Consider the following 576,716-nt stretch of genomic DNA (forward strand, 5'->3'; position numbering starts at 1 on the left):
TCTTGAAATTAAATAAAAAAAACAAATTTTGCTTTTCCTTTGATGTGTCCTCCGTCGGACGGATTCCTTTTGTTTGTCTTAAGTTTATTTTGTACAAAAGTTTAGGTCTTTTATTTATCGATTGAGGCACTGCGAAGTCTGCCGGGTCAGCTAGTTATAAATATATGTAACGTGTACCCGGCGCGAAATGAAAACATTTAACACTCAATTTAAATGGACGACATCAAACCGTCTGTCGGAAATGCTTATTTTTTATTCATTTCATCGCATTCAAAGGCTCAAACCGTTTGCTTCCATTCATAAAATTATTAATGTGATCGTAAAATTGGGCAAATTTTATTGTCTCGAAGGCATAATGGGAAACTAATGTAGCGTGTTATTATTCAGTTTGGTTGTAGCCGTAAAATACGGGTGTTGTCTGGGAGACGAGGTCCGACCGCGCGGACTCCGCGCTCCCGCCGGAAGCACCCTCCACAATTTGAATATCAAACATACTCCGGTCATATATCTTTCGAACAATTATGATATTCTTCCTTTAACTTAATTGTACGTGTATTCAATTCTAACAGAAATATGATAATTTTTAGGGTCAATGTATTCAAAAACGAACGAATACGAATGGATTCAACTTTACATGTATTTCGAATACATGTTCTGTATAATTTGTTGGTAGTGAAACGATTCAGAACATTAACCATAGATTATTAATACTTTTAAGTAATAAGTATTCATTTTTATAGTATGCTAGTAATTTATGAACATGTTAGAGGACGCGAGATAATAATTAAAGGAGACTGCTTTTGCAAACTTTCTGGAAACTGCAAATGAAAATGTAATTATAAAATATTGTGAGAATGAGATCGGTCTGTTTTGTCGGCACGATGGTAATCATTTGCTTCAAAGAATTGTACAGAGGATATCTGTTTGAGCTGCACGGTCACTGAGCGCGGTGCGATGTCGATATGAAATTATCATTGGAAACACATGTCACAGCTGGCCTTGTAAACGATCACAATTCATCCACCCGATCTATCACACTGACCTTGAGAAGTCTTAAATCGAATGCATTGAAGATTGCAATGTATTTGCTTGACAACGATTCGTAATCAGAAGTATCGTCGGATATTCCCACAAAATAAAGTTATCAACGTTAAAATACAACGTACTAACTCTCTTACGTAGAATATTTATTGTTAAGAAAACGCCATGAGAACCGATGAAAGCCCTGCATTCATTTGGTACTAAATGAACGAGGTAGCATCGAAGTGGCTGAAGTATTTTGAACACAGACGATAAATATTAATAAAACAGCGCGATTGTCATTCTTTTTCGTAAGAAAATACGCACGGGAAGAGGAGACAATATGCTTTTGTTTTTCTTTATTGTTATTACCGTAAAACATTTAGCGAGCAGCATTCGGCGATAAAACACGTTATTTTGTGTGACAAAACGTCCAGCTTCATGAGAAAATATTGACCCGCAGATAGTGGAATAAGCGAATTATTGCAGACACTCATCGCAGGAGTGAAGCAGTCTTGTTTTTTTTTCAACATCTTTTTGTTTTTATGATTTTAAGGTCACCTAATTGCATAAAGCATGTAGCTGTCTGACGTATTTAAGTAAATTTAACTTATATAAGCTCGAAACCGTGAACTTTATTAATTTATGAAGTCGTTAAGCTCGTCGAGCTTACTAAAATAACAAGAAAATATATGTATTGAAATATATTACACATTTGTCTTTATACGATATTTTTGATACGATCAGTTTTCATAAATATAGGCGTAGGTATCCAATAGTATATATAACTGTCATTTGTTTTCTCTACTTAATCACTGGTAGGTAGTAAGGGGTTATTCCAGCTACATACGGTTTTTATCATCGCACTGCCCGCCACCGGAGTAGAGTTCACCCATACTACCTGGAGGTATTACGTTCATCCACAGTTCTTTTCCAGAGAGCTTTTTTTCCAAGTACTATCCGATTTTGGAATGAGCTCCCCCCACTGTTTTTCCCGAGCGCTATGACATGTCGTTCTTCAAACGAGGATTATGTAGAGTACTTAACCGCAGGCAGCTGTTTGGCTCTGCCCCTGGCATTGCTGAAGATGGATTTTATACCGTACTGCTGCTGCCCATTGAAGAGTTGTGCGACTCAAACCTGAGGGCAGCAACCATGTCATGGTAAAATAAAAAAAACGAGGCATCATAAAAAAACGCGTATACATACAAACTTCGGATCGTGTCTGTTTGTTCTGTGCTGTTGAATATTGAAAAGACCTTTTATTGGGAGCTAATAATTCTGTTAATATAAGCCTCTAAACGGTAAGTGGTGGCTCAACTATGCTCCTGATGTTGCTCGTATCTATTAGCAATCGCTTAGCATCAGGTAAGTGGTGGCTGAAAATGATTCTAGACCAGAGCAAAAAATAAATTAAAAAAAACTTTAAATCCACGATGGTTCTATCCCACAGTTACCGTCCATATGTTAATGTGACGAACGATAAATTGGTCACTAATACGATAATTGGCCGTGTCCTATACACCCGTAAATCAACATCTTTACTGTTTTATGTATGAAAACATGAATGCAGTATTTTATATAGGTACATATATGTATAAAACAGATAGCTACTTGAAAAACAATGCTTTAAATATTTACCATTATCTTCATTCAGCGTAATGAAAAAAAAAACCTAAAATAAATTGGCATACAGATTAGCGATAGCACATGACTAAGCAGAAGGTGACGCTTAGACAATTCGTTTTAAATGTCAAACAAAAGCACTGGGCTGGAAAGATAACAGACGGTTATTGATTTTATTGTGTTGTACAAATTATAAATTAAAACAAGGCTCGTTCACTGAATCAGAATGGAAAGTAGCTTTTACGTTTGTATTTTTTGTTTCTTCGAAGGCAGATGTACTCACGGCTTTCTTCAGCAATGCCAGGCGCAACGCCGAGCTGTGGCTAATAGCTGATGATGATGAGAATGTTAAATTGTTGAAGATCGAATGTTGGCATATTTCACACTGGGAATGCGTGCCCAATGTATAAGATACCTTTTAAATTTCTATTAGTTTATTCGAATATTAAAAATAGTATATATTTCTGCACTAAAACAGTTAAAACAGATTTGACTCAGCAATTACCATTTGTGTATGATTGTGTAATATATTATAGAACAATCATTAATCTTGATCACTTTTTAGTACTTAGTTGGTTGAACTAGCCCATCCGGTGCTAAGAGACTTAGACATCAACTATGCCAATGCCACCCACGTTGAAACCGGAATTCTAAGTCTCAATTCCAAAATACAACGGCTACCCTACCCTTCAAACCGGAACGCGTTACTGCGCCGTGGTTGAAATAGGCAGGGTGGTGATACCTACCCGTGCGGGCTCATGATACGATTGAAAAGATTTGGATGGACTGTGTGTAATAGGATATGTGAGAGATGGGTGTGAGTGCATAGATGACGTATGATAGGTTTGAATGGAGAAAAAGGATATGCTGCGATGCCCTTATAGTGAAATAAGGGCATGATGAAGAAGAATTTCCTTTTTTTTTATTTTTATTGCCGTATAGGCAGACGAGCATACGGCCCACCTGATGGTGAGTGGTTACCGTTGCTCATGGACGTCAGCAATGCCAGGGGCAGAGCCAAGCCGCTGCCTACAAAATGTAGTAGTCCAATATATATTTTTTGGTTGATTCCGCGCAGCAATTTTTGTTATTTCCAAATCACGTTATAAAAATTGACATGAAATGGATTTAAGCAAATTAAGATTTAACAATTTTTTTTTTATCAAAAAAAAATATATATAGCATAATAGCATTCCGACCAATTTACAATTTTAAAAGTCGACATCATGGAAATCCGAGTTCATATTCCGATTTAATTACGAAAAAAAATCAAGTAGTAATAAAGTCCAGTATTGAAAAAAATACCGAATCTAAATTATCAGTTGTTCACATAAAGCGTCCTGTTCGTGGCATGATTCACTTGATTGTTGTAAGTTTTGACCGCATTCGAAGCAAACAATCAATTGAATTCGAATTACGTTCCGTCCAATAATAGTGGAAATTTATTGTCATTGGAGTATTTTATAACCGTTTTATTAATTTAATTGATATTGATGAGGCCTGCTTCGGATCGCGTGGGATCTTTAATGTCTCAAAGAGCCTTTGTTTTCAAATTACCTGCATGAAGACCAACCGAGTGTAGATAATACATCTAAACTTAAGCTATTGTGCCGTACAAACAGACATGATTACTTTCAGATATGTTCTGTACAATTGAATTATGTAATTTCCAGGGCAATTTGAATGTAAGTCTAAGTCGTATAGGAGGACATCTCTTTAGACGCTCATTTTAGCGACTGGAAGTATTCATGTTGTGACGCAAACATTTATAATCAGATGGGTCGTAACTTCGCCTGCGGATGTAAGGTGGTTTTGAAATGACGTTTCTTTAAATATTTCAGTTGATTGTACTTATTCAACAGGCTTTTATTGAATTGTCACATTTGTAGTATAAAGGGAATCATAGAATGTCATTATCGCCAATTATAAGACGTCCGATTAACTTAAAAATTTGCAAACTCATCAAGGACCGCAGACAATACAATATTTGTATCAAGCGGATAAAAAAATTAAATTAATTGTCAAAATCGGTTTGCGTTTTTTTTTTCTTTTTGCTTTTAATCTACACATGTACTTATATTATAAGGAAATCTGGCTATGTTCCAAAAAAAAATCAACGTTATAGTTAGCAGTTGATAGAAAATGTTAGTACGATGTATGTATGACTATTAGAGCCACCTCGATATTATCTGCATAATTAGTAAACGCTTGACTGAGTTACACATACAGTTGATTGGGAAACGATCTGTTCGCGTAGTAAAATATAAATAATTTGTTTGAACAGAATGAGGGCCATTTAGAAACATGAGGGTAATAAAACTAGTGCGTGTCGTGTTAACTCGGTCGCAGACCTACGAATTCTTTAACCAGTTTGCTCTGAGCCTTAGGCCTTTCTGCGCGTGAACGATTTGGTGTATATAATGTACGGTGCGAGAGAAGCAGGGCAGGTCTAATTAGATTGTTAAGGCTCGAATTTGTTAGTGGATATGGGCCGACGAAATGAAGTACATTAGCATTCAAGCCGTGGATGGACGGACGTGAACTGCGGGCAACACTTAGGCAAAGATATCGTTGTTTTTTGTCATAAAAATGAAAGACTACACACAATTTACGCGTAGACAAGCTCACGGTCTATCTAATGTAAGTGGTTGCGGGAGCCCTTAGGTATCACGAAGTGAATGTAGTGAGGTAGATGCGTATTCTGCTTTGGAGATGTCTATAGTCTCTAGTATTCCTTTTTTTATGATTGTAGGATTAATGGTAGCCCGGAGGCCTTCTCAGTTTCACCAGGACAAGTGGGCGAGCAAAGGCTCAGCCATGAGGGGTGGGATTTGCTAACAACTACCCGAGCGCCTGCTAAGGAGACCTAACAACTCAAGAGCAACTACTTCGCGAATGAATCTACTACCGGATCGGAATCGTTCTAATATTCCCTTAACTCGTGGTGGCCTACTTGTGTATTCGCCCAATTAGAGACAAAAAAGTTACTAAACCACTTCAGGAATAAATCGTTTTTGTGTCTTTTTTCTTTTTATAGAGGAGCAATTTAAATGTTAAATTGCCGACATGTTTATAAATATTTTTTAATCATTATCGCGTTTCCGATCCGTTGGTAGATTTTGCGAAGCACTGCTCTTGCTAGGGTCAGTGTTAGCATCACTCCGGTTTGAGCCCCGTGAGCTCACCTACTTGTTAAGGTTACGCTGAAATAGCCTCTAAAGTTTATTATAATATAGGTAGGAAAAAAAAGGAGGCGTACAGTGATAAACACACACACAGAAGAAATATATATATATTAAGATTATAAGTATATTTAAAAGTATAAATGTGTACGAGCTACGCCCAAATATGTCGTTGAATAATTTTATTCTTCCTGTTCTAGTGTAAAAAAAATTACTTCATCTTACATTCCCGAGGCATGGCTCGCGTTGTAAAATTTGCACTTCAACAAATTAGTTATGTTATTTTAAGCGAGATAAAAATATTTTCTCATTTTATAATACTATTAATTTATAAATTCAGCAGAACAACATTAATTAAAAAAAAAAGCCGTATGCATTTATTTGAATCGCATAAAATCAAAGATTTTACATTTTATTAAAATGTTAATTAGAAATGTAAGCTAAGAAATGTAAGTAGATACACTAGAGGTCGAATAAATCTAACGCTTTCAATAAACTTCAAGAAAATAAACGTTTTAAAAATAAAATTTACGTAATGAACATTAAGTATTAAGCTCTCTCAATACTATGTATTATATGATATCATATCGATGGGTAAAGGCTGGGTTCAGCGACTTACGTTGTAATTATAAGTCCATCTTATTTGGTAATTATTTTTTTTTTAATCTCGCCACGTTAACTTGTCCCGTGATAAGTTCGTAAAGAACTTGTGTTACAGGCACCAGATAACGGATATAAATGTAAGATTTTTATTATACGCATACATATATTTAATAGTTAATATACATCCATAGGCCTGGAAAAGACATTTTTATATTTATCATACAAATATCTTCTCTTGGCGGGATTCGAACCCGCGACCCCCTTGTGTAGTGACCATGTCACTTACCACGACACCATACGGCCGTTATTAGTTAGTATCAACAATTCTATGTTTTTAAATGAGCTTCAATTATGTTTACAATACAACAAAATACCGCTTAAACGATATAGCCTTCACCCATCGATATTATAATTCATTTCGATGAACCATCGGATCCTTTCACACTGTTACTCCAATTTCTTGACTTAAATACTACAATAAAATAATCTAGTCCTATCGCATGACTGGCAATCTACCCGTGACGGTTGACAGTACGCGCTACCAATAAAAGATGGTGTCGTTTTGTTAAGGGCAATAGATAAAATGAAGGTTTTTTTAATTATTGCATAGATGGTTACCTGGTGTTAAGTGGTTACTGGAGCCCATAGACATCTACAAAATAAATGCGCCACCCGCCCTAATATATAAGTTCTAAGGTCTGAAGTATAGTTACAACGACTGCCCCATTCTTCAGACCGAAACGCATTACTGCTTCACGGAAGAAATAGGCAGGGTGGTGGTACCTACCCGCGCGGACTCACAAGAGGTCTTACCACCAGTAAAAAGAACACCAGTCAAAAGTTGAAAGAGAAACATCTTAATTGTAATTTACGCTAATTGTAACATGACTGACATATCCAGTCACCTCTATTGTCTATGTATGTAATATCTAATGATTTTCCAAATAATACAGCAAACGAGTTAATTTGACGACTTCTACAATACATTCCATTGCTTTAATAAACGCTTTGAAATTTAAGTATCTTCGTATATTTTAGAAAATTACTAATTTATGTAAGTATATTACTATCACCATACTATTATAGTCCGCATTGTATACATACGGTGACAGAAAGATATAGATTTGTATCTATGCACGAACCTGGATTTTTATTAGTGGAAATGTATAAACTGGGAATTTCTATGAACGCTGTTAATATAGAGCAACACGTTTGTATAATTAAATATTCAGATTTATTTTTATTTACCCTTTTTTTATTATGACTTTTATATTTGACTTTTATTACCCACAAAACATTACAAAACTTACCGTAGACGTGAAGATGTAAAACGTACTAAAATCTCATTTTGGGAAACATGCTTACACTACCTAAACATTTATATATGGATGTTATTTGTGGGCATCGAAATCCGGGTACGTCTGGACCTTTCGATTGGCCATGTATTATTCATTATTCAGTCAAACAAAAAAAAAATGCTTACCTATTAATATAATCATAAGCGTCGGCTGTATAAATATTAAAAACATAACCCCACAAAAACAAAACATTGAATATGTAGCTGTAATGAATTTAAAATAAGATTCATACGTTTCTGTTGGATTGGACACGTTGAATGACACGTGAAAACTTGAAAATAATATTAGATACGTGTATGCCATTATTTTACAAATGCATGAACATCGATCGAAGTGATCGAAATTACCATAAAGATTTTTGTTTTATTTTAACTTCGAACAAGGTCTTTTTCTGAACTCAATTCGATGAACTATTTGAATTTCGATTTATTTAAATTAAATATATTTTAATATCATAACTTTAATTTTATATCAAAAATTTTTTTTTGCTCTTGCAGCTATATACAAATAACAACAAATATAATATTATAATGTCAGAACGTTTTTAAGATAGCAACGGATTCAATGAAAAAATCTCCAGTTGCCTGTGAGTCTAATTCCTTATTCAACCAGTAGTAATACGCCTCGTGAGCCTGCACGGGTAGGTACCAGCACCCTGCTTATTTTTACCGTGAAGCAGCAGTGCGTTTCGGTTTGAAGGGTGGGGCAGCCGTTGCATTGTAAAAACTGAGATTTAGAACTCACGTATCAAGGTGGGTGGCGGCATTTACTTTGTTGATGTCTAAGGGTCGTGAACTCGTCCGTCCGTCCATCTGAGCAATAAAAAGTTTGAAAAAATATATTAAATAAGTTTGAAAATTTGAAAAATTAAATATATTTTTAAAATTTATTACTTGAATCTGTCATACGCTATTTATATTCCGAACCGGTATTTTATACAATTTGCAAGTCAATCCAAATTGTATCCAAAGATTTGAAACTGTAACATTTAATATGTTAATTAGCATAAGCATTAAACTTGCAGACATAAATTTTCGAGCGGTCATAGATCATTGTCCCTGCGTTCTGGTGCTAATTAATTTTACACTTTCATTTTCACGACAAACGAAGGGGAGACTGAATGAAATTCCAAAAAAAAAAACCTAAATAAACGTGTATCGCATAAGTTATCGTAGATCTCATTAAACACATTCCTGACGAGGCATCATAAGTGCCCTCATAGTGAATATGGCGTGTCTACTCTAAATATAATCAAAATATATGCTTAGAGGCAAAGTGATATTATTATGTCGAATTCTTGTTAAGTCTTAGGTTTAAAAAAAAAACCAATTCACCTCTCAAACGGTAAAGGAAATGTTCACTATCACCATAGATTTAGCCCAATGGCATTAATAAAATTTCGCTCTAAGCAGTTAAATAGATAATAGAGATGAAAATTTCTTGAGGCCAGAATCAAATAATTTCAGCCGAGGAATTTCGTAGATGGTGGAAGCAATTTAAAACGAATTCCTATGTTTGAAAATGGTGAAATACAGAAACGTTATTAATCACAGTAGACGTAATTAAGAAAATACTTGCATAGAACACGCATAGACACTTTGGGACTTCAATTACCGATTCGGAATATCTTAGCCACGAGTTAGGCACTTTTGAGATGAAGATATGTTTATAAAATCGCGTGTTAATGAAATTTAATTTATCATCAATTTTACTGGTGGTAGGACCTCCCTCTTGTGAGTCCGCGCGGGTAGGTACCACCACCCTGCCTATTTCTGCCGTGAAGCAGTAATGCGTTCCGGTTTGAAGGGTAGGGCAGCCGTTGTAACTATACTTGAGACCTTAGAACTTATATCTCAAGGTGGGTGGCGCATTTACGTTGTAGATGTCTATGGGCTCCAGTAACCACTTAACACCAGGTGGGCTGTGAGCTCGTCCACCCATCTAAGCAATAAAAAAAAATCATCGTCAAATTATTTAGCTTAACTGCTTACAAAATGTATATTGCCGTAAAAACCCTTCATGAATTCTGTAAAAAATGAGCATGCTGTACTTACTAAAGTCACAATATGATGAGTGTTTAGTCCTTTGTTTTTAGTCCATCAGGCGTACGTACATGCGTCATCTCTTGATATACTCCACACATTGTGTGGTAATTTCCCTTTGCCATTTAATTGCCGTTTCACTGTGGTCTGACAGCGGAGAGATTAATTTATGGGGACACCTTGGATGGCTGCGTTTTGAACAATCATTTATCATCATTAGACGCAAATAAGTCATGAGAGAATTTGACGGATAGTCTATGGATTCCGATGTTTTGAATTTCACGTCAAATAACCACAAAGTTTTTCCCGAAATTTCTTAGATGGTAATAGACTGTTCAGTTATTAATCAGAAGAGTAAAAATGTACGATCCTGGCCACATACAGCTGATACAACTATTTTGTAGCTGATTAGTGATACTCATCTATACAACAGTTAGCAATATTTTGTATTATTGTCTCACCTAACCTCTGAATTTATGTCTATAGTGCAGACAATGTGCCCGCATGTGCTCTTATCGTCTTTCTGCCGCGTCTTCTAATCATGTGCTCCAGTTTGAAGGTAACACTCGTTCAACTGAGACTTTAAAATTTTATCGTGGCTCAAAACGGGCCGCAATAATTCCGTCGTTTTCTAAAAGCTCTGGATAAGCTTCATTCTTTTAAACTGTGTTAATAAAAAAATATTTTCTCGTTTTTCACTTAGTAACCTTAGTTTCCCCATTAGTATGGATTCAATCACGGTACTTGACCAGTCTATACTTAGTGAACTTGCTATTTTTAAAGCTTCATACATACAGTCCTTCTAGTCCATGTTTCTTTTTATTTTGAGTTTTAGTTGAGGGCGTGAATTAATAATTAAATATACTTAAAACTTATCTCTCAGGAGTGAATACGAACTGAGTCATACATATATAACTGTTTATCATCATACAATTTTTGACAGTATAAGGAAGCAAGATTTAAGAGCAGAGGAAAAATTACACGAGCTATTAGAAAAGTCATATTATTTAATTATATGTAGGTACACGTTTGTATGATGGATCGGACCAGATGAACAAAGCAAGTATCCTAATGGATACAAAGAGAAGAGAAAAGAAAAAGGACAAAAGAAAAAAATATGTTTGATAATCTTGTTCTCATGGATTGTTGGGAGCCTCTGGGTCTACAAAAAGAACACACAAACAGTCATTCGTGCTATCTCGAACTACTGTGTTCATCCGTTCGTTTCCAAATATGCCCTAGACATGTCTTTGTGGATCCTTCCGATCCACTAACACTATTATTAGACGCGTGTAGCTCTAGCACTAGGAGCAGGCCTAGGAACTTTGGTAACCGTACTCTTCAAACCCTTTGCCGAGTTTGCAATCTAACCCATACATCAGCCCGCTGAGTTTCTGCCCAGATTTTCTCAGCGGGTTGTTATTCTAATCTAGTAGTAAATGCATTCGCGAAGCAACTGCCCTTGAGCCGTCAGGTCTCCTTCGCTCGGGCAGCTGTTAACAAATCCTACCCCTCCTGGCTAAGCCCCTGCTTGCCCACTTGTCTTGGTGAAACTGGAAAGGCCACCGGGCCGCCATTAATATCCGTCCGTCATCCGTCTTAATGGCGGCCCGGTGGCCTTTCCAGTTTCACCAAGACATCTCGTCTCTCTCCGAGAGAGAGAGAGTATTCTTTATTGTACACCAAAAAACAAATAAACAGTGCGATACATTAAACATAATGTATTATTATGTAATAAAATCAATTATTCGAATAGCGTTAAATCAACACAGGAATGAGGAATTTCAACGAGGAGTACTAAGATAATTAATATAAGATATTGACCATCACAATTTCAATAACTAATTATTTTTTAGTTTTTTAACATATCATAACAGAATTATAATGTTTTTTTTTTTTTTTTTTTTTTTTTTTTATGATTGAAAGTTTACTGGTGGCCCGAAGGCCTTTCCAGTTTCACCAGGACAGGTGGGCGAGCAAAGGCTCAGCCAAGAGGGGTGGGATTTGCTAACAACTGCCCGAGCGCCTCCGAAGGAGACCTAACAACTCAAGAGCAATTGTTTCGCGAATGAATCTACTACCGGATCGGAATCGCGACCCGCTGAGAAGATCCGGCGAGAAACTCAGCGGGCTGATGCATGGGTTAGGTTGCACGTCGACCTCTTTGTCGAGTTCGACGAGTACGGTTACCGGGGTCCCTAAGCCTGCCCCTAGTATTAGAGCTGAAGGCATCTAATGCAAAGGTTATTGGATCTGATGGATCCGTAAGGACGTGTCTAGGGCGTCGACGGTGACTGGCTCCTGCATGATCAGGATTCGGGGAGTAGTCAGCGGCGGCAACGATAAGGCGATTATCATGACGCATAGCCTTATCGAAGTATCGTTCCGACGCTGACTTCATGTATTTCCGAATTGATTCGAGGCCCAGGTCGTCGTGTAGGTCAACGTTCCTCACGAACCACGGAGCCCCGACAGCTAACCTGCAAAAGCGGGATTGTAGGGATTGGAGGATGTCTATGTGTGTGCGGGCCGCGTGAGCGAACACCACACTCGCGTAAGTCATGACGGGCCTTATGCAAGTTTTGTAAAGTGTCACCTTGTTCCGAAGGGACATTTTACTCCGCTTACAGATCATGGGGTAGAGTCTACCGAGAATAAACGCGGCACGGTCACGGACTGATTTTATATGCGGGCGGAATGTCATCGATGCATCCAGGGTAACGCCCAGGTACTTGACCTTCCTGGCCCAGGGTATGGGTTGTCTAAAGAGAGTAATCGGGGGTGTGAGATTCCTCCTCCTAATCCGGGAGGAAATCCGTGTGGAGCTTCCCCTCTGAAATAGCACCGCAGTACTTTTCGCTGGGTTGATGTCTATGCGCCATTTTCGGAACCACTGTCCTAGGGCTAGGGCTGCGCTCTGAAGCTTCTTCGCGATTAGGGACTTATTTCTACTAGAATAGTAAACAGTCGTGTCGTCGGCGAATAAAGCTAAATGGGTCGGCGGCGACCGGGGAATATCGTTGACGAATAAGCTAAATAGGAGGGGTGAGAGGACAGAGCCTTGCGGGACTCCAGCTGTGAGAGGTCGTGGGGAGGAGCGGGTTCCCTCGACTCGATATCGAAAAGAGCGGTTCGACAAGAAGTCCCGTATGATGAGCACGAGACTATCCGGCACGCCCATGTTGAATAGTTTGAAAATCAAACCATTGTGCCAGACTTTGTCGAACGCTTTTGCGACGTCGAAGAAGAGAGCTCCCGTGTATAACGGTTTTGGTCGATTAAGCCCCACAAGAATGTGCTCCGTGAGGCGGTGCACCTGTTGAACGCATGAGTGATTTGTACGGAATCCGAATTGTTCATCGATAAGAATGCCCTTGGATGAGACGAAGTCTCTGAGGCGTTTGTAGAGCAGACGCTCATACAGTTTGCCTAGAGACATGAGGAGGCTAATCGGGCGGTAGCTCGTCGGATGATTTTTTGGTTTACCGGGTTTATGTATGCCGATAACGTCCGCTTCTTTCCACACCGCGGGAAAGTTACAGTTCGCCATAGCGGCATTGAAAATAGATGCCAACATCACGATGAGTTGGACGGGTAGAAGTTTAATAACGCGGTTAGATATACAGTCGGAACCGGGAGCCTTGCGAGGACGTAGGTCTTTGATCAAGTCTTTAACTTCTATCGGGGTGACGGGTGGTAACGCATCCGATGGTGGCAAGGAGGCTCTGCGTTCTACCTCACTGTCTACTAATTCTACATGAACAGGGTCCACGGATTGAGTGCTGGGCGTGCACTGGGTTTGCAATGTATCGGCCAGCAGCTCTGCTTTTTCGTCATCATCGAACGCCGCGAGTCGGCCTGAGGGGCCTACGAGGGGGGGCATAGTTACTACCGTATCCGATTTGAGAGTACGAGCTAAGCGGTAGTAAGACCTTTGGGAGGGCGCGAGTCCTTCTAAGAAATCAGACCATCTGGCATCTCGGACTTCGGCGATGCGAGACTTTACGTCGCGTTGTAGGGCACGCATTCGAATACGATTTTCCGCGGTAGGATACCTGTCGTAGGCGCGTATCGAGGCGTTCTTAGCTCTAAGGAGTTCCCTAATATCGTCGGACAATTTGAAGCGGTGAAGGAAGTCCTCCGCTACAACTTGTTTCGATGACCTATCTAATGTCGAGGTGATGTGTGACGTTAAGATGTCTATGGCTTCAGCGGTATCCTGAGGAGACGGGATAGAGTCCGGGTTAAACGGGAGCGATGGTGGATCAGATTCAGCCAGGCTGATGCCCAGCGTGTGCCAATCCACCACAGTCCTCGTGACGGGAACGGAATCGGGAGCGCGACCGAGCTTCATAACGACGGGACGGTGGTCTGAATCTAACTCTGAAACTACTTCGATCGAGTGTAAGCGCAGAGTTACGTTTTTTAATAACGCTATGTCGAGTATATCCGGGCGATGCGCGATATTTAGCGGGTAGTGAGTCGGGGTTAGCGGAGCGACGATATCGAAGGCGAGATCATCGACTAACGCGTCAAGCCGCCTGCCATTCGGGGTTGTGGTGTGTGAGTTCCACCTGATGTGTTTACAATTTAGGTCGCCCGCCAGAATGACAGAGCTCCCCATACCGAGCAGCGCCTCGATATCACTGCTTAGAACGATCTTATCCGGTGGAAGATAAACGGACGCGATAACGATCGGCGCGTGTCCCGTCAGTGAGATTCGGCACACTGATGCTTCGATATTAGCGAGCGCGGGAGGATCGAGCGGGACGCAATGCAGGGCTCTTCTATAGTAAATGACGGTACCACCACCACGGGCAGAGAGCCTGTCGTTCCTGACCATGTTATAGTTCGCGATTTTAGGGTCACGGCGCGCGGGCTTAAGTAGGGTCTCCTGCACTAAAAAGATATCAATTTGGTGGTCACGCAAAAAGTCAGAAACCTGATCACGTTGATTTGCGAGACCGTAAGCGTTAAAAAATCCTATCGTTACGGATAGGGGCTTTATTCTACTTATATACGCCATTGATTACCGGCGGAGTGAGGGGAGGACGTACGTATTTAATGACGCGTATACGTCGGCGTATTCCTGCACAACGGCGATAAAGTGTTGTGCAGTGGAGGCAGCGCGAATGGCGTCGCCCAAAGCGTTAACGCGCTCAAAGTTGATCGACTGAAAGAAGTCGATCGCTAAAGCGAGATTGTCGGACGCGGTCGGAGGGCAAGTCGCGGGAGAGGGACGAGTCGCGGGGGCGGGACGAATCGCGGAGGAGGGAGTTGTAGCCGTGTTCGTGTACGGCAGCGGTTTTGCCCAGGCCGAGACACTGGGCACCGCCGCCGGAACGAACGCTGGCTTAGCCTGCGACGCAGAGGGTGCCGAGGCTTTGATGTCTGGGCCGGAAGCTCGGAGGCGGTTTTGGCGGGCGACGCGGCGATTTATTTTAGGGGCTCGGGGGCAACCACGGTAATTCGCGGGGTGACCCTGTGTTCGACACAGGACGCAGCTAGGCGGTTCCGTCGCGGTTTTTTGGTCGCGAGCGCAGAGGGCCGTGGCGTGATCGCCCAAACACTTAACACATCGGGGGCGCGCGTGACAGTTACGGGAAGAGTGCCCGTACAATTGACAGTTATGGCACTGGCTAGGAGTGCCTTTTTTATGGGGGGCTTCGACAGCGATACCAGAGAGCCTACAGACGGTCTGTGTGTTAAAGATTTTCTTACCCTCGGGGGTAGGCTGGAGAGCGACTAGAACCATATTATATGGCTCCCTACCGCGACCGGTGTGCATACGGTGCACAGAATTCACTGGTAGGCCTTGTTCTAACAGGTCGGCTTTTACGAGCTCTACATCTAACTCTTTAGGGATTCCGCGTATTACAACGCGGAGTTCGCGCTCCTCCTGGAGCGTATACGTATGGAAACTTATACGCTCCTTACGGAGGTAAGAAGAGAGGGCCCTATGGTCGTCGGGTGTTTGAACCTTAATTTGAATGCCGTTCGCGAGGTTACGGGCATTCGTGAAATTTATATTTTTGGCCTTAAGGGCCAGGCAAACTCGATCCCAAGCTGCCTTCTCCTGAAGGATAACCGGGGGAGGGGTCTGGGTTTTATTTTGTGCCACCGGACGCGGCGACGGAGTGGCACGGGCTGGGGGCGCAACGGGAGTCTGAGGGCGGGGGCGCGACGCGTTCACGGCTTTGCTAATTTTAGCGGCCGCGGGAGCTCGAGACTCCGCGGCACGCTTCTTACCCTTCTGTACCAGGGTGAATCCATCCGTCGATGAGGCGGGGGCGAGGTCGACCTCCATGTCCGAGTCAGAGTCGGAGCACGAGGAGGCGGGTGCAGGCGACCTACGAGCAAGTGTAGGTGTTCTAGAGGGCGCGACGGAGGCCGCGGATGATCGCTCAGCTGAAACGATGGTCACGGCGGACGACGCAGCAGCTTTTCTCGCCAGTATAGGCGACACGGGAGCGGCAGGCACGACAGAGGCTGCGGTGCTCAATGCAGAAGCTCTGCACGCAGGTACAGGCGACGCAGGAGCAGCGAGCGCGGCGGAGTCCTCGAGAGGGCTCACAGTGTGATTGGCTTTGAAGGCCAAAAACTCCGAGGCGAGCTGTGGGTGGCGAAGTCGGAGGAATTCCGCGAATACAGCGTCCATGATCGCTGAGTACCCAGGTGGGGCGGCCCCGGGTCTTGGAAACACTCGCCTTGCGGCGAGGCCCCAACTTCTCGGACCTGAGCGGTTCTATTGAACACAGGTGGCAATGCGGCGCGATTACTACAGGACAAAGAAAAAGCACAACAAAACAGAAATTACGAAAAGAAACAAAACAAATAAATACTTGCAGGAAACCACTTTGTCGGCAGATGTACCACGAACACAGAAACAACAAAAGGAAACAAAACAAATAAAAACTTCCAGAAAGAGCACTTAGTCGGCAGATGTACCACGAACACAGGCCGCGCGAACAATGGCCGGGCTAACAAAAGCCGGGCGAACAAAGACCGGGCGATCGAGTGGACGATGAGCACGTCCGCACGTGACGGGTGCCTCTATCGGAATGAGAATTATAATGTTTAATAAATAACTAAATACACATAGGCTACGTAATATCTAATTTAAAAACTTTATTCAAATCATAAATATGGAACTGTTATTGCGAAAAGTGTGACAGAAATACCGATATGTTTCATAAGAGTTATGTACTTACTGCCCTATAAATATGAAAACAGGTCGACATATTTTGCGTTTAACGTTTTGAGATCAAATATTAAAATAACAAGTTACATGAAACGAAATGTTTCTTTGACAGTGATTTAATATACAATAAATAATTCCTTATAAAAGCAATTTTTGGATTGTTAGTTATTGGATATGTGTTTTAAACTCTACGGATTTACTTGTATATTATTATTTTTTAATAGATTTTACAAGCTGTTAAATGATTACAGCAGCACATAGACACCACATAGAAATGAGGTAGCAATTGTGTAAGTACTCTTCAAGCCGAAATGCATTGCTACGCGGCAAAGAGTATGGTGATACTTACTAATGTGAGCCTGTAATAGTCACTACCACTTGTAATGCAGTAAATATATTGTAGTTTCCAGTTTGATTCCAATTTTGTTAATTTTTGAGAATTAACGACAAAGGGTAAGCAGGGTGAGATTGTTCGGCACGCACCCGGTCCGAATATTGTTGTTCGAAGCTTCTGAATGTGCAAACTTATCGTAAAAATGTCGTTAGCGAGATTCAGGCATCTGTCAAATATCTTGGACTTCTGTGATGGCTATCGTCATACCTTCATCATGAGAGCTTTTCGTGAAATTGCTTTGGGTAGGTATGTTAAATATTTGAAAAAACTACAATGTAGTGGTTTTGTTTATTGCTTAAATAGGTAGACGAGCTCACAGCCCACCTGGTGTTAAGTGGTCTCTGGAACCCATAGACATCTACAACGTAAATGCGCCACCCAGCTTGAGATATAAGTTCTAAGGTCTCAGTATAGTTACAACGGCTACTCCACCCTTCAAACCGAAACGCATTACTGCTTCACGGCAGAAATAGGCGGGGTGGTGGTACCTACCCGTGCGGACTCACAAGAGGTCCTACCACCAGTGTTACAGTGATTGGCTTATCAATCCAAACGCTTAAATTCAAATCTGCTTAATCAATAACCTATAAGCAATTAAAGTTCTAATATTTACAGAATACTCGTAGTATTTATTTCCCGAAAACATATGTCAGGATACAACTCGGGGGTAAGACAGCGAAAATTAATTTGATAGGTCGTAAACAAATAACATTTCAACGCGCCCGTTAAACTGAAACATAAAGTATGTGATAAAATTAAGTAGCAGCTCACAACAAAAGTCAGCTAAAATATGAAATGAATTAAATCGCAGTTAAAAGCATTATGCCTGCTTTTAGATTTTTGTAGACACGACGTCTTTGAGGCATTTCCTGCTACCGCATGTTACAAAACGACACGCGCGATAACAAACCGTAAAGCTTGTATATATAGACGCTAAAATGCTTTATAGTTAGTTATAAGAATGACATTCCAGCTAAAGTAGAGATTAATTGTAAAATGAAGAGTTTTATATTTTTGTTTGTTATTCGCTGTTACATCATTCAAAAATTAAAGATTTCCATAAACTTTTTATTCTACAGATATTTCTATATTAGGAGCCTTTATCTGGGAATGGAGTATAGAAAAATACAGAATGCACGGCGAGGTTTTTTTTGTTGTCCACAGCATAAGATCAGACTTTATTGATTTTAATTCAAATCTAAATGTTTTGATATACTGAAGGAAGTATCCAATTAGGCAAAGGCCTAGTACTGCAATGCGATAATTCCGCGAGCTCAATTGATTTCACGTCTCCAGATAAAGCGACTGGACGTTGTCTAGAGGGCATGTTATCAGATCGACGTGCCGCTGTCGCCGCATGCCGCCCACCACGTGGGAAACCTCAGATACCACAGAAACTGATTACTACATGACTTATAAACGCATCTCTTAGGAACATCTAATGTAAAAATTAATGTTAGTTAATTTGCTGTGCTATATATTAATTTTTTTTTATTGCTTAGCTGGGGGGACGAGCTGTCGGATGTTATGTGGTTAGCGGAGCCCATAGACATCTACAGCGTAAATGCCGGTACCCACCTTGAGATGTGAGTTCTAAGTTCTCAGTACATCATTTAACGTGCGTTCTTTATCTAATTGAATTCTTTGGACTTCAAGAAAGTGTACTCGCAAATATTGGTTTTTTAAAAATACGCGCGTTTGATACGATTAGCAAGTCCCTGCGGGGCGTGTTCGCTCATAACTAAATAGTATCTGATACAACTTGCTATCTACAACTAAATCGACTTTGTATTGGCCATTTTACGGCCTCTATTTGCATTTGTGTGGGATTAACTTGTCGCTTACCATGAAATAAACAAAGACATTTCGTTACTAAGCATCCAAATAATTTGAGTTTACAAACGAGATACATTCGATTATGCTAATTCTTAGAGCTATTTACAAACAATATGGAGTTAAAGAGCAATAGAAACGTTGTGATCTGACTTCATATTTTACAGTCATAAAAATCGTATATGGAGCAATATGTGCATAAATGTCAATATTTATTCGTGGAGTGACCGCCGCGGGAGTGCGTCCGATTTCAGAGACGCGCTTAAATGAAGCAGAAGTCGAGGCCGGATTGCACAGCGGTATACCTCGCGTTAGTACTTCCAGCTCCGTAATTGTCAATTAATTATCTCGATTTCAATAAAACATACGCCCCGCAGATGAAATTGAATAATTTTAGGCAATAAACCGCCTCTAATACGGCATAACTGCCACCCCGCCCGCCGAGCAACTTTATCCTTATGAATAAAAAAAAAAATGTTTGTAAATTTGTTTCTTTGTTCGCGTTCTATGCGTTCGCACTTCGTTCGTGTGATTGTGTTAGAACTTTAGACAGCTCTTGATGGCCATTTAGGAACGATTTTTAACTAAGTGTCATTAAAGTATGGCAGGTGTCACGGGAATAATTTTAAACCAGTGTTATAGAATATATATTTCTTTTTATTGCTTAGATGGGTGGACGTGCTCACAGCCCACCTGGTGTTAAGTGGTTACTGGCGCCCATAGGCATCTACAACGTTAATGCGCTACCCACCTTGAGATATCATTTCTAGGGTCTCAGTATAGTTACAACGGCTACCCCGCCCTTTAAACTGAAACGCATTACTGCTTTACGGCAGAAATAGGCAGGGTGGTGTTACCTACCCGCGCGGACTCACAAGAGGTCCTACCACCAGTAATTACGCAAATTATAATTTTGCGGACTTGATTTTTATTACACGATTTCATTCCTTCACCGTGGAAGTCAATCGTGACCATTTGTCGAGTACGTATTTCATTAGAAAAATTGGTACCCGCCTGCGGAATTCGAACACCAATGCATCGCTCAACACGAAAGGGCCGGACGTCTTATCTTTTAGGCCACGACGAAAAGGCATACCCTACAATACAATAAGCATCCGATGATTTCATTAAAAAATATTGTGTTTTTTGTTTTTTAGATATCAAAATGAAACCTCCTCTTGAAAAAGCATAAATAAAACGAATGTCATAGAATTGCGCACTGGTCCTGTTTCATTACTTCCAATAGAAAAGATATAGTATGGTAGAAGGAGGATAATATTTATATTTATAAAACTTTTTAATTTTACGAATGCCAGTTCAATTACAATTTCAGAGCTTAAATCAAGCAGACGGTCTACATTTATTTTTAATTAGAAAATAATGCCGAAAAATGTCTAAATTTGCAGAAACTGTGCTTGTAATGCGTCTTATGACCTCGCTCCTAGTAGTAAGTAGTAAACTTAAAACTTTAGTTTTATGTGTTAAGGTAGTTCTAGTAGTAAGTAAATAGTAAAGTTAAAACTTTAGTTTTATGTGTTAAGGTAGTCCTAGTAGTAAGTAGTAAACTTAAAACTTTAGTTGTATGGCAACGGCTTTCAGTTTGAGCTCTGGATTCCCCATTATACTAGGAAGTCAGTTCCTCTGACCATCAAAAAAAAAGACAAAAAAAAAAAAGAATATCCTACGTCAACAGAACACAGATAACTGTACTTTTAGACCAAGTTGTTGTAAAGTTGTGATACGGGGTGCTTGCTGTGTTGCTGTGCTTGCTTGCTGTGTGTGCGCATTACTGCTTCACGGTAGAAATAGGCAGGGTGGTGGTACTCACCCGCGCGGACTCACAGGAGATCCCACCACCAGTAATTACGCAAATTATAATTTTGCGGGTTTTATTTATTATTACACGATGTTATTCCTTCACCGTGGAAGTCAAGTGAGTACGTGAAAGTAGTGTAGCATTAGTATTTATCGGTTCATTAATGCATGTTTGTGTTAATAACGACGCATCACGTCCTCGGTTCACAAGCCACCAGGATGAAGCCACGCATTTATATTCCGTCAGACAAGTTGGGCGTTTAGATTTGGATTATATTTGGTCATTGTCATTCAGTCGACGGCCTATAACATTCGTTTGATTTGGGCAACAATAACATAACAATTTAACTGCAACTTATAAGCATCGATCAGGTTTTTTTTTTTTTTATATTTCGTTTTGCTATTCGCTGTTCCGTCGAATTGTATAACGGTAGAACAAAACAAAAAAAAAAAAGAATTTAATTATGAAAGAAATAAACACATTTATAATTGGCTCTTTTCAACAAAAGATGGTTTCGGGACGTTTTCAATTTTTTTGTTCCCAACGACATTAAATGTCTCCGCTTGCAATAAACAAAGCTTAATTGACACATTTGCCACCACAATAGTTCATTAAATAACGGAGAGCTAGTAATGATTATAGCGACACCTCAAATATTACCACAAAAGGTTGAGGCCAGCTACAATGTTAATAAGATAAATATCTATAATAAAATGACAAAGGGACATTAAAAAGGGAAAGAGAACAAATGACAAATTATTATAATAGTGAGCACACCTGCTATGCTTTTGATCCGACATTTCTCTCATTTATGACGGTAATCGAGCCGAATGCTATCATGCTAACATAGTTTTGTCCCCAACAAAGCACCTTGTTCAGACAATACCATTGCTTTACTCATATTTTTTGTATTAAGCACAAAATTTCCTTTCATCTCGCCTAATTTTAGATCAAACCATAGTTCTTACATTTATATCATGTCATTATTGTCTCAGTTAACCCTGTCACCTCATTTCACAAGATCGTTTCTAGCACTTCTCGTAAAACGTAGTTTGATCTTTAATGCTGTAAGCTGTGAGTTCATAATTGCAGTGCGATCTAGTAGAAGTTAAGTTGTATTGTCATTAGCGCGGTGTTCGGTTAAATAATAAGTGACATTGGTTACAATCGAGTGTATGGATGTCGCGTGAACGTTTACGTTGCGAGTTGCGGGTCGAATTAGTGAATTGTTGGTTGCGTGTGCGCAGGCGGCCGGTTTTGTCTAGCCGAGCTTGGCCTCTCTCGCACATTAATCTCTGAGCACGAGATGAAGCGATACACATTTGTCATCGTGCTCGCGATCAAACCGGAGAAACTCTTCCCTATTGTGTTCGATCATTTCAATTATTAACCAAATAGCATCATGTAGCAATGGGAAATGAGAATGTAAACTTAATGGTTCATAATAGGCGTTTTGTCCGATGACTATATACGGCTTGAAGTCTTTGTATTAAACAAAATCACTGTTAGAATATCAGATGGCATAAATCGAAAATATTATTATGTATTTGCATGAACTTGAATAGTTCCGTATGACGGACAGAAGAAAGGCTTGCCCTTAAACTTACCTTGTATTATTTTGTCATTATTAAATTCCCCTGTCACGGGCATATTCTCATTTCTCCCTAAGTAAATATTGTATGCAAAATTATATGACATTTGAATGAGCACAAAAAAGGCTGTATCGTGATTTGTTTACAAAGATCACGTCTTCAGATGCTTTATGAAAAATTGTATCGGCCCAATATTTTTTTTATTATTTGTTGCTTAGATGGGTGGACGAGCTCACAGCCCACCTGGTGTTAAGCGGTTACTGGAGCCCATAGACATATACAACGTAAATGCGCCACCCACCTTGAGATATAAGTTCTGAGGTCTCAAATATAGTTACAACGGCTGCCCCACCCTTCAAATCGAAACACATTACTGCTTCACGGCAGAAATAGGCAGGGTGGTACCTACCTGCGCAGATATTTACATTTATTTTATAATCGTTTTAGGATGATAGAAAAAAAAGTGAAGAATAATGTTCTAAAATAACATTTGTCTCTAAGGACACTGCAGAAATCAAATTATTGTTCGTCGATCAACTTGAGCACCGAGGTAACTGAACGGAATGAAGTGTGGCATAAGAGCGTCAACAAAAGTGCTGAAGGAGGCAATCATGTTCACCAGTGGAATCGAGGATCTATCGTCGAGTCCTCAACAGGCCGCAAAATGAAATTTCTGGATGCCGTCAATCATTTTCCCCTACGAGAATTCACCCTAACAGTCAGCTGATTTTTGTTGTGGTACAATTCACAAGCAAAAAGAGTTAATTTATTCTTCAATCTAAACATTAGTAATTAAATTTAAATATGTAAATGCTGAATTAAACTAGTAAATCGCGGATAATTTTTCCCCACTTTTTAACAGAAGTCTACGTTACAGGTATTTTGTTTTGTAAAAATTTACTATTTTTTCTGTAATGATTTCATGAAGTTGCCTAAATTTAAAATAATGACTAGGTACGTGATTGTGTTTATTTGCTTTCTGTGTTTCAACCATACTTAGCCTCTACTTATTGATTTCCATCATTCTTTTCGTCTGCGTCTATTTTATGTATACTCTAGTTAGACCGAATTATGTGCTTACGATAAGATAACTATTAAATGTCACCAACATAAGGTATAGTCATTTTAATATAATCGTTTTGCTCATTCTCAAAACCGCTAGTCACTCATGCCTTAAATTACTAGCAGCCATAATCGAGACATTATTCCGTAAGACCCGTCCATCCATCGTAAAGATGGAACGAGAAAAACTACTCATATCATGGCTTTTTCTGTTCTAAGCAATGAAAAATGAATGATAATAGACACGGTGAGAGTGAAAGCGTTTGTCATAATTAGTCGAATATTAGGATATTTAATGTTGATGAGCAGTCGTTGTGAGTATTTGAGAATGTATTCACTTTTTTCTTCGTATATAAGCAGAGGACCACACGGTGGAGATACTAAGAGTCCAGAGACATGAAACCATAAGCGTTGTCGCCCATCTTACGACATAAAGTCTGAAGTACTTTAGAATATAATGGAGGATACTTCAAACCAGATTGCGAGAGTACTACATAGCAGAAAGAGTGAGGATAACATATATGATCTAAGTGTTTAATTCATAATATAACGTTTTTTTTAATACAATCCTTGAACACTTTTCAAGAGTACAGCATGGGTCAGAAGTGTCTCATTGCAAACAAAAAATATAAAAATTAGAACTAAAATTGATGTCGCACGCATGTGTAGACGGCTTGTCTGAACTGTATGCAAAACATTCAGATCCCAAATATAGAACTAATTTATGTTCATACTCCGAAGATTATGTGCGGTTAAAAATAAAGTTTTACACTCGACTTAGCTCACGAGATTGTAGCCTTAATAAATATTGTTCTATTAATAAATGTCTGTAATAGTTCTTAAGACTTCTTATTGTTTCTGTGTAAGCTTATAAATATTCTGAAACTTTATAAGACTTTTCAGAAAGCTTTGTTTTTTTCATTTAATCCTGACGTATAGCTGATTAACTTAACTACAAACTTTATAGTTTAGTTTTGAATTTTTTTGGGAGGAATCACATATTACTTATTGACCTAAGAAAGTTAGAGATAAATAATTAAAATAAATCGCATTTAAGGGTAAGCTCCCACGCGATAAGAGATGTTATTTATACACCCTCATCTCACAAAGGAACCGCTGCCGAATATCACCCATAAATATTGGACCGAGGTGTAATTTTTCACATACCACCGGTCTCCGTCGAGACCGTCGCACCTTTAAAATAAATGCAAACAAAATTTAATAGGGAGCGAGATGCGCGGGATCGCCGTCTTCAAGTAAAAATAAAGGATGGTAGAACTCCACCAATCGTTGGGAAATGTTTTGTAGAAGCAAATAGCCCATTGTGACGGAAAATTTTCGCTACCTCTCTTCTGATTTAAGGCTGGGTATGTAACTATAATAGTTTCTCGCCTTTACACTACGATCGTGTCATCAGAATCAAGTACAACCACAAGAAATTACGTTCCGATTAAAATAGACAAACCGAAATGCCGTGAAGTAACTCATTACAAAAAAATAATTGCGCACAGCCTGCGTTGGCTATTCATAAAAGGTTTTTTTTTAATTTAATTTTTTTTCTATAAACTTTCGCTGTCTAACCTTTGATAATGTTAACGAATGAATCACCTAGTTATCATTTTAATTAATAGCTTTGGGCCAATTAATTTCAGCATTACCTGTATCCATCAGCAACATTAATTTGCTCGTCAGCTGTCAAAGTCAATAAATAACAGACAAAAAAAAACGTCTATTTCTTTAGAAGATTATCTAGTCGTCCTTTTGGAACATAGCATTATAACATCTATAAATGGTTCAATCAATACTTATTTGATCAGTTACAGGATTCTCTTATCTAACTCTTCAATATGTTTTTGTATCGAATCGATGAGAAATCGAGTCGGAAAAAAATCGATGCGACGTTGGTTAGTTCGCAGATTAGTTTATCTAAGCCTATATTTATAAAGTCGTATGTGATTACGAAACACTTATTGAAAGTCAGTATTAACATTCTAAACACAGTCTCAATATTCTTTAAAGTTACCTGTTTTTTTCTTTGCAATATCAGCTGTATGAGAAATCTAAACCAACAAGGAAAAAATTCATATATCTGATTAATAAAATATGTACTTGGTAGTGATAGTGATTGCATATAAGTGTTCGTGAATTCATAAAAGGTAAAAAGCCACCACCTCGTTTAATAACCAATTTGAGTGCTACTTTATAAAAAAAACTTTAATCCAAAATGAATTTTCTTGTCTTGAAAATAATAAACACAATCAAACATAAGAAACATCCGTTAGCAGCTATCGCAAGTTTCCCTATTGTAATTTCCAGTGGCATTCAAAGTTTCGAACATGAAACAATAAGGCGCGGAACGTGACCCTACATTTATTTACGATTATTGGTTATGGACAGAGTTGATCGGCGGGATGCAGTCCCAGGAGTCTCGTAACGGCTCGGACTTGGACTGCAAGACCGAGGGTGCCGCCGCAGACGGATATATACATCTCTAGAGAATACAAAGGCGTTTGCCAAATTATGAATGCCAAAAAAAAACTTTATAACAAAACAAAGAAATCCATGACACAATTCGCACATTAATTCGCCTTTATCAATGTGCGCTCAATAAAACCACAACAATATGATCACAAAACAAAATTCCTTTATAGCTTTGCCAATAACCTTATCTAAATCTGCGACGTATTACGTACGACATCCAATAAATACTCGTATCCCGTATTTGTCACAAAATAAGAATTCCATCAAATATTTCGGGGGCAATAAAAAACGGATAGAGACATCGCACGCATTCGTAATAAAAGTCTCACAATAAATAACGATCATGAAATATAATACACCTGCAATCTTGGGAAAATGGGAAAATCATTTTCCGAGGGCGGGCGCGGTCCGCAGTAATATTGTTATAAATGTACTTTTCTAGAGGGCATAAATAATAATGGTGACCGCGGGGCTCGCTGGACACTCGCCGGGAAAATATTACACCTCCGGGTCAAAAGTTGTAAATGAAAACGGAAAACTTTTTAAGAGCTTCCTATTTGTGACTAAAAATCCAAGGAGCACTTTAATTTTATTAAACACAATATAGTCCACATAATATGTTAGAGGAAGTCTGAAAGTGGCACCTGTGACAGAGAAGCTGAGGAGTACGCGTTTGGGATGGTATGGACATGTGATGAGACGAAATGAAAATGAGGTTGGTAAGAAAGTGCTAACTATGAATGGGGAAGGATATAGAGGAAGAGGTAGACCTAAGAAGAAATGGATAGATTGTGTGAAAGACGATATGGGTAAGAGGGGAGTGAGCGAAGAAATGGTATATGATAGAAGAGTATGGAAGGAGAAAACATGTTGTGCCGACCCCAGGTGACTGGGAGAAGGGCAGGCAGGATAATGATGATGATAGTCCACATAATCATGACTGTGTTTAGTTAAATTCGAGCGAAGCACTTAGAACGTTGCAAACAAATCTTTTTTATTTTTTATTCCTTACATAGATGGACGAGCTCACAGCCCACATGGTGTTAAGTGGTTACTGGAGCCCATAAACATCTACAACGTAAATGCGCCATCCACCTTGAGATATAAGTTCGAAGGTCTCGAGTATAGTTACAACGGCTGCCCCACCCTTCAAACCGAAACGCGTTACTGTTTCACGGCAGAAATAGGCAGGGTGGTGGTACCTACCCGTGCGAACACACAAGAGGTCCTACCACCAGTATATATTTACGAAACTGTACGTCAAATCAACTAGCCAGATAAAGATAATAAATGTTTTACAAGTGATGCTAAATCTGAAAATGGCAAAAGAAACGTTCGTTAAACAAATAATCAATCTATTTCGTTTAAAACAAATATGAAACAGACAAGAATAATTGTTAAATTGTGTGACGACTTTATTCAAAGGCAGCGACGTCTACCGTGGTGAGGAGTCGCGGCCGCGCCACTGGGAGTCATTTCGTTCCGACAACCTGTAAATTCTCCATTACCCAATATGAAATATGCTTCACCGACCCGTACAACATTTACGATCGCCTGCTATGATTTCTGATCCATTGCATGATAGCTAATACATTGCCGCAGTGATTGAATTATTCCGATATGTTTGACTTCCTTTTTCGTTCATATTGGTGTTTTATTTTGAAACAAAACTTAAGGATAGAGGTCTTAATAAAAACGCAGCAAAAGGATTAACTAAAGTAAAACAGGGTTTATTTTCACTTTTCAGGGTATGATGATGCTGTAAATGAAAGATTAATCACAGGTGAGTCTTTGTTTTCGCAATAAACCAACATCCTTCTTTCATTCGAATGAGCCAGCTCAATAATTATTCTCGTACCTCACTCTATACGAATCTCGCAGAACAATATTTTGCGGTTTCAACGCAATACTCAGCTTTTGTTCTCGACTCAGTGTAATGACTTTATGCGCCCACTAAAGCGATATTATTTCAATTAAGATCTTGATTTAGCATCGCCGGAAAAATTCAAAACAATGAGGTGTCGACGATCATATTGTCGAGAAAGTTACGGGCAATCAACCGTCTGATTTACGGGAACACCTATAAACACATCACACTATAACACTTAAAATTAAAAGTTATTTTCCAAATAACTGTATTGTTTCTGGCGAAATGCATTCGACGAATTAAAACCTTGATGCCGTTTGCTAATAGCATTTTAATGTTGGCTTCGGAATAGGGCACGTTACAATGGAATATCTCGGCAATTAAAAACGTCGTCGCCTGTCTTGTAAGACATCAAAATAAAATCGGTACTATTTATGGTTCTGCGAGCGTATTAACGGAACGTACAGTTGCTTTTATAAAGTGATAAATCGTCTGGAAAATATAACAGTCATCGGCGTGTCATAAGTACGTATGCGTATCGGCGGCGGCTCCGTATCGCCCCGGGAACGTCCCGCATCTTGCGCGTTCGCCCGACGCATCCATATGCCATAAATTCTAAGGACGTAAATAAAATCTCGTGCTCCATATTTTAAAACTTTATTTTAATAGCCCCTCTATTCAACGAGAAATTAAGACGTGTTTATTAGCTGAACGCTCGTAATACAAACAAGTCCTTCCTTCATGAGTTTCTCTTGTCCATACCGTCATAAATCTGTATTCAAGTTATAGCACGGGCCTATTAACGAATTTGGTTTATTTAAACATTCAACTCAATAGTGAAAACAGTGGTCATTCAGTCCAAAAGGAAATTCCCCGGTTCAAAAAAAAAGCATTAAATAAAATAATAGAGCACACAGTATTATAAATAATGGTCAATTTCAATGATTGCTATTCAATATAAAATAATAAATATAAATACCTATATAATATCAATGTTTACTACTACTGCTACTATCAGTCCACAGACGTCCACGATTGGACATAGGTGTCCCTCAAGGCTCATCACAACGACTGGTGCTGTGCTGCCCGGGAAATTTTAATAAATATTGCATTTCATTTATATATTTATTTATTGCCGCCTTAATACTTCAACTGACATACAATTGATTTTTTTTAAATGTTTTATTATTTTAGTTAAACTTTTAAAACATTCGGGTATTTTGTTTCACATCATTATAACTTTTAATATTTTAGTATTTTTTCGTAAATATTTTTTTTTATTGACCAACTAAAAAGAATGGAATAACATCTCATATGTTTCAATAAATCAAAAGGTGAGTATGAGTACAAGTATGAGCTGTAGAGTGTGCCTAAAAACATATAAACATTTAAAACTTTAGCCTCTTTTGACATTCAGGTGAAATATGCGAAAAATAAGGCGTTATGTACGACTATAATACCATTAAATGGCATCTTATATGAAGATACCGTAACAACATCACTACATAGTATAAAACAAAGTCGCTTTTTATGTCCCTATATCCCTATGTATGCTTAAATCTTTAAAACTACGCAACGGATTGTGAGATGGTTTTTTTTAATAGATAGAGTGATTGAAGAGGAAGGTTTATATGTATAATAACATCCATTAAATAGTGGAGAAATCAATAATAAATTACAGTTTCCGAAGCGAAGCGAGGGCGAGTCGCTAGTTAATAATAAAACTGACTTAGCATGACACTTGCTACAACATTCAAACAGTAAGATATAAATTCATAACAACGCCTTCGAAGGAAGCAATCGAATGTTTTAATCAAATTTTATGAATTTACAGTCAACATGCTTAATGTCTCGGAAGAATTTTATTGAAAAACTTTTGTATTGAACAGAGGCAATCGCGAACGATAAAACTCCTGAAGTAGTTGATTACAATAGATATTCGATTGATTTGTTTTTTTATTTACGAAAAGATGTGTCATAAACGTGAATAGATAGGTTATTATTCTAGAACAATGTTAAGTGGTCGTGGAACACCCGCAACAGCTGTCCCACTAATCAATTAAGCGTTCTCTCAATATGACTGTTGTCTTGACGACTATAAAATAGCCACACATAAAAAAAAAACTTGTGCCAAAAATCAACATCATCTCGTCAAGAATGTTAACAACATTATATTTTTCAGCGCGATCTTTTAATCTCAACAAATTGTTTAAAAAATGAAAACGTTTAATCGCGTGAAATCAAAACGGAAAATGTGCCAATTAATGTTCCCTCACAATTTGGTAGGCAGCGGCTTAGCTCTGCCCCTGGCATTGCTGACGTCCATGAGCGACGGTGACCACTTACCATCAGGTGGGCCGTATGCTCGTCTGCCTACAAAGGCAATAAAAAAAAAAAAAAAAAAAAAAAAATTAAGCGTGCGCGTTTTTGACGAAAAATTTTTTTTTATTTAAAACAATAGTCGAAATTTTAAGACCTTGCTATTAATTTAATTCTGTGCGCTTTGACTCGCTGCCAGAATGACTAATTCCCGCTAACGTATCATGATTCTTATTTTATTACTATATTTTTTCTCAATTGTTATCGAAATAGATTTTTCTAATTTTATTAGATTGCGTATCGAAGTAATTAACAAAAAAACCGCTACAAAGCTAATTGGGTCTAGCAAAAATGAAACGTTTTCATTTCAATTTGCATTGGCTTTATGATTCTACCTATAATAATATATTATCAATCAATAACATAATAAGTGTAAGTGCATCCTACAACCCAAGTTGATATCTGTATGTTTCTCTACTACCGTCAACTCTTCCACTACGGTAGGCAGCGGCTTGGTTCTGCCCCTGACATTGTTGACATGACGCCCGGTGACGCTGTACGGTCTCTCAAGACCATCAATTTACGTAGGAAAAAAATCCATGAACAACGGTAACTACTTACCATCAGGTGGACAGTTTGCTCGTCTGCATACGAGGGTCAATAAAAAACTAACAAACACGTGGTTCTTCATCAAAGGCAGCTTAAAAAGAGAATACACAAAAATGCTACTAAAACTAAACAAGATCTCTTGTCACATTCAAAAGACAATAACAAAAGTCGGGGCAGAAGAGAAAAATCGGTTAATAACCCATTATTAAAACACTTCGCATATTCACGGAGAAAATGCGACAAGAATATAATTTGGTCGACGTGAGCGACACTCGTTAAATTCCAACGGCGGGCAATAAAATTTTATAAAACCGCGGTTATCGTAAACAGAACAAATAACGAAGTTTACGAGCTATACGTCTCGGTTTTCCATTTGCATGACTTGTTGACTTCACGTGGAAAACTGGCCGTAGTAGACCCGGACATTATCCGACCGCAAGCACAAAAACTACAAGATCTCAATCCTTTGATTTAATTTTTAGCCCCCCGAAAGTATCTATTTGAAAAAGGTGAAGTAAAGGCTATTTTAAAAAAGAAGATTACACCAAAGAAGATTTAATAAAACTAGAGGTCCCGCAGTAGTCGAAATTCGACAATAATTAATTGAAATTGTAGCTTTGTATACTATTATGACTGTATTTTCAGACTATTATACTTCTATAATCACAAATTTCGCCAAGAATACACTACAGAAAAATATTATAAAGACAAACAATATTTAATCTATTCTCAATTTGAGTACAGACTTCAAGAACAAAAGTTTGACAATAAATAAATAGTATGCGCATGCATCTGTTTGCGTCAAATACATGGTAGTGTGTGTAATGTTTTTTTTATTGATTTAATGTATTTTTTAGGCATAATTTAAAAAAATATTAACATTCTGCATTCCTTCTCTATATTCTCTATAAGTGTGGGAAATTTCATACTCCTCCGTCCGCGCAATTTTCGTAAAAAGGGATACAAAGTTTTTCCTTCACGTATTAATATATAGATAAGTCGACAGTGCGTTTTCATAGGTCTTTACTACCACATTCTGGTCCGCTTTCGAATGAACTTCCATTCACGCATTCTCTGAGTACTATCAAATGTCCTTCAAACGAAGCTTGACGTTATTCCTGAGCGGTGAGTACCCCTGGCATTGCTGACGTCTAGATCACAAAGTGCCTACTCATCATCTAGCAGATCGAATGCTCGTCCGACTGCGAAGACACCAAACTAATATTAAAAACCAAGCAGTTGTTACGAAACATCTCGAACATTCGGCGCTATAACTCAAAACAATGTGTTAACTATCGTAAAGTGAATAAGAAAGGACAGTAAAATTGAGCATACGGTGTATTCAAAAAACTGTCGGACAGATTTAGAGCTGTTAGCGCTTCTTAATAATAAAAATGGTCTTAACAAAGGCCCATTAAAAACTGAAGTAATAACAGGAAACGTGATACAGTGGCCGGCGGCTTCTTAAGGTGTTCCTCTTTCATCATAAACACGCGGTAAACGGCAGCTGGGGCTTCCACTTTATGTGGTTTCACGAAGACTCAGAGGATAATCGTGTTTATTTGTGAAAGTAGAACACTATATAACACTTATATTGTTTTAGATCGTCATAAAAATCTTTTCTATTCTATAATAATAATTTTACGGTCATTTAATTAGAAACTATTGAAGTCGTCGTGGCCTAAAGGATGAAATACGTACTCAACAAATGTTCACGATTGACTTCCACGGTGAAGGAATAACATCGTATAATAAAAATCAAAACCCGCCAAATTACAATTTGCATAATTACTGGTGGTAGGACCTCTTGTGAGTCCACGCGGGTAGGTACCACCACCCCGCCTTTTTTGCCGTGAAGCAGTAATGCGTTTCGGTTTGAAAGGTGGGACAGCCATTGTAACTATGAGACCTTAGAACTAATATCTCAAGGTGGTTGGCGCATTTAGTTTGTAGATGTCTATGAGCTCCAGTAACCACTTAACACCAGGTGAGCTGTGAGCTCGTCCACCCACCTACATAATTGACATCGTTTCGACTTTACTACCGTTCGAGTCAATTAATTGCATTGCTTTCCAAACCCAATACATACCCTTAACATGACTTCGAAACTGCTATTCAATATTAGCTCCGAGGCGAGAGAAACAGTAAGCAATAAGCCTTCGCCGACTAATAACAACAGTGGCATCTCCGGCAATATCTCAATACCGTAGGTGCGAGTAGTTAATTAACACATGACGCTTGTCGTGGAAATAGAATTCCTGTAAGCGAGTCGAGTTGCGCGCGCGCCCCGGGCCACGCCGCCCGCTCCGTACCCAATGTTTGTTTACAAGCAACGAGACTTCATTACGCCTTTGGCTAATGTATTCAGCTTCAGCCTCCACGTTAACAGCGACACTTCTCGGAATCAATATGCTCCTTGTATGTTTTGATTGGCTGTCGCCTCGAGCTACGTCGTAATCTCACCCCAAGCTCAAGATAATCAAAGCACAATTCAGCTCGACGCTTTCCCGCTGCTTTAATGACACCGAATACAACGAACTGATTTCAGTGTTAATACTTGCCGGCCTAAATTTCCTATAGTGGTAACGACCTCTGCATTGAACTTGTCCAATTTTAGGGTGGCTCGCATTAATTTGTTTTATTAACGGCTCTTAACGTTTCCTGTTCCTCGTCTGTTTGGTTTTCTCGTCTGTTTGGTTTTCTCGTCTGCTGTCCGAAATTAGGTGTGAAATACAAAACATGTTTGAATTAGCAGTTTTAAGTAGATTATCTTGCAGATTCAGAATAATATGATGCAAAACGAACAGAAAGCTAGAAGCCGACCCCAAGGTCGACTGACAGCATTATGTGACAGTACCGGATCCATCGTTACAACTTCTGATCTCTGCGCCCCCAAAAATAATAATGTTTCATCTTATAAAAATATTTCCCTTACGACTGTCGCTCGGTATATCACAGTATTTGTCACAGAGGATCACCCTTTATGTTCGTTTCCAGTCAAACCCCTTAGATAAGCGAGCCTTTTATATGCCAAATATAATATATTATGGTTTACAATTCTCAGGAAAGATTACTATGGATATTCCATTAAAGAAAATTTTCATTTCTCTCCAATGTACTATGAGAAAATTCTAAACATAATTTTTATGGTGAGCTTTATGTAGCATTAATATGTTCGGTTTTTAGTCCTGAAATTTATATCCTTGTTTATTTAAAGCACACAACTTTGAGGTAAATTTAAAAAGCACTTATGCTTGTTTTAGCTGGTGTAGTGTATTAACGTCTAAAATTAAATTACGTTTGAAAAATTAAAACGCTACGCTCGCACGGCATATCCACGTTTCTTCTTCGAGCACGAGCCATTACTTCCAACATATGAGCAACGCAAAAATATCAGCGTATTATGGGTTATCAGAGGCGAAGTCCCGTCTACGAGACTCCGGCCGCCATTCATGTCCCGTTTCGATTTAATGGATTGCTCTCTTTCATATTCCGAAACGTACACAATGTTTGCGCTTCTATGATCACGTATAGTGATTTAAGATTTTATAGTTTTCCCTCATCACAGAAATCTCATAACAAACGGGCGATCAACTTTATGCAAGAACGCTAGTTTTGTTGATCAATTTATTAGACAGAAGGTCAAAAAAATAATCAATATACATTAAAGTAAAAATCGATTCAGAGAGAAAGTGAAAATCGATTCAGAAAATCGATACAAGTAACATTTCAGAGTAATAGCATTTTCTGTTACAAAAACTTGAAGTGCGTTCTCGTCACCCATCTGTTTGCCCGTCCATAGCTCCCCTTTCATATGAGAAGCGAGAACAAACACGGAATGTGCCAAATAGCAAACAATATTATACGGAATGCACAATAATATCAGTTCCATCGGCGTGCGAGGTGTTTGCTTCCGCGAATAAATATGAAATCCGAAGAGTCTCGCCTCGACTTCACACGAGCAAATATTATGAGTTTGCTTTGGTAAAATGATAACCGCCAAGATTGAAAACTTGGGCTTAGCCGCGAGGGTTGAACGATTGTTGAATAAATAGGGTAAAACTTGTTAGGATCAAAGGTAATTTGATTCAAATATGTTTTTACGAAAAGAGTAGAGATAAGTTTAAGAAGAACATTCACATTTTCTGGTGCAGTTAATACACAAACTTTATATAATATACATTTGCGGATTTTTTTTAATACGATGTCACGAGGAAGTCGTTCATAAAATGTTTTGGTATAAAAATAATTAGGGAGTAAAGATCGTCATTGGAAAACTAGGTGACGAATAAACAGGAATTTTAAATTTTAAAAGACTTTCGAAATCATGTGTCGACTACAATATTGAAACATATTTTCTATCTCGGACTGACTAGTAAAAATATGTTTACAATATTTAACACGATAATAACGCCTTACACCTACGTCCTCATATGTTTGACGTACTCTCGACATTAAGCCAATAGGCATAAGGTCGGATATCCATGATTATAACTTTTAAATTTGAAGATTTCTTTAGATAACATATTTTAATTTAATATTATTGTGTCAGTGACGTCATTAAATCACGATGACAGCTTCACGTGTTTTAGCGGGAAATTTGAAAATCGTTTACACAATCCATCAAATTAAATCTACATATAAATTCTCAATAGTTTCTGAGGTTTGTCATCATCCCTATACAACAAAGGTATTCCATTTCATCCATTCATTTCTAATGTCAGAGCTCAAGTGAACCGGCAAACATGCGCGATCCCAGCTTATCATCCCGTGAGAATAACTTGAAGATTTATGTTATACGTAAAACTTTATGTCGTGCTTTATCCATGCGAGTCCCAAGTATAGATACTGCGAAATCTTTTGTAATATTAGCTATAGATAAGGTGTATCGTGGACGAGGCTTAGAGATGCTCGTAAAGTTTTTGTTTTCGTTTCATTTTGCGAAAATGCATCATTAATGCAATCTTTTGCAGTTTCATATTTATTTTCTCGGTGTTTCTAAAAGATTTTTTTTTAAAGTTTTATTTGATTTGTTTTGTTCTTTAGATGTTTGGGAGGCAGTGACAAAGAGAAGATCTTCTACCGAGCGAATAATATGGCTCAGTAGACCGACGGAACCAATGTTGTTGTTCTGAACTGGTATGTAAGCAAGCTTACCTTGAAAATATCGTTAGTGACATTTGGGGGTCTGTCAAATATACGCCACAGATGAATGCACGTGCTCAAAATCCACCATTTGTTAAATAGTTATTTATTTAGCCCATCAGATAGTGTGTAGTTGTAATTGTTTTGCCGTATCAGCCTTCAAACTAGAGCGTATGACAGCTACACGGCAGAAATAAACAAGATGATGACGTAGGAACTCATAATTCGCCCTAAGACCAGTGAAGATATCTTTGACATCCTGATCATGAAAATTGTAGTTTTCAAAACGTCAGTAATTGTAAATTTAAAAATAATAAACACTATATTAAACCGAAAAAATAATTTAGATTATAAACCTAAATTAAGTTAAATCGTAAATGGCTGTTTAAAAAATATTATCATTGCGTTCTTGATGTAATAAAAATGAAGAATAAGTCCTTTCAATGACACGATACTGAATCGAAAAATGAGAATTCGGAATAGTTTACAAAAGATATATCAGACTTAGACAAGGATTGTTATTATGCATTGAAACAATCTGAGCGTCGACCCTCAGACGACCCAAGGTAGGGGTCTGCGATTCGACTGGACGATAATAGAGAATCGTCTTTACGATTTCGACACCCGCTTGACACATCAACACAACATCGACATCAAGCTTCGTGCACTTACTAGAGTAGTTCCGATTATGAGTTAGAAAATTGTGACTGTGACATTATATTTCTCATGTCCATTAACAATCTGACTATCGATTTAACTAAAATGAGTCTAATTGTAATGTTTTGTTTGGTTGTCTTAGTGTGTTTTGTCGTTTTAATAAAGGATATATATATAATAGATTTAAGAATTTTTTTTCCTTAAGGTAAGTTTTGATTAAAAACAAAATTGAATATCATCTTCGTTTTACAACCTACTAACATGGTAAGCAAGGTGAAGTTTAAATTACATTATGTACATACTAACACGAAATTTGTATCAACTCTATATATTAAGATTGCAAAAAGAACGCCGTTTTCTGCAATGTCATCGCTGCATATAAAAAGTTATGACCGCTGGTAATATTTCCGAGGCGGTTGGAGTCGCGCCGTAGGAAACGATATGCAGTAAACGGGCGGGCGTGAGGTCTCGCGAGGCCTGCGCGCCCCCGCTGACCCGGCCGATTTTATGCCAATTTTCATAAAAATAAATCTGACTCGCGTTGATTGAACCAGTCGCCGGCGAACGTTTCTGATCGACTTTCTATTTTATTGTTATTAGCCGAGCGCAAGGGTACGAGTTATTGTTGCCGCCATTTGTTCCCGAAAAATGGAAAAGTTTGTCGATTTTTTGTAGGTATTACTTTTGTGATCAGTAATTGAATATATCTTATCGACGCAAAAATAAAAATGATATGTAAAATAATATATTGTTTTCACGATTTATTTTTTACTAAATAATCAAATTCGTGAAAATTGATTTGGTGATTGACATAAACGCGTAGCCACATTCCGATAAAACATAAGCAACGAAACATAATAAACGAATCATTCGGTTGTTTAATAATCGCCCCGGCGAAGCTTAAAGCGATCGAGCCGGGCACTATCGCTGTTAACATCTGACGGAATTGATGGAACAAGTGTTATGGCATCGTACGCTGCCTTATACGATTGAAGACATTCCCGCTGAGGTATTCCGATGGTTATCGCGCCCGGCCACACCGGAGTCGTCGAGCGACGGCTATAACTAGCTGACGACCAACGCCAATTTGCGACACTTTTACGCTCATAACAACATCTGATACCGTTTTTGTTAACCGGTGCCATTACGAATCGTGTTTACCTCGATCCACTGTTTATATTAATGTGACGAACGGCTACCTTTGTAGAAATTTTAGTGCTTTTTTCCCCTACCTATACTGATAGCCTTGAGAGGCTATATCAACTTAGCCTTAACGTGTAGGTGAGCTCACGAGTCTCAAGCCGGAGTGGTGCTAACACTGGCCCTAGCAAGAGCAGTGCTTCGCAGAATCTTCCACCAGGTCGGAAACGCGACCCACTGAGAAGATCCGGCGAGAAACTCAGTGGACTGTGGGTTTTTAGTGCCGAGTTGAAGTACCCTTAATTTAATTTTTTTTCTAATATCGAGAAATTGTCGTTCACAGCCTGCCTTTTTTCACGATTACGGCCTAACAGTAAGTCCTATTGCCACTGAATTAGATTTATATAAAAATGCATTTAAACAAAACAAAATACACCGACCAAAACGCGGAGTGTAACCGAAGAAGTATGGCGGGCAGTCGTGATTTATCGTCGGCCGCTTTTGAATATTAAATAATCTTTAATGGGAGCGCATGATCGGCCCATTAGCCGACATCGCTCCTTTCACGTTTAATAAAGAGTCATTTATAAGCCAGCGACGGTTTTCCCTTATCTGAACGAAGTATGTCACTTGACTGAGAGGTGCCGCCCTATCAGGGCTATTTCATATTTCTCGTCATTTTATCAACGCACAGGGTCATGTAAAGTCTTACCTGTTTATTTATTGATAAACTTTAAGCGTTTTACATTCAATAGATTCATGCTACGAATCTGATCTGTAGTGTATAGCGGAAGCGAACACATACGATACAATGATAAGCTCAACGAGACGAATCACAAAAATATATTTCACAAGACTTATATTTCTATTCGTTTGCAGTTTTATTATTTTTATCGAAACTTTTAAGTCCAACCACCATAATAAATATATTTTTGAACAAATATTAAAAGAGATCTTATCTTAAAAATTGTCGTACGGATATCTAAAATACATTAGAACCAATTACATTTTAAAATGGTCGATTTGAAAAGTTGCTATCTTGGATATTCGACCGCGTACCTCTGATGTCGAGATTAACGAAGATATTGACTTCGACCAGGACCGAATCCTGGTTCTATTGTGCAATATTCAAAATCACTATCAAAGTGACGATACATTATGATTAAAACCATGTGATCTAAACGTTAAAGTTTATTTTATTATAAACTAAAAATGCTTCATGGTTTCATTTTCATGTTTCATTTTCCAGAGGCTTCTTGCTACTCTGGTCCATAAACGCGCTGTTACTTAAAATGATGAGTTAGCATACTACTCTATTTCATTTAGCAGATATTGACCGGGACACGTAATTTAATATAATGAAAGTATCCTATGTATCCAGGTCCGGGTCGTGGCGCGTCCAAGCCCCAGTGTGGTCAGAGCGCGGAGGGCCCAATCTCGGCGGTCCGTGCTGGAGTCATGGTCTAAGGGGCTGGCCGATCTTCCGCCGGTTGTAGGACCGTCGAAGTGATTCGCCCGGTCCTTGTGGATTGGGTGAATCCTGACTGAGGACGCCTCACTTTCCGACTCACGCAGGTGCTCACTGGGCATCGTTGTTTCGGTGAGTTCCTGCACCGGATCAGAGCCGAGCCGACGGCAGAGTGCCACCATTGTGGTTGCGACTTGGACACTACCCCGCATTGGAGGGGTGGCGCCGTGACCTCGTCCCAAAAATAGGAAACGATTTGTCGTTGCCAAGTGTTGTGGCATCGATGCTCTCGACGGCTGTACTGGAAGGATTATGGTGTTTAGTGGCCTCAACCAGAATCTTCGTAAACTATACTTTGCAGAATTTTATTTAACTAATTTAGACCTTCATTGCTGATGTCATAAGAAAAATTTTACCTAATCGAAATTGTCGTTTCACTTAATACCAGTGCATCGGACATCTTACCCATTAGCCGGCCTCGATATACAAAAAGTAAAAAGTCAACAATCAGACACATAAAATAAAAATTAATGCGACCACATCAAAACATAAATAAAAGAGATAAAAGTTAAACACACGGAATTTCTTAAATGAAGATGCTCCAAGTGTCATATATATGTGAAGTCCTTCCCATATATTGGCTAATGCTCTCCATACATAGTAGCTCAATGTATGTAATTACGAGGATTGATCTCTGGGTAAACGAAGGTTAACATATCTGGAGGGCGCACATCGTCAGTTACGACTTCCTAATGACACTTCGATCGCGGCCGCCGCTCATTATCGAGATACATTCGATCGACTCATTCGAGTTATTCCTCTTAATATCTCGGTGCGGCGGTGGCTAAGCGGCCGGGATATTGTCACGTATGCGCTGCCCACAACCGTAATTATATCGGCGCAATTAAACTCACTACTAATATATTATAATCGTTCAGTTAGCATCGCTGTTTTTTACAAGAGCACCGGCAGCCGACACAGTGCGTTTCTTTCGTGTTTGAAGAACGTCCGACGTAACACCCGGCTGCGGTAAATGTGTTACGCAATCGCAGATCAAAAAGTCGCATTTATCAGGTATGTCTGTAACACTCGCTATTAAACTCTAGAGAAGAGTAGCTTACGGCCGATCTGGTGTAAAGTCGCTACCCATAAATTTCACAATATGAATGCTGAATTTGACCTCGAATCAAAATGTTCATATTAAAGTCTCCGGAACACATGACAGTTTCTCTGTTGAAATTTGGCAGAATGGTGGTATTAACTCGTGCAGGGTCTTAATATCAACGGCAATTTCGTAATTAAAAAAAAATTGCTGATCTAACTCTTTAACTATAGAGCCTTTTGTTTATTAACTGTAGAAGGCACTCGTAAACACGTGCTAACTACAAATGTACTTCGAAATTAAGAATCCATTTATATTGGGCCACTTATTATACATTATTTTATTTTATTGAAACTTTAAAAGCTTTTAATAATTCCAACGTTCCAATAATTCCAAATACAAGAAAACTCGAAAGCTTGCATAACACATAAATTATACGGTGTATAGCATAATCTACTGAATATTGACGTAGGAGCATTAGGCAGTCACGTCAATGTGAACGCGACTGCCTAATAAACGGGTAGGGCAGTTTGATTTCTTCGCGAATCATGAGAAAATTATTCTTCGGAGTCGAGCGAGGGCGCGCTTTGAGAATATCCGACGGATAAGAATAATTACTCACATTGATTGAACCCTTATAATCTGACTTCATTTAATAGTCAACAGATGTTAATCGCTGCGCTGACTATAATTATGTTTCGATTCCTGACAAGAAAAACGCTAAAGCGCCTTTGTCCATATGCGCATAACATGCTGCGATTTACTGCAAAATTAAACCTTCTTTTTTTCAGTGAGAAATGTAATGATTGAAAATAAATTTCAGCTTACAATAATAACGCTTGTAAGAAACAATAAGCAATTAAATATTGTACGATTGTTCGAGTTCAGTATTTAAAATTTCTAACATGATTTAAATAATTTCATGTGCCAAATTGTTATTTAATTAATGACCGTTTTTTGGACCTTCTCGGTCTAGTCAACAGAATTTCAATTGTTCGCTTGTCAAAATTATTCATTATTTAGAGACCCCTCAAAGTGGTAGCCCCATGTGTATTGTCATAGAGTTAGCCTTGTACGATGCGTAATGTAATCCACAGTACGTACAAAGATCATTTCGGTAGCGGCTCTAGAATGAGCTCCCCTTCGGTACTTCTTAAGCGCAGTGACATATCCTTCTGCTTCATAATCCATAGGCAGCGACCTAGCTACGCCTCTAACTTTGCTGATATTGCATGCGTTATGAGGACGCACGATCAGGCCAACGGTATGCCTTTAAGACAATAAAAAATATTACACCAACAACAACAACGGTAGCCATAAAACCAAAACATCAAAAAAAACAATGTGTAATATCGAATTTTACAAACAGTGCTTCTCAAAGTTGTAAATTACAAGTAAAATTACCGAGTGTCCGTATAATTAGGAAACAAAGCATAAACTATATGTTTTAATTAGCGCTCATAGTGATGTGTCGGAATTTTGTTCTTTTACAATTTTTTTTTTCCATTGTATGTAAATCAGTACGTGAGTTCATCCATCACCTTCATATTCGCTGGTAGCTGCTGGCGTTTGGATTGCTTTGTGCCGCCCTGCTGCCTGTAATACGCTTTAATTGGACCTTACATTCTAATTCGTTTTTTCTCTATCTCATTTACATACGAATGGTTTTTGTTTATATACCAATATATTATTTCGATAACAAGCATGTATTGTGACCATTGACAGACACAAGTAACAAGCAATGTTCGACTCCTGAATCGAGAATGATGACTTTAGGAGAATGCTCCTGATGGGCCCAAATTTGAAGTTTGGTAAAATAGATATAGGACAAAAACTGTAATCGCATTAACGCATTAATCATATTTTCAAGTTATACTGCCATTATACGGCTCATGCGGTGGTGAGTGATTACCATCGGCCAAAGTCGTTCGTATTGCCGGGGGTAAAGCCAAGCAGCTACCTACCGTTCCATCTATAATGGTTTCGAAAAAGTTTATATAAGACAAAATTCAAAAGTCGAACTACGCCCATATACTACCATTATACGGCTCACCCGATGGTGAGTGATGACCATCGGCCAAAGTCGTTAGTATTGCCGGGGGTAAAGCTAAGCAGCTACCTACCGTTCCATCTATAATGGTTTCGAAAAAGTTTATATAAGACAAAATTCAAAAGTCGAACTACGCCCATATACTACCATTATACGGCTCACCCGATGGTGAGTGATGACCATCGGCCAAAGTCGTTAGTATTGCCGGGGGTAAAGCTAAGCAGCTACCTACCGTTCCATCTATAATGGTTTCGAAAAAGTTTATATAAGACAACATTCAAAAGTCGAACTACGACCATATACTTCCATTATACGACTTACCCGATGGTGAGTGATTACCATCGGCCAAAGTCGTCAGTATTGCCGGAGGTAAAGCTAAGCAGCTACCTACCGTTCCATCTATAATGGTTTCGAAAAAGTTTATATAAGACAACTTTCAAAAGTCGAACTACGACATTAGAGCAGATAATGGTACATTACGTAGATACTACACCTGGGTTACCAGTTTTACGTGCACCATAGACTGCCAACCCCCCAAAAATAAGTTGAAATGTCGTTAGAGCAATTCAAGTTTTTAACGTATTTCTTCTATTCCATTACAGTTATCGCTACATCGCTCCGCCACAAAACAGCAACTTCAATCTGTCTTCTGCTTGTCTGACGATAAAACAACAATTAAAAGTTTTTTATTATTATTAAATGGTTAATTTCATTGCGTTTCATTTTCCTAGTGTATCCGTTTTATACAAGTCAACCCAAAAAAGTATTTAAAAAAGTAAGAATGAGCGTTCAAAACGTATTTTAGTCTTCACAGAAATGGACCTATGATAGTTTCTTGTTTAGTAACTAGGTACTTCGACTGTTCATAAACACATGACTAACTATGACATTATGATAATAAATGTATGCGTTAGCTGATAGAACACATGATGCATTTTGATGATGAGAAATTAAATTGCAATTTGTAGAACTTGTAAATAGCACGATGTCTTCCACGGCATAGCTCGCCTCAAATTTATATTAGATCTATGCATTTATGTCTTTGGACTCACTTCATGTAATATTATTCGTTGTTTTTTTTTTTTTGTGTCTACAGTGTCTACAGTGTCTACAGTATTAAAAAAGAATGAGAGAAATGAATGCGGTTTGATTGACACATTAATACAACGCATATTCTCTAAAAAAAAATTTTTATTGCTTAGTTGGGTGGACAAGCTCACAGCCCACCTGGTGTGAAGTGGTTACTGGGCCCATAGACATCCACAACGTAAATGCGCCAACCACCTTGAGATATAAGTTCTAAGGTCTCAAGTATAGTTACAACGGCTGCCCCACCCTTCAAACCGAAACGCATTACTGCTTCACGGCAGAAATAGGCAGGGTGGTGGTACCTACCCGTGCGGACTCACAAGAGGTCCTACCACCAGTAATTAAATTAAACTAAGATACTTTTTAATGTAATATTGGGTGAATTGCTAGTGTGAAAGCGACACAAATTGCCAATCGAGAGCACACACAGCATCATATAGTAACTGAACGCGCTCTACACTGAAGTGGTCACTAAGGACCTGATATATCTAATCTGACTAATCGTTTTTTTCATGCTTCTGTCTCGGGAATCATCTCGGTGGTGTGCTGACATAGCCAACAGGAATTTCAAGATTAAGTGGCAAAGAGCAGGCCACATAGCGCGAATATCGGACGGCTGATGGGGCAGAAAGATTCTCGAGTGGAGACCACATACTAGCAAGGGGACAGCCACCTACCGGGTGACCGACGACGTTGTAAAAGTCACTGGGTCAGGTTGAATGCAGGTGACAACGGACCGGCCGCATTGGAAATCGATTGGAGAAGCCTATATTCAGCAGTGGACAAGCTGAGATGACGATGATGATGATGTCTGGTGTCGTTTATATGAACGTTTTCCTCGGTCTAAAATTAGGTAGGTCAAGCATAACATTGTCATTATATGCCTTCGTAGGGTGCTGGAATTCTTCGGACATATTGCTCGTAAAGAGGGCTCTAGAACAGCTGATGGTTACAAATGACAAAACAATGGCAAATGTCCCAGAGGCGCAGTCCCACGGGATGGTCGGACCAAATACGATCTTCTCTGAACATCAACTTCCACAATACCCTTCATGAAGCTAAGGATCGCAGCAGGTGGAGGGAAATCGTACGGGGGAAACTGATTCAGCGGGAGAGTCACGACCCTCAGTACTGAAGAAAGCGACGCGAGGAAGCATAACATTGAAAAAAAGCTTTCCTTTTCTACATTCAACGAAACATTTACAATATAACGTATTGATGAATTATCTCTCATAAAACCACCAAATCAGCATAAACATAATATTATTGAAAGATTAAAGTTGTAAGCTGCACACGCGTGCTTGTTAAGGCGCTCATGTTAATTCTAATCCTTGTTGCATTTAGAACGGGGCGGCCTAGTAATTATGTGCTTTCATTTGTCTGTTGCTTGAAACAAACGAGCACCGCGTCGTGTAGCCCGCGCTCTATGTAAAGCAGTTAGCAGTACTCTAATCTCACACGCTGCCATTAATTTAAAGAATACGTCTGCGTAACCAACTTCAGCAACAACGTCGAAACACAATTCTCCTTCACATTTTCTTATTTGCATATTAAAATAATTTCGAGTGAACGCAATACGTAAAGTCGCCTTCCATCCGTTTATCGTTCGCTTCGGAAACGCCGCACCGAGATTTTCTCGTACGTACAAAAATAAACTTTATGTTAATGTCTTTTAATTTTAATATCTAAGTAAGTTTTGCGCTAGGCTTGTTCCCCTTCGCCTTCCGTGGTGTAAAGAACGATGACAGATAAAGGCGGGCTGTGCGCCCAAATAGATAAACTAGTGTGGAAATTAATGTCTACATTTACTGGTGCATGAAGTTGTAGTTAATTATAGGTTTATAGCTATTCGGTTTTTAAATGCGTATTAGTAACCACAAAGAGTAACCATTATCATTTAAAAAGGAAGTGTATAAATTATCCTTAGTTAGTCGCTATCTTTCGACTCACAAACATTCTATTTAATGCTCTAAGTTTTCTTCTTCCCGACCATGAAATTGCGTTCATGCTATATAGAAATATTTTTGAAAGTTCTTACAGTTTTGGAACGAAGTTCCTTATGGGACGATGCGGCAGGGTACCCTAACCGGGAAAAAACATCCGTAACGTAAGATTTTTATTAGTAATGCACACAGTGTACGACTTAACTTTGTAATAACGTACAAATTAGTAATGCACACAGTGTACGACTTAACTTTGTAATAACGTATAAAAATAACATTTTTTTTTTCATTCATTGATCACGATCTCAAAGCGTTCGTTTGCGCAATACTCTTACTCTTATGCAAACAACCGTGAATGAAGTGTACCACAATAAGTTCGCACGTTACCGAATGACCGTGGGTTGTTGTGAAACGTCCAGTTTTATTTTCTTTATACCTCGAATAGAACTTAAAATTAATATTTTTATAATAAGGAACTTCGTTCCTATCCAGTGTCCCGCGGCACCACACATCTTTTTTTTATATATGTATTTAATACAATCCATCGTCAATATTATTTATCTGAACCGTCCTGAATTTTAGTACCTCAATCCACGTCACTTTACCACTTCGTTTTACAACATTTTAACGATAAAACATATTTAACAAAGTAAAATAAACATAAAAATTACCCGCCGTAGATAAAGCACGACGGCCATTTAACTCGTCCAGCTAAATACACAATATTTTTATGAGTTTTAGAAGCGAAGGTGGCGCGCAGCTTGGGCTCACATACCGTGAACATGCGTTTTACAAACAAATTTAATAATTACAAGCGCAACTTAACACGCTCGCCACCGATACGACATCTAAAAACAACATTGTTATGAATTATTAATTAAGCCACGTAATTATATTTCATTTAGTAATTAAACGCGATGTTTTTATTACGTGTTTACAAGAATTTTTCACACTCAAGTGACGCCTGCTTTAGTGTTATGGCTATACAACATGACTTATTAATTTAGGTTAATTAATTGGTTTCTCTTTCCGTTGTCTTACTAGGTGGAGTCGAAGTTTTGTATCTGGGCTGTAATTTGGTTTAGTTTTTTTTTTTTTTTATAATTTATTCACCGTTGTATCTGACTTGAACCATACTTTTAAATGGCAGGCCCGGGAATGGTAAACCAGGATAAGTGGGTGGTTATGTTTGAAACTTGGTCAGGGAAAACTACTATAGACGCTTGATGGCGCAGTGTTAAACTCAAGAAAGTTGTTTTAAAGTTTGAGTTAATAAAAATGTCATTTTAATGAATAAATGAATGATTTATTTTATTTCAGACAACAACAACAAGTCCATATGTGTATATAGTATCATTAAAACATACCTAAAATTACCAAAATAAATTACATAAAAAGACATTATCTATATATATAAAAATGAATTGCTGTTCGTTAGTCTCGCTAAAACTCGAGAACCGCTGGACCCATTTGGCTAACTTTGGTCTTGAATTGTTGTGAAAGTCCAGAGAAGGTTTAAAAGGTATAAAAATATGAAAATGCTCGGAATTAAATAAAAATAACAATTTTGTTTTTCCTTTCATGTGTCCCCCGTCGGACGTATTCCTTTTGTTTGTTTTAAGTTTATTTTATACAAAAGTTTAGGTCTTTTAGCTATCGATTGAGGCACTACGAAGTCTGCCGGGTCAGCTAGTTAAAAATTATTATCAGTTGAATATATTTAAAATATTCTATTCATCTGATATAGCCGTTTAATAGTAAGCGATATTTATTACATGAACAGTAGATACATACATAGAGAACGAGAGATTACAATAATTATAAACTACACAATGTATTAGTGTTGCCTCTTAGATAGACTAACGGAATGTGTTTTAAATATACAGTAAAAAAAGAAAACTGCAACACTAACTACATGGAAGCAAGTTACATATTAAGCGAACCGTGCATATTCATGTCGTTCTACCACTAGACATTATTTTTTTTATTCTATAGAGATATAAGTTCTAAGGTCTCAGTATAGTTACAATGGTTGCCTCAACCTTCAAACCGAAACGCAATACTGCTTCACGGCAGAAAATAGACAGGGTGGTGGTACGTAGGTAGCCGTGTGGATTCACAAGAGGTCCTACCATCAGTACCCGGTACATTTGTGCAAGGGATATCCCATATTACCAATACTTTGTTTTCTTGTCTATTATTTCACCACGCGAACAAATCATTGAATAAAGATGAATAAGAATAAATCATCATTGAAGAATAAAAATGTTTCTCAAAGTCCCGTGTATCAGTTACGATCTATAGTATTATTTTTCTTACATTCCTGAGAAGCAGCGTGTCGAGGGGTGGAAGGAGACTTCAGACTGCGAAGCGCTCGCGCGTGAAATTATTATCATATAATACAAAACACTTTGCTCCTACGATTATTCAAATACAAGCCGCCATGTTTACCCGCACCCGCCTCCTGCGACTCCCCGGTAGGTATTTCACGCTAAAACTTGTCAAATATATTCATGTATAATGCACGAGACATATCATGTTAGCGATAAGCAAATGTCAGAAAATGTTATTTAAATTCGAAACGGCTATAATCCTTTGCAAACTCCTTTATAATGCGAGGGATAAAGGCAGGAGCGTGAGCTATACATTTATTTAAGCTTCTCTTTGTCTTAACAAAGAATCATAAAACTCTTTACAACAATGCGTATTTTTTATATATTGATTCTCTCAGAAACATATGAGAAACAAATAGATAATTTTTGCTATTAATTTCGCGATACTATTATATTATAATATCAAAGAGTTTTATCTGATATAAATAAGAAAATTATGTTTTCATTTTCCCATTCCATGTGGATAGTTTTTACGAAAGGCCGGAATGAAATCAGATAGTCTGTTTTATAAGCATTTTTTTTCTACGACCCGCGCAATTCTATCAATCAGACAAGTTGTACGGCAGTCAAGAGCGCTTTTCCACTGTTTTCGACTTTCTTGTAACCAGTCGATACATTCGTATTAATAAATAGAAATTTATTTACAATAACGGACCAAAATAAAGCTAATTATACGGCTATATTGTCATTATATTATTTCTGACGTATCCAATACATTACAGTTTTTGTAATCACTGATGATCTATGTGGTACTGTGCTCTGAAAAATATAAAGTACTCGAAACGTCGGCAACAATAAGCGCGGAAAGAATGATAATAGAAAACGTGAGATTAAATCGTAAAGGCAGTTTTTAATTGGGCTTTTGAATACTTCAAATATGCGTGTGTTGTTCTTCGCTAAGTTCAGTCCATTATTCAAGAGTACTCACAGTCTATTATCCGTTAGCGTAGCAGCCAAAGATAAGTTTTTTTTCTACCTAAACCCAAACTGTGTTGAGGTTTTTCTAAGCTCTCATAATAATTACCGCACGAAACAATTGGAACAGCCGTTACACAATAAAGTTGGGACTTGGACCTCATGTCTCAAAGTGAGAGGTGGCATTCATTTTATGCTATTTCAGCTCCGCTAACCTCTTTACAGCAAGTGAACCGTAAGTACCTACGTTCTTCAAATAAATACAAATGATAACTTGTATAATTTTAATCTTGTTGTATACACAAAGTTTCTTGTTAAGTAAAATGATTGAATAAGTAAAATTTAACCAAAATAAAATACTGTTCATTTGTTAGCGCAACCCTTGAGAACGACTGGACTATATAGTATATCATTTATATTTAAATTTCGTATGAGTCCCAAAAAAGTTTTAATGGATTTAATTATTATTTTTATCTGATAAGTTACCAAGTTAAGTTGGAAAATCGTATATGCACAAAGCTGTTAAATTGGTAAATTGAAACTTAGGCAGGGACTTTTTTTCTTTTTTCCTACCTAAGATGATAGCCTTGAGAGGCTATTTCAGCGTAACCGTGTCTAGTAGGTGAGCTCACGGGGCTCAAACCTGATGACGTTGCTAACACGAACCCTAGCAAGAGCCGTACTTCGCAGAATCTACCACCGGATCGGAAACGCGACCCACTGAGGGCAGGGACAACGATTATCTTGTCAACATGATTATTCTTAAATCAAAATTAAATCTAATCTGTTTAATTACTCTCGCTATGCAATTCGAATTACATCTAACTAAAATTTTCCTTTATAGTCTCTTAAAATATTTAGTAATAAGATTTACCCAGCAGTAGACTTTAATAGGAGAAGTTATCGCAACTTACTGACTTGATTATAAAGTGGAAATTTAATTATAAAATAGTATTAAACAAATAAAGTTTTAAGTTCGCCCCTAAGAGCGGACGGCTCGAAGTGAACTCGGCAAGTGGAAAAGGGCCCGAGACGTAAAGTAAACGTTATCTATGAGTATATTTTGCTTTGGACTGTTTATGAGTTCGAAACGAGATCCGTCACGCGACGTTAACTCGGAATAGATGTGATAAAGTGGCCGCTAATCTGTCCTATTCGGGGCGCACTTAGTACACTTTATTAATCACAAAGCTTACAAATTACAGGATACTTCCTGCGGCGTGACACCTCATGTTAATTTTATTGTTGACTCCATAGAACGTTTCGGACACCGTGACTGTTCTTGGGGGGCTGAAGGTGCCTCATTATACTATTATGAATTGTTCTTTCGTGTTGTTTTAGTATAAAAATTTATAACAAACTTAAATTAAATTATTTTTATTACATATTAACTTAAATATTTTGCTAATCGTATTGATGCGTAATTAAGTAATTTTAGATACGCCACGTATATTCTTTGCCGTATTAATTTAGCGAAGCACTAATTATTTCAAAATGCTAATCGAGCATGTCTTTTCAAAATCATTTTTCTACGACGTTTTTAAACACATGAATATGTATGTAATAGCAAAATTTATACATTAAATTCGACATAATACGTATTCGATTTGACGGCTAATGTGAAGCAGGTGCTAGGTGCTTGATAAGTAAATATTTTTACAGAGCTAAAATGACGAGTCTTTAAGGCAATCATTATAAAAATATATATGAACATAATGTTATTTTATTTAGACAAATTATCATTACAAGTGAGCTTCATTTAAAAGTTCCCGACGCTTTGGACCGTTCAGAGTTATTGTAAGTTTTATCAGGTGGCGATCGAGTTACACTGTAATAAAACAGTAACCGTGGCGAAGGAACTCACGAAATTGTGGTATAAAAACGGAATAAAACGTGTACGTAGGTAGTACGAGCACTTATTAGTATTTGGAGATAAAATGAAGTTGGCCCGCTTTGGGCAATTTATTGGGGTAAGTTATGGGCGGCGCGCGGGCTGGAGAGGCTAATTTATTCGACGTGCACATAAATTACTCGATTATGAATTCAAGCTACAACGAATTGTTTGTTGTTATTGCTGACGTTACTTTTGTGTAAATACCTTAGTGCGAGTTTTTTAACGTTCTCGATAGCGTAAAAGTTAGCTGGTATTTGTATGGAATAGGATCGTTTACCTACGGTTTCCACTATGTTTCAACTGCATATACAAAGTTGAGTTAACTTTTACGCTATCGAGAACGTTAAAAAACTCGCATTAAGCTTCGACGTGCACATAAATTACTCGATTATGAATTCAAGCTACAACGAATTGTTTGTTGTTATTGCTGACGTTACTTTTGTCTAAATAACAGTGTGCTTAGTGCGAGTTTTTTTAACGTTCTCGATAGCGTAAAAGTTAGCTGGTATTTGTATGGAACAGGATCGTTTACCTACGGTTTCCACTATGTTTCAACTGCATATACAAAGTTGGGTTAACTTTTACGCTATCGAGAACGTTAAAAAACTCGCACTAAGCTTCGACGTGCACATAAGTTACTCGATTATGAATTCAAGCTACAACGAATTGTTTGTTGTTATTGCTGACGTTACTTTTATGTAAATACAGTGTGAATTTTTTTAACGTTCTCGATAGCGTAAAAGTTAGCTGGTATTTGTATGGAATAGTATCGTTTACCTACGGTTGCCACTATGTTTCAACTGTATATAAAAAGTTGGGTTAACTTTTACGCTATCGAGAACGTTAAAAAACTCGCACTAAGCTTCGACGTGCACATAAGTTACTCGATTATGAATTCAAGCTACAACGAATTGTTTGTTGTTATTGCTGACGTTACTTTTATGTAAATACAGTGTGAATTTTTTTAACGTTCTCGATAGCGTAAAAGTTAGCTGGTATTTGTATGGAATAGTATCGTTTACCTACGGTTGCCACTATGTTTCAACTGTATATAAAAAGTTGGGTTAACTTTTACGCTATCGAGAACGTTAAAAAACTCGCACTAAGCTTCGACGTGCACATAAGTTACTCGATTATGAATTCAAGCTACAACGAATTGTTTGTTGTTATTGCTGACGTTACTTTTGTGTAAATACCTTAGTGCGAGTTTTTTAACGTTCTCGATAGCGTAAAAGTTAGTTGGTATTTGTATGGAATAGTATCGTTTACCTAGGGTTGCCACTATGTTTCAACTGTATATAAAAAGTTGGGTTAACTTTTACGCTATCGAGAACGTTAAAAAACTCGCACTAAGCTTCGACGTGCACATAAGTTACTCGATTATGAATTCAAGCTACAACGAATTGTTTGTTGTTATTGCTGACGTTACTTTTGTGTAAATACCAGTGTGCTTAGTTCGAGTTTTTTAACGTTGTCGATAGCGTAAAAGTTAGCTGGTATTTGTATGGAATGGGATCGTTTGCCTACATTTGCCACTAGGGGCGCTGTTTCAACTGCATACAAAGTTGGGTTAACTTTTACGCTATCGAGAACGTTAAAAAACTCGCACAAAGCACACAGATACCGAATTCAACGGAATAATTTTATACACGATAAATGTCACGGAACTTATTCATTTGAACCAAATATTAAATACCTACGGACAAAGAATTCACCTACGTTTAGAAGAAAATCTGTTCAGTGGCTATCCTGTATTAAAAATTTTGTTTGCGCTAGCTCATTGTAAACGAGTTAGCAATCTCTCGAATTCATTCGGTCTTCAATATTACATAAAAATATATATTGAAAAACGATTTAAATTCTACAAATAGTCAGCATTAGCTCAATGTGTCATTGCTTTTTCAATATTTCAATGAGAAACGAGTCGTCTCAGCACATTAAACATGAGACGAATAATGTTATCGTGATTTTATTGCAATTACATAAACTATCTATACTAATATTATAAAGAGGAAAGATTTGTTTGTTTGTTTGTTTCGAATAGGCTCCGAAACTACTGGACCGGTTTGAAAAATTCTTTTTCCATTAGAAGCCGACATTGTCCCTGATGAACATAGGCTACTTTTTTTAATTTTAATTTTATTTTATTTTTTTGGTTTCATGTGTGTTTTAATGTTTCCGAAGCGAAGCGAGGGCGGGTCGCTAGTCATTTATATAGTTCTAAGGTAATGTTTATTTTTCAATGGAAACCCTCAGTGTGCTTAGTACGAGTTTTTTAACGTTCTCGATCACGTAAAAGTTAACTTAAATTTGTATGGAATCGGAACAGCTTCCCTTCGTTTGCCGCTAGAGGCGCTGTTCCAACTCCCTACAATTTGCATTAACTTTTACGCGATCGAGAAGTTAAAAAACTCACACTGGTGGTATGACCTCTTGTGAGTGCGCACGGGTAGGTACCACCACCCCGCTTATTTCTACCGTGAAGCAGTAACGCGTTTTGGCTTGAAGGGCAGCCGTTGTAACTATACTGAGACCTTAGAACTCATATCTCAAGGTGGGTGGCGGCATTTACGTTGCAGAGTCTATGAGCTCCAGTTATCACGTAAAACCAGTGGGCTGTGAGCTCCTACACACATCTAAGCAAAAAAAAAAACACTGTGTATAGTAGAACGGCAATAAGACTGCGTTGTACAAGGACGATAATGTTATTTTCCTTGCGGTCGTAGTGCCTCTAGTCGCTGCAGCGCAACGCGGAATAATCGCGGATACCCATAAAAGATGTAATTTCAGATAAGCTGAAACAGCCCCGCCCCTCCCGACCACCCACCGCCTCCCTCCCTCGCTGCCTACTTTCTAATGACTAATTATTATGCTGTGCGTTCCAAGCTTTAACGTCAGCCTGCCTGCTGTACACGCCTCGACTTACTAACTCCACTGATAACGTCACAGATTCTTTTCTTCGATAGATATAAATATATTTTACAAGTTTTGTTTTTTCTTTCTAAAAACTTAAATCTTGAATCATGTGTTTCGCGAATACCAGTGTGAATGCAATTACTATATATTATTGTACTGATTGTTCAATATACTAAATTTAATTGTGAGTTCTACTACCTAATTTACTGGTGGTAGGACCTCTTGTGAGTCCGCACGGGTAGGTACCACCACCCAGCCTATTTCTGCCGTCAAACAGTAACGCGTTTCGGTTTGAAGGGTGGAGCAGCCGTTGTACCTATACTGAGAACTAAGAATTTATATCTCAAGGAGGGTGGCGCATTTACGTTGTAGATGTCTATGGGCTCCAGTAACCACTTAACACCGGGTGGGCTGCGAGCTCGTCCATCTAAGCAATAAAAATAAATAAATAAAAATACCTCAAGAAACCTGTTTGTTGTATAATCCTCATAAAACAAAAAATTCAGAAATATCCAATAAACGAATTTTGCTTCGATCTAGTCTTTAATGGATAGGGAACAGAAGAGCCAAGATAAACGTCTGCGGTCTAATAGATAAAATATTTGATGTAGTCGTCTGCAGTACATATTAATAAAAGGTGTTCGATTCAATTTTATTTTTGTGAACGTTAATTTACATAACATTTCAGAATAACTCGTATTTTGAAGGAACAAACAATATTATGCAATCGTGTAAAAATATGTGATGATCAATTTGTCAGCCTATTTCGTTCGACGAAGAAGCTATGCGTTTGATTTATATGATGACAATATTATATAATGCAATAGATAATTCTGCCTCATATGACCATAAGCTCTGGTATCCATTATCAGGCGGGCCGTAAAGCATTTGCCAGTGTTTTAACCGACTTCAAAAAGGAGGAAGTTCTCAATTGGACTGTATGTTTTTTATGTTTGTTACCTCATAACTTTTGACTGGGTGAATCGATTTTAATGATTCTTTTTTTATTAGAAAGCTGACGCTTCCTGTGTGGTCCCATTTCAATTTACTCCAGTTCTGGTAATGGTATCCATGAGAAAACTATATAAGTCTTAAATTTGCATTAAGTACGTGCGCGACAAATAGATGAATAACTCAATATCACGCCAAGCGATTTCGATGATTATTGTTTTTAGTGTATATTAATTTGTTTTGTAATATCTTTTTTCTCTACTTCAAGTCGGTTTTTGTAAAAGCATGTCTATTTACAATTACTAGTGGTCCCGCAGTTGTCGAAATTTGACTATAATTAATTGAAATTATAAGTTTGAATATTATTATGGTTCTATTGTCAAAGACTATTATACTTCTTTAACCACAGATTTCGCCAAGACTACACTATAGACAAATAATATTAAACATAAACAATATTAACCTATTCTAAATTTTACTACAGATTTTAAGCAATAACAAAAGTTTTACAATAAACAAAGAGTATACGTGGTAAATACATGGTAGTGTGTGTAATGTTTTCTTTATTGCTTTAATGTATTTTTAAGCAAAATTTAAAAAACATATTAGCATTCTGCACTTCTTCTCTATATTATCTATAAGTGTGGCAAATGTCATACTCCTCCGTCCGCGCAATTTTCGTAAAAAGGGATACAAAGTTTTTGCTTCACGTATTAATATATAGATTGTCATAAAAATCTTCTAACAATTTCTGATTGTAGTCCTCTCAGTAGAACTGAACTATATTTTAAAAGTCTTAAAAAGGTATGCAGCATGTTAGGTATTTGACACCATTAATTATGAATAAGTGTAAGAAGTCTGTCGGGCGGTGCGGCGGCGCCTCGTCCGCGCGATGATGCCGATAGGGGTCGCCGCCGACGACGCGACGTGCCGATCACCGATACCGCATTAGCATTAGCTCGCACCGTGTAACTACGCTAAACTATCGGTCACCTCTATACTAACTATTTTACATAAAGGTCATTACCGTTTACTTTTTTTTTTTGAACGAAGTTCCTTATGGGACGATGCGGTGGGGTACCCTAACCGGGAAAAAACGTCCGTAACGTAAGATTTTTGTTAGTAATGCACACAGTGTACGACTTAACTTTGTTATAACGTACAAAAACTAACATATTTTTTTATCATTCATTGACCACGATCTCAGAGCGTTCGTTTGCGCAATATACTAACTCTTATGAAAACAACCATGAATGAAGTGTACCACAATAAGTTCGCACGTTACCGAACGACCGTGGATTGATGCGAAACCTCCAGTTTTATTTTCTTTATACCTCGAATAGAACTTAAAATTAATATTTTTATAATAAGGAAATTCGTTCCTATCCGGTGTCCCACGACACCACACATGTTTTTTTAATCTAAAATTGCATTTATCGTTGTAAAGTCCTTGAAAATTGTGTTTAGGGTACTTACTGTACAGCCAGATCTATTTGCATGTTGATTTGATGTTTGTCAATAAAAATCCATTTACGAGTTCATAGTAGTACACATATTAGATCTTGAGTTAGTATGGATACTAACTATACTGACTATACTAAGACCTTAGAACTCATATATCAAGGTGGCAAGGCATTTACGTTGTAGATGTCTACGGGCTCCGGTAACCACTTAACACCAGGTGGGCTGTAACCACCCATCTAAGAAAAAAAATACAAGAAACAAACATATTTTCAATGTATTCATATTATGTTGACAACACTGACAATCTTTTAGCAATTCAAACTGCCATCGAACATCTGTCAGACAATATACGTCTGAAATCAGTTCATGTATAATGCACATGTCAATACATTTAAACGGGTGACATTTAACATTATTTGCATTTCCAATTAAATACATAAAATGCAGGTAGGTACTGCTCGTAATACCTCGTATAGTTTCTGTACATCATAGTTATATACATAATATACTACTATTATAGCATACGTTGTTTTGCCATATATATGGACCACCCTTAAATTTTTGGGGTATTTTTTTTTAGTGCTTATATGGGTAGACGAGCTCACAGCCCACCTGGTGTTAAGTGGTTACTGGAGCCCATAGACATCTGCAACGTCACCACCACATGCGCCACCCACCTTGAGACATAAGTTCTAAGGTCTCAATGTAATTACAACCTGCTGCCCCACCCTTCAAACCGAAACGCATTACTGCTTCACGGCAGAAATAGGCAGGGCGATGGTACCTACCCGTGCGGGCTCACAAGAGGTCCTACCACCAGTAGCTCACATGAGATCCTACCACCAGTAACTCACAAGAGGTCCTACCACCAGTAACTCACATGAGGTACTACCACCCATAAAAATAGATGTTGAGTAATTCTCAGATCTGCCCTACTCAGATCTAGTCGATGAGGTAATTTCACCAGGGTCCAATGCTGTTGAAACTTCGACCACAGACATAGGATCAGTAACTTTAAATTGCAGTGCTGACTTCGGCGACACCCCGTCATAAGTTAAAGTGGAATTTCGAACGATCATCCTTTTTATGCCTTTATAACGAAGTTAATACAGCCTTCAGGGAGGAGTGATAGAAGCTTTAGTTGCAATAGTTTGAAGGGTAGGGCAGCCGTTGCACTACCGAACTGAGACTTAGAACTCGTGTCTCAAGATGAGTGACGGCATTTACGTTATTAATATCTACGGGCTCCGGCAACCGCAATAAAAAAATAATAGAAACTGCCCACAGAACCATTATTATTACTGCCTTATTACTCTGCACCAAAAATAAGAAGGTCGTCAGTAACGACATAATTGTGGGTTCCCAGTGCGTCATCCTAGTAGGAATTAAAAAAAAACACGTGTGGCACTCGGGGACTGGGGCGGTAAAGCTGTTGCAAAGCATTTTTTATCAACTTATGCAATTACAATTAGACAATAATAAATTAATATTAAAACAATAATAAAAATAAGATCACGCTATATTTAAAAACATTAATAAAAGCAAAACATTAACTGTCCCCTTCACACTCATAAGCTAGACCGCGTGAGAGAGAGATGGGCAGACTTTTCATGATGCTCATGCAGTGCGACGTCACGCCGCGCGCTTATTCACAAACACTACACCAGCGCAACGTGTTAATGTGTTGAACGCGAGCTGCATAGTAGGCGTAGTGGTGTGTCAGGTTATTTTCGTTACGAAATTTCTTGATTCAGTCGCCGCGCTCAAAGCCAGCGATAAAAGCTATGCAATAGTTTAAAAAAAAATTATATAAAAAAAGAAAATTCACTCGTGTTAAGTTTCAAATTAACTGGCATAGATGACGCAGATCATCAGTTCTAGCATCTTGCTGGCGCGTACTGTACTCAAATCGCGGCAAACATTAAATGTAAACAAAAAAACAAAACACATTACCTTACCATATTCTGAACTCATTAAGTTTCGTCTGTGCCGGACGGTCAATTTAACATAGGTAGATCTACGCCGGGCGTAGATAGACTGAGCGCATTCTAATATGCAAATGTATTTAAATGCTAAGCCCTCTTCATTACGACGGTATCGATCTCAGATACACAATTTGTAACCCGATAGGTTGGTACATCTAACAAATCGCTTACTAATACCTCTATCAATATTTGTACTAAGTGTTTCGGGTTTTTAATTTTGATAATGTACATTCGCTTTGGATTCATTAAGATGAATTTTTAGAGTCGAATATCAATGTTATCAAAATCTGTATGTAAAACATGTGATTTCTTCAGATCTATATTTTTAACAGTAACCTAACTGTGAATGTTGTTGCAGTCAAATTGTTTTGAATATAACATATTGAACAGGCTAAACTGATGATTATCACAAATAATTATTTGAGGCTTTTGCCGTGAAATATTAAAATCATGAAAAAACATCTGACAGTTATCGTATTTTTTTGTTTAGATTAATTCCAAGCTATTACTAACAAATCTTACGCTTTATCTTACACAAATGTTAATTGGACTGCCTAACAATTTACTTCTTCTCGGCAAAGATTTAGTAATTAAAACGGGGTTTCTCTCTTATTGCATATGGAATTGAAGTACGTTTTATTACCATCGGAGACACTGGCTCTTTTAGAGATCGTTAGTATTCAAACGAGACTTAGTCCCCAATCAGATTAATCTTAAATATTTATTGCACATAGTGTATTGAAGCCGGAGGTTTAAATTAGTATGACGATGGGAGCACTGATGGTGGAGAAAATGGTAAGTATTCGCTTCGTGAGCTGACGTGGGTGGGCTGTAGAAGCTTCATTAAAATATGATGAATATTAATCCGTCAACTTCTAACGTTGTTTGAAAGTGGATTTATTAGTTTGACTCATCTATTGCTTTCGTAATGATGTTCCGTATTCATATCACGGTTAAGGGAAAACCATTCTGCTCACTTGAATTTCCAGAGCAGATAATAATATCATCTAAATCAATGGCTAGTTTGGTTAGGATACAAAGTGAAAATTTGTTTTGTTGTTTAGTGAAACCACACTGACTGTATTTGAAGCGTTCTGGAAATCGAAGTTAAGCTGTTAATGCATCATGATGGATTTCAAACTGAAAAGAAATGATGTTCATTTTTCACTCCACGCAATGTTACACGATTCAAAATCAGCTGACGCGCTGTGTCAGTGACCTCGTGGATGGGAGAGTTGATGACGTTCGTTAGCTACCTTCGTTGTAGATTGCGGGTGAACTTCCAAAAACGACAAGCATTCTTTAACGTAATTTTTTTATTTTAATTATTACCCGTATAGGCAGATGAGCATACGTCCCACCTGACGGTAAGTGGTTACCGTCGCTCATAGAGCCAAGCCTATCAAGCTTAAAAAACAAAATATAACTCGAACCTACACCACTTCAATAAAATTACTGACGATAGGACATGTTGTGAGCTGAATCATTCATTCACAAGGAAGGACAGCAATTATTACAATACAAGATTTGGACTTCAAGTCTCAAGTTTGCCTACGGAGTTCGGTGATACTTAACATAAGCGGATCATTAGCTGGACAACTCATCTGCAAAAAAATAGTAATCTTGTTTTTGGTAAATAATACAAGGGAAGACAATATAACATTATTCCAATTTTAGCATCAGAAATGACCTTATCTGTTTAAAGACAGGCTTGTAGAAATGAACAAATCGTAATATAAACAGAAAAATGCATTTGTGATTTCTGAAAATGAAATAATAAAATTTAATCAAGACTGCACAATCTGACAAAGAAAGTTGCACTAGATAAAAAGCAACGATTATGTAACTAATAAAACCACTTCCTTTTCCGTATCGAGAATCGATTAGTTACCAGCTAATCCTTAACCTACAGCGACGTTAAAACGAAAAAATAAAATAAAACAAAAACATAGCTCCACCTGTCGAATCTGATAAAAGTGTTTCATTTAAATTTCTTTGGTTGGCGATTCAAAAACGAGCACTAAGTTGCATTTGTGTCTTATTAAATGAAATTTATAGTTGGGATGTAGTAGCTGATTGACCTCGGTCACTGGAACGATAACAAGTTCGCATGAATGCTAAAAATGAGGCTGAATGTGATGTCATCGCAGTTTGCTACGAGCACGCGTGGTCGTTGAGACTTTATTACGTCTAACTATGTCCCTAAAAACCGAAAAGGGGGACTGTCCTGGAACTTTGCGTCTACGTTAGGATATTCTTGAATACTAAATGCAGGTAAAAACATTTAGAAAAACTAAAGTCATTGTTTTAGTTGTCAAGAACTGCAGTAAGCAGTGAACAACCCGGCCGAACGTCTTTGTAAGTGTAAGTGCGAAGAAATAATTTGGCAATTTGGTAATTCCTGTATTGCTATCAATGTTTTTTTTTGTTTTGCTTAGATGGGTGGACGAGCTCACAGCCCGCATGGTGTTAAGTGGTTACTAGAGCCCATAGACATTCACAACGTAAATGCGCCACCCACCTTGAGATATAAGTTCTGAGGCCTCAAGTATAGTTACAACGGCTGCCACACCCTTCAAACCGAAACGCATTACTGCTTCACGGCAGAAATAGGCAGGGTGGTGGTACCTACTCGTGCGGACTCACAAGAGGTCCTACCACCAGTAATTACGCAAATAATAATTTTGCGGGTTTGATTTTTATTACATGATTGTTTTAGTCGTCAAGAACTGCAGTAAACAGTGAACAAAATTATGTCTACCCCGCACTATCGTCTTTGTGAGTGTAAGAATGCGGATAACTAATTTGGCAATTTTAATAATTCCTATATTGCATAGTGTATTGTATAGTTGTTCGAATATACAAACAATAACACTTGAGCTGGAACGAAATATAAAACCAAAATCATTAATCGTAAGGATAACAGACATAAGGTTGTGCAAGGTGCGCGCACGCACGTGGCCGTCGCCCATGGCTCCACAATAATATCTTTTCCGAATTCAAATTCGTGTCATACATCTTATGCTTAGGCAACAATATTGTGTAAACTGGACTTTAGACCCTCACTAAAGGATGATTTGAATAATAATGATAAAGGAAATGAATATTCGAAATAATATCACCTCGGGGTTAACGATTACCGGTGCGCGCATGCGCCACAGATGGCTGGATAAACCGACGTTTGTTTCCGTAGTGATATCTGAATTAATGGCGATACGAAATGCTCGAAAGGTGCTCATTACCATGATTTATGCAAGATAATATATATCTTCTGTTGTCCGAACGAGGGTGATTAACGCACAAAGTCTCGGAATGAGGGTAGTTGGAGAACGGGAAAAGTGAAGGTAATATTTCGGGGAAATCAGGCGTTAGAGAGGAGAGACGGCGAACAGAATCGTGCTAGAAGGAGCGGTGTCCGCGCGCAAGGGGCGCCGCGCCTCGTCCATCTCGCGGCTCGTTCGCTCACTGAGTACATTCCCGTGTAAGTTTTTACACCTATTATTTTATGTGTCGGCGAGTAAAGTTCGGTACGTGAGTTATAAACTCGCTCGCGCCTCTCTCGCCCCTACTTTATAGGTATTAACGACTTGTCCGAGAGTTTTCTTATAAATAAATTTGAAGGGTAACAAGGCTCGCTTTTGTCGGATTAGTGGAGTGGATCTTGTTTCACTTTGTTGCGGGGCCTCTCCATCTTTTAGATGGGAAATTCATGAGTACTGGACCAATACTTTTTGCACGTTCTAATTGGGTTTCTTTGATAGGGTGGATAACACTATTTCCTTGTTACTAAACCTAGCAATTGAAACAGACCTTTCTAATTATAAAAGTTTAAGAATTTATTTATTGAACCTCTATAATAATGAATTCATGTATCGTTTCTCTCTCGACTCTTAAAACTGAAAATGATCTGTATATCATTACTTACTTCACAAACCTTTTGTCCACTATTCGAAGCGCTTTGTTATATATTTAAAGGATGTTGGAAAGAGAAACATGTTGTCCTTTAAAGTGACCTTAACAGAAGATGAAAGGTTACCAATGCTCATGGAAATCAGAAATGCATGGTTAAGCCGTTGCCTATCGTTGAGAAGTACTTTCATACTCGTTTAAAGGCACGTTCAGCAAGTACCGTGGGGGTCTCAAAAGGGATTTCAGAGCCATAATAAAAATGACGTGTGTAATGTATTTAGATGAACGCAGTGATTTAATAGTAGCAAGACTATCTGTTAAAGTAAAGTAAAAGAAGTAAAGTAAGTAAAAGAAGCTAATCTGAAACAGTTCCACGGGGCACATGGAAGATACGACACAAAACAAAGATCACAATAAGGTCTTTATGGAAACTCGAAAGTAACAAGCAGACTTTTCTATCTTATCTATATCTCAGCTAAACCATACAAACCTTTGCTGCAGCATATTGAAGAATTATATGAAAACAGAAGTTGACATTCTCACCTTGTTAAATCTTTTCTCTTCGGTCTTCCTTACTGGGAACCACAATCGAGGATCCTAAATCACAGCATCACGTGACATTAGACTATAACGCGTAGAACGGACTATAAAACCGGGATATATGGAACTAAAGAGCACTACCTGTGAAATATCAGAGTAATAAAGTCAATGCAGTAGTAACCAGTGTGGACGTGCCTTTTCCTGTGAATGACTTAAGGACGTTATTTTGACTATAAAAACATGAGGTAATGTTGTAAAGTTTTGACATTTTGTTGAACAGAATATCTACCAGAATATAGGGTCGAAAATTATATTACCAACGACTTATGTACAAATGTGGGATGTGATTTTATTGGAGTTAATCGAAATGTCCTCCCTAATTTGGAATACAAGCTTCAACTTTTTAGGCCAGTCGTCGTTCGCAGGCACATGTCAAGTTATTATCAGTCACTGGTTTACTCAAAGATGATCTGAGGAAACTAAAAACTTTAATACCGGATTACACCTCCAAACGTTACCATATTTTTTAGTCCACCGCCTTTAGGTCTAGACATGAGGAAAACCATGCGTTTCATAAAGTTGATTTCATGAGTCAGTTGTCGGTTTTCGAACAATATTTGAGAATATGAGAAAATGAGAAAATGCTCCAGGCATTTGTAAGAACTTTAGTTTCCGAATTCGAAATCGAAATCGAGTCTAATTCTCACACTTTTTTCAGTAAAGCCTATTCCGTATGCTTAAATATTTCAAGCCAAATTATGAATGATCCTGAATAAACATCACGCTAGATCCTTAGAATATATTTTGTTTGTCGTAAATTTTATCAAATATAAAAGGGAATTCGACTGAATAAATGCCTGAATGATTCCACTGCGTTCTCCCGTGTGTTGCTGCCTACCTTATTAACTTTTCACACATTAGAAAAAATGTCTTGTTTTAGAGCCTCACGCCTCCATATTTACAATTAGATTTTGACCTTTGTTCTGATCATATCCAACTGCTAATCTTTGTTTAATGCGAAAGGGTGGTCTTTTCGCGCCCTTTCTGCTTTGAGACCACTGGGACAATAATCAAATTTCAGATATTAAATATTGTCAATATTTCACAAAGGCTTAAAAATCATGATTGGCTATTAATCACAGTAGAGTATTCTAATTACATAGTGCAATATTTTCACGTCACATAAGTAGATCCTGCTAATGACGTAAACCTGAATGAGCTCACGGTTCCCCGGGTTTTAAGGAATTACCGGAGACTATAGATTCGAAAATGAATGCCGGCGTCCATTTTGAGTTATGATTTCGGACTCTCATTTGTATTGCTTCTATTCTATTCCGTAACAATTCTTTGACAACTGCCGCTACACAAGCATTTGGCAGACACCTACCCGTCTAGATGCAATAGATGTTTCCTCGGGATACGACAAGTATACGTAATATAAATTCTTGTTAATACTCTAGTACATGAGCTGTTAGACTGTAAAAGAAAATAGGAAGTATCACCATATCCGTAACTTTTTCTTGATGGCCCAAAATACTAATATTAGATCTTTTGTAATTACATATTAAACGTGATTTTTTTATAAAATTTTCTTGAAAGATTTTACTTTACCTTTCGCACATTTTTATAGCTAATATGGATGGACGACCCACCCTGTGTTAAGTGGTCACCGGAGCCCATAGGCATTAACCACGTGAAAGCCACTGATCATCTTGAGATATGCGTTTTGAGTCTCAGTTTATACCGTATAACGTCTGCCTAACCCTTCAAACTGAAACACATTACTGCTTCACGGCACCCGTGCGGATTCACAAGACGCGCTACCACGAGTAAATTACGCAAATAAAAATTTTTCGTTATTGATATTTACACAATGTTATTAAGTCATTTGTGAGGTACGTATTTTATTATAAAAAAAAATTACCCGCCTGCGGATTCGAACACCGGCACAATCGCTTCGCTCGATCCTAATACCGCCGACTTATCCTTTAAGCCACGATGACTTCTAAACATCAGAAGAGTTACAGGTATGAACGAATTCTTAAAATATCGAATAGCTGCAATCGACCTGTTTTATAAGAAAATCTTGTTCACTTTATATTGCTGCACGAATATGGGAAAATGTGTGCTTTTGATTTTAAACTTAACAAATTACAATCCGACAAGAAAATCACATTTGTTTATCACCGCGAACGAAGTCCGTTAAAGAAATCTCTGTCTTATTATTTACTTAACAATAGATGTTTGTGTCACTTGTTATTACCTACAAAACTCAATTTATGAGTGCACTCTCAAGTTTCAAATATCCTTAATGGAGCAGGAGTGAGCCGTTTTACATCTTCCCCCACAAACTGCATTATAATGTCTGCCGAAAATAACCGCACATAAATATAAAACAATGTGAAACCACTTAAAGCGAATAAAATACACGTCGGCTTCAACTCAGTAAAATGAATTTATTAATAACTAAGACAATGAACGTCTGAAACGACGTTACACTTTTTGTATTTTTAATTGTGGTCCGGACGACGACGAAGACGCATTAGGACAACGAAAATAAACTTCGGATCATATTCGACACAGCGCCGGGTTGCTTCACGCGGCATACGCGGCGGCGTTTCACCGTATTCCATCACATTCCTTCGCTGTTTCACCTTATATGTCTATTTCACCTAAACAAATACAAAATATTTTTAATTATTAATAATTTAAATTCTAAAATTGTTAAGCAACGTTTTAATTATACTATACGTATCCATATAGTATACGTATACCTAAATGAAATGGATTAAAAAATATGGTAACGTTTGTAAGTGAAATCCGAGTGATGTCTAATGTGGCAAACAGAAATCGACGCGACGACAAGCTATGTTTTCCAAAATCCAAAACTACATTAAAGAATAATAGTATACTAGGTATGAGCGTTAGGATATTTAATAAACTACCAAAGAAATTAAGAGACTTAGACGATTTTCATTTTAAGAAAAAAATAAAAGATAATCTTTTTAGTGGAAATTATTATCACATAAATGATTTTCTTAGGGACGACATTGAAAATAAATGGAATTTTTAATTATTTGTTGAATTATGGATGAATTAATGGTAAATTACATAATATTATAATATCTTGCACTGCACTAAAATTCGCATGTCAAATAATGACAAAGCATACACGCTGCTTTTAACTTATGTAATAACTCATCTTTACTATGCTTGGCGAATAAATGATTTCTTTCTTTCTTTATTTCTTTCTTTCTTTCTTTCCGGTATTAAGTTTTTAGTTTTCTCAGATCATCTTTAAGTAAAGCAGTGACTGATAAAAACTATAAAAAATTAATCTAACATTATTAAACCATACAAACACCGAATAAGTAATCATTGAATTGTAATTTCCGAAAGTCTCGCATAATAATGCGCCGTGCAGTTTTTAGATATTATCTGCAGCGTAATTAAAAATCTTGTCGTGACATTCAGAGCCCCGTCCCGCCTCCGCACTCTTCAGACTACTTCAATATTACTTGCGATTGAATCGCAATTAAATGTAACGACTCAAACTACACTTTATTAAGTGGACAGATAGTTCAAAATGGTTAACGTATCTCTCGACAGAATCGAACGTGCTCCCGTTGAAATGCCAACCATTTTATTTATTCACCTTAATTATGTATCTTGTCTTAATTTACGATTGGATCATACGATAATCTGAAGCGTAATTTATAAGAGATGCCTAGGTATTCCGGCCCCGTCCATAAAGAGATTTAGGACTGCGATGACGTCCCGATCGCGGCCACTCCGAGTGCCGATTAAAATATATTATCGACATTCATTGGCATTTTGCAATTAAGCGAACGCGCGGATAGCGGCGGAGAACTAGCAGCGAACGCTCGATGCGCGGGCTTCGATACCGTCATCGCTTTAATTTCGTTATGTGTCGATGGCATGACGGCTGCCCGACATCTCGATAGGACCAATGTCCGCTGATAGCCCTTAATGAAAGTAATGGGAGGTTTATTAACGATGCCCCGACAACTCTTCTGGTTCGCTCGACCGTCTGTACACTTTTAACTATAGCAATAGATGCAAAGCGATCACAGAACGTGCGAGCGAGAACAAAGAAAGCCACATTTGCTAATTGCGGTTTTGCTCGTGTCGTGCGCACGGAGCAGGCCCCCGGATCGTGAGCTCCAGAGATATGATGATAACACATTCATAAATAATTAGAGTAAAATTTTCTCATTTGTAAGACGACAGCCATGATATTTGGTAGCAGAGCTCTCTGTTCCAAGAATACACATATCTAGATAAGCGTTTGCACCGACACGCCTGTTCTTCGCTTATTTTGAAACGACTTCGCTACTGGCACAAATAGAGAAACTTGAAATTGTTTCTGATTAAGCCGGCTACTGTACCACATTATTAAATCAGTATTGACGCGAGATTTCTTCAATTAATATCTTTTTTTAAATTGAATAAATACGATAAGGTATTAATTATCATTTCCTACACTAAGCTTTAATGAATGGAAACACGAACAATAGATACAAAAGACAACATTTGTGGGTTCAGTCACGGTTGTTCTGTTCATTGTGGCAGAGTTCGGATTTCTACATCCGTTGTCTGTATAGACAATCGATATTGTTGTCACTCAATAGTAGACAAATAATATTAATTACATAAATATTATTTATATTTTAGGTTCATTGATATTCCGCACATTCACATGCACTTATTATAGGCGAAAGGTTCAACTTCGAAATCTAGCTACAAATCTACAATATTTTTCAAACTCTTTATTGCAGAGTACGTATACGTTTTATAAGTAAATATTGGTGGTAGGGCTTACTAGAAGCCCCTATTGTAGGTACCATCATCCTATCTTAATCATGGAGCTATTAAGAAGTACCTATGCAAAAAAAATTATCGTGCCTCAAGGTGAATGGCATTCATGTCTAAAAATTTTGATAACCGTTCATAGCACTTGGAAATTAGTCAAGTTTGAAACCATATCTTAAGATAAACGGACAAATTATGCAAATAAAATTATAAATCATGTAACACATATAAAGGGCCTTAACTAAATAAAAGTATACCTACGTATGAAAATCGATGTTTTTTTTCGTGTCATTCTGCATTTAGATACCAAAGCATTGTCGATTTTTACAGTAACTATAATTCTATTGAGTCTAATAATATTGGTTACGTAAGTTATCGATATTTATACAATCTCGGGTCATAATCATAACGTGCCCATTCGTCCATGGTAGCGCCTCGATTATATAGTAAAAAGTAAAATTTTCGCAACTTCCGCGATCGATTGTAATCGTGTTTTTTGTTTGCAAAAAAATAATGATGTCATAAAAACAAACAATCTCTAGCGCATAAATTAAAATTTCCGCTTGGCGCTTGTCGCTACTGGGAAATGAAGCATAAACATTACTAGGGGATCATTGCGATCAATACAGGCAAAGCCATTGGGGCAATTCAAACTATAACTCAAACAGTTTCTTACTGTAAGTCATAGAGCATGTTATTTCATCATTTTCTATTGCACTAGATGACGACGTTCACGACGCTCCTGACATTAAGTGGTTACTGGAGCTGCATCACAACCTAAATGCTGTACTCACCTTGAGCCTTAAGGTCGGAAACTCAGTTAGATTGAATTGCTGCTATCCCATCCATCAAGGCGAAAGGCATGACTGCTTCGCAGTAGAAATAGGATCAACCCGTGCGAAATTCCGGTCAGGTGGTAGATTCTGCGAAGCACTGCTCTTGTTAAAGCCAGTGTTAGCAACAGTCCGGTTTGAACCCCGAGAACTCAGTCGATCAATAACACCGTGGCACATTACTAATAAAGGAATTATCTTGGCAAAGATTAATTTTATACTTAAATACATTAATGTTCAAATATTATGCAATATTGTGACCTGAGTTGCTTCTTGAATTGTCTCATTTGCTATATAACATTTATGAAAAAAAAACGACAAGGCAAATCAAATACCCCCATAAGTAGCTGGCTGCAAAGTGCTAGGATAGTATAGTGAAAACTATATGAACCTACAACAACCCAAATGTATGCTATTAATAGGGTATTTCTAATTCTTGTCGTATTATTTTACTGGAGACTGGCTTGTGCAATCGTACTGTTACATTAGTTAATATGTATTTTTATAACAACTAGCGGTCCCGCAGTAGTCAAAATTCGACAAACTTAATGCAATAACAAAAGTTTGACAATAAACAAAGAGTATATACTTGTGTGTGTGTGTCAAATACATGATAGTGTGTTTAATGTTTTTTTATATATTTAATGTATTATTAATACATAGTTTTAAAAAAATATTAGCATCCTGCACTCCTCTATATTCTGTATAATTGTGGGAAATTTCATACTCCTCCGTCCGCGCAATTTTCGTAAAAAGGAGTACAAAGTTTTTGCTTCACGTATTAATATACAGATTATTGTAATTAATCATGTTTCCCCTTAATGGATTTACATTGTTTGAGTAAAGTTTGTTTAATTTAATTCACAATCAACGTCATGTAGTTAATTTTTATTAACTTAATTAAGTTTTTCACAGGATTTTAGAACTTGAGATCCATGCAGTTCTCTAGCAGACTATACCTATGTGTTTTAATAACGTCAACGCCGGGATATTTTAAAATTGTAAAGGCAATCCGTAGACATTATAATATGAATGCCACCCACTGAATTATAAGGTCGAAAATTTTAATTTGTATAACGGCTGTTGCGACCTTTTACCCGGAAAGCAAGTCTACTTTGTTTCAAAATTAAGTAGTATAGTAGTACTTAGCTGTAGGGGCTCTAACACACCCTACGACAAGTAATTACAAAAATTTATTAGTACTGTGTGTCTAATTACGACTAGGTGGTGCCGACCTAGGATTTTACACCCCATCTCTTCCCCTGGGTATTGTAAAAAGCGACTAAGAAATTCACTAGAGAATAAGCAGTAGCATTCAGCAGAGAATACTTATATTATGTCAAGGTTTTGGGATGGCTATGGTATTTACGGGTGACAGGGCGTATTGTGAGCCCACGGAAGTAGGCACCATCATAGACCATATTTCTGCCCTAAAACAGCCATGCATTCAAGTTTAAAGAATGCTACAGCTTAATGACTGTGGAATTACAATAGAAATGAAACTCCGACTTTATGTCTCAAGGAAAGAGTGGCGGCATTGAAACCGTGATATCTATAGGCTTTGTTAACCACTTAAAATTAGATGGGCCGTGAGTTCGTTAGCCCATCTACGCAATTTCAACGAAAAACAAAAGTGTGGTATTGATTATTAATACATTATTCCTTCATCATGGAAGTAAGTCACTTTTGGCGCGTGCTGGGAACATATTACTGGTGGTAGGACCTCTTGTGAGTCCGCGCGGGTGGGTACCACCACCCTGCTTATTTCTGCCGTGAAGCAGTAATGCGTTTCGGTTTGAAGGATGGGGCGGGCAGCCGTTGTAACTATACTTGAGACCTTAGAACTTGTATCTCAAGGTGGGTGGCGCATTTACGTTGTAGATGTCTATGGGCTCTAGTAACCACTTAACACCAGGTGGGCTGTGAGCTCGTCCACCCTTCTAAGCAATAAAAATAAATAAATAAAATGTACTTATTTTGGAAAATCAGTAATGATATAAGGATAATGTGTAAGACAGTTATTTGTTATATTTTTTTAATATTTGTTTGAAAACCCTAGCTAGGTTAATTACAGATAATCGGTTATTTACGAAAAATAATTTTTAATTTCCAATATTTTAAATGAAGAATGTTTATCTTTTTTTTTCTTCTTCAAACCGTGTCCACCCATTGCTGAGTATAGGTATCTTCATATGTACTCCATTCTCTTCGGTCTCTTCCCTTACACATCCAGTTCCTACCAGCTATATTGTCCTTTGTTTTTTTCTCAAATGTCGTCATGGTTGGCTTCGTTGAGACAGCTACTTTAGCCTGTATTTTTATTTACCTTGTGTATGACAGAAATGTCAAATTCAAAACAGTTTTCTCATTTAAAGTGAAAAGTGAAGTATTAAGATATATTTATTTTGGTAAATAATTTTTTAAAATACACAACTTTTTTTTAATTTATGCCCATTCTATGTATTCGGTTTAAATAAATTAAAGACCGCTATGTTTTGTGCCGTTAATTATTCAACCTCCACTACTACGTTTAATATCTTTCTGTAAATGCTCTAATTGAATTAAAATATATTGCCACGATTAATTTTCTAACATCAACGATCAATTACCTTTAGTACGCGTCATATTCATTTGAGAATGCATTCACCTTGATTAGTAGAGTGCTCTTTAAAGGCCGAAGTACCATTAAAATAAATAAACAGCTATCCAAAACAATTCCAAGTGTTAAGTGACTTACTGGCGACTATCAAAAATTACCAGATAAGCCTGGACAATGCTCGGCTAGTGACTTATGAAGAGATTAAGACTTTGGCAGGTACAGTCGGCGACTTTCGTTTCAGAAAAATTTCCCTGCATTCTATGGCCTCTTTTAGTAAACGGAATTTCTTAATTTAATGGGAATCCACAGAATGGTTGTTCATGAGCATCGTTTTGTTTTTGTTTTAAAGGCGAGACTTTTTTAGGTGTCATGGACCGACAATCAAAAGTTCCACCTAATGTTAACCAGTAGTAACCATACCATGAATACCGTTGGCAGATTTTAGCTTTTGATTTTGCGTATCTCTTTTGGCCATCAACGTTTTTGCATATATGACTGATACATTCGCGACCGAAACAGCTAAGATGATGGAAGCGAGTGCTAGCTTAGAATATACAATGTAAAATTTAATTTTTTGAAAAGTACATAATATAATATATATTCTCAGTGTTTCAATCGCGACAAATGCAACTTGTATGGGAATATATCGATTGATAGTATTATTAAGAAACTGGATGATATGCAAAATCTGAAATAGTTTCTCTAAAATTAACAGAAGTTATTAAGGATCAGATTTTAATTAAAGTATTTTGAAAATTGAAAATGATAGAATTGAATGGTTTTTTTTGTACAAAACAAGTAAGGACTGGTGGCATAGAGTATTGTTAACTGTACAGGGTATTTGTACAAGATAGGCACCATCACCCTCATGTGCCTGTCACGGAGTAGTTCTGGGTTAACGATTGAAGAGTGGGTTAGTCGTCCAAAAATAATATGTCACTTCGAACGCCTTACGGTGGGTAGCAGTAAATGTTAAAGATCCTAAGAAGACTTGGATGGACTGTGTAAAAGAGGATATGCGACAGAAGGGTATCAGGGCAAAAAGGACGTATAATAAGCCTGAATAGAACCACATAGTGAGTTAAGGGAAGGAAAATGTGGGTAATGGTATTTTAACCACTTAACATTAAATTAGCTCATTTGTCACTTTAAAAAAATGAAAATACAAACACAAATATAAAATAATAAAACATCAGTCCTCGAACTCGTATTATCTAAACATAACAACATCAATTAACTCATTAATCGAAATAAAGTAGACATATTATACCAACGAACCATATGTTTTTTATTCATAAAGTTGTTTAGTTAAAAACATCAACAAATTTATTTCCAAAAATAAATCATCCATTCGACGTTCTTCCATTTTAAACTTAATAAAACACGACCCACGCTTTAATGTTTCTCAATAATTATAAATTTAATCCAAAAACATTTACAACTACAACTAGATTACACCCTAACAACATAAAATAGGTTTAAGCCTAAAACGCATGCCGTCCAATGCACAATGCGTACTGAACATACCCAAGAGATATCTGGCTAACTTTACGCGCGTCCTATTACGCCGCGCCGATACCCACAATCGGGTAATAGCCACCATGACATCTTTATGATGCCTCAAAAACCATTACTAACGACACCTTTTTAGTTACCAGCGATAGAGCCCACCAATGGATCGAACAAAACGCTGTGGTGTCATCGGCATCTGTTGTTGACTGGATACCTGGAGTTAACGTTGAATCGCGTCCAAGATTCTATTATTGACGATAAGTGTTCGTGTTTTATTAACTATCCTTAATGTATAACTTAGATTAGTGTGTTTTATTAAAAGATATATTTACGTATATTTTATTTCGGTGTTTTAAGGTAAAACTGATTTCGGTAAATGTATCATTCTTTCTAAATGACAACTAAGCGTATGAGATCTAAAATTACCAACACTTTTAAGAAAGCACATTTTCAAACGTCGAAATTGAGCAATGATCAACCTCTTAGCCTACATTTTACAACTTCACTTAACTGTCATAAATTAACGTGTAAATGAATATATAAATATGTATATCCATAAAAAACAGATAAGACCCACATTAATTCATCAATTAATTAAAATAATTCAACATTATAAGAGAACAATCATAACTTTATAATATCTCAAAATAACATCACTGTTTATTATCTTGAATTCTCGTATAATTCGAAGAAAAAACGTATTTTATGGTAAAAATATTATTTATTAATGAGATGACAGAAACTGATAATGTTTACACGTGCCTTACCGGGGTCGTGGGCGTTCAGGTTATACCACTTCACCATCGTCCGTAGCAACGTGCCGCATTTGACCGCCTCATTAAATGACAAGACTGGCATACTTACTTTGAAAGGCATGTACTACAAATTGTACACCGAACCATTGAAGCAACTCTAATACAATGTAGACTATGAATTTAATGGCTCGTCTGTGTCTAGATAATGTCCTAAAGTAACGTCGAAGTGAAATGTATATCAAACGGTAATGACTCATAAGATAAATTGAAATGAGTGTTCGCGTATAGAAAAACAAGAAAAAATGGCTTTGGTAGTTCCTTTCCACGCGCATCACAAATATGCGGAATTTTCTTCGAGTCCTAAAGATAATAATATGAAAGATGGTTAAATCAGTTTCATAAATATTTATAAATGTACCTATTACGTATTTAAATTTTTTTGCTTTCAACAAAAGCCAGAAGATTGATAAGCAATAACAAAAAGTATTACAAAGTCTCATTCCAAATAGAGTGGAAATAGTAGAAGAGCTTATAAGAATAACAAAATATGCAAACAAAAAGGACTAAGAGAATCGTTTTAACACAGTTTGAGAAATCTGTGAATCTTTCATTGCATCATACAGCAGTTTTATATTACATCCATGTTTTGAAAGGCATTACGGATTGGGTATCGAAGCGAAACAGGGCAACTGTTAAAAAATTAATGTTAGAAATGAAATCAATATATTTTGACTTTAGCTTCGCTAGATACCTCGCGTTATGGGAACATAAATCTTTCTTGTATCCCCTGGCCCAGTACCCTCCTTTTATAGTGCATGTTTGTGGCCTTCATATCGATTCTGTCTTTGTATTTAGAAACATAAACGTGTATTCATAATGAACTTAATACGCCCATGACTGCTGTCTCATATCTTTTAATATTTGTTTGTGTACTAATACATTGATAGCGTCTGTAGTTAATTAATGTCATGATATTTTTTTACTGTAAATTGATTTACGACTTCCGTGAACTGAAGGCTGACTACATCAGCTGATGTCCCAGGTTTTATTTCGGGTACCAGTTTTGGTTAGTTGATTAAAATTTCCTAATTTTCACGAATTTTTTATTGGTTAGACCCCATTTCATTAGTATTGTTAACATGCAACCAACCGTGAGAACTCGTGTGTGCTAACGTTGCATTTAGTTAACATATACACATACATAAGTCATATCTACATAAAAAACCTTGGTTACAGCTTCACTTGATCTTTGATTGAACTTAATCACGGCGTTAGGTTTTTTTTCGAGTTTTTTATTCCACGTGATGGGCAGACATTCTCCTGCTGCGCTTATAATAAATAAAAACCACTTTCAGACATCTTAATAGTATTGCAATGTGCTTTTTGTTTAAAACAGAAGGCAATTCCCCGCGATTTTTTTGCACAATAAAACAAAATAAAATACTAAATAAAGCCTGCCACCCACATTAAATTCATGATTTAAAAAAAAAATTAAGGCACGAGTGCCCTACTCCGGCAAAATAATTCATATTTAATTAGTACATATGTGCACTTCATAAATCGAATTTTAGTGCATTAATTATCCCACAAATAACTAATCGTACTACTCTCCTGCCTATTTTTTAACTAAGCATATGATGTGGTTTTAAGACCTTTTAATAAATACAATGAAATTTACATTGTTTTAAATTGGATGGCATTCACGTTGGGACACCGGTAGCTACTTAAAAACAAGTGACACAGTAGCTCATTTGCCCGTTAGTTAAAAAAAGTAAAATCCAACGGAGCAAATCAAGTGCCAAGCAAAATTAACTGACCAATAACGTTGAAATGATGAGCGTCAGTTAAAACGTGAGCATACTAGGAAATTTGGAGCAATCACTTCGTAGATATGAGCACCGAGAAGGTTATATTTTATCGTAAGTAACGGCTTCTAACATACAGCCAATTTCATAATGCCCCGACCGCCCGCAGTGAATGTGCCTCACTTATCAATTTGATATCTCGATGTGGGAAAATAATGCGTCATGAATGAATCGATGCGGTAAACTCTTATCGTCTCGTTCTAAAAATCTTATTTTAATCGTATAAAAATAAGCTTCATGGCTTCCTCGCATAGCCAGGTGATAAGAAAACTGTTTGCGTTCTGTTTTCTCTTTAAGTAAGCGTGTTTCCGTTTTAGTGTTTTAATAAGTGAAATTACCCGGTCCCAATTAACACATAATAGCTTCATTTCTAATTATATTTAACTTACTGAATTAATAAGCTATTAAATCTACCGTTTATTATTCTAACGCTAAAGCGCCGACAAATCCTTCGTAGATTATAATAATGCACAACTGTTAAACATACTACTCACTCTGTCAAATAAGTCATCAGTGCGTCAGTTAACTCAATTACTGAGAGATCAACACACAGCTACCGTGCATGATTAACGAACGGGCATTACATACATTCGAAATTAAACCCAATATCCTTACTGGTACCTTTCAAAATTCTTTCGCTTACATCTCTTCTGTAATCCTCTTCCATAAATCATTTAATAACACAAATGTAGAGCCACACACTGAGCTATTCCTTCCGTTGTGAAAACGGCAGACCGACATTCAAACTAAATCAAGTCTTAATCTCATAGACACAGTGCTGCTTTTTATTGAAACCAATAAACGTCTTATATCCCTTTGGATGTAACGTTTCAAAATGTATGTAACCAAAAAAGTATTATCCGACGAGTACATCGTTATGGAAAAATGATGGATATTTCAATATGGATAAAATCTGTTTTAGCGATGCAGAAATACGGTACCCTAGATCGCGATGGTTTATCCGCAGGTCGAAACGGATGCCACGAACTCGCTGTCAACCCTTGACATCCTGGATAACTTTGACAGATCATGCATGAAAATGATTTAGAGCACATGTTAAATAGTTCACAACTAAACATAAATAATTTCCGCATTAACTTAACTAAAATCAACCGGTTTGTATCCATTAAATTATTACAACATGAGGTTTTAAATAAGGATTAAAATTAGCATATTATTGGGCGACGTAATATCGTATTTCACAAATATACGATAAAAATATGAATAGTCATAAATATGAGAATATAATCACCGTGATATCACCGTGGAAACATAATACGGAGTGGACGTATAATCCTAAACTAATATACTGTATTAATAGGACTAATAGCATATTTAAAGCGGTGCGTTGACAAAATTGTTGACCTTTCAATCAGCGCTAAGCAAATATTAACATTTAAAATATCGGTCGTGCTCAAGAACCGGAAAGTGGTCATTAAACTTGGACGGTGCCAGCCATAAAAATAAAATATTAATAATCAACAACAGGTTGACAATCAATTAGCAGAACGTTCATTTACACTCAGTTCGAAACGACTCACTGGCAAATGTGCTTCTTACATCAACGACATTTTTATGATAAATTTACATTTGTTTGATCAGAATCAATAGGTAGCTGGTTAGATGGACCGCTGACTTATTTATTACTACAACAAATGCGTAATGTTCTAAGATATTCTTAATATTATCTGCCAACAGAAAAATGATATTGCAATTAAATGAAGACATTGTACACTCCATTATTCCATGAACGAGTTTCACTGTCCACAACAAACACAATAAAGTGGCGAACAGAAAAAATGACGCAACGCTCTATTGCATATTCTCAAAAAAATCAAACAAAAAAATTATCGTAATCAAGCAGTTGATCCACTTCCCGAGTCGTAATATTAAATGGTATAAAAACAATCGTTAATAATTAAACCGGCGATGCTTTGGTCGAGATGGTGGACAGGTGGCTCGACAGCGACAGCACGCTCCAACAAAAATACAACATCGCTCATCGATAAGGAAAAACTTTACCGTCACGTCGATCGTAAAAACAAATTATAAAAGAAGAAATAAAATATCTACCTAGGAAGCTGCACAGTTGACCGTAACTGCAGATTATCCACAGCTCTATGAATCGGTTTTTGTATTCATTATTAAAATGTTGCCAGTACGACGAAATCGAGTGGTCCTTGATTGTTTGATCAGTTTTCCAATAATTATTCCCTACAAAAACACCGGAAATGAAACGGCTTAATCGATTCCGGCCCGCTCCTCGCTGACGTGCTGTTTGATTACAGAAATTATATGGCGAGACAAACGCGTCAACTTCGTTTTGTGTATTGTTGGATGACCTTCGAGTGAGGCGAAAAATAAAAACTAATACAACTATTGTTTTAGTCATGTCATTATTATCGCTGACTATAAGGAAGTCGAGTCGCGGTTTCAAGGTAAACGCTGCGTACCTCTTGTTTAATGGTTCCAAATTATTTTCATTGAAACTATTTGTCTAATTGAAGTTTAAAAAAAAATTCGCCTTTAATTGAATTTATTTCAGTTTCTCTCTGACTCGCGTATTAAGCTTAGTTCATTCAATGTTAGTCAGTCAAAGCTACATTAAAGAATGTAAATTTTTTTAACCTGTACCACAAAAAGTGTTCCTCGGGCGGACTCCTTAACTTAACAGAATTCAAAGTAAAAGCGTCATACTTTGTACAGAAATAGCGTTAGACACGCCACATATGAAGTGTATCCCGTGCTCGCATTAAAGATTGATGTCAGACGAAAAGATGGGGCCACTCTGCAAAATTTATCTCGCATCTCCACTCCACCAATGACAAGAAAACTGTTACGGTTTGCAACGGTCTGAGTGTAACATTAAAAATTCAAGTCTTCTTACCCACTTGTGTGAGGGATTGCCGCATATTCGCCTTTGGACAGCATTTATATTTTCTTTGATACCGGTTACGCTCAGTGTTCTAAAGAGATTTTTCAATCCGCTCTCGATGTAATAACGTAGGGTCACGTTCGCGTAATTTTTGTTTTGATGGATTCATTTCGTTCTACTAATGATCAATATGTACTTCGAATACCCTAAATTTACCGTCGATTGTATTAATAAACTGGCTAATTCAATTTCGCTTCCGTTTTCAAATCTGCATGTTATTATCATTGCTTTGAGTAAAAAGATTATAAGGTTACACAAATAACAGTCAATACAATATGGCACCTGAGCGAAAGATTCAATACATTTAGCCTCTTAGTAAGTGGTGTCGAGTGTGAACGCTGAAAAGACCAGAGGCACGACCAAATTGCTACGCATCCAAGAGTCAGTTCAGGCTCCGTTAACAAAAAAAATGTCATACTTGTTAGAAAATACCGTGGAGAGAAACTAATTTCAAAGCCTGACGGCACGTGACAGAATTGAATGAAATAAAAATGATTTGGCACAACCATCTTAAACAAACGTTAATTTTACAATAAACTCATGTGTTTCACGATAAGTCAACCTGCAGACATAATAAATTATATATGGTAACTAGAGAATACTCACATAATAACATATGTGTAGGTGTCTATTAGTAAAACGTCATGATAATCGCCTTATCGTTGCCGCCGTTGACTACTCACCGAATCCTGATCATGCAGGAGCCAGTCACCGTCGACGCCCTAGACACGTCCTTACGGATCCATCAGATCCAATAACCTTTGCATTAGATGCCTTCAGCTCTATGAGCAGGCTTAGGGACCCCAGTAACCGTACTCGTCGAACTCGACAAAGAGGTCGACGTGCAACCTAACCCATGCATCGGCCCGCTGAGTTTCTCGCCGGATCTTCTCAGCGGGACGCGATTCCGATGCGGTAGTAGATTCATTCGCGAAGCAATTGCTCTTGAGTTGTTAGGTCTCCTTCGGAGGCGCTCGGGCAGCTGTTAGCAAATCCCACCCCTCCTGGCTGAGTCTTTGCTCGCCCACCTGTCCTGGTGAAACTGGAAAGGCCTTCGGGCCACCAGTAATCTCTCAATCATAAAAAAAAAAAGTAAATATATTACACTCAATTATAAAGTTATTTCTTCGAATAATTGCAAAATTGTGTCAATTTCAAATACTTATTTCGAATTTAGAAACGGAATTGGGCCGTAGCTAATGAAGCGTCGTAAAATAAACGATGCGACCTTTTTATGAATATAATGGAGCTGACGAACCCGATATTTCCGTTTGATATTGTACCTGTTTATTATTCCTCGCGTACAGTCGATTACAACCGCGTAACAAAATGCAATGATAGGATGTAAAATGTACTTCTATTGTCGGCGGTACCGATGACCTAATGTCACGAGCTAGAAACGACAGGCACGAATATCAATATATAAACAAGTAAAAACCGCGATTTGTTAAGTACAAATAAATACATTTTAGAAAATCCAATTTTTTCTATTCAAAGTGTGAAGAACTTATTTTTATTTATTGCTTAGATGAGCGGACGAGCTCACAGCCCACCTGATGTTAAGTGATTCCTGGAGCCGATAGACATCTACAACGTGAATGCGCCACCTATCTTGAGATATAAGTTCTAAGGTCTCAGTATAGTTACAACGGCTGCCCCACCCTTCAAACCGAAACGCATTACTGCTTCACGGTAGAAATAGGCAGGGTGGTGGTGCCTACCCGTGCGGACTCACAAGAGGTCCTACCACGAGTAAAAAAGCAAAAGAACATAGCAAAAGAATGAATTTAATTCGTAAAAGGATTCTAAATGTTACACTGTGTGTGATTATAGTCGAATTACGATTATTAGGCTATAACTAATTCATATACACCAAATGATAGTTTAATTATACATTTATAATTATAAAATGGTGACAGAGTGGTCGACAAACGACGTAGTCTAAGTCGATGGATCTAAAGATATAGAGGTAATTAATATCTATGGATGCCCTAGCTAAAAATGAAATAACTTTATTAATGGAAACGTGTTATAAATTTACCATAATGTCTCTTCGTAAATGTATTCTTCGTAAATGATAAGTTTTCCGTTATTTTTTAAATCGAAAATTTAAGGTGAGTATAGCCGGTGGTGTGATCAAGTAACCGCTCTAACTGGGTTGCCAGTCGCAACCGCCATTCGAGCAGCTGAGGACCGGACGAGATGGAAACAGCTCACGAGACAGACAACGGTCAAGTTTCAGGGACACGACCTTCAGCAATGATGAAAGCGACGAAGAAGAAGATAGCCGGTGGGTAACTTTTTTTAAAATACAATACAATCATAAACCAACTTTAATTGTACTATATGAGTTCTTACATTTGCTTAGAGTTATATTTGATAGCAATTATGAGAACCATTCTTCTTCAAGCCGTATCCACCCAATACTGAGTGTAGGTCACTTCGAATGCACCCCATTCTCTTCAGTCTCTTGCCTTTCTTATCTAGTCTCTACCAACCACTTTGACCAGGTCATTGGTCTACCTCGTTAGCTGTCTACCCACGTCACGACGTCCAGTACGAGGTCTCCACTCCAGCACTTTTGTATTTATGAGAACCATTATATTGTTTTTATTGGCTTACTTGAGTAGAGGAGCCTAATCTTCCCTGATAGGAAGCCAAATACATCAGAATGTGAATTGTACCACCACGCACGGCTACGCGAAACTGAAGTATTTCTGAATTGCACTTATAACTGCTATTCTACATATCAAACATCAAATCCTGTCACAAGATCAAGTTCAAGAGAGGCATTACGTATTTGTAAAAAAAAACTGTTCCTATTCAATTTTTGTTTTCAACAGTACAATGACTGTAAACATGATGTCTCCGGGCTACCACAGCGTCCGGTCAAAGCTTCACGATTCAGTGCACACCTTGTCACTAGTTCCAAGCTATTCAAATACGTTGCGTAATTACTGGTGGTAGGACCTCTTGTGAGTCCGCACGGGTAGGTACCACCACTTTGCCTATTTCTACCGTGAAGCAGTAATGCGTTTCGGTTTGAAGAGTGGGGCAGCCGTTGTAACTATACTGAGACCTTAGAACTTATATCTCAAGATGGGTAGCGCATTTACGTTGTAAATGTCTATGGGCTCCAGTAACCACTTAACACCAGGTGGGCTGTGAGCTCGTCCACCCATCTAAGCAATAAAAAAAAAGAGACATCGGCTTTGCGTTTTTACTGTGACATTCTCGGGCACCGGCAACAGCTTAATACAAGGTGAACCACGAACATGTCTGTCGAATTACGAAAGAAAAAAAACTAATTTAGAAAATGTCTGGAGGATCTTACGTAGTTCTTTCAATGCATGTGAGACTTCGTTTTCATGTATCAAGGCTAGCAGCGACATTCACGAATCCTCTGGCTCCAGTAATAGAATTCGATACTGATTAAGAAATGTATCAAAAAGGTTATTGAAAAAAAAATTTTGATTCTACTTACTTATTTACCTGTAATTTAATCAAAGTCGAAAAACGGTATCACAATTGTAATATATTTTAGATTACGCTACATAAATAAATAGTCATGTTAAATGAATTGCTATCCTATTATATTGTTACATAATTTAAATATTAAGCAATAAAAATAATACAGTCTGTTTTGTTTAAAATCTCTCAACACATACTATAATTACACACCAGTTAGACAGAAGATCTAATTCCAGTATTCGTCAGCATTCCGGAATTATTTGGAGGAACGCAATTGGATTCTAAAAACTTATAAATAGTATCTATTTGTTACATTGCGTTTGAGTATTTTGAATTCGTCGACGTGTCTTCAATGTATCTCCGAAAAACTTATAACATTGCTTAATGACCGGCGGTTTATACCGCTTTATTTATAAATAAAGAAATTATTAGTTGCAAGCTCTCGAAACGAAGAGTGGCTTGTGTCAATAACCAGGCATAAAATACCAATCAATTCGTTGGTATCTGAAATATCTGAAATTACGTAAAACTTAAAACCAGTAAACTTACTGTCGTGTTTATTATAACAGATAATATATTCACAGTTGCTGGGACATATAATAAAAGGTTTTTTTTATTGCTTAGACGTGTGGACGAGCTCACAGCCCACCGGATGTTAAGTGGTTACTGGAGCCGATAGACATCTACAACGTAAATGCCGCCACCCACCTTGAGATATAATTTCTAAGGTCTCAGTATAGTTACAACGGCTGCCCCGCCCGACCGAAACCGAAACGCATTACTGATTCACGGCAGAAATAGGCGGGGTGGTGGTACCTACCCGCGCGTACTCACAAGATGTCCTACCAGTAATCTGTGTTAATCCAGGTTATGAATTATCGTTGTCCGAAATTTCATCCAAATGCATTCGGCCATTTTGTGTGATCGCGTACAATAACAATGTAAATACGAAATTCATAAACTACATAGCATATTTCTTAATAGCAATGTGCGTTTATATGTCCATTGCGTGAAACGTGTTTTAGTTGAGTACGGGGTGCGCACGCGTCGCGTCTTCGCACTGACAGATCGGAGGACGGGTGTAGAGCACAGATGCTCACGGCTTCCGTTTCATAAAATTTAACGGCGCGGTTGACCCAGCTTTGTTTGTATAAGACGAGTTCACAACTGGATTGTTCATAGCGATTCTAGTGAACTATTAATTGCCGCGCCGCTTTTAACGTTAACGACGACACCCGAACACAGAACGATTATTACTTATCTTGTTTATTTCTAAACCAATAACTAGTATTTACTGAACAAGAAACAGAGCTGTTGTCTCGGCGTAGTAAAAAATAAACGAGGTCTATTTTTATAAATGTAAAGGACATTACGTTTCCTTAATTAACCGAAAATCCTAACGCACTCACAAAACATCAGGGCGACTTAATCAGAGGATCACATCTCTTAATATACGGGCCGCCGACGAGTGAGATCTGACACGAAATTCCCTAAAAATAATATTTAAAATGGTAATGGGTCTCCGGGTTCATAAATTGCCGCGCCATATGTCCCGTGCGTTGCACCTACTGTGTACATAAATATGTCAAGTATTGAGAAGTGCCGCTGTATTATTTCACGGACTATGTTTCTTGATCTTTGACAAGATGGATTACAGACGTCCGCGACTCGAGCAGATTCAAATAGAGAAACTTGTGTTACCGTCACACCTTATCTGTTCCGTTTTCGATTGCTTTACATTTTAAAATTCTCTAATACGAACTTTGAGTCTAAGTCAACAAACTGGCGAATGAAAAAGAAATCATTTGAATATAATCGTTTTATAATTTCGTGAAATGAAGTAAAAGTATCGTACCTTCATTGTTTTTACAACGAATGCGGCCTAGATGACCTTTAATACGAATAACTAACAATAAGCATTTGATGTGGATTTGCATATTTCATCAAACTTTAAGCGTGGAGTTCAGTGACCCGAAGGTCGTTGACGATCGATTGTCGCACGCGCACGACTCAATGGGAACCTTTAAATAATTAAGCAGAGATATTAAGCGATTAAAAGCATTATTTATTGCTAGTTTACACCCTAATTCTAATACCGCAATATCTCCTGAGAAAACGTTTCAAAGAGCAGACACGTGCGCGAACTTTTAAAAATAGATAATATTTGTACAACGGTTGTACTAAAATAAAACTGACGTGAAATATTGTTGATGGAGGAAATAGCTAAACTCTTAGCCCACATACTGAATCGATGAGCTCTGCCACATTTGTTTCTTATATAGTTAATAAACACGTGCTAAAACATAAATACACTTGTTGTAGCGCTATAGTTATAGCCCGCAATGTATTACGAAGCATAAACAGAAAAGTAATATAACATAGCGATAAAGTGAGCTCGGCTAAGACACTCGTGGGGCTGCTTAGCTTGTTTTTGGTCGACAATAAGTAATCTTAAAATCTGTCGAAGGACTCTTACACGAGCCCCGAACTATAACCGAAGTAAACAATAAATCGTAATGACGGTGCGCCCCTCGGGCACCCTCGGAAGCTCGCTATTTTGGACTATAAATAAATGTGTAGATGGATTGATAAATATAAATATTAGGGGCGAAACGAAGAAAAACCAATGTTTATGAAACTGGTGTCGTTCGCATCATAACTGTGAGTTACGACTTCCTCCGTTTGGCTGCACATGGGGCCTATGCAGAATTTTTTGTCGCCCGCCTTATCTATAAAATTTAATAAATCAATTCGTGAAATACGAATTTTGACGTCACAACGATGAATCAAGATTACCGTCTTGACTACGAAGAATAATTAACGTACCGCCTAAACCAAATAATTCTAAGCAAGAACGTACAAACAAAAAAGCGAGAACGACGACTTCAGATGAAATTAAAACAACTACCTGTCTTAAGATCAATCGAACATAAATTTCCTCGCCATAATAAGAATAACACATGAAGGTATGTAACCGTAGTTGCTGACGAGCCGTTAGTCACTTGGTTCTATATCGGGACGGTTGCATTGTCTTCTGAAATATCTATTAACGATTATTGACAGGCAACGGAATGCGAATTTGTGCTCGCGATAGGTGCGACGAACTGCTATTAATATGTTGTGCAAGTGACACGCGTCGAGATTCGTCTCTGGGGAAGCCTGAAAACGTCTTTTAATATCGAAGGTGGTTTTAATTAAATAAATATTGTTAGTATTTTAATTAATTAATGAAGTTTTGGTGAGTACTCAACAAATGCTTACGATTGGCTTCCACGGTGAAGGATTAACATCGTGTAATAGAAATCAAACCCGCAAAATTATAATTTGTGTAATTACTGGTGGTAGGACCTCTTGTGAGTCCGCGCGGGTAGGTACCACCGCCCCGCCTATTTCTGCCGTGAAGCAGTAATGCGTTTCGCTCTGAAGGGTAGGGCAGCCGTTGTAACTATACTGAGATCTTAGAACTTATATCTCAAGGTGGTGACGCATTTACGTTGTAGATGTCTATGGGCTCCAGTAACCACTTAACACCAGGTAGGCTGTGAGCTCGTTCGCCCATCTAATCAATAAAAAAATTTTTGACTAAATTACGTTGTTTTCGGTATTCCATTTTTTTCCTACCTGTGCTGATAGTCTTGAGAGGCTATATCAGCGTTAACCTAGCGTGTAGGTGAGCTCTCGGGGCTCAAACCAGGAGGTGTTGCTAACACTGGCCCTAGCAAGAGCAGTACTTCGCAAAATCTACCACCGGATCGGAAACGCGACCCAATGAGAAGATCCGGCGAGAAACTCAGTGGACTGGGACTATGGGTTAGTTTTCTCGCCGAACCCTTCGTCGCAAGCAACGGGTTCGACGAGAAAGTATTCCACAATGTCGTCGACATTTTAGTGTATTTTATTGTTAATATTACTGAGAATAAAAGCACATGGCCTTACGGATTACCGTCGCTAGTGGACGTCGATAATTATTCTAAAGTACTCTTTTCAATCGTCGATAGTACTAAGATATATCATAACGCCAAGGGTGCGCCTTAGAGAGGACTTCATTTGAAGACAATGTGGATAGAGGCTATTGCAAATAAAGCTACAAGTGGTCCCGCAGTAGTCGAAATTCGACTATAATTAATTGAAATTATAAGTTTGTACAATATTATGATTCTATTGTCAAAGACTACTATACTGCTATAATCACAGATTTCACCAAGACTACACTATAAACAAATATTAATAAAGACAAACAATATTACCTAATTTATTCTCAATTAGACTTCAGCAATAAACGAATAGTAAGTGTGTGTGTCAAATACACGGTAGTGTGTGTAATGTTTTTATTTATTGATTTAATGTATTTTTTATGCATTATTTAAAAAAATATTAACATTCTGCACTCCTTCTCTATAAACTTTATAAGTGTTGGAAATTTCATGCTCCTCCGTCCGCGCTATTTTCGTGAAAAGGGGTACAAAGTTTTTGCATCACGTATTAATATATAGATTACGGTTTATCTTCAACTTTTTCATGTGTCATTCATTTTATTATTATTATTTCCGACGCTTCAAATAGTTACAGTTTTCGTGGTCACAGACAAGTGAAGTCTATGATTCGCGCATACCGAAGAAAATAGTATATGCAATTGTTTTAGATACTTATTAACACTGCTCCGGTGGTGTGTAGTACTAGATATGTGATGATCGGATCACCTCAAACATTTCATCAGAGCTTTGTTTTTGTTTTTGTTTACCGAAGCCCAATCTCTATTTACTAGTTAATTTACAAAAAATATGACGACAAAAATTTTGTACGGAAACTTAAAAAAAAATTGTTTTTCGACGCAGCCATTTATCGCCGAATTCGATTTAATTTCAGATTAAAATACAATCTATAGTGATCGATATATCACAAACATGTGTTCGTATGTTTTCTACGTAGCTATTCTACGCAGAATATACCCAGAAGATGAATCACTACGAAACCAGCTGTTTGTAAGAGATACACGTTCAACAAAATACGTTTTATGATATCAATGGAATGTGTTGAGTTTTACCTTAAGGTTATTTGGTTAATACAATGAATATGTTTCTATTACCTTAGACGGATGGCTTACGATCCACTTGATGTGCATTATTTACCAGAGTACACAAACAATGTGAATTCTTAGCTCCGTAATTGAATCCGCCGGAATGAATCATTGTTTTGTGTCAAAAATATACAGAATATTGGTACTTTGGGGGTCAAATAACACCGTACCCCCAGCTATTGAAAATATACACCTATCACTATGAAGATACGGCTTTACGACCTTGACCTTCTTTTTTCGTTGCTTAGATGGGTGAATGAACTCACGGCCTACCTGATCTAAAGTGATTGCCTGAGTTTATATAAATCACTACGCGAATAACACAAGACTTGAGGTATAAATCTCAATTTTATTAAAACGGTTGGTCCATCATACAAACCGGAACGTATTGCTGCTTAGCGGAAATATAGGCAGGATAGTAGGACCTACCAATGTGGATTTACAATGTGTCCTACCCCTGTATTCCAGATGGGGAGGGTGATGGGAGAGATGTGCTCCGCACTAAACGCTTCACTTCCCCCCTTTGCCTTTTCATCAGTTCTGTTTCATGTGAGGTTCGGACGCGGGTTGTTGAGCAACAGGAGGTTTTAGTCAGTTCGACTCCGACATGCCCCGCCCTCCATCCCCAGGAGGGCGGAAGTCCGGCGATTTCCTCCTGACCAAAAAAAAAACCCCCTGTACTTTTGTAAATGCCGCTTGACGATCCCAGTGCTTCGGTATAATACCCAGCCTCATAGACACAACCCACTGAATTTCCCATCCGATGGTCTCTAGCTAGGTCTGATGTTAGCAAATTCTTTCAGATCGAACCCGTCCGCGCGTAGCTGAAATAGCCCCTTAGACTACTAGCGAATACGTAAAAAAAGAAAAAAACTCAGAGAACGCTCAAACCCATACTTTTGTGAATCCTTCAGTCGCTTTTTAAGACATGGGTAGACGATGTGATGGACCTATTCTTGGCCAACGACATGACATTACACATTCTAATTTTACTTTACTATAATATGAAATATTATAGAATTATTCGATGCTATTAAACTATTTAAGTAGTTATTGTTGTAACGACATTATTTTATTTATATAAATCAAAATGCAAGGTAGTTTAATAACCTGAAAGTACATATTACTGGTGGTAGGACCTCTTGTGAGTCCGCACGGGTAGGTACCACCGCCCCGCCTATTTCTGCCGTGAAGCAGTAATGCGTTTCAGTTTGAAGGACGGGGCAGCCGTTGTAACTATACTGAGACCTTAGAACTTATATCTCAAGGTGTGTGGCGCATTTACGTTGTAGATATCTATGGGCTCCAGTAACCACTTAACACCAGGTGGGCTGTGAGCTCGTCCTCACATAAAGGCAACAAAAAAAAAAAAAAAAAATTATTATCCGCAACACGCTTCGTCAGATTATAGAAACAGAGTTATCAGCAACAAGCTTTGTCAAAAAGTACAATACTTACTTTCAGCTACACGTACGATGTGTAACGAAATTGTATCTCATTAATACTTAATCACAATATTAATTGAAAGATAAAGTTAAAGTTTTTATTTAACTAAAACGCGTTATAATTACTTTTTTGATTATTTTATTTTTTAAGTAAACTTATACCAGTTCTTTATATCATTACTTTTTTAATTTTTTGAACTGATATAAATAAATGTATATCAGTTCTTAAGTTCAATAGGCTATTAACAAATTGGATGTTAAAATGAGACAATGTATGTACAATATGTACTGTCATTATTAATGAATTATTTCTATGTACTATGTCATTATTAATGAATTATATATGAATTATTATTTAATATGTCATTATTAATGAATTTAACTCGCGAGAATTAAGACACATATATTCAAATCAATTCTCGACACTATTGGCACAAATCGCTTTTATCGAGAATTATAATTAATCATAAATACCTTACTTTAAAAATAATTAAATTGTATCTTTGTTTTGCAAAAGACCTATAGCTAAGCTTTTGTTTTAAACATAACATTATAATTACGGAATCCACTGCGCATCCGCGTTGTTTCAAACAACATTACATCATAGCCGGATAATAATGTATTCATGTCAAAACTGTAAATTACGAATTAAAATAGGCACAATTTGTCAATTGATTATGGACGACGATATACGGCGCAGTATCGCGCTCTCCGTCCACAAACACAGACGAGCAGTCCGCCAACATCGATTCATACGCAGATACCGAGAGAGCTTTTCATTTTGTATGTTAAATTAAATTTCCATGAAACAAGATTGAATTTTTCGCAATCAGCGCGGGCGAGTCGCTCCGAACAAAATGTAGTTTGAGTGCCAATTTCATTACTAACAATTAGGGCCTATGATATTAATGAATTATTTCTTTGAAAATGTATAGCTTTATATTGTCAATTAAATTCACATCACATCTGATTTTAAATGGCTAACAGAAACCATAGATATCAAAATAAACATGCTTCCTATTACAAAAGTCTATATATCACTTGTTTTGTGCAACGTCTACCCCGTCCTCGAAATTGCAAGACTACTTCGCGGCAGAAATAGATCAGACGGAGCATATTCACACAATTTAGTTTGATTTTAATAAAACGAAGTTAGTCCTTCATCGTGCAAGTCGTATATTGTGCGAGTGTAAGGTTTAGTATTTGCTTAAAAATCGACTTCCATGCTGAATTAGGAACATTCTACAATATACATAGTCCTTATAGAATATTCTTATAATTAATTCACATTTTGAAACAGGCCCGTACGCTTTCTGCCTATTTCTGCCGCTAAGCACTCATGGTTCAAGATTTGGAGGGTGGAACAGACGTCATAAAATACATTGAGAAACAACAACTCAACGCGGGTGGCAACATTAACTTTGTCATGTCCAAAACCTCTGTTAATAACAGAACACCAACTGCGCCTATCACTGACAATAAAACTGTAAAGATGTATAGTCATAGGCAGACACACCGTCAAACAAACAGCATTACGGAGCGGGCGACCAAATCATAGTGACCGGGCATGAAACTCGCATCGGCTTAGCTAATTTACAATTTAATTATCAGCCGGGATGATGCATCGTTAGCGCGCGCCAAACCGAGTTTATGCGACTAATCAATTGTTTGACGCGGCCACTGCAATCACACGTCGCGCCGCCCGCCTTACCTCAGCAATTTACCTCGTATTTACATTTGAACAGTTAATCTGTTATTGTTGAATTCGGTTATCGTACTCTATGTAATTACATTAAAGCCTGACTGTTGCTGAATAAAGATTTCTGTACGAAATATACGTCGGCGGGTAGCTGAGTGTCGATAGACGGTTCTGAAATCCAATCGAGAGAACAATGCGGCGGCGTGTCGCGCCCGCGTTCATTAAATATAGCTCAGAATCCATCAACCGAGAGCGGGTTCGAGCCGTTGCTATGGATTTATGCGCTAAATATTCGACAGGTGCCAAGTGTGTCGATCGTAGAGTTCGATCGCCGATGACTAACTACGACGTCCCAAATTTTATTTTAAATGTCAAATAATTCGAGCACCTGCCCTGTACACTGCCAGGTCGATATAGCTATATCTGCAATAATAACAGCGTTTATTGCACTTTTAGACATCACTTACGTCATTAGATAGCCGTTCCCGAAAACGTAGACACAGTTGGTTTTTGAGTTGCACGCAATGGAACACAATTTAAAGTCAATAGATGATGACCGAGCTTTGCTGGTTTTTTTTTTGATAACGCCATCTTGCTGTGTCTTTAAAGCGGTTAGTTGCCCTCAATTAAGAAAAATAGTATTATTATTCGCCAATAGATCTTGGGAAGAGTTGATTATTGAAAACACGAAATAACAACATTTTCTGAAAATAAATCGTAGCTAGATCGATTTATCGCCCCCGAAATCCCCTGAATACTAAATTTTATGAAAATCGTTGGAGCCCTTTCCGTGATTCAGATTATATATATGTTAATAATATACAAGAATTGCTGGTTTAAAGGTATGAGATTGAGGCGCGTTATCAATGACATTGCGTCGCACTGAGGATATATGTTCGACTTCGATTGCAAATTCACAAAACAACAATTAATGTGGTCTTATTTTTGTAGAACATTAATACCATTTCGGAAACGTTCTCTTACATTCATATAAATACCGGTAAACAACAAATTAAGGAGCGGACGGTTAGCGTGGTATGGACATGTGATGCGTAGAGAGAAGATGCATGTGACTAGGAGATGTATGGAAATGGTAGTGCAAGGTAGAGGGGGAAGAGGTCGACCGAAGAAGACATGGATGGAGTATGTGAATGACGATATGAGAGAGAGAGGAGTGAGTGTTGAGATGACGGCTGATAGAAGAGAATGGTAGAGAAAAATTAGCTGTGCCGACCCCACCTAATGGGATAAGGTGGAGAAAAAGAAGAAGACGTTCTTATAAATACTATTTTGTTGTGTGAAAAAAGAAAATTGTCCCGCGTGTGAACATAATCGATAATCAATATTTATTTTTAATTAAACATAACGGGATACAATTGCTGCTACATCGTTAGAAAGTCACGCGGTGATTTCATTAATTTATTAAAGACGGTTAAAATTAACCGCTCACGAACGTGAATCGTGCGACACACTCGTAATGTGAACGTTCACAATTCGCTAATCCCGCATCGCTACCGTTACATAAGACAGCTGACTTGAATATAAATGTAAAACACAATAAATTTCATGCCCCGTAGGAAATGAATATTCATCACGGAATCGCCATGCATATTCTCTTTTGTTACAAAATTTCGTCTTCCTTAGCGACGTTATCGTACCGACTACAAAATAAACCTTACAATGTGCGACTATCAGTTACAATTTGCACGTACCTCGACAAACGCTAGAGACGGGGTCGGCGCCTCCTCTACCGAGTTCTCGTAAATTTCAACATATAGTAAAGTGATTTACGAATAATTGTTGTGTTGGCGTATAACTAGAGAAATCTTTCCGCTGTATGCAGACGGCTAATTTATATATGAGGCTTAGGTAATTCGCGGGCCGCGAGTAATTGGTCTACAGAACAATGGCTTTTGTCATACGGTTATCTCGTACGCCACGTTAGTCTCTCTTCAAAACCTATTAAAGCGAAACACAATTCGCATGTCTATTATCGAAACTAGCTTCTTACCTTTCCTATTCGATAAACAACAATATTTCTCCGGAAATACAATGTTCATTGTTACTCGGAAATTAACCATAAATAAGAGTAAATTAGTAATTTAACCTCATTCGCCATCCCATTTAGGTACCATTATTTTCATTCGGACAGCTAATGGTTAATATACAATACCATCAAAGAGCCACAAATTCGATCGGTGTGCGACTGCATGACTCGAGTGGGTAATAAGCGCGGGGTCGACATTAGCGTAACACTTAATCGAAACATGTGTTTATCGTAACACTCGAATCAGCCTAAGGCGAATTAGTTCTCGCACAATGCAATTTGAATGCACATTACACAACGCACGAGGTACGAGTGCTTTTTATTGCGGCATCGTGAGATCTTATCTCGGAACTGCCACGAGAACGAGAATCTGAAATTTGCCTGCTGGAAAGCAGGCAAATTTCAGATTCTCGCCGGTTCGCCACATCGATTTTCGACTTTAATCCGTTATTCTAAAGTCAAGTGTTGCTCAAAGTGACGCGATCGGAACTAGTGTGGGTTTGAACACATACGCTTCGTACGCACTCACCCTACCGTACATGTTTAAAGAATTCAACATAAAGTCAGCAATAAAATTGAAAACATTTTGTTACCTTTTAAATAAGTTTCGTTGTCCACCTAACAATGGTGTGCGATTATAGTCTTTGTTCACTCAAACAAAGTGCGCAATTTCGCGCGGAGCGTGTATTTCTGAAATCATTTCTCGATCGATAAGGAACGTTAATTTTACGAGCCAGTGATAATTTGCTAACTTCCGACGGCACATCACCCTATTCGTACCGTTCCAAGCACTTGCCTTTCTTAAATTACCTACCTCATAGAATTAAATCAACCTTCAATTTAATTTTATAGATAAGTCAATTTAGAAACAGAAACTTGGCTAGTTAAGGATCATCCATCGATGAAATTGGCTAAGGCTAAGAAAAAAAAACCCTAAGAATAAATCAACAAAATACCATATTTATATAGCCAAACGGTAAAATTGTTTTTGAATTGAAATTTATATTACTCACTGATTGATTTTCATAAACATCCCTGTTCTTTTCTACCATGAAAACAGTTCTCCTAATAATATATTCAAATACATAGTTACAATCGCAGTTAATAATATAAAGGACCGACGTTTCAGGCGAGTCAATGTATAATTTTCCATAACACGATTGCTTTTCTCAGTAACAATGAACAATTAACATGAACATACACTTTATTAATTATACCAAGCGATCCAATGAGCTCTTTGTATTTTAATTTGTACAAATTCACAATGTTCCCAGAAGAAAAGAGGCAACGCCCGCGAGTTAATCTTGATTATTGCGCAACATTGAAATTACATTTTATATCTATTTAAACGCGCGCTCACGGCGACTTTACATTCGTCCTCTATATTCTTATTAGATTTATACAATTTTAAATATTCTAACTAGAACAATTGCATGGACACCTATTGGACTGAAGATTCTCAATAGAAATTACTATTGAGTTTAAGTTTTGATTGGAAATATACATTCTTGGAACGAAGATCCTTATGGGGCGATGCGGAGGGGTACCTTAACCGGGAAAAAACGTCCGTAACGTAAGATTTTTATTAGTAATGCACACAGTGCACGACTTAACTTTGTAGTAACGTACAAAAAATAACATTTTTTTTATCATTTATTGACCACGATCTCAGAGCGTTCGTTTGCGCAATACACTAACTCTTATGCGAACAACCGTGAATGAAGTATACCACAATAAGTTTGCACTTTACCTACGGAATGACCGTGGGTTGTTGCGAAACCTCCAGTTTTAATTTCTTTATACCCCGAATAGAACTTAAAATTAATATTTTTATAATAAGGAACTTCGTTCCTATCCGGTGTCCCACGACACCACATATCTTTATTTTTTATTTTTTAGACATGTGAATGAGAAATGTATGAGTAACCAAAAGTCAATGGGCGCGTGATAATGATAAAAGACCACAGCACGGTAAGCGGAGCGCGGTAGAGTGAGCGCGGAAGCATCAGCGGGTGGCACTGGCGTGGTGCCAACAAGGTGAATGCCACGACAACCACGCATCGGTCGAGCAACCCACTTTACCCGACACGCTGAAAACACGGAAATATATCCTGCCCTCGATACCGCTTATCTGCTCACACCTAGCATTCATTTAAGCGGCATTTCTTTTTTTTATTGCTCTATATAATTTTATTTTATTGCTCAGGTGGCTGGACGAGCTCACAGCCCACTTGGTGTTAAGTGGTTACTGAAGCCCATAGACATCTACAACGTAAATTCGCCACCCACCTTGAAATATAAGTTCTAAGGTCTCAGTATAGTTACAACGGCTGCCTCACCCTTCAAACTGAAACGCATTACTGCTTCACGGCAGAAATAGGCGGGGTGGTGATACCTACCCGTGTGGACTCATAAGAGGTCCTACCACCAGAGAGATCCAGAGAGATCTCATTGGCATCCTAGTCTTAAGTATTAACGGAGTCTACCTTAAGACATGATGTATATACTATGCAATTGAGTGTATATGTCAATTGGCATAACAATTATATCATTCAACTTCAAATCCCATTCATTTATGCAATAAAAAATACAGCTACTCTTCTAGCCGATATAAACTAACGCTTCGTGGCAAAAATTCGATTAGATGGTGGTACCTACTCGTATAGGTTCAACAATTCACTGTAAACTAGGATTATTCGACCCAATTTCTTTAAGCGGACCATGGCAATGCGACAGGCACTTAGAATCAGTTGACCGGTCAGCTGACCTGCCCATCTAGGTAGGGCAATAAAAATAAAAGTTATAAGTAACACTTCGAATAAGCATATTCGTGAACTTGCCCAGTTTATTTTTATTGTGCCATGAAATTTAATGATAATCGAAATGTGTCGTAAAATTTTGTATAATCCTAAGGTCAAAATGAGTTTTAACTGCCTAAATAGAAGGCAGTGTTCATTGAAAGCCAAATTCTCTGCTCTTTGTTATTTAAATAATAATACCATCAAGGAACTCTTAAAAAACTTTAAAAAAAAAACTATAGGAATCACTAATGGCGGGAAGCTACCACCTTCGACCACTTTGAAGAATATAACAGTCATTATAAAATCAATTTAGTTTGTTGTTGTCTAACCACTTAACACCACAGGTGGGCCGTGGGTTTGTCCACACATCTGTACTGTTAAAACTGAGACCTTGCAACTCATGTCTCGAGGTGGTTGACAGCAATTATGTTGTAGATGTCTATGCGCTCCGGATACCACTTAACACCATGTGGGACGTGAGCTCGTCCACCTATCTAAGCTATAGATATAGATTTAGATTTACAAATCATAAGACATGTTTCCCGCGAAGCCATCGTTTGTACCAGCCACAAGTCTAAGACAGCCGGTGTACGAATCTTCATCTTCACGTTCTAATAGCAAAAATAAAAACCTGTAGACTACGATTTTTTGTTGACTATTAGTATTAGTTTATTAAAGACTCAATCGCGATCTTTGTTGAACTGTTCCGTATTCGAGTCTTGAATACACTGATGTAGGTACTAATCAGACGCCGCAGCTGATCAGCGTAACTCATGGACATCAGAGATTACATAATCACAGCCGACTAAGCATCTAGATTTACTATTCAATTTCCTTTTAACGGAATGTAAGTGACGTGGCGAAAATATTTTTCCAATAAGAATTGGTTTTTTTTTAAACTCACCCGTACGTACATTCGCGTGTCTTGGTTTATTGGTTTGTATGTAACCGGAATCTAGGCTTTTTCAATATGTCCGAATTACTTGAAAATTTGCACACTGATCACGGATCGATGATAATACAATAAATAACATTATAACTTAATTCTAATATCCTGATAAGCATCAACAGCTAGTTAAAACTACATATAATACTTTATTTAAGATTGCATGATAAGATATAAATTTCGATTAAAATTTCAAAGTTTACTATATAACTTTATTAATTTTACAATGTCAACACTTCTAAGTGCTTAGTAATCCACCGTATTCTTGCGTTAGATGGAACGGACTCTTCTTATGATTTTAGAAGCGCCAATTTATTTAAATAAAATATCAACATGTAAAAACACAATTTCATGGCTATGATAATCCCATACACATATGGTACTCGTTTTTTTTCATGCTTTAATTAGGTATGTCTTCAATGTAAAGTCACTCCTTTTTCGCAATGCGACTCACCATCTTACAGCGGATATAAGTACATTTCATATATACAATGCTAGTAAAATCCAAGAATAATGATTGTAGACAGCCGTGACGAAATTATAAGGGTTCAGTTTCATGTCATTCTTCTGGCTTCAGAAACCTAACCAGTTAGTTACTTCAATTTAGGATGTTAACGCATTACTTAAATTATTATAATAACGTGAAACTTCTTTGTTTTTCTCGACAAGGTGGAAATGCAAATTGAAACGACTGACTGGATCTCATAGCGGGTGCCGCATGCCGCATGAGTAGCATAAGTTCGTTTACATACGACAGTCACTCGTATTTGCATCCCAAATGTTCGTGGCTTCGACCGCCCGTCCGCCTGAGCTATCCTTCGCGAGGCGAAATATTACAGTTTCTGCATTGCCCCTTGAAATGTGCATAACTGAATGCTAATAAAGAACTAAAAAGTAAAACGTAGGCGTTCCCGTGCATCCGAGGCGGATGTGCTTTAAGCCAATGAGCGAGCCGAGCCCAGCATATTCATAACGCTATTACCGCCGACGGAGTTGCGGCGTCATCATAATTCATATATAATAACCCTTACACCGACGCGACGCGGCGCGCCGCCCTGCGTCTCGTTCGCGCTCCACGAATTTCTTTAAGAGGAAAAGAGACGAGCGAGCTTCAGTTTCGAACGTCATAATTCATAATTTTATTTTTTACGAGCTCCGAAGCACATAGCTGTCAGCGTTCACGAAGTTTTCCGTTCTGTTCTCTTTCGTTTCAGGAATAACGGCGAATGAACGTCGAGTATCGTATAAACAAGATTTAATGTTCGTATAGTAAAATTGTTGTAAATTACTACGGTTACTTTAGTGAGAATCTAAGAAATAGAACACATTAGTAATGTAAAAACGATGACAGCTATTTGTAATTGGAATATGACGAGAAGCGTGCGCGTGCGCTAGCCGTGTCTCATTCGTCAGATTATAAATAGATCGCGGCGTCTGCGCCGTGACGACTCGCGCCATTAATTTATATGAAATAACTGTCGGCAGACGGAAAAATAATTCCGATCGAGAATGGCCTTCTCAACGATAATATTTATGTTTTACGAAGTGGCAGGCGTGTTAGACTGGTGTTGATGTAAAGATGTCAGAAACAGAATCTATAGGAAGATGTAAATAATCCACCTTCATACTTACTCCCACTTACAGTTAATAAATAAATAAAGATTTGTGTTATTCGTGTCGATAAAAGTACCGTGTTCCCCTTTAAAACTATTTAAAATTGAATCAGGATTGAAGATTAGTTGTAAAAAAATCTGTAAAAGTTTTCCTTCAAAGTATAAAAACAAGTGTGACATGGCATAACATCATCAATTTAAAACACGGAATCACAGTACCTACGTCATTAAACGGCCTTTTAGTGTATAGCTTACCAGTGAAATCCCGTCGCGCTCCACTGTTTCTATCGCTAATTGTAAAAAACATCGATTGATGCGACACCTATCTCTCGTTAATGGTACTATGACATCCTTACCCAGAATGCCAACAACAACAATGCAAAATTTCACCACAATCGAATAAATGGTTAAGGAACGCAAACTTCAAACCATTGGTTTTATTTAAATGAATAGACAAAATACTCGCGATTAGCTAAAACGAGCAGTAGTAATGTTTTAAATAATATCTGTTAAATTGTGTTTATGAGAAACTCAAGCAAATCCAGCAATCCAAAGAGTTTTCACAACACTACAGCCGTCAACAAGCGTTTACTCGCAGCTCTTTCCGAATTCAATAAAGTCCAGAAATACAGTTTCCGACGATAATATTATAATCTTCGTAAAGCACCCAAAGACGGGCGGGTACATAAATTCGTTAGCGCGTTTGTAATCGTCAAGAATATACCGGACGATAATTTACATGTGTAAATTTTAAAGTTGACATCAGAAGGAAGATCTTATAAAGACATTATTCAGCCACTTTTAATGAGTCACGATGACCCGGCGTGGAATGGCGCATATTTCGTCTTTTATAAATGCGATTTAAGATTTAACACAGAACGTAAATGACTTGAGAATAGAATCAAACGGTTGCTCTTTAAATATTTGTTGATTTTAAGGCCGGCCGCACAGTTAAGTTTGTCTGATCACAAAAATTCAGTGTTCGGACACGCGAATGGACGCATTTCAACTTTAACCATACATTCGTAAATTTCAGAACGGGAACGTTGATAGAAAAATCAAAAAATTAAACTGATGGAAGCGACCGGGTTAAGTACCTATGTCTGTTGTTATTTACAATATCTAATTATATCTACTTGCATATATTACATTTACAAATACTTAATGCTTTTTTTTTATATCTACAAGAACAAAATATCGAGAAATTGAAAATTAATTTAAATGCCACTCCTTTTTAAATCAAACTACATATAATATCAAAATGCATCATACACAAAACCAATGTAGAAATACTGAATAATAAAAACGTATTTAGTTATTAAGATATCACTGATACATTAAAAACTACCTTTCAAATAATCGAATAAATCCGTAGCATTATGTAGATTCTGTGATGTAAAATACAATGACAGTGTCTGTTTTGTATTGAGAAATGTCAGTCGCCTTTAAGATATGATTTATTCGACATTAATTTGTGATAGTAATATACTTATACTCGTGGGTATTCGGGGAGAACATTGAACACGTTTGACCTTAGCGTCTAATAAGAACTTTACCCATAAAACAAACAACGAAACCATACAAGTAAATTATACATACAAGTCCCCAATTCGTAAGTGAAGTTCATTTAAACTCCAAATCTATTTTAGCCTCGTTGAGCTCTTGCCATAAATAAAATAAAAACAAATATTCTCACGTAAGCAAATGTACTGGGAAAACGTAATTTAACATTTTGTTATAAATGGGGCATCCTCCTTCAAATACTAGCGTAAACATGTACAAATAGATTAGTTTTGAAATAGCTCCGGCTTTTATTTTTATTAGTTACAGTACGCAGATGAGCCGTGCTGATGGTGTTTTCAATATTGGCATTGGATATGGACAATGTTTGCTTCTATCGGTTAATAGTAATTAATTGTAAGCCAAAACGTATTTAGTTTATTTAAAACTGTTTCTATGAAAAAAATTAGGACGCATTTAAATAAGTACATTCATGTTTTCACATAACTCAAATTTACACGTAAACGCTAACTTGAACAATGCATTTTAATTATTTTATTTAACGAAATTGAAATATGCCTATTTTTTTGGAGGGAGAACGAGTTCTCGGTCCACCGGATCTTAAGTTGTTACCAGAGCTCATAGGCATCAAACGTAATGGAATATCTACCAACCACTCAAGCCTGAGATAATTGCTAACATTGGCCCTAGCACGAGCAGAGCTTCGCTGAATCTACCACCAGATCGGAACCGCGACCTACTGAGAAAATCCTTCGAGAAACTCAGTGGGTTGTGTCTATAGGCTAGTACGCATATTAAGCTCCGAAGCTTGAAAAGCCTGATAGGAGCGCGGATCAGCTGGATCGGGCAAGAGATGTTTTGGGCGACGGCAGCTTTGCGTTGCCCCGTCATTTGGATCGGATATGTAATGAGCGGCAGCCACGATAAAGTTTTATTAAATAACAAACTACCGCTAAATTTCCATTCAATTCCACGAAGCCCTTCATGCCGCCAATGATCGGAGGCGCTGGAGGGACATTACAAGGAGTAAAATCCTGTCGAAATATGATGGTCACGACCGTCAGCAGTGACAAAACGACGCGAGGAACAGACCGTTCAATTATATTAATGTGAAATTCACCGTTTTACTAAAACTATTGTCACCTACTTTGATCTTACAGCACTAACATTCATCAAAACCTCCACAAACAACAATACAGTTTCAAAATTACGAAAATAATAAAGAAACATTAAATTATTTACAAGATATTCAGACTTTAAAAACATGGCTGCAACAGTTCACGTAAATAATATTAAAACGTACATAAACATCATTATGAACCAAATATCATCTCGAATCACATACACACACACACACACACATACATATTCCTCACAGCCTCACATAACGAAAGGGTTGACGCACCTGCACTCGTTCGTTCTTATTCAAGTGTAGATTTATGATCCAGTATTGAACCAAGAAATAAAGTCTGCCCGAAAATTCCCTTAAAATATAATAAAAAAATGACAAAGAACTCGACAAGCCACGTCAAGAACCCTCTTGCTATTGGCTGTTCGAACAAAGAAATATTAGCGCAAATATGGGTGCTTTTATTATTTTGATTGTTGAATGAGACAAAGATATATCTGTCCTTTGATGAAGGGCAGGATAGAAGGATGCTGAATAGAGGACGCTCGAACCTATAGCAAGAACAACATTATGCTATTGTTTATGGTTTTTTTTTTATTGCTTTGATAGGTAAACCAGCTCGCGGTCCACTTTGTGTTAAGAGGTCACATCAACAACGTACAAGCCGCCACCCACCTTGAGACATGAATTCTTTAGTCTCAGATTTTACAGCACAGCGGCTGTGCCAGTTTTCAAGCCGAAACGAATTATTGCTTATGGCATAAATAGGCAAGCCCGTGCGGGCCCGTGCATAATGAAATCAAAACATCAAATTTCCAATACCAATATTTCAAACTAATTAGGAATAAACTAACGTGCCTTGTTAATCACTCTGATGCTTCGTTTTGAAAATGATTAAAACAAGAGAACGACAAAGATAACAAAATAAACATTTCAATCTCAAACGGCCATCGTTGAGATTTATTTACGCGCTGCTGCATTAAAAATGAAAGATCCTCACACAAATATCAAAGTACTAATTATGGGTTAGTTTATTTAGATTATAGTTATCTAGTTTATAACATATTTTAGTGTGCCGTAAACAAACATAGCAAGATTTTACAGCTCCTGTCGTCCCAAGCACTCTCGGCTCACATTCGGACCATTGTGCCTCTTATAATTTTTATTGGGGGCAATCCGTCCGACTTGATTTACTCCTTCCCGAACTGATGGATCATTCATTTAATTTACGATTCCACCCCAGTGTTCTAAAGTAATAAAATCGAAAAAAGAATCAAAAATCACATGGTCGCACACAATTTCATCTTTTTGTTTTTTTTTTTATTAATTCTCTAATGTTATTTTTCGTATCTAAGCGCGTATGGTATGAACAATTCAAATGATAAGTCAAATTTATTTCTGTGACGTGATATAAACGCCGACGCACCCAGGTGAATGACTTTTAATATAAGACAACTTATTTTGAGACTTCTACGATGATAATTTAGAACGCTCCCGATATTTTTGTTTATGATTTAAATGACCATGCAATTTTGTATGATTTAAATGAAAAATAATCGTAAAGCAAAAATTAATGTTTATATTTTTAGTGTAAGTATTCGCACAATCGTCCCACTCTTTACCAGTGTCCGACTATCTGACAAACATTTGGCAGAGATTCAAAGATTGATATTATTATAATGTCTAACTATACTCATAATAATGCCTGTATAATGTTGCCAGTGACAATAACTAAGACATTTAAGAACAATTAATAACATTTATTACTTAACCTCTCATAGTATGAATTCATCAGAAAATTATGGAGTGTCCATAATTTTAAGATAATTTTAATATTAATTATAAGACCAAAATCACAATTAAAATAAATAATTGTCATTCGGACACGAAATATGTTAACAGGTCCCTCCTCCTCGGGCACTTATTTAAAAATTCAAAGAAAACAAACAAAAAAAGAACAAAGTTAGCAATTTTAATTATTCTCGGTTACCTACATCATGAGCGAGCCAACGGCAGCGTGTAGCGCGTGTGTCTCATTTGCAAGTAACAGGACGCATATTATAGACCCACGAAGGCAATAAGATAAAAAGTCGCTCAATAAGGCGCGATCAGAAGCAAAAATGAAATAAATTGCCGGCGAATAAGAGAGCTGTGTGCAATTGAGGAGAACACGGCTGCTCATTAGACGGCCGTATTCGTCGTTGCTGACGCTACCTGCCGCCCGCCCTCGACATCCGCCGCACTAAACACGCCTCACTAATAATCAAAAAACAGTTCATTTGCATCACAACGAGGCAGCGAAAACAAAAGTTAAATGAAAAAAAAATATTCTCAGAAATATTCACACGTCCGACAAGCCGAACTAGCGACAATAAGATCACTTCCAGTCTCGCCCCGGAACGCTGTAAAATTAACAGACATTAGCATAACAAAGATGATGATTTAAAACGACACGCCGACCGATCCGTCTGCTATGAATATATCACTTTCACTTCTTATTATAACTCAAACAAAAACCACACATATTTTTTTTGGTCATCAGAAAGTATTTACTTAGAAAATATACGTCGATATGCAAATTGTTCGAAACCGCAGGACGCAGGAAAATAATACAAAGGCAGCAGGAGCCAACGGCCCGCGTCGGTCGTGACGATACAAAAACTTATTTCTCTTGGATATGGATACGAAATGCAGCGAGCAACGAAAGGCATGTCTCCGTTTGCATAACGCGGTAAATTAAAGAAATTTTCAATTTTGTTAACTACCTACCTCTAGCTATCCAGTCGAAAGTCGTAGAGTAGCTAACTAAACCAGATTACAATTTTTGCGTTTTAAAAATCTATAGAGATGCTTAATTTTGAACGGGATATTATTAGCGACAACGATTACTTACTACCTATTAATACTTACTATTACTGTTACTTATTATGTATGTAAAAAAATTAAATTGCTTTGACAGGTGAACGAGCTCACGGCCTAATTGGTGCTAAAAGTGGTTATTGGTACTCACAGACACCAAAACGTATATGGCACTAACTTTCTTGAGATCTATGTCTCATTGTATAGTATTACCTACCTATATAGCTTACAAATTTTTTTGCTGGTTTAATGTTTATTGCACAATGTTCTTTCTTCATAGAAAGCATTCATGTACATGAGCTATGCACTTATTTCATTAGAAAAAATGCACTGGCTTGCGGGATTGAGGTGTTCAAGCGTTTATTTATTAAGCCTCACGGGTGCTCAGAAATTTTCACTCTTGCAGCATGCTAGTATTGTGTTTACAAAAATAACGTCATTTGTTAGGATATCGCTTAAGTTCCTTGCTTATTTATCCACAAGTGATACTCTAATGAAATAAAAAAATATAATTGTAATGTCGTCTCTATGGGTGTGTGTAATGCGTGTAACGAGGGTGGCTGAAAAGGCGCACCAGTCTACGTCACACATTTCTACGCACCATTTGAATGCACCCGAGCGCATCCCAACGCATCCCGCGCACAGCCACAATACAAAAATAGTATATATCATATCAAATATCGGTAGAATGCCAGCGCTCGTGGATCAACTCTAATATACTTCTCCTTCTAGTCCGTCCGTTATTTTGAGTGGTGCTTCAGTTTGATTGGGTAATGGCAAGACTTGTATTAGTGAGAATAGATAGAGATGGGAAAGTAAAAGTACTGATACACGACAAACAGAATATGGACTGATATTGAAGACGTAACGATATCAAAATTAAAACATGATTATCGATGACAGGTGATTAAAAAAAACATAAAAAAATATATTTGAAACTAACCTTTTTTATATTACAATAGCCAATATAAGTCAATCAGTATTTAAGTCTTGATAATAATAAATAAGTACCTCTCAAGCTGAAGACAACAGAATATATTTTTCATTTTTTTGTTTGTTTATAATATTGCTATGTACTTACTCACACAACGCAGATAGTGTTAACGGGCGCTCACGCTCACTCAGACTTCGTCTATTCATGTGCGAGAACAAGAACAAAGAAGCACTCATGATCTAAACATAAAAACTAATAATAATATTTAATCTGATAAATATGAATTGAGCAATTTTCGTAATCATAAAATCATTTTGGTACCTGCTCGCGCACAAAGCACGGCAGATGCTGAAAAAATGTTGCATCATAAACACAATAATAATCCGTAATAGAGACGACCTTTTAGAGTGTTAAAATTTTTATTAACATTTTAAACAATAGCAAAAAATACCTATGACCAACGGTCGTCCAGCCATAAATTTTGTGGACGTGTCATTTTTTTTTTTTTGTTCCGAATAAATTTTAGTTTTTTCCAGTCATGACTAATTGGGCTGGTGTTACAGCGCCAAGCGGCGGGGTGCACGAACGAATTGTTTCGTGGAGTTTCGCAAATATAATAGTAAAATTTTATTACCCCGTTTTCAAAGGGTTCGCTTAGAGTTATACTGAAAGGGTAGCAGTAAAACCTCGACAGTCGTAAGTCAAAACGCATCGATTGTTCGGTTGCATATCGTCATAAATCAGTTTTAGAAAATGCGCTCGTGAATGGCAGCCGTCCTTACTCAATACAAGATCATTATACAAATATAGATTTTTGGCGTTTGTGCACGTACCATTGTGGGAGGTTCGGGTTTTGTTCGCAAAAATTTCTGTATAATAATTTCCGCGAAAGAAAGCAACGAATTGTTACACCGACATCTGTCCGTTACCAGTCAATTACCTACATCGATCCACAATGAGAGGCTATTAATCATTGGTTAAGTCTAAATTATTTACAGTTTGAGTAAACAAAAACAAATGTTTTTTTTTCGAAACCGTCCAAATAATGTGTAGATATTTGACACGATTGTAAATGATGGAGCAGGTCAGCGCCGGGGTCAGCGTCGTCATGCGTCATCGCTAACGACGACAAATGACGTGACATGACGTGACGTGAGCTGACTAAGAAGATCAAGAGACGCGTCACGTCAAAGTATTTTAGATAACTAATATAATATATGGTAGAAACGTTGTATTTGCAAACTCGTTTGTGAGATTTTCTTCAAGGTCGAAATTCTCGACAAAATTTAAAATAAGAATGCGTGCTAATTGAATTATTAAAATTTTATTTTTAAATGACATTGATTTGGTTCCACAACATTGTTTTCTCCTTATAAATCTTTATTTAAAAACAACTCGTTTATGAGCTTTTCTTCAAGGTCGAAATTATCAACAAATTTTAAAATAAGAATGCGTGCTAATTGAATTATTAAAATTTTATTTTTAAATGACATTGATTTGGTTCGACAACATAGTTTTCTCCTTATAAATCTTTATTTAAAAACAAAACATAAATATGTGTCTATTTTAATTGATTTCAGCGATTGATGTCTGAGAATTGAATTTTGAAGAAATGTAACTCACTTTTTACTTAACAGAAGGAAGATGTCACTCGTCGACACTATCCATCACGCTATTCGTTTCCTGCCGCTCGTAACAAATAAATTTCGTTTTAAAACAGTGTTGATTTGTACATACATTATCAAACTAAAAAAATGTTAGTTTACTTTAACGAAACGTATTAACCGGAGCAACTATCTCAATAGAAATAACGTTTATTACGATTCCCTTACATCGGTTGTTCAATAGCGATGAACGAGCGAGGTATTTTTTTTTAAGATATAATAATAAAATAGAACGTACAATTTAGATCGGTAATAGGACATGTTTCCCACAGAGATTTAGCATTGAAACCACGCGCCGCGCCGGCTGCGCGACTCCCAGAAATAGCACGGAGTGGACGAAAAATAAAATTTTTCCCCAAATAGACAGAAATATACAAAAATGTGAGGCAAAGAGCGAGGGGCGAACGTGATGGCGTGCCGTAATGTGCGCCCCTAATTAAAACGTTAAAAACCGACCGCTTCTGAAAAACGTCAATTCTGAAGAGAAATGTGCCGTCCAAAAGATCCCCTTTCATAGCGTTGTTTTTTATATGATCATTTACGCGAACAATTCAAACTAATTACGTAAAAATCTTTCGTATTGTCGATGCTCAACAACACATCATTGTTATAATAGACTTATATATTGAAATCAAATCATATTTTAATCAATCGACCGTTTTATAGAATACCAAGAAAATTCTGTATTAGACACCTTTAATATACTCTCAAGTTGATTCTTGACGTGAACCAATAACTCTTAAGCTTTCAAGATTCAGCTAGCATTTGATGCACGGATAGACAACGTTTGGATAAATCTAGCCGTTAAGCCGATATGCAGATCTGCATCGACATTCATTACCTAATTAAAATCGTAAGCCCCTTCCGCTCGCTACATTTCTCCAACGTGCTGCCAATAAATTTCATCCGCCAGTCGGCCCATAACGATAACCAGTTCCTCGGGAACTATCGTTCAATCTGCCGTCGATGCTGTATGTTGATCCGGTCGTGTACCCGCCGCTCTTTGCAGACGGTGCTGTCGATACCTATGTATTATTTAGTGCCGGCACTAGAGCCACAAGCTAGTGTGCGTATCAAACTACGAGGCACGCACACTGCTATAAGCGCGAATGTCTCGAGCCGCGTCAGCCCAGAGATAACGAGCTCACATATTCATAAAGAATAAAGAATTATCCTACCTCCTATACCTCCGCCCGAACCCCCCTATTTGATAGCAATGCTCTCATTCACACTCTCCGGCGTATCTCGATCTATCTGTTCCTCTCTAAGAACTCAATAAGAACGATCCTTGCGGAGCCCCGACGGAATTGGATTATGAACTTTAATTTATTCCTAAGAAGAAATATTTCATTTGTAGACGCCACACGCTCATGAAACCCTTTAACTCTCCGCGATCCTCTCGCGAGCGTTTTCCAAACGATCGTTCTAGTCTGAGATGCTGCAACCGGTTTTAATTCTTACAGAGACGTGATGAGGAATCATTTCGTCGTGAAATCGTTCCGAGACAAAAGTTCGTTATACAATTAACAGGTTTCGGAGTCCAACCCTCGAGTGAGCATCTTTATGGGCGACATATTTGATTCGAAAACTTGTTATGCTTCGTCCTAAATAAATTATAACGAGAAATTGTAATCATTAAATGGATATATTTAATGTGTTTAGATGTCGGCGGGGATCGGGCGCGCGATGGCGGTGCGGCCGGTGCGCCCTATCTGCCTACACGAATGCTCGCTTCGCGGAGATAGCTCGCACAAATCTTTGCGACCTTTATTGTGTCTGCATTTCCAAAAGTGTCATCCACGTTTTCAACACAATAACTGTAAGTTAAAAAAGAAACGATAAAGTATTTAAGGGGCAAACGAGACATAAACTTTTTAAACATTCAGCCACTTAATGAAAAGACTATAACAATAACAGTTGAACAAAAAAAACACTTAATACTATCGCGAGCGCATATAATCACTGATTATCGTTGTGGGCAACAATTTCATTAATTAAAATGGAAATTGTTTATTAGCGTGGGCGGACAATCCAGTTTGAACGTATAAAACATAGACAGACGGTTGTAAAATAATTGTCTACCTGTTTTTAGAAGTAAACCGAAAAGAATACTCGTTTAGGTGCATATGAGAACATAATATGTACACTGATATTATTTTCACTGATGTAATAAAATCACGCGCACTATATTATATAAACGTGTCTTAATAGAAGTTTTCATACAAAAAAGATTGAACTGGCGTAGGATAGTCCAAGAGAAAGTTATTCAGGTTGGCCACGACCCTTTGCTTTTTTTTATTGCTTAGATGGGTATCTACTAGCTCACAGCCTACCTGGTGTTAAGTGGTTACTGGAGCCCATAGACATCTACAACGTAAATGCGCCACCCACCTTGAGACATAAGTTCTAAGGTCTCAGTATCGTTACAACGGCTGCCCCGCCCTTCAAACCGAAACGCATTTCTGCTTCACGGCAGAAATAGGCGAGTTCATCCATACTACCTGGAGCCACTGCGGTCATCCACAGTGCGTTTCCAGAGATCTTTTTTGCCACGTACCATCCGGCTATGGAATGAGCTCCCCTCCACGGTGTTTCCCGAGCGCTATGACATGTCCTTCTTCAAACGAGGCTTGTGGAGATTATTAAGCGGTAGGCAGCGGCTTGGCTCTGCCCCTGGCATTGCTGAAGTCCATGGGCGACGGTAACCACTCACCATCAGGTGGGCCGTATGCCCGTCTGCCTACAAAGGCAATAAAAAAAAACAATGAAAAAAAAAAAACGCTCATCTAGCTCCAAACTAGGATTTTCTGTATCACGGAAAGCAGATACTTAACGTTTAAATAAATACATATTACATTTAAAAAAAAATCTTTAACTATACCTATGCCTCAGTTTGATTTTAACAACCACAATTCAACAAGCAACAACTCAACTCCACCTACGCTGCCAATGAAAACTGTGTTATCAAATTAAAATGAATATTCGCAGCGTGCAAGCTATATAACACGAGAACCATAACGATTTATTTCTTCATTCCCGAATGATTAAGAAAAACCAAAACCAACATCGAAGTGTTGAACACAGAAAGCAAAGCGAGAACCGTTGAAATAAAATTTTATATAGTGGTCGTTAATACCGACCCGACCAATATTTAAATGGGCACCGGTGAAGGAGTAAAAATTAAAGACAAACATAAATATCAAGTAAAACCTTTGAATCAAGGGTCTTTGACGATTCTTTGTAATTCGATATTATCCGATGACCGTTAGTACCCTATTGTTACGTTACAGTACGACGCGAGGTATCCCTTATCTTTTATAGGCTATTTTATGAATGGATTACACAAACAGTAAATAACACGGAACATGTGCTCACGGCTAGCCGATATAGATAAACTGAAAGTAATTATACGATAGATACATTATCGGCTTCAATTTTCTACGCTCGACAGTGCAAAAATGAAAAAAGTAACTAACATACCTACCTACTTTTTATTTTTATTTTGAATTGGAAATATAATAAATTAACTTTTAATAGTAAGTCTCTAATCCTTATCATATCGCATTGATATATTTCGTAGTCATTACATATGATAAGTAGTAAATAAACTTACTAATCTCAAAAAAGCTAAAGTTAATAATAGATTATTTGACAATTCACTTATGTTAAACAGTACTAAGATTAACTGACAACGCATGGCCTAATCCGGTGCTACCAGAAATATGAAAGGTTAAGGAAACATTTATCTCGGGATAAACGTGAAGAAGCCAAGACAAACTGGTAAAAAAATACTTCTTAGGGACAGTTTCATAATAAAGTAAAACATAATCAACAAAAGAAATGCACTTATTTATTGCTGGATTCTAAATCTGAATGGTGCCACGATAGCTTATTCTACTTAAGAGATAAACATTTTCCGTAAACACATTGATATCATAGTTAAATTTGAAAGTTAAAAACCTTCAACTTTTTATTCCTATTGGCGTTATGAAAAGTAAATAATAACATACCCACGATAAAGATAATTTAAAATAAATAAAAATTAAATAATTACAGTTCAAAGCATGGCACAGAAAAGGCTTCACCAAAACTGGAATCGAGTGGCGACGAATAAATTAGTAGTTAAGTTATGAGCGGCCCGATCTAACAACATGAATGAAACCGCACGCCCCTCGGCCCGCGCCACTCGCGCCACAGAACGCGTGTGGCCTTGTACCAATGCTGAGCCAGAACTGTACTCGGGTCCTACGGAGAAGATAAATAAAGCAACCGAGAGAATCGAGAGATTGATACAGTTGAAAACACATTTCAATAAACACATTTTAAATTTGTCGTTTAAACGTGTGATGTAACTAACATTTTCTTTACCTAAACTTAATGTACGGCATCGACGGAAATGTGCATAGTAAAATTTTAAAAGCGTGATACATAAACTGTCACAGGCCATATCAAATCTCTCGAAATCTTGCCAATTAGACAGGAGATCTGATAGCTGCATAATAAGTTGAGTAGTAAAGAAATTCGCTCGTCAGACGCATCTTGCAATCGCTCAATAATTAATTACCTTTGGTATTTGTTTCAATAAACGTATGCTCCAAAAAGACACCACGTTTTATTTACCTAATAATTAGAACTAATTTAAGTGAAATTTTAAATTGGATAATTTCAATTTTAAGTCTAATCCCTCTACTAATAGAGTTTCTTGGCAAATTTATTTAAGTAATTCCTAATGTTATTCAACAAAAGTATACGTTGATTATTACAAAAATTATTACCGATTTTAAGTTTTATTTTTATTTTATCGAATCCTTGAATCCGTTCCTGGTATAAGGTGAGATGACACGTTATCGGCCGGTAATCTGAAACCAAAATATTACGACTGAGAACTTGGTCAAAACCTGGACCCAGAGCGTTGAAAGTGCCCACGGTTCAAATGAGTAACAGTGGGTGTAATTAAGGGAAAAGTGAACATTCGACACTCGATCCCTTGAATATTTATTTTAGTTTTAATGAAGCCAATTAAATGAAATTGAAACCATTTATCATAGCACGTACCAATGTACGGGATTGTGGGCCGCTGCCCGCTATTAACCGCTTCATTTAAAAGGCAACGTGTGTGTGTTTTAATCAACATATTTTAAATCTATACAAAGAAATCAAGCCATAAAGAAAAAAAACCTTTTAGAAAAATAATTGAAGACCAACGTGGACTTAACAAAATCGGGACCAGTAAGATTATATTAATTATTCCTTAAACCTTATAAGTAATTTCAACAAACACTGAATATATTGATTTGTCAATACATAACCAAATCAAATATTTTAGATATATATCATTCATACATCGCTTTTATTACATCGTAGTCGGGATTTTTTTTAAATGAAACTAAACTAATCTCAAATTTAACTCTAATAGTAATTTCAACTCTTGAATTGATTGAGATAAGTTTATTTAAAAAAAACTTATCATTAAATAAAATCAAAATTCACGAAGAAAAAAAAACGATATAATTTTAAACCGAGTATCTCAACGTATCGACATAAAGTAGTAAGTGGGTGTCGTAAAACTAATTAATCTTGATTAAAAACAAGAATATACTTTCATGTCGTATCGGGCGATCATAAAATTTAAAAATTTCATTTTATTCTATTTACGTTTTACTCGCATGCGACAAGGACAAACGAGTTCTCAGATTCCTTGTGGATATTGCCTTATTCTGAGACAAAACGCAGGCCAATATATTAAGCGACTGTGTAAAAATTCCGCTCCTCTTTATGTGTCGCAATTTAATTGAGATCTTATATTAATTACGGTGGCGATGTGAGGCGCGGACACGAATGTGTCCACCTCACGCAGACTCTGCACGCAACTTCGAGCTCAACTCTCCTACGTAATGTTCCTGATTTTAGTCGCTTTGATTTTAGCACTTTAAATTAGGGCAATTTTGATATCAGACATTACTAGAGAGCCTAAGCAAACCCTTCAATAGCTGTAATTCACTTGAGAAATTGCGTGCTGTTTGAAAATTATTAGTAGCATTGAACATGATCAATATCATGGCTATTTCTGCCGCGACACCTTCCTTCTTTCCGATTAGAATGGTGGGGTAGATGTTATTGCAATACAATAGAGACTTCGAACTAATATCTGAAAGCGGCATGCAGGTTGTGGTGTGCAGTGAAAAGTAAGTATTATAAATACCTAGATAGATATAAATCTTACATTAATTAAAATATGATTAAAATACCACAATTACAGTCGAACACAAGTAGTTGATCCGCTACTCAAATTCGCAATTAAAAAATCTACTTACAGATAAATTACTATCCTGTGACGACGTTGATTTGAATTTTTTATTTTATTTTTACATATAATACATTATAATGCGTAAATATTATTCTGTATCTAACATCGTTTTAAGAGATGTACTAAGATAATGAGTCCTGGTTACTGTAATAAAAAAAAAACAATAAATATACATTTCACTTTTATTTTTTAAATTGTGTTTCGCGTGATTTACGAACAACCAAACGAAGACACGCGGTATGTGCATTTATAATTGCACAGGGATGAAATCCTTTGCGTGGCGATGACATGATATCTGTCACGCGTGTTCACGCTGCCATAAAAAAAAACTTGTACGTAATCATTGGAGCAAGATATAATAATAAAAACACTCAAGCCACAATAATAAAGATACAATACAATATTACTAGTTAATGACGTCATCAATTTTACCACTATAAGCATTTCAATTTTCTAGTCCAATATAATTGCGTTGTTTTTTTTTCTTCTACAGTTTCAGTTGATATACACAAATTATATCTGCAGTTTATAAGTTCGGAAGTTAAATCTGTTCTGCTGTGACCGATAATCTTGATGTTATTTTAATTAAAATACACATTCAGCGGAATTGTCTGTTTTTCATTAGCTAAATTGCGAAGCTAGACCTATCAGAACTGGACATATCTAATGTTCAGCTGCTTCCAGAGTCCATATGTATCACAACGTGAATGCTCTTATTCAACTTGAGGCCGATTAGTCTCGGTCATATTAGCATTTTAACTTTCTTGCCCTTCAAACCAAAAGACACGATTGCTTTGTGGCAGATATAAACCTGTTGATGAACCTGAAGGGACCTGTACTTAAAACATGCCCTACGATCAGTGATTCAAATAGTAGTAGATACGAAAATAGGCACTAAAGGTAAAAAATTTGGAAGAATAACCCGGCCTTTTTCGAAGGAACATCCCTCTACGATGTTTCCTGAGCGAAATGACAAGTCTTTCTTCAAGCGAAATTTGAGGTAACTGAGAATTTACTTCAAAATAGTAAGCAGCAGCGAAACACATTCATACCCGATCCTGTAGACCGAATGGTAAACAGTCGACGTCGTCCAAAACACGTCATTACGGATCCTCCCGATCCATTAACGATGCTTTTAGGTACCACAAGCACTGGTCACCGTTCTTGTCGAACCCGTCGCTTGCGACGAAGGGCTCGACGAGCGAATTAACCCATAGACACAGACCACTGAGTTTCTCGCCGGATCTTCTCAGTGGGTCGCGTTTTCGATCCGGTGGTAGATTCTGCGAAGCATTGCTCTTGCTATGGCCAGTGTTAGCACCACTCCGGTTTGAGCCCCGTGAGCTCATCTATACGCTAGGGTGAAGCTGATATAGCTTCTCAAGGCTATCAGCATAGGTAGGATTATAAAAAAAAAGCGAAACACAGTGCCACATGGCGTCGCATCGCGAAAGTATCGGTATCGCAGGAACCGACTGATGCATGACCACGACCACTCTGTCAAGAGTGTACGAAAAGGAAGAAGTAAGCAGCAGTTTGGCTGTGCTTTTGGCATTTCTGATGTCTCTAAACGACAATAATCACTCACCGTCAGACATACCATAGGCTGTGTCTTATCTAAAATCCCAATTAAAAGTGTTCGGTAGGAAAATATTATACCTAGTATTAAAAGATACCTATAGGGGTGTGATGAAGATGCAATCGCTTTTCTTCAGCTTACTAGTCGGACATAAAAGAATCGTTTTAAAACTCTGACCGCAAACCTAGCTCTGTTACATTAATTATTGTATATATACCCACAAAAAATCTGTACCTTAATGCGCAATCGATAACATCCTGCACATATAATATTTCGTGTTCGTGAAATCACTAAAAATACCTTTCAAATATTCCTAACGTATTGTACAAGTTTTTGTTTAAACGCTTTATGTATGGGACCACAAAAAATATGTCACCATTGTCGTGTGAGGGACTGGTTCATAATTATTGTCCTGATATTTCCTTTTCATTGAGCAGGCCCTTCTCAACAATAATTTCTCTTGTAATATTAAGTTTAAGTGGTCCGTGAATGTTTTCAACGCCACTCAAATTAATGGAAGTACGGATTGACTCGGAACGATTTTAAATTCTGTTTTGCTTGATAATTGAAATCAGTTTTCGTTTTGTGGTGCAACTGGTACCTCAAGATTTCGATTCGATGTACGATATTTACTTCTTTTATTGGTCTATTCTATTGGTCTATTATTAAAATTTTGTACTTGTGGGAGTAAAAAAAAAAAAATGTACCTATCCAATTTATTTTCAATTTCTTGGCAACACTAAAATCTCGTCAATAGATTCTACACAAATTGAAAGAAAATGTGTTAATAGAGGAGAAGCAGGCACTGATTGAGCTGTTTTGTTTTAGCTTATTTATAAATATGTAAATGTAAATGTGAAGACATAACAACTCAGTTCCAGTAGCAAGTGTGAAATTCAGTAAGATTGAGACTAGTGTAAGAAAATGCTCCATTTATTATTACTCCAAATTTTCAAAGATAAGTCACTCAATAAAAGAATTTAGTTTGATTATTACACTCAAATTATAGAAAACTGGTGGTAGGACCTCTTGTGAGTCCGCACGGATAGGTACCACCACCCCGCCTATTTCTGCCGTGAAGCAGTAATGCGTTTCGGTTTGAAGGGTGAGGCAGCCGCTGTAACTATACCTTAGAACTCATATCTCAAGGTGGGTGGCGGCATTTACGTTGTAGATGTCTATGGGCTGCAGTAACCACTTAACACCAGGTGGGCTGAGAGCTCGTCCACCCATCTAAGCAATAAAAAAAAGAATATAAGAAAGACACTAGTTAAAATATCAGGACTAAATTGATTATTTCTCTCGTGTTTCTTGGCACCGCACCATTTGGAACTGCAGTATCGATATAACCTTTTTAAACATGCAAACCCTTTTGTTTGGTGTTAGTTTAAGCATTAAAAAATATAAGATATACAATAATTTTGCTCGGATAGTATAGTCGAGACTATTATAAAAAAATAAGCTAGCAGGAATACTTTCTTAGATTAGGCTTGAATTAAAATCATTTATCGCAAGGTAAACAAGAATAATATGTCATGTAGTCAGTATGAGATAATTGCTGAAAAATGTTGTTAAATAAAAATCAGATCTGTAATCGCATCGGTAAGATTCAATTCACAATTTAAAATTAAAAAAAAAATACTTTCGACGATCGGGAAAAGATTGAAAGTACCCACAACCAAAAACTTCAAACATAATCTAAATTGGCATTTAAATATGTACAATACTGAATGGCATCGTCGGAGCAAGTCTTTATGAAATCTGATATTTTTGTCATATCCCGTATTTTCTATTGAGGAACATAACCACGAAACGGCCTTGTTCAAATATCGAAAAGTATATGGCAGATTCTTGGTGTTAAAAAAAAATTACTACATACATCGCGTGACAAATTGTAATTAACAATTATCATAAAAAATAAAGATATTTATTCGTTTTTGAACGTGAAAACATCGTTAGTATCATTATGATTTGAAATTCCATGGAACGGGAATGCTACTTCGAAAAATCTCAGTAAAAAGTGACAAAAATCTATCGGGCTGAAGCTGCCAGATAATAAGACAAAATACTTCTAAAGGTTTCATTCTAGCGGGAATTTCAAAATAGCTATGGTATCTAAAAACAAAAATATAAAAAAAAAATATAACTATATCCAGAAATGAGTTAGTAGGAAAAGTCTAAGGTTGGCTTGTTGTGAAATAACAGAAATAGGAAGCAAATTGCGATTTATGTCGTCTTTGCCATCAAAGTTCATGCGTGCGAAAAATCAACGTATTAAAACAAAAAAATATACGAAATTTCGGTTGGTTCTTACTACGCGATAACTCCTCACACTACCTAACTTACCTTTTTATTTTTTATTTTTTATTGCTTAGATGAGTGGACGAGCTCACAGCCCACCTGGTGTTAAGTGGTTACTGGAGCCCATAGACATCTACAACGTAAATGCGCCACCCACCTTGAGATATAAGTTCTAAGATCTCATGTTTTAGTTACAACGGCTACCCCACCCTTCAATCCGAAACGCATTACTGCTTCACGGCATAAATAGGCAGGGCGGTGGTACCCACCCGCGCGGACTCACAAGAGGTCCTACCACCATTAAAAAAGTTTCTATAATATGAACTGCTATGTCTTCTCTTAATCAACCTCAATGCTGATATAACAGAAATATGAAATATTAACAAAATTTGCTATTAAATGTTCATTGTGTTGTAAAATTAGTGTCTTCTTTTCCTTTCATTTTATTTGTAAGTAACTGAATTAGAGCATAGATTTTAAATTATAGCACCCAAAAGTATTTAGATTATTTAAGTTTATGAAGTAACATTTTCAATGCCGTTTCCAGCTTGCTCGTTCTCAAAAGGCGCATTTATTAATCCAATACATGTTATAGAAAATCACACGGCGTAATGAATTAAAATTTTGCACAAATCTAGTCGTATTTAATGTATTATGTTACATGATGTATTAAATAGCCGGTTGACAATGTCGTGCGGATATTAACCCACAAAAAATGTCCTCGAATGTCCCGAGGATTTTCCGCTTCACGCAGTGGTGCACTCTCCGCGGACCGGAGTCGGCAGTTGACAAAATATTGCATTGTTCCTATTATCTGCCGAGTATTTATTTAAAAACGTTATTTAAATGGATGACTCTAAGCTCGTACCGCTGATGGAGCTATTGTATCGTTTTTAATAGAGTTATACTTTGGCGCTAATACGACGACATTTGAATTTTTCCATTTTGTTGATTTATTTCAATAACAAAGCCACGTGTGTCTTTGTAACGAGAATCTAAAGTAATGATGATGTTGAATGATGGAACGAGAACAGCTTATTTACTTTATTACTTTGTTCACTTTGTTAGTCATCAAGCTGTCGCTGATATCGGTGGCCATAAATTGAAATTCACTCTGTGACTTCCAATAAAGGTAATGAAGGCAATCATCGCCGACCAAACCAATAAAATAATAGAAATAAATTTGATATGACCGACATATGGTGGCTTTAATGCGCGGCGAACCCTGTTATTGCTGTCAAACATGCGACAAATAGCTCAGACCGAATTCCATTTCATTTTATCCGACCGTTGATTACACAGTATTGGTCTGTTGGACGACAATGAAAATAGTCAATAGCGACCGATTCGTTCACACCCCTTTCAGTTTTTGATTTGATGACCAAAAAGTAAATTCCTGTTTATTATTATTCCATTACCCGTCGCCCCATTTAAAAAAAATATGTCAGCAGATGACGAGTAGGGAAGATGGGGAATACGAATAATCTGCGAGCACGGAGCGTCGGCCGGGGAGGTCGCGACCCGGGAATATTCAATGTGTTTATATAAAATAATTTTCATGTTCGACAAGTCACAGCACAATGCCGTATATTTTTTGCGCATCCGATAAATTGGTAGGATTATCATTTAATGGAGGGGCTCATGTTTGTTGGGCATGTCCCGATTGCCTATGACTGACGTGATTTTATTAACGCAATATTGATGTATCCTGCGGGTACGCAAATTCGTACCTGACAGCGCGAAACCGTTAATATTTCAAGAGGTTTCATTTCAAAAGGTAAAATTTGCCAAATTAAGTTTAAGTTAGACGAGTTTTGTTATTAGTTGAATGTGCGAGTAAGAGTTAGATAGACAGGCATTATAAAATATTCACGTACGTATGGAGCCTTTCTGTCGCATGACTAAATTTCATTGTCGATGAAATATTTAACGTATTTTAATGTTGTTTACCGTGCCGTTGTTCGTGTTTAGATGATTCTCTGCGTTATCGACCCAATTAGTTGGCATTAACGCATTTTGCCGAAAATGTCAGTGCTTTTTTTTTTTTAAATCGGAAAGTATGTTTTTATTTGACCATAATACATTCGTTTTGACAGTTACTAATCCCTTTTGTGTCGGAATATCTGTAAAAATCCCTTATTACATTTTTTTTATTTGATGAATGACATAAAATTCGCTTTTATAAGCGAATAAGCACCTCGGTCGACAACATGTCGGAACTATGAGATGTTATCTGGTCCCGACGGAGTCTCCCCGCGTGTTTACACTAAATATTGTACGATACAATAAAATTACATGACATCTGTACTGCAAATAACGGGAATATCTTTATTCATACCGAGGCGCGCAAACATTCTCCCCTCGCGTTTGCTTTGTCACCGCTCAAAACGTCTGCTCACTGTCACTATCTATGTCTAATAGATGAATTTTTGAACATAATAATCAACTATCCATAGATCTCGACAACACAGACGGATATCTTTGAATTTAACGTTATCACATGATGATAGGTGGTAGGCCGTCTTGTGAGTCCGCACGGGTAGGTACCACCACACTGTCTAGTTCTGCCGTGAAGTAGTAATACGTTTCGGTTTGAAGGGTGGGACAGCCGTTGTACTATAACTGAGACCATAGGACTCATATCTCAAGGTGGTTGGCTCCATTTGCGTTGTAGATGACTATGGGATCCAGTAACCACTTAACACTAGGTGGGCTGTGAGCTCATCCACCCATCTATGCAATTAAAAAAAACAAAAAAGTAATCAAATGATAAATCACATATTTTACAAGTTATGTTCCCGTACAAAATTACAAATTTGTACATCCCTTTTAAAAAAAAATGCATATCACATCCATTCCATTAGTACAATGAGATATAAGTCACGTAATGTTATAAAACACGAGAACGTTTATTACACTAATAAAACATTGATAGAAAAATGTTATTATTTCAAAAAACGCACAGAAGGAAAACGATTTACAATAAATAACTTTAATATTACAGAAACTCCCCCATATTGATAACCAACATTGAGGAAAACCCTACTCGCCTCTGGCGGCTTCAGGTGTAATGCATCTTTGTTCGTATTTCAGTAAAAAATATTGGTGGTTTTTTAATAACATGTCGCACATACGGTGGAGTGACGTCATTTATGCAAATTATGTAATTTTTCAGGAGAAATGTTGAAAAATTCAACATCTTATATAATTCTTATAAAGTTCTAGGCCTATAGAAATAAAATGATAATATTTAAAGTACAACTTAATTCTTCATCAGTAAAACATATCTCGTCTCACTAATAACTATTAAAAAATGCATTTTCTCATACTCAGTTCAGTGTTAACAATGATTGCATAAGTGACTTTATACTATCGTATGTGCGATGTAACGTTCGATTTTACGTATAAAATTAATTCCGTTATCTTTAATAATAAATGGTCTGACAGAAAAAAAACACACACACCAGAAGTTTTTCCGTGTTCAATTATTAATTTGTTTTCTTATTTTACAATCCACATCTCGATACATTTATTAATAAGATTAGCTTTTGATAATTTAACACTTTTTTTTTTAAATAATTCAATACATGGATCAAATGTTATACGCACCTGTCTTGAATGCAAAGAATCAAACAGCTGTAAAGAACAACTAAAAGAGCCACTATTAGTTTTCTCTACAACTTATATTGACAATGGTACCGGGTACTGTTTAATATGTCATCTCAAGCATTATTGCATACCCAGAAGTTATTTCCGTTGCAAGTTTTATTACTTTCACAAAGAGCGTTCGCGAGTCTACGACATTGTTTTGTTGTATAATTTTGGTTCACGCACAGAATTTTTATTTGCAAATACATTAATCGCCCCTATAACGCGGTACCCTTATAACGCGTTTTCATTTTACGCGATTTCAATCCCCGTATAACACGGACATTCTCCCATATAGCGCGGGGATTTCCCACAAACATATTTCTGTACTGTGAAATTTATAATGATTTGCACAGTTCATAATTATTATTTTCACTGGTGGTAGGACCTCTTGGGAGTCCGCACGTGTAGGTACCACCACCCCGCCTATTTCCGCCGTGAAGCAGTAATGCGTTTCGGTTCGAAGGGTGGGGTAGCCGTTGTAACTATACTGAGACCTTAGAACTTATATCTCGAGGTGGGTGGCGCATTTACGATGTAGATGTCTATGGGCTCCAGTAACCACTTAACACCAGGTGGGCTGTGAGCTCATCCACACATCTAAGCAATAAAAAAAAAAGTAGTTTCACGTACCTTTGCACGTGTGTCAATTATGTTATTACAAAATTAAATTATTTTATTAAATTTGTGTATTAAAAGGTGTAGGTTAAATTTTATTTAAAATAAAATAAAAATTAAACCATCATAAGTTAAACATGGTGAATCGTTTACACGTAACGCCTTAAACGAGGTAGTCAAAACGCGTTATACGGAAATACCCCTATAAAGCGTTTTCCTATAACGCGGAACCAATCTACCGCAATATAGGGGTATTACTGTATATGTTTAATATTTAACAGCTGTCTGTTTCTGCAGTCGCGATTACGGTTTGAAGCATAAACTGAGGCTTTGACCTCATATCTCAAGGTGGGTTCACATTGTGTTGTTGACTTAGCAAATCAACGCAACAACCAAAAACAAAAAAAAAACATGTGGGTATAATTGCTATTCGGCCCATCTAAGGTCATAAAATATAAGATAAGAGTTTCTTATATCGTAATTGCCATACTGAAATAATAAATTTCATTATGAAACAAAATGCATAAATCCACAAATTTTAAAGAATTGATTCTTCTTTATGTTGAAATTTATAACGTCAATACGTTAACACTAATCATACCAAGACTTACTGGTACTTATTTCTACCATAGCGGTTAGATAACGGTACACGACAAGTATTACTCAAAATAAACAAAACAACAACAAAAAAAATAGTTTAATAACTGCAGATTAATTGGTTAGAAAAAGCCATGAAGTCGTATTTGCAAAAGTAATAAGATGATACGTGCATTTTCAATGTAAAAGTACAAAATGGGTCATTTGTCCCGTTATGGTATGTTTAGTGTTAATATTATCGAAAATTATATGTATAAATAAAACAAATCTGAGCCTTGTAAATAGGTAATTAATAGTATGTCACTTACATACTATTTATATTACATTAGATTAAAAAAATTGACAGTCAAAATTAACCAAAGGCAAAAATCCTATCCTGATACATGACAGGATTGCGAACAGTGAAAATGTTGTCTGTAACAATTCCCAGGTGACGTTATCTACGAAATTGGATCAAAGAGACAACGCACCTATAGAATAATACAAAAACCGCCTTCCATTTCGAATGACCGAATCCAGCACAATTAAGATATAAATCATCGGAAGAGCAGTCATTGTGCGTTGGAGGACGTTATGACGGTCCACGTTCGATTCCGGGTTGAATCACTCGCTGCCCTACTGACCATTAGAAACGGTCACCAATTTATCATTAGAGCAATTTTTGCAATAATTGTACGCTTTTGTTAAGTCGGCAACGCCGGAAATAGTGCTCTACATGGTTCGAATACTATTGAGGTTTATCTGTTTTATTATTGTATTTGATGACTCATTAAAATTACTCTAATTACTGTTTCGGGGTCGACACTTAGACGTAGACTTGAAAGAATATCTTGTTTCAATTTTTTAAAACAAAAAAAAAATCGAATTTAATTCTGTTCAGAAATTGCAAATTGACAGACAGGTCTCGGTAGGCAGCGGCTTGGCTCTGCCCCTGGTATTGCTGAAGTCCATGGGCGACGGTAACCACTCACCATCAGGTGGGCCGTATGCTCGTCTGCCTACAAAGGCAATAAAAAAAAGTGTATTTTTATAATCGTGTGAAAATATATGTGCTTTCTTGTAACTTAAATATGATTTTTGTCTATTAAGAATTATTCTCAAAAATAATTATTGTTAAGTAGAGCTATTTACTCAGCGTAACTACTACGACCGGTCAGCGGTCCACCCACGCACACAAAAGACGCGTGGGTGCAAAGATTACTCTCATTCAATTGAACCGCATTGTGCGCCGGCGCATGCCACTTCCAGTGGCCACCTCTTAATTACCGCACAGCTGCTGACCCGCGTCCATCTGGATCATCGCCACCTACAACATTGTCGAAAATACAGGATGTTTTCAAATCAATCAATAAGTTCGCAACTTTACAAAGATAAGATGATTATTTTCCAAATAACGTTTTTCATTTATATTGTACTTCGTTGAATAATTTTGAATGGTCAATGAAGGAAAAATATTAAGCGAACAACCTACAAAATTCCGACCGCATGACATGGTATATTATCGATAATTTACTCTATAGGCTCGCTACCTATTATTTTTTTCCCACCTATGCTGATAGCCTGGAGTGGCCATATCAGCATTACCCTAGCGTGTAGATGAGCTTTCGGGGTTCAAACCGGAAGTTTTACTGACACTGGCCCTAGCAAGAGCAGTGCTTCGCAGAATCTACAACCGGATCGGAAACGCGACCCACTGAGAAGATCCGGCGATAAACTCAGTGGGCTATGTCTATGGGTTAATTTACGGCGAGGACGGTGACCGGTGCTTGAGGCAGCTACCTATATCTTCTACTTTAAGTACCATAAAATCGCTTGCCGTGTTTTGACTAGATTTTGTAGGAACTTACAACAGCTTGTAGCTAACAATGAGCTCGCCATATTTAGTCGATGCCCTGTAATATAAGGTGATAGTGTCCAGTGACAATAGCACACGATTTTGAGTGGCCAGACGTCCGGTAAATCTGATTTGTGGAATTATCATTAACCGTATTTCATTCACCCTTGTCTACGTGAAGCCTATTAGGGGGTATAAATTGTGTATCCGTTGAAATTGTCAATAGCTGACTGGATATCTGTTCTGAATTAGTTATTTAATTTTATTTTTATAGAATCTATTTTCTATGGGCTCTGAATATATCCACTATTTTTATACATATTTGCGATAAATCAATAACAAAAGTGGATTGAACGAAAATATATTAGCTTTCATCAATGCATTCGCGTGAACGATGAGGCGTGCCCTAATCACTAGCTTTATCTACACTAGCTTTTGTCTTAATTCGATTACTTAATTTATGACCGCGTACGGTGCGCGATCGCCATAAATTACGCTATTTTAGATGGCGTCGTGATTCTTCTGTCAAAATTCACATAAATAATGAGGACCCGGGGATGTGGACCCGTCGATCTTATCTTAGCACAAGGCAAGTCTACGACGCGGTTATAAACAAAAGACGCGTTCTAATGACTGAATGAGGTATCGTAAGTCCCAAATGTTTACGCACGATTTTTTTTCAGTTAACGCTTGAAGGGTTTTATAACTGCGGCGAGAGATCTCCCGGTCCCTGGGCGCCTACGCCAATGCCGAGATATCTTATTTATTCATACCACCCGACATTCAAAAAACACGTGATCGGTTTTTACATTTTCCGATTTAAAGGGTGAAATCATAACAGATTAATGCTGCGATTTTCGCTGAAGGCTGTTATAGGCATACATGTCTTATGTTTAGTTTAAAGTCATAAAATATATTTAAAAACACGCTTGTATATCAAACCGAAATAACAATAAATATCATCTTTTTTGATCCTGTTGATACTGGCCAGGATATTAGAAGGACGTTATAAAATTATGGCCCACTGAGTTTCTGGTCGGATCTTCTCAGTAGGTCGCGATTCCGAATCGGTAGTAGATTCTGCGAAGCACTGCTCTTGCTAGGGCTAGTGTTAGCAAATTCTCTCAGGTTGATCCCGTGAGCTCACCTACCTGTCGGTCGTAGCTGGAATAGCCTCTTAGAGTACCAACGTATAGGTAGGGATTTTTTCTTTGCAACTTTTAGGTATTCAAATTCTCAAGTTATTTGGACGTGTTAGTGAAATAAACGCTCAAAATTTCATTACAAACAAACATATATTTCGAGCTAACAAAAGCGACTCCGACCTTCAAGGTAGCAAGCATCCTTGTCTAGGAGTCAATGAGCTCCAAAAGCTTTACAAAATTTTAAAATGAAAATCTATGTGTACATTTGGTCTGTAGTAGCCTGCTAGTTAATTTACTTTAAGCAAATTATTATTATACATATTTCAAATTACAATTTAAATTAAATTTTATGTAACTTAATAAAATAAAACCTTAATTTAAATTCTACAATTCGAGTTCTTCTTTTAATGAATTATTAAACTCGATGTATTTCGCTCTCACTTCTAATAACTTATGCCTTTAATTATTTATTTTATAAGGCGTTACTGGTAGTATTTCTAAATAGTGTACAGTCATCTATCTGAAGCAACGAAATAATTACTTTATCTATTTAAGTATTTCAACTCAATAGAATTATATTCTAATATCTCTCACTGCATTAAGTGGTTTCAATTAATTAAATAACTATAAAAATGCAACTTAAACTGGTCTGTAATGGTTTTCATTAACGATAAAACAGTAAATGTGTTAATTTTTTTGATAAATATGTGAAATTTTTTACATTTCATGAAATTTTATGTATGCTATAAATCCATTTTGTATTTGTTAATAGTAGTCATAAAAAGCAACTGCTATCTAGGAAATTACGAATTGAATATTCAAGTAATTTGATCTAACAAGTACCAGTTTTTATTACCACTTTTATTTCATTATAAAACTGTGCATCAAAAAATGTCCTACTTTTGTTTATTTCGACTTTTTAAAATACATTCTTCATAAAATATGACAGTTATATTTTGTTAGATTTGCGACACGTTTGTCTACCTGTTTACATAGGACGGTAACGGAATACATCTAAACGAATTATTAAACAAGCTAAAATAATATTAAACTCATGGCACATTCTGTAACACAAAACTAATATACAGCAGCCACATATTTACACAGATATCGGATTTCAATTAAAACTGGAATAGCTCTCGTTGACTGGACGGAGTAGGTGGAAAACAACAGATGTGCAACCCTAGCGTCGGCACTTACCCCATCTCACCCCAGTGTAAGCAATTAGCCATCCTACACATCAATTTTGTCACATCCATATATCACATATCAATAAAAAACAAACTATATTGAGGTTTTATAATTTAATCTAATTTCATAGAGTTCACCCTTTGTTCGTGGGAGGGATATCGTTAAAGAATTTTTATGTTTGTTTTTTCCCTGACTCACTATTCCTGTATAAAAATAGTAAAATACAAATATGCCTTTTATTAATGAGGATTTGCGGGTAATAAGCACTATCCTGGCTATCTCTGCAGACGCAGACGTTATACTTCTTTCTCTTATCCTCTGGTAGTTGACAGAATGCACCTTACGATCTTTATGAGCTTCGACAAGCTTCGACAACAACATAACAACAGGCGGGCGGTAAATTCGTCCGTCCAACTGTAGTAAAATATGCAATTACGTCATACACTACAGAATACATACAGTAAATTTTCCGTACGACTTAAACAAATCTGATATGTATCTATAACAGTTTTACGATTGCTTCACCGAATTATACCGTGAGAGTACTACAGTCGTAAAATTACAACAAATCCGAGCGCACTGAAGAGCCGTGTGTCAGTTTATTTCCAGGTAATTTAAAGCATTGTTTACAACGTACCTAGTTACGGGCAATAGTTAAAAGTCTTAAAGCGAAACAGATCAAGACACGTCTATTTGGGAGGTCTATATTAGTATTTAAGGCGACTGACTCAAGTTCGTATAGGTAACTGATAACGATTCTATATTTATTGTCACCCGACGGCCGTCATTAAGATAGTGTCAAACTGACTAGCACGCACGCAGGAATCACTTACTGGCTCGGACGGAGCACTCATAATTATTACTAATGCCTTAAATATGTCAAAACAAGAATTCAGGTAAAAAGACGTTATTTACGCGCGTCCGATAGAGATTTGGCATTTGGCGCCGTGGTGTGCTCGAGCGGGCGTTCGCCCTCGCGAAGAGGCGCCGAGTTTTTGTCAACCATTGTCTTTTAATATAAATTTTAAATAGGAAATGTCCCTTTTTATGGAGATCTAGTTTACGACGCTGACAATGAAGGCATAAATCTAACGACAGTGTCACTGTACCCTGCAGATGAGCGATCGATAAACATTATTTATATACTTCCGTTTGGCCGAAGCGACTGCGTATTGTTGTGTTTCAATTATTAGGTTCAATATTTGTTAACATCCGAATAATGTTCGCAAAAAGCTACAATTATTTCAACGATTCCTTAAGAAGTTGAAACAGAAATAATCCATGCCGGGAATAAACTATTTTTGTATAAAAAAAAAGTTGAATCTGAACCCTTCGAAACCAGTTATAGCTACAGCAGCAATGTGAAAAGTAGCTTAATTCATTGAAATAAATAAAACACCTGCTTGAAAAGCACGAGTCAAACATGCCAATCGCATTCTGCAATTCAAGTACTCCTATATGAAAACGTAGAAATGATTACAATGTAAATGTAAAGGGCAGTATATGATTTGTATAATTAAGCAAAAGGTTGATAACGAGAACAATGGCGGGGCGGTCCAATCAACGTGCCGCCGGGAGAAGAGCTGATTAACGACAATAACTCGGCGACAACACCGACTTGCCCACGCTTATTTTTATTTTAGTCCCTTTCCAGTCGATCTCTAATGAATACGGTTTATCTTCAAGTTTATATAAAAAATAAATCGCTTTTAACTGAAGAATCACGCCTTAAAAAAGAAACGCTTATTAAAATTTATTTCTCTCTCTCTCCGTAGCGCTGTCGTGTATTCCGTCTGGAATAAAATTAAAAAGTCAAGAATTCTTATTTATTTTAATACAATAAACCGCAATCGCTGAATACAGATAAATAAAAATCAATAAAAAATAAAATCGCATTAGCAATAAACAAAATACTTCAGCGGATGTGGGCAGAGCGAAGACGCACACACAAGAAATGGTGTGGAGCTACACCTAATATCGCAGATTTAAAATAATTTAATATAAATCTTAAATAAAAAATTAAAAAACTTAAAAAACTAAACAAAATTTAAACGTTGATCTCATCCAATTACAATCTTCAATTTCCTATCCAAAGACGATAAACCTAGTTGAACCAAAAAAATAATAATTACAGATCAGTAATAATGTGAGCTGTGGGTAGTAAATAAATTCGTTGTTGGTATAGTAACCGGCAAACATCGTGAGCAAATGACCTTGACTGCGCAGAACCGAATTTTAGATCACTTTGGTGGTGAGGGTGAGGCGCGACGGCAGGGGAAATCGTATCGAGCGCGTTATTGGTAGATCAGTCGAACCTTGCGTCCCGCACCGCGCCTTCGTTCCGCTTGCTCCCAAAAGTACGCTTGCGTACAGTGAAAAGTCTATCGTTATTAATCGTTAAGTTATATTTTGTTATAATTGCTTGTTGACTTTGTTGCCATTGCTATTTGTTGAGTGTTTGTTGATTTTTTATAAAAAATACACTATGCCGCGACAAACTGGTGTAGTATTCAAAAGAAAGGGTAGAAAAATTGTGTACGACGTATATTGCTTCATTATAAAACAGGGGAAGAATGATATTATGGAAAAAGTAAAACAGACTTCGGAAGCAACAAAAACATCAGTGAGTACTGTTAGGTGCATTATTAACGAAGCTAAAGGCTCTGGCTTGCTCATCGTGCTTGGGACTCCAGGTAAGAAAAGATCAGGGAAGAAGAAAGTTACCGGAATGGATAGTTTCGTTCAATCTGTAATAAAAAGATGTAATCATAATAACTACATAACAAGCAGCGAAACTCCGTACCGTAGAAAGGCTTCGAAAATTTTAAAGAAGATATACATTTTAATGGCTCGGAATGAAGTTTACGACGAATTATGAAAGAGCTAGGCTTCAGATGGAAAAAAAACCAGAAAATAATCGGAAGCTGGTAATTGAAAAAAGTAACATTCGATTACTACGAATCGAATATCTTCAAAAAATAATTAATTATAGACAAAAAAGAAGATCGAACCGACCGAGTCGTAAACTACACCGATGAGCCCTATGTCGACTTATCACGATGATGGCGACTCGGGTGATGAAAACAGTGATGATGATAATGGTCAAGATTATGATAACGAAAAAAAATTACAAATACCAGCTTCGCTTCAACTGAACGAAGACCTGGCAACAGCTCTAGTTTTGACTTAATAGAAGGAATATCTATTTTACCCCAAGATTAAATTATTATAATTATTAACCTATATTTTTTGTTGATGTTCTAATAAATATATAAATAAATACATATGTTGATTTTAATAATTTAATTGCATTATGACGCAGAGTAAATAATGTTTTTGCACGTGAGTGTACCATGCGCAAACTTACCCCCACTACGTCAACAAATGCTCAAGAAGTTTGCCGGCTATTATACTTTTCAAGCAACACAGTTTCAGTACATCCACGAAAGATATGATGAACTGATATGATGTTACTTTTACTACTTAAACTGAAGCAGCTCCATTCCTGTCGTTAGTCCGTTTGTCACGAGTGCTACCCTCGTCGGCGTTTTCTTAATTGTGCCGAAATATTTATTTGATTGCGAACTTTGCAGCACAAACCGTGCAACCGAAATGGTCATCGGCATTCACACCGCCGCCACAATGGCCAGAACCTTCCCGCGTGCTTTCTTCATGGAACAAATTATCCTATAAAACCTATTTTTATGGATCGTTTCTAATATTGTCTTAATAAAAGTTAATGACCTGTTTAATTCAAGAATATAACTAGACCGTGCCGAGCAGAAACAGACTTGCTGATTCAACTTATTATATAGGTTTAGTGTTGAGTGAAGATTGAGTACTGATGATATAACGTGTCGAGAATTAATCTTGAGCTGCGGTTTGTAGCATTTCGTTGTCTAGTATTCCAGTAACTATTTACCACCAGGCGGAGAAGAGTTCGTCTACCCATTCATGCCAACTTATTTTCAGAATATGAAACCTATTTTCAAAATTTTAATTAAAAAATATATATATCTATTTTCTTCAAAAATGATGTAAGTCACTTTCAAGCTGAATAGATATGGCACAGTTTGCATTCCTTTAAGACCTACGTGGCCCCGACGGATCCGTCGGTCAATATCGTCGATCTAAACAGGCCACAACATCGATACTCTCAGTTGGTCTCAGTGTAGACATCCACGCATCGTACAACGACTATTCCTTGTGAAGGATAGATGAAATAAAGTAAGAAACTGGTCGCAGCTATAACTGCGCGGTCCCGAGCCAACAATCGAGATCTGAAGTGGCGATAACGATGTCAACTGGCCCGGCCTGTCTTCGCCGTTCCCATGATTTGCGATGCCGTTTTAATCGTTATAATTACAACCTATCTATCAAACGGACGTATTATAAACACAAGACTGGTGTTTGACCAAGAAATGGTAATCGCTATTAATCTTCGGTGCCAACGAGCGATCCAGGAATACATTTTACAGTTTGAGAAATAGCAGACATCATTTTTTGCGCGAGTGACGTGTTTATGAATGCTCCGTTATAAATTCTCTTTGATCTCATCTTACATGTCGCATCCGATATTATTATGTTCGCGATGTTGGCAACGCAGGCACCTTGTTACATATTTGAGACGTTTGATTTCAGTCAGAAACGAGATGATCGGCCGCAAAATTCGTCAAAAGTCCAAACAAATCTGACTAATTATCGTGGCGCGGCGTGTCGTAAAACAGTGCATATTGACGGAATATAGAGAGGCCGGCACACAGTGCTTAATGACATTAATCACATTGATTTATTGTGGTTCCGAGTTATTACAGGCCGGGCTTTCTAGGCTGTGTGCGTTTACAGTATGAACAGCCATTACTTTGAGTGTGTGTGCATCTTGTGTAAATGTAATACGCGATACGCATACAGGGTGATATAATATGACACACATTGACTCACGTATCATCCGTTTTTGTGCTAATATTATTCGAAAAATTAAATAAATTTTAAATCCGACTCAAAATAAATTACAGATATACGTAAAAAATTTCAAACGACAACGCTAAGGCATCTATAATAACTCTGTTTTTTATTATTATTTGATTTCTTCTACGGCACAAGCAATCTAATCTGCGTTATTTCATTATTTATTCTGCATTTCTTAGTACTATAAGACGTCAACCGAACACATGGTTCACAGGCTTTTAAGGCTATCATGGTGTACCCTACCACCGGCTCTTTAAATCCAATTAGAGGAAAGAAGATAAGACGAGAAGTACAGGATTCTATTAGTACAGACGGAAGGTTTTATAGTAGTAGTATTGTCAGTAAAGAAGACCGGAATGACATACTCGTATTAATTGATAAAAATTCCTACATATGCCTTTGTCGTGCGATGTTTTGCACTAAGAAAATCTACATAATATCTATCTAGTATCCACACAATAATATGTTACGTCGAAACTATTGCAAGTATTCAGATGTTCTCCATGTTAAGGAACACAAAATTTATTCACAGTGTAAATTTATCGGTGAATGAGAACAATATCCTCATTTGCGATAAGGTGAGAGCACCCTGGCTAAGGCTAACGTTAGCGCGGAGCACACGGACGGATCGCGGTGTTTGTGTGCGTGTGGCATTAGGCAACAATTTACGCTGTTTGCGGCGTGTTAATATTGATTGGCTCGCTTTATTTCGACTCGCGCGAATCTATCCACGGAACTAGGTAGTTTGGGAATGACTCGCACCGCGGCTTTGTAGGTAAGTGGAGCATTCGTTACTGCATGATTCGCTCACACTAATACGTATAGTATACAAACAATCTTAATTCGCTCGTCATTTTAAATTTCAGCAACTCTAGATCGCGGTAAGTCATAGTGGATTCTTCAGTCATTGTTTACTGTGCAGCGACCGAATTAGAAATGGATCCTTCTCCTGGATGTTTTAACTTTTTTTTTTATTCCCACCTATGCTAAGGCTATGCCAGCGTCACCGTCCGACGAAGGGCTCGACGAGTGAATTAGCCCATAGACACAGAACATTGAGTTTCTCGCCGGATCTTCGCGTTTCCGAATCGATGGTAGATTCTGCGAAGCACGGCTCTTGCTAGGGTTCGTGTTAGCAACGTCGTCAGGTTTGAGCCCCGTGAGCTCACCTACTAGTTAAGGTTACGCTGAAATAGCCTCTCAAGGCTTTTTATTCCTACCTATGCTAAGACTATGCCAACGTCACCGAAAGAGTGTTATCGTAGAAATATGACCACTGTACTGTAAAAACTGTGAGACCTTAGAACTCATGTCCCAAAGTGGGTGCCAGCATTTACGTTGTAGATGTCTATAGGTTCCGGTAACGACTAAATACCAGGTGGGCCTGAGCTCGTCCTAATCTATTCCCACTTTAATGTCAACAAAAAAGCACAATGAAGCCAGAGATTGCAAACTATGAACTAATTTAAACCTGGTCTGATTTTTTTATTAAGGTTTAATTTTTCGCGGAAATCATGGAAATATCAGAATTTGGCAATCTTAATGCGTCACCATTTTGAATTAAATAAAAATCATATGTATTTTACAAAAAAAAAATATGTAAATCAACTGGCAGCTATATTAACACGACCCTGTAAATATCCACATTATAACACAAAGGCTTCCTTCTTGACAACACGAATCCGCGTCACACATGAAAAAAAGTATGTCGGAAAGTAAGCACACAACACTTTCTACGAACGATATGAACACATTATTTTTTTCTCACACTACTTTTAAAGAGACCAACGTATATGTTTGCATTCATTTAAAATGCCTCGCTGACAGTGGACACCGCGCAACTATCTAGTACAGGTGAGTACGTGAGACCCGGTACACGCACGTCCCACGGCCAGCAGAGGGCGCCACAACGCATGTCAATCAAGACATTATAATTTCATAATGCGCGCCTGTCATCGTAAATAATACGCAAAATTTATGTTACGAGGTTTCTCACCGTTCGACGATGCTACTTAGAATGATCAAGCGTGTACCTCAGTTATTATTATTATGTAATAACGTTCTTAGCGTTTGTACGTTTCGAAAGAATATGCATTTTGTGTCGCTATAAACAAACGGACTAACTTCACGACCTATTTAGTCTTCAAAGGACGCCTAAAACCCATGTGAACGCCGCCTATCATAATACACGAGATGAAAGCTTCAATTTTGATATAGGAACGGCTTCTTTACAAGCGGATGACGATTCCAATAGCCCAAACCGCTCAAAGATGATGACGTATTTTCATTTTTCAATTTTTATTCGCCTCAAGATTTGAATCCCGGTACAGTCAAACAACTCTATGCTATCCTATCCATTACGCCAAATGATGTGTCAGAAGACTCATTGCCACTTGACATATATTAGATACTTCACAAATAAGTTTTTTTATTTTTTTTTGTAAATCATATAACATATATGTACGTAATATGTAGTGTGTTCACATGTATTATTGATCACAAGACGCTAGCATTAAGATCCAAACTGTGCATAATATTACTTAATACTATTGTGAGGAGCTACCATTTTATTACCCAGATCCTAAACCTATATCCACATGTAAGAGTTATAATAAATATGACCACGATTTCGTTTCTAGCCAACGCAATGAGTAAATCATAATAAATATTCACATAAAATATGCACATTACAATACAACCGACACGGAATCAAAGAAAAGACGAACAAAACCGACGCTAATTACTAGTTCGATTTAAAACGCGGCGAGTGTTCAACTCATATTCATTTGCGGACGTGGCAATAAATTCAATTAAGCCGTTTGCATTTATACGTACGGAGGAGTACGTTGTAATGTTGTTATGAACTCGAATATAAATTCATTACGTTATTTGCATAAACGTCTATTTAAACTGTTTTATTGTTTATTCGTTTGTCACACGGAACCCGGTCGCACGGTACCGCAGATAACTACAAGGAATCATAATGAGGACCTATTGGCGCTGAAACGTTTTGTTATTAAGATGAAGTTTCGATCGAAATGTAACAGATTCGGGTACACATAACTTACTACATAGTATGTCCTACGGTAGTATGTAGTACTAGTATGTAGTACGGTTTTCGCGAATCGTAAATATAATATAAGTTACTTTTACGGTTTATTCACGCACTTTTTCCGTAGTATTTTCGTGGTAAAGTATTCGAAAAATCGTAAATAATATGTTGACAATATAAAAACGTGAAATTAATCTGTACAATTTATTAAAGCATTATTAGTAAAAGTTTTATCAAAGTTAAAACTCTAAGGAGATTGACTTGGTAAATGTAAGAAAAGTATTTTTGTCGCTTACATAAAAAGCTGATGCTCAGTACGTAATACCTACTGAATTTAAAAAATTAAGAACATTATTTGATTATGTCTTCCTAAATAAGGTAATTCATTGCTCGAAAGGCAAACAAACAATCAGTTGAAAAGTACAACATATTTCAATCCCCTTAAAGCTGACAGCCTTCGCTGCAAATATTTCTTGCAGTACTGAAATTAATGTTGATAAATATACAAAAGGAAGTAAGGAGGTCGCGACCGGAAGCACTGGCATCCATCATCCGCCCGGGCCGGATAAAAACGCTCGTTAGCGACGACTACCTGCCGCTCTATTAATGTTCCACTCAACCGGCTCTATTACCGCACTCATTTGTTATATCCATTCTGGCGAATTGGCTGATCTCGCCACTGACTGTAATTAGAACTAGAAATATTACTACTGAAAAACTATCATTAGTGACGTAACTGATATCATGCAATGTCGTATTCTGGAATCGTATAGAATTTTAAAAAAAAAACACAAAAAAACCTGTTCGCCATAAACAACACTGCAACATCCTGTAGGTACTTATCTAAATAACTGTGTAAACAGCCCTAAAAAACGCGGCCATAAAACATCAAAACAAAACTGAAAAAATCCCTCGGGTGTTTTCAGTAACCGAGGTGGAGATTGAGTACGTACACGCGAGGGTGGCACTTGTGACGCCACGGTGAATCCAACGAAAACCGCTTATAAAAGTATGCCACGGAAATCCGTTTGTAGCACGCCTCCTCGCGTATTAAAATTATTATGAAACCGTCGCGTCGCCCCGCTCACGATAAGGCCGGATGATGCCGGCTTAGCGCCCGCCACCCGGTTGCAGACCCCCCCACACTATCGCACGATACTCGAATGCCTTTTCAGCAAACATTTAGATACTTCTTTTAAGCATACGCGATTTCATGCTACACTATTCATTATATCATAACATGTAAATTAGCTTAATGTATCTAATTTTACTTAGCATTTGTAATGTCGGATGTATTTTCGTTCGAAAGCAGCGCGGAATACGTAACTTCAAGCATTAATCAGATGCAGTTATTCTAACAATGTAACGATGCAGGCGACTTTGGGGAAGCTGCAATGGCAGCGGAACAATTATAAGTTTGGCCGCCGCGAAATACCGACTCGTAGCGATAAACAAAGTATGTGTCCGTGAAATGGAAAGAGCGAGACGAACAAACGAAATTTCGTGCTCGAGACAAAGATAAGCTTAACCAGAACGAAATTATGAGCGTTTAACTGTTTCTAGCTGTAGGATCTGGCGTGGAGGCTTCGCCAGCTCGCCAGCGCGCGTTATTTACGAGGGGTAGCTGCGCCGCCACCCGCTGCACCCGAGATAGTACCTTCCCCGGAAGAGCGACCACTACGGCGTACCGCTGCCAAGCTGAAAGCAAACTACACGCCCCCGTCACAAGGTCCAATGCGTACTGATTTGCCATTTTCTACCCGCAACGACACCGCCTCGCTTACAAACCAATACAGCTTGTGCACTTTGCTGTTAACTTACAACAATTCGCAGGGTGACGGGAATAACAATATGACTGTTATCAACAACGATGCCACGAACCTAAATTACATGTTACTTTTATTCCGATAATGTTTATTTGTGAACATAAAAAAAATTGCCATTTTATTACGCGCGATTTCATAATAGATCGCCTCGATACTCTAAACTTTAGGAGTGAGCAACCCTTTTAATCAATGGGCCATTTTTTTTTTGCTTTTCCGCATGTAGATTATTTAGGTATCTCTTCTTAATAATTTATGAAACTTTATTTCTTCTTTACTAAAATCAAACAAGAAAAGAAAAGAAAAAGGAATTGATGGGAGAAAGTCGATAAAATAAATTCAATATTAGAAATGCATGGCGAGCCGCGTGTTGCTCATCCTTGAAATAGTTAGTGACTGTGTACGATGTACAACGGGATCCAAGTACTATCCCTAATAGGAGTCCATGTTCAATTAAGCACATCACACTAAAGTACCTAGTTATTTATTTGGCAAATTAATACTAAAACACACTCACATAGTACGATTATATTATATGTAAAGCAATTAATGACTTAACCTTTCCCAAAAAGGTAATAAATTAAAAATACAACCACTAATCGCACATAAATCATTATTTTTTTATTAATGTCCCGAAAGGACTACGAACTGCACTGAGTGATGAAACCATTGACGACCATATCCAAGGTTCGTATAACTCTACTAATGATGAATGGAACTAAAACGAAAAACAACTAAACAATATTATTACACTTTGTAACGCAGAAACATAAAAACAAAGTGAAAACCTCTTGAGTCGTTATCGCGTAGCACATCAATATAAAGTAACAAAGATGAGAGGGGTCACGTACCTATGTCATTTAAGTGAAAATATACGACGCAGAGAAAAAAGAAAAATGCGCAAAAACAGTCTGGAGCATTATGCGGCGGCGAACCATTACTTTTAATATAAATAAAATAACAAAATATGAGCGTCCGGCCGCTGAGTGCCCCTGGACACTTTTATATTTCAAGAGCGAGTCCAGCCGGTGGACGTAACGCAAGATTTATTTTTTTCAGCTTACGTTCGTCGTATGAAGGACTGAAAGAAATTTATGTCCAAGGAGTCCAATTTCACATTTCTACTAACGTTACTCTGAGTAAATTTGCTAATTTGATACTTTATTAATAAACCTTAGATTTTTATTGCTTAGATAGCCGGACGATCTCACGGTTCGCTTAGTGTTAAGTGGTCACTGGAACCCATAGAAATCCACAACGTAAATGCCGCGCTACTTAGCTTGAGATGTACTATGCGTATGTACTAAATCTCAGTTTTATACAAGGGCTGCGCCATCCTTCAAACCGAAACGCATTACTGCTTCACGTTGATAATAGGCAGGGTACCCACCTTCCCGTGCGCGCTTATAAGATGCTCTACCACCAATAAACTTTTTTATTTTTATTTTAAAACCAAAACTGACTGTTCATTGAACCGGCTACGTCACCAATTATCAAAGTTTTAACTGAGTAATTAATGTTATTTAATAAGAATCCAAAATTTTAGATGAGTCAAGACTCACTTAAAGTTTGAACACCGTTTTAGATATGATTCAATTCGCACGAATACAGATACAGAAAAGAGGCAGGTAGAGCAATAATAAACTTAACGTTAATGATTTCACCACTACAAACGCACGATTTAAATTGCTTTAGTGGAACCGAACACTCATCTTAGTAATTACGGAAACGCCGATTGAAATGTTGAAAAACATCGAAGCCCATAATCACTGGTTTCACCAAACGCGTCAATACGCCCCAACAGCCACTGTCATTTCTTGTTGGTTTAACTGGAAACAAGTCCTTCAACCAAATATTCATATTGCCTTCCATCTTTATCGTTGAGTTAATTTACAAGCGCACGCGAGTTTTCAAAACGCCGCGTTCGTCTAAAATGCCGCGACAGCGCGTGTAGATTCTTGTATACTTAACTGTCAAATATAAAACAATAAATTTCTAGTAAATAAGGCGTAGAACACACTGCAGTACAATTTTGGCAATTATGACGAAGCGTCTGTTTACACGCTTCACGTGCGTATGTTTTGGTATTAATTTAACGGAATTTATTTAAGATGATTTTAGAGTTTGATCTCGAATATATTTATTATTCATTTTAAAATACTGCATTGTTTTTGTCGTTAAGTACAATAGACAACTACAACTACTAGAATTACCGATTAGACCTGACACCATCGCTAAAGTCTGTAAGCGGGTCAAAGCAAAATACATACTATAAAGCTATCATTAAATTAAATTTTCGTATCACTTTTAATTGTCTGAAGGCATCGTGGCCTAAAGGATAAGACGCTTGGTGTATTCATATCAACCGATGCGACTATGCCAAGGTTCAAATTCCGCAAGCAGGTGACAATTTTTCTAATGAAATACGTACTCATACATAATAAGTCATATTCAAGGATGACTTCCACAATGAAGAAATTATATCATGTAATAAAAATCGAAACTACTAAAATTATAATTAGCATAAATACTATACAATTGAGACATACATATACCTACTTCAGTCAAGTCTCGTTTGTAACCTTAACACCAGTCAGGCCCTGAGTTCACTCACAGTAACACTACTAATCCATTTTCTCGAAGAGTTATTATATTTATTTATATATGATATTATATTATATATTTATTATTATATTCTTCAAGCGTTTTTTTTTTGCTTCACACATTGGAGCGGCTTTGAAGCGCATTGCAAAATACGTCAGTGCAATGAATACGTTCTACTAAGCGTCTGTTGTATACGACCGTTGTCGACAATATTTTGTTCTGTATAATTTACGATATTAACATTTCATCTTCCCGTCTACATAATAAACACACGACACGCAAAATATACAGGAACGGTGACTTGTTCTTGTTAAGTTTTGAAGTCTCATGCGAATACACTGCCTTAGTTGGAGCATCATTTGCATACAACAGTAATACGATTCACCAAGCGTATTTAATTGTACATACGTGTGTTACTAATATTTTATATCTATTAGATAATAAAATAAATCGCCTTAAAACGTTATCTTAATCACTTTAATGTTTTTGTAATTAACGCGTTTACGTGAGCAGCAAAAATACTCAAAAGTTAGAGGTCGAAGCAAAAAGTCAACTCAAAGGGAAACTCTTAAACGCCCTCACAAAGTACACCCAAAAAGGGTTCGGTATAACCGATCTCATTCCCTCCTCAATTCTAAACTCACATTTTTCTCGATCTGAAATCGCCCTTCTATTATGAAAGTTAAGAACTGTGTTGTTAATATCAATTCGAGTTTATAGTTGATGGTAGTGGCAATATCTTACCTAGGTCGGTCAGTGAACCAACTGAGGTAGTAGTGCTTTCGTGCTCGCGCTGCGTGAGTTTCCGCGATGCGTGCCCTTTGCACAAGCACCCATCAATCAACGTCCATTGTTAACGACTTAATTTTGACCCACTCAATACTTAACACACACCATTTGTTTTACGTAAATCCAATTTACGCTTCGAAACTTTGCTGATTTCACGACAATTCCCTTTCAAATCGATAACGACAGGTACATCTAGAGATACTGCACTAGAAACCTTACGTACAGCAAATATTGTCGACAACGTTCGATCGTAAAGCGGTCCTAACAAAACAAAGACCACGACCGCCTATATACTTCGCAATAAAAATCGCGTGAAAATGGCAATAGCTATTCAGAGGGAGATATTAAAATGCATGGAAATAAATTCGGCGTCGCATTCGGGCGTACGGCTCCGGGGGTGCAGTAAAAATAAACAGCGACGCCATTAGAACTCACTTCCATATTCAAATTTATGAACGCGTCCGCGCCAGGGCCGCGCCGCCGTCACCGCCGACCCGCCGGTCATTTTACGCGAACGCCATAATTTTGACGATCAATTTGAAAACACCCCCTTACCGCTTAACTCAACTCCCGACATTCAGAACGTAAAAAGTGGTCGTATTATCGTCAATTTAATTTTAGAACTTAATATTTTTTCGTACTAAATTTGAACCATATTTGGATTTGAATTCGAATTACATATAAGGATCGTAACACAAGAGTCACGAAAATATTTAAATGTCATTTTAACTATTATAAACATATAGCCTACCTATTGCCTTAACTTGTCCTGTGTCTATGCCTTCCAATCTGCGTACGAAAAATTAAAAAAAAAAGCAATTCAACACTCACACATTATGAAATGTAATCGAAGACCAAACAAATATTTTGTTAGAAAATCGGAAAGCCCGGTCGGCGACCGACGACCTGAGTGACGCGTGCTTTAGCTTAAATAAACAGACGTTTTCAAAATTTCGTGTATTTAAATCGAATGTGACTTATATTACGGCTGCTATTTCTGTTTAACGGCCGCGCTGATGGATCTGAAATAACACCTCACGATACAGACTGAACGAGGGACGCGCATTCAATTCATAAGGGATTAGGTGTCATCATAAACAGGAATTATTTAGTCAACTGAGGTTAAGAACAACAACATAACGATTGGCTAATTGTTTTAACTAAAAACGACGTTAATGCTGCTTCTCTACTTTTTAAACATTTAAAATTAATTTTGAGAGAAAAATATTTGATATCACGGTGTGTTAGACCGGGCTGAATGCAACTGGTTCCCGTAGCCTATTGACCAGAGAGACAGCCAGTCTATCGGTTGGAACTATTTTGAAACCTAGTTTGAGAATAAATATTTTTATACTGACGAGGTACACCAGAGTTTGAAGGATAAAAAATTACGAATTTGCAAATAGCAATTTGTAAAATTGATATTGAATTTTCAAAACTACTAACTGTCAAATTTTGTGTGAAATAAAAATTACTTATTAAAGTTAGCTAGGTTTAATATCTTCGGATTCCATTTTAATATAAGTAAACGTAAAATAATAATTACAATAAATACACTGCAAAACATTGACGTGTCCACTCGCGTATAAATAACTATAATCTATTCCTTAATAAAGCATTAACAAGACAATAAACAAAAAACACATTTACAAAAATTCAAACTAATTAACAATCAATATCCGCGTTATTAGATTCTCGATCGTTTTTTTTTTCTTTTTTTTTCTCTAATAAAAAAGTTCCAATAAACAAGGAATGACACTATAGAAACGTATCCGCCGATTGTGCTTAGTCGATGGCCCCACTGCATGACTTGCAGACTTCCAAATTGCTTCCCATCACACTAATATAGGACTCAGCGGGCACGGGAGCTAACATACGTTATATTTAATTTAGAACACAATGCGTAACAGTGTGATGCGCTTCATAAAAAGTTTAACTATCAGATTTTTTTTTAATATAGGCATGAACGTCGAATGAAACATCGTGTCGTATAGCCAAATCGTATCGTCATTGACTAAACAGAATTCCTATTTAAAAAAGTTCATCATTATTTATTATGAAATAATAGGACTGGTGTAAAATATAAAACTGTCTAGAACGATTACTTTATTTTTTTGAGTCGCAAATTATTTTGAAAATAAATGTTTATTTTAATGCAAATAAATAACATATTACCTGAATGATTTAACAAAATTGGGCGAAACATTTCGTGTTATTAGTATATATAGGTGCTATTAAAATTTTTGGCAGCAATTCTACTAACAATTTATGCTTATTTAGTGTGTTTTAATAAATTAAATAACAAACCAAGAGCAGCTTTATAACATTTTCTCTATTTTTAATGTTCACATTAATACAGAACATGGGTATGGGCAGTTTTATCTTTAGTTCATATATAAAAAAAAAGGATTTCTAGGATTATGTTACAGGAAATCGTATTAATCGATACACAATTTGACTTGATTTATTGGACCAGATTCGGTTCGCTCTGATTTAGAGAGGTCTAGTTTTATTTATGTATTTCTCAATCTAGACTAGGAGTTCAACTGTTATTGCACCTCTAGTGAGTCCGCACGGGTAGGTACCACCGCCCTGTCTATTTCTGCCGTGAAGCAGTAATGCGTTTCGGTTTGATGGGTGGGGCAGCCGCTGTAACTACTGAGACCTTAGAACTTATATCTCAAAGTAGATGGCGTATTTACGTTGTAGATGTCTATGGGCTCCAGTACTAGAGCTCACGCTCGTCCACCCATTTAAGCAATAAAAAAAATAAAAATAAAAATATTGATGATCACTACGTGAATATCGCTAGCTGCCAGTGTTGTATTCTATAAAGGTCGATATGCATGTGTCAAATCTTAAGCATTCGTGGAGTCGTATCGTAATGTTTCGCCTATTCTAACTCGTAGGGCCCGAGAAATGAAAACAGTTCGATTTGTATTGATCTACCTATGTAGTTACGGATGTTAGTGGCTAAAGATTCGTTACACGGCTACTACGTTTTATCTGTCCGAATGATTTATGTTAAATGTCAAAACAGGTCTGTTGTGTATTTCAAATTAGTATGTTTTTTGTTATATACGTACGTACAGTCATAAACAGAAATGTTTTGTTGCGACCTAGTTTTTTTTTTTCTAAGCACACCCTTTTAATATTTTTGTCTACGATTACAACATTATAATTCTAACAATAACTTGGTAGTTCAACGCGAGTGGCGGCATAGTGATTATAAACACCATTTGGAATAGGTCTATCCATTTAGTGAATAAATAAAGCGCTGTATTAGGACTGTCATTATATTTGCCTCGTCTCAATTCTTAAGATCGAGATATTGACACGAAAAACAATTAATTATTTAAAATCAAAATGAAAAGTTTATGGAAAGCAGATTCAATATCTTTGGGGAATCGATTAATACAATTTCGTGCAACACAATTCTGAACATCGAGGGGTGAAAGGCCTCTATATATTTGGTTTAAGGGAATTTTTGCAACTTTACAGGAGATACATTTAAAGTTTGAAATTTGGAAGAGACATCATAACAAAATAACTTCTTCAGCTATTTATTTGAGTAAAGTAAATTTAATTGATTCTATTGGTGGTAGGACCTCTTATGAGCCCGCACGGGTAGGTACCACCACCCTGCCTATTTCTGCCGTGAAGCAGTAATGCTTTTCGGTTTGAAAGGTGTGGCAGCCGTTGTAACTATACTGAGACTTATAACTTAAGTTGTAACTTATATCTCAAGGTGGGTGGCGCATTTACGTTGTAGATGTCTATGGGCTCCAATATTCACTAAACACCAGGTGAGCTCGTCCACCCATCTAAGCAATAAAAAAAAAGTTGAAAGTAGAAGTTAAATTAAAAACATCGAACTGTTGATGTTAATACCAAATAAAACTCATCTTTAATTACAAAGACTAATGTTGCGTATTAAGCGAACTGTCGCTTAAATAAAATAGCTTTTTACCCCTTGATATGATCTTACACTCAATAATATCGAAGTATGTATTAGTTCATTGACCTACCTGTGTTTAATAAAATGAAAATCTTAACTTTCCTTACGTAGATAAGTCACGGACTTACTGACGATGCTCCTACAATATTATTTTTATGCTTTGCCCATTTCTCGTAGTATATTTGTTCAATCACACTATTATCTTTAAGTACTCTTGTGTATAATATGTGTTAAAAAGCCTCATTATTCTAATCAACATTAACACACAAGTTCTGTTAAGATTAATTTTGTTAAAAAACTTTAAGAAACTAAAACTACAACAAATAAGAAAATGCATTAAACATTCAAAAAATATCAAAACGAGACTTACCTAAAGATAGTGTTCACACATCGAGTTCTACCATTGTCATTGACGATGCCCATAGGCAACGGTGATTAGGTTGGCCGCAATCTGATTATTATCTAGGTTACTTAAAATTATGAAATTATTAGGAAAATTATCAAATCAAATGATGTCACGTTTATAAATATTTCTTAATGGTTCGACCTGTTGCTTCAAATCAAAATTAGATAGTGTTTATTGATTTAATTAATTAATTAACAAAAATAAATCGTTTTTCTTAATTAGTAGATACATACCTATCTACTTTAATCAAGAAGTATCCTAGTTTTATTAACTATGTTATTAATTTTAAAAAAAATCATTAAAACTTAATTATTGTAAAAGAGATTTCAGTAGATACTAGGTACGTACAGACAAATCAGGTGAAAATTTATCAAAACAACTCACTCGTCAAAAATTATGTTTACGTGAATTTTATGAACATTACGTAATCAACCTTGAACCTTTAATACCATTTCGAATTAAATCGTTGGAATGGCGTACATACTAATAAATATTTAATTCTTAAAGTAAGTTTCTACATTACTAAAACTATTTGATATAAATTTATTTAAAAACGAATTAAATAGAAATTGTGCCTGATTGTACTTCACCAATAATTATTTCGTTTACCTCCCTGCATGTAGGTAGGTACATTAGGCCTGTCTGTATGCCTTGTCAGACATTAACTGGTTACTTACATATATAGATTTATTTTCAGTCTTATTTCTAATTTTTTTTTTCAATTCATTAATATTCTATCTATCTAATACTGATTGTCTAATATTTAACATAACATAAAATGAAGCACTTAATGTTGGTAAATATTACTTATAATTCTTTAGAATACGTAATCGCATAAATTTTCTTTAGTTTTGTCGTTATGTGAATTTACTAAAACTTAATTGAATATTAAATTAATTAATTGATATTAAGAATGAACTAGATCGAAAATAGATCGAACATAATAATAAACTAAATTAACATAAATCGTAGCATCTTATACATTTATGATGAACAGACAACATTATGTTATGAGATGGAAGTAGAAGTGGTGCATGTGGGAGGCTTCGCGGGGCGAGCGTCGTCCGCCATCTAGCGGGCGTCAACGCCGCCCACCGGCCGGCTCTCGGCGGACTCGCAAGTCGGTCACATGTCGCTTATGAATATGAGGCGTTATGATTATTAAAATATGCTCCGCCCCGAATATGGATTATGGAGGAGGGGGTCCGTATAGCGCGTGCGAATGGTAGAAGTTTGATTTATGAGCCGGGCGCAGCTCCGCCTCCCTGTCATAACCGTGTACCTGGTGCGCGCGCGCGCTCACCGCCCGCCGCCCGCCGCCGCCTCAAGCTCAGTCCCGCTTCAGATGGCGAATGGTGTGCCCGGCCGCACGCCGACACCGCCGCACGCATCGTACTTCGACCGAGCCGAGTAGAGGGCTCCGCGCGCGAGTGTTCCCTGCTCCTGCCATGCACCCGCGCTGAGGCCACAACATGCCGCGCGTTAAGCCAGCCTGCGTCCGCCGCGTCTCCATCGGTACTTACAACCTCCTCACTACCGAACATCCACCACGACACATCTACTCATCACACACACACTCGTTGGAGTGAGGACCAGTGAATAAGAATATTATGCGGAATATTTATTACGGTGTAATTCGGCTTTTTATTTGGTATTTAAAAATGTTTCAATTAGCCACTTTGAATTTCGTTGTTCATCGGAAAGTGAGCAATAAAATTTCTCACCGGCGCGGTGAGTACAGTGCAGTGAATTTAAAATTCTTTAACACAACAAATTTTAAAGTTTTACCAGTTTATCCAGGTACCGTAAAAAATAATGTATTTACGTAATTTTTTTGATTACAAACTAAATTGAAAATCGGGACATACAGTATATCGACCATTTATTAAAATAAGGAGAACTGATATGCCTACAATTTTCATTTTGCTATAGAACAAAACTAAGATGATTCAGTAAAATGATTGAATTTACTTTTATTCTTAACAATCTTCAGTGTATTTTCTTGCCTACTTTAAAGTGTACAATTTTCGAAATAGTACTTACATTTTGCGCAAACATTTTAAAAGTTTCAGTAAATTAATACTTATAACAGGCAATTCGAACAAAGAAACAAGCTGTAAATATACGAATAAGCTTTGAATGTTTGATATATTTTCATGATGACCAAGAATTATCTGGAGAAATACACAAATATTTCATATTGTTCTCTTCAAAATTTCAAAACATATAACTTTGATTTAGTTGAAATTTTTTTACACCTTAAGAATTAAAAAGGAAAACGTCTTCCCCTCGCCCTTCTGTGGAACAAAACTTACCTACCTCAATTTTCACTAAGCAGTTGACACGGAGCGACGGCCCAATCCTTTTGACTTGTATCTTTTATTTCCTTTTATTTATTTATTTAAAAGCTCCTTAATTATTTCTATGTAAATATTTTATTTAAATCAGTTTTGCAAATTAGTGACTAAGATATTTTTAGTCTAATTTAAATTGACACATACTCATATCAGTATCTGGGAACGTTTCAAATATTTTTATTTAGTTCCACATACATATTAATATTATACTGATTATGTACTTGATCTATTTTTAAACTGAGAGAATAATGTTTGTTTCAACTTCCTGTTCCGGTTCCGATTATTAATCACGAATTTTAGATATTTTTATTTTGTTTCAATTAACCGATCTATAACGGGTATAGTCAATTGAAAAGTATTTTGTTAGCGTTGAAAGTTATCATCGCTCATTAACGTTTTCAATTTATGACTTTAAAACTGGATTAATAGAATTTAAATATGTTATTTATTCGTCGATATTATTTCCTAATATGAAATTGGAATGCCTTCATTAAAGTCGAATAAAGAGCTGTCAAATTTTATTATAATGGCTGCCGCACGGACCCAGATATCGTTCTGTTGCCAGTTTTACGAGTTCTCTATAAAACATTTATTATGGTCATTTTATTCTACTAACGATTGAAATAACCTACCTATTCATATTCTTATGAAATACACATTGACTGTTTGTTTGTTCGACTAATAAATTTCAAAAAGTTGTTTAAAAAAAAGCAGAACAGGTTACATTTCTAAGTAAAATGAAAGATCGATATTCATATCGGCGTTCATTAACCTTGAATGAATTATACTAATACTGTTAACATATAAATTATAGACTTCAGAAAAAAAGATTAATAAACGACCATTTCGAACCTCTAATTGAAATATTTTAAAAGCATTCTTGTATGTAGATCGAAACCGCATATTAAATAACTTTATTATTACCCAATATTTATTTACAGCTAATTAATACATCGCTGCAGGTGCTTCGAGTACCTATTAAATTCTGAAGTAGAATAAAAGAAAATGATCGAGCGACCGCAATTAAACTTTCATCCGAAGGAGACATGCATTACTCAAAACTATATTTCTGAACATAAAATACATTTTCACTGGTTTGAAAAATTACAATAGCAACGACATCTAAAATGTATTTTGTATAAACTTTGAACATTATTTGGCGTTGAATACACAGCGGCGGGCTATTTGAGGATATAATGACACTTTAGAAATTAGTTTTTTTTTTTCGTAAATTCTGCGTAAGGCAGCGGCAGACGTGCGGCCCTGGCACACCGCAGTCCCGCCTTTGAACCGACCGCTGCTCACCACAACAGAAATCTCCAGTCAAATACCAACAAACAGACACTACTAATCCTTCTTTAACAAATAAGTATTTAACTCGCCGGCATCCCGCTACAAATGCGACATTTAATCCCCTGCCGCAATATTATCGGAGATTACGGAAACTCGGCGTGTTCGATGTTCGCCCGATTTTAGTAACGTCATAACCGGTAACAAAAAAATGCTTATTTAAACAAGAATATTCATGAACGATACTTTCGAATGGTGCATTAAAATGACTAGTAGGTAAAAATAATATGTGGATAGTTAAAATATTATACTGGTGAAAGTTTTATGGAGCTGATAAGCAAAGATATGCAGGTTGCATTTTTTTTTAAAGCTGTGAACTCGCTTAGGAATTCGGGCCGAATCGATTTTTCGAAGGGCCCACTGAAGTGAATTTTTTTATTTATTTAATTTAACAGACACAGCACTTCCGTTGATCTAACGAATAAAAACGTTCTAACATTGCCACAAATATAAATTATTACTTTCTATCTTTTTCTTATTTATTGCTTAGGTGGGTGGACCAGCTCACAGCCCACCTGGTGATAAGTGGTTACTGGAGTCCATAGCCATCTATGACGTAAATGCGCCACCCACCTTGAGATATAAGTTCTAAGGTCTCGAGAACCTATAGTTACAACGGCTGCCCCACCCTTCAAACCGAAACGCATAATTGCTCCACGGCAGAAATAGGCAGGGTGGTGGTACCTACCCGCGCGGACTCACAAGAGGTCCTACCACCAGTAAAATCACAATACCACCATGATACAATTTCGTTGTAATTTTTTTCTTGTCATTGCGATTTAAATCTTCAGAACATCGGCATACCTAATTAAATACAACTAGTCAATCTCAAATTGTATTTATATATTATATATTATTATTATATAATATAATTTCCGACGTTTCGATTATGTACGTGTATACTCGTAGCTACATCTACTTTATATTCATCAAAATCTTAATTGAATCTAATCATAATTTGACATAATTGTTGTTTATACATCGCGTTTTGACATTCCAATATTATCGAAGCTAAAGCAGTGTTTGCGTCGAGTACTTAAAAAAAAACCGCAGAATACGTAACACAATTTTTTGCAAAGTTTATAATAAACGAAAAGTAAATAAGTTCCTGGAACATGTTTATATACACTGCACTAGAAAATATGTGCTTTAAAATATTATCTACAGAAATACTTTTCTTTATTTGATTTCACGAATTACTTATCATTACGTAGAAGTGATCATGAAGATATTTACTGCATTATCAAAATAATAATTTGATAATGATAATAACATAATAAAGTTTAGAATCTTACCAAGTATCAAACTGAGCAGCGGAGTGTATTCCAGCTACGCCCGACGGGTAGGTGAGCTCACGGGCTCAACCTTAGAGAATTTGCTAACACTAGCCCTAGCAAGAGCTGTGCTTCGCAGAATCTACAACCGGATCGAAATCGCGACCCACTAAGAAGATCCGGCGAGAAACTCAGCGGGCTGACGTTTTGTGTTTGAGTAAGTTAGTATGAATTTCCAAAAAAAAATATTTTCAGTTATTTAGAATTCGGAAGCTTCCTTAAGAAGTACTTGTGAATTTCGCATACGCTCGCTTTAACTATCATTGATTACATTAAATACCTCCCATAGACACAGCCCACTGAGTTTCTCGCCGGATCTTCTCAGTGGGTCTCGTTTCCGATACGGTGGTAGATTCCGCGAAGCACTCCTCTTGCTAGGGCCAGTGATAACAAAACTCCCGGTTTGAGCCCCGTGAGCTCATCTACACGTTAAAGAAAAGCTGAAATAGCCTCTCAAGGCTATTTCTAAGCATAGGTAGGAAAAAATGAAATACTTCAATTTATGAAAATACGCACCGCTTTTGGCGCTTTCTTCGAAGGTTTCCTTACAGGTGTACTACAACAACAGTTTCTCCGCCGAAAAGAATGGAGAATCCGTAAATAAGAAATTCTGGACTTATTTTTTTCCAAAATTGAAATTAGAACACTGATAATTTACAAAGCATTTTAAATCAGTACCTGTACAGTAACATGAATATAATTAAATGAGTTTTATATCTCATGGTATGTGATGCCATATATCTTAACCGACATTAAAAAAAAGCGTGCGTGTTGTTTAAAACAAAATCAATATAATTAACATTTAAAAAAAGTCGAAAAGTGATATGAATATTGATGTTTGTAATAAGAAAAAAACAATAAAATTTAGCAATTCTAAAAAAAGAAAACAAAACTGTATTTAATCGCATCAAAATTGCAACTTAAAAGATTTTAGCCGGATTCTACTCTATCTATAAAATGATATAAATAATTTAATAGTTTCCAAATGAAATAAATCTAAAAACACTTAATTTTTTTCTAACGAACTCAACAAAATTATGTTATGGAAATAGATATACATAATAATATGAATTTCGAATAATAATTATTATAATACGAAACTAGAAAAATAGTTGGCAATTTATAGTTATAAACCTTATTAAATTTTTCTTATGTAGACTAATAAGCTTAAAGGCCCCGATCGCTCTGCCAAGGGTATAGCGACGCAGAAGAAAACCACAATAGAACAACATTTGATTATTATTTCTTGCGAGGCTTATCATCTATGTTATATGATCGACTCTTGGACCTTTAAGGGTCCTATGTCGTTCCCACCACTCCATATTCAGAGTAACATTAAGTAGCTTACGATTTTACCTATATCTAATACACTCCGGACGTATAATAAATAATAAGTCACATGAACATGTGAGTCTGTAGGCATTTCAAGTAATAAAACAATCAATAAAACTTAATCTTGATAATGGGAAAGTCTCAAAAAATACAGGTCTTGGGTTTTTTTTTTGATTGCCTAAATTGGCAAACGAATCCAATGTTCAGTGATCATCGGACCTCATAGACAATGCAACGCCATTGCCAATCTCTATCTTAATACTTTAGGTAGAAGTCTCATTTACAATACAATAACCTGTCTGTCTTTCGAGGAAGAAATAATCACTGCTTTGTAACATCATACATTGCTGTACCGTCAGTACTCTATTTCTTTATGATACTCATCATAATTATAGTCTGCATTCTAATCGAGTGTTTTAAATTAAACAAAAACAATAAACGTTTCTTTAAAATTAAATAATAAATAATAAATATTTACTAACAATCACGCCACGTTAACTGGTCCCGTGGTAAGTTCGTAAAGAACTTGTGTTACAGGTACCAGATAACGGAAATAAATGTAAGATTTTTATTATACACATACATATATTTAAGATACATCCATAACCCTGGAAAAGACATTTATATTTATCATACAAATATCCTCCCTTGGCGGAATTCGAACCCGCGACCCCCTTGTGTAGTGACCATGTCACTTACCACTACATCAGACGGCCGTTAATCTATATATTAATACGTGAAGCAAAAATTTTGTATCCCTTTTTACGAAAATTGCGCGGACGGAGGAGTATGAAATTTTCCACACTTATAGAGAATATAGAGAAGAAGTGCATAATGCTAATATTTTTTTAAAATAATGCATAAAAGATACATTAAATCGATAAAGGAAACATTACACACACTACACACCATGTATTTGACGCACACAGGCATGCATACTATTTATTGTCAAACTTTTGTTTTTGACGTCGTTGTCAAATTGACAATAGATTCAATATTGTTTGTCTTTATTAATATTTTTTATAGTGTAGTCTTGGCGAAATTTGTGATTATAGAAGTATAAAATATAATCATAATAGGGTACATACAAACTTACAATTCCAATTAATTATAGTCGAATTTCGCCACAACTTCATATATGTTAACGCAAAGACGCAACAACGTAAATAAATATCACTGTTTAACTCGATCACTATTAGGACGTTGTTTCACATGCTACGAACTGATCATGGGGAAATACTAGCCCAAGAATTCCGGGGTAGCAAACCCGTATCTTTTGAGTAAATAACAGTAATATTTTGCCATAGTCTTATTTCTCTCGGTTGTTGAAGAGCTTATCGTTCACCGATTATTTATAAATATATGAATATTGGAATCTAGCTGACCCGGCAGACTTCGTAGTGCCTCAATCGATAAATAAAAGACTAAAGGTATCCGTCCGATGGGGGACACATCAAAGGAAAAACAAAATTGTTATTTTTATTTAATTCCGAGCATTTTCATATTTATATACCTTTTAAACCTTCTCTGGACTTCCACAAATAATTTAAGACCAAAATTAGCCAAATTGGTTCAGCCGTTCTCGAGTTTTAGCGAGACTAACGAACAACAATTCATTTTTATATATATAGATTTATTATATCATTGAAGTAAATATTATGGTCAGTTTCTGAAATCGTTCTCTATATTTCGCATGGATTTTGAACTGCTGTTGTTCTTATAAAGCTATAGTTAAGAACTTTAAAGTTAAAACAAAATATGTAAGTGAAAAAAGACAGAAGCAGCCTGATACTGAAATAGCCGTGTTTTTTCATTTGATTTCTGAAATCGCCAGTTTAATTGAGGGAGCCCAATGTATTGCAGTAGAAATTATTATAGATAGAGCCGAAGATTGGAATGTTTATCTCGAATCGGGGATAACAATATAAGCAGGCAACAGATGAGATGGACGTATAATTTGGTTAGAGTCATGGGGAAGAATGAACATCCGAACAGCAATATATAACGAACAAAAATTACCAATTTAGGACCTTCTAACACAGCGGTTATGTTTTAAATTGACTGTGTACTAAGTTTTAGATGACGCCCAATTTTGTTTTTTTTTAAATTATGGTTACTCTTTAAGGTACATATAGTGTCACGCGTTTGACGAAACCTGCGATGCTAAAGTCCATCAATGCATCAAGCCGTCTGCGAAGCGCACGTGGAATTAATGGGAACATCAACCGCGATCCAAATCCTATATTTCTATTCAATCCGATATTTCTAAGGAAATACGTACTTAACATACATACGTCTATGAACGACGAACGGCCGCCTAAAAGGAATCAAATTATGTTTTAACAATGACATCCGTGTAGGGAGTATCGTGATAATTGTATTGTGTGAATACAACACAACATGTCTGTCATGTTGCTGTCATACGTTCTATATAAAAAATAAAAAAGCCATCTATAATAAAATGGAGACTGAAGACAAGTAAGGTTCATGTCCTTACGGATGCATCAGATCCAATAACCTTTGCACTAGACGCCTTCAGCTCTAACACTAGGAGCAAGATTAGGGACCCCGGTAACAGTACTCATGGAACTCGACAAAGAGCTTGACGTGCAACCTAATCCATGCATTAGCTCGCTGTGCTTCTGGCCGGATCTTCTCAGCGGGTCGCGATTCCGATCCGGTAGTAGATTCATTCGCGAAGCAGTTGCTCTTGAGTTGTTAGGTCTCCTTCCGAGACGCTAGAGCAGCTATCCCCTCCCCTCCAGCCACCCCTCCTGGCTGAGCCTTTGCTCGCCCCCCTGTCCTGGTGAAACTGGAAAGGCCTCCGGGCCACCAGTAATCTTTCAATCATAAAAAAACCAAGTAAGGTGGCATTTTGATAATGTTATTTACGGACCTCGGTAACTTCTCAGTAGCAGATGGGCCTGTCGGCTTAGAGGGCTAATGTAGGCACGTGCATACGAAAATGCATAAACATGAAAATAATAACCTTACATTCGGATCAATCGGAAATAAACGAATATCAGTAAATATGTATTTTCTACTACGTTGTCAGCGTCTGTGAACAAAAAAATTTTATGTTAAGTATTCGATAGGTCGGAAATAATGTAATGACAATACAAAACGCGAAACTACCGCGAAAACTGAATATAATTCTTAGAAGGTATTGTTTTTAATTCACGTTTGACCGCTTAATTTATTTATTAAATATGTTCAAATTAAATAATTATCATCTGTTCTATTTAAAACCAAAACTGAAAAGCAAATGATGTAATCAGGCTAAACGTTAATGGCTAAAATAAATATTAATAATAGCTTGTTAATATTTCATGTGTCGTAACTGCGTAAGCGTGTAATTTCACAATATTAAATTAAGTATCATGTTCAAAGCGCTCAAAGCAATTTCCGTTGAAAGTAGCCAATTAGTTATATCTTGTTTTTTTTTCAGTACATATATTATAATTGCTGATTGAACAGATACACGATTATAGACAGCGTATCTACACCTCACCTTCCATTGATTTAAATCTAAGACTCAATTGTAACCTCCATGTTATAATTTATAATAGACACTTTTCGAAACGACGCGTACAATTTTTATTTTTTTTTATTTTTTTATTTCCATCTTATGTACTTAGTATCATTCCACATGTTTGTTTTAGCAGCTTCGATACACCATTGTACGTTAATCTATCTGTAGAATATGGAAAAACTTTAAAATTTCATCGAAACCAGCCAGTAGTCTATAAATGTCTAACAAATTCATAACAAATTCGGTTTTTGTCATTTGGCCATGGAACGTATTGCTTTTCTAACAAACATGTAGCGACATCTATTGGCAAGTAGGCGGAACACGCAAAAATGTACTGTATTCGTTAGTTATAAGGTTTGCGGCAATTATGTAATGACTTTTTGTTTGATTATGCACATAATTTTATTATATTATGAACACGTGCAAGAAAATGAACAAACATTTTATTTTTCCTACCAAAGTATTTCCCACCATCAAGCGGGTTTTCTTAATCAAATATTTTACTTGTGTCTTTTACGTAATTAATATACCTAATCAAGAAATTAATGTAAAAATTAAAATTAGCACGAACATATTTAAAATTAGTCGGCCATTAAACTATAAATTTATCTACTGTCTACGAGATTTTTTGTTGTTAAAAATTATTGTTAAAATTTTCAAGTTTTAGGTATATGTATCTGTATACATGATACAAAGTGTATGCGAATCTTGTTATGCAACTCAAGTTTTGCTGTCATTATACCTATTAAAATATAAAATCGTAAATTAAATTATTTTATATCTTTTAGTAATTTTATAGGTAGAGAAGAATGAAATTTTAAAATTCGAAATGTGTATAGCTTTATTAAATATTTATAAATAATATGTGCGTTTTTAGGAAATGTTAATTAAACTAAACATACACAATGACGGACAGAATTTACTATAGGTACTTATAATATTACATTGCCTTACAAACTCTTACGTTTTATTGATGGTAGGGTGTCTTGTGAGCTTATTCAGGTTGCCTTGCCTATATTCACTGTAAAACAGCAATGATCTCTAGTTAAAAAATTAGGAGAATTGTTATACGATACAACTGACATATAAAGCCCTTATCTCAAGGTGGATATCGGCCTTTATATAGTAATGTCTATGGACTCCATATATGACCACTTAATAGCATAATCTTTACAATAAATGTATAAAAGTAAAAGTCCTCAAACCGAGACACACAAATACACACAAACACATCACAAATCTGTTTTTCTTATGTCATAAAATTTGTAATAAAAAAAAATCATTTGTTACAGGTGAAAGTTCCGGGTCGTGTTCAGAAGATGACATCCATCATGGTACGGACGAGGCGAGAGATAGACCGGAGGCCCACATGTGCCCAAGGTGTCAGGAACAGTTCGAGAGCTTGCACGAGTTCCTCTACCACAAACGCGTTTGCGATGAAAAAGCAATGCAGATGGGTGAGGAAAGAATGCACTCCGACCCCGAAGAAATGGTTGTATCCGGCGACGAGGAGATGGACGGTCCCAATAAACAATTAGATCAGGTGCGACGACATCGACAAGATGCCGAGAATAACAACAGCCTCGAGGACGGCGAAGCGGAGGTACCGGAAGCGGACGTTCCGCCGGTCGGGCTACCTTTCCCAGTCGCCGGCCACGTCACACTCGAAGCCCTGCAAAACACTAAAGTCGCTGTAGCACAGTTTGCCGCGACGGCCTTGGCCAATAACACTGACAATGAAGCTGCATTACATGAACTGGCCGTTTTACAAAGCACACTTTTTACATTACAACACCAACAAGTGTTTCAGTTACAACTTATACGTCAACTTCAAAATCAGCTTTCGCTTACACGACGAAAAGAAGACCACCAATCAAGCCCACCGCCGAGCGAACCGGAGCCGGTTGCGCCTGTGCCTATCGCTCGATCACCGTCGCCGCCTCGTCCCCCAAGGGAGCCAACTCCTGCAGCACCCACTCCCCCCGCTAGTCAGAACCTACCCTCCACTCATTCGCACCTAACACCAAAATCGGAACCAATCTCTGTTCCAAAAATTCCAACCTCGTCTCCGTCAATGATGACACACCCGCCTTATAGCTCCATATCTTCATCGTTAGCTTCTACTATCATTACAAATAACGATCCGCCGCCGTCTCTCAATGAACCTAACACACTGGAAATGTTACAAAAAAGAGCGCAAGAAGTTTTAGACAATGCATCGCAAGGTTTGTTGGCAAATAATCTTGCTGACGAATTAGCCTTCCGGAAATCGGGCAAGATGTCGCCATACGACGGAAAATCGGGAGGACGTAACGAACCATTCTTCAAGCATCGCTGTCGATATTGCGGAAAAGTTTTTGGAAGCGATTCTGCCCTACAAATTCACATCAGATCTCATACAGGTGAACGACCTTTCAAATGCAACGTATGTGGATCACGATTTACTACCAAAGGAAATTTAAAAGTGCATTTTCAAAGACATACCGCTAAGTTTCCACACGTGAAGATGAATCCCAATCCTGTACCGGAGCATTTGGACAAGTATCATCCACCTCTATTAGCACAATTGTCACCGGGACCCATTCCCGGCATGCCGCCCCACCCACTACAGTTTCCTCCGGGTGCACCGGCCCCTTTCCCGCCAAGCTTGCCACTATATAGACCATCACATCATGATTTACTTCCGCCTCGCCCACTTAGTGACAAACCTCTGCCTCCGCACCCACTCTTTGCAATGCGGGAAGAACAAGATGCTCCTGCAGATCTTAGCAAACCATCTGCACCGAGTCCCGCTCGATCAGCGCAAGATTTATTTAAATGTGAACCTCAAGATGAGGAGAGTCAACGAGATTCTAGTTTTGAAGAAGCTGACCGTGTGTCTCCGAAACGTGAACCCGAGGAAACTGATTTGGCACAAGAAACGGAACAAGATCGGTATCCATCGACCTCACCTTACGATGACTGCAGCATGGACTCAAAGTATAGCAACGAAGATCAAATCGGCAGAGAGAGTCCGCATGTGAAGCCGGACCCCGACCAACCGGAAAATCTCTCAAGTAAGAATTCACCGATATCTGGGCCAATTTCAATAGCAACGGGTCTTCGTACTTTTCCTACGTATCCCTTATTTCCTCAATCTCCACCTAGCAGCTTATCTTCGGGTAGCTTAACTCCATTCACACAGTGTCCTGTTCTCAACAACGTCCAAAATGTCGTTGACGTAGATCTATCACGTGACCCACTATTTTATAATGCGCTCTTACCACGCCCCGGCAGCAACGATAATTCCTGGGAAAGTCTAATAGAAATAACCAAAACATCTGAAACGTCAAAACTGCAGCAAATGGTTGATAATATAGACAATAAGCTATCGGATCCCAATGAGTGTGTCGTCTGTCATAGAGTTCTTTCTTGCAAAAGTGCTTTACAAATGCATTATCGGACGCATACAGGTGAAAGGCCGTTTCGATGTAAATTGTGTGGTCGTGCTTTTACGACCAAAGGAAATTTAAAAACGCATATGGGCGTACATAGAATTAAACCTCAAATTCAAATTCTCCATCAATGTCCTGTGTGTCACAAGAAATTTTCTGATCCTAATTCATTACATCAGCACGTACGGCTACATACAAGCAGTCGCCTGAACGCACCATATGAACATTTCCGCGACATTGATTCTAATAGCTCACAATTATTTAATATTAGATCTGACGTCAGCGATTACTCTCCTTATAGTTCCATCCCTCCCGTTTCGTTTCCTACTCCAAGCACTCCCGGCGACCGACGGGCGGACTCCTGCGGGACCGACGATGAGAGCGGCCGGGACGAGCGCGAGCCCGCCATTCGGGAGTTCGACGACGACTCAGACTTGAAGGATCGTCGAACTTCGCCGCTCTCCGTCTGCGCCTCGGCGTCCGAAAGCGAATTAAAAACTATCACCACAACGGCTTCCCTCCCATCGGCGACAGGTTCGGAGAGTGGGCGGAGTGCGAGGACTTCTCCGCCGTCTCCAACGATGTCTACGCCATCAACGCCGCCGAGACTGCCGCATCACTCGCCGCTGCCGTCACCGCCAACACCTCTCGCTGCGCTCGGTGCTCTCGGAGGATCTCCCTTCAGCCCACTCGGACTCGCGTTTCCTCCCGCAGGTATGCGATAGCGGGATATTATATTTTTGTCCGCCCCGGTCGCCCAGAAACCTTACTCCTTATAAATTTCCTTAATGTTCGACTAACTACACACTTCCCCGGGCGCTTGAACCTAACTGTTGAGAAGATAACAACGCCTTATTAACGCTGACACCCGAGTAAACCAGAATTAAAAACATAAAACGATATTAACTTGAGTATTGATTTATCTGTGTGCAGTGCGTGGCAATACTACGTGTAGCATCTGCTACAAGACATTCGCCTGCAACTCTGCGCTCGAAATACATTACCGCAGCCACACTAAAGAACGTCCCTTCAAGTGCACCGTATGTGAACGCGGATTTTCCACTAAGGTATGTATTTTTTGCCGCTTCATATAAAATAAGCATACAAATAACCAATAAATCTTTTATATATGTTGACAAGATGCAAGTCGATAATACACGTTGTTTATCTATGCATCACCATCATTTTCACTAACACAACCAAAGCGGTTTAAACGTTTTTGGCCTCCTGCCAAGTTACCCTGTGTTTGTTACGCTAATAGCAACTGTATATGTTTACGACATTTTTCCCTATTACCAGTATATCTACAGAAACCATTGATAATTAGAGTTGATAAGTTTTAAATCGTCTAGTCTGAGTAGTATTAATAAAATTTGTCGATATCAAGTAGATATCTGTAGTTCTACACCAAATAAATGCATGCAAAGGAACAAGATGCAAATAGATCGTGTTTGAGAAACAACACGAACGAAATAAGCGAGTTCTCGAATTCCAAGATAAACCGGAGACATGGACAAGCGTCTCTTCTACGGACGCCCGACTCCGTGCGCCGGCTTTCATTTCGTCCAAGTTTCAGTACATTAATATTGCAAGCAGCAATTACAAGTCAGTATTCGGCTCGTCTTGTCGGCTGTTAGTTTTAGCCGTTGTAGCTTACGTCGCAGACAATGTCGAGTAAGTCGGTAATTGACGATCTCCACAAACTTGTAGGCCCGTTTATTTCTATTTAATCAAAACGTTAAATGCTGTTTATAACTATTCTAAGTCAGTGCCTACGTTTTATTAACAACATCGAATTAAACCTACGTAGACTAAATTTGAACAAACAAATGAACAATTTGAACAAACCTACGTAGACTAAATTTGAAAAACAAACAATTTGACACAACACAACACAACAAACAGTTTACAGATCAACGAAGTCCTCATTTCGTTTCATTTTGATATTTCCATAACAATCATATAGTCTTTAAATAAAATTTCATCTAGTGTTAGTGGAACAATGACAACGCTCTACTTAATATATTATATATGTGGTGTTTCCTTTATTTACATAAAACATGAATTGGGTTTCTGATCCTATTAAAAATTCTCTTCAAATTATTTAAAAAGTTCACACATATTATAATAACATAGACAAAAAACTTTAAAATTTAATATACAAGCATATAATTCTTAATCTGAATCCTTTATTGGTCGACAAAATATCGCATTATGTGATGACTAAATGAATTAATTTAATATTTGAAACCGTAAATAATGGTTGTTAAGGATCTATATATTGATTCAGGTTTTGTTCTGAGTTCGGTCAATATTTCAAAACCGTTCGCTTGTGAGGCTCCATTTAGACACCACAAAATGATAACTCATAAAAACAACGTCACCGAAAACGATCGGAATATTAATTCACGTCGTAAAATATTTATAACTTATAAATCCTTGAGCCTTTGCCTACGCTTCTCGTCATAAAAAGATTATTTATGTTTGACAATGTAACATTTTTCGTATATCACAGAAAGTGTCCAGGGGTCTTATCAATAAAATATAGGTTATTTACGACGGCGCCGGCTTAGTTTAGAGCCTATGAGTATGCCGCTCAGTTCGGTTTAATTAACTTTTTGATTCATGCACGTTATGACGTAAATGCGTGTCATAATGTGGACCGCATTGAATTATTCAAAACATCCTGTTCCATAAATATTTTGACTCGATTATAGCTACTTAATAACAACACACGCGTGACACTTAGAAATCAAATTTAATGCCCAAAAAACCTATTAAGCTAGAATTAAATTAGACATTGGCTACTGAAACTCCGCTAATTATAAAAAGTTGATTTTCCAAAAAACTAAATTCAAAAAACTCCACGGTGTTTTCCGAGCGCTATGACATGTCCTTCTTCAAACGAGGCTTGCGGAGAGAGAGTACTTAATGGTAGGCAGCGGCTTGGCTTTGCCCCTGGCATTGCCCTGATGTCCATGAGCTACGGTGACCACTTACCATCAGGTGGGCCGAATGCTCGTCTGCTAAAAAGGCAATTAAAAAAAAAATCGCTGATGCAAATGTGGTTATTGTTAATTAGTACTAAATAGTTTCCGACATTTCGCGATTAATAAAGCGTAAATAATAATCTAGTCATATTTAAAATACGGTTAACGAAAACTGACAATTAAATAAAGCTTCTGAAAAATGAGTTGAGTAGCAAACACGAGATTAAACCGAAAAATATAATTATTCGATACTTGAGTTTATAAGAATATAATATACCTATCCTATATATAACTTACTTACTTATTTATAATAACGGAGGCCTAATCGACTTCTCGGACCTTGATGCTGTCCGGATTAATTAATTAATTAATTAATTCATATAGCTAGTCGATGAAAATGCCAAAAAATAAACTTAGTGGCGCCAATTGAACCATATGTCGAACAGTTAACAAGTGGGAAAATGATTATGATCGTGACCCAAACTGTCAACATTCTTATACAATACGCTACAGAAACGACATTAATACACATTCCCATTTCGATCAATGTCTACTCAAAAATCAAACCAAACATCAAATCACGCAGTTTAAGTACCAAAGGTTGACACTTTCGTATTGTTGAAAATATTTACACTTCCTGGCTATTCATAATAATACTAGGCTTGTTTCTTCGAAAATACATACACAGAAGAAGCTTTATCTTTACACAAACGCATTTACAATTAAAATAAGTGTCGTCGACACCCGTTCTCGAGGAAAGCTGCACATTGTATCGACTGCTTTATCTTGTTCGAACTAGCTTTATAACTAGGTTTCTTTATTTTTCGAAACCGTGCTTTCACAATACCAATCATAAAATTAAATCGATTTATTTAAATAAATGTATAAAAAATCGATTTAAATATTATATTTAAAAAAAATATGTCATTTTACGAAAGGTACGCTGAATGTAAAATATTCAAAGCCTTCTAAACGGTAAAATGTTGATGGACTCGACATTAATGAGTCGTTCGAACGTTGCGAAACATACACGTAAATAAATCGATAAGACTACTAATAGTTTTGTAATCGAATCTTAATGTTTAAAATGTATAAAACTTAATATTATTATGTAAGTAGTTCATAATTTTACATACTTAAACATTGAACGAATAATTTAAATGTGACAATTCTGATATTTACATTGTGAGATTGCAAAACGTGAACGCCTAAAAATAATACGTACAGTTTTTTTAAGTAGATACATACGTACGTATTTTTAAGAATTGAATTGAGCAGTGAAAATTTGCAGTATTTGTTTCACATTTACCATAAACATCAATAGTTCATGTATACAAATAGAAAGAAGTTTTTTTGAGCTGCATCAACGAAAATGGAATGTGCTATCAGCTATAATGGTAGTTTGGTATAATTTTTTTTTCCTGCCTATGCTGATAGCCTTGAGAATCCGCTTGAGATATATCAGTGTTGCCCTAGCATGTGGGTGAGCTCTCGGGGTTCAAACCGGAGGTGTTGCTAACTTAGCCCAAGCAAGAGCAGCGCTTCCCAGAATCTACCACCGGATTGGAAACGCGACCCACTGAGAAGATCCGGCGAGAAACTCAGTGGGCTGTGGTTATGGGTTAATTTTCTCGCCGAGCCCTTCGTCGCAAGCGCCGGGTTCGGGGAATACGGTGACCGGTGCTTGAGGTACCTAAAAGCACCGTTAGTAGATCGGTAGGATCCGTAACAACGTGATAGTTGAGCGTATTATGAACCCGCACGGAGAGGTAACATCACCCTGCCTATTTGAGAAGCAGTCATGCGTTCCGACTTGAAGGGTGGTCCGTATACTATACAATTGTGACTTAGACCTCATGTTTCAATGTGGGCGGCAATATTTATACATACATGAGCCATAAGATAGTTCATCCGTCTATCCAATAAAAAAGTACAATCGCTCAATTGATGTTAGCCATATTTGACGATATTTAGAATAGAACCGGTTTCAAAATCAGTTTCTAATTTTCCGGTCATTTGTTTTCCGAAATCCTAAAGCCAGGTCCGATGTAGCGTCGCCACACAAGGGGCACAAATTTTAAAATGTATGAACCCGACAACGGAAACGAGTTCAAGGTGCTTTTTTGGTCTGAACATATCCGTTCTAGCATTTTTTGTATCACGAGGGAGTTACGGGCAAGAATTGATTAAAGAGCATATATTAAATATAAACTAGAGGTCCCGCAGTAGTCGAAATTCGACTATAATTAATTGGAATTGTAAGTTTGTACACTATTATGACTGTATTTTATACTTCTATAATCACAAATTTCGCCAAGCCTACACCATAAAAATATTAACAAAGACAAACAATATTTAATGTATTCTCAATTTGACAACAAACGTCGAGAACGAAAGTTTGACAATAAATAGTATGGATGCGTGTGTGCGTTAAATACATGGTATGTAGTGTGTGTAATGTTTTCTTTATTGATTTAATGTATCTTTAATGCATTATTTTAAAAAAAATATTAGAATTGTGCACTTTTTCTCTATATTCTCTATAACTGTGAACAATTTCACTCCTCCATCCGCGCAATTTTCGTAAAAAGGGATACAAAGTTTTTGCCTCACGTATTAATATATAGATGTACCTACATATTATATTAATAAATATAATAGGTGCCTTATCCAATTATTATAGGTACCATTATCATTGTGTAATGTCAGTTTCGTAAACTATAATAAAACGTTCGTTTAAACGCTTATAAACGTAAACATAACAAGTCTGAATTTATCCGTTTTAACTGATTCTTTTATTGTATTCTTCTATTCTAATAAACTTCTATTGTATTCTCAAATCGTAGAGGTACGTACGGTTTGAAGTCGTCGTGGCTAAAGGATAAAACGTCCGGTGCATTCGTATCTAGCGACGCAACGGTGTTCGAATCCCGCAAGCGGGTACCAATTTTTCTAATAAAATACGTACTTAAAAAATGTTCACGATTGACTTCCACGATGAAGGAATAACATCGTGTAATAAAAATCAAACCCGCAAAATTATAATTTGCGTAATTACTGGTGGTAGGGCCTCTTGTGAGTCCGCACGGGTAGGTACCATCGCCCTGCCTATTTCTGCCGTGAAGCACCTTGCTTTGTTTAAATACAAATAATAAATAGGCAAACGTAAAACACGTTCATTAACTCGTTATTCTGTCTTTGTTAGCCATTTTTTAGCCGTATTAACAAACAATCGTGTTATTTAAAAAAATGGAACAGTTGTTTTGACCGACAAGAAAATTTTCAATAACAAACCAAAATAGAATTTAATACATAGAATTATTCAAAATTTTGAATTATTCATGATTGCGTTTAAATTTCGACTACAGACGAACACTAACATGAAATGATTAAGTATTCGACGTAACAAACACTTTAATGAACGAATTTAATAAAGTCCAAAACGATATTGATTTATGAAATCTTAACTATGGATTCGAGAACTGAATCAGAACATTATTTTTTCATCTTCTATATATTAATACGTGAAGCAAAAACTTTGTATCCCTTTTTACAAAAATTGCGCGGACGAGGAGTATGAAATTTTCCACACTTATAGAGAATATAGAGAAGAAATGCACAATGCTAATATTTTTTTTTAAATAATACATAAAAGATACATTAATTCAATTAAGAAAACATTACACACACTACATACCATGTATTTGACGCACACACGCATGCATACTACTTATTGTCAAACTTTTGTTCTTGACGTCTGTTGTCAAATTGAGAATACATTAAATATTGTTTGTCTTTGTTAATATTTTTTATAGTGTAGTCTTGGCGACATTTGTGATTATAGAAGTATAAAATACAATCTTTAATAGTGTACAAACTTACAATTCCAATTAATTATAGTCGAATTTCGACTACTGCGGGACCTCTAGTTCTATTAGAAACAACCATTGACAGTTTCTACATTCAAGAGACGAGGAAGCGGTAGCCTTCTCAATTATCAACCAATTTATGCGATTTTTTTCTCATGACCAATTGATGATAGTCGTACGAAACTAGTAGCTCATATCTCGTACTCCACAGGTGTAGTCTGCCCTTAATTAAAACTGCGACCTTATCAAAATATTCAGTTTAAGCCTCTTTTTACTGAAGATACCTCGTTAACCTTGAACTAACAGTAAAACGACGGTATCGCTTATTTAAAACAGTCATTAATCCACCTAATTCCAGCTCTGACCCCCGGTCGGGGTCACTTGATTCTTGACAGATATTTGGCATCCGCAGTCAAGTTGTACCCAGAGCACATTAGAAAATATTAGTGAAGCCGTTGAATATAAAACTAATGCTGTGATACGTTTAATTTCATTTCAAACTTTTTCATATATCGTTGTTTTTTTTTTTTTATTGCTTAGATGGGTGTACGAGCACACAGCCCACCTGGTGTTAAGTGGTTACTGGAGCCCATAGACATCCACAACGTAAATGCGCCACCCACCTTGAGATATAAGTTCTAAGGTCTCAAGTATAGTTACAACGGCTGCCCCACCCTTCAAACCGAAACGCATTACTGCTTCACGGCAGAATTTTCCTCTGTAATGGATATTTTTGGAATAGGTTTGGTAAACGATCAATTTATACACGGCCTGAGTGATAGGACGCATCGATCAATTAAGAATCGCGCTTAAAAGAGTTTTCGTTAGTCAATGAATTATAAATAACACGAATTTATAATCACAGCATTAAATTTAGAATGCTTTTTCGACCACGAAATTTAACGGCATACAAATTAGCTATTTTAAAATTGTATCTAATAAAAGATGCATCTAATGTTATATGTATTTTTAATATAAATCACAATATATTACTGACTGATCGAAACCCTATTGATGTTATTAGCATCACAGAAACGACTCGATGTCGTATATTAAAATGACACGATTAACCTTTGAATCATTGTTTATTGAATCATAATCAAATTATTATCGACAAAATATACGGTCATATATTCTTGATTTAAAACTTTATTCTTTCATTATCATGTATTATACATTTTAACAATAACAAAAAACGTACAGTTTGTTCATGTATTATTGCATTTATCTATTATATATAAGTATAAATAAAAAAATATTGAATAGTTAACTATCGGTTAAAGATTAGTACGAAAAAATCTTTTGTATGCCAAATGAAAAAAAAAAACCATTTTCATTTCAACAACAGCAACAAATTATGACGAGCTTACAAATTATTTAGAACCATAAAAATATTATGCTTCATATTAATGAACATATCAGTAAGCACTCCCAATTTTTCACTTAGGTATATTTGTTTAATTTCCCATGCATCTAACTAATATTAGGCTCACGAGCAACAAAATTCTTATGTACTTAAACATAATCCTTTTTGCTTTTTTGTGTTAATTTACTATAAAAATCGATTACTGCTTATCATTCGAAACTAGCTAAATTTTTATGGCTTCATATAATGTGGAATAAATTTGTTTGATTTAGCAACAGACGATATCAGAAATCTGTTTGCCTATAATAACGTTTGTTTGTGTGTGGTTCTAGAGCAGTGGCGGCGGTTGTCGGTGCGGTAGACGCACGCGGGCACCGCGCCCGCCGCACGCCACTGCTTTGGACTTGTGGAACGCCTTCGTCTATCCGGTATGAATGAGCGCATTAGCGTTAAAAGGCCAGTTTAGACGGCTCCAGTGCGTATGTGCTTAGTTAAAACTTGAAGAGTTGCTAGTTCACTAAACGTTACACGAAATATGCTTATACGTTATAAAAATCACATATCATGATTGCAATTTAGATATCGAGATGAATGTGTAAATTAAATATATAACGACATCGATTTGCTCGCAACTCACTGGTGTTGAATAATTTTAACACGTTTTTTTTTTAATCGACTCTGATCTAATGGCTCCGACTATTATAACGCGGGGACCGGCGTCTATGCCAAGTTTAATATATTATAAATTTTAGATCGGGTCTAATGAATTGGAAACGCTTTTTGTTTTTATTTGGCGGAAATTATGTTATTTGTATACTTGCTCGGCTTTGCTACTCAACGTTTGGTAAACTCGTTACACTAACTAAAGCACTGATCACTTAAACCGTGTAAACTAGCCATCAAAGGCGACCTGTACTATGAGCGAGTCCAAATTATTATGAAACTTTCAACACACTACCTCGGCACGGGTTAACTTCCATCGTACTCTCGAATATTAAAAAAATATTCAATGTCGTATAAGTTGAATTGAATAATTCATTTTGATGTGCTCATGGTACAAGTAACCTTTCTTATTTTTTAAGTAAGTTCTGACTTAAGACGCATATTAAACAGTCAACGTCGTTAAAATAATAAAGTTTTAAATAGATATTGCTTGAAATTAATTCATTATGCGCTATTCATAACGGATATAATGGCCAAATGTCATCAGTCTTTTTTGTTCAAATAGATAGAAAATAATGTGATTAATGGTTTTGACAGTTATGTCCATTTTATTAAAATTCAGTGATGCAATTAAATCGATAACTATGATAGTTTTATTGAATTAAAATCAAGTTTTTTTACCATTCATCGAATATTTTTGAATTAATTTCAAAATTATTTTATATAATTTAATTTTGCTTTTAACATTAGCAATAAAATATCCCATTAAAATCGTATACTATTCAATAAAAAAAAGTAAGAACTACTTTGTTTCGAGCACGTTTCTATTAAAAGTTATATGCTGATAAGTTACTGACGGAACATCTTATCTTTTAGTAATTCAGAAACAAACCATAAAATCTCAGCAAGATTTATATACATATTTTTACGTATTTATATATCTGAATCATTTATTGCCTATTCTTAAACTAGCTAGAAATTTATTTTTAATAATTATTAAGAAACAGACAAGACACGCCGTATCTGCCTTTGTTTAGAAATCATCGACTAGTTACGCAATGTTGTATCTAAAATTTAAATGCAATAAAATGTTTTATTTATTTATAACAGGGCAATATGAAGCAACACATGCTAACGCACAAGATCCGCGACATGCCGCCCGGCTTCGATAAGAATGTCGTCGGGGCGCCCTCTAGCGAGGATGGGCGGGATCAGAGTCCAGAACGGCGGTCGCCCGAAAAACTGGACCTGAAACGCTCTCCGCCTGTACACGTGCCACCGCCTATGAACCACACACCATCCATCGACATGCCGCCTTTACCGAAACGGCCCAGTGGTAATATTTTATTTTAAATACTAAAGAACAAAGCTACTTGAACCTCTTTAGCAAACAATTTTTTTTCCTACTTATGCTGATAGCCTTGAGATGCTATCAGCTTCGCCTTGACGTGTAGGTGAGCTCACGGGGCTCAAAGTGGGAGTGTTGCTAACACTGGCCCTAGTAAGAGCACTGCTTCTCAGAATCTACCACCGGATCGGAAACGCGACCCACTGAGAAGATCCGGTGAGAAACTCAGTTGGCTGTGTCTGTGGGTTAATTTACTCGTCGAGCCCTAAATCGCAAGCGACGGATTCGGCGAGGACGGTGCACTGAAAACTACATTAAGGGACCAGCCATGAAATTGGAAGATAATTCTAAATAGATATCCTTACTGGTAGCAAGACGTCTTGTGAGTTCGCACGGGTAGGTACCACCACCCTGCCTATTTGTGCCGTGAAGCAGTAATGCGGTTTAAAGGATAGGGGCAGCCGATATACTGTAAAACTGTCAAGCTGGGTGGCGGGATTTACGCTGTAGATGTCTATGGGTTCTAGTAACCACTTACCACCAAGTGAGCCGTGAGCTCGTCCAGCTAAGCAATAATAATAATAATAAGATTAGAAATGTATTGAACAAATCAGAAGCACAAAAACGTCATGAGTTTTAAGATCGCTCACTCCCTTGCAATAACTAAACGCGAAACATTAAATCAATTATGTAATCGAGTTCTCGAACATGCAGCTCACCTCGAGAATTCATTACTAATGTAGGTGCCTTGCCTTGCTTGCACTAAAAGCGTATTAAATAAATATTAAACAACAACACTGCATTCTGTTTCAATACCCAAATTCATTAATATGTATTTATATTATGTTGCGTTTTATCTAAATTTAACATTGTTATAGGCAGAATGGACGCTACTGTCATTTTGAAATATGAGATCTGTTTAGAGCGTGGTCTGTATTTTGGTGCTAGCTTCAATAAAAACTAGATTCAGAGCGAAGGATATTTATTTTTTTAATGTACAACACGTGCACGTACGCCCGGAATTTTATTGTGACTGCAACTAACTGTGTTGCCATACTTATTAGTGTATTCCCACATTTAAAAACAATAATATATAAAAGGACATGGGCCACTCTCCATACATTGCCTGCCCACTAAACGAAGTTCAAGAACAGTAATGAAATAAAGTTTAAATAACATACTATATATCCCTTTTATTATATAGAAATTAATATCAATATTGTTTGTGAAAATACAGAGAAATAAGATGAGAATTTTAGGTTATATCATATGATTTTGCTGTCAAAACACTATAAAACAATACGCTTTAAAACTTTAAATATTATTTATATTACTATACTTTATGACACAGACCTAATTCAATGAACACCAAGACTTAATTTTATGCACAACAAAATATAAAAAAAACATGTGTGCAATTCACACGTGGTAGAAGTGAAACCTTCCAAAATTAAAATACAATTATCCTAAACGTCTTAAGTATATGTAAAATTTTGTCATTAGTAAATAATTGTAAGGTAGCGCCCTCTGTGAATTGATATTTTAATTTCACGTATAATCCTAAATTAAAATTCACTACAAGAGCTTTCATACACACGTTAGTATTAAAAAATCTCACAGATGGCGCTGTATTAAATAGTATGTATATTTCTGTCTCATTCTTTGCTGGCTTCATCCTACACATTTTTGTATTTGTGTCTCTTACCTGTCGTTTTTTCCGTTGCATCCGGTTTGAAATCACAACGATTCTAAAGAAGTTTTCACTTCAATAAGCAGGTATATCGCAAGAAAACACTTAATAATATCCACAATGCGCACGAGTGCAAAAACGAGTGTTCAAACGTAAAACGTCATTAAACATTAAACAAGCGTGGTTTTTTTTTGCTTATGATCAATAATTATTCACCCATGTAATGATTTATTCTACGGATTTATAAGTATAAAAATAGATTTTTGTTTAGATATAATATTTTATATTAATTTTAAAATCCATTAATTAAATATATTAATATATAAAGTTTTTTGCAATATAATGTTTTTTTAAGAAGAATTAATGTGAATTGTTTAAGATATAAATATATGAGTTTTAAATGAAAAATAAAACACTAAGAGAAAAATATTAGCTCGTTTAGTACGTTTCGCCGGTTCTTTCACTGGACTGTGGGTGGCTATTTTTCGTGACCGGTGATAGAGATAGCGTGAATTTCAACAAGTATATTTTAATGATATTTAAATTTAAATTGATTCGAATTGAAATATATTTTAATTCGAATATCGAATATTCAATATATCGTTTCAAAAATTTATGATTAGTATAATAATAATGTTTTGTTTTCTAGTTCCTAGCGGACCGCCACATCCACCACCGCAGCAGACATCATCCAAGCATTTATGCGGGGTGTGCCGCAAGAACTTCTCTTCGTCGTCAGCGTTACAAATCCACATGAGGACACACACCGGAGACAAGCCCTTTAGATGTGCTGTCTGCCAGAAGGCATTCACTACTAAAGGAAACCTCAAGGTAAGCTTCGCAATTAATAATATAGGTATATGTCGGAGAATATGACCGATATCTTCATAAATTTTTGACATTGTGGACGGACGTTGGATAATCGGGCAAAATTTAGCAGCAACGAATATCTCGATTCCACTCGAGCGACGCACGCCACCCGAACTTAGCCGACGTCTGACGAGTAGTTACGGCTCACACCCACTAGATGGCGCGTTTGTCGTGTCCAGATGCGACATATATATCGACGCTTGAAAGGCAAACGTGAATAAGCGACAATAACTTCTTTGTACATAAATGATAGGCAATAATCATATAAGATGCGCAAAAAAAAAATATTTCTAGGTCTATTAAAATGATTTCAATCCTACAGCTAAATTCGTTAATATTTTTTTTTCAGGTATTTCAACTTTAAATTAGTCTACTGTAAAGTTCACGCATTGTCGCTTAGTCACGTTTGCCTTTCAAGCGTCGATATATTTTTTTAATTTACGCCTCTCTATAAAGTTTCTAAAGTGACATATCAGATGATAGTACTTCAATTCATAATTTGTGAATTGATATTCAGGTGCACATGGGCACTCACATGTGGAGCGGCGGCGCTTCTCGTCGCGGTCGGCGAATGTCTCTGGAGCTGCCCCCGCGGCCGCTGCACGAGCCCCACGACCTGCTGCGGCGACCGGACCTATTCTACCCGTACCTGCCTGCGCCCTTCCTCAACGGCATGCAGCAAAAGGTATAAACTAATTCCTACATACCTAACACACCTAATCATTAGATTCGTTCTTAGAGAGAAAGAGAGAGAGAGAGCGAGAGAGAGTATTCTTTATTGTACACCAAAAAAGAAATAAACAGTGCGATACATTAAATACAAAAAAGTACAACTGGCGATCTTATCGCTAAGAGGTGAACCAATCCAGTGAAATCTATATATATACATACATACATACATATGCACAAACACACACATACATACGTATATCCGTAAATATACATACAATTAATATACAATGTAATATAATAATTTTGCTTCTTTACACATAAATAAGTTCTTGGATGCTTAGTTTCACCAAAAAATAAAACTTACATTTTTTTTCTTCTAGCTGAACGAAATATCAGTGATACAACAGAACGCGGGTCAAAACGGCGTAGCTGGAAAATTTCCAGGTCTACTGGGCTTCGGTCCTTTCGGCGCCGCTCGCCCTGGAGCGGCTTCTCCCCTGGAGAGACCGCCCTCACTAGAAGGCGGTGACGAGAGACAAGCGGCGATGCGAGAGCTGGCCGAACGCGGACGCGAACTAGCCGAACGCAGTCGGCAAATGCGCGAAGAGGGGGAGTACAGGTCGTCGAGCAGTCACGGGGCACACGCTCCCCCGGTGGCGCAGACCTCGCCCCCCGCGCCGCACCACCCTCACCCCCTCGCCTCGCTGCCGCCGCCGGCGCGCACCGAAGGTCTTACGGTTTAAACGAACTCGAAACTCAAAATCCCGACTACATTCCAAAATAAATGACGAGCCGGTCTCTTGGAGGACCCTGTTTCTTGAAACGAACTGATCGGCACTCACCGTTTCGAACCGAACGAACTTCGGTCGGGGCGGCGTCTTGTGTAAATTGTACAAAGAATATAGAGCAACAATTGATTGCGAAACGGACTGATGACTCGCTGCCGAGAGCGTGTTTTAGCATAATTTACGTGCTGAGTGTAGCGCTATATAACTTTGTTATTCCATGTGTTATTAAGCCTAGAATTAGTTTAACTTTACGCACGAGTACGGGCCTGGGGCAATCGGGGCTCCTCGCGGGCTCCAAGTTTATGTCATGACTCTGTGATAGTACACATTAGAGGATGTGTCTCGCTGACCGGAAGACGCGTAGCAAGACCACTACCGGAATTCGTCATCCGCTAAACTCGAATGTGCTACATCAAAACATATAAATTATCCCAAAAATTTATTTCATAAAGCTATATATTTTAAACTTACGTGTAAATAATTTTGTATTATAGCGTTTAGTAGAGAATGAATGAAACTATAAAGTGAATTTAAATACTTATTATATTAGAATACTAATGTACAAACACAACTGGAGTGCAATATGCATGATTTTGTCTTTTATCCACATTCCAAATATACGTCCTGAATAATATTGACGTCATAAATTATCTAACTTTTCCTTACATGTCAATCAGAACAGACATTTTTCCTGTGTAATAATCAATGCCTATTTATAATGCAAAATACCATTAGAGTGAAATATATCAATTTTACCAAACGATTTGTGTAGATGTCTTTTGTAATAGTAACAGAGGTTAATGACATAACATTCATATCATGTAAATTAAAGTATTTGCATTTGAGGTCTACATAGTTTATAAGTATTTAGAGTCATAGCTATTGTAATGCTTTAGAATACTTCAACATATCTTTGTAAAAAAAGTGAGCGACTGGTGTTATTGAGAAAATAAAATGTAAAACTAGAGAAATTATATAGTGTAGGTACTTATTTGTAGGTAGTACCGGCACTTGCAGACTGACCGAAATATGACCACGTTTTCTTTTAAAAAACAAAAAAAAGAAAAGTTATATTTACTAATATGTATTTCCAAAACTGCATTTTGCTCGATGCTTTTTAGACGTTGTAGTCCAGTTGCTAATTTATACAATTAATTTTTAACGTTTCATGTATTTTATAAATACCTTCTCAAGTAATCTGTGTATAAATAAATGTCCTAATAAATTATTTATAAATTATAAATCATGCATACACACTCTTAGTGCGACGGAGGGTAGATCCACCACTTTGGTAAGTCTGCTGACCGCATTGATGCATTTTAATCGCGATCTCATTGTGAACTCAAATCTTACCACAGAGTAAAAAAATAACAGTAAGTATATTATTGAAATTTCTTCGTCTGGTGGATCTATACTCAAGTGACGTATCGGCGATAGGCCCTGAACGACAAACGTCTAGACTCATAGCACCTACAAGCTATTATCAAGTTGCAAATAGGTATTAGAGTAGCTCTAGTTATAAATATGATGTGTCGTGTCATGTCAATATAAATAATCAATGTAAATTATTAAATGTTTATGTAAATGTCCAAAAAGTATTCAAATTATTTAAAAAAGAAATTATACTAATTTTTCTTTTTCTTTTGTTGTCCTTGCCTTTTACCTTTCCTTTTTGTTTATTTTTAAACATTTATATATGCGTCTTGATCGTTCATAATAATACCCAAGTTTGAGACAATTTCTTTATGAATAGAAGCTGTCTAACCCATAGACATAAAGAGACATAAGAGTTAGACATAAAAGTACTATTATTGTTAGCACTAGTGTTTTTTTTATATTGTATTTAAATTACAATATTCCACGTGACCACGCAAACTATGAGGCAATCGGTATTTCGCAAATAATATAATGACAAATAAAATGCGAGATAAAACCGTAAAATTCACAGTCGTCGAAGAGTTCGACGAGCAAACTAACCAACAGACACAGCCCACTGAGTTTCTCACAGGATCTTCTCAATGGGTCGCGATTCCGATCCGGTGGTAAAATCTGCGAAGCACAGATCTTGCTAGGGCTAGTGTTAGCAAATTCCCTTAGGTTGAGCCCGTCAGCACACCTACCGGTCCGGACGAAGCTGAAATAGCCCTTTAGGCTACCAGCGAATAGGAAGACGGAAAAAGAAGCTGTTGTAACTTTTTTTTAAACTCAGTCGGTTTTCTTCCAATTTTATTTGGTTGTAATTAACATTACATGTGTCCTCTTCCTTACAAGGAGGGCAAAGGTATTTAAAAAATACTAATATTTTTTATACTGCACGCAATCTAATATTCACTGCATGTTTACGAAACTTTCCAGTGTCATCAAAATCACAGCACAGAGTACTGAAATCAAGCTCATTTATGTTCATTTCAATTTTATACCTACCGCGGTCGTCTTAGAGTTGTCAACTATGTTTATGTGAATAGGAAAAATAAAATGTTATATCGAAAGTATCGTGTAGGTGTAGTTACTCCAATCTAGATTTTTATATTCATTGTTGAGAAGTTACCAGAAAAAAGAGAAATAAAAATAACTAAAGTTCAATATTATTTAAATATTCTTGACCGGAAGGAAGTTAGTGTAGAACTTTTTTTTTTTATTAAGCGATATGCCAATTAATTGCTCTTTAAATGCTCTATTAGAATCCGTAATTGCTCCACGTTTATCACTATTGAATAATTTTTAAATAATTAAAAAAAAAAAAAAAATTGCTATAAAACCTAAAATATCCACTTTGTTTGTAATTTTTTTTGCTCAAAGAATTGCTCCCAATTTGCCCTATTCATTAAAAAAAAACATAATTTGGTAATATTTATAATAATTCATACAAAAAAATTATTTGCATGTAAATTGTTGCACTATGACGTCATCAGTGGTCGTTGAATCCACTGAAAGCTAATATAACCTTAAAATTAAATTATAAAAATTAAAGCAAACATGAAATTGTCGTAATGAGGATTCATGTAAACATAGCATACCGTTTAATTAAAAAAAAATTATTCTACGCTAGCTTCCTTCCGGAATATTCTTGTTGTATTAATTTCTAATATTATAAATTTACCACCGACAACAACTGCAAACGATTTCTATGTAGTTGAACCCTTGCATTACGTATCAAATCGTATAAATACCTGTCTAAGTACTTATTTATGATATGTTACAAACCATCGAATTACAAACAAGTACCTCTCTTCAATTTAAACACTAAGCGAAATTTCACTTTATTCACTGACATCTCAAGATTTTGATTTACTTTATATAGTACAGTGTATATATTTTCTTTTATTGTTAATATTGAAAAAACTGTTACGAATTTTTATTTATCAAACTAAATTCACTAGCAGAGGCGGGAATGGTAAATTTCATATTTATTTTTTTATTTATTGCTTAGATGGTTGAACAAGCTCACAGCCCACCTGGTGTTAAGTGGTTACTGGAGCCCATAGACATCTACGACGTAAATACGCCACCCGCCTTGAGACATAAGTTCTAAGGTCTCAAATATAGTTACAACGGTTGCCCCTCACTTCAAACCGAAATGCATTACTGCTTCACGGCAGAAAAAGGGGTGGTGGTTCCTACCCGTGCGAACTCACAATTGGTCCTACCACCAATAATTACGCAAATTATAATTTTGCGGGTTTGATTTTTATTACACGATGTTATTCCTTCACCGTGGAAGTCAATCGTGAACATTTGTTGAGTACGTATTTCATTAGAAAACTTGGTACACGCCCGCGGGATTGGAACACTGTTGCATCGCTGGATACGAATGCACTAGACGTCTTATCCTTTAGGCCACGACGATATCCATATTTAGTGTGCTGTCAATATTACATTGAAAATAAAAGCGATAGTGTAATTTTCAATTTAATTATATTCAAATTAGTACATTACTTTTAAAAATTGATTACACTCGCTAGTTTCTTGACCCGGTTGAGGAGTAAATCGCCCTCGCGGATCGTCGCCTGGTACAGCTGCGACCGGTCCGCGTCCGCGCCGCGCCCCGCGCCCGTCACCACGCAGCCGGCCACCGCGTCGATGCGACACTGAAGACGGCCGGCCGCCGTGAAACTGAAAACAAAACACGTTCACATGTTATCTATATACTATATACTAGTGGTCCCGCAATAGTCGATGTTGTGTAATGTTAATTGAAATTGTATGTTTAAACATTATTATGGTTCATTGTCAAATACTATTTATATTTCTAATATAATCACAGATTTCGCCAATACTTACACTATAGATAAATAACATTCAAGACAAACAATATAAACTATTCTCAATTTGACCACAGACTAAGCAATAAGAAAAGTTTGACAATAAATCGAAAACATAGACCACTTGTCTACACAATTACAAGCCTACGTGCGGTCAGGGTTCATCGGCGTTAATTTTGTTCTGCAATGTACTTAATGCGGATTTTTTAACGTTCTCGATAGCGTAAAAGTTAACTCAAATATGTATGCAGTTGGAACAGCGCCCCTAGCGGCAAACGTAGACAAACGTTCCAACTCCATACAAATTTGAGTTAACTTTTACGCTATCGAGAACGTTAAAAAACTCGCACTAAAGACACAAAACGAAACACACTATATTTTCACAGCACGTACAGACGCTTGAGTCTGTAAACTCGGATTCTTGTCGATTCAATCACCAACCAAGCAACAACTTAACTTGTTATGCCCATGCCTAGCGATCATATGAAGGCAATTACACATTGTGAACTTTATTCCGTTGATGTGAAATAGTTAAGTATTTTATTTAGGTTCGTAAATATGCTTACGTAGAAATCTCCTCTTCTATGAACTCCCTGGTGACACCAAACGTGTCAGCAATATTATCCAAGCTGAGAGATCGGTAGGCGCGCAGCAGCTGAACATATGCCTTGATGCGAGCCTCGCGCACATAGTGCTGGTAATGAGGGTGGAATACTGGGTCTACACAGATTTGCGTTTCCACCTGGAAAATGTATGGACGTTGCAATGGATATTAATTCATTTTATATATTATAATTGCATCTTATTACTACTAATCCGAACAGAAGCATAGTTAAGGAGTTTTAATCGGAAGCTAATAAGTTTTAATTCACCTCCTTCATTTCAATTTTTGAATTTCGAATTTCAATTTTGAATTTTCGAAATCGAAATTTTGAATTTCAATTCAGCTGTTAATGATATTTTATCATTTGCAGTTATTTAAATTATACACTGTATGATTTTTAGATTTAATGAGATCAGAATATTTCGAGTGAGCGCAAGTAGACTGAAGACTGAGTATAGCGTGTTAAGTGCAGACAAATCTGTCTACTCTGTTTCTAGAACGTTTTTAGTATAACATATAGACATTCAGTATTGACAGTATTTTTAGTGCACTTTGAGAATGCTTTGTTTTTTACTACTACTACCTAAGATTTGACTGCCATTAAAATCCTACCTGCAGTCCTTAATATAAATTATTTAAAAATATTCAATATTATATGTTGAGAATATGGATATTCAACCTTATGTTTTTAATAAGACAAAATTTAGAACTTGAACATTAGTTTCTAAACTTTAAAGTTCCAATTGTAATATTGATTCACATACCCAAGCAAGGCTTTTCAAGAAATCAGCATATCTACACTCATGCAGAGATTCAACTAGCTCTCTTAGCTCTGGGAAACGAGAGCGTAGAGCTTGTACTGCAGCACCTTGCCTGCGTAGAGCAGATTGTAGAGCATGCCTTTCAAGGGCCAAGGCACAAGCGAGAACACAGTACTGGATGATTGTACCTGAAAATAAAATTAAATTTAAAGTTGCAATAAATTATTAACAAATATAGTAAACCTGGATCATGTTTCTTAAAATCAATAGATTTTGTGTTAGTGAAGAATTTAATGGGATTAAAAATCCATGGTGTGGCCTATGTAACTAGAACCCAACTTATCATGGTAATTCAGTTTCATGATGCTCGGGCAGTTTTCCTAGGTAAAATAAATTTTAATTGAAAACTACAGCAAAATTTCCTATAAAAAGGTTAGTGGACATTGTTTGTTGTGTTAAAGTTTATTGGCACACCGAAAGAAACAAACAGTATGTTATTAATTTATGTATTCATTAATTGTGACTATGATTCGTAAAAACTGAAGAAAATACTGTGTAGCAGTTGATGTTGTAAAATAGAAGAAATCCTGCAACAGTATAAATAACACTAATGGCCAAGGTAAGCTTGTATAAATATATAACTTACCGAAATCAACCAGTTCATAAGATTCAAAAGTTGACACACAGTCAATGAATAATTCAGCTGCATGACTGTAATCTCTAACAGCAAGGCAATATATAGCTTCATATGCTTTTAGCTTGTTCCTTGAACGCCAATCTCCACCTTTATCAACTAACTCGTGAGCCTGTAAAAGTGGACGGACATTAAGACATTAATAAATTTTCAAATAATTTCTTTATCTGACTAAATCAATCAAGTTGTACCTTATTGATAGCTTTTCCCATTTCCTTCACATTACATCCATGGAAATAAGCAATTCTGAACAAAGCAAATATAGCATCGAGCCTCCTGTTTGTAGTCAATGTTGAATCTTCATATTTAGATGTTGCCAATGCAGTAGCTGTTTCTTTGTCTCCAACTGAACACAAGTAATCAAGCCTAGAAATGCATAATTATTTGTTTTTAACCAAAAAATTTATTTTTAATACTTTTATTACATTATGATTTAATTGAGTAATTAAATTTGTATTTTTTTTAGGAATTCCAAAAACAGCAGAAATCAGATGTAATTTATTTCTACTTTATGTCAGATATATTATTCATACTTATTCACAACTTATAGATCTATCTACCTACTTAAAGATATCGCCACTTCAGAATTAAGTGGCTTAATCCAAAATTCTTGTTTTTTTGATTAACTCCAAAAATTTAATTGAATAATTGTATTTGTTTATTTTTACGAAATTTAATACTTGAAGGTATGCGCTTGATTTAACAGAGACGGAAAGAGTTGTTCTTTTTATTCTGTTTAATTTAATATTTATTTGATTATAATAAGAGACTACTTAATTTAATAAGCTGATGGGATACACTTATATAAGTCATTCCAAGTATAAAACTCATTTTTTTTAAATGATCAGTAAGCCACTTCAATTCTAGACATGCAATATTTTAGAAGTAAATTATGTATAATCTTTATGCTCTCTTTCTAACTATTCTCTTAGCTGCACACCAGATAAATCTAAATTCAATATTGAAACAAGATATTAATTATTATTTTCCCCTATATATTTCTTTACGTGGGAGGACCTAGAACAGACTGCCCAAGACTGATGTAAATGGAAAATTTTGATTTGAGCCCTACATCCCAGCAGAGGGTAATAGGAAAGAATGATGGTGATGATATATTTCTTTGGTTTTAAATTTTATAAATTTTATTACTTTATTTATTTACAGGCATATTTGCCTTTTTTTAACCATGAATATGGTGCCCCATTTAACTAAGGGACTAGTCTCATAGCTGAAACAATAATAAACTCATCTCATAGCATATAAAGAAATCAATAATATTAATCCTTAAATTTAAAAATGAACAGGTTATTTTAATTTGTTTTGATAATTCTCAATTAAAAATAAGGAATTAATGCTCTCATGCTCCTTAGAGATCATATAAAACATGCTAATATTTTATGTTCTGGTTAATGCAATACAAAAAACATTTGTCTCTTTTCATGATATTTAATTCACTGTGTCAAATATCAAATATCATCTGCCAATGATCTGACTGACCCACATCTGTAAAATCTACAACCAGTCACAAAATTTTGTACAATCTGTAGGTCTAGAGAGGTATAGTAGGTATATGCATTCCACAAAAACTAAAAATTGCCCTGAGTACAAATGAGTACAAAACATACTCGGCAAATAGTTATATGCAATATAATTTATAACTACAAGTGCTATATAATACTTAACACAACCTGGGCACTTTTACTAGCAGTAAATATTAATAGCAATCAGCGTGCACACTATCATGTAATTATTTCCTTAATCGTTAGAAGAAAAGGCTTGATAGAGAGAATGGATTACTACAGACCTATCTTGCCAAACGGGTGTTTCAGAGTCGTCTTCTTCAAATTTAGATAGCCTGTCTTGATTTTCTTTTGTCATGTCATCATACAACTTCTGGTCAAAAGTCCAGCCAAGGTCATTGCACACCTCTTTATAATAAGGAGCCATGTGTCCAGCCTTTATTCCATTCAATAACTGCTCCTTTAACTGAATATTATCTTTGAATTCAGGTAAACTGAGTTTGAATTTGATTCCGGCCAATGCCATGTATTCAGGTGTTTTTCCCTCCGCTGATAGCTCCATTTTCAATTGATTGTAATGCTTCTATTTATCAACGTTATTAAAGTTTGTTTAGAAGTAAATTTTCAACAAATAATATCACTTCTGACTGAACAAACTAAGAATAAAATTAAAATGCATTCAACTTCGGCACTTAAAATACAAGTCACTGCTACAGACTATATGCTACCATAGACCTTTATAGGTTTCATACTTCAGTGTATACTGCAGATCATTTAGCATAGTATGCCCTAAAATTTAATATGTAGTGGATATTCGATTAGGTACATGATATTTAAATGGATTGTACAAGTGTATAACATATAATACACTCGGCGTCACAAAAATCGCACCTTTTAAAAAAGCAACTTTAAAATACTTTTACTCAAACTTTGTCAATAGTAAGGGCATAGTTGTAGGATAGCATCGGAATGGTAATTTAATTGTCTATTAAAAAATAAAAACTTGTGTACATTTTTATAATATTTTTATTAAAAAATAATTAAAAAGGGACAAAGTTACAAAAACTAAAATAAAAACATTTAAAAAAATTACAAATAAGTCCTTATTTTAATTTTATTTTCTGTTCTCTTCGAATTAGTTGGTTTTAAAACGTGTGTTTTCATGTGTGAAAAACATATATCATTGTAAAGTGCACTTCCATCCATACCTTGACATTAATTACCTGTATCATTAAAAAAACAATTACCGTTTCTAACCAGGGAACAATCAATAAGATGTTGGAAAAAATGCTCACTCAAGGAGCGCTAGTTGAGCTACCTTAAAAGGGTATAAAAGGTCATTCCCAGGTAAAAAATTGGTCAGTCTCTATTCAGACTTTAGAGTGAACCCACCGGAGCAACATACTTAAAAGAACAATACCTGAAGATGGATACAACCCCTGAAGAAGCCGCTCAAATCATTGCGCTATTGCAAACAGGACTGCGACAAGTTGACGTTACTCGACAGTTGAACCTTAGCGATTCTCAGTTCGACGAGTTTACCAACGGTTCTGTGAGACTGGTGGCTATACTCGAAGACGTGGATCCGGAAGAAAACGCTGCACATCGGAAATAGACGACCGCTTCGTTGTGTCCACGTCGTTTCGTTTCGTTGCGTCACCGCTTCAGCAGTGCTGCTGAGGTGCAACAAGAGCTCCGATCAGCTCGCAGAACGTCTGTGAGTGTCTCTACGATTAGAAGAAGATTGAAAGAAAAGGAATGAAGAGCTTATAGACCTGCTAGGGGTCCAAAATTGACCGTGCAGCATCGAAAAGAGCGGTTGCAATTTGCTCAGGAGCATGCCAACTGGACGCTTGATCAGTGGGGGGCCGTTCTATTCATCGATGAGACACGAGTATGTCTATTCTGCAACGACAGACGCAGAAAAGTATACCGAAGAAGAGGAGAGCGTTTTACCCAGGCTCGTATAGAGGAATCGGTCAAATACGGAGGTGGTTCCTGTATGTTCTGGGGTGGCATATCCGTCAAAGGGAAAACGAAGCTTGTGTGCGTTTCTCGTACAGGCGGTGGTCGCGGGCAAGGATCGCTGAATGCTGGGCGGTACATAACGGAGATCTTACAAGACCACGTGGTCCCGTATGCCGGTTTTGTTGGCGATGTGTTCATATTATTGCATGATAACGCCCGTTGCCACACTGCGTTTGCTGTGCGGGACTACTTGGAAGAGGTTCAGGTCCCTGCTATGCAGTGGCCAGCACGAAGCTCAGACCTGAACCCGATCGAGCATTTCTGGGACGATCTAAAGAGACACGTATGAGCACGAGATCCTGCTCCCACCACTCTCAAAGAGCTCCAGGATGCCGTGACGGAAGAATGTGAAAACATACCCCAAGAGAGAGTAGTGACCCTCGTGACGTCCATGAAGGATCGGATGGGAGCTGTCATCAAAGCAAGGGGAGGAAACACTAGATTATAATGAAAATAAAGATCCCCGATTTTATTCCAATAAATGTAAAAATGCACTATTTTGCCTTGAGTAGAATTTTTTGTTGAATCAAGAAATGGAGGTTCAAACAATAAAAAGTAATGTATTTAAAAATTCCCACTAGCATCTTTGAAATGTAAAAAGTGCAATACAAAATAGTCCTTAAACTCATAGTGATGTACTTATTTTCATTGATGAATGTGATAGACAGATATCCGCGAGACACGTACGGCGTATGCCAGTATATTTTCGAGTGATAGATACAACCCGACCGATGTGAGTTAGCTAAGTATTATGCTAATATTCCGTATTCACTTTATTCATATCAGAATTCGACGGATTACCGATACACGAATACAAGCTGTATTACGAATATCATAATGAATACTAATATATCGGTCTCGCCCTTAATCATAGGTGATAATAAGGCCGACCACAAATAATTTCACAAAATATTTAAAACATAAATCGACAATTAAAAAAAAAATCTTATTCGACATTTTTATCCCGTTTTTCCCATTACATTAGAAAGTGTAATTCTTCCATTCTACAATTTTTAAGATAATGGAAACTAGGGGAAGACTGAGAATCTGAAGACGACAATCAAACCGATAAGTTTTCAAACCATTATACAGAAAACTATTGTGAGCTAAATAGTAGTACGCCATATCATCACGACATGAAGTTAGTATGAAAAAACTAAACTCTGTGTGTGTAAACTGATAAGTTTTCAAACCATTAAACAGAAAACTATTGTGAGCTAAATAGTAGTACGCCATATCATCACGACATGAAGTTAGTATGAAAAAACTAAACTCTGTTGCTAAGTGGCTAAATCACTGTTACATTTTTTTGTATTGCTTTCCTTTACTGTACTTTGCACGGTTGTAGTATATTTTTTGTTATGTGTTGACTCAATTTGTTTTAACATCATTCGAAGTGTCTTTAATTTAGAATAGAATAGAATAGGAAATGGAAATGATATGAACATTGCAGTTTTAAGCAGAGTAAAGTGTGCTCGGTTGAGAATTAAATATTTTTCGTGACATTTAGTTAAAAATATGCAGTACCTATTTAAAATCTCAATTATTCTTATTTTAATTTACGTAAGAACTTTTTTTTTCCTTTTGAATTTATTATCTTAGGTAGTCTAATCGTTTATGGTACTGTTTTTTAAATGTTTCCACTGGCTACTATAGCGCGACCTTAATTTCCGCGGACACTTTTTATTACACTGAGATTGTCTTCCTTACTTCTACCCTCCATAATTGAAATGAACATATGCCGGCCATGATGGCCATGGATAATCCATATAATAGGTTTGGGGAAAAAGTCTTTTCGCATTATAGTATGTATGAAATTGTAATAAAATTTCTTTGGCTATACTATTTGTATCTGGCTGGTTTTGGTATCATTAAAAGTTTAAATTTTAAAGAAGATAATACCAAATTCAAATTAAGATTTGTAAGATTAAGAAGTGATTTTTATTTATTTTTCGTACTGTCAAGATAAGTGAATCTAATGAAGAAATTCGATACATTTTAAAATTTTACTACAAAAAAGGTAAAAATGCATCACAAGCCGGGAAAAAAATTTGCGATGTTTATGGACCTAGTGCAGTGTCTGTGAGAGTAGCACAAATTTGGTTTAAGCGTTTTCAATCCGGAAATTTTAATGTTAAAGATGCACGTCGCTCTGGTCGCCCTATTACGGATAAAATAGATGCCATTTTTTAAAAAGTGGAGCAAGATCGGTATATCAGTAGTTACGACGTAGCTGAAGAACTGGGAATTGACCACAAAACAGTTTTGGTGTATTTGAAAAAACTGAGTACACAAAAAAGCTCGATATGAACCGTGCACTCATTTGTGATTCTTTATTACGACGTAATGAAACCGAACCATTTTTGAAGAAGCTGATGTGTGAAAAAAGTCGTGGTCAAAGGCCGGCCAGGCTTTACAGACTGTGGCGAAGCCTGGGTTAACTCGCAACAAGGTGATTTTGTGTGTGTGGTGGGATTAGAAGGGCATTATTCATCATGAGCTGTTACCACCAGACAGGACCATCGATTCTGAACTCTACTGCGAACAACTGATGAGATTAAAGCAAGAAGTTGAGAGAAAGTGGTCGGAATTAATCAACAGAAGGGGTGTGGTTTTTCATCATGATAACGCTAGGACCTCACATAGCTTTAGCCACTTAGCAAAAATTAAGAGCTTGACTGGGAGTTGTTAATGCATCCACCGTATAGTCCTGACCTTGCACCTTCAGATTTCCACCTGTTTCGGTCTCTTCAGAATGCTTTAGGCAGTGACAGGTTAACATCACGAGAGGACTGCCAAAACCAATTGTCGCGGTATTTTGCTCAGAAGCCCCAAATTTCTATAGCAATGGGATTATGTCCCTACCTACAAGAACAGAAAAAGTTATCGAACAAAATGGTACCTACATATTTTAGTTAAATGTAAATAAACTATATATAAAAAGTTGTGAATTTTCTTAATTCTCTCCAACCTATTATAATATTAGATAAATAAACGGAAATATTAAGTGAATCTATGTTTAGAAGATGGGCTAAAACATAGATCCAAGCCAGAAAAATTTTTTAAACAAAAAAAAAACAGATCAACATGTAGCCGTCAATCAATTTAACTGTCAAATTGTTAATTCAATACCGTACCGTATCATTTCCTGTGAATTGTGATCATTTTATTTCTTACTTCTTTGACCAAAGCAAAGTAACCCCTCTCTTCTTTGATCAATGGATCATTTCTTTACAATAATATAGATATAATAATTGTCAAGTCCACTGAGTTTCGCACTGTTTAGGATATTAACTTAAATGTAGACATGTCATGTAATAGGACAAGTTTCACATGATTTTATTATTAACTTAATCACAAAGAATATCGATGAAGTTTCTTTTAAAACTACACAGATAAACGTAAATCATAATACTTCAACATGGAAAAGGACAGTCCGATTCAATTAGCTTCAGCAAACCAATCAGTTAAAATAGTACCCTCGATTGAAGAGTCTCTGCAGTCTATGGGTCTAAACATTTCTTTAGATGAACGCAGTATACTTTGGTGGCAGCAGTTACAAACCACTTGGAAGACCTGGAAAAAGAGTGAAACTGTAGAACAACTCATTGAAACATACTTTCAATCAATACGAGATCCCTTCAGAGTGACACTGATATTTATAACGCAATGCATAACTCAAGACTGTAAACCCAAAACACTACCTTATTTTGTTGTAGAAACATTACAAAAGTGGTCAAAAAATCAGGAGCTATCACCTGAAGAATCTATAAAATCACCAGCTTTCTACATTGCAATTCAGCAAAGAAATCCAAGTTTTCTAAATCTTATTGCTCATACGTATCAACTCTCTACCATAAAGCAAGTCATTCTTCCAAAAATTAAAGAAATGATAAAAAATGACAATTGCAAACTTGCTTCACAAATTGTTATGGCATTGGATTTATATGAAGATATTCCAGTTGAAGATTTATTATTTCCATTGATATTACAAGACAAGAATAATATTATTGACGAGTATCTAACAACATGTCCAAGCCAAGTTAAACCTTTGTTATTTTTCCTGGATAATTTACTAAACAAGTCATTCAAATTGCGTGATTATATTCAAAGTTATTTAGAAAATAACCAAATAAGTCAAATTAGATATGAAAAATTACATCATAAACCACTTGGTAAGTTGGTTGCGAGACTTTGTAGTAAATTTAACATACCCATAGAGACATGTAAGAACCTAAGCAAAAATAGAACAGCTGGGGGACTTCGATACTTAATTCATCAAAAATACACAGAAAATAACATAAGTTCTACAGTGTGGGATGACTTGGTCAAAGATTCACTAAGGCAAAATGTAGAAGCAGCTAATGAATTCATTGAAATGTTGTCAAAATATGATAAGAATGAAGCCTTGAAATGGATTGACTACTTAAATATTGGAAACGAAGAATTACCCACTTCTTTAAAGGCTATTTCTCTAGAACATAACAATGACGAGTCACATGATATTGAAAATTGGGATACAGAGTCTAGTAAAATAATCCCTAGTCAAGAGTACTATAAATTTACTCTCACTAGAGACTGTATTATTATAATTGATAATGGTGAAAAGTTTTATGATATGTTGAACAGCATAAAGATGTACAATGTTGTTAGTATAGATTGTGAATGGAAACCATCATTTGGAGCAGTACAATCACAAGTGGCCTTAATCCAAATTGCTACTTTCCATAATGTTTACTTGATAGATACATTAATTTTAAACAAACAAGAATATTCCAGTTTTTGGTACACTTTCAATAAATCATTTATGGAAAACGGTGAGGTTATCAAACTAGGACTTGGGCTTGAACAGGATTTAAAAGAAATGAAAGCATCTATAAATGGTTTGGGAAAAATAAATGTCAAAGGTGAAGGATTATTAGATTTGTCATTGTTATGGAAAAATATTATCAATAATGGTCTTGTTATACCAGGATGCTGTGACAGTATAGGAAATGGCCTAAGTTCTATTGTGCAATCATGTTTTGGATTGCCCTTGGAGAAATCAGAGCAATGTTCAAATTGGGAATTACGACCCTTAAGGGAGACCCAAATAATATATGCTGCTCTAGATGCACATGTTCTACTACAAGTTTATGATTTTTTACAAAAAATGTGTGTTCAACAAAATATAAATTTTGAAGATATTGTAAATGAAACAATGCACGAAACAAAAAAAAAGCTTCCTAAGAAAACAAAGGTGATTGATAGGCTACAATTTAATTTGTGTTCTATTGAACCCAAATTTGTTAATGATGTTAAATTTCTTGTTGAGCCGACCTTATCACATTTAATGGCATACTTGAGATATTGTGGATTGGATACCATTGTAGTGCCTGGAAGCTTGCAGTGGCATGATGTTGTAAACTGGGCGATATCAGATGATCGTCTAGTTCTAGTAGATAAACTTAAATGTTCACCAACACAAGATTTTCCTCAGAACTCTATATTAAATGTTGGAAATGACACAATTGTAAAACAATTACAAAAAATATTTGAAAATTTCAATATTAAAATTAGACAAACTGATCTTTTAAGATTATGTGTGAAATGCAATAGTAATGACATCAAGAAACTAAGTTTGAATGAGATAAAAAAAATATGTGATGACTACATTAATTTAATTCCTAAAAGTACACTCGTTAACACATACTTGGCAGATTTTGATGATGAAGATGCAAGTTATGAGAATTTTCTTAGTGATTCAGATGGTGATGGTGACGTTTTACAGCCAGTTCAAAATAGTTATTGCCCAAACCCAAAAAGCTGTTTAACTAGTAAAGGGGCTGCAATCGAAATTTCCAATCCACAAGGCTTAGTCCAAAAAAATAAACCAGCAGTTCTGTGTGAATACTGTGGTCAAATGTATTGGGATGAAGATGACTTGTTTAAATCAATCAGTGATATAATTTGTCAAATCACAAATTTTACAGTCTGGTAGTTAAAGTACTGCATTGTTGCAATATTTTACCTCTGAATTTACAATAAACAAAAGAAAATAAGACTATGACGCCAACATCAAACAGTACTGGTAGAAATAGCATTAGAGTACTAATTATACTGCATTCCGCAAAGCAGAGAAAACAGACTGTTGTTTTTATAAACTGAAGAGATCATTTATAATTGAACTGAATGTTATGGATGTTCAGCAATAATTAGTATTAAATAAAAAATTGTTTAAATTAAGTAATATGAAAAAACTTAGCATATTTTTGTACTTAAAACCTGAATATATTATTTAATTACTTACTTGGTTTACAATAAACTATTATATATCATTGTTAAACTGAAAATATAAATTGTAAGTCCTAAGTTGTTATAAGAAAGACATAAGGGGTTAATATCATTTAAAAAACACGTGTGGCACCCGGAACTGCCGCGGTAAAGCTATTGCATAGTATTTTTTATCAACTTAAGCAATTATAATTTGACAATAATAATTTAATATTAAAACAATAATAAAATAAGACCACGCTATATTTATAAACATTAACATTAACTGTCCCCTTCACACTCATAAGCTAGACCGCGCGAGAGAGAGATGGACAGACTTTTCATGATGCGCATGCAGTCCAACGTCACGCCATACGCTTATTCACAAACACTACACAAGCCCAACGTGCGAATGTGTTCAACGCGAGCTACATGGTAGGCGGAGTGTTAGGTTTTATGTTCGTTACGGAATTTCTTGATTCGGTCTCCGCGCTCAAAGCCCGCGATAAAAGCTATGCAATAGCTTAACAGAATCTCAAAAACTCATAGTGGAGGACCACAATTTAACAAAGTTGAAGTCCCCAGGGGTAATACTGAGTACAAAACAAAAAAAAAACACTGATGCAAAATATATATATATTTCTTTGTAACTAATACATCGTTTATTCTTTAGTATATAATATTGAAATTATACTTTTTTGTAAATAATTCAATTTCGTTTCTATCCAACTTTTCATTACCCAGCAAATTCAATTCTACCAGATCCAAATCTGGAAAATTCTTCATTGTTGTCAAGTTATTGTTCTCCAATGATAATTTCTGAAAGAAGAAGATCAGTTAGTAAACTTTGTGTTTTAGTTGAGTTATGGAGTCTTAGCCGTGTTTACCTTCAATAGCAAGCAAAAGGTCTTGAGAAGCGATTGAAACATTTACCTTGCAATGTTGCAGAACTATTAAAGAAGGAAATATATTAGAAGTCAGTTGTTGATTGGATAAATCTACGCTATCACAGTAACTGTAGTATTGTAGATAAGGTAGGCTTGATACAGGACTAGGGAATGAAAACTTTAATGCAAGATCTGCGTTTTCGTAGTCTGAACACAATTGTTTTTCAATGCACCATTTTGCTATGAGATCATCATAGTAGCCAGCTCGTAATTTATCAATGACTTTTAGTTTTTGTAAATTTTGTATTGCCTCTGTGTGGTATGCTTTGGCATCTATACAATGTAGGAAAATTGTGGTTGTTAGCATTGTCCCTGAAACAAAAATGTTTGGTTAAATATTACCATTGCATTACCCGTTTTTTTTTTTTTAAATAGTTCAAATGCCCTTGCAGATCAATTTGTTTAAGGTTACTCAATAAAATTGACGGTCGTTTTCCATCATTACGCAAACCCTGCTAATATTCTCGACTCTTAATTTCTCCAATTTACAACGCAAAGATGGTACAACAAGTAGTTCCTTATCTTAAAATGAGAGTCCCCAAGTTGACATCCACAATCTTATAGGTTTATTCCAAACACCAATACCGACTTGTACCGATTGGTAATCCGTTTGAACTGGGAAACTAAATAAATTCAAATTTATTTATACTTTTCTGTGTTTGTTCCAGGCACCATTATTATTGCCAAAATTGGATACTTTTCATAATATAAAGTGTGTTTAAATAGTTTGATAATGTTCCATGTGTAGCCATAACACGACACTGGCAGAAATTGCTGAAAGTATCGGCAGATTGCCATTAATCAAGAGAATAATAATAATAATATTTATACTTTTATGTCATAACGCTTACATTTGCTGTCAGGTTCCAAATTCAACAGTTGTCTACAAGACTCTAGTTGGTCCTTTAACTCTTCTATAACAGCCTCCGAATAATTTCGCTCAAATTTAATTTGATTTTTACCAATATAAAACATTTCTTTACACTCAACGCCTTGTATTATTTGTTTTTGTCCATTATCTATTTCATATTCAACCTGGAAAACCAACCAGAGGTCGTGGATAAGACGTCGGTGCGTCGTATCGCATTCTATCTAACGATGCAACGATGTTCGAATCCCGCAGGCAAGTAAATACCAATTTTTCTAATGAAATACGTACTTAACAAATGCTCACGATTGACTTAAACGTGAAGAAATAACAACAAACAAAATTATAATTTGCGTAATTACTGGCGGTAGGACGTCTTGTGAGTCCGCACGGATAGGTACCACTGCCCTGCCTATTTTTGCCGTGAAGCAGTAATGCGTTTCGGTTTGAAGGGTGGAGCAGCCGTTTGACTAAAAACTGAAGCATTTGTATTTCGAGGTAGGTGACCGCATTTACGTTGTAGATGTCTTTGGGCTCGTGTCGGTGACTACTTATTTAACACCATGTGGCCCGTGAGCTCGTCCTCTCACCTAAGCAATAAAAATAAAAATTAAACATTTAACTGTGCCTATCCAAAAACTGGAGCAATATTTTATGTTGCTGAACTTATATACCTTAATATTTATTTTTTTCGTTATTGGTGTTGAGTGCTGAAAAATCCACAAGACATCATAACAATTTCCTGTACACGAAACCCATTCGCCATTTACAACACAATTATTGATTAATAATTTAGTTTTTGCACTAACATAATTCTTGTCTACGTGTTTGCTGAATGCAAATGTATTTTTTGTTGGTGTAACTGTGTAATTTACTAGATCGATTGTGGTTTTAACTGCACCTGAAAATCGACATAGTTATTGTGATTTTGGTAAAAAAGTTATGATAATTTTTATAACAAAGATTTTGATAGGTATTTTTTTTAAATCAAATTAACATAATGGGCAATGCTCGATTTATTCCATACCTAACAACCATCTTTGATAAAACCAAGCACTTGTGTCATCAGGATCAGTGAATGCAGCATTTTGAACCATTTTTAGTTCATGTTTGTGATGACTATCTTCAATTGGCCTTCCACCTGGAAAATTATTTCATATTATTATTAGTTTTAATTAATATTTGCTCAAGTTGGCAGATAGACGTGGTAGCCAACATAATGTTGTTTAAGTGTTTACTGATGTCCGTGCAAATTGCGTTAGATTTGAGATCAAAATGTTAACTGTATTGGGTAAGAGCCACCTCATACTTCAAATCAGAATATGTGATTGCTTCATTACAAAATTAAATATGATTATATTTTGAATCTGAAGAAACTTAGATATAATTAATCACTAAAAGTAAAATTAGACTAAAGGCAACAAATTTAAAATAAAATAATAAAATTATATTTCAGTTAAGAAATGTAATGGTAGGTGAATTATATATAAGAAGTTATATAGGAATGGCTACAGGAGAAGCTTCAGTTTGAAGTAAAACAAAAATATCATAGCAGTCCCATGCAGGTTCACAACGGAACCTACAAGAAGTACTCAAAGTAAGAGTCAAGATTACAATTAGATAGGTATAGGTACTATATTTTAAGACCTTGCCATTGTAGAAGGTTGATGGGGAAATTGTAGAAACTTGAGGAAGTCTGATATGTATTTTTAGATTAATGGTTATAATAAAACAGTCCCTAAGCTGTCAATCAAAACATTGTAATAGATTCATGTTAATCTTTAAGACCAGTAAAGTAAATATACCTTTCCGATCAGGATATAATTCGACAAGCATTTTACTTCTGTAGTGCCATGCTGAATAATTTGAAAAATTATCCATTAATTTCTCTGTAGTGTAATCAAATTCATCTTTTAGAGATGGTTTGCACTGACTCACAACAAATCTTCTGTAATCCCATGTGTGAACTGTAAACAAACACAATAAATTTCTATGAATTATTTTGTTTTATTTCATAACAGTACTTTTTGGTTTTAATTTTTACATTAATTGAATGAATGTTAGTGCAGTTTTTATGTTATAAAATTTAGTTAACTAGATAGTTTTCTGTTACATAACATAAAATTAATAAACAAATGATAGATTTCAAAATTCACCTGAAATTTTTTTAAGGTGAGAATTAAATACCTTTTAAATAAAAAAAATTGTCTGTTCTATAACAACGATAAAAAGTATTTTAGGTACAACACCTACATAGCTTAAAAAAAAATAATGCATAATTCAATGATATAGGATTCACCTTGTATTCACCTAATCAATCCTCATGACTTAAATCCATTTATAATCTCTGTCCAGTAGCTACTATTTTCATGCTCTATTTGTAGTTAAGTTATCATAAAGAAAAATAAGTACATCCTAAGTTTCTATGACAATTTTTAACTACTGACTTACTATTGGACTATGACTGGTTTGTCTGGTGTTAAGCAATTTTATTATTTATTAATTTGATTTAGTCCATAGAAACCAGAATGTAAAAGTAATGCACTTTCTACTGCTCCAAACATATTTTTGCCTCTGTTCCAAAAAATAACAATGGGTGCATATGAATCGGAATCGGCAAATTCAATGCCTTATGTTTTATTTTTATACTTGTTTCATCATCATCATCATGCTTTTCCTATTACCCTCTGCTGGGGTGTGGGGTTTTTATACTTGTTTAATTAATCTGTAATTGTATATACTTATACACCCTTTACAATGACACATAATGGAGTTAAAAAATATCTTGGGTATTCACTAGCTCTTTTTTCTTTCAAACATCATAAATTTTTTTTATTTTTACTATAAGTGGAATTCCTATTTATAAAAACAAATGTTTATTATTATTATTTAATGACATTATTTGTATTCTTGTTTCTATTATTATTATAATATTACTTGAGAAATTTAATATAATACATTCAGTTCATTTCTCATATCTATCTTAATTTAACCAAATTTCCAAACACTGTTGTTACACTTCAGAACTTAATATTAAAATGATAGCTTTGTGACCAGACTTACAATTCCTTTCATCTAACTTCAGGTAGGTATTGCATAGTTCCAATTCTTTTTGCCAGTCAGGATCATCACGAGTCAGAAGCACCCACTCTCTTTGGTGCCAGGCACAATATGACTTCGGGTTTATTTTTAGGCAATATTCAGTTAGATGCAATTCTGCATTGTACACCTGTGACATTTCTTCAATATTATCATTGCTTTTTCTGAAAATTATGAATAATTTTATTTACTCTTCTAAATTGTGTAAAATACAGAAGAAAATGAGAAAATTAATTTTTTTGTTCCCAATTCCTACATCAAATTTCAAAAAAAATATATATATTTTATATATGGATTGCATTAATAATAAAAAATGAATGGTAATATGTCCTTTTTTTTTTAAAGCTAGGGAATCCATTTACAGATGCCCGGACCGGAGGGCGTAACAAACCGGGTTATGTTGGACTCCGGCGCCTCCTGAGAGGAAGAGGGGGGACGAGGAGGGCCAAGGTCCTCCACCTCCCCGAATTCCTTGAAGGAGATTACGCCTTGAAAAAGGTGCGAGAGGCGCTCGCCCCGCAAAACCAACTACCGACTAAACCCCATCGAGCTCCACCACACCGGTTACAGCAGACCTACGGTACCGCAGTGCGCGCCTAAGTCCACCTTCACCGGTACCCATCCTGATGATAATACTACTTCCCGTAATACTACTATCTTTTAATTAAGTGTTGGTTATAGATACTTTCACACAACACACCGTTAGAAATGTGTTGAAGAAACAAAAGCTTAGTAAAACAACAAAAATCTCAAATAATACATGAGCTCCCCATTTTTTTTAGATAATATTTTGTAATTAAAATTGTGATAAAACCAGTGAACCATAACTTACTTAAATAATTGTAAAATGTCTCTCCTTATATTCCATAAAGTGTAAATGTCAGGATTAGAAGATAACACATTTCCTGTCAGTTCCAGTAATTCTTTATCAAGAGTGCATTCTTTTCTCTAAAAATATATCAATATATTTTCAAGTTATTATTTGGGTTTAGATTATGAAACACAGTTGCCTTAAAGCTGATCAGTATGGTGATCAGTGCTTTGGTTACTGCTAGCGTTACTAATAGTAATTGACATGTTAATTTAGGATTAATTTGATGCTTGATTAATATTAAGTAAAACTTATACCTTGATTTGAATTTTTTGCATGGCATGTTTGAAAATCTTCAATTTTTCATTTCTCTCTTTCTCTTTCCTGGCTTTCTCTTCCTCAGAAGTTCTGACTTTCACTCTCCCGTGCTATAAAGGTTAAAGATAAATAAAAGATTTGGTTTCTTCTTTTTACAAGATTAAAAGATTACGGGCGTGTATAATTTAGACTATTAAACATAAGTGTATTAGTATGTTAGCTTTATACCTCACGAAAAATAATAATTAAAGATTACCATCTCTGCTTAGTTGAATTTTAAGACGATAAAATTTAAACGGAGTGGTTCTCTGTATATATTTGTTCAGTTATAGGTACAAAATAGATTTCCGAGTTTTTTTGGGACTTTAATTTATTTTAAAAGAACGCCAACAAACGTTTTTCAAGATAGTTTTTACAAATTAGTCATCGGATTATAAAATAACAATGCTTAATTATTTTTCTCTAATATGTTGTTAATTGTTACTGATACAAAAGCCAAATTTCATTATGTATGTTTAGTTGTTTGGTTTATAAACTTTTCTATTTGATATTTTAAAGCAATTTATACAATTAATTCATGTGTCTAATTCTTCGCTAGAAGTAATAGTGTTCTGTGGTCTTCAGTGTCTGTGGTCTAATTTAACAATTCTTTGATATAGACCATAGATATTTTTTTGGTACAATTTTTCCTTATTGGGAAAGGCAAAGGGATCTAAGCCCATACAGTCTAGTCTGTTCTAAATCGCAAATGTCGCCCTACACTTGCGGGTTTGCGTATTCGTCCGCATGTGAGTGACCGGTGTAAGAGGATGGCCCCAGTATTGTCTAGACATCAACAAAAATGTTGTTTTTTTTGTTTTTGTTTTTTGTTTTAATTTCTCAAACTAAAAAAAATAAAAACAAGAATATCGGTGAAGAAATATTTATTGCTGTGCGCAATGTTAGCAAATATGAACTAGACCTTTGGCCAAAATGTCATTTCTATGTCTAGATCAGTGCTACCAAATTAAATATACAAAACACCGTGCTGCCAGATAAAAAATACCGTGTTTCAGACTCAAATTACCGTGCATTACGACCACCACCCTGGCTATTTCTGCCGTGAAGCAGTAATGCGTTTTGGTTCGAACTTTTGAAGGGTGGGGCCGCCGTTGTGACTAAACTGAGACCTCAGCTTATATTTCAAGGTGGGTGACGCATTTCCGTTGTAGATGTTTATGGACTCCAGTAACCACTTAACACGAGGAGTAACGCGAGGAGTGAAGTTGTGTGATTTGTTTTATTTTGTCTATTTAGTATTTCTTCGGGTTTAAATGTGTAATAATGGTGGTTTATTAACTGTTTAATATCTGTGAAAGTGCACAAATGTGGGAAAATGAAACAAAGCCGCGTACGTAACTTCGTGGGCGTAACTTCTTGGGATCCTCCCAAAAGTTCACTGAAAAGTTTCAGTAAATGTCCATAATTTTACTGACATTATATTTCATCCCATATCATTTCATTTAATTTCATTTAATTCACCCCAGATTATAATTTTTCCAAAAAATAAGAATATTACTTAAAATAAGATATGACCTAAAAGTTTTGGTTACCAGGTCATAAAATCCCTTAAAAAAAACATTTTACAACTGGAAAGGCAAAGGGATTATACCATATACCCAAATCTTTAATTAAATTTTATTTTATGGAAATAATATGTAGCAAAAAATGATTTATATTAAATGAGGTGAGGCTGTTTTATTTACGACTGATATAAATTGGCATAATATTACACGAAACGAGATGAGATGTTATGAAATAAATACTCAGTAAAATTGTGATTATTCTCTACGAAACTACGTGAACTTTTTAGAACAATTTGAGAGAATTATTTAATCATAGCTTAACTTTAAAGTAAGGATAGAAATCTAAGATGAGTCATTGAAACATCGATTCTTAACCAACAATATCGGATTTTTAATCGATCCTGTGAATTTACAATATAATAAATGAAATGAAGGTTTCTAAATTATTTTTAAATAGTAATATTAATTAATTCCTTTGACACATCTATTCTATTACAATTTAATAGAGATTTGACACATAATTTTTGTAGACTTCATTGCTTGTTTTTTCTTTGCAATTCTATGACTTGAACCCTATAATGTTAATGAAGAAACATTTTTTTTTAAATTTGACAGCTGGTTTTAGAAATCTAATGTCAATTGTCATTCATCCTTTGAAAAGGTACAGAACAATTTTGGAAATATTTATTTCCATATCCCGTACCCACTTGGGGAATAATATCTACCTAAATATAAAATGAATAATGCACCGCAGTTTTCTTTGCGGTGGAACAATTATGTGTCACACGTAACTGAAGCTTTTAACGCTCTGCGATTTGAGAATGATTTGGTGGACGTGACATTATGTTGCGATGGTGGTAAAATTAAAGCTCACAGAATGTTGTTATCAGCCTGTAGCAATTATTTTAGGCAAATATTCAAAGAAAATCCTTGCCAGCACCCTGTTATTATATTCAGAAACTTTAAATACGAGGACCTAAATGCGATTATCAACTTCATGTATCATGGTGAAGTGAACATATTTCAAGAACAATTGGAATCATTTCTTATTACAGCTGAACTTTTAGAAGTGAAAGGTCTGACCGATAATATAGAAGAAGATTCGGCTAAGTCGCAAATAAGATTAAGTGAGAATACTTCATTAGACCTAAGCTCTAAATCAAGTAAATATGAGGATATTGCACCTGTGCAATCAGATGAGCCAATTAATTTAGCACCTGTTCAAAGTAATAGAGATGAGAACATTCCACAAGTATGTCCAGTAAACAATGTATCTGAACAAGAAAATGGTAATGATGAAGCATCACAAGATATCTCTAGACCTGATGACAGTATAAATACTAAAGTTAAATCTGTTTTGCCACCCAGTGAAGAAATGCAAGTGGATCCCCAGACAAGCACAGCTGCTCCTGAAGATTTATCAGATAAAAATAATCCTGGTAATGTTTCACCTATGAACTGCTTTCACTATTTACATTTTACTTATTGTACATAGAAGTATACTTTATCAAGAACAATTTAACTGGTATGAATAAATTATGGTATGTGAAATTTTTAAATAGAGATAATGATTTTTTCTGATTATCAGATATGACTTTTAATCTAACATGATATTTTTACAATTTGCATTAGTGGTAGTGGAAATAATTGTTTATAGAGGTATTTTTGTTCATAAATATATTTGTAATGTGATGGTAAATACTAAGATAAAAAATATACTTTTCCAGAGTCTGATCTTGCAAAATTTCGATGCCAGTTGTGTCCGAAAGGTTTCAAACATCCTACATCATTGACACTTCACAAGGATGCACATGCTGGTAAAACACAGTGTCCAGTTTGTCACCGATCCTTCTCTCGTTCATATGACATGAGGAGTCATTTGCAAAGAATTCACCAAGGGAAGCAGTTAACAATCAAGATTAGATATAAAAATGGTGATAATGTTGCACCAAAGCAATTCACAAATCAAATATAGTTTTTGCTTATTGGTAACAATTTGTTACCAAACTGTATCATGCACATAGTGCATTTAAACTATTTCATAGTGTTACAGGATATTATTATATTATCTGTTATGTAATATAGTTATAAATTAATTTACTATTTCAAAAATGTCACAAAATTGCTCATTCAAAGCTTGGCTATTTTTGTACTAGTCTACACAATATTACTATTTAAATATACTTGTTTCATTAATATCTGATTATTATTATCATAAAATAAATTTAATCCTCATTTAATCCTCATTATATCCTCATAAAATAAAGCTACAATTTTTTTAATGCTGTAACTTGTAAATATTAAAGACAAGAATTTTAAGTTTTATGAAGTTAGAAGATATTTTCTTTGTATCCCCCTTTGATGAATTAAATAGTTGCTAAAGTGCTCCAAGTTCTAGTTTCTTTATGATCCTCTATCATCTAATTTTGAAATTCTAATTTTTGTTGGACTAGAATGACATTTAAAACAATTATTTATAGTTTGAATAGTACCAAGTTATGAATTTAATTTAGTGGCAGCTCCAAATAATTTTTCTTATAACAGTATTTTTGGTGCTATTAATATTTTATTTTCTTCTTTACTTGTATAATTGTGACATCATTTGGGGCCAAAATTTACCCAAAAACATTAACATGAGGCCATAGACATCTAGAACGTAAATGCGCCACCCAGCTTGAGATGTAAGTTCTAAGGTCTCAGTATAGTTACAATGGCTGGCCCACCCTTCAAGCCGAAACGCATTACTGTTTCACGGCAGAAATAGGCAAGGTAGTGGTACCTACCCGTGCGGACTCACAAGACGTCTTGCTACCAGTAAGGATATCTATTTAGAATTATCTTCCAATTCCGACACATAAATATGAAATCCACACTAGACTGACCGATAATCACTTACTTCGTAAATTCCGCCTGCCCCGCTTTCGTCTGTTACCAACCTAAACTAAACCGAAGTTTCCATGCGGAATTATTGGCTTCTATTACTAGTATTTGCAGTATCCAAATCGTATACCTGATATTTATCTAGTTCAAAAAAATATTGCCGAATACCTTTTTTTATTTTTTTTTATTGTTTAGGTGGGTAGACGATCTCACAGCCAACCTGGTGTTAAGTGGTTACTGGAGCCCATAGACATCTACGACGTAAATGCGCCACCCACCTTAAGATATAAGTTCTAAGGTCTCAACGGCTGCCCCACCCTTCAAACCGAAACGCATTACTACTTCACGGCAGAAATAGGCAGGGTGGTGGCACCTACCCGCGCGGACTCACAAGAGGTCCTACCACCAGTAATTACGCAAATTATAATTTGGCAGGTTTGATTTTTATTACTCGATGTTATTCCTTCACCGTGGAAGTCGATCGTGAACATTTGTTAAGTACGTATTTCATTACAAAAATTGGTACCCGCCTGCGGGATTCGAACTCCGTTGCATCGCTAGATACGAATGCACCGGAGGTCTTATCCTTCAGGCCACGACGACTTCAAGACGACCCCTTGAGAACATTACCTCATTTACTAGTGATAGTGAGTCTTCTGAGTCGTGTGAGATAGGAAATTCCACTTTTCTATTTCTATCGCGAAGCAGTAGTGCGTTCCGTTTTGAAGGGTAGGGCAGCCATTGTATTATGGAACTGAGACTTAGAACTTTGTTTTAAGTTCTTTAACCACTTAGCACTAGGTGTCCCGTGAGCTCGTTAACCTGTTTAAGCAATAATATAACCAAAAAAAGAGGTGGCTGTACAAGCAAAATCATAGTGATAGAAGTTAGTCTATTTTTTTATTGTTTGTATGGGTCAACGACCTCCGGCTCAGCTGGGGTTATTTAATTAGGAGCCCAAATCACATCACCCCAATCACAGTATCACTACACTACCACAGTTTGCAGGAAATTAGTTGACGCGAACACATTTTAACTGATGTCATTTGTGGGCTTCACGATAGGTAGCAAACAGTCAATTCTTTTAAGATATAAGTAAAAAGTAAAGGCAACAGCTGTCTATATCTGTCTATTTGGTTTGAAGAAGTAAAGAAAAAAATTTAATATTTTTGATATACCAACTCCTAGTGATTTATGCTGAAGTTCGAACACTAAGCACAGGCACAAATTTTTTTAAATAAATACGAACTTAATTTAACCTTATACGTGTTATAAAAAACAAAATTAGCTGCATAATTACTGTTTATTGTGAACCCACAGAAACCTTCCTACTTATAAGCTACCGTTAATAAACTTCTTGACGTCATAGCAACGCCAACTTTGGACAAATAAAAAATTTGGGTCCATAGTTAAACTTAAGTTAATAATTTTCATTAAAACATAAGTAAGCCTTAACAGCTTAGTATATTTGCATGCCGCGGTTTTCCATTCGGATAATAGTATTATCTACTAATAAGTACAACTGTCTAAATAGATAATCGTTGACTGGCTGCCAACCTTATACCGTGGTGGAAACATTTCTCGTAGTAAGTATAGTGTGTACTTTTAGAAAACTGGAGTCTTGTGTAGTTTCGGAAGGCTCAATGATTATTTTTACGTATGTTTAATAAGATCTTAGTGGATGTCACCTAAGACTTCGTATTTATGTGCGTCGATTTCTTCGTTGCTGAGACGACCTACGAGCCTACGAATAAGCGGATCGTACATTATTGCTGTCGCCCACGCTCTTAAGTAAGGGATAGCCAAGGCACTTCCTATCACTTGGTGTTCTCTTCAAATCTCATTTTAAGAAAGGAGGATGTAGCTTAATGCTCTGTTTGAATTCTTATTTTCTTATTGTACACAGGTACCTACTATTATTGTGCAAAAGAACTTGCGGTTCAACATTAACAATAGAAAGTACTGCGTATATCTAATTACTATTTTAGATACATAAGTGGAAACAAACATGTTGTTCTTTGTTTAGTCTTATAGCCCTCAGGTAGAATAGAGGGCTTCAACAGTATTTCGACATCGCGATCAGTCTTGAGCTACGTGTTTTACTTCGGGCCAGGATAGCCCAAATGTCTTCTTACAATTTTGAACCATATGGCGATCTAAGAAGTTGACTCGCAGAGTTAGACAAACAAACAAACAAACATTCTCAAATAAAAATTTTAAGGAATCAGCTAGTACTCATTTGTGGTCAACCACCACGTCAGAAATAAAAATATATACAATTTATAACACGATATTTTTTTGGGAGAAACACATCGATTCTAATGAATGAAATGAGAAGGTAAAGTCAATTAAATCCATAATTGGAAAAATCTTTGATAAGTAATTATGGGTTTAAATGTTTTTTTTTTAGATCAATTTATTTTTCGTCAATTACTTTTTAGTTTATATCACGGTGAAATTCTGTGCATATCTATCTATCTTTAGATCCTGCACAAAACCAGAGCGGAACAAGGCGGGGACCTTGAATACCAGTGCTGTTTTCAACGATTTCACTTATGTTGGGAGTCCTCGACGGAGCGAGAAGGCATTGCAAGTCTGATTAAAAGCTCTTTGCTGTAAAATTCGCAGATCAGACTATACGCGGAATACCGCTGTCATTTCTGGGTTGATGCTCCCGATTACCAGAATTTTTCATTTGACTCCTTACAAAGACGAGCAGCTCGAATCATCACGGTACCCTGATCTCTCCAGCAGATTGGAGCTATGTAGTGGCTATGGTATTCTTTGTATATTTCCCTTTAACATCGAACCACTCCAAACCATCCTTACTCCCTGGAAATTCTTACAAAATTATCTGTTAGATATGAGAGGTTGTTTTCGTTGTTGTTGTTTCTAAATGGTAGTAACTGGACTTAATGCATTGTAATAGTGTGATTATACTGGGAATCACAACAATAAGGCGACGACGACTACTAAAATGAACGACGGTATCTAGAACGAACAAAAATAGGAATAAATTATTTCAAAGGATGTTTAAAGGGCCTAAGCTAGTTTAACAAAAAGTTTGAGGAATATTAACGTTTGCAAACTGCTGAATAACTGCAACGACCCTCATCTATAGTTACGGGAAAATGACCGACATTGTATTTGACTAACAGGCCGGGCTGCACGTGATTTATTTACCTTTGATGTTTCTGTTTTTTGGCGCTTGGCACATCTATTCACTTTTATAAGGCTTTCGTATATTTGAGAACGTAACATTTTCAAAGGCATTTTTCCTTTTGGACTACCTTTGTAGGTTTGTCGGTGCAGAAGCCAAATGTTATTTATACAGATATCCACTAATCGTGCGAAAATAACCATATACCTACAGCCGTCGGGTTTTCCTCGGGGTCTTATAAAGTGATATCAGCCAGACCGACACCTCCCATGTGCTTATTGTATTGAATTACAATTTGTGGGCAGGGCACTTCTATTTTATTGTTTTCCTCTCTATAGTATCTCTTTTTTTTTTTGACATGCTCGCTAGCAACAAAGGAACTAAGCAGCGTTAGTGATTTATTGTCATTCCATTGAACTACTGCCATTAGTGTAACACGTGATGTCATGAAGTAGGAAAAGAAAACTGTTAATGAATGTTGATGGGTATGAAGTATCGAAAACGAAAAGTTCAAAATAATGTTACATTATTAATAAAGTTTCTGGCAGACAACGTCCTGCCGTTCTATTAATGTCCAAAATCACTTACCATCAGGTGGTCCACCTGCGCTTATGTTTTCAACGGCAGTAAAATTTTGATTTTATGGATTATTTCTCTATTAAACTGGAACAGATATTTTTTTATAGTAATAATGTAAAGAAAAGTTCCCAAAAGATGCAATATTTAATAAAAAATATTATGTTATATCGTATGAATTGACTATATTCGTCACAAGCTATGCAATTAATATATGTATAAAAAAAAAAACAAAAATGTTGTGCTTCAAAAAATTTGTTTTCGGAAGATGAAATTTTCCAATAACAGTAAATTAATTGATATCGCGAACAAAAATATCAGACGCGTGCTAACAGCCCAACGGTTGCGATACACGGTGGGGTAAAAGTTAAAGAAGCAAAGAGCTTCAGTGGCTGGAGGGTTGACAGGGGTTGTTTCGCGGGGGTGTCGCGGGTCGGGAGGACCGCGCTCGATACGCGCGCGCGCCACGCTCTCGTCGGCCAGTCGCATTTTGACGCTATCGTTGTGTGGTTGTGTTTCGCTCGCCGGTACACAACTACCGATCGTTCGGATTTCGATTTGTATTTCATCAATGTACGTATTCTAATTGCCATTTTAATTGCAGTTAGTTAACGGTGTGTGTTACAGCGTATTTTTAGTGAATAAAAAATGTTTTAGTTACTTTTATTTCAAATGTTTACATTCGACCACATGTTTACCGCCTCTCTCCTCAACATGAACTTAGAGTATTTAAATTAATCCAAACGAACAATTTTTATTCACTAATATTAGCAGGTGATTGTGTGAAATATTTAATACTTCCGGATTTTGTTGTTTAAGTTTGAGCGATTCACTAATTTTCCACCTATGAGTGACAATATATAGTGTTGAAGTCTAAGCAACGTAGAGTAGCGTAAAGACAGTGCATCTGTATTCAGCGAAATGAATGTGTGAATATTTGATGGTGTATCGTGAACGGGAGCGTTTGTAGAGTTCAAATTCGTCGGTAGAACGTCGCGCGGCGGCGCAATGAGGGTATTGATCGGCGACGGCGGGCCGCTAGACGCCGGCGTTTGCCGCCTGCCGCCTAAATAAAGCTCCGCATGTGTGCGCCCCGCCTCGCCGCCCTACGTGTTAGCCGCCCGCCGTCGCCGTCACCGCGGCCGCCGACTTTTACCGACTACGAATACTATGCGCTTACTACAATAACACCATTCAGCAATCTACTGCAATTTCACTGCATGCACATTTTACACACTGTAAATCCAATACTTCGATTTTAGACTACTAGAGCTAATTAATAAAAACTTGCCTAGAATTAGATAAGTAGGTCCACGATTCGGTACATAATAGTATGTTTAAAACTTTTCTATACAAGCAATATAGTTATACTGAGTTATGATGTACCTAATATGACAAGTGACAAGGGGGGCATATTTAATTATTTATTTATTTAATCATTTTCAAATATGACAATGGAGCATTGATTTTGTCGTTACTTTTCTAGGTGTGAAATGTTGGACTGAAATCGTAAGAAACAAGTAAGAACAATGACGCACACCGTGCTGGCGGGAGGAGCACTGCTGTACGCCTTGAGCATAGTGATGCAGGCGGGTGCCCTCACCCTGTTGCCACACGATGTACACCCTGGACATGCTGTTCGGCATTTTGTCGGCAACCATTCCCGATATACGCTACTTGACCCTGAATTCACATCTTATTTCACTTTACTCGACAACGGACTTTTAATGACCACAGCTGATTTGTCTCCGTTACTAAATCAACCTATAGATCTTGCGATATTAGAACAGACGCCTTACAGCAGTGCAGCGCATTCTGTTCATATATTTGTGATGGATCGTAGAAGGATGCTACATTTCACACCGAGTGAAGGCGTGAGTGGAGAAATACCAGAAAATGCGCCACCGGGAACTATAGTAGACGTGCCTCTTATAAAAGCCACGGCCCTAGTAGATGTCGGGCCCATAGCATACAAAATTATAAAAGGCGATGAAGATGCCGTATTCACATTACGGGCTAAAGGTAATAGAGATTTAAATACAGACGTAAGATCAGTAATCACCGATGGAGATGTCGAGATAGTTTCGATTAAACCTTTAGATACTGAACAAAAGAGTATATACAATTTGAATATACAAGCAACTGATATTCATGGCACAAGCAAAGCCATTTTACCTGTGAAAATCGAAGTTTTGAATGAAAATGATCACGAACCGCGTTTTGAACAAGAATTTTATTATTTTGTTGTGAGCGGGACTCAAGATGAAAATGCACCTAACGGTACGGCTCGATGGCAGAGGTTCTCAAAGATTGGCAAAGTGCATGCTTACGATGCTGATAAAGATCGAGTGTATTATACCCTAATGAACCCAAATAATTTGGCCGTTATAGTACCACAGACCGGAGAACTAATATTAGCAGGTGAACCTGACAGTAACGAGGTTGAATTGAAAGTTCTTGCTCACGACACGGGAGCGCCGCCGCGTGCAAGCAAACCGGCACGCGTTTTTATTGAGTTCGTGATTCGAGATAGAAAAGATTTACCAGCACTTCACCGTGAGAAGAGACGAGTCACTCGCGCAGTGCGACCTACGAAACGTATTGAATTCACGGAATCTGATGGAGAAGTTGAAGGGCGTGCCGTATTTACACTCGAAAAAGAAACTGACCGTGAAACCTTTAAAATTCGCGACGACAATCCGTGGGTTGCCGTTGAACCCAGTGGTGTAGTGAAAGTCAAAAAGAAGTGGGACTTCGAAGACTTGGGCCCTGAGAAGACCATCGACTTCTGGGTGACGATATCGAATGCTGGGAACGGAGGTGAGTCTAGATCGATATTTATTTAAAGGGATGATAATTTTAACACTTAAGAAGCATTATCCGATTAATAAAGTACGTGTTATAGTACCGTAGGCTTGCAAGTATTATAAACAAGGTTTTGTCTTTGTAAAACATTTTTAAGTTAATTCACAATCAATTTGGTATCAAACTAAACATTCATTTTTGTCAAATACTGATTTTTTACAGATTTAGATACAACTATTACTAAAATGGACTACGAAATAACAAAACATCGTTACTTTTTCTCTCTCACATTGTGTATGGTTTCATGTCATTATAAGGTCTGACGATTCTATTAAGTCTAAATTAGGGTAATTATAGGGATAGAGCTTAGGGCGCGTTGTTCAAGTTTCAATTGTTTGTTGGGTGTTATTTAATTTGTATTTTGTTTGAAAGAGCGAACAAAAATGAACGGCTCATATGATTTATACAAAATACCGATTATTTGAAAATGCTGATGGGAACATCATTATCGCACTCGTACATTCTTCAAAAGTAGTTTGAGTAAAGTTCTTTCAGTAGGCATTGGCTTTCCTAACATTGCCGACGTCCAATGAACTACTGTAACCATTAACCATCAGATCGATCGTACATTTGATTACAAATCGTAACTTCATGTTTTACTCTTGAGAATACTGAATGTGCCGTGATGGTTAATGCGATGTTTTAAAACCGAGAATTTAACATATTAATTACTTAAATTAATTGTTAAGTTAAAATTATCTTATTTAAATAGTACTAAATATAATAATTTTATATTTAATCTATACTAATTCTATACTAATATATAATCTTCAGTGGTTTTTACGGATGTTCCGTTAGAACGACTGAACCATGCATCCGATTGACTTGAAACTTGGTAAGCATGTAGAAAATACATGTACCTAATGGATAGGCTAATTTATATTAGTGTTGGACTACCTACACCAGTTGCGGGGGTGTTAATGATGAGAATGTTTGTAGTGGTGAGAAATAATAATGTTAATTTCAAATGCCCAGCGAAGCGGACGGGTATATTAATGTAAATAGAAAGTAACCTTTAGCTCAGGCGCATATTGTACGTCCCTGTCAGTGGGGCTAGGTAAGAAAGATAAAAGAGTCAAGCACTTGGTAGTTTGCAGGATTCAGAAAAAAACGAACTATGTCTGGTAGAAATAAAGTGTATGCGCAGTGTCTTACGACACACTTCGCATACAGACAGACAGATTGGCACGCGTCGGACATAAACTTTTTATACCTTTCTTTATATCGATCCTGCAATGCTATTTCTCCTATCCTGTGAATCTCATATTAATACGTCAGTATACGAGAATAATATTGAGACTGGTTCACTATTGTTAAAAAAAAAGGTTAACAACACAAAAACTGAATCAAATGGATAGAATACACGTCTAGAGATTTAGTTGCGGCACACGCACCTGTCATGTCGAATTGAGCAGTGGTGCATAACGCGACAGGTCCCGCGTCAGAGCCGCCTAGTCACGAGCAAGCAGCCTCCTAAGCTAATTGTTCACATCATCAAACATCACGATCGACCAATGGTTTATACTAGGTACGTTATGCCGTCGATAAATTCGGGTGTACAACAGAATATCATGTTAATGCTAATATGAATATTTATGTTATGAAAGTTACCAACTATATTCTTAAGATCTCATTAGCATTTCTTGGATTTAGCCAGAACTCAATAATGTTAATAAATCAAGTATTTCGAGGTTTAATGGTTTATGTACCAGCGTGATTCGCGTTTTCATAAACATTAGTCATGCACTGCTGCACATGTTTCTTCTGTTGCTCTTGTTGTACTAAGAACTAAGTTATTGGAAGTTTCGAACCTAAAGGAAGCACCTAATTACGGCTGACACTTAATAGACTGTTTCAAGGCCATATCGATCATCTAGGTTCTGCTATGATTTTCATAACCGTATACAAACCTCATGTTCCAACTCATATTGAGCAGTTAGCGGAGTCCACAATCACTATGACTCGAATTTCCAACGCAATCTTAATAACGCAACGCAATGGAATAAAGAATTTGCTATACTTTATAGTAAAGTGGTACTGACGATGCGGGTTCGCAAAGAATCCCATCACTAATACTCCTGATATGAATTAGAATTAGGAACCGCTAATAGAAAAGTAGTAGTAGCTATCACTCATATCACTCATAAATATTATAGCTCAGATTGTATATTATTTCGGTTAAATGAAACCCTATTAAAGTTACATGCGCGTGGAGCTCCCGTGAAAAATAAATTTATCTATCTCACGGAGTCAAAACCTACGATTACCGTGCAGAATGCGTTAATAATTGTAGACCTGTCGCACGGCCTTAAACGTCCCCATCAACTATAGTGTCAAAACGAAAGGGTTTATTTTATATCACCGAAACTAAAATGGAATTTAACAGGATCAAGTTAATTTTGTTTTGATAATGAACGGAATCCTTTTCGGTTCCAGAAGCAAAAGGTCGGAACAAATTCAGAAAATCATACGATTTAGTGATGTTATAGCGCCTTATGTGCCTGCACGTTTAGGTACCCCGCCTATTTTTGCCGCGAATGCGTTCCAATTTGAAGGGTTGGGCAACCGTTGTAATATAGAACCGAACTTTAGAATCAAGTCATCCAATAGGTAGCATTTGTTGATGTCTACACACACGGTACATTAGGACTAACACGCATACATTGTGAAAAGTCAAAACATGGTTAACAGACAGTGTCATATAAATTCATGATTTATACAAAACATTTAATTAGAGTATGCATATTAATTAGATATACGATAGATAGATATATAGCATAAATAAGTTATGGCAGATTTCATCCGACTATGCTGACAGAGATGCTCTAAACAAATTGCCGAAAACTTAGCAGATCCTTCGAACTTTCTCGGTTAGATACATCTTACAATATGCGATGTTTTAATTGCGTTTAGTCGTTACAGTCTAGGTGGGTGGCCAGCCTCGGGCACTGGGATGCATTCCGGTACAACGTCAAACTTCAATCATAATACTCGAAAATTACTTAATATTAGGAACGTACTTAATTCATGGTAACATAAACACTCTTTTGATTGTATAGTTTGTTTGGTACGTTAAAGTAAACATAGCACAATATAAATAATATAATGAGAGAATCTTAAATTAAAACATAATATAATGCGGAGAGTTCTAAAAAAACGAAGTATTTGCCATTTATTTTTGTCTAGTTCATGTATTTTTTTTCTTACCTATTCTAGTAACCTCGAGGGGTTGTTCTAGATTCGCCGAGCTAGTAGGTGAGCTCACGGGGCTCAAACCTGACGACGATGCTAACACGAACCCTAGCAAGAGCCGTGCTTCCCAGAATCTACCTTATTTCATGTATTATTTATTTATAACGCACGAAATATGATACAAAGATTTAATATTCTCTAAACCACTATCGTAACTGTCAAGGTAACACGAAACATTTATTGCTTGTCTAATTTGTCTATCTCTTGCAAGAACTGTGTCGGCCTGTAGCGAGTATAGTCACTGAATCGAATCTTTAACAGATAAAGAGATACAAAGATTCAAATACAGAACTGTAGGTTTCGTCAAAGCTTCTTTTATACACGAATTTCCCCATTGGCAAATTAATTCCGTACTCCTCTGACAGTTAACCTCCTTTGAACGAGTAATCGACAAACGCTTTGAAGTGTTTCTGCCCCTATTCACTGCTATTATAAACACAATTGCATTGCATCGATTTTGAGGCTAAATTTATAAAATATTTTTTGTTTGCATAGCTGTATGTGCATTAATGGATGGATATATGGATTTTTTATTTTCTACAAGTACCTTACATTTCAACTTATTTACAGAATTATCAAGTATAAAAAACGATACCGTAACTTTGTCATTGATTATTTTGTATCGTGACCAGTTTTCATCATAATATAATCTAGATTGTTAGCGTGGTCTTTTAGTTATTTTAACCTAGACTAGTCATAATTTTTCAAATGGAATATTACATAATATGTATACATTAAATTTTCTAAACGATTTAAATTTATGTTTTTGTAGTAACTTATTTTCTATCCTTTGTCCCTTAGTGGATTCCGACTATCACGAGCAGGGTTGTAGTACAGTACTAGAAGAGCTACGATTTCATAATTCATCCAAATTTCGATATGACTTGTAACAGCGAATGGATGGAGCAGAAAACAATTCTACTTCGTACTTTTTACTTTTTCAAGTTTTTCTGCATATTACGTACTATTTCATTGAAGAAACAGTACGATGAACTGAAAAACATAATTTAAAAACTAAAAAGCATGCCTTAAAAGCAAATCGAACTAAATATTATATTATTTATTAGCTTGTCAATTCTGGCCATGAAATTGGGTCGAAGTAGTAAAATTATTGTATTATCATCGGTACTTGGTACGTGTAAATTTTTAAAGTTAAACAGTCGTCTTGAATATGCGTAGGTCAAGCTAATAAAAGCGTGTTACAAACATGGCTAAGCTACACAATCTCCTATTTGCCCTCCTGCTGGCGAAAGCTACAAAATCCTGTATCTCGTGCGAAAACTAATATAATGTAGCTTCATATACTGGTAATCGAATAATTTTTTTATCAATAAGCTTCGTCCACAGCGACATTACATGTCTAGTGCAGTGAGGCTGTCAGCCCAAATCGATAATTGAATAGGAGAGTTGGCTTGGTATGACCTGCCGTCGTCCGCGACGTTGGAAATTGGCACGTCCGGACAAGGCGAGGGTCCGTCGAGAAATTGTTTGGTTTGAGATCTAGTTTAGAAATTTATTTAACTTGTCACTTATCTTGGTAAAAAAAAAGAGTTGCTTTGCTATATACCAATTTTTTTTCCGAATTTTTATTTCGTTTTAAAATAGCAAGTTGTTTTTTTAATTCTTTATTAGAGCCATACACCTATTAGGTTAAGTCGGCTATAGCAAGTTATTTAAAGGGAACAAAACAAGTGTTACCTACATGATTACATCAGTTCTTCATTGAGGTAACTTTGTTGCGGCAATGGTCACATACCATTCATTTTGTTGGTTTGTTTGTTAAATTCGCTCATTCAATGAATCAATGTATGGGTGCGGGCGTCGGTCGCACAACAATTGGCGTACCGGCCAATTCCCCTCATTGTTCACTAGCCGCAATTACGTATGTCCACTTCCTACGCCTGATCCACGTTTTGTTTACTACACATCTGCTGTATCTTTTTAGACTCCACGCTAGTTACGAGAGGATGCATTTTAATGTTAATTAACGTTAAACGATCTTAATGAGTGCTTCGCAAACGTTCGGAACTCTCACAAGAAACGATACGAATTTATTTTGATTAGAGGTCCCGCAGTAGTCGAAATTCGACTATAATTAACTGGAATTGTAAGTTTGTACATTATTATGATTGTATTTTATACTTCTATAAGTAATCACAAATTTCGCCAAGACTATGCTATAAAAATATTAACAAAGACAAACAACATTTAATCTATTCTCAATTTGACAACAGACGTCAAGAGCAAAAGTTTGACAATAAATAGTATGCACGCGTGTGTGCGTCAAATACATGGTATGTAGTGTGTGTAATGTTTTCTTTATTGATTTAATGTATCTTTTATGCATTATTTAAAAAAAATATTAGCATTGTGAACTTCTTCTCTATATTCTCTATAAGTGTGGAAAATTTCATACTTCTCTGTCCGCGCAATTTTCGTAAAAAGGAATACAAAGTTTTTGCTTCACGTATTAATATATAGGTTAAGACGTGTCGTTGAATAAAACTTAACTCGCTATTGTATTTGTCTCAGGAGCAGATGCTTGTTAAAACAAACTCCGGTTGTTTCTTGAGTGCTTTAGTTCGAAAATGAATTCTGCAGCATTCGCTTAACCGTTAATTCAGTAACCCTAACATTTTCATTAAACACATTACTATGGTCAGCAACTGTTTGCAGTTATATTACACTTTATTGTTATGCTCAAGCCGGAACTGAATCATGGAAGGGGAACGTTTATTGAATTTACATTCCTTTCAACTATTTTAATAGCTCGTTTTGGTATTTATAAAAATTGGACTATGTAAATGTATTAATTTTAAATATTATTCTGTTTCGTTTTGTATCTTTCTTTACCTCTGTACCTGCTCTTTGCAAGTAGGACTTTTTGGCGGGATCGCGAGGAGTGAATTTCTGTGATTTGTTCTATTTTGTTTATTTAGTCTTTCTTCAGGCTTAAATGTGTAATAACGGTGGTTTATTAACTGTTTAGTATCTGTGAAAATGCACAAATGTGGGATAATGAAACAAAGCCACTAAACGTAACTTCTCCGGATCCTCAAAAAAGTTCACTGAAAAAGACTCCGTAAATTACTCAGTAATCATATCATCTCATCTCATTTTATTTCATGCTATGTTTCATATTAATCAACTTCATTTCATTTCATAATATCATTTTTCATGACTTGACCTAAAGGTCTTAGTTACCAGGTAATAAAAACCCTAAAAAAAATATCTTTGCAAGTAGCAGTAATCCCTGATTGATCAATATGATACATCACTGCGCTGTCTCAAGGATGCGGCATACGAATTATTGAGTATGACGGGCCCTTGCTTAATATTATTTGGCCTAGAAATTTGGTTGCCCAAATGGGTCCGTAAAGTTTCCAGCGAACAATTTAAGACCTAATGTATCAAAAAGTAAATTTCAAAATCATTTGAACAATCGAAACGTATAATATTGTGTGATATTTCCCCTTGATTGCTTCGTTAAATTGTTCATAATAAAACTTGAATTTGAAATAAATACGTACATAAACATAAAAAAATAAAGAGAACACTGTAAAAAGGTTATGTTGAATGACCCCTTATTATCTCTCGCGCCTCATAATTACATTAAACGAAAAGTAAATAATGTTGATGCCTAACATGGCGGTTCGAGACGTACGAAGCTCTTCTAACTCGGCGCTTTCACTCTGATTGTGATTTGATTGCGGTAATTTGCTCGTCTTCTTAAACGTTGCACAATGACCGTGATGCCTTTACATATCACGGTCCGCTATAGCGTGTTTATCACAATTTCTTCCATTCGAAACAAATTGTTTCGATGTATTTGATCTTGTAAATGATGCCACGGGTTCCCTCAAAACGGAAAATGCATAGATATCACAATGTGAACGACACCGTCCACCTTTAGACACATCTAAGTCCCAATTGTATTCTATAACGGCTGCCCCACCGTTGAAACCTTATTATCTTGCGGCAGAAATAGGCAGGGCGGTTGTACTTATCTGCATGGGCTCATAAGACGCAAACAATTAGACGAAATATATATTTTTTTAGTATACGATCCTTTCCTACATTCTGATATGAAATAGGTATAATTTTATAGGAGATATACTTTCATTTTTAAATATAGAGTAAACATTATAAGTGCACTGGAAATTGAATCTAGGAACTGAATGGTAATTTTACTGTTATTTCTGCGGTTTTTATCGTGGTGACGAAATGACGGCAGTGTCTTGTCACTTTTTAAAATAAAATCATAGCCTTAAAATAGGGATAGTTTGATTCAAGTCGGTTTAGTAGTTGCATGTTGCTCGAAGGAACAAAAAATCAAACAAACAGACAGACTGGCTGAAGCAATCTGCAATGTACAGACATGATTTTATTGTTGTTTTATTGTAGTACCTAGTCGTAGATAGAGGTCATTCAAAACTAGACAACGTTCCGAATAACTAATAAATTTTTAATGTACATTAACAAATATTTCATATAAACATCAAATATTCAATTTATTTAATGAAAACAGGTGTTTGATAGAACTCATAATCCGACTAGTTTTTATTGACACGTAATTGCATTTTAATTTTTTTAAAAATAACCATATTATATGTATAAGTAGGTAAATATAATTTGTACTTCCCAATCATATTATGTGCAGTAAAACAAAAAAAAAAACTGCTACCGATACAAAAACACTAACATTTGAAGAAAACGAACCTATAAATAAACTTGAATTAGATACGAACAGTAAAATAACAGATGTTTTGATGCCCCAAACTTGCTCCCGGCGATTAACGGGCAAGTTCATGCAAGTTGCGTGTTGCGTGACCTTTCTCATGACCCCCAGGTGTCTTCAAATATCATATTTCATAAACCAACACAGAGAAACATTATTTCAAAATCAAATAGTAATTAGAGGCATGATGAAAAGTCGGTCTTTTCTCTTACTGGATATGTTAATTGTACTAATGATGAGTTGCTATGTACATATAGGTGTGAAGCTGCTTCGTATGCCTCGAGAACATATGAATAACTCTGTTATTCTGAGTAACAGCCTATCATATATGTATGCTAATACAGAATTAGGTTACATCATAATCTAGGCCTTATCTCCTGCGAGTATGTATAATTAATGTTTCACTTTGACATAATATCGTGGCCTAAAACAAAGAAGATACTAAAAAGTGGCCTACTTATGTTTTATGTGACGAGCGTGAGACATGTTGTGATCTATTGAAAAGGGAAATAACTCTGGAGAAGTATGTTTTTAAGACCTTGCTAACATCATTCGCTTACATACAAGAGTTTTAGTATTAATTCCTATCGATTATAATATCATGTAAATGATTTACTGTTGATCTGTTTAACGCTGAGTGTAGCTACATTTAGATCTGTACAAATACCAGGAAGGTAAATATATACAAAATAACTGTAGTAAGTAAATATAAATAAATACATCAATAATCTGAAGTCAAAGAAAATTCGAAATATTAAAATATATTTATTTGTGGTTCGGTGTGTGTGTGTATCGGTACAATAACATTTGTAACCCGAAGAAAACTTGATATCACTAATTTGATAAAGAATCTTATAAATTATAATAATATTATTAAAACTATCGAAACTGATTACAATCCGAGTGAATTTATTTGCAAAACGTATTCCTTCTATTGCTTAAGACTACGAGTAGCAGGCGAGATCAGTATAAACCTGCTGTCAATACAACCAACATCTTTGAGATATAAGATCGAAGTCCCAATTGTATTATTAACGACCGTCCTACCCTTAAATGTGAACCATTACTCACAAAAAGCCTTGAATCGCACGATTGTATGTAATGCAATCATGTACCTCAAGCCTTCATTCGGCTTTGTTCGGAGCAACGGTCCTATTTGAGAGCTTTTTGAAGTACTATGAACCTCTATTGACATTCAGAGTTCATTCGCGACAGCATCTAGCTCACCCCTAGACGGTTAGATCGATACTAGACTTCGTTCGATTAAAATTTCCAGTCTTTTGTTTGTGTTGTGCGGTTGATTTGTTGAAGATATTGCTAAATCACGATTTATGTTTTTATATCCACATTTATGATTTTGAATATATGTATATCTAATATGACCTAATAATAATAAAACCAAAATCGTAATGTGAACTATAAACGAGCAGATAATTTTGACAATAAAGCCGTGACCACAGTTTTTCTCGAAGCAAATCGAAGTTCAATAACATTAAATGACAAAAATCTTAGTCGAAGTAGGGATCTTTACTTGATTTGATGATATATACGTCACAAGGGCAGTCGTAACTCCCTCATTGATCAAAGCGATAGGCAAAATACCTGGTAATTTATTCTAAGCTCAACTTGTCGTAGATTGGTAACTGTGATCTGTAGTTCTAAATCGTATAAATAATGATAATAATTTTTTATTAACCGCTATCTTGTTTTTGAATACGCACGCACATTAAATCGAGGATAGTTCATGGTTCAATATCATTAATATTGTTATATTTTAGTTTATTTTTTTGTAATGTGCGCTTCAAGTAGGACATAGTGAGACGTGTAGGGTCAGAGAGGGTACGGGCGTCTGCTGTTGTGATTCTAATTATAACCAATGTATGTACGTGTTGCTTTCTACGTTTGTATAGAGGATGCTACATTTAACTTAACGATGTCTTGTAACACTGTGTTCGTTGATTCACAGAAACATAATTTAAATACAGCAAGAAGCGTTACGTATGTAGGTACGTATTTTCGAACGAAGCAATAGAATGAAGAAATGCCATGTGTGTTAACGATCTCGTCTATTATCTATATATTAAATACATGAAGCAAAAACTTTGTATCCCTTTTTACGAAAATTGTGCGGACGGAGGAGTATGAAATTTTCCACACTTATAGAGACTATAGAGAAGAAGTGCACAACGCTAATATTTTTTTTAAATAATGCATAAAAGATACATTAAATCAATAAAGAAAACATTACATACACTGCATACCATGTATTTGACGCACACACGCATGCATACTATTTATTGTCAAACTTTTGTTCTTGACGTCTGTTGTCAAATTGAGATTAAATATTGTTTGTCTTTGTTAATATTTTTTATAGTTGTAGTCTTTGCGATATTTGCGATTATAGAAGTATAAAATATAATCATAATAGTGTACAAACTTACAATTCCAATTAATTATAGTCGAATTTCGACTACTGCGGGACCTCTAGTATGTAAAATTACGTTAAATTTGCAATATTTCAGTCAAGACTGCAGTACACGCTCCTAAGGTTATGTGGCTCATAAATTTTCAAGAATATATGTTCCGTTATCTGTTTACGTGTAGGTGTGCTCAAACGTGAATTTAATTTATTAAGGTGCCAGGACGATGTACATACATACACACATTGGCTCCTTTATTGAGATTTATTGCACCGCTGGGATCTAGATGCAATTATCAGTAGACTGTTTGACGCCCATGGGAAATATCGAGAAAGGGCATACATAGCCTTAACTCTTATGGACGACGCCCCTTCTAATCAACTAGTGGGAAGGCAAAATTGTGTGGCCCATTTAGGGTAGATTTTGCAAAAGTGCGGGAATGTTTTGGCGTAAATGGCGGTTGGTGAACAGGTGCCCTTTATGTCGTTCTAGTCAGCGAGTTTTTACGTTTTTCATTGAATAGCCCGCAGTTTCTCGGTATTTTATGTTCTACTTCTGTAGGATCTGTTTAATTAAGGTTATCCTCATCAGTTTAGCTCGGTGTTTCTGTTAAATTAAATTGAATGTAACATTTTGTGTTATTAAACAATATTTGATGCTCACTAAGATTCTCGGAAGATTGATATCGTATATGGTCATGGTCAGGACGTGAAATTTTAAACTTTGTTAATCATTTGAATTGTATTATAAAATCACAATCTGAACTTTAATGCTCTTAATCTTGACGTGAGTGGACGTTCGCATTTCACGATCTAGTTGAAGGATCCTAGTAGATTTTTTTAATAACTTTGTAATTAAATTTAGGCTACCTACATAATAATACAAAATGTTAATCAAAAAAGAAACCAAAACAGACTTCTACAAAATATAGATGATTAAGGATAGCTCACAAACGAATGGTCAGATCTTGATAAAATATAAATACGACCACATAAGCAGCACCAACTTTCAAATAAAAAAGAATTGTCAAAATCTATTCACCCAGATGAAAATTCTGAGGAACATTTAAAAAAAACTCCTCCATTTTAAGTCGATTACAAAGGGATAACAGAGCTTTATAATATAATCCATCTCGTCGTATGGTGAGTGTCGGTCAGGTTATAAGCAGTTTGATCTGATTTACAGGTGTATCGCTTAAGATTAACGGTTACCAATGTTCATGTCGTGCGAAGACGATTTGGCTGAATCTAGTTCGACTATTGCAAGTTGGGTTAGTAAATCTAATGCGGTGGTTCGACACGGCTCGTGGTCGTCAACGGTACTGTTACTTATTAAGTTTGTTTTGGATGACCGTACGTTTAGACAAATCATTTTGGTTTCATCTTTAACTATTCAATCTGAAGTTCTGTATCTTGTAGGACTGATTGAGTACCGCCGATCTGTTTATCTCTGTTTTGAGGGTAGAATGTTCGTTGTAATGTGAAATGAGGCTCGATCTTACGGATCAAGCAGTTGTGTCTTCGTTTCGATTTTTATAAGCTCCACTAGCCGCTTAAAAACTAATGAGCCATGGTAAATAAATAAAAACATGCTCTCATCACAATTTGATTACAGTTGTATTTGAGGAGCGTAACTTAAATGCTGGTACCACCACCACCCTGCCAATTTTTATCGCGAAGCAGGAATGCATTCTGGCTTGAATGGTGGCACTGCCTTTGTGCTCTAGAACTGAGACACAAATTTATGTATCTAAGTGGATGACGATATTTACGTTGTTAATGGACTCCAATACTGCTGGTAGGACCTCTTGAGAGACCGCGCGGGTAGGTATCACCGCCCTGCCTATTTCTGCCGTGAAGCAGTTATGCGTTTCGGTTTGAAGGGTGGGGCAGCCGTTGTAACTATACTTGAGACCTTAGAACTTTTATCTCAAGGTGGGTGGCGCATTTACGTTGTAAAAGTTTATGGGCTCCAGTAACCACTTAACACCAGGTGGGCTGTGAGCTCGTCCACCCATCTAAGCAATAATTTTTTTTTATACTGAACGCTTATAGGTGGACCGTGAGCTCGTTCACCTCTCTAAGTAAAAAAAAACCTTCATTCGATTTCAGTGCCATTCGTAGAGTCACGAAATTTTTTGGCATTACCCTGTGAAAACATTTCCAGTTGTATAATCTATGTACATTTGTTTCGAATATTTAAAGAGAGAACTCCAAGAGGATTACTGTTTATGAAGATGACTTGACGTCTTTCATTTCATTTAAATTGAATGCAAACGAAATGGGACTACTACTGTCTTCACAAGCCGGAGAGCAAGTAGTAAATGACTGGACAAATATCGGTTCCCACATTTTACTCGTCTACTACTTGGATTTTAAATTTTCAAATTAAAATAAAACAAAGAAACTTTGTGAATTTGATGAGTATCTTATTAAATCAAACACTCTGCTCGTGATAAACAAACTTTGAAATTCGGTTTGTTTATATTAGATACAAGCGGTCCGCTCCGGCTCTGCTCGGGTCTTTAACAAAAATTTCAACGATATTTGACGTCGTTTTATTTTTTAAGTAAAAGAACACTTATTACGGCATAACTATAATAGTTAGACATATGCTGTCGCGACTCTTTTTGTAAATAATAATGTGTTCTACAAAGTCGTAGTACATTATTTTATTCTATCATCAATAGTTTTCGCAGGGCACGCGATGTAAATAATACATATTTTAGGTAATTTTTTTACACCTTGGGTTACATTATTGGAGTTTTAGTAAGGATCCCAAATTTTTTTCAAAAAAGATTATAGCCTATGTCACTCGGGAATAGTGTAGTTTTCAAACAGTGAAAGATTTTTCAAATCGGTTCAATAATTTCGTAGCCTATTCAATACAAACAAACAAACAAATCTTTTCTTTTTATAATATTAGTATAGACAGCAGAGGCTTTATCGGAATACTGTTTAACAGTACCACTTTAGAGAGTAAATTACTACGAGCGAGCTTCTAATGAAATTACCCGCAACAATGCAATTCGTGACTGAGGAGTCAGTTCTACTTGGAGCCCTCTCAACGGTCCGCGGGTATCTTACCCACAATCCCAGCCTCAGGTTAAATTGCACTTCATTTGCGTGCACGCCGCCTCCGAACCCACTCCAATGTTCTCACGCTCTCACCTGGAAACCAAATCGGTATTTGAACATCTCGAGAACGCATCACTACACTGCATTCCAATAATGAACCGTTATCGGCTCTGTTAATAACTCGTCGAATGATAGATATTCCAACGTTATATATTAGCTTTGCGTAATTGAATATCTATTAAAAACACGATCAAAGACTTTTCGCCGTATCATTGTGCGTATCTCTCACGATTTACGATGTAATGTTTGGTAGAAATCGAAATGAGATCGAACGGTTTTGGTGCTCTGTGGACGGGATTAACTTGCGTGAAGGCGGTAATATTAAGTACGAGACCGCGCATAGGAACGTGTTTAATGGCCAATGCTGGCGATGCAGTGTGGACCCTGTGATCCTGCATTGCGATAGAGATAGATATAGACAACACACGTGCACGCTGTGTAAGGAACCAACGATTAACTTTTTGATATCATCATTAAGGCGGGAATAGAAGCGGGCGGCGCGTAAAAAATATTTGTATTACAAAGATGGGTTTATTAACGCACACATTCGAATCGAATCGAGTTTTGATGACGTTAAGGTTGTTTAGTTACGGTTTGATACGCGCAGAAGTGAATGTTGACTACATTAATGCGTATTGTGTTAGGTACTAATGTTTAGATATTAACTAGATATTTAATGTATGAAATATAAATGCATCACAGCACTAAAAAAATTAAGCCGATTTTTCAGCAACCTATGTTAAAAAGGTTTAAAATATTTGCATCAAATATCATGAATAAGTAATGTCTATTAAACTAGCGGACCCGGCAAACGTCCGGTACACATATTTTAAATCCGAAACTTTGTTTTTTTTATAGTACACCGAATTGTGAATCCAAACAGTTCTGTAACCCTATTATATAGCCCATAACACGCACAAAAAAAGTCATCAAAATTGTTCTAGAGCCGTTTAGGAGGAGTTTATTCACATACATACGCACAGAAGAAATATATAAAGATAAGTTAAAGTGGCAATGAATGAGAAAAATGCGAACTTTTACTTTCCGCTGTATCATTGAACTGTGACCGAAGGTTTCATTGAATATGGTGCGTTATTATAAATAGCTTCGCATGGTGGCGGGCGGATGCACGTGTTCGTCACTGCACTCTCGGCGGCTTTTTATTGCGGCGCGCCCAGCTTTAAGACCACAGCTTAAATCGTTCAGTAATACCAGACAACATATTATTCTGATCGAATGTTTACATAGTTATTAATACTAGTGTTCTCACAATGATCGAAATTCAACCGTAATCACTAACACCTCAAGATTTAAACTAATTTTATGTAGTAAAATACTCATCTGAAAAAAATGTACACTAACTATATGTAACTTTTTATTAACATTTGATTTATGGCCAATTCTCGGTTTGAATAGTAATCGTTCTTGAAAGCAAAAATATGTCATCAAGTTTTATTAATAATAATTTTATTTTTAATAAATTTACTACGGAAAATATAATCGATTTGCGAAAAATCACACTAATTTACTAATTTTAATGTTGGAGTAAATTTTCTTTAAAATGCGTAAATATACGATTTTATTCCTCGCGATATGTATTAGTTATTCACTGGTGGTAGGACCTCTTGTGAGTCCGCACGGGTAGGTACCACCACCCCGCCTATTTCCGCCGTGAAGCAGTAATGCGTTTCGGTTCGAAGGGTGGGGCAGCCGATGTAACTATACTGAGATCTTAGAACTTATATCTCGAGGTGGGTGGCGCATTTACGTTGTAGATGTCTATGGGCTCCAGTAACCACTTAACACCAGGTGGGCTGTGAGCTCGTCCATCCATCTAAGCAATAAAAAATAAAAATAAAAAAAAATAGTTGATATTAAAATCAAATTAATGCAGAGATTTAACTTAACAATTCACATACTTTGATGTTAAACAGATTTTTACTTATCGTTTGATTAATAAAACGTAATGACATTTTCAAATACTCGTATATATACGAGTATACTAACTTACTTGATACAAATAAACTGTGTGGTTAGCGGGTGCGCTACACCCGCAGATTCCGTCATCCTGATGAACATAAGTGATCCGACAATTTGCCTTTGTTTAAACGCCGATATTTGAACACACTTTTCATTGCGTACAAAAATCTTTGAAAAGTTTTAACGGAATTTTGTTAATGATATGAATGTACATATTATACAGTTTATGTAAAAGTTTCAGAAAATACTTGCAGCGGAGACAAGTAGGTAGGTATGTCCACATTTCTAATTTAAACTTTTGCGGATTAGGCTAAATTTTTGAGGGTATGTATTGAAGGGAATAATTTACTAAATGTCAAGGATAACATTTTGACAACAGATTTATTTTTAGATTTCTGTGAGGTGCTATATCGCCATATGCGAACATCAACAAATATTAACGAAATGCTCCAAACGCGTACGCTTAAGACAAATGAGTCGACTATTATCAAAGCCGGCAATGTGACTTTTGGACAATTATTGGTAAATCAGAAAAACGAATTATTGACTTTGTATTCCATTGGCAGTCACAAAACTCTTCTGAACGACATCTTAGATAAATAACAGGTTAAGTATTAACCTTTATTTAATGCAGGTTTTGAACCGTATTCTTTGAAGGAGACGATTATATTCAAATCAATCTGTATTGACATATCAATATTTTTTTTTTGTCCAAATGCACAGATTGCCACCTTTGATAATAGACGACTCAAATGTCTTGTCGTAATTACGCGAAACAGATTCTAACTAACCGTACCGAGAATTACCGGATTTATACGATGTCTAAGAAAAGGGATGTCCAATATGCGTGTTTGAGGATGTTGTTTAATCGATTTTTTTCAAATTGATTAAAATGTAAATAAAAAATTTTTTTTTTAATAAAAATAAAGTATAACTTCTTACGCGCGTACATAAGTACACGCACCCTTTTTTTTATATAATACTCGTACTACTAGTTTTGACATGCCATACGAATATCATGAGTAAGTAATGTCATTCGAGTATTTAATAAGAACTCATAAAAATCTTAAAAGTAATCAATGAATCTTGCGGGCTTTAAGCGATTTGTTTTCGAATACACAATATAATACATATTTTTTTGTACATGTTGGATTGTTTTGAACTAAATCTGCCATCAGTCCTTTTCTTTTGTTGCACACAAAAAACTCCCATGTTAAGGCTCAGTCGAAATATTTACGTCCCATATTGGATGTGAAATTCCAAACAATGAGATCGGCTGCGCAGCCGCCGGCGTGCTGCGTAAATACGCAGAACGCGTCACACGTGCGCGCTTAGACACAGAATAGACAAAAAATAGAGTGGACTTAATACGCCCGATCTTAATTGATAAAAGAAATTAGGGTCTCTTAAACAATATCATTAGTTAAATAACAAAACTATGTACTTAAACAATTTGTCTGTTATAACTAATTTAATGACGGAACTGGCCCTTATAGTGAAAATGTCAAAATCTTCAAAAAGTGAACATAGCAGATATTGATTTTGATTACTACGATGTGTTCTATAATTGCTGTGGCGTGTAAATAGCTACACCGTGTGTGCAAGTGAAAAATGGTTCAAAAATTATGCGATGCGATGCGTAGCCGGTAGGGATATTTTGGCGTACAGTGAAGATGGGTAAAAACTCTCAATCAGAGAATACAACATTACTGTCTCACATTGATGTTCTCCAAGTCTTCTTTCTTACCAGCAGTCGGGTCTCTTAATGGTTTTTCAGTGGTGAACGGGAGGGTGAGCATTACTCTATAATAGCAATGCAAACTTCGGATTAAATTTAGATTGATTTAGCATGTTCCGCGTAAAGAAGCGGGAATGCGAATGAGGCGTCCATGAGTTCCAAATTCAAAATGAAGTTCCTTGGTAATCAATTTTTAAAATTCCTACGCCTTCATGGAGGATTTATTGGGTCCTAAAGAGGCGGCGTCAAAAGTGTAAACTCTAAATTCAAAAGTATGTTGAAAATAAGAAAGCGATCATGAAATAATTTTGTTAACTGTGTAAGTAAACATCCTCATCATAACATTCATACCCTCAGAACTTGCTAACTCATTTTTACCTATTATTATAGTCTCTTAATAAATATGTATGTTAATGATAATATTGACGCAACGCAATCGTCGATGACCGACACAATAGGGCTCAGATTATTGTGTGAAACTACAACGTCATAGTATTATTTAACGTTATTTCCTTCGACACGTGCAGTAGATCCAAAGATGGAAACATTAATTAGAACGACAACTGATGTATTTTATAAACCCTAGAGACACAGTTCAATGTCATCTCTTAGATAAGTGCACTCAAATATGTGCACGAACATTTTTGAATTCTAATTTATTTAAATGAAAAAATGCAAAGAAAAATAGTCCCATTTTCATCACTGCTTGTCATCAGGTTTTTGTTTATTAAGTTCAAAGCTGAACGTTATCAATAAAACGAATAATTATATATTCAATAGTTTTTCAGAATGTTAATTACTAACTGGGTCGTCAGCTACCGGGGATATGTCGATTATATAAAGACTCAATAAGAGCAGAAAGTATTTGAAGCCTCACGGGACTCCGGACTCCAAAATTGGGTGAGAAATCCACAAGAGCTTAAGATTATGGTCAAAGCTCGATCATTGGGTGCGCACCACTTTAAAGCATTAACGCAAACTTTACTGATAGAGTTCGAAATCCTACGAAATAATTTTATAGTAGGCAGCAAATTGGCTGCGCCCCTGGCATTATTGACGTCCATGAGCGGCGGTAATCACTCACCATCATCTGAGACATATGCTCTCGTCTCTATAAGGACAATAAAAAAATACATGAATCCGGAAAAAACGGATTACATTTATAAAACTGATCTTCTGTTTTTGAACTAAAATTTAATCATCTAAAGCAGGCTAGAGGTATTTGCAGGCTAAAACTACATAAACTAGCAGGTATCTAAAGTAAATGTTCTTAAGAACATAAAAGTCTTCAATAGAAACAAAAAAATTGAATTTTATTTTTATTGCAACAATGTTTTCAAGTACGTTCTGTGATTCTGTGTGTCATTCTGATCTAGAAAAACTTTATATTAACCTAAACGGTTACTTAGTCTCACCACCACATATGGACTCTCACAAAGCCGTGAGAGCGCAAGCCTATTACGTATTCATCGAATTACGATACGAGCTTTCGTTTATTTTTCTCTGTACTCTTATTGTAGATGGATGAGCTGCTGCGTTAGTGGGCGTCAGCCGGAAATGGAACTTGAATAAATTGAATTGTGTGACTATGATTGCTTCAATATGGATATAGGCATACTGAGCCAGAGCTCATTCTCGTACAATTCATATTGGTTTTGAATTCGTTATTAGGGTATCTTCCTATGACGATGCTTAGGATTGTAAATGTGTTAAACTATAAGCTTCATTAATATAATCTGTACTAATATTATAAATGTAAAAGTTTGTCCGTTTCGATTTTTGTTAATTAATAAAGCCAATTTGTAACTGAACGGATTTGGTTGAAATAAGATAAATTAGAGTCTGGATTAACTTTTTTTCCTTACCTATTCGCTGGTAGCCTAAGGGGCTATTCCAGCTACGTCCGGACGGGTAGTTAGCTCACGGGCTCAACCTGAGCGAATTTGCTAACACTAGCCCTGACAAGAGCAGTGCTTCGCAGAATCTACCGCTGGATCGGAATCGCGACTGAGAAGATCCGGCGAGAAACTCAGTGGGCTATGTCAGGAAATAGAACAGTGTGTTCGTTAGTTCGTGATTTTACGTACCAATAGATCTAATAAAAATCGGTACCAAAATAATATTTATATAAAAGGTATTTCATTTGTTCTCAATTAGAAAATTAACGCAAATAAAACCGTGGAAAGCGTTTAAAATAACGATAAACATATCATACACAAAAAAGGCAGCGTAAAAAAGAAACAAGTGTAAACAATAGCTAAGAGTTTAACCGCTTCAAAAGAAAGTGATGCCTCCTAATGTATTTTTGATTATCATTCGATTGTTACGATTTTTTACCACGGTAACAAAAATTAAAAGCTTTAATCGTACGAAGTGCTATCGTTAACATAATCACATATCATCGCTTATTTAACAATATCGAGTAAGTCAATTTCATTTAGCTTACACAAATGGCGAATAGTATACCTATTTATAAAAGGAACAAAGTGCTCTACGAATATTCCAATTTCAAGTTTACTATTTCACAACTTCATTGCTCGATTAAAATTTTTCTACGACAAGTTTCATTTAATCACATTTTTCATTAAGTCTATTTAAGGTAGGCTTCAGTAAACATTAAGTTGAACGTCAATCGTTAGGTAGAATGATGGCTCGAATGTGACCGCAGACACAAGCCGTAAAGGTATTAAAGTGACTTTGGTGATAGATTGACATCAAAACAATAACATTAAGGGCTGAGTCACACTACCCACTGTAATAGTACATACGCCGCAAATGTTCAATCTCATTGGATTATTTGAATTAAGACGCGGCGTCTGTGACCCGTCAAAAGAGGCGAGGGCGACATTGCACGGGGCCAGGCATCGATCGAGAACTGTCGGGGGTGCGGCTGTGGCAAATGTAACTACGGGAGAACAATCATCGTAATTCGAAACCGTCGTGTTTGAGGGATAGCACAATTTTGCGAAAAGAGTTGCAATGCTTACCAAAAATATAAACCACTTAATTTATTGAATGTAATTTTAAAATTTTTCATTTATAAAATTAGTTAGTGATCTATAACAAATTTAAATAATCGGTCCAAAGAAAGGAATGGAGGGACAGGTGAGAAAAATGTAAACAGGTGATTGATTCGGATGAACGGACAATAGCGTGGAAAGGTATCCGGAAGGAAGCGAGGAGCTCAATTACTTTGCACGATCGATGCCTGAACCCTATGGTCATATTAGGTGACCGCGCGCGATCGATGTGCGGTGTTGTCTTACCGTATAGATTCGCGCAAATTGTCATGTTATAACAAAATAATAAGTCCACATTAGGGATAAACAATCCGAAATTGTAAGTATTTTAGTTTAATATTTCTTGAGAGAGGCGTAAATAAGGCCAAGAAAGGGAAATCTCGATTTGAAAATAATCCATTGAGGTACGATCTCACGGTGTTAAGTGTTTACTGGTGATAAATGCCGTCGCCCACCTTGAGACAAGGTCGAACTCTTAATTATATTTTATAACGGATCCTCCAACATTAAAACTGAAACGTATGATGGTACCTACTCGTGCCTGACTTACAATACATCCCAACACCAGTTACCAGTCGAGTTTACTGGTGATAGGACATCTTGTGAGTCCGCACGGGTAGGTACCACCACCCTGCCTACTTCTGCTGTGAAGCAGTAATGCGTTTCGATTTGAAGGGCGGGGCAGACGTTGTACTGTAAAAACTGAGACCTAAGAACTCATATCTCGAGGTGGGTACTTCGGGAATCCCCCTACTCTGACCGGGTTCTGACCTCGGACGGAGATCGGACGTCGGGTGTAAGAGTGCAGGGAAGTCGCTTAGTGCGGTAGGGCCCTAAATCATCCTTGAGCCCGCGGTCTGCTCCCAACATCTGCAGATCGTCAAGTCCTACATACCCCGCGCTCTATGCGCATGGAACTCGTAGGAGGTACGGCGCTCGGCCAGCAAAAAAAAAAGAAAAAAGGGTGGCGGCAATTACGTCTTAGGTGTCTATGGGCTCCGCTAACCGCTTAACACCAGATGGGCCGTGAGCTTGTAAACACATCTAAGAGAAAAAAAAGTACCGATTAAAATACGTTTTTAGTGAAGATGATTTTAGTGAAGATAATTATAATTATCTGCTTGGTTACACTACGACTAATTTATTTCAAATAATAATCTTCTTTTTCGTTTCACCCTTGACTTCAAGTCGTGGTCATTATGTAGTATAAAACGATAACAGTTGTTTTAAATTGTACGTAAATATTCTACTCCGCCTAATAAAACTTTACGGAATACGGGTATCTTCACTTGTACTAGGTCAGATCGCATCAAATCGTTCCCAAAATGACTACATCGTGACCGCTGCGGAGATCAGAACCGATAACTACCGGCACTCACTTTAAACTAAACTCGTACATCGTGAGGGGATTTAATTGTGTAAAACAAGCGACTACTATACTGAGTCTTTGGATTGCATGTACTCATGCGTAAGGTTTTCGGTATGCATATTGCGTGAACGATATAGAGAAAAAAGGTTTGATATTCAAACACTAATGTCAATAATTAAATAATGCGTTGTGCTGATTAAGATCACGGAACGTATTAATTCAAGTGACTTCGCGTCATTTCGGATTCCAAAATTTTAGGGAATTGTATCCAAACGGCAAAACCTTATAAGTGCGTCCTTTTGTTACAGCAAGATTATTGGAGCTTTTATATGTAGTTTGGTGTGAGTTTATTGAGATTATATGTACCGTATTATAGGTGGCAGTCAATACATGTAGTTGAGGGATTAAAAAAAAACATTTACAGATAAGTGTGTTGTGAATGGTCTTATAAAATTGATATTCCTGAATGACTTCATTTAAGTTTAAATTTGCTTAGTCACCTTCACCGAAGACTCGTCGAATTTATGAATGAATTTACCACAAAAAAATGATTTAAACAATGGATGAGAATAGACATGGTATTTTAATATCGTTCAAAATCTAACACATAGTGCATCTAATACATTTTCCGAAGTTGATTATTGAACTACGTTATATCACCAAGATAGTTCAGCTCTCGGATATTACGTTAGGTGTAAGAAGATCTGTACCGGGGTTTAGTTTCACTTGTGTTACTTCTTGAAGTATCTAGGGATCTCTTAGTAGGGTGGTATGCTACGATGGAATGTATGAAAGTTTTAAGCTTCGTGTTTGATGAAGTATGTTGTGGACTTAAGGCAAAGGTGCGAAGGATGTCAATATGAATTGGGTAAGTTATTTAATGCTGTATTCGCTTTGGTTTTAGCGATTCGATGACATAGACAAAACTACTTTAACGATTTATTCTTGCGTTTTTGATTGTCATTATTTTTTTAAAATTTTTATTGCTTATGTGGATGGCCGATCTCACAGCCCACCTGGTGTTAAGTGGTTACTGTAGCCCATGGACAATCTACAACGTAAATGCGCCACCCACCTTGAGATATAAGTTCTAAGATCAGTATAGTTACAAAGGTTGCTCCACCCTTCAAACCGAAACGCATTACTGCTTCACGGCAGAAATAGGCAGGGCGGTGGTACCTACCCGCGCGGACTCATAAGATGTCCTACCACAAGTAATTCGAATACGTAAGATATTTGAATCGTTGGAAATGATATGGTTTTTGTGGTCTTTTTACACAGACGACATATTAATGTTATAGGATACTCCAAAGGAATTTAGATGTAAAATATCAGGGTTATAATTTTCAAATTTTACATTTTTACATTTTTACATTTTTTTCTAGTTTATTTTCCAGACAACAGCAATTATTTCTTAAAAATCAATCGACCGTAAAAATATCAAATTAAGGTTTTAAATTCTAAGAACTACCTATAAATTGAGGCGACTACGTTATTACGTTAAATTTTTGGGAATGCTTTAGCAATCCTATGTCGGTTATTAAGGCTCTTTTATAAATCTCCTCATTCCTGTTTCGATCTTGTCGGGACACTACGGTTATAGCCCTCTATATAGCTCCTTAGGTGACTTTGAGCCTTCTTATGATATTAGATAGGATTAGAGCAAATAGACTATACATATTTTTCTTTATAATTAAATCTAACCTACTGTATGCTATGTACTGATACTGATGCTTTACTGTTCACGTGATGTTAACAAACGACAAGACCCCGAGTTTCTTATCGCTTCTTTCGAGTGATGAAACTTCATAACTAATTGAAATCACCGATGAAGGTTTATCTCTACTAGAGGTCCCGCAGTAGTCGACATTCGACTATAATTGGAATTGTAAGTTTGTACAATATTATAATTGTATTTTATACTTCTATAATCACAAACTTCGCCAAGGCTCCACTATAAAAAATATTAATAAAGACAAACAATATTTAATCTATTCTCAATTTGACCACAGACGTCAAGAACAAAAGTTTGACAATAAATAGTATGCATGCGTGTGTGCGTCAAATACATGGTATGTAGTGTGTGTAATGTTTTCTTTATTGATTTAATGTATCTTTTATGCATTATTTAAAAAAAAATATTAGCATTGTGCACTTCTTCTCTATATTCTCTATAAGTGTGGAAAATTTCATACTCCTCCGTCCGCGCAATTTTCGTAAAAGGGGATACAAAGTTTTTGCTTCACGTATTAATATATAGATATATATAAAAATGAATTGCTGTTCGTTAGTCTCGCCAAAACTCGAGAACGGCTGGACCGATTTGGCTAGTTTTGGTCTTGAATTATTTGTGGAAGTCCAGAGAAGGTTTAAAAGGTAGATAAATATAAAAATGATCGGAATTAATAATTTTGTTTTCCGTTAATGTGGTCCCCCATCGGACGGATTCCTTTTGTTTGTTATAAGTTTATTTTATACAAAAGTGTAGGTCTTTTGTTTATCGATTGAGGCACTACGAGGTCTGCCGGGTCAGCTAGTTTAAAATAAATATTATTCATTTGACATATTCTGTGTAACAAATATTTCATCATTAGTTTTCTAATGTGTTGTTTTAATATTAACTTAGTTCCAAGTACATTGTAATATCACCGCGCATTGTTGCAGTGTGTTCAATTGTACATGCTTACGTTGAAATAGGAACTTTATTGTAGAGTAAGATGGAGGACGACATTTCCTGACTGGGGTAAGAGAAGATTCTGGTTTATCAATATAATACAAAAGTTTATGTTGCTGGTTCTCACTAGAAACTTATGTCAATAGCAAGTGAAGCTGTTATTGAAGACGATAAGATAGCGAAGTCTCACAAATCCGTGTCTTTTCTTCGAGTTATAAGTAGTTCGAGAAATCTAAATTTCAGTTTTGCGATATTATTGGCATTTTTTCATTTATTTTTGGCGTGAAACGCTATATTAAATAAAGAAGGGTGGGGCGTAAGCTGGTTCATTCCTGTTCATGTAGGCTTGGTGGGTATGGTGGTAGGACGTCTTGTGAGTCCGCACGGGTACCACCATAGGTACCACCGCCCTTCCTATTTCTGCCGTGAAGCAGTAATGGGTTTCGGATTGATTGGTGGAGCAGCCGTTGTATTGTAAAAACTGAGACCTTACAGCTCATCTCAAGGTTGGTGGCGGCATTTACGTTGTAGATGTCCATGGGCTCTGGTAACGAAGTAGGCTGTGAGCTCGTCCATCCATCTAAGCAATAAAAAATATATATGCAAAGAACGATATCTCGAAACGCATTTGTTGTTGAATGCCAGGTAGTTGGGACAAGAGCAGTTCCAATGACAGGCGGTGCGGTGGTAAAAAAGAAAATTGCTATAGGGCATATTGAAAAACTGTTCAACTCCGAGTCGGTTTTGATAATGAAGTTACTAGGTACCAGAAGAATATAACAACATCACCGTACAGTACTTACATAACTAATAACTTTTCTTCAGTGCAATGAAAAGGTAATGTACGGTTACAATTAACAATAATCTTTACGTGGTCTGGTGTTGTCATAGAGAACGTTTTGAATTCTCGAATTTAAAACGAAGACTGCATAACGCGTACGAAGTGAACTATTTTGATTTGATTTAATTTTAGCGGTTGACACGAAAATATTTTCCGCCAGCGTCACCCAGCACCAAATTGTTAGAATGTGCTACTAACTAATCTTCGCGTCACAGTGCTTTATTAGTTTTACGGGGTCAGCTATCAGTTTTTGCGTCATAGTTTGCAAACACGAACATTCGATGGCTTTTCTTAAGATGTTTATCTCTATCGACACGCAGGCACGGATATGTTTATTTGGATTAATTAAGTGGTGATTAATTTCTCGGTAATTCGTTGTTCGCTTGTGTAAACAATAGCAGGACGTCTGCAATTTAAGCGGTTAGTGCTTGAGACTAGAGTATAAATAAACTATGGAGCGAATAAAGACGAACGAGTGTTGACGCGGCGACGCGCGAATCTCGGTTCGCTATACAGACGTGACCTACCACATCAGATGTATTAAGTGCGTTATTTATGTATAGTTTTTAGGGTTCCATTGCGAAATGAAAACAATCGGGATCATTCAAGTTCATCTTGGCCGCACGGACGTTTAATCAGATATCGTTTTTATTATAAATGATATTTTTATGACAAACGATGTATTTGATTACAAAAGAAATATTTTCCAATTATTGACAGCTAACTTTTATGCCATGTACAGAAGCGTGCACACACCCGTTTTAAAAAAAAATCGATATATAGACAACAGTCTCGTCTCGGTAGGCAGCGGCTTGGCTCTGCCCCCGGCATTGCTGAAGTCCATGGGCGACGGTAACCACTCACCATCAGGTGGGTCGTAGGCTCGTCTGCCTACAAGGGCAATAAAAAAAAACCATTATTAAGACATTGATTCGAAGATTCTAATTGTATAAGCATTATCTTAACCAATAAACCAGAAAGCAATACGTCGTGATCGAAATAGGCAGTTCGGTGATGATCATACAGGCTTAAAGTACGCTCCAGTAAAATAAGGTTGTTATGACAACCGTAAGTTTCTTGATAATCATAACAATATGTTCGTATTCACTAGTCGCATTCATTCTTCGTGCAGTTACAACTATTGGTAGTAAATAAGAACTGGTATTATTTTTTACTCTTATCTTTCTTACTGAATATGAAAATTAATAAACGAACAAAATTAATACTACTAAAGTCCGGAAGTACAGATGTTTCTTGAATACAGAACGTTGTTTGTAATCGTAAATTCTCGAAACTTTTTATTTTTGTATAATTTTATTAAAAAGAAACTTTATACGAAAAAATTTGCTAGTTCCTATAAAATATTGTAGAAGTTTTTGATTTCAGAGTTGAAATGTTAAAAACGTATTGAATTGGACAAGATCGTTCGAACATTACCGCGCTTGACCATTGACCGCACGTTTCCAGTGTATTTATTTGCGTTCAGTTCTAAAAATGAAATGGTCCATCCGTGAGCAGCCGTTCGAGCGTAAACTTAAAGGGAAAAAATCGAATAGGATACACATAACAGTGTGCAGGAGATTGGTGTCAATGGCCGCGGCTGCTCCCCTCCTCCCGCTTCGGCTTGAGCCCTCGGGGAAGCGATTTCAAGGGTGGCTCGCCAACAATACTCCCTCTGGCTCCGATAAGGCGCCCGAGACGTATCCAACTATATATTTAATCACGTTCTGTAATCATTAAGATGAAGCAACGGCCTTTATTTAGGAAACATCTGTACTTCCTGCGTAAGGCAATATTTGTTTTGTGCGTTTATTAAATTAAAATTTTATTGTTTATTTTAATGCAGGTGATCGCAAATGTTACACGGCAAACGCGGAATGCGACTAAAAAATAAATGATTCTCATAGATGTCGATGTACGCAATCGAGATACGTCGAATATTCAGTACTGTAATGGAATTTGAATGTGTACTGTCTTGAATTCGTAAACCCATGGTTCAGTAAGATGTCGCGCTGAGCTCTAAACGCGCGAAATATTGGTTTGATAACAACCATACTATGATGATACTTTGTACAGTCTTCTTCATAATAATTCATAATAAGTTTTATAAGCCCGTTATCTATATTTATAAAAATGAATTGCTGTTCGTTAGTCTCGCTAAAACTCGAGAACGGCTGGACCGATTTGGCTAATTTTGGTCTTGAATTATTTGTGGAAGTCCAGGGAAGGTTTAAATAAATATGAAAATGCTCGGAATTAAATAAAATAACAATTTTGTTTTTCCTTTGATGTGTCCCCCGTCAGACGGATTCCTTTAGTTTAGGTCTTTTATTTATCGATTGAGGCACTACGAAGTCTGCCAGGTCAGCTAGTCTTCGATAAAGAATAGTTTTAGGCTTTTACGTTTCATTTCACACAGGACGAGCTAATGGTATTTTGTGGTCTGACAAGTTTGTTTGACTTGGATTTTCATCTTCACGATTAGAGGATCCCAGGTGTTAGATTAAGATTGTTGGCGTTTGTCCACGAAAACTGTACAGTATTCGAATGTGTGAAATAATACAGTGACATAAAAAAGGCGAGATTCAACCGTAAAAGCAGTTTTCATCAATCGCGAAAACTGAAGAAAATACCAAAAAAAGGGTTATTACAGTAAGATCACATTACTTATTTATTTTTGTTATTTATAATACTAATACTTATAATACTTTCACACTACTTACAGTCTTCTTAATAGGGGCTTATAGAGCCCCGATAAGTTATTTAGTATGAGATCAGTAGTTATGTTGGAGCTATCTTTTGACTAATACATCGTACATCCTTAAGATATCAGAAGTTGAATAAACATACATATAAAGAAAACATCCAGTCCACTCAGCGGAAATAAGACGGCAAGCTATCAAGGAGCGTTAGCAAAAACATTCTCGGAATAAAGTATTTGAGAGCCATCGGATACTACTGAGTAAACTGAAAAACTGAAGCTATCTTCTGAACGACAGCTATATTTGGATAAAATTCGTATTTTTAAGAAGCCATAGTTGTAGTTATCACTTGAAAATACTGTATTTTAAATGCCAAATACTATATATATATATAAAAAGACTGTAATTTAAAAACTAAAAAAACCCACTTAAACAACAAACCGAAGCAAATTGAATTTAATTTTTTTTTTCATCTTTTTAATACCGGTCAGGATATGAAATTTTAAAACTATTGTATTGTCATCGGTCCTTGATGCCTATGCAAATGTTCCGTTAATCGGACATCCTAAGGCGGTAAAAATTAAGTTTCTTTTTAATATTGCTTAGATGGGTAGACGAGCTCACAGCCTACCTGGTGTTAAGTGGTTACTGGAGTCCATAGACATCTACAACGTAAATGCGCCACCCGCCTTGAGATATAAGTTCTAAGATCTCAGTATAGTTACAACAGCTGCCCCACCCTTCAAAACCAAAACGCATTACTGCTTCACGGCAGAAACAGGGGGTGGTGGTGTGCCTACCCGCGCGGACTCACAAGAGGTCTTACCACCCGTAATTACGCAAATTATAATTTTGTGGGCTTAATTTGCATTACACGCGTTCACCGTGGCAGTCAATAGTCAATAGATAAATAGAATAAATAGAAGTCTGCCAAAAGTAAAGTAAAGTTCGCAAAAAAAGCATTATAAATTTAATAATCTTAAGCTTAAAAAACGCAGATATGATTAAAACGAAAAATACTTTAGTATTGTAAGAGACTTATGAAAATGTATTGAATTTTTTTTAAAAGTCTTGTCTAACACCGAAAGTAGAGACGTGATATATCGATGCGGTCCAAAAGAAATATCGTCATAGATATAAGTCGAATATCTCGATTTCGGGATGTAATGCGAGGGTAGGGGTTTTATATACCTAAGAGCCTTCGTAAAGGTCGCTCGAATGTGAAACGGAGGGCTACATAAAAATATAGACGATCATTAATTCCGTTGTTTGTATTATAATCGAGAATGTAAACGAGTTTTGTTTCGTGTTTCACCGGGTATAATTAGTTTTCGTCAATCGAGACGAGGAAGTTTATGAAAATTTGCTCTCGAAATTTTATTATGGCTCGTTATATTTGAAGTACGTAAATGAAATTTGTTTATATTTAATTTAAACAAAAACTGTATGTTCAAAAATAATTCAACGGGTTAAAAGTGTGTGCACGCATTCGTAACTGAGCTACTGTTCAAGTTAGTCTATGACAGAGGTCACGGCTCGTTAATTTCGTCGCGTATTCAAACAATAGAGAACGGGTAATGTGTCATGCGTTTTAAAAATGACATATAAATCTGGGACCCGCAATGCAGTGCATGGGGTGGCCGGCCTCACCGACTGCAGGGGAGCAATATCTACAAGATTTAAAAATAATGTTAATATAAAATAACAATTTTCTAAATTTGAGTAAGTTGGTGAGTAAGTGCTGTATGAAAATAGTGTATGACTAATTTAATTGATGTAAGTAGTAAAAATGAAAACATATTATGCTGAGCTGTTTACATATAGATTTGTAACATAATAGAAAAAATTATATCGGCACCAGCAAGTCAGAAACAATAGTGTCGAACTTTAATTCTGTGTTACAGCTTGTCTCACCATAGCAAACACTGTATACAATTAATTATTTTACTGTTTTGTAATATTTTATGTTCTTCGTTTTAAATTCCTCTTACTTCCAAATTTCCAATTTATTAAAAATTTTAAGTTTGCTAAGTTCGTTTTTAAATAAAACTGATAACATTATACTTTTAGAAATACCAACATAAAATAGTAGATAAACAAATAAATAACATGATAACACTAAAACAAAATAGGAAAAGTATAACAGGGATAGACGAATTTGTCCATTAAAGTAGACCCTTTTAAATCTCAAGTAAAGTTTTGTTGACAGTCAAAGTTATAAATGAATATAGATATGCTATAGTTATGTCTTATAGTTAAGTCTGATGATGCATGTTAATATTTATAAAGATAGATGGCGTGGCCCGTAGACGATTAACCGCGATCGATTTAACCGCGCCGCGGATATAAGTCCCAAATTGATTGTTCTCACCACTAAAATCAATAACGTTGTTGTTGACATAGCTACGAGTGATCCGTTGAAAATGGTTGAAACGTAATTTGAAATACGAACGAAAAAGATTTGACATCTTAACGTTGTGCGCATTGATGAAAAAAACTATTAAACGGTGATGTTAATTTGAGCTTCGTACATTTTGTAGTGTGGAAATTTAGCTGAAAGTTATAAATAAACTAAAAATGAACTCAAAATAATAGTTAATGTTCATTTTCTTTTTTTTACTCATAATAAATTAGCAATCTCAATCAACGATTGTAGAAATATCAATTTCAGCATTTGAAATAGGAAACAGGAAAAGTGAACAAATTAGAAAAGTTTCATCAGACCACGTTCATTGAAATAATGTTATACAAACAGTTTCCACTATAAAGTGGTGTCTAGAAACATTAATTATAGTATCCTCCCCATACGGTTTGACTTTGTCATCATCACTTGCAGAAGGAAATTTTGTGTTGCTATACAGAAATTAAATTAAGAGGTATTCCCGCACGGCTGTTGTCCGAAATTAAACTTGTTTGTGGTACTTTCTGCAAAATGGACGAGTTTTGATTACGCGCCATTGTGATTTCTCCGATCCTGTCTGAATTTGTTGAGACGTTTCGAAAAACATATTTGCATTTTATAATTTAGGATTTCCATTTTAATGTTCTCGGGCTATTGTATTTTATAATTATATGCGTTTAGTTAAGATATTGTACAATTTATTTATTTATGTTTTGAATCTTGGTAATATTGGTATTTACCATAGGTCTTTACCTATGTTGTTGACGTTTTACAATACTGGCCATTTGAAACTTAATTTAAGTATATATATGTCGTGGATAACGACTTTTAGTTGTCGTGGATAACGACTTTTAGTAATATTAAGACGGTGGTTTTGATTATTATTTTAAATGATGAGATGTTGTTTTGATAAATATCACAAAATGAAGGGTAGACTACGTAACGCCACAGTATAAAATGGCGGTACGTGGACAGAGTCGTGGCATTCCATGTCAGACAGTAATTCCGTCCGTCTCAGTCAGTGAGTCTCTGTCAGTCAGTCAGTCAGTCAGTCGGTCTGTCGGTATGTGCAACGAAACTGTCGGTTTATCCTGTCATTGTGAAAGTTGTGTGTGTTGAGTTTCAATAATTATTACTGAAAAGTTTTATTGACTAAACTGAGTTCAATCGACTACGAGTGCTCAGCCATCCCTGACGTGTGCTGACATCAGAAGTGAGATCAGGACTCTACTCTCACTGGCGTGACGTGTTTGAACATGTTCGAAGTACAGCAAAAAAACATGATGCAGATCAGAATACTAGTAGTGGTACGCCACAAGAGCGTGAATGCAGCATACGTAAGTCGTGTAATAACGTCTCTGTTACCTCGATGGAAGATCTGAGCCACGAAGAAATCGTCACATCTTACGTTCTGGCTCATGATGCCCAGTTTGACTGTCGACTTCATCACATGGCATTTACTAGCGGAAATACAACACGTAACAAGCTATTGCAAGAACCTTAAGTGCAAATCTCAAGTGAAACTTCGATCGCAATAATGGATCTGTCATGACGAGTGGGTAGTTCCGACAAGAATTATTTTAAGCGGCTGACTTCTGCTAGAGTTACATGGCACTAGTGCAGTAAACCAGGACATGAGACTGTGAATTGTCGTTGAAATTTTAGAATCTACTAGATTTAATACCAATAACACTACACGTTCGATGACTTCGGGCTCCAGCAAGCAAGCAAATAAGAAAGCAAGCAAGTTTCCGTGGGGAAGAAAAATTGACACATCTGAAGTCGTCGTGACCTGTAAGATAAGACGTCCGGTGCGTTCGTGTCTGGCGATGCGGCGGTGTTCGGGTTCCGCTGGCGGATGCAGGTTTTTCCGGTGAAGTGCGTGCTTGTGCGTGCTTGACAAGTGTTCGCGGTTGGCTTCCTCAGTGTGGGAGTAACATCGTGTAGGAGAGGTGGAACTCGTAAAATTGTAGTTTGCGTGGTGGCTGGTAAGATTTGTTGCGGTAAGAAGTTTGCATGGTGGTAAAATGTCTTGTGAGTCTGCACAGGTAGCCGGAGGTGAGACTTCCGCGGTCGCGGCCCACCCAGTCCGCGAGAACCGGGCAGATCGCCTCGACGGTACGGAGGCCGGCCGACGGGTCCGCCAAACGACGAGACCACGCCTCCAGCACGGACTGCCGAGATTGGAGCCTCCGCGCTCCGGCTGCACTTGCGCTAGGGCGCGCCTCCTCGTAGGAGACTGTGAGGTATCCTTGAATAGCTCTGACTGCGATCGCGCGCTGCCGGCGTCGCAGCGCGGCGACGTTCTCGTGGGTAAGGACGTGGCACCAGACGGGTGCTCCGTATAGTGCCATCGACCGCACGGGTACCATCACCCTGCCTATTTCTGCCGTGAAGCAGTGGTGTATTTCGGTTTGAAGGGTGGGGCAGCGGTTGTAACTGTACTGAGACCTTGGAACTTCTATCTCAAGGTGTGTGGTGCGTTTACGCTGTGGATGTCTATGGGTTCCAGTAACCACTTAACACAAGGTGGGCTGTGAGCTCGTCCACACATTAAATCGAAGAGCGTAATCAAACGAAATTAGATACGAAGTTTAAAGGGCCGTTTAAAGTAGTTGAAGTATTGGATGGTGACCGTTACACATTGAAAGCTTTAAATTCAAAACGTACTTACAAATACCCACATGATAGGCTAAGAAAAATGTCAGCATGACACATACCAGTCGAGGTTGATGTAAATGATGATGAAGAGTAAGCTTAAATTGTGGTGAAAACTCGAGTAAGGATAGTCTATCGGCCGTATTGTGTTCGACCGTACCAGTAGCTATTACGTAGTCGTAGCCCGGTAGAAATCGGTGTCTCTTGAGGCAACTCAAGTAGTCCGTGGGTGCGCGGTGCGCGTTTGGCTCTGGCGGAGGTCGGGGTCTGTAAAGACCATCGTGTGTAGTCAGCGGGTGATGCACACGGGCGATCCACGCGGTGGATGCGCATCATGAGGGCAATTGCGATTGCTGGTCGGCTGGAGAGCCGTGGCGTTAGATATTTTTACTCGGAAGTTTTGTTTGATCTGAGTTCCTGTAAGCTATGCCTGATTTGTACAGAGTAAATTTGAAGTTTGATGAACGACTGTGGTACGTGCTCTGGCTGCTGAATAGTGAACTTTGTATACCCTATTGTTTGATTTGGTTAAAATGGTATTAAAACAGTTTAAAGCTTTGATGACTTGAAATTTTCCGATAAGTCGTAAAGTGTAGTCAGGAGTGATCGAGCGGAACAAGTGTTCTCGTGGATGTTTTTGATTGTAGGTTAACCATCACACGAGGACGTGTACAATCAAGAAGGCCGTGTCGCAATCGACACGTGATTGCTGCAGCCAATACGAGATATGGAACGCAAGCGCCGCGCCATCTATCGGCGCTCGATGGGTCAACTATTCACCGGCCGAGCGGAGCGACGTGCCGGTAGCTGCGTAATATCGGGCAATTTTGGTAAATAAGAACAATCTGGTGAGTCGTATTATTTTTATTTGGATTCGGGTGCCGAATGCTCTCTTGTCAAGAAATCTATTAGTAGTAGCTTCATAACTCATCAATTTTATACGATGGTTCTCATAAAAGGTTTCTGTTGTTTTGACTCAAAACTGTACGGAACAAATCCTATGCGATGGTTTATTGCTTACCTATTGTATGTCATGTACTACCTGATAGTTGTTTTAATCGGTTCAGTGAGATTGAGCATTCAGCGAAATAGAACACTTAAATCTAGTGTCCTTATTCGAAGCCCAGACTTGCGTTATTGATGACCAAGCTCGCGGTGAGCTCATGGAATTGTTCTTGACAAGAAGTGCTAGAAGCCGTACATCTATTTTAAATTGTTCTACCATAAGAATAACAAAAGTGAGCCCCTTCGAATTCTTAATAGTTCGCGTGCCATATCCCTAAAGGTAAGTAAACTTTGACGAGACCAGAACATTGGAAAGTTAGTAGAACCTATGATTACATTTGAAAGTCGTCGTGGCCTAAAGGATAAGACGTCCGGTGCATTCGTGTTGAAGCGATGCACCGGTGTTCGAATCCCGCAGGCGGGTACCAATTTTTCTAATGAAATACGTACTCAACAAATGTTCACGATTGACTTCCACGGTGAAGGAATAACATCGTGTAATAAAAACCAAACCCGCAAAATTATAATTTGCGTAATCACTGGTGGTAGGACCTCTTGTGAGTCCGCACGGGTAGGTACCACCACCCCGCCTATTTCCGCCGTGAAGCAGTAATGCGTTTCGGTTCGAAGGGTGGGGTAGCCGTTGTAACTATACTGAGACCTTAGAACTTATATCTCGAGGTGGGTGGCGCATTTACGTTGTAGATGTCTATGGGCTCCAGTAACCACTTAACACCAGGTGGGCTGTGAGCTCGTCCATCCATCAAAGCAATAAAAAAAAAAAAAAAAAAAAAAAACATAAGGTTGCCTCTAAGTAGTGCTACTGACGAGACTGATCAGTGAGGTGAGAGCATCTCCATCGATTGGTACAGCGGAGACCTGGGTCTCAATGGAGACTATTGTTGTGTTGGTCTAGTAATGACTTTGACTCTATATTGTGAAGTGATGTGTATTGGTTTTATCATTTGTTTTAATGATAATGTGGGTGGCAATGTCACTAGCTGCGCCGGCAGCCAGGCCAGGAGCGTTCTATACGATTTTGTTGACACGAGTGATGTAGAAGATGTAGGATCAAACGACCACGATACAACTGACTGATTAAAGTAAGGATTTTGTTGTCCTATTTTGTGTGATTAGTAAAGAACAGTATTCGGTATCATTTATGACTGGTAATTGAACACATCGCTCGGTTTAGGTGATGTGTTCGTTTTATTGCCGGATGGAGGCATTGCGATGTGTTTTATGGTTGAAGTGGGTACTGGATGGAAGTTCCACTTGCGTGCCGGATGGAGGCATTAGTGTTTTGTGTTGAAGTTGGGTACCGGATGGAGGTCCCACTTATTTGCCGGATGGAGGCAATAAGTAGTCAAGAGCTATTCGATGGAGGTGGCACTTGAATTGGTTTATCGTCACTCGATATAGGTGGCATGAGTTACTCTCACTAGATGGAAGTAATTGTAACGATAGTTTGTGGTTGATACAGAATACTGATGAAATACTGCTCAGATTGAGTTGTTTTGTAATAACTCGGGTTTCTAATGCTTATTGAGCATTAATGAAAATTTTCAGTTTTATATTGTATCACTAATAATTGGGTAATTAAGTTATCTACTCACACAGGTTAACATGGTATGTTAAAGATCTTGTTAAGAGCTAACGTTATGGTTTGTAATGAAAGGAATCCCAATCCTCAATCGTGAATGTATCAGGATTGGCCGAGACGAAACCTGTTTGATATTGCAAAAGGTTGTTTTTCTTGCAGGAGCGTCACACAGGGACGTGTGACATGTCAGAATGGCCGTGTCGTGGATAACGACTTTTAGTTGTCGTGGATAACGACTTTTAGTAATATTAAGACGGTGGTTTTGATTATTATTTTACATGATGAGATGTTGTTTTGATAAATATCACAAAATGAAGGGTAGACTACGTAACGCCACAGTATAAAATGGCGGTACGTGGACAGAGTCGTGGCATTCCATGTCAGACAGTAATTCCGTCCGTCTCAGTCAGTGAGTCTCTGTCAGTCAGTCAGTCAGTCAGTCGGTCTGTCGGTATGTGCAACGAAACTGTCGGTTTATCCTGTCATTGTGAAAGTTGTGTGTGTTGAGTTTCAATAATTATTACTGAAAAGTTTTATTGACTAAACTGAGTTCAATCGACTACGAGTGCTCAGCCATCCCTGACGTGTGCTGACATATATATATAGGCAATAAATTCTAAATTCAAATGAAATTGGACTTTTTGGCGGGAACGCGAGGAGTGAAGTTGTGTGATTTGTTTTATTTTGTCTATTTCGTGTTTCTTCGGGTTTAAATGTGTAATAATGGTGGTTTATTAACTGTTTAATATCTGTGAAAGTGCACAAATGTGGGAAAATGAAATAAAGCCGCTGGACGTAACTTCTCGGGATCCTCCAAAAAGTCCACTGAAAAATTTTTAGTAAATGACCACCATTTTACTGAGATTATACTTCATCCCGTATCATCTCATTTAATTTCATCCCAGTTGATTAATATCTCAAATTAATCATATTCATTTCATTTCACTCCTTAATATCATTTTTCTTAAAAAAAAGAATATAAATTAATATAAGATTTGACTTAAAGGTCTCAGTTACCAGGTCATAAAATCCCTTAAAAAAAAATCGAATTAAATTTATTCTACAAAAAAAAACATTAAATACTATTTTCGAATTCAGTCATTTATTTATTGATTAAGTGTTTTATTTTTACTATATACGTTTGTATGTTTTTCATTAAAATGGACACGATAAAAATAAGAGTGATTATGGAATACGAGTTCCGACGTGTCGCACAAATAGCTCACAACATTAATGACGTGTACAGAGTCAACACTACAAACGAACGGACTGTGTGTTGTCGGCTTGAACGCTTCCTACATGGAAATTTTGATCTAAAAAACTTAAACCCCATGGCCGCCCGAAAACTAAAGTCAACAACGACGAAATAAAGGCGATAGTGGAAGCTGACGACACTCAATTTACCATTGAGTTAGCAGTAGCTTTCAATGTTAATATCAAAACAAAATTTGTTCGCATTAAGGTATGTCTTGCGTTGCTTAACAGACTTGAGGGATTTTGAACCGCTTTGTCAGCTGCGAAGAAAAATTGATTCCTTTTGATAATTGTCAGCGGTCATCATGTTGGTTAGAATCTGGTTCAACACTTAGGGGATACCCCAAACGAAATCTTACCCCTAAAAAGTTATGGTCAATGTTTGATGGTCTGGTGCCGGTATAATTCATCGCAGCTTCTTACCAAATATCATCATTGTTACTGCATATCTGTACAGTGAGGATCAGACACAATGATGGAGAAACTCGCAAATCTCCGGCCAACCTTGATTAATCTGTCGTTCCTGTTGCTCTTACACAACAACGCTCGATCTCATACGGCACAACAGTCGGTCTTTAACTTACAAGAGCTAGGGTTGGAAGTTTTGGGTGATCCATCTTAATCACCTTTCGTCGAAAAAGTTCTTGGTAGACTACTTTTTTCCAAAACTTGGACAGCTGCTTTGGTAGGGAAAAAATCAAATAACCAAGAGGCAGTACAAAATGCCTTTGAAGAGTGGTTGAATTCCGTACACCCGACATCTTCAAGAAGGGCATTAAAAAGTACACTACGCTAGTATAGATGTTTATAAACCATAAATGCATATTCTAATTGGTGTATCTTCAGCCCTTTGATACCCGATGCTGGGCATAGGCTTTCCCTTTTTTGTGCCACAGTATTCGATCACCCGCCTTTCTCATTCACCTCCGCCTCGCCGTCTTGACCATGTCATTGGTCCACCGTACCACAGGTCTTCCGATGCCTCTACGACCAAAGCTCGGCCACAATTCCGTCACTGTCTTATTCCTTCTATAATCATCTAGTCTTGCAAATTTTTTTTATAGAATTTTTTTTAAAAATAAGAATATGACTAACTTTCTGTATACTAAACGGCAATTTCGTAGGTAAAGACCTGAATATGAATAGGTAGCACGATGGATGCTTCGCTTTCTATGTGTTACTCAAACAAATTCAGACTAAAAATCACGCCAAGTAATAAAATTGTGTGCATTATGCAAAAAATAATGCAAATTTATTATACAGGAGAATCGTAACCACGCCATTTAACTTCTATAGTTAGAACTGCTAGGAACTTCATTTTTCGCAATAAAACGAACTAGGTCGAACTCATTCACGTACCAGCAGAACTTAATGAGTTTTTACTCCGTTTCGTCCCTAAACAATACTTTATAATTTCAGAACCTCTTTAAATAAACTTATCTGCAGCATTTTCACATATCCTTATTTTAATGGAGAAACGCGTAGAATCTCCTCTATCTTCGTAATAATGGGTTTATCGCGTTTATACCTAGGCTATTGGATTTTATGTATCATCCTGACAGTTATAAAGTGGAATTGCACTCTTTTTCCTGTTATGACGAGGTTTAACGACGTTTTTAACTATTTCCGTGAGGCTAGTTGTTCATACAGTTTTATAGGTGCTTTGTTTCCATCGCGGATCTAATGGAAGTGAGAATCTTCACTTAACTGATATGACGACTTCACGGTGTTGTGGTTGTTATAAAATATGAATTTGATTATATTATTAATGATTCGTATGACTGGATACGTTGCATTTCTTGTTTCAGAACACAATGCAATAAAACCGTAAATTTAGAACAAGCACATAACATAACATTAGTTTTTATTTCCATTGTTTATGTGCAGACAGACTGGCCCTTATACTGTTTATTTGAATAGATACATTTTCGAACTTATAATCGACATATCATGACATACGAGTATGTATATGGTAAACACTTTTAATATACTTGGAAGTAAATCTGTATAAAACTCTGTAATCACCATAAAATCTCAGAGCTTATCACCACTATTTGCAACTGATGTGTCCATCTGTGTTCTGCGTTTTAAGGGATCATATTTATTACCCGGCTGTGGAAGAACTCCCCCACGCTGTGTCCTCTAACACGTTTTTCTATACAGGACCTTTAAAAGGAGTTCTCGGCGATAGACATCTGATTCGGTGGAACTTTGGAATCGTTGTATGCTGTATAGCCCTCTGAAATGCTGAAACACGAAAGAAATCCTATTTTTCCAAACTGAAATCCTGTATTATGCGGCATCCACCCGAAAATTGTTTACCTTTAGAGTACAGTGATGTGCCTGTATTTTCCTGACTAAAACATTAAAAAGGCCCGTTGAAAAGCAACTTTGTGCTCGTGTCTGTTCAAACACTTATGTAAGTAAACCTTTGTTTATATTTTCGTTCTGTTGAAACAAGGTTTATTACCTCCGCTTCGTCCTCAACCGCTTTGCGTCGAAGTTCAATCGTTTTTTATCCAAATTATCTCCCTGTTCAAAAGAAAAATGTACAGTTCATTTTTCCTAGTAAAACAATGTGCACATTATCAGTATGTCTTGTTCGCGGCTCATATATTTTTCTCGAGTTGTCGTTTCTATGTGAAGCAAGTCTCTATACCTCTTATCTATTAAGACTGAAAGGGTGAAGTATATGTAAGTGGGGAGTGATTTTGCAATAGAAGCTAGGAATCGTGTCCCTCGACGTCGGCGCACGTATTCTCTGTAAAACACCCTTTTGAGACGTCTGCTAGGGACGGGAGCCCGTCATAAGTACCGGCAATAGATGACACTTGTGCATTGTGAAGTCCGTATTCATCATGCGGTGCTTTTTTGTTTCCCTGGAAATACAGAATAACATTTTACATTCATACGAGTGTATAGTATTAAAATTTCACATGAAAATGCTTTTGAAATTTAAATTTCGATTAGTAATTTATAAATTTCAAAAAACCATAAATAACAATTTTAAATAAATTCTTCTCCGAAATAAATAAAAAACTCACGTGTCAAACCAACAACCACTTCGATGCCTTGTTATAATGATTACACAAACGAATCCAACCGCTGAAATGTCGCCTCATCTTGCAGTAAAAACGTCTTGCAACTATTTTACGGGTGGTACCCATAACCTAAAATAGATAGTTTGTATATTGTATGATATTGATGAAGACTGAATAAAATCGCTTATAAATATTATAATACATATAATTAGCGACATATTGTAGACCGCTTGAAGTTTGTTCGTAACACCGTCTTACTCTTTACTGTAATGAAATTACGCAAAATGATAATTTGATCTCATTATTTCACGCTTGCTGCAGTACAATGACTGTTATGATTATGATGAACAACCTAAACACACCAATATACAGAAACTATAGACTTCAAAACAACTATTAAGGAGGCTATAATGACAATATAGTTAGTTTTATTTAGACGTTTACTTATAACAGAATAAGTTGGGGCAATATAAGTTTCATCGCAAGTCAGCGGGCGAGCTCACTGGCCGACTGATGAGTTTTCTAAGTTTCCCCTTAGAATGTTCTTACTACATGGAGGCGTGTCCCGAACGTTAAATGTACGTGTCGTGCCCACAAAACTTGTTTTATTGTTCCAAGTCCCCCTATAATTACAATAGTAAATTGAATGAAAATATAACAAATTCGTCTTTTTGGTATATATTTTTTTTATTGCATATATGGGTGGACGAGCTCATAGCCTACCTGGTGTTAAGTGGTTACTGGAGCCCATAGACATCTACAACGTAAATAAATGCGCCACTTACCTTGAGATATAAGTTTTAAAGTCTCAGTATAGTTACTACGGCTGCCCCGCCCTTCAAACCGAAACGCATTACTGCTTCACCGCAGAAATAGGCAGGGTGGTGGTACCCACCCGTGCGGACTCACAAGAGGTCCTACCACCAGTAATTACGCAAATTATAATTTTGCTAGTTTTAATTTTTATTACACGGTGTTATTCCTTCACCGTGGAAGTCAATCGTGAACATTTTTTAAGTACTTATTTCACAAGAAAAACTGGTACCCGCCTGCGGGATTCGAACACCGTTGCATCGCTAGATACGAATGCACCGGACATCTTATCCTTTAGGCCACGACGACTTCTAAATAAAAATGTTGGCTATGAATTGTTTGGCGGGGTAATCTGTTTTATAATTCTCCATACATTTATAATCGCTTAGAGACTATATTTTGTTATATATTTATTTGATATTTAATATATTTTGTACACACAGCTTTTAGAAGAAACACGACAATAAGGATACAGAGTACAAGGGCACTACTTATTTCATGTTGAAATCTCTTCTTCTTCTTGAAATATATTTTATTTGTGCAATAAGAATTCCTGCTACCTAAAACTAATGTGTTTATCCATAGTGCGTTATTTAACTTTAAGAACACTTCGCACATCATCCGGTTCTAGAATGAAATTCCCTCTTTCATTTTTCCTGAGCGCTACAACATGTTTTTTTTAAACGGAGCCGAGGGGAGTCCTTAGCGCTAGGCAGTGGTTGGTAATGGCACTGGTATTAATCATGGCGGGCGGTATAAGCGGGGATGTTTTGCTTTCTAAGGCAATAGAAACAGACTTTTGTATATCTTGTTTATATGTCATGCTTGGGTGAAAAAATTAATTCTCATTGAAATAAATATTCAAATTAAAATAATAACGTATTAGTTAATAGTAAAAATGACTTTCACGACAATAATCAGAAGGCGATGTATTAAACGGTGCTCCTAAAAAAATCCGATCGAGACAATCCGTGTTAATTAACAGTCATAAAACTCCCATACATTCTAAAGCCACACATGATTGTGTTATAAAACGCTATCCAAGGTTCTTAGTTAAATATAAGCGGTCTATTTCGTCGAAACAAGACCGAGGCCGTGCCTGGAGACGAAATTATTGATTTCAGCGCAACGCCCGCTAAACTTTTGCATTCTTTTCCTTTGACCAAGGATTTAATATCTTACGTTTCTTGCTTTAACGTAAATTGGAACATATTCTAGTTAAAATCGCTCACAAAAACCTTGTCACTACATAACATTTCGAAATATAGATTATCTCCTTTGTTCAAAAACAATTGACCTACGATCAATTTAGCTTAGATATATGTCTATATAACATAATACATAAAAATACAACTTAAATTATCATAAGAAACTTACGAATTAAACCAGATATTATTGTCATTTAGTAACAGTAACATAAGGGCAGATTACTTTTTTAATTAAAAAAAAAGTTGTTAGCTTAGTAAAACCTTTTTCGTAATCTTTGAGTTGGAGGAATCTCTATAATAATATATTTACGTATTCGAATAAGTGATTATGAATAGAACATACGTAAAAGTAGTTATGCAAGAAGAAACTGTAAAATAAGAATTGAATGCATCAATAATGTCTAAAATTCCCGATATTTGAACGACATACTAAAATAAATTGTTCCGAGATTTCTATCATATTTTGTGATTACTTTATACAAAGTGAATAAAAAAGCTCCTTAAAATTACATAAATCAGAAAACTAGAGTTATCGCACCATACTCATACCCCAAATAATTTTGGGGTTTTTATTGATTAGGTACTACAATTCGGTGATTCCACCGCTAATTGCATAGTTTCAGTAGCAGTTTCAGTTCTCTGTTGAGGAAAGAACGAATGTTTTACAAAGAATATTATATGATTTTGAGTTAAAACCGTTTTAAATGTATTTTACTTATATAGGTGTACAAAAGTGCATCGAAAAGAAGTGCGGTAGAAAATTACGAACATCGGCACAGAGCTAACTCCTCGCTAATGACTTGAATGGCTTCATTAAGTGAGACGCCGATACGTGCCTGCAAATGTGAATCAGTTTAAAACGACTAACTAGTACGCTGACTTCATTGTGGAACGTGCTTTTTCCCGTAATCGTATTACCATCATTCACGGCAAACGAGATCAGTTTGACTACTACGAGAGGTCAAAGTGTAGATGGCTGGTCTACTAGGCCGGAATGGACGTATTGTTCGCAAAACAGAACGTATGTGTAACGTACTAACGTCCAGCTTGGCTGCGTTAAAAATAGATCGAACCGGACATTGAACCGGTGCCTCCGGACAACGTTCTAATGAAAGTGTCCTATAGTATTAAATTTACGTTTTCGCGACTGAACCATTCTTCCACTTCTCGAATTAATTATGATGTTCGTACCGTTCCTAATTCGGTTTACGTTACCACGTTCTTGATGGATGTTTCATAATGATGATGTTTTTTTAATAAACGCAGCGCTGTTAATTTTAAGCAGGCTATCCGCTATAAATCAACTTATGTTTTGTTAGAAATATTTTGTTTTTATTTAAGAATTAGGCCGCCGAATATCTACGAGCCTGGTTAAGCGGGTTTGTGTACAGTAATTTAATTAAACTGTTTTTCACGCCGGGCTTTAATGAAAAGTTAAGGAATTATTTTACTAAAAATTTATGAGTATTTTTTCTTTATTAGAAAATACATTGTGAACAAACATCCCGAATATTAACATTAGAAACGTCTAGTTAAAATTTGATGCAAAAAGGGAAATAAATAAATAAATAATCGGGAAAAAATCACACACGGTCCCCAAACTAGAGTTCTCTTTATTATGGGAACAAAAAACTGGTTGATATACGTACTTCTATACATTTCTAAATACACGTAAATAAATATTAAATATCTTGACAGAGAATAAACTTGTTCGAAACACAAATATTTGCTTGATGTGGGAATCGAACCCGGGATCCTCAGCCTAGTAGTCAGGGTGCAGTATATTACACCACTGAGTCAATAAATGAGTAATAACTAGTAGTAACAGTAGTAGTAATGAGAAATAACTTGTAGTATGTACAATATTATTATTTTATTCCGTTATAAATCGGTGGCACTTTGCACTAGACGGTTCAGTTGGTTCGTAAGAATCAGAGCGGTACAGGTATTCTCTGTCACTAAATACACGGTTAGTACGTGTGCTAAGGCAGGTACCAATGCCACACCGGTATTTCTTTTGCACTCAGAACTCCATGTCATTTTACTTCAGCTTAGTGAAGTTTTATAAGGATCTTGATCTAAAACATACCAACTCCGCAACTAGGGAATTAAAGTGTCAGAAACATCAAGTCCTGTAGTTGGCTTCGAAGCGTAAACTCCAGTTTAATCGTAAATTTGTATGGGTCACTTACGAAAGCTATTCCAGGCTCCTGCGAGAAGTTGGAACTTCGCCGCTTAGTGATGTGACATAAAAGCAGCAACGTAAAAGAATTTTAAATTTTCATTCTGAAAAATTGCCACTTTTAACAGAACGTTTAGATTGATAGCCTCATTATTTTGATGGGAATCCACGGCCAATGTGAAGCTGAATATGGAAACGGTGAAAAATAGGTTATGAAATGAAGAAGAAAAAACCGACTGTTTCAAAATCCTAACTACTTACTGGTGGTAGGACCTCTTGTGAGTCCGCGCGGGTAGGTACCACCACCCTGCCTATTTCTGCCGTGAAGCAGTAATGCGTTTCGGCTTGAAGGGTAGGGCAGCCGTTGTAACTATACTTATTTATTTATTTATTTACATAAGTACTGCCACATCACAAACATCTAACATTGAAAATAAATTTAAACTATTTAATTTATGGCCTGATGCATGTGATAACAATGGCGTACATAGCATTGGCAATTCATCGGCTCGAAAATTGAATACAATAATAATAATAATAATAAAAAAAACAGTACTATTTGTTGAAATATTAATAAAAATGTCTAAAAATGTCATGACATATCGAAAAGAAGAAAAGAAGAAATGTTAATATAACGTCAAGCAACAACAAGTCAGTTATAGAACTTGAGACCTTAGAAGTTATATCTCAAGATGGGTGGCGCATTTACGTTGTAGATGTCCATGGGCTACAGTAACCACTTAACACCAGGTGGGCTGTGAGATCGTCCACCCACCTAAACAATAAAAAAAAACTAAGAACGGCTCTATAACATCTCTCTATTGTACTACGAGTATAACATATAAATTGTATGTCACTAAAAGTATGGCAGACGTTTAAAGCTTTTCCACTATCGAAACGAAACTCATGACACCTCATATGTTGAAACCCGCCAAAGTAGGTTTAATTAGACATATTATGTATCTACGCTCTAACAGTTCTAACACATTAGCCCTTTTAAGCAGACGTGTATAAAAATGATACATAATAATATTATGTAATGGGAGTTTAACTGTTTTTGTGTAAATTGTGCATTAAAAATATATAATACTGATAATTTTAGTATAGTAAAAATTAATCGTCGAATAATAATAATCTGCAATTTCAGGATTATGGGTTTTTTTTTTAAATTAATCTAGAGCACGTCACTGGGTAAACGTTTGGAGCATTTCGAGCTAATTCGTTCTTTGTTACATCAACCATACAATACATATTGTGTACATTTGTAAATGTTTCAACGGCGGATCTCATTGTTGACGTGACGTGCGTGGTCTCCGCTATTGTCCAGATTTTTGTATTGTGGTAGTCTGATAAAATAGCGTGCGATGACCGCATTCTACTTTTTATTACGCGATCTCACGAAAAGAAACGTCGCGTGCGCCTCTTAATTGAGATAAATGTTGATACAGTCAAATGTCATGATCATATTGTTACACTGATCGTTGTATGATGATATGTCGTATTTGCTTAGAGGAACAGCTGGATACTTTAAAATGTGCTATATGACTTCATAATTACTTTACGTAATGCTGTCGTAACATTTCGGATCTTTTAATCATTCTAATCCATATAAGTATCACAATAATATTTAAAAAGAGATGAGAGCGTGAAAATGGAAAAAAAATGAACACAATGAATTTTTTTTTTTTTTTTTAATTTTTTTTTTTTTTATAAATAAATAAATATTTACTATCAATCACGCCACGTTAACTGGTCCCGTGCTAAGTTCGTAAAGAACTTGTGTTACAGGTACATGATAACGGATATAAATGTAAGATTTTTATTATACACATACATATATTTAATATACATCCATAACCCTGGAAAAGACATTTATATTTATCATACAAATATCTTCCCTTGGCGGGATTCGAACCCGCGACCCCCTTGTGTTGTGACTATGTCAGTTACCATTACAACAGACGGCCGTTAAAAGTAAAATATAGGAGTGCCAGGTTCCAAAATCAAATGTGTATATCACTTCATCAATACATAGTATAAAACAAAGTCGCTTTCTCTGTCCCTATATTCCTATGTATGCTTAAATCTTAAAAACTACACAAAGGATTTTGATGCGTTTTTTTTTAATAAATAGAGTGATTGAAAATAATGTATAATAACATCCATTAAATAGTGGTGAAATCAATAAAAAATTACAGTTTCCGAAGCGAAGCGAGGGCGGGTCGCTAGTGTATTTATAAAATTATAAGTGTTTACGGCCAGCATCTGTGTTTTTCACTATTGTATTATTTTTATACTTGTCAAATTTGATAAACAAACATCATTTTGTTTTTTTAGTATACTCACGCTTACAAATATAAATTGAAATAATTATGCCCTTAATTAACTAAAACTACGGTACATACACACATAATTTTTTTTTTTATTGTTTTGTTATCGACTATTAGACAGGCAAAGGGTAAATCGGCCAAACAGCCAAATGTTTTTTAACTGGCTGTAGCCGTTTTGACAATTATTTGGCAATATTGTAAGTTTAAAAATCAAATTTAAAGATGTGGTCATTAATTTTGAACTGCGACGAGTAACTAATGAGTTAACGGTTCTTGTTGGTTCTGTTATCAAGACGCATGATACAGCAAACGTCCATGGACGTCAGAACGAGCTCACGGTTCATTCGGTCTTAAATGTGTAGCGGAGTCCGCACTGCCACTTTATTTATTGATTTATTTTATTAGGCTCACAATACACATCACAAGCTAAAGATACATAAAAACACACAAAAAAAAAAGAAACAAAATCTGGCTTGCAACATAGGTTATGTGCGCACGACAAAACAAGACATATAGTGCTGAATTTGTATAACAACGTTCCTTACAACAATAACTGTTCATATTAAGGGTTGCATCTTATTATACGGTATTAATGTTTCATCGCGGAAATTATTGGTAAATAAATATTAGGCACACGATTAAGTACTTAGAAATAATGCTACCTAAGCTAATATCGAACCACGGCGTGATAATATTTCTATAAATACGAGTAAATCGGGTGTCTTAGCTATTAGATCATTGAGTTAAAATTATGATTCGCTTCATATCCTTATATCATGCTATTCCAATAGTACCGAAAAGCACCGATATGTATGTTCGGATTTTAATTTCTTTTTCCATATTTAAACTTAATTGATGTCTCTAGGTTTTCGTTTATTGATATCACATATAAACGAATATACGGCTCACCTGAAGGTAAGACGGCATTAATTTTAATGTTTATAAGCGGCCCGAGGCAGTAGCTAACTGATCTCAATTAAAAGACCAAACCACGAACTGTCAATTGTTTCTTTGGTCATTACTAAATTACTGAAAGTGTCAGATATAGCAGTCGTAAAACATGAACTAACCAATTAGATGATGAGTTCGAAGCTCTTGATTGGAGTGTCTAAGTGTTCGTGGGCCCATTGAAGCCCTACAACTTGGTTTTAATAGCTCAAGATGCCATATTCTATGATATGAACCGACAAATTGATCGCCTCACGCGATCCTTCTCTCTAACGATAAATATTTCCTTAAATGGCTTTCATACAAATTCAATATAGCGTTATGAAACGAAATTGTAGTGACATTTTGTCAAAACTGATGTAACTCTATAAATTTCCTTAAAAGCTTCGTACATCAAAATGAATTTTGTTTTTAGCTTTAGGAGACACTTAATGTAAGTAAAACGTTAATTTTATGAAGCGTTTTCGTATAATTCGGACTAGACGATGACCGAGCTTTGCTCGATTTTTTTTTTGATACCGCCATCTTTTTGTCTTTAAAAACGTTTAGTTGCCCTCAATTAAGAAAAATAGTATTATTATTCGCCAATAGATGTCGGGAAGAGTTGATTATTGAAAACACGAATAAAACTGAAAATTTTAGCTAGATCGATTTATTGCCCCCGAAATCCCCTGTATACTAAATTTTATGAAAATCTTTGGAGCCGTTTCCGAGATTCAGATTATATAATTATATATTAATATGTATACAAGAATTGCTCGTTTAAAGTTATAAGATATGAATATTGCGTGTATTTTGATTGTTGTGGTGCAAACAATCCACTGCTAAACGAAATAAGTTCAGCTACTGATGTGTGAGCTACGTAACCGCCCGGGTTTGAGGAAATTAACAAGGTTAAAGTCCATGAAGTGGTGCAATCATTAATTAGCATGGCAAGCGACAATTCCAATTTCAGCGGCAATTTTCGTTGCTCAGTTTGTCACGGCATGTGCTATATTCATAATTGCACGGAAAACACGTTCAGCGTAGTGTATACCAACTGTGTTTTAGTTCGGTGAATGCGCACTATGCAATTTTACAGCGATAGCAGTGCACGCCATAATTTGAAAACGGTGAATTTAACTGTTTGCGTTAATTAATAATATCCCAATTTAATTTCGTTTTGTTAAGGTTTGTGTAGATTTCGGATTATAGTATTAACCTATAAAATAAAGTTAATAGTACTGTTGTGTTGCCAAAGGAACATTTTTGTTATTATTCTTGTCGTTTAAAAAAATGTCGTCATCTTATCATTCGTGACGATCCAATTTCCACGGAATGTTAATGAATAAAACAGTCACCCGAAAATCCGGGCCACGCTTATCAAAGAAAATTCCTAATTTGCTTTCAGCTATGCTAATTCTTTGATTTTATCAGGATATTAAATTGGATTTACGAAATATGAAGTATAAATTTTAGCACACTTCTGTGTCTACCGTCGGCGTTTCTCAAATTTAGTTGTACATACACATATATATGCACTTATATACACATGCATATATATACACATATATCCTTACTGGTGGTAGGATCTCTTGTGAGTCCGCGCGGATAGGTACCACCACCCTGCCTATTTCTGCCGTGAAGCAGTAATGCGTTTTTACGTTGCGGCGCATTTACGTTGTGGATCTCTATGGGCTCCAGTAACCACTTAACACCAGGTGGGCTGTGAGCTCGTCCACCCATCTAAGCAATAAAAATAAAAAAACTTTCCTGTTTTTTGTTGTTATTAAGTGCTTGTTTGTGCAATGGTTATAATTTGCAAAAAAAATATATTGGTGAACTGTGTAGTCATCATGATCGTCATCAGTCCTTAAACATCCACTTTTGACAGCTTTTCCCAAGGCTTGTCACAATGACCCGCGTTGCTCGCATCCATCGCATCATGAGCAGGTTAACGGTCCACCTTTTGATAGGTCTATCCACGCTGTGTCTTAAGCGCGGTCACCACTCGAGAACTTTTTTGGCCCCAATCTCATTCCTGATTTGATTTCGCAGGGAAACCGATAGACTGCACGGAACGCAAATACTTATCAAATTATTACAGTAAAATCATCCGTACATGCTAATCTGGTAGAGTTCGTGGAGGACGGGCAGACTTGTGCTGTTGAGAAAGGAGGGGCGCCCGGCGGGTACCGTCCCATCGTGTTGTTGGATGAGGTGGGCAAACTGCTCAGCGCATTCTGGCAGCCCGCATCATCCAGCATCTGATCGGGGTGGGACCCGATCTCTCGGCGGAGCAGTATAGCTTCCGAGAGGGCCGCTCAACGGTGGACGCGATCCTTCGCGTGCGGGCCCTCTCGGAGGAGGCCGTCTGTGGGGGTGGGGTGGCCTTGGCGGTGTCGCTCGACATCTTCAATGTGTTTAACACCCTGCCCTGGTCCGTGATAGGGGCTGGAAAGACACGGAGTGCCTCTCTACCTTCGCCGGCTGGTCGGCTCCTACTTGGAGGACAGATCGGTCACGTGTACCGGACACGGTGGGGTCGTACATCGCTTCCCGGTCGTGCGCGGTGTTCCACAGGGGTCGGTACTCGGCCCTCCTTTGTGGAACATCGGGTATGACTGGGTGCTGAGGGGTGTCCTCCTCCCGGGCCTAAGCGTAATATGTTACGCAGACGACACGCTGGTCGTGGCCCGGGGAGGGAGCTTTGCTGAGTCTGCTCGTCTTGCCACCGCTGGGGTAGCGCATGTCGTCGGCAAAATCAGGAGATTGGGCCTCGACGTGGCGCTCAGTAAATCCGAGGCCATGTGGTTCCACAGGCCCCGGAGAGTGCCACCTGTCGATGCCCATATCGTGGTTGGAGGCGTCCGGATCGGGGTCGGGGTGCAGTTAAAGTACCTCGGCCTCATTCTGGACAGTCGTTGGACCTTCCGTGCTCACTTTCAGCACTTGGTCCCTCGTTTGTTGGGGGTGGCCGGCGCGTTAAGCAGGCTTCTTCCCAACATCGGGGGGCCTGACCAGGTGACGCGCTGTCTCTATAGGGGGGTGGTGCGGTCAATGGCCTTATACGGGGCACCCGTGTGGGGCCAGTCCCTGGCCGTGGGGGTAGCGAAGTTGCTGCAACGGCCGCAACGCACCATCTCGGTCAGGGTCATCCGTGGTTATCGCACCATCTCTTTTGAGGCGGCGCGTGTACTGGCTGGGACGCCGCCTTGGGTCCTGGAGGCGGAGGCGCTCGCCGCTGACTATCAGTGGCGGGCTAACCTTCGTGCCCGGGGCGTGGCGCGTCCCAGCCCCAGTGTGGTCAGAGCGCGGAGGGCTCAATCTCGGCGGTCCGTGCTGGAGTCATGGTCCAGCCGGCTGGCCGATCCTTCGGCTGGTCGTAGGACCGTCAAGGCGATTCGCCCGATTCTTGTGGATTGGGTGAATCGTGACAGAGGACGCCTCACTTTCCGGCTCACGCAGGTGCTCACTGGGCATGGTTGCTTCGGTGTGTTCCTGCACCGGATCGGAGCCGAGCCGACGGCAGAGTGTTACCTTTGTGGTTGCGACTTGGACACGGCGAAGCACACGCTCGTTGCCTGCCCCGCATGGGAGGGGTGGCGCCGTGTCCTCGTCGCAAAAATAGGAAACGAGTTGTCGTTGCCGAGTGTTGTGGCATCGATGCTCGGCAACGACGAGTCGTGGAAGGCGATGCTCGACTTCTGCGAGTGCACCATCTCGCAGAAGGAGGCGGCGGGGCGCGTGAGAGACGCACAGGCCCGCCGCCGTCGAGCGGGGGCCAGGGAGGCGGATCTCGCCCAAGTCCTGGCCCTCTAAGTGTTTCGGGTCCCCCTCATATGTCGGTCTGGGGCCCGGCGAAGGGGGCCTAAGAAGACGACGTGCAAGCTGCTCTGCACACGTTTTACGCAAGAGCATCCGGGTGATGGAAGGCCGGCTATCCTCGACCCACGCTGGTTCTGACCCAGCGGGGTATTTCGTAGGATAACTTATTCAAACCGGCGCCATCTAGGCGGGCTTCGGACAGCCTGCCGACCGAGAGGGCTGGTGGTCGTGGCGCCGACGATCGCTGGCCCGGCGTCCCGAGGGGGAGGGTGATGGGAGAGATGTGCTCCGCACTAAACGCTTCACTCTCCTCCCCTTGCCTTTTCATGAGTTCTGTCTCATGCGAGGGTTGGACGTTGGTTGTTGAGCGACAGGAGGTTTTAGTCGGTTCGACTCCGACATGCCCCACCCTCCATCCCCAGTGGAGGGTGGGAGTCCGGCGATTTCCTCCTGACAAAAAAAAAAAAACTGGTAGAGTACCGTTTATTAATTTCTTTCCTATACATAATTCATTTCAAAGTTCAAATATGAGGGCACATGATTTGATTATTTTTGTATTCCAAATGTTTTCCATACACCCTGTACATTAAGTAAAACATGTGATTATACGCGCAATGTTGTAAACTCAGTCGAGCGCGGGTCATTGATAGGGTGCCTAGTATAAGGATTCTTAAATAACAGAGGACAATGATCTCGTGGCTGGGCGATGTTTTTTAATTGGCTTTGATGGGCGAGCTCATGGTATAGCTAATGTTAAACATCGCGACATGATGTCGAAGATTCAATTATATTATTTTCAATAAGAATTAGTTTCAATTAGAGCTATTTGCGGCATTTTATTTGAGACATATATTTAGAGGCTATTTTTTTTTTTTTGTTAAATGGTTGAACGAACCGTGGCTTACCTTAACGGTTAAATGGTTATCAGAGCCCATAGATATCAAAAACATTAATGGCGCCACCCAGCTTCAGAATTTACAATGTACAACGGCTACCTCACCGAACCACCGCTGGACCGTTTCAAACCGAAACGTCGGTTTTAGTTAGTACTGTTTTAGAATAGCATTAGCCAGGGTGTTACTCTACTAACAGTAATTACTCAAATTAATTTTTTTGCGTAGTTCATTTTTATTACACAATGTTATACCTTGGAATATATATAATTCTGTGCAAGTTATTCGTGAACGTGTGCTGGTATGTATTTCATTAGAAAAAATGGTATCCGTCTGTGAAATTCGAACTCTGGCATAGTTTTATCGTTCGAGACAAATTTATCGGACGTCCCACCCTTTGGGCCATTTCGCTGGTTTGATTTCAAAATTCCGTTGCTCTTTTAGTATATATGTAGTAGTCTTTCGAGGACTATTCCAAAGTGCTAAGTTATGAGGTACATATTACATATTAGTTTTTGTATTGGGTTAACAGCAACATCTTTAGTTTGTAGGAATCACAAATGTTAAATTTTCATGAAAATCCGTATTCAATTTCTGATATATGACCGAAAACAATGCGACGATATTCAAATTCTGTATTCCAGATTCTCTTTAGACTTAATGCGGAATCCACCAATAAATCTCGATGCGGTTTTCAAAGCTAAATTTTGCAAGCCAATCCATTTTCCCACTGTCCGAGCTCTTTCCCAAAAACATTTAGGTAATGGTAAGGTTTCAGTCATATGGTATGATTTAATGTATTGTCCGTAAAAATGATTAGTATTAACTCGGAAGTTTAATTTCGTAAATCGATCTCTACTTAAGATCGAAGTTTGTAGCGTCACTTAAATTTTGAGGGTTTTTTTTTTATTGCTTAGATGTTATAGCCGTTGTCACTATACTTGAGACCTTAAAACTTATATCTCAAGGTGGATGGCGCATTTACGTTGTAGATGTCTATGGGCTCCAGTAACCACTTAACACCAGGTGGGCTGTGAGCTCGTCCACCCATCTAAGCAATAAATAAAAAAAAACTTTATAAGTTAGTTTTGTTGTCACTGTAAATTATAAGTGTAAGACAAGACAATACTCAATGAATAATACAAATTATCTATTTCCTGTATCTTTACAGTTGATTTCAGTACGATTCCAGTTCGGTTCATTCTCGGAGTATCAATTTCAACTGATATTTCAATTGTTTGAGACAGCAATTACAAATTAAACTTTCTCCTCGATACAATAGCGGAAAGTTAATCTTTAAGTTGTACCAGAAGTCTTAAAGACTATATAATTTAACTCGTGAACGTTTCAACACTTTCATTTGTATCAAAGTTTCAGAGTTTCATTCTCACCTCGCAGTTTCTCTATATAATACGTGACATTTATATATAATACGGTGTTTCCCGAGCGCTATGACATGTCCTTCTTCAAACGAGGCTTGTGGAGAGTATTAAGCGGTAGGCAGCGGCTTGGCTCTGCCCCTGGCATTGCTGAAGTCCATGGGCGACGGTAACCACTCACCATCAGGTGGGCCGTATGTTCGTCTGCCTACAAGGGCAATAAAAAAAAATAAAAAAAATCACGCGACTACGCGACTAAAAATGTGTGAAGTTAATATGCTTGCACTACACTCGATTTCCTGATTTAAAAAAAATACAATTAAGATAAATTTGTAAGATGAGCGAATCGAAATTAAAGGTTGTAATCACTTAAGCTTTCATCTATTTTTACGTTCCTATATACAAACACTTATTTGACAGGCTAAAGCGCATAATGTGGTGGTTAATATTCACTAATATTCTCAAATATTAGGTGTATTATCTTTCAATTGCAAATCACACCTCTTTGACATCAAAAGTATCAATTTGTACAAAGAAAATCGATAGTAAAATTCTTCGAACCCGAACGTATGTATGATTTGGTTGGTGACAGAAATATACGGGGTGGTCATACCTGCCCGTACAATCTACTATAAAATGGTAGTCAATACCTTAAATAAAGCTTTAGCTTTTCACTACAGGCCATTAAATTATTTTTTAACATAAAACAAAGTACATAAAACAGTGTCCTAAAAACAAAAAAAGTAATTTTTCCGACGTATAAAAAGTGTTAGTAATTTATAAACTTGTATTAATGTTTTGCCAACATCTCTGACTTCGTTACGTTGTTTTCCTCAATTTAAGTGTAGAGGGTAATCCGTTTCGTAAACACCGTAAATTCGAAGGTTCGACCGTAATGTAAGTTTGGTCTCTGTGGGCAAAGATGGCGCGTTGCTCCGGTCACGAGGCAAACACGCGGCCGTAGTGTACGCATGCGCATTACATGTCGGGCGGCAGACGGGAAACCACCCCCGCCCACTCACCTGTTCCAGGTTCTGTTAAAACCACACATATTTCACGAGATAAATCGAGAGTCTAAATGAAATTAGAATGAAGAAGTTTTTTTATATTGCATATAGATTGTGTTAAGTGGGTAACCACTAGCCCTGTCTATAACGTTAATGCCGCCACCCACCTTAAAAAATAAGCCCGAATTCTTAATTGAATTGTATAGCAGCTGTTAAACTTTTGAAACCAAAACCAATGACTGTTTCGCTGCAGAAATAGGAAGGTGATACCTAACTCTGTGGATTTATAATACGCCCTAATACAATATACGGACAGTAAAGTCTACGCAGATTTTATAAATTTTACGATTTTGATTATAGATACACATTAGTCAACTGCGATCGAGAGCTCATATTTCGAGATGAGTGGCGTCATTCTTGTTGTATTATCAGCTCATCTCGTCGTATACGAAAACAAAAGAAACGAATCCTTAAATGGAATATTTAGCAAATTAATAACAGTTTAATATGAGGTTTTTTCTTGGCACCGAATGATTTTATCCGTTATTGGCATAAAGCCAAATGGTGCATTAGATTTTTTCACTACTGGAAATAGGGAAGAAAGAGAATTGTGTTCTAAAAATTAATTATATTAATTTAGACCTTGTAATGTGTGTAACGGTTAAATGCTTAAGCATGTGTGTGTGAACCCGATTACAGAAGGACGTAGTCCTGGATTGCGTCGGATTTTTAATAAAAATTATTGGTATCTGAATTCTACTTGTTTTGTCTGGTATAAATCAGTTAACCATAGTGCAAAGACCTTATAGCTCGATATCTACCTATGATGAAGATTTAATACTTTTTTCTTCTTCGTCGCTTTCTTCATTACTGAAGGTCGTGTCCCTGAAACTCGACCGTTGCCTGTCTCGTGAGCTGTTTCCATCTCGTCCGGTCCTCAGCTGCTCGAATGGCGGTTGCGACTGGCAACCCAGTTAGAGCGGTTACTTGATCACACCAACGGCTAGGTAATCGGCCGCGGGGTCTCTTTCCTTCTACTTTGCCCGTCACAATCACTTTGTCCAAGTTATCTGACTGTCGGCGGGCAATATGACCGAAGTAGCTGAGGATCCTCTGGTAACAGATTGTTGAGAGCCTGACTCGGATGCGAAGCTGATCCAGGATAGATTTATTTGTCCTCTTGGCCGTCCACGGAATTCGGAGCATTCGTCTCCAGCACCACATTTCAAATGCGTTTATTTTCTTGCGCTCGGATGCCTTAATTGTCCAGGACTCTGCCCCGTAGAGAAAGATGGAGAAAACTAAGGTTCGGACGAGTCTCATTTTCGTGACGTTGGAGACTTTGTATAGAGATTTAATACATCATGTATTTAAATTATGGTTGAAAGTTAAAACAGCCGTTTGGCTGCATCGAGCCTGCGAAAAACCTGGTGGGCCCGCAAATTTTTGCCCCTGAACATCAACACTATTATAAAAGTCTTTATTTAGTTTCAAAACGTTGTATATAATTTTAAACAGCTGCCACATAAGTGTGGCTACTGGGCCAAAGTTTGCAAGATCGGGAAATATTCTAAGTAAACAATAAATCAACACATATTTACGTTGACATGTTTACGAATGTTTGCTTACATACATAAGTTAGGATCTTTTTGGCGTTCTGCCAAAATTCCAAAACTCCCTACAACATGCACTGCAACGCGGGTTTTTTTGAGCCTATCATTCTTTGCTTCGATTTTTCATATCCTCAATTGCTGAAATACAATTCAATCATGCAATAGTAGGAATTATTTAATAGGATATTTAGGGTCTTAATAAGAAGACACATTCGGGTCAATGTATTACGTTCAGCAATGTGTGAAACTATCCGAAACTCGATCCGCGGAATAGGATTACAGCAAACGGCGGATTTATGCTTCGGATTTGGGGAAATCCCGTTGGACAAAAAGGGATACCGCGCGGATAGAGCAGTATTAGAGGCAATGTTTGATAATATTCCGTCATTTGTAGGCTACACAAGGACTCTTGTACTATTAACCGGATAATGCTTCAGACGATTGCGTTTTACTGTCTATTGCGGCTACGATTACTGGTGATTACTTCAGAAAGCAACGTTTTACATCAGATGTTTAATTTTGATTGTGCTTGTTTAAAATACTGTTTTTTTTTTCTTTTCTTTCTATAAATGTATGTTTACTAATAATAAATATATTTCCTGTTTTCATGCTAACATAATAGTGGCCTTGAAGTGTAAGTATTTTAATGTTTGTGATTAAAATTTGCAATTCGATTATTACGATTACTCGAAATAATTATTTGAAAACTAAAGTACATTTTAGTTTCATCAAGAAATAATTAGATCTGTGATGTTAAAACAGTATATTATATTTCAGATACGGACAATCAACGAGTTATAATCCACGTTAAGGATGTGAACGATGAACCCCCGTATTTTATCAATCGTCCGCTTCCAATGCAGACTGTAGTGCAGCTGAATGCTGCTCCAAACACACCAGTCTTCACGCTTCAAGCCAGGGACCCTGACTCCGACCATAATATCCATTACTTCATCGTTCGAGACAGAACCGGTGGAAGATTCGAAGTCGACGAGAGATCCGGAGTCGTCCGTACCAGAGGGACCGACCCGTTTCAACTTGACATGGAGTACGTGCTTTACGTCAAAGCGGAGGATCAGGTGAGATTTGTGACATATTGTTATAATAAGGTCTCGAATTAGAAGTTCGTGCTTCAAGAGCCATGTTTTTTTATAAGAACATCTGCAATTTTTTTTTTGTTTTAAGTTAAAATAAGTACAATAAGTTTCATTTTAGAGAGATGCTAATCAGAATATTCGTCTAATGTGAACTTAGTCAACGAAATTTGGACGACTAGAAGTAACTCTAAGACTAGCAATTTGTTATTGTCTACATTAAGGATAATTGATAAATATTTATATATATAAACAAAAGTAGGTGTGATTGGGTGTGTAGATTTGTATAGGTTTTTTTATTTGTAGTCTACCTAGTTATTTTTTTGGAGATTACAGAATTAGTATTTATTTTATCTCCTAGTCAGAGATGCCATTTTTTGGCAACCCAGTAAATTAAAGTGTGCTCTTATTTCCGGATATCGAAAAGGGGACACTCAAATTGTCTGAGATAACATTTCAATTATAAACTAATTGGATATAGCTACTCTAGATAACACTGCTTATTATCTAAATTTCATTTACTTTCGTTTAATATAGGTACAAAATAAATATATAATTTTTAATTGTTAAAAAAAATATCCATTTGATTAGTAACCTGTTCCTAGCACTATGTAGAAGGCAATACATAAATAAATACTTAAACCTCCGTATTATCGACGGGATTTAGTGGTCTTAAAAATAATAATTTTGAATTGAATTAACGAGAGACGGGCATCGCGTTTCGAGATGTCTGAATTCGTAATTTATGAAGATTCTACTACAATTAGGGTTTAGCTGTTAAAAATTCCAAGAAGGGAATTCCAAGATAGGGAAGGACTGGCGTATAAAAGTTAAATTAAAATTAACTTTCGCAGGAAAGAAACCTCTTTCAAGTAATTCAATACTTTGTCGGCCAGGCGTATTTACCTATGTGTTTTGAGGCGAATCGGTAAATCGATTTTACAAACAGAATAATGCTAAAAATGACAAATGAAATGGGAAAATAATAACTTTGAATAGATATGTAGATGTTTAAGGTCATTAATTAAGATTTCAATGTACATAATTTTAACTCAAAACAAGCGATGTAAATTATACTTATTAGTAGGTACTTGGTAGTTAGGTAAGCGGTTGTCTTATGGTCGAATGGCATCACGATTCGATCCAGATATTCAGCCTTTAATTTCTTATGATCATATGACGGAGCCAGATCAAGAAGTATAAAAAAGCATTGCATTAATGAACATGGATATAAACATATTATTAAAATAATAGTAATAAAACCGGACGTGTTTCCGAGTCAAAAATCAATTTGAATTAACTAATGAGACTAATATGTCTTCATCGTACCCCCTATAGAAGGATTAGTTACAAAAACATTTCATAGAAATTATACGCTACTTATTTTTACCGCGAAGAAATAACGCGGTTTGATGAGTAGAATATCTTGATACAATGCAATTGAAATTTCGATCTTATTATGTCTCGAGCCGAACGACAGAATTCACCTTGTGTATTCATCTCAATGGATTCTAATAATCATAATTTTTGCTGAATTTATCTCTTAAAAGAAATTAATGTTGACAAAACGGTATTATTCCAGAATGGTCGTGTCGACGAAAGGAGGTTTCAGTCAACTCCCGAAGAACGTCTCAGCATCGTCGGCGGAAAGCGAGCTCCGCAGTTCTATTTGCCGAGTTACGAAGCTGAAATCGCAGAGAACCAGAAAAAAGATTCCGAGTAAGTTTTCAGTAATAAATAAAACTAAATACACTCGTTTTCCCAACATTCAGATCAAAAGGAATGTTTCCGAAACTGCTAGTTGATTACATTATTGCATTATACGCGTCCTTTGAAGACGTTTTTAAAATGAAACTGATTTTTCGCCTAATGCATTTGCACAATAGTAGATTTTGTATTCTGTACACAGACCGAATTTGTTTGTAGTAACGTGAGACAACATAGTGATGAGATTGCGAATTAAACATAGCGGCTATGTAGCGATTATATTTAAAATATATAAAAATGAATTGCTGTTCGTTAGTCTCGCTAAAACTCGAGAACAGCTGGACCGATTTGGCCGAGTCTTGAATTATTTGTGGAAGTCCAGAGAAGGCTTAAAATGTAGATAAATATGAAAATGCTCGGAATCAAATAAAAATAACAATTTTGTTTTTCCTTGTGTCCCCCGTTGGACAGATTCCTTTTGTTTGTTTTAAGTTTATTTTATACAAAAATTTAGGTCTTTGATTTATCGATTGAGGCACTACGAAGTCTGCCGGGTCAGCTAGATTAAAATAAAAATAATTAATTGATTATATTCCTCAATTGATTTTGTACGTTTTTATTAGACTACCGGTGATAGTTCCATGCAATTTTTTCGATATTTGTCTATTATACACAAAGGCAAATAAGACAAAAAGAACGGTCTCGTGTGATTTTAAAAGTTAAATTAATATTTTGCGTACTGATAGTGAATTTTTCTACAAATCGGCAATAGTAATTGGGTTATTGTAAAATAAAATGTACCGAATTGTCTACAATAAATTCTTTAGACTTAGCGGAGCTTTAACTTTTAATCGATATCACAACATTTATAATTGGTGTGCTTAACGCCCCGTAGTTTAAATTTCACCGTAAATGTATATATAACAATAAGGTATAAATTCATGGCGTAACAAAAATAGTAGAAAAATATAATTATCTAGTTGACAGCTGTTGTTACAGCGCAGGACTGCCGTTATTATAATTGAAATTTTTATCTTACGGCCCAAGGTCGTTTTCACTTTGGGTTTCTGGGCTGAAGTAGCTAAATAAATTGAGGTTGGCCGTAAACTAAATACGGAAAAACATAAACAGATTTTGTCATGGAACTACTTACGTAAAACAATAGGAATGACTGAAATCATATAGGTAAATTTAATAATAAAACAAACAGAAATATATTGTGATGTTTTGGACTTGAGATAAACTTTTACTTACTTATCATTTTCATTGCTAAAAGTCACGTCTAGACCGATTTTTCCAGAACAATTCACGAAGTAGTGCCGTATCTCTTTGTATGCAGCCTTCTACGGCCGAAAATAATTTTGTCGAAAAATAAATAATCTAAAACATAAATACATAATGATAAATGGATTTTAAAATTCACGAATCTCGACACGGTTTTAATTAGTTGAACTATTTGTGATCGGATCAGTCTGGAGATTGTCCCAGTTTAAATAGTTCGGGGCAGTTAGTATTCCCCAATTGAATCCTACATATGTTTAATCTCGTGTCACCGTTTCGCTATAACCTAAATTATTCATGACATCACTGCGCTAGTCAATTGTTGTTTTATTTATTTATAAACGAAGCGAGTGTCAGACAGAGTCATTAAGAGAATACATATTTTTCTAATTTGCAGTTCGATAGTTCACTAATATTGTTCAATTTTAACGATTGAGTAGATAAAAGGGGAAAATGTGTTTATTAAAGACTATTAGATTAAATACTAATTTGTATTTAATTTTGATTAATAGTTTTTTTGGTGGTGGATAGTATCGAAACCAAAAACGGATAGGTAACAATTAAACAACCATTCTGCCTATTTTTGTCTCAAAGCAATGATCCGTTCTGATTTGTAGGGTGGGACAGATTCAATGCCTATAATTGACCATTGAAACATTGACCTTTTTTTACTTATTGCTTAGGTGGGTGGACGAGCTCACGGCCCACCTGGTGTTAAGTGGCTACCGGAGCCCATAGACATCTACAACGTAAATGCCGCCACCTACCTTTGAGATATAAGTTCTAAGGTCTCAGTATAGTTAGAACGGCTGACTCACCCTTCAAACCGAAACGCATGCCGAACTACTTCATGGCAGAAATAGGCAGGGTAGTGGTACCTACCCGTGTGGACTCACAAGAGTTTGGCGGTATTCACGTAGCGATGTCGTTGGGCTCCGATAAGCACTTAGCACCAGATGTATAGATTGAAATTGGTGTTTAGCTAAGCGCTTAGCTCGAACTTATTTGGATATTTATAATAAATGGTTCAATAATGAAATTCCCAAATTAGTAAATGAGTGAGGTTTGGTCTAATTGACTGGCGTATATATTGGGTATCTATATTTCTTGTTTAAATTTAAGAAAGTACAAATTTAAATACAGAAGAAAAATCTCTTATTGCGTTAATTAATGATTAAAAATTTTTTTCATTTCAGTATAATATCAGTGAAAGCCAAGTCGTTTGCTGATCGCGAAATCCGGTACACGCTCAAGGCACAAGGTCAAGGCGCCGGAACGTTCAACATTGGCCCAACATCGGGTATTGTCAAGTTGGCCAAGGAGCTGGATTTTGAAGATCTACGGCAACCGCATGTTTATTCTCTCGTCGTCACCGCTACGGAAGATTCAGGCGGTTTCTCTACTTCTGTTGAGGTTCGTTTATATATAGTATAAAGTTATATATATAGTATATAGTATAAAATGAAAATGACGTTAATGCATCGAACTAAGTTTTGATAATTGTGTTAGGCGAGAGAAATCTAATGAGAATAAGTTGTCCTACGAGTTGTCTTACGACTAGAATATATCGACGCTTGAAAGGCAAACGCGGCTAAGCCGACAATAACTGCTTTGTACATAAATGATAGGCAATAACCATATTGTATGCGCAAAAAAAATTATTTCTAGGTCTATTAAAATCATTTCAATCCTACAGCTAGATCGTTAAAATAGATTTTTTTTCAGGTAGTTATTTCAACTTTAAATTAGTCTATTGTAAAGTTCACGCATTGTCGCTTAGTCACGTTTGCCTTTCAAGCGTCGATATATTATGTAGTAGCACTCCCTGTTATTTGTTTCTTGGCTGTTAGTCATACCACACACACAGCTATAAACTTCACAGATTCACGAATATAGATAGGTACATAGTGGAAAGTTCATAGATAAATTATTTAAAACCAGATAGGGGTCTAGAGTTTGTAGTAAACCTAGAATTTAACTTTATAACAAGTAGCGTATCAATTTTTCTTTTATCTTTTACAGCTAACAATTAGAGTAACCGACGTAAATGACAACGCTCCGAAGTTTGAGTTGCCAGATTATCAAGCCCACAATGTTGATGAAGATATACCTCTTGGCACCAGCATTCTCAAGGTCAAGGCTATGGATGCTGATTCCGGAAAAAACGCTGAGATCGAATATCTGGTTTCAGGTAAATAAACCACTATATTAGGACAATTTTAAAGAAAAGTACTAGTACCGCCATCTAGTATTAATATGAAAATACTTTTGATGAACAATAGGTGTCGCTAATAGATATTAATGATTTTGAGCTTTTCAGTCACAAATATTTGCATATATGAGATCACGGGAATGCGTTTCTATAGTATTTAAGAATTTCGAATTTAGAACAAATCAACCCACAGACAGAGCCCACTGAGTCTCTCGCCGGATCTTCTCAGTGCGTCGCGTTTCCGATCCGGTGGTAGATTCTATGAAGCACTGCACTTGCTAGGGCAAGTGTTAGCAACACTTCCGGTTTGAGCCCCGTGAGCTTACCTACATGTTAGGGTGAAGCTAAAATAGCTTCTTAAGGCTATCAGCATAGGTAGTATGTAAAAAAAACAGATAACCTAAATAAATATAAAATAATAATGTAAATGTAACTTACCATTACAGATGACCACTTCAGCGTCGATTCGAACGGCATAATCACCAATAACAAACTACTGGATGCTGACAACAATAACGCTTATTACGAATTTGTAGTCACAGCGAAAGATAAGGGCGAACCCGCTAAAACTGGAACGGCTACCGTCCGAGTTTATACGAAGAATAAGAACGACGAGGAACCAAAATTCTCTCAACAAGTTTACACTCCGAATGTAGACGAAAACGCAGGACCGAACACCTTAGTCACGACCGTAGTCGCTTCGGATAAAGACGGCGACAACGTGAGGTTTGGTTTTGTTGGAGGCGGTACAAGTTCAGGTCAATTTGTCATAGAAGAAATAACTGGTGTTATCCGACTGCACAATAAAGCTATCTCATTAGACCGTGACAAATACGAACTGAACGTGACCGCTATGGACGACGGCGCTTGTTGTGTTAACGGTGACGCCACTATACACACCTCCACGGCTGTAGTGGTCGTATTTATAACAGACGTGAACGACAATAAACCTATATTCAAAGATTGTCCAACTTACTTTCCGAAAGTAGAAGAGGGCGCGCCTAATGGGAGTCCCGTTATAAAGGTGCACGCCACCGACGAGGACAAAGGTGTTAACGGTCAAGTAAAATATTCTATAGTGCAACAGCCCAATCAGAAAGGAACAAAGTTCACGGTGGACGAAGAAACAGGTGAAGTGTCGACGAACAAAGTTTTCGATCGCGAAGGCGACGACGGTAAATTCGTATCGGTAACGGTAAAGGCAACCGATCAGGGCGAACCTTCTTTAGAAGGCGTGTGTTCATTCACTGTTGAGATTACCGATGTCAACGACAACCCTCCGCTCTTTGACCGTCAAGTAAGCATATAGAAATTGTAGACAAAAGCACCTTGCATGCGAAATCACAATTGAATGTCATTTGCATGTATTTCAGCATTCCAAAGAGATTGTACAATGTAATAATCGTGTGTCTTCCAGAAATATGTGGAGAATGTCAAACAAGATGCCAGTATTGGCACAAACATATTAAGAGTTTCGGCATCTGACGAGGACGCTGATAATAACGGCGCTATTGTTTACACACTGAGTTCCCCGTACAATCTTGCCGACATTGAATATTTTGAAATCCAGCCCGAGTCGGGCTGGATCGTTCTTAAAAAACCACTCGACGTAAGTATGCCTTCACATTTATCAAAACGAATACACTCACGACCACATCACGTGAGCTAATGAAATGAGAGATGAATGAATGGGATCAACTTTACTAACAAAGTTTGGTGGATGAATGCTACCTACTGGCCTTAGGATTAAATTGGCACCGAGTTTATTTCGTTTAAATGTAAATAGTTCTAAATTAACCGCTGCTGTAAATAGCTGTGGATGGGGTAATCCTGGCTGTGAGGAGTAGTTGTCCATCGAACGGCGCGTGCTGGTGGAGCGCCGCGGCGAGGAGTGCTTGTTCCTCTTGCAGCACTATTAGTTTGAGTTGCCGTCGGCGCACTCCCGTCTTCGTTGACATTTATTTCCGCACCACCGTCCTGCATTAACTAATCTAACCGATAATGCAACCTGTGTACCATATTAACCAAGTGACGGAAATAATACTGCTGTAAATACATATTTCACAAGACTATGTTTAGTTCTAAAACATGTACAGTTTTCGTAATTAATTGCACTTCTGTATATTTCGCACATACTAGTTTTGGAATTTATTTTATGGTTAGTAATGAATTAATTGATTTAAAGCTTACGCTTCCGAACATACCTATCAGTATTATATGTATGTACATGTTTTGTTACTAATCCTACAAATAGTTACCGATGCTACGCTATGCCGAAGGCAGTTCGATTCTGCCCACACATTCTTGGTGTTTGACGACTACTCATATGACGTCTCTGTGTACTATAATATGACCGTGATAATTATAACTTTTTTCCAGGGCGCCTGTAATATACTCTTATTTAAATTGTAATATAATGTTAGTTAATAATCAAGATGACCAAAACGTCCTTGCGGCTGTTTGGTCATCTCGCCAGTTGTGACATTATTCCTTCTGTGAAAGGGGCAACGTTTTCGCGACCAAAATTTGTACAGTTCAATCGTAACGTCCATTGTTTGTAAATTATTCATTTCAATGAGTGTCGTTTCGTTGTAGAATACATGAGGTCATTAACATATTCTTATGGCAACTTGACCTTTCCGCCATGTCTTGTATGCAGAGCTGCATGCATTTGCTGCTTATTATGAATTTTTTTTTTGTTATTTTTTTTTGTTTTTAGTTAGTTTAGTTTAAATTATTATTGTAAAGAGTACTTAAAATTATACATAATGTACAGTTTGACTTTCTCTTGTACAGATGAACTTGTAAAATATTACGATAAAATATTTTTGTTTCAACATTTTTCTTGCACCACCTAATATTGGCTACAACAAGGAGTGCTACTGTAAGTAAGATAGAACGAGATGGCTGTACGTAGAATGACAGAAGATTGTTTGGAAGAAAGACGGTAACTGTAGTTTTGTAGTGAATCTATGCAATACTTTTCTATTTATAATTTTGGCTTTCTGAATGAAAGAAGACGACTGTGAGATTTTGTGTCAAATACTACTTTACTGTGAAACATCTGTAACAAATAACAAAATCAAAACTATTTTGTGAAAGAGGAAGATCCATGTTTTTGATTTAATTTTATTATTTTAGATTATTTATTAGCGATGAGTATGTACTTTATGTGTTTATATTTTAGTTGTGTTATATTTTGTTTTCCCCGCTGACCTCTGACCCCCGTGTATCTGTAGCGGGACAGGTACCGACTGCGCGTGCGCGCCTCCGACAGGGGCGACCCGCCCTCCTCCGCAGACGTGGACGTTGAATTAGACGTGGTAGACAGGAACAATAAACCCCCCATCTGGGATATGACCACGTATGGCCCCGTTCACATCAAAGAGAATGTCACAGTGGGTACCGTAGTGACCAGTGTGAAAGCAAGGTTGGTATAAGGCGCAGCGGGCCCTCGGGCCTGCAGCTCCTCCACTCCTTAACACTACTAACGACGTGGTTTTGTCTTTTTCCATCGACTCTTTCCCCAATAGCGAGAAACTTACAAGTTGGAGGCTATGGCTCAAGACAAGGGTTTCCCGCCCTTGTCCCGAACCGTGGAGGTCCAGATAGACGTAGTGGATCGCGCGAACAATCCCCCCGTGTGGGACCACGTGGTGTACGGCCCGATCTACATTCGAGAGAATTTGCCCGTGGGTGCCAAAGTGGTGTCCGTGAAAGCAAGGTGCGTGGGAAAATGTTCGGCACGGGCACCGCACGCAGCCCCACTCCCGCACGCACGTGCGCACGTGTCCGCCGCGCGACGACGCGTGCTTGCTCTGCTCCGTCTCGCCTCACCTCGACTCTTCTACATATACAACGTGTCAATTCTAATAATAATTATTAATTACAATTGGCTATTTTTAATTCGAGTTAAAGGATTCGTTTTACCCGGTGCTTGATGAGGATTTTTTGTAAGAATTGTTTGTTTAGTAAATTATATGAAATGAAAACAAAATAATTTAGGAAAAACATTGTTTATCCGCTGCACGATAAGAGACAAGCTGAGGCGTGGTCGATGGGTGTGTCGTGCGCGTTATTTCTCACTCGGTGGTTTATGATGTTACTGTCATGTCCGTGCGTTTAAACTGCATCGTCACGAACACACATGAAATTAAATGTCACAAGCGTGCATTGGAACGGGTTCACTGCTTATATGAAAATTTGTGGGTTGTTCAAAAACATCTATCGATGTGAAATGTTCCGCCAAATCAGTAGATACTTGATAGTTAATTTTTGATGACTTGAAAAAAGTCAAGTCAATTTTTAGTGAGATGTCGTATGTTAATCTTATAGCATGTAGACTGAGTGAGACAACAGTGCATTTTGATTCAGTACGTATTCATTTTAATTCAGAATTTTTAGTTATCTATAAATTAGCATGTTAATTTGAACATGTTTAGATAGAGATCGTAGAAGTAATTCGACTTTTTTTTTAATTGAGTCAATATCAATGTCCTGTCTATTTCTACCGTATAATGTTCCAATTCATCCAAGACTCTTGTCTCAAATTGGGTAGATTTATTATTCACTTTATACTCATAGTAACCGTGCGCTTTGGGAATAAAATGAAACATTAAAAATAAATGTCTGTTAAAATTTCACATAGAATACCGATAATGTCTGTCGAAATTTAGTTATGTTAAAAGTTACGCCATACTTTCAGTATTTTTTTGCACAATATCGTTCTAATCGGGTGTTTTCTTCAATTTATTTAAAACAATAAGATGTTTATGTAGTCTAGTACCAGCATTCCCAGTTTGAATGAGTCCTAATTTCCTCGTCGATCTTTCGCTCGGGTATTAATTTAAGCAACGTTTGGTTTGACAAACGTCATTTGAAATTAAAAATAAAAAAAGTTAAGAAATAAAAATGTTTAGTAAATTAACATGGAAAATCAATAAGGTACTATAAACAAACAATAATTATTGTAAATTTGCTCCTTAACACAAGGTTTCCCTTATTAAAGTAAATAGTTTCAAATAATTATTAAAATAATATGCCGGTAAATAATGTAAATTATTAATATTGTTAAAGGCTTTTAAGATATTCTTCCGTTTGTCTTAAATCTGCAAAATAGAAACGCTTAATAATATTTAATTCAAGCATGTTTTTTAATAATAATCATCAAAATTACTCGTATTTGTTTTAAATTTGAAAATCAATTAGTTTAGAGTTCTCAAAAATTGTCACTGTGACTTTAAGGGCCTCATTTTCAATTGCTGTAGATGGGCAGATTAAATCACAATCGTATCTGGTGTAACGAACGAAGCTGGTCTGGGTTAACGAAGCTCAACTTCATAGCGTGAAGTTGAGCACTCACAGTGATAAATGAGTACGAAATTTAACTTGTCATAGCGGTTGCGACTATTAAGCCCTTCGAACAATATTAATCTCTTAGCGGCAGAACTTTTCAGTCACAAAAAAGAAAATCTGCCGGTTTTTTTTTGTATTGCTATTTATTCTTTTCGGAAGATGTTCAAATACGTATTCAGAACGTAATCTAAACCTAGTAATAGTAGCTGCAATCGATCTCTCGCGTCCATGAAAGTTTCGGCTTAATCCCTCCTATTAGATACTGTAGGTAATTGAATAACCTAATATAATTGGGAATGTTGGTAATACAGTTCAGTTATCAAGATTAATTGACGGTAAGTATGTCGATGCATAAAATGGTGAAATTATATGCATTTAGGATGCATAAATCTGGGCATTGGAAAAAATCCGTTTTAAGCACGTAAATTTGCATTTTCTACATAGTGCATCTTCACAATGCGTTCGAAGAAATGGTATGGTCACACCTCTATGGTCTATCTGTTCGTCCTAAAATACACTTTCGAACTCACATTAATTATAGTATGGAGACGAAACCATTACTAACTCACACTACTAATATCGTATTATATGTAGTTCAAATAACTCATTCATGCGTCGGCGTAATGATTATGATAAAGAGGAATTTTGTAAAATTGACAAATAAAACCAGAATTAATGTATGTACATCAAAATCTGAGATATTATTATAATAATACCATAATTTGGTTTTGAAATATCGGAAATAATAGAAACTTAAAGATCTAATAAATTCAAATAAAATATTTTGTTACTTGATGACTTATGTTATAGAAATCATCATATTATGCTTTTGATATAACTACAAATGAGTGTTTCCTCGATATATTCCAAGGACCAATTGTTTTGGGAAATATCTATACATATATGAGTGAAATTTGCTGAAAGTTCAATTGTAAATTGCATCTGTACGCGGCGTATAGATTGGAAGTGTTCATTTACTAACACGAAATATTGATTTGTTTAATGGCTCTGTAAATATGAGCTATTTGATCTACTTCAAGTTACCTATCCATTTTGAAAGTTACATGTTTGTCCCGTAAATAGAGAGTAGTCATCTCAGAAGCATTTGCTGTTATATCTCGATTTTATTCGCCTTATGTGTTGTCATGTGCCTTAGTGAAATGAAATTAGCGTTTTCGAAGAATGCGAACTATATCAATTTCCATATTTACAGTTCCGGAATCGAGAACAACCCTACGGTGTTCTACAGACTGATGCCGGGGTCAACTGCGCAAACCAATAAATTCCACACGTTTTACCTCCAGCAGAGGGCCGACAATGGTAACACGTGGGCGGATATTAAAGTAAACCATCCTTTGGATTACGAAAGCATTAAAGAGTACAACTTAACGATCAGAGTTGAGGTGAGTTTCACGATATCTCGTTTGATTAGATGTCAGGTGGTGATTTATGTGGTACATACTTGTGAAAGTGTGTCAGTACAAACAATATGAGTGTTGATGATTTTTGGAACGAAGTTCCTTATCGCGCGTTGTGAAAGGGGGCTAGACGGTAAAAAATTCTTACGAAAAGTTGTCACGACACTTTTTAGATCCGTCATTCTGACCAATCAACGTGTAGGCGCTTATCGCGTGACATTGCTCGTATCCGATTGGTCCGCGTAATGAGTACAGTTTCTCGAGATAGCGTTTCAACAATAGTAATTTAGTTCATAGTATTGTTTTTTCTTCTTCATAATGCCGTAATTTATTATTATAACTTAAAAAAAATTACAATTCCTTCACTAATTAATCGAAAGGAACTTCGTTCCATCCGGGTGTCCCTTGACACCTCTGAAGTTTTTTATTTTGATAGTTCCAGTCTTTTTTTTAAACCAATCTTATAATTTTCATCTTGTTATGTAGGCAGCGGCTTGACTCAGCTCCTGGCATTGCTGAAGTCCATGGGCGACGGTAACCACTCACCATCAGGTGGGCCGTGGGCTCGTCTGCCTACAAGGGCAATAAAAAAAAATAAGATACCCACAAAGGTTTTTTTTCTTATTGCTTCATGAACACAAACAACTGAATATCTAATATTTCGTAATGCTTGTGTAATTAATCAAAATTGCTCGTATTTTAATTACCGTAATGGCTTTATGATAGTAAAAACGATGTTCAGTGATTATGTAGAGAAGGTTTTATTAATACGTGTAGAGTACATTTACATAAATTTAATATTACGTAGTGATTACGGGTAGCGGGTACCTACCTACCGAGATTATGAGCGTAACACGAAACGTTCTCCTTAAAGGTCAGAGGGCAACGAGGGCGTAAAACCTCGATTTATTGACTTAATTTTAAGACAGGACTTGTGTTCCGAATTTCTTTATTATTCCTTTTTTAGCTACGAATATTAATAAAACCATTATAGAAATTAAAACAAAAAATACCTTAACGCGTCTTTAATAAAGTGATGAATACATTAAAATTTTAGAGCTCAGTTTTATTTATTTATTTTGAGTTATTTGTGAGTAATTAATTGTAAGTAAAACAAACGAACTCGTAAACTACTAAAGGTACCAGGTATGGTTTTAGGTACAAGGGAGCTGTGAAAACTAAGATGGTAATAAAGCTAGTCCTTCAAAATAATTTATTTTATTGCACAGATGGGTGGACGAGCTCACAGCCCACCCGGTGTTAAGTGGTTACCAGAGCCCAAAGACATCTACAACGTAAACGCCGCCACCCACCTCGAGATACGAGTTCTAAGGTCTCAGTATAGTTACTCGTACAACGGCTGCCCCACCCTTCAAAACGAAACGCATTTCTGCTTCATGGCTGAAATAGGCAAGGTGGTGGTACCTACCCTTGCGGACTCACAAGAGGTCCTACCACCAGTAATTATGAAAATTATAATTTTGCGGGTCTGATTTTTATTACACGATGTTATTCCTTCACCGTGGAAGTCAATCGTGAACATTTGTTAAGTACGTATTTAATTAGAAAAATTGGTACCCGCCTGCAGGATTCGAACACTCTCTGCATCGCTCGACACGATTGCACCGGACGTCTTATCCATTAGGGCACGACGACTCAAATTATAATAAAAATGAAATTGGCCATTAATCAGAAAATACGGGTATAAGACCCAGCTACTGCTAACGTTTTGATTCCTTAGTCTTTGGTTTTATCTTGTTTTGAATCTTCTCCCCGTAAGTCCTGTTTTGGAAACCAGTGGAATTTCTTTCGAGGCTTGCACCACAGCCACATTTATTCTGCAAATCGTTAGACATTCCTATATTATAAAAATAAAATTAATGCATTTATTGTTTAGAACAACGGTGCGCAACAACTGGCTTCAGAAGCGACTGTCTACATCATGTTAGAAGACGTCAACGATGAAATTCCTCTGTTTACTGAACGAGAGCAAGAGACCGTGCTGGAAGGAGAGCCGATTGGTACCAAGGTCACCCAGGTCAACGCTATCGACAAAGATGGAACATTCCCGAATAATCAGGTTAGTTTAATACATAATTAATAAACAAATTATTTTCAGCCTTCTCAATCGAAGCAAGGCAAGTTTTCTTTTTTGATCACAATTAATTACTTTGGGTGTGGTTGGTATGGAACTACACGATGTATAATCAAACCATTAATTATGTTTTTCTGGGTTTTCCTAGCGCTGGCTATTTATTCACTATTACTCTGTTTAGAGTGTTTTTTTACCCATTGATTCGAATACAAACAATCTAACTAATATATAAGATTTAGTAAATGTCGGTGACAAACGGACAATAATTCCATATTTATCAGAGATCAGGTAGGCGCTCTTCGGTACCAGGTATTGAAAAGACACGATTAATCAGTTACACTGTTCTTTATAATTACCAATAAAAACCACCAATTATTACAGATGCTACAATAAAAGCCGTTGATTTTAATTCACGATTAGTAAGCCTTGCGCAGTCGGTTTACGGGATTTCACCGGGCCCGTGTTTGTTTCCCAACTCTTGCGTATCATTTGACTTCAGGTGCACAGGCTTACCCTCCCGGAACACAGATTACGAACCACCGGTTTCTAAATCCGTTCTGACAGTGATGTTACTCAAACTTTAAAGTTTTTTATTAGAGATTGAAAATAATTGAACAAACCAATTTCTCAGCGCTTTCTCAGCTTCTCAGAAAACAAACTCCGAATAATAATATCGTTCTCCGACATACTATTGAATGTTAAATTAAAAAGCTTGCATGCACTTTACCCGTCATACTTAAGTTACTTTGTGGCGGCAGCTATCACACAACACAAGATATTTGACAGATGCCTGAATCTCACTTACATTTCCAAGATAAGCTTGCATATATACAAGTTCCGAACAACAACATTCGGACCGTCGCCGCGTCGGTCTACTGAGAAATTTCAGTCGTTCGGTGGAAGATCTTCCCTTTGTTTATAATCCCCAAAACTTCGCTTAAGTTTGGAAGTGGTAGGTTTTAGAGCATAGTACATAATTGGGTTATATTACCAATATCCTGGTTGGCAAGTTTCTGCCGATGAGGGCTCGGTAATTTACTTCATAACTTTGAATTATTGGACAAATTCTAACAAAATTTAAAAAATAGTTAAGGCCAATGGTTAAGTCGATTTCATTAACTATTATCTATAAACTACTTTAAGGTTTCGTAAATAATAAAACCATTTAATGAACATCGCTTTGCTAATAGTCTATTGACGGTGCGAAAGTATTGCAATTCGTTGAGGTTAAGACTGCGGCCCCTCCTTTTAGTAGCTATCATGGTTCATAGACAATAACGAATGAAATACCGCCTTTAACTGTAAGACATGAGGTTGAATGGCAACTGTTTTTTTTTAAGTGGCTGTTCTGTTTTTTTTACCAAACGGGATTTGTATTAAATAATATAAGAAATGCTTAAGTATTCTTAAGATTATGAATAGAATGCCTTCTTTTTTTTAGTACCAAGATATATATCAGAATAGGCTTTCTCAAAAATCCAACTAGCTATATTAGCAGTAATAATAATCACCAAAAAATATATTCTAATTTGTAAATTTGGAATTGTTCGAGATGATACCGGCATCTCGTTTTTACCATCGCACCTCCCGCCACCGGAGTAGAGTTCATCCATACTACCTGGAGCCACTGCGGGCATCCACAGTGCGTTTCCAGAGATCTTTTTTGCCACGTACCATCCGGTTATAGCATAAGCTCCTCTCCACGATGTTTCCCGAGCGCTATGACATGTCCTTCTTCAAACGAGGCTTGTGGAGAGTATTAAGCGGTAGGTAGCAGCTTGGCTCTGCCCCTGGCATTGCTGAAGTCCATGGGCGACTTTAACCACTCACCATCAGGTGGGCCGTATGCTCGTCTGCCTACAAGGGCAATAAAAAAAATACAGCAAAAACGACATTGTCATTTGATTTTAAATAATATAAATAGCATTGTTCAGATCGTACACTAAGTTATCACTTCATTGCGTTTTCCGAGCACACGAATCTACTCCGAACAATTTTTACAAATAAACTCTATCAATTCTCAAATCCTTCGTATTGGATAGCCATTACCGCGGATAAAAAAGGCATATAAGCGACAACGAAAAATATAACCTAGGAAGGGAAATCGCTTTAGATAGACATCAAGGATCGGACGGACTTCAATCATTTCACAGAAAGATTAAAAAAAGGCATTCAATATGTTTTTTTTAAATACTAAATTACTCGATACTGTTGAATTATATTGTTTACCGTATCTTAAATTGTTACCTTTAGTTATGGAAAACTGCAAATCAATTGAAAATTATACTACCAAGATATGCCCACTCCTTTGGAATTTTAAGTCTTCGTTTAGAGAACAGTAAATCGCGTTTCGCTGAATAAAAAATCAAGAATGAGCGCAAGCAATGTTAATTAAACCAATACTTCTGACAATATACTCGTAGTAAGGAAAGTAATGACATTTTCGCATAATGTTTCACGTTATTAGCTATATATGTAGTTTTAAAGGGCTCCGTTAACCATTAAACACTAAGTAAATCGTAAGCTTGTCTGGAAATCTAAGGAAATAAAGACATAGAATTTCAGTTGAATTTCATATTTGCGTTCATATTTGTTTAGCTTGGGAAATGAAAACAATTTAACGTAACTGTAATTTAAGAATCGTTTTTTTTTGTTTTTGTTTTGTTTTCGTAGAAGCCCGAAGGTAAAATCTTCTCGAGCTAAATGTTAATAAATTCTAATGATTAAAACGGATGCTTTGTAATTTATTCCCTTAAAGCGTATTTCATGGTAATATTTATTCCATCACGTTGGTATAAATGCTTACGCAAATTAATTATATCCCAGAAATGCGGTACATAACTCGACTGCCCACATAATGGACAGGCTCAGACGATAGAATTAGCCTTTGCCCGTTTCTCGTTCGTAGTCAACTAATATAATTTACACAAATTAGATTGACCTCGTAACGAGAAGCAGCACGAGACTGTTTATACTGTCAATGTTTGCCTAACACTTTAAATGAAGCATGTGTGCAATAATTATGTCAATGAATTTGACAATAATCGTAACGATTGAAAAAGAAAGTAGCGGGCTTTGTGTTATTGCCTTAACCATTTTAGTGCAAGGTTGAAGTAATTTAAAAATCATTCGTAACACATACTTATCAATATTTTTAAGAGTCGATGGCCGTTATTGATCTACGAAAATGATAGTGTTCAAAATTTGGAATATTAAGAAAACAAAATTATTATCCGAATAAATGGTATAAATGATAGAGGAGTATGGAAAGAGAAAACATGTTGCGCCGAACCCAGGTGACTGGGGAAGGGTTGGAGAATGATGATACAATGATGATAATGAAACCGTCAGACTTTATGCGTAATTATTGGTGTTGAAGGATATTACATAGGTTGTGAAGTGTGAAATAGCCATTATATAATAAATACAAATAAAATTTCAACCTGATGTATGGAATGGGTGATTTCATGTTTGTTTATGACGTCTATGAACTTGAGGAACTAGTTAATGCGTGGTAACGCATTGGTTGTAACGTGTTCAATAAAACCATAAAAGTAGGATATAGAGTTTGTTACGATGCATCTATAATTTATAATTGAAGGTCGAATTTTCAGTCAGAAATTTTATCTTTCATTGTAATCATTAAAGCGACTTTATTTATTTATTTGTTTATTACACTTCATGTAAAATTTACATAATAGCTTACTGTCGTAGTCACGGACGACTAAGTTGTTAAGTATTTTTCGAGATTTGAATATAGTGCTACCTACAGTCTATTTTTCTATATATTTTTTTCAGACTTTCGCATTTCATTTCACACAGAACGAACGGAAATAATATAAAGACAATTAAAAAAAACCGAGATTATATCGTAAAAGTAGTTTTAATTATGGCCACGACTCGCGAAACCCAAAGAAAATATTTCATTATAATATTATTACCCCAATAAGGGCAAAGGCTGCCTAGAGAACTAAATTTATTCGCAATTCGTTTTTCTCGTACAGAGGAACCCAAATCTGTTTTCACAAAGTACATTGATGTCAAATAGCAATCGTCAATTGCCAACATTATAAACGCTAAGACCGAAATTGCTGCCTCAGCGTCCTGGGTGTGTTAGACGGAGCTATGACGAATGATCCTCTTGTCGCTCATTGGCTGTAGCTAATGAGGTGTGATGTTTTACGTAAATGAATATTAAGAAGTAGTAATGGCCTTTACAACTAAGAAATTAAGTGCTATTTTGAAAACTGAACAGAAGCCTCGGTGTTTCTCACGTTCGTGTGTACGTAGTGCGAAGTATTTTAAGCGTGTTTTAGAGCCAAGCATTTGTTTTTATCGGCTTAAAAGGGGCTCACTATGTGTGCTTTACATTCATCGTTTGGTTGTATCTAATGGTAAGTGATCTTAACTAGCTTAATACGAACTATGAAATCCATTTCCGGTGTATTATTTGAAAATATAATATTTGAGATTAGGGATTCGGGTGCACTTATACTTACTACTACGTATGTGTATGTTTGCAAGAAAATACCAGCTTTAGGCCGTTGATTAATCGTTGATAATAATAAATCAGAACGGCGGATGAAAGGCGATTGCATGCAGCAGAGATGCGAATGTTGCGATGGATGTGTGGAGTAACGAGAATGGATAGAATACGAAATGAATATGTTAGAGGAAGTCTGAAAGTGGCACCTGTGACAGAGAAGTTGGGAAGTGCGCGTTTGGAATGGTATGGGCATGTGATGAGGCGAAATGAAAATGAGGTTGGCAAGACAGTGTTAACTATGAATGTGGAAGGATATATATATATATATATATAATTATTATTATTTATTACTTATGATAGAGGAGTATGGAAGGAGAAAACATGTTGCGTCGACCCCAGGTGACTGGGAGAAGGGCTGGAGAATAATGAATGATTAATCGCAATCACTATCTTCCTATAGAACTAAGTATCGGCGGGTCGTCTGTCGGTGTAGTACACCATCACCTTGAGAACATGACATCACGGTTGCCGCTTAGGGATGGAGACTTCAAAATTTATTGATATTGATAAATTGACGGAGTGTCGTGAAACTTGTGAAGTATGTGGGTCCTCACTAATTAAAGTGCTGTTTTTCTGCGTAGCTGGAATAGATCCTTAGGCTATCAGGGAAGAGGTTGAAAAAAAAAGCCATGCCAAATACGTTCCCCAAGACGCGCGTCGAAAATTGACTACAGCTTAACACAAATGCACCGTTGCACTTGGGCACGCAGTCTATGCAAGACTTCAAAAATATACACATCGATATTAATAATTTACGATGTCGTAGGATTAACCTTTAGGGTCAATATCCAAAGTAAAAAATTTAATAATAATAGTACATGTATGACTTCCATATCAATAGTCACTAGATAAACCACGCGAGACAATCCAGACGAATATTATAAGGGTTTTATTCTTGCCTTTTTTGGCTACAGAATCTCAAAAAAGAAACTAAAGGGCTTTGCAAAAACCATTGAATAATTTAAACCAGGAAACAAGTTCACATACATTAGAAGCGAACGTGGCTCAACTCTTGAGTTCAAAACTGTGTAATTTAGTTTCACGTAGGGATCACCGAGTTCGGTAATGAACTGAGTGAATTGTATCTATTTACTTTGACCAGGAAAATTCAATCAGCTTGTTTGCTTAATCCGTTTGGTTCGCTACAGGCTCGTACACGGAAATTTGTATTATAATACACATAGTATCTACATATACGGTGTGCTATCGTATCCGATATTTTGTCTTCAAAAGCAATAGCTTCGATTTCCCTTCGAGCTAACATTTAAGTTTGTGACAAAAGGAAGATCTTCCATCGAGCGGTGAAATTTCTTAGTAGACCGACGGTCCGAATGACATTGTTCGGAATTTGGATATAAATATGCGCAAATTTATCTTGAAAATGTAATAAGCGCAATTCAGGCATCTCTCAAATATCTTATGTTTCATAATAGCTGACTACACTAAAATCAGATACGTATCGGAAATGTTTTCTTCTGATGTACTCGAACAATAATAATAAGGAAACAAAATAAAAACATATTGATTCAGTAAATGCTATTTAAGGGCTATAACATGGTCATATTATGAAAATGATGTAAAATATATTCAATGAATGCTACATAAAGTACAGGTTTATGTGGTTGCGGGAACGCAAAAACAGTATACAAGACGCGATGCAGGCAAGTTAGAATGAAATAAAAAATAACGGTCAGTGTAAACATTATTCATTACTCTAAACGAGCAGTCGGGCTCATGGCCCATCTGGGTTTTGATGGTTAATACCGCCACCAACAGAGAGACATGAGCTCAAAGTCTGAAGACCGGCCTATCCTTCAAACTGGAAAACATGACCGTTTTGCAGCAATATTAGGCAGAATGTAGGTACCTACATAAGTGAAATACATTAGTGAAAAGACATTTAGACTGATGTCTTTTTCGTCAACATTTAAAATATTTTTTTTTAGACCAGAGTGAGGGTTAATTTAAATATACATAGTGGAATTAAGATTACATTACATAAATTTTTTTTTTTTATTTTTTTTTATTGCTTCGGTGGATGGACGAGCTCACAGCCCACCTGATTTTAAAAACTCCCCCATTAAAAAAAAAACTATCATACGACATAAGCCACTATCTTCTCATAAGTAGGTAATCGCATCCTGATGCATTATGAGCGAATGCGACTTCACCAACTGTATTATTGGAGTCCCTTAGACTGTTATTTTTAGTGCAATTTTATCTATCTTCATGCGCAACTAAATTTTTTTCAATCAGTCTTACAGATATTGAATTGTTCTATTTTATAAATCCGCTCTACAACATGTAGACTAACTCGATAGCGCATCATTTAGCGCTCCCGAGTGCTGGGCCCAGCTTTCCAAACTTTCGTATCACGAACATGTGTGTAAGTCTATTTCTACGTAAAGTTCTATATTGATTTCTGGTTTTCCACGGAATCGGGAATCCTACTTCGGGGTCAGATGACCGACCATGTGTTATGTATTCGTTAACTATTAATAATTTATTTATCTTCTAAAAAATATGACAGTAAACGCAATACGCGAACTTTTTTTAAGTTTAATCATAAAACGAACCGAATGGTCCCATTAGTTTTCAAAACTGAAATTCATATAGTTTATGAATGCTTTATTTTTCTCATTCATTGCGCGAGCTCATATGTTCGTATCTCCATAAATAATTCACGATAACATGCACAGACACGGAATAAATGCTGAACAAAGTGTACACTTTTTTTGTGCAACGTGACGATTTACCGGGCCCATTTTCGCTTTTCCACTGAATAAAAACGCGACACTCACCCGTTTTGATAATCCAATTTTAATAATTAAACGTGTAGTATGTTTCCAATGCGTATTTAATAAAAACATGTGAAATTGTTTTTTCCATTTCACAAAGAATATTCGGTTCCCCGATTACTGATAAGAACCTTTCAATGGGGGGCAAAGGACGTTTGCTATTTATCCGTGGTAGCGATAAATACTCTTCAGTTACTTTCCCTTCTTAAATTATTCCTATAGTCCTCTTAATAGATTCATAGCTTAACTGGTAGTACCACTATCCTTCTTGATTAAATCGCCATACATTCGTTCAGTCCATTTTAAAGGATAGGAAGGCCATACTGTAATGTTGTTACTACTTCAGTCTTATGAGTTGAGGGCATTCACTTTGTGAGCTAAACTACTAGACGTAAGGTGGTCTGGCTCTTCAACCCATCAGATGTAAAAGACCTGGTTCTGCTACTTCTCAGTCATTCGTCTGCAGTAGAACGTCGTCGACTGTAAGTGTGACCCGCACAGCTCACACTATCCTAAGACATCGTCTTATTTTCTTACCTAGACTAATGGCTTCGTTATCTGTCAATGGCCTTTGAATAGGGCAATTAAGAAATCGAATTTGTATCTTTAGAATGAAGCTTAATGTGTCCATTACAGAATAATCGTTTCCTAATTACTCTAGTGTGTTGACCGCTTTCAAATGTAGTGAAAATTCGTACTTGTCTAATATTGTAAAGTAAATTTCATTTATTTGTACGAAATTTATTTCATAATTCAATACAAATACCGAATCAATATCGAAATATTCGCAAATAACGTTAATATGATTGCCTTGCAAACAGAACTAGTAAATTATTCTTGTTTTTCATTTGGCAATGTCACATTGCGGTTTATTCGTGCGTTCTATTTGAGTATAATATATTTTTTTCGACAGTGCCAATATTACAGACTAAATGTTAACTTGTCCAAGCTATTTTAATGGCTTTGGATTGGTACTAAAAAAATGTACGAAGATATTTGCGGTTACACTTATTCACTTAAACCTTTTAGTTGACGGATTCTTTCCACGAAATTATAATTTTACTAGCTTTTCCCGCGACTTCGTCCGCGTTGATAAGTGCACAAATAATGCTTTATTTTAGAACAAATTTGGTTAGCATACAAAACGTTATGGTGAACCAACCTTAAAAGGTTAAGGACATATGCTGTCGCGGACTTTTTTTTAGATCTTTTAAAGTGGAACAATTCTGTCATACATTATTTTAGCGAAATCTTAACCGTTTCTGCAGCGCACGCAGCGCGTTCACAAACTCTTCAGGTTTATAATATTAGTATACTTAGTCTGGCCATAAATACTGTTACAATAAAAAATAAAAAAACTATTGCAAATAGCATTTATTACTTTTACAGTGTGTTAGTTTAATACATAAATATAAAACAGTTTAAAGTATAAAAAGCTTATTCGAAGTGGTCTCCATTGGCTGCAATACAGTCCTTTAAACGTTGAGGCCAGTTATCAATAGAAGCACGCACTCTTTCCATGGGAAAATTTTTCACTGCCAATCGTGACTCCAACAGGGACTCCCAAATTATCGTGGCGTTTAGAGCAAGCCGTACTCTCTAAAACTGACCATAAATCATAATCCAGCGGATTAAGATCGGGACTAGACGACGGCCAGTCTTCAGCTCTGATGAAGTCCGAAACGTTCGTTTCCAACCAAGCCTGCGTAGACCGAGCTTTATGACCTGGCGCCGAGTCTTGCTGGAAGGACCATTCTTGATTATTGAACATGGTGTTGTTAAGGAGCTTCACTACCTTCTCAAGAATGGTATCTTGATACACTTGTGCCGATGTTTTGATACCTTTTTCACAAAAGTATGGCCCAGTCACTCCTTCATAGCTAATACCCCACCAAACCATCACTGAAGTCGGATAGTGCCCACGCTGCATTTTTTCGACTAAATGGGAAGCTTTCTTAGAGCTTTGAGCATAAATACGTTCATTTTGTTTCTTAAAATGTTGCTCAATTGTAAAAATTTTCTCATCCGTAAACAAAATTTTTCTATGACCTCCCTTTGCGTACCGCTTCAGTATTTGTTTCGATTTTACCACCCTATTCTCTTTTAAATTATCAGTTAAGAAATGACCAGTATGTCTCTTATAGGCTGCAAGTCCTAAGTAATCTTTTAAAATACGCGACATGGTTCTAGGTGCTATCTTCATCTCTCGAGATAAAATCGTTTTGCTTTCGGACAGGATTTCTTCGAATTCTTTCCCTTACTGCTTTGACCACCTTTTTCGTCCGAACACTACGTGGACGGCCAGATCTTTTTCTTTCACAAACAGAGAAGGTCTCATTGCACATAGGTGCAATGCCGGCCCGGTACACAAACATTTTACTAATACCAAGCGTATGGAGAGTTTTAAAAATTGCATTTGGCTCCATACCTACTTTGTGTAATGCAATCACAGCGATTCGGTTCTCTTTATCACCCCACTCCATTTTAATATCGCAAAATATTGTACAATGTATTGGCGCCAAAATGAGAAAACTCAATGAGCAATCATATAAAAATGACGGATTCCAAATTCAAATGTAATATTTTGTTTATTTTAAATTGTAACAGTATTTATGGCCAGACTAAGTAGATTTCGTGTTGAGTCTTCACTGAGCGAAAGTTCGTTAAAAAATTAAGATTTATATATATTAATTTCAAACTCACAATTATGAACAAAATTCCTAAACCGCTAATCAACCAACATAGTTTTGGAATCCTTAATTAACTTTCCCCTATTATTACTAAGTTTTCTTAGTTTGTGTAGACCTTAGAATCCTCATCTCGCATCTAGCGTGGTAGAACATCTGTTTGAATTCAAAGCGTTGGCGGGATTTACTTTCGTAACTAAAGCTTCAATATTACTAAGAGATTAAATGAGACTAGTTACTTACTAAGAATATCTAAATTTAGATGGCTTCATGGCCCATTCGAATAGAATATTCTATTCTATTCATGAAATGTGTTCTTATTTGGTTTTTGTTTATTCGAATAGCCTTTTAAATATACGTTTTTAATTAAAATTAATATTATATTTCTTTTGTTACAAAACACGAGCTACGAATAATGTAATCTGAATGAGAGCGGCAATGTCAATGATTAATGTTGTGAATGCCAAATGCTGTTTATTTCTGAATAAAAATTGTTACTGGTAGAGTTATTGACGTTCACTGATTTAGCAGTTAACTTCTGAACAAATGTTCATAAGTTCATAAGTTCTAGTTCTTTTGTGTGATATTGTTATCTACATACATAACATACACCTTTTTTATTGCTTAGATGGGTGGACGAGCTCACAGCTCACCTGGTGTTAAGTGGTTACTGAAGCCCATAGACATCTACAACGTAAATGCGCCACCCACCTTGAGATATAAGTTCTAAGGTCTCAAGAATAGTTACAACGGCTGCCCCACCCTTCAAACCGAAACGCATTATTGCCGTGAGGCAGAAATAGGCAGGGCGGTCGTACCTACCCGTGCGGACTCATAAGAGGTCCTACCACCAGTAATTACGCAAATTATAATTTTGCGGGTTTGATTTTTACTACACGATATTATTCCTTCACCGCGGAAGTCAATCGTGAACATCTCTTAAGTACGTATTTCATTAGAAAAATTGGTATCCGCCTGCGGGATTCGAACACCGTTGCATCGCTCGATACGAATGCACCGGACGTCTTATCCTTTGGGCCATGACGACTTCACGAGGTCTGATGCCCCTGTTTTTGTCGTGAAGCAGTTCCACACTCCTGCTTTAAGGACGGGGTCGCGGGGTGAACGGCATTTAAGTCAACTAACTAGATGGATAGGGGGCTAGTTCGCCTAACTACAACCAAAAAAACGTTGAATAGTTTGTCACAAATAATGCTATTGCTGACAAACAATTCAATTGTACACGCTACATCCAACGTTTGCGAGTCAATTTACTCCGTTTTTTGACAAATTACATTAAAATCAACGCTGTCGCTTTTCCCGCTACATTTTTAGCATTTTGACATCATTTTTACGTGGAATTCCTGCGAAAAAAACTCGAGGATCTAATTGGACACGTGTCAGGTGTGGCTCTGGCAGGTCTCGTACCGAAACGAATAAGTACCTACTGTATTTTGACGAGATCTTTTTTCTAATAAACATTTTCACGTCATTATTTTTGACTGTGGTTCTAGAAATGTTATTTAGGGTTACGGTTCCAAAGTTTCAATGAACAAAAATAATAAAAGTTAACCACAATAACCGAAAAATGGTTACAGTTTGACAAAAATTCTAGGTTTTTCTTAAATGCCCATAATTTTCAAACTGCACGGGATAGATTTTTTTCTAATTTTTCTCATGATTGTTACAATCAATCCTGTCACCCCGTTTCGGCTTGACGTTGAGTTCTGGGACACCCTGTATAGATACTAAACATTCAAAAAGCAATCAAGGGCAGTAACTAGTGCTCCACCGAGTCAGTCTATACGAATTGTAAATTGTATTAGCGAGGTGACCATAAACTTACTTTTTAACAAACTAGTCAAGCGTTAATTAAACGTCTCATAATATTATTAATTTGATGACAGGTGTACTACTATATAGTGGACTCACCTCGCAATGAAGGGAAAGACTTCTTCGAGATCAGCATGCAGACCGGCGAGATCTTCACTAAGGTGGTGTTCGACAGGGAGAAGCAGGGCGCCTACGCTTTAGAAGTGGAGGCGAGGGATGGCGCACCATCGGCGCGGCCTAACTCAGACAACCAGCCCAACTCAGGTAGGTGGAAACTAACTTAAGCATTTCGTGCTAAAAACATGCATTTTTAGTTGTATATTTGACTGTATTAAACACGCGGCTCCGAAGTTACACTGATGCAATATTATTTCAGTTAATACATTTTCAATAAATAATAACTTAAGTCCAAAACGTTTCTCATGGCGATATATTTTAATTTTAAACTAAAAGAGAAACGTTGCATAGTATGGAACTGAATTTAATTTATAAAATAATATATTTAAATGTAAAAGTGTACTTTCATCACGTTTTCCTCTGATCAGAGGCTGCACAATACGTTGTGAATGTGACCACTCACCTTGAGATATGTATAAGGTCGGAATCACAGCTTCATAAACGTTAACCTACTGTTAAAACGCACGGAAATACGGCATAGGTTGATCAGCCTGCGTTTTCCACGCCCTGTCTCTAGTAAAAGTTTTTTATCCATTGTCTTACTGTAATCTGAGGAATCCTAAAATAAATTGATTCAGCCACTGTCACCATTTAACTCGACACCGCCTAAATTAAAAGGTATATTGTGGTTCAAATGCGTTATTCTTAAATTGTCGAGGCGTAAATTTTCTAAATTACACTCGAAATATTATTAACTTTAAGTTTTTTTTATTGTATTAACATGGCTTCAACGTAAAGTCCGTTCAATATTATGCCTGATTCTTTTGTAAGAACATTCCTGTAAGCCCCTTGAAGGTTCCGTTATGTATTTAAACGGCTTAGGGGAAAGGTATTATAAGGAAATGTCTTTTGCTAAAAGAATCGTTCAATTCACGTGCGCGCAGCTTTGGGTCGAAATGCGCACCGGTCCTCGGTCTAATCACGGCCACGACCCGCATTTAAATGTCTTTTTTCTCCCTTGTAAATATACGTTACGTCAAAACTTTCCTTGTTGACCTCCATTAGATGTAGGTACCATTATAGTGACCGAAAGTACCGAGCGGCGACCCTCCGGGTATGTGTCGACACGGCCTCTCATATTTCACCCGTTTCCCTCAGTGGCTGAGAATTGATTGTATCGGCACGTGTGACACTATAAATTGTACGTTGCTATGTAGTTCTCTATTAGGCAAGGAGGCTTGCGTTTCTCGGCCGTATCGCGTCATCGTAAATCAAGCAGTGGAATAATCAGAAGCCGCCCGGGGCTTAATCCTGTTAAGCTACTCATCCCTATATCTGTCTCACGTGCACAATAGCCAGCTTCGGGCTTAGGCGCTTAACTCCAAAGAGAATTTCCTGATTGTAGGTACTTATTGATGCATATATTAAACTCGATACTTGTAACTGATCGGTATTTAACTGTATAATATATATATTATTAGGTTGATGTATATTTCTTGATTTATATCGCCGTTTAGATATGAGGAATTCTGTAGATTATTGTGTCCTCGGGCCACGTACCAATTTCAGCATATTGCAGCTGGTGGTGTGGATACGTGGCGCGGCATGTGCGCACGGGTTTCGCATACTGATCAGTTGAAGACCACGCGAGCATGTGGTGAGGCGAACCGAAACCGCGTTCTAGCAATGTTAGCACTAATTAAAAAATATTATTGTACATCGTAATGTAAGGTTTTAATATTATCATTTTTGTTATTAAGTTCTTGTTCTGTTTCGGATATCTCTTCTTTTAACCGATCGAAGCACATTCATAATTGTCAGTTCATTATGTTTGAACTATATAAGTTGTATGTGTCTGTATTGTCGTAACAATTAAATCTCGTAATAAATTTGTGTCGAATGTTGAAATACTTACATTTACGTTACTCACAAAACAATTTTCAGTTCGCGACACTGAAAAAGTACAGCGAAGATATTGACTTTAACTGGGAATCAAACCGCGCACATAATACAGTTGGTAATCAGGTTCACTGGCCACCAAGCCAACGATATGAAAGCATTAACGTCCATAGTTACAGCGATTAATTAATCAAGTTATCCTCAGACCTCGTTTATATGCGCATATCAATATAACACATTATAGACTGTCATGTCCAGTCGAATCGATCAACAGCAGTCACTCGATCACATTGACACGCCACCTGAGATAATCTCCAGTTAAACTGGATTGATTTCACTTGAACCGTTTTGTTGTCGTAACGAAGTTATTGATTGATTAAGTGAGGCCTATAAAATCAAAGACAGCTAAACGCCATAATGTCGTAAAATGGATGAACAATGGCGCTATCTTGTTTAGTTAGTTGGACACGCTTTAGTGTTTTCATGTTATAACAAATGCAGCTAAATCTCTAACAAATTCAGTTCAAAAATTTTATTTTTACTCAGTATTAAGTACTAATAAACGAAGTTTTATCATTTAAAATTCAGATTATTAGTAATATTCTCATTCTTTATAAATCTGCTTTAAAATAAAGAATATCGTAGCTATCCGAACAGTTATTTCAGCTTCTCAAAGCGGGAGTGTTGCTAACACTGACCCTAGCAAGAGCAGTACTTCGATGGATCGGGAGGATTCGTAATGACGTGTATAAGGCCGATTTTTATAGTTTACCTGAATATTTGACAGACTTGGATTTAGCTGCCTTTGATTTTATAGGCCTCAAGTGTCGTTTAACTTCATTGAGTGACAAGATCGTTCTATTAGTAGTTTTTTATGTCATAACGCGAATAACATGCCTTTAATAAAAGCTTAATGAAAATTCTTAATCAAAATTCTCAATCTAAATTTATTGAGCCTTCGTCTATGTTAATAACATTTCTAAATATTTCCAGTTCGACAGTTGATTGGTTCTGAGCACTTAATAACGAAGCAATATTTTGAATATCTTCCATAAATATAGCTGGTTTATATTGTGGCCAAACCACAGATTTTTTACTGCCGATATCAAAAAATTCTATTACAGGGTTAGTGACTGCGTGAATAAATAAAAATTGACTCTTAAATTAACAACACCTTACTTTTTGCGAAAGAAATGGCATTAACATTTCAAATCAACTTAAAAAGTTTTTTTTTAAATATTAGTTGTTGTTTAGTACTAAAAGTTTAGTGTGCTTAGGGCTCTATAACAAAAATGAAAATAGATACAAACAAAATATTTACAAATTATGTGATAAATGAAGTGTTCAACCTTTACCTCACCTCGCCTCACCATACACGAGACTAAAATAGAAATGGAATTTTAAAACCTATTCATTAGAATCGTTTAAAATGTCGTAAACAATGCAACACAGTTAAACAAAGATGTATTTATTTGCTTTTAACGGGAACTAATAAATTGGTGGAGGCGCGCCGTAGTTAGGTGCTACGTTCTACGAGTCTACGATGTGCTGTGTTGTGCGTTAACTTGTCTAAATTTAAACTTGAACTGTAAAGTTTGTGTGGTAAACTAATTTGTTTTTATTTTTTGGAACTAAGTTCCTTATGGGACGATGCGGAGGGGTACCCTAACCGGGAAAAAACGTCCGGAACTTAAGATTTTTATTAGTAGTGCACACAGTGTACGACTTGACTTTGTAATAATGTACAAAAAATAACATATTTTTTTATCATTCATTGACCACGATCTCAGAGCGTTCGTTTGCGCAATACACTAACTAAAAGTAGTGCCAACAGTCGTAGATATTAAAACGAGAAAGCCGCCATATATCTCGAGCTGGAAGTGGTAATTGCATTGACACAACAACGGCTATATTATCCTCAAAACCCTCAAAACTCCTAAGGTGGTAATAGCGGCAGATAAAGCATATTGAACTGTCCTGCTATACCGATGCAAAAGTCCGCATGTGCCATTAAATTTTTCTAAGCGAACAAGGGTTCGGTAGGGACTTTTTGTCCTTGACCTTTTTTTTCTTATTCAATGTAATAAATATCAGAGACCTTAATTATTATAATCGTTTAAAATATTACTATACGTCTGTAACTCTATTATAGTATTTTGTCGCTGAAGCGTCGACTTTGTTATAACTGTACAAACTTTTGCAAATGCACGCTACATATTTCATTTTCATGCAACAACTAAGTTCGTTGGATTCGGAGTGAAATTTAGCTTATCGTGATTCGAGTTCCTAAAGCTGTGCAAAATATGACTACATTAATCCTTTGCAGCTGAATTAATATGTTTTATGAACGTTAACGTCACTGAACGTTTTATTTGATGTGAAAACTTCTTTAGAATCGTTGTGATTTCAAACCGGATGCAACGGAAAAAACGACAGGTAAGAGACACAAATACAAAAATGTGTAGGATGAAGCCAGCAAAGAATGAGACAGAAATATACATACTATTTAATACAGCGCCATCTGTGAGATTTTTTAATACTAACGTGTGTATGAAAGCTCTTCTAGTGAATTTTAATTTAGGATTATACGTGAAATTAAAATATCAATTCACAGAGGGCGCTACCTTACAATTATTTACTAATGACAAAATTTTACATATACTTAAGACGTTTAGGATAATTGTATTTTAATTTTGGAAGGTTTCACTTCTACCACGTGTGAATTGCACACATTTTGTTTTTTTTTACTAACCATATAAAATAACTTTGTATCAAAATTTCATACACATATTTTCTTTCATATTTTTTTATCCATCTAAAGTTTTTTTATTTTTTATTGCCTAGATTTCTTGCATATGTAATGTAAAGTGTCTCTTTTGGTCTACACTTAAACATTATATCGAACGAAGCACGGTTCCTTACGAAATCCATCACTAGCAATGTAAAAACGGCAAAACAAAAGCTGTTGTTCCGAAGTTATAGATGCGAGTCATCCATCGGAGAGTCGACGTCTCGTTGGGCCGAAACGATGTTGCTTTAAGTCGTCTATTTCAACTATTTCCAATTACTTGGGCTTAGAGAAGCTGTGCGATGTCGCCAAGTGACAAAGCAATATTCCGGTTGGCGGGCGGCGGATACTTGGTGGCCTACATTTAACGTAGCGCCCTAGGGAATTCATGATGAGGATCCGACTACTGCACGACTGCCGAGGATTACTGCCCCCACTTCGCTATTATACTGCCATTTGTTTCATAAACTAAATGACGAATTTGTGCAAAAAGTTACGAACCTTTTTTGTTCGGTTTACGCTGTAATTACGCGAAGCAGTTCAAAAGCAACCCTTGCGTGTTTTTATATTTTTATTATGTACGTTGTTTCTAATTATGGGCGATTTTGTACGCAATCACGACAAAAGACTTCTAGAATTACTAAAAAAAAATGCTCTCAGCCCGCCGCTTATTATGAGCAATTTATATTGAGATTAATTTAAACCCAGTGTGGTCCACACTGGATTTATGTCACTAGAGACAAAACAAAATGGAAAGCTTTGGAGGAGGCCTTTACCTGAGAGGGGTCCACGCATACAATATATATACTAAATACACAAAAAAAAAATTAATTGCATGGAATAAAGGGCTTTTTTTTAATAATTTAAACCCATTCATTCGTAATTAAGAATCTTTCGATTTTAAAATCTCTTCACAGTCGTAAGTAAATCAAATTTTAAAAGGCAAACTCTTTTTCTGACGAGGTGCAGTTTCCCTTATCATTAGAAGTGCTATTCAGGAGGGTAAGTCGGCAATTTAAAAGATTTCTAGAGACGTGGCGTCATGGCACGGCGAGCTAGATGAAAAGCGAAATTTTGCTAAATCGTCAACTCGAAACGAGTGGGTTTATAGGCGCCATAAGTTTCAGGAATCACTCGCTTCGGCCCTCATAAAAATCACTTACCCTATTCCATGTGACTTCATTGGCTCGTTTCTATTTAAATATTTATAGGTTTTACGTGATTTGAGGTGCTGAATATTTAGAGAGAATATGGCTAAACCGATACTAAACAAAATTGTATATTTTGTTGTTTATGTTGTTGGTAATATAATTTTTTAATTTATAAACATTATGTATTAGCTGCGCGGGTTAATATCGACATCCTTACAAATTATAGGGCGAAAAACGTAATTATTTACGTATTAACGTTGTAAGTACTCGAAATTCTTTTTGGAGGCAAAAAATAATTAATAAAATTTATATAGTTAAAATGCAATGCAGTACGTCAACGACTTTTCAGTACTAAAATATCGGAATTGACCTTAAGATAATTTGAGAAAATCATATCTATTGAAACATGGAAAAAATAAATTTGGATACGTCGTATGTCAAACCCGAGTCTGTCATAAGGTATTTATTGTAAGTTGAAAGACAAGGAAGGGTGAGCTATCTTTGAGCGTGTATTAGACAAGTTTAATTAAACCTGAGTACCGTTCAAGGAAACGAGTTAGATCCCCTCGTTTATATTCTGTAAACAGGAATGATAAATAAAACTAATGAATTTTAAACTGGCTTCCTTTTAAAGTTCTATAAACGCTATTTCTGCTCGGGTAAATAACATCAGGCTAAACTACAACATTTTAAGGAACGTTTGAAACTTAAGGAAGGTTTGCCTTTCAACAGTTATCAGATTTGCGGGAACTTGTTACTGCAAAGTTGCGGGTCGAGTCTTTCTCTAGATAAGTAAGTTGCAAAAACTAAAACGTTTTACGAGCGAATCGAAAACTACGAGTTAGTATTGTGCAGATTAAACTTTTGCTCGGCTGTACATTATGAGTTAAGTCGACTCGAAATACAAGGTATGATTTAAAATACGTTTATATTCAGGCAAGATGTTTAGAATAACTTCCAATTTTAAAAGTAAAACTTCTAACAAGTCCAGTGATTTCGTATGTTTATTTCCTATTTCAAGAAGACGTTATTTTTTACTGATTATTGTTAGAATTTGGCAGCAAGAAACTCACACGGTTAGGTTATTGTGAGTGTCGTAGTTTCTGGCTTGGATCGTATCAGTAACGGGCGTGGCTACTTGACTAATGGTACTTGGAGTCCGCACGAGGGTCCGTCCACTTGTGTCACTCTAAATAGTATGATTGATAATGTTACCTCGGGTAAAAACACTTCTATCTAACCTCGGTTACAGTTTATAGAAAGGCTTTGTTTATTATTCAACGAGTATATTATTCATTTTAGGTATTGTATGTTTTTATGAAATATATCAGTATATTAATGTACGTAAGGTAATTCTCGTTTACAAATTAAAGTACAAACTATTAACAATAATTGCTAAAACCACATCGCCAGTATCGAAATTCGATCTAACCGCAAATTCCATGTTCGAAGTACGATCACAGCGGCTCTGTCAAGTATATTAGCTAATGTTTAAAGTTTTCAGGGTTCACTTAATTATAAAAACTTACGTGCGAAGGTCTACGAGAGTTCAATTCCACAAACGTGGAGGTAATGGTTCGCGAAGAAGTCAGAGTACGGGTCGCCCGCAACAAATATGAGTTTTGAACTAAGGCAGTGCCCCGACAAGTCGAAAGGCGAAACGCGAGTTATCATTGCGCCGTTTGAGTTGTAGGAAAACTTATTCGCGCTATGTCCGCCGGCCAAATAAACTTGGACGAGCCACATTATTGTTTGCAAATTGAATTTACCAAATGACCGTCCCTAAAGACTGGACGAGGCATTGTACTTACATCAAATATAATGTTCGAAGTATAACCTTCGTAGTAACAAATACACAGCACATTGCTTAGTGCGTAGCTTAAAGATCAAGTAAAATATGTATTTACGACAATTCATAGACTGTTTTTCTAAATATACACACGTGCCTATGTTAAATGATGATGGTATCCAGGCGGAGCTGATTCGCCTTGCCTTAGTAAACGGGGAAATTAGAGAAGCTGTCGAAGAATTCGGAAGAAGGTAACTAAGGGAAGCCTACTGCTACTGCGGAATTAAGGAAACAGATTACCAAAGTTGCGTATCCCTTGGCTATTCTCCTCTGACCTCAAAAGATATATTTAATTTTAGGTATTGTAAGTCTGTACGAATAAGTACCACAATGTTGCTTTTTCTGCCGTGAAGCAGCCATGCAGTCTAGTTTTAAGGACGGGGCGGACGCTATACATAGAATACAAGTAAAATTTCAACTTCGTGTCTCAAGTCTCAAGGAAGGTGGTGGCGTTTACGTTGTGACGTCTATTTTCTCCGGTAATCAATTCGCACCATATTCCTACTTACGCAATAAAAAAAAATATAGTGTATGTTTGAAAGAATTATATAGGTACAATGTACAATGGACCCGTTTAGAAATACTCCTCGTTACCTGTTGTCAATGACAGCTTTCGGGTTGATGCCTGTCATTCTCAGCGTAATAATTATGCCAAACAGTGCTCTAAACGAGACAGCTTCTACAACCCGAACAGGATTTTTTTTCTTCGTTCCTTTTATTGAAATATTTCACTAACTAAAGTCGTTTGTTTTTAGATTTTTTCTATGTGAATGTATCATTCGATCATTCAGTTCTGTATTAAAATTAAAGGTTTCTCTCAAGATAAAAATAAAGAAATCGTTTAAATGTTAACGGAAAAAGTCTCAAAATCTAGCACTGCTTTGCTGTATAGTTCGAAAGAACTCTTGACGAGAGCTAAGTCTGCCTGTGCCGTTTTAAGTATGAATTTATTTAGCCGCTGGCTGGGATTTCATTGTTTCGTGTTTGTAATTAAAAATTGTAATGAAAAGGCAAAATGCTTTCTAGACTGCAGCTCACAAATGTTCCGTACCATTGTTACGAAGGTGTTTAAATGCCTCAATCCAGACGTAAAATGAAACTGGTTGGAATTCATTTAATTAATGAAATAGAACCGTACCGTCGCCCGCAGGAATACTAATTCTCTTTTTCTTTTTAAACTAAAATAACAAAATGCAGCGTGTTTTTTTAATTAATTTTGCGAGTATTGAATTAACATTTTTTTGTTTCGTCGAGCACTGATCCAGAAGGTTGGTTACGTTTGAATATTTTCAGAAAAATATTTTTGTCCATAGGGTATATAGTGGGCCTTTGCGGAAAAGTAACCTTATTCTGTGTATGTTATCACGAAGGAGTGGTGTACTTGTTTGATAGACACGCCTACAAACCGTAACAGACGAACTTGTCTTCCCATCTTATCTGTGAAAAAAATAACATGGCATTTTAGATTCAATTCATTCGTCACCAGTATGTCTCATCTACCGTTGACAAAATTTTCTTTATTATTCTTTTGTGAATTGTGTTTCTCTGCGATTGTTACGTTAATAGAAAAAAGCAACCGTAAATTTACGAGGGGCCACGCTCGCCTATTGGACAAGTGCCGTTATTAATCCGAAGAACCTAATCTCGGAAAACATTCGTAGTTAAATTCTAAGTTAATGTTTGTTTTCGTGAAATTGTTCATTAACTTATCCGGGACATAAAATTTTAACATTTCCCTCTCGAAGATTTCAGTTAATACCGTTGAAATTCGTATTTCCATTGGCACCGCAGCAGGTGCTTAAATGTATATGGCGCAACTCGGCTGTCTTCAATTTAGCTACTTCCACGCTACCATTTTCAGCTCACGTGCAAATGTAATGTACGATGATACAACGTAAGTTGGTATGGTTTACCGCCTCTGTTCGTGTTTCACTATAACAATAATACAGGAGATGGCGTGACCTATTCTGTTACTTCCTACATTTTATATTAGCCTAGTATTAAGTGTTAACTGGAGTCCATAGACATCAAAATCCGAAGTTTCAATGGTGCTGTATGCAAACTGATTCCTTTGTCTTTTTTCCTAGATTAGAGCGAATTGCCTTGTAAAGTTACCCAAAATAGTGCATAAAATAACATAAAAGTAAAACATGCTCGTTATTTAAGGACAATTATTATTGAAAAAATAAATTAAAATCTGATATTTTTTGTAGGTTGTAAACGGCAATAAGAAATCACTTTGTACATATGTAGGTAATATTTAGCTGAAGCTGAAAAAGAGGAGGTAAGGTTGTTCCTCTTAAATGGAAACATACATATTTATTGTTATTGCTGGTTCATACACCGATTTCTATTTAGCTATATATCTAAGCGGAGCAATGAAGTTTTTAGAGTGTTGTTATAAAAACGTGTCACGCACGTATCACTGACTCGGCGTTTCTTTAAAACGCTTGCTAGATATGTGGCGGGTGCGAACGCTGTCGCCTTTCATCTCACGTTCCGGCAAGTCGTAACAGCAAGGCTCATCGCTTATGTGAAATGCCGTCTTTATGGTTACTTATTGCCAAGAATACGATCGCCGTATGAAACGTTTATATGTATTTTTTTTTCTTCTTGTTTTCGCACTGTCGAGTGGGGTTTTATCGCGTTGTAATATTAAATTTATAGATTGCCGGAAGCGTGACGCTTTTTATGTAGCGCACTGTTTACGCAGGTTTATAAATAAATATCAATATTACCTTGTTCTTTTCTAAGTGAAATTTGCTTCGTTTGGATATCTGGGTTTAAAATAATGATAAAATCAGATGTGCTGCTCGTAGTTAAAACCAACGCAGAATCGATGCATGAGATATATCGTAAAGAGATGCAGCGTAGTATTAATTCCTTTTCTGTACATCATGATGCGCCTACCTGAATCGTTTTCTTGTGATATATGTATGTAGCCCTTTTTGTTGGTCAGTGGTATACAGTCGACGTCGCCCAAAACAGGTCATTTCGGATCCTCCCGATCCACTAACGGTGCTTTTAGGTACCTCAAGTACCGGTCATCGTTCTCGTCGAACCCGTCGCTTGCGATGAAGGGCTCGCCAAGTAAATTAACTCACAGACACAGCCCACTGAGTTTCTAGCTGGACATTCTCAGTGGGTCGCGTTTCTGATCCGGCGGTAGATTCTGCGAATCACCGCTCTTGCTAGGGTCAGTGTTAGCAATTTTGCCAGTTTTGAGCTCCGTGAGCTTACCTACTCGTTCGGTTACACTGATATAGCCTCTCAAGGCTATCATCAGCTTAGGTAAAAAAAAGGTGGTCAGTGGCACAGTATAAAGCGTAAAAAGCGGACACCTTTTCGGGCTTCGACCAATGGATCGATTTCCATTCCCTTTACCCGTAACTATGATTATCTACAGGAAGTACTCATTAGAAATGTAGTTTTAAAAAAAAACTGGAAGTTTTCCATAAAAACAAGCTGCCAAATTTATTTTATTTGCTTAGAAAAAAATTCAGGATAATTATTTTAAATTGTCAATTAAGCCGCACGAATGAGTATGCCACCTCGCTCTTTTCTACCTTCTACTACTGTAGTACTAGTATCATTTTGCCTTATTTGCCCTTGCGCCCCTCCTCTACCTTTTGTCATTCATGCTATGGTGCGTACATGGTGGGTCTGTTAACAATGGTTCGCCTTAAAAATCCTTCTTGGGCTGACAAACATGCGACCGAATATGTTACACACTTGCTAGTACGAGGACTACCTACTACTACTACCACCTAATACTACGAGTTAATCATTCACATCTACTACACAATGTATTCAATATATAAACTATCACAAATTAAATGACTCAAACATATTTTTATGAAAATGATATATTGTAAAGTGAGATATGTAATCATTTTGTACCTTTTACTTTTAAATCTCAAAGCAGAATCCGTACATCAAAAGCTAAACCTTCGTACACGAATAACTTTATATCATATACATATAATATACTCCGTGCTTGTAAAAGATACCTCATTAAATTTACTGAGGGAATTGAACTCAGATGAACAAAATGTTATATTATAAAATCCTTTTGCGTAGAACTCTCGAAAAACGTATTATAATTATATATGTGTATATTAACATTAACACATTAGTAGAATCTTTGCGATTTCAGGAGACGTAGGCTTAAACCACTTAAGACACTGCATTCCGTGTTTAGGATTGGCACTGTGCCTTAAATACTGCATTTTTTTTTAAATACTATGTTGGCAACTGAGACTTATAGGTAATCCCAAGAAATGGCTGTTAAGGGTATTTCTTCAGTAAACAACTTCTTTCAATAAACGATTCGGTCAATTTCTATAATAGATTTCGAAGCATTGAAGTTTACAATATCCTTAAAATCTGTACGATGAGTAGCAGAAATAGGCAGGACGTTTGTACCGAGTCTGCTAATATTACGCCTGTCCATCGGATCTCAAAATGGAATTAGAGGTGAAGTTAGGCAGAAAAATAAAGACATGATAATACAGGAAAATGATAAATTACTATGGTAGGAACGTACGTATGTACATAGACGAAAGTCTTACCAGCTGGGGAAGGTCTGATGCAGAATTGTATGTTTGATTTTGAATATAGAATATAAAAATCCAATTAAAAAACGCAAAAAGTTTTAAGTGTGCCTGTCTACTTTAAAATAAAAAATAAGTCAGCTGTAAATAGATTAAAAAGTTTTTACTAAATTATATGTAGAATACGTATCATTTTACAAGACGTCATGTCTTAAAAAAAGTAGAAAGAATTTTAGTTTTGCGATGAACAAATTTTAATAATGTGATCGAATATAAATAGTTTCTTCATAGTCTGCGAACGTTGTATCGGGATTAAAGCGGAAATTAAAGCGGATACTTCGACAGAAGGGTTATTAACGAATTCAAAGTGCGAGGAATCCATATCTGCTAGCTATTTATTTTTAGGTAACTTTATAATTAATGAGTAAACCTTTTATAATATTTAACTATTGATTTACTAATAATTAAATACTTACAGAGGCGAGGTAGAATAATAAATTACGTCTAATTTATTGCTAAAATGCTATCTCGAGGAAATTTATTTAAAAACAGATTCTCTACTTAAGAATCACTTAAGAATTTGTTTTCGAGGGCTACGAAAAGCATTTGATTTATTAAAGTTTAAAAGGAATAGAAGACACAAACGAAATTATATACCGTGCGGAAATCTTTGTGCATTTTTGTTAAGATGACCTCCCGTATTCATTATTTTTCCATGGAGGGTATATTTTTCGAATCTCTGTTCGAATCTGAACACTCTCAAATGTATTTAGAGGAACTGCGAACTTGTTAAATCCACAGTTTTTCATGTACAAAAGGTATTCTTAAATTACGATATTCAAATGACTTATGAAGATTTAATGTTAAACAAGAAATGTCTGCATTGAATTGCATCTTTTTTCAATCTCCATTCCATTCTCATCCCCTTATCATCTACGATAAACAGCCTGCCATTATCGATAGCACAGTATCACCAGTTTGTGTATACAACAAAGCAAATATAACTTTAGAATTGCCTTTAACGTGCGCTCAATGTAAGCAACCACAAATAGAATACTCTTATCGGTCCAATGAAAGAAAAACGAAATAAAGTTCTGAGGTGAAACACAAAGAAACAGTATGAAGTGAGTTCCCTCGTGGCAAATGCCGTCGACAGGTCGGGAGGGTCTCTGAAGTGCGCGTGACTAACCCAACTGTGACTAGGGCAAATGATGTAAGTTTATTTTCTATTGTTTTTCTCACATCACCTTTCACACACTCGTGTACAGGGCACATAAGTGTTTTTGTATTACTATGTACGAGCATATTCAAGGATTAGGAAGATTTTTAAATTAATTATTATATTGTTAGCTCCGTCCACAAAATTACGCTTCTGGAAGGTTACGAATGGTATCTCAGATGTTATTAATCAACACATTATAATTAGTCAGATTATCAGATGTCATGTCTGCTTATCATTTTTAATTGACATGGCACTATTTAAGATTCTATTCTTGTATGCTTTTATTAGTAAGAAATTTAAGCCAAGGACTATGAATTGGAACTAAAAATCCCTCAGATACTTCGACGCCATGTGGCATTTACATCGTTTTTACAACCGCCATTTTATTCTATAGCTTTTATGTCATTCAACGCAAAGGGTACAAGAATGTATTATTTTGGTTCTATCGTTATTTTTGCTCGCCAAAAATTTACTTTTAACTTAGTCACGAAAAGACGTTGAGAGTGTTGAGACTATTTTTTATCAATGAGCTCAGTTTTGATGGCATTGGAAATTATTTTTATTCCTAACCGTTTATTCTTAACCTTCGGTCCAAATAGCCTATTCGTTATAATCCCGTGTATATGACTCGAGTGACGCGATTATGTGGGGGTTTGCTTTGTTTTTATTAGTGCGTAGACGGGTGATTGAATTCATTGTTGTCATTAGTTCATGGACGTCATAACGTGAATTCCCCCTCTCAGCTTGAAGCATGCGGTCTAAGTATCTGTTGTATATTAACAGCTGTCCTACCTTTCAAACCTGAATGCATTAATGCTTTCTGGAAGATATAGACAGAGTGTTAGGTAATTTCATAACGGTACTAGTTTAGCAAAAAAAACATACCTAATTTCTATTGAGAGTTGGACTTAAGTACGTCATTATCGTCAATATCAATAAATAATTGTATCACTCAATATTATGAATTAAAAATCAAAGTCGCATAACTTGAAAATTTACATGATTAATGAGGGAATGCCTCACAAACTCTGATCTCACTATGGCCAAAAGCAAAACGTTGTATTGTCTATGGTTGCGAAATCCACTTAATACCAAGTAGACTGTGAGCTGAGAGTGTTGCCGTCCTTCATAGAGCCCACAATGTGAATCCCACTACAAATTTTGAAACTTAAGGTTAAACTCAATAGTAATAAAACTATAGTTGGGTAAAATATCAAATGTTTAATAGATTAAAAATCGAACGGGAAATCAATACATTGCTATATTTTTTTTAAAGGACATCGGGAGCCATCAAAGTAATTTACTTGCTAAAAGTACAATAATGTAGAATCTCGGTAACACTATTGAGAGGATAAAAAATCAATTTGCATCAATTGAGTCCGAAGTGGCAGTGCAATCGTATTGGAATATCGCAGAGACATTTTTTTTTCTTTCAGCGATTCCCGATTAGTTCAATGCAGCGTATCACTGGTGGCTCACTTCGGTGGTTCAGAATCGATCAGAATTATTGTTCACCTTGATAGTTTTCAATCTTTGAACTCTTTTGTGTTTGTTGTTTCTTTGTTTTTAATTCTATGCACGGCTAGTTTATCCAGTTCAAAGTTTGTACAGATGTTGTTGGCATTTCGAGAACGGTTACATGCATAGTAACACTTGCGTGTGATAGGTAGGTAGCGGCTTCAAGATAACAACTATATAGCGAGAGAAATTGCGCCAGTTACTTAGTAGAAAATATATAAAAAAAAATCATTTTAACCATTTATCAAAACGCTGCATTCGTAAAACATGTAGCTACTTCTCCTCCAGCGGCATCATGGTTCGCTTGCATGTTGGAAACTGAGGTTGTGCGAAAATAATTTAGATTTATTTCTGAAATCCACAAAGAGTGATCTGTTTTTTTTTTTAAATTGGTGGGCAGATTGTCTCATGCTTCTTTGCTGGTATCGGAGTTAACTTGTTATCGGAGCGTACAGAGACTAAAACAGTATTACTGCTGGTCAACTTACTTTAGAATAAAGACTAATCCCATCCATCAAGCTGGAAGGCAGAGTACACTACGCGGCAATTATATGCAGGAATTTGAAACTACGCGGCAGATATAAGCAGTATATTAGAATTTAGCCGTGTACGCTCACAATTCCCTCTTACGCCCAACTTATGACAAACGCGTGGTATATTACAGTTGCTTTGAGATGTCTGTGATTACCTACTAATTAAATTTTAATTAATGTCTATTCCAGCTATAAAATAATAACAAATTGAAATGTAATTTTGATGTTGAGTTCCTTTATTATATTTATTAATAATTTTAATCCTTGAAGAAATATGCTATAATTATTTATAATCTAAGACTACGAAACGTTGTCGATTAAATAAATAAAAAAAGATATTTGCGGTGAACAATAAAGGGCTCCGTTTGATTCACTATCGTGTTTTGCCAACAACGGGCTATAAATGAAGATTAGGCAAGGTACTTAAAAGGTAAAAGGGAGAGAATATATAATAATATGAGTACGAAGCGATTTATTAACTTAACTATATGATAAGTACTTGTGGTTGACATTATTTAATTATTAATAATTAAAGTACCTACAATATTTTAAAGAAACTTGATTTTGTGAATAAATTTTGTTAAATTGTCAGCTTTGTTTGTGTTGTATAGACGGATAGATGAGCTCAGGCCGCTCTTGGTATTAAGTGGTCACCGGAGTCCATAGACATCAACTATGTAAATGCCGCGACCCACCTTCTGCCCACCATCTGTTGCTTACTATATTGCTAATAAAATTCAATCGAAATTACGACAAGAGACAAGAGAGATTAATCACCATCTACTTACATTTCGAACCATAACAAGATGTAGGATCAGTGCGGGCTGCTGCTTAAAAATATAACACCCATATTATTATACATGTAAGTTTAATTATAAATGTTTTTTAAAATGATCTCAGATTTTAATACAGTCAAATTAAAATATTATCGGGCGATGTTTACAATTACGCGGTAATAATTTTCAGTTTTCATTTAGTAAATCAACAACTTATTGTTTCAATTTAAGCACAGAAAGAAAATGCTTGCATTAATCAACTTAATAAATTTTCAACTAAAAACGGTTCACAAATTAATGGCACACTTTAGCTGTTTAAATCACCGGTTGATTTTTCTTCATCGCTTAGAACTCGGATGCCCCTCTCAAAAAGGTAAATTAAGTTTTTTTTTTTATGAATTCGTTTACTAAAGTGCTTTCCTCCTGTTTTTCAGGTAAGATTGAAATAAATACTTCCACGGAATCACGGTGAGTTCTTTAATAATTATTGCTGTTAGTTTTCAGTCGAGATCGTTACCGTTGAAAAAACCGAATCTTTATCATTAATGTTGTACCTTGTTGACGATTTCAATTAGAAAAACACGCCTAGTGAAAGATTTTCAGAGAAAACTACTAAAGATGAAATTGTTATTATGTATTTTAGTTAGATGGACCGACGAATGTTAAAAATGTGAATACCGCCGCTCATTCTAAAGCGCAAAGTTGGAGATTCAAATGAATGGGTAAAAAGACTGTGCGCCGCTTCGAATCGAATAAAAGTTATCACTACATAGTAGTATAAAACAAAGTCGCTTGCGCCGCTTCGAATCGAATAAAAGTTATCACTACATAGTAGTATAAAACAAAGTCGCTTTCTCTGTCCCTATATCTGTCTGTCCCTATGTATGCTTAAATCTTTAAAACTACGCAACGGATTTTGATGCGGTTTTTTTTAATAGATAGAATGATTGAAGAGGAAGGTTTATATGTAGGTATAATAACATCCATTAAATAGTGGAGAAATCAATAATAAATTACAGTTTCCGAAGCGAAGCGAGGGCGGGTCGCTAGTATTACATAAACGAAAGCAAAGATGTTTTAAATTGAAGTAAATAATTCAGTTGTCCTTGAATATGAAGTGTCTGGGTAGGTATTTGGGTCGCAGCGGGACGCTTCCACTCGAGACTTATCGTTCTCCGACAACAAATGGCTTCAACATCCGACGTCACGACTCGCACACGACGCGGCGACGTGACGTTTCTTTATCATATTTCATGTTAAATAACAGAAAGAAAGCCCTCTTTTTATCTCGATGCCTCATCGAAATGTCGCTGACATGTTTGAATGTTTATGACTCATTTTTGTCCACGTAAAACAAAAAAACTATCAGCACATTTATTAAATACAAAAATTCGACGTATCATTATTTGCACTTTTGACGCAGGAAGGATTGCGGTGCCAAAACGTTCCGACGTCTAATACAATACATACATTTAAAAATGATTTATAGTTTTACGTTTTGCGTACGATTGCGCCGATCGATCATCTTGAGTTTCGTTTCACTGGATACCATATGTGGACTGTAAAAGTGAACTGCGGCGCAGAGGATTGAATTGTGTATGAGGGAACGTTAACAGGTCGATAATGAAAAGCTATCGGGCACATACCGGGTCGGACGGAAACTCTCCAGCCGCGTGTCTAATGACGGCCCTCGCATTTAAATAGCCTGTTTCCGCACGAATCGTTTATACGTTACGGATGCTATTATATCGGTATGACATTAATTTCCTTTAAGTTATTGAAATATTTTAATTGCGAGTCAAATTATTATATGAGGGTTGTTTCCGTATGACCAATGCTAATACTGATCACTGTCGTCTAAATCAAGTGCTGTTTGAATTTTAATTAGTACGTGAAAATTTAAGGTTTTTTTTTCTGTGTTGCGGCTTCAAGATAACGTGTTTAGAGTTCTGGGCACAAGGGCTACTGACCTTATAGTTACTTCCGTCAGTAAGTTACCATGAAAGCCATTTGTTAATGTCGAGCGGAAATGCTTTAATATGTTTTGTAAACAGTCTAGGCGTCTTGCCAAAACGTTAACAGAACAAGATACTTCGAACGGCTCAGACGCGCTGGTCGTACTCGAACTTTTAACGGCACTGTGCCTTGTTCTCATTCATTTGAATGAACGAGCCGTTAGAACTCGCACAGAATTGTTTGTACGAAACAATCTGCTGAGCCAAATGAAATTTTAGTTCACTTATAAAGTTAAATAGATTTGTGGGTATCTTCCGCGGTTACGTTTAGCTTTGAGTTGCGTAGTTACGATTAATGCTTAAAAGTAGTTGTCGAAGTAGTCGTGGCCTAAATGATAAGACGTCCGGTGCATTCGTATCTAGCGAGGCGCCGGTGTTCGAATCCGGGTACCAATTTTTCTAATGAAATACGTACTTAAGAAATGTTCACAATTGACTTTCACGGCGAAGGAATAGCATCGTGTAATAAAAATCAAATCCGCAAAATTATTATTTGCGTAATTACAGGTGGTAGGACCTCGCTTGAGTCCACACAGGTAGGTACCACCACCCCGCCTATTTCTGCCGTGAAGCAGTAATGCGTTTCGGTTTGAAGGGTGGGCAGCCGTTGTAACTATACTGAGACCTTAGAACTCATCGTCCACCCATCTCAGCAATAAAAAAAAAAAGTCAATATTACATATGTACACAATATAACTTCATTACGTACAACAATTATAGTAAAAATCAGTGCTAAAACTGTCGATTCATTTTAAGATAATGAGCCGAGTTTAGCGATTCATTGTCCGTGGAAAATAATTAACTGACTGACTCGACACAAACTAAAGTACCAAGTCGGAAAGTCTAAAGATTATGCAAAGAAAGCTCCGATATAACTTCTCGAAGCTACATCGGCGTCGTTCATACCAGTAATTATTTTTAGTTGGGACGATTTCAAAATTCGAACGACGAACTGAAGCGCAATTCGAACGTACGTACTTATATAATTATATTAGGTATAAAAATTCGTAAACATAATTAAAATTACTGTTACAAATTAATCTCGCGTTTCTCATTTTACCGTGAACCGTAAAAGTAATTTTAATTACGCATATGCATTCTTCTCAGTCGTATGCACTCTTGGCGGAGTGGTCGTGGCCATCACTTCGGGTGGTGCGCTTCACCAGACGTCGCCATTCCTCGCGTCCCGCGGCCCTTCTTGTGCACTCGTTGACGGACCGTTTAGAGCCGCCTTTATATGGTCGGTCCATCGTAACGGTGATCTGCCGCACGATCTTGTACCCTCTATCATGCCTTGCACCACAAGGCGCTCAACTGAGTCGTCATCCCGCTGCGATACATGTTAGAAGAGAGTGAGAATGCGACCCTGAACGATGGAGGTTTTTTTGTAGCTTAGATCGGTGGACGAGTTCACGGTCCACCTGATATTAAGTGGTTACCGGAGCTTATAGACATCTACAAAGTAAATGCCGCCACCTACCTCGAGACATGAGTTGTAAGGTCTCAGTTTTTACAGTACAACGGCTGCCCCGCCCTTCAAACCGAAACGCATTACTGCTTCACGGCAGAAATAGGCAGGGTGGTGGTACCTCCCCCTGCGGACTCACAATACGTCCTACCACCAGTAAAAAATGGTAATGGATGCTTGATGCCGGGTTCCTGTAGAATTCGCTTAGACATGGTTAAATATAATAATATAATAATTGTGACTAAGTTCATGAGGAAAAATTGTGTAAATTATATAATATTAAATTCATTTCTCTTAGTGCAGTCCTTTAGCACTCCTTTTAGTGTGTAGTCAAAAAGCGTAATGCTCGGAGGGCTTTCATGAGCTTCATTGTTTTCAGACGGTAATTTATATTGTGCTTTAGGAAATTAGCGCGGGCGGTCGCCACAAGCTCAGGTGCCGCCACACCATTACCTCCCAGATTTACTCGGGAGATCTCGGCCTTTTACTAAGACGACTAATTTGTTATGTAATTATCAACGCTCATTAAAAATGTATTACGCAAAACAAAGTTTCTGTTGAGGTTTTCGTTTGAAATTAATTCAGTGTTGACCTCGGCGTGCTTGGTCCTTACACTTTTACAAAAGCATAAGTTAAATCGAATTATTCACTTCAACGAACGTGGATGTTCGCATAAATTATTTGCTTCATCGTTATTTCATTTGGAGTTATCCAATTGTACCGTTCGATACGATGCTTTAATTATCCCCCAATTATGAATCTGTTACAGTCAAAATTAAATTTAAAACTGTAGGCATATTGATTTGGTTGAAATTGTTGGTGATAGTCTGCGAAGGGTACCTATTATAAAGCAATTACGTCTGGATCCCTTAAATCGGGTAATGCCACTCCCGTCGATATGTCTATAGGCCGCTGCCTATGGGCTTCAATATCTACATCAATACCGCAAAGTTTTATAGTACTTCCAGGAACTTTTATTTTCAAAGAAATATATTTATCTTGTTTAGTTGTTTTTATTGTTTTTAGTGTACGTAGGTCGGTAAGTAAAACTCGAATAAAGGTACACTTAGTGTATTCGTTAGTCAAAATCAGCATTTTTATCCTTTTCAGTAATTACAAGACTTTTGCTTTATAAAGCACAAGTCCGGACTCGCCTGAAGTGCTGCTCCCATATCTGGGCCGGGACACCTAAATATCACTTTTTTTTTTTATTGCTTAGATGAGTGGACGAGCTCATAGCCCACCTGATGTTAAGTGGTTACTGGAGCCCATAGACATCTACAACGTAAATGCGCCACCCACCTGGAGATATAAGTTCTAAGGTCTCAAGTATAGTTACAACGGCTGCCCCACCCTTCAAACCGAAACGCATTACTGCTTCACGGCAGAAATAGGCAGGGTGGTGGTACCTACCCGTGCGGACTCACAAGAGGTCCTACCACCAGTAAATTCCACCAGCTTCTTCCATTTGACTCCATACAGAAGAGGGCCATTCGGATTGTCGATAATCCCATTCTCACGGATCGTTTGGAACCTCCTTCGGTACCCTCTGTATTTTGTACCGTGTGTTCCATGGGGAGTGCTCTGAGGAATTGTTCGAGATGATACCATCAGCTCGTTTTTACCATCGCACCGCCCGCCACCAGAGTAGAGTTCATCGATACTACCTGGAGCCACTGCGGTCATCCACAGTGCGTTTCCAGAGGTAATTTTTGCCACGTACCATCCGGCTATGGAATGAGCTCCCGTTTCCCGAGCGCTATGACATGTCCTTCTTCAAACGAGGGTTGTGGAGAGTATTAAGCGGTAGGCAGCGGCTTGGCTCTGCCCTTGGCTTTGCTGAAGTCCATGGGCGGCGGTAACCACTCACCATCAGGTGGGCCGTATGCTCGTCTGGCTACAAGGGCAAAAAAAAATTACAAAACTGTCAGTGAATACGTATTTTTTTGGTTCCATAATTAATTGGCATACAATTATAATGTTTAAACAAAAGAACTCTTAATGTAACGAAACAAAATAAATATTATTGTTTTCGTTTGTCAGCACTATAACCTGTGACCTGTGACCCTGCTCAAACGCTCGACTAATTAAAAACTTTTCCATTTTCCATTAAACCATTTTTATATAACTACTCGTCCGCTATATAAATTTTCTTTGAAGATACAAATGTAGGAAGATCCATGTCAACGGAAGGGATAAACCTTAATGGGTATCGCGTAGACCTCTACGAAAACGTCATCTGTTTCGGACGTACCGTGTAATGATGCTTACAAATAGTGTCGGGCGTGACAGAATTGCTTTTTCCTTTACAAGAGGTGTTCGGGTCTTGTATGAAATAAATTATGTGTTAATAATTATGATTAGTAAATTTGCGGAAAAATAATCTGTACTATACTAAAATACTAACTGTACTATACTAAAAAAAAAACTATACTGTTAGATGATTAATTCGACACAATCGTGTAAATGACCACAATTAAAATTACTGCAAATCTGTGTACCATTCAAAACATTCTAAATACACTGTCGAGAATATGCTCGTATATAGTTGAATGAAAAATTTTAATTAATTATTTTCTATTTACTACGCTTATATGTTTTTGTTTTTGTTTTACGTTTCGTGTTAATTATTTAATTTTAGGCATTGCGACGCCATAATCGTTTAGTTTTTTAAATGCGGTGACATTTAAATGGTGTTTAGTTGTAAGGTTAGTTTTTATATAGTTTAAGTTCACTGTTTATCTTCCAAATAAAATAAAATAACACAATGGAATTGAGACTTGAACCATATTTTAAGGTGGGTGATGGGATTCACGCTGTGTAGTCTATGGGCTCCGGTAACCATTTAACGCTAGATGGGTTTTTATCTCGCTCAACTATTTAAGCAATAAAGAAAATGTGACTATTGCCACTATTTATTTCTTGACTGTTCGTTGTAAACTATTTTCCTAATTACCTCTAATCAGTTTCTGGGTTACTGGTAGTTGTGTTGTGAGGTGTGGTATGAAGGTAGACTCTTTAATGCAATTGCTCGAGTAGTTAGTATAGCTGCTCTAATGCAATTGAGACATTGAACTTGTCCATAGAGCCGGGTAGCTTCATAACAGCGTCGGCCGTGAGCGCTTATGTACGATAAAAATGTAAACAGACATTTCATTTGTAACACAAGATTATGGAACTTCATAAATAAAATCAAGTCTCACTTACCGCTGTACAAAAAAAAATCAGGGCATTCATAATTTGTATCCTTTCTCCTCTTTTTGCGGTAACGGTGACAAGCAATGTGAGTCTCTCCCCTGAGACCATTTATAACGAGTTTTAATCGCGACACGGAAATTAGTTATATTACGCGTCTATTCGTTTCGCGACTGTATTATGGGCTCACAAAACGTGATCCTCTAGAGTCACGAAATAAATTATGAATAAAACGAATGAGATTCTCGTAATAATGAAAATGACGTCAGCATAATATAATGAATATTAAAGTAATTAATGTTTGAAGCGTGAAACACGCGTTTTGTTGGGTTTTAGTTGGGTGAAAATAACATCTTTGTTCGGTAGTTACTTGGATTAAATGGATTGCATTTATTCTTAACCACTCTTTAAATTAGCTAAATTGTGTAGTGTAATATATATATTTTTTAATTTACCAAACTAGGAACATGGCAAAGGTGTCTGTCATTCAATTACTATTTTTGATATCAATGATGGTGTCGACACAGAAAAAGTTGTCGTTTTTGTTAAACGAAAAAATTCTGAATTCATAGGTTCCGTAGAAAAATTTCGATCCAAGGAAGAGCTTGACTTTTTCAATGTAATTCAAGTGAATCGCGTAACTTCCCTGAGAACGAAAATAATCTGAATAATATTCTACTATTGATTGAACAGGATGCTCTTGATAAAATAACATTCAAGTAATTATAATTTTTTATCATTAATTATGATTTTAATTAAATGTCCATTACCTTGTTGATTTTGCAATTACTTGTAAGGTTAAATGAATCCATGATAATCGGGCCCAGCACGAAATGTTGACATGGCTTGTTGATAGCGTAGTTCCATAATTTTTTTGATGTCTTACCGTTTTGAATTGTACTGACAGTGATTTTGGCCTAAAATGTTACATTAATTATAGGAGTAAATTCGTCGTGCCATCACCGATATTTTGTTCCTTCATGCCTCTATATAAGATCGGCAATACTTGAATGCTGATGCTTAATGCGATACTGACCTAGTGGGGTCACCGACTAAGTCATTACCTTTGCTTATGGATATATTGCTGCGGACACAGCTAAGTCGCTGCCTCCAGATGAGACTTTACCAACTTCGTTTGTAAAAATAGATGTTATAGCTCTTTCGGTAGCCGGATGTTACGTGATAAAATTGATTTCACCGCAGAATGCAGTGGTCCAATTAACAAGGTTATAATCTGTTCAGATAACGGGTGGTGCAGTGGTAAAAAACAGAAGAGGGAATCATAGCGAACTGCTATTGAAAACCTCTCATTTTTTTGTTTCTTTACTCCATGTTTACATATATTTATGATTTTCATAACACGACTAAAGCCTTTAGGGGTCAGTTCCGTGATTACACATTAAATACTATTCCAATTTGTGACATTAATTACAACAAAAAATTATACAATAAAATTAAATGAGAATTAATGTTAATTATCTGATATTTACTGCGGTTGCAGGGCAGTCTTTTGGAAAATCCAAGAGAAACACAAGGTCTGACATATTTTGTGTGTTTTCCACTCCAAATTTACCGCAATCTGTCTGTTTTGGGCCCTTGCATGTTTCAAACTTTTGCCAGCTTAATGTGTAAGGACCCTGTGGAGAGAAAAAACACGGATTCAAATTGTAACCAAATTTATGAAATTTGTGTTACAATGCTCGACGTGAATTATCGCGGAAGTTTTAATTCAAACTTACATAGTTATCATTATCCGCTTGGTTCAACACCATTTGGTACAGGGAAACAAATAATACAAGATAAATCAACAACATTTTGAGACTCATCTGAAGACTGCGTGCTTTTTCCAAAATGAACACTGTAAAAATAATTTATTTAGTTCACAAGAAATAAATTTTGACTACCACACTCATTAAAAATATAATTTCCGGCAGTACATTTGCAGCAAATTACGTTTATTTCCTGTAGTTGAACATGAAAGGAAACCCGACTTCATTATTATGGTTATTGATGCGATAAATGTTATTTATTTACACCAGCAGAATTTTCCTAAAATACTTTGTGAGCTCACATACCGATCCCGTTCAATATTCAACACACGTGTTCTTTGTCTCACAATATAAGTACTCTACCGTCTGATAATGTTAATGTGGTGAGATGCTGGAAAGTCACGTGACATTAATCGGTTAAGGATTATATCGTGTAGCTCTAGTGATCATTAGTGTATTTTATTCCCAGGACCGTGGTGCTTAGCCCCCAAGAGGGCTTAATGCATTTCTCCATTACTCCCCCTTACCAACCGACGACAGTTGTTTTAGAGAATATGTTTTCTTTTTGATACACAACAGTTACATGTTTGGAAAAAATAGTCCGAGAGGTTTTGATACTTTAAAATCTTTCCGTACCTGTCTATAATTATTGGGCGTTCATAAGATATAGTTTAAATAAAACGAGCCATTGAAGTTTCAGTTTTAATGTATCTATATACTTAGTCTGACCATAAATACTGTTACAAAGGAAAACAAAAAAAATTTCTATTGCAAATAACATTTATTACTTTTACAGTGTGTCAGTTTAATACATAAATATAAAACCATTTAAAGTAGAAAAAGCTTATTCGAAGTGGTCTCCATTGGCTGCAATACAGTCCTTTAAACGTTGAGGCCAGTTATCAATAGAAGCACGCACTCTTTCCATGGGAAAAATTTTCACTGCCAATCGTACGGATTGTTTTAGGGACTCCAAATTATCATGGCGCTTAGAGCAAGCCGTGCTCTCTAAAGCTGACCATAAATCATAATCCAGCGGATTAAGATCGGGACTAGACGACGGCCAGTCTTCAGCTCTGATGCAGTCCAAAACTTTCGTTTCCAACCAAGACTGCGTAGACCGAGCTTTACGACCTGGCGCAGAGTCTTGCTGGAAGGACCATTCTTGATTATTGAACATGGTGTTGTTAAGGGGCTTCACTACCTTCTCAAGAATGGTACCTTGATACACTTGTGCCAATGTTTTGATACCTTTTTCACAAAAGTATGGCCCGGTCACTCCTTCATAGCTAACACCCCACCAAACCATCACTGAAGTCGGATAGTGCCCACGTTGCACTCTGTCGACTAATTGGGAAGCTTCTTTAGAGCTTTGAGCATAAATACGGTCATTTTGTTTGTTAAAATGTTGCTCAATTGTAAAAATTTTGTCATCCGTAAACAAAATTTTTCTATGACCTCCCTTTGCGTACCGCTTCAGTAGTTGTTTCGATTTTATCACCCTATTCTCTTTTAAATTATCAGTTAAGAAATGACCAGTACGTCTCTTATAGGCTGCAAGTCCTAAGTCATCTTTTAAAATACGCGACATGGTTCTAGGTGCTATCTTCATCTCCCGAGATAAAATCTTTTGCTTCCGGACAGGATTTCTTTGAATTCTTTCCCTTACTGCTTTGACCACCTTTTTCGTACGAACACTACGTGGACGACCAGATCTTTTTCTGTCACAAACAGAGGAGGTCTCATTGCACCTATTAATAGCCCGGTACACAAACATGTTACTAATACCAAGCGTATGGAGAGTTTTAAAAATTGCATTTGGCTCCATACCTACTTTGTGTAATGCAATCACAGCGATTCGGTTCTCTTTATCACCCCACTCCATTTTAATATCGCAAAATATTGTACAATGTATTGGCGCCAAAATAAGAAAACTCAATGAACAATCATATAAAAATGGCAGATTCCAAATTCAAATGTAATATTTTGTTTATTTTTAATTGTAACAGTATTTATGGCCAGACTAAGTATATATATGTATATGTATATATAAATTTTGATTTGCATTTGCGTAGCATAAGGATTTGGCGTGGGTTTTACAACCGGTCACCTACCTGACTTCAACCCTCCTTAGCAATGCTATCGGTGTAGCCAAGTTAGTAACCAGAGAAGTCTCTTAGACGCCTTTTTCAACAGCTATGGAAATATATGGGTCAGTCCAACTCTAAACCGGGAGCTACAAGGCCTAATGGTATGAAAGTATTTGGTCATGTGAGGGGAGGGGTCATTCTAAATAAATTAGATAAGACTGTGTGAAAAAAGATTAGATGAGAGAAGGGTATGAGTGCAGAGATGACGTACAATAGGCCTGAATAGAAGAAGACGTGCTGCACCAACCAAACATAAGGGATAAGGGCAAGAAGATTTGTTGATTTGAAGAACTTGATAAGCTCATGGCAGACCTGGTGTCAAATGTTTCCCAGAGCTCGTGAACACCAACCATCCCCATATTCATGCTTCATTTACATTAGAACCCTCCCCTTTCAATAGGAATGGATGATTGATTCATAAGCAAAATAGCTGGTGTCCAACTTGGACTATATATCGCCAGTAATAATAGTGGAATAGTAGCCACTCGTCATAATATTGACAGATATCTACAGTTACGCATGAGCATCGGTGGTTGAACGAATCTGTGGCTGACTGTGTCATAGGAAACTATTGCTATTTTGTGACGCCTTATATAAGTTTATATGTCAGTCCCTGGTTTCCCATAGTACAGGAAATCCTAGCTTGGGGCCAGATGACCGTGTGTGAGTTACCCCAGATTGATTATTTATGACCCGAACTCTTGACTTGGTCTCGACTCTGAAAAGTTGCGCATTTCAACAAAGTCAATCGTATTTTTTTTAAACTTATAATTAAAGAAAATATTAATTGAGTTACAACTCGATTAATATTTAATATATTAATAATGGTATTCGATGCAAAACTAAATACCATTTTGATAAAGGCAACTTGATTTTTTTTTGTAAAATTAATCAGCGCTGTAAATGTTTGGTGAATTTAATGAAATGTCAATGTTACTCCGATCAAAATTGATATTTTAACGGCACCGCGATTTGATATTTTGGCGTTAAATTATGGATGGACGGATAGATACTTCATTATGTTACGGTAAGGTAATTTAGTCAAATCAATTCACCGTCTTACATATTCTGCAGCTGCCGAGTTTAATAACATCTTTGATAAAGACGTGTAGCCGGTTTAGGGTTGAATGCGAGGCGGTAACGGCTCGCCCTCGTCGCGGCGCCGTCGACCGCTGTCTGTTGGACCCAAATATGGGGGTACCTCCGTCATATTCCTTACCGCAGCGACTCATTCATATGGATAGTGCGGAATAGTTTACATATTTTGATGCGAGGCTGCTTTAATAAAGTCATTAATTTTAATAAACCAGCGCCTACGTTTATAACGTTTGTGTTCGCAGGTAATCACTTCCCGTTTACGCGTCATAGTCGGTGTACTGATCTGAGTTGCTTAGTTAATTATATTTATATTATTGGAAATGTTAAGTTATTAATAATATTTTTATGAGTTTAAATACGTGAAGTAATGCGTTTGTGTGTAAAACGGATTAGTTGAAATGCTTTTTATGCTTATTTTGGTTCACGTCCATATGACTCCATCATGTCGCTCAAGGACATCAGCAATGCTAGGGACACATCAACGGCGCTGCCTTATTTGCCAGAGTTGCTCACATATCGGTATTTTCCCGAAGCGAACAAAACGGAATTCAAGTTTGTTTTTTGGGGTCAATTTATGGAAGGAAACGTAACCGCAATCATCGTCCATTATTAAGTCCTTTGTAACACTGCGAACCTTCGATCCGAATATCATGTTCTTCTAATAAATTGGATAAATACATGTTATAGCATTTCTTTTATCTTGAATAATAATGGATACAAGAAAATTTAACGACAATGCTCGTAAAGAGCAATGTTTACGTTCATAAAAATTCATGTGTGGCTCCGGAGCGGGCGGTATTGTATTTATAAGTTCTTTATAGCTGTAACAGTAATATCGGATTTCTTTTAAGAATTTTTTTTATTAGCATTGACTAATAAAACTAGTATTCTTAGTAGTTTTTATAGTTGAATGGAAGAGGCTGATTACAGCCCCGTAAAGGACTAAGTGTGCTCGAGGGGTGATAAATGGGGGTGGGTACAGAGGGTTGCACAGTAACGCCACTCGAGTCAGGGGTAGCGGTGTGGAACGCTGAGCGCAGAGCTCGCTGCGGGATGATTGATAGTGCTTTATGTTATACTAAATTAGTTATTGATGTAATATCTCTCGATATGAAATTAAATGCAATAATGATTATATTGGGTACTTAATTGAACGGTGTACGCGAGACATTTATTTGTACTTTGAACAATGCAATCCGAATATTAAAACCTATAGTAATAACTTCGACCGCATGTATGAAGATAGACGTCGATTTCGCGTTGGTTTGTTCGCATATGTAAATTATTTATAGGCATATGTTTCACGGTGTCCCTAGTTTGGCAAATGTCCATGATCAATGTTGTTTACTTGTTTGTGATTTACATTTTTTTTTTGCTTTCATTCGAAGTATTAAATGGAAAATAAAGGAATATAGATATAGGGATGATAATTCTATAATTCTAGAGATAAGAATTTAGAATAGATAAAAATTTATACAGTATTGAGTTAATAAGCCGGAATTATGTTTCGAATTCCTTTTATACTAAACTCTAACACACTCAATATACTCAGCCCCGCAGAGACCGCTTTATTTTGATTAAATCATTTATTTTCGCGTCTGAAGTGTCCTAGAGGCGGACCCACTTGTGACGTTTCCCGTTTCTTCAATAGCGAAATTACCCAAACTCTGGCGTGTTTGCCGAAGACACGTGTCGAGTGTTTGGGTGGCGCTCGGCGATTAACTTTTTTAGTGCCGAAGTCCATTTGCCCGTATAAATTGAATACGGAGACAGTAAAAGTAACGCAAAGGGTATCTTAAGAACGCGCCAGGTCGATTCTCCAGTCGTATTTATTGCCAATAAAACAGTAATACTATTGGAGGCTCCTTGATGTCGTTTCGATTTCTGAATAAGACTATTAGAGATATATTTTTAATTCCTGCCCCGATTGATAATAGACAATGGGAAACTTTTGTAACATTTCGTACGAAAATATAGAATCTTGTTGTATATGATGTATATTAATTATTTTTATAGATAAACAGCAGTGAATCACAAGCCTTGACTGGCATTTAGAAGTAAGTCACCGGTACCCTACGTGGCACACTCTAGTAATTATGTCGAATTCTGTTACTAAGCGCCTGGATTGCGTAACTATTCTATTATTTTTAATGTATATTTTAGTCTGTTAGGTCTCTTAGAAATAAATATATTTTTAGAATCTTCGGATTCGTCTCTCCCACAGTCTACTAGATATTCCGGGGCCTTAGTAACAAAAATCGACACTTACTACAGTACGCCACGTAGGACACCGGTGACCTACATGACAGTCAAAGAGTTAAATATCATTCGAATGGTATAGTAGTAGATAAAGTATTAACCTTGAATTCCTTTACCGTATTCAGGAACAATGAAGGAATATATAATCACTCTTAAATATAAATATGAAATGGATATGAAACCTAACCTCGACCAGTTGGTACCTGATTAGTCGCCTCAATTTAGAAGCGTCCGCATTCCGATAGCGTCGTGAATATCGGAATAGTTCTCATTCCCGACCTGAAATCGTTCGGGAATTGTATAAGGATCTATACATACGAATTCTAGCTCGTTTAAACTTATACATAGCACGAAATGTATTCGAATATAAGGGGTATTTAGGAAAAGTACGGATATATAACGTGTCCATTGAAAAACCTGCACATAGGCATTAGACTAAGTGACTACGTGGGTACACGCAGTTCATGCTTCATCTGGTCTGGGATCGAAAACTATAGACATGAAAAATGCTTTGGGATATGGAATAAAATACTTAGTGGCGCTCTCGACTATTCGCCGAAAATCGCGGGTTAGATTCTCACTTCAGTTTCATATTCGGGTGACGACCAATTTGTTTGCTCTTTGTATGGGTATTAATTAAAAATCTATCTAAAGATAAATAAATACGTATTTCAAACTCTGGCTTCTAGTTATTTTTTTATTTATTTTTTGTTGGTTAGATGGGTGGATGACTCTCAGCCCACCTGGTGTTTCGTGGTTACTGGAGCCCATAGACATTACAACATAAATGCGCCACCCACCTTGAGATATAAGTTCAAAGGTCTCAGTATAGTTACAACGGCTACCCCACCCTTCAAACCGAAACGCATTACTGCTTCACGGCCGAAATAGGCAGGACAGTGGTACCTACCCGTGCGGACTCACAAGAGGTCCTACCACCAGTGAGTACAGGGAATCCTAGTTTAGGTCCAGATGTCAGTGTGTGATTTGATCACGATTATTTATATTTTTAAAACCTTGAAACAACAGTACACGATCGCTAATTTAAATAGAGAGAATAGTAGTTAGGTACTAGCGCGAGTGGTGTTCACGCAATATTTTACCAACCGCTGGCTTTCTATCTGAACATAACCTAGTGATGAGTTATCAATTAAAATAAATTACGAAATAAACGATGAGCATTCTTTCAGAGTTTCGTATTAGGACCCTTTTCAGTTCAAATACAGGGTGTAATGAAAATTTTTCTGAACGTTAACTATAATAGTATACCTCGACATAAGCTAAAAACAATTTACATTTGCTATCCTAATCATGAATATCTAGAAGTTTATTTCATAAGCAACTGGATTTAGCGAATCCTTTTGCGTCACACGAGTCAGATGACCGCGTGCGTTATCTGAATTTTAAATATTTCACATTGCGTGCAGACTTAAAAAAAAACATTAGCCAACGTGTATTCGATCGACATCTTTGATAAATCGAGTACTTATTTTGTTTTCAAAAGAATCTCCCTCTCAAAAGATACTCGCAAAAATAACGGTAAAATGCTAATAATGTGTGAGAACACTCATTGAACAATGGCATAATTATTTACATACGCCGTTGTGTTTATATACGAAAATGTGATAGGTTTCCTGTTAATAATTTCGCTTCCTGTATACACGTACCTCTAGTTGATAGTTTTCAGTTAATAGTATCGTGTTCAATCAAATATCCTTATTAGGATCGTGTCTGTGGATTTATACTCATCTAACAAATTAATACCGTCATATGCGTTACAACAAGCAGTGCCACTAATAATATAAAGTTCCATTTCTTTTTCTTTTTTTGTAAATATCATTCAGTTATAAAAATTACTCAGACGTAGGTATGTGTCACAAAAATTCATTTAATTCTTTGAATGAAAAGGGTTCGCTCGCGATGACAAGGATTGTTGTAAAGATTAACAATTTCAAAAATTACCGAAAAAAAAATGTTTCAAAATTAATGCTCAGTGATGGATGGATTTGTAAGAATCAGATTTATGTCCTTTGATAATGTGTTATTGTTTCGGATCATTTGAATGTATTCTATATAATATATCCGTATGTTGAAGTACGTTTTATTAGACATAATACGTATGTTGATACAGCTTATCATCTATGGATGGATTTAGTTATGATTTTTCTTCTTTATTAAAGGAAACTTCCCGGCACGAAAGAATATACTGAAACAAAAATCTTCACAGACAGGACTCAGCAACCTAACTAGGACAAGACCATCTATCAAGTCGTATAATGAATCTTTATCCGCGTGATTACACGCGAGCGAGATGAAAAACGACATCAAATAATGTCTAGACCACATCGATATTAATTTTCAATATACGTTTATACCTATCTTGTTTTCAGTTTATGCCTTCAAATGTCGTTTAAACTTCGGGATAGATTTCTGGTATAGTATAATCAATGTACGATGGCGGCGGAGGTAGTTTAAACAAATGTAAAATCTTTATTCATACGTTAGAATATTGCGCTATTACAAAACTGTTACAGACAAGAGCCACATTGATGATATTAGAAAAAGCATGTGTTGTTCAGATTAACGACGCCTTTATCGATTTTTATATAATATCCTAATTAAAAGTTCTCGATCGATCGAATACGTATATAAAATTAACGTTCACAGCATTTATTAAATTGTTGGGGCAATGCTTTAAAAGTTGTGAGAATTCCGTTTTTTTTTAAATGAAAGATCATTAAAGAATATATAACTTGGCGAACTTCTCATCTAAAACTCCAGAGGCTCTATAGACTTTTCGCGGCTTATGACGTCCTCGAAGCGAAACTTGAATTTTTAATGAGGACTGAAAATTTACCAATAACTAAACGTTTAACTTTTAATTGCAAACTTCGTACGTAACGTACAATTTATTTATATCAAACGTTAATTTAAAGTTCAATTTAATTGTGTGCACCAAAATATCTCTGGAATATAGATAGTGATTACGTTTTAATGAGTAATTTGTGTAAGTTATATTTTATTATGGTATCCAAATGCTAAATCTATCATTTATTAGTTCAATTCACATTTAGGCACCATAATTCGAAACCTCGGAAATAATATAATAAAAAACCCGAGACTAAACCATAAAAGTAGTTACAGCTATGACTACGATTCGCGAAAAACGAAAAAGTCAATGCTATTATTTAACTAATATAAAATGGCGATTGTCTGAATCGTCGTTTCGAATCATTTATTGGGTTTTCTTCAACTCCAAAGAACTGGCTGGGTCCGCATCTATTTACGGTCTTGTATAAACTAACTTTGATAGAACTTCCTAAGGGAACTGAAACCTTTCTTACCTTCCCGAACCTCTTTAGGAACAACGAAAGTGATTGATTTATATTAAGATTTTTCAACCTAGTCAGATAATTTATAATCCATGATAACTTTTGCAACGAAATTCAAATGTTTCCAAAAATAATATCTTCCGCGTTCATTTCTGTCAATTGTAACTGTCGTGCTGTTCGTAACTGTCAATTGAACCTATCAAGGTTTACGTAAAACAAAACAAAGCGGAAATCATTACACAAAATGGCCCAAAGAATCTGTCAATCGTGAAAACCACGCCAAATTCGCGAGTATTTTGTTGGCCTAATTCGTAATTTCGAACGAAATCCTTTTGAAACAGCAGTATAATGTAAATTTATTCCTGCTGCATAATTTGTAATTTTCGACTCAATTTCACCCACTCAGCCTTATCTACTTTTCCTTATCACGGCGAGTTCCACGATATTGAGCCCTTTTGATCCATTGCGCAAATTGTGTGAATCATCCTCTTTGATAATGGCCTGGGGATTGATCGGTCATAGAAAATTGTGGGTTTCATGAATTTTCAAAGTTTCTTGAATTTTATAACGATCACACTCTTAAAATTACGTAATTTGTTCTTGGTCGCCATCTGTTTAAAGAAAATTCTATTTTTTTATTGCTTAGATTAGTGGACGAGCTGAACCACTACTACCTGTTGTTAAGTGGTTATCGGAGCCCTCAGACATCAAAAAAGTAAATGCCGCCACCCATCTTGAGACATGAGTTCTAAGTTTTAGTTTTAACAGTACAACAGCTGCCCCACCCTTCATACCGATATTAATTATTGCTTAACGGCAAATGTAGGCAGGGTGGTGGAACCTATCAGTGCGGGCCAATTAGTCAAAGAATCGACAAATACTAATTCTTCGCGCTACTGACCCAATGTGCGACGATGTCCACACACCATTAGATGGAGTAAAGAAAGATCAAAAAACATATATTCGAATTATAAAATGAAAATAATTTACCCAGATTTTTACCACTGCTCTAGGACTAAAACTAACATTAAATCTCAGTAAAGAGGTCACAAAAAGTTCACGATATCCGAAAAATACCAAATTTACATTTAAAAAAAATGTTGCGTATACTTAAATTTCGTCATTACTGTTTTTATACACCGACTCATCAAAACTAAACACGTTAACAAAGACAATGTAGTATTGATTCATATTTTATGTGTCCATAAAGAACAAGTTCTTAAACCCGAAGGTATCCGTTCCATCTATCAACCGAAGTATGTATCCGTGGCTGACTTCGGACCGGAGGGTCGAAGATAAACTCACTTTATGAATCTATGAACGCACTACTGAGCTGAATTTAATTTAGTTAATGGAAAACAGGGTATCTAGAAGCAACGTTCCGCGAGCGAGTTTATTTAAGAGCAGCGATAGTTTTACACTTGTCACTTTATATAAACCCGAGTTTATACCCTATTCGAATTGAGACAAGGACATTTTAATTAAAACTGCTGCAAGTCTAAATGTTTCTGTCAGTTCGTTTGCCAAATCAGATTTATAGGATCCCAAATTCTCACCTTAAATTCAAAACGGTTACATATATAGGGTACTGTCCAGAGCACTAGGCACAGGTTTAGACCGCTTGGAAATGTAAGTTTTTATTAATTGATTAAACAAAGACGGGCCATGAATTTCATGGGCTTCTGATGTTAACCGATTGCCGGGGTTCATTAGCGTCACTGCGTAAATGCGGTGTTATTATTTTACAATTAATCATTTGTGCTAGCTCGCAACATGCCCTATCAGTTTCAAATTAGCACGGTAGGAAAATAATTGAAGATCGCCTATGGCTGATGATTGGAAATAGCATTATCTTTTGGTTAATATCGAAATAGGCCATTTCCAATATATACTCTTCAAAGTATTCATGAAACCGGTACAGCACAGATCATTTAACATTCGTTCGATACGTTGACTTCGATTTTAGATCAATGAATACAATCGCACAAAGCAATATTATAGTTAGTGAGTGGTATTGGGTTGTGGTTTTGGAGAGATTTGGACTAGAAGTTGTGAATCGTTCGGCGTTGATGTTTCATTTCGGTTACAACTCACTGCCTAATCCTCAATGTCGGTTGAATTCTATTGTCGTTATAGTTTGATTTAACTTCATTTGTAACCGTCAAACATTGAATGGATTGCGAACTAAAAGGTCACTCAGTTTTGTTGAATGTAATTTCGATCCCAAATCCTTATGTGGTGTAAATATCTCGAAGTCAATATGGAGTAAGGTTTGGCACGATGAATAGGGATTACTCCTAGACCATTAAACTAGCCTCCTTTTGAAATAACGCAAGTAGCGTTTTTTGCTTCAGAACCAGAGCTATTGTCACTACTATTTTTATTTTCTAAAAGTTAAGAAGATACCGTCTATCTAAAAATTTGGTGAGTGATGGCCGTCGCTTGCATCATTAACATGATGGTAAATGGCTATGATTACTGAACGGAATTTCTGCATCTTCTGTCTGAACTTTATAAATAAATATTTCAATTAATTTAAACGATTTTTACAGAAGAATATATATAAATCCTTTAGATATCTGTGTTCATTCTGTGCATAATCTTATTTAAGAATTAGTCTAAACGTTGGACATGTACATATGTAGTTCTTTCTTTGAGTCGTTCAATCGTTCATCACGTACTCAATGTCTAGTCATGAACGGGCTCTTTCTGTCCAATAGATTGTCCGTACTTACGTCTTACAGGTAACTGTCACGCTTCATCACCTTAACATTATGTCATGCAAAACACTTCAACCAAATACATATAAGTGTAACCCTAAAATAATAGTAAAATATCAGATTAATTATATTATGTTCCCGCGGATACTGGCTCTGCTCTCGTTCGAATAGCCGATATAATGTAGGAGATGGACGTTTTTTATATTAATTATCTGGACGGATAAATATTTGAAACAGAGTCCTTTGCTAGTTAGGAATTAATTATTCTGTTTTTGAAGCGAAACTGGATTTATAAAGCGACTCTCCCGGATTGAGGATTATAAATTGAAATGTTAAAATAATTAATTCGTACAACCTTTCTAATGCTTGTGTAAAGTGAATTGTACAATAGCTTTTTTTTTAAGGTAGTGTTTTACAGCACTTCTTATTACGTGCATATTTTGTCCATTTCAATTATTTCAAACCGATTCAAGCTAACCATGAAAAGTAGTAGTTAATTTAAGAGATTCCGTTTTCGTTTTATTCCGTCTTACAGCTGCTTAAGAGTCTTTACAAAGCTTGTTTTTAATAAAAGACTTTGTTTTGCGTACCACGAATTCACCGACGGAGCTCAAAGTTTTATGAAAGCGACGATCTCGGAGGTTTTTTAGTTTTTGTTTAAATACTGAACTATGGAACTTAAACTTTCTGCATTCAATGGCCTCGAGTTGCGATTTTAACCTATATTATGGATTCTGGAAACAAATAGGAGACAAGACCCTACATGTCTACAATAAATACTGAATATATCTTTCACAAAAATTCTGACTTCAACCGGGAACCGTATTCAGCACATTAATACAGTATTCAAGGTCACTGACTAATCCGATATTACTTTTATAAAAATAAATAGATAATCAAGTATATTTTGCACGGTCATTTGGCCTTGGGGCCATCATAGTTTGGACTAAGATACTCGGTACTAAAGGATAAATTATATGGAGACCATGCTTAACAAGAACGTTACAGCAAAGTCGAGGCTCAGCCAGGAGGACAGATGATGTTCCTTCTAGCGTTAGTGCAAGTGGCATTTAACAGCACTGAAAGGGTGGGTTCGTTTGGAAACAAGTGGAATATTATATCTCTTAAAACTATACATATACTAAACGTCAATATCGATTTCATCTGCCTTAAATTTACTATGTAACATGTTGCATTGCCTATAAATAAAAAGTTGATTGCCTCACTCTCTTGTATTAGTTGTATTGTCAAAAACTATTAGTTCTATAGGTAATGGTTATCATGGTAACTATTGTTATGCGTACCGTTGCTAGTTATGTATGCTATGGTGGATGAAAAGTCCAATTCAGATTTGAAATATGTAAAATGTGTTCTTAGTGAGCACCTGCACTGTAAAAGATGTAGTAATGCCAAGTTTAAGTGATTATTCAGCGGTAGTATGCTTATACATATATAAAAGATTGATACTCAACATTCAGACACAGAGCAAACAAACCTGCTATTATATATTACAGTGTAGCAAACTCGAAGTTTGATTTTACAACAATCATAGCTACAGTTCAAATTGAAAATCTTTGTTTTCATTCGTAATAGTAGTGAAATTACGCTGTTTTCTATTTATAATATAGTCAAAACTTTAGAGTTCCTAACTATCTGAAAGCTTTTTGTTTTGTACAATTTAATGAAAACAGTCCGTCGTTATGTTTTCATTCATTGCTCATTCATATAATGTAATGTTTGGATAATGTTCACTTAAAGCAATATTTGAATTATTGACGTTAAAATGTTTAGAAGAGTTTTTTTTCTTTCCACATACAATGAAATATAACAAAGATAAATTTTTCGTGAAGTTCAAACATTTTTTTTACAGTATATTCGGACTTAAACTATATTTGACTGCATTATGCTTAAATTTTTTTACTAGCTTTTCTTTGACTTTGCGGCATGAAGTCGAGATATTAATTCTAAAGTGTTTGTATTAAAAATATGTTGTTCATTTTATGAAACAATTTTATACCAACAAAGAAAGCTAAAGAACAACCACTAAGAGAGCACGTATTTATTTGTAAGAAGTATATGTATTCGTAATTTACATAAATAACTGGAGAGAAAAATACATTTTTCGAAACGCTGGTGTGATAATAATGACGCTATTTGTCAAGACTCAAAAGGGTGAGTAATTATTAATGTTATGTTTCGAATGTTTTGTTTGTTTGTTTACAATTTTCGATGGTATTTTTCGCAGTTAACGGTATTACATTCAGGTCATTCTATTTGGCTGCGAGGGGATGGTTCCGAATGATTTATTGTATCGTTGAATATGCATGTCGAGATGAAAAATGACGAGATGCAAGGCTCAAAGCGAACACGGAGCCAACGCTTGCTGTAGTTATAGCCACGTATGATGGCTAGTGAGTGTAAGCTCGGTTTGCTACGCTATTTTCAGTCTTCCTGATTCCGCTCGGTCGCGGATGTTGTAAAGAAGATAAATCGACAAACCGACCGTTACAACATAATCCTTTTAAAGCATCTAAGCGGAATCTCCACTACTTTCATTTTAGGTTAAGAATTCTCGATTTTTCTCTTGTATCTGTACTTAATATAACTAATATAAAATCTTTATAGAACGGTGTCTGAGGATGTCGCAGTTTTGAAAATATGTTCACTAAAAACATTACGAATTGGTGTTTGGATGAACTTTATAAAATAGCACTACTTTTAAATTCGTTTCTTTCCTAAAGTGGATGTTAATAGAAAAGATAGATGATATATAGATCGATAGACGACTACTAACATATGATGAGATTTATTGTTATCTATTTCAATTTTAAGGATAGGGAAGAGAGAAAGAGTGAGACTTAGATAGACGACTATAGGGAAGAGACAACTAGAAGTCGTCGTGGCCTAAAGGATAAGACGTCCGGTGCATTCGTATCAAGCGATGCACCGGTGTTCGAATCTCAGGCGGGTACCAAATTTTCTAATGACATACGTACTTACTCAACAATTGTTCACGATTGACTCCACGATGAAGGAATAACATCGTGTAATAAAAATCAAACCCGCAAAATTATAATATGCGTAACTACTGTGGTAGGACCTCTTGTAACTCCGCGCGGGTAGGTACCACCACCCTTCTGAAATGAAGCAGTAATGCGTTTCGGTTTGAAGGGTGGGGCAGCCGTTGTAACTATACTTGAGACCTTAGAACTTTATATCTCAAGGTGAGTTAACATCTGGTGGGTCAACATTTACGTTGTAGATATCTATGGGCTCCAGTAACCACTTAACACCAGGTTGGCTGTGAGCTCGTCCATCCATCTAAGCAATAAAAAAAAGACTAGTTTTTTCAGTAAAAATGTATAATTTGTATGTATTTCATGTGTAACACGATATTTTAAGCGTTTATTATTTATTGCTAATATATATATATATATATTATACTTAGATAGCATGCCTATTTTAAACGAAAGGACAAATGCTCAACTTAAACTTCGATTTAGTGTTTCAAGATAGGACCGTGTTCTTATCTACCTATTACAACAACAACAGTCATGTATGGGAAGACTATTCTAGACCAAACAAAATGTTATTGTAAGACGCTAGTCGGCTAAAACAATAGCGTAAGTTTTACCGTTCTCACACAACATGCCTTCGTTCTCACTCCGCCCACGCTCCTCGCTCGTTAATACAGCTCTCGCATCACACCATGTTATGCAAAACGGACATAATTTTCGCGCCAATGCCTGCATATATCTGAAATAGAAGCCCCATTATGCTTAGTCTTTCTGTCTACACGGAAAAGTCGTGGAGATGATCATCAGCTTGAAGAAGCTTTTTTTCATTGAGTTTTTCATAGCTTTAGCACGCGGTTGACTAATACGTACATAATTATGTATGTCTGAGTTTTATTTCGGCATAATATTCGGTTTCATGAGCCATAGATGATGTAATCGTACGTAATAGTTGTACATAATCAAATGTACTTTTACGGTTAAATCTCTAAATAAATATTTCAAATTAAATTTTTTACTTGTTATTATTAAATTACATTTATATTACACATAGATTTAAAAATAGGGTAATAGCAGTCACCTTTGGACTATGGACTTTGGTAACCAACCCAAAACTAGTTCAACCACAAAAAATTGATTAATATTACGATGATGAAGTTCAATGACGCTTTGTACACAGGTACACTTGTTTACCAAGCTTGTATTTAATTTATGCAAATACACGTATTACATTATTAATGTGTGTAGTTGCAGTCAATGGCTGGATGGAATTCGATAGGCGTTTAATTTCTAAACGTATAGCTTTAATTAACACAATCCGATGTTTGGTTTTCCTTTATTACTGCATTTTGATTAAACACACTTGGACGGTCTCTTATTTATTTTGCGTATGTTATGAAATTAATATAATTTGCAAAGGCAAAGAAGAATGAGCTCACGATTATTAATCACGTCTGCGTATTGCAGAAAGTGTGTTAAAAATATTAACATATTGTTGGTTCTTGTTTACATATTACACTTCTTCTTCTTACTTTCATGCCACATTCTGTGGAGTCTAGGCAGCATATCCTTTTATTATGCCGCATAGGGATTCAGCATGAGTTTCATGACCGCCCGCTGACGTAAACCCTTCTTAGATTATGTCTCCACAAATCCATTGCAACGGGCCATAGAGAAGCACTTTTCTGTTTCTTTTTTTCGATTTTCGAATACTAGATAAAGTAACAGATAAAAAAATCATATTTTAATCGTTGCATTTTCATAATATAAGCCGTAGTCAAATGTTACCGTATCATAGTTTACACGTTAAACTTGGCATTAAAAAAAAAACTAAGACATTATTAGATTGTGTTTGGTACCGTATGTTGTATGGGGAGTGAACTCTTGAAATGTTTGTTATTGTCGACAATGCGTTTACTTCATCTGTTTTTGGGATTAAATCTTGTCTTCGGTGTTTTTCTCGAGCTTTTTAGCCTGTCTTTATACAAATGAAGGACTAACTAGGTGGGCCTTTAATATGTAACTAGAGGTCCCGCGGTAGTCGAAATTCGACTATAATTAATTGGAATTGTAAGTTGGTACACTATTATGATTGTATTTTCAACGCCAAGACTACAACACTATAGAAAAATATTAATAAAGACAAACAATATTTAATCTACTCTTAATTTGACCACAGACGTCAAGAACAAAAGTTTGACAATAAATAAATAGTATGCATGTGTGTGTAATGTTTTCTTTATTGATGTAATGTATCTTTTATGCATTATTTAAAAAAAATATTAGCATTGTGCACTTCTTCTCTATATTCTCTATAAGTGTGGAAAATTTCATTCTCCTACGCGCAATTTTCGTAAAAAGGGATACAAAGTTTTTGCTTCACGTATTAATATATAGATACGCTAAAAGCTCGAGTTAAATCTGTAATTGTAAATACGTTGCATTTGCAGTTCGCTATAAGTTCGATCAAACAGCGCTCAATAAATGTTGGTATTGTTTCAGCAGTTATTGCGATTCCGTTGCGGAGACACGTCCGGAATAAATTAAACTGCAATTTGGGGCATTTAATATGGAGTGTTGTTCGCGCTATTGGCCTGCGTGTGGCGGTCTGACGATATGAACGGCATCCGAATGAGCACACAAAGGGGTTGTCGTGGCATGATGCCCATCAGTAATGCAACAGAGCAGATGATTGCAGTACTACCTTTCCCCGAGGACCCGGTACCTCCAACGCATTGCGATTCCGTATTCAAATAGGCCATGTGAAATTAGTCCCAACTACGAAAAAATCGTTTTTGGTAAAATTACAAAGAAAGGTGGTTAAGGTGTGTAAAGTCGGTTTACGGACAATAGTTTTACGTGATAACGTCAGAAAAATTGATGAAAAATTGCATATGTACTTTTATGAATTGATTGCCGGTGTTCATTGATTTATAAGACGCTATTACATCAAAATAAAAAAAAAGACGTCTGCCTGATTCTATTGTCAAAAGAAATATTTCCAGAGTGAACGTTGTTGAAATCGTTATTGTAATAATGGAGGTTTGACTCAAGTTTCAATTTCGATTGCAATATTTAGTTTGATCTATGAATAGGTCATGATTTCTACACCAGAATTTCTGTTACTGGCACTCGTTTGTATAAATTCTAGAAAAAATGTGAACAGAGTAAATGAAAAATAAATTAAACTAGTGGTCCCGCAGTAGTCGAAATTCGACTATAATTAATTGAAATTATAAGTTTCAACATTATTATGTGTGTGTGTGTGTGTGTGTGTCAAATACATGGTAGTGTGTGTAATGTTTTCTTTATTGATTTAATGTATCTTTTATGCATTATTTAAAAAAAATATTAGCATTGTGCACTTCTTCTCTATATTCTCTATAAGTGTGGAAAATTTCATACTCCTCCGTCTGCGCAATTTTCGTAAAAAGGGATACAAAGTTTTTTCTTCACGTGTTAATATATAGATGTATTTGTTTTTGTATGACTTATTATGGTCATACGATAAAAATGTTATAGAATCCCGCGTTAATTTAACTCACTTAAAGTACATCAAACGACAGAGTTTTACTGATGCCCTTAATTTTGTCGTCCGTACTGCTGAGAAAAACAGTTTAAGTCCGAAAATATTTTTACCAATTAATATTTATTTGACCAGTCTAGACTTTGTGATATTATGATAATAACCGTAAAAAATAATTAGGACCGTTAGAGAAAGTTAAGTTGCGTTTACTTAGTAATAAACATATTTACTACATATTTAATATTAAAAAAAAACGATTGGAGACGAAAACAGAGAGAAATTATTGAATTAAATTAAATTTCGTTTTTTTTTACTAAACCAATCACCAAATGAATCGCCGATCTTTTTGTTATTAAGAAGACATAGCTACTGCAAAGTAAACCAATCATTTCTCAACGAGACGCGTGGTTGTAGTATCAATTGCGTATTTTTATGCTGTGACATATTCTTCAAATCGATTACTTTATATTTAGATTTCATTAATAGGCTTTTAACACTCATTTAACAATAAAATTGGGCTTTCGTGTCATTTACACTCAAAAGACGTTTCAAAAACAAGAATCTTAATACTAAATAGACATGCCGTGCCTGTGAAGTTTACATTTTTACGTTCATCAAGTAAACGACGACATATGTCGGTTCCCAGAGACATTGTGTCTACAGGCAGTTGAGCTGATGGCCTTAGTCATTGCTTTGAGATGTGTAATGGCATATGTAAAGCAAGTCCCCGGGCGATATTCCACTCCGCAGCACCGCATTCCTGACGGAACTGTCCCATTTATCGACGGCATTATCATCGTTTTCAGCACTTATGTGAACTCAGGTTGGTTGTACAAAATGCAGAGAATCAACTTCAATAATTGCATTACCACTGTTCTGTCAGAAATGAAATTAAAGGGATAGATAAAAGGTGGAACGGTTGCTGTATTATATTTTAGCAATAAATAAGACCTGAAGTTATAAAAAAAAGAGAAAACGTATGTTTTAGGGAACATGTTTTTAATTTCAATTGTACGCAGCAGCTTCGTTGCCTTTTGTTGGTGGATTAAATTTCCATTTTGAAACTATTGTGCTAAGGTACAATGTCATGATCCCCAACTATGTCCGTTCTTTGCATACCTCCCTAATGAGATTCTATCTTAATTATTTTTCAGTGTTGCTCGTAAATTTTCCTGCCGAGAGTTGCTCGGCCATTCCGCGGCGGAAACATCCCTTTCCAGCTTAATTATTTCTTTTTTCGCCGTGCTCGATATTCGTTCCGATTTTCGTGGAGAAGACATTAAAATTCATAACTGAGCTATTAAAGCCGTCAGCATCTGGCGCCGCTGGGAGGTTATCATCTTAAACTCTTACAGACAGTAATTAATTAATTACAACGGTCTGTTCGTGGATTTATATATCTCTAAGACAATTTAGTTTCAAAACATTTACCAGAGAAAAACGCGGCTAATGTGACCTTGTAACATCATTGCAGCGTATAACATATTTACGGCTCTAAGTTGTATTTAGCTTTTCACATTAATTTAAATTTTCATTACCTATGTATAACATTTTACATGTTAAGTCATCACGATATTATTAAAATAACCAGACCTCTGAAACTCTGAAAATTTATTGCACAGTATTTCATAGCATTTGTTGGACGTGTCATGTTTTCAATTGTTCTACGCGTTCAAGTGTCGCTATAAGAGTGGAACAATTTCTCGATTCAACGTTTGGTTCCGACCGATAAATATGTGCGTCCACTCCGGTGAGTCTCGCCAGATCATAAAACCGGTGAACACGCGGTGCACTCGTAAATAAAGACTCCAATGTTCTTCCTGCGCATCCCACTAGCAAATTTCAAATTTAATGTATGCCCGTTGAGAACATATGCAGCATAAGTTTTTCTTGACTTTATGACGTACTCGTGGAAAAAGAACAATATAAAATGTTCTTATATGTGTCGTCATCTGAGACCTTCTTGAAACTTCAATTATTGTTATTGTCAATTATTATGTTTTGGTATATAATGAAAATGCTTTATCTATTTAGTGTTTACTCGTTATAAATATGTAGATAAAAGGAAAAGTTATTATTAGATGGGAAATTATAAAATGGTATTTGAACTTTCATTTGTAGTCTGAATAGGCGGTAGCAGCCGCTCAAACATAAATTAGTTTACCAAGAATTTCGCATTTAATTTACTCGATCTTGTTTTTCGGAATTTATTATTTTTTTTTTTTTTTTTTTTTTTTATTGCCCTTGTAGGCAGACGAGCATACGGCCCACCTGATGGTGAGTGGTTACCGTCGCCCATGGACTTCAGCAATGCCAGGGGCAGAGCCAAGCCGCTGCCTACCCTTTAATACTCTCCACAAGCCTCGTTTGAAGAAGGACATGTCATAGCGCTCGGGAAACACCGTGGAGGGGAGCTCATTCCATAGCCGGATGGTACGTGGCAAAAAAGACCTCTGGAAACGCACTGTGGATGACCGCAGTGGCTCCAGGTAGTATGGATGAACTCTACTCCGGTGGCGGGCGGTGCGATGGTAAAAACGAGATGCCGGTATCATCTCGAACAATTCCTCAGAGCACTCCCCATGGAACATACGGTACAAAATGCAGAGGGAACCGAAGTCCCTCCGCAGACCCAGAGGCTCCAAACGATCCGTGAGAATGGGATTATCGACAATCCGAACGGCCCTCCTCTGTATGGAGTCAAATGGAAGAAGCTGGTATTTGGGAGCCCCGGCCCAGAGATGAGAGCAGTACTCCACGCGAGGCCGGACTTGTGCTTTATAAAGCAAAAGCCTTTGTCCAGGCGTGAAGTACCGCTTCGCTCTGTTGAGGACTCCCAGCATTTTGGACGCCAACTTGGCTTTGCCCTCCAGATGACTCCGAAACTGGACATCGCTCGAAATCTCGACCCCAAGTATCCCAATACTCCCGGAAGGTTGCAGGGATACTCCTTGGAATTGCGGCGCCATGACAAAGGGGTCCTTCTTCGCAGTGAACGCGCAAACTTGTGTCTTTATCGGGTTGAATTGAACCAAGTTCAATTCACCCCATTCGGAGACTCGCCCCAGAGAGTTCTCCACTTCAGACACAAGTTTAGATCGTCTCTCTTGCACCGCGCTCCGAGAGAGACTCTGATGGCCGATATATCGCGCATCCCCCGTGCTGTCATCCGCATAGCAATGCATGCCATCAATAGACAGCATGTCATTGATATACAGGATGAAAAGCGTGGGGGAGAGCACCGAACCTTGTGGAACGCCAGCGTTAATGGTCATGGTATCAGAGCAGTCACCGTCTACAACGACCGTGATGCTCCGCCCATCCAAAAAGCTAGCGATCCACTTGCAGAGACCCTCGGGGATTCCGTAAGATGGTAGCTTCGACAGAAGTGCCCTATGCCAGACCCTGTCGAAGGCCTTCGCGATATCAAGGCTCACAGCAAGAGCCTCGCCCTTGCTCTCCAAGGCTTCAGCCCACCTGTGAGTAAGGTATACGAGAAGATCGCCAGCTGAGCGACCGTGACGGAAACCGTACTGTCGGTCACTGATCAGCTGGCGATCTTCAAGATACTTCAGGAGTTGTATATTTATTATTCGCTCCATCACCTTGGAAAGCAAGGAAGTTATCGCGATAGGCCTATAGCTCGATGGGTCCGACCGGTCACCCTTCTTGGGGATAGGGTGGACGTGGGCGGTCTTCCATGAAGACGGAACCCTGTTAGCGCAATAAGAGAGGCGATACAGACGCGTTAGCGCAGGCGCCAGCTCAGGGGCGCACGTTTTCAGAACCACTGCGGGGATGCCGTCTGGCCCACTCGACTTATGGACGTCCAGGAGTCGGAGTTCCCGCCTGACTGCACACTGTGTAAAGCAGATCTCCGGCAGGGAACTATCACACCGGGGGATGTTCGGTGGTGTGGCACCCCCGTCGTCCACGGTCGAGTTCGAGGTGAAGAGTTTGACCAGAAGGTCAGCCTTCTCTTTCGCACTATGGGCCAGACTGTCATCGGACTTTCGCAGTGGTGGGAGACTAGACCTGCAAAAGTTTCCTTCTGCGGCTTTGGCGAGCGACCAAAAAGCACGGCTCCCAGAGGGATAGCTCTTTAGTCGCTCGCCAACTCTAGCAACGTGCTCCGACTTCGCCTTGGCAATAACCTTCTTGTAGGACCTGGAAGCGGCGTTATATTTCCGCCTTTCCTCTGAGATGTTAGGGTCCTGACGTCTCCTGGCATTATCCCATGCCACGTATGCGGACCGCTTGAGGTGTGCAGCATCCCTGTTGGCATTGTTATACCAGGGTCTACTGCGACCCCCAACGGGCACTTCAGAGGAGGGAATAAACAATTCCATCCCCTGGAGCACCACGTCTTTAAGACGGTCCGCACAGACGTCAGGATCAGCAGAGGAAAAGCAGAACCGCCCCCATGGGTAGGATGCGTAAAATTCACGCAATCCATCCCAATCTGCTGACAAATACTGCCAAACTCTTCGATACCTGGTCGTCGTTCGACGACCAGGACGAGAGAGTGGTGTGGCAGCACGGATAAGGCAGTGATCAGACGATCCAAGCGGAGCGTCGACCACCACACTGTATCCGGCTGGATCGGTGGTCAGCAGAAGGTCCAACAGAGAAGGCTCGTGCCCCTCAATATCTGGGACACGGGTGGGCTGTGTCACCAGCTGGGAGAGGCCGTAGGCCAGGGCGAAATCGTAGGCAGCCCGACCCGGGAGGTCAGTGGTTCTGGACCCCAACCACTCTTGGTGGTGAGCGTTAAAATCTCCAAGAACCACCACCTCCGCAGATGGGTACTGCTCAAGCACGCGGCTAGTCCCCTCTTGCACATGCTCTATCAGAGCTGAACCTGCATCACTGCTCTGGGACCTGTACAGGCACGCGTAGACTCGGGTACAACCCCCATGGTCTACGCGCAGCCACAAGAGGGACAGGTCCCGTTGTTCGAGGCCTCGTAGACGGCGACAACAGACATCAGCCCGGACGAATACACACACCCCGGCTTTACGCAGGAAGTTGTGCTCCAATACGTAGCCGGGGTATTCAAGGTACGAAGTATCATCCGGAGCAGATATCTGCGTCTCCGTCAGAAAAAGGAGGGCAGGCTGCGCCGTCTCAAGATGGTGGTGTACGGCGTCGAGGTTGCTGTGTAGGCCCCTTACATTGCTGAAATCCACATTAAATGTGGAATGGGGCATCGCCGACAAAACCCTTTTCCTTTTTTGTACTGTCATGTTTGATTTTTTTTTGTTTGGAGAGTGGGAATGGGTGGGGTAGGAAGTTCGAAGCGAAATCATGACGATACCTGAATAAAGCGCGGAGCACAGTACGTGCTCGACCACGGGTTGCGTGAGAGACTGACGCAGGGCATGGAAGGGCCCCCATATTGTATGAAACCTTAAGAGTTTATAAGATAACGTTGTAAAAAATACAGGTATTCAGTCAATCCCATGGCACAGAATATGTACTGGTACTAAAAGCCTAAAGCTTGATCCGCTTGATGCAAAAAATTGCTTTGACTCGAATCTGTGTTCTGTTTGTCTTTTGATTAGTATCTCAAAACTAAACTATGATAATGATATGCCTCGCGGCTTAAGCCTTTTTTTTTTTTTTTAGTGATTCAGAACAAAAGGAAATGCGTTGCGCTTATCCGTATGAACAGTAGCTCGATTCATTCTCTCGTTCTTAAAGTATAAGTTGATACGATCGCTATTGCAAATACGGAACATTTCTAATCGCATAAAGTTTTTATTTAACGTTTTCTTACTTCGCCTCGGCCGAGATTTGTCTAAAATTTTGTTTTATCCCTTTCAGTCTAATTTAATATGCAGCCTTGTAAAAGAAATTGTCAGAATAAATTTTAAAATTTTTTGAATTACGATCCAGCCATCACTCTTATATTTATTACTAGCTGACCCGGCAGACTTCGTAGTGCCTCAATCGATAAATAAAAGACAAAAGGAATCCGTCCGATGGGAGACACATCAAAGGAAAAACAAAATTGTTATTTTTATTTAATTCCGAGCATTTTCATTCATTTATTTACCTTTTAAACCTTCTCTGGACCTCCACAAATAATTCAAGACCAAAATTTGCCAAATCGGTCCAGCCGTTTTCGAGTTTTAGCGAGACTAACGAACAGCAATTCATTTTTATATATAGAGATATCAAATGTATTCGGCGTTATCCAGGTTATAAATAATCTTTGTGAAAATTTTAATCTAAATCCTTTCAGTTGTTTTGCGCGATTGATTCACAAACATTCAAACATACAAACTTTCGCATTTACAATATTAATACAGATTATTATTTCAAAGAAAAAATCTAGCAATAATAAGAAAAACTATGTGGACATTACCTTAAGGATAAACTATTATTACAAAACAATTAAATTTTATGTACAGTCATCATTATGTACATTGGTTATAAACATGATTACAATTAATAAATTCCGGTTTGATTTCGTTTTTATTTCATTTTATTCTTAATTAAACTCTTTCCGTAGTCATAAAGATCACTGGAAAAAAGGGCTAAAAAGGGATTTAAACATATATATCTAGAAAAATTCATAATTTCGCGAACCTATTTATTATATTAGAGTGATTTATTAATTAATTAATTACCTTATTTAATGTAAAATGTAAAATGACTATCGTTCTTTGTCTGGTTATTGCTCTAAGCAGTTTTCGTATTTTCCTTTGCAAACATCTAATTTTACTACAGTATAAAATGTTCAATGTATTACCCGGTAAAAAGTCACTATAACATAATTAAAATAAGATAATTTTATAGAATATTAATAAAAAAAATTACTTTTTATTATTGGTAATAAATATATAAAATATTTATCCACATTTTCAAAATTAATGCAAATTGAATAGACAGGAAAAGTTTCAGGGTCCGAGGTGATCGCAGAGTGCCTCAAAAATCACTGCAAAAAGACGGTTTTTTCGGTGCAGCCTCTGAGGCCCGCAAATAATACGTGCAGCAAGAAAATACATTTCAAAATTTTTATTATGATATACAAATCTATCAGTTATACTATACGCACTCTTTAAATTAAATGAACAAAACATATGGACACGGCTTCGTTACAGTTTTATTATGTGTACATTGTTATTACATATAAGTATAAGTGTTGAGAGATGAAAACTGTATCGTTAACTGTGCCCGTAATTAACATTGACTCGGATAATTCAATTAATGTTTACAAAGTCTGATGTTCAGTTACGGGAATTTAACGTATTGTAATTGAAAACAAACAATTAACATAATTGCCAAAGGCTTTTATAGCCGAATGAAAATGAGAAAAACCATTAAGATTATTATTGTTTTTGTAGCGATGCATTACCGATTAATATAATGCATTCTGAGTTTTCGGTGTATTGAAGAAACACTGATTGAACACATGCAGAACTCGAAAATTTATACTTTTGTGTAAGTTACCTAACGTAGGTGTCATTCTATAATTATGCGTGTCGAATGATGCTCCAGTGCGGGCTGAAATCACGCCGATACATAAGTACTAATTACAAAAAAATACATAACTACATTTTCACGAGCAGATTCGCAATTAAATCCGTGAAATTATCAAATTGCTGGTATTAGACCTCACTAATGGTAGTGTCACAGCCATACTGCTGACTCAAACCTTCAATATAATGTGGAAAATAGAGTTAGCGGAAATAAACATATCAGTATCGTTCGATGATAGAGTAATTAGTATTGAATTGCTCGATAGGAAGCTTCAATTAATTTTCCTGAGAGTTATGGATCCTTAGATGAAATACTCTCTAAAAATGTGTTTTTGGTTCTACGTCGATTTTAAGTAAGAACCGGTTTAATTTTGAAAGTAAAACCAATCGAATTACTGTAAATTTTTAGGCTACGGGTTTTTAGTAAAAGCTTTCGTTCAAAATATTATTGCTTTCTGTTACAATTTTATTGTACGTACGGAACATTTCTAAACGCATAGAGCTTTTATTTAACGTTTTCTTACGTCGCCTCGGCCGAGATCTGTTTAACATTTTATTTTACCCCTTTCAGTCTAATTTAATATGCAGCCTCGTAAAAGAAATTGCGAGAATTTTTTTTTGCATTTGTTAACTTCAGCAAAATTTGATTTCACTGTAGAATTTTTGTCGTACCTTACAAAACCGAGATATTTATGTAGAACCTAGTCTTTATAAAAAGTTGTTTTATTTTTAAATCGAGTATGAGTCATATGTCCTTGTTTTATAACCAAAGAATTTCTCAAAAGAAAACAGAGAAAAAAATGCTACATACTTTTTTTTGTACTACAATTCAATGTTAACACAAAATACAACATTTTATGTTCAGGCTGCCTAAAGCCAGATTTCATTAAACTTCCTTTTACGAAATAAAAATCTCGTCCTTACTTGGAATTTAGACAAGCGTCTATTGCAAGGTTTTTAATTAAATCGGCTTTGATCGCAGAGCTGGAATGTCTCTTTGGTGAAACGATTAAAACCAATATAAAACAAGCGCCACGTTTAATCTTCTCACGTAATCAGTATTACAATTTCTATTAAAAAATAATTAACCTACTTATTATGTGTGCAACGGAAAAAATACTCTACGGTAAAATTTTAATAAGCTAAAATTTTCATTGAACTAAATAATTGAAGCTTTGTATAAAATCGTGCTCTTAATTGGCCTCTTGGGGAACTGAGCATTCGGTTCTGCGGCTATAGTCGAGATAGTGTCATCTATATTCTATTGTATTGAAATTGTTACTACGAGTGCGTCTTCGTTAGAGCAAATATCAATTAAGGTCGTTCTACGTGCCGATGAGAGACGGTGAGACGCGATCGATCCGTGGGACCGGTCGCACGACTCCTCGCCTCGGCCACCCCATGCCGTTCCGACTTGGTCCGTGCGAACTTAAACTTCAAAATACGAAACGTGATATTGCCTAAATAGGCACTTACCTAAACTAAGCCTCGGTGTATAAACCGACCAGTTGTTTACTAGTTTATTAATAAAGATTATGAAGCTACCCGTTCCCGTTTTGTTCTGAAATGTACAGTGTTGTCGGTCCTCGAAAAAGGCTTTTACGTATTTTCTATCTATATATTAATACGTGAAGCAAACACTTTGTATCCCTTTTTACGAAAATTGCGCGGACGGAGGAGTACGAAATTTTCCACACTTATAGAGAATATAGAGAAGAAGTGCACAATGCAATTATTTTTTTAAATAATGCATAAAAGATACATTAAATCAATATAGAAAACATTACACACACTACATACCATGTATTTGACTACTACATACTATTTATTGTCAAACTTTTGTTCTTGACGTCTGTTGTCAAATTGAGATTCATTATTTTTCTTTGATAATATTTTTTATAGTGTAGTCTTGGCGAAATTTGTGATTATAGAAGTATAAAATACAATCATAATAGTGTACAAACTTCACTATCCATATTACAATTAATTATAGTCGAATTTCGACTACTGCGGGACCTCTAGTAATAGTAAAATAGCGACTTATGTCGTTTAAAAACCATAGACTCAGTTTGGAATCTAATAATACACCTATTATAAAAATAATTTTAATCGACTAATATTGTATTACGTGTCTGCGTTTATTTTGTTGGTTATAGAGAGGAAATATTTCATCTCTTTCTTGCAGACCAAATTTTTGAATTTGTATGGTGAATGTGAACTTTGATGTGATAACCCAATAAAACACCTGTAATAAGTCTTGTTATAAAAGTATAAAACTATTATGATATTTAATAAAAAGGTTACCCATTATCAGAATCGGAGTATTGATTCATATCGCGTTTCAGTCTTCCCCTGTAACCTGTCTACATCCTTTGCGCATCATGAATTATGTGATTCAACAACTCCGACTCACTCCTTATTTGTCATCAACCTAATTCCTTTAATGGCTTTTAGCTAAATTATGTTTACAGTTACTAATTGTTTAAGTTTTCCACGTATATAATTTTAATAATTATGATGGCATCGTAACGAAATAACAAGCCCCTTACGGGATATTTCAATCACGGATTAATAATATATGTAGTAAAATAGTTGTTAACAAATAAGTGAATAAAATATAATATAAAAACTGTCCCACCGTTCACGGAAGATTACTTTACACCAGGAATCATAGCTGTTCTGGCGTACAGTAGATCGTACCACAAGTAAATCAGTTGAGTATAATACTATATGAAAAGGTTTAGAAGCAAATGAAGAGATGAGCAAATCGTCGTTAACTCCTAAAATTATGTCTCGGTCACCACGACCGTCCTAAAACGAGGAAAATTATCCAGACTGAAATGTACGGTAACAAATAATTATAAATACTCAATTTTATAATTTCATTTGTGTATTAACTAAATGTACCTCATTTATGAACATACATTGTCTTATGTCTTACTCATTTTCAGTTTGCTTAGATAAATCGACATCGCCGTATCTTTTCATCGTCGTGAATTAAATCACTTCGTCGCAGTAACTCGGAGAAAATTGTTTGAAAATAACAAATTTCATAAATATAATTATAATAGGATATAGTCAAAAATAAATTCCGAAATTATGTTTTGAGAGCAAGAGCGTTTTGCATACAAGTACATATACAAATAAAAAAAAGAAAGTACAAACATAATATCTTCTTCGATCCAAAAGTTGTTTTCCAATGTCGGGAGAACAAATACGTTGTCTTATCATTAAAGGTTTTCTAACGGTGTCTTTGTTAATTTTAATTAACCTCTTTAATTGGATTTTCTGAAACTCGGGTAGAATGCAGCACCTTAAATGTGAAACAAACGTTTGTGAAAGCAAAGAAAAACAATATTAATTTTATCATAATTTACTTAACGTGGACCTAGTTTAAGAATAAAAAGAAAAAGCTGCTGGTTTAGAAAAATCGCATCTAATATTAATTACAGTGAAGATGCGGTTGTTTGTTTTTTTATGGCTTCTATCTATGAATCGGTTGTTAGGCGACGCGGTGTTAAGAGTGGCTTTCAGAGCGTCGAGACATCGCCATATGAATTTCAATCAAACATCGACCGACAATAAAATCGACCCTCAATTAACTTCTATAACGGTTATCTTATTGTGATGCTTATCGATACGGACATACAATACCACCAGTAAATCTAGATAGTTCTAAAATATTAGAAGCACTCTATTACTTCAAACTGAACTTCACCGTGCGTGAATTTCGGGTGTTACTGAACTTCTTCATTTTCTTGTTTTTATTCGAAGAATGAACGCGTTTTAAATATAAGCACTCATATTTGTCGAGCCTTGAAAGTTAAATTCCTTGTGGAATTCCCTAAATATTTATGAAGGCCCAAACGTCCGACGACTTTTAATACTTTTTTAGTATATCCCCAGCATAAGCTCCTTTGCATAAACATTTTCTTGTGAACAACTGTTCCTTAACTGATTCACGTTTCCTACGTTTATTGTATTCTGAAGATATTCTGATGAAATGTTTCATGATGTTCGACGGAAGATGAATTCGTTTTGAGCGTGATGATTTATCAGCGGTTGGGACCGAGTGGATGGGGTTGCGCTGTCATCGTCGTCTCCACCTCCCATAGGCATATCCGTGATAAATTAACAAGAATCTGCGAGGGAGGTGGGTTCCTAAAAATGAAATGGTATTTAAGGTACGGCGATGTTCATTGATCAATGTTACCTACATTTTATTTAATAATTTTTTTTAAAAAGAAACCCCTAAAACGCAACGTGGTGATTGATACACGAGTTTAAATCTTGTCTGACGCCCGTGACCGTCTTTGTTATTAGATGTATTGACAAGTTCATTTGGATCGTGGATATTTTTATTATACGCGATCGAATCGTGTCAGAATTCGGCCGGGCGACAGCTGCCGTTGACGTTCCTCAAGCGCCCATTATGCCGGCTCTCCTTTTATTTATGATCGAGTTGAACGGTGCTTATTGCGAATGCGGCAACGGAACATGTTTCAAATTCCAAGCTTATTTCCCCTATCATTTTCTTGGTGGCTATTGTGTTATAGAAATTACAAAAAAAAATTATATATATCGGGGCAAATATGACTATTTACCTACTTATTGTAAAAATAATAATAATTGAATGTGTTAATTGGATCATCTGATCATCAACTAATTACTCTGTGTTTATTAGGATGAGAAATTGATGTTAAAAAGTCCTTTTTATTGTAATTTCAATACTTTAAAAACGTGTAAAAACGCTCACGTGTACCAAGCCCTATAAATACGGCCGTACTGTCTAGCGCTTGGTCACCCGCAGACACAGCCCACTGAGTTTCTCGCCGGATCTTCTCAGTGGGTCGCGTTTCCGATCCGGTGGTAGATTCTGCGAAGCACTGCTCTTGCTAGGGTCAGTGTTAGCAACTCTCCGGTTTGAGCCCCGTGAGCTCACCTATACACGCTAGGGTAAGCTGAAATAGCCTCTCAAGGCTATCAGCATCGGTAGGAAAAAAAAAGCGCTTGGTCATTCGTGTCCGAGCCGTGGCACAGTACGGATCTCTCTGGAACGTTTTTATGCTTCTCGTGAAATATACGCAGCTCACCAAGTTCTTGTGAAGTTTTGTTTCGAAAACCCAAATATGAGTCATCGTCAACAAATTAATAACTGTGACGTCAGCAATGCTCCCCAAAAACACTCCGTGAGCATTCCCCCACCGTCATATATATATTTTTCGCTACCCATTCGCTGGTAGCCTAAGGGCTATTCTATTGTCGTTTATATATGTAAGAACGGAATGTATGGATAATGAGTGAGAGAGAGAGATGCTGTCTCAGAAGGTAAGAGAGACGGTAAATGAATATTTGAAATATAGATTTCTTTTAAGTGAGAGGAGGAATAAAGGAAGGAAAGAAATTCGAAATAATTGTCACCAACGGAGCTCTGTGTACAATGTTTTTAATCTGTGTCAATTATTTGTACCCCACCTGGCGTTCTGGTGTATCTACTGCTCTGAAATCTACTTATCTTCAGTTGGGGGGCCTTGGGTTCGTTCATCAAAGTGGAATATATGGATGCTTCGCTACAGAAATCCGAGCAGGCCTACTAGTAACTAGTATTTTCGTATGAATCCCAGTCAGAAGTGAAATTTGAAAAGTTTGTACATTTACATAAACGTAAAGCATTAAGTTTCGATGATATCTTGCGGGATTTGCACAAGTTTAAGACTACCCATTGTTATTCACGGCGTATCTTGAAAACTCCGCAGTGATATGTGTTTCGTTAAGCCCCGACATATATTTGGGCGTTTTTGTCTATCGTTTGGCAGCAACTTCTGCAATGTTTTCTCATTCGCCCGCTGTCTTCTCTAAAAGTTAGCTCATTCGTGTCTCGGCGGGTGCCTCATCGAATTACGAACCCAGCACTCAGTCGCCGATGCGTGTAAAATGTCTTTACGATCCCCGTAAATCCTGAAATGTGCGCGTCGCTCTCCCCCACTTACCGTGCCCTTTTTAATCAAGTAATTGCCAATTGAAAAACTTTAAAAAGAGATAAGTTTTTAACTTTTTGCCAAAATGCCTTGTTCTTCACCGAAAATAACAATTTGATAATAAAAGTTCTTTAGATAGATGGTGATTGCAAAGTGAATCGTTTGCGAAAGTTTTCCATTTCAGTGTTTGCGTGGTCAGTTTATTAGAACTGCGGAGACGCGAGTGTGCGATCCCGTAAACTTTTCAACAACACTCACTTAAATTGTTGCATTGCAGACTCGAGGCTCTTAACAGTGAGGTGTTGTTACCACACAAACTGTAACAAATGGTAAACTTGAAGTTAAAATCTCATCCTCATTTAGTAAATGAAATTTTCAATTTATATTTTCGCCATATTCGTAGACTGGCCTAAGGCTAATCAGTGGTTCTACATATAAATATCGTGATGTGAATGTCGAGTTCTACCTTAAAACAAAGTCGAAATCTTTATTGTATTTTATAGCCGTGGTTCCACATTTTAAACTAGAAAGATTGCGTGCTTTTCCGTAGAACTCGCATAATGATAGCTGTTACGTTTTCCAGCTGGTGTTGTGTTTTCCAGCCACCAAGAGCAACAAATTAAATTCTTAATATAAGAGAATTATAAAATTGATGCGTTGCTCTTGGCGGCGGGTTTGAAAGGGGAAGAGTGTCATGTTCAGAAACTGAACAATAATAGTTATCAGTTCCCAATACGTCCTATCATCAATAATATATTTATGAAAAACATTTCAACAAGTAACTCAATTACATACCGAAGTTTGGTATTAATTTGAGTTATTATTCTTATCGAATACAGCAATAATTCTGAACACAATCCGATAATTCTTCAAGAGACCGCCTAAACACTCGTGACAAAACATCTGCCGTCACTTCAATAAGTTTCCAACCTTTAGCTACAGGAAAATTGTGCGGTGTAGGTGATCCTTGTTTTCGCATCGTTGCTTCTTCTGAGAGAGAAAATATCTCCCGATATTCGATTGACAAGCTTTAGGCGATCAACATCAACATTGTTTTTTCACCATCTCATCTCTGTATTCTGTTTTGGCGCCGGCTCAAACGTTAGTGTGCCGTGGAATTCTGGGTTTTATCACTTAAATAATATAAATTTTCAAACATAGTTCGGGCTTGCAGTATTTGCTAAAACATTTTCCATTTTTGGGCTTTGGTTGATATAATACAAGAAACTTGATATTAGTCAGGAGTTTTTTGTATGGACGTTGATGATTAAACTATCCAATATATGTACAAAGAACGATATTTATTATATTTCATTTTAAAATTAACGAGGCCGTGTTTACTTTCTGTGCTAAAATAAAAAAAAAAAAACTTGTTCGTGTCCTAAGTTTTTTTCTCGGTTCATCGACCGATAGAAAATCGATATTTATAAAAGTTGATGTGTGTATCTATCTATATCATATATAGACTTCGGTCAATAATAGTATTATTGATCGAAGTATATAAACTCCGAAACGATTGACTGTTTCCGATGAAGTTTTCAGAAAATATTGAAATTGGCGTGTCGATGATGTTGTTCCCTGTGAAGTTTTGTAGAGATCGGATCAAACTCAGCCTGAAGGCAGAGTTAAATATATCTTAAGTTTAAATAGCAGCATAGATCTACGATAAATAAGAAACGTACTTATATGGTAGGCAGCGGGTTGGCTCTGCCCCTGGCATTGCTGACGTCCATGGGCGACGGTAACCACTCATCATCAGGTGGGCAGTATGCTAGTCTGCCTACAAAGGCAATAATAACAAAAAAAAACGTTCACATTTTTCAATGTAACATTCCAAAAGATGCAATCATGGAAACCAAGATACTAAAATAAAGCATCTGTAGGCTATATTAGTGTAATCACTTAACATTAGGTTTGTCTAATGCAATAGCCAAATTTTGAATCAATTCGTTCGTATGCCTGAAACGGATTCCTGAGTCGAAATGTTATAGATCTGTTTTACGGGCGTTCATCTGTTGGCATCGTTCGTGCGTAAACAATACGGAAAAGCCCTCAATCTTGCAACATGTATTCTCAATCATTTGACTCTTATTCGTTATTTCTTGTAACGTAAATTTCAGGGCAAATAAATATCTAATAAACTGCTATAACAATGTGTTGGGTATTCTTGAATATCGCAATTTAAAAAGGTTTTGCTGTATACGTGTGACGGTGAAAGAAAAGTATATTTTTCTATTGTCAACATTTCGACATTTATTTTCAGTTTTGTGAACAAGCTCACTCACGGCTAACCCAGTGTTAGGTGGTTCCGGAAGCCAATAAAATAACGTGAATATCACCGTCCATTTTGAGACATAAGATTAGAAGTGACAATTTGTGATAGCGGCTATCCTATTTTTTAAACCCAAACGCATGTTTGCTTCGCAGAAAAAATAGACATAATATCTATCCGTGTACAAATAGAACACAACGCTCAACCCCCAATCAGTGAGTACGTTAATTTATATTTAATGCGGATTTTATTCCATAGTATGATGTTGTTCCTTCACTGTGGAATTCATTCATAGGATATGATAGATGATTGATGTCTAGGACTAAGTACGTAGACTTGCTAAGAAGCGTGGTTTGAACCCTAGTGAGACGGTACGACACATACCTGACGTCTTATTCTATAGAACTCAACAACCACATTTACATTTTGATTTTGGTATAGATATGATCAACAGATAAAAACAGCACTTTTTATTGCTGTCGACGTCTCATGTGATGACGTGCCACCATGGATACCACCTTTATTAGGTCATTGTCAACTAGAGAGCTTAAACATTTCCGACCGCGAATATTTAAGATTAGGTAAGTTTTTGGTAAAGTCGGTATTTTCAGTAGTTTGACGTCATATCTTGAGATTGGCTATAACGATCAAAATGAATACTACCCAAACACTACATCAAATGTGCTATGCAATTCTCAACTTTCCGATAAGACCAGAGAGCGACAGCAACGAATACAAAATAATTTCAAATCGCGAACCGACACCGTCGGAATACACCTATAAGACTTAACTTATAGATTCTATAATACATTAAGTACTTATTCTATGAAACGTCGATGACTGGCGACAGGAAGGGGCCGTCGTCTGCGTAATATGGTTACTACATTGCAATTCTATCAAAGTCTCATATAATCACGTTATCTGCAGCTTGCAATTCAATGGGCCAACAACCTTCCGGGAGTACCAAGACTCTGTAACTCAATTAGCCTTTCGTGACAGTATTTGTAGTAGTTATAAGACATTGCACTTTGTCGAACTGATGAATACTCTTATTACGTTCCAAGTATTCATAAATCGAAGTTTAAATATTTCATAATTAAATCATGTTTGCTACTCATTTTTGTTCGCAAAATAAATTTAAGGTAAGAATGGAAATTTATTTCTCAAAAAACCTTAATAATTGAGTGCAATTCCATATTTAAAAAGATATTAAAAATATGGGAATGCTTCGGAAGACTCAAACGAACAACGAATTGGGGAACGCATGACTGTGACATAATAGGCAGGGCGGAGTTGTTTCTCCGTGTTGGCTCACATAATCAAATGTAAATCCAACAATAAAAAATCTACCGCTTTTAACTGGTAATTAAACTGTCCATATATATACAGTTATAATTTTAGAATTATCATTTCTTAAAACTTTTGAATTGCGATATATTTCGAAAACATCTATAAGTTTACTGGTGGTAGGACGTCTTGTGAGTCCGGACGGGTAGGTACCACCCTGCCTATTTCTGCCGTGGAGCATTAATGCGTTTCGATTTGAACGGTGGGGCAGCCGTTGTACTGTAAAAACTGAGACCTTAGAACTCATATATCAAGTTGGGTGGAGGCATTTATGTTGTAAATGTGTATGGGTTCCGGTAACCACTTAACACCAGGTGGGCCGTGAGCTCGTCCACCCGTCTGGCAATAAAAAAAAAGTCAATTATCTTCAGTTTGATGATAGTTTGCCTATCTCCTCATTGTAAAGTCTGTAGTGAGAACGTAATATTTTATTTTATTTTATTTGAATACTACGTATGTACGTCATACGACGCACACGTTCAGCGGTCCGCACATCATTAATCTATATCTATACTCTATACTAATATATAAATCTAAAGTGGTTTTTACGGATGTTCCGTTATAACTACTGAACCGTGCATCCGATTGACTTGAAACTTGGTATCCATGTAGAAAATACATGTACTTAATGGATAGGCTAATATTTATATGAGTGTTGGACTCGCTACATCAGTTGCGGGGGCCTTAATGTTGAGAATATTTGTGGGGGTGAGAAATAATAATGTTAATTTTAAATGCCCAGCGAAGCGGACGGGTACAGCTAGTATTTAATAAATTGTTATTATGAACTGAGATTGAAAGCATACCGTGACATAATCAATGTTTTCGCTTCATACATTTAACTACATAGCGACGTATTTACTGTAATTTAATTACCATAATGACGATTTGGTCTTAATTGGAAACACATAACTGTGAATATTAAAAATCTCTCTATAAACTTATTCTCTGTTTGGAACACAAAGTTGAAGATATTTTATTAAAGAGCCGGAAACGATTTTCAACAGTAAAGAAATCAAATATACGACCAGAATAGCACAGAAATACCTCGTATATGACGTCACGAAAAATGACAAATGTGCGAATATCACTAATGGGCTATCCGTATGAGGAAAGGGTTAAGATTATCCAGGTTGGGTAGTGAGCCAAAATATGAAAGTCTCATGAGTCAGCCCTAAGTTCCGGGGTGCGGGCATCGAGCCACGGATCCGGCCCACGTTTCTTTCTAGCTCGTTAACGAAACAATAAATAATGATTTGGACGTCTCCACCACTGCAAGCTATTGTTTGGCCATCGTATTTTCCGCCGGGACGCCGACGTCAGCTAGATGACACCCATGGTTTCGAACTGCCGATTTGTCGCCGGGAATTCAGAGGTCGATTTTCTCATAAATAATACCAATCGATACTCGTCCCATTATTGTTTTCAATATCGATAAGCTATTTACTCAATGATACTAAAGGCATATTTATTGTGAACTAGTGGTCCCCCGGTAGTCGAAATTCGACTATAATGAATTGAAATTTAAGTTTGTACACTACTATTATGATTCTATTGTCAAAGACTTACATACTTCTATAATCACAGATTTCGCCAAGACTAACACTTTAGACAAATATGAATAAAGGCAAATAGGTAATATTTAATCTATTCTCAATTTGACCACAGACTATAAGCAATAAGAAAAGTTTGACAATAAACAAATAGTATACATGCGTGTGTGTGTCAAATACATGGTAGTGTATGTAATGTTTTTTACTCGTGTTATTGATTTAATTTATTTTTTATGCATAATTTAAAAAACTAGATGATGACCGAGCTTTACTCGGTTTTTTTTTAATAACGCCATCTCGTTGTGTCTTTAAGGCGGTTAGTTGCCCTCAATTAAGAAAAATAGTACTATTATTCGCCAATAGATTCGAGAAAACAACATTTTCTGAAAATAAATCGTAGCTAGATCGATTTATCGCCCCCAAAATCCCCTGTATACTAAATTTTATGAAAATCGTTGGAGCCGTTTCCGAGATTAAGATTATATATGTACAAGAATTGCTCGTTTAAAGGTATAAGATAAGATATTAACATTCTGCAGTCCTTCTCTATATTCTCTATAAGTGTGGGAAATTTCATTCTCATGCGTCTGCGCAATTTTCGTAAAAAGGGGTACAACGTTTTTGCTTCACGTATATAGATTCTATTACATTACTATTAAAAATTTTTTCGTTTTGTACCTTTATATCACGTTTATATTTTGCTAATACTTTACTTTTCTTTGTTACAGGTAAATTACATTTATATCGTGGAAACCGTTACAAATAAATACATTCAGACAAATAGGCATTCTGAGTAACTGTCGGGGTAAGTACTCACAGCTTTATTGGTAAATTTTTGTAGGCACTCGAAGCAAGCACACCAACGAGGCTTCTTTGTTCATGAAATTGAGTTACTATTTTACAAGAGCCCCAGTTAGGCTCCCACGGAATAAATTACAATAACACTTTACCAAGCGATGCGCAACTCGTTATAATAATAGTCTTCTTGCTTGTTACGGCGTCAACTCGTAAAAATGATTCACATAGAAAAATAACCATAAAAATTCAATAATAGGTACAAATTTCGAATGCGTTATTATAATCGAATTGTTTTTAAAATATAAACTGCGAAGCGCAAATTAATTATAACCACGCAAAAAGTATTTACGTTAATTACAATATCTTTATTGTTTCTCATTTATGGTACTAATTAATAAACAAGTTGTAAGTAACCTCACAAAGTCGGTTTTATCAATATTTTCAAAGGAACATTATAAATGTTAGGAAGCCGAGTAAATTCCAATACGTGCGGGGATTTTGACTTGGGGCGAAATAATCTAATTAAAAACTCGGGAAACGTGAAGAGATGTTTTCGTCTTTCTTGAGTTCGGAATCGAGAGTTTCCCGAAGTTTTTATGGAAACTGAAATAATTTACCGTCATCTAAACTGCTTAGCCACGATGCAGACGGCGGATGGCCATTCGCATATCTTTTGCATTGTATTCGAACACTAGCGCTGTTTGTTCAAAGCAGATCGGGTGTTTCATTCAACGTTTGAAAGCGCAGCTGGGCGTGTCCGGTACTACTACAAAAAGCGTAGTCCTCATTGTTTTCACGTTTGCCGAGAAAATGTCTCACGGTGACAAGAGTTGGGTCGACTGAATGATTATGTATTTCGGGAAACGGTAAAATGTAATGTACCATTAAAACGATGTTTACAGATTATAGAACTACGCTGCCACTGTAGCGTTTGATAATTTTGACATAATAGCTTGCGGGCGGATCATGAATCACCGATTATCTCGTTATGTCCTAATTATAATTTTAATTTTGTAAATTAACCTTTTGCTATAACCAATTCTACACGGTGTAAAATAGGGATAGCGATATTCATGTTGTGATGCTAAAGGTCAACTATTGTAGCTATTAACACCAGGTGGGCCGTGAGCTTGTTCATCGATCTAAGCAATAAAATAACAACCAAATAAAGGTTAACCAAAAATATTGCGTACGTTGACCTCAATGGTTTGAAGAAGTATTCAGATTTCAGTAGAAAAGAAATGAGGTGCTAGTCTACGAATTTTAGTTCTAGTTCCTTAAGTAATAAATTTTTTTTCCAGTTAATTGACTTCGTAACCGGAATTGTTGGGGGTTGGCTATGGTTCTGGTAGTGTATAGTTGCCAGAACGTAAGACGTCGTATATACTTCATGTTGGCAACTTAAATATGCAAGTTCTCGAATATTTAACATACAGCCATATAATGAATTATGTTTATTTCCCGACAATAGAACCGCAAGATCGGTCCATGACTTCAATAATGCAAATCTAGCGTTTCGAATTGCAATGGCTTCTAATGTTCAACTTAGTGCTATTACGATAAGATTTGTTTAAATTATTGATCTAGTAATTGTCATATAGAACACACGTGGAAAGTGCGGAAAGTGCGGAAAATTTAGCGGTAGGCAGCGGCTTGGCTCTGCCCCTGGCATTGCTGAAGTCCATGAGCGACGGTAACCACTCACCATCAGGTGGGCCGTATGCCCGTCTGCTTACAAAGGCAATAAAAAAAAAAGTGCTATATCATCAGCCTACTGCTGGACGTAGACCTCTCCGATTGGACGCCACTGAGCACGATCCTCAAAAACCGTCATTTCCGGTCTTCCCGATCCACTGACGGTGCTTTTAGGTACCTCAAGCACCGGTCATCGTCCTCGTCGAACCCGTCGCTTGCGACGAAGGGCTCCACCAGTAAATGAACCCACAGACACAGCCCACTGAGTTTCTCGCCGGATCGTTTCAGTGGGTCGCGTTTTATAGATGGGTGGACGAGCTCACAGCCCACCTGGTGTTAAGTGGTCACTGAAGCCCATAGACATCTACAACGTAAATGCGCCACCCACCTTGAGATATAAGTTCTAAGGTCTCAAGTATAGTTATAATGGCTGCCCCACCCTTCAAACCGAAACGCATTACTGCTTCACGGTAGAAATAGGCGGGATGGTGGTACCTATCCGCGCGGACTGACAAGTGGTCCTACCACCAGTAAAAACCGCGTTTCCGATGCGGTGGTAGATTCTGCGAAGCACGGCTCTTGCTAGGGTTTGTGTTAGTCGTTAGGCTTGAGCGCCCCGTGAGCTAACCTACTAGTTAAGGTTACGTTGAAATAGCCTCTCAAGGCTATCAGCATAGGTAGAAAAAAAAAACGATCCTCGGCTTCTGTTATCCAGTTCTTGCCAGCCGCCCTACATAGATCGTTTGTTCACCGTGCCTGAGGGCGTCTTGTGTAAGTTTTATAAGCTAAGCGTGAAACAGATTCTTTCGCTAAACGTAGAGCTTCTGATGTCGGGGATGATTTAAGAATAAAACATAATTATTCTACTGAACATAATTCTTTGAGATCGTAACCTTTCACAGTTCCGCTGACCTTTGATGTTTAATTCGGATTATGTATTTGTTTCGGAGAACAACGGCGTCGGTGACAAACAAAACATAAACTCCTTTGGCAAACACGAGTCAGCTTAATTCGTGAAGCTATTCCATTATTTATTTTCATTTGATTCGTTTTTGTGTAAGCGCCGGTAATTTTAAGCGGCGCGAAACTAAACGAGCATGTTCGTGTAATGTGATAGAGCTCCATTCGAAATTTAAATTAGAAATTTCTAATTAATTCTGCTCTCCAGAATTGGGTTTGTTTGGTTTATAAACCAAAAACTATTATTAAATAAATATTTTAATTTACCAATAATTTTAGACAAATATAACTCGTTAATTAAAAAACTATTATTTCTCTTGAATGTTCAGTCAGAAAATAATTTTAGTTAAAAGCTGGTTGTTCGAATTAATCGTCAACACCATAAAATAAAGAAATGAATAATAATTTTCTGTATTAGTTTGGTTAAAAAAAATACAGTTAAACGTTGACAAACAGAAGGATAAACCAAACTTGACCGATATATTTTTTTTTAACTAAAGCAAATCAATAGCTACTAAATATAAAAAAATCCGTTGACGAAGGAGTATATTGGTTTTTCTCAGTCTATTTATATACAAAGTTATCTTAATATAGAAATAGAAATTATTTTCAAATCCCAGACAGATAAGATTTTTTCTAAGGAGTTACGGATTATATCACGCGATCGTGACTGTGTATACGACTAATAATAAAACTGGCAAATTTTATAAATGTACGTAATATCTGATGATTTCTTATGATGTCTTTGAAGCCCGCACAGGTGGGTAGCATTATCCTGCCTATTTCCTGTAGGAAGCAAGAAATAACTGAGACTTCCACCTAATTTCTTAAGTATCAAAGGAATTCACACTATTATATTAATAGCCTTCGTATTCACTTAAAAGTGGGCTGTATGCTCGATTCTCCCGTAATCGATTCCCCCATATAAGCGTCAATAAACCGATTTTATATTACTTATTCTTAAGTTCTTAATTATTTAGCTTCGAAACGTCACAATAGTTAGATTCGCTTGTAATTTTTTTTTAAACAAGTACTTTTATCTAAATACGTACGGGTATTTATATAATTATATTATATCGAAAAACGAGTTAATCATGGTGTTTTCTCCTCACAATTTTCTAATATATTAGCAAAAATTTATAATTCACGCATGGTTGATGACACATACACATATTATCTCTTCTACACATTTATGATTAGTTGACCCGGCAGACTTCGTAGTGCCTCAATCTATAAATAAGGGACACATCAAAGGAAAAGCAAAATTGTAATTTTTGTATAATTCCGAGTAATTTCATATTTATGTACCTATTAAACCTTTTCTCGACTTCCGCAAATCATTCAAGACCAAAATTAGCTAAATCGGTCCAGCCGTTCTCGAGTTTTAGCGAGACTAACGAACAGCAATTCATTTTTATATATATAGATATTCTGTAGATTTATGTTAGAATCTCAAGTTTTTATTCAGATACTCTTACATTGCTATTTAACAGATATGTTACATACACCCTTCTGTGTATATCGTTCTGAAAATGCGGTTTGTTGGGAGGGAAGCTTTTTATCATATTTAAAATCGGTTTTTAAATTAAATATTAGATACATTAGGTATGGTAGGGAGACGAAATTCTAAACCTAAAACGCGGTCCACTGTTTTTCCGATTTGGAGATCTTCAATCGCATGAGGATTACGGCAAACGGATGGGCTGCCGCATCTGGCGCGGCTCGGCTGCCTAATCCGGGATGCGACCGATCCAACTCTGCACAGGTGACGGTTGACGCGTCATATACGTATGTATGTACGTATACGCGCCCAAACTCAATGGAATCTGTCTATAAATTATTTATTTATTCTCCTCACGTGAAACTTATTGTAGACATATGAAAACACGAGAATTTGCCTTAAATTTGGTTAATCGTCTCAAGCTGACTTTGATCCCCCATCTCGAGGTTCAGGTACCCCATAACCGGGGTCAATGACTTCAGTATAATATAATAATATAATACATACTTAAGACTTTACATATAGGACCATATTTTACGTTACACGATTTGATGCTTGCTATGGATACATGCAAAGTAATCAACAAAGTCAATGACCTATTTATGGACAAAAATATCGAAAGTGCCCATTTAGTACAATCCGTTTACAAATAAGATATACTAGCGGCCCGCTCCGGCTCCGCTCGGGACTTTAACAAAAATTTCAACGATATTTGACGTTGTTTTATTTTTTTAAATAAAAGAACACTTATTGCGGCATAACTATAATAGTTAGACATATACTGTCCCGACACTATTTGTAAATAATAATGTGTTCTACAAAGTCGTAGTACATTATTTTGTTCTATCATCAATAGTTTTCGCAGGGCACGCGATATAAAGAATATTTTGGGTAATTTGTTTACACCTTGGGTTATGTTATTGGAGTCTTAGTAAGTATCCTAAATTTTTTCAAAAAAGATTATAGCCTATGTCGCTCGGGAATAGTGTAGCTTCCAAAGAGTGAAAGAATTTTTCAAATCGGTTCAGCAGTTTCGGAGCCTATTCAATACAAACAAACAAACAAATCTTTCCTCTTTATAATATTAGTATAGAAGTATAGATTATTTCTTCCTTTCTACGCATATATCTGCGTCATGAATATGGCGTACAGTACCTAGATTAGCCATCGTATAGATCGCTAAAGATTTGCCACACTTTCCATTTATTTTAAATAATAAAACATACAGGTACTATAAGCTAAGCCGTGTCTTTATTTAGGACGTCGTTCCCAACATGTATAAGAAAAATAAAAAAAAAACGTGGCGGATCAGAATTTTCGCAAACTTTAGTGGTACGTACAGGAGCGATGAATGCGCGTGCCGTTGTAGAGGAGGCGCGGGCGGGCGGCCCCAGCCAGCCAGTGGCATCACGGCTCCCGACCTGTATACGCGTCGCAACCCTAACCTTGCCGCCCAACTTCAACCGCCGCCTAACCGCGCGCTTCTCCCTGTGAATTTCAGTGAAAACCTTATCAATTTCATCCCTAAAAGGAGCCACATCAGTGTTAAAGTGTCGGTCAGTGAACACAGTGTGCAGTAATAATACTTCAGTAGGTATAGTTCAACTGTAAACATAAATACACAACAATAATATGTGTGAATCTATGTTGATTGATACATATTCAAAAAATGCCCAAGAAAAATACTTTAAATTATTTTTATTATCTAAGGAAACAGACAAGCTAACGGCTCACCTGATGGTGAGTGGTCATCGTCGATCATGTATGTCTGCAACGCCAGAGTCAGAGCCTAGCCACGGTCTACGGTACAGTTCCGAGTTGTCTCCGAAAGCTAACTAAAGGCATAAGCTAACTAAATATTTTAGCAGTAATTAAAATTAAGAATTATAAAAATTAATAATAATAATAATATAAATTAATAATAATGTATACACCGGATATAAAGCTTGAAATTAAATGGCTTGAGTAAACAATGAACCCGGCGCATTAATAACAATTTGAAATATTTCTTTTATGATAATTTCCAAGGAATCGATCTAGTATTTTATTTTAGTGAATTGCAAACTTAAACTGAACATTGAGAAAAAGCACTCTAAACAATAAAATCTAATGGGATATTCAATATTTCAGACCTTATCATTTTACGAGAACATTGTATCTGCTCCGGAAATAGCAAGTTTTATTATAAAACTCTAATCTTAAATTTTATCTAACGCTATTCGGTTCGCTCTGTTATCAGACGAAGCGAAATGCATTCACAGTATTGTTCGTTAATTTCTTAGATTAAATGTTCCGCTCCTTAATTTGACCATTTATAAAAAATATATTTTGGATATCATATATATATGTTAGCTAGCTGTACGGTAAAAACAAACGAATTGTAAACAGGAATCCTACAAATGAGTTAATAAAATTTATCAGAGAAACAAAAAGTAATAAATCTTGAAAATGGGCAATTGTGTATTTCAATAAATGTGGCAATTAGATTAAAATGTAAACGGGGAATTTAATATATCAACACGTACAAAATCTTTCAATTGGATTTGTGTTCCAAATTAAAATAATCAAATAAAAATAGATTTAATTATTTTTAGGTATTTTTTTTTGGTAAATTATAGCTACAAAATGATTTTAAAAAAAAGATATCGCTGAGTATAAATATAATCCAGTAACAAAGTTCTTTGCAACTTGCAGATTTGACCATCTACATGAGGGTTCACGTGAAAGTATTTGAATTATGAAGTCATAAATTAGCGGTTAACTCCTTAAGGCGAGAAATTACCATTTCCGAGTTTAATTATTCTTAGAGGAAATGCTGCGGCGACTGCGAGTGGCTGCAAGTTTGACAAGTTTCTATTTTGTTATGACTCGTATCGAGTCTTTAACCTAAATCACAAAGTTGCATTCAATATTTTACTCGAGAAACATTCGGAATTCGTCGACTCGAAGTCATATTCGCTCTCCAAATACAGGTGGCTCGGAGAAAAAATATCTCTCGACTTCAAACATTCCAGCACCATAAAAGATCTATTTCGCGTGACTGCATTGCTATTGAAAGTAGATTTAAACAGCCTTCGGTGGCTTTCTACAGAGCGTCGTGCACGGGAAATATGAAACGCGTTCCGTAGAAAATATTTGCTTACAGTATATATTTGTTGATATTATTTGAACTGTATCCCCCCGTGGGAATCGCTAATGATAATCGGCTTTCTGTGAGCGTGATAAAACGTCTTGATTACCTAACCCCCGAGTTTCAGAATACGCATGAACACGTAAAACAAATGAGAGTATCCCAATCTTTTCTATGGGATAGCAAATGGCCCATCTGATCATGGAAAGGGAAGTCGATAATAGATAACTCTCATGAGGCTGGAACGAAGCGGTGTTGTTCAGAATTATATTCGGCCGAGAAGCTTAGTCGGTAAGCTTACTCGTCAGACGAGATGAAACCCGAGCACTGTGCAACCAAATGTGTAAGATTTATCCGAGATGGAATCTCAATTTTAGCTTGACGTTTATATTGTTGCGGGCTACTACTGATGGTGCATATTTTGTTTAACGTTGTATGTACGTACATCACTGTCTAAGTATAACAATTTACATATTTTAAACAGTGAATGCATTTACTGTCGAAACTTATTTATCTAGATGCAAATGTAGCTAATGGAAAAATTTCATTAGCTTGCTCGCTATGTGTCTTGAAATGTTATTTTGAAATTGGAAGCTATAGTTTCCCACAACTGAACGGGTTCACGTTTTCATACGCAGTTCATCTTATAGCTACTCATTGTTGTGAAACCACCGTGTTTAATCATTTCTATTCCGCTATGGTAGCAAGATAAAACAAAAAAACAAGTCAAAGATCAAGTCATTAAAACACAAAACGTTTCATAGGAATCGATTTTATCCTATATTTGTTATGCTCAAACGGATAAAGAATTAGAAATATATGGAGATTTGCGGTCAGAGATATAATATGAAAACCATATCATCGTTACCTTTTTTGTAATATCACTACAATATTAAACATCATTATTGTTGATTCTATGAAAAGTTGTGTACCACTTATCATACGTAGATGGTATTCTGAAAGATACATTCCCTGGAGTGCCAATAGTACCACTAATTTGTATCAAAATCGGATGAATTCTTTTACCTTAAGCATAGAAATACGAAAATAAAAATTACATCCAGATCCCGTATGCTGTTTATCTTTAAAAAAAATTTGACGCCCGAACCTGGACTTCGTGGTACACAAGTCCCGATCACCAAACACTAGATCAACCCGACGACGTTCGGCGTTTCGATATCTACATATTTACGGATATTCGTTGAGACTACAAATTTCAAGACATAATGTAAGAAACGTGATTCACTTTCCGTTCATGACGAAGGAAATTTTACGACCTGAATGTGAAATAACCTATGAAATATCTCGAGTGGGTCACTCGTGTAATTTCGCAAAAGGAGACGCCTTTTTGTGTGTATTTTAAGTAAATTTAAGTAAATTCTGGTTCTATGTTTTGGTTTTAGAGAATTTTAGAAGTGATTTAAAAATATATATATTTTGCTTTTTTATTTATTAATTAATTTAAATAGACAAGCTTGTAGTCTAGAGAACGTGGATCCCACTATCCTTGTTGAAAGATGAAGTCGAAGTGTCAATGGTTGATGCTCCGACTTTGTCGTAACGGGTATCCTATTGTTCAGAAAAAATCTACTAATTTTAGAATACGATACTAATTTTACGATTTAGTAGTGCGTTTTTTATTGTCATTATGTGTATTATTTCAGATGTTTTGTACACCTTTCGTGGTCACGGACGACTGTCGGTGTGATATTAAATAATAGTAATTAGTGATTGAATCTAATATAATATATTTATATAATACAATCAAATGGTAATTTTGAATTAGTAAATATTTCATCAAAAATATCAAGTCTAAACAAATCCGCTTTTCTGAACATTTCACAGTGTCGCGAAAAAATTAGAGATCACGTTAAATAAATAAAAAATTGATAATCAAATTCGCACTAATGAAATTTAGCGTCCCAGTTTTAATATTAATTATATTTAAGATAGTGTCCTCGACGTCGGAGTAATAAATATCAAGTAATTCATGAAGCACTATGCGACATTTTCAATCAAGCTATCAACGAATAATCGAGACGAAAGTTTAATTAAAACGGTACCTTAAATTTACATATAAATCGGGGATTTTTATGTATTTAAGAGTGCCGCGAGTGGTTTTTAATTTGTTATGGTAAATATTCAGGTACAGAAGGCACGTTAATTATATTTGGTTCCCTGAACATTAGCTGATCGTGAATTTCATGAAAGTTCGAATGACCTTTTAACGGTCACGGATTGGGGATTGTGTTTGGTTAATTATGTTCTCATCTTACAAATCAAAACGTGATTTTATGTGGTTGCGTAATTTTATAACACAGACTGTATGGTATTAGAAATAATTTAGCCTTATTCGTTTGACTTTGAAAACAAATAAGCACGTGTTCTACCCGATAGCTAGTGGCAATAATGCTCATAGACATCACTTATGTCGTCTGTGCTTTTGCTTACACTCATCACTCTTTCCAAACCTTTTGATGACGTAACGCTAAGGAAATTATTTTCTTTAAAAGGAGTTTACTCTTATAGAATCGAATGGTTAATGTCAATAAAAGTTTTTTTCAATTGTCAATGTAGATAGACAAGCTGACGGCACATCCGACGATGAGTGGTTACCAACGCTCATGTACGTCAGGAATGCCAGGGGCAGAGCCAAAGCGCTGCCTACCGCAGAGTATTCTCCGCGACCTCGGTTGAAGAGAGATAGATATATATTAGCGCAAGATAACTGGAAATCCACTATAATTCCAGTCGTCTCTAGTGAAATATTAGTAATATTCAAATTATGAAATGGAAATAGTGCTTAGAGACTTAAAACTTTTTAATATTGTTAATTAAATTATTCAGGATATTCTATGGTGGTAGGATAAGTTGTTGGTGGATTTGTTCCGAGCGCCGGACACCGTTCGCATATTCAGTCGCGCGAACTTGTGCTCTCACATTAGTGAATACGATTCATGATGAAAATCAACGACAATCATTGGCACTGATCGTGTCATATAACTACTTAATTATGATAAATAGATTAATCATGTATGGGAATTTCGATTCTACGTAATTGATTTTGTATGAATGCAGATAAAAATTTGTTTTTTATGTTCTGTTCAAATCTTTTCTCGAAATAACGCAATGATTGTAAACTCAGTCGTTTGCTTAGCTTAGCCAGCAATTGAAACTTATGATTCTTCTCATCCATAATGCAGAAGGCGGTTGAACTAACGCGTCAGCTGATAAAAAAATATTCAGCACAGCATGTCCTCTTATCATCATACTGCATAACGATTTGACATTAGTTTTATAACCGGACGCATGCCCGACGTCAACTTTTGGATTATATCTCCAGCGGTATATCCACTGCAACGTCTATAGGGAGGGACTTTTCTGTTTCTTTCTTTCTGATTCTACCAATTCATCCATTTTGTTATAAAAAAAAACTACACAAAAATTTAGATTTGCAAATACCAAAACGTTGTTTTTTTACAATCATTTGTGAATAATTTTTTTGTAACGTATTGGTATCGTAACCCTCTAGCATATGTTTTTAATGAATCAAATGAAAGCAATCGTATTTGATTTAATTTATAAAAGGTTAGTAGAAATAAAGTATTGTATTACGCAATTTTAGACGGGTATCGAACGTATTTATACGTGAGCTTGATTAAAACTAAAAAAAATTCAACTTAATAAAAAAGCAATTTTGAAACACGAGAATTTTAAACTCTATGGTGTCAAATGGTGAAATTCGAAAACGTCAGGTAAAAAATGGTTAGAAATGAAATTTATGAACTTTGGATTTACGCCTGTCAATCAGAATGAAAACGTAAAAAATACGGTCTTGCACGTCACGTTGGATTATATCCTGCAGCGACAAAAGTAGCGAGCAGGTCTGTTTTTGTATTCAAATTAAGAACACAATCATTTCAAACCATTCGGAGGAGAACAAAAACATTTGATATGTGCAAAGTTCTCTTAAAACAATTAAAATTGCCTATTGTTTTATGAGATCTTTCGATTTTCATAATTGTGGGAGCATTTTAAAGCGACGAAACAATTTTTAAAATTAGTTCCATCTTTGAAGAGTATTTTGTTAGGTCTTTCGCGATCTTTAAACAACGAGAAACAGTTAATTTGGAATATTTACAGTAACCTTTAAAGTATTACTTCGTGGAAAGTTTTAAATCTTATTTTGCGAAACGTAGGCTCGAATTTATTTTTGTAAGTATCAAAACGACATTTTGAAGATACTTCTAATAGAATATTTAGTTAGGTGTAGTCAAACAGACTATGATTGTACGTTCCATTAATTACGCATTGATATTGTGCAACTTAGTTGAGGTTTTATTATGGTTTTAAGTCAATTATTATGTATAGATACTAGCTGACCCGGCAAACATTGTTTTCTAGGGAATTTCTAGTGTAGAAAAAAAAAACGAACTTATTGTAAGTGTGTAAGGATGTGGTAAATGAGTGAAAGAGGTATGTAGTGCTGTGAAGGATGAGGGAATATATAATAAAAATAACAAAACCTCATTCAACCACATAATACCTCATTATATTAAAAAAAAAGTCCAAATAAAAAAAAATATGTTAGGGGTGGACAACCCTAATCAATTAGGGGTATGAAAAATAGATATATTCTCAGGCTTACTGAATATGCATAAAAAAATTCAAGAGAATCGGTCAAGCGGTTTCGGAGGAGTATGGGAACGAACATTGTGACACGAGAATTTTATATATTAGATGTATATAGGATCAATTATAGCATAACGGTGGCAGTGGTGGTGCCCTCGGCGCAGCTCTCAGTAGGAGATACCTTCCAAAGCACCCGTACTCGGTGAGCTTCTGTTGGAAGGTGAGGGGTTCTCTGTTACGATTCATTCAGTCCTGGTTCAGCTCTGATTCATTCAGTTCATTCAGACTGAGTGAATGGCTTCCACGGTCCGAAAGCCACCTGAAAGATGATTCAGTTACCTGGATCATATTTCTAGTACGGCGGATTGGGTACGACGACTATTGGCTGAATGGTGATACGTATTCGTGCGAGTGCACAATACATCCTGCTACCACCAAAGATTGGTGAACGCAATATCCTGCATATTATAAGACGCGGAGAACGTTACCGTGTATTTTTCGGTGAATCTAAATGGGGTGCTGTTTTAAGCCAATACCTATACAGCATTAATGATAATTAATTGAAATGATATGTTCTGGATGTTTAAATTGAATGATATTTATAATTTGTACTCACTTTTTAACTTTTTAAGCATTTCACACGTTTTAGACGGTTTAAAAAACATTTAAAACACAATAACAATTGAATATTATGTAACATGTAATTTCGTGTTAGGGTTGATGCGTATTTTATAAGAAAATTAAAAGAAAAGGAAATGATCTGATACTGATAATGAAAAAAAGTACGAAATCTTTCCTTTTCTAATACAATGAGAACTGTATTAACTTTTGAAATGAACCACAGAAGATATATATTTCATTCAAACTTAAATTTAAATCAAATTTATACGCAATCAGCAGCGGCAACAATCTTGCATCGCTCAAGTCAAAGCGGACTTGTCGCTAGACATTTTAAATAAAACTTATCTAAAAGCCGGTGCAAGCCGGTTACGTAAAGCGAATGGACCGGAACCGGAGTTGTGGAGCCAAAAAAAAAATTAAAAAAAAACAAAAAAACGTTTGTACATTACAGTTCCACTTATTTTAAAAGTTCGTTTTTCTCTTGCTATGTTGGATATTTATTTACGTGAGCAAAGTTAGAATCTTTATTTAGATTGCGTACGGTACATTCAAATAGATATAGATATTCGCTATTTTGCAAAAAACTTCTCAAAAATAATAAATGTAGGTAAAATTTTCCATTACGAAAAATAATACTACAGACTGCTTCAATAGTGAGTAAAAAAAGTTATGGCTTGTAGGCCTACGAATTCTAATTAATTCTTTTTTTGTTATGTTTTTTTACATTTTTTTTTGCTTAAAATCTATTTATATAACAACATTAAAGTTTAATTAAAATTGTTGTTTTGCTGAAAGTCTGTGTTCGCCATTTTCTGGATGGATTTTAATATCGGGCTCCGGAGTCTGTTGACGTTATAATGTCGCCAATTGCCTTGAGACACGAGATGAAGTTTTACTTTCACTGCAAAATGGCCAAACATATTACTGCTTCACGATATAAATTGTCAGGAACGTGGTATGTATCCGTGCCGACTCACCAGCATGCCGCATTAATAGTAATATTGCAAATTTCAACGAAAACGCCATCGTCCTGGCACTAACGTACGGTTTCCGTCACGGTCGCTCAGCTGGCGATCTTCTTGTATACCTTACTCACAGGTGGGCTGAAGCCTCGGAGAGCAAGGACGAGGCTCTTGCTGTGAGCCTTGATATCGCGAAGGTCTTCGACAGGGTCTGGCATAGGGCACTTCTATCGAAGTTACCATCTTACGGAATCCCCGAGGGTCTCTGCAAGTGGATCGCTAGCTTTTTGGATGGGCGGAGCATCACGGTCGTTGTAGACGGTGACTGTTCTGATACCATGACCATTAACGTTGGCGTTCCACAAGGTTCGGTGCTCTCCCCCACGCTTTTCATCCTGTATATCAATGACATGCTGTCTATTGATGGCATGCATTGCTATGCAGATGATAGCACGGGGGATGCGCGATATATCGGCCATCAGAGTCTCTCTCGGAGCGTGGTGCAAGAGAGACGATCAAAACTTGTGTCTGAAGTGGAGAACTCTCTGGGGCGAGTCTCCGAATGGGGTGAATTTAACTTGGTTCAGTTCAACCCGATAAAGACACAAGTTTGCGCGTTCACTGCGAAGAAGGACCCCTTTGTCATGGCGCCGCAATTCCAAGGAGTATCCCTGCAACCTTCCGAGAATGTCGGGATACTGGGGGTCGACATTTCGAGCGATGTCCAGTTTCGGAGTCATTTGGAAGGCAAAGCCAAGTTGGCGTCCAAAATGCTGGGAGTCCTCAACAGAGCGAAGCGGTACTTCACGCCTGGACAAAGACTTTTGCTTTATAAAGCACAAGTCCGGCCTCGCATGGAGTACTGCTCCCATCTCTGAGCCGGGGCTCCCAAATACCAGCTTCTTCCATTTGACTCCATACAGAGGAGGGCCGTTCGGATTGTCGATAATCCCATTCTCTCGGATCGTTTGGAGCCTCTGGGTCTGCGGAGGGACTTCGGTTCCCTCTGTATTTTATACCGTATGTTCCATGGGGAGTGCTCTGAGGAATTGTTCGAGATGATACCAGCATCTCGTTTTTACCATCGCACCGCCCGCCACCGGAGTAGAGTTCATCCATACTACCTGGAGCCACTGCGGTCATCCACAGTGCGTTTCCAGAGATCTTTTTTGCCACGTACCATCCGGCTATGGAATGAGCTCCCCTCCTCGGTGTTTCCCGAGCGCTATGACATGTCCTTCTTCAAACGAGGCTTGTGGAGAGTATTAAGCGGTAGGCAGCGGCTTGGCTCTGCCCCTGGCATTGCTGAAGTCCATGGGCGACGGTAACCACTCACCATCAGGTGGGCCGTATCCCGTCTGCCTACAAAGGCAATAAAAAAATAAAAAAATAAAAAAATAAAAAAAAACTAAAAAAAAAAGTATTGTATTACCATTTCAAAATATGCCAGTAGAAATATATACGATAAATTAAAATCAAATCAACACGCATACTTTAAACGAACATTCGTGAAACTTTATATTTATTCAAACTTAAAGATAATGTGAACAAACTTCGGAGATTAGATGGCTTCTTTTCTCTTTGTATTTTGTGTCTTTCTTACTATTGGGATACTTTAGGGAATACTTTGAATTGATATTGTCAGTTCCTATTTACAGAGATGTGTTCATATCTTCGGAAACACTGTATTTACACACAGCATGCCTACAGAGAGCGTTTTCCTACCAAACGTTTGGGTACTATATTGTTCTTAAAGGAAATTTGTAGTGAATCTTTAGTAAAGGCAGCCATTTGGCTCTTCCCCCACGCTTTAAAGATAGGTATAAACGGCACTAAACACTTTCGATCAGGTGAACCATGTGCTGTTCGATTATGATAAAAATATTGCTGCGTAAATTTAGTTAAAATTATATTATTCGAGTGTAATAAAATAAATTGAATACAAATATAATACGAATATTTAATATAAAATTATATAGAACCCCGATCGGCTGACATAATAAAAATTCGATGCGACGTACGTGCTTCGAAACTTAATTGTACGAGTAAATTTGCTGGGGAGGTTCACGGTAATGATGCGTATATAATAATATAAGTTTGTCAATTAAAGTGTAACGGCTGCATGGATTGTCGTGAGCCCTACTCGTATCGAGGAAACGGAATATTGAAGAGGCTACATCTAAAGAGAATACTGGGAAAACCAAAGAACAATAAAGAAAAATCACTAACACCACGTTCAATGGACGAACGAAACTCGTCGCCTTACACAGGCCATATTGAGAAGGGTCTTCGTTGGAGCTTGACAAAGCGTTATTGTCGTCTAGTACACTAAACAAAATTAGCCCTTTGTATATAATAATGAACTCAGCGTAAAATATAAGCAGAAAAAATATACAACGCAATGAAATATGGGGATCCATTCAGTACAAAAGGATCAGTATCGTACATTTGTTAAAAGAAAATGTATGTGAAAATCATTTTATCCTCAATATTCTTTTATATTTAATAGATTTATTAATAGAATAATATACGAAATTAAAGTTAATTATCATACTTAATTAAAGTTATTCACGTAGATTAGTTAGTAGGGGAATGAAATAATAATATATATTCTGCAATAGCATCGTCGTGCTGTAAGACGTTTTTAATATGGAGAAAATGTGTTTGTACTGCATGGGAAACAAGCACTGTTTGCTCTGTTTTAATTAAATGTAAAACTGTAGCTATGTCAGCCTATAACGTATCCAAGAAATATTTACCTCTGTGCCGCTCAACTATCTTGTTTTACTGGGAACAAAACGCGTTGAGGAAAAACAATAGTGTCCTCTTAATTACGACCCCCGGGTATTTTCAACGCTTGATATGTACTTTGTGGGTATGTGCATGACAGGTGGAATGAAGATGACGTCAGAACGAATTCTATGCTTAGCGAGACAAATGAACAGTGGACGATTGTTCATTTTTTTCCTTTCCTACCTATGCTGATAGCCTTTAGAGGCTATATCAGCTTCTCTTTGACGTGTTGTTGAGCTCACGGAGCTCAAGCCGGGCGTGTTGCTAACACTGGCCCTAGCAAGAGCAGAGCTTCGCACAATTTACCACTGGATCGGAAACGCGACCCACTGAGAAGATCCGAAGACCCAGCGAGAAGTTCAGTGAGCTGTATCTATGGGTTAATTCACTCGTCGAGCCCTTCGTCGCAAGCGACGGGTTCGACGAGGATGGCGATCGGTGCTTGTGGTACCTAAAAGCACCGTTAATGGATCCGGATGGAGGATCCGTAATGATGTGATTAGGGCGACGTCAACTTTTACCATTGTATGTAATTCCACGGCCACGACAAGAGGGTTTTCATGTCGTGCCGCCTTTTCAAAGTGGCGCAATGATGCTGACTGTAAATACTTACTGAGTCAAGCGCCAGGTCATCATGGAGATCCACGTTCCTTAGGAACCATGGTGCTCCGACGGCTATCCTGCAAAAACGGGATTGAATGACTTGAAGGGGTTTCAAGTTGGTGCGGCCCGCTTGAGCGAACACTACGCTTGCATAGGTCATGACGGGGCGTATGCAAGTTTTGTAGAGTGTCACCCTATTTCTAAGGGACAATTTATTTCGCTTGCAAATCATGGGATAGAGGCGCCCTAATATGAAAGTGGCACGGTCGCGTACCGTTTTAATGTGGGGTCGGAATGTCATCCCTCTGTCGAGGGTGACGCCTAGATTTGACTTTAGAGACCCACGGTATGGGCTGGCCAAAGAGAGTGTTGGGGCTAATGGCGGAGGTGTTAACGCGCCTATTAGGGAGTGGGCTGCTCGAAATGGTATTCGGAGGAGACCCCTTTTCAAGAGCACCGCTGTGCTTTTCGTGGGGTTGATGCCAATGCACCACTTCCGGAACCACTGTCCCATGATGGCTACTGCGATCTGGAGTCGCCGATGCAATAGCAACTTCTTCCTATACGAGTAGTAGATAGCCGTGTTATCGGCGAAGAGCGCTATATGGGTCTCCAGAGACCGGGGTATATCATTGATATACAAACTAAATACTAAGATGGAAAACACGGAGCCTTGCGGCACTCCGACCGTTAGATGACGGGGGCGAGAGCGAGTTCCCTCTACTCGATATCGAAACGAACGGTTCGACAAGAAGTCTCGTATGATGAGCACGAGTCTGTCTGGCACCCCCATGTTATACAGTATGTAAATCAAACCGTTGTGCCAGGCTTTGTCGAACCCCTTTGCGATATCGAAGAAGAGGGCTCCGGTCGGGATTGGTTTCCGCCTATTTAGCCCTATTAAGATGTGCTCCGTGACGCGGTGCACTTGTTGTATGCACGAGTCTTTGGCGCAGAACCCAAACTGCTCGTCTATTAATATTTTCTTTTCGGTAATGAAGTTCCAGAGGTGTTTTCGAAGGAGTCGTTCGTATATTTTGCTTATTGCTGGGAGGAGACTAATCGGATGATTGTTCATAATATTACTAGTAAAACGACACTCGAACAACTTGCAATTGGACGTCATATTTAGAATATCGTTGTCTCACGTTTCCAATAAATTACAAGTGTAGATTTGACTCACTTTAATATTTCGTTTGTATCTATCTCCTATCTCTACGTTATCCTAACATAATCTCTTGTTATGTTGTAATACGATGGATAATTTTGTCAACCAACCAACCAATAAATCCTAGCCTAAATTTCAACCAAAGTCGTTCATTTTTTTATTGTCGTTATTTCTGTAAATTTTGGCTTTAGATCTAGTTGCGAGAATTCTTCGTTTTCGTTCCTCTGACCTGTGTTTGCTAGGCGACGCGACTCGATTCAATGCGCAAATTTGTGAAAATCGCGTTTGAACACGTCATAAACTATTATTTGTGTATTTCGATTTAACTGAAATTGTCTGGATGACTGGTTCAATAAATTGATTATAGAATATTTTTTCTCATCTGATTTTGTATAAACGAAGACATTTCTATAATAGTAAATAGTTAATAACCGTAGTGAAAGGATTAGAATAAATGACGTTTTTAATTGGACTCCGAGGCACATAATTTGTCTCGTCGTGTCAGTTTTCTGATGCTGCTCATATTCCACGTTTTACTAGAAGAAGCCTATTCTGACCAATCTAATTAGCCGGCAACTTCGGAGATAGTACCGATCGAAATTTGTGGCTTACTACAAGTGCTGGAACCGCTGACAAGATTACCAAACTTTTACTCTCAACCATATCTAGTATCTATGAGTGTAGCTATGTAGTAACTATTAGGACTATAACGACCGAGTAATCTTAGGCTGGAGACAACGCTTTACTGATTTTTTACGATTTAACTTTGTCCGAACTCACAGGCATTTTATGAATTGCTTATTTGAAAAAATCTGCTCGACATAGAATAATCGCCGAGAATCGTTACGATAAAATCTTTTTGTTATTCCTCTTCACAAAGGCTAAAATCTCTTTTACAATTCTCGGGAAAAGCTTATCTTAAAGGGTCCTATTAAAAAGGCTTGATTTGTGGTCGTAATGAAAATTAAGGGCGTTACTAACTTGTGAATTAAAATCGTTTTTAACTAAAAATATACTGAACATTAATCGAAGCTTAAAGATGAAATTTAAAGGCTTAAAGTTGTTTTTATATGAAAACATTCAATGGAGTATTTTTATAGGTATCGATGAGAACAAAATTAGAACTAAGGTTGAAGTTTCGTAATTTCACAGTGTCTAGTTTTTCAGCTAGTAGTACATTTCAAGAGTAACAAATTTAACTTGTATGAGTGGCCATTTTTTAGGTCGACAAAAAATCCTAAGTTCCCTTCGACTGGTATAAAATTGTAATGTTCCTGAAGTGAATGACAGAAATTTGTCCAACTCAGCGGAAACGCAACTATAGCGACGTCTGTAGGTCTCGTTTCGTTCCGCTAAACTACATGTTTATCGTTGCCCCTGTAACAAATCGAACCGGTGTATTGTGTGAACGTAGACTTATTACGTCGTATTCAACCTCCTTTCGTTCACTCGTAACTGTTTCAGATTTATGCGTTACGTGAAGCCTACTATTTCTACGTCATTGAGAGTCCTAAAGCTTGATAGATTTTTTTAAGGCAGACGTATTGTTGTCGTTTTATCATTAGTAATGATTTCGTCACCAGTGAGTGTTTAATTTGTCTAGTCAATGCTAAAATTAAATTGGAATCTTTTGAGTTTTTTTGAGTTCCGATATCCAGGCATGAGACATGAGATACGGAGTTATAGTTTTAAATAGCTTAACAATAATATCGGCTCTGTTAGGTACACGATAGTTATATAAACCTTTTACACGTAGTTCTGATTTTCTCTAGAAAATATCGACATTAATTATATCATACGAAATTTTGCAACTTTATTATGTTAATAATATAGTTACTTTAACCCTTGTAGTGCTCAGATTATTTTTCAATATTCGGAAATGGTAAAGGATTTTTGAAAAAAAGTATTATGTATAGACATTACAGAATTAAAAAAAACATTAAATTAAAAAAAAAAAACAATGACAAATTTCCAGCAAAATAAATTTAAATAATTATTTATAAATGTTATTGACTTATTAAAAACTTTACACATGCGCGCGCTAAGACACTTCCGTACAGGTCCATGTTAAATAGTTACTTATAATCAAATTGCGGAATAGTCGGTATTCGAACGCTCCGCACTTTATATGTGTTAATAGGTCGATCTATGAACGGTTATATTTTATATTTTATTGATGTAGAAAAATACCAAAAAGACCACATATACATACATATATACATAGAAGCATTGTTTCCGAAGAGTTGACCCACCTAGATCATTGTGAGAATTATATTTTTTAAATCTGTTCTAAACATAACAGATACGTTAAATGATGAGACACATTAGTTTTTTTAACGGGTGGTTAAAACCTTAACCAATTATATTATACAGCATGTTGTCGCGATGCCATTTTTAGATATGGGATCCGTCCTAAATAAAACAATTAGCCATGCAAAGTACCTACGGCTGACCCCATAAATAATTACTGATTTCTTTAAAAAGAGAGATTTTCAGGTAAGGGTTGATAAGTGTGACTTTTTATTTTTATAGAATATTAAATTGCGGCCTATAAATTATCTTATATGGGCTTTTTTACGAGAACAAAAAAAACCTCGTTGGCTATGTATCGAAAAAAATAAATGCGTAAAAATATAGAACTAACAAAATAGTATGTATGAAAACTATTTAATTCTCGAATGCTTTTTTACATTTTAAATGTTCATTAAACAGAGAATGTATTTAAATGACACAAAAATTGAAACAGATTCCATTTGATCATTCAAATTACAAGGAGCTTCGGACGGTGGCAGTTTTCTTCGAAGAATGATGATCTTTAACTTGTTTAACCCTTTGAACCGACGAGATAAGTATTCTCTTAAGAGGTTGCTCAGCAAAACATTTATTTCGATATTTTGTTAATTCGTTCTAATGTCCGGAGAATGTTTTGAGCTTATCTACAATTTAAAAAAAACGGCTTAAACCCATTTCACTTATTTTGTTTATCTTACTTCAAAATGAAAATTTTAAGCTGAAATTAATCAGTCTCCGGGGTAAATCTCATCTCAACAAACTGTGTATCTGGAATGCTAAGTATTTGTTTTTCATCTCGGCTATTTACTTTCTGAGAAGGTCGAAAAGTTGGTTTGTAACCACTCAACGAGTCCGCCTCGTGCGTGTCGCTTCCGGATGTTTTCAAGAATCCGTATTCGGTCGGCGTCAGTCCAACTATGTTCTTGACATACTTAAAGTGAATCCCGAGACTCTTTCCTATGAATAATACTGAATAGCTGATAGCGAATCCCTTTTGAAAAATACGATCCACAAGAATTGTAACGTTTCACAAATCTCCAGCGATTGCGTTAAAAATAAATGATATCCCAACAGGAGCGTTCTTTTAGTGAGTTGGATTTATTCGAGCGATAGTAACACTGTTTTCCGTGTTGCTATCACATTTTTTGTACTTATTCCATGTTGCCACCAAAACAAATATTTTACTTTAAAATTGAACTAGCGTGCTATATTTTGTGCGATGTTTGATTAGGTTTTAATCACAAGCGCTTCATTCATGAGAGTTAACATATAAAGGTATATATATAAGCAAGAACCGCGGTGGTATGTTTATGTTTTCGCGTGTATTAGACAAGATTGGTAAACAGTTTAACTCTTTCCTTTTATTGAATTTATTCATTTCCTACTTTTTTTTTTTTATTGCTTAGATGGATGGACGAGCTCACAGCCCACCTGGTGTTAAGTGGTTACTGGAGCCCATAGACATCTACAACGTAAATGCGCCACCCACCTCGAGATATAAGTTCTAAGGTCTTCGAAGGTCTCAGTATAGTTACAACGGCTACCCCACTCTTCGAACCGAAACGCATTACTGCTTCACGGCGGAAATAGGCGGGGTGGTGGTACCTACCCGTGCGGACTCACAAGAGGTCCTACCACCAGTGATTACGCAAATTATAATTTTGCGGGTTTGGTTTTTATTACACGATGTTATTCCTTCACCGTGGAAGTCAATCGTGAACATTTGTTGAGTACGTATTTCATTAGAAAAATTGGTACCCGTCTGCGGGATTCGAACACCGGTGCATCGCTTCAACACGAATGCACCGGACGTCTTATCCTTTAGGCCACGACGACTTCTACTATTTTATGTAATTTAATTTTCGTAATCTTGGAACTACATCGGAACTTGTAATTTACTGGCGGTAGGATCTCTTGTGAGCTCGCACGGGTAGGTACCACCACCCTGTCTATTTCTGCCGTGAAGTAGTAATGCGTTTCGGTTTGAAGGGTGGGGCCGCCGTTGTACATATACTAAGACCTTAGAACTCATATCTCAAGGTGGGTGGCCGCATTTCCATTGTAGATGTCTATGGGCTCCGGTAACCACTTAACACCAGGTGGGCTGTGAGCTCGTCCACTCATCTATGCAATAAAAAAATATAAAAAAAAACAAACGTGTGGCACTCGGGAGCTGCCGCGGTAAAGCTATGGCATAGCACTTTTTATCAACTTATGCAATTATAATTAGACAATGATCATTTAATATTAAAACAATAATAAAACACCACGCTATATGAAACATTAATAAAAGCAAAACCTTAACTGTACCCTTCACACTCATAAGCTAGACCGGGCGAGAGAGAGATGGGCAGACTTTTCATGATGCGCATGCAGTGTGACGTCACGCCACGCGTTTATTCACAAACACTACACAAGCGCATCGTGTGAATGTGTTGAACGCGAGCTACATGGTAGGCGGAGTGAGGGGTGTTAGGTTTTTTTCGTTACGGAATTTCATGATTCGGTCGCCGCGCTCAAGGCCCGCGATAAAAGCTATGCAATAGCCTTAAAACAAAAAAATATTATGATTTATGTTTTGATGAGTCAAAATTATATCTACGCCCTTATGTATTTAATGTCATTTTAATCTTGGTCTCATGCTTGAAAGCCCACTCCACAGTTTCATATGCCAGCTCTACGAAACTTCTCTACGACTCTATTCTTCGGCGCCGAGTTCAAGTGACGTTATATAAAAGAGCTCATGAATTCTAGTCTGAATGGTGAAATCTACAATATGACGTATGGTTGCGACGTTTATAACTAAGTTTTTCGTTTGACCTGATCTTATTGAAATATCGAATTGGAATCCTATGCGTCCCTTTGAATCTCATTTTCATTGATTTATGTTGGTCTGAAAACGGCTTATCTGAGTACACGATGATTGCATCGGGCCAATCGGTTTATTGGATCGTAAATTGAAGCTTTATACTCATAACCATTCGAGTCCGATTCAAGTCAGATTGCCTTGTGTTCCGAAACATTAATCGTTTCATGATAAATGTAAAATGAATCGTAACGGTCATCGAAATTTTCGTAACTTTCCTTTTAAACTGCGCTTTATATTTCTAGTTGATCAAACGGAATATAATTAAAGTTAGCTGGTGGTATGTGGTCTTCCGAGCGCATTTTATATCGCGAAGCAATAATAATGCCTTTATCTGTAAAGAGACATCCGTTTTACACATGAGACTTAAACCTCAAGATAGGTGACAGTATGGACGTTGCGTTGCCTAAGGGCTCCGGTAACCACTTAACAATAGGTGAGCTCGTTCACGCGTTGTTGTCAAAAAGTTTTTTTATCCTTTTAATTAAATTATACATTACATTATAACGAAATTTAGAAGTCTTGTTTAGTGATGTTAGAATAGGGAAAGTTTTATCTTCCGACAATTCTAATCTCGTTTGTTTGTTTTGTAGTTTCAAACGAGAATATATGTACGTTCGCAGCGCTACTGCAATTCAGTTCAGGCTGTTTTTTTTTTAAATTTTGTTTGTTTAACTTTTAGATTTTGCGCATTCTCTTCCCACTCAATTTAATGAGTAGCGATGTGAATTTACACTAGTGTTTACTGATATGCATATACATACTTACATATGCATATGTTCTTACTTTCGCTGTAGATATCAAATTAAGCTCATAAAAAAATTGCTGCAACAATACGTATATAGATAAGATTTTAATCATAACAAAAAAAAAAAAACGTTAATTTTAACAACTGTTAAGTTGCGTGAATATATTTAAGTTGGAGTCTTTCATTGCAGATTGGTGAAAATATTGAGTTCAGAGAAGAAAACTTCGATTAAATTCTACAAAAATAAGATAAAAATCTGTTTTAACTGGGTTAGCTTTCTGTAGTTTATATGAAAGGAATTACTGAAACTTAAATAACAACATGGACTAGTTCGGAATTAAAGTCAGTTCAGGTACGCTGAAGCATAAATACTTTTAACTTTTGCTTGTAGAAGCAATGTGACTAGCGCACCTCAAATGGTAAATCGGTACATACCTATCAGTTAAATTTTGTTTTTTTGTACTCAACTGTAATTTGGTTTATAAACGTGTATACGAACTGACATGTTGACTCAAATGTGATTTAGTGTCTCAACTGTGTGTCTCGTTGTGAATCCGATATTTCAAGGAGGGAATACCCGTGGGCTAAAACTGAATTCCATTTTAAAGTCCTACAATGGAATCGTTATTGGATTGTGTTAGTGACGATACCTGCCTTTATTGCACTTGAGCCGACATTTTACATGCTTAGACAAATTCAATTTTTGCATAGAACATTCTTTGACAAATGTGCCCATTTCCTGTGCTACTTCGCCGCGATTGCCTGAAAGTTAATCCACTAAGAGGCGTTCTCCGCTCTCACAATAATACGTGCAAATATATGCGGTGCTGCTTCAAATATTTACTAAGACTAAGAATATGATGCTGTTGTTTCAAGAAAACAGAAATGACTTAGGTTTTGTGTCTCGACTCCCAAGTTACGTTACTAATGTTGTATGGCCATAAAACAAAGTTTTTTTTGTCTAGTTTTGGCGATATGAATGAAAATATTATTGGTTATTTATTATTTTTATTAATTCATTATGTTACTCTGCACTTTTCAAGTAAAGTATGGGGCTATATATCAAATGAGCTGATAGTATCAATATTGTTACATTTGCCGTGGAGCAGTCATGCGATCCGGCTTGAAGGAGAGCCATCATTGCAATACAATTAAACCTTCGATATCATGTTTTAAGGAGGATGGCGGCATTCACTTTGTGATGCCCACGGGCCCCGGTAACTACTTAACACTAAGTGACATTTTTTTTTATTGGTCTTGTAGGCAGACGAACGAGCATACGGCCCACCTGATGGTGAGTGGTTACCGTTGCCCATGGACTTCAGCAATGCCAGGGGCAGAGCCAAGCCGCTGTCTACCGCAAACTGAGCTGTGAGCTCACGCGCGAACACCCTACACTAATTACAAAATACTCATCGATCTCAATTTAAATTTCGCATAATTCTTTAAAATATAGTGTAAATACCATTTTACACAACAAGGTTAAGCAATGCGAGGTATACTATCAATTTATGGAATATTTAGTATCCATAAACGGAGTACGTTTAGGTCGGACCACGTAGAGACTATTAATAACGCAGCCATGCATGGACCCGTATCATCCCGTCCGATACGACCTCCCTCGACCCGCCGCTCGTGTGTCTATTGATCACACTCTTGTCATAAACAGTTTCCCTAATGGAGTCAGTTCTATCTTTTGTGACATTATTGTTTTTGTCTTACGACTAAGGGTATGCGGTCACTCGACGTGTACCACCCGGAAAACGCGTCATGAATCATTTGGCTGAGCTTAATGGCAGTTCTCTGTGAGCACAACTATGTCAACGGAAGGGCAAACCACACTTTCTTTATTAAAAGATTTTGCCTTGATAGAGACGTTCTATATAATTTCGTTAGATTAGAAATGCTTATATTTTAATTGTCTACTCTGTGGAGATGTCTTTAAGTGGTAAGTGGAAAAGAAATAACGCTTTGAGCTTCGATTTTGAGTTACTTCCAATATTGCCAAGTTCGCTTTTCCAAGAGCAACGTTCTCATGCTCTGGTTGGCCGTGAATCGTGGGTTCGTTTGCCTTCGATGGCAACAGTAAAACATCTTGAGACACAACTTCAAGGTTAGCATTTTCGACCTCAGCTTCCAATAACAAAACCAGAGATGACTCAAAGAGCTTTTAACTTTTTAATGTTTAGAACGAAGAATATCTACTTTGATCTAAAGTATAAGGTTTCAGCTTACAATATTGTGGTAATACGCCGTTTCGAAAACAGATATATTCCAAAAAAGGGCTTTATTTCTATTAGGGGCGTCGTTCCTTTTGTCTGTCAAGGAGGACAAAACAACCAAAAGGAAAACCAAAACATGACACAAAAAAGCTCATGTTTATGTATCATCACAAAATAATTAGAACGGTATTTCAAATTGTTATTGTACCTTCGTTTTGATTAAAAAAATAGATTTTGAGATTTAAAAACGGTTTCTGGTTTGTATTTTCGACTTTTCAAACATTCTTTTGTCCGTTTGCTAACAATTGCGTTTCTAAACAAAGGTCTGTGCAACCGGGAGAATACTTCGAACAAAAGTAACGAGATTGAACTCTTTACACGTTAAAACCAATATCCTGAGATGTTTCCTTATTGTATTGACATCTTTAGGTCCGGAAACACGTATGTCATTTCTAAAGCCGACCTCCTAAGGTACGCACCGATTTATCTTAAATAAAAAATTCGTATATATACCGAGGGATTATTTGGAGATTGGATTTTTTTAATGAAACCCTGCTTATTCGTAATTCGTAGTGAAATAAGCACGCCCTGTGCTTATTACGGACGAAGTAAGTTCAATCTCTTTTATCGCGGTATTATACCGGCCCGAATTGGACGTCCGCTCGTATTAACCAGTCTCTATACTGGGCGCGCGCTCTTCCGTAAAATTATGTTAAATTCGCTTAGTGTTTTAAAGTCATTATGATTTTTCGGCGACACGTTTTGGAGTTAAGCCAATTTCTGCATTCGATGTTCAGCGGAAAAGCTTGATTTATCTATCTAATTTATGTACGGTCCTCTATCGTATTTATAGTTTTTGTAGAAAAAATAATTATTACATGAGAATTGGTTTCTCTGTGTCTTATTCTTTTCTTTACCCTTATGCCAGTATGTGGCTCTGTCATATGTATGTTATTGATTCATTAGACTTACCATTGGAAAAAATTTAGGTGTGGTAAGGGATGTGGAATAATATGATTCATTTCTATTCTCGGACGTAGGAACGCAGGCCAAAGTACATTGTGTGAAAAGTCATTGGTGCTGCTGATTCTGGCTTCTGGTGGTCGCTTGGTTTTTTCAGTTCTCCTCTCTCGAGGCTAACCGGCCTCGTGTAGGTTTTTGCAAGCACTTTCAAAGCACTGGCTGCTTGAAGAAACGAGAGACTGCTTAATCTTCTGATTAATAGTTACATAGGTATCAGATACAATAAATCGGCGAGTTTAAGTCCTATTGTCATTTTCCATGAAACTGAATATATGTTTAAAAAAATTTAACGCTGCATTTTAGAAGAGTTAATACATTCCGTATGACATTAAAGGGATTGATAAAATCTAGTGTATAAACCATAATAGCATACTAAAGTTCCAAATATAAAATAGCCTGACGATTATGCGAGAAGCTAAGCGGCGCGGCTTCGTAATTACGGCGTCACTCCGCTAAAACGACGAAATAAATTGAAAAACCCGACTCCCGGTGAAAATTCGACTCGAAAAAAATATCTCTCCACGGCGCTCGGTTCTTGGATGACATCCCGCAGATAATGTATTTGTTTTTGCTAAAACGTCATTGTTAGTCGGCCTAGTAAATTATTCTGTAACAAAAATAATTGCATCGTCTTTTGAAATGGTAATTGCCTCATTAATGTTGATAAAGCGGGTTCGAAGCGTTGTAGTTAAGCGATTGTTTGTTCTGTTCGTTGATGTTTCAATTCAAAGAGGTTCGTTGATCTAAGATTGGAATTTGAGTTTCAATTTAGCGTTTTACATGTACTACTCAATAACGCTACCCTGGTTAAAAAGAAAATCAAGTTCAATCAAATTTTGAAGTCGTCGTGGCCTAAGGGATAAGACGTCCGGTGCATTCGTGTTGAGCGATGCGCCGGTGTTCGAATCTCAGGCGGGTGTACCAATTTTGCTAATGAAATATGTACTCAACAAATGTTCACGATTGACTTCCACGGTGAAGGAATAACATCGTGTAATAAAATGGAAACCCGCAAAAATTATAATTACTGGTGGTAGGACCTCTTGTGAGTCCGCACGGGTAGGTACCACCGCCCTGCCTATTTCTGCCGTGAAGCAGTAATGCGTTTCGGTTTGAAGGATGGGGCAGCCGTTGTAACTATACTGAGACCTTACAACTTATATCTCAAGGTGGGTGGCGCATTTACGTTGTAGATGTCTATGGGCTCCAATAACCACTTATCAACACCACTTAACAGCCCACCGGCTGTGAGCTCGTCCACCCATCTAAGCAATAAAAAAATAAAAAATCATCGAGGACTACTACATAGCATCCTTTCCAATCAATGATTCCCAGTCCAGTACCAGTAACGGTGTCATTGTCAATGTAAGTTAGAGAAAAATTAAGATTATCAGTATTCTTATCACACATTACACTTTAACATTTCTATTCACGTCCGATTTATGGAAACACAAACATCTTCTTATATTTCGGCAGAATAAATCATATACGAAATAAGTTTCAGCAGACACCGATTTCAAAGGTGAAGAAACTGCGCATAAATATGAAGTTTACTTAAATTGTGTAACGCGTCGACTTTTTGTAATTGACTAAGGTTGCGGGGAAATCGAGACGTGACTCGCATTTAGCGATCAATCTTTCTTTGAACCGGATAGAAAGCAACAAATTTTCTTTGCGTCAGGACTAATCGAGCATTCTAGACGCAATGCGCTTTCAATGGCGCAACGCAACATCACAATCAAGGGTGATAACGATGAATCTGTATGCCATTTAACATCTAGTAATTAATGTCGCTTGTATTTCTGTAGACTGTCTGGTCGAGATTAACGTTACTGTGTAATGGAATATGTACATTTGTTAGATTGATGTAGGCGTTGCCTTTGTAAGACACGGAGATCACAACATTTGTTGTAAACTGGGTAACTGCCATACTAGCCACAAGTAAGTTCAGTGAACCATTATTTTTTATTTGGACAATTACCGGATCCCTCAGACACATACGTGAACACCGATCTTAGTTTAAGTTTGAAGTTTCTATACCTATTTAACTTATGGTTGGACGCGTAGAAATAGTGACCCACGTTGTATTCCCTAGGACCAGTACTTAAGATAGCTATTTGGGACCTCATAACTATTTAGAATTAGGAATTTTATTAATTGCACAGTCGGGTCAATGACCTCACAAATTATCTTCTGTAAAATAGTTACCGGAGCCCGTAGTCATGATATAATACAATTGCCACGTTTACACGGGTAGATACCACCGCCCTGCCTAGTTCTGCCGCAAAGCATTTATACGTTTCAGTATAAATTATATAATGGTCGTTATATGTATAATCCATTTGAGATCTATACCTTATTTCTCAATATGATGCACGTTGTGGTGTCCGTAATTTCCGATGTGTAAAAAAGAAAGCAAAGAATCAGAAAATACGAGTATAAAGAAAAGTTTTTGTTTAAAATAATACGGAGAAGCATTCTGCGCTCTTATTCATAACGTTTGAAACTAGAATATAAAAGAAGTGGAATTTTATACCGTACATAATGAAATTTTCCATGAGACTAAGAGACAAATTTAAGCAAGATAGATTCTTGCTCAGTCGTTTCGAGTTAATAACTCCCAGTGAATCCTTTCATGTTTATTATTTAAGTTCGAAAGAAAAAAAAAGTGAAGCTAAATGGTAGACCAGAAATCTTTTTGTTAAAACGCGCTAATTTGGCGACAAGAATCGCGAATGACAAGGTCGAATTCAAAGTAAATTCAACTTTGAAGTTATGTTCACAGCGTTTTATTTATTGGATACGAAAATTCACTTAGGGTAATTGGCAATTTATTTACTTCATCTAATAAAACCACTTGATTGAAAGAAACGGCGTTATGGTAATAACTTTAGGGGCTGTTAAAAACTTCTCGTAGAATTAAACTGTTTCGTTTTCTTTCAAATAAGTGGGTTTACGATCGTAATAAGTTTACGTTTGCGTCCCTGGCAATCTTGACGATAATAGCGGATTTAGGCGGAGCATTGTGTACCTGCTACAAAGTAATGCTTACGGAATGGCGAATATTCGCTTAGAACGATTTTGCTTATTGCCCTCAGTAGATACCTACGTTTTTATTTTGCGTAAAATGGCGCGCTTAAGCCCACCGCGATAAATTATCCATTGTTGGCCTCCGAATTCAACAAGAGCCGTTTTTGTTCAATTCTTCGTCTCTTCGTCAATGGGGAATTTATTGCCCCTTCTGCGGTATTTAAATATGGTCGATTATATCGGGGAACTTTAATGTTCGCAACGCACTTTAGTGAAGATCGTTATTTCCATTTTCTCACATTTAAAAACGTGCCTCTCCATTCCATTAAGCAAAGCCGTTAAGAATCTTTTATTTTTTAATTTTCAAACTAAAACGCCGTATTGTCGGTACCACATTCTAGAGTTTTCTTTATTTGAAAAGTCATTGAAGTAAAGTATACGAATTAAATTGACGATACATGTAACGGGTGTTTAAACTGGTACCTACATATATTTATATTATAACTTGTCTTATAAGTTAATATTTTGTGGACTGCGCGAAGTCAGCTGGCTAGTTAATTTTTAAATATGTTAATACTAAGAACAATAAATAAAGTGTTATATATTTAAGTGTTATAAACTAGGAATATCAACGCCACTTACACAATGTGTCTTCATTTTGAAGAAAAATTCGATGATGCCCTGTACACAAAGTTACAATACAGAGAATAAATCGAATATGTTATAAGTATAATATTTATATAAAATTATTTTGACCAGTAGTTTGGGGTAGTTTAATATGAAACGTATTTAAAAATACATATTACAAATGACATGTTTATTGTAGTGTAATTACGATTAAAAAAAGGAACTACGAAGATCATGCACATGCCGTCATGAAAAAGTATTGAGCCGAAATATTATACTCCGAATATTTTGCTCCGAATCCAGTGAAGTATAGAGCGCCAAATTGAGTTGAATTAGGCTATGCCGGCGCATATAATCCCACAATCTTAAAACGTGAGATCAAAATCTGAAATATATAATAACGGTCATTCAACCCTTCGAATCGTTAGAAATCAACAGGACTTGTATGGCAATTTATTCGTGTGGGATGACGGCATACCACGCCACCGGCAAATACGCCAAATCAAAATTTCTAGTAATATGTAGTATATGACCGGGCGTCATTCCACAAATAAGCCAGCCGTTATACCTGTCGGTCCCGGGCGCGTCACGTTAATTATAAAGAAAAAGTAGTTCCCTAGTGTTGACACAAAATTCAAATTATATAGATTCGACTTTGGAACAAATTCTCAATTATAATGAGGTAGGTAAGATGAAGTAACAAAAAAGTTACTTTGGTCACTTTCAAAAATGATAAATTTTTGGTTTGCCTGTTTGTTCCTTCATTTCAAGTATATATATTCAAATTATTTCTTCCAATGTTATTGATCTCTTGGAACACTCAGACGAATCGTTAAGTATTCTCGTAATGTTAAAGTATATTCAAATGTTCAATCAATACCGCTTAAATCTTCGTGGCAATAATGTGATTCAATATTAGATTTTGTTGACTATTATGTAGTATTTTGTGGAAGGATTCATTTAACAACGCGCAATTTTGTACACCCTATACTTGGTAATATAACACCAAAATTTCACGCAACTTTTAATTGAAACATTTACTCAAGTACTCTAGTTACTCGGAAAGATTAAAGAAACTTCCAACAAAGCGTTGCCAGAATACGGACGCGATCCGAGCCACGACAATCGACTGGCGTTCATTTGAAATCAAAGCAGCTTTTTATCCTTTGAATGGAGACGGAGCAGGTGGAATAAGATGTAAGCGATGACCGTAATCAATCTGATGCTCAGTCCTGACAACGTGTGACCGACTAGCTATCAGCCGTGACCTCGTCGATTCTAAGACTCCATTTGTTGCTTCACTATAAAGAAATAATATAAGAATTGAGTATCCATCGTGTTCCTGCTGAAGTTAATGTGTGGAGTTTCTTGAATCCCATTAAACGATCGATAAATATGCTACAGAAAAAAATTTGCATTCCCGGGAACGGACATTTTAATAGGGAAATAGCATACGCACAAAGGAGGGTGAGAAGATGATCGCTACGGCCACCAAAGTCTTATTTTTCTCACTTTTTTGAAACAGCTATGAACTATATTTATTTCAATTATCAATTTTACTCTCTAAGAAATTATTTGGTATAATGTAAAACGATTTAGTCACATTGAGGACAAAGTGATATTGTTACGATTAGGTATGATTACATTACTTAATTATAACTTTATACGACGTTTTGTTTCTTGACAGCTAACCTCATTGCTCACTTTGTTCGGTTTCATTATTGACATGAACACACTAGCAAACTTTTCATAAGCAAGTTTAACAACAAGAAAACATAACGAAGCGCAAACTAAGCGAATCTCGGTGAACATGATATAAAATATTTACTTAATAAACAAAAAGGTTGCCATTATTCGTGGAATGTTGCTACAAGTTCTTTTTACTTCATTTGCCAATTTCCAATAATATTCTGAATGGCGAACAATAGACTTTCAACGAATATCTGAAGTGCCATTAAAATATCAACATTCTTGTAAATAAAACGGGTTTTTTTAGTAACGGTAACGAAACTAATATATAAGAAAAAATGAAAGATATTACTTAAACACCATTTTATTATTGTTATGATGAATCGGATTTAAAAAAAATAAAACCTAGAGAAACTTAATCGTTTTCTAAATCCGATAATGACTGCACGATTAACCGGCAAATAAATGGGCCACTAGCGACGAATTCCCTTCATGCTTCAAAAAACTAGCTGTTCTTAGCGATGTAGATAAAGGATGGGAACACATTACGATGCAATTAATATATTTCTTCCAAATCTACTGTTCCGATCTAAATGATCTAGAACTGTATTGTCCTTATGTATACATATGTCCCCACGTATGCTGGATTATACTGGAAATTTGAAGATTTCATAGGTAAAAATTCTAGTTAATTTAATCTGACATCATACACATAGTTGTGGCTCAAGTGCAGTGATACCAATAGTTAGAATCATAATTAAATAGGTAGTTATTAATACTACTCGTAGATAGAAAAGTTAATTTATAGTTGTGGGTGCTATTAATTTTAATGGTAAGAATATCCTCGATTCAGCATTTATGCTTATACGATGTCTGGCAGGGAGAGATCAACTCTGTGGCGTTTTCGATTGGCACCATGATAAAATCATAACAAAAAATGATAGTTTAAAAAAACGAACAAAATACGCTTTTATAGAAAATCCAACTAAAAAATAGAAACTAAATTTTAATAAATTTGTATTATAAATAGTGTAAGAAAAAATGATTTTATTGTAAAAAAGCGTGGGTATTAAAATTTATTTTCTATTTTTTAGTTGGATTTTCTATAAAAGCGTATTTTGTTCGTTTTTTTTTAGTTCGTTTAGTTTTTTTTAAACCAATATTTATTTTTCATTTTTTAGTTGAATTTCAATTTTTGGATTTTTTGTTCAAATTTTTTTTAATGTTGGATTTTCATCGGTCTTTAATAAGTATTCCGGTACGTACTAATATACTAACATACATACGTCTGAAGCTAATAAAAGCTTATTAAAAATACCCTAAAGCAAAATGGATTTGGGGTTTATTATTTTAATAAAAGTCCGATATCTTATTAATTTGTCTTAAGGACCATTGAGCACAATTAACATTTATGAAAAATGAACAATGTAAAATGAATATATTAATTTTCATACATAATCTAAACTACACAAATACCGACCGAAGTTTTTCTTGATATTAGTTTTTTTTTCTCCGAGTTTGTTTCATAAACGAATGCCAAACATTTATTTTATTACGAATTCAAAAGGAATGTTGTTTGATTATTTATTTTCGTTTAATAAATAGTTTTTATGGGTCTCTTCTGTTGGCACGTAAGCTGTTTTGCTTAGGGAAGATGCCTTTTCCACTAAGCTTGGAACCGAATAATATCAATGTAAACATAGGCTATGGGATATAAGATCATTTTAACAAGACAAATGTCATTTTCAGACACATTCCCGAGCTCATAATAATAAAGATAAGACATAACTGACAAAGTTACGTAATTAATACAGACTTTATTATCCCTTTAGAAATCAGATACTCATTCAACAATTAATCATAATTATTAGGCGGCCATGTAGTGTTCGCACACGGGACCTTGTGTTTGCATTTATCGTTCTTAATTACTTAATAGGAAATATCTTTTCGGACTTAGCAAAGAAAAAAAGGAGTTTACTAAATGGGTTAACGAGCTCACGGTCAATATGGTTTTAAGTGGTAACACGAACTCATCACAAGATGAATGCCTCCACCTGTATGAGAATGCCTTTGTGTATCCCCCACCCAAAGACAATGTACAAAAATTTTCTATTTTGATTGTATTTAATACTCATTGTTCTTCCATAGTATAACTTTTACGCGAACTCTTCATTTCTTATACGCGTATATGTAAGTAAGTTGGTACACACAGATTGACAATTTGTATCGTTCCCAACATCAAACCTCAGTACAATCGTACATGTTTAAGTAGATTTAGCATATAGAAGGTTGACGGAGGATTTTGTTAAAAATACTTTACGATTTTTCTCGAAGTTAGACACAGTCGACAAATGGAGTATGTGCATATGTAGGTACAGCGTGGATTAAACATAAACACACAACAGAAAAGCCATCCCAGAGTATTCCTGCTGGTCGTAGTGCAGCTCTCGCAAAAAGTTTAGCGCAAATAAACCATGATAAATACAGCTAGCTACATACAGTTTATGTACTCTAGACCTCGCTGTAGACTATTCGTATTAATACTGCTTTCTTTCCCTCCGGCCTATAGAACCTTTTGGATTTCAAATGAGACTACATTTTTTTTTGTATTTTAATCCTAGAGAATTTAAAGTCTACAGTTTGTAATGGTTTGGTAATTAAACCTAATGACCTAACTTTTTTCCGGCAAAAACAAGCGGTATTTCGTTAAATTTTTTTTTTATCTATACTATAATTGGAAGAGCTCAAGACCCATTTGGTTTTAAGTGATTATTTGAGTGTATACTCTTCAGGATGTAAATGCCGCCACCCATCTTCAATCAGGAGATCGAACTGTCTGTTGTATAGAGTGGGACAACAATTTTCGAACCGAAATGCTCAAATACTTCGCTGCAGAAATTTGGCTAGAATGGCGATGCTGATACGCGCTCAAAATATGCCCTACCCTACCGTGGCAAATGAAAGAAGTAGAAAATTCAAAAAAATCTTAATGGAATTATATGAAACTATTGTTACAATTCCATTTCCCGCAATTTAAATAACACTACGTAGTTTAAACGGTAAGCTCGGGCGATGGTCCGAGTCCGCACAACTCAACGTCTACCTGACCTGTTTTATTAAATGTTCTTGTCCCCTCATTTCGCAAACATTATCATTGTAATCCTAACGCGGCGTGCAAAGTTAATGTAACAGTCGAACAGTGTCGTTTCATATTCACGGTTTAAAAGGGTCCGGGTATTAGCGAAGGTTCACGAAAATTTCATGACTCTTCAATTGCGTCAACCTCTGCGGGTTTTTATCTTCAATTTACAGGCAAGCGGGTGGTGAATCTTCATCCGCGCTCTTTATACCGTCCTGCTTGTCTTGGCATGGCTTGGAGCACATCGCACAGCGGGATTGGCTCGACATTTAAAAAGTTTTATGACCTGATTTATTATTTTATGACGCCGTTACTCACAAATCGATATTTTTATTGCCCTATATGATGCGAGAGCTATCGGGTGTTTGGTTACTCGGGAGTTCGTGGGCATGGCAAGGTGCCGTCGTCCATCTTGAGGAGGTTTGAAGTCGCCGTGGCCTAAAGGATATGACGTCCGGCGCATTCGTGTTGAGCAATGCACCGGTGTTTGGATCCCAGGCGGGTACCAATTTTTCTAATGAAATACGTACTTAACAAATGTTCACGATTGACTTCCACAGTGAAGGCATAACATCGTGTAATAAAAAATGAAACCCGCAAAATTATAATTTGCGTCATTACCGGTGGTAGGGCCTTTTGTGAGTTCACACGGGTAGGTACCACCGCCTTGCCTATTTCTGTTGTGAAGCAATAACGCGTTTCGGTTTGAAGGGTGAGGCAGCCAGCAGAACTTATACTAAGACCTTAGAACTCATATTTCAAGGTGGGAGGCGGCATTTACGTTGTGGATGTCTATGGGCACCGGTAATCACTTAACGCCAAATGGGCTGTAAGCTCGTCCAACCATCTATGCAATAAAATCAAATAAAAGTTAAAAATTGTATTGCCAATAGCTGTCCCACGTTCTAAACCGGAATACACGTCTGCCTCGTTGCGGGATGAGTAGGGCCGAAGAAACGATAGACTCAATATTCCTTTAAAAAGATGATAACGTAATTCTTTTTCGTCGTCTTTTCCTAATCGAACTTTTATACGCAGAAATTTGCGGGCTTGCAATAAACGTTAAATACGCAATTATATATAATATATCTGACCTATATCAGCTAGTCAAGAGTCCTATACTACACTACTGTAGACACAGTCCTCTGCAGCTCTGTACTGATCTCGATCTCTTCTCGTACACAAACAGCCGCAGATCCGAAATTTGTGGATTTAATTTTTGTAACACGATGTTATTCTTTCATCATAGAAGTAGTCGTTTATGAAAATGTCACCAGTATGTGTTACCTTACAAAAATTGGTACATGCCTGTGCCCATTCAAAACTCTACTTTCACTTACGTCGACTTGAAAAGATGTTTACTATCGTCTGAAGATAAAAATGTATTTTAATTAAAATAATCATTAAATTGTGGTCTAGTTTTACATTGCCGAGCTACTGTATTAATGAGATAATTGCGTCAGCTGAATTTGCGGCTTGACAACAAAACCACAGTTTTGGTGTATTTCTCGGCAATGGATATTTGAAACGAAATTACTATGGAATTATACGTATGTATGTACCGATATCATTAGCAATAAACGGAAAATGTTTAATGTCGGGCATAGTTAAAGTATCATCATAATCACAGGTCTTGCACTTCTCGCCTATAATGAATTTCCTTTATCTATCTCAAGTAGTTGGCCCAACTTTTGAATGGTTTTTGGTACTACTACCTTATTCGGTACGCCATGCTTAGGCCCAGTGGCTATCTGTTTACCAGCCCTGCGCATCTCTACTTCAGTTTAGTAATTGTTCATAATGAGCCCGTTACTTTGGCTCTCTTTTGAATTTCTAAGTTTTGATTCGATCGCTTAAGGTGACCTCAAGTACCCTTTTCATTATTCGTAAGCTTGCTGACAACGTAAATTATCACATCTTACAATCATCCACACCGCCAACGCACACTGATAAAATAGTCAAGACGCGTTGTTATACTTTTTGTGTAATAAAAATAGGATTTCCCAGAAAAAATATAGACTGTAAGATTCATATTAGCTCATCTGTTTCGTCATGGCATTTTCATGTTGTATCTGCGCCACTCAAAACGTACCGAGCTTGTTTGTATTCCGTTCACGAACTTTCCGAATATTTTATTTTGTAAGGGGTAGGTAGGCACCTACACATGTGGACGAATCTGATTTAAGAGTTGCTATTCAATAAGACTGTAAAATGTGCTCGGAAAAATCTCTCTCTATTTCCACGGCGTAAAACCAATAGCATATCATTAAATAAGACGCTCTGTAGTATATTATTTAATGTTAACAAAAAAAAAGGAAAAAAAAATTGAGAATATTAAGAATACGGATTCTCTTTTTGTTCACATTTTATAAAAACAATTGTGATAACATTGCTAACCGCGATAACATTTCATCACGTAACGGGTCACTCACGTAACGTACCCCTTTAATACATTTTATTAAAAAAGCCACCCCTTATCTGAACACCTATTGCTCCTTTTGTTTGCTTATATTTTATTAAATTTAACCAGTCTGCGGTACACGGTGGAACCGCTCTCTCATTTATGATGAAAATTCACGTACGTAAAGTATCTTAAAAGCAACAAAAGTAATACATTGTTGAAGTCTTACGGAGTAAGTTGATCTATTCATCATGAAAATTTAAAGAATTTCGTATCTTCCGAGAGATACCGACCTAGTTCATAAAATAAAATACAAGTATATAGCAAAATAGCGGACTGGCTCTATCTGAAATTCTGTTACCGACGAGGACGCAATGGATACGCGTTGACTATAAATGAACGTTTAGTTTTTTCATGTTTTTGTCGAGCGTGATCGCGCTGTACGTTGATCGGCTTTTCTAAACAAAAGACAACAATTTGCATTTTAACTAACCGAGTGCCGGACCATGCTGACTAGCGCTCGCTAATTTAACCTCGGCCCCGGGGACAAACTAATTTTCCTTTTTTGCACGAGGCTACAGATTATTTCTTTATCTGTATTATCTTTGCCGTAACGGGCAGATAAAACTTTTCTCTTTTTGCTCCTTAACTCCGAACGACTGTAAGTACTTGTAAATAATGTTTCTCTCTTAATCTTTTCGCCTTCAGTTCGGACAAATCGATTTTTATAAAAATAGATGCGAAATATACATAGAGGCATTCAATATAAGTTGATACATATAAGTTGTACGTATCGGTTTTCTAAAAATTTAAATAAAAAAATAGTGGTTTACAAAAGGTACTTTATAATAGTAAAGTATCGGTAGCGGCTTTGCTGTGCAACTATATATGTGGCTGGATTAGGTGAATTCGTAAGGACGCGTCTAGGAATCGTCGACTGGCTCTTGGATGAGCCGGATCAGGGGCTCGGAACGTATGGCTACTTCGCGGCAGTAATATGAGTGATTCTAATAAATATCTCCCGGTGTCTCAAACAAGCAAGGGAACGATTGATCTACAAAAGCTATTATAATAGTAACTTAAACTGTATTGTTTATTTTGCATATAATATCTAAAGCAATTGACCTGTTGCCTATGTTATGCGCACTTCAACGTGATCACGCCTTGAAAAACAATTAAACAGAAATAAATATTGGTCATGTCGAATACGTGAAGTCCTATCATTATTTCTCATAACATTATCGATATCGGGAAATTCCAAAGTAATAATTATTGAACTTACGCAATACATTAATGTTTCCTCGGAATTTTATATTACAGAATATTTCCTTAAGATTTGCGCTGTCAGAAGTTTTTTATTCAACCGATTTTCTACTTCCGTATTGTGACGATTGACTTGTAAATAACAATATTATCATGCTACAAGTACCGTTTTTTCATTATGAAATAACACAAATACTGTCCCGTATAAATCATGGAAACGCTTGCATTTATTCCGTGGCGAAAATTAAAAAAGTTTCACCAATTTTGAATGAGTTATTGTGCAATGTTCACTTTTGTTTTCAATGAAACTCGAATGATTGAAGTTGGTCGATTTTAATACGCAATTATGATGTGGTATTAAATTTTGAATGTTGACTAATGTTCATGTTAGTAATTCATATAATACATATAATATTTTCAATCTTTTTCACCGCAAATATAAATAAATACCTATGTACATATGTAAATATATATGTCGGTGCGTGTTTTTATAAACCATTAGTTCATGACTAATAAAGATGGGACGACAAACAACAGGTGCAAGCATTCATCGAAAACAACACGTGCAAGATAAGAATCGTAAACAACATCGTCCCACCACGATACCTTGCTATAAAAACGCTCCGTTGTTGTCTCTCGAGCAGCCCACTGAGTTTCTCGCCGGATCTTCTCAGTGGGTCGCGTTTCCGATCCGGTGGTAGATTCTGCGAAGCACTGCTCTTGCTAGGGTCAGTGTTAGCAACTCCGGTTGAGCCCCGCGAGCTCACCTACAAACGTTAGGGCGAAGCTGAAATAGCCTCTCAAGGCTATCAGCAAAGGTTAAAAAAAAAAAAAAAAACTCTCGAGCTCAGAAGCGAGCAAGTCGCCGTGTCGGACGGAGCGCTCCTGCGTAATATACGCTCTGAGTTCATTTCTGGTTTTATTGACTTACGAAGACCGCCCGCTTACCATGTCGCTACCCGAAAGTGGAAATACTCCAACATATATATCTTACAAATATTAAATTCTGCGTAATTTGAAACAGAAATTTGTGGATAAAAAATAGAATTATATATGCTATTTAAGTATACATACCTACGTGAACCCTTTTTCTGTTCGGTCTAATAATACACAAAATATTTTGATGAACTGTATTGACTAAATTCTAAGCTTATTAATAAGTAAAACACATTTTGGTCTCGCTATTGAACTGATCTTTTTATTATTTTATTTTTATTGCCCGAGGAGGCAGACGAGCATACGGCCCACCTGATGGTAAGTGGTTACCGTCGCTCATGGACGTCAGCAATGCCAGGACCAGAGCCAAGCCGCTGCCTACCTATCTGAAAATTTTACGATCGAGTCTCTTGCGATATAAAGTGAACCTTTATTCCATTTGTTCGTTTGTCTCGTCTAGTCTACTAAGAATCAGAGGACATCTCTAGTTTAACTTTTCGAATTAATCTCTTGAATTGTACAAGTAACTTGTTTAAAATTTGGAAATATTAAAAATTGCTAATGCCTCGTTCAAGATAGTTTGGTCTCGTCGAAGAACGCTCGGCTCGTTACAGTACACCGTTTCTTGTTCGCCTGCTTCCGTTACAAGTTTAACAACTTGTCACAACTTATTTTATGAAAGGAACATGATATCTAATTAAATTGCTAACTAAAGGAGTGAAGTTTAGAACAGTTGGCCAACTCTTGTTACTAGAGGAATTCGAAACTCGAGATAAATAAATACATTGTTTTCTGTCTCATTAAAAATTAAGTAGTAATAAGAGACCAATTCACTCCGATTTCTAGTATATTTTGCAGTATAGTATTTTCATGGACCATGGTTGACCTGGTTTTAAGCAGTTACTAAAGCTCATAAGCTGTGTATGTCTATCTTTAATGTCGCCGTGGCTTGAATAAGGCGTCTAGTATACTCGTACCAAGCAATGCGACTAGGCCGTTGTTCAAATCCCGCTGTCGGGTACGAATTTCTTCCATGAAATACGTACTTACTTGTTATTAATGTAATTATTGGTGCTAGGGTGTATTATAAAACCGCATGATAGAAAAAAACATCTCTCTCTTATCACTCTACGGCACGGCAAAAATGGCATATATTGCTATCGTGGAATACCCACTCATGTGTTTTGGCTTGATGGATGGAACTGCCGTTGTGCCTCGCGTCGTTCCTCCACTAAGGTGCGTGATATCATTGTGATGCTGCCGGTCATCGTTCTCGTCGAACCCATCGCTTGCGACGAAGGGCTCGACGAGTAAATTAACCCTCAGACACAGCCCACTGAGTTTCTCGCCGGATCTTCTCAGTGGATCGCGTTTCCGATCCGGTGGCAGATTCTGCGAAGCATGGCTCTTGCTAGGGTTCGTGTTAGCAACGTCATCAGCGAAAGCGTCATCATTGAAAAATGAGCGTGAAGTCTCAATTGTGTAGTTTTCATATTACATTAGAATAAATGTATTTTAGGATGAACGAGTAGACGCAAAATTGTTCCAACGTTCGACCCATTTTTGACAGAAGCACGCGTGCTTTGCGTTGTGAGAGCTAATTAGCCATTATGCTAATGAAATCGGAATTTCAAAATTGTGTCTTAGCTGCAGCACCTGGCGCTGGCCACGTAACCCTAACCCTTCAATTCCTTTAAAAACCATATGCGCTAAAGAACGTGACGAATGTTCACGAGGGCTTACACATGTGTCTGCAGCTTAAATATACAGACTACGTTGCGTATACGCTGTTCTTGACGCGATTTTAAAATATCAGAAATAAATCTCTTATCGTTGGTATTCGTATTTTGAAACAATGAAGTTGTAGGTATACTGGCTTTTATTCCGGGATTCGCTTGCGTTGATGTAGGAAAATCTATCCTTCGCTACTTTTGCCAGTAGTACTTTTTCCCGAATGTAATTTTTCTGAATGCCTATGTCTTTTATGTAATGTACCCCTGACGTCGTAATTATAAAATTTCACGATGATCGTGAAGACGTGAATGTGTGACTTAAAAAAAACTAATATTCAAATTTACTATATCAGTATTGTATAAAGTAATTGAACAATATTAGTAAAGTGCGTTAGAGGCGGTTGATGTGATGGCTCGTGGTCGTCATACGGAGAATGCGCGCGTCGGACTGACAGATGGCTAACACTCCAGACCTGGGACTGTTCGCGGCCAGCTTGCTTCGGCTTATCATCGGTGAGTCTATGTATTAAGCACATCTTCAACTTACCGTCTGTTAAAAATGATACTGACATAATCCGGCTATCTGTATTGTTTTAAAGTAATAATTTGTAACTTCCGTTTTGCGACGTATTTAATTTTAGGAAAATTAGGTAAACCTTCAATCGCTCGTAATCGGAACCTCTGCTCTTAATATCAATCTTGAGCTTTCCAATGAGAGCTCTCGTATATTCGTATCAGATTGAAACACTCACTCATTACTAATGTTAGAAATGTCACCGACTAGGTAGAACAGTATTCTGCGTTCCTGACTCATATTTCAAACATTGAGAAAACATTCGTGTCAAGAATATCCATTCGTGTATGTATTTAAACGTATTTAAGTATCTCTGGTTCCCATAGTACAGTGAATCTTACATTGGAATCTTGCGTGATTCCCTTAAATAATTTGTCATTATTTCGCAATGATTTTATCATATCATTTTATTCCTTAAAAAACGGCACTTTTTCCAAGTTCTAAATTAGTCAAACTGGTATAGCTATTGGTACACACGACGTCTTGCCCATGAACTCACCGTTTTTCAAAACCGTTTTTCTAGTTGATCAACAGTTTTACAAATCGGCTTTCTTTTAATGGTAGACTGTCTCTGAAGCACTCACGGCTTTGTGTTTCTATAAAATCATCTAAAGGCATTTTCAAAAGAGTGGATTAGAAACGAGGCGTCAAAGGACCGGAAGTTGCGTCAAAATACTTAACAACGCAGAGGCCATTGTTCGTTAAAAACTTTGTCATAAAAATCAGCAGCCCACTTCTTGGAATGTCTAAGCGAAGCGTGCAGGAGACAAGTTATTCACGTTACGTATGAGGCGGTCGTCTACAGAGACATTTGTTTCGCTTCTTTGCTTTTTACAAGTTTTAATCTGGCTAATGCGTCCTTTCGGGCTCGCGGACTATAAAACTCACATTTCCTTCCGCTAAAAAGGCTAGATTCGGATTAACTTTAATAATTGTTGTAATATTTTATACGATTCTGGTCTTAATATAATATTCTAGATTCCATATGCGCAAATGGGTCACATGACCAATGTTAATTATTTTTGAAATATTACGCCATTTTACATACATTGTTCGGTCAACCCACGCTAATATAGCACCTAAATAACAATAAATTGGACTCTTAGACTAAATTAGACTGTTTGTTTTCTGTAAGAAGTTCACATTTGTTTACTTCTTTATTAAAGAAATTAAGGGCTCACGACCCACCCTTTAATCATTATCGGAGCAAATAGAAAACAGTGTGAATGCACTATGAGACATGGGGTATAAAGGTTATAGTATAGAACGGCTGTATTGTCACGCCTTTAAAATCAGAACGCACGATTGTTTCGCGTCCGAAATAGAAAAGATACCTACTTATGTGAGGATCACAATATGCCCTACTACCAGTGATCCCGATATTTTTCAGGTTCCATTGTTATTTTATCCCTTCATCGTGGTAGTCGTTTTTCGTTGATTATTAAACGACAAATACATTCTATATAAAAAAATGGATTTTCATGCGGGTTTGAACACCGCCATATCATCGCTTGATGACGATTACACCGTAGGTTATAATTGTCTGCCCCACGATGATTAGAATTTTTTCCTCAATGTTTTAATTAGTTGAGAATCGATTTAAACGTAATTAAAGGAATTGAAATGCAAACTCAAATTAGTTCAGCCGTGCACAAGTAAGCATGTAAAAAATTACGGCCACAATTATTAAAAAAATATGTGGGATAGGCAGAAATTAAAACGTTTATCGCACTTTTACTTCTAAAATTCTTTAAAAATAAAACACGCACATGACACCTTAACCAATTTTCATTTTTGACTAACTACCTCCACTTTTTATTAGCATTGACAGCGTTAATGATCGACAAGAAGTGACAAACAAACAGTTGCCATTTAAAAAAAAACTTATAAATCTATTCAAACATCAAAATATAAAAAAAGTATTATTTTTTATTAACATTCCACATTATATATTTATGTGTGAGGGACCGAATTTGAATACGTTTTTGGAGTGTAACACTGAGTTTATTTTCGCCTTTTAAGTAAACTAGCACCGTAAAATAAAATAAAATTATACCGCAACAACTTAACATCTTCGCTTTCGTTTTCTCTCTCCGTCCTATCATCTGTCATCAAACTCGGACAACCCTCAACTTACCACACTCAAAACGTTCCGTTCCTACATAATTATACTTACTCAAGAAGAAGTTAGAGATAAGTTTTAGATTCATTAAACTCTAAACAAGCTCTACGAACAACTATAAGGCGTTAACGTATCCGATTGACGGAGTCGGTCGAATAAATACACATTAGGTGTTAGTGTTTTATTTAGGTCAACACGGCCTAACTTCTTCAATACCATTATTTGTGACAACGGAACGAATACATCCGAATAAACCGAAACTAAGTTTTGTCTTTGTCGGTAATGTGTTTGTAGTGTACTCACTTGATTTATCCGGCTTTCACCTGAATCTATTTCGTTAATAAATTTTGATTTAATATATAGTTGCTACAATACATAAAATTGTGGTTGCTACAGTGTTCCTATATATAACTTGAACGCAGCAGCTAAATAACACGTTAGTTATGAGGAAACTTGGCTTAACTGCTTTATTTGGCGTTGTTTCGGTGTTGATGTTTAAATGTTACGAAATATTGCGGCGATCCTTCGCATCACGTTCCATTGCTTTTTTTTTATGGTTGGACGAGCTCACAGCCCACCTGGTGTTAAGTGGTTACTGGAGCCCGTAGACATCTACAACGTAAATGCGCCACCCACCTTGAGATATAAGTTCTAAGGTCTCAGTATAGTTACAACGGCTGCCCCACCCTTCAAACCGAAACGCATTATTGCTTCACGGCAGAAATAGACAAGGCGGTGGTACCTACCCGTGCGGACTCACAAGAGCTCCTACCACCAGTAATTTCAAGTCTCCGAGGCACTGGATGACTAGAACGGCTGTGGTGTTACATATCGCACCTCAAATCGCGTCGAAATACTTTAACTCTATGCTTTATGGTGAAAACTTATTGCTTTTAGCTTGCTTTCACTTTCTATGTACAATTACAATTAAACAATACAAGAATGCAATTCTTTAATACAGAATGTACACGTACGGATTTCAAGGATGTCCTGTGACCACTAATCGCCTTCAATTAATTTAAAAATAAAGGTTTTAGATATTTTCGTTGCATGAAGATTAAAGAAGTCAATATTTCATGACAGCTATTAACGCGATTCAGATTAAACATAACACCATCAATCGAACACTGTAAACACCTTTACATATCTAAAACACTAATAAATTACACTAGGTAAACAAAGATTTTATTTTTGTTTCAACAAGAAACATAGTAAACCACCATAGATAGATAATAGAAAAAGAAAGTTAAATTGAGATCGGTCCAGTAGTTTTTGATTGATGCACGCACAACGACAGACCGGTATCGTTATTGTATACATATATGCAGATTGTAAGGCATCGATTTCAACCCTGAAATGAGAGGCACGCTTCTGTATCTGATTCTGTACCCCGGGTTCAGAAGCCCGCTTAAGATTAGGTTTGATAAAACAAATCACCCAAACACGTATTACGTAGCACTTATAAATTTTGATAACACAATACATCAATGTACGGAATTTAATTAAGTTTGGTTCGGTTTATTAACGCAAGTTTAGAGGCTCCGTCGAAGCTACATACATAATTGCAACAGTAAATTTACTTCGTGTAGAATCGAATGAAATGCCAAACTCAGCCTGCGAGTAACTTAAAAGTTAATTATTGAGTTTCCAAAGACAATTAATATCTCGGTTGATGGTCTTGACAGAGGCTAAAGCAGTTGCGATTATTTCGGTGTTGTGAAAACTTGACCGTTTGCTTTAACAAATAACAGAGACGGTACAATGAATTGATTGGTGGCGTAACGAAAGTTAATCATTTATTTAATTCACTTGGATAACTCTGCGGTTGCTATTTTTAAATTAATTGTCAACAAATTAATTTGAGAACTTGTGTCGTCATGATTAGAAATATTAAAATATTGTATAGTACTAACGTATGGTTGAACAAACGTCTTCGTAAATTGTTTATCTGATATGTTTAGCGAATAATAATAATGAAAAATCACAATTCAATATCGATCCAAAAATATTTATTTGTATTTCGAAACCTTTCTTCAGAGCATGTACCTAAAGTTTAAAGTGCTAAAACTAAGTCATGCTACCTAAACTAGAAATGGAAATATTTTAGGGCTTTATATATAGAGCATTTATTTTTTAATACTGTAAGGAATTCACGGCCTGTTAACAAGTGGTTGTCGTAATTAATGTACATGCTAATAATAATAGTCAATAATAAGTTGATAAAAGCTGAAATTTTAAATTTATCGTTTTTGAACATTAGCGCCTCCACTACGATATTGATCATTAACGCCCCCGCAACTGGTGTAGAGAGTCCAACGCTCATATAAATATTAGCCTATCCATTAAGTATATGTATTTTCTACACGGATACCAAGTTTCAAGTCAATTGGATGCATAGTTCAGTGGTTATAACGGAACATCCGTAAAAACCACTGTAGATTTATATATTAGTATAGGTTATACAAATCTGAACTTTCTTTTTACTGAATGACAGATTTTCACCTCAGAGAAACTGAAAAAAAATTTTATAAGACTAAAAAGTTTTAAATAATAAAGGTTTTTCTTTACATGCCCTGTGCCATGGAGTAAACGTATGTTTCACGTCGAATCGTGGTATCTCCTAACTTACAGACCACCTTATTGCCAGTTGCTGCCCACTCCCCGGTTAAACTGCATTCCCGGCATTCTGACAGTCCCGGGAAAAGATGCGGCGACGCTATTCGAATAAGTCCATACAGTTAAAAAAATTACAAATTAAGGAGACCGTCACTCCGCGATTAATTCAGTTTCGAAAAAAAAAAATATAACGTTAAAATAAATTACATCGCGATTATAAATTAATAATGAATATGAAATAGCTTAAGAGCTTAGTCTCAAGACGCGTGGCTGTACGTCCTACGCCAGCGACGTCGGGTCAAGAGGCTGTGACGCACTCTCGACCTCAAGCTACGGCTTTAAACTTTTTCCAAACTACGGGGCTTTCATTAAACCAAGAACACTGCCAGTCTCCACAATTTTCTCATTCATGACATTCAAGTTTTCATGGTTCTTTTTATGAGTTTTACGTTACGAAAAAAGCAGGTCTTGAGCTATATTTTGTCATGATTAATATTTAGCTCCATGTCACGCATCGACCAGATTCGATTAACTTTTTTTTTGTAATTTTTTAAAAATTTTTCGTACAAGGAAAAATAAAGAACGTCAGACCTTCTTTAGAAATTCGTGACCGTACTTGTCACGTTGCATAAAGAGGATACGTTGAATGACACGTCCTTCGTGTCAAAACCAACGTCAGTTTTATATAACCTCCGAAAAGATAAGGCACGTTTATTGCTTCAATGTTGTATGAAGACAGGTTTAATAAGGTATCTTCGGAGCCTTGCGTATAATATTAACACACCTGAATAATAATAGATATCATCGTCTAACTACAAAGGCGAGTAGAGACAACGGAACCAGATCAGCACAATTCTGGAACATACAAAGGATACGAAGGAGTGAGGGAGTGAGTTTAATTTGGGCCTTTTGTGTGCTCGGATACGAGGGGCTTGTATACATGTGTGCCGTCCGAGAATGCTTGGCTCACTCTTCTAGTAGCCTATAGAACAGGATAACATGGGTTTCGAACAGATGCGAAAGGACCCACTCGTCGCGAACACTCGATTCGCATACGTAATTCCGATGTCGCTTTGGTTATATTAATAATTCAGTCAGTAAAAACTTCAAGCCGCTTTCAATTTTTTTTTGGTAGACATCTTCTTTCTTGATTTATTTTGAACTGTCCCCAAAACTTTTTTAATTTTGAAACTACATATTAGATATTCGAACGATTTCGAAATTAAGATCCGGACGAAGTTAATAATGAAGTTATGAAAATTTTATTATAAAAAAAAACTAATATTCACTAAATGCTAAATTACATTTTATATTCTAATAAAAATTATAATAGTATATTACGTAATATAATTAAGTTTATAGAGTAGTTATCTATTGAAGTACTGGGATGTGCCTGTACTATTCTCATATGAGTCTATCTTTATTTATATGTATTGTACGTAATTTTTTTTCGTTACCCGAATTATCCTTTAAGATTTTATTATAAACGAAATAATATGTATAATCAATTACCAGAGGTGTTCTTAACTTTGAAAATAACTATCATACAAGCGTTCGTCCCTTAATTTACTCCCTTAGAAGTGAAATGTACAAAATAAAAGTACGATCAATGTTATTTTTGACTCTGTATAAAGCTCTGTATTATTCGACTGTTTGCCGCCAGTTCGGTGTGCGTAACAAGAAATTTATTCGCACATCGCGGTGCGTAACCCTAATGGTAAGAAGATTTACTTAGATTAACATACAGGGGTACACTCTCATATTTATGGTAATGTTCAGGTCATGAAAACAAACAAATTCCCACGTTACTCAACGTGTTAGCGTAAATACTGAGTCGGAGATTCGAGAACTCTGGGTTTCGTTCTTAAATTATGACGCTAAACCGACAAATTCGAAGAACCGATTTTTAAAAACTACCCTCTCGGAACGCCCTCTTAGAGAGCTTCGAAGTATATGTTCAAACCTGGATCCAGTTTATTTATTTTTTCAGAAACAAATCAAAGAAGATTGTGGTTGTACCTGCCTTCTTTTGTTTTGCTCATAAAATCTCGACACCCGAATATGACGGGACTAAACAAACAGTGTCCGTAATTTCGAATTCGTATAATCCGTAAATTTTGTTTTATTATCGTCCAGGTAGGAATCCGGGAAAATGAGTTTGTGTTTACTAGACGTATCGTCTCGACCGGTTGCGCGTTCCGAATTAATTAGCGACGACTCCGGGCGCGTTATGACCGCAGCCGTGGCGTCCGGTGCAGTGCGGTTATTGCGCGCGCCCGTCCACCTGTCCGAAGCAAGCCCGCCTGTTCCAACGTAATCCGATTACGATTTGTCTGTCCGACACAGAGAATAACTTTAATTGGCGTCGTTTAATGTTCCAAGCGATGTAAGCTGCATTCGACCCGTAATCCCGTACAAGATAAGTTGTCAACAAACAAGTTTGAACGTCTTCATCTTTGTTTTGTTGATTAATAATCTATCTAAGCTAATTCTTATTCTGATATTACCCGAAAATCCAAATAAATTTGAAAACGAGATTTAATAAAAAAGAAATGTTTCGCTAATATGATTTGCCAATAAATGTTTAACTCATAAAATGCCCTACTAAATAATCATTTTGGATACGTTAAGCTATTCACGTTCCATACTGACAATCAGGTATGTTGTCAGTGTTTCTCATGAACAGAAGTCGTCGTGGCCTAAAGGATAAGACGTCCGGTGCATTCGTGTTGAAGCGATGCACCGGTGTTCGAATCCCGCAGGCGGGTACCAATTTTTCTAATGAAATATGTACTCAACAAATGTTCACGATTGACTTCCACGGTGAAGGAATAACATCGTGTAATAAAAATCAAACCCGCAAAATTATAATTTGCGTAATTACTGGTGGTAGGACCTCTTGTGAGTCCGCGCGGATAGGTACCACCGCCCTGCTTATTTCTGCCGTGAAGCAGTAATGCGTTTCGGTTTGAAGGGTGGGGTAGCCGTTGTAACTATACTGAGACTTTAGAACTTGTATCTCAAGGTGGGTGGCGCGTCACGTTGTAGATGTCTATGAGCTCCAGTAACCACTTAACATCAGGTGGGCTGTGAGCTCGTCCACCCATCTACGCAATAAAAAAAAAAAAAAAAACATCAAAATATCGGTACAACAAAACTTATGGCTACTGTCAACGTGTATATTAATAATGTAGACAATCATTTCATATAACAGCAATTTTTATGGCTAAATAATAAAATTGTGATTAAATCAAACATTATTAAGCCCGCATCGATAGTTACCACCATCCTGTCTAATCCTGTCAGGAAGCAGTCATTTCTTCTAGAGATTGTAACAACCATTGTACAATACAAATGAGGTTTCGACCTCAATTTTCAAGGTGAGTGACTTAACTAATCCGGTATATCAGCTATAAAAAGAAAATACCAACAATGGGTGACCTGTGTAGGTTTGCATCGTTAAAGTTAGAATTAAAATAAAACGAAATTGTTATAACGAAAAAAAATAATTATCGCCCTATTTCACTACTTAGAAATGAACAAACAGAAAAAACTTCAACGATTTTTTTACCTCTTTAGGATGCTTACAGCATACCTACATTTGTTCCGTACTCATACGCGATTATTCGATTTGTATTGTTATTGTCAATCAATTGGGGTGCGTTATTTCATGTAAGAGTATCGTCGAGATGAGTTTTTAACAAAAAATGAAAGAAAAAAATGTATTTCACCCGCTTTATCGATGTTATAAAATACATGTCATAATTATTCTTTGTACATCCACAAAACTATCATGTGCCTTAAGAAATATATAAGTTTTAATCTCTACTTAAAATTATTGTTAATTCTACAAAGGCTAGTTAAATTATATATTTTTTGGTTGAGAAATAAAAACTTTTTTGTCATTTTATGTTGTTAAATCAACGAAGTACTGTCTTCGGTAGGCAGCGGCTTGACTGAGCGACAGTAACTGCTTACCATCAGGTGAGCCGTAACAACGGGAACAAAAGAAAAAGTAAATTTATTTGTTTAACTATAAAAGCCTGATACGCTTTGACTTGTTTCATCGAAAACAAAATATTAAGGAAGGCAGGCAGGCAACCCGACAATAACATTGGAGATTACATTGTACAACATTCACTTCACAAAATATTTATCGTCTAAACTGGTTTGACAAGGCTTTTTTTTGTCGGAAACGAAAATATTTCAAAAACGTTTCCTTATTATGTTTAAAGGTTCTCGTTGTTGAGGACCGTTTATAAAGAAATAACTCGATTAAAATATAATAACATTCAATTTTAATCGCCCGTTCGCTTGTCCGGCTTTTATTCCCAGTCGACGTCAGACAATATCTTTGTTAGTTTGAAAGTCTACGGCTTTTTTCTCCGTAGTAACTTACATAAATATTGTTTACCTATATTATTATTATCGAATGTCTTTTAATAAAATCGCAATAAGTCACATTTATACGGTTTCGTTTTGTCTCTTCGATCTCTAGTCTAGACTATAAACTTTATAACAATTATTGTCAGAAGAATTGCTTTAAAAAATTGAACCAATAATAATTTGAATGTTCAGAATATTGTTATTGAAACTTATGCCCCTAATTTAATTTTTTTTTTTCAAAATAACACACGCATATTTAGCTAAGTTTTATATAATTTAAATAGATATTCATACACCGTAATACCAGTAAAATAGTGTTTTAGTTAGATATAGGCTTCGATTTTTTTAAAATCTGGTCACGCTGATGACTTTCAAGTCATTATATAATCATAATTTTATTTTATTTATTTACTGCCTGCAAGCGTACCATTTTTCTGATGAAAAATGACTACAATTGCCAATTGCTGTTAATTTGGGGCACAGCTGCGCCGTATTAAACTGCTTAAGCCTTTATTTAGATTACTTTTTAAATATATGTATGGTCAGTGCTATATGAAGAGAGTCCGTTATGTTTATCAACTGAGAGATAAAAACTACTACGTGTGACGAAGCGATTAATTTTTTCTCTACTTAATCCTTGGTAGGCTATTCCAACTACGCGCGGACCGTGACGAAGCGCTGAAACAATATAATAAATTCGCCAAAAGACAACGATTAGCCACATTTTACGTAATGTGTTGTGTTTCGTGTTAAAAAGTGATTTAAATACATAGGTACATTGCGTAATCGTTTTCATTTTTTTACTTACCTTATTGCGCTGATGGGTGAACGAGCTCACAGCCGTCCGTTGCTCAAAAGATTAAAAGACATCAAAGTGTAATCATTAACAACGTAAAATCTGCCAACCACCTTAAGACACGAAGTTTGAAGTGTATTGTTACCTAATCTCAATATTATTGTATAAATCTTCATACGTATGAGTACATTGCGGTAAAAATTTCCAGAATTGGGACATGTTTACACGTTTTTTTTTCGTTTGACCTTCAATTTAGGCTGATATATATACCTACGTAGTCACCTTACGCGACTCCAACAGGACATGTCACTGACCCCTGACCCTAAATATCGAAATGTAATTAACTTTGTCAGTAATTTTTTCGTTAGTCTCTGGTTGCCTAATGGTATTGAAAATAGACAAAATAATTACAAACATTTTTAGTTATGCCACATCGAAAACAATTTCTTTCAAGTATCAAGATCACGTTCGAAACTAAATCCTTTAATAAACGACAAAACGTAATTGAGGAAACAACGTCCTGAGATGACGACAAAGTAATATTAAATCGTAACATATGTACGTACTCGTGTGCTGCCTTAGGAAATACAAGCATATAATACAAACTACAATTGAATTGAATTATGTTACAGCCAGCACAATCTGCATAAACTTAGGAAACGATGTTCCCTGGCTTCAAATTTCCGAACTCTGTGAACTGTATAAGTGATGATAATATACGTTGATATGAAAACGTTAAGTAAACCGCATCAAATCATAAAACCAATGTTATTCTGTATAATTTGGAATTTTTAAGTAAACGCGAGAACGACTTCAATGTCTATACGGCTTGGATATAATCGTATAAGTATATGTCATCGGTCGCGTGACTTGAATTTTTCGAAGATTTATCGAAGTTTCCGACTAGAAACTAAAGTATTATTATAAAAAACAACATGTATTTAATGCGAAAGCTGTACTTTAATCGCGTTTATAGGGAGTGAATCGAAATTAAATTAAACAAAGGATTTTAAGGTTTAGTGGTGAATTTAAACTGTGCGTGGTGTTTTCTGAAGAATTATACTTAATGATTCTGAAACGATGTACCAGTCTTCGCTACTTCATAGTCCAATTCTATCTACATTTTCATGAATGATATTTTAGTCGTAGTGGGAACTAAGAAGAAATATTCTCGTCCAACATTTTACAGTCGAGACACCTGCTTCAACGTTACTTTTAAGAGCGTTTACTCCCTTTAACTCCACGCCAGCTTAATGGAGCTTTTATGTGTCTTTCATTAAAAGTTTTTTAAAAGTCTAAAACTCGAATTACTTATAAAAATTTTAGAGGTTCTTATTTATTAACTACAATGTTTTGTGTCTGGCTTGGGAATACTTAGTATTTTCTAAAAAAAATAGTGAATCTTCCTTTCTTTGAATATAGAAAATGAAACATTACCCGCACGCCATCTATAATTCGGTAATGGTACTATGCCTGGATTCTTCTGCATGTCAACAATGACAGTAGAGTTCCAAACCATTTCATTGGCACTTTGTACTCATAATCATCATCAGCCTATAGCAGTCCACTGCTGGACATAGGCCTCTCCAATTGTTCGCCACTGAGCACGATCCTCGGCTTCTCTCATCCAGTTCCTGCCAGCCACCCTGCCCAGATCATCACTCCACCGAGCCTGAGGGCTCTATACCAGTATAGAATTTCATAGGGTAGTATCAGAGGGACAATATAAGCTTATTCTGTTAATCTAAAGACTTCATTATTATTATGGACTAGGACTATGGTTCCAAAGGAGACCATAGTCCTAGCCCTGAGACGTACAGGTGGTACGAACACGACGGGCATCCTTATTATTCATTTCGATTGCTAATCTCGAACTGTGACGTAAAATTTTACGATTAAATACGGTCGATAAACACAAAAAAACTTAGTAGCTCTTGAAAAACTTTTTTTAGGAATACGGTAATAACTCCAGAAATAAACCGACACGCCCTTAGCGACGTATTTCCCCTACGACAATGTTATGATAAAACATTTTTTGTGTAGTGCCTGCCGAATAGGTGCGCAAAAGATATAAGGTAAATTGAATGTAATCTCCATGGAAGACAGCGACGTGACGTGTTTGAAGGCAGTTTTACATCGAATTGATGTAAATTTTAGTGCTTCTTTCAGGCAGCAAATATTGTCAGAATTTTTTTTTTAAAATGAAACTAAATGTTTCACACAAAATAGATTCGTGGTTTATTTGTCAAAAAAATAAACATATAAGACATAATATGACAGACAGCTATAAGATAGACCTAAAACAATTAAGACAGACTGTTAAGAACAGTGGTACGTACACTTGCTTAATTCTTACACTTTAACCGGTCACCGTCCTCGTCGAACCCTCGAAGGGCTCGACGAGCGAACTAACCCATAGCACACTGAGTTTCTCGCCGGATCTTCTCAGTGGGTCGCGTTTCCGATCCGGTGGTAGATTCTGCGAAGCACTGCTCTTGCTAGGGTCAGTGTTAGCAACTCTCCGGTTTCATCAACATAGGTAGGAATAAAAAAAAAAAACACTTCAAAATTAACAATGTTCATGGACCTACTAACTACAATAAAATCAGTGTATTTTGTATTTACCACGTTTCTCGTACGAAGAGCTAGGAAAAAGTGATGCTGTCACAGTTTTGTTGTTAAAGATAGAAAAATGTATCGTATATATAAAAAAATTATTCTACAATGTCGTTCGTGATGTTTTTGTTGTGGTGCTGCCATCTGTACATCAATTGGTTAACTTGAGTAGAACTGAAATGAACTTCCAAAACGTAACAAAGTTCGACGAATAGCGCCATCTATGGTTCTAAAATTGCAAAATTTTACATGTCGTTTTAGCAACACTCCGCTAGATGACATTAAGGATACGATACAGCTCCATCTAGCAGAGGGTGAATAAAATTACCTAGTAACTGGTTTCAATCGAAAAAGGTTCTGATTAGTGGGAAGTCGAGGGTTAGCGCTGTTATTATAGATGTTGTAAATTTCGACAGATGTCACTCGCTTACTAAATAAGAGAAAATGTTTGAGTCAAACTTCAAGTCGTCGATCAACAACGGTGATTATTAATTTAAAACCTACGAATAAATAAGAAGTATTTATTCGTAGTTTAAAACCACTACATAGTACATAATTGAAGTACTAAGCTAATAATTATATTGTTTTTTAACAACCTCAAATCATTTTCCTCTTGTATTGAATAATAATGCAATAACGTAAAATGATGCAGACCATGTTTTAGACAACCAAAATTCACAAATGGCTTGAAACATACACAAGGTAGACCCACGACCTGCTGATGGTCGCAAGAATTCACTAAATGTATAGGTATTTACTGGTGGTAGGACCTCTTGAGAGTCCGCGCGGGTAGGTACCACCACCTTGCCTATTTCTGCCGTGAAGCAGTAATGCGTTTCGGTTTGAAGGGTGGGGCAGCCGTTGTAACTATACTTGAGACCTTAGAATTTATATCTCAAGGTGGGTGGCGCATTTACTTTGTAGATGTCTATGGGCTCCAGTAACCACTTAACACCAGATGGGCTGTGAGCTCGTCCACCCATGTAAGCATTAAAAAAAAAAGGCTTTCTCTTAGCCTGCGTTCCAGCAACGGTTGTCTGTGCACTGAAAGAGATTCACTCGGTTTTTTATTTATTTATTTATTGCTTATATGGGTGGACGAGCTCACAGCCCACCTGTTGTTAAGTGGTTACTGGAGCTCATAGACATCTACAACGTAAATGCGCCACTCACCTTGAGAAATAAGTTCTAAGGTCTCAGTATAGTTTTTTTTGTTTTTTTGTTTACTGTCTACCTCCAACATAATCGGAGCCTGTTTTAGCGAGTTTTCTTTCATGCCAGTTCTCACAAGTATTCTTCTCGCACTTCCATGCTTCATACTATCTTTCTCTCATTCATCACCTTTCACTGCTTTTTTCCGGGTGGGATTCCCAGCTACGTTATTCTAGCTACGCTAATTACTATTATCTATTTTCTTTAGGATACAGGGGAGATTGATATTTACATAAGACACACAAAACACAGACAACAACACAGGGCGTCACTTTTCTTTATCTTTTGTTTTATATTTATTTATCTTATAACTATTTTTACATTTGCTTAATAACTATACTATCTACTTTTCTTTATATTTTTATGTTAATCTTAATATATACATTATATTATGTTATAACATAACTTACTTAGGCTAATTTATTTCTAATTATTAGGTACTTTTCCTATAATTTTTGTACAATATTTCATAAATAGTTTACTATGATGGTCTCAGTATAGTTACAACGGTTGCCCCACCCTTCAAACCGATATGCATTAGTGCTTCACAGCAGAAATAGGCAGGGTGGTGGTACCTACTCGGGCGGACTCACAAGAGGCCCTACCACCAGTAAGAGTCGTTTGGGCGAAGCAACCGTGATACAAAATAAATATGATTAACTAGCGAACCCGGCTGACTTCGTAGTTCCTCAATCGATAAATAAAAGACCTAAGCTTTTGTAAAATAAACTTAATACAATCAAAAGGAATCCGTGCGACGGGGGAAACATCAAAGGAAAAACAAAATTGTTATTTTTATTTAATTTCGAGCATTTTCATATTTATCTACCTTTTAAAATTTCTCTGGACTTCCACAAACAATTTAAGACCAAAATTAGACAAATCGGTGCAGCCGTTCTCGGGTTTTAGCGAGACTAACGAACAGTAATTAATTTTTATATATATAAATAGATAGATTTCACGAATGACTTGCTCGAGGAATAACAATCAAATCAAATAAAAACCAGCAACAAATATAAATTTAAATATTTTACTGTTATCGGTGTCTGTTGCGAAGTATTAATCCATTCCGCTCTGAAGAGTAGGAAAGCTTTTGTACTATACAATTGGAACTCCGGCATTACGTCTCGGACCTACAATAAATAAATTATTCACCTAATAGAAACTCAAAAAAAAATTCGACACGGCAATCCAGAATTTTATTTTTTAATTCTATTTGTTTTCATCTATCAAAACTAAGCGCTACAAGAATGCTTTGACACGTAATAAGTGAAAGCGGAGTCTTCAATAATTGTAAACGAATATCTAATTTATCCATCGGAATGTTAGTTTACACTTAAGGCTGACCAGGTCAAGTGATCAATTACGATTCATTGTTTCAGGTAAGCGAACCTTTCCACGCGGCGCGGCGGCGGCGTTCCGATCGGATAAGTAAAAGAAAAATACTTCTACTCACGTGAAACAAGGCTCCGCTATAAATACTCTTATTCTTACGCTCCACGTACAGTGAACAGTAAAGTTATTTTGTTTTTCGTGACTTTTCCTCAGAGCCCCCGTCAAGGAAGACCCTTTAATAAAGCTCCTTTTATCTGTGTTGATATTAGAAGTTTTATTTCCATTATGAAATACATTCAAAAGGACTTAGCCGTCACTTAAATTACGTTCGTTCTGATATCTGGTTGATTAACGGGTAATGTGCGATGTTTAAATCGTGGATTTTCGTTGTAATCGTTTTGTGAATTTATGACGTGATTCCGGAAAGCGTTATCATTTTATCAGAGTCTCTTAATTAATGTATAGTCTTTTCGGGAACAATTATCAAGGATTAAATTAGGGGTTTGACTCGAGTGAGTGTGCGTGGTAATTTGTAATTATACCTATTGTAAAACTAAAGGTAAAAGCTATCATTAAATCTTACGTACGATTTATCATTCAAGCTAAAATCGAAATTTTTACAGAACTCAAGTGTTATCTACGTAGAATTTCACAACTCCCACTTTCATGCAAAATCCTATTGTAACAGTCCCGTTTGATTCATTCAACTCGTTTTGTTCGGTAAGGTTTTATGACCGTGATTAATAGAAATATTTATTTTGAACTCACCCTTTATGTCTAACTTATACGTCATAAAAACTTTAACGTTAGCTATGATTTGAATTGTATAGCCCCGTAACATAAGTATCGATATCGAAGTAACTATCAATACTAAATAAACAATACGGCAGATTGGAAGTATCTTTTGAAGGATTTTCGTGATGACCTAAAGAATAATACGGCCGGTGTTCCATTCCTGCAGCCCCTGCAGGGAGGTATAGAGTTTTTCAGGGCATTCGTAGGGACTGAACACGTGCGCACGAACGATCATCTCGTAGGATGTATTTTTAGCACAGGTAGGTTCTACCATTATATTTCTGCCGCAAAGCCGTTATACGTTCCGCTTTGAAGGGTAGGACAATAATAATAAAAACATACAATTTATGCTTTATTTCCATTGATTTGACGTCATATTTCGAAGTGGGTTAGGTGCATTAGCGTCGTCATGCTTACGCTGATAATAGTCCTCACTTGAGCAACGAGTAATATTGAAAAAAAAGTACGTAAGAGAGAGAGGTGCCCAAAATGTTTGTGTGGTACATCACTAGTTCTCCATGTTAGATAGATCCCTTATACTCCTATTTTTTGGGCGTTAGTAACCTATCTTATGGAAATACGTACCTTTTACCATCGGTTTCGGTCGCATGTCTTAAACATAATCAAAATTAGTTTTTTACCGTCATCATATTATTGCCAACGTTTCGAATACAGTTTTTTTGGTCAAGGACGATCGTAAAATTAGTTTTAATTATATACACATAAGTATACCATTTTAGTTATTACTGGTTATAAGAGGTAAAGGAGAGGTGGAGGGGCTACAAACCTGTATTGTGTGCTTATAATATCCGGGCAGGCTTCTATTATTGAAGATTCCCTGGCTAAACGTACGCTATTAATTTTATATTGATTGCCTTTTAAAAAAAATAACCTAGAATTAACTGTAGTTCGACATAAACACCATATATTTTTCGATTATACAAATTCCACATAAACGCGAAAGTTTCCTACCCGAGACTTTCGAAGCATCTCATCAAAGGCTTTGCGAATCAATTGATCAACGACTGTGTGAACGATGATACACATTCGAACCTAGACATATTCATCAGGCCTTTAACCCCTTCGCTTTTGTTTATAAACTAGGTCATGTAAACATTTCTAGTATACACACACTGAAATAAATAATTTTTGGTTCAAAACAAACTTCACTACAAATAAATCGATAAAGCCCGTTGCGCTTAAACTTCATGCACGTATGTAGTATATACAGTGGAACGTTGGATTCCACGAATACTTTTGTACATCCGATGAAAATACTCGTGCATGTTGAAAATGGAACGATTGTGTAGTGCAGATGTATACGTCACTTTGTTGGGTTGCATCCATACATGACGAACGACTCGGGGGGCACCGGCGGCCGATTGTTGCGGCCGGATGCAGCAACCATTTCCGCGTTCAATACCATTCGCCTGTAGAGCATTCAGCGAGCCTCGTTATAGACCGAATACCTAGTAATTACCACGTTTTGTTTTCGATATTGTTTTTTTTTCAATTTTCCTTCATATCGTAACCGTTGTTGGAATTGTTGACTCGACCTACTCTGATTAGCGTTGGTACTCAAACTCTCACCTCAGAAAACCTCAAGGTATTTCTTTAGGGAAATATTAATGCCTTTTAATTAAGACTTCGACCTCATTTCGCAAATATTGTGGACGACATTCACATTATAATGTTTTTTTTCTCTGGTATCTTAACATTGTATAGTCCATGAAATCGTCCGTATATGTAGACGAAAAAAAAAAGGTAGAAGCTCTTCTTTCTGCTTATTCTCTGGTATGTTTTCGGTCTCGATAACCAATTCTGGGCTATATTCAAAACTTATAGTTTGATATTTCAGGAATTTATTAAAGTATAAACAAAAAAATGTATTTCTCGCGATAACAGAAAATAATCTTTTAACAAAAATGGGACATCACGATGTACATATAATAAACATAATATGTAATACACAAAAATTGACAAATTGACGGCATGATTCCAAAATTGCTATAATTGGTTGTATGCCTCTTTGTGACGTGGCTCAACATAAACAATAGTCCCATTATGCGCGTCGCATATCTCGTGTTGAATGATATTATATTGTTATTACTTATTTTCATTTTGTTCCATTGCTAATTAGATGAGAAAAGACAGTCCGTGTTTTCGCGCGTGTTTCGGGAACGTTCTGTTTAACGTTTGTTACGTAATTCTCGAAATGTGAGCAGTATTTATGCCGTGTCATGAATAGTACCACCTTAATGAATATGAAGAAGAGAAAAGCCACGAGAACGAAAATATAATGGCTATAAATAACTTACGTCAGAGATGGTTTACTGAGTTGATTTGTGAATTATGAAAGGCTCACCGTAGTTCGGAGTAGTAGTTATTTATTTATTTATTTATTTATTTATTTAATTAGTCTACTTACAAATTAACAGTATAAACCAAAACATTTGTAAGGTATTAATAATTAGCTTAAGTAATTTCTAACAACAACAATAAATCGCTGCAAACCATCATGGAATATATCCATTTCCGGAGCATAGGCTAGCAAGCCATTGAGTAACGAGACAGCACGATGCGTCGGGGAGTTAGCGGTGTGCTGCGTACGCGCGTGCATAGTACTAAGAAGCTGCCGCTGGCGACGCACCCCTCCACACATACATCCGCGCATGTAGCCATCAGGCACATATAACGACACTGATTCCAGTGCAGTGGAGTTATCAATTTTGTTATGCAATAGCTGATAATAATGCACCATAAGAGTCATCTTCCGTCTGAGCTCAAGAGTATCTAATCCGACCATACCAGTCACATAAAGTGATGGATACAAGAACGGATAGTATCCATACATTTTCTTGAATAGGAACCTGCAAAATTTTTTATGTAGTTTTTCCAGCATTAGCTTTTGAACTGCTTCGCGAGGATCCCACACGAGTGCGTTATATTCAAGACTACTTCGCAAATAGGCATCGTATAGCATAACAATCACACGATGGCCTACAAAGTCGTGCGTCTGACGAATTATGAACCCGAGCAGACCACTACCCCTTTTACATATATTTTGTATGTGATCTTTAAACGTTAGCTTGGAATCGAAAATAACTCCCAGGTCACGTATAACTGCCACATGATTCAAAATGACTCCAGATAAATGGTATGGAAACAACACGGGCGACCGTGACCGGCTGTAAGCAACGACCTTGCATTTATTAGTATTAAAATGCAAGCGGTTACGCTCTCCCCATTCTGCAACCCGAGTAATGTCGCGTTGCAAAGCATGGTGCTCAGCATCACACCCGACCCCAACGTACAGCTTAAGATCGTCCGCAAACATAAGACACTTGGTCCTCTCACTGAGAATAGAAGATAGATCATTTATCATGATTAAAAACTGAGTGGGACCAAGCGTACTACCCTGACTGACCCCTGATCTTGTAAAATAAGTTTTAGATTTGAAACCCGCTAACTCAACATGCTGAGACCTATCAGAGAGATAAGAAGAAAATAATTTGAGGAGTTTTGGGGTAAATCCGAATGAAGCAAATTTCATCAACAGTACGTCATTATCGACACGGTCGAAGGCTTTTTCAAAGTCTAAGTATACAGCGTCGACTTGTTTCCCTGCATCCATTTCAGCAGCAACATAGTTGACGAAATTAATATGGTTAGTTGCCGTAGATCTACCAGCTCGAAAACCATGTTGACTGTCAGTCAATTGGTTCCGGATCTGCGCACTAACATGTTTATTAATAATGGACTCAAATATCTTTGCAAATACTGATAACACTGCGATGGGTCGATAGTTTTTCACATCTGTGCGGTCACCACCCTTGAAGACCGGAGTTACTCTAGTGTGCTTCCACGTAGATGGATATGTGGACATTTGGAGTGAGAGATTATAAATATGTAGTAGTGGTACACTAAGCACACTTATACAATCCTTAGCCAAAAAGGAAGGGATACGATCTGGACCTGATGCGGAGAACGGCTTAATGCGCTTCACAGCACAGCGCAGGTCGGAATTATCTACAGTCAATAAAGCTACTCGAGCACTGGAACAAAACTGTGATGTTATTGCTGCACTATGCTGGGCCTCAGTTGGATCTAATTTGGGTTCATCGGCTAAGAAAACTGAACTGAAGTAAGTTGCAAATGCATCTGCCGCGTATTGTCCTTCCACAGGTTTTCCCAAGTAATCATAATATTTATTACAATTATGCCTACTTTGTCTCTTATCTTTAATAAACTTCCAAAATATTTTTGGATTATCACCGATGTCTCTCTCTATACTCAACAAATATTTTTTATACGCTGTCTCCATCAGATATTTTATTCTACTCCTATAATATCCTATAATATCCTATAAATCCTATACAATACTAATAAACATTTTATAAGAAAAACAAAACAAACTTTGCACCTTTTTTAGTCAATGTGTTTTCTGAGTGCTGCCTTCAAGTATTCAATATCATTATCTTGCAGGCAAATTCCTGTATAATGTTTATTAGGTTATTATGCTGACAAATTGGAAAACTTGCATGTCACCGGTTAAATTGAAAAGCATGACTTTTGGTCTTCAGCTTCCTCCGCAAGGTCCGAAACTTTGCCAAACTTCACACTAAGAAACGTGGTAGGACGGAGAAAGCAAACGAAAGAAGAAAATGGAAATACACATGTACGTGTACAGTACTGGTGGTAGGACCTCTTGTGAGTCCGCGCGTGTAGGTACCACCGCCCTGCCCATTTCTGCCGTGAAGCAGTAATGCGTTTCGGTTTGAAGGGTGGGGCAGCCGTTGCAACTATACTGAGTTCTTAGAACTTATATCTCAAGGTGGGTGGCGCATTTACGTTGTAGATGACTATGGACTCCAGTAACCACTTAACATCAGGTGGGCTGTGAGCTCGTCCACCCATCCAAGCATTAAAAAAAATAAAAGATAATGTTCATCTCTTTTGATCTAATTTCGATAAATTAGCGCTAACGCTAACTTATTATTAAATTTTAACTATTATATCTTTGTTAAGTCTCATCCACAACGCGCGTACTGTGTGCTTAGTGCGAGTTTTTTATCGTTCTCGATAGCGTAAAATTTAACTCAAAACTCTATGGAGTTGGAACGTTTACCTACGTTTGCCGCTAGGCGAACTGTTTCAAATGCATAGAAATTAGAGTTAATTTTTATGCTTTTTTTATTGCTTAGGTTAATATAATATATAGATGGACGAGCTCACGGCTCATCTGATTTTAAGTGGTTACCCGAGCCCATAGACATCTACAACGTAAATGCCGCCACCTACCCTGACATATGAGTTCTAAGGTCTCAGTTTTAACAGTACAACGGCTGACCTACCCTTCAAACCGAAACGTATTACTGCTTCACGGCAGAAATAGGCGGACGTCCTACCACCAATAATTACGAAAATTATAATTTTACGGGTTTGATTTTTACTACACGACGTTATTCCTTCACCGTGGAAGTCAATCGTGAACATTTGTTAAGTATGTATTTCATTAAATAAATTAGTACTTGCTAGCGGGATTCGAACACTGGTGCATCGCTAGATACGAATGCACCAGACGTCTTATCCTTTAGGCCAAGATGACTTCAAGCAAACCTGCTTTTCCCCTTTAATTAAGTAAATCTCTTTTTATAACTATTTTGTGATGTCATTATGGTCGAACGTCCGTGTATTACATTTAACTGGAAGTTGTTCCGAAACCGCGTGCACGGCTGACACCACCTCTGAAATCAAACATTCAAAGCGAGCTTCCCTAAATAGCATCCCCGTGGAAATTTTACAGAACTTTACATTAGTTCGTGGCTATTGCAGGAATTTGTCATATTTGGTTCGTATTTAGTCAGTACTCGACGTATTTCATTTTAAAATCGAGTCAGGATAAGTTTTATGCTATTCGAATCGAAATTTTACATTACAGTTCGCTCACTAACGTAGATGTCGTCATATACTCGTAGTGTTAAGAGTCACTCATATCATGGAGTAAGCACCTCAGTTGCATTGCTTCAACGTATGACCCTTTCGTGACAAAAATAGAACGTTGGGAGCGACTAATACAGCCAACAATATATGTACCTAATCAACAGTATCCTTGGCGGTGTGGGGACCTTATTTAATATACGTAATGTATTGATTTGTCGAGAAAATTTGCGCTATACTAATAGTACGTTGATGGTACGATGTCTCCATTCTCTGAAGTGGCAACTGGCAACAACAACTGTAAATTGAACTCAACTCTTGAGTCATGAACAAAAGAATTTTACTAAACACTTAAAGATAAACATTCTCATATATTATTATAGATGAAAGGTGAATAGTAGCAAGGCTATCATTAAAGTCAAATTACATGTAAATAGAATTCTCATGAAATATTTGGCGAGACGGACAAATTATTTTGTTTGAAGGGAATTTTAAATGGTCTTTTTTAAAAAAAAAATTTTTTTTCAAACAAAAAGCTATTTCTTTATGTGAAAATTGTAGTTTATGAAGGGCGGACAGGTCGTTAATTTTCTCTTAGACATTGAATAATGTTAAAAGAATTAACTAGGTTATGGTTAAGGATTACAGTTTTACAAAAGCAGTAAAATACAAACATAATCGTAAAATAAAAGAATAAAAGTGGGTGTTGTCGCTCATAGCGATTTCTAATGGACAACTACTGAACGAAACAAGGAATATTATGAATAAAAAGTAGGTAGTTTGATAATAGGCTATTAACAGTTATAAGAGGAAAATACAAATCAGTCATAATATTACGCACACAACATAATTTATATTAATACATTTAACCGCATATACACATACAAGCATATTTAAATATTTAATGTACATATGAGTTTTTGTGTATGTATAATATTGAATTGATGAACACGGAATTGATGAGTGTTTTTTTTATTTTTTATTGGCCGTATAGGTAGACGAGCATACGGCCCACCTGATGGTGAGTGGTTACCGTCGCTCATGGACGTCAGCAATGCCAGGGGCAGAGCCAAGCCGCTGCCTACCGCTTAATACTCTCCACAAGCCTCGTTTGAAGAAGAACATTTGTTTGATAAAATCATTTACCGTCAACGTTTTAACCAGTGGCGTGCAACTAGATCATTCTGGAAATTGAAGCGTCCACTAATGTAAACCGAAAACAGTAATTATATACATATTTGCTAAACTATATAAAATACTTGTCGTTTAGCGTCGCTTTAAACAACCCGCAGTGTTATGACTTAGCTGTTGATAACAGCCCGTGGCTGTTGTGGGCGGATGTGTTGGAGAGCGTAGATCCCGCGTGCGAAATAATGTAAATAATAATCAATAATAAATTAATATAAGAAACTACTTTTTAATCCATTAATGTATGTTCAAATTGTTTGTAACTAAGTGCTAAATATTTTTGTATGGAATAAAGAAAGCTTTATTATTATTATTATTATCGGGAATCTTTAGGGATGCCAACTGCACAGCGTATTTTGCGTAGATATGTTAAATCCGCTTGTGTACTGACCGTATAGCCATTATATCGAGAGCTATTTGGTATAAACGACATTTTTCTAACTTTACAGGAAAGCCGTTTAAACTTTAAAATATCATGATAAAAAAAATCTTCAGCTATTTGAATGGAGTAAACTTAATTGCAGTTTAATTAAAAACATTGAACTGTTGATGCTAATACCAAACAAAACGCACCTTTTATTACAAAAGCAAATGTCGTGTATTAAGGAAAATGTCGCTTAAACCAAATAGCCTTTCAACCCTCGATGTAATATTTTTTGAGACTTCGGTATGATGTCTTAATATGGGTAGCCGCATTCACGTTGTGATCTTTATTTGCTCCAATGTTCACTTTACGCTAGGTGAGCTGTGGATTCGTTCACCCACGCAATAAATAAATCATATAGCTATGAATATGGCTATGGTATATAGAAAATACAAAATAATGCGCGTTACAGGAAAATCAGAGCGATGTACTTATAACAATTTTTCAATGTATGTATTATATAATCATTTTTGGGAGAATAATACTCAAAATACCCTTGAACGCATTGCTGCTGACGTTGGCCAAATTAATGGCAACCGGTTTCAACGTTTAACATAAAACCCTTCTCAGGGTGTCAATGGCTTATCCCCTTTTTAAAATTTGAATCTCTGTAATAATTCTTTTGTTTTTCGTGACGTTAAAAACTGTTTTCGTTATAAAACTCCGATGCTAATTTAAAATTTAGTTGTACTTATTCATTCAACCTTCAGTAGATTTGGGGTTTTTACAACTTTTGTTTTTGCAGATTTCAAGAGTACTTTTAATTCATTCATAAGCTAAAGAATAAGATGTCTAGTATTCTACCGAACGAAGCGGCTATCCTCCTCCTCCTTGCGTCGATAATCCTCAGTGATGAGGGTCGTGGCCTCCTCTAATAACTTTCTCCTGCATCATCTTGCGCCATTCCTGCCTGTCCTCGGCTGTGTGGATAGCAACATGGACTGAGGTATTGAGAGTGGAGCGTATTTGATCCGACCAGCGCATTGGATTTCTGCCTCTGTGCCTTCTCCCGCATACCTTCCCTGTTGCTATACCCGAGTTCAAATCCAAAATTCTAGTAAAATGCTTCTCTAACACGTAGATAAATTATATCGTGTTGTAAATAATAAACTTACAAAATGTATAAAAAAACGTAATTTCGGGTGCGTGAAACTCCTACGTACATATTTATGTCGCGAAGCAGTCATGCGTTCTGAGACAGGCTGAGACAAGCGTTACGTAAGACTTCGACCTAATACATCAAGGACGGTGGCGAAATTCACGTCACAATATCTATGTACTCCTTAATACCTAATACCAGAGATACATTGTAGGATAACGATATCATCTATAGCGAAAAAATAGGGTGATCATTAAAGTCTTTTAGCGTAAACGTGGACTTAAAGTAAACAGCGGCCGCAAACCTGATGCACTTTGTCAGTATTTCGCGTGGAGCCTTTCTCCCGTAATTATCGGGGAGCATTGTGGCACTACGTACGTGTACAGTTTACAGCAGTAAATTGTAGAAAAGTAGTCGAGCGCGAAGGGACCGAATATTAAGCTTCGAACCGACCCGAAATCGTTTCACTATTATATTATGTCAAACCGCCGTCACACCATTCTGAGTCTATTATTAAAACTACCGTAGAGCCAAATCTTGCGCTCGGACTTCTAAAATAAAAGTCTGTGGGTTTAGTTCGAATTTTTTGACTTCTCGATCGCGTAAAAGCTAACTCAAAATGGTATTGAGTTGAAACAGCGCCCCTAGCGCCAAACGAAGAAAAGCTGTTCCAACTCCATACAAATTTGAATTAACTTTACGCGATCGAGAAGTTAAAAAACTCGCGCTCAGCAGATTGTTGATTTAGTACTTTCCTCGGTTTTCCCGAATCGTCCACATAATTACAGTCGTCCGTGACTAATAATAATAATAACAACATACATATTATAATTTATATCGAAAAGCTGACGAATGATGACCTGAAAAGTTAATTTGTGCATTTACAGCTCTTGAGGTAAATCACGCTCGTTATTCGAAATATGGTGTACAAAGGTACCTATTTTATGATAAGTACGTACGTAAATCATATTTTAATGGATCCATTAAAACGGGGAGGATGAAATGGAAAATCGGTATTACCGATAATACTCCCGTATCGATAGACAGGCAGGCATTATCACGATCAAAGCTAAAACTCGCTCTGCTAAGTTAATCGATTTCCTTTTTTTTTGAACACTATTAAATCTCGAGCTTTGTTAGCTGTGGCCATCACTAATTATTTTGAGACACACAAATTCGTCACTTGTCATCCGTATTCCGTTTATGCTACTGTGACCAAAATCAAAGATGTCAATGACAAAAATACGTTAACTCAAACCCCTTGAAGCAAAACGCTGTTTTAATATTAAACGGGCTTCCATTAAATGAGATGTATGGCGATTACCCGTCATTACAAATGTATGTTAATCTGTAAATGGAGCAGATACTTAGAGAACAATATTCGGCTGCGGAAATTTGGATCAGCATACGTAACCTGTAGCGTACTCGCACGTCAAATCTGCGATGCGCTCACAGTGGCCACCACAGGCGTAATTCCCAGACCGGATAGCGTAATTTCGGTTATCGAAGAGCGTTATTTTGCAACGTCATAAACCGTCACACGATTTGGGTTAGATTTGCGGGAAAGTTGTATCGATCGGATCCCGCCCGCAGAGTTATGACCGAGTCTGGTTTGTCTCAGATAACACCAGTTGTCGGCTATTTATGGCCTCACAATAGCTGTCTACGATGTAATGTCTGAAAGTGCTATTGCGATTATGTATAAATACGTTTTTTTTTAGATTATTTTTTAAAAAGTTTTTCTTTTTATGTTTCTGTTGCGGTTTTTGTACAAACTATTTTAGTGCGTTTTCTTTATTGCCCGTCTCGCTCAAGTTCATTGTGTTTGTAACGTGCCCCGAATGCTATAAATTAAACTTTGAATTCATAAAACTCGTTCCGTTTATCACAGTTTGCAACTTTCCATTTGTTTTCGACAAACACTGTTCGGATTTTTCCATTCAAAGTAATACAATACATTATCGCAGCGGCAAAATATAAAAGTCAACAATACCAAAAGCCTTGTAAAAGACTTCATAAACAATTCACAGACACATCGTAAAAGCGTACTCAAAAGCTCGTCGACAATACAGAGATTAGACATGTGGTTGCCTTTATTCTGTTATTAAACTATTCTAATCTAAAATGCCCAAGAGGAATAGTTTCATCGCATTTTTCGCAATGCAATAATTTGTTACAAACACACTTGAAATAGACAAATACTTTGTAATCTTACAACGTTTACATGTTCATTAATAGTAAGCGGCTTAGTGTTCAGTTTATAATATTCAAAACTGCGAGAAAGTCTGTTGACAGTTGTCCCACTTCAGTACAGTTCGACATTGCAGTGCTTGCTGCTTCCGTTCATTTATGCTGCTAAACTCATATAAAACAAAGTTCCTTGGCGTTTCTGCATACGACTTTATCTTAAGATTCTACTACGCTACTACGAGCCGCTTCGGGTTGTAAGGAAACTTACCTGGTCTTTGGAATGATGCCACAAAGCATCTTCCTCATTCACACTTGTTTGTTCTTGAAGATAAGCTTTTCAAGTCTTTTAGTTTCTACTGTGAATGTTTTTGGAAAACAATAAAAATATAGCAACAATACCAGCATAAAGCCAGCTTAATTAAACTGGCTTTCCCTTTAAAAATCGAATAGAATAATTTCGTTCCTACGGAATGTAAGAACTGGCACTAAAACAAACACGACATCAAAAACATACTCTAATAATGTTCCATTGACACATATTGAGGACGCTGAGACAAAAACAATTGATTCTGTCAATTATTTTATTTCATAAAGAAAAGGAATAAATAAAATACCTCTTACTTCAATTTACAAATAAAATGTAGCACAAAGTAAAACAAGAATAATCATTTCTTTTTTTTTGCCTTTGGTTTCGGCTTTAAGTCAGCATTTTGTTGAAACGCGCTCTGAAATATTTTTCTACCAAAAGACCGTCTGTTAGGTGCGCCACTTAGGACTAATTGGTACTGTTAGCTCCGAAATACCTATAAGTTTTTCGTGTTTCGTGAATCTTGAACCTACCCTTCGTGTACGTATACTTTATTCAGCGTGTTTTTAGTTTCGCTTCGTTCAAAGTTGCCACTTTCATAATATACTATAACATAATATGTCCTAATTAATTTCGCCAAGTTTTTTGAATTGGCTTACACTAGTTGGATAGTGTCTCGAATGCCAATTGATCAACAAAAAAAGCGGACATGAAACGTTTTACTTTATTTCGTTTCGTTGCTAGAATGTTACCTCTATTGCGCTCGATTTGGGCACTCATTATAAAAGGGCCCGGAGACCCTCATAAGTATCATAGTGGCTATCACTTGGCTGGATTGAATCAGTTTCATGCCCAGGCCCGGGTCCTTGACTACATAAGGAAGCCAACAAATACCTTTTGTTTAGAGCCGTAAAGAACGAGAGCTACTTATATCAATGGCACAATTTCATTTATAGCTAGCTACATGTTTTGGTAAAAATATTATAAATACTAGTTTTAACTTCGGCTAAAATGTTTAGTGAAATGTGTCATATAAACCTGTGCAGTCCCCAAATGTTGTGTTCGTGGTCGGCGCTGGACTCGGAACCATTAGCGTGAGTTAGTGTTCTTATCAAAGATCGTTTAAAATTTTGTCTGGCTCGGTTAGCATTCTATCTGAATTACTGTGTTTTCGCAAAACAAATCACCAGTAATGTTTCTATTAACGTTTAATATTTATTTATGCACAAATTCTGCTTTATTACAGTAAGCGGGAAAGATTATTTTTCCACATTAGTCGGTGAAATGTCAAAATACGCAACGATAAAGCATGTTTCCATTAGATTTTCACTTCTGTTTTCATTTCCCCATCAGCTTTTACAGTAAAGTTAATACACCGTGAAAAACCCTAAGGATTATTTCCGATGTAAAAGGTTTTATTTCCGGCGACAAGCGAAACACGTGCAAACTGACAAATGAATATTTCATGTGCGGTTACTTCAAACTGAACTATATATGTAGAGCCTGAATAAAGAAAATAAAAACGGGTCGGTGTTTAGACAAAAACCGCATATTTTAAAACATAACCCTAAAGTTTTAAAATTTCGTCTGAACTTCAAATAATTTTTGGTAGAGCCACGTCCTGACTGACGCGCCAGTAAATTTTAAAACGATAATGTGTTTGTATTTGTCATTTTTTAAATCGTGGCGATGGGTGAAGCAGTTCACGGCTCATCATCATAAGTCCCGCAGTCGTTCACTGCTAGGCATAGGCCTCTCTCAATCCACACCACTGAGCCGGGTTTTCGGCTCACCTCGTCCATTGCCGGTCACCCTTCGAAGATCATCACTCCACCTAGTCGGGGGGTGACTGGTGCGGGCTTCAGAGAAAATGGTTGATAGTTTATTTGGCGCATGAAATTGAACTTAGAGTTATAGAATACAACTTGTATAACTTTTTGTAGTCCATTGCAATATTGTAGTGCGCGACTAGCTTCTAGAAATTCCAGTGTCTCAGTGAGACCGCACAATTTTCCTGTTCAAATATTTTATCCGCGCGCTGTCCCACAGGATTAATCACGTTACGACTTGACAGACACTCATCCGGACACGTTTCGTTTTGAAAGGCAGCCAAAACATTTAATCGAATAACTTTCGTGCTATTGGAATTTTAATCATGTAATATCAACTTGCTAACTTTGGAACAACAAAAGTAGGTATGTATATCAAAAATATTTGTTGGATACTAGGCTTTATAAGTATAAGTTTGCTTCACAGGGATTTATTTATGAAGCACGAATTGTAACCCATGATTCTAACAGCATAACTGCATTCAATTTGAAATGATGCGAATAGAAATAATTTACATTGTATTACAACGATTTCTTGAAACTACTCGAGCCTCCCCAATGGAACGGTGATGACAGAAACCTCCCATGAAAGGCCCAAAAAAATTGCAGTTTTTCATAATTGGAGAAACGTCTACAGTACAAACATACATACGTTGAATTTTACTCATACATATTCATATATTTATCATAAAATATAAACTTATCAGTTTTTAAGTCAGATCGTTGAAATTCAAGAAGCTTCAGAAAAATGGCTTAGTCTTTACCGTTATGTTCGAATGATCAAATGTAATAATGTACATAAATTAACATGCAAAAATGTAAAAATCTTTTTCGATTATTATTTTCAATGTTTTTTATTTATTATTTTGAAGAGTGAAAGAGCCAACAGCCTTTCTGATGTCAAATAATTACTGGAGCTCTATGGTATACTCAACAACGTAAATACCGCCTTCCACCTTGAGAATTCCAAGTCTCAATTATATACAACGACTGCTTACTGCTTCGCCACACAAACAAACAGGGTGGTGGTAACTTTCCGTGCGGGCTCTCAAGACTTCCTACCATTATTTAATGTATAAATGCGTTTCATATAATAACGCGCATCGCACGGGTAGATATCAACCATCTTCCATATTTATGCCGGTTATTCAATAAATTCACGAAACTCTGCAAATGTGACGAGAAAAATTTGTTTTCAATATTTAAAAACTAGCTTATATTTTTTATATGAAGGCGTTTAGACTGACTGTCGAAGCTCGATTTTACAAGAAACGTCTCAATTTCCCGTTGGAACAGGACAATTTCCTTGCGTTTGTCGTATCTCGACAAGTCTTCGTCGATTCTTTACAGCTATTGAATGTCTTAATAGAATATACTTTAAAAGTTGATTTTCACAAACGATTGTCTTGATTTAAAATAATTTTATCACGAAGATCACGTTTAAGAGTTAATCAACACCTTTACAATTGAGTGATATATAATAATTTAAGCTTTGTTGGCTCTTAAAAACATTTTTTAATAACAATAACAATATAATACTAGTAGTAACAAAAAATCATTAAGTTTTATACGATCTGCTGGTGGTAGGACCTCTTGTGAGTCCGCACGAGTAGGTACCACCACCCCACCTATTTTTCTTCCGTGAAACAGTAATGCGTTTTGGTTTGAAGGGTGGGGCAGCCGTTGTAACTATACTGAGTCTTTAGAATTTATATCTCAAAGTGGGTGGCGCATTTACGTTGTAGATGTCTATGAGCTCCAGTAACCACTTAACACCAGGTAGGCTGTGAGCTTGTCCGCCCATCTAAAACCAATAAAAAAAAGATCTGTCCGTGGTCTGTACCGGTGGCGTATCGGGTAGGTATAACACAACAGTTACATTTTGTATCTCAATTTCTGGATGCGCAACATGTTTCGTACATTTCTAGTGATGTTAAGTAAAGTTGTCGGACGCCCTATCCTTCACCTTGCGTATTTATGAGGCGGGCGCCATTAGCGGCGAGTCGATCGCGTCGTGGGATAACGCTGAGTGTCTTGAAACCCAGCTGGGCTGATGTCGGCACTTAGTTCGAAATTGCGATTCGGTAAACGCCATGTTAGCTACCGCCTGAAAAGTCGGCCACTCTGGCACGTTCTTTATCCTAACTCTTAATTATATTCGATATATAGATTGAGAATGTTATCATTGTGTCTCTTTTTTTTTTGACTTAGTTCCTATAAATTTGTGGAAATTATAATTTAACTAAGTCTACACTACATATGAGACTACTAATATGAACAATTTTTTAATTACAGTGTTTTTGATAAATGTACACGAATCACTTATAAAACTATTCCCAAAAGCCTAAAAAAATCTTTTATGAAATCGCATTTTTATTTCAAAGTCACTCTGACTAAACTAAAAGTTAAGTTCTATAAAGCTGCACTTTGCTCGAAGTCGTAAAGTAGCTAGGTCCTACGTGCTAAACCTATCATCTTTATGGTCATAGCTCTTATGGGAACTTTCTAGACACAGTCTATTGTACTTACGTCATTTTGTAATAGATCCCTTGGTCGCTTAATAAAACAGTCAATATCTTCAAGTGCTTGTTTAGCTTTTTTCATTTTCATGATTGGAAGGGATTGTTTTTAAGTACATTCAAACCTAATTTATATCTAGTAATGTTCGGAAAGCGCCCCATAAAGCGGAAATACGAAAGATAACGGCTATAAAAAACATATGAACCGTAATCCTTCTTTTATAGGCTGGCTGCGGTTCAGTTTACTCGTACATAAACAAAAACAATTGACACTGAGAAAACTCATTTCGTTTTCAATCTATTTCTTTTTTTTGGTGTGAGCGTCAAATAAATTTCCATTCACTTTTTTGGGAATCCATTAAATGAGGCCAAACCAAAATAGGTTCTGCCGCTGTGCCTTGGAGAGTCAGTCATTATGCTCAACTGTGGGCGTCTTTCGATTACAGACGATGGGAAATTTACAAAAAAACAGTGCGTAACATATCCATTAAAATTTAGGAACGTTTTCCACACTAAATAAGATTAGTACCACTTTTTAGAAATAAAACATTGAATGAAGATTTCTTGGTGAAAGTGATGCCATTGTCTTCGTTTTTCAAACGAAATTTGTTAAAGCATTATGGGATTCGATTTATGTATCAAACATGTACCTACTTTTTGTATAGAATTTTTACATTAATTTTTCATGCTGCGATTGTGGAAATGGGAGTGAATGAGCATCAAAAATTTCAGCTCGCCCTTTGTTTTTCGCGTTGATGTTCTTTCACTGCGACTCAAAAAGAATGGGAATGTTTTGAAAAGAGCTGCAGGCTATGTGCGCGCCGACACAACTCACTAGTGTCAGAAAAACTAGCTCTCCACTGTTTCTCGATTTCATTTTACCAACTAAAGTTTAAATTCTATCACTTTATTACACTAAGCAATTTTAATAATGAATCCAGGTAGTGGAAAAAATATCATCAAACGTACCTACTACCTACATGTTTGCTTCATGCTTAAATGTTGTTATTGATTAACCTGATTAGAATTTAAACAGAACGCTAATACATTATGTATGGCGTCTTATGAGCCCTGTTTTTTTTTTTATTGCTTAGATGTGTGGACGAGCTCACAGCCCACCTGGTGTTAAGTGGTTACTGGAGCCCATAGACATCTACAACATAAATGCGCCACATACCTTGAGATATAAGTTCTAAGGTCTCAAGTATAATTACAACGGCTGCCCCGCCCTTCAAATCGAAACGCATTACTGCTTCACGGCAGAAATAGGCGGGGCAGTGGTACCTACCCGTCCGGACTCACAAGAGGTCCTACCACCAGTCTAAAATATGGGTGAATACCATCACCCTGCCAATATCTACCGTGAAGCATTACTTCGTTTCGGTTTGGAGGGTGGGGTAGTGTTGTCGCAGAAAAAACTGAAACACAGAACTGATGTCTCAAGGTAAGGGGCGGCAATTACATATTTTAAATCTATGTGATCACTTAACACCAGGCGGGCTCTCCCACCCATCTCAGTAATAAAATACACGAAGTACTTGTTTATGAAAACATATTAAATTACTATTACAAAATGTATGTATGTAATGTATATAAGATATGGCTTCTTGTAAAATAAATAAACTTCTTGCCTTTCTCATCGTTTTGTAATTTGCAAAAAGAAAAACGTACCAAATTCAAACCGCCGAGGACCGCGCTTCTGAAAAACCAAGCCACGAAATTTACTTAAAGAAATTGTTTTAAACAACGTCAGCTGGGGACAAGGGATACAATTTTGCGAGCTTAGGTCATGACGTGTACAACTTTGTAGGAATTAATACTAAACGTTTTTTTATAAATTATGTATACAACCTTTCAGATTGTTCGATATATATTTTAGACCATGCGCGTTGGTATCACTGATTTAATTATTAGCCTCGAAAAGTTAGCCGGAATCAAAAAAAGTACCCCAAATACAAATTACATGTACTTGTTAGATTACTAGATATTAGCATCAGCTGTGCAATCAATGGGACGCAGATTGAAATAAATTATTTGTTATTTTAATTACTAACACATTTTAATTTTCGAATGTAATCGCAGAATATCGATTCAGGATATGACTTTTGTTATTACGTTCATCAGGACAGATTTATGTCGGTCTATTAGCATTGACGAGGAACAGACTGCGCACATTACGCACACTCGACTCAGACGTGTCCCGTACTAATGTTAATTTAGATTAAAACACGATTGTGAAGAAAATGCCTGTTTTAATGTACAATACGATTCAAACTTTGGCTTCATGTCTCAAAGCGTGTGGCAGTTCACTTTGTAATATGTATGGGCTCTAGTAACCGTTAAAAGCCTATTTGTAGTAACAACATTGAACAAGAAGCAATAACTTCAATTATGATTTTCTTACTAGCTAAACAAAAAAAAAGATTTATTCTCTTATAAAACATTTAATCAATGCGTGGAGTAACGATTAACATAGTCAATTCGCTTCGAATTCCAAAGATAGATTACATCAAGAAAGTTTTCTGTTCGCAAGTGGATGTCCCCTAATAAAACTTTATTAATATAACCATCGATGGAAGAGTAACAGCGGTCATCCGTTCCGTGTTCCCGAAGCGATCCAAAGATCAATGAACAGTGCGAATTATGATGATTCCATAAACTTGTTTGGAAGATTTGAAGAACTTAGAAGGTTGGACATCCAACTATTAAGTGTCTTAATGCTATAATGGAATAAATAACTATGATAAGTTACTTTGAGTATTCAATTTAATACAGACAATTTCTGAGTTGATCTTACTAATATTGTTATAGAACTTGTCAGAATCGAATGCTTGATTGATATCAGAATTGTTGAGTTACAAGTTAAAATCAAGGTTAATAGGCCTCAATCAAGGTCATAATAATAATATGTTTTGAAACTATTAAACAGTTTTTACTAGTCTTTCTGCTTGGTCCAATTTTAAATTGTCTTGGAAGGCAGACGGGTTCACGACCCACCTGATGATGAGTGGTCAACGACAACAAATTTTTTTTTTTTTTTCCTATCCTTGGTTTGAAAAAGGATATTTTATGGCTATTCAAAAGCGGAGGGAGTACATTCTAATCCCGAATGGTGCGTGGAAAAAAATAGCGATGACGAAATCATCTCAAGCAGTTCAGAAAATATATTCTATTTCGTAATCATGATCTAAGTGATATTGAAGATCATTTTCATGTATATCTATTGCTTATGTCTTGTGTTATGCGTATTCAGTGTATATACTTCTGTTCAAGTCATCTGTCCGTCTCAACGGCTGCTTCCTTCCTAGTGCTTACAAGTCGATATTTATTCGTTAGTCCAAACAAATACATAGTTAGTTTTAGCTTAAAATGACATCAAAGTAATAATCAAGTCACGCAACGAAAGCATTGAAACCATCTATATATTAATACGTGAAGAAAAAACTTTGTATCCCTTTTTACGAAAATTGCGCGGACGGAGGAGTACGAAATTTTCCACACTTATAAAGAATATAGAGATGAAGTGCACAATGCTAATATTTTTTTTAAATAATGCATAAAAGATACATTTAATCAATAAAGAAAACATTACATATCATGTATTTGACGCACACACACGCATGCATACTATTTATTGTCAAACTTTTGTTCTTGACGTCTGTGGTCAAAGTGAGAATAGATTAAATATTGTTTGTCTTTATTAATATTTTTTTATAGGGTAGCCTTGGCGAAATTTGTGATTATATAAATATAAAATACAATCATAATACAAACTTACGATTCCAATTATAGTCGAATTTCGACTACTGCGGGACCTCTGGTAATAATAATTTTACATCAATAAAACATCTAGAATTTAAAGTGATTTGTAAACAGTATTGTCCAAGAATGTAAAGTTTCGCTTGAAATTGTAGGAAAGTGATAAAATATTGCTAGACGTCGTTGAAGATCGGGAAAGATTAACGATCTCTAGCTAAACATCCTTCTGGCTCTGCTGTTGGTGTGTATAAGTAAGATGGCAGATTTATTATCCAAACACGTTCAGGTCGAATGATTTCAACACTAAAGCTATTTGTTTACGAACAAAAAATAAATGTAGAAATGTGCCGATCATTTCCTCGTACATGATGGAGATCTTCTTTTTATTTTAAATTTTTTACAAAATTCCTTAAGCCTTTATCATTAATAAAAACAATGATAAATTATATATATCTGTAATGTGATTTTACGCCTGATAATCACTTTTAAATTTTCGATGTCGAAATAAGCATTTTTTTAAATCATAGATATATGTATGTATGTATGTAGTTGTGGATTTTTGATAAATGTAATGCTTCTACAGATGTTCTCCCGATAAACAAAGTGTAAGTTTCGGTTTTATAATACAAAACGAACGGCTTAAAACCGGAATACCTAACGGCAGGAATGTACTGCCTTGTCCATTCACACATTATAACACAGAAATCCGTGTGCATTCGTGTTGAGCGATGCACCGGTGTTCGAATCCCAGGCGGGTACCAATTTTTCTAATGAAATAGGTACTCCACAAATGTTCACGATTGACTTCCACGGTGAAGGAATAACATCGTGTAATAAAAATCAAACCCGCAAATTTTAGTTTGCGTAATTACTGGTGGTAGGATCTCTTGTGAGTCCGCGCGGGTAGGTACCACCACCCTGCTTATTTCTGCCGTGAAGCAGTAATGCGTTTCGGTTTGAAGGGTGGGGCAGCCGTTGTAACTATATTTGAGATCTTAGAACTTATATCTCAAGGTAGATGGCGTATTTACGTCGTAGATGTCTATGGGCTCCAGTAACCAATTAACACCAGGTGGGCTGTGAGCTCGTCCACACCTCTAAGCGATAAAAGAAACCTTACTGCCAGTGGATCCAAAGGCTTACAAATTTTGTAACTTTGATTTTCATTACGTCTGTCTTTAAGGATTTTTAAATAAATTACCGAAAACGCCCAAAAATTTACCGTTAAAGAGAATACTAAAGCTAAAACCATTTCAATTAGAACACAAGGTCTATAAACAATTCAGCTTAAATTGTACTTAATTAACTCCATCCACAAACGGTTTATAAACTGTCACATTTCAATTACAACTTGACAGTTTCGTAACTTTGAGAGGAATCGGATGTGCTTCACTTAAATGACTCTCCTAGTCAAACTTCAAGCAGTTATTTTAACTTAAAGACGCAGTCTTCCCGATATGAGCTTTGTTTTGTTTATTTACTTTAAAAACTTTCCCCGTAAAACTGGGTCACTAAATAAAAATGTTTATTCAGAAAGACGATAGAAACCGCTTAGTGAAAATCCTTTTATGTTTACGGCTATTCATAGAGTTCTCTGAAAAATCGCGAAATCCGCGATTTCGCGTAAATGCCATGGATATTGTAGTCGTATAAAGATGGCTTAAACATAAACACTACCCCGGTGTGGACCTTTGTGTTTCCTTTATACGGTTTGTAAGCGGACCGTTCACGAAGTCGAGTCCATACAACAAACCATTCCCCTAATACATAGGTACACTCGTGATTTTTGTGAGTTCATGTTTCGGGATCAACCAACGTCTCCAGAAGGTGGCAGTTGCGTAGAACTCTCGCGTTCTTCTTACACTGGGTGCTGTGAAACCAAATTGGAGGAAAATCTTTTTAGATTGCATTGTTTGTTTTCTTACCGTATTAGCTATCCACTGACACTGCCACATACATTTTCGTTTTCGGAAACACTTCCAAGTTCTAGATAGAGAGTTCCAAGTTCCAAATTCTACACACTCAACTGCTTAGAATCTAACCTCCCACGTTGAGACTTTTTTTAATTAATAACCTGGTTCAATATTTTTCGGGAATGTCAATGAAAGGATTATCTTTGTTAAAAAATTTGAAAATTCATAAAACCGATTTTTTAGAAAGCGTGGTTTCCGGAATCGGGCTTTTAAAAACGTTATTTACGTAAATTTTCCTGCCTGCACATATCATAGATGTGTGATTTAACAAAATAATTTTAGCAAATCCGTATCGTGATGTATGAAACATTCCTTATATTCTATGTTAATCTACTTAATGCAAACCTATATATAAACTAAGTGTCTATCAAATATAGCGGAGTATTATTCGGACTTTCGTTGGTTTTATTTCAAATATATACCTCCAACGCAACACCTTATAGTATTATTAAAGTGTAAATTGCCAATTATAATCATTTTTACCAAAATTTTAAGTAAATAAATCACATATACGTTACTTAAGCACCTAAACCGTGTTCAATAGCATCTAACGAATACACCACTTAAAACGATTCGCTGTCAACTACGCTTGGAAATTAATTAGTGTGTATATTTGGGAGTGTCGAATTCGATCTTGATCTTCTAAGGAGTGTGGTGGGTATAATACATACACTGTATCACTAAACTTACAAAAACCTCTCATTCGCGATTTCCTTCCCACAATACTTATTCAGATTCCAGACGATGAGAGTAGTACATGAGCTTATATAATTTTAAATTGTTGTCACATTAACTTGGATTAAGGAATTTGTCTTGGCGTTTACTGACTATGAAACTGATTACTACAAAATTAGTTTCAAAAGAGAGTTTTGTATTTGATTTCCACATTCCTTTTAATGTACATAAATGGCTGTTTTTTTGCTGTTGTCGACGCTACTTCAAAATCAAAAGGCGGTGTCATAATGTTTTTGCCTTTTTAACTTAATTAGAAGCAGTTTGCAATTTACACGATTATTCGAAATACAGGCAATCATGGATTAATATAAATTTTCAAAGGCACACACACCAATTTCCGCAATTTAACATTTTTAGGTTCTGCCAAATTTTGCGTTTAAGATAAAATTATGTAATAATGTAATCAATTTAATTGTTGAAAAGTTACCAAGTGTAATTTAGGCCAGGTTTAGTTTAATGGTAATATTAAATCGCTTTTGCTCACTTCCTGCTACTTGACTTTTCGTTCGCGATAGCAATATCTTATTGTCCTACCTTTTTTTCCTACTAAGCTCACCATTTTCTAAGCCTCGACTCCCAAGTTTATGTCAATACGGTATTATACCAACCACAGTAACTTCTGTCACAACAACATTAACCTTACAGAAATGCTCTGAAACACTCGATAATATATTACACAAATCCGAACGAAAGTGTATATTAAAATGCTGGATAAAAAAGAGACTGAATTGTGTCAGGATGATGCAATCACTTAAGTAGAGATCAGAAAAAGGAGCAAGCTTCACAGCATTATAACAACAACCCAAAAACTACAATAATTGAAGAGCACAATATATGTATGAATGTACGATAGCCGAAATTCAGCTATTCCAATGTGTTATATGTGTTAACAGGCGTGAATGTGGGAATGAAATGTAGGTCGCGGAAATACAAATGAAAATACACATAGCGCTCATAAAAGATTTAGGCTCAACTAAAGAAAAGCTCCGTGCCACATCCAATTTGTACGTCCATTTCTTTAGCAAATATTACCAATTCAAAGCTTAGATGTCGGTACATCTGAGGATATAACCGAGAGATAAGAACCACTAGTGAAACAAAACTTGAATAACAAAAAAAAATGATTTATCGAATATTTTAAAAATTGGATATTTCCGATAAATGGCTTAAGATGATAAATTTGATTTCATCGTATTGTATTTCCTTTCACAATTCAATAAAGTAAATTTTAGAATTATCTTATTCTCGTTACTCGATCGCAAAATCATCGTAGATTTTCCACCTCAGTAATTTTCTTATTACGCTGCGCAAGAAACAGAACACGTTCGTTTGGCAACTTTAATTATTATTTGACTAAATTGAAACGAGTTAAATTACATTTTCAGATATAATAGGAACCGTTTTGGATTATTTGGGATTCTATTTAATATCATCAGATGATTATCAACCGCAGTCCCCATCGAATTTTAGTAGTGGACTGCTCAAATATAGATCTACTTCATAGATTCCCAATATTTCTAATAAAAATTATTATTAGTAAATCTAGTGGCATTGGCATCAAAAGTAGAATAGTAGAAATTGTAATATTTCTCAAGAAAGAAAGAGCATGTGCCTCCGAGTGCTTACTATTTTGTATAAGGTTAACATATGCTGGTGTGCAGAGTAAATATTGGTGTTAGACTGTTAGAACGCTTGCTAACTGCATCCCAGACACGGCTCGCAGTAACGCCATGATACGCCACTCATGGTGGAGGCTGTTAGATTTAAGTCGTTATAGCTGATTACTGTACTTAGCACTTAGCTCATAACATCAACCAATTGAGTTTCTAGTTGGATCTTCTCTGCAAGATTCCAAAGCAATAGTAGATTGTACTGGCCTAACAACTGTCTTTGAACTTATAGGCCTCCTTCAGAGGTACTCAAGCAGTTGTTAGCGAATTTGCCCTTGCGGTACTTGTACTTGAGTTCACTCATCCATCTTGGTGAAACAGAAAAGCCTCTAGGACATCAAAATCATTTCGGTCTCATTAAAAATATGATACGATCGTCTACTGGTTTCCAGGGTAGCTACTAGAAAAATCATCATCATAATTTCGTACTCTATTAAAATTTATCAAGTTCAGTTCCACGAATCATTTCACATCAGATAGACTGCGTGCCTATTTTTCCATTTAAACCAAAATTAGTGAATTAATAAATAAATAAAATCAGACGTGTGTGTTTGTTTATAGGTTCAGAACCTTTTATGATGAAGATGATAAAATTATTTTTGGTACTTGTGATTCCTATGACGGTAATGTTAACCGCATTCGGTTTTTATTTATCATAGCTATGTTTTCGAAGAGAAACATCTGTTGGTGAGCCTTGGCTGTACAACCGTATGCAACGCCGTGATAGGAAATGACATGGGCGGTATCTTATGTCGTCATGTCCCGTCTGCGCCCTTACTCTCGACTCCCTTAAGTGTGCGTACTTACTCTTAAATTGTGGACTTCGTTGCTTCTCTGTGTGAGTTGTGTGTTGTCTTTTTATTTGTTTACTTTGTTACGTTCACCTCTTTTATACACATTCTATTTCTCTTTAATATTATTTTCAAATTGTATTACGCCATATTTATTTAATGCTTTTCATTATTAAATATTAATTTTACTATCAACTTTGATGTTTCACATTATGTGCTGGACGTTCCGTGACGCGATAAGGGATTCGTATGCAACTAACTAACTTCGCTGTAAAATGACCAGTAATTAGTTCCCTCCAGCTTTGGTTTCTAGTAAGGATCGCTTTGAATTTTGTATAAATGTAGGTAGGTATATATTTTGGATGCAGCAAGATTTCCGCAAGGATTGTCGCGAACACGAATATTTCATTTAAGTTTGGCCATGTTTAGACCTCTGACACAATTAAGTACTTAGCGAGCGGAGCACTGCAGCGGCGCCGTGGGGTTCTGCAAATGGCCAACTGCTGCCTTGCAATCGGGAACAGCCGTCTCTACTATACACAAACACGACCAAACTATTGTGCCAAGTTAAAATCAACACTACCACTTCCCATTAGTACATTTAATTTCTGGTTTTGAGGAGAACAATATATCCGAGTCAGCTCATATTTTTGTATTTAATAGTTTTAGCTCGTTTTTGCACCCTAATACTATAACATTTATGTGATACTTATAATATAAAGAAAATAGTCAATTGAATAAAATTACTCGAAAAAAATATTAGTTAGTATTTGATGTTTTAAAAAAATTAATAATCCATATTTAGATTTCTATTTTACAATAAACGAAACACGGATAAAGTACAACCAGAATAGATCGTCAGTGCGCATCCCGCTTGCAGAGAATATCGTGAAAGCCACGGCACGGAAGTCAGGCGTAGAATAAGTTTTCATCTATTACTCCTGGCACCGATTCACTGATACGACCCAATCCAATTTACTGTCTTCAGCCGAAAATCCCGGTCTCTGTGCACGAGAACTATTCTACTCGGTGGCGACTGACAGAATCAACGCTGACGCTCATTGTGTCGCAACCTCTCTCGCCGGACAACAGTATACTCGCATACTGTTATAGACTTGTTGCTCTGTTACTTGACTTGTTTCCATACATCATTGCAACCACAAAGCAACTACGATGTCATTGTTCGGTGACGTTTTGGCAGTTTGACAGTATAATGGATTTGTGGAATGACTCTCGGTTAACACGGTTTTATTTTTGTTAGCAATGTCGACAAAATAGATTGATGAATGAAGAGAAGCTTAAATCAATTTATTGTAACCCGATCATTTATCACAGGTTAAAATCCCTTCACGGTCAGTTCGATTGCACAGCGAAGCGACCTGAGGGATGTATCGACTAGACGTTCTCATAGATCACGTTTTATGTGTGACAAATAGTCTCGAGTTAGACGAAATTGCTTTCCGATCCACTCTGACAAATAATGTCAGGCCACTGACGCGTAACCTTAGTCGTTTTCGTGACAATCACAATTTGCCTATACTCCGTACCCGGATTCGGAAAGGGATCTCATTTTGTGTATTCGAATGGTGGATGTGTCCGGTCTTTTATTTGTCGCGCCGTATAACTACTTATAAAGTGGAACGAAGAAATATATATTTTTTTGTTTCCGAGGTATTGAAGTTTGTAACTTGGTAGCACAGAAAAAGTTTTTGCTTTAAGAGTCCACATTTCTTTAGATTTCTTTGTATTACGACAGAAAAGGGAATGAGAAAAAGAAAATCCTTTTCGTCTTGCACTTCTGTTTTGTGTAGTTATCTAAGTTTTAATTTACAAACGTGCTTCAACTGCATACAATAAACACAATGTAATCCCAGTTTTTCTTTGAAATCTTGGCGTCGTTTGTTGGGCTAAAGTTTCCGTATTCAACTTCTGCCAAGTAATAGGAGGAATCGTCGGGAACGGACGATTAGTCAGATGTCCTAATTCTAAGAACTTGGTAAAATTGGCTATGAAGCAGTTCCTGGGCTTACCTTTAAATTAAATTACCGGTAGCGGACCAGGTATATAACAATACGGTCGCTAGGCCGCTCACTGAATTACAGCGGGTGCGTTGTCGTATTCCCATTGTACTCCGCACAGCTCGGGATAATGCACGAATCTTTTATTCAAGTGCCCTGACCCTCGAACGCCACAAGAAAATAACACAAAGATGAAGTCAACATTCATTGTGGTACTCTCAATAGAATTTTGACAGATCCGTCGTAGTCCAGTCAGTAACCTTAATGAATACAAAAATAAGAGGTATGTTCGTTGTTTGAAAGCGGACGATGACTGAACTTCCCTCTCGAAATAATGTTGAAAAGCCAATTTTTCTTTTTTCGTAACCAAAAGATTTTCTCCGTAAACAAAACCTGTCCTATGCCATATTTCAATAAAGCTCATTATCGGCTAAAGTTGAAAGACATTTAAACAACTTATAGATTTTAGGTACACTGTTTTTTTGTATTCCTGATCAACATTTACTGTCTTATTGGTATGCAGGACCAGAGCTAAAACGCGTCGCGTGCGCCCAATAAATTTTTTATACAATTTTAAGAGAATTTACTTATTCCATCTTTTTGCGTCAATGCTCTTGCAAAATTGTTTTCTCACCGATTATAGTAGAAGATGCTTTCTATTCTGGCTCATTTATTAACAACAATGGCAAGGTGCTGTACAAATGCACGACGCAATGGTGAATACATCGTACAAAGGATATGCGGTGGGCGGCGGAATTCACATCCTTATGAGCTCGATCGACCATTTGAAACTGGATGGACCGTGACTCGTCAGCCCATGTACAGCTAGACAAAATGCCTGCGTTCATTTTAAATGTAAATCGATAAGTATATATTATTTATGTTTTGTTGTTTGTTAATGAGTGGTTTTTTTTCTTCATTTCGTTCAAGAAGAATCGATTTACTAAAATTCAATTCAAAATTTAATCACTTTATTTTTAAAAAAATCAGTTGATTTTCTTTTACGGAAAATATCGAGTCTGACGGAAGTAGATTGAGTCAACATTATAGAATGGCGATAAAGCTGACGTCATAACGTCCTTCGAGAAACTTCTCGAACCATACGAAGCAAATGTGTATAGTTGAAGTTTAATGAGCCGTGTATTACTTTCCTAGAGTTCAAAACTTATATCAACTCTTCTAGTGTCACCTATTTTGTCGCGAATTTTGACTTTGAAAGTAAAATACATATTTAAGCTTATTTGTGTCTTATTTTCCCTAAATTGATAAATCTACAAGGAATGAAATATATTTACCTTACCATGGTGCCATTAGAATACGGTCCACAACGTCTTAAGTAACACCCTCGCTCATAGACTGATGCCCTGCTAGAAGTATAGTCAACCAAAAAGACAGAAGTCTGAATAGCTAAGGACGTGACATAATTGTAATGATCTCTGGAAGTGCATTGTGAATTAACGCAGCACTACCACGTAATACGGATGTACTTTGCTTCGATGATAAGTGTTGTGACAGTAAAAATGTGATAAGAGAATCATAAAAAACTATGCCTAAGCACAGAGCCTATCTATGTATGTGTGTGTATACATGTCGGAGACGGTCATTAGTTTGGTAGCAAAACGAAGCGCGGCATGATTCCCGAGAGGTGACAGCACAATCGCGATGTCGTCGGAATTCTGCTAACTTCGTGCTACGACAGAGCCTAGCCGATTGAGGTGCGCATAGACGCCATTTTACACTTACCAATCAACCCTTCTTAAAGAGCGGCGCTTCCGTTATAAGAAATGTCCTTCATTTTCGTTTACTAACGTCAAGAGATTTCTAAATTGTTCTAAGATAACAAACGTGTTTTGTGTATTCAATATTTCTCTTAACTCGATCACCCTATTCGCCCCTATGACGTCTGACGATGGTGTTAATAATGCCGTTTCTCCGACATATTATTATATTATTAACTATTCAACAATTTGCGTCAGTAAAAATAAAAATAAAATCACTGAAATATTATCTATATCAGTCTGAGAGATTACAACTTTATCTGAAACTAGCTGACCCGACATCTAGTACTTCGTAGTGCCTCAATCGATAAATAAAAGACCTAAACTTTTGTATAAAATAAACTTAAAACAACCAAAAGGAGCCCGTCCGACGGGGGATACTTCAAAGGAAAAACAAAATTATTATTTTTATTTAATTCCGAGCATTTTCATATTTATCTACCTTTTAAACCTTCTCTGGACTTCCACAAATAATTCAAGACCAAAATTAGCCAAATCGGTTCAGCCGTTCTCGAGTTTTAGCGAGACTAACGAACAGCAATTCATTTTTATATATAGAGATTAATATCAATAGACGGAAGGGTTGTATGCCCGCATCTTTAAACGTAATTTGTATGTGGTGTGCGAGACTACTTTTCCTTTCAGTATCTTGCCCGCTTCTTTCCGGTTTCGCTCAGCGGAAACTTCTCACTTACCATTAATCATACATCGGCATTATCTTTGTTCCGAAGTAGACCAGCCGAAGCGCAACGTGCGTAAGTATCGAACACGTCCGGGATACGTCCATCGAGTATACGCTAAATAGATTCTTGTGACGACAAAGCGTGTATTATTAGCCGTGATTTATGTATATTTATTTGTTTAGGAAATAACGATACATTAACTACTTATGTTGACGATATTATGATGATGATACTGATGCTATTACGGGCCGTGCGAATTCGGAGAGGTACCGTCAAGTTTAATTTAAGCGCATGTAAACAAGAGACGTGAGAAAATTCCAATTTGAATTTGATTGTCGATTCGCAATCGTGAACGTTTTGTAGACATTTCATATTAGAGAGACAAAATACCATTTAGTAGGAGATTAAGTAGGTCGGTACAAGTCATTTGGCTCACGATCCGGACGCCTGTCAACTTTGTCAGCGAATTAATGGAATTATTAAAAATTACAGCATATTACTGCAGCGACGGATGACAGGAGTAATGTCATATGTGAAGGAAGAAGACAACACAGCCATGGTATAATAAAAATGGTACTTTTAACTGATAGCGTCCAAGTATGGACACCGGTAACCGTATATTGCAGTTAGTAAATCTAGAACCAAATCCTAACAGTAAAAGTTCACAGGAATGTAGAACAAAGATACATTTGTTCACGTAGGTACGCATTTTCGAAAATCAAATATTTCAACGTGCTTTATTGCTAGGACGGAATTTCGTAAAGATGCACGAGAAAATTTATTGTGTCCACTGATATAATAGCTATCCAAAGTCAGCAATGTTCTCCCTTTGATATACGCTGCAAACACTGAATTGGCACAGCGCTGTGTAATGGCACTCAATGACCTACAAGTTATGTTAGCGTCATACATTATTAAACATGTTATTATGCATTTACTGGTTAATAACGCTCATGCTCCGCCATGACCATCGCCAGCTGTACGTAAATTTTCCCGCAGATTTTGTTTAAAAATGTTCCATACACTTTATAAATTGTAGATTCAAATAAAGTGTATTCTAAAAACGTTTATTTGTTATGTACAATAGATAGATTGATTAGTGAGTACTTAAAGTACTTATTATTTTTAGTAAAAGTAATTCGGTATCTTTTTTTTTTTAACAGCATATACCTAATTTAAAAACTTATATTGATATTCTATAAAATAATATACTGTTCGACTCGTTGGTTTAGTGATTGTAATCGATATCAAGGCCTCTGTTAATACATATTACGTCTTGTATCTTTCGGGTATTAATATCACAAAAGATCATTTATCTTTGAGTCCCTTGAACGTGATCTACTTATGTTTAATTTACATAATTCAGGTCATTAAAAAATGCTGTGGTTAATTGGAAGTTGAAAAAAAAAACTTTTTTGCAGAGAGCTTCAGATATGTTCCTTTTCATTCTTTTGCTAGCTAAAATATGTAGATTTCATTTTTTTTTCTTATTGACGTTGCTTTTCACCTAAATTTTGGTAATACTGAATTTTAATGTAAGCTGCTTGCTAATTATAATTCATCTCATCCAGGAAACTCAAAGACTACATTATTAAAAAAAACATTTATTATGATTTTGTTAATTAATTATGCTGTTACATCCTTCCACTTTGAAACTTTTATCTTGATCGCTGAAAAGTTTTCCGCTTAACAATTTATTACTTAACAGTTTTCATGAATACTTTATAAAAAGCGGGTCAGTTTTTATAGAATAATTTTGATTAGTGTAGGTAAATGAGTAGATGAATATGGATACGCTTCAATCAGTGGAGGTTTCTACAGGGTCATTATATATATATATATAATATACCATATGCTGCCACCCACTTTGAGACACGATATCAGAGTCTTAATTGTATTCGATGACGGCTGGATCACCCTTCAAACGGGACTGCTTCGCGATTAGCGTAGGAGGGATGATAGTACCTAATAGTGCGGGATTATAAGACGCCCTACCATCGGTAAATTTGAGGTAGGCGATAGATTCGTTGATACTCAGAGAATGCTGCTTCCCATTATCGAGTCCTTTAAGTACTGTTCCATACAGCTAAATCTTCGACACTTTAATATTCGCGAGTGAAGCTCAACCACAGTGCATTTCTAGAGATCCTTTTCTACCATGTATCATCCATTTTTAGATTGAATTCCCTCCAAGATGTTTTTTGAGCACTATGACATGATTTTCTTCAAGAAAGGCTTGTTGGAGACTCAGTTCTAGGGAGCGGCCTGACTGTGCCTGCCACCAGCGTCCGTATGCGGCGATAATCACTCACTATCAGGTCGATCGTATGCTCATCTTCTTACAAGGGTAGTAAAAAGTTAATTTTAAAAAAGTTGTTTATTCACCAAAAATGTATATTAAATTCAACAATTTAGTGTGAGGTGAGGGCTCTGATCAGCTGACGATAAGATGGAGCAAACTTGTTGATAACGAGATTAGTTGCCCTCGTTTGTACCTGTACGTGTTGTTATTTACTTCGCAGAACCCTTGTTACGTTGGTGAACATGCATCTTAATTAAACTAGGATTCTCTGTGATGCTACAATATTGCTCGCGGTTTTCTCGCATGTGCATACCAAATTTAGTCCACTATCTTTGTATAATCTGAGTAGGATATATGTGACTTAATACAATGTCAACGCGGTTTGTGTTCTAAGCGTTTCACGTAAATAGACCTTGCCTATCAGCATTAACTTAGTGTTGGACGATTAGAATTTGTAGAAACAGCAGAAACGTAATGGGCCGAATAAATTAACGATAGGGACGTGGAGGTAATAGGTCCTTGCAGTTGGGCTGTGGACCGTCACACGGTTGGGTTTGATGTTCAGATATTTAGTTCGCAACGAACATAGCGCTTTGCACCCCCAAACTGAATGTACTCTGGGGTCGTAACACAAATATCAGTTTGCTTGACCCGGCCCAAGTCGTATTTGCTATCGTAGAATTTTATGTGGTAACATAATTTTGGCTTTCCTGTTCCTTGTCATCATATTTCTACGGCTCGCAGTTCGGATTTAAGCTTTTATTATAACGATGTACCTGTCTTATGATCGTTCATGTTTATGTTAGTTGAATACGATTGGATTGGTACCAGGAGATTTTTTATTCATTATTACTATAATTTGCGTAATTCTGGTGACATAGCATCTTCTGAGCCCGCGATGATAGGTACCGCCACCCTGTTTAGTTCTGCCGCGAAGCAGTAACGGAAAGCAAGCATCAGCAGGTTTAAAGGATGGGGCAGCCATTGTGTTATCGAATTAAGACTTAGTAATCATGTCTCAAGATGGATGGCGGCATTTACGTCGTTGATGTCTGCTTCAATAAATACTTAACTTCACCAAGCGGGCCGTGCTCTCGTTCACCGGTCTAAACGATAAAAAAAAACTGAAGCGTTCTAAAACAATCGTACGTAAAATAAAAATGCTACAATCCGAGAAAAGTTTAGCAACATGTTTGTATTAACAGCGTCTGTCAGCGTTTCACTAAGCGGGTCTCGGCCTACTGTTAGTTCTACGTGATTTCTCACTGTTTCCTTAAGAATAATCCGAGTGACCCGAGGGACTGGTATAAACGAGCCAAGGCAAAATTAGCCGGCAACTTTTCGTTAACATTGTAAACAGAGGTATTATTTTCCATTTTGCGGATACGTTTTTGGAGTTCCATGGCTTCCACAATATAAAATGAATGCTCTCCGGTCGTGAAATCCGGGAAAACTTCAGAAATTGTAAATTTGATGGGTTTTTCCGCAACTGAATAGATGGTATTATGGTTTCACAGGGTTTGCTTATCTACATAAGTAGAGAGATACTGGGTTCGTGTATGTACATATTATATAGCTGCTACACAATAGCGACACCAGATTCAATACAGCGCGCCGTTATTTGAACAACGTACAAAAAAAATAGTTCAAATACTGCGATAATTTTTCTGTTTTTTTATATACGAGTATCACAAATGAAATAATATAACACAGCGCTCTTAAATGTGTCCGTCGAATATTTTTTGCAAAGTCGCCACAGTAAATCGCCTTAGTAAAGACACTTTTACTACATTATTATTATTCGATTCTATTGACCGAGTGAGACTCACCTCTTCTTTTTTGAGATTCAACCATTTCTTCACGCTTTGATAGAAAATAAAAATACACAATAACTTCAATCAAGTTTCCTACGACTTACATTTTGAATTCAAGGAATTTCATTTTTGGGATATAAGTTAGGGGGCAAATTAATATTTATGCTTTGAAAAACGGCTTACTCGTAATTATAATTTGCGTAATTACTGGTGGTAGGACCTGTTGTGAGTCCGCGCGGGTAGGTACCACCGCCCTGCCTATTTCTGCCGTGAAGCAGTAATGCGTTTCGGTTTGAAGGGTGGGGCAGCCGTTACAACTATACTGAAACCTTACAACTTATATCTCAAGGTGGGTGGCGCATTTACGTTGTAGATGTCTATGGGCTCCAGTAAACACTTAACATCAGGTGGGCTGTGAGCTCGTCCACCCATCTAAGCAATAAAAAAAATTAAAAAAAAATCTGATCTGTGCCACCGCATTATCCGCCACGGAACTAATCATTTCTGCCATTTAGAACCACCGTTCACCTACTATTTTGTCCAGATAGCACACGCAATCTTAAAAACATTGCCATAGCGTTGAGAAATGTTGTTATCTACAAGCAAACAATTTGTAATCGATACAAACAAATGATTCAAGAAACATACAACCGTGGCATTACGCAATACTTATATATTTATTACTGACAATTCCTTTGACATGGACCGAGGTTAATAAATGCAAAGTAATCAGTACCTACTCAATATTCTTTACTTTATGTGCCAGTTCTAAAGATGCCGTAAATTCTTTGATCATGTTTGATTTCAGAAAAGCACAAAGGCTCTTCGGGTCTACGTAGATTTGGCAAAGATTTGTCAGGATTCTCATTAACGCCGCTTTTAATTTCAATTGTATAAAATTAGGTTTCTATTGAAGCTCTGAGTAACACCGGCAGGGTTTTATTAGTTAGTGTTGCGTTATGGCAATTAAGCGTGGATTGTATTTTTATATGAAACATTTATTGAACCTTTATATTACAAATCATCAACATAATATAAGAAAACTATAAAATTGATGCATTTCTCTTGGCGGCTGGATTTGAAAGGAAGTTGGTGTCATGGCGGGCGTCGCTCGCTGACAATTTTACGTTTAGAAACTGAACAAGTTAGCGTGTATTTAATTTTTTTTAATTTTTATTAACCATAGTTTATCGTGTATCTGCGATTGTGTAATTACCTAGTCACATATTTACCCAGAAAATCATTTTCCATTCCTATTAGAGAATAACCTGATTATTAACGAGACAAATATCAAAGATCATTATTATCATATCATCTACCCGACAATTATTTACTACCATTAAATGATAGTAAATAATAGGCAGGGTGGTGGTACCTACCTGTGCGGACTCACAAGATATCTTACCACCAGTAATTACACAAATTATAATTTTGTAGGATTGATTTTTATTACACGACTAGCTGACCCGGCAAACTTCGTAGTGCCTCAATCGAGAAATAAAAGACCTAAACTTTTCTATAAAATAAACTTAAAACAAAAAAAAGGAATCCGTCCGACGGGGGACACATCAAAGGGAAAACAAAATTGTTGGTTTTACTTAATTCGGAGCATTTTCATATTTATCTACCTTTTAAACCTTCTCTGGACCTCCACGAATAATTCAAGACCAAAATTAGCCAAATCGGTCCAGCCGTTCTCAAGTTTTAGCGAGACTAACGAACAGCAATTCATTTATATATGTTGTTTAGATGATTAGTTTACTGAGAGCTTTTTCTTTGTTATGTTTATTAGAGCACACTTATTAAAACCGTTAATTAACCGTTTTGTATGCAGATGACCCCTCGAGTGTCCTTAACGCAACTTCCTTTTTCCATGCGCCCCTTTTAGATGAGCCTGAATCGACAATTTTCCCATCAGTCCTAAAACGTTAGCTGGATAAATTATTCTGTATAGTGATTAGTAACGGTTGACAACGTAGGCAATGATTTTGGTATTTGAAACTGTTCTGATTTTGTAATCTTGCAGCGGTTTTTAAAGGATGTTGTTAATAAAATTACCAGTATGAGACTCATCCAAAATTTAAAGTACAATTTCGTTATTCAATGTTCTGAAATTTATTTCATTGTTTTGTTCGTATTCTATGAATTTGGATTTACCCAAATGAGTTGAAACATTGTGCAGTTGGTAAAGTGTTATTGGCCCTTCAAAATTGACCCTGGTTCATCCTGGTCGTCAGTTAGATAGTGCACAATCAGATGCGAAATGGGTCTATTTCATACATTTCACAAATATCATAGCGAAGTACAGACGAGACTCGCTAATAGTATAAATATTACCTTAAACAATGTTACATATATTTATTTAATATATTCTATGATTCTAGTAAGTATTAGAAGCAGCTAAAACTCTCGTTGTTTAAACATGTGATTTTTACCCATCTGCCATTTCAGATGATTTGAGTACTAATCAATTTCCAACTCATGTTGTTTCATACCGTAAAAAATTGTTCGTTCTAATCTTCAACTGCTTGATAAAGTATATAATACATTTGACACAGTAATTTATTATTATGGCATTAAGAGTAAGGCTAATCAGATCGATTTGAACGTTAAAGGTTTCGATCCGACAAATTAATCGGACCCGTCCGAAAGGTGTAAATTAATTATACTGATAGGTGTTCGTTGTCGATACGTTAATTTGTGTCTAATAGAATGTTCGCAGGGGTCATTTCTGATTAGAATCTGGCTTGGTTCACTCTCAATAAATTTCGCAACATTTTTTATTTGCCTTCACAAATTGTAGCATAATTCGATATGATTCGAACAGTCTAATTTCATTTAAAATAATTTAAACATTAATAAAGTCGTTTTTAAGAAATAATAATTTTAATTGTTATTCCATTGTAGCTTTTGAATATGCAAATATTTTTCTCTTAAAAATGTGTTTCTCTTTCGAAAATGCTTTGGTAGTGTAAGTCGAACGCACGCGGGGTTGGTTGGTCGTGGGGCGGGCTCGACGCGGCGGCAGTTCTACTTGGGCAACCTGCCGACTGCCCGTCTCGCGCGTTTCCCTCAATACCCTCCTCTCACTCACTTCAATGGTAATAAATACTGAACTAACGCGAGTTAAGTGCATATACGTGTGTTTTGTGATGCTATAATATGAGTAAGAGATCGTTCAATATTTACGGATGTGCATGTGTTCAGTATAGTAATCAACGTTGACAGTTAAAGTGCGCCATGCGGTGAGCATTCGGTGCTATCTGCACTCGCGGATATGGTGGACCCGTTGAAGATATTTTGGGTTTTAACAAACAGCACCTATCTAGGTACGAAACATTTTTATACGACCTAATAAAGCCTTTCAATCGGTAAACTATAAAATTGTTATCCGATACAACTCGTACGATTCCGTCATTATATTTATCTAGCCGTCGTTGGGGCCCGGCAAGTCATGTACAACTGATTTTACAGCCCATACATAGTTTAAAATAATATAATTTGAATTTTTGTGTTACGTTTGAATAGTAATCATGAAAGGTATTTATATCCGCAAAGCTCACTGAGTTTCTCGCCGGATCTTCTCAGTGGGTCCCGGTTCCGATTTGGCGGTAGATTCTGTGAAGCACTGCTCTTGCTAGGGCCAGTGTTAGCAACACTCCCGATTTGAGCCCCGTGAGCTCACCTACTCGCCCGGTTACGCTGATATAGCCTCTCAGGATTATCAAGGCTTAGGTAGGAAAATAAAAATCTGCAAATATGGTAATAATATATGTAATTAGAATTGTTGTATTACTTTTGAATACTAATTATGAAACGTATAACATGCCTCACCATCATTGATCATACCCTATCCTGTGGACCGAATGGTAAACAGTCGACGTCGCCCTAAACACGTCATTACGGATCCTCCAGATCCATTAACGGTGCTTTTAGGTACCTCAAGCACCGGTCACCGTCCTCGCCGAACCCGTCGCTTGCGACGAAGCGCTCTGCGAGTAAATTAACCCACAGACTGCCCACAGCCCACTGACTTTCTCTTTGTAGTTTCTTCACTAAGTAGGAAAAAAAATCATCATTGAATGAATGAAATTAAAAATGTTACTGATATTTATATTGTTTCATCTTTATTTTTCTTTTCGCTGTTAACTGTTGTTTATTCAAGGGATACAATCATTAGACTCGCGGTCGAAATACATTTTGCATCCAACGTTACCTCATTATACTGGAATTTATTAACGTCAAGCCCTGCCGTCCTTCCTGCTCGGGGCACTAACTAATAAGGAAAAAATACTCGAGATTTATTACGGGAATCATCGGCATCCAAGCTTTCGTTACGACAATAAATCCGTTATGAAGAAACAACAAAATCCGTTAACAGCGCTCCAGTGAAACATTTGTATTCGCTATGTAAATTCACAAATTATTAAAAATCTTATTTGATTGCCTTCCACTGCGGTTGGTATTGGTTATTTTCGAATTTCGTTTGTAGAATGACACGTAAGACACCCTTTATTGAAAACCAAAGAACAAAGCATACTGAAGTTTGAATTGGTTCTTTAAAGAACGGGTAAGTTTGCTAATGTAATTGCTTTCATTTGCAAGGTATAAAATTAAAGAATGTCTGTTGCTTCTCTACTTTAAATATCAAATTCCGTGTAAATCTCATTAACGGCCAGAGGACCTAGAGCTAATAACAACTAGTTCACCATTAAACGTCCGTGGGTAGTAGTATTCTATTTTTATCGCCCAAATAAATAAAGGTTCTTTAAGAAATCACTCCATTCAAATTTCATGAATCTTAGTTTTATACATAAAGGAAAAGGGGGATTTTTGATTTGAGATGAGAGCTTTCATTATTTAAAAGTAGTAAAATGTATTCGGTGGCCCAGACTTCAGAATAGAAAAAAAGGGTACCTAACAAATCACATATTTCATTAAATTACATGCAATAGAACACGATTATCCCAATCACACTGTTCGCCGTTCGAGTCCGGAGTTAAACTGTTGCACATCTATTCCAGCAGTTCGTGCTACCCGGCACTCTGATTGGTTCACGCTATTTCTGCATCAACCTATCAGTACTTCAATTGATGTCCTAAACAACAAATTTGTTTCCATTACGAAAGAGGTCGCAAAATTACGAACCCTAACTAAAAGCACAACGTATCATTGAGAATATCCAAGCTACGACGGTCTCTTTAATAAGTCATTGTATACTTGTTATTCGTATCATAATAATATAACCATCATTATTTTAGATAAATATTCTTTTGCCGTGTTTCATCCTTCTTATTGATGGAACCATATAATCTTAAATAATATAATACGAGTCAGTATTGTTATCAGTAAAACGATTCAGATTATTGTAAATATAATTTACGAAAAACACATTTGTTTTAACTACTCTCGTGATTCTTTGGTACGTTTTGACGTTGCTCTAAAGCCTCAAATGTCAATAACAACTGTACAAAGTTGCAAAATAACAACGCATAGGATACTATCTTATTGTATCTTATATTTTATGGGTAGGCAAAAAATTGTGCAACACCTTTATCTTAGGATCCATGGATCATATTATGACATTCCCCTGTCTTCTAATCCTCATTTCGAAACACCGCCTGCATGAACCCTACAATAACATTAGAAGAAAAGAAATATTCATACTAGGCCATCTCGCTTACTATGTACATATATACATTTACCTCCATGCAGCATCGTTAGCCAAATCTGTCTCATGTAGTTGCCCCCCAGTTCCAAAACGCCCTATGATGCCCCCAAGCAAATATCTGACTTTTACAATCCTATTAATTCTATACAGAAACTCTTTGGTATTTCTTGACTTTGACTCTGTTTGTCCAATTCTATTGTGAATGTTGTATTCGAGTAGCCTCTTAGTGTCTTATGGACCATCTTTAGAATTCCAATACATGGATCCCATCCAATCCTTATTTCATTTTCTTCGAAACTAATATGTTATATAGAGTACAAAAAACACAAATATGTATAAGCATACTAATTTCGAGGTACACTAGATAAAGAAACGAAATTTTAGTTTCTTTGAAGTAAGCATAGGATGTGGCTAAGGTGAGCATAGATAATATACATAAATTTGTTATAGATAAGCAACTCAAGCACTCAACAAAAATGTTTACGGGCGTTGGCCACTAGATGGCTTCGCTGCGATTAGTTTCTCATTGCTCCTGTTGATGGTAGTAATATATTACCTATCCGATATTTTATTTTTAATGAAGGATGTTGTAAATTTTCATAAACCAGAAATTGAAAAAATTTAATCATTTGGTCTATCAGAAATAAAGACTTGTATGTTTTTTTTTTCATTTCTGTGTTTAGTTATACAATAATTAAATGCTTAAGGCATTTACGGAATGTAAGTTTAGGGGCATCCGCTACAAGATGTCGCTAGTTTCCATACAGAAAAATATTTGTCTTAAAGTATCGCAGTTTCAGGACCCAGAAGGTGAGGTTACTGGATCCCATTACCAAAAAATGTTAACGCATCGTCAAACTTACAGTTTAAAGTTTCAACTGGAGTTTATAGATATTACGGTCCCACTATTTAATCTAAAACACATCTTTTAGACTTTGGTACGGTCGATGTCCATCTTTGCAATAAAATTGAACAAAAAAAAAGTTAATTGATTTTTTTTTTTCCGGATTTCATTTTAATATGTTACGTGCGCTATTGTCTTGAGACTTCAAATTTGATTTCTAGCTTTGTAGATAAGATCTTCGTTCGACACGCTACGAGGTACGTTCGGTGGCAATTATTGGCTGTTTGGTAACATCAGTAATCGCTGGCTCAACGTTTACATGAATTAATTTGATTGCCTATATATGATAAGGACTAATGAATGTCTTAGATATGTACATACATATATAGGAATATACCTAGTCAGATCATAAATTCTGTCACATGTTTAATGTAAAATAATTGAAACAAGTTTATTCATTATGTAACCATTCATATACCAAAATGAACTTAACAAAACATAGATTCTTATGACACTAAAGTTTATTCAAAATGACCTCCGTGATTTTGAATACAGGCCTTCAATGTGCGCGGCCAGTCGTCTATCGCAGCACGAACGAGGTCCATGTCAATATCGGCGGCTGCCTTAATCAAGGATGTCTTGAGTGACTCCAAATTGGGATGAGGCTTTGAGCATGCCTTTTCCTCCAAGTGTTGTCATATCTTGTAATCTAACGGATTCAAATCTGGACTGGAGGAGGGCCAGTCTTCGTGCCGGATGAAGTCGATTTCACGCGCCGCCAGCCACTCTTGTGTGCTCTTCGCTCTATGAGCTGGCGCCGAATCTTGTTGGAATACCCAGTGCCTGTTATTGAACATGGTATGAGAAACAGGTTCCACAAGGTTCGTCAGGACTGTATTTTGATACACAACTGCATTCGTTTTTACACCTTTCTCGCAAAAATGTACCTCTGTTAAGCCCCAATAAGAAACTCCCAACCATACCATGAGCGAGGATGGAAAATGACCTCGTTGGACACACGGAATACGGTTGCTCGCTTCTTCACTACTGTGTGCGTACACCTTATCATTTTGTTTGTTGTAGCTCTCTTCTACGGTAAAAAATTTTTCATCCGAAAAAAGAATTTCCCGATAATTTTTTCCCGCGTACCGCTTCAACAAAGCGCGGCATCTCTTCAGTCTCAGGTCCATTAGACGAGCATTCAAACGATGTCCTGTTTTTCTTCGATATGCCCGAAGCCCTAAGTCTTCATTTAACACCCTTTTCACCGTGGTTCTGCTTAACCCCATCTGAAGGGCCAACAGTTTCTGCTTACGTTTGGGATTTCTTTGAATTCGCGCCTTCACAGCTTTTATCACTGCTGGAGTCCTAACAGACCGACGGCGACCACTTCTTGACCTGTCATCTACACTAGAGTCTTCATTGTATCGTTTGATGGTACGATAAACGAATCTTTTGGTTATATTCAAATTTTTCGGTATGTTAAAAATTTGAATTGGCGCGTAACCGCAACGATGCAACGCAATAACTGCAACACGGTCTTCTTTAAGCGTCCACTCCATATTTAAAAATGAGTAAAATTCTAAAAGTATACATTTTTATTTTCATGAGCAATTCGAAATTCGAATTCAATAAACTTTTTTGTGGCCAGCATTCTAAAAGAAAAGTTTTACTGTGTGACAATACTTATGACCTGACTAGGTACATACAAGTATAGTTCATTTTAAATAGATCAGAGCTGATTTTTTTTAAATATCATAGACTAAATCGTTTGTCATAAATTTACAAAATGGCCGACTTTAGTTTCTAAAATTGTAATTTTTGTAATTAGATCTTTTTTTTTTATTGTTTAGATGGGTGGACAAGCTCATGACCCACCTGGTGTTGAGTGGTTACCGCAGTCCATAGACATCTACAACACGTAGTACGTAACAACGTAAATGCCGCCACCCACCTTGAGGTATGAGTACTAAGGTCTCAGTATATTACAGTACAAGGGCTACCTCACCCTTCAAACCGAATCGCACTACCACTTCATGGCAGAAATAGGCAAGCTGGTGGTACCTTCCCGCGCGGAATCACAAGTACTCCTACCATTGTTATACGAAGTTGTTCCTAATTTTTCGAAGCGACTAAAAGTGTAACAAATTTAACGCTAGTCGTGGTTTTGTTTTTTCGAAACTTCAGTATTATAATTGAATCACCAACTTTCATTTTGGTTTACAAAATGTTTATTTTGAATTTAAATACGAATTAAATTAATAAAAATATATTAGAATTGTTTTGTTTATTTTTATTATTATATTTAGCACACTGAAATTGTGATATTCTAGCACAAAATTGAATAAGCTCAGGTGTGAGGCCACGAATATTTTTTTATCATCTATATTTATACGCATGCAATAAAAAACAAACAAATAATTCAATAAGCCTCAAATATAATAATAATAATAATAATAAGCCTTTTATTTCCCATCATCTAAGTATTACATGTAAATATTCTTAATTATATATTATATGATTTTTACATTTTATCAAATTTTATTATTGTTTATTTTTCTTCGATAGGAACCCCTATTTGGGTATAGGCCTCCTCCAGCTTAATCCAAGTTTCTTTGTTCTTAGCTTGTTTCATCCATTCTTTTACAGCGGTGACTATGATATCATCACTCCATCGTTTCATAGGTCGTCCTTTCCTTCTTTTCCCATTAGGCTCTTTTCATTTTGTCCCTTCAACTGTCCATCGTTTGTCAATTTTGCAAAAAGAAATTAAAAAAAGTTTTCAGATTATTCATGTGTTCGTGTTGGTTTGGTGCCGTAGGATAATTTAGAATAACTTTATAAACAAATTCAATGAAATAATCCGTACTTTAGCTTTTAAAATTACACATATTATCATTATTTTTAGTTGTAACTCTCAGTGTTATTTTTTCAGGATAAATAGGCTAAATTTTTTCGTCCCTTTACCACGTTGCGTTGTGAAAAATTAACAAACTAATAAAAATTAATGCGAAAAAATGTACTTGCATATATTTTTAGTCCTGATTTTACTTCCCACATAAAATTTTCCTTTTTCATGTACCACTTACTGGCTAAATAACTTTTTAATTTTTTATTTCTTTTGTTCGTTCCTTTACTGTATTACTCACGCCACAATTCACTTAAAACACGAACGTCATAATTTCAAGATAATAACGACAGAAATTCAAAAGCGCTACTTATCCAGCAGTCACATAAAAATTACCTTAAATTATAAATGGTAAATGACTTCTGTTAAAAATTTTATTCAGTTTGTGAATTCATCAAGCTGCTCCCGCTGGTGCCTTTTTGGCGATTGTAATTATAAAAGAAATGTCTTCCATTTACGTACCCATTCATTACTGTTAAATATGATCGTTTCATGCTTTTTACTTTTACAAAACACTTTATTTTTGTTATCGCGCAAAACGGCAAAAGAATTAACGCATATCTAAGCGGTTCATTAAAAAAAATACGAGGCAAAAGTACGCGCACCTGCGACCCGTGGCGACAGAGTCGACTGCAGGTGGGGCGATATCTCAATCTTAGGGCTTATTAGAGAACGTGGCAGATCTGATTGACATAATCGGGCAATCCGCACCGTGCCCAGTTACTACGGATCCTCTCAATCCATTAACGGTGCTTTTAGGTACTACAAGCACCGGTCACCGTCCTCGTCGAACACGTCGCTCGCGACGATGAGTTCGACGAGCGAATTAACCCACAGACACAGCCCACTGAGTTTCTCGTTGGATCTTCTCAGTGGGTCGCGTTTCCGATCCGGTGGTAGATTCTGCGAAGCACTGCTCTTGCTAGGGTCAGTGTTAGCAACTCTCCGGTTTGAGCCCCGTGAGCTCACCTACAAACGTTAGGGTGAAGCTGAAATAGCCTCTCAAGGCTATCAGCATAGGTAGGGAAAAAAAGTCCTTTAAGAGACTGATAATTGGTAGAATACTACTTATACTTAATACTTAACAAGTTTGAACACGTACTTAATACATGTTCACATGATGAAGGAATAACATTGTGTAATAAATATCAAATCCGCAACGATTATAATTAGCGTAAATACTGGTAGGCAGGACGTCTTGTGAGCCGGCAGGGGTAGATAGCATATATATTTCTACCGTGAAGCAGCAATCCTTTTTTTTCCTACCTAAGCTTGAGCATTGAGAGGCTATTTCAGCGTAACCTTAACTAGTAACAGCAATCCATTTCTGTTTGAACGGTAGAGATTCGTTTGTACTATAGAATTCATGTTTCAGGGTGGGTGGCGACATTTACGCTGTTGATGTCTATGAGCTCCGGGTTAACTTAACAACAAGTGGGCTGTAGGCTGGTTCACTCGTCCAAGCAATGAAAAAAAAAACTCTGACGAGTCTTGGAGCCAAAGAACCGTTTTAAGAACCAAGTATCAGATCACTCAGAGAGACCCCAAAGACAAAAATACTTTAAAAAAAGATACTCAAAGATAATCATTTATAATTTTATTTACATATGCACTTATTGTGTAGATGGGTAAACGAGTCCAGGCTTACATAATAGCTTAAGTCGTATCCAGGAAATATCACAAAGTCAACAGCACCATTCACCTTGAAATAAGATCCGGAAGTCTCAATAGCATTGTAATACATATTTTCCTACCCTTCAAACTGAAACGCATAGCTACCTCGCGGCAGAAATAGGCACTACGGTGATGCCGACCAATAATACTAATCACGCAAAGTTATAATATATATTTATTTTGCGTGTTTGATTTTTATTACACGATATTGTTCATTCAATGTATGAGTTGTTCGTGAACAGCCCGATACGTATCCGCCTCTGATAAATACTTGAATATACTATTATTGAAATAAGGTGCTCTAGTCTAGTTCTATCTGTGAACGTAATAAGACCGTAGTACTCGGAATAACGAGTCTCTTAAATTCGCATCGTTGAACCATACCTTTTGACATCGGCCAGATCTAAACAACAATAAAGTTAATTGACTTGAAAAATTCAGCAAAACATCAAATGTTCTACATTATTTAACAATAATATGTATACCAGGTTATGTAACAGATGTACCTCAAAACTTAAGATTTATAAATTCGCACAAAATTCTGATAAAAAAATGTGACGTATAAAGTTTCACCTTTTTTTTTAATGCCTCACACAATTATGAACCAGACGGATTTTCTTTGCATTACTAGTACTTCGTATGATTATGAGAACTCGTCATTTCCATTGTAAAAATAATGACAACTGAGTTTCCAACTATTATCATTTTCTTAAGACAGCTAAGGGGTACATCTGAGAACCGTTACTCATGTCTTCTGAGAATGATTCGGTACTTAGGACGGGCTTAAACCACAATCTGCCTATATCTGCTGCCGCTGCGAAACCATCACGCGTTCCGTTTTCAAGGTAGAACAGCCGTAATTAATATAATCCAAAATTCGACCTCGTGTCTTAAGGTGCATGGATGCAATGCAATGGGCCTCGGCAAGCATTTAATATGAAATATTCCGTAAGGTCGTCAGTAAAAAAGTTCTAAAAATTTTCGAATCAAAGACTTGTCTTTATCAAAGGGTTTTCTTCGAATTATCATCAAATCCCTCGATCACGAGCAGTATAAAACCGTATCTCTGCCTAGAAAAGCATGTAGTAACTACACAAATTTATCTTTTAGCAATCTCTGCGTATGATACGGATCATCCCCACGAATGTCGAGAAATACGTGAAATTAGTTTTCTTTCAATAGTAACGTGAAAATATACACTCCTCTGGGAATACGGACGTCGTACGAATGTAGGATAAACGTGTACAAAATTTTCCAATTACTTTTACATTTTTCTTTACGATGTACATTAAAACCGATAACAAAACATGTTTTATTTATTTAGTGTCTTAACCATAAGAGCTTTATTTTATTTACTGTACATTTACGGGCGGAAGGTGAGCACTCGACTTTATCTTCTTCGCTCTTTGTTCATCCTGGTTTAGTTTTCTAGTATTTGCTACACTAAAATGAAATACAATTTTAGATTAACTCTGTTTATTCCCTCTCTACGATTCGCAGGCCAGTCTCATCTTATAAATGGATTTTAAGCTTTCAGGAAGATCGCAAATCAATATTTCGTTTCGTGATTAGAGATAAAGAAAATCTTTTCGCTCGTGATAAACGTTACATAATACATATTAATTATTTTCCTTTCAACCTCTCACTGTAGTTACGGTCTTTTTAAATCAGCTAAAAACATTAGTTGATATCATTGTAGTATTTTTTTTATGGCTTAGATGGGTATAGAAGCTCACCGCCCACCCGGTGTTAAGGGTTACCGGAACCTACGACGTATATGCCGCCACCCACCTCGAGACATGAGCTCTTAGATCTCAGTTTTTACAGTACAACAGCTGCCCCGCCCTTCAAACCAAAACATATTATTACTACTTCACGGCAGAAATAGACAGGGTGGTGGTAGCTACCTGTGCGGACTCACAAGACGTCCTACCACCAGTAAAAAGTTCTCATATACAACATTAGCCTCTGTAATTCGTGTTTATGAGCTAATAGCTGTAATGCAGTGAATCATCTTTATGGAACCGTGTCAAGAGGGCGTCCACGGCACGCGCATATTGCCTGTTTTTTTACAAGCTGCAACTGACAGAAATGTGCAGTCCTCCAGACCCCTTAGTTCATGAAATTCACTTTTATCATTTCTAGCATTATCAAAATCAAAGGAAAATTCTACGTAATTAAACTTAACGTCATTCTACGTAATTAAATACTGAATTAAGGACGTAATTAAATCTAACTTAACTCAACCGACCTAAGCAGAACTAAGACTTAGAACTAATGCGTACCTACGTTGCTGATAGCACTGAGCTCCGGTGATAACACCAGGCTGGCGGTGAGCTTGTTCACTCATTAAAGCAATAAACAATATAGGATATATATAAATAAATATCCTAATCAATAACTACACTACGGAATTAAGTTACGTATACACCGTTTTTAGTGACGTAATGAGTGATATCAGTTTCCTTGAACTCAAGCTGTTGAACTTTTGGAGGCTAACAATACTTCGAGTCAAATTGTTACGTCCGAAAACTTCTGACCGCAAATTAATTCAATTACCGTGGAATTTATTACTATCGATCGCTTATGACAGGGTATTACTTGCAAACGTGCTTGTGTAATGATATTTGAAATAATCTCTGGATGTAGGCAGAGTAGAACTGTTCGTAGAGGCGGATATTGAAGGCCTATGACCGGCAGTGGTCGTCTTTCGGCTGACGATGCCCCTTCAATATATATGTAGTCTTAACATAATAAGCTTAATAAATACGCGATCCTTTCACAGTTCGAGGGAAAATTGAAGACTATACGTCATTGCTGCTGTTCAAAATTCCTCTTTGGGATAACTTACAATATTCTTTGAAAACTCTTAAAGGTTACAATTTGTCTTGATTGTCAGAGACGTGTGACAAATATTACCCGGAATGATTCGTCCTAGATTTTTTTCTTCATATTTAAGAAAAATGGAATCATCGATTCAGAGAAAAATTCATTCCCCAATTTTTGTTTCATTAGTGTTAATAAAATATGAAAGGATCACGTGTTGTACAAATTTGAGTACCATTTGTATTATTTCATTCGACAACCCTTTTGAAGGTGCCTCAAGGCATTATTTTACCAAAGAAAAATTCTCTAACCTTTTTCATATGCTTGCTTCTCGACTGAATAATATTAGATTGCCTGCTCTTGCTCGTGATGTACTTACTACGGGTACATATTTCCAGGAAATTGTTATTTCTTTTCAATAAAATTATCGAATATCTTTGAATATCTTCCCTTACATAGATTGTGACGGTTAAAAAATATTATCATTCCTTTTATATTTTAAAACGTACTATAAATTTATTGAGTAAAATGGAAATACATTTTACAAAGTTAAATTACTCGAATCGAATATTGAAGTCGAGATAGTTTCGTTTTATGTATCCAACCTTGTTGTGGAAAATGTGGGAATAGGTGCGGACCCTCGTAAACTTGTCTTGCTTCTCAATTTACCTTTGTATCGGGCAATCTGTACAGAGACCCGCGTCACGCTTTGGTTGGGACTTCATCTCAAACCTGTAACCGCCTTGTGGCGTGTCGAAAACGATCACGATCATACATGTACACAATACGTGCCTTAGGGAAATCAAAATACGTCCAACTATTGCTTTCGTACTTATTATTATAATACTTATCCATGTTAATCTAATAGTCGTCACTTAATTTCAACAAATTTCTCTTGTTATTCGTAGCCGGTGAGTTTTAGTTCGTTAGGTCTAAAAACTTTCATTTATAATTTGTTTAGGAAGCTGTACACTTCATGTTGCCAATCAATCCAATCCAATTAACGAACTTAGTACAATTACAAAATTTGTTTTCTTTGTTCTAATGTTGAGTAAGCCTTGGATAGCATTCGTCATGAATTTCGTCAATAAAACAGTGATCTCCGTTTTACTAATAAAACAACTGGTTCCCGTTTTCATGTTGAAATCGTAAATACAATCTTCTTGGACTCTCGAACGTTCTTAACTAGCCGATAATGCCTCTCTATTGAATAACGGGATAGATTTTTTTTTTTTTTTTTTTTTTTCCCTACCTATGCTGATAGCCTTGAGAGGCTATTTCAGCTTCACCCTAACGTTAGTAGGTGAGCTCGCGGGGCTCAACCGGAGAGTTGCTAACACTGACCCTAGCAAGAGCAGTGCTTCGCAGAATCTACCACCGGATCGGAAACGCGACCCACTGAGAAGATCCGGCGAGAAACTCAGTGGGCTGTGTCTATGGGTTAGTTCACTCGTCGAGCCCTTCGTCGCAAGCGACGGGTTCGACGAGGACGGTGACCGGTGCTTGTGGTGCCTAAAAGCACCGTTAATGGATCAGGAGGATCCGTAATGACGTGCTTTGGGCGACGTCGACGGTTTACCATTCGGTCTACTGGGTCGGGTATGTAATTTCCAGCGGCTACGATGAGAGGGTTCTCATGTCCTGCCGCCTTCTCAAAATGGCGCAGCGATGCCGACTGTAGATACTTACTAAGAGAGTCGAGCTCCAGGTCGTCGTGGAGATCCACATTCCTAAGGAACCAAGGCGCTCCGACGGCTATCCTGCAGAATCGTGATTGAATAACCTGAAGGGATTTCAAGTGGGTGCGGGCTGCGTGAGCGAACACTACGCTTGCATACGTCATGACGGGGCGTATGCAAGTTTTGTAGAGAGTTACCTTATTGCGGAGGGACAGTTTGCTTCGACTACAAAGCATTGGATAGAGTCGTCCTAGAATAAACGCGGCGCGGTCGCGTACCGTTTTTATATGGGGACGGAATGTCATCCCTCTGTCGAGGGTGACGCCTAGATATTTGACCTTCGAGACCCACGGAATGGGCTGGCCAAAGAGAGTGATGGGACTAACGGCGGAGGTGTTTGCGCGCCTACTACGGAGTGGGATGCTCGAAGTGATGTTCGGAGGGCGACCCCTTTTGAAGAGCACCGCTGCGCTTTTCGTGGGGTTAATGTCTATTCGCCACTTCCGGAACCACTGTCCCATGGTGGCTACTGCGATCTGGAGTCGCCGATGAAGCAGCGACATCTTCCTACACGAGTAGTAGATAGCCGTGTCGTCGGCGAAGAGCGCTAGATGGGTCTCCGGAGACCGGGGTATATCATTGATATACAAACTAAATAATAACGGGGAGAGCGCGGAGCCTTGCGGGACTCCGGCAGTCAGTTGACGGGGACGAGAACGAGTTCCCTCTACTCGATATCGAAACGAACGGTTCGACAAGAAGTCTCGTATGATGAGCACGAGTCTGTCTGGCACTCCCATGTTGTACAGTTTGTAAATTAAACCGTTGTGCCAGACTTTGTCGAACGCCTTCGCGATGTCGAAGAAGAGGGCGCCGGTCGGGATTTGTTTACGCCTATTTAGCCCTATCAGAATGTGCTCCGTGAGGCGGTGCACTTGTTGTACGCACGAGTGTTTTGAGCGGAATCCGAACTGTTCGTCTATGAGAATTTTGTTCGCGGTAACAAAATCCCAGAGGCGTTTTCTAAGGAGACGTTCGTAAATTTTTCCTATCGTCGAGAGGAGACTAATCGGACGGTAACTAGAAGTTTCGTTTCTCGGTTTGCCCGGCTTATGTATACCGCTAACGTCCGCTTCTTTCCACACCGCGGGAAAGATGCAGTGCGTCATAGCGGCATTTAAAATTGTAGCCAACATTGCTATCAGTTGGACTGGCAAAAATTTTAGCGCGCGGTTGTGGATGCCGTCGGAGCCTGGTGCCTTCCTAGGTTGGAGGTTGTGGATCGCGTCTCTAACTTCGTCCGTGGTAATGGGGGGTAACGCGTCCGAGGGCGGCAGGGAAGCTCTGCGCTCGACCTCCCTGTCGACTAACTCGGTGTGTTCGGGGTCCGCGTGTTGAGTGCTGGTGGTGCACTGCTCTTGCAGTGCATCGGCCAGCAGCTCAGCCTTGTCATCGTCATCGAATGCCGGTGGTTGGCCTGAAGGGCGTAAGAGGGGAGGCATAGTAGCGGTAGTTTCGGATTTGAGAGTCCTAGCTAGTCGCCAGTATGCTTGGTGGGAGGGCGCGAGTTGTTCTAAATAACTATGCCAATTATCGTTACGCGCGTCGCTTAAGCGGGAGTGGACTTCGCGTTGTAGACGACGCATCTGAATCCGGTTTGAATGCGTGGGAAGACGATCGTAGGCCCGGATTGCCGCGTTCCTAACTCTTAAGAGATTCCTAAGATCGGGGGACAGTCTGATGCGGTGGAAGCTGTCCTCCATATCGACTTCTTTAGAAGATCTAATGATCGCGGAAGAGATGTGATCGGTAATGATGTTTATGGATTCGACGGTGTCCTCGGGGGATGGATTCGAATCCGGGCCGTAAGGGAGGATTGGCGGAGCGGCGTCGGCTAGGCACGTGCCCAGCTTATTCCAATCCACCATGGTCCTCGTAACAGTGACTGGGTTGTGAGGGCGACCGAGCTGCATAACGACAGGTCGGTGGTCTGAGTCGAGCTCTGACATTGCTTCGATGGAACGCAAGCGCAGAGTTACGTTCCTAAGCAATGCCAGGTCTATAGTGCTCGGACGGAGCGCGATGTTATACGGATAACATGTTGGAGTTGGGGGGCCGACTATTTCAAAGGTGAGGTCGTCTATAAACGCGTCGAGACGCCTACCGTTAACGTTTGTACGATGGCAGTTCCACCTAGTGTGGTGGCAATTTAAATCGCCTGCCAGGATGACGGAGTCTCCCATGCCGAACAGTGACTCGATGTCACTGCTCAGAAGGGGCTTGTCCGGGGGGAGATAAACGGATGCGATGACGATCGGCTGGTGTCCCGTCAGCGAGATACGGCACACTGACGCCTCGATATGTGAGAGCGAGGGAGTATCGAGAGGGACAACGTGCAGGGCCCGCCTATAGTAAATGGCAGTCCCGCCTTTGGAGGCGGTGAGTCTGTCATTCCTAACCATGACGTAGTTCGCGACTTTCGGGTCGCGACGCGAGGGCTTCAGACAGGTTTCCTGCACTAATAGAATATCTACAAGATTATCGCGGAGGAATTCAAAAATTTGATCGCGTTGCCGCGCGAGTCCGTTAGCATTATAGAATGCTAACGTAAGGGAATACGGTTTTTCTCTACCTTTTTGCGCCATTGATTACCGGTAAAGATTTTATAACGTACGCGACACGGACTCGTAAACGTCCATGTGATCGAACGCGGCCGCGAGCCGCTGTTCGGGGGTTGTCGACCTACGGATAGCGTCAGCGAACGATCGCAGACGGTCGAAGTTCACCGCGGTGACGAAGTCGCGCACGAGCGCGAAGTCGTTGGCGGCAGAGGGTTGCGGGGGACGGAACGCGGGCGCGGGGCGAGGTGCGAGCAGGGGCTGAGGCGCGGGGCGTGTCGCGAGCGGGGGCGGGGGTGCGGTTTGTGTTCCCGCCTTCGTATACGGCAGCGGCTTTTTCCACGCTGAAACCGTGGGAACTGCAGCCGGCACGAAGGCAGGTTTCGGCACTGAGGGTGCCGAAGTCTTTGGGCCGACGGTTCGCGGAGCTGGGAGGGTTGAACGCTTGCGCGGAGCCCTAGGACATCCACGGTAGTTCGCGGGGTGCCCTTGCTTAAGGCATAGGACACAGCTTGGGGGTTCGGTCGCGGTTTCCCTAACACGCGAGCAATCTAGTGTGGCGTGGTCGCCGAGGCACTTTACGCAGCGGGGGCGCGCGTGGCAATTGCGAGCCGAGTGGCCGTAAAGCTGACATCTGTAGCACTGCCCGGGAGTGCCACGCTTGTGGGGGGCTTCGATTGAGATCCCGGATAGGCCGCAAATTGTCGTGAGACATGCGATCTTCTTTTTGGCCTCCGGGGTGGGTTCTAACGCCACGAGTATCATATTGTAGGGCTGTTTGCCCCGCCCGCTGTGCATCCGGTGCACACTAACTATCGGGAGGGCCTGAGCGGTCAGATCCTCCTTTATGTAGTCGATGTCGAGTTCTTTAGGGACTCCGCGTATCACTACGCGGAGCTCGCGGTCCTCCTGAAGAGCATAGGTGTGGAAACCTATGTTCTCCTTTCGGAGGTATGCTGAGAGGGCCCTATGGTCGCCCGGCGTTGCGACCTTTATCTGAATCCCATGCGCGACGTTACGCGCATGGGTATAATTGATTTTATTTGCCTGAAGGGCCTGGGAAACGCGGTTCCACGCAGTTTTTTCCTGGAGAATCAGCGGGGGCGGGGCAGCTGCTTTAGGAGCGGGCGCGGGCTTGGGACGCGGCGGCGGGGTTACGCGGCGAGCGGAGTCCGACTCCGGTGTCACGACTACCTGCGGGCGGGAGGCGGTCGCGGATTTTGTCTGCTTCGTCGTGGAGCTCCGGGACTCCACGGCGCGAGTACGCTTTTTACCGCGCGTTACGGTTTGGAACCCATCCGAAGTTCCAGGCTGAGGGCTTGACGCGGATTCGAAATCCATCTCCGATTCGGTATCGGAGCCTGAACTCGAAACAATCGAGGTCGCGACGGACGATACGAGCGATGACGTAATCGACGCGGGCGCGGGGGTGGGGGTAGCGCTAGGCGCTTCGTGAGTCGCATCGTCGGAACGTGCGCTCGAACTTAACGCGGCGGGGGGCGCGCGGCGTGCCTCCGAGGCACGGTTGAAATACGCGGCGACGGACGCGGGGGGGGAGGGATTGCCACGAGAGGCCCTAAATGCTAAATATTCGGCCCTAATTGACGGGTACCTATCCCGGAGGAACCCGACAAGATCACTGTCACAAACACTTGCACCTTCTTCCATGTTTCTTCTTGCTTCTTGCCCGGGGGGGGCGGCCCCGGGACTTTTGTTGAACTCGCCGAAAGGCGAGGCCCCGGATAGGATAGGATTTGTAACCCCCCTGTGCTGCAGGACAGCAAGGAGCAGGGGGGGGGAATGCCTATGCCGTGAAAACGGCAATCGGCGGGGAAAAGGAAAGGAACCCGCTCGGGCTGTATAGTGCTACAGCAGGCAGAATCGCGAGCGGGGGTCTAGTCTTGAAAAAGACTGTTGTTTTTGGGAAGGGTTAGGAAATCGCTAGCCTGTGAGTGCCACAGGAAGCTGAACGTAGCGATTGGTTGCCTTGAAAAAGGCAGTTGGTAAGGGTGGGTTCGCGGTTACAAAACTTTAGCGCACAAAAATGGACCTCGATACGCAGATCGCAAGCGACCAACGGATCGGCACGTCCGCACTACCGAATTGTACGCACGATGTATTCACGGTCACTACACTGTCGAGCACAACTGTGAGTTCAGAGACGCGGCTCGCAAGCGGGCCACGGATCGGAAAGCACGTCCGCGCACGACCGAGTCGTGAGCGAGAATGGGGGATAGATTGATGCTAGCATCGGTTTTTCAATCGCGCTTACTGAAAGGGAACATTTCCCATTTATCTCTCGTAGTACTCTAGGAGATTTGATAAGACGATCAACGTTGGGTTCGTTGAATTTTAAGGATTTATCTCCTACATAAAACTTCGACTATCTTCTATCTACTTAATATGACTATCACTATTACAAGTTCAGAAATTTTTACTTAAAAATGTTGCGTGAGTCATTTAATGTATAGCGCAAATATTTTTCAGCAGTTTGGTTACTGCTTCGATCTATAACTTTACCTGAGTCGTAAATATCGCGTTCCCAATTTATTAGTTCATATTTGGAGGTCATGAATTTTGCGTACATTTTATGCTCGGACTTTGGATGCTTTACATTTATGAATATTCTTTTCTAGTTGTCTTGTAGATATTATTGTATCTTTTGAAATGTTACATATTTTTAGCGCTTTCCAGAATCGAATTTATTATAAAATGAATATCAACTAACATAATTTCAAATGTCATTTGGTATATTTACAACAGAGCAATTTTGTATTTTTCATAAACCGGCACGAAGATATGCATGTTGTGAGTGGAGTCGCTAGTTCGAAATTGGATACATACCAATTTGTTTTCGTTATAACTTTAACGATCGCATCTACGAACTAATGGATAAGACTCCCGTTTCATTTCATGGGCCAAGTACATTCTCACCGAATCGGGAGAGGTCAATGTCGAGCAGTGGATAAATATTGAATAATAGTGATGACGATGAGTAGAATTTATAATTTTTCGCAATTATTGGGGGTACCCCGTACTGTGAAACCCGCACAGCTTTAACACAACCGCAAACTGCCTACAATCGTAGTGTTGCAATCATACTGCAGTATCATATGCAATGAAGACTTCGACCTCACGTCGCAAGGAGGGTTTGTAGTGTTCTAGATTTTTTTTAATTTTTTTATTGGTTAGATGGTTGGACGAGCTCACAGCCCACCTGGTGTAAAGTGGTTACTGGAGCCCATAGACATCTACAACGTAAATGCGCCACCCATCTTGAGATATAAGTTCTAAGATCTCAGTATAGTTACAACGGCTGCCCCCCTCTTCAAACCGAAACGCATTACTACTTCACGGCAGAAATAGGTAAGGTGGTGGAACTTATATCTCAAGGTAGGTGGCGGCATTTACGTTGTAGATGACTATGGGCGGTAACCACTTAAAATCAGATGGGCCGTGAGCGCGTCCACCCACCGAAGCAATAAAAATAAAAAAAGCTCTTGAAATGACAACCTATGACATCAGATAGGACAATACGCGCTGACAATACGCCCTTTGACGAGTAATGTGTGGTGTGTGGTGACATCCATTTAGCAGTATCTATGGGATCTGCTAACGATTTAATAGTAGGCGGGCCTAAAATAATTTCCAATATCTATAACAAAATAGTAAAATTCTGTACACACTTGAGTATTATGAAATATCCCTGTAGTTGGCAACCTGTTAACAATTTATTCACAATGTTCATCGCATTTAAAATCCAATTAAAAGGTGATTTTAAATCAACGGAAACTTAAAATCCATGCCAACAAATACTTTACCCGCCCTAAATAATACGGAAAAGTACTTGTTCTCAAAATAGCTTGTAAGGCAGAAAGGCACGTTTCACCTCTTCGTGCGCCTCTTGATAAAGAATTTCATTACCAGGACACAGGACGCGAAACATATCCACAATATAGTAGTTACATAAACCTCCTGGGGTTATGGTTCATAAGAGAATACAGAATAGCAAACAACTTGCTTGCATGCACATTAGAATGTATGACGTAGTTAAACATTTAAGGCTGATGTACTTAATGAGTTTCACATAATAACGGTTTTAGGAAAATCAAATAACTTTACATTCATTTTTGAATAGTAGTATTTTGCAAGTTGAAAAATACATATCAATTTTGCACTGAAAACTTTTTTATTGAAATTTAACTGTAACCAATTACAATAAATAACTGTAATTTTTTATCAGAATAAGTAGGCAAAAACACGGTTACAGTTTTCAAGTTGATCTCGTTTCGGCTTTGTGTTTAAATAGCGATGTTCTAGGATATAGTTATGTAGTTGCGAACCTCGTTATCTCCCTGTAGCATCGTATTTGATTCCCGTGCACGGGGAATACTAATGTATTATCCTGTGTGATTGATCAACCTGTAGGTGTTTGTGTACTGAACACAGAATATTACAGATTAATCTAAAGTTTGTAGTTCAAATACTACAAATTTTGATTTTCTAAATTTGAATAAAAATGTTTGCGTCTAGATTCGCAAACGTGTTAGAGCTTTATTTATCCGCTTCATTTACGGTCTCCGGAAGTATGTACTGGGATGGTTGCCGATTCGTCGATTTAATTTATAATATTCTTTATTTCCTCTACTTTACTTTTTATATCCCAAAATTCATGATTTATCTACGTGAGCTAAAAGCGCTTACTCGTCTTCTCGTTCTCATCTCCAATTTTTTATGGCAAAAACACTTGACCAGTCATTTATGCTTAACCAAAAAAGCTCTAGTCGTTATAATTGTTATTTCGTAATAGAAGCTCTGTTTTACTCAAAATCTCTTTTACACATAATGCGTGCCAGATATTTTTTTTTAAAATTGAAGAGATAGATGAAGATAAATAAATTTTCACATTAATATTAGGTCTTTACTTATGAAGTTGGCGCTTAGTGTTCAGATCAATCAGATTGATCTGATAGATAACCCAGGGGTTACCTGTGACCAATGGTATAAATGCATCTCTGCCAGCGTGGTGGTAATTCATCAATGCCCTTCTTGAAAAAGTCAGGTGTAAGGGAGCCAGCAAACTCTTCAAAGTTATATTGTACTGCCTCGCGGGTATCAATATTTTTCCTTGCCAAGAAGTTGTCCAAACTTTGGAGAAAGTAGAAGTCTGTCAGCGCAATGTCTGGTGAGTACGGTCGATGACGCAAAACTTCCAACTATAGCTTTTGTAGCTTAGAAACCGTCTGTTATAATTATATTAACCAAGGCCTACCGAAGATCCGCGAGCTTTTCCATCGTTGTGTCCAGTTACTCACCATCCACACTAATGCTGCTACCATTTGGTAAGAAACTGTGATGAATTATACCGGCACTAGACAAAGAGTGGTCAGGACTTTTTAAGGGTATATTTTCGTTTAGGGCATTGCATAGGTGCTGAATTAAGATCTAACCAACATGATGATCGCTTAGAAGAATTTTTTCATCGCAAGTGACAATGCTGTTCAACCCCTCTTCGTTTCTGTGTCTGTTAAGTAACGCAAAGCGTACCTTTTGATGTGTTCTTCGCGCTGGTGATCGTTCTATTCTAGCGCCATCCACTCATCAAGTTTATTTAATTTATCTAGTTGACACAAATAGACGTATATTGTTTTGATTCTAAAATCATCATCATTATTCTCCTGCCCTTCTCCCAGTCATCTGGGGTCGGCGCAACATGTTTTCTCCTTCCATACTCTACTATCATATACCATTTCTTCGCTCACTCCCTTCTTACACATATCGTCTTTCGCGCAATCCATCCATTTCTTCTTAGGTCTACCTCTTCCTCTATATCCTTCCACATTCATAGTTAGCACTCTCTTACCACATTTTCATTTCGTCTCATCACGTCATGTCCATACCATCCCAAACGCGCACTTTCCAACTTATCTGTCACAGGTGCCACTTTCAGACTTCCTCTAACATATTAGTTTTGATGGGAACATCAACAATATTGGTTGCTGATGCTAATTCACGTTAGATTGAGTACTGTCAGTTTCCATTATCGCCTTCGTTCGTTGTTGTTGACTTTAGTTTTCGGGCGATCACAGGGTTCATTTTTAGATAAAAATTTCCATATCGGAAGCTTCCAAATCAATAACGAGACGTACATTCGTTTATGATGCTCTTCCTACACATCATTAATGTTGTGAGCCATTTGTGCGACATTGGTACTGCGACAGAACTCGTATTCTATAGTTACTCGTATTTTTATCCAGCTCACACTGATAAAAAAATACAAATTAAATGATAACAGAACACTAATTGATAAATAAATGACTGAATTTGAAAATAGAATTCCATATTTTTAAAATAAAATTCGTTTGATTTTAGAATTTATTGCAAGCCATACATAAATTACGTTTCAAATGCGCAGTGTTGTAAAATGGCAGCTTCATAGGTAAATATAAATACCTATTATTGTTATAATAATCACGGAATTGTCATTTTGTTCGTTAGTTACATATTAAAAGTATAACTAATTATTTTAGTAATTTATCATATTGTACACCCTCACATGGTTTCCATTTTGCTCTACTAATGGTTGGAATTTTCACAGCAGAGACATCGGCACTTAAGCCCGCATACCGCTAACGGCTCAAACCGATAAACGCCTGTGTGGAGTGTGGTGTTTGAATATCCAACTGGTATAGCTTTCAATTTCAGATCTTCGAGAATACAATATGTTAGTGCTTCGGCCAAAAATAAATGTCAAATTTTCAATTGTCAAAGTCGAGGTTAAGAGATAGAAAATCCCTAATACATGAATACTCGTAGAACGTCACAGAAAATTTAGCATATTGCTGAGAGTCAACAGTGGTTTTAAAACAGTGGAAATAAATTCTAAGATAAATTCTAACGATATAATCAAAATTCACAGAGAAGAAAAAAGATAGTTGATTTTCGCAAAAAACCTTTGTCAACCTTAAAGAAACAGTAAACTGCTGTGTATTCGTGTAACTGTTAAATTCGTTTAATCATAACCTGTTATACCGAGTCCGTATTACAAGCGCGCCGAGAGTAAAGTTCGCTAACAAAATTGTCCCACCAAAGTTTGGGTAAACTTTTCCCGCATGTTTGTCAAAAAGTCACCCCGACGTCGTTAGGCAGCTCTTAACATCCCTGATTAGTTTTTATAGTCGTACAATTTATCTAAACTTTCAAACTTCAAGATCAAAACAGAAAATAGTGGCCTCGCACTTGCAATTATCAAATGTTGAATCACAGATGCCCTCGCTTAAGTACTTTGTTTGGGAATTCCGTTTTTCTTATCGTAGTTCAGTTGTAAACATCGTGTTTACTACTCGACTGTCGGTCACACACCACTAAAATCACTAAAATGACGTAGTATGAAGTCGTCGTGGCCTAAGTACCAATTTTTCTAATGAAATATGTACCTAACAAATGTTCACGATTGACTTCCACTGTGAAGGAATAACATCGTGTAATAAGAATCAAACCCGCAAAATTATAATTTGCGTAATTACTGGTGGTAGGACCTCTTGTGAGTCCGCGCGGCTAGGTGTCACCACCCTGCCTATTTCTGCCGTGAAGTAGTACTGCGTTTCGGTTTGAAGGGTGGGGCAGCCGTTGTAACTATACTTGAGACCTTAGAACTTATATCTCAAGGTGGGTGGCGCATTTACGTTGTGGATGTCTATGGGCTCCAGTAACCACTTAACACCAGGTGGACTGTGAGCTCGTCCAACCATCTAAGCAATAAAAAATAAAAAAATAAAAAATACACGAAGTAAGTGATTATCGGTCAATTTAGTGTGGATTTCATATTGATGTCGTCCGCCACCAACAGCTTTACTTCCTGTAAGATAGGGACTAGATTCCTGACGCTCAGTTTGAAGAATCCGTGTGTTTGCTAATAAAGCCAACGGACGCTACGCCTATTGGGGCCCTAATTTATCATTGTTAGTGGGCTTCAAACGAAAGCAATACCCACCCGGAATTCTTTTTTAACGACGACTGCTCCGAAAAGTTCGGATTAAAGCACATTTGATAACCTCCAATTAAACGTCGCCGCGTCGGTTGGGTATTACATAAGCAGTATAATTATATTTTATAGCATTGAAGCTTTCTGATTGAGTTCTAATAAAAAAAAAATGGATTTTATGTTCTTTACAATCCACGCTTGTATGTCGAACATTTTCCAGGAATTAGCACCAGAATCGAACGAACTTTAGTCGATGTTTCGAGGATTTTCTTTCTTTGTGCTTTAACATTTTCGCCACCGGAACCAAATTATTTGAGCGTGACGACTCTGATTTATTGGACGAATTGCTTTTATAAAAAGCGTTCAATCGTTTTTGATGAGGATTTAGAGTTAACAATTTGATGAATTTTATGTTTGCGTTACGGAATATTGTTCTCATGCCCACAAATCTTTTATTATTATTATTGCTAGTACTTGGTATTAACAGGAGCCCTTAGATACTATAAAGTGAATTCTGCTACTCACCCCGAGACTTGAGGTGAAAATCTTAATACGGCAATTCTGTTCCTCACACTAGAACCAACTATTAATTATGTTGGAAGTAAAAGCGTGATAGTGAGGAAGAACGTTGTTACTAACACAAAACTAAAATAGAGCTAAAATATTTTGTATTTAGACTTCATTAGAAGCAGATTACGAAGGCGTGGTCATTATACATTTAATTTAATAAAGAGGTTTAGTTAATCTCAAATGTATAATTTGAAAATTTTCACGATGACGTGACGGTAGGTGAACGTCTACTGGAGTTACGATTACTACAGCTCATAGATAATAACTACAAAGTAAGTGTTGTCGTTTGTTGCGAGCCAAAAGGTTAAAATTGCAATTGAATTGTAATAGAGACTATCGAATCATACGAATCACAATGCATGATTACCAGGAATGAGTTACTATAAACAAATTAAGTCACGGAGAGATTTAGTACGCAATATAAAGAAAAGGTACTACTCCTGATATTGGCAAGAAAGTAATGGTTCGGGTCGTCGTCGCTTCGCAGCCTATAACTAAAATCCAGATAGCATTGTGCTATATGTAATAGCTTAGTTTTATATCATTATTGTTTGTTGCAGTGACGAAATTCATCCGTATCGGTATTGCTGATAAAAATGATAATCCGCCGTACTTCGACAAGGAGCTGTACGAGGCTGAAGTCGACGAGAATGAAGACATCCAGCACACCGTACTCACTGTCACCGCCAAAGATCACGACGAATGTAAGTACTATTAAGAAATTAATATTTTAGGTGTTATGATACAAATTGAAATATAAATAAAGTTTCGAGAAAAAAAATCAGCAAATGTTACAATGAAGGCTATCTAATACTTGGTATAAACTACATTTTAATGTAATGTTCACGAAAAACTATATTCACACAGAAGCTGAAAAACATATTTTTTTTACGTGAGAGCTTTTGCTGTTTGTTTCAACTAAAAGTATTAATTTCATGATCTTTCATTTGATTAACCTCGTGAGAATAGATTGTCCGGATGTACTCGCATTTGAAATGGAAAAAGGACCGAACAAACATATGTGTTAAACATGTAGTCAAATGTTTACTTAGAATGCTCAGTAAACACACTAGAATTATCCGTAAATGAAAATCATTCAAAGCTATGTTATCGAGGGAAAGAAAACTTTAATCAAATTTTCTTTTTACAAAAATATTTTTCTCAAATAGAAAAACCCACAATACAATAGTCATATGAAACTATTGTTAGTTTTTTATTCAGATCGAGTTCCAAACGAAAGAAATCGCAAAGTTTATATATTCAGAACCACACGCGAGTGGTGATCGAATGCATATTAGTTTCGGGAACACACTTTATACTTCTCGTGTTCTTGTTTTTTAATGAAGTACTTTTCTGGGCGATACCATCGTATTTAAACAGAAACGAAATTATTTACCTGTTACTCTTGTAACAGCTAAATAATTTCATCGTAGTAATCTTTTACTAACTAACCTTACGGTTCGTGATAATTTGGTTTACAAATTAATTATTTGAAAAGGCAAATAAAAACAAACTAACTTAACGTTTGAGATCTATTTTAGTGGAGATGCAGATTAAATTCAATAAAAACTTGTAAATATGGAAATTTGCCCCTATATTGACCAGAACGACCAAACTGTAAATATAAAATAAATTTTAAATATATACATATTTCAATAGATACCGACCGAAATACGAATACCTCCTCCTCCTATAGGTACTATAGGACTCCTTCACTAGAAGGAGTACTGTAATTAAAGTAATATGAATAATTTTAATAAATTAGTTAACGGCCTGTCACTAATTCACTGAATAATAAATTTAAATTATTAACATTACCTATGTTGTTTGAAGAGTATACAAATTTTACTAAAAGCTATTGACAAAGCATTTTATACATAGTATATTTATATTTTCTTGGATCATTGTTCGAATGCTTTGTATAGTCAAGGCTTTGTTTGAATTCTTTTATACTCGTAATAAGTTCACGTAGATATTGCTGTCGTTGTCAATACAGTCATTGTAATGTCACGTATTGCTTATTAGATAACAGAATATTTTAAATGCAGCACTTATTATATCAGGCACTTAAATTAAGGTATTGCAGTAGACGACATGTATGTCCGTGGATTGTAGTATTCACAGACCTTATTTCTATATATATTTTTAATGTAAGTAACAATATATATATATATATATATATATATATATATATATATATATATATATATATACATCTAAGCAACCAGTCAAAGACTTTATTTATGCATTCTGTTTTGCTTGAGTGAGATATGTTTAAATTTTGTTTATCTCATTGCAAAGATATGGACACAGCCAGTAAAAAAACTTGCGTGCGATTTAAATTTATATTTGGGAATTTGGCAAGCATAGTACCTGGGTCTCTTTCGCACGTGGCCTGGGTAAAAATGTGATTTCGGCTATTGTTTTTGTAATTCCAGTGTCGGAATACAATTAATTTGTTGGAAAATGTATGGGTTTAAATTTTCAGGTATTTAAGGGTGGCTTGTTGGGCTCTTTCAACAGGCAAGCTACCTAAGACCACAACACAATAAACTACGATTACGAAGTCTATTCCCCAAAATTGTCAAATGCTCCTTCAAATTAGGGTTATTTTTAAACAAATGCATTTTAGGCATCATACAATACATGGTTCCATATGAAACCAGCAGGAAACATTCCATATCTCAAACCCACTCTAAACATCTGGATTACAAGAAGTAGCAGCTGTGATTTTAATACGCTTTTATTAGCTTCAGACGCTTTGATTATATACACGTCTATATACAAAATTCAGACGTATGTATGTTAGTATGTAACGGAATCTTTGAATATGATTTTAACCCCCTTCAAAACGTCGGATTAACTCGAAATTTGGTTTACTTATTAAGGACCGAGGATGACAAAGCAATATTTAAAAAAAAATGAAAAAAAACTTGAAAAAATTGAAATTACACTTAAAAATGAAAAATAAATAATAGTTTAAAAAACTAACAAAATACGTTTTTATAGAAAATCCAACTAAAAAATAGAATAATTAATAATTTTTTTATAAAATGTGCACTTGAAAAGTCACTTGACTAGAAATCAAACGCGTTCATTCACTAAATTAATAATACTGTGCAAAATATATGTGATTTGAGGGTTGCTATAAAAATATCTTTGTCAGTTGCCTGCGATAATCGGTTATGAATATTGCGACAGTAGCTTATGTCAACAACTACGATCAGAGTTATCATTTGTCGCTTGCAGCTAGGGAAGTTTCACACGAGATCTGAATACATATGTATAGTCGGGACCTTACATCGCGTATGATCGATGAGTTAGCTCTATTACTACGGAACATAATAACCGAGATTTCCACGGCCTTGCCCCCACGGCCCCACTTTGCCTCTCAACCTCGGCGCCTTATTAAACCCCCAATCTTTCCTGTACCTTTTCATAATGACATTACACTCGCAAATTCTCAAGGCACGCCCATATAATTAACTAGAAGTACGTATAATTTTTTTAAATCACCAATTAGATTTATTCTTCAGCAATCATCCATGACGAACCAAGTCAGGTTACTTTAAAAATGCTTGCAGCTCCATTTCCTGAAATTACTATAAACTGACAAACTCAGTATTTAACCTTAATGTAAATAAAAGCTTTTTAATAAAATGTTAACTTCATCGATAATTCAATAAAGACTATTCTGATTTGAAATAACCACTTTAACTTTCCAATATCAGGGTATTTATTAGCAGCACTACTACAACTATATGACGTCTCTCTTATAATAATCTCGAACAGTCACGAATTGTTTCATAACAAAATTCATTCGATTTTCTCACTTGTTTCGGTTGTTTCGGTTCGATTGTTTATTGAGAGAATTTGTCGCCTTTGAAAGTTTGCTACGTCAAATAAATCACACGCACATAAATATTACGAGTACGATTTGTGCGTGGTAATGTCAGAATCGCCAAATCCTATCACGTACTATTGGAAGTGCCTTCAACCGCGCCTTTCTTATAAAACAGGAATGCTTTCAATATATTCCGAAATGGCAAAGACGTATATATAATATGTACTAGCTATTTTAATTTTGAAACTGCAAACATTCAGTTGTGTTAATTTATCTTTTTCTAAAAATTCCGTACGCAAAAATATTATTAGATTGTAAATTCCATTTTACTAATTAGCCATCGATGTAATTAAATATTTATTTTTTGATCAATTCTTGTCTTAAGATTACCAAATAATAGCCCAGGTATATTTCTATTATGAACTTTGGACTGGAAACATTGAGTTGAACAAATAGAGGAGCAAATCACATTACCACGCTACGAAAAATGTGTAGCTACTATTTGACCGCAACTACGTAGCTTTGAAACTATTAAATGCTTTAAAGTAAAAACGTATCTGTCTCAATTACACAAGTTACAAGAACAATACCATCGCTAAGTTTAGACAAAGACAGAAACATAAAGATGCAATGGCGATTTGGTGTGACCCATCACTGGAAATTTTGCCGAAAATAATCAAGTAAATCAAGCACTTTTAGTTAGCAGCAACTTTAGTTAGATTTATTTGATTACAGCTTGTGAAATTTGTTGGAAGGAAACGTTTCAAGTTTGTCTACACGAGATACCTTCCTACTTGTGATATAATAAAAAAGTGGAATATTACATAATTCCACTTAAATTGAAAGATTATTACATAACCAATTAAATTGAAAGATTTTTTTTTTTAGATTAAAACGGATATAAGGTTTGAATACAAAAAAATTTAATTAATTGTATAGTAAGTACATATTACCTCCATGGACAGCAATGTGAATCAAATGGTAATAGTTCAAAGTACAAAATTTGCATTGGTACCTTTACTATTGGAAAGTTTTTTGTAACTACTTTTTTTATACCGACACAATAACGACGGAATATTATAAATTTGATGTATTGGTCTGTGTCTGTCTGTGGCAACGTAGCCCCCGAACAGGTGAACCGATTTCGATTTTTTTGTTGTTGTAAAGATGAATTAGTCGGGTTTTTTATTGACATTTGATGAAAATCGGTCCAAAATGGCCGCCGCCACAAAATGGCAAAATATTTTTTCACAACTCCCTTAATAGTTCAAGTGAAGGAGCTTGACTAGTAGAATACTGCACTATTACAGAATTTTAAGCTACGGTGGCCGCCGCCACAAAATCGTGAACTAGGTACATATTTTTTAATATAATTAATGAATCCTATTGGCTAATTTATTTTACTTTTAACAGAGGTAGATAACAAAGATTTTTTCCCATAAACTACAAATTCTCCCGTTAATGTGGGAAAATCAATATGTTGTTTTAGTGGTAACACTGAAGCAAAAATGGAACACTATATTTTTTATTATAATGTTAGCTTTATTTGAGTTAATATGAATACATAAAAATGTGATTACGTGTGGAAAGTAATTCCCCTTGATTTATTGTGTTTTTGTGATCTTCAATCGCATCGTTTCATACGCATTTACCCATTTTGGTAATTGTTTCTGTCGCGCGTTCCTCGATACAACTCGGTTGGCGTCACAATGAACACTGAACTGACGTTAAGCGGGCATATGGCTGTGTGTGTTGTGGCAACGCATTAGCGCGCTAACTACTAATCTAGTGTATTTACATCAGAGACTGGAAATCGCATAGAAATTGATATATAAATAACATACTTAAATTTGCGAACGATTTCATAATATTTTTGTATGGGTGTAAAAGTATCGTGTATAACTATTTCTATCATACATATTTTATTATGTACTTTACGTAATTGATGAGCGAGCAAGTTATATTTCGCCTTGTGAATGTTATAAATTCCATTCGTACACTTTGAGATCGTGAGACGCTGGTCCTACAAACGTCAAGAGCCCTCTTGCGACATCCGGTCGGAAAGAATTTTCAATCTCTTATTATTTCTATCTTATGTCGTTTCAAATTTCTTTTTTAAGACGTGAGCATGGTTGAGTATCGCTTACGATTCTCTTGAAATTGATTTTACATGAAAATGTGATTTGACTTTTCTTTGATACAGTTCAATGTTTTTGTTAATTGTATAGAGGGTTAACCGAGCTCACGGGCCATCCGGAGCCTTAGTAGACAAAATGTGAATAATTATTCGTCGGAATTATTGGCGGGCACAGTGACCGTGATCGGGTTACGCTAGAAAATAATAAACGTCCATTGAGTCATAATATCTGTTACTGTACTGATTTACGAAAGTGTGATTTAGGTGACCTACGACTAAGGGAACTAGAAATATATACAGAATATGAATATTTTCTTCAATGTGAACATCATTGAGACTAAACTTTTACGAAACTCGATAGTGATAAACCGACAGACAGTTTTTGTTCTTATCAATATCTTTTCCGGGAAACGTACAAGTTGGTGACATAACTAGAACTCAGTAAAGACTTGCAGGTTCTCTGTTAACTTGAAACTTAAACGTAGTCTGACACGGCGCGCGTTAAACTTCCCGAGTTGTCCAATTTCAACGGTGCAATTATTCTGATACTAAGAAAATTATTTAACACACGGTGCAATCACTTTAATGTAGTATTTCTGAAAACTAAACTACGAGGTCGCCGTGATTTTTCTTGCTCATTTACGAGCTGAAATTGCAGTGTCGAGTTTGAAAAAGAAAAAAGTCTTCAAGCGTCTTCAATGAAAGCGTCTCTATTCAATCTCGCCTTTAAGCTGCGTTGTATTCCCGAGAAAATTAAGCGTGAGCAACGAAATAAATATTGTGTTCAAAACACAATGTTCTGCAAACATTGTTGCAGCTTTCGTGACAAATGAGAATTTTATCTGCTACAACCAGAACGTTAGGGCTGCTCATTGTAAATGTCTTGCCTTTAAAATACGGCCACAATTTAATTTGAATAGTGGCTATGATGCTGCTATGTAAATATTTTCAAAATTAACATGTTTGTACTTAGGTTGTTAAATCAAGAGTTATTGGTTCATTTATAATGAAACGTATTTTTATGTAAGGTGAATTATTACGCACCGTATTCACGACAACGCTTAAATGGCATTCGATTTGATTATAATAAAATGACGTACACGCATAAAACAGTATCGTGGAGTACGATGAGTAAAATTTAAAAAAGGTTATTTTCCATAAAATACGTGTAGCTGGTAAATTGGGACTACTTACTTGATTAATATAAAATAAATTTAATTGCTTTAAACCAGGAATACTAGCGCGTCCTTGTCTTGTACTATTAATCAAGAGAACAATTCCAGAAACGCTTATCTGTGAAACTATAACTTGTTCTCGTTTTGGGTTGTCGTTTCTGCGTAAACAAATTCTAACCTAAAGCAATTAGTGTTAATGAACGCTATACTGACTAAATTAAGGTCTTTTTTTCTAAAACTCAAAATTTCTATACTGATGTTAATCGACAATAGAGAAAGCAGCCCACTGAGTTATTAACGGTACGCAGCAGCTTGGCTCTGCTTCTGGCGTTGCTGAAGTCCATGGGCGACGGTAACCACTTATGAGCCGTATGCTCGTCTGCCTACAAGGGCAAAAAAATACATATTATGTATTTTCTTGGTTTTATAATTGCAACTATTTTTATAGTTTAATCTCGCGTTTTTTTATTGTTATTATATTATTTCAAACTACAGTTTTCGTGATCCCACAGACGACTAAAGTGTTATTCGTCGACATTTGAATATTGTGTTAACTGTAATGTATTCAAAACGTCGAAAATAATAGTATGATCATAAAAAACTCGAGATTAAAACGGAAAAGTAGGTAGGTTTAAAAATAATAAATATATATGTCGACGCAGCGGCAGGGATGGCTGAGCGGTAGTTTCCGTCATCACTCGTATTCGATTGAACTCAGTTTAGTCAATAAAACTTTCCGAATAATAATTATTGAAACTCAACACACTACTTTCACAATGACAGGGTAAACCGACAGTTTCGTTCCACATACCGACTGACTGACTGACTGCTAGAGACTCACTGACTGAGACGGACGGACCGTCTGATACGGACTGAATGACTGTCTGACACGGAATGCCACGACTCTGTCCACGTACCGCGTAATGGACACCGAGTGGTTTTAAAAGCATTTGGAAAAGTTATATGGTTATTTTATTATAAGATATTTATTTAATAAATACGTCAGCCTCTGACGACTTCTATCACGACCGACCTTATGCAATTTGTGTTCACACCCAAAAGGTTGAATTCAATAGTAAACTCGTTTTATTCGTCTTCTTGTATACCTTAGTCACAGGTGGGCTGAAGCCTTGGAGAGCAAGGGCGAGGCTCTTGCTGTGAGCCTTGATATCGCGAAGGCCTTCGACAGGGTCTGGCATAGGGCACTTCTATCGAAGTTACCATCTTACGGAATCCCCGAGGGTCTCTGCAAGTGGATCGCTAGCTTTTTGGATGGGCGGAGCATCACGGTCGTTGTAGACGGTGACTGTTCTGATACCATGACCATTAACGCTGGCGTTCCACAAGGTTCGGTGCTTTCCCCCACGCTTTTCATCCTGTATATCAATGACATGCTGTCTATTGATGGCATGCATTGCTATGCAGATGATAGCACGGGGGATGCGCGATATATCGGCCATCAGAGTCTCTCTCGGAGCGTGGTGCAAGAGAGACGATCAAAACTTGTGTCTGAAGTGGAGAACTCTCTGGGGCGAGTCTCCGAATGGGGTGAATTGAACTTGGTTCAATTCAACCCGATAAAGACACAAGTTTGCGCGTTCACTGCGAAGAAGGACCCCTTTGTCATGGCGCCGCAATTCCAAGGAGTATCCCTGCAACCTTCCGAGAGTATCGGGATACTTGGGGTCGACGTTTCGAGCGATGTCCAGTTTCGGAGTCATTTGGAAGGCAAAGCCAAGTTGGCGTCCAAAATGCTGGGAGTCCTTAACAGAGCGAAGCGGTACTTCACGCCTGGACAAAGACTTTTGCTTTATAAAGCACAAGTCCGGCCTCGCATGGAGTACTGCTCCCATCTCTGGGCCGGGGCTCCCAAATACCAGCTTCTTCCATTTGACTCCATACAGAGGAGGGCCGTTCGGATTGTCGATAATCCCATTCTCTCGGATCGTTTGGAGCCTCTGGGTCTGCGGAGGGACTTCGGTTCCCTCTGTATTTTATACCGTATGTTCCATGGGGAGTGCTCTGAGGAATTGTTCGAGATGATACCAACATCTCGTTTTTACCATCGCACCGCCCGCCAACGGAGTAGAGTTCATCCATACTACCTGGAGCCACTGCGGTCATCCACAGTGCGTTTCCAGAGATCTTTTTTGCCACGTACCATCCGGCTATGGAATGAGCTCCCCTCCTCGGTGTTTCCCGAGCGCTATGACATGTCCTTCTTCAAACGAGGCTTGTGGAGAGTATTAAGCGGTAGGCAGCGGCTTGGCTCTGCCCCTGGCATTGCTGAAGTCCATGGGCGACGGTAACCACTCACCATCAGGTGGGCCGTATGCCCGTCTGCCTACAAAGGCAATAAAAAAAAAAAAAAAATATCTATTTAAGTTAAATGTTAATGTGTTTTATTATAAAACTAATTAATAAATAAAATTATGTTCGTGTGGCTGTATATCAGTTAACAAATATGAATTTATTATACATAAAATAGCCTGTACAATTCAACAGAAGGCCTGAAAGTAATTGGCGCTGTCTATTTCGAAACAGATCTAGCGGGATCATTAGAGCACGGTCATTAACTTAAATAATGGAGATTACGCTTACTACCAATCCAATTGATTGCCTACATTTAAAGTAAAGCGCTTGATCTTTAGACGTCCATTACCTTAATCTAATGCGGTAACAAGTCGTGAAATTAAGTGGGTCTACACGTCTTGATTATATTTTAATATCGAAAGATTGCAGCCAATGTATTTTAAAATAAATGCTTTTAAGAATGACTTTTCGAATTTTCTGAATTTTAGTAACAAGAAACTGTTAATGTACGAAGTTGAATACCATATATGAACTATATTTCACATGAAATTTTATTAAAAATATAAGAATACCCACTTTCTATCTTCGTATAAAAAGTGTATGTTTGTTGATGTAATAGATAGAGTGTTCTCAAATATTTTGGAACTCCATTTGAGTGATCGTGAGTGTTGGTGGAAAAACACAGCCTATATAATAACACCAACATAATAGTATATTTCATTCAGAAATTAATATTTAAATGAATAATGTAGAAAATATAGTGACATTTTAAAAAAAACATTTGTTTTTGACTACCAGATTGCTGTTTGGCAAAGGAGCTCCATAAAGTTTGCCGTACTTTTCCCTCTTTAGCTTTTCTTCTCCACAGTGGTCCTGCTGTATCCTTAATCGCTTCTTTTCCCTTTTTTAAATCATCCCCATGATAGCGTGTATTAATACATACCGTGAAATCAAACGTTACTAAGAGATATTGGTTTAGCGTCGAACATACATTATAATTATAAATTTACGTTAATTACTTCAGAATTTGAATATGAAAATACAGTACTACTTGTAGCAAGTCAATGATCCCTCCATATACAAGAATACCGATAAAATTACGTAGTGCTCATGGGTGTCCCAATAAATTAATTTCAAGATCCGCCTCTAAAAGCTTCGATCTCAAATTAAATTGTAACGAAGCGTCTCGTAGAGAACATAACTTTCCGATTTTGTACAGAATAATAAATAAATGTCGAGTTGTTTGTTCACTTCTCAGATTCATTAATTGACGCGTTCTTGATTTGTAAAGTTTATTTGATTTAGTATTACAATGTGATGACAAGTATGGGAATGCTTAAGCGAATAAATGTATAAGAATCTCGCTTGATACTCTAATCTCGCATTCAATTGAGGAGGGAATGCGATCAAAGAAGTTCAATCAACATTAATTAAAAAAGTTTCTTCGTTTGAGTTACTTGAAACCTTTTCATTATTAGTTTCAAATGAATCGAAGTCAAAAAAAAGCCGACTGTTTATTTTTACAAGTTAATCTTCGAAGTGTTTGATATCATTAGCCCGTACGGTCGAGATCCATAGATGTCTTCTGAATAAGGGCTATAAATCAACGTCTGACAGTCACTATCAGGCGTGCGCGGTTCTCTAATTAATTCTGCACCCGACACATTAATAACGCGCTTTAACTGTGGACGCCTTTTGGCGCTTTCATCTTTAACTCGCGCGATTATATTCAGCAGAGTTTCGCTCTCCGACCACTGCCTCTAATGGATGATAAAACCAACGTCAACGCTAACAACGGAATAAATTAAAGAAAGCCTTTTAAACTCCCTCCGAATTATGTCATGGTTCTAAATACTCGTATGTTCTGACTCGGCTTCCAGTAAGGCATGTGGATAATGTTTTTGTAAGAAATTTAATTTTACTTCGAGTACTTTCGTATTTGTTGTAATGTTTTCAACGTTCATTTAGAACAGAGATTACGTAACAGAACAACATTCAAGGGTATTATCATAGAATATTTATTTGTATCTACTACGTACAAATCCTTCGCTGAGTTCAGTAACAATTCTAATATAACATAAATAGTCTTAGAAGAGTCTAGAAATTATTTGTCTGTAAATTGTAAATGGCTGGCACCATGTTATCGCCTTAAATCTAACAACATATATAGGTAACTTTTCCAAACTGCACATAATAAAACATTCAAATGTATTTCATTCAGTAGTCTAGACACAAGATGATTTTTACGCATGCCAAAGGTTTTTTTGATGTACCTATATTTAAGAACACACTGCTAAATGTTGCCATTCCCCAAAAAAATATTTACAAATAAAATAAGATCCTTATTCTTTTACACTTGCATAGCTCTTCATATATGTTTTTATTTAATTGCTGTGTTATTTCCACACTGTATAGGGCTGCGTCAACACAACAGATTTGATGTTGAAAGCCAAGTTACACTACAAGTTACAAAGCCATATATTTACCCAAAGAATCGTTCAATCGCAGCAATCTATTGTGTACATATCGTTTACCACATATGTAGGTAGGTCAACTTCAGTTCGCTTCGAGTACAATTGTGTGGAGTGGAGTCCTTCATTTCGAATAGTTCGTTCCATACCGTCACGCAAACTGATTGTCGCAGTAATCCAACGTGACGATATTAATCCACATAATATTATGTTGATATAATGAAGTATCAGATATATTATATGTTAAATATTTTGGCATTTTTTGTTATAAGTTTGAAGACAGTAGAAGTAATTTTAGAAACAAGTCTTTAGTATTTTTTTGTTGGCAGCATTGTCGTAAAACTTACAAATAATACAACATACATAAATGTACTTTTTTCGTAAAAAATTTACGTTTCACTTGCTTTTGAAATTATTAAAATTTGTACTTCAATGAACAATGATAATAATTCGAAAGTAATAAACTTATGAAATAATAATTAAATCAAATCATTACAAAATTCGAAGGAGAGAGACACAAAAAATAGTTAAAAAATTAAAATTGAAATTGCTGCCAGAACAACCATTAATATAATAGCGTTTTGCAATCCTTCTAAATTACAAAACCGCTATTCGTAATTAGGAATATGTAATAATATTCCGATAAATAACGTATCACTGTTTTTCAATCAGTTTTAAGTACATACATGCACTAGCAGAATTAATTCAATATTCAATGACCCTTAAGTTTAACTGTAATGATTGCTGTAAAAAATGGCATTAGGTAGTAATATAGACGAAAACACAAAAAATGCGTTAATATAGTTTGCAATCAAACCCGCTAAAAATGAGTCGAGCTTATAATACACCGTGTAGATAATGTGAGGCTGGTACCATAATTATGTCTAATTCTAACGTCTCAGGGTGAATGGCGATACTCGCGTTATACCGGCAACTACTTAAAATCAGATGGATCGTAAGGACGATTACCCATCTAAGCAATTAAAAAACAGACTTAAACAAAAAATCACATAACTAGAACGTCCATCAACTGGTATGTTAAGAAAAAAAGAATCTGTTTTTGTTTTTGTGAACAATAAAGTATAAAGAAACAAACCTAATAATTAAGTCGTCGTGGCCTAACGGATAAGACGTCCGGCGCATTCGTGTTGAGCGATGCACCGGTGTTCGAATCTCGCAGGCGGGTACCAATTTTTCTAATGAAATACGTACTCGACAAATGTTCACGATTGACTTCCACGGTGAAGGAATAACATCGTGTTATAAAAATCAAACCCGCAAAATTATAATTTGCGTAATTACTAGTGGTAGGACCTCTTGTGAGTGCGCGTGGGTGGGTACCACCACCCTGCCTATTTCTGCCGTGAAGCAGTAATGCGTTTCGGTTTGAAGGGTGGGGCAGCCGTTGTAACTATACTTGAGACCTTAGAACTTCTATCTCAAGGTGGGTGGCGCATTTACGTTGTGGATGTCTATGGGCTCCAGTAACCACTTAACACCAGGTGGGCTGTGAGCTCGTCCACCCATCTAAGCAATTAAAAATAAATAAATAAAAACTTAGATCACATACTAAATAATCTCAGGCTTTTATCCAAAATACCACGATACGAGTCTCACGATGAAAATACACACTCAGAACTGGGTCGGATAAAGTAGACAACTGAGACCAATAAGGCGACTTTCAAAGCTCAAAACTGGCCCTTTATATTAAATGTCCACACAAGTGTAATATAAACTGTCCGTAACACGGTTAAAATTTGCGGAGTTTTCATACCGCTTTCAAAGGTCACGTGTTTTAAATAAAGTAAATATGATAAATGTCTAATTATACATTCAAAACAAACCGAAGCAACGGGACGTTTCGTATCAGGGCGAGCGTGCGGTTAAAATTACATATTAGTATTTAAATTAACGTATGAATATGTAAAGTACGTTGAATGTAATTGTCGCTTACAATCATAAATGAGCATACGGGTGAGATTTAAGTTTGGGAATTGTCAGTCATTAGGCATTCTACTTAAATAATAATAGGTATTCCACGTTTGAGTAACAATTTATTGTAACATTGTTTATTTTACGCTACAATAACATTTCAAGACTTGAATGTTACGTGTTAATTATTTATTAGGTAACTTTGAATGTTAATCTGAAATCTCGAAACAAATTCGTATTAAATGAATTTAATTACATCCATATTTCATTATTCCGCTTCCGACAAACAAAATTCTGTGTAATTGTTTGTCGTGAAGACCATAATTAAATTGGTAACTTTAGCAAATTTGTTAATGTTCTGAGCCGGGTCGTGTTTTGTTGAAAAACGGTTAATTTCCGTTATTTTCGTACGAACGACGAGATGCTATCATGACTTCCAAAACCGCGTTTGTTTGTTTTTCCTTGAGAATATCTACACATTTATCTGTAGCATCATTAATTAGTTTACTAATAGAGATGATTTAAAAAGAAAAAGAAAAAAATCTTTCCATTCAAAACAAGATCGATTTATTATATAAATTTTCAGCAAACCAAATGTACTCATCATTAAAATAACTTTTACGGATTAATCTCGCGCTTATTCTCTCGAACGTTTCATATATTTCACAGTTTTCGTGATCAACGACTACTACAATGAAATAAATTATTCGTCAACATTTATATATTGTGCTGACTACCTTATAATTTAGTGGTGTTAGATAACCATAACTTGGGGTCATATTATCCTGATGATGACACAGACAGATAACGAAAACCCAAGTCAAAAAAAATGCCATACCGCGAGATACTCTTAATTCTTTCTGTGTAGACAATATAATATATAATAGAAAATATAGGTCTCTACAACTCTTGGATGCCGAAATACTACATACAAGTCTAGTTATGTTGTTATAAACGATATATATTGTTGATGAATGGTTCTTCATACCATTAATAAGGGGAAAATAAAACGCAAACTTACATAATTCCGTATCAAGTGACGCAAGTTATCAATAACGTATATTTTGGATAAGCGTCGGCGATGAAAGTAAGAACAGGTTTTTGATACGTTCACACTAGACTACGGCTACCATGCGTTGACGTGAAATAAAAATACATATTTAGTAATTGTAGATTTAATCACAAACAATTCCTCTACAATATGTGTGCATGTTCTTGCTTCGTTATATTATGAATCTTCAATTAACAAAAATTGTGCCTATCAATAATGATTTAAAAAATTTATCATCTGCTGACCCATATATGCTTTGATATTACATAATTATTGAAGGTCAGTCAAATTCGTGACTTCACGTTTGGCTCTCACATATTATTACGTTATGACGTATTCTTTTTTAAGCACTCTTCATTAACTTTACCTTTATGTATATATGTTTGTTTGTAAATAATTATTATTCATGTACACATGTATGAATGAATGGAATCTTTTAGCTCTCTGTTTCTTCTCTTCTTTGTCGCTTTCTTCATTGCTGAAGGTCGTGTCCCTGAAACTTGACTGTGGCCTGTCTCGTGAGCTGTTTCCATCTCGTCCGGTCCTCAGCTTCTCGAATGGCGGTTGCGACTGGCGACAGTTAGGGCGGTTATTTGATCACACCAACGGCTAGGTAATCGGCCGCGGGGTCTCTTTCCTTCTACTTTGCCCGTCACAATCACTTTGTCCAAGTTATCTGACACTGCGGCGGGCAATATGACCGAAGTAGCTGAGGATCCTCTGGTAACAGATTGTTGAGAGCCTCACTCGGATGCGAAGCTGATCCAGGATAGATTTATTTGTCCTCTTGGCCGTCCACGGAATTCGGAACATTCGTCCTCTGTTTTGTTGACTTTCGTTTTTTTTTAAGTATTATTCATGAAATCAATTTTAAAAGTCACCTTTGTATTATTAGTTAAGAAGATACTTATTTATATAGATGAGTTCAGGGATTATAAAGTGCACGGCTGCCAGCCTTCAAAGACCCCCTAGAGACAATCAGGAGTAGTATAACGACTTCTTGGCAGAAAGAGGGAGATGGTACAGCAGCTCTTCGTAATGTGCGCGTCAAATGTCTACGTAGTGTTTATATTACGAGAAAAATGCTTCGAAAATTAAAATTTTAGTTATGTCATCACATGGTAACCCCAGACTAGAAGCGTGCCAGCGTTTCCCTTGACACATGACAAATTACGTTATGATTTTGTTGTGGAGCACGCTCAACACGGCATAACTTAATTTTGAACTTTATTCGCACGCGTGTTGTACTAAGCGAGAAAGTTTCACCTAAAAATATCCCGTTTTTTTTTCACATACACAGCGACGTAATGATGTCCCTAAACAAATTTTAATACATCCGTCGTATCAAAGGTTAGCAGAAATTTGATTTTTTGTGTCTCTCCTAGAGATATAGTCAGTATGGGTTCGTTATTATATATTTACTGGTGTCAAGGCATCTTGTGAGCCCGCACGGGTAAATATCACCATCCTACCTATCACCGTAACGTACTATGCGCTTCGAATTGAAGAATAGGATAGCTGTTATTGTTGAGGTTGTTTTTAAATAAAGGAGACCAGTAGTGCTCTAGACAAATGTATTTGCGGAAAGGGAAGAAGGGAGCCATGACAGACACATTTAAATAAAAAACCATAGATTACTATAAATCAGCATTATAAAATTAGATGCAACCATAGATTACAACACGCCTCCTTAAATTTATAATGCTGATTCCTCACGTCTACAATATTGTTAAAGACAAAGATTAGTACCTATATTGTGTGTACTAAAATAATTTTAACCCTGCTCTATTTTTCAAGAAAGTAGTCTTATCTAAACTTTTAGTTAATATGTCAGCTAAATTATATTTCGTATCAATTTTAACAATATCAATTATACCCTTTTCATAGTTTTCATTTATATAATGATACTGAACTTCAATGTGCTTTGAATTCTTAGTAAAATTGCCGTACTTAGCAATCAAAATTGCACCTGGGTTATCTTCATACAACTTTATTGGTTTATCAAATTCTATATTGAATGATTCACATAACAAGTTTCTAATGAAAAGTATTTCTGTGACTGCTTCTGACATAGCAGTATATTCTGCGAAAGTGGAACACTTAGTAACTGAGCTTTGCTTATGTGTTTTCCAAAAAATCAAGTTTCCAAATAATCTAATTACAAAACCTGTAGTAGATTTTCTATCTACATTATCCCCTGCAAAGTCTGAGTCTACCATACAATCTAATATTTCAGAGTTTATCACATTATCATAGTATGTTAACTTTAAATCCTTAGTCTTATATAGATATTTTAAAATTCTCATTGCGTATTTGTAATGTGTTCTGTCATAGCAACCTTGGTATCGACTTAAGTAATTAACACTGTATGCTATATCTGGCCTAGTGCCTGTACTAATATACAATAATTCACCAATTATATTTCTATACTTTATACTATAATCTACTTCTTTAGCCTGTTCTAGTTTTAAGTTTGTTTCCATTGGAGTATCATATAACTTAGTGTTCTCCAGATTATATTTTACAGCCAAAGATTCAATATATTTTGTTTGACTTAAGGTCATTCTATTTCTATCATTATTATAGTCAATATCTATGCCAATGTAACTTTTGATTTTTCCTAAGTCTTTCATTGCAAACTTTTCCATTAAACTAATTTTCAACTGCTTTACTTTATCTATATCTTTACAACAAATTAAAAGATCATCAACAAATATTAGTATATATATTGGATCTTTGTTTGCACTATTTACATATAAACAGTAATCATAGCTACTTCTAACAAAATTCAACTTTTCAAAAAAATTGTTGAAACATTCATACCATACTCTAGGGCTTTCTGCTTTATAAATATTATTACTTTTTCTTTTAAAGACCCATTTGACATCTATAACCTTTTTATCTTATGGCCGTTCAACAATTTGCCATGTATTGTTTTTATTTAAGCTATTTATTTCAGAGTCCATCGCTAACTGCCATTGCTTATAATCGTGCAAGCTCATGGCCTCCTCAATTGTGTTTGGTACATTTGCATCAATGTAATTTACATAAATCTAATGTGATACTGGATTACCATATCTTAAAATTGGATTTATCTTTCTTTTTGACTTTCTTTCTATTACAAGCTTATCCTTATTGTTACTTAAATTTTCATCATCGACAGGATCTTCCAGAGTTTTATTAGAACTTGTTTCAATTGCATCATCTACATTTTCATCAATATCACTTTCAATTATTTTATTTTCAATGTCTGTTTGCTTTTCATTATAATTTTTTTCTAAACAAATTAATTGAGTATTTTCTTCGACTACCTGAACATGTCTAGCATTAATTATTCTATTATTTAATAAAACTCTATAACCATTCTCAGTGTAACCTACCAACACTCCTAGTTGGGCTTTATCGTCCCATTTACTTTTCCTTAAAACTTCTGGAACCCTTACATAGACTTTACTTCCATAAATCTTTAAATGTTCTACATTTGGTTTAATACCAAAAAATATTTCATAAGGAGTTTTATTCTCTACTGTATTAGCAATTGTTCGATTTTTTAAATATGCTGCTGTTTTTATAACTTCAGGCCAATATCTTCTGTGAATTTTAGCTTCTCTCATTAAGCATCTACCTATATCCATAGCAGACCTGTTATACCTTTCTGCTACCCCATTTAATTCATGAACATAAGGTGGACATGGTAATAGCTCTATCCCCTTATGTCCGATGAAATCATAGATATCTCGATTTAAATATTCTTTGCCATTATCGCACTGTAATTTCTTAACTCTTTTATTAAATTTATTTTCTACTAAATTAACAAATTCTATAAAACAACTTGCAGTTTCTGCTTTACTTTTAATACAAAAAATTCTTGTACATTTACTATAGTCATCAATAAAGGTCAAAAAAATATTTTTCTCCACCATATCCAGTTGTGCTATGTGGACCATTTAAATCAGTATGAATTAGTTCTAAAATTTCATTAGTTTTGGTTCTATTATTTTTAAAAGGTACATTAGTCATTTTGCTTTCAATACAATTTGAACATTTCATTTCTGTGCTTTCAATCTTGTCCGGCAAACCTTCTACTGATTTGTTATTTATTAATTTGTTTAAATACTGAAAATTTACATGACCAAGTGCCCTATGCCATTTCTCTTTATCAGTTAATTTTAATGAATTTACATACATTTTATCACTGTCAATTTTTGAAATAAAACTTTTTATGTAGTACAAGTTGTCTATTTTATTAGCAATAACTATTAATTCTTTAGATTGGTTATATATTTTTGCATTTTCATTTCTTGCTACTATAGTGCAATTTTTGGTTATTTTTGAAAAACTTAACAAATTTTGCTTAATATCTTTGACAAAATATACATTTTTAAGATCAATGTGTTTTTCATTATAATCATTTTTAAAATAGATTTTAATAGTACCTACTTTAGTTGCTTTTAACATTTTACCATCTGGCAATTTCACATCAATGGGAATATTTAAATCTACATAATTATAAAAACATGTATCATTTTTTATAATATGATCGGTACACCCACTATCTAACAACCAATTAATTTCATTAATATTATCATAATCCCCTTCGGTACACCCCATTACCTGATTTACTTTCGGATTAGACACCTGGGCTGTCCATGACTCTTTTGAAGAGCTGTCCCGCTGAGTGCTCGACGACTCACCTCTGGTATGATTTTGAGCTCTGGCTCTGCTACGACCTTGATAGAATCCACCTCTGTAATAACCTCTTTGTAGACCTTGCTGTCGTTGACTGGTTGAATATCTTCCTTGGTAGTTTTTCTGATACCAACAATCTTTCTTGAGATGACCTGTCTTTCCACATATAAAACATTGAGCTTTAGTTTTCGTTGAGAATGTACTCATATTACTCTTCTTATCTGGGTCACTTGTCATATTTTTTTCTTTTATTTTAGATTTTACATAATCCACTGTTCTTTGTTCTTCTGGAATTACATCAATAAAATCTCCAATGTAACTGTAGCTTGGAGGTAAGGCTCTGAGCAAATATCTCATCTTCTCGGGTTCATTTATAATCCCACCAGCCGCTTTGAAATCATTCGTTGTTTTTTCGAAATCAACAAAAAAATCTTCTACGGTACTGTAATTGTTTAATTTAACCTCTTCAAGTTTTCCTCTACATATTATTTGCATAGCAGTAGACTGTGTTAAATACATTTTGTCCAACTTTTTCAACATATCGTAAGCCGTTGTACATTCACTAATATATTCTAATTGTCTATCAGAAACTGTGCTCATTATTATAGTTCTTGCTTTTAAATCCATTTTCTTCCACTCGGCCTCTTGACTTTTATACTTAGCAGACATAATGCAAATGGCGGGCTCGTTACAATCTTTGTATTCTAGTAAAGTTACTAACCTTAATTTCCAGCTTGAATAATTTGCACCATCAAAAATGGGCATCATTATGTCTTCTATCTTTGCTTGTTTAGCCATTTTCTTGATAATAATGTCGAACGAGTTAAATTAGACGAGACGCCAACTATTTTGCACGTGGTCTTTTTAACGTTCTTATTAAACAATTTTCAATTGAACCACGAACTTCTTTAATTCAATGGACTTCTTTAGTTCAATCACGAGTTTTTTTTAACTTTTATAACAACTTTTTTTTTTTTTTAAACAACCACGAGTTCTTTTTTAACAACCACGAGTTCTTTTTTAACAACCACGCTCTGCTACCATGTTGAGGTTGTTTTTAAATAAAGGAGACCAGTAGTGCTCTAGACAAATGTATTTGCGGAAAGGGAAGAAGGGAGCCATGACAGACACATTTAAATAAAAAACCATAGATTACTATAAATCAGCATTATAAAATTAGATGCAACCATAGATTACAACAGTTATAGTATAGAACTGAGACTTAGAACTCATCTCTCGAGGTGTGTGGTGGTATTTACGTTATAAATGTATATGGGTTTTGATAACCACTTAATATCAGGGTGTCGTGAGCTCGTTCACGCGTCTAAGCAAAAACTATATACATAAATGAAAAAAGCTGTTAACCTTCTTATTCACAATAGCTAACTACTCAAGTTTAAAGTTAGATAATAATATAATTATGTAGTATAATCTTCTTCTTCTATCTTCTTCTTCTATATATATAAAAATGAATTGCCGTTCGTTAGTCTCCCTAAAACTCGAGAACGGCTGGACCGATTTGGCTAATTTTGGTCTTGAATTATTTGTGAAAGTCCAGAGAAGGTTTGAAAGGTAATAAGATAAATATGAAAATGCTCAGAATTAAATAAAAATAACAATTTTGTTTTTCCTTTCATGTGTCCCTCTTCGGACGGATTTCTTTTGTTTGTTTTAAGTTTATTTTATACAAAAGTTTAGGTATTTTATCTATCGATCGAGGCACTACGAAGTCTGCCGGGTCAGCTAGTATTATTATAAAATATCTTATAAAATATGCAATATATTCCAAGCTCCTACCGAAACTTTATTGAATTTTTCATTCCGTTCTGACGAACGTACAGTTTGTTGCGAAAGAAAATTTACGAAAATATTTTCAAAAGTCTTCATAAAACAAACTGAAACGAATTTAGCAGAAGGATTACAATAACAAAAACGTATACTAGATAATATCTTAACGAAACAAACGAAGTGAAAACAATAAGAATTCTATACGTATCCTTGTCGATAATAATGCAAGTTCCGAAGAATCTTTACTCGCTCCGTATAACAAAATCAAAGATCAAAAGATACAGCGTATGTATATTTACAAATCCTTGATGCAGTAACTACATACTCGTATAATCTATTCAAAATTAATATAAATCTATTTTTGAATTTAATCAATTTCTTTGGATTGTCATGAGGTTCATTAAAAAATGATCTAGCTTTCGTGATTGTATGAAGTGCAATACACGCAAATTTCAGTCTACCATAATTGAAGAGTTTTTAATATTATAAAAAAAAAGAACACAATATTTCTAACCTAAAAGTACATGTTATTATCAGCAACATGCTTCGTCAAAAAGTTCAATATTTACTTTCAGCTGCAAGCGTCGTCATATTAATATTAGTAACTGATTTTCTTAATAATTTTGAAGTTTAAGTGTATTCACGAACGACTTCGACGATGAAGGAATTATAACGTGCCATTCAACCCATAGCAAAGTATAAATTGTATAATGGCTGGCGGTAGAGAGTAATCTGCAGGGTACCAAGGTACCGAGGTACCGAAGTCATGCTTAATTCTGTAGCGAAGCAGTGACTCCGTTAGGCTTGTAGGATGCGACAGCCTTTATACTATGCAATTGAGATTTTGGCATCACATTTCAAGGTAGTAAGTAGTATATATATGGTAATCACTCAATGCTTGATGGATCGTAAGCTAGCTCACGAATATACGTAAAAATAAAAATTAGTAGTAATAGGCAGAGTATTAGTATTACTATTGACTTACAATTTACCCTACTCTAGTGGGTATTTATAATAGTGATGGGTAAGGAATAACGTAGTACGGAAAGGGAAATAAATAAAGAAACTATGATTAGGGATGGATTACAAGGAATCTATAGAGTAACTAAAGGAGACATGGGTTATTAAGATCTATTGACTTAAAATTATAATATACTAGCTGACCCGGTAAACGTTGTTTTGCCATATATAAGATTTCTAGGGAATTTCTAGTGTAGAAAAAAAAACTAACTTATTGTAAGTGTGTAAGGATGTGGTAGATGAGTGAAAGAGGCATGTAGCGCTGTGAACGATGAAGGAATATAAAAATAACAATACCTCCTTCAACCACATAATCTCATTACAACAACAAAAAATGTCAAAAAAATAAAAAAAAAATCTTAGGGTGGACAATCCTTATCACTTAAGGGTATGAAAAATAGATAGTAGCCGATTCTCAGGCTTCTTGAATATGCATAAAAAATTTCATGAGAATCGGTCAAGCGGTTTCGGAGGAGTATGGGAACGAACATTGTGACACGAGAATTTTATAAATTAGATAACCTCCACATTTGACATTAAAAAAACAGTTTCGGAAAATTTTCATTTCTATATTGGCCACACCTTGAAAAACCCTTCATACAAATTTCGTGTGCTATTGTTCTCATGAACTTTATTAAGGACTCTGTTGCCTGAAGCCACACTTCTCAGAAGGCCTGTAGCTGTCAACTTGTCTAAAGTGCTGCTTAATTTCTAACAGTTCGTATATTTCACGAGAATTAAATTTATCATTCTGAAACATTCTTGGTTGAACTAGTTTTGTTTTTCAACTTGTAAGTATTGAGTTAATAACCATTAGGTAAGTTCTTATTAAGTAAATCACGTTTGATGTGACATAATTTACATTAAAAGTTTATCTAAAAATTATAGATTGCTAAAATACTCGTATCTAGTACGGAGCAATTTAAATCACGCAATGTAAGTTCGAATAAGCCCAATTGCTAACAAATGTCTACAAAATATGTAGTTGATCAATAAATCATACTTCAATCATACATAAACATATGAATAAATTATACTTCCACTAGTTCCACTACTGTAACTATACTGAGACCTTAGAACTTATATCTCAAGGTGGGTGGCGCATTTACGTTGTAGATGTCTATGGGCTCCAGTAACCACTTAACATCAGGTGGGCTGTGAGCTCGTCCACAGATCTAAGCAACAAAAAAAAGTTATGAATGCCATTACATATTGCTCAAACATTGATTTGAAAAAAAAAGTAGAATACGTGTACTGAAAATGTTAATCGTAGAAAAAAAGCTGCTACGACGTAGCATGCTACGAAATTGCTACACACATTATTGTTGCTATATGGAGCACACTACGAGTAGTTGAATTATAAAGGATAATAATATGCTGCTATATCGCTCTTAAGTAATAACTTGAAAAACAAGATATTTTAAATGTACACTTCTTTAGTTTTCTACAAAGTACAATTATTTCAGTACATACACAGTTCCGTAATCAAGAACATCCACGATTTCCATAGGTAAATAAAATAATACTTTAAAAAACAATGTTTCATCTAAGTTATACTAATAAAATAAATCTTATATACTGCAAAACACAGCTTATTCACAGCTTATTCAGATCAATTTTCGCAGAAGTGTTTTAAAAAGATATTTTACGATTCCTCCCGAATCTTTGACTTCAATAAAAAAAATTATTAAAATCCTATCATATTCTTTATCGTTATCGGTGCGTATCCAAATTGTTGTGGATCCAAAATATGCACTGGATCATTTTCATTATCCAAACCCGGAGTTAATACGCTAGCAAACTTTCATTTCGCAATTTCGCTTGTATAACCAGCCAGTCTACGTCAGTAAATTGTAACTGTCTGTCTAGACAAAATAGCTCATTCCAAAAAAGGAAAGGTGAACGTTCCGGATTCAACTCCAGTAAACTTTGAGTGCCATAAAGATATACACAAGAACAACTATATCGGACATCAAATACCATTTTTCTTTCAATAAATACTGACTCCGACCGGCATCCGAACTCGAACCCCGTTGCACGGTGACACGTCAATTGTCAAGACCTCGACCACTGGACCAACGGAACTCTCGTAATATTTATTTTTATAATCACACGCATTATGTTTATTACAAACAAATTATATTTGAATACCGACGTAATATTATCTGCTCTCAGAACTTTAATTTACATAAAAGCATAAAATAGCGCACGTTAAATGGCTCAAAAAATATATAATGAATAACATAAATTTCAAGGAAAAATGGTCAATTAGATTACTTAGCTCGCTCGATCTCATAATAAATCAGATTTTATATATTGCCATGCTAAAAGAAACGGTTCTTTTTTGAACTGTTGATAAATAAACAACGGAGTTTTCTTGTTCATAAACTCAACGGCCTAACTGGACGATTATTTTAATATGAAGCATCTCGCATTTCTTCATTATCGTTTAAGGTGAAACTTCAGAGAAAATTTGTTTTATAAAATGTAAAATACCACATATATTAAGATAAATTATTGTCCAATTTTTTGCTATTAATTAAAGAAACTATTATACAAAGATTCAGGCGGAGACTAGCACTTAAATCATTTCTGTTCTGTATTTTGATCGATACAAAATCGCATTGTTCCGAGAAAGTAGCATTCGTTGTAGTGTGTTAAGCCGTTATCGATCTGTTCGAAACGCTGCAACCAAACTTTACTATCGAAAACAAAGAATTTTGTCGTAGACATGCGAATTGAAGCAAATCAACATGAAATTCGTTATGAAGAATATAAATAAGCCACACACAACTTTATTCATATTTCACATGAAACTCCGAGGAGGAACAGAAAAAATAACGTTATCTCCAATAACATGTTAAGATATTCAATCAAAATATTTTTCAAAGTTGCCTGAACTACTGAAAACATCTTTTTTTTCTATGCACAATATAATAATATTTAGATTCAATTTCTTCATAAGAATTTCCTGGACTAATATTGACCTTTTGTAATTTAAGGAATATCTATTGTGTAATAAAATATACCGGTGGTCCCCTGGTAGTCGAAATTCGACTATATTTAATTGAAATTATAAGTTTGTACACTATTATGATTTTATTTTCAGACTATTTATTATACTTATATAATCACAGATTGCACCAAGACTACACTTTAGACAAATATTAATAAAGACAAACAATATTCAATCTATTCTCAATTTGACCACAGACTAGCAAGCTAGCAAGACTAGCAATAAGAAACAGACAAATAGTAAACAAATAGTTTAGATGCGTGTGTGTATCAAATACATGGTAGTGTGTGTAATGTTTTCTTTATTGATTTAATGTATCTTTTATGCATTATTTTTAAAAATATTAACATTCTGCACTCCTTCTCTATATTCTCTATAAGTGTGGGAAATTTCTTACTCCTCCGTCCACGTAATTTTCGTAAAAAGGGATTTTTTTTAAAAAGGGACAAAGTTTTTCCTTCGCGTATTAATATATAGATTCTTTGTGAAATAGTAACTAATATATAGTATAAAAGCCGTTATTAATAATCCTACTTTATGAAATCAGCTTATCGAAATAGCTCGTATTGTACTGATGGATCCAGATGGCTTATATTGGATTTGAAATATACATGTTAGCGTGGAAAATCCTCAGTTAATTTAATAAAAATAATAGGTCGGGGAAAAGTCAGCTCTCATTATATTATCTATGAACTTGTAATAAAATCTCTTTGGCTGTCAAGATGAGTGAATCAAATGAAGAAATTCGATACATTTTAAAATTTTACTACAAAAAAGGTAAAAATGCAACTCAAGCCGCGTAAAAAATTTACGATGTTTATGGACCTAGTGCAGTGTCTGTGAGAGTAGCACAAATTTGGTTTAAGCGTTTTGAATTCGGAAATTTTGATGTCAAAGATGCACGTCGCTCTGGTCGCCCTGTTACGGATAAAATGGATGCCATTTTTGAAAAAGTGGAGCAAGATCGGCATATCTGTAGTTACGACGTAGCTGAAGAACTGGAAATTGACCAAAAAACAGCTTTGGCACATTTGAAAAAAAACTGGGTACACTATAAAGCTCGATATTTGGGTACCTCACGAGCTCACTGAAAGAAAACTTATGAACCGTGTACTCATTTGTGATTCTTTATTAGGCCGTAATGAAACCGAACCATTTTTGAAGAACCTGATAACTGGTGATGAAAGTGGATCACGTACGACAAGAACGTGCCTAAAAGGTCGTGGTTAAAGGCCGGTCACTCGCAACAAGGTGATGCTGTGTGTGTGGTGGGATTGGAAGTGCATTATTCATTATGAGCTGTTACCACCAGGCAGGACCATCGATTCTTAACTCTACTGCGAACAACTGATGAGATTAAAGCAAGAAGTTGAGAGAAAGCGGCCGGAATTAATCAACAGAAGGGGTGTTATTTTTCATCATGGTAACGCTAGACCTCACACATCTTTAGCCACTCAGCAAAAAATAGGAGAGCTTGGCTGGGAGGTGTTAATGCATCCACCGTCTAGTCCTAATCTTGCACATTCAGATTTCCACCTGTTTCGGTCTCTTCAGAATTCTTTAGGCAGTTTCAGGTTAACATCACGAGAATACTGCTAAAATCAATTGTCGCGGTATTTTGATCAGAATCCCCAAAATTTCTATAGCAATGGGATCATGTCCCTATCTACAAGATGGCAAAAAGTTATTGAAGAAAAATGGTACCTACATACTTTAGTTAAATGTAAATAAACTGTATTAAAAAATGTTTTGAATTTTCTTAAAAAATGCAATGAAACTTTTTCCCCAACCTATTACATAGGACGATTCTATCGACCACAAGCAATTCAAGTTTTTCCACTAATAACATTAGGGGTGGTAATAGCAAAAAGCTCAAGAGCAATCTTTTTACTAAAGTTTATAATTCTGAGTACCTTATATTTATTAACTCGCATAAAAAACTGTATTTAGCTATGTTTTTAATGTTGCTTACCTCAGATTTCCGTCGTTTATAAAACGACTTGGAAATTTTTTATTATACTTAATATGCACTTTCAAATTGATTATATAAAAAGTATCAATAACATCGGTTTAGTAATTTGATTATTAAATCAAACGTAATCAATAAGCTAACGAAATTACGTAATTTAGTGTTTAGTAATTATAATTATTTATGTGTTTAACTGTTAATTTCGGTTCATAAATCTTTAATTTAAATTATTACTTAATAAAGTAGGCGTTTGCAAATACAACAGCGATAAAAGACATCCCCTTGGGGGTAAAAATGTCTGTATTGTTTCGATTCCTAATTTGAAAATTTCTCACGGCTTTCACAATAGAAGAGCGCAGTACTTACAATTCTGAGCCTCCCTTAACCGTGTGATATTCCAAACCCGCCGTAAAAAGAACGGTATTAACCCTCGGTAGACTATGTACACGGAACGTCATGAAAATAAAACAATACGGTGTTATATTCCCCTCATTGTGGTTTGTTCGATCTATCCTCTTGTTGTGCCTTTTCATCTTTTCTTTCTAACCCTAAGACACGTCTTATTAATCTGTAATATGGATTATCCTGGATACAATTATGTTCGAGACAAACGCATCATCGAAAGCGTCTTGCCTGGATTTCGAAAGATCCAATCACCGTCATAGCCGATGCGAATAATCGAAACACAGTCGTATCAGACGACGAAGTTATCGATGGATTTAGAATCGTATTACGAATGGATATAAACGGGCTTATGAAGTTGGCCTTAATTTAAATACGTTTTTCCCAACGTTGCTTAAATTTATCATTGATGAACATTGACAAGTATACATAGGTAAATCCTTGAAAAAGTATGCTACTTTTGCTATTTTTTTGTGTAGTTTTCAATTCCTTGTATGGTGTTTACTGAACTGTGAAACATCGAGAACGTTCTCCCGGTAATTAGACTTACGGAGCAGTCGATAAATTCCGGGAGCTGGATTTAGGTAATCCGGTGCGTCCGAAACTAATCGGATATTCTAGGATTAAAATCCAACGTGACTTATTGAACTTTAAAGAACAATCTGCGTTTTACATTAAAGAAAAGCATTCAGTATGAATGTTTGATTTTCTGCAAATCAAATTCTGATCAAAATTTGATTTTCTATTCTTTATTTATTCTTTGTAAACAAAGATATTTTATGAGCTTTATATTTTCAGTCTATTATTTTCCGATGAAATGACTTACTAATGGTAGAAAATTAATATCGAAATCGTAGTTTTATCGACAGTCAACTTCGTTTTCTGAATTTTCCAAATTAGATATTTACAATAAACGGTGACTGAATGCTATACATAATTAAAATTCTAAATATTTCGTGGACACCTCGAAGATGGAAATTTATTCAACTATAAAATACTTTTTTCTGTTTTTATGGGACTCGTGTCACAAAAGACCCTCAAACATAACAGTGGTGAAACACAGCCAAGTCTTAACCCGAGCAAGCGCCGCGTAGAGATCGGGTCAATTTTTCGGTCTATGTACGATAATTAGCCGCATCAATATGCTTATACGGTCTCTGTCCGCTATTTGAATATTTCCCTGGGGGTAAACTTTGCGGTATACTCGTTAGAAATTCCGGACAGAGTTTTATTAGTGTTCAAAATAAAATAGACATATAGCTTTTTATAGGTCCGAATGAATCGCTATCGGTCTGACCTAGTAACTCACCGTTCGTGTACTACTCATTCGGTATTACGTATCCATACCATCCATATTTGATATCGTTCAAAGTTTGTATTAAGAAAGTGATAAGCTGATATTATTTTTCATGAACCAATAAAAGATTCGTACGAGAACGTTCGAGAACGCCAGCTGCTATATCAAATTACCACGCAGCGAAAATACGCAATCTTGACACTCGCATGGAAATATAAAATCGAAAAGAACAACGATAAAATTCACGATAAGCACGAGGGGGGAAACTAAATTATTAATGTTTATGTTTATGATATATGCGAATCGGAAAAAAGGAAGGACACAAAAAGCACATTGTCGTATGATTGCGCGCTTACGTCACTTCCATCACTTCTTTGTCCGAAGATTTATTTCGTTGCAATAAAATCTCCTCTTTTGAATAAACATCGCTTACCGAGGAGACTGTGACAAATTGCTGGAGCTCTACTCTAAGGCAAAAGTCGAGACGAACATTAGCTCGAATAATTCTTTTTAACTTCGTCGAGTGGGCTTGACTTGTCGCCTAATTATTCATGTGAAACTCCTACACCAAGGATTTGTCATCGCCCCTCACAATATTCCTCCCACTATAGAAAAAAACTCGATCAAATGCCATCGATTTTAATATAATAACAGCTTTGTTAGCTTCATATAAAAGTTATTAATTTGATAAGAAAAGTGGCGAAAATACGTTTGCTTTACATTTGGTATGTTAACGTATGCTTAACTTTAGGCACTTTATTAAACGTGCAGTTTCAGCAGTTGGATTTCAGTCAAATTTAATTATGTCTGTATAACACAGTAAATCAATTGCTATCAACACACCACGGCGCCATCTTGTTTGTTCCGCACACATTCCTACTACTCTCCTAATTATTGATATAGTACCATTTTAGTAGTTTTTTTTCGGACAAATAAAAAAACTAACATCTGCCATATTAATTACAATTTTCTGACAGAGTTTTTTCTTGTTTTTAAACCGCTATCATACATTAGTGATAGACAACAAACCAATAAAAATAAATAACCATCGGCATGTGTATACTTAAAAAATATTGAAGACAAATAAATGGAGAATAAACTCAACATGGAAAACTAAGCGGCGATGTCAACCGAAAAAAAGGTATTGGATTGGAGCGTTGCACTTTTCCGACAAGATTTTAATGGAATATCAAATTTAAATTATCTACGTTTTTAAAATCAAATTTGTTCTTTCTTATTTTAATGTCTAATTAATTAATATTTTATTTAATACAGTTATTAGACGAAATCACTTAAAAAAATTCCAGACAACTTCTGATCCTTTACTAACTATGATGAAGAATATTATACTGGCTACGAACAGTTTAATTGACCTTTCTACATGCAATGACCGCTGAGGGTAGCGTGAAGCAAGTAACATGCACAATAGCAATATCATGATACTTAACATTTGGCACTAAAGTCAGGATGTCACTGACTTACTCAATAAGAAAAGAAACAACAATTTTGTGGACTCTCATCAATGTATTATTATAAAATTAATTAAAATAAAATGGTAGTAAAGTAAAGCAAATGATGTCTCTGTTCGGAAGTACGTTTGCGAACAATTATTTTCAGCCATGAATTTAATCAAAAATGACCACCGATCAAGACTGACTGATGGACAATTAGAAAGCTGCGTACGTGTAGCTATCTCATCCACTTCGGCTAATATTGATCAGCTTGTATCGTAAAAACAGTGCCAAATTTCTCATTAAAAATTTCAAGTAAATTCGTTTTTCTGTTTTTTTTCTTGTTTTATTTGCATTAAAGTTTGTATATGAAATCTTTACTTTTTTTTGTTTTATATTTTTTATTCTAATATTTATTATAAATAAAGTTTTGTAAATTATTAATAAGAGTTTATATGTGCGGTACGCCAAAAAAAATTTAAATTGGCCCATTGATTAAAAAGGTTGCTCACCCCTATCCTAGTGTAGAGAACAGCACAGCACCTGAGGATGCCAAAGTGTAGGGGAATGTGAGGCTCGCCATTATACGAACGTGGGTGAACGCTAGATGGTATATTCGCTGACGCACAGCGCACCACTTAATCTTCTAGGTCGCTTCAAACTCAGCACTCGAAACGCCCTAGCACGTCTCCAGTAACCCCAATTAACTCGCAAATATCACAAAACCGGGATCCGTTTTGTTCATAAACTTTAATAGCCGACTCTTCGGCAAAATTTAGATACATTTTTTTGGCACGCAATCCTTATTGCTAAATTGTTATTACGAATGTACTAAAGCAGCGATATTTAGGTAAAATGGAATGATGCCAACTCAATAACGAGTACATTATTACGTGTAAGTATATAGAATTGTAAGTATATAGAAATTCTAAAGTCAATGTTGAATAAGTCGAAAAGAGATTAGGCAGATGAGCGTGGGCCCACCTAATGGTGGATGTCAAAACTATAAGTGGTTAGGTATTGCGGGGCCACTGCCTACTGCTAGTCACCGAATCGATTCTAAATTAATTTTTAGTGGAATTACCAGAAGAAGAAATCCTATAAAGAGTCTTTAGCGATAGGCAGTGGTTGGGTTATGCTCAGATTATCCTGTCTTCGAAGGAAAAAGAAAGCCCCTGACTGGATAAGTGTAATGCTTCAATGACGTGAGTAACCATGTCTGTCCCCAGTCACTGGATCCCTGTAAGTCAACCGTTATTGTAAGTTTCTCGTCTGACAACCGACGTCGGAGCCGTCCATTAATAGAAATATTTTAAAATGTCAAACTTGGGAATAAGTATATGGATTTCCTAAATACCTTTGCTCGAAGAAAATATGCGCTATTTTTATTACATGCTTTTTTTCATGACGTGGACAGATGAATGAGCTCAAACGGTTACCGAACCCCATAGTTATGACAATGCCTCGACTCAGCTTGAGACATGAGGTCTAAGTCTCAATTAAATAGTATGACGATTGGTACACCTTTGGTTCCGGAAAACGTGACTACTCCGTGGTTGTACGGGTTGTTCCAACTTACAATACGCCCTACTATCAAATAAATTTGACGATCTCAGGTTTTTTATGTCCTCTGTATACCTATATAGTTCCAGGACCGGACCAAAATTACAAAACTCAAATTTCTAAAACTCCCTATTAAACATTTTTTTTAAAACTTGTCACAATTTTGGTTTAGATAATTTCTCGTCCCAGTAGAGATGTCGGGCTCGATTCAATTTTACAATAGAGAATCTGTTCTTATTTTTTAACATTCAATACTCGGCTGAGCGCCATTTAAAAATGGTGTGACATTTCGTGCCGATATGTACGACGGCGTAACCATCGATCATACAAGTTAGTCATATATGAAAGCGCACGTTGGTGTCGGTGCTCAGCTTCAAGTGAATAAAATGTTAGAATTAATAGATTCAATTTAGTTTTTTAATAATGAAACATTTATAAAAATAGTGATTAATGAAATTTTAAATTTAATTTATCTCCCTTATTAAAGTTAAAACGTATTGATTTAGCCCGTGAGAGACAAGATATACTATATTTGAACTTGGTTTTTCTTATTGGTGGTATCCCGTTGCCTATTAATCAATGCGAACGGAATTACCATTCGATTACACGTTCCATTGAACTTCAACCCGCGCTACAGAGCGTTCTAGAACTTTGTAGAAAAGAAACGTAAACGAACAATGTAGGAGTGTCACTGTCGGTTCGTGATGCAAATTAATACGCGCCTCTAGATCGGGACCATGAATATGCATGAATGGCCCGGCTCGTTCCTGAATAATGTCCGAGTGCCCTCGTCGGACAGGGTCCGGTGCGCGCATCAACACTCCAAACGACAGCAGGACCCGTCGCGAACGTCCGGAAATCATGCGTTACGGCAATAAATTATACCTTTAATTTAAAAGTATAATTTAGCTGTCACAGCGATGCGTAAAGATAATATATCCTTTATGGTCGTCATTGTCTAATCTGTGTATGGCATAAAAATATTTGTGCCCATGTTAAATAAAAAAAAAACAACGTAGAGACATTTCGTGCGTTTTAATTTCAGAAAATGCGCTTCTTTATAGATAGAAAGATTTGTTTGTTCTTCTTTTGGGTGATTATTATCTATATATGCATATATTTAAACGTATATATAAATATGTATTTTTTTATTACGTATTTATATTCTCTGGTAATCATAACACAGGGAATCGTCACAAGTCAAGTTTTCAAGCATTCATGCGACTCGATTTGAAGAATTTGACATATTTCCAAAAGAAAAATTTGGACAGCTGCTGTACAATACAAATGATACATTGTCACGTTTTAAAACGAGTAGCGACATTCGCGCTGTGGTTTCTCTGGACTCTGATGATCACATAACCTCTCAAGCGAGCCATGAGGTCGTTTACCTTTCTAGAGCAATAATAATAATATGAATAAAATTTAATCCTGTTAAAGCTTATTCTCGAATATTCGTTATTTAAATTATACACGTTTTCATTAATTTATTATTCAAATATACACGGTTGATTAAAGGCTCAGGGAACCTTTCGTATCTAATGGCTATTTCAATAACTGGACGCCTTTTGCCCGGTCATTTGAATTTATGTTAAATGTCACTTGTGTAAGCATATCTACAATTTTTGTACTATTAAGCAATTTTTTTTTAACTATATATTGTTAACTTATAATGTAGTTAGGGATTTTGATTATGAATTCGCCAAAGTTTTCAGTGTATCAGCGAGACGTGCTCTTATTTTTAATAGCTACATCATCCAGCTTAAAAACTACATTTCAAATTGAATTGTGAAGATTACGGTGCTGTGAATGATAACTTATATACTAAATTAATAATAATTAATAACATGAAGCTTCAACTTCGTACAGTATATTTTCCTGACTTCGAGCACTCGTAAAAGTGTTATGCATTTTTATTGTGTACTCAATTTTGTATCGCAGCATTTTGTATTCAAGAAATTCTAAATAACAATTCGTTATTTTCCAGAAGAAAATACTTGAAACAATTTGCGAAATAAAAAAATTAATCTGAAACATTCAAAGAAAAAGATTCACAGGTTTAAATTAAATCTAAATGAAACAACTCAATTAGTTGTGAAAAAGATTAAAAATAAATTGAATGAACAGTCCTAACAGTTTTTATAGAGTAAATCTTGTTCTATAGTCAGCAGTGGTGCTCAGCAATTTCTTCGAGTCTCGCTGCGCCAGCATCGAACAGATTTCGACAGAAACTAATTAAAACGAACATCGTACAATCGGGGTATCTGGCAAACCTCACTCGACTCAATTCGGAAAATGTGGGTTACAGAAAAACAACTTCAAGACAAAAATCACCACCTTATAGTCCTCTGGGATTCTCGTATTTAAATTTAATCTAAGTTGGTGCGTAAGAAAACAATCTAAGAGATGATTTAGCACAAACCACCCAAGTCCATCCATAGCTTTAGTTTAAAAACATTCAATTACTGATGAGTAGTAAGTAGTAGGGCGTATTTATTTATGTCGTGTCATACATATGCACATTTGAAGAGTTTGACAACTGTTATTATACGAGGAACAGTTTATAGCTCCGTTTCTTACTTAGTTTACGTCTTTTTTTAGATAACTGTATTCTAATTAGTGGGAAAAAACTAAATCTTTACAATTTTTCACCACGACGTACGCTAGTTCTATTTTTTGGAAGCTTCTCCGGGGACTAGTATCACCAAAAGGTGAAAAAAAAAGAGGAACAGGCCGAGGCTAGGTAATGAGAAGTAGACGTACCTGCCAACCCGTCGCTGGCTTCTTACAGGCTGCATAATCTAAGAAACATGACTGGTGGACGACGCGTAATGGCGGCGGCCGGCCTGACGACTCGACGGTTCTCTTCTAAATTGTTTGTTCACAAAACGGGTATACCACTCGCGCAACAACGAGTATGATCGTTCGTAATAGTTCGTAATAGAAAAGTAGTAAAATCCCATAAAAATATTGATATGAAAAAACAACCGGTGTGTGCGTGTACAATGCGCGCGATGCGGTCGGCGATAGTCTTCTTTTTTTCTTGTTTTTTTTTTTTTGTAACTGGCCATGCGTAATGTTTTTTTGTCTATTCTCTTAAAAAAATGACTACTAATATTTAATCACTAATTTATGTGTATTATTATCAATGATTTAATCTTTTATAAATTTAAAATGACTTTTTGGCGGGAACGCGAGGAGTGAAGTTGTGTGATTAGTTTTATTTTGTCTACTTAGTCTTTCTTCAGGTTTAAATGTGTAATAACGGTGGCTTATTAACTGTTTCATATCTGTGAAAATCCATAAATGTGGGAAAATGAAACAAAGCCGCTGGACGTAATTTCTCGGGATCCTCCAAACAGTGTACTGAAAAAATCTCAGTAAATGACCACCATTTTACTGAGATTATATTTCATCCCATATCATCTCATTTAATTTCAGCCCAGTTGATTAATATCTCAAATTAATCATCTTCATTTCATTTCACCCCATATTATCATTTTTCATAAAAATAAGAATATAAATTAAAATAAGACATGACCTAAAGGTCTTAGTTACCAGGACATAAAATACCTTAAATATATTTTTTAAATAGTATGCATAACGGAATTGAATGTATCCGACGAGGCACAAAATATTATGATTATTATTATTATTGAAACAACGGCACTTGCTGAGTGCGAAAGGAATAAAATATAAATGTGGAGGCGACACAACAACAGGAAGTTGTAAATTATCAAGACGTGAATACATATTTTTCTTCGAGGTGTGCTTAAGGAAAATATACGCTCCAACATTCATTGCATATTTTTTACTGTTCTTTACGGCTGGTGGATGGTAGGTTGATTCATTTACGGTCCACATGGTATTAAGTTAAACGAATCTAATTTTTTTATTGCTTAGGAGGGTGGACGGGTTTACGGCCCACCTAATGTAAAGTGGTCACCAGAGACCATAGATATCAACAACATAAATGCTGACATCCATTTTGAGACATGAGTGCTAAGTCTCAGTTTTACAGTACAACGACTACCTCAAATGGTGGTGGTCTTACCCGTGCGGGCTGCTAAGACCTCCTACCACTATGCAATTAAACACCAGTAACATTCAAATAGTCCTTGACAGATATTTTTAAATCGTCTTAACACCACCAATTTGGTCTGCAGTTTCACCACTGACAAGAACCTCAAGGCATGATTTTTCACAAACATGCATGCAGCGAATATAAAATTTATAAAAATTTTAAAATCAGTTCATATAATGGGAAAGGATCACTCTAACTAGAAAACACAGGACGGCGTTACCGAGTGCTGCCAACAATCTGTTCGCACGGCTTATAGTTGTTTGTTGCAGTTGCAGTTGATAGTTGTTTGTTGAGCATGCGTATTTTTACGTATTAATTAAATTTGAAGATAGGTGTTTTAGGGTAAGTTCTACCCATCCCTGTTCTATAGAGTTCTGTCTGCTGGTCGCAATAGACTGTGTAGTTTGGGTACAACTCCCATTAAACTCCAGCCTCTGTGATGATGATCCGGAACAAGGAGTTTCAACATCCCCGCCCCGATCAAATGCTGGATAATAAATACTCTATTATTAAATACCAATTTCCAATCATCAAAAAGAAAAAAATAACTCGCTTATTGAAAGTACGTGTTATTTATTGTGCTATATTAATTTGAGTACGTAATTTATTTAACATTATGCAAACTCATCGAAAAACGTAACGATTGTTCAAAATCCATTGTAGAATCAAGCTCGCCTATTCGTTGCCATATAACATACATTTTTATGTAACTTTTTGTACCCGTTTTACGCAACGCTCGTGATATTAAATTTAAATTAATTATTACGACCTGTTTGTTGTATGAATGTAATGCGAAAAATTTCATTTTTTTTATTTGTTCAGTTCTATATTATTAAAACGTGCTCTGAATAAGTATTAAATTAGATTCCATTTCAAAACTGTGGAGCTTTTATGAAACGCAAAAATACCTTTTTACAGAATACAATATTTGTGTAAGGTATTTTACGGTTATCTCGCTTTTAATACGTTTGTGACCTAAAATAGCATCACTCCATCTCTTCCCATGGGTGTCGTAAAAAAATAATCGTATGTATTACTCTAACACTTGCTCAGTCAAGCCCGATATGAGTCAATTCGATCAGTCAATTTTATAATGGTCAAAACTTTACCGGATATACGAAGAAAATTTTACAAAACTGCAATACTTGAAAACAATATGTGCTTAATACAATTCAATAATGTTTAATCTGCAACAAAATCGCAACTCAATTCACTTTAAATAAAGTACATAATGACTAGTTTATATGTAGATACACCAATTCAGAAAACGTAAAACGAACTCCAAATACATTAATTTGTGTAACCTAGAGAGGTTTGAGTTTGACCTAAATATGAAATAACATAATAATTAGGTAGATGCTGAGCCTTGCCAGGGTTGTCTTAATGTGTTGAGGTTGATGTGTTTCTCGACATGAATAATTTGTCAATAGAAAACGTAGTAGCAAAATCGTTTATAGATATGTTATTGTTATGAGAATAACTACGTGTTAATGCGAACCATGTATTTGTTCGTAACAAACAAACACGAGCTGTATCTACACGTCTTCATAAAAAGTAAACGGTTTGCTTGGTGTCCTTAGATACCGTACGTGCCTTTAGAATATTAAAGCTATTGTAAGAAGATTACATTAACTACGCTCACATATTCTAACACTTTAAGCACGGCCGCGTGCTCTGTTAAATGCTAACCAAAGTAACATCTTTGTGAATTATAAGCCATTAAACACGATGTAGGGCCGCCTACATGTATGTATCAATGTCGGTTATTGTTGTCGACTGTATTAATGTGTATGTGTGTGTGTGTGTGTTTTCAAAAACGAATGGTAGTGGAGCGTCTTGTGAGGCAGCTCGGGTAGATACTTACTACCCTGCCTAATTCTGCCGTTGTACTGAAAAACTGAGAACTGAGACTGAGAGAATTGATATCTCGATAGAGGTGACGGTATTCACGTTGCGTTGCTTATGGACTCCGGTAAGCACTTAACATCAGGTGAGCCGTTCCACCCAACCAAGCAATAAAAAAACTAGTATACAAATTTATTGAAAAAATATTTACATTTTTTTATTTAACTTCTAAATTGTTCATTTTAAAAATCATTTGTGTGTAGCATTCTCTGTAGTTTACGTTTCACTAACGACGGTCGGGTCGATTGTCAAGCGTCCGATTCCCATCCATACAGAACCCAGAACAGAGAAGGGGACAGTAGCGATGCTCCGTCAATACAATAGAATCGATGATCCAAGTCTTATATCGTATTTTCTGGGTAGTGTTCTTTGTTACTTATGTTTAGTTTCACACAATTCGTTTCGTCGAACAAATCATTTCAGCTCAATACGGTAATTTATGAACATTTCAACATCTTATTCAGCAACTAAAAAAAATTAATTATAATAATAATAAAATAATTTGCCAAATAGTGATTATTACTTTAGTCATTTAATCATATATGTATAACTATCAATGCTCGCGGATGTCTCGCCTATGAACTAAATTCCTCGTAGAAGTTAGTGTCAACCCTGATCTGTAGCTAGTGCATTAGGGCGCCGAAACCGAAGAACGTGCGGCTAAAACACTAGAGACCTAACATTCATTACATTTATGCACTATGAACATTTTCAACCGCTTTCGTTTTCAGAACCAGACATGAAAGAAGCGCGCCATTTTCTCTATAAAACTCTCTTTGGCCTTTTAACAGTAGATTTTCTTTTCATGTTTTGAGCTGAGAAGTTTTATTACAAAACCATCTATCCTCGGGGAGTTTTTTGAAGAAATCTTATTTTCGTATTTAATAAAGGTCTGGAGATAAAATAATGTTAGATCTTACGCAGACTTTTTTTTAATTAAAACCTGATTCGTCTACCTTACCGCTTCTTATTCTAATTTTATGTGAAGAGTAATAAGAGCAAATAAATTTAATATAATAACTAACAATATTTTCCACCTTTCCAATGAAGAATAAAACAAAATCGTTTTTTTTTTATTTCAATTATAGTGAATAACGTTTTCATATTAGCATAAGAAATATAAATATTCGTAATGATGTATTTAAATAGGTACCTACAATAAGATGTGTTTTTGGTTTTGAAGTCTAATAAAATTGTTTTCGGTCGCACAATCAATCTGCCGCCGTTTTCCTTTGAGTATCACATTGTTTCAAATACTTTTGTCTGGCCCTTTCCAAAATTCACTGCTGTTTTTATCGTTTTATTACCTTTGTTTTGAAACTTTTCTTTGCTGGTTTCCTTTTGATTCTTCTATATTTGAGTTGCGGTTCGGTCAAACCGGCTTCCTTTGTATCCAGCTGAAGAAGAAACAATGCTGAATTTTTATTACACAATCTAATATATAAAATTCTCGTGTCACAGTTTTCGTTGCCATACTCCTCCGAAACGGCTAGACCGATTTTGATGAAATTTTTTGTGCTTATCCGGTATCTATGAGAATCGGCCAACATCTATTTTTCATCCCCCTAAATGTTAGGGGTAGTCCACCCCTAATTTTTTATTTTTATTTTTTAGACAAAATTTTTAATTTTAATTTTTTTATGATACAAAAATACATACAATCCTCAATTTTCACCCTTCTACGATCAACCCTTATTTTTTATTTGCTAATTAAAAACTTTAAATTTTTTTGCGAGAATTTTGTTTTTATTTTGTCATGACGTAGAATAAAAAAAATCATATTACTCTGAAATTTTCATCCCTCTACGATCAACCTCTATTTTTTATTTGTTAATTTTTAAACTTTAATTTTTTTGGCAAGATTTTCATTTTTATTTTTATTTTGTCATGAATTAAAATAAAAAATCTGATGTTACTCTCAATTTTTCATCCCTCTATGATCAACCCCTATTTTTTGTTAATTATAAACTTTAATTTTTTTGGCAAGTTTTTTATTTAGTTTTATCATGACTTAAAATAAAAAAAATCATATTACTCTCAATTTTCACTCTTATACGATCAACCCCTATTGTTCCATTCGCAATAAGGTTGCAAGATGGCAATCAAATATTATAATTGTAGTACGATAAATTCTTATTCAGAGTTTAAAATTTCAAGTTCCTTTAATTATGATTTTTTTTAAATTGAATTTGATCTCCCGCGCTCGCCGGTCGACTACTGATCAACTATCAATCGATCAGCTATCCCCACCAGGTGTCACCACTGATCCAGCAAACATCACGTAGTAGGGATGGGGACGAAGCCGGTCTCCTGTCTTACTTACTCACTATACATCATAGATTATACACTTAATATATTTGAAAGCTATACAATACTATACATTTTTCAGCCATGTTTTGTTGGTTTTATTTGTGTATCAATAGTATGTTCAGTAGGTCTGAGAATCGGCTACTATCTATTTTTCATACCCCTAAGTGAAAAGGGTTGTCCACCCCAAACCTTTATTTTTTATTTTAATTTTTTGGATATATTTTTTTGTTTATAATGAGGTATTATGTGGTTAAATGAGGTTTTTATTTCTACAGTAGAATTTCCCTAGAAATCTTATTTAAGGCAACATAACGTTTGCCGGGTCAGCTAGTTAACTATAAAATTGTATTTCTTGATCATTCATCTACAACTACAAAAGTGTAAAATCAGGTACACACAAAACTAAATAAAATAAATAATGAAATAACTGTTATAGTTTCAATTCAAATATAATAAATAGAATTTTGTATAATATTATTACAAGTTCGTTTCGCGTAAAACTAATTAACTATATTTAAGTAATTTCGATAAATTTAGCCCGAAGTGAAACGTTGAAAACGCCATGTCAGAAACATTACATCGATGCTCGATATGCGATTGAACAATTTGGGAATTCACTGTCGGTCAACGAGATAATTCGTGTATGAAGCCTTCCCCAATTGTTTCCGCATTCAGATTCTGGGCCGTAAAGCGATGATTTATACAGAAGCATACTTGTGCATTGTTCATATTGACAGATATATCGCCGCTTATATTCCCCCCGACATTAAACACTGTACTTTTAATGGGGGTAGCGCGATTGGTAATACATCCACCATCGTGGCTACTTTCTGCGTTAAGTAGTAAATTGTCCGGTCATCGTAAATTAACCCTCAGACACAGCCCACTGAGTTTCTCGCCGGATCTTCTCAGTGGGTCGCGCTTCCGATCCGGTGGTAGATTCTGCGAAGCACGGCTCTTGCTAGGGCCAATGTTAGCACTATGAGGAGGCAGTCTCCTCCCGGTGATGGTCACGGGGCGACCTAAGGGGGTTGAGGCTGCGCCGCACGCTACCGTCACTCTAGCGCGCTGGCACCAGGAGGACGGGACGGCGCGTCGGCGGCTGCGGACTGCGATGCGGTCCGCATTTTCGTCGTCGCTGTCGTCGCCGAACATACTGTTGAAGAGCAACCCGGTCGGCGGTGTATCGCGTTCCGACCCGGCAGGCTGGTTCTGGCCCAGCGGGGTATGCCGGAACACCAGCGGCACCGCCCGGGCGGCCTGGTAGGGCCGCCGTACCGCGGAGACCGACGTCGTTGGTCGTCGACTATCGCCTCGACGACCCGTCGGTCGGGCGTCCTCGGGATGGCGCCGCGTGTCTGGTTGTAGTGTTGACCGCGGGAACCCCCCTACTCTGAACGGGTTCTGACCCCGGACGGAAATCGGACGTCGGGTGTAAGAGTGCAGGGGAGTCGTTTAGTGGGTGGGCCCTAAAATCCTTGGGCCCGCGATCTGCATGTGTTGAGAGCATCTGCGATCTGCTCTCAACACCCCGCGCGCTCACCCACTAGTTAAGGTCTCAAGGCTATCAGCTTAGGTAGGATAAAAAAAAAGTAAATTGTTCTGTTCAAATAGTGGAACATAATTTACACAACACATTTAATATTTGAATTTCATTCAGGTTTTGCGATAAGTCTATAGGTACGCACCACGTAAAATCAGTTGGGTCGCGAACTCATTCTACCTGTCTAGAGCAATAAAAATAATAATATTTGTGAAATATCTCGTAAAGGTATGCCCGACGGAGTGATAAAAACGGACGAAACACGCTACTGCCTCTAGAGTCGTTTCGGGTGAGAAAAATGTCGTCGCCTTAATTTCACGTGATGCCGGATAAGCGAGGGCGCGTTACCTGTCTTTAAAGTCTTCAATTTTCTTTCTTACTTATCTCTGTACTGTCTAACAGTATTATATCTTTCGTAGAACGCACTTATCGTCTATTGCTTTATTCATGTTCAGCTTCGCTACAACAGTAATACCCGTAAAATTATCATGATACACTCATTTCATGGTTGTATTCATCCGTTTTGTTGAAAAATAATATCCAGAAAATACTCGTGCCTGTCATAATAAATAAGGGTAATCACGAACAACAATGTTTTCTTAAGAACACTTTTCTTTGCTGACATGTTTCACTATAGCTACTTTTCCGCTACATTTTTTTTTGGACTGCTCGAATAATTTTAGCAATCAAATTGTTTGTATTTATTGTAATATAATGAAACACAATACGATGTTTTCAAGGTAATAAAGTTTATAAAACAGAGCTGTTGAGATCTTTGTAAATACGTTGTCTCTGCTCTTTGGAAGAAAAAAATACAATGTTATATAAAATTTTCGTTGTTGCTATTTTAATTATTGTACATTTTACATTTCAATCATTTTGGATTAAATCTTGTGGATGATGTCGTAGCGGAAAGGAAATGATAAAACTTTAACGTTATCCCTAAATAAATCGTCCTTCAGTGGTGGTGGAAATGGTATATATTCGATTAGTATAAAACAGTAATAGAAGTAAAGAAGTAATTTACACTTTAAGAACTTAACTATCTTTGCTAGCATTCGCATCCGAGTGTCCGTATTTACATTGAAAATGTTTACTCAGAACGATGCAATTGAGGTAATAACATAAATATTAAACCGAATATTAAGGTGTTTGCGCAAACACCTCAACACTTCTACAGCTGTGAATAATTCAGCAGCCAAGAGCTACTCTGCGCCAATAACACATATAATACCCCACTTGCAAACGTACCTATGTTCGCTCCTGATTATCGTTCAAGTTCTCATTGGTCCGATCACTATTGAATCTCACTATTGAAAAGACGAAATCACTATCTGATCTCAAATGTGTGAAAAGTAAAACTAACAAATATTATAAAGATAACATCGATGAAGTAAATGGTAACAAAATAACCTTTAAACAAATTTGTATTTCACTAGTTAACAAATAAAACCCCTGCGCTCCGCTTAATAATATGGAATATGATGTTTCTAGCGCTCAACCTATTCTTTATTGATGGTATTATCACTAAAACTTTTTCTAAAGCATCAACAAAAATCAGACAAAGTTTCAATCCAATCTGATAAAAGTCGCGCGAATGTATAGAACACGACAAAGAAAACAAAAGATAAAAATGTTCGTTTAAAATAAGAAGAAAAGGATCATGATTGAAAGCCACTGATTATTATTCAATTAGGTTCATTTAAAATATATGCGTTGTAAGAAATAATAAATAGGTTAGTCCATTCCGATGAAAACATAAAAGTGTATAACTACAGCGACAAAAAAAATGTCTGGCTTTCTTCCAAATTTTTATCCAATCGACTTTAGAATATAATCCGGATACTTCGTAGATTTTAAGCGTTAACTGGTACCACAATTCACTTGACCTCATTAACTCCAAAATACTTCAATCTCCAAACTTTATTAATATTGTATTAATGATTGGCATCATGTCGACAAAATTCTACCACTAAATTCAAACGTAATTATACAGTAATGAAAATTTAAATTCAGACCACGTACATCCATTTCTGACCTTTTATTAATCGCTTCAAAGTTTCGAAGATCTTAAATTTGCTTTATTAACTTGTCTATAACTACAGTAATTAAACGTAAGCTCTGAAGTTTTAACGACATCTTATTAATGTAAGTACTACTTAAATTACTGAATAAGATATTAGTAACTGCATAGTGGTAAGATTATAATTTATAATTAAATATGACATATCAGATGGTCGTGAAGTTAAATGGAGTCACGTCGAAAATGTGGCGCGGCGATGTGTCATGGATCCTCTGATAACACAGCCCTTAGCTTCAAGGGGCAGCATCCATGCGAGCTGTTAGCCTCATATTTAAACTTTTACAATGGAAAAGCCCCGACGCCGGCATAAATCAACCGAGCCTTCCTTCACACATCTCGCCTGAATTTTAATAGGCCTCTATATAAAATCTCTCGTGATTTAGGTCCTACTTACGCGCCTGGTGATACATACTTTTCTTTAAAAATATATTCTCATTGCTACTTAATGTTGCTTTTATATTTATAACTAGAGCATCCGTTCATTTAAATGGAAACGAACATCAAAGAAATATTAATGAGGCGAATGCAAGGTTCTTAGAAGGAACCAGAAGTAAGCTTCCTTTCACAGCCTCGAAAGTTAATGTCTTTCAGAGATCTAAATTAAAGCGATCTAAGAAGCTGGAATGTAGCTTGTTCAGGTGTTCCTAATTCTCAATTCACATTTGAGTAAATACTCAAGCAGGTCTCGTTCTACGACTTTACTTCGAAATTTAAGTTTCTAGATACACTTTTTGAAGAGTAAAAAGTGGTAAAAAATATTTTAAATACTAATTCGAATAAAACTAATCATTTGTTTTATTTTGTTGTTCTAAATGGTAAAATTCAAAATTAGAAACCGACTCGATGTTTGTTAAAAATCATTAAGTCCAACTTTAATTTTAAATTAATTGCCTTTTAATGTTAGCAAATAAAATTATCATAGCTTAGTGCATCATTAAAACAATTGTTTCGTTATGCAAATAAATTTGAATGTGCGCATTTAAGACGTAACGGTTTCCAATGATGTAACGAGTAAATTATAAGACTGTATGTTCTCAGGCCCGTTGCCGGCTCCGGAGTATTTAGAGGATCATTAAAGCCCGTCAGTGAGTTTCTACCTACGGAGATTTGCACGGCAATCCTGGATTATACGCGGTAATGAGCCCCTCCGATTCGGGTTTCCTGCTAAATGCTGCCATGTATCACTTCTACTGGCGTGTATTCGCGTCTGTTTTGGCGTAATTAACAAGCTGTATTGAATTTGAAGATTATCAAGACATTTTTGTTCCGTTTAAACGAGTCACGTTTGGAACCCAAGTTTAATTCGCAGAAAATGTCGTCATCAAATTTAAAATATGCAATATTTATGTTTCGAATAGTGTTTTTTTTTTCAATATTAAAACTAAAATGAAGTTAGTGTTGGGCGGTCCTTTTTGAATCGTACCAGCTTAATAACGACCAGTATTTTTAAGAATTTTGGGATACACTGTAATATATATAATATATATATTCAATATTGTTGTTGTTGTTGTAGTCCTAGAGTACCCCGCTGGTACATAGGGCCCTCACAAGTTGTCTCCACTTTACCCTGTCTTGCGCTTGCTCCTTGACATCACTCCAGGTCATTAATAATATTTATAATAATATTTATTTATATATTCAATATAATATATAAATAAATATTATTCATTAATCAAATCAAATCAAATCGAATCAAACTCTATTAGCTAAAACACGGTTTACAAAGTTGTTGATAGTTATTTTATAGAACAGCATGTTTCTACCGGGTCGGCGTGCAAATATTATTCAAAATTATTTACATTAAATGCAGTCAGTAAATATATTAATTAATTAAAATATCAAAAAATAAATTAATTGAATAAGAATTAGTTATTTATCTAGTATTGCCATAAATATTGAGACAAAGAAATTAAATTTTCTATTGCAAATAACATTTATTAATTTTACAGTGTGTTACTTTAATACATAAATATAAAACAATTTAAAGTAAAAAAACTTATTCGAAGTGGTCTCCATTGGCTGCAATACAGTCCTTTAAACGTTGAGGCCAGTTATCAATAGAAGCACGCACTCTTTCCATGGGAAAAATTTTCACTGCCAATCGTACGGATTGTTTTAGGGACTCGAAATTATCATGGCGTTTAGAGCAAGCCGTACTCTCTAAAACTGACCATAAATAATAATCCAGCGGATTAAGATCGGGACTACACGATGGCCAGTCTTCAGCTCTGATGAAGTCCGAAACGTTCGTTTCCAACCAAGACTGCGTAGACCGAGCTTTATGACCTGGCGCCGAGTCTTGCTGGAAGGACCATTCTTGATTATTGAACATGGTGTTGTTAAGGGGCTTCACTACCTTTTCAAGAATGGTATCTTGATACACTTGTGCCGATGTTTTGATACCTTTTTCACAAAAGTATGGCTCAGTCACTCCTTCATAGCTAATACCCCACCAAACCATCACTGAAGTCGAATAGTGCCCACGTTGCACTCTGTCGACTAATTGGGAAGCTTCCTTAGAGCTTTGAGCATAAATATGGTCATTTTGTTTGTTAAAATGTTGCTCAATTGTAAAAAAATTCTCATCCGTAAACAAATTTTTTCTATGATCTCCGTTGCGTACCGCTTCAGTAGTTGTTTCGATTTTACCCTATTCTCTTTTAAATTATCAGTTAAGAAATGACCAGTACGTCTCTTATAGGCTGCAAGTCCTTAGTCATCTTTTAAAATACGCGACATGGCTCTAGGTGCCTTTTTCGTACGAACACTACGTGGACGGCCAGATCTTTTTCTGTCATAAACAGAAGAGGTCTCATTGCACCAATTAATAGCCCGGTACACAAACATTTTACTAATACCAAGCGTATGGAGAGTTTTAAAAATTACATTTGGCTCCATACCTACTTTGTGTAATGCAATCAAAGCGATTCGGTTCTCTTTATCACCCCACTCCATTTTAATATCGCAAAATATTGTACAATGTATTGGCGCCAAAATGAGAAAACTCAATGAGCAATCATATAAAAATGACAGATTCCAAATTCAAATGTAATATTTTGTTTATTTTTAATTGTAACAGTATTTATGGCCAGACTAAGTATATAATAAAACGAAAACAATGAACAGAAAGAAGCGAATTTTAAATTAACATTAAATATTTCTATGTGCGTTTCTGTGTGTTAGGTCGTTTCAATTCATGTCTTGTGTGTGTTATTGTCATATTTAGCAACAATCGTGCATTCGGGCTTAGAAAGTACGACGGCCGCTATCCAATACAATTGAGACTCATGCCTCAAAGTGGGCGGGGTAGCATTCACGTTATGACGTATTACATCTTAACTTTATGTGGGCAGTGAGCTCTTTCACTCATTTACGCAATAAATAGGTAAAGGGTACCTACTTGAGCCATGCGACTACACTTAAATCTTGCTGGCAGGTATTTTCTAAGCAATAACGTATCGATTAGGACTAACGACCTGAAGTTTTATGCGTCGATAATTTCGATATTCAATGAGAGGCATAATCCTAGCATATTTTTCCACAGTAGTTACCTTCACGTCGTGATGTCTAAAGAGTAACAAAATCCTTCCGAATAGATTTTTTTCGGAACAACTGCTACGCGACACACACACACACACATAACTATCTTGTTTACTTTTACTCTTCACGTCTAAACGTATAAAATAAACCGGAAAGTCTTGTAGACTTGTATCGGGTGGCGAAGACAATGCTCATGCATAATGTATGGAACGACTCTCCCATCTGATCATCCGATAACATTGCCCTATTTACACGGGCCTCGCTAATCCTGTCTTTGGAATTTTAACAAGATTTGAATCATGTTTCCGATCACTTACATTTGAGGGTTTCTGTGTCAGTTTATTGGTATTACCGAGACTTAATAAAAGTCTATTCTCCAATTTAGATAAACCCAGCGGAGCACGCCTAAAACGTGTTTTCCACAATTCACTGTCAGCAAGTCGACGTTAGAATTGTATTATAAATCTTTATTCCAGCGAGTGTACTTAAAAAACGATGTTCACATTAAAGTCAGTTTTTGTTTTGAAAAAGCATACATGGTATATTCCTAGTAATATCTTCTTCGTTTAGCTAATCGGCACCATTCCCTGACATTGGTCTGAATTCCATTTTTTACTAGAGCGAGTATAACTAGCAACTTATACTAATCTCTGGCTAATTAAATTCGAACTACTAAAAACATACAAATGAAATTTTCATTTCGATGTTCATTATTTCCTCTCTGCCTATTAAATATCACTACATAGTATAAAACAAAGTCGCTTTCTCTGTCCCTATATCCCTATGTATGCTTAAATCTTAAAAACTACGCAACGGATTTTGATGCGGTTTTTTTTTAATAGATAGTGATTGAAGAGGAAGATTTATATGTATAATAACATCCATTAAATAGTGGAGAAATCAATAATAAATTACAGTTTCTGAAGCGAAGCGAGGGCGGGTCGCTAGTAATGTATATTTCTTAAATTCTAAAATCATTCTCTTGCATACCTAATTATTATAACTTTGCTGATACAACACAAAAGTGCCGTGAGCTGAGTGCTGTATTTAATTTGAGTAACATCGTGGCCTAATGGATAATCTTAAATTAATCTAAAAGCTGAGACGCCATGTATATTCATATCGTGAATTGCGAATTTTCTAACGCTGTATTCGAATTTACTGTTGGCGTAATTCCACTTCTCAGCTGGTGTTTATAGTTAACGGAGACCGTATATATTAAAAAGTGTTTTCCGTCCGTCACCTACCTTGAGGTCGTTAATCTCAATCGTAATCTCAATTCTGTTGTAGTAAAACGGCGGTTGCACCCTCCAAATTAGAACCCATGACTGCTTCGTTGTAGAAATAGGCGAAATCCCCGTATCTGCAAGTGTAAGCTTACAAAAATACTCTACCAATTAGACACGGCGGGACGAATGTAATATGCTCTGCGTGTAAACCCAGTCCCGCCGTCTTAGTAGGTCCGACTCGGCTGCGGCCCGGTCCGGGGTAGGGCACCGGCTGTGAGCGGCAGGAGTTTTTAGTGAGGTTCAACTCTCACATACCCCACCCGCCGTGCAGGTGGGGAACCGGCGGTTTTACACCTGTGGAAAAAAAAAAAACAATTAGACAAATTAGTATCAGGTTGAAGTCTCAATTATGTTGTGTAACGGGTGTCTGCTGTTTGGCTCATAATACCGTTTATTCTCCAAATTAAACCACCATCTTGTCTATTACTATCGCGAAGTAAGTATGAGGTTCGGCATAGGACAAACGCTACAATTTCAGGTTACAACGTTATTTAACGTTCCAACGCTAAATACCATTATCAAGAAATTGACCCTAGAAAATGATATGTAATTTTTAACTCTCGCGAGTATGCTACTTCTCATTTCGGCTTCAAGAACGTTCTTATTACGTTACACCGTATACATATATACTATGAGAAGCTTTTCTTGGTTACTCATCGTTTGACAGAGAATTTGGCGAATTTCCAATAAAATTTAATTCAATAAACAGCACGCCAGTTATTCGAGAAGTTCATTAAATTCACTAATTTTCGTGAGCGAGCTGTCAATACTTGGTACGGACAAACTTAAGCCGCAGGCACGTACGACGTGATTACTGTAATAAACTGGCTATAACAAGATACACAACAACTTATAACTTTGCACGATTTATGTTAACATGAATATCATATTAATTTAGGCATTTTCATTAACGTTAGGCAGGGGCATGTTGATCTGTAGGAGGCGACCTCCCCCCGGTGAAGGTTACAGGGAGACCTGTGGGGGAGAGACCGCGCGGCGTACTACCTGCGCTCTAGCGCGCTGCATGGCAGCAGTTCCACGGAACTGTTGTGTGGGAGCAACCGGTTGACGGTGTATCGCGTTCCGACCTGTGAGGTCAGTACGGCAGCTCGACGGGCCGTCACAAGCGGTGCCACTGGTATTCCGGAATACCCTGCTGGACCAGAACCGTACCAGGCCGTACCGAGACGGCCGACGGGTCATCGAGGCTATAGCCGGGCGTCCTGGGGGTGGCGACGCGACTCTGGTTGTAGTGTTGACCGCGGGAACCCCCCTACTCTGACTACGTTCTGACCCCAGGTGGAGATCGGACGTCAGATGAGAGAGTGCAAGGGGAGTCGTTTGGTGGATAGGGCCCTTAAACATCCTTAGACCCGCGGTCTGCTCTAAACACCTGCAGACCGTCAAGTCCCACATACACCGCACGCCACCTAGGCGCGAAAGCCTCACATGATGTTCGACCCCTGCACGACAAAAAAAGGGGATGTTGGCACTGCTGGCGTTCCTGAGTGACTGTAACCACTCACGATAAGGTAAAGCCTATACTTAGCTGCCACAAGGACAAAAAACTAATAATTTGAAAGACAGAACAGGCTTACTGCCGAAAATCTAATTTTTATTCAGAAAGGGAAATGACCGTTTGCGATGTATAATCGCAAGTTAACTAACCGTAGTGGAAGCGAGCGTCCTTCTTACCGCTCCAATACTCCCGTAATGAGCCCAAGACAATCTTTTATTGTCTGTTTGGACTGGGATAAATTGTGATAGATGATTTTCTACTTCCAGATTTAGTCCTATCCGTCTTCCAATTTCGAAACTGTAACGCGAGCGCTTATCCTTAACGTTTGTTTATTTTTTTATTGCTTAGATGCGTGGACGAGTTCAAACATAACGTATTTCGAATGTTATGTTTACGTTAAATCTGCATTACCTATATACAACAGAGAAGTTTTCCGTTTTTCCCTTCTCGTTTAATGAAATATGAGCATCGCTCTCAAATGCTGTAACTTTTTATTCTAAATATTAACGGTCAGTTTTCGAGAAAACTTGCGTGCATAAACGTTAAACGTGGGGCCTATAAAACACTTTCAATATTATTTTTATACACCTGTGAATACATGTGAGCAAGAAATTTGCGTACCGCATTAATTAACATTACGTGTTATTTCTTTTCTTAATTAAATAGTATGAAAATTTAATAAAATAAGCATTATTTCACAATTATATATTATATGATGAAATTTGAAAATAATTTTGTTCAAATTTCACAAGTCAATACCAATAAGAATGCACGAGCTGTTTTTATGTAATTTTATTACGTATTCGATTGAGACGCTTCAAATATGTACATTTAACCTGAAAACAAATCGCTTATCATTACCTAATTCGATCCTGAAACATTCTAAGACAAATAAATGTTTCTTTTGTGCCGGTGTTAATGACCACATGCAAAAATTATGCAAACAGCCGTGCTAACGAGAACCTGTTCCACTTTCGTTCTTTCTTTACGCATGCTTTTCTTGTTTTTGTCATTCACACGAGAGCGTATAGCGTGAAGATTTGCCCTGAAACTCGTTCATAAGAAATAAAGCGTCGCACTGAAATATATGGAAGTAAAAACTTTATCCTTCAAGATATAAACGACGCGACGTTCCCGTAATGTTATGTGCGTGGGTGATCAAGAGAGGTTTTTTTTTCAGTGTGTTTTGCTAAATTAAAAGGCCGAAGCTAGGTCGTGAGGTCACGTACTCATTGTCAACGACATGTTTTGACCGAAGGCCCACTTCCACGAGGGCTCGCTCACCTCGCCGGTATCCTCCCTACAATTTCCGCCTTCGTGACGACACCCCTGATCCTGTACCTACTCATGAAAATACGTTTAATGAAATCCCAAAGTTTCACTTTTTTATAAACTTGCTTAAAGATAAGATGCATACTGAATTAAACTGTAGAGATAAGTAAGATGTAAATGTATAAGAAAACGTTTAGTACATTTATTTAGATTGGTACACAAAAAAAGTGTAGTTACTTGATTCTATCTTTTTTTGTGCACTGTAAAAATTAAGTTTTTTTCTATTCATTAAAAAAAAAAAACAAGCTACAAATACCATTTTTATAAATATTTACATATGTATCGTATTGAAAATTGTCACGATAAAGGAAAAAAAGGAATCTGGTCCGCAAATTACAAGTGTATTTATAAGCGGTAGGCCCTATTGGCCCACTGAGAGTTATCATTCCAACACAATTGAATCATCTACCTCATATCTCAAGGTGATTTCTGTGGTCTATGAAGTGGTAAATAGCAAGCAAGTAAGATCTATTCGGAAAACTTCTTCAATTGTAATTTTTGTATCATTAATGGGGTATAATACTACGCGTTTAGTTCTCTTAGTAGAAAACTAGGTAAGGAATTGTACTCAGAATACCTAACAATTGTGCGATAAGTGATTTACTGAGGACTCCTCGCTCCACATTTTATTGACTGCGACGGTCGAGAAGAGAAAAATCGTATATTTTGACGTATCCGTAGTAAAATTTATGAGTTCCATTTAGTTTGTTCGAGAAATGGCAATTAAAATGGAAGAACGGTTGGCGGCCACAAGCGCGCCACGCTCATACTTCGCCATCTGACCTTACAAACTTATTTGATTACTTACGAACTTCGTTACTTAATTTGTTCGTCTATGAGTTAAATTAAAGCCGCTCTGTCCTTGTGTAATGAAGACCGGGTTTTTGGTTAATAATATTTTCAAAGGTACATCTGAAACTACATTAAAATAAATCCTATTGGGTCAGTAGATGTTTTACGCTGGTCCGTTTGTAAGCATATTAGAAGTTACGGATGTGCCATGGCAACCCTGAACTCTTAATGCTACTTCCATGTTGTCCTTCCATATTAGTATATTGTTCATCTAGTGCACGTTTCTCAGTACTCTTGGTACGGCGTGTTGTGAAGCCATACAGATCTGCGACTCTCCTGTCACTTTTTCCTCGAAGCATTTACGCAATTCGTTTTCAAGAGCAGGAATGCTTATCAATTAGAGGGGCTTGTGCGCTCATCTTTTCATCAAAATAAAAATAAGTTTGTATAATGTTATGACTCAAATATTACTTGCTATACCTTTAAAGTTCTACATCACATAAATGTTCACATGAGTCGAATTAACTGAAATTGAAATGAATGAATATTTGCTTCAGAATAATTAAAGTAAGTTAGTAAACTGCGAAAACAAAATTCGTAAAGGCCAAAACATACTTCGGCGCTGTTAAACGTCTTGAAATTTAATTAAAACCTAAATTCATGCATTACGTACAAAGAAAACAGGCTGCCGACTTCAATATTGAAATATGAATGAACAGACAGATCGTTCCAGCTCTGAAACACAATCCCCGATGTTCTCTAATGAAGAATAATTCAAAACAATTCGTTCATTAATAGGGACCGCATTCATGTGAAATGAAATTTCTGAGGCAAGGCGAGTCAAACGACTTATTATTGATAGGCTAATTAGTCTTAGAATAGCATGCATTCTAATAGCAATAGGCTAATTAGTTTTAGCATCGCATGCATTCGTTACAACAACGACTAGCCAGAAATATATAGAATTGGTGATACATTCACGAATACACGAAAACAGGGATATTATTAAATTAACTTTATTACACGCATTATTACATCTGTTTAAGTGATTGAGTTTCGCATTGTAAATATTTGCGTTTAATACACAGACAAAAGCCATTTAAGGTAACTCGTGTGATTGGCCTTAGAGTGCAGTTGGATATTCACACAATTAATGCGTGTTAAATATATGCTGGACGGATAAATTAATTTTAAATAAAGATCAGAACATTAATATAGAATTTTAAGTGAAGATGACTGTTTGGATTTATTTACGTTTATGTAAATACAGTATTAATATTTCAAATTGATGTGTACATCGTTGTAGTGCGTCTAAATTGGAGAAAAAATGTAAGGGGACTTCTTTCATGATACCAATCTATTTTATATTGAAAATTCCATAAACAAAGACAAAAGCATCAAAGAAAATCACAACGTTGTACGAAAGGTTCCCGGATATACACTGCTTCTCACAAAAAATACACTATAAACACAAAAATACAAAACCGACATTTCGACATTTCGACATTTCGTCTGTCATTCAAGATACGGACGTATATCACCCACGTCAGACTAGATTGTTAAGCTTTATTGTAGAAAGGAAATTAAATTTTAGTATTTTTTCTGCCCTATAATAATATTACATTCTTCAATTTCCCTATTCTCTGCTATGTTTGTTGAGCGTTGGTAGCCTGTTTCACTGGAGAGCCTGCAGTACCGCTACACTGCAGTAATTAAAAATCCAAAAAATATCGGTATACCCACATGTCCCGCACCATGAGGTCTGGCTAGTTGGACCTTTGTGTTTTTTCCTTTATACGACGCTCTAAACTTAAGCATAGTGGAGGATACTTAATTCATAAATTACTGTGAGTCTTACCAGAAACTCTCTTGCATGAATTTTGTTTTTATAACAATATGTCAGAGAGGGCTCTAGTAGCGCTACAAAAAAAAAACTAAAGAATGCAGTTTATAAATAAATAAAAGACCAACAATACGGATCAGCACTATGCTTACGATAAAGCGAAAACGCTTTTTATGCAACATGAGAAAACTCAAATTTCATAAATGAAATTTATATAAGCATCAGCATAAATGCTGTATTATCAAGACTTGTATTCAAGGTCTGGTAATCTAATTTCTAGGCCCTTTTACTTCATAAATTATCTAAAGAAAGAAAGTATGCAATCGTTGACAGTGACTTTCGCGAATATATTGCTTTACATGTTTGTACTCTATTTTATAACATAATTAAATAAGCAAAGCTACATCTGAGCAAACCGAAGACGGTTTGTTATCAAAGAAAACATTGAAATTCATATCACCAGTTTCGGAACGTTGTTTTAACTCGAGCCCAACGAGAATTCATACAGCGTTCATTGTACCTACATGTTATAAGTTAAACATATAAATCGCATATAATATGTATTAACGTCACAATGTAGCATCTTAGCAGTAATAGAATCTTTTCACCCTTAGAATTACTCTGGCCATTCATCTTATTTCAGTGTTATACGAGAACGACGGCCACATAACATACGTCCCGCTACTTTGGCCTCGTAATTAGATAATACACATCAACCGAGCTATATACTGGCCCGTCTTAGTATAAAAATACCCAGAGATTACGGTCAGTCCCGAATGAAAGCAATCTTCTGACATTCGTGAGCGGGACCGAATCCCTACGAAGTTTCACGCTTATCTACTCACCCTTACCATTACCTGTAATGGAAATCGAATTATTATTACCAACCGAGATAACCACGTTTGCAGTTTTACCTCATACCTTCAAGAAGTTACAATAAAGTACAGAAGATAGTCCGCAAAAACATGATCTAGTTCTATTCGGAAAAAGTTTCCGCTAACGTTAATAAACCGCTAATTTTGTCGATGGGAAGCTTCTAATAAATAACATGATTTAATTTAACGCATGCGCAAGTATAAGTGTTGTAAACAACAGCTTGGCTCCGCCCTTGCTTATGTCCATTGCTTCAATTTACCTAATCTCCTTGCTCTTTCGAAAATCATATTGACAAATCTGACGGAAGAACAATAAATCTGTTTTCTAAGAGCTTCGTTATTTCATTTTAAAGAAACCCTAAAAACCCTAAAAGAGAGGTGCGACCGTAAATCTCCAAAGTTTTTCTTCTCAAATTCTTTCATGATATTTTCAGCCAATTTATGAAGCACTCGCGCGTTCAGAAGAAAAGCCGTGATATTTCACGCTGTCGTTGTGAAACGAAGCGTGGAGGTTTAGCTTTATTAAAAGTTTAACATCAGTCTGTAGTCAATACGGTTTTTGTCGCGTCCTTCACGCTTGGATATCTCTCCTTTTAATAGAAATCAATCGACTTAATAGTCCTAATAGAGTAATTTTTTTTATTGCTCTTGTTGGCAGACGAGCACACGGCCCACCTAATAGTGAGCTGTTACCGTCGCCCATGGACTTCAGCAATGCTAAGGGCAGAGCCAAGCCGCTGCCTACCGCAACAGATTATTTGTAAAGTAATAAAAAAATAAAAAATGTTAACAACAAATATCATAACTTACAATTCTCTCAACATACCCATACAAGACGAGAACAAATGTGCCCGGACCTCGCTCACCAATTATAATTCGTAGCAAAGATACGGACTCCAACCGAGGACGAAAGTCGGTCAAGTCATCATTTAAAAAACGATTAGAACAATGAGTTTGTTAAATTGCGCTAACTGGATGGCGCAATAGTTAGCAACCCTAATTGCTGGGCCGAGGGTCTTGGTTTCAATTTTTCAATTCTTACTTCGCATAAAAAATCGTATGGCGAGAGGCTTCGTTGCCTCTTTGTTTGGGCGTTTAAAATCTATAGATGTAAATATATATTTGAACTTGTGTAAGTGTGTAAATTAGTGTCTGGTACCTTTAGTACCGAAATCCTGGCAGTGTCAGGTAGACTGTTAAAATCTGCCTCTGATTATTTGTTGATGTGCTCGTATCTGTCTGCTTTACTTTAAATGAAGATTCGTTTCCTTTATTTAAATTCAATTTGACAGTGAACTTGTTAATAATCATTGACCGGAGATTCATTTAATAAATCTACATTTTTTACTCATACGAATTGAACAATATTTTCGGCTTTGCTACGGAAGATGGCATAATGATTGAAAAAAAGCTGAAGCGAGTTCATCGAGCGCATAGCTCGCAAGTCACTACCACATATAAGACAGCAGTAGAAATGTATTATCCAAGAAATTTCGAAATGTGGATGCACCTTATCCCAAATCTAAATGAATTTTTAATTTATTTGTTCTGTATATTTTCTGTATAGCTTCCTTTCGCTTAACGCGACTTAAAAATTGGATGAATATATAAATATTGCATTTTAACCACTGGGCTTAAGTTATTAAAGGCAATTGGACCGCTAGGTCTATTGAAAAAAAAACTTGATTTAAAAATTTCTTTGTAATAAAATACAACAATATTGTCCGTCTCTATCATAATATGATTTCTACTGTAAGATCTACTCTAGTTTTCGATGTGTCCACGACAATTTGACAGCTGGGGCACTTAACTTACACACCAGGTGTCCACTAAATTAATTGACTGTCTACGTAAGTAGGTACAATTCTTAGAATCATTACCAGTCTGTTTTAAGTGTGTTCAGTACAATAACGTTTTTGATTTCGTTTCAATTTCAAAATGTAATCGTTACCCGTTTTAAAAACTAAACATATTTTGAAATTTTCTGATTTTCAAAAATTACGGGTCCATTATTTGCTGTCTCTCGTATTGATATCACACATTATCAGATGAATCGTAGCTAATCTTACTTCAATGGCAATAGAACTTGAACTATCTATACATATAGAATTACTTGTCCTGACTGACTGATTGATTTATCAACACAGCCGAAATCGCTGGGGCTACAATCTTGAAATATCGGCAGTTTATGCCTCTTAAGCCTTGTAAGCGTTCATTAAAGAATGATTTTTGGAAATTTCATCCTTAAGTATATAAAACAAGGGATGAACGGCTTTTTTGGAAGTCCGAGATTTTCGAAGTAAAAAGCGCGAAACTAAATATATTGTTATAACCTGGTGCTTGTTAATACAAATAACCAAGTCTAATATACACTCGTATTGAATATAGAAAAAAAAAATCGAAATTCATTTCCTTTAATACAGTTTCGATATGGTTCCTTCGCCGACACAAACGTGCACGTATGGTAATTGTGTTTATTTTGTTGCAGCCTCGCGTATTCGATACGAGATTACGAGCGGTAACATAGGCGGTGCATTCGCTGTCAAGAACATGACAGGCGCGATTTACGTAGCCGGCGCCCTTGATTACGAGACTAGGAAACGGGTAAGCTCTACAATAAATTTGTAATTACCTACATGATCAATTACAATATCATTGTCATAATCATAATCATCATCGTAATACAAGTTTTCTTTATAAATTCATTATAATTAAGCCTTAAAAGCAAGAACAGAAGGTAGGGAATTTAATGCGAATGGTGGGAACTACAGTCTTAAATTGTACAGAAATTCCAACATAGATATATTTAGAACAACATATTTGTTCTAATTTTCTAAATAGATTCTTGTAATTAATACACTGAATATATTAAATTCGAACAATCGTATTTAAAATGTCAAATTTATCGTAAATAAACTACAATCGCGTATAAGATAATAATACATTTCCAAATAGCTATACATATATCTATATATATCACACGTATTTCATGTATTGATATATGCTTTAGTAGATTGTGTAAGTATATGTAAACAAATATCAAAGATACATACAGGAATCTTCCGAATTTCGAGTTCACTATTCAATCTGTTGTTTGAGTTTTGAATGAGTTTTGATTAGTTATTGATCCATTCGCTTTAAACCCACCATTTCCTTACTTCGACGAGTAAATGTCGATAAACATAATTATTATTAATGTTGTTGATATTTTAAAGCCTCAAAACCTCTCTTAAGTTGAATGGAGTCCATAATTTATAGTCCGAGTACGAATAAAGTTCTTCATCAGCAATTATGTCACGTCAAGAAAATCCCAAATTAAACAAGGGCGGACTACAGAGTAATCCTACAAAATTAAACATAAACCGCCAAGGTAAACAGGTGCGACTGAAAATCGTAATAATTCTGGGAAATCTTAGTATTTTTTATAAATAAATTAACTTTTAATCAAGAAATCGGTCAAATCGCTTTTCGAATTCGGTGTGTAATAAAAATAAAACACTTTTGTTCGAACTTGACAAAAATTCTCTAAACACTGGTATACAAGTGTTCAGCACGTACACTTCTGTTAACTTTTGTGGTGGCTTTGAATTTTTTTTTTTAATTATTACATTTTATTGTAATCAAAATGAGCGTCGAGTAAGATCAAAAGAGGATTAATCGCTCTTTTAATATAATTTCGTTCTATTATAGAATGGGCGGAGTTAAGCGGTAAAACAGGGTTTTACTTTCTTTGCCCCTTGGCGAGTTTCAATTTTAAAGTATCTCGTCCGGGCGGGCCGAGGCGGCGACGACTGCGCGCTCGCCTATCGAAGGAACCGCCTTTGTTACGGCATCGACAAAGTTTTGTACAGCTTTTCTCGAGATAAATAATTTAATCTTTAATATCCATTTAAACGAGCCGCTGTAGTTGCTACAGGAGGCTATACCGCCAACACACTGCAAAATTCCCACGAAGATTTTATGAATGTAAGCCGGCTTACTTTGATGCACTCGTTTGCCTTTAAATGTTGTGGTTTCACGAAGTAAATATATTGTTATGCGTTAAGATGTAAATAACAGTCTTCGAAAGAGAAAATCGTTGAATAGGTAAGCTAGAAATTTGAATTTTTCGCGCTTACTCCATTCTCAACGTCTTATGTGACATTTCTCGAAGTCTCCGTGTTTAAATCTGTGTATTTATCGAACATCTGCAAGTTCGTGAAGAAGCCGTTCGTTTTTTCGGATCTTAAATTTGGATGAGGTACAAATTCGGTTACTTTTTTTTTCAGTAGTGCAGAACAGGTAATGGCCTATCTCGTTTGAAATTGGTACCGAAGCCCACAAACAAAAAAGTGAATGCGGCTGTCAGTGTTGAGATATAACTCTCTATTACAATAGAGAAACAGTTTTCTTACCCTTCAAACTAGAACACATTATTGCTTCACAGCAGGAACGGGTAGGCCCCGGCCGTAGCTACTCTTCGTACGGGCTCTTAACCAAATAAACAATTACTCTGAACAGAACTAATAAAAACGTATATATAAAGCGAAGTCATTTACACGAACAATAACAACGGAAAGTTATTTAAAAAATTTGATTAGTCACTAATGAAATTCTCTGGTCACTGCGCCACGGTTTTCGTAGAGTACATATAAGAAATGTCAATCATTGTTCGAAGTATGTCGAGGATCTAATGAAAATTGCAACATCCAACACCAAACTTGTATAATATGCGTGAGATGACTTTTGTAACAAACATTCTCCGCCCGACTGAGGAAATTACCGAGCGACACTGACAGATGACACCAATAACTCCGTCGGGTCGCAAGCACGCTCACTCTATTTTCGAAGCCAAGTGTGGACTTGTGCCCAAAGTTACGTTACGGATGGATTTATTTGCGGGTCGCTTAAGTAGTTCTTTTATCGCTAATGAAGCAAGTTACTAAATAAACAACGAAACTCCCTTTCAGGACCGGAGATTAGGAGTTAAACGATGATTTAAAAATTGTTTTAGCACATCTTGCTTTTTGTGGGTGAGCAGAAGCGACGCCGCACCTTCTCGTAAAAGTGAAAAGTGAAAAATAGAACAAAAATCTTTTTGAAAATCTAAATTACAATTCGTGACTTTGCTAAATCGGTTTTGCTAAATTATTGCGAATGCTGAATTACTCGTCTTTTATGAAATACTGAAAAGTATTTAATTCATTGAAACTTTAAATTTTTAACGGAATTTGTAGATTACAGTATTAAGCACTTTATTTTTGGGTAAACACTCGATTCCTGAGAAACCTATCATCGATTCTTAACGTCTTGCCAAATTGTTTGGGTCCACAATAGTACGAGCTGAAGTTAGCGGCGTCCGACAACCTAAAGGAAAACTACACAACGGTGGTGATTCACGTGAAAGACGTCAATGACAACCCTCCAGTTTTCGAGCGACCTACGTACCGCACACAGATCACCGAGGAAGATGACCGCAATCTTCCAAAACGCGTTCTTCAGGTCCGATTCGAGATTGTTGACCGTGTCACATTCTATTGTCATGATGTGTTAAGTTATTTTAATGTGTTCAAGCATCACTTAATCACGAAAAGACTTTATAATACGATTATTATAAATGCAATCATGATATTTAATCTTTATTATATAGTAGATTATGAAAATAGAATCGGACACGGTAGTAACTCGTGGTCTGGTTTGATTTTAACGAGGTCGTTATTTATTTATTTTGCATGGCATGCAGGTTTCGATTTTTGTTTCTCTTTATTTTTTTTTCTTTTGTAGCGCCATCTGTTTTTGCTAGTGTCGTTGTTTTTTTTCTAATGTAGTCTACATTGATTTTGATAGTTGAAAAATGTATGCAACAGCAAACTGGTATTCAAACAGACTGAAGTTTTCAGTGAAATTCTCTTCGTGAATAATATCTATTCCTTATCTCAGGATTCAGGGATCGTTATTAATAGTTATTTCTCTTTCTGAAATGTGTTTTTCTATTGCAGTCGGTACAAGTCTTTGTAATAGGTTCAAATCAGTTTTTTAAGTAAAAAATGTAATACAAAACATTTCGCCATTCCAATAATTTTTGAATGGTATTCAAATATCTGACTAATCAAAAACTACAGATGTTCGACCTTTCGAAAAATTCGCTTATAAACCAGGCGGACATTTTATATTCTCCAACAACGGTCATTTAAATTTTCGAATATAATTTGCGGTCGAAGCGGAGTTTTTGTTACGGTAATGACGAGGGAACTTCGGCAGCTGGGTTCGGAGTTTGGCGGAGTGCGCGGTTCAAATGTATTTTTCAATCATAACGTGAAATTCTTCGCGCAGCATAAATTAACTTATTCGCTGCGATTAATTCTCGGCGGCTTTTAGTACATTCGCAGTGAAAACTTTGTTACGAACAAAAATATTTTCTTGAACAACAAAAAGTTTTTCATATAAACTGATCTGAGTTACAAAGAACTCATGGAAGCGCTAACTCACTTTATAGTAAAGTTTACACTTTCAATCTAGCGTATCTTAAAAGAAATATCGGATTAAAATTCGTAGAGCTGTCATTAATTTGTAATATTCAAATACAACTGTAGTTACTTTTATGTACACGCAGTATCAATCACTACGAATAAACCTGAGTGATTTTTCTGGTGATAAATTATAAATAGGTGATAAATTATAAAAAAAAAGGAGTTTAACGCACATTACGCATCATTTCCAAAACTGGAGTATGTGTGATTGTGCATGAGCATGTTGGTGCAGTAATGTGCGTGTACGCAGTACGAGTTGACGCTGGTGGCTTCGGATGGGCGCAACGAGAACTCAACACACGTTGTCATACGGATACTGGATGTCAACGACCTGCCGCCCAAATTTACGCGCACTGTCTACGTCACGCAGATTCTCGAAGAGACAGGACCCTTCCCACGTTCCCTAATACAGGTTTTTGTTTTGTTTTATTTTAAGTTCAGTACCCGTTTTTTTTCATGGAAGTATGTATATTTTTTTTATTATTTTGAATTACCAAAACCGTACCATAATATTATTCGGTATTGTTTTTCAAAAGTATATAACATATATATTTTATTTAAATCAGACATTATATTTATTAGGCCTGGCATGAAATTATTAATATTTATGGCATAAACTAAGCTTAGTGCATACAAGGTTTCCCATTAACGTGTAAGTCGAGAAACGTAGTTTCCCCTGTTATTATTAATACCTGTAATATAGAAGGTATCTTAGACACAGGCCATTAACTTAGTGAACTTTGGGAACATCTTAATATTCTTTACAAAGAAATTTTCGTTAAAGCTACTCTCCAAGCTCACACTCGAGACTTTTTTCAAGGTAATAACCAACATTTTATGAATACTAACAAAAATAAATTCACATTACAACCTTTCTTCTTTTCATATGTACGTTTTTTTTCAAACAGTCAATAAAAGGTGCTTAAAAATAAGTATTTAACTTGTATATGATTTATATTTTTTTACTTTACAAAAATTTACCTATCCAAATTTCCTATCCTTGTAATACTACTGGGTTTATGTGTCTAGAATTTCATAGAAAAAGTAATTAAAAACGTCGTCTACTAACTTTTAGCGAACCAAAACCAATTGCTTTATATTTAGATTACATATCTCAAACATGGAATCAGGTAAGTACAATTCAAATTTATTAACTATTGGTACCTAGTCAATGTTTGGAAAGTATTTTGCTGTGCGTACTCACGATTTGCATGTATGTTAATAATTAGATAACGTATTTTAGAACGAAACTAATACAAGTGCTCCATTAATTTAAATAACATTATGTAAAATGTTTTCATTTCGAAACTTGAGCTTCGTGTTTTATTTACGTCCGCAAAATCATTTGGTTATATTTGAAATTCTAATTCAACTTATTAACTATTCCAGAATAATTTACAAAGAATTTATACATACTCTTTTCAGCGAATTAATCTTATTTTTTGCTAGAACTTTGACGATTACATTTTATTAATTGTTCATAACTTTGCATCACTTTGAAATAGACAGTATCAAGAATATTTGAAAAAATTTAATTCAAGTATAATTACAAAAGGCTCTTAGACTATTAGGTGTCCTAGTAGATTTTTGGACCTGTATGGAACGAAATAATTCACTGAATTATATGAATAAGTTCCTAAGAAAAGCGAGAGTATTACGTTACGTAATAGAATTGCTCCATTTAGATTCCATTAGTCCAGTCTCCCATTATACTTTGTCACGATATCACAAGACAACAATTCCCATAGTTACATGTAATTATTGCCGTGGGGAATAGCGACTACAAAAACAATCTACTAATCAGATATATGTAACTCTTGTACAAATTAAAAGGGTCTTCTCAACAATGGAAACCTGTTCGAAATTAACATTTTTCAAGTTTTGTATTCAATCATCGGAATGTCCATTTACCAAGGGAACGAAACCCTCGTTCCCGGATCGCTTGTAGTGACAAGCTTTTTTTTTTATAATTTGAGTGAGATTCGCAAATGATCCGAGTAATTACGCAAACGTCGACCCTCTTCATTTCTCTTGCTCGGACCAGGCCCTCCTAATTGACATTCCACTTACTCAAGTATAGATATGCTCCAAATATCACAATGATCAATTCCCTCACTGAAAGTCGTTGCCATTATTATTTATTATCATCATATTTGTGGTCGAATATTTGACAATGTTGGTTATAAAAATGATAAAATCCAAACAACTCATTTTTGATAGATTACGATTGATAGCACTATGAAGAGGTAGAATAACATAGATATTCCCTGAACTTCTTTAAACGTCGATAAAACTTTATGTTACTTCAAAATATTTTATGAGAAAGCGAAAAGTTTGTTTAGTTTCTTGTAACCTATCTAAGGCAGTCTTTCGACGATGCAAACAATTCCGCTTTTAGTGAGTTTAGAAACATTCAGAAACTATTCTCGTCAACTCATTCTTGTTCATTGTTGTATTTACTGTTTCGTATTTCGATATTTTAGTTCTGCTATATAACATGAATTTTTTATTTCAAAATATAAAAAAAAGTATTATGACTTTTACCTTGCATTCAATACTCTTAGATTCATTTCTAAACTTACCTAAAGTTTGCGTTTATGTCTATATTTTAAAGAAGCAATATTCATACTGTACAGTACTGTGGTAATTATTTTCTATTGTGTGCTCCTTTACTTGTTTTCTGTATCTGTTTGTGTTTCAACGGAATAAATAAGTCACCCTCAAGCCCTTGGGGACGTCTACATCGATAGCCGAAAACTTCATCACTGTGGTACGATTCGATAATCAACCCAGAAACACAAAGCCCAAGTTTCGTAAACTAATTTAAAATTGGATAAATGAGTTACCGTTTTCGGAACGATGTAACTGACTTACTTCACAGCTTATGTTTAGTTCCACTATATAAATGTTCACTTTGTTGTAATTAATTAACAGCAGGAAGAAGCAGTGGATGGAACTATACAGATTTTAATGAATCGCTTTCTGGTGATATTGTAGGTAACTGCAACCGACGGCGATAAAGATAGGCAGCAAAACATTGTCTATTTTCTGACTGGTCAAGGCATCGACCCAGACAATCCTGCAAACAGTAAATTCGACATTAATCGCACTACGGGAGAGATATTCGTATTAAAAGTGAGTACAAATATACATAATTGTTCTGAAAACTCTTCATTGATGATAAATATCATTTCCGGGCTGTTTAAAAATTCACATATTTAATGAAAACTATACGAGGGTAGTTTCCATTTGTGGGTTATTCATGTAAACGTATTTTAATGGTCCGGATATGATACTATGAATTTTCTAAAATTCCTGTTAGTACAATGTTTTCAGGTAAATCCTTTAAATGTGCTAGAACATGAACTCCACAGATAGCCAGACTATGTGCTCTGCATACCGAATGCAATCGTACAATTATTGCATTCCATTTATATCATAACCTGAATGCAGAAATTCCTGTAACATGCAAACCTCTATGAACGATGAATACTAATTATCTTGTTTGAAAAGGTAGGGTTAGTGTTAGGAACGACGTCAAGTTTGAGCACCCTGAGCTCACCTACTAGTTAAGGCTATGCCGAAATGGTGTCTCAAGACCATCAGATTAGATAGGAAAAAAAATTTGAAAATGTTATTTTTTTGTAAAGTCTATTCTGAAAGATAATCTAGGAACAGTTCTTGGCTTACTACAATTTTATTTCATTTCACGTTCACATGCTAATATATCTCTTTTGTTATTTTACGTTGTTCCATATTATACATTTGTTTACAGTCCTTGGATCGTGATCAACCAAATGGGCGACCGCAGTGGAGATTCACTGTATTTGCACAAGACGAAGGCGGTGAAGGACTCGTGGGCTACGCAGACGTTCAAGTTAATCTAAAAGATATTAATGATAATGCGCCTATTTTCCCTCAAGGCGTATACTTTGGTAATGTTACGGAAAATGGTACAGCTGGGATGGTTGTTATGACGATGACGGCTATAGATTACGATGATCCAGCTGAAAGTAATAATGCGAAGCTTTGGTACTCTATAGAAAAAAATGTTATTGAAGAAGAGACAGGATCGCCTATATTTGAGATCGAGCCAGAAACTGGTGTAATAAAAACTGCTGTCTGTTGTCTAGATCGAGAAAGAACCCCAGATTATTCAATTCAAATAGTAGCATCAGATGGAGGCGGTCTAAAAGGAACTGGTACAGCATCAATTAGAGTTAAGGACATAAATGATATGCCGCCTCAGTTTACTAAAGATGAATGGTTTACAGAAGTAGATGAAACAGACGGAACTAATTTACCAGAAATGCCCATCTTAACTGTGACCGTTCACGATGAAGATGAAACTAATAAATTTCAGTATAAAGTTATTGAAAATAGCGGTTATGGTGCTGATAAGTTTACTATGGTTAGGAATAATGACGGGACAGGTTCATTAAAAATTGTACAGCCTTTAGATTATGAAGACCAGTTACAGAGTAATGGTTTCAGGTTTAGAATACAAGTTAACGATAAAGGAGAAGATAATGACAATGATAAATATCATGTAGCTTATTCATGGGTTGTGGTTAAACTTAGAGATATAAACGACAATAAACCTCAATTTGAAAGAGCCAATATTGAAGTATCTGTGTACGAAAATGCAGAGGTGGGTAAAAGCTTAGAAACCTTTAAAGCAACTGATCCTGATCAAGGAGGAAAAAGCAAAGTATCTTACGCGATTGACAGATCGTCTGATAGGAAAAGACAATTTTCAATCAACCAAGAAGGAACTGTCAGTATACAAAGATCATTAGATAGGGAAGATACACCTCGACATCAAGTAAAAATTTTAGCTATAGACGATGGTGTTCCTCCACGAACAGCAACTGCTACTCTCACAGTTATTGTACAGGACATTAATGATAACGCACCGACATTTTTGAAAGATTATAGACCTGTTTTAACGGAACATATTACACCAAAAAAAGTAGCCGAGATTTTAGCTACAGATGACGATGACAGATCTAAAAGCAACGGTCCACCATTTCAATTTCGTCTAGATCCCGGTGCTGACGACATAATAAGAGCTTCTTTTAAAGTTGAACAAGATCAAAAAGGAGCAAATGGAGATGGCATGGCGATTGTTTCTTCACTACGTTCTTTTGATCGAGAGCAACAGAAGGAATATTTAATTCCCATAATCATCAAAGATCATGGGAATCCTGCTATGACTGGAACTAGTACTTTAACTGTAGTTATTGGAGATGTAAATGATAACAAGATGCAACCAGGTTCCAAAGACATCTTAGTGTATAGTTATCAAGGTCTGTCACCTGATACTGAAATTGGGCGTGTCTATGTATACGATTTAGATGATTGGGATTTGCCAGATAAAAAATTCTTCTGGGAAAATACTGAAAATCCGAATTTCACTTTAAACGAAGAAACTGGTATGATTACAATGAAACAAAAAACAAGAGAAGGAAGATACCATTTGAAATTCAAAGTATATGATAGAAAGCACACACAAACAGATGTGCCTGCAAACGTAACTGTTTACGTTAAGGAAATATCACATGAAGCCATAATAAACTCAGGTTCTATTAGAATATCTGGAATATCTGATGAAGATTTTATAAGAGTGTGGAATTATAAAACTCTCAGCGTTTCAAGAAGTAAATTAGACATATTCAAAGATAAATTAGCGGATCTTTTGAATACGGAAAGAGAAAATATAGATATATTTAGTGTTCAACTCAGGAAAAAACATCCACCCGTAACTGATATTCGATACGCTGCCCACGGAGCACATTATTATAAACCAGTAAGATTAAATGGTATTGTATTGATGCACAGAGAAGAGATTGAAAGGGCGGTCGGAATAAATATAACCATGGTCGGAATCGATGAATGTCTCTATGAAAATCAAATGTGCGAAGGTTCATGCACTAATACATTGGACATAAGCAGCTTACCCTACATGGTAAATGCAAATAAGACCGCTCTTGTTGGTGTGCGCGTTGATGTCATAGGACAGTGTACATGCGGTGCACGTAATTTTACTCAAGCTGAAACATGTCGCAATTCACCATGCTATAACGGCGGTAGGTGTATTGACGGAAAATATGGACTAACTTGTTCATGTCCACCTGGTTATACTGGGCCGCGATGTCAGCAAACGTCAAGGAGTTTCAGAGGAACGGGGTGGGCTTGGTACCCATCTCTAGAAATGTGTGATGATTCACATCTAAGTTTTGAATTTATAACAAGAAAGTCCGAAGGTGTTTTAATCTACAACGGACCCATTGTTCCACCTGAGTCCGAAGAAATCATGGTATCCGATTTCATATCTATAGAATTAGAAAGAGGCAATCCAAGATTGTTGATTGATTTCGGATCGGGTACCTTAGAATTAAGAGTGAAAGCAAAGAAATCTTTGGATGATGGAGAATGGCATCGAATCGATATATTTTGGGACACTGAAAACGTAAGAATGATTGTAGACTATTGTAAATCAGCTGATATCCAAGAAATGGAAGATGGCACTCCACCCGAATTCGACGATTCTACATGTCAAGCAACTGGGACGATTCCTCCATTCAATGAATATTTAAATGTAAATGCTCCACTTCAAGTCGGTGGTTTATATATAGAACACTTTGACCCTACACATTATCACTGGCAGTATATGCCAATCGGCAAAGGATTTGACGGATGTATTCGTAATTTGATCCATAACAGTAAACTGTATGATTTAGCTCATCCGGGTCTTTCTCGAAATTCAGTAGCAGGATGCCCACAGACAGAGGAAGTGTGTAATCAAGCTGATACAACATCTAGATGCTGGGAGCACGGAACTTGTGTTGGGAGTTTTTCGGAAGCGAGATGTCAATGTCAGCCAGGTTGGACTGGTCCTTCGTGCAATTTACCAACAACGCCCACCAGTTTCAGACCCCAAAGCTATGTAAAATTTGCTTTAAGTTTCGAACCGGACCGATTTAGTACACAGATTCAGTTGCGTTTTAGAACACGGGAGCCTCACGGTGAATTATTCAGAGTGAGCGATCAACACAACCGCGAATATGGAATATTGGAAGTAAAAGACGCTCGTCTACATTTCCGATATAACCTTAATTCCTTGAGAACCGAAGAACGTGATGTGTGGTTAAATTCTGTCGCTGTCGATGATGGCCAATGGCACATTGCTCGGGTCAGTAGATATGGAAGTGCTGCGACACTAGAGATAGATGGCGGTGAGGGACGACGGTACAACGAAACATTTACATTTGAAGGTCATCAGTGGCTTCTTGTAGATAAACAAGAAGGTGTTTACGCTGGCGGAAAAGCCGAATACACTGGAGTGAGAACCTTTGAAGTATATGCCGATTTCCAAAAAGGTTGCTTGGATGATATAAGATTGGAAGGAAAACATTTACCTTTGCCGCCGGCTATGAATGGAACGCAGTGGGGTCAAGCAACAATGGCCCGTAATCTCGACCGCAATTGTCCTTCAAACAGTCCTTGCATTAACGTGCACTGTACGGAACCCTTTGTATGCGTCGATCTGTGGAACGAATACGAATGCACGTAAGTATATCAATATTAATAAGAAGTCTTGCAAAATTTTGTAACAAAACGTAATTGTAAATTATGAAAATTATGAAAAGTTACAGAGTTCAGCTAAATGTGTTTTCAATTTACTCTGTTAAGTTTTATGATTTTAATTTTGATGTTTTTGCGCGCACTGAGTAAAACTTTGCTTTATCTTATACACTATAATTTTATAAAAAAAATAATGTTATTACGCACTTTTATTCTACAGTTCTAAACGAAAAGTGTTGAAATTATCCTGGTGTCAATGAAAAGTAATTTATATTTTGATATTTCTATTTTTTTTTATTTAATTGTATTTATGTTTATGATATTAAAGTGGTCAAAATTATTTACATTACGTATTTCATGATGGTGTTTAGTTGCGGTGAGGGTTTGACTTTAACATCAGACTCAAAGAATTGCATTGACAAGAACGAGTGTCTCTACTTCCCTTGTCGCAACGGAGGCTCTTGCGTCAATCGCGAGCCGGGCTACCGTTGTCACTGCCCGGAAGGGTTCTGGGGCGAGAACTGCGAGCTCGTACAAGAAGGTCGCACTTTGAAACTCAGCATGGGAGCGCTGGCAGCCATCCTCGTCTGCCTTCTCATTATAATGAGTGAGCACAATAGCCATGTGTCCGTGTTCCATTAGACGAGCACCCCTAGCACTGTCATGATCGCACCATCATTTTAAATCCATTGCTCATATTATAGACATATCTGTGTACTAGATTTGTATTAGATGTATATGTAAAGCATGCTTAATATCCGGAAGCTCAGTGCGCGCATCGTTGGATCCGCGGAGGAGGAGAAGGTAAATTAAATGTTGTGTAGGTGTCCGGGAGGGTCCGTCCGTGCTGGCAGTACTTGTATGAACGTCAACGAGTGTTTGGAGCGGCCTTGTTTAAACGGAGGCACGTGCGTAGATCGAGAGCCTACCAGAAGATATGACTGCATATGCAGTTTCGGCTACGCCGGTCACGACTGCGAACTCGAACTTCTTGCTTCAGGAATAATTACACCCTCGAGAGACTTCATTATAGCTATTATAGTTTGTTTGTTCATGCTTTTAGGTAAGCACTACTCATTTATACAGGTTTTGCATGCACATAAACATCATCCATACAGTACCATTTTAGTTCTGTCGTCTGTTTTGTATTTAACTATTTAGTTGGTTGATTTATTAATACTATAATTAATTTACTAAAATCAAAAGTTACTTACTTATAAGAGAAACATAAACGTTATTATAACAACTAAATTTATGTTGAACCATATCTAAAACAATCAAATGTTATAATCCGTTCTAAAGTAAACGACCCTCTCGAGTCCCTTCTATTATAATACATGTATCTTAACGGTTGGTACAAACCGAAGTGTATTTATCCAATTTCCTTTGAGTATGCGAAACAATAGTGAACTCGGACTTTATTTGTTTTTCCTTCAAACGTGACTTTTGCTTATCAGTATTGGTGTTGGTATTCGTGGTGTATAATCGACGTCGCGAGGCACATATCAAGTACCCCGGTCCTGATGATGACGTTCGCGAGAACATCATTAACTACGATGACGAAGGTGGCGGTGAAGACGATATGACCGCTTTCGATATCACCCCTCTGCAGATACCGATTGGAGGACCTCTGCCCGATCACGCACCCGCTAAACTACCATGTGAGTTGCTAATTAGATCACAGCTATATTTATAAGAATAAAAAAAAAACTCACTATGTTGTTTTAATTAGAATTAAGTTTAAGAAACAAGGGTGCTAAGATACGAAGAAAATATCGTATATCTTTTTAGTTTTGTTGCACAAAATAATTTTTAACGTGTGACGTCAAAAGTGGGTATATCAACGACAGTACCAATCATTAATGATATACACGCTCATCGCTACGATTCATATTTCTGAAGTATTCGTAAAAGAAATTTTAAAAATACATATTAATTAAGTATACTTTACAAAAATCTAATTTTCGATTGGGATCCTTGGTTATATTTACATTCTTTTTAATTATCCGGTCCGTCTGCCAGCGTATTTAATTTAATCAATCTAATGTCTGAACCTTATTTGATTAAATTTACGCAGATCCATTGATAGGCGTTGGCTTAGGCGTTGGTCCAATTGGCGTTGGAGTGGGGGTGCCTCCCGGTGTTGGGATGCCGATGCCCGGCGAAACCAACGTTGGTCTGTTCATCGAGGAACACAAACGGCGCGCTGACAGTGACCCTAACGCACCGCCCTTCGACGATCTGCGTAACTACGCTTACGAAGGCGGCGGCAGCACTGCTGGATCATTATCCTCGCTCGCTTCTGGTAAGTTGACTACGTTAAGATGCGCTTTTGTGAGACTTTCAGAAAAGATAAGAAATCATTTTTTTATTAAATAGGTAAATGTTACTTTTAATTGTCTACGAAAGCGAGTCGAACTCAACAATACCAAGGGCACCAAACCGCTGCTTACTATTACTTCTCCGAGAAAAGAATGAAGATGCGGATATCGTCTCCATTGTATTATCGTGACACACTATAATCTAATCCCGTTCCTGTCATCATGACCGATTTATCTCAAAATTGTTACCTTTCTAAAGATATCTTAAATCATCATCATATATCATATTATGTCATATGTATTTGGTCATAGCATGACTTTCTTGAACCGAAGTGTTTTATCACTAAACGAATAAGGGAGCTTACGTTAAATATTTATTGGAACCGATTGACATCATATCATGAGTGTCGCCATCCAACCTTTCTAAGTTTCAATTGTATAACGGCTGCCCCAAATCCTTGAAACTGGAAAGCATGCTTCGCGGCAGAAATAGGCAGGACGGTGCGGGCAAAACGCAAAACGTAAAAAGCTCTCTCTACCTACAGTAAAAAAGCAATTAATTATATGTAATTGCGTTGTATAAAATTTGTTCGGATCTAAGTTTTAAATCAATGATTTGAATAATGTTAATGGAACGTCACCCGTTGTGTGCAGGCACCGACGACGAGGCCCACGACTACGACTACCTGGGGGCCTGGGGTCCGAGGTTCGACAAACTCGCCGATCTGTACGGGCCCGACCTCGACGAGCAACTGTAAAAACGTACCGACAAACGCGCGACTGCGCGCTCATTTAGTCAATTGTCTCCCACTATCGTACCCCCTAAATAACTCTAACATGCTGTCTCGGGAGCCCACTCCTCATCGACGCGTCTTCATCCTGTAAATAAAAAGCTCCCGTGTTAAAATGAGCACGGGCCGCTTTGACTTCGTTCGTAATCTCAACAATTTTATACGACCTTATTTACAAGACATACTTAGCTTTACAATTGATTTTATTATTATAGATAACTTAATTGCGTCGTTTTGTAAGGTAAAATATTTCACCAAATATTCGTTGTAAGTTTATTATTTGTATTAGCCATATTATGAGTCAGTATTTTATTGGATTTAACGTATGTCGGCTTATTTCTGAGGGAGGATCGCGCTTGAATTTCAGAACGGATGTAGATAGTGTGTGTTATAAGGAGAGTGAATAATTTATACGAATATTTTGTAAGCGTGCAAATTTACGTAATATCAGTTGGATCGTCGACCTTCCCTCGTGAAACAGCAACTAGTGTTTAATAAATATAATACGTTTATATGTATTTTAACATAGCAATTATTGAATATCACGAAATTACATTAGAGTCAACGATGCATGATGCTCATACGAAACGAAAAACTTATTAAGGGAGCTGTATATATATAGTAAAGATATTGAAGCTCCTACTTTTAAATAAAAATATAAAATATTGGATACGCTAATTGATACGCGTAACTGTACAGTAATTGGTGTTCCTCTCCTAAAGTCTCCACGTAGTGCTAGTTATATAGAATATTCGGGAACGACTAAAGTCTACTCGTGCAGTAGGTTAATATGATATAATATTATGATAATAGGTAATGGGTCGCTGAACTTCTCACTCTGTGTGCGTATGTGTTATGCGAGTATGAATGAGCATGAGTACCTCGTGTACCTATGTGCGTGTAAGAGAATGTGTGCGTCGGATGTGTGTACAAAGGCACGGCGACGGGCGCGTCCTAATGAATGGGATTGTGCCAATACTAAGAATCCCCTGAGCGGCTATGACAGTAGATTTAAATCTCAGCACATTATTTATTCGTATGATAACAATGTTAAATTTAGTCGCACCTAGAAAAATATCAATAACTTATTAAGAGTGTTGTGCTAGAATATTTCGATTCAATTTTGACGTGAGACGCGCCTTTAGAAACGTAGAAGTCATTATTTATAAAATTATTTTTAAGGTTTAATAGTAAAATTATTAATCTACGTGCCGTTTCACGTCAAGATCGGTGTACAATCACTGTACGTCTAGAGTATAATGTTGCGTTAAAATGACTGATTTTTATTACATATGCGTTTGAAGTCTAAGATTTTTTTAAGTCCTTGTTCAAATAGATTTCTAATTACAGGCCTCATTATAAATTCACCTTCTAGTTTGCACCGATGACAAATAATAGTTAATATTGTTCATGATCAAATGTTAAAATCAGTAATAAAGCATTTCTCGTTAATTAATGTAATTATAAGTAGAATTTCATAGATGTTACATAACTATTTATTTTTATGTCATTACACTGCCAGTTACATACATATAGATGAGTAACGATAGCGGCTTGGGTCCGGTTTTATATTTTGTCTTATACAACAATGTATTGTAAGTTTTTTAAACTGTTTTTATAACGTTTTTTTTCACGACACAGTTTCGATACGAAGCACGCGATTTTTATGCTCTGCAGATTTCGATGTGTTTTATTTTGTAATTTTATAATAGTAAAACGATTCCGTAGTTACCCCATTGAAATAGATCAAAATTGTATGCGCACAACTCAGAAATTTGATTTTAGTGGAACACCAAAGTTAATGAAATATTTGTAAAGAAGTAATAGGATGAGGACTAATCTCGGAAATGGTGAAATTCATTATAATTCAATTTTCTTTCTCCCTTTGATTATTAAATATCAAAATACGTAAGTAGTAAGGAAAGTGCTGAATCTATATTTTATTCAAATCATCTCCTCGCTGTGAACTCGCGAAATATGCAGTTTTACAAACAAAGCTTCGCAATATTGTGAGTTTTAAAGTGCAATACAAATGTTAATCTCTTTATTTTTCAGGCTAGAGATATTATTTTAAAACATTTTAACAATGTTCAAAATTATTTAAAGAAATATATATATACTATCGGGTATGCTTACAGTGAATTTATGAAAACCTAATTAAGGAAAAGGCTGACGCACACTTTCGAGAAATAGATTTTATCTGCGCGTCGCACGAATTTTCAAATATTAAAATAAATTTAAGTAGTTTCCGTTGAGAGTAATCTCATTAAGAATTCTGGTAACAAACATTTGCGCATTTGTTGATGAAATTCGATCACAATCACTCACAACTCAATAATTTAATTTTATGGAAAACAAATTCTCTTTTATTTCCATTTGTTCTTGTAATGGTGAGATAGAATACTTTTTTCAATACACAATTTTATTAATAAAACTTAGACCTGTCAATACAAAACCGATCGACAGACATAGCAGAAAAAGATACTGAGTTTTTTTTTTGTTTTGTCTCCATGTATAAATATAGCGAGGAATCAATCGAATTCTCTAGAAAAAATTTAATCTTAAAGGATTTTTGTTTCATTACTGTATTGAAAACGAAATTGATGGGGATAGTTTTTATTCATTTCACATAATATTATGTATACAAAAATTAGACTGCAGAGCACGAAATCTCGATACGTAGAAATACTTGAAGACGCTGTAACACGTCTATTGATCAGATTTATATTATGATTTTAGTAATAATTTTGATATTGTACCGCGTGGTTATGTTTTGTTTCAACTGTGATTATTTAGTTGTACAACTCTGATGACGATTACATAAAAGAATGAATAAAAAATATGGAAAAAGAAAACACGTGTACTTTTATTCAAACTCCCAAACATCACTTGTGTTTAGTAATCTGTTCTATTTTTAATTTAAATTTTTACCGTTGTTTTAGTTTTTAGATTATACGCCATAAAGAAAGGTCCAGCCGTGTTTTGTCCTTAAAATTAACAATTAACTTCGAACCCGATCGGAAGAGATTAAACGCGGTGTAACTGTTCTTTGGAGTAAGCCCAGCTTGAAGGGTGGAACAGCTGTGACACAGTATAATAAAGACTTCGTTTTCATATCTCAAGACGCGTGGCATTCACTGTATGCAGTCTATAGTCTGCGTTAAATACAAAACAATATCGGTTTTTTAGGCCCACCTGGTGTTAAGTGGTTAGCGTTATCCAACTGCGTAAATGCCGCCACCGACCTTATGACATGAGTTCTAAGTCTCAATGCTGCCCTTCAGACCAAAAACGCATTACTGCTTCACGACAGAAACAGACACGTTGATGGTTCATGACCCTGCGGGCTTAAGACGACTTACCAATAGTAAAATATATAAGTATAAAATAAATAGATCGCAACACATTTGAATAACATTGTTTACTTGTACTCAAGTAATAAAGCCCGAAAAATTGCAAAATTAAAGTAATAGTTTTGAGAACTTAGGCCCGGCCACCGAAGTTATAGCCAAGAACTTAACTTTTGCATTTGGTACGTAGCGTTATTTTTTCGGATTACGCTTTCTCTGATAGCCTATTAAAAATAAACTTAAGTCCGTCGGGGTGAACAAAATATCTGTAACTTAATTTAAATTATTGAAGTGTTTATTTATGAATTAGGCGCCTAAAACATTAGGAAACCTTGGAACACGAGGCGCCCTACGACAATATTCACAAATGGCGTCTTACTCTTTTATGATCTTCGGGATTACGGTCGTACCCCATTTAACCCCCTACAGCCCCGGCAATTAACATGCGCTGCCTTCGTTTCCGACCCACATTATTTATTTGTGCCCACTTAGCTACCTAACCAAACATTTGGACGCTCTAATTGAAATTGGATTTGCGATAACGAATGCTAATTTAACTAAACGGCTCTTGTAAACAAATTCACGTGGATAAGAATATTAAAAGGATGTGCTCGCTTATGGCTCTCTATGTTTTTAAGTATAAGTCCTAAGTCTCGAATTAAGTAAAATATGCTGGTGCCGGTGCTCCTCCGTCAGCTATGAATCATGTTAACTCTTAAGATGGAAATAAAAAGGAAATCACCTGTACAGCTTCATGGGCAACTTCAATTTTGTAGGTTCACTTGTAAAGCATAAAACAGTAATAAAATCTTAACAAAATTTAACAGACGCGCCCACACAAGTTTTCAAACCGATTTACCACACTTGGGACAAATACTAAGTCGGTTTTGTGGACGTGATATATATTTGTAGCCAGATAATATTATTATGTAGGCATAGACCTTTAAAGTACCGTAAAATGGGGCGATTAGGGACAAATTCCAACTTTATGAGCAATTTTAAGGTAGTTGTTGATGTTTAAAATGCTATATCAGGATCAAAATGATTGAGTCTTGGGGGCATCTTTGTTGTCTAATTTAAAATTATGCAACTAGCATTCCAGTTTAAGCAAAAAATGCAAAAATAGGTGTAATCCCTATTTACCCGAAAATTGCGGTTAATTGGGACGAAATGAGAAATTTGCTAGGGTTGGCACTACTTTTATTTTTATATATAGTTTTAATTTATTTATTTATTTATTTAGGTGCACCAACAAAGTGATCATCAATAAAAAAAATTGAAAAACTGACAAAAGTACATGGCAGACATCACCTCAATTATAGGTGCAATCGACAGTGCATCAACAACAATATATTTATTTATTTATTTATACATATATAGTGGGCTTTCTTAGAAACGGTTTATATTTCTCCGTTCTTGGTAAGTACTTAGGGGCTGATATTTCTATCTGGGTTAAGAGATTAGGTGTGTCGGTTATTCCATGGATTAATCAGATGAATACCCCCACTCTGAACAAATATTAAATATTTTATTATGTATTACTTAGACATTTTTGTCCACCTTGAGATTTCATTGATCTTGTCACATGTCTCTGCAAAATCGATTTACTTATATTAAATTGCTTATCTATTTCAACTAAAGACTTATTCCCAATTTCGCTTCGAATAAGACAGATTTTTACCAACAAATTTAAAAAATATTGTTATAACTACATAGACAACCCTACAAACCTGTACCTATTTATACTTAGGTCGTTTCCATTTCACATGTTCTCATCCCAATTGACCCCTTTTTCGTTGTTATTTATACCTAAGCCGTCCCCAATATTCCCAAAAACAACAGATTTTTACATGTATTTTTATTTAATCAAATACATTAAAACCAATAACAACTGAGACTTACCTTTAATATATATGCTGGTTCGAACACTAAATAACGTTTATAAATCATAGTCGTCTTCTATTATTATCAAATAAATAAAAGAGAGCAAAGTTTCTAGCACTAAAATAATTACCACCACAGGAAGTTAATTTGAAACGCGATTTTTTATAAGTTAGCAGCTATTATCATGCATATTCAGAGTTTTTTTTGTGAACTTTCAACATTCTACTATTAAACTACAAAAAATAGAAGATTTTGCAATGAATATAAAACTTATATTGAGCGTCGAAAGATGTTCCCGGTTTTTTCCCGATTCGCCTTTCAATCCCTAATCGCCCCATTTTACCGGTATTCATACTTCTGTGTATGTAGGTAATTAAATAAAATATTTGATTTTTTTATAAAAAAGCCGCCAAAGTCATAGTCGTTTTTTTAAGGGATTTTATGACCTGGTAACTAAGACCTTTAGGTCAAGTCTTATTTTAATTGTAATGATAACTTTTTTATATGAAAAATGATATTATGAAATGAAATGAAGTTGATTATTATGAAACATGGCATGAAATGAAAACGAAATGAAATGAGATGAGATGATATGGGATGCAGTATAATCTCAGTAAAATGGTGGCCATTTATTGAGACTTTTTCAGTGGACTTTTTGGAGGATCCCGAGAATTTACGTTCAGCGGCTATGTTTCATTTTCCCACATTTACGCACTTTCACAGATTCTAAACAGTTAATAAACCACCGTTATTACACATTTAAACCTGAAGAAACACTACCTAATTAGACAAAATAAAACAAATCACACAACTTCACTCCTCGCGTTCCCGCCAAAAAGTCAGTCATAGTTGTGTGAAAAATGCACAGATAATATAAAAAAATAGGAAATGCGCTTCGTTTCACGCTATGAAGATCTTGAACACGATTGAACCTGTTAAAATTAGATTACTCTGTGATTCCTATTACCACGATGAGAAGATACAACTTGAATTATGAAGGAACAGTTTTAGTAATAGTACTTTAAATAATTTAACAAAATTTCCTTAACACAAAAAGTATTCGAGTTTGAGAAAAAACTTTCATTCTTTGACAAACTAATTTAAGTTGAATCTATTTTTGCTGTATTTTTATCACGAATGTGAAATTTGCGTTTTCTCGTTGCATTATCGATACAGACGATATCAATCTAGTCAACTTGAAGTATCAAAATACAACTCATATAAACTAATTGACAAAATTATAAAAACTTAATCTACTTAATCTATACTAAAAACTCTTGTTTCGCTATATCCAAACATAAAACAAACTCGTTTACAATATTGTTCTTTGTCTAAAAGTAACTATACTTGTCTTGCCAAAAACTTAACGGAATAGATTATGGAAGTTAGGAGCCTGAAAGAAAAACCTTTACAATCCTTAATTTTCAGGATTTTTATTAAAAAGTTTAAATGAGAATATTTAAGGAATTTAAAATTTAAGATTTTTTTCAATTTTCTTCCTTTATGATATAGATTATAGATATACCTACATAGCAAACATAGTCATACAACTCTAAACCTAATTACAACAACAATTAAAGGCATAATCAGCTTCTAGGATCAATGTTCTTGTTGGTCATCTCGTTGTTCGAGTTAATGCTTAATGGATTGTGGCTACCATAATACGAGGTTCAGGTCTGATTTTTGGTTGGAGTCACCCTTTTGTTTCATATGTGTTTCTGGCGTCCACAACACGTCCTAACTATAGGCCGCTGAATCAGGAACGTTTATATTTTAATATTATAATTAAATAATATATACGTCCAAAAATAACCATATCTTTGTTTTCATGGTTATAAGTTTATTTGACTTACTTTGATTTAATAATCGTCGGTATAATAATGAAGGGGCGTTTCTGAAAACTCTTGTTTTTTACTCATTAATTAATTCTGTATTATTTCAACAGGGAATTAGGCGCCGTTAAGTTTTAATTTATTTTTTAAGCTTGGTTCTGTCAAAAATGGAACAAGGCTGAAATTGAAAAAAGCTCACAAATGCGAATAAACGAAGACCGATCAATTTACGTCATTATCTGTGTCGTAGGAGGCAACGTGACCGCGGGCTGGTTCCACCGACTTCCCTATTTTGTCACGAGGCAATCATGCATTCACTGGGTCGAAGGGTGTACATTCCCATTGGGTCGTCAATGTAAACTCTAACGTTAACCCGTAAACTCCGATAACCTACATTAACTAGATTGTCTGCCCATCAGATCGGACTAGAAAAAGAGTTCAAAAACTGTCTCAAACGGAAGCGCATATTTATGTTACATAACCGGTAGAAATACGGAATACATATTCTAAATGAGTAATTCATTTAAAAAAAGGTTACAGTTTATGTGAAGTAAAGTGAATCCATTTTCGAATCCTTTGCGCCCTCCGCGGAAGCGTCACAGGCAAATAAATTCCAAATTCAAAAGTAGGTTCAAGAAATGGAAGCTCCTCTACGTATCGAATTATAAAAAAGAGTACTAAGAAAACACAAAATCTCGATCTGTCCGGTCCATGTTTCAAGAGAGTACTTCTTCTCATAATAATATAAATTTCTATTTATAAAACTAGCTTTGATACTTGATACTTTCATTTCATTATACTTTCAGTTTGGGGGGTTGACACAATTATTGTTACACAGTCTAATTGCAAACTGAGGTCTCAAGATCGATCGTAGTATTCACGATGTCCGTTGGTTTCAGTATCCAATTATACCAAAGCGGCCGTGACCTACGTCTGTTCATCCACAAAAAATCATATATTACCACTAAAGCCCTATTCAAACCCACAGATATGCTACGTGTCAGAGACAGACAAAAATCGGACCTTATATTATCTATATTATGAACGTAATCAAATATCGCGAAAGTCAGCATGTCATTGTCACATCTATATGGATCGCCATCTTGGCGAAAAAGTTTTATTTTTGCCAAAACGAGTAGGTACCTCTATTTCTGCGAGTGTCTTAATGTAAGTTGCGAAAAAATATTTGATTTTATTCCATGTTACAAAATCTGTCTAATGCTTTTGTCGAGTACGAGTTGACAGCTTATCTGAGTTTCGAAGACTTTTTATTGAATAATTTGTAATTTGTATTAGCTTGCCGGTAAGTATGAATTTAGAGCTTTGGGTGTGTCGACTACACTACGTGCTTTTAAATATGGGAAAACTGGCAGTAAAGTCAGAAATATTTTTACGAATTATATATAAATCAAAACATTTTGAAGTACGATTAAGTAAACTACCATCGTCAGGCTTATTCGCATTCCCATCGTCTTAAAAAACTGAGAGAAAATGAAAGCTATTATAGATTACATGTTCCATACATAAATGAAATTGTTATATAGGTTTTCTCATACGTTACATATAATAAAAATTGAAACCTTTGATAATAATAATGGTACCTATAGTTAGATACGTGGTACTCGAAGACAAATACTGTTTATATTTACTATTACATATACATACACCCAAAACAATAGCCCAATGCAATTATAATTAGACAATGATAATTTAATATTAAAACAATAATAAAACAAGACCACGCTATATTAAACATTAATAAAAGCAAAAACTTAACTGTCCTCTTCACATTCATAAACTAGACCGCGCGAGAGAGAGATGGGCAGACTTTTCATGATGCGCATGCAGTGTGACGTCACGCCACGCGCTTATACACAAACACTACACAAGCGCAACGTGTGAATGTGTTGAACGCGAGCTACATGCTAGGCGGAGTGAGGGGTGTAAGGTTTTTTTCGTTACGGAATTTCATGATTACAGTAAGCCGCGCTCAAGGCTCGCGATAAAAGCCATGCAATAGCTTAAAAACAATCAAAATTAATAGCAAAAGTATTATATTTTGACCGTCTTAATCGGATTAGGGTGACAAATCTTCGAAAATATTTCGAAAAATTTTAGAAGATACTTACGTTTTTATTAAATTTTTGTTATTACATTCGCGAACCAGCTGATAGCTTACCTGCTATTAAATGGAAATCACAGCGTACATGCGGCCACCATCTACTGATCCATTTCAATGCATAGATCGAAGACTCAAATTCGATAGATTCGATTCAATAGATCGAAATCTGCATTTGCCATAACACCGAGTCCTCCTCAAACCAAACAGCAATTATCCCCTATAGAACGGAATACCATACTGAGCAACAAATTATTCACAAAAATAGTTAGGATAATGGACGACGTCATCAGTCACACAGATACGTCAAATAAGAAACGCAAAATAAAGGATTTTTTTCCATCGAGTGGGTGTTTTAGATCGACGGTCGAAAATTTGTTGTTAGCAACTTGAATATTTAATGTTGCTGCCGCTATTAATGATTTTACCGTATTTACTGGACATCCGACATATTTCAGCTACGGTCAAGTAGAATATATGTGAGAAAGGTTGCTTTTTATAATACCTAATTAGTTCGCCAAGTAAACACATTCAGGCACTGTAGACAAACAGGTCCTAAACCAATTAATTGCATTAATAACATTACAAAAACAACGTCGATTTCTCATTTAGATATTGTCTGAATTCATTACAATATTTTTTATGTTAATTGAACATAACATCGACCAATTATGAATTGATTCGTGTCGTTAAAGGGAATCTGTTATTACTTTAATGTAGGTTTACGACCAATGCCTAAGTGATACTCTGACCATAAATCAGGAGCGGCCATCGTCCGTATATCTGGACCGGGCTATTAGTTAAATGATTCCATAACATCAGATTCATCAAGTTATGCTAGCGGACGCAATGACACTTCATTACAGCAGGTTTTATTCATGATGTGATATACAAGAATAACAATGACGGTATTCAAATTTGATTTCGAACCGTAAATCTGTGAAAAGGCAAAAGGGATTTTAAATAAATTAAAAGAATAATTAAATCAATATTTTCATGAGCTTCCCTTTGCTCATGGTTTTCATATATGTAATCAGTAAATATTTAGAAAGTAAATCCATTCTTTTTTTCTGTCAATCAAATTATACACACAACTCAACACGTTTGTGTCAGGGCAGTGGCACTTTTTTAATGCGTTTCTTGAAGAGGGTATACGGGAGCCAATAAACTCTTCAAAGGCATTTTATATTGCTTCTCGGGTATTTAGTTATTTGCCAAGCTTGGAAGGCCTGTGGCGGGTAGCCATCATAGGACACAAGATATTTCATAGATATCTGAATTTCACGCACATAAACCAGACATGAACGGTTTTCTCACGCTCTCACAACAACAAGCCCCTCTTTTATTTGAATAGAGAATACGATAGTACGAACTAGTTATCATCGCTCATGGATTTTAACAATGCCAGGGGTACTTACAGCAGTAGCCATCTATTCGTAGTACAATGTTGTCTACTAGTACAACACGGTAGGGCAAACCTATTCGGAGCATACGTGGATGCCACCTGCCTATTTCTGTCACGAAGCACCCATTTATTCCGATTTGAAAAGTTTGTTTCTACTTTTTCTTTTCCACCTTCTACGTTTTAAATACAGTACAACCGAGACTTTAGCCGCGGGTCTCAACTAAATTCACGTTGTGACGTTGTAACACCAAACTAACAAAAAACAGCAGCAAAGTACAGCACAGTACAGTAGCTTACGCATAACGTATTGCCAGCTTATAATTGTTAAAAAACGAAACGAAAGCGGCTAGTCAATTTAAATATATTCAACAAGTAAAAAAAAAAAAAAATGTGCACAGTTTCGTGTACACGTAAAACGAATTATGAAAAAGCGTCTAACAAACTATTATAAAACGTAGACATTTTCATTTTTAATTCTAAAGACTGTCAAGTAAATAAGTTTGACGATAATACGCAACGTAAATAATGTAATTTTGCAGGTGGGACCTCGGGTTCGTAAGTGCAACAACATTGGCGCCGTCTGAAATGTAGGGACACATTACCTTCCGAACTTCAAAGAACCTCTTTACAGGAAAACGGCGATGAAAAGCCAATATTTTCAAGTTAAACGGAAAAAACACACTCAAAATTGTTTTCTAGTGGAAGTAGCTTCAAAATTACATTAAAATAATATGACATTTTATTGATTTACGAAAAATGTTAGGTTTGTTCAATCCTCTCTGTTTCTTGCCTCATACTCGAAATACTGCTAATGCTAGTTAATGAACTCTCACTCCAAAAAAAAATGACATTTTAATCATCGCTATTGCATTTTTTTCGGATATACAGATTAAACTAATTCAAGAATCATTTGGGGCGACCAACTGGTGATAGCCACCTTAAAAAATGAGTTCGAAGTTTCAATTGCAATTGTTTAAAGACAACACCATTGTAACTGGCTGTTTCACCCCAGAAATGGGCCAATAGTTCGCACAGAGGCAGTTATGTAAGAAATAGATTCACAGGTACAATTTTTAAAGTATATTTTTTTAACACAGAAACATAAAATTAAGAAAAAAAAATCTACTAAAATTACACACATTCATATTCTTAGTAAACAATATTATGTAGTACTGACGAAATATAGAGTACCTACTTTATATTATATTAAATTTTATTCAGTGAATAACAACGTTCACATTAAAACATGACAAAAAATACTTCGCTTTTCTCTCTTCCATTTAATGCTTAGAAAAAGCGAACTCACAAAAGTATCATATCACGTTTATTTTCTTCGTATTGGCACCTGTATGGAATTGTATTTTTCCCTTTTTTCCACTCGGGTAGATTAGAACCAATGAAATTGGCCGTTGGAATTCGTACCCCCAGCATTTACGTAGTTATTATTCCCCTTCTGTGGTTCGTTTTGCGAGTAACGAGAAGAATAGAGAACATTGAAAAATACACTCCAGGTTTTATTGCTCAATACTTTTTATGCCATTAAGCTAAACTACCTATGATTATGGCAGGAGAGTTACATTTAAGTTTAAACAAACGTTTATCGGTACTTTATGAATCACAAAAAATAAATATAACCCAATATAATCAAACTTATATTTAATTTTGTATTTCAAGATTTTGATGTTATTTTTATTATAATTCTGAACAAGGAGATACAAAGGTTAATACTTAGTTACGTTCTGAAAAAAATGCTCACGCATATAAGAGAATTCCATTAGCAATTTAAAATGATTGCGTCTGTACTGTATTTTCTGTCTAGTTGCTATCTTTCATAGTAATTTAGAAAGTATGTAAAAGACGAGCAACATTTGCAGAACTTATTATATTTTGACATTAAAAGTTCTAATAAATTAAACTTTTTTGAACTTTGAAAGCCAGAGGTCCGTACTTATGAAATTGCTGACCCTAAATACTGGCAACTTTGAACTCTAAAATTTGACGTTGTCGTTTTATTATTCTAAGTTTCAATTTAAATCTAACATATTTCTATTTTGTTATAATTATTCATTTGTTTTCGTATCGTTATAATTTTGTTAGCCATCATTCTGCTCGAATATGGAATAACTAAAATATCGCATTGTTTTCGAATATGAGTTTTAGCGACGACGATACAACTGAATGAACGATGATTAGTTCGAGCCAACTGCAGCATCATGTCATTTTTTTTTGGCGCCAATATTGACGTCCTAATTGTTATTTTTATTTTAAAGAGAGAGTATCGTGTAGGTATACGAAAGTTGATATTTAAGAATTTAAAGTGGAATGGACCAACCAAGACTTCTTCAACCAAGACCACTTCATTAGATTGACAAAGGAAATAATGAATTGGCATCAATAATTTGACGCAAATGAATAACTATAGCAAAGAAAAAGTAAGGACTTAGATTTCGCAGAATTTTAATGAATCCTACCACAAACACGTATCATTCGTTTTGTTAAGCAGTCATATATTTATACTTGCTGAGTGTATTTAGAATTGTATCATCGCTCAATCGTATCATTCTTCATGATAATTCTTCGTATCGTATCGTATCGTATCGATCGTATTATCAGTCGTATCATTCTTCATGATGATTGAAAAATTTCTTCGCAACTGGGCTCTAGAGGGCTGACCAAAACTTTTCAAAGCAAAATAGGATATTGATAAGTGTTTGCTGAAGCTATGCTGATTATATACACCAGATTTTCTTACTACAGACCAAACAGTTCCTGTAACGGTGCTTATTACTCAACAATTGAGACAGTAGATTAATTGCTCCAGCTCTTTTTCCCTTCAGAAATATGTTCGATCACACTGCGCAGATTGACGCCAAATTAGAGGACACTACTCTCGAACTGTCTGCTCTTCCAAAAAAATGTAGAATGCAGAAGCAGTAATGCGTTTCGGTTTGAAGGGTGGGGCAGCCGTTGTAACTATACTTGAGACCTTAGAACTTATATCTCAAGGTGGGTGGCGCATTTACATTGTGGATGTCTATGGGCTCCAGTAACCACTTAACACCAGGTTGGCTGTGAGCTCATCCACCCATCTAAGCAATAAAATTAAAAATAAAAGACCATTCATTAAAATGATATGACATTATTTCCTTAAATGCTGTATTTCTATTAAGAACTTTTTACTTGTCTCGTGTAGAACCACAAATTAATAAGCAAGCATCTAATTTTATAAGACAAGAGCGACTGTGTAATGGTATTACGTAATACAACAAAACGAACGCTCTTGAAATTAAATTAGCTGAAATTAAATCTCGCTAAAAGGTTTTCGATTCAAATTAATGTAGGTGCATAATAATATTAAAATATTGATCATTTCATAAATATCCCTTTCGGAGAATAAGCAATAACCATTTTCCTTTTCATAGCAAATACCCAGATTTAACCCTGTGATTTGAAGTCCACCAATTGCTTTTATTTGTGTTTCGAACAAAAGGTGTCACAGTATGAGTTTCATTAACGGTACTTTTATATATATTTTTAAGTCTAGTAGAATGGAACATTTCCCAAATTGTTTTATCCCTATCTATTCACAGGGGATCATACTAGCTGCACCGAATAGGTTAGCTAATGGTGTTATAACCTGACGAATTTCCTAACAGTAGCCCTAGAAAGAGTAGTGCTTTGCAGAATCTACCGGCGGAATCAGAAACGCGACACAAAGAAGATCCGGTAAGAAACTCAGTGAGCTGCGTCTAAGGGTAAATATCATAAATCCGTTTACCTATCTATACAAAAAAATAATCGAAAGGGTCTATTATTTATTACCTACATTTGGCTTTCGCCAACAAATTCAAACACTCTTTAATTAAACTTCCTTTTATTACTACAATTTCACATAATGTTCGCTTTACTTAAAATATATAAATTGCCTGGTCCGGTACACTTTCAGAGATCGTCCTGGTTCTGCCTTAAAATTATAATTATTTGTAACTCCGCTCAGTCCGTGGAAAATCGGCCATTATTATGTACCGTCACCCTGCGTTTTTTTACAGAGCGGTAGTGAACAGGCGTTTGTTATAGTCATGAAAATAGTATTTAAGTCATTCAAATTATTCTCATTCACCTTGAGATGTAAGTTCATCATTAAGTCATTCAAATTATTCTACAATAGTCTGACTACTTTAATAATAATATTTACATATAGGTATGATGCGCATGAGTATTTATTGCCTTAGAAATGGAATCAACAATTTATTCACAACAACGTTTTAGCTCGTTGATTTAAATTACGTTAATAAATATAACGTTCTTAACACTACGAAGATGATATTGCCTGAATTATGATTTTTTTTTTTTTTTTTTTTTTTTTATGATTGAAAGATTACTGGTGGCCCGGAGGCCTTTCCAGTTTCACCAGGACAAGTGGGTGTTTCCGAAATCCGATCTCGTGACCGCTATTCACAATAGAGCTTATTGCTTATAAAGTTATGCTTATTAACTTATTTGCTTGTCTCAATTTTCAAGTCTCTTATGTAACCGGAATAAAATTCAAACCAGAAGATAAATTTGTAAAAGAAGAATATATTTGTTTTTTTTAACTGTAAAATGCTGTAATGCAAAGTATAAATAAAGTAATGCAGTAAGTATGCAGAACGTTAATAAACACCTGAGCGCGCTCAGCGCTAAATACAACGAAGTAGGTAAAAAAAGTGAGGAGGTTGATTGATTCTGGGGTTTCACTTATTTTGCAGTTTGTGACCCAGATTTAATTTCACAAAATTTCTAATTCCAAATACTCATAAAAACTTAAAATCATCTGCTTGATTAATTGAGGACTTCTTTTTTGTTGTAATAAAGCTATGTTTGTGATGCGAAAGATACATCGATATATATGTAAAATTTGAAGCGTCCGTGACAGGATATACTTATACGGACTAAGAATAATATAAAGGCTCGTGTAATCGACCAACATTACCGCTTTAAATACCTATGGTCCACGAAGGGAGACAAAACTGACCGTCGCGTCGTCTTAATCATTACTAACATTACTAACAGTCGCAATCAAGTGTCAATTTAATCGAACAATACTTGATCGAACAAATTTTATGTTCATTACATACAAATTTTTTTTCATTTACTTCAGATTTTGCATCCATATTACACTCATTAACATTTCGTTTATACTAGAATTAAATAAAAATAATAACTACATATATAATAATAACTATACATTAATGTAAAAATTAACAGGTAATCATAGAAATTTCCTAAATTAATTTAGCCAAACTTAAATTAGAAGCGATTGAGGAGTATGGTAGAGTTTAATCGTTATGTAAATAAATCATATAAAGGCTATAATTATACGTAATCACGTTATGAAAGCATGGAAGTTTATTGGGAATCCAACTAGCTGGTTTAATTGATGAAGCCCCTATTAAACTAATGAGGGTGGTATTATAATCCGATAATCAATGCATACCTATTTTCTCATATTAATACTATACAATATTTGGACTAGTGACATAACGTAATACATAATCTAAGTGTATAAATAAGCATAAGCACTAGTTTATAATCACTACTAATATAAGCACAATACGATTCTATTCTGAATGGATTTAAATGAGGCTAATATGAGAGGGCTCAGCACAATATTTTTATATTAATTAGGTGGTGGATGAACTCACGGTCCACTCGTGCTATGTGATTACCGAAGCCCACCACAAAATGCCGCCACGCACCTAAGACTTCAGTTCTAAGTCTCCGTTTTATAGTAAGTACAACGGCTCCTTGTCGCTACAACTGAAACGCATTGCGGATTCGCGACAGAAGGCAAGGCGGCTGTACCTACCCTGGTAGCCTACCTAACCGGGCTCACAAGACGCCCTGTCACTCACCTTATGTCCTGAGGTATAAGCTGAAGAGTAAAAGCGTTTTCAGTTTATTTGTATATTGATCCTTTTCCAAATACAGCTTTTTTTGTTTGTTTTTATGCACATCTTTCATAAATGTAAATAAAATTAATCGACAGTCGAATAGTAATTTCACTAGTAAGTTCTTATTTGATATTATTGACATGAAAATGCTTCACACCCTTCTACATAGTTTATCTACGATTAGCATCTACCAGTGGTAAGGTGGGATAGTATGTTGGGAACCCGTACGGGTAAGTACCACCATTCCGATTATATCTTCTGCGACTTCATGTCTCAAGGTATGTCCCGGTATTAATACGGTGATGTCTACAGGCATTGATAATCGATTAAAACACGGTGGGTCATATAATCTTCCATCAATCTACAAAAAACAATTATATACCTAATACCTACCTCAACAAAAAGGAAACTCTTAGCCGCTAAAATAATGGAAACAATCGTAAATGTAAAAACAACGTTTATATTTCCGCACTTAAACCGGAGCAGCAATAGCCTGTCATAAATTTCGAGAAATATAAATATATCTTATCCAAAAAATAGTAACAACCGTAATATAAATAAGTTACGGCTAAAGAAAAACTGTTATAGCAAAATATTTCGCAACGTTGTTAGGTACGTCGTGATCCGTGTTTTGTCTTCATTCAATATTCTAGTCTAGAATAGTGATGATTCAACGTCATTCAACGATGAAACTTTTTTTGGTTGGCGTATCGACAGACGAATTCGGGATCCACTAACAAATAGGTAGATCCTGTTACACTGTTGAAAACGAAAGTTATGTAGAAAATATAATTATTCAAAGGTGTTGTGGTGTATAACGATGATAATATTGGAAGTTTTAGTTTATAATTGATTTTACGAAGAGGTTCTCAATTCGTATCGGATTAAGTTGAATCTTGTTTTGATCGTTCGTGTTCGACTCAAAGGTGGTGTTCTTTAATTAATTCCTTTTGAATATTGCTAATACAATTTTGACATTTTATGTTATATCTTTTTTTTAAAATACGCAATTCATTCATGTATGTTGAGTGATAAATTCCAGGACACACAACCGTGAGGCTATCGTGAGATCTGTTTGAAACAATAAAAATTCATTGAAGTTTAATTAGGAACACAATCAACGGATCAATTTTGATATGTAAGATAATTTTTAGTAAACATCTTTTTTTTAAACTATTAGAGCTACGCGCAATAACAATACCTATATATTTGAATTCACTCTGAGGTTTAATCGTGAAACTTCATTCTAACAACGGAAAGTTTTACTGTTTATATCTTAGTCTACTTAAATCTTTAGTGCGCAGATACACCTTTGTTTTAGTTTTATGATAGTAGCCATATTCTAAAATGAAAATGTAAGCCCGATTAGTCTTTAAGCTAATCAGACGTTGAAGGCAAAAACCAAAGTAAGAAATAATTTATTTGGGTACTTATATTATGTGATAAACATGTTAATTAAAACAAATATCCAAAAAAAATCGTCCATATTCAAAAATCTGACGGATATTCTAATTTTTTTCAGTCTTTTCGTTTTGCCTTAAGCGGCTGATTTTATGTACTCAGAGGATTTTAACAATTTCCGCTTTTATGGCTAAAACGAAAAATGAATTCATTTTGACGTCCGCAAACATACACCTAAACAAATTTAAACACACAGCCTGTAATGTTTAATGAGTTTGAAATGTTAACAAGACCAGAGATTAATTGCTGACTTTGTGAACAAAAGAATATAGAACGTAAACTATCTTCATATTGTCATCGTGTACTTTTTTCGATTTAAATAATAATCTCTGAGATAAAACTGAAAGTTAAGCGTTAAAACTCTATAGATCAGTACAGTGGGTACTTACTTCTAATTAGAAATCACCATAACATGACCTGTATGCGAACCGGTTTTAAAACTAAAATCGGTGTTATTTCTGGAAAGAAGGAAAGTTGCCGTCTAAATCATACTCAGTCCAGATACCAAACATTCAAGGCGTTGCAACGTTGCAAATGGCATCTCCGGACGGCAAGTTTCACTAGCACTGATAATATTAATTATGAAATATGTAGATCAATTATTTTGAAACTTTATAGTTGAACATAAACTTTACTTCAATCTTGGGCTTAACGTAAAGTAGGTTCGATTAGTTAACGACATAAAACTTTGAAGTAATATTGTATTAATACCTTTGCGATGCACTCAATAGATCATTGGATGAACTAATGAAAAACCAAGTATTTTTATGTCATAAATTAGTGATTTAGGGAATTACGGAAACTTTGTTTATTTATTTATTTGTTGTACTCTTATTACAAGAAGTATACTTGCCTATTTAGGATTACTTTACTCTCATACGGTGTTTAGTAACACTTCCAAATCCTGTTGAAATCTAATATTATCTAATAAACAGCATGACAAGAGACAACCGAACGACTTGTTGAGAAGATATCGAAAACTAATTTGGATGTGTGGCAAGAGGAAATGAGCTCTGCAAGTTGTTGTTACGTCAGTAGCGGCCCTGCTGAACTAAACAAATAACCAGCGCTTCTGAAGTTGCCTGGAAATACCCAAACACTCGCAAGCCACAATTTCCGAACGCTTCTCGGAACCACGTTGGACTTCATTGAAGTGGCTGTGAATTAAATGAAGTCGCAAAGTTGTTTGCCTCTGCCCAAACAAAAAGTATACAGCGCTATTCGTTTAACCGAACATTGGATTTGTATATTGGTTTTAATATGAAATTTAATATAAATTTAATGCAAGAGCTATTACGAGTTGTTGTTTATTATTTAAGATGATATTTTATATGATATGACAAGCTTTCTTCAACATCATATCGTAATGTAATTATTCACTAATGAATAAAACTGAAGTGCTTTTTTATTTATGAAATACCTATAGTATAGTTCACCTTATACTAAAGCCTCACCATCGCTACATTGGCACAGAGTCGGACTAGCGCTGAGGACTCACTTCGAATCGTGTTTGAAGAAGAGCAATTTTATGTAAAGCTTGGAGAACACCGTGTAGAAGAGTTCATTTTGAAGCTGAATGCATCTACATGGTGAAAATGATCTCCCAAAACATATTATGAATGAGCACAGCACAGTCTGTGATTACGAAACAATGTGATTTGAAAGCTATTGTAAACAAAAGTTAAATGACCCGTTTCTGTTATCCACTTAATTTCCTGAGTTGCTTAACCGATTTCAATGAGACGTTAATCGCCCGCTAGAATATTTATCCGAACATAATCGTTTTTGTTCCGGTAGTATACGGTGTTCCTGTCTTAATTTCAAATTTCGTAACAAGGTGACACTCTGCAAAACTTACATATATTCTGTCATTATCTATGCGAGTGTAGTGTTCACTTACCCGGCCCGCATGCACATACCTAGGCGGCACTGAAAATTTCGGGAATTAACGAAGTGACACAACATTACTATTTAAAAATGTATTTATTGCTTTTCGAAGTATTCTCCGCGAAATTTGACACATTTTTCCATACGATGGAACCAATCATTGAAGCAACCATTCCATTCGGAAGTTGGGGTCTCCAAAATTGCCGTTTTGTAGGCGTCCACAGCTTCTTCAGGTGATGAAAATCTCTGTCCACGCAATTTATTCTTTATTTTAGGGAAAGTATAGAAATCATTAGGGCTTAGGTCGGGGCTGTACGGCGGATGGTCTAATAATTCTATATTTTCTTGCTCTAAAAACTCTTTTGTTCTGTGCGCGGTGTGAGAACTCGCATTGTCGTGATGATGCGGCGGTTGCAGTTCTCTTTACGGAATTCAGAAACTACCTGTGGCAAACAAATGCTAGGATACCATTCTGCATTAACCGTTCTTTGTCCCTCAAGAGGAATTATCGTAACATGGCCGGTTTTGGAGACATACGTGGCCACCATTTTTTTTGCAACACTCCGTGAACGAACAATTTTTGTTGGCTTTAACTCATTTTCGAACACCCAAACTCGTGACTGGTTTTTTGTTTCGGGTTCGTACGCGTATATCCAGGATTCGTCACCTGATACAATGTTGTATACAGCATTTGAGGATCCTGCGTGGAATCTTTCGAGAGTTCTGACGCACCAAGTAACGCGAGCCGCTTTTTGCTCTTCACAGAGCGAATGCGGTATCCATCGGGAAAACAACTTTTTTACACCTAATTGTTCATGCAAGATTATTTGTATTTGACTCATGCCAATGTCTAAAGTTACCTGAATTTTGCGGTATGTCACATGTCGATCTTCCTCAATCAGCTTACGCACAGCATCAACGTTTTCTTGGGTGACAGCAGTTTTCGGACGACCTTGACGGGGATCATCACTGAGCTTGACACGTCCACGTTGAAACTCAGCAAACCAGCGATAAATTGTGGTTTTGGATGGGGCTTCATCACCAAATGCAGAAATCATCCGGTCAACACACTGTTTTTGTGTTAAACCACTTCGAAAGTCATAATAAATCATCGCTCTTGAATTTTCTCGAGTCAATTCCATTTTCTCAACGACTAAACAAGTTTGACAAAACCTCGTGACAAGACCGAGAATCTTTTTTTAAATAAATAAATGGTATTCGATTTTTAAAACCAAGGAGTTTTCAATTAAAAAGATTTTAATATGACAGGAACAGTGGAAATATTCCATTCCCGATACTTTTAGTGCAGCCCTCGGTTGCCAGAAGTATAGTTAAGTTTATAAGTCGTTAGCGTACGTGGTTGCACTGAGGACAGAACCAGTCTCCCTCGGGCACCACGAACAGCACTCGTAATAATATAATCTTTCTAGGTCATCTATTCCCATTTCTGCAGGATAACCGTTGGAGCACCGTGATATGTGAGGAATATTGATCTTCACGACGACTTAAACCTAGAACCAATATGTAAGTATCTTAAGAAAGCGTCAGACGGCTCCTATGAAAAAGCGACGCAATAACAAAACAAAACATATCTTCTCGGATCTTCTGGATCCTTTCTCGATGCTTTTAGGCTCTTCGAGCACCGGTCACCGTCCTCATCGAACTCGACGATTACGATATACATATATACTATATAGAGTTCAACGAGCGAACTAACACTTAGCCACAAAGCATTTAGTTTCTCGCCGGATCTTCTGAATACGTCGGGATTCCGTTCCGGTGGTAGGTTCAGTGAAGCACTGCTCTTACTAGGATCAGCTGGTGAGCTCACCTACCAGTCCGCGCGAAGTTAGAATAGTTTGTGGAAATTAAATTCATAAAATATACATTTTATAATGTTATAAAGATTTGTTCATAAAAATGTAAAAATATACGTTGTTTTTTTTTCCTAAACCATACTTCATTTAAATTCAAACTTATTGATGGGAAAGTGAAGAGGGAAGTTATGCGAGTTTTTTATTTTGTTAGTTTAATGTTTCTTCAATGCTTAAATGAGTAATAGTGGTGGTTTATTACTGTTAAGCATTAGGTACGTGAAAGTGGACAAATATGGGATAATTAAACATGATATGGTCTCAATGAGCTCCAATAACTATACCAATCGAGCTGTACCAAGTAAAATAAAGGAAAAACGATTACATCACTTTAAAAAAATTGTTTTATGGAGCAAAAAAGCGAGGACAATTTTCCACTAATTAATAAAAGCAAAGTAAGTAAAAAGCGTTTATCAAGCAGTTGCGAGCGTTCTGCAGTTTAATTAAATTTTTAATTTATTGTGAAGACGACCGCGTGTGGCGGGCACAACACTCGCAATTTGCTCTTTATCTTTTTATCTAATACTTGCCTATACACAACTTGTACTTGTACTTGAAATTGTAGGTATTTAATACATAGCTGATGTGTCAAATGAACTTATTATTTTGTAACACACAATTTGCCTTTTGAGATTTTTTTATTATTATAGTATGGTGTCTTGTGAGCCGGCACCGGTATGTACCATCGCTCTGCCTATTTCTGCCGCAATGCAGTAATGCATTACTACTTAAAGGATCTGGCAGTCATTGTACTATAGAACTTAGATTTAGAACTCACGTCTCAAAGTGGATTGCACCATTTATGATCACAATGCAGACATACAGAGATGGGTTGAGGTAGCCAGAGCTTGATCACGTTCACCAGTAATTACGCGCATTATACCTAGTTCTCGCGGGTTTAAACCTTATTACACAACGCTATACCTTTAACGTGGAAGTCATTCGTGAGCATATGTTAATTACGTTTTTGTTTCGAAAAAATAGTACAGGCCTGCGGGATTTGAAAGTGGCAAGAGGCCGGAACTCAGTTACCCATTAAAGTCATTAACAAAATATAACTTACATATACTTCACGGTAGGCAGCGGCTTGGCTCTGCCCCTGGCATTGCTGAAGTCCATGGGCGACGATAACCACTCACCATCAGGCGGGCCGTATGCTCGTCTGCCTACAAGGGCAATAAAAAAAGAAAAAAAAACTTTTAATATTCAAATATTAATATCAAATACTCGTGCTTCAGTACAATTGACATCACAACGTAACATTCCCAGTTTCGAACCTGTCGTTTATTGAAAGGAACACGTACGCGATATCGGTTATGTTGTTTAGGTGACTGAACAGACGTTATTCACACAAAGTTACATAAATCAGATCAAGAGGCACTTCATTATGCATACGGCATTGGACTACGTTCGAATCGCTGAAATGTTTCCCTAAGTTAAGCATGATGGTATGTAATTGATTATGGAATGATTGATTGAGTGCGATATGTGACAGACTATTTAATTAATCAAATTCGGATAATGCCGGGACAACATACTCCGAAAACTATGAAAGTTCAGGCATAAGGTCATAAATTAAATTTACCCATTAAACCATTTATCGATCGTGATTTTTTTAAGCAATCGTATCTTGTCTATTTTAAAACATACAGTATAATAAATCTAATATTTGACAATTTACCTACCGATATTGATGTATCGATATTGTTGAGCGATGTATTATTGTATTATTATTGTATTACACGATGTTATTCCTACACCGTGGAAGTCAATCGTGAATATTTGTTAAGTACATATTTCATCAGAAAAATTGGTAGCCGCCTACGGGATTCGAACACCGTTGAATCGCTAGATACAAATGCACCGGACGTCTTATCCTTTAGATCACGACTTATTTGGGCTTTGTATTTGGATAAGTATATAAGTATTTGGATAAATCTATACACGGGCTTATTTTTTTTATTGCCCTTGTAGGCAGACGAGCATACGGCCCACCTGGTGAGTGGTTACCGTCGCCCATGGACTTCAGCAATGCCAGGGGCAGAGCCATGCCGCTGCCTACCGCTTAATACTCTCCACAAGCCTCGTTTGAAGAAGGACATGTCATAGCGCTCGGGAAACACCGTGGAGGGGAGCTCATTCCATAGCCGGATGGTACGTGGCAAAAAAGACCTCTGGAAACGCACTGTGGATGACCGCAGTGGCTCCAGGTAGTATGGATGAATTCTACTCCGATGGCGGGCGGTGCGATGGTAAAAACGAGATGCCGGTATCATCACGAACAATTCCTCAGAGCACTCAAAGCTTAATAAAGTCGTTCCTGATTAATACACATGGCATTTCTGAACAGCTCTGATAACGGTAGACTCAATCGATCTGTCATCGATTACATGACACGATGTTTTAACGAAAATAAATATGAACTTTCTAAAGCTGTGCTTGTGGAGTAAGACAAGGCGGCTTGTCATCGCCAAGCCTTTTTAATTTATACATTGACCACCTAATCGGTGGGTTCAGCAATGCCAGTGTCAGCTGCTCCATTGATGGTGTGTTTAACATCAGTTATGCAGGCAACATGGTGTTGCTGAGTCCATCGATTAGGGCTCTCAGAAAACTGATCGGGATATGCGAGCGCTATGCGATAGAACATGGGCTCGTCAAAGATATTCCCCGGTCGCCGCCGACCCATTTGGCTTTATTCGCCGACGACACGACTGTTTACTATTCTAGTAGAAATAAGTCCCTAATCGCGAAAAAGCTTCAGAGCGCAGCCCTAGCCCTAGGACAGTGGTTCTGAAAATGGCGCATTGACATCAACCCAGCGAAAAGTACTGCGGTGCTATTTCAGAGGGGAAGCTTCACACGGATTTCCTTCCGGATTAGGAGGAGGAATCTCACACCCCCGATTACTCTCTTTAGACAACCCATACCCTGGGCCAGGAAGGTCAAGTACCTGGGCGTTACCCTGGATGCATCGATGACATTCCGCCCGCATATAAAATCAGTCCGTGACCGTGCCGCGTTTATTCTCGGTAGACTCTACCCCATGATCTGTAAGCGGAGTAAAATGTGCCTTCGGAACAAGGTGACACTTTACAAAACTTGCATAAGGCCCGTCATGACTTACGCGAGTGTGGTGTTCGCTCACGCGGCCCGCACACACATAGACACCCTCCAATCTCTACAATCCCGCTTTTGCAGGTTAGCCGTCGGAGCTCCGTGGTTCGTGAGGAACGTTGACCTACATGACAACCTGGGCCTCGAATCTATCCAGAAATACATGAAGTCAGCGTCGGAACGGTACTTCGATAAGGCTATGCGTCATGATAATCGCCTTATCGTTGCCGCCGCTGACTACTCCCCGAATCCTGATCACGCAGGAGCCAGTCACCGTCGACACCCTAGACACGTCCTTACGGATCCATCAGATCCAATAACCTTTGCATTAGACGCCTTCAGCTCTAACACTAGGAGCAGGCTTAGGGACCTCGGTAGCCGTACTCGTCGAACTCGACAAAGAGTTCGCCGTGCAACCTAACCCATGAATCAAAGTTCTCAAAAAAAAAGTTTATTTAAAGCCTATTGACAGCGTAGCCGAGCTGCGTGAACGAATTTCTCAAGCTGCTGAGGACATCAACTCTCGAGGATATGCCCGACTAATAACTAGATCTTTTTTAATAAGACGTAGGGCGTGTATTGAGGCTGATCGTAAACAATTTGAACATTTATTGTAATAAAAAATGTTATTTCCCTATCTGACTTTTATTCCAATAAACTTAAACTAAATTAAGTAAAGTTTTACATTATTTTATTAATTTTACTTACTTTTATTGACTTTGGTAAAAGTGGCGTCACTATCTGTCTCGGTCGCTCATGGCAAACATGTCCACTATCCATCTCTCACATCAATAAAAAACATTTGAATAAAAAACCTTTGAACTGAGTAAAATGGGTTAGCAAAAATCAGGTTACTCGAGGTTTTAATTTTTTTACTAGTTTTTTTTTTAGTATGAAACTAACAAGTATTGTACCATTTTACAATCCTGATTAAATGCGCGAACTTTTAATGGCACTTGCCAAGTCACTTTAGTACGTTTTTTAAAGGAGGGCCTTTCAAAGTCGACATATTTTGAAAATCTTACATTCATAGTTTAACAAAAAGAATGATTCCGAATTCTAGAAAACTTGGGGCAGTTGTGTCTTTATTTTTGACTTTAGTTCTATTAATGGTTATTTAGGGTTACCTACGTTTCCAAAGCTTAAATGAACAAAAATAATAAAAATTAACCACAATAACCGAAAAATGGGTACAGTTTGACCAAATTTCTAGGTTTTTCTTAAACGCCCATAATTTCCAAACTACATGGGATAGTTTTTTTTCTGATTTTTCTCATGATGGTTACAATCAATCCTGTCACCCCGTTTCGGCTTTACGTTGAATTCTGGGACACCCTTTATAAAACCATAAAAAGCGAGCTCATGGTATTTAAATCAGGCAGACAGACCTATGAAACTGTCCCACCAGTCACACCCAGCGACAGCTTCCTTAAGCAAGTGTTGCAATTCAAGTATCTGGGTCACTCGGTCACTGAGACGCTCGCAGACGACGTAGACATGGAAAAGGAGCTCAGGGCGTTGTCAATCAGGGGTAATATGCTGGCCCGTATGTTCGCGCGGTGTACTGCAGAAGTGAAAGTTATTCTTTTCACTGTCAGTCTTATTGCACGTGCAGCCTATGCGTTAAATACACCAAGATGTAGGTAGAATACTCTGCTTATCCAATATAATAACAATTTCAGAGCGCTGATGTGTCTGCTACGTCATTGCGGTGCGTCGGGGATGTTTGCGGATCCGCGAATAGATAGCTTCCTAGCAATTATTCGTAAGCGAATCGCTTTCCAAATTCACCGCGTGCGTGGTAATCGCAGTAGTTACCTGCGGCTGTTCGCCTCGCAGATGGATCTGGACTGCAAATAATGCAAACACTGCACAAATGTGCATGTTGGGCATGTTCCACGGGGAGTGCTCTAAGTAATTGTTTGAGATTATCCCATCATCTCGTTTTTTCCATCGCACCGCCCGCCACCGGAGTAGAGTTCATCCATAGTATCTAGAAGCACTATTTTCAACCACATTGTGGTTCCAGAGATCTTTTCTGCCACGTAGCATCCGGCTTCGGAACAAGCTCCGCTGTATGATGTTTCCCGAGCGCTATGGCATGTCCTTCAAACGAGGCTTGCGGAGATTATTTAGCCGTGTCCCTGGCATTGCATGTATGTTCTTCAATATTTATTTTTGTTACAGTTACGATATTTAAAAATCGATAACTTTGATTTTCGATATCTCGGCTCAAATGATTTTCCGACATCAGCGACTTCACCTCTAAATGGGCGGTAACAGTCCCATTCATACGTCTCGGTTTCAGTGAAGCCCCTTAAAAAGTTCGTATAGTAATCGGCACGAGTGATTAGCTCTCGACAAAAGAGTGGGGGGCCGTCTGAGCATCGTACACTTACGGTCAAAATAAATGGCTCACTCATATGTTTATTAGATTTTTTATAATTAAATTAACTTCGTTCAATTTGGGATTCAAAAATTAGTAATAATATAATAGTTTTGTCCGGGGCTTCGTTCGTATTATAGTCAGAAATAGCTCTATTTTTAACAGACTCCAAAAGGTTATCAATTCGTTCTATATAAATTCTAAAGTCTAAGTATATTAATTATAAAATAGATAGATTAAATTATAGATTAAATAAATAGATATTTAGGTAAGTACGAGTATGCTTATGTTTTTAAATTATACTAGAACATACATGAAATAAAAAAATATTCTGTTAAGCACTTCATTCCATCATAAATGACACACCATCCATCACATCACTTTCTACAAAATGGCTTGTACTAGGAACTTCATCTTCATCATCATTTTGTGTCATTATCGAAATCATCTGCATATTCGGTATGCGATTTCCGATCTTCATCATTATCACAGTCATCATCACCAACATGAATAATAAATTCTTCAGTTAACATGTCCACCATATGATCACTTGTCCTATATTGCTCTTCTATTTTATTCACTTTTTGGCACAGTTTATTTCAATCAGTGGCAGCCATCAAATTAACTTTTTCTTTGATTAAGTCGGTCACGGGTTTAAAGCTCCAAACTAACGTCCTTTCTGCTAACATGAAAGTACAGATAGTTTACGGTTAGTTAAAAATTCTAAATCATTGAATTGATGTTCCTTTTTTAATTTTATCAGTATTATTGGCTACTTTACTACTTACCTGACACTATATAAATTTCCATTTTGAGAATAAAGTTTAAAATATTACGTTATTAGAATATTATAATAATACTAAGTTGATAGACCTATTGAGGTTCGCGGGAATCCGCTGGATGCAGGAAGCACAGGACCGATATTTGTGGCGAGCCTTTGGGGAGGCCTATGTCCAGTAGTATACGTCTGTGGGCTGATTAGAAGAAGACGAAGATAAAAAATGTGTGGCTAATAAAATTGGACGAAAGTGTAGTTTGCTGCAATTATGCGCTTGCAAAACACAGAGATCCAATCTCAACTGACGGCGTGTGAGGCGACGCAGGAAGATTTAATCACCTAATAAATACGGCTGGCACCCCCGTTCTTGCCTCGTTCCCAAACAAGACCGAAAAATGGACTTCTGCGCATGTCAAGGTTAGACCTCAAGACTCATGCCGATTACTATACCCACTACGGTTCTCCAACCCACAACGAACAATAATTTTATTAAATGGCACGAAACAAAAGGTGTAAGTTATCTTTTTTATTTATAATAGATTAAAAAACATTTCCACTATTCACAGCAATGCACTCTGAAACAACAACAAAAAAAAACACAATTTGGATTTAAATTGTTTTATTGATCAGGAAGCAAATGATTCACAGCATTGGTGGGATACAGAGTTCTGACAATACTGGGCCGAAACATTCATTTTCCTGAATACAAATTTCTCACTAGCAGACGGTACAACAGCTTAGTACAAGTACCCATTTACAAAGAAACCAAAAACACAAGGTATACAACCGTTAATACAATAAGCTGTAAGAATAATAAAGTTTATTTAGTAAAGCGAGTTTCTGTTTCATATTTTATTTATAAACTACACAAATTACTAAATCACAATATCTAATTATGTCAAAAAATTCATTATCACATTTATGTAACATTCTGTACAAAGTAAAAAAATACCTTCATACTCCTAGTACAAAGCGAAGCTGCACATACGAGCAACAATATTTTGATACTTTATAACTCATATTGCATCTGTGGGTATAGTTAAAAAATAATACATAATTGTTTCATTCCGATTAAAACGTAGATTGCTTGCGTTTGAGCACACGAAAAAGAATCCTTGAATATCACACTTGATACTATGATATGCAGCACATAACTCTATTCCATATTGCATAAGTAGTGTCACAATGAGGCTACACTTAATAGGCGACCTTATTTAATTACGATAGTTTTTTTTTCTATGTTTAATCTATAATAATGTAAGTCATGTCAAACTTCACGTTAATATTACGATAATATAAAAAAAACACAATATCTACGTTATGTGGACATACAACCTTCGACAGGAAATTGATACTAATCGCAAGACACGGTGATCATTTACAGGGAACTATAATTAGACCCAATCTCGTGCTAAGACATAATTTCCGCATTTAATATAATAAATAGCAGATCGTCATTTCTGTCATCGGTTCGTGCCTTTAAACACTTAACAAAGATCCATTTACGGCTTACGCGGTTGATGGACGCACTTAAATAAAATTATAATTGGCAAGTTACATAAATACAAATCGGCCACAGTGGCAACACCCAGTACCCACCCACGCATGACCCATTCGTTTATTTAAAACTTTTTCCGTTTTCATATAATTATGCGAAAACAATATACAACCCCAAAATAAGAACTAAAAAAAAACTGGGATTTTGAAATGCAATTTTGTGATTTGTGACGGTGATCTTAAAAAAAAACTATCGATTATACTTGGGGACACTCAAATAATGACAATTTAATTAATTTACAAATATATAATCAATCTCTAAACAGTAACTAATTTAATATAAAACCGAATTATTTACAAAATATGAACACATCCATTCTGACGTGTAAACTCTCTTACATGGTTGTAAATACTTACAATGACTATCATATAAATATTACGAGCATTTTGCATTATCTGTGAGCTTGATCAAAACAATCCATTATCCTTATTCATTTAAACTCATCACTGTCGAACAAAATCAAGGGTAGTCATAAAACTTTCGACTTTTACAGTCCAATTGTAAGATTTGAAACGATTTTAACTGTTAAATAACATAAAAACTGTTGAGTTGACAAGGCCTCTTCATATGCATATTTTTTATTCAGAGGCCTACCTTTATGAATCAGTCTTAAAATAATCACTCTCTGATTGATTCACTTGAAAAACGTTTGGTCAAACAAGGATTAAAAAAAATAGGGATATAAAGTCAAATATACAAAAACAGAATTTTAGGGAATTCCACAAAATTATACATCGAAGCAAATATAAACTAAAACATTAATTTAAAAGTATCTACTACAATAACTCCCCTATGACTATTCCTAATCTATGTATTTAAGAATATTTTCACACCAATTACTGTACCAATTTGTACTAACATGAGTCGCTATGTACTAAATATGTTGCTCAAAATATTGCCATGCAATAACGTTTCGACAATTATTATATTATTATAAATGGATTAAAAAACAGTTAAGAATATACAAATTGGTCCAATCTAACGAAAAGCCTTAGAAGTTATGGTGTGCACTTTATTTTTTATTTAGTTTTTTAGGCAATGAAATGTTTCTGTTACAAGTACTATTTTGTATGAAAGGATTTAGTAGTATAATAAACATATCCTTTCAATGACTAGTAAAACGAAAAGACAATCCAATTTGAAATTGGCCGCACTTTTTTCTTGCTGCCAATTAAATCTTAAATTGATGTAGGGTGAGCCAAATGAAAATTTAAATGTTCATTCAAAAAGTTAATATTGTCATGTTTTTTTTTGTTTTTTTTTTGTTATATATTTTTTTTAAATAATATGTCCTTAAACTTTATAATACGATATCGCATTCCGGAGAACATTTTAATACTATAGTAGCGTATCACTAAGTATTTAACAGGAAAAAGTTTGAGTAGCATTTAATCACCGATTAATAGTAACTAACTTAGATTGCTTTCATAATAAGTCACAGGTGTTTTAAAATAGTTGCAATTTTACAATAACTATTTATCACATTGCTAATTATTTATTGTTCTAAGCTCACTAATTAACGATGCGAATAAATTAAATATTTAAGTCATCATTATTTATTATTAGTCGAAATTATTCGGTTATTGAAACTTGCACTTTATGGCACTTCCACATTTGAGAATAATTGCAAACAAGTTATTTTGTCTATATGAACCATTAAGTTCAGCAAGTAGCATTAGATATACTAACTTAATTCGAGGCACTGTTTTGGGCTAATAATTACTCATATGAAATATATTTTATTATATAAATTAAACCCTGTTCAAAGAACGGCATTACGAGATATCGAAAGTAGTCAACTCATATCCCATTTTTCGAAACCTAAGATGGAATTCCCTCAAAATTCTACACTCCGTTAAGGTTCAATTTGAATAACGCGTAATTGCACTTTCAACGTATAGTTAAAATTTCCGTGAAATTCTATTTTAACGATAGGTACTCAGTTTTATTTTGTTCAGAATATAGTAAAACTGTTCCTTTTTTCCCGCCACCAGAAACACTTGGCTTTTGCGATGTTATTCTGGCTATTATGTAATATTATTTTCGTCAAGGACATACACTCAATTTTTCAAAACAGAAGGAAAAATAACACTCCGAATCATTTACGAATTATAAATAAATTACCATCCTACACCTCAAACACGCATAAAGTTTACGACGGAAGTAAATCATTTAATGACTTACAAGCGTTTAAACTAGTCATAATGTTCCATAAAAGCCATTTACATTTCTACATAAATGTTCTGGAATGTACTATAGAACTAAACCCGGACTGAAAGTGCAATTGCCTTCACGCAAATACGAGGACCTCCATAGTCAAATTCTAAGTAGACAATATGATATCCATCAACATTTTATGTTTTGTACATTATGATTTTTTTGTTTGGATTTTCAAGGATCAGAGCAGCACCGGGTACAAGCAGCGCACGTGCAGACCGATTCAGGTCGTTATTTACAATTTTGAGACCTGACACTTTGGTACTAACTGAGAATATCGGCCGACGCGCGACCCGATGCGGTGGGCGCGGTCATCGCGATGGTCGCGGCAGTCGCGGTCGGCGGCTCGAGTCCGCAGCAGTCGAGACTCACCTATTTCTCCGTCGACTCCGGCGGAGCACCACCAAAGTCTAACTGATATCCACCTGCCCTCGTCATCTCTTCCATGCTCGGCTCTTTACATTCGTGTCCTGCGTGACCTGCAGCGCCGCAGTTCCAGCAGGAAAGTTTCGGCGGCGCGTATAAGACCGGCACAAATCCAGCGTAAGGAGTGGGGGCCGGGTACGGAGGGGGTTCGCCGTTCGCGAAGGGGGGCGGCGGCGGGCGGTAGGCAGGTGGAGGGGTGGGGAAGGCGTAGGGTCTCGGATACTGCAGATAAGAAACGGGCGGCGCGGAAGGAGCACCGCGACGTAGCGACAGAGCGGGAGTGTCGGGAGGAGACGAAGCCGCACTGGAGCCACTGTCTGATGACGATCGTGTGGGGGGGCAATATGCTGTCGCTCTTCTTCGAACTCCGTTCAACTTTTCTAAAGACCTGTACTGATGAATTCCGAGTTCTCGTAATCTCTCATCACCTATATTGTGTCGCATCTGAAAAACATTTTTGGAAATTGTTATCAAAACGACTTTCATATAAATCCAAAAAGAAATATTAATTTAAGGTCCAAATAGACTAGCATGTAAGACACCAGGTGATGTTATATCAATCATGCATTATAGTATGAAGGAATTATTTTATAACAATTGAAATGTCGACCTAATATGTCAACATGGATAAGAGCATTTACATTGTCATGTCAAGGAACAAAAGTTCATTTAAGTACATTCATGATTCTAAACTAAAAATAAGCCGCTGAAAAGCACAGATATTTATTTAACGAAATAGTCTCAAATACAAGAAGTATAATACAATATTTCTTCCTATAATACCCTTCTTTTCTAACTTTTCAAATTTGAATAAGACTAGAGTGCCAGGAAATGCAACAACATTTACCTCTGCAATAGCCAGGTTTTCAAAGTTGGTAGATATTTGTAGGGGGGTCGGTTCGGGAGGGCCAGATGTGACAGACTGTAGTGGCGGCGATCGGTCACGAGATAGTCTTCGACGAGAGTGTGGCGATGTTGCCCGACTGTCACCTGGTGAAGAAACTAAGGGAGATGTTGGAGCAGCAGCAGCTGGAGGATAATTTATTACCTGGAAAGAGAAACAGTAACTATTAAATTTTTTTATTGAATTAAACTAATTTGTTGATTTTTATTTGTTTATTGGTTTAAAATTGAAGTTTTATCCTTATTCAATCAAAGCAAATAATTTTTTTTGTTTTTAGTAAAACTACTAGGTTCTTACTTCCAAGTGAAATTTGACTTACATGTTATATTGAAAAAGAGCTTATGTGTTCTACATGCAGATGCAAGCTCCAACTTTTGGTAGCATCCTTTTTAATAGTTATTACATTTTTTATACATTTTATATTACATATTTACCTCTAGGGGCTGGTTTAAGGCTGAGACAATGATGTTCGTAGGCCAGGCATGTTGTCCCATGTAATCTCCAATATTATGATATTGTGGTATAGGTATTCCGGGTGGTGGATGTGGTACCTCACTCAAAATTGGTACAACACCAGTTCCACCAAGTACAGGCTGTGTATTTAATTCAGACACTACATCTGCGTTTTGGGCCTGAAAGAAACACTAACAATATTTATACAAAATGATTTTTTTTCATTAACGTATAGTTGGCACCATCTGAAACCAAATTGATTATCTAGTGTAATTTTTTTTAGCAAAAATTCAATGAAGAGTATTTGTTCCTTTTACTAAAGTAAATTATTTTAGCTTATAATCATACGGTAAACTTGGTACAGTACATACAAAATGTTTGAATTCTATTATACAACAAAAAGTCGAGAGGCTGACTGCTCTTTAAAAATAATGAAAATTGTAATTAATATATGTAACCAATGTCTACTTGAAAAGTAATTTTGTAGTGCTTTTGTAATATTATGTCCATTTTTTTATAATAATTTAACAAATCATATAATATTATATCAGCATGTTTATCAACTTCTTAATATATACTTGTTTAATAAATTCATAGCTAGCAATTATATTGACAATAAATACATTTAAATAATTATAAAAAGTTAGTTTTGATAATGAATGATTTTTGATGAAAGATGATTCACTTCAGCGACTTTGAAAATCACAAATTCTCATTTTTTATGAACTACTGCAATTATATATTTTTTTTTTAGTTTTATGGTCATATAGGTATACTAATAAGAAAAGACAAAACAGTTTAATACCATTTTCTCTTCTGTTTGTTAACCTTTTTTTGTATTAATTGAAGAACTGGTGTTATTAAAAATAAAGATTATTATTTCCATTTATAAAGGATACAATGTGGGAAAAATGAATAAAAAATTAATACATCAAATTAATCTAATGGCATCAGTGATTAAGACTTAATATTGACTACTGTGTGAACATATTTAAATATTACTGATCAATTAATCTACTTAAGCTTTTTCCTTCCTTTCTTTTTTTTGTGTTTTAATTGTATTTCTATTTATTTTTTTAGTTCATTTTTGTCACTGAACAATACTTTCTTTTCTTAATTATTTCTTTATTACCTATAAATTATATCCAAGCTAAAAGTAAAGTAATATTTAAAAAGGAAATAAATAAAAAATTAACCTTACTAAAATGTCATCTGTACTTCAACATTTAGATAGATAGTAATTGTCATGGTTGAATGTGGAATATTTGTTATTACTTTATTTATATAAAAAACATTGCAAAGTGAACTATACGATAATAATCGTATAGTTCGCTTTGCAATAAAGTAAAATAAATATTAAAAATAAACTGACCTGCACCCCAGGTGTTTTGACAAACATCAAACCTGGTGGTGGAGCCATGTTTGATAAGGATGGTGGTGGAACTGTGATATTGGAGGTGATATTGGACTGTGTATGGCCACCACTCACTGGCACTACATTTATGTGTTCTTGCTGTTCTGGATATTGCATTCGTTGATCTTCCAATTTTAATTTTTCCAAAATGTCACCAAAATGTGATTTCTGATCAAATGTGAAGGCTGGGTGATGTAGTGCCATTGTATACAACAATAAAATTTCTTCGAGTAAATCTCCATATAAGCCCTTCAATAGGCCACTTTGTTCCAAACTGACCATGGCATTGTACAGAGTTGTAGCACACGCGAAATTACAAGATCGTAATAACGACACATATAAAGCCATTTTTCGTCGTGTTCTAGGGTCTGCATTTGCTCCTCCTATGTCCGCAGCCAGATCTGTAGGATTGTTAGCTCTCAGTTCGGCACCACGCAACTCCTGAAAGTCCCGCTTACCGAGCTCTTCTAGGTACGTGCCGATGAAGCGCAATTCGAATGGTAAACACATATTTAACAGTGTACACATTGCATCTATGCGTTTATAGCTTTCCAATTCTTTAAACCATGATACCACGTCCTCTTTGCAAACCATTTCCAGAACACATTGAAATTTTATGTGAAGAATCAACCGGTCTCCTGCAGCCGTAGCGCGTCCTTTTTCTATAATTTTTGGCACACGCAATCTCCACAATATTGTGATGGTTGTAATCCAAATATATTCAACTGTAACATTAGTAAAATATAATTTTATCAGTATTTTCCAAGTAGAGTATTGGTTAAGCAACTACGAGCAATGCTAGTAGTTTTGTCTTGTCTTTAATCTATGGAATAGAAAAGGCAAAGACAAAAGCATGCCGTTTAACGGATGTTTCCATTATTGAAATATCTACGTCAACCTCTAAGCTTTAGGGTGCATTTTATGTAAAATAATCACTTATTTTTTGGTTGCTGAAAAATAATCAGTATTGATATGTGAAAAAACCCTGAAATCGATTTGTTCTAAATTTATCGACTATATTTATGAAAATGAAAAGGTTTAATACTTTTTGTAGATTACTTTGAGTATAATTCAACATAGTTTTTTAATATAATATTTTATTTACATAATGGTTAATATGGTTATAGGTCAAATATATTCAAAAAAATATACTTTTATAATAGTTCATCAATTCGGTACAAATGAGGACCATATTAACTGATTGTATGATACAATACGATAATAATGATTATGTTCCATTGAAGAGGATAAGATTTTATAATAAGATTTTATAATAAACTATTTCAATAATTTTTAATAATATTAAGTGTGAGTACTTTCAAAATGTAAGTATAAAATTACTATTTCCCCTATTTTATGAATCAAAAGTTAACAAAAAGCTATCAACATATTTAATAGGTACATATATAATTCTTAATACGCTTATAGACGTGTTCAATAGACTAACTAACACACCTCCGAACTTGGTTCATACTTGTACTATATTTGACTGAATATCGAGTGTTATCAATGATTGAAAAAGCATTGGTTATGTAAGCGTTAACTTTCAATAATGGGGCGAAAACTTGTTCAGATGGTAGGGATGTTTGCATGTTAACTCCACACTGTTTTTGTTACTATTTAATCTATTACTATTTGATAAGTATTTAAAACACAATCAATTCAATTGTGGTTCAACTGTAACTGTCACAGTGTTTTGTATTTATTAAATAATGGTTTTCAGCTCGAACTCATGCGCATCCATTTTAATTTTTTTTACACTAAGTCTCCACCGGTTGCCACTTTTTGTAGCTGGTAAGCAACTAAAAAAATGCCAGAATAAGATATTGCCAGAATAATGCCAAAATAGATATATTCTAGTGACCTCGAGGGGTCATACTAGATTCACCGAACGAGTAGGTGAACTCACAGGGCTCTACCCTGGTGTCGTTGCTAACACTAGCCCTAGCAAAAGCAAGCTACGCAGACTCTACCACCGGATCGGAAATGCGACCCACTAAGAAGACCTAGCGAAAAACTTAGTGGGCCGTACTGTTGGTTAATTGACTCGCCGAATCCTTCGTGTTCAAGCAGCGAGTTCAACGAGAACGGTGACCGGTACATGTGGTACATAAAAGCACCGATAGCGGATCTGGAGGATCCGAAATGACGTGTTTTGGGCGATGTTGACTGTTTACCATGTTGGTAACGAACTATTCGTCGCACCATAATTATTCTTCGGGGCGTAAAGTAGAAGAAAAATAAATTGTAGAATTATTAAAATGTGTAATATTCCAAAAAATATTGTTTCTATTCTAGTTCTCTAAAAAGATACTTGAACGGTTCGATGTAATAGAACAGACGAGCTCATATCCACAATGAGGAAAACCATTTTGTATCCCATTTATTACAGTAAATAAAAACAAATCATAAAAAAAATTGAAAAGAAAAGAGGTCAGATGGTTGTACAGTAGCAATTGATGCATATTTTTAACCGTTTCTGCTGACCTTATTATTTCACATTCCAGCTGGCAACATTACCAACATTACGACAAAGTTACTCACTCAAGACTTGGCCTAAAGGTATCAGGCCATATCCTCCAAAAAAAAAAAGACAAAGTTACTCGGCATTTTTGATTATTGTGACAGATTGCATTTTACTAAAATTTGTAGATTGATTTCGTTCATTCTCATATTCACATTGTTTTGAAAAATATCAGTTATATATACAATGGCTCCAGTGGAAGATGTTGAAATGAAAAATGTGGAAAGTCCTGCAGCTGTTAGTGACGTTGAGACAGCGGATGTAAAGAAAGATGCTGATGTACTAGCTGTTCAGGATCTACGAGAACACATCAGACAAA

At 36.4% G+C, this 576,716-nt stretch overlaps 10 protein-coding genes and 2 long non-coding RNA genes across 21 annotated transcripts in view; 7 read left to right on the forward strand and 5 right to left on the reverse strand.

Moving 5' to 3' along the window:
• Positions 1-143,233: 143,233 nt before the first annotated feature.
• Positions 143,234-171,157, forward strand: LOC101745629 (homeotic protein spalt-major). 5 transcript variants are annotated; one of them, XM_012694495.4, is made up of 9 exons: positions 143,234-143,439; positions 153,122-154,885; positions 155,798-155,977; positions 156,197-156,330; positions 163,821-163,916; positions 165,262-165,487; positions 167,839-168,020; positions 168,577-168,744; positions 169,112-171,157. In XM_012694495.4, exons 1-9 carry the CDS (start codon positions 143,397-143,399, stop codon positions 169,472-169,474), a joined length of 3,156 nt encoding a protein of 1,051 aa, XP_012549949.1. In that variant the 5' UTR covers positions 143,234-143,396; the 3' UTR covers positions 169,475-171,157. The 5 variants fall into 5 exon arrangements, with proteins under 5 accessions (XP_012549949.1, XP_062524217.1, XP_012549950.1 ...); XM_062668233.1 differs by having other exon boundaries at positions 156,197-156,322; positions 163,879-163,916; XM_012694496.4 differs by lacking the exon at positions 163,821-163,916.
• A 2,260-nt stretch (positions 171,158-173,417) lies between these two features.
• LOC101735567 (26S proteasome non-ATPase regulatory subunit 6) lies at positions 173,418-178,302 on the reverse strand. Its single transcript, XM_004930971.4, has 6 exons — positions 177,645-178,302; positions 176,032-176,206; positions 175,793-175,952; positions 175,150-175,334; positions 174,348-174,523; positions 173,418-173,632 (listed from the first exon to the last, which is right to left on the reverse strand). Exons 1-6 carry the CDS (start codon positions 177,920-177,922, stop codon positions 173,458-173,460), a joined length of 1,149 nt encoding a protein of 382 aa, XP_004931028.1. The 5' UTR covers positions 177,923-178,302; the 3' UTR covers positions 173,418-173,457.
• A 4,507-nt stretch (positions 178,303-182,809) lies between these two features.
• On the forward strand, positions 182,810-186,348 carry LOC101735434 (exonuclease mut-7 homolog). The gene has a single exon (XM_004930970.5). It carries the CDS (start codon positions 182,810-182,812, stop codon positions 185,366-185,368), a length of 2,559 nt encoding a protein of 852 aa, XP_004931027.3. The 3' UTR covers positions 185,369-186,348.
• Positions 186,263-191,935, reverse strand: LOC101747224 (geranylgeranyl transferase type-2 subunit alpha; the record flags this gene model as incomplete). Its single annotated transcript, XM_038010533.2, has 10 exons — positions 186,263-186,459; positions 186,574-186,899; positions 187,439-187,622; positions 188,130-188,356; positions 188,483-188,596; positions 189,261-189,422; positions 190,519-190,718; positions 191,387-191,502; positions 191,683-191,793; positions 191,912-191,935. Coding segments are annotated over 10 exons (1,614 nt in total), but the record flags the coding sequence as incomplete, so codon positions are not given.
• A 1,886-nt stretch (positions 191,936-193,821) lies between these two features.
• On the forward strand, positions 193,822-195,444 carry LOC101747002 (protein abrupt). The gene is made up of 2 exons (XM_004930967.5): positions 193,822-194,687; positions 194,976-195,444. The coding sequence occupies exons 1-2, from the start codon at positions 193,985-193,987 to the stop codon at positions 195,221-195,223; spliced, it is 951 nt and encodes a 316-aa protein (XP_004931024.1). The 5' UTR covers positions 193,822-193,984; the 3' UTR covers positions 195,224-195,444.
• A 4,882-nt stretch (positions 195,445-200,326) lies between these two features.
• Positions 200,327-406,109, forward strand: LOC100134924 (cadherin-2). Its single transcript, XM_062668235.1, has 14 exons — positions 200,327-200,437; positions 201,351-202,684; positions 259,365-259,376; positions 259,520-259,821; positions 261,419-261,555; positions 264,021-264,237; positions 264,847-265,015; positions 265,483-266,333; positions 266,454-266,645; positions 268,276-268,466; positions 271,605-271,794; positions 273,707-273,889; positions 285,843-286,032; positions 405,894-406,109. Exons 2-14 carry the CDS (start codon positions 201,394-201,396, stop codon positions 405,944-405,946), a joined length of 3,978 nt encoding a protein of 1,325 aa, XP_062524219.1. The 5' UTR covers positions 200,327-200,437; positions 201,351-201,393; the 3' UTR covers positions 405,947-406,109.
• On the reverse strand, positions 309,274-310,661 carry LOC134198783 (uncharacterized). The gene is made up of 3 exons (XM_062668236.1): positions 310,343-310,661; positions 309,623-309,769; positions 309,274-309,498 (listed from the first exon to the last, which is right to left on the reverse strand). Exons 1-3 carry the CDS (start codon positions 310,394-310,396, stop codon positions 309,340-309,342), a joined length of 360 nt encoding a protein of 119 aa, XP_062524220.1. The 5' UTR covers positions 310,397-310,661; the 3' UTR covers positions 309,274-309,339.
• Positions 406,110-442,686: 36,577 nt separating the features above from the next.
• LOC134198658 (neural-cadherin-like) lies at positions 442,687-541,730 on the forward strand. Of its 3 annotated transcripts, none has more exons than XM_012694511.4 (10): positions 442,687-442,989; positions 466,995-467,138; positions 524,156-524,271; positions 526,984-527,148; positions 531,174-531,311; positions 531,952-535,748; positions 536,135-536,370; positions 537,221-537,424; positions 537,841-538,068; positions 538,739-541,730. In XM_012694511.4, the coding sequence occupies exons 1-10, from the start codon at positions 442,938-442,940 to the stop codon at positions 538,840-538,842; spliced, it is 5,184 nt and encodes a 1,727-aa protein (XP_012549965.1). In that variant the 5' UTR covers positions 442,687-442,937; the 3' UTR covers positions 538,843-541,730. The 3 variants fall into 3 exon arrangements, with proteins under 3 accessions (XP_012549965.1, XP_012549964.1, XP_021206769.2); XM_012694510.4 differs by lacking the exon at positions 536,135-536,370 and adding an exon at positions 536,588-536,826; XM_021351094.3 differs by lacking the exons at positions 442,687-442,989; positions 466,995-467,138; positions 524,156-524,271; positions 526,984-527,148; positions 536,135-536,370 and adding an exon at positions 536,588-536,826 and having other exon boundaries at positions 531,159-531,311.
• LOC110386023 (uncharacterized) lies at positions 503,190-543,148 on the reverse strand. Of its 3 annotated transcripts, XR_002431287.3 has the most exons (6): positions 542,968-543,148; positions 535,598-535,725; positions 531,023-531,255; positions 515,412-515,600; positions 505,849-505,938; positions 503,190-505,008 (listed from the first exon to the last, which is right to left on the reverse strand). It is a non-coding gene; the product is annotated as an uncharacterized LOC110386023 (long non-coding RNA). The 3 variants fall into 3 exon arrangements; XR_002431286.3 differs by lacking the exon at positions 503,190-505,008 and having other exon boundaries at positions 505,829-505,938; positions 531,051-531,255; XR_005244600.2 differs by lacking the exons at positions 503,190-505,008; positions 505,849-505,938; positions 515,412-515,600 and having other exon boundaries at positions 529,112-531,255.
• A 3,873-nt stretch (positions 543,149-547,021) lies between these two features.
• On the forward strand, positions 547,022-550,676 carry LOC101746493 (uncharacterized). Its single transcript, XR_209988.2, has 2 exons — positions 547,022-547,108; positions 550,005-550,676. It is a non-coding gene; the product is annotated as an uncharacterized LOC101746493 (long non-coding RNA).
• A 16,827-nt stretch (positions 550,677-567,503) lies between these two features.
• On the reverse strand, positions 567,504-574,733 carry LOC101746351 (protein enabled homolog). 2 transcript variants are annotated; one of them, XM_004930963.5, is made up of 4 exons: positions 573,832-574,733; positions 572,441-572,638; positions 571,950-572,150; positions 567,504-571,546 (listed from the first exon to the last, which is right to left on the reverse strand). In XM_004930963.5, exons 1-4 carry the CDS (start codon positions 574,465-574,467, stop codon positions 571,049-571,051), a joined length of 1,533 nt encoding a protein of 510 aa, XP_004931020.2. In that variant the 5' UTR covers positions 574,468-574,733; the 3' UTR covers positions 567,504-571,048. The 2 variants fall into 2 exon arrangements, with proteins under 2 accessions (XP_004931020.2, XP_037866475.1); XM_038010547.2 differs by having other exon boundaries at positions 572,441-572,650.
• Positions 574,734-576,376: 1,643 nt separating this feature from the next.
• The window catches only part of LOC101746211 (probable 26S proteasome non-ATPase regulatory subunit 3), a 1,793-nt gene continuing 1,453 nt past the window's right edge, over positions 576,377-576,716 (forward strand). Inside the window, exon 1 of the mRNA XM_004930962.3 lies at positions 576,377-576,716. This exon is cut by the window's right edge and continues 1,453 nt beyond it. Coding sequence (XP_004931019.1) covers positions 576,584-576,716 — 133 coding nt within the window. The 5' untranslated portion in view covers positions 576,377-576,583.

The sequence above is a fragment of the Bombyx mori genome, chromosome 4 (assembly GCF_030269925.1).
Source record: "Bombyx mori chromosome 4, ASM3026992v2".
Lineage (NCBI taxonomy): Eukaryota > Metazoa > Arthropoda > Insecta > Lepidoptera > Bombycidae > Bombyx > Bombyx mori.

What these genes read in the sequence shown, in the direction of transcription:
- LOC101735567 (XM_004930971.4), bottom strand. Translation starts at nt 177,922, where the DNA reads ATGGAGCTATCAGCGGAGGGAAAAACACCTGAATACATGGCATTGGCC. An exon ending in TGGGAAAAGCTATCAATAAG is followed by an intron (nt 175,953 to 176,031) that starts GTACAACTTGAT and finishes CCACTTTTACAG; the next exon opens with GCTCACGAGTTAGTTGATAA. An exon ending in ATAGAAGAGGAGATTTCTAC is followed by an intron (nt 173,633 to 174,347) that starts GTAAGCATATTT and finishes TTTTGTTTTCAG; the next exon opens with TTTCACGGCGGCCGGCCGTC.
- LOC134198783 (XM_062668236.1), bottom strand. Translation starts at nt 310,396, where the DNA reads ATGTCAGACCTTGTGTTTCTCTTGGATTTTCCAAAAGACTGCCCTGCA. An exon ending in AAGACTGCCCTGCAACCGCA is followed by an intron (nt 309,770 to 310,342) that starts GTAAATATCAGA and finishes GTAACATTTTAG; the next exon opens with GCCAAAATCACTGTCAGTAC. An exon ending in GTAATTGCAAAATCAACAAG is followed by an intron (nt 309,499 to 309,622) that starts GTAATGGACATT and finishes TTTCGTTCTCAG; the next exon opens with GGAAGTTACGCGATTCACTT.
- LOC101735434 (XM_004930970.5), top strand. Translation starts at nt 182,810, where the DNA reads ATGGAAAAGGACAGTCCGATTCAATTAGCTTCAGCAAACCAATCAGTT.
- LOC101745629 (XM_012694495.4), top strand. Translation starts at nt 143,397, where the DNA reads ATGCCGCGCGTTAAGCCAGCCTGCGTCCGCCGCGTCTCCATCG. An exon ending in CGTCCGCCGCGTCTCCATCG is followed by an intron (nt 143,440 to 153,121) that starts GTACTTACAACC and finishes CATTTGTTACAG; the next exon opens with GTGAAAGTTCCGGGTCGTGT. An exon ending in TTTACCGAAACGGCCCAGTG is followed by an intron (nt 165,488 to 167,838) that starts GTAATATTTTAT and finishes TTTGTTTTCTAG; the next exon opens with TTCCTAGCGGACCGCCACAT.
- LOC134198658 (XM_012694510.4), top strand. Translation starts at nt 442,938, where the DNA reads ATGGTGGACCCGTTGAAGATATTTTGGGTTTTAACAAACAGCACCTAT. An exon ending in TTCCAAAACGCGTTCTTCAG is followed by an intron (nt 527,149 to 531,173) that starts GTCCGATTCGAG and finishes GTGATATTGTAG; the next exon opens with GTAACTGCAACCGACGGCGA. An exon ending in CGCACCCGCTAAACTACCAT is followed by an intron (nt 537,425 to 537,840) that starts GTGAGTTGCTAA and finishes AAATTTACGCAG; the next exon opens with ATCCATTGATAGGCGTTGGC.
- LOC101746351 (XM_038010547.2), bottom strand. Translation starts at nt 574,467, where the DNA reads ATGGTTTGCAAAGAGGACGTGGTATCATGGTTTAAAGAATTGGAAAGC. An exon ending in CCTTAAACCAGCCCCTAGAG is followed by an intron (nt 572,151 to 572,440) that starts GTAAATATGTAA and finishes TTCTCTTTCCAG; the next exon opens with GTAATAAATTATCCTCCAGC. An exon ending in AAAACCTGGCTATTGCAGAG is followed by an intron (nt 571,547 to 571,949) that starts GTAAATGTTGTT and finishes AATGTTTTTCAG; the next exon opens with ATGCGACACAATATAGGTGA.
- LOC101747002 (XM_004930967.5), top strand. Translation starts at nt 193,985, where the DNA reads ATGAATAATGCACCGCAGTTTTCTTTGCGGTGGAACAATTATGTGTCA. An exon ending in ATCAGATAAAAATAATCCTG is followed by an intron (nt 194,688 to 194,975) that starts GTAATGTTTCAC and finishes ATACTTTTCCAG; the next exon opens with AGTCTGATCTTGCAAAATTT.
- LOC100134924 (XM_062668235.1), top strand. Translation starts at nt 201,394, where the DNA reads ATGACGCACACCGTGCTGGCGGGAGGAGCACTGCTGTACGCCTTGAGC. An exon ending in CTCCGCTCTTTGACCGTCAA is followed by an intron (nt 266,334 to 266,453) that starts GTAAGCATATAG and finishes TGTGTCTTCCAG; the next exon opens with AAATATGTGGAGAATGTCAA. An exon ending in GTGACCAGTGTGAAAGCAAG is followed by an intron (nt 268,467 to 271,604) that starts GTTGGTATAAGG and finishes CCATATTTACAG; the next exon opens with TTCCGGAATCGAGAACAACC.